This window comes from Homalodisca vitripennis, chromosome 2, assembly GCF_021130785.1.
Source record: "Homalodisca vitripennis isolate AUS2020 chromosome 2, UT_GWSS_2.1, whole genome shotgun sequence".
NCBI classification, from domain to species: Eukaryota; Metazoa; Arthropoda; class Insecta; order Hemiptera; family Cicadellidae; genus Homalodisca; species Homalodisca vitripennis.
The window spans coordinates 134235685-134812400 of NC_060208.1; the positions used below are offsets into that span (position 1 = coordinate 134235685).

General features: G+C 30.3%; 1 protein-coding gene across 3 annotated transcripts; it reads left to right on the top strand.

Moving 5' to 3' along the window:
- The first annotated feature begins 39167 nt into the window (after window positions 1-39167).
- On the top strand, window positions 39168-445275 carry LOC124354757 (hemicentin-2). Of its 3 annotated transcripts, none has more exons than XM_046805443.1 (8): window positions 39168-39214; window positions 273085-273152; window positions 426897-426989; window positions 431402-431586; window positions 437351-437512; window positions 440032-440166; window positions 441026-441239; window positions 443236-445275. In XM_046805443.1, the coding sequence occupies exons 3-8, from the start codon at window positions 426917-426919 to the stop codon at window positions 443340-443342; spliced, it is 876 nt and encodes a 291-aa protein (XP_046661399.1). In that variant the 5' UTR covers window positions 39168-39214; window positions 273085-273152; window positions 426897-426916; the 3' UTR covers window positions 443343-445275. The 3 variants fall into 3 exon arrangements, with proteins under 3 accessions (XP_046661399.1, XP_046661400.1, XP_046661398.1); XM_046805444.1 differs by lacking the exon at window positions 39168-39214 and adding an exon at window positions 228921-228956; XM_046805442.1 differs by lacking the exons at window positions 39168-39214; window positions 273085-273152 and adding an exon at window positions 286153-286347.
- Window positions 445276-576716: the final 131441 nt, after the last annotated feature.

Genomic DNA, 576716 nt, shown 5'->3' on the forward strand with positions numbered 1-576716 from the left:
TTTTTAAAACTATCACGCTAACCTATAAAGATGTGGCGAGTAGTTATAATTCACAGTTCAAAAAGTGTGTCAACTTTTTTTTTTGGCAATTGTCAAAATTATACTAGTTTATTCGTGGTGTAAATATTTAAAAATAGTCTTCCAAACAATTTGTACAGGAGGACCTACCAACTAAAAATAAAGAGGTCATTAACGAATCTATTTACACCAGGATAGTATATACCATGTTACTTCTTTGACGTTCATAATCAAGAATATTAAAACTTTTTTTGCTTTAATTTTTCGAAAAAAAGTTCTTTTCCATAGAACACAATTTGAAGAATTAAAACATTATTTTGGCTAAGATATATATAAGGTGTTTATAAATATATATGAAAAAAATGAGAAAAAATTATAATACTAAGGTATGCCATTAGCTCTATTTTGAACTTTTCTTATGGGTCCACAATTAGTTCATATCTTGCTAAATTACCTTGCTAATGCAGGTTTTTCCTTGTGGAACCCTGTTTGTAATTTTTTTAATTTAATTAACCCCATTCCGAAATGTAATATTGTAATCATTACAATGTTACTATAGGGGTAATGTAGAGTCAAGTTAATATATACATAACAATGTAATAATCCATTATATTTGAAATGAAGTTAGAAAATGTTCGTAGCATTGAAACCGGATATTAAATGAACTCTTTTTTAGTATTATATCAGTTTAGATGTATATCCATGACTCCTCTATGTCGTTTACTCTATCTCCTCTACACTCACAATATACCGACAAAGTGAAGGGTTTAAACTATTTATGCACAAAATTCTACATTAGTGTCATATTTTTTTACAAGAGCCTTATACATCCGCCTTTGATGATATCCTCGGACCCAGGAGATAATTCTACGCACTCAGAGTATATCTATACAGTATACTCGTTTATTAAAACGTGAGATAAAGTTTTTCTTTAAATTAAAGTTTCTGAAATTTATATTATAGTTGGTTTTTTTATTAAGCTTGGCTAAAATGATTAAAAAATATTCAATTAGATTAGGTCTAATCATTATAATAATTTTAGAAATATTAGGCTACTTTATTCATAATTAAATTGTAATGCTTGTTGAGTTCCAGATAACTGTATTTTTTACTCGATGTTAGATCACGAATAGTGTTGTACCTTTGGCTTAGTCATAACAAACGTATGTAATGATATCATGGATAACAATAAGTAAGAATATCAACACATGTAAGAAGGGAGGAATCATCTATCGACTCCGCTAAACTGTGATAAACGGGACGTCACGCCTGAATTATGGAATGGCAGAACTTCCTTAACGTTCTCTGTGGGGTATCTGTTGCTACTGGTATAACTTATCGCAGGGATAAAGACTTCCCGTGCCTGACGTAGCCATAAAGAGATACTGATGTACTTGGATAGCTTGTCTCATGAGATTTACATCTAATCTTTTTACTGTGAAGGCCTATCCTAAATGCCTTACCTCGTAAAACGTAAGCTGACAAATCTATTTTGTTCATGTGTTTTGTATTCATAAACAACACATGTGTAACTGATAATTAATAAGTAAATTTCAGTTGTAATATTTTTGTGTGTGTAAAAGTATATATAACTTAAAATTTCCCATCATAAATATGTATTTAGTTACTAGATTAGGTTGTTTGTTACTTGCAACATAACGCGCATTTTAAACCTGCAATTTAATACAAACCTTAAACAAAGTTGACAGTCCAGATTCCATCAAAAAATTTAGTTACTAAATATTTCATTTATATATGATAACTCTTTTTTTCATTACATTTTACAAGCATAAAACCTATTATCCGTGCACAACTTATAAAAGAAAATTAAATGTTTACAATGTACGCAAAAAAACACTTAATTGATATTAACAGTACCTAATCGAGGAAATATGTGTAATTGGCCAAATAAAGACAAACAATGAAAAGTTAAATTTAGAATTGTACATGTAAAATTATAACTGTCGAGGTATAACTTGATACATAACAAAAGCTATAGTCCGTACTGAATAATTAAGTGTTTACTGCTGGACAACGTTGGTCCAAACTGAGCAACCAAAAAATGTCACTTTCCGAAATTGGAAATCGTTTAGGCATATTAAAAAGAAACGCCCATGTTTAAATAATGTTTTTTAAATGTATGGCAAACAATAAAAGAGTATTAGGATTTTAATTTCTGGATGACATAAAAAATACGTTTAAAATAATTGGACACAAATACGAATAAACTGGTTTCACTAAAAAACGTTAAACAGATTGCTTAATACTATTTTTAGTACATGCACATCGAGTTTTGTGATAGTATACTGTTTAAAGGAACATATAACATTTGCAACAATATATCCTTATTATTACATAATTACAAGTATAATACGCTTTACTAGTAATTAATTCATATTAAATCAGTATTTCAGAATGAAATCCCATCGTTTACCTCCATAGCCGAATTTATGTAATTGTTTGGTTCAATTATACATGTTTACATGGGTATTTGTTACCCATAAGACGAGTATAAGCTTTATTATAAATAATTTAAATGGTAATATTTAATATGTTTATATATACAAATAACAGTTATTTGTCTTATGTAAACATCCACTTTTTACTAATAGTTTGAATATTACATTAATTACGTTTTTTACGTCGACACGTAACGTCACAAAAAATATTCAAATAACAAATGATGAGGATATCAGACACGGCAATATAATTTGAATTTGCTAAAAATAATACAGAAGGCTCCGGGTGGCCCTAAATACAGAGCAAAAGTTAAGCAGCCACATCATGACAATAGAACACAGCCTTAACTTTGCTAATACCGGGTCCAGATATGCGACTAGCACGCGACATGACAAACGCTATAGCTAGCAGGGGATTCGTTATACTTACTTAACAAAGATATTTATAATTTTAATACATCTAGATTAATAACAGATTAATTTTGTATACATGATAAATTTTGTGGGTAAACCCCGTTTGCAGCGGTTCTCTAATTCGCTATTTTAGTTACTATAAAATGTTCTTTCATTCATTTGAGCATTGTAATTTATGAAATCTCTAGCACTAGTATAATGTTTGTATATATACTAACATAATCACAAAAAAGATTTAATTAACCTTTACACAATATATTCTTTGTTAGGTTTAGCTAGGATATTACAAGTGGTAACTACTTTCTTTTCGTATATAAATGTGATTGCAAGATTATGTATATGACAGTTTAATGGACGTATTTTTTAGACATAATTTACTACACTACATTAATTAATAAAATTTATTGTTTGTTAGTTATATTAAAACTAGTGATTTATTATTAATTGCAATAACTTTCTATGTTGAATTATAATAACCATTTTGCGTGATGACAATAACCATTGATAGTAAGGTGAATATATTATTACATTAAATTGAAGTTTACCTAAAGATGATGAATACATAAATATTGAGGTTAAACATATTTAATGCAAATTAATATTCATTATTACAAAATAGACTTTGTTTATATTTACTATTTCTTTAACCATGCAAAATAACTTAGATAAAAACTAGCGTTACTATCTTAACACGGATAGTTTTCTTACAGTAGTTCTAGGTCATATTGTAACCAAACAACACAAACGACCAAATCAGATTATTTGACCAATTATTGTTTATTATTTATGAAAAGTAATTCATGTAATAGTTGTATTATAATACATTTATTGTACGAATTTCTATCATCATGTTAAGGAAATAAACCTATTTACATGGAACATAAGTTATGTTTTTTACATATTGTAACTTTATATTCGATTTAAATTATTCTACATATTCATTATTGCTATAGTACTTTAATTTTTAAATCATAATCTGTTATGATAATAACACAGGAATTATCTAAAAATGATTGTGTAGATGAACTTATAAGTTAAGTAAAGTTCAAATTAATAAGATACTTGATAGTTTCCTGAAAGAATTGAATATCTTGTTCAGCCTATATTATTTTTAAATTTGGGGGTTTCCTTTTGAACCCCTTTTTAAATGAAAATTTCCCCAAAAATTAATTCAGGGAAATTTCTTTTTGGAAATTTCCACGGGAAAATTAGGAAAAAAAACAGGGGGAAGGAAAAATCCGAAGAAAACCGGGTTTTAAAATTTACAAAAAGGTTTCTTTCCTTTTAAAGTAAATTTACCTTTGAAAAACCCCCCCCCCCCCTTTTTATTAAAAAACTTTTTAAATTTTTTGGAATTTTTAAACTTTTTCAAAATTTTTTATTTGAACCCAAAGGCTGAAATTTTTTAAATGGAGATAAAACACTTTTTTTAAAATTTAATTTTTTTAAAATTTAAAAATTGGTTATTTTGGATGAAAAACTTTTAAAAAATTTTTTTAACCATAAAAGGAATTTTTAAAAATGTTTTAAAATAGTTAAAAAAACTCTAGGCCCTTTTGTTAAAAATTTTTTTTCCCCCAAACAAATATTTAAAAATTTGTTTTAAATATATTTAAAGGGGATTAAAATAATTTTTTTTAAAGAAAAGTTTAAAATTTTTCCTAATAAAAAATCTTTTTATTAAGAATTTGAAAAAAATTTTAAAGAAATAACCAAAAAATTTCAAATCAGTTTATTTTTTCTAAAAAAAAAATTTTTAAAAATTAAAGAAAAAAATTACTTTTAATTTAAAATTTAAAACATTTTCCCAAATTTTAAAAAAAATAAAATTTTTAAAATTTTTTTTTAAAAAATTTAAAGTGGTTAGCAATTTTAAACAATGGAAAAATTGTTTTTAAAGAAACCTTATAAAAAAAACCGGGGCTAAAAAAAAATTTATGAAAAAAATTTTTTTTAATCGACCCAAAGAATTTTAAAAAAAATGTTTTAAGGTTTAACAGAATATTTTACATTTTATACTAAATAAGGTTTTTAAAAAAAATTTCTTAATTTTTTAAGGAACTTTTGTCCCAATTAAAAAATTTTGATGTAATTTTTAAAATTTTTAAAAATAAGGGGTTTTTTTGGATAAAACGTAAACTCCAGGGGGTTTTTTTTCTTAAATTTTTGGGAATTTTTTTTGCGTTTAGGGTAAAATTTAAAGGAAAAATACGTTTCTTATTTTAAAACGTTTTAAATTTTTTTAAGAATTAACCCAAAAATATAATATTTTTTTTACAAGAAAAAATATTTTAAAAAACAATATTAAAACAAAAGTTTTTTACTTGTTAAAAAAATATTTTTCCCGGCCTTAAAAAAAAGAAATTTTTAAGGGGTTTTATCTGGAAAAGGGGGGGGGGATTAGGGCTTATTTGGGGGGGAAATTGGGGGAAGGGAAACAAATATCGATCCCGGGGGTTTGGGTTTTAATTTCCCTTGAAACATAGACTGACGTAATAGATTTTTGGGAAAAAGGGCAAAAATTTTTTTTAAATTTCAAAACCAAAATTCGGGGAAAATAAATTTTTAAATTTTTAAAACTGGTTTGGGCTTTTTAACACATAAACTTGAAAAAAAATTAGGGGTTTCAAAAACTAGTTAAAATTTTTTTTTGGGTCCAAAACCCAATTTTTCTGGCCTTTTTTAATTATCTCCCCTCAAATTAGCCTAAAAAATTTCCCTTAGTGTTTTAAATATTTTTGGGTTAAAAAAAAGCCCCTTGGCCGGGAAAAAAAATATATTGGAAAGGTTTTAAAAACCCCGTTTAAAGGGGCCTTAAAGCGGATTGTGGGTTTTTAAAAGGGTTTCTTTTGGGGGGCGTAACCAAATGAAAATTTTTAAAAAATTAAACCCCTTTCCCCCATTTTGAAAAGGTTTTAAAAATTTTTGGAAATTGGAAGGCGGGTTTTTACAAAATTTAGAAAAGGGGAATTGGTTTTTTTAATTTAAAAAAACATTTTTTTGGTTTAAAATTTAAAATTTCTTTAAAATTTTAAATTATAAGAAAAAAAAAACTTGTTTAAATTAAAAATTTTTGGTACAAAAATTTTTAAAAAACAAAAAATTTTTAAAATTAAAAACTTGAAAAAAAAATGGGAAAAAATTTTTAATTTCGGGGAATTTTAATTTTAAAATTTATTTTTTTTAAAATTTATTTTTTAAAATTTTTTTAAATTTTAAAATTTTTTCCTTTGAAAAAATTTAAAAAAAATTATTAAAATAAGAAATTTTTAAATTTTTAAAATTTTTGAAATATTTTTTTTAATTTCCTTATTCAATAACAAATTGAAAATTTAAAAAAATTAATTTAAATTTAATTTAAAAATCGTAAAATTTTGAAAAAAATTCCAATTTAATTAAAATAAATTTGGTTTTAAAAAAAAAATAAAAATTTTTTTTTATTTTTTTTTTCCTTTTGAAAATTAAAATTTTTTTGCCCCGAAAATTTTTTAACCCCAAATTAAAAATTTTTAGAAATTTTTAAAAATTTAAAAAAAATTTTTCAAAGAAGGTAACAAGGGAGGAAAATTTTGGTTCCTGGAATCAAAAATTTTTTTTAAAAAGTAAAGGGGCCCTTTCAAAGGGGCTGGCCAAAAAAATTTTCAAAAAATTTATTTTACAAAATGCAAAATAAATTTTTTAAAATTTTAAATTTCATAAAATTTAATTTTAATAAAATTACAAAGAATTTAAAAAAAATTTTTTTCAAAGGTTCCATTAAGGAAAATTTTAAATTTTATAAAAGGGGAAAAGTAGGGGAATAGGGGATAAAAACCCCATAACAATCCCTTAAACAAATTTCAAAAAATTTTTTCCCTAATGAAAATTTTTAAAATACCCAAAATTTTGGAATAAAAAAAATTGAACCGGAATTGTAATCCAATCCCATTCTTTTTTCCATGTGGGGGGGTTTTTAAAATTTTTTTTAAAAATTTTAATTAAAAATTTTGTTTTTTTTTAAAAATTCCATTTTATAAAAGGGGGTCCACCAAAATTATTATTATTTTTAAAAAAATTTTTTAATTATTTTTACAAGTGTATTTTTTCCCACCCCCAAAAATAAAAAAAAAAAAATTAAAAATTTTTTTTCCCGAATTTTTAAAATTATTTATTTTTTCTGTTTAAATTAAGGGTTCTTATGACAAATTTTTATAAGCCCCAATTTTTTACCTTTTTTTAACGGGGACAAGGGGGTTTAAAACTAAATTTTGATAAAAAGGTAAATTAAAAATCCCCCTTTTTGTATTAAATTTTGCCAACAACACAATTTTTTAAGGGAAAAAAAAAACCAAAAATTATTTTTATTTTGGGGCCAAACCAGGGAAATGATTTTTTCCCTTTTTCATAAAAATATTTTGTTTAATTGGGGGCTTTAAAAAAATTAAAAAATTTTTTCCCATCTAATATTTTTTTTAAAATTTTTTGTTGAAATTTCAAAACAAATAAATTAAAAAAAAAATTTTTAGAAAACAAAATACTCAGGTTTCCCTTTGAAAATTTTTTTTCAAAATTAAATTTTGGGCGTACTTTATTTATTTCAAAAAAAAATTAGAAAAAAACTAACTAATTTAATTTTTATGAAAAAGTTTTAAATTAAAATTTAAATTATTTATTATGTTTTAAAAATAAAAAATAGATTCAATGATTAAATCAAAGGGGAAAAAAAAATTAATTTTTTGGAACTGTACCCCAGTTGAGTACAAGAAAAAATTTAAATAAAATTAATTTTAAAAATTAGGAAAAACTTTTATTTAATTTTTAATTGAAGATACTTTTAAAATTTTTTGGATTTATTTTCCCATGGATATTTTCAAAAAAGCAAAAATTGATTTCGTTAATTTTTTAAATTTCGGAACATCCAAACTTTTTGGGCCTTTGGGTTTAAAACCCGGGGGGGTTTGGTTTTTGGGGGGTTGGATTTTAAAATTTTGGGGGGGTGGGGGGGGGGGGGGGGGGTGAAAAAAAGTTTTTAAACTAACCCCAAAAATTTTTCCCCCGCTTTTTCAATTTGGGAAGAAAAAAAAAGTTCCCTTCCAAACCATTTTTTTTTAAAATAAAATTTTATTTACCTAATTCTTTAAAATTTTTGGGAAAACCGGGCCTTTTTTAATTGGGGCAAAAAAATTTTAAAATTTTAAAACCCTTCCTAAAAATAAGTTTTTATTTTTAAAAATTAAAAATTTAAATTTTTATAAAACTCCTTTATTGTTTTAAAAACCCTTTAAAACGGCCAATTTTAAATAAGGGTCCTTTGAACATTTTTTTTTTTAAAATAAATTTAAATTTTTGGGATTCTTTTCCCCCCGGGGAAAAAATGCAACTTCCCAAGAAAAAAGTTTAAAAAACTCATGGGTCTCAATACCCTTTTTGCCTGAAGATTAAAAAAAAAAATTTCAAAAAAAGTTTAAATTTCAAATTTTTTTGGCGAAAAGGCCTAAACCTCAAAAGATGCAAATTTTTTCCTTTTTTTTTTTTCCCCCGGAACAATTATTTTGGGTTTTTTAACAATGAAAAAAATTTACTTATGGAAAAATTTTAGTTGTTTTTAATTTTAAATATTCCTTGTTTTTTCTAAAATTTAAAATAGGGGCGGGTTTTAAACAAAAAAATTTCGGGACGTTGGGGTTTCCCCTTTTGAAATAATTCCCCGGGGGGAATTAAATAAACCTAAAATTTTTGTCGGTTGGTGATTTTTCAAATTAAAGGAAAACAAAATTTGAGGAAGGGGGAAGGAATTTGGGGGGGAAGTGGGGGGAGGAACCCAAAGGAAACTACCTATAATTTCCCAAATTTTTTAAAGACTTAATTCCAAAAAACAAAAAAACATTACATTTTAAAAATAATTGAAAACCCTTTTTGGGGAAAATAAAATAATTTTCCTTAAAAATATAGCCCCCCCAACCCAAATTTTTTGTGTAGAATAAACCCTTTTGATAAACCCTTTGTTTTAAATTTTAAAACGTTTTATTAATAGGGGTTTGTTTTGGGTTTTAAACTTTTTAAAACCCTTCCTTTTATTGGGGTTTTTGGAAATTTAAGGTTTTTCACAAATTGGGGAAACCAAATTTAAAGAAATAAAATTTTTTAATTTAAAAATAAAAAAATTGGGGAAAAAAACCTAAAAATAAAAGTTACAATCATTTTTGTTTTTAAAGGAAAAACTTAAAACTAAAATTTTTGGAAAAAATTTAATAATTTTGGGGGGATTAAATAAGTAATGGGAAATTAAAGAATAAGTCTTTTCAAGTGCCCCAATAAAAAGGGGTCCCCCAACCCATATTTTTCTCTAAACTTAATTTTTTTAAATTAGGTTTATGTGTTGGTTTTTAGGAAAAATTAAAAAAAGTTTAAAAATAGTTTTTGTTTCAAAAAAAAAAAAAAAAGGGCCCCTTTTTAATTTTAATAAAAAATACAAAATTTCACCTTTTTTTTTAAAAAAAACGGGGTTAAAACATTTAGGGGTTTTCACCCAAGCCCTTTAGCGCATTTAGTGAAAGGGTTTTTGGGGGAACCTTGAAAAAAGAAAATTTCCCCCTTTTGAAACGTTGGTATAAATTTAAAAAATTGCGGGAAATTTTGGGGGTTTTCCCCAAAATTAAATTTAATTTACTTTTTTAACCCCCTTTTAAAATTTTAAAAGGCTTCTGAAAAGAAATCCAAAGTTTTTTTGTTTAAAATTTTTTTCCAAAAGTCCCGGGGAAGTTTTTTTTTTTTGGCCCCTTTTCCCCAAAAAAAAAAATTAAAAATTTTTTTTTTTAAATTTTTTTCAAATTTAATTTTTAATTTTTTTTTTTTATTAATTTTTTATTTTTTTTTTAAATAATTTAAATTTTTCCCCAATTTAAAGACAAATTAAAAAAAAATTTTACCTCCTCTCTTAAAACTAAAACCTCAACAATTAAAATAAAAAACAGAATAAAAATGTCACTTTAGTTTGGGAATTTTTAAAAATTTTTTTATAATAATAAAAAATTTTTTTAAAAAAAATTTTTGTTTTTTAAAAATTTAAAAAATTTTTTTTCCAACTTTTTTAAAAAAAAATTTAAAATTTATAGAATTTTGAAAAATTTCAAACAAAGGGGAAAATTAAAAATTTTTAAAATTAAAAAAAATTTTTTTAAAAATGCCCTTCGTTTTAAAAAAAAATTAATTTTCAAAAAAAAACCGACCAAAAAAGCCCCCGGGTTTAGAAACCCCTTAAAACCCCAACCCCCAGAAAAAAAAGTTTTTTCCCTTTTTGGAAAAGGTTTCCCCCTTAAATTTTAAAATTTTATAAAAAATGGGGGAAGAGAAATAACCCAATCACAATCCTGAACCAATTTAACCGGTTTCTAAAGGGGGGTTTCCAATCCGGAACCCCAAAATTAAAGGGGAAAGTGGATCCCCCTTTTTTTCCGTAGGGTTTTTTTTATTTTTTCAAATTAAATTTAAATGTTTTTTTTTTAAAATCATTTTTTTGTTTAATTTAAATGAAATAAAAAAGGAAAATAAATTTTTTAAGAATTTTTGATCGTAGTGTTTTAAAAAATAAGAAAAATTTTTTTCAAAAAACCCTAATTAAAATAAAATCCGGGAACAAATTTTTTACTTAAAGCCCTTCCAAACTAACATTCTGTTGCTTAAACTTTAAAAATTTTAATTCAATGGGGTTTTAACCTTCAAAACCCTTTAAATTTGAAAGGTAATTTTTAAAGCCCAAAACCTTTAAAATTTAATGCCAGCAAAAATCTTTTAAAGGCCTTTAAACCTTTCCTCCAAAATTTTTGATTAGCTATAGTAAAAACCAATTTTAAAAAAATTTTTTTAAAAAAAAATTTATACGGGTTTTTTGGATTTTTTTGGTAAATTATTTGGGGTGACATTTTTTTCCCAAAAAAAAAGCCTCTTTTTGGCTTATTTAAAGTTTTCCCAATTTTTTATTTTTTGAACAAAAATTTTATTCAAGTTGAATTACCAAACCCAAAATTTGTTTTAGTTAAAACGAACATTTGTAAAAAAATTTTTAAATAAATTTTTCATGGCTTTTTAAAAGGGAAATTTTTTAAAGTTTGCCTTTAAAAAAATTTTCTTTAATTTTGTAAAGTAAAAAATTTGGGGGAACCAAAAAACGGGGACCCCGGTAAAAAATTTTTTTAACAAACCGGGGTTTTCCACCCCAAATTTTGGGTTTTTCCCCTTTTTTGAAACATTTTTCCCCGTTTAAAAAATTTTTGCCCCGGGGGGTTTAACAAAAAAACCCTCGGAGAAACCCCCCTTTTTAACTTCTTAATTTTTTTTTTTGAGGAAAATTTAATAAAACTAAAATTTTTGGGAAAAAAAAAAAACATAAAATTGTGATTAGTTTTTTGCCCTTTCCCAAATTTTTTTCTTTTGGAAATTTTAAATTTGGGTTTTTTTTCTTATTACCAAAAATCCAATTTCCAATTTAAAAGTTTAAAAAATTCAGTTGGGTTAAATTTGGGTTTGATGTAAAAAACCTTTTTAAAAAATGAAAATTTGGGAAGCCCCCAAACCTAAAAATTTGGACTGGCAAATTGGTTTTTGGGGTTAACATTTTTTTTTAACCCGGAAGCAAAACTTATTTTTAAAAATAAAAAAAACAAAATTAAATTTTTAAAAATTTAAAAATTGTTTTCAAATTAAAAGGGCAGGGGTTGGTTGAAAAAGAATCCTTTTTTAGAAAACCAAAAAGGTTTTTTTCACCCCAAAGGGTTTTTTGCTTGGGTTTTTTTCTTTAAAAAGGAAAAAAAAAGCACAATCCGGGGGCCAAAACTCAATTTAAAAGAAAAACGGGGCCCAGGGGGGAGGCCCCCAAGCTCAAAAAAAAAATTTGCACTTCAGAAAATTAACCCGGGGAAAATAAAAAATAACCCTTTAAAAATTAGGAAAGGAACGGGCCTAAAACCTTGTTTTTAAAAAAATTTTCCACAAAGGGATTTTAAAAATTTTTTAACTCCCCCCTTGTTTAGTGGGTTTGGGAACCAAATTTCCCCAAAATATTGGGGTGGTTTGTAAATCAAAAATTTTGGGGGAAAAGGAAAAGCTTTCTGTTTTAAAAGGGAGTTTTTTAAAAGGCCCCCCAATCTAAGTTGGGAATTTTAGGGGGGGTTTTAAAAAGTTTTTGAAGGGGAAAATCCCTTTTGGGTTTTGAAAAATTTTTTTTATTGAAATTTTTAAAAATTTAAATTGGAGAGGGGTTTTGGTTAATCTTTTTTTTTAAGATTGGGGAAAGGGGTTTATAATTTTTAAAAAGGGGGTAAGGGAAAAGGGGGGTTTAAAACCGGGGGGAAAACCCATTTGTAAATTTAATTCCGTTTCTTTTTCCATTTTTAAAGGAACGGCACGTAAAGGGAACATGACCATGACCCGTTTTGGTTTTGGGATTTTTGGAAATATTTTTGGGGATTAATTTTATAAAGGCCCCCAAAAAATTTAAATTTTCCCTTTAAATTTCCCCCCCCCCGGGGCCCGGGAAAAATTTTCCTTTTTGGCAAAAGCATAAGCAACCAGTTTGGTTTGTAATTAATATTTCCTGAAGGTTTTTTCGGGCCTTTCTCAAAAAAAATTTTGGGGTAAAAAGGTTTTTTTAATACTTTGGTACCCCAAAAATGGGTTTTTTGGGGCCCTTTTTACATTGAAATTTTGCTAAACGGGCCAAAAAATTTTTAATTATTTTGGGGTTCATTTTTGGGAAAAGGCCGGTTTTTGGGGGTTTTTCCTTTAACTTTTTAAAGGAAAAATTATAATGAAATAACTTTGTCTTTGCTACTAAATTACAGTACTGACCAAGCACTGCATACATAATATTTGGTCATATGTACAGTTCTAAGTGTATCTTTACTAAAACATTGACTTATTTATTTCGATATTATCATACTCTGTTCTCAACAACAGTTGCAGATCAGGTGGAAATAGGAACCGTTATTTCTATCAAGGTCATTCTGTGGTTTAAAGACTATAGATGAAAAAAATTGGGAATAGTGGTAAAGTTAATGAAACATATATTTATGGTGTTAGAAACAGTTGTTAGACGAAATAGTCGATTAAATTGACATATATATTCAATAAATAATTTTTTAGACATAATGGAACGTAAAATTGTAGTATGGAAATTATATTTTGATATAGATTATAGACTTGTTTCATACTCCATATAGATTATTATTGTATTATTATTATTAATAACCAACAGGTTATTATGCATCTTATTTACAATTTTTTAACCATAAGTACATTCTACGTTCGTTTAATCATGCCGTAGAAGGAAGGTATAACTGAGGCGACGACTTTCAAGCGTCCTCGAAGGTTTCTTTATGTATGTCCGCATTGATTGGCGCCACTGAAGGCGTTTATTACAAGCGATATAACTGTTACGAACTGTGCTGGTCACACCATGTCCCAAGTTAAATACCCTTATTACCTGTGTTAAGGATTTAAATGCCTCGAAATTTGTAACCACTGCGATAACCAATGCATAGCTGTGCATTAAAATTTAGAAGATAGCGTGCTTTTCTGACTTAAAACCTTGTTAATACTTAAGGACTAAACATTAATTATTATATTCGCTGAGCTTTAGCTAAAAATTGTCTCCCGTTACGCTGGAAATTTCATGTATGTCATTTCTGTATGTCTGTCCGCAATAAATCTCAAATACAAACATACCTATACACCTGCAGTTGTGTATTAAACTTAATATCTATATGAGAAACACCACGCTTGATTATGGTCCATGTTACTCCATTATATTTGGCTGAGCTTTAAGAAATTGTTTACCAATGGTCTTATAGGTAGTCATGATGGCAACGAGAAAATAATGGAATAAATATATTTTTAAACAATCTCCACACACATTGAAGAGAATAAACATGTCACGTACTAACACATGCAGAAATATTAACCCGACTTATACAGTAAAATTTTATAGAGGCTGGTGTTTAGATTTTTATTATTTAAAAATTGTTATGGAATCCAATTTAAAGAAGAAATTTTAATATTCAACATTGCAAGATATTTTGAAAAACGTATCATATGTAGAATGTTGCATGAAACTCCATTTCTATCAGAATAAATTCTAAGATACATAATATTTGTGTCTACGTCTATTTTGCTTGATTGCCTGTCGGCGTGATATCTAGAGAAATAAATGAGTTATAGATTTAAATATCAATATGTCAACCTAAATATCATATTTAGGCTTTCGAATACTTAAAACCCAACCCATAAAGCTGAAATTTGAAAATTTTCTTTAATTTATTTGTAATTTAAGATCGGATTGTTGTAATGCTTTGAAACTTGGTCTACCTTATACCTTAAATGCTTAATGAAACAAAATAATTTTACTAGCTTTATTTCAAAATGGCGGATGTTTAAAAACCTAATAACGCGAAAATTATAATCTATTTATGTAATAAGAAAGTAACTCTTTTTACATTTTAGTTAGACAATTCCATAAAAATTAGCTATACCGAGTTTCATAAAATAGGAAAGGGAGACAACCCGTTTTTAAAAAGCCGGGTGGTAAGAAATTACATTTTCATTAACCTGATACCTTACGCACAAATAATTTTAGTACTATAATTTTATGTAATAGAATATTTTTTTGTATAAAACTTTAAATTTGTAGTTTTAAGTTTAAATTATTATCTAAAACGTGAAAAAACCTTTTACAGGAAACTGAACACAATATTATAGCAAATCGTATACGTAAATTTTTTTAAGAACTAAAATAGGATTTTTTGAAAAATTATAGGTTGTATTGTATTAAATTTTCAATATTTTTAAATGTATATTTTTTTAATTTCTAACAGTAGAAAATAGTTTTACTTAAACTTTATTTGCCTAAGCGACAAGAACTGATCGTCAATGCATTTGTCACTAATCCCTGTTATGTTACTAAAAGAAATATACTCCAATATACTACTCCAAAATTCAACTCCTGTATGTGTTTTACTCCTAATTAAACTTAAAAATTCTGATATGTACGAAAAATGTTTTGTTTTCTATTTTAATTATCCGTTGTTATGTATTAATTATGGTTATTGTATTATTAATTACGGTGTTTAAATAAGTTAAAAAATCACCTCTCTTACAAAATTTTTATTAAAGCTTTAAATATTTTACATTTTTAACGATAAATATATTATACCGATGAATATACAGAGCACGTATATTAAACTAATTGTATTAGGGAAACAAAAAAATTATATCTAACCTAATACTTTGTTCAGATAAAGTTGACTTAATTCGAATAAATATTTAATAATTTAAGTTATTTAATGAAACAGAGCTTTTAGAAATGGACAATAACTTTTGTGGAATATCATAAATGTTATTGATTCTAAAATGTACAAACTAATTCTATGTTAGCCGTGAACAAATAATACTATTTGCCAACACTGTGACTCCACCGCTTGTTCTCATTCTTGTTATTCTTAGCTAATGGTTTCCAAGAACAAGGAGATAAGGCAAATATTTAGTTCAGTAATTACATCGCTATCTAAGAGAGATCAGAGTCAGGCAATAAGGATTCTGAATATGTTTTCAACAGTTACCTCTAGAACAATTATTTTTACATCTTAAGTCACTGTTTATTTTTTTTTTTTTTGCAATGGTGTTATAATATATATGCTATATATATATAGGGATGGAGGTCTAAGTGAAAATTGTATTATCTGATATATGTTATCGTACGTTTAGGAACACGTTCAAACCTAGTCGTATATAAGTTACGATACTGTTATGTCATTATAATTAGAGTGAATCTTCACGAAGGACTTAAATTGCTACCCTCGTTTCACATTCAAATAAAAATACTAAAATAATAATAAACCCATATATAAAATTGTACTTGGCCTACAGTAGTTAGACATATATTACTGTTCCAGACGTTTTTAATCTTTAAAACATGAATACCATTGTTGTAAAGCTAGAGCCACAAGCTGTTCGTTGTAGACTTCAATACATTTTCAAGATAGGGTTCTTAAATCTCCCCTAAAAATATCTTCGTTAACTTTTCCCCTTGATAATCTGTAAAAGCATAATTAAGATGAGAACGTTTTCAAATGATTAACAGAAAATCCTTTTGGAAATGCAGCTAGTAGAGTGTCATATTAGAACTTTTACGGGTTTTAAAATTGGCAATTTATAATATTACTGTATTGTTAGTTGTCACTAATTCCATGAATTTAGTAATCTAAGGATAGTATCATGTTTTTGAGCCAGAAAATATGACGTGATAAAGGCAGTAATTTCTTACCTAAAGAAAATCCAATTTCTGTTTTAATAGTACATTTTTATAAGTGTTCTCAACCCACGCACATTACATCTCATTAGATCAAATCTTTAGATATAAATGCTAACATATGCTTCGCAGAAAATGAATTTATTGTAACATAAATTTTAATTAAATAATTGTCAAATAGTTGATAAATGCCGATGTTTTTAACGATGTGCGTCGTTTAGAGGTTATAATAAGTTATTGACTGTTAGTAAAGATACCGATTTAAATCGTTAGTAAAGTTTTATAAACATGTATGAAAATATATTTCTTATGTTATTGAAAATTAAAAGCTTTTATAAAAGTACTAAATATTTACTTTTGGGTAATACTCATATTTTACTCTCTGAAGGCCTACGTATGTATCGTGTGTAAAATAACGTGTGAACGCACCCGTGTCACATTGTACGCACGGCAGTGTCACTGCCGTGTCAACAATAAAGAGTAACGAGTCTTGTTGGCCAACGAGAGTGATTAATGAACCACCGTCCCACACGCCTACCTTATTCAGATATTTACATGAAATTTCATCTTTTATTTAATGCAGATTTGGTTAAATGCGAAATATAAAAATGTTATATACTTTTACAAACTATTTATATGCTGATTCGTTTCAAACATATTTATTCTATGTCATGTAAAGCTAATTAATAACAAAATAGTCTTTGGCAGGGCAAGAACCATTTACACACGTAAAGCATGCGTACACAGATATGCACTTTCTTTTAGCCTAAATGAGAGCTTACCAAAGGCATATATCATTCATTAAAAATCTATATAGGAAGGAACAGAATTACGTCCTATAATTACTAACAAATTTAAGTTATAACAGTACAGTTTGTCATTTTGCTAGTGACGGGGATGTTCACCATTATGAAACCTTGGACAGAAAATTTTCTGAATCACAGAGTCTTTTTCAAAACACATACACACGTTGGTTTTAGACTAAACACCAAAGCTACCATGCCATGGTTTTTATGCTAGTAATCAATTTCAGTTCAAATATTGTCTCAATTGCTTTTCGTAACGAATGTTATTATATTCAATTGATAAATAATTGCTGAATGGCTGGAGTTTTTGGCAAATGCAGAGTATGTGATTATAGTGGTTCTGTTAACGGAATATATTTTTCAATTTAATTTTACTGTGAAATATTTAGCTTGAAATCACTTTCCATACATATAATCCGATTTTGTGAAGTAAGTTAGAATGTAAGGACTGCATTATAATGTGATTTTTTCTATTGTTGTAATTTTTGGCGTTGCATTTCATGCTATGAAAACATTATCAGGATCTGTTACGTACACCCAATGATGGCTAAGATTAAAGAAATTCAATGCTCATTTGCAATCCAATATATTTATAATTTAATTTCTTAACTTTACTACATTTATACCCAAACTCCGTCCAATATAATAATACTTGGCCAAGAAATTGTAATCCTAAGAGTGAGTTTAGTATTTAGAGGAGATACAAAACACCAATAAATCAAAATAAAGCTAATAGAGACTCGGAGTTGCCAACCGAATGAATCATGCTTTAAGAGCAATCAGTCGGCTTAAGTATAATAGGCATCTTTTTGAAATGACGCTTATCCAAATTCCATGTCCCACATGTAGCCTTATATATAAACCATTCTTTACGCTGTAGAAAATAAGTTTCGTACAACATACGTCTACAGTTTTTTTAAGATGTCCTGCCTAATAACACATTCACCTGTTGTTGTTAATTACGTTGGTTATCATAGCAATGTTCCAAAAGTGTACACACCATTCGATATTACAGACATAAAGAGTTTTTCCAGTTCTCCCTCGTAATATAAGCCTTGCTAAAGCTCAGTTTGTAAGTGTGGAATGCCAGAGAGGACATTTAAGTTTCAAGCGTATGTTTTGAGCCTATTCATTTATTATATTTGTAATGAAAACACATAGTCTAAGTAAGTAGATAGCTAGCAATTTTAAGTAGATATCAAAGTTATTAAATTTAGATAACTGACCAGACTAAATATAAAAGTAAAGTGAAATTCCATAAGCTATTATAAAATTAAAACTTATGCGAAGTTAATTGTAGCCTTAATGTGGGAGTAATTATTCAAGGTAAGAACATGTTCTTGAAAGACCAGTGTTGTTAAAATTATATCTGCACAACTGCGAATTTCCAGTGGCACATATCCGATGGTGTCTATAGATGTGAAGCGGTAAAGTGATAACTTAAATATGGGGAGCATTTTCTCCGGAGGGTTATTGTTGAGGTAATAGGATTCCGCTGCTCTTGAATACTTCAGCAAGTTTTCAAGAAAATAGAAAACAACTTCCTCACCTATTTTCAGGAGTCTAATTGTACAAGGGACTCCGATTTATTAGATATGGCTGCGATAGTGTTTACTACCCCTTCTTGTGTAGCCATTTAATATCTTGGCAGGAGCTGGCACTAATCTCTCACTACTAATGTCATTGGAATAACCTCGTTTTCGATAATGCTGGTAGAAGGATTATTAGCAATGATGGATTCCCTTAAAATCTGCCAAAGTAAACTAAAAAGTGTCATTAAATACGGTTTAATGAGGAGAGGAACACAATACCACTATTTTGTCATAGTGGTGTAATATTTTGGCTAGTTGGCACATAATTCATTCTAATACACTTATCAGATGTTACATAGTTTGTTGTAATGAAGAAATTTCAACATTAAATCTAAATAATAATATAAATTTAATATACATATACCTTTAAGTTGCTCAACTACAAAATATTTACGTAGATTTGCGTTGCATTTCATGAGACTTGCATTTCATTGAAACCTTACTACCTTATTCTGAAAGATAAAAAGCGTATACCAAACTAGCTCTGAAACACATCCCATCTTTTGGGAATTTACGGCATCTGTCAGAACCTAGATATAGAGATCTGTTTGTCTCCGAGACCTCTTACCAACTAGAAGTTCCTGACCTCTGGAAGGTCCTAGACACTCTAGCAGGCCACGGCCTCTGGCAACGCTCGGCCTCTGGGAGCACTCAGCGTCTAGACCTCTGGGCCTCCATCAGGTCTTTGGCAGCCCGGAACCTGTGGCAACACCCCCCGTTTGTAGTTCTTGGACTTCGAGAGTTCTTAGCCTCTAGGAGCTTTACGACTTTAATTTGGATTATATTATATATATATATATATATATATATATATATATATATATATATATATATATATTCATCCAAAAACGAGCCCAGAGTATTCTGGTTTAAAAAAAAGTCTTAACGGCCACAAAAACTTGTCACAAAATGTGCTTAAGCACTACATATTGTAAAAAGTCATCACCATTCATAAAAGAACAAATATCCCATTTTATATGCAATAAATATTACATATTAACCCTATAAATTTACCTCATATCCAAATCACTACAAGTGTTTAAATTATTCATTATATTAAGACACGTACAAATTATATTTTATCTATAATTCTTACAAGAATAACAAAGAAGCACCGAAAAGCGTAGACCTCGAAATTGCTTTCTGGGCAAACGCTGTACCAGACATGAGCACTTGCGGAACCACAAATATTTAGACCAGTAATTACCCCGCTATCCCAGGAGCGTGCTGTGAGCAGCGATAAGAGATCCCAAGTATGTTTGGTGCAGGCGGCTTCAGATTATTACCGAGTCAGTGGTTTAACCAAATGAACGCGGTTTAGATTCTACATCCAATAAAATTGCTCTTAACAGGATATTTTAGTGTTTGTGTACGATCACATAAGGAAGTTTTTAAGAGTAACTTCTTAATTTACTGCAACCTCGAGAAATCATGGTGTGTAGAAGCTTTTAATTTAAGGAAAATAATTTATCTCTACGTGATACTAGAGCGTAAATAAAAAGAAAACTTGTATTTAAAGTCTTCTACAATTCTAAGACTTTCACAATATGTACCCAATGTTCTATACATACTCGAATAAAATTAAATCAACTAGCAATAATATGAATAAAACGAAGTTCTGTGATTAAAACTCCAAATAGGTTCACTTTCATGATATATACCACTCAATATTTAAAAGAATGTTTCTTTAGCAAACCCAAAATGTTTTACCTGAATAATAGTGTAAAATTACTCTGCTAGTTCCAAAATTAATTCGAATAATCACTATACCATTAGAAGACTATCATATATTAGTCTACCATTAAAATAATAATTTGCTTTCAAAATTATCTTGAGAGAAATTCACTGCCGTGGTTACTTGGTGTATTTCTCTTAAAACATAGGAATGTGATTTAAATGTAGAATAGTACACTTAAGATACCCATGCTATACTTTATGAAATGTGTGCGTTTACTCAGCCTTTGGATTCAGTGTTTAAAGACTTTATTACTAAAATGTGGCTATTTTCGATTTAATTACACTGCTTGCACATTATGCTCTGTATAGTTATCTTAAACGCTGCTCACACCCAGTCTACGTGCTAACAAACCAGATCGCAGTAAAGGTGATCAAAAGTGTTCATAAATTATTTTTAATAGGTTCATTAATTGAATAATCTATTAAATTTTGCTGAAAATCCACGTAACTGTAAGATGTTACAGGCCATATATGATAAGAAATTGTATTCTGAGAACCAATTACTAACTTTCATTAAGTGACAATTAATTTTAAATAGAGAATAACCGAATTTAATTTTGGTTACAATTAATACACCAGTCTGTAAGATTAATGAATGGTTCACTGCCTTGGGTATCCCGTATTCAAACTTCACCCAAAGAATGACACGCACTTTATTCTTAGTTTAAATTAAATTTAAAATTGGAGGTTTTGTAAGAATATTATTATTTTGGAAATTTGTATTTTGGTTTGTTTTTATTGTAAAATATAACGATGGAAAATATCCGGAATCCTATTATCTTTCCATGCCCTTGTTATAAGCATGTACTCCTTTTCATGCCAAATTCACTATTGTCTTAAAATTAGTACGGATATCCTTTAATTTAAAAACTCATCGCAAAAAGACAATATTAAAAGAGCGTGCCAGTTTTGGTTGTTCTATATGCACAAGCCAGTTATGTACAGAAACTCGGGTTTCTACAACGGTTTACTGTCGTGACACTGAAAAAAGTATAAATTTAACTAAAGAGTAATTAGTTAGGACAGGATCATCTATACCAGTCTTAAAATTTGGTAGAAAAAATTTATTTCGGAAAGTTTGCCAGTTAGCCCCCACAAAATTACATCCAGAGTAAGTTGCTGTAGGCCATTGCTATTAGATTGAAGTAGTATGTTATTAACTTAGTAGGCTGTGTATGCCTATACGTATCTAAGTAAAATAAAAGCATACATTTAGGTAATTCCTGTATGTCAAATAAAGATTTTTCTTTACATTGCTCTTATTGCTTACTGTTGTCGCAGGTACAGGACTAGGATTAATATCTGTAACTTAAATTTACTTCTAGCAGTGCATCAAATGTTTTATTAATACATTAAAGACCAATTATTATATACATAATAATGTTAAAAACAAAATTATCTGTATTAACTCTAGGGTTAAACGTAACTAATAAATACATTTTAATGGTATTCGTCTTTTTCTGTCACTGCAATTACAAAGTGAATGTAAGTCAGGGTGTTGATATTTAAAACATAATACTTGTTATTTGGTACGAAGAATCCAGGGCCTCTAAAAAAATTAGCGCGATATCTTTCTCTGGAAAGCTATATGATGATTGTGGAGATACAGTAAATGACATCTAGTGACATAATTTGCCTACCGCAGTCATTTTAATTATTGTTTTAAAATACGTTCATAGTGGCGATCAAAAACACTTTAAGCGATGATTTAATGATTAATTATAAATTTTCCAAATAATGTTACTTCTCAAATGTCGTGGTTTCTCTAAAGGTTATACATAAAATTACAACTGTGCCTTAATGAGTTCTGTGTGGTTTAAAATAAAACTTAAATTTATTTATAAAAAATATTATAAATTAATTTAAGTATATAAATTAAAGTTATTGACTGTCATAAATATTGTCCATGTGAAAGATGTAAGTGGTTAGACTTTTTAAATAAAATAACTTAAGAACAGTAAAGTCCCCGAGTAAAATACACGTAGTGGCTTAACTGACACCCGCAACGGATATAAGTAGGTCAGCTCGATAATCAAGTAAGACGGGTGTCGTTGACTGGGCGTAGGTCTTAAACATTTCTGACACATGTTAAATTGTTTAGTTCTATAATTCAATTTACTTTTTAAATATATAACCATTGCTTTCCAATAGTAACTACACAGTATTCAAATTTACATAACAAAATTATTTGTTACATTGTAAAACAAATTATAAAATATGTTTCTTGATCCGAAAAGTTACTTACAAGAATTAAAAGAATTTTTATATAAGATGTTTCATTTATCAGTTTCCTAGAATAACCTTGTGTTAAGAAAATGTGCAATATGTAATCAATGTATTTTACAATTCTACATGTGATTTGATACTGCAATTTCATAGAATTTCTTGCTCTGAGGCCTAAACCTTTCATTTCTATTTATATGCGCTACATAACAGCTCTCATATATTAAATATGATAAAATAAAAATTAATTCTCTTAAAAACAATATTCAATACCCTAATATTTTGATTAATAATTGGCATTTGAAAATAAATTTTAGTTTTCTAAAGCCATTTAGTTATGCAAAATTAAATTCTATGCACCAAAATGAATAGTATGCCATCAATAAATGTTAAAGACTTCTTGTGGTTTTCCTTGTTAATCATGCCTAATATAACTATGATGTGAACATTTCATACATATTTTCTCACACATTTTTTTTGATTGTTTGATGATTCAATAATTGAATGAATAAAACATGATAAAAAATCCCTTAAAACAAATAAACGTTTGTGCTAGAACAACACAACAGGATATTAGGTCGCCTTTTGTCAAAGATCAGAAGTTCTCTAAATAGATATATGAAAATTAATTTCTGAATAGTTTGATCATACTTCCTGAGACATGATAAAAATTTATTATTTTATATCATAGCAATTTATTAGCTTCTTATGCAGATAAATTTAAGAAGAATATCATTCAAGCATCTTTTATTGAATGTCATATCCATACCGAACGATTCTATTTTTTAAATAATTACACCTATTAAAAACAAATATCTATACATAGAAATTATTAAAGGTTAGTTTACATGTTATACATCAGATATTAGACGTTTTTACATAGCAATCTATATTTTATTTCTATAAAGAACTAACAACGAAAAAAACGTGGCTAAGATTCCGAAAGTCGAGTAAGGAAGAAGGTTTTATTGTTGCATTTTACAACCTCACTTCTAACAAAAGAACAATATGTAGAAATTCTAGGCTAAAATCATTTAAAAATTAATTATTTTTTAACATTGAACATTAATAAGTAACAAACAAGTAATAACAAACATAAATAAGTTCATCACTCTTATAATAGACTAACAAAGTTCAGAAAATTGTGGCAGATTTAATTATAAAATAGTAACATTTCAAATGATAAAGTTCGCACATAAAGATATTACAAGATATTTGGAAAACGTTTATTTTCATTACAATTAAATACCATTTACTTTTATAGGTCAAAGTTAATATTAACATTTTGATTGTATAAAGGTATATTGTAGACAAGGAAAAGTAGGTTTTAAATAAAAAATATAAGATAAGATTGTTAAAAAAACATTAGTTTGTTATTAGTTTTCAATACTTGGTATTTGAAATTTTACTTGTAATTTTAAAATAAATACTTTTGTTTTATCCATACATACTATTATAATTCCACATCCTTAAAACACATTTTTACAATCAGATGTTATAATCAGCGGTTCCTTCAATACACATGTCATGATATTTCATGTGAGGATTAATGAAACTTATTAAGTAATGATCATCTGCTGTAAAGAATAATGTAAAGAGTAGATGTATTACTTGAAGCGTTATTTAAATTTAGTTTTTTATATTTAATTTTTTTATATAAATTAAGCCTTTTATAGTATAAAACGCAAGTTTATTACACGTTATATTTTAGGTTTCATAATTTGTAAAAGAAATATCCTTTTTTAACCATTGTTCAGTAGTGTTTTATTAGAATTAAAATGAAGGCTTGTGCCCGTCCACCTTTTTCGAATTAAGCTATATAGATTTTTAATATTTTGGAGAAAGGTTCATATACTTTGTACGGATTATAAGAAATACTTCAGATGCTTAACTCAATTGGATGTATCGCATAATGTTTTATACTAACTTGAGCCTTTTAATTATGAGGAAAAGTAGGGAATTTATTAAAACAGTTATCATAAGAGGAATGGTTTTATAATTGAGAAACCAATAACAGGTGATTTGTAGAAACCATTTAAGTCCAAACACATTCTACAATTGGTAAAGTTCTCTGCAACATGAACTTTCCTTTTAGGAAACTCTCGAGCCGCAACGTTTCACTGAACTTGGTTCTGAAATAAGATTTTAAAATTTAGTTACAATATCGGAAGTAAGGAAGTAATAATTCCAAATGGAGTTATTTTGTATTACTTGTACGGGATTTAAACATCTAATATATTTGAGGGGTAACAAATAAGTTTAGATGAAGTTTATTAGTAATATAATAGAACATGTTACACATCAAACTTAATGGGCTAATATGTGTAATTAAAAGCTAACCTTTCAACATTAGGCTCATGAAATCATAGAAACTTTTGAAAAACATTTAATAAACGAATGTTTTCAATAAATTCGCATGTTAGCTGATATAGAATACAAATGAGACTGGCTATGGTAAATGTAGGGTTAGATAGGATGCAGGTTGTATTGTATGATAGCATTAGACATAATTAGACTGCTGACCTACATTGAATATTTTCCACAGTACTGCAGTACCAGCGCATTAAATCTGTATCGGTATTCAGTCAGTATAATCATCCCTTTACATAACATTATTACTGTAGGAACGGCGACATGGTGTTGAGCATGTTCTAACATGTAGTTTGCTTAAGCTTTACAATAAAGTTATTCTTTCATATTTTTTAAGACAATCAGTGAACACGAAATTTTTTATTATTTTAAGTTATGTTAATATTTTAAACAACGTTTCCTTAATTTAAGTTAAAAAATAAGACTATGTTCAAAAATATAATGGAATAAGTTCTCTTTATTTATGCAAGAACATAGCACGTTTCTTTATATTCAAGAGGGGTCCAAATATAGAAAATCTATCAACTAACAATAAAATGTGTTTTATCATTACATTTAGGAATTTCGTGTTCCAAATGAAATAAAAGATTTTATAATAAAAAGATATGCCAGATTGATAACATTAATGAGTTAGAATCTGCAACGAAATTGCAACTGATAAAAAAATTCTGTAACAAATAAAAAACTATAAATTTAAATATTAATAATTTTAAAAAACTAAAATAAAACAGTTTGTTGTGTTATAAAAGTTTATGATTTTACATGCGAAACTTCTATAAATATATATCTTTCAAATACCAAAAATATGTTTTAAGCTAACATAGCTAAAGGTAACATGGTTGATAAACCGCATTCGGACTCCCCTCAAGTTTCGTAGTCATATGTTTCCTAAATATTATCTAAATATGCATATTATACTGAATTTTAAAATAACTTGGATATTAGACTACTTGATGAAGTTATCGAAATGTATAAACTCATAACAGTTAGTTTGTGTTATAAGTTGTTATAGAAATACTGAGTTATAAGTTAAACTCAAGGCAGTCCATCTCTGCAATAATGAGACAGCAGGAAATATTATACGTTCCCTTTTGTCATAATGTTCAGTATGTTGCTTCTTACTCTGATCGCTGTTGCAATATAGAAGAAACTGGTATCACCTGCTTGTTTTTGTTGCCCAATACGTCTTGCAATCCTCTCTCATCGTGATAAATCAGAGATATAGATGGTAGTGTACCGAAGTAAAATGAGACATATACTAATAAAGACATTTTACCCTTTCAGGGCTAATAAAAATGTATTGCAACACTGTGACGTATGATATGACATTTTCACTTGAGAAATATATACATGACTGACTTATATAACTGAACTTATAACATAATAGTACTAGTTGTGTTCGTTACCCTTAAAGTATTAATCTACCCCAATAGATTTTTGTAATAAAAATACTCTATCTTAATTACACGGAGAATATTAAACTTGGATCACTAATGTTGATTAATACGAAGGCTACACATATGATAAATAATAAGTAAATACATAGCGAGTTGTTAAACTAAACTTTTATTAAGTGGACTATTTGAAGAACGAATACTTCGGAATACATTAATTGACGTTTTTATTAATTAAAACCCAAAAAGAAGTTTAATATGTATATAGTTGTTACCAAAAAATTATGTTTTACTATAAAAAAGTAACCTAATAAAAGATTACTAAAACCATATTTTTGCCAAAGTATTCTAATTTTCATAAAGAAAAAAGCTCAATTTTGTAATTTTTTGTTGTAAATAATTATTATATGTAAATACCAATAGCAATAATAGCACTACAGCTCTTTACATATAATTTTTTATATTGCAAGTATATTACTTGTATAGTTTAAAAGTGCACCTTATTTTTTCCAAAATCCGTACACTGTGTATAGAATTTGGAGAACTATGTACATTCTCGACTTGTTATTTGAGCGTTGGTTTACATGCTTGGCTATTTTCCAAACTGTGCTGTCTGGAAACGAAGTTAACATTTAATGCCACTCCCGGAGCAAAGTGCACACTCCCATGAATATTTTAAGAGCACTTCCTACGCGATGTATCACCAATGGTGCAGGAATGCAGGCTGCACACGTCCTGCTATCAGATACAAGGAACTCGTAATACTGCAGTCTTAGCAAATACTGCAAACATTTGTTTACTAACAGCAAACCCTCTTCTGTTGTTAACGTAAAAATTATATATTTGTTTCTATCATAAAAGTTCATATTTAGTTGTTATTTATGAATTTCCAAGATATTTATAACATGTTTTTAATATTCTTATAGTATGAATGTCAGTACAAGAGCCTCCATGTCCGAGTAAATCTATCATTTACGTTTTGTAAGTGTATACGTTATAAACGTATAACTCAAGTCTATAAGTGTATATAAGTTACATTCGATATACTGTCCATGGGAAAAATAGTAAATACCCTGATGCTGAAAATGTATTAATAATATCACATTTTTAAATAATTGCACATATTTTAATTAAATTACATATTACATAAATTTTTTACGAAAAGTGCATTATTGTAGGAGCTCATGCATGAATAAATTTTAATAGTGTTTGTATATTATAATACATATGCATATATATATATATATATATATATATATATATACACATAAAATTTATATTATATATATTATATATATATATATATGGCCATCTAATATAAAATATATATATATATATATAATTTAAAAAAATATTAAACTAGAAATTATAACAGCTTGCATTTATAAGTATAATTGCATTTTCTAAAGAACATTAGAATAAAATTATATTTGATAACAAAATAATATGAAAATAAAACATTGCAGATTATTTAAAATAAATATAACATTCTAAATCGATACATGTAGGTTCAAAAATATTTATTTTATGGAGTTTACCACTGTAAATACGCTGATGATGGTACCATACCATAGGCTGATATAAATACCATTGCCCTTGATGGTAAATCGATTTTATGAACATTAATCATCGGTTTTATCAAATCAGGTGATTATAAATCAGAACATTACCAGTGTTGCTTTAATAAAGACTAATGTTTATTTTTTAAACACCAATCCATTAAAAATGTCCATTAAAAGGATGTATTAGTAACTCTAAAAATAATATAACTAACCTAATGCTTAAATAATTTTTAATTGTATTTGCATTTGAGCTTTTAATTAGTCTATATTTAGGAATGTATTACATTTTAGTTTGTTTTAAAACGCATGAATCTAGATTTAATATACTTAGAAAGCAGATTATTAAAATCAGTATTTATTTTCAAACTGTAATTTAATTATAGTAATTAGCAGTAAAACGTTATTCCTCACAAGAAATAACAGAAGTCTAAAATAAAGCGTACTTTTCCTCCCATTTATTGCTCAGCCAATCGTAGAGCTCAATACAAATATAATATAAGAGAAAAACATTTGACGCCAACTACCTGAGTGGTGTGACACGTTCAATAACCGTCAACAGCAGCCCAGTCAAAGAGTAACAACTAATCAACTCTGTACGAAGTAACCTCTTTGTGTTAAGTCATAATAATGGTCTGAAGCGTACATCTAAATAAAAGTAGACTTACAAACATTATTGATATAATTATTAACTATATTTAATTTTGTTATTATATTATATATTGTACCAGGTGACCTAAAGGTCAGACTTCACCCCCTCCCCCTTATTAACTTTCTTATCAAAACCATATATTAATTGACTTTAAAGGTTGTTTGTATGACTAACTGAACAGTTGTTTAAGTAAGTTTGTTGTCTCCCCCCAGAAATGGGTATTTTGGTGTAAATCAAACTTTTTATTAACGAACCCCTAGCAAGTGACACCTCCTTTTAAAGGTATTAAACAAATAAGAAGAATGGCACAAACTAGATGTCTCTAATGTTTGCCTATCAAATTTGGTGGGTAATAACAATTTGAATTGGTTTATAAACCCCTTTTGCTTGTGAATAATCTTGTTACGAAATTAAATGGTAAAAAACTTTAAAGCTCACCTCAATTTAATTCAAGTGAGAAGCTCAAATTGACTACCTTGACAAAAATAAAATGTGGACTCAATACTGCGTCTCATATTTTGTAACATTTCAGGTTTGATTAGGTGTTTCCGTTACAGTTGGCAACACTACGCCATAACCCAGGATTGCATTGATATGACTCTTAATATAAATGGTTACCAATAAACGATAACCTAGAAAATATATCCATTTCCATTCTTAGGAATTCCTACTGGAATCGGTCCGACATAACACAACCTAATAAATGCTATATTATTCGTGGTTTTTAATTTTTCTTGTTTCTCGTTATAACTTGTTTTATGATTCAGTATCGCAAGTTCTGAAACAAACTAGTCAGTGATTGTTAAATCTAACTTAAAATACCTTTAAATATAACTTAATTTCCGGGGTTTTATAAAATTTCAAACTTTAAATAACCACGCAGAGCTTAATGAATTAAGGGCAAGGATTGAAGATTTCTTCTATCTCATTACACCTGAAATGGGGCAAAATTTTAGATACACTTTAGAATCCAGGCTTTATTCTTGTCATTAAGAAAATCCTCAGTTAGTCATATAAACATCCCCCAAAGTAAATTACCCCATCTTTAATCATAAGAAAGTTATTGGGGGGGATTGTGACTTTCAAGAAAACTGGTATATATATATGTATATATATATCTGTATATATATATATATATATATATATATATATATATATATATATATATATATATATATATATATATATATAAATTGACAATTAATTACATTTTATTTCAGTGTCAAAAGTTACAATATTGCACATAACTTCCTAATATTCATAAGATGATTATGATTAGACCATATATATGTTCTTTTTACTTTCAGATTGTCTAATTTATTTAATTAGTGGTGTTCTGAGGGTAAGTTTTGGTACTTAACCTAAAATTCAACAAGATCGCAATTTTTCTCTTTGTCCCAATTTGTACCTCGTTGCATCAGTAATAATAAAGATTTATATTGGAGTGTCTAGTGTTTAACCTACTAAACATTTCTTATATAAGTCACTATTTTATCATAATTATTTAGTTCAATAAAAAAATAAAATTAGATAATTTATTAAAACATTTAAAATGTAACAGGTGAAACTCTTGAAGACAGTAGACACATTTCGATTATTGTATGAAACCAATATGCATTTGTATCATCACATTGTAATACCAAACACCCAAACAATTTACTGTGTATGTTGGATTGGCCTGTTCACAAGGGACACTCGTGTCAACCATTATGGTAATCAGTCGAATCGTTTTGCTATATTCGTGCAATTTACGTAGCCTACACGGCGACTAATGTAAGGATGGCAGACGTATATGAATATCTATTTGAATATTTGAATACTCTCTAGTTATTTTTTGAATTTGCGGCCTAATCATAAAACAAGTACATATATATATATATATATATATATATATATATATGTATATATACTGTGTGTGTGTTATTAAATATTTTTTTCCTTAGAGAAATATTAAACTTCTATTATTCATCTATTATCTTACGTATAATATACGACATTATATTCAACGAAATTTTACATTAATATAGATTTAAAAATAATTGTAAGACCACTATGGAGCGTTTCTGAGATGGTTAAATATTTTGTTTATAATTTAAATCAAAAATAGGAAGGTTAAGGAATATTAACATGGCATTTCGCTGTAAAATCAATAATTCGGTTATAAGTGTTTTTGTATCCGATCACATCAAGTGTACATGGGACATACATGACTGCATTATAGTGAAATACTGCTGCGGCATTGACACTAAAATATAACCTTGGTGTGCAATTAGCTTCTGGAGCTGCAAATTAAAAATTATAAATGTATTCCCACAGTACATACTTAAACATAAAAAAGCGTTATGTATCATATTTGTTAGATCAAATGCTGCCTAAAGAAATTTTGCAAAACATATTTACGTAATCATTAAAGTCCTGTTACCCTTTAGTAAGGAACGAAATCATAAATAATGAAATAAAACTATGGAATAGTTTGGGACCTTTACACATTATTTTATAAAGTTTCAATAATGGCTCTTAACATATATTGATAGATAGAAGTCGGTTTTAGTGTACTTAAAGGTAATATCCATAAATACTGTTTAATTTCAACACTCATCATGTGAGTATAAGAGTGATATTTGTGTTGGCGACTATTATCTTTCCAACAATTCAGAGATACGCCATATTGCAGATATTGGGATTAGTCAAGTACATTTCTTACTTTAATATTAATTGAAAAGATTATGCTTTTCTGGTCGTATTCAAAGATAAGTATATCAGTGTCAATCGGTGAGATATGGTAAAATAAATGGCCTATTATTCATAACCTCACTCATGCAAATTAGACTTTTCTCTAATATGTACTAGTACACTAATACTTTAACCTGTACAAGCCTATGGGGTCACTATCGATCCTCTACTGGTTCAACCGTATGTAAGAGTAACAGTTTATCTGATCCATATTCTAAGTATATATGTGATAGGTTAGTATTTTAAGAGAATATTTTTAGAGGTCATGATTCTCATTTCTAAAGCTAAAAACTAAACATAATGCAGATATTTGAATACATGTATGGACTGAACTCTCCTATTGATTATAAATAACATTAGCCTTGGGAAGCATCAATACACAATATCTATGATGATCGTTAAAGATGGTTTATGCGATAGGAATGGCTTGTCTCAAGTGTAACTATGTATGTTATGTAAGGGTGATAGGATACATACGTTTAATATGTTTTAAAATTGAATAGATATTACTATTGAGAAATAAAGTTTCGCTCCTTATACTTGGTAATATTAATGAAAATTGTATTTTCCATTATCATTTCGTGATGTAAATTTGTAAGCTTTACATGAACTCCGTATTGCATCAATGAGCTATAATAGAAGACATATATCAGTTTTTATCTACTCATTTCATCTAGGGAAAACATAGATCTTCTACGTATTCCATGATAAATTTCTTTTGAGAGGTTTTGAAACTTTTCGTAAGTACACTGAATCGAGAAGAGGTGAAATTAAGTGGTATTTTCCAAAAGGTCTTAATTTACCTCATTGCTCCTCGAAAGAGTTACATTGTTCATTTTTGTTACTGATAATCTATTATTTATAATTTGAAATCTATTCAGAGTACTCCGTAAAAACGCATGTAAATAATGAGGTTTTTTAACTCAAACTAAGTTCATCGGTGCTCCGAAAAGTCTGGAATTCATTAAAAGTTTTCAATACATCTCTTAAAACACCCTCATTAATTATTGGGTGAAGTCCTATAGTCAAAACCGAGTGTAATGTCAACAAATTTTCCCGCTTTTGGCATGAAACTTATCTACTGTACATTTAACCTAATATTACACAGTACAAGATTTTTTCTATATCAGAGGCAACTTGTGACTTTTTTTAAAAACTCTTGACAAGATGGTTTATAGGAATGTGGTTTTTTATCATATAACTATTACAACACTTTAATTATAATATGGATGAGTCACAATTCATGCATTGATTTCAGGCAATGCTTATCTCGAAAGCGGCTTTGTCCTAACATTTATGCTACATCTCACTAGGGCTAGGAATTCTGTAGTTTATATTAGAATTGCGGCGAATGCACTATGCAAAATTTTATCTAAGAAAGCAAGAAGCGATATAGTACACAATTCTTTCTTTGAAGGTTTTTTTGACTATGGAAGGATTGTGAAGGAAACAGGATTTTTCCGGATATTTGCCATTGTTCAGTGAAACAAGTTATCAGTAACACTACGTTTCGAGATCTGTAATCTAATCTATTCTTCAGGTACAACTAACCTAATACATAATTACAAAGTAGGTTAAAATAAACAAATCATACCAAAGCGTTGTGGCACGCCTGTCAGGAATCACAACTACCATGTTGATTGTCAACTTCAAAAACTCTAAAAACATGCACCTAATAAAAAACTATACACAACACTAATCATTAAGACTTAACTACATAATACAGGTCACAATACGTCTGCATTCGTCTACTAACCACCTACGACTGACCAGAGGGCACAAGCTAATGGCAATCGTCACGGCAGACAAAAAACAAGATGGAGGAAATAAAAAGAAAGGGGGACAGGAATGGACCCATTTTGTTATTATTAACAAATAACATGCTAGATGAACTTCTTAAAACCATATTGTGACTCCGCATTGGTTTATTACAAATATCTGATCCGTTTGATACTTTCGGTTTTCTTTTCAGTTCATTTTTTAGAATTGGCAACCAAAGCGGCCTAATCTCGACTGATTGGTTGGTCTACCAATGTAATCTATGTTGCCTCAATTAATTTCCTTTTGAATAAATGTGGTTCCCGATGTATTGTGTTGGCTTCATCCCAATTCATGGAAATGGATACCAATATCAACAAGTACAAAGTAATTGATCGACAAGTAATTGATGATCTGTACTCCAAACTTGAACTAGAACATCTTGAGGCTCGCAGGACTGTAGCTGATTTAGTAGTTCTCCACAAGTTGGTGAATGGAGATGGTTTGCCCAGACGTCCTTCAACTCCTCCATTTCAAGACATCATCCAGCACTCGTTCCAATGACCTCTTCATCAGGCAACACTATGGGACAAACTATGCAGCAAACAGCACGGTGACACGCACGCCTGCAGAAAGCCGGCAACAACCTGCCTTCCAATGCCGACCTGTTCGACGATGGTGTGAGATCATTGAAGTGGAAAATCCACTTCCACTCAATTTCTCACATATTATACCACCATCAGTTTTTGTTAACTTGGCTGCTAACTTTCTGTCTCTATATAATATTTATATTCTTTGTTATTTTATGCCATAGCTTATCATGCCATTACTGTTATAGTTATTGCTTTACTTTTGCCGTTTTGAAACATTGATATGTTTATTCTTGTTATATTTTGCTATAGTTTATTATGTTAATTCTATTGGTATAGTTTATTTATTGTTGCTGTTTTCCTATTTGTATTGTTATTGTTATAAACATTTATATATATATATGACTATAAATGGTATTTATATATATATATACAGGGGTTTTCTGAAAAAAGGTGCCCATAAGTCAGGGCGTGATTCCTCACATCAAAATAAGAAAAAAAGGTCTAATTAACATAGGTCCGAAAATGCTTAGTTACCAAGTTATACAGGGTGAAAGATTTCGTCTGGGAATTTCAGTTCCCCTGCTGCAACGAATCCCTACGGGTATTTGTTGGCCTGTTAATTTAAGATGTACAATTTAGCGTACTTTATGTAAAATGAACTGAAAAATTGAATAAAAACCGTTTTTCCAGACCTGTAGCTACAGTAATTTTTAAGATATGTGACGAAATAACGCGAAACTTGGTCCCGAAAAAACAAGTTACATTTAGGTTTTGAAGCAGATTTACTATGTTTACAATGTACAATAAACACAAAATATTTTTCACGGTACTTGTAGAAAATTTAATTTCGAAGAGAAAGATGAAAAATAAGGTCTATAATAGACAAACGCAAACTTTAAAAAAAATAATCCTTAATTACATACAAAACGCATGAAAAATAGACAAAATCTGTTAAGCTCTCTACAAAATGTTAATATTGAAAATTAAAACAGCTGTTTTATTAAAAACAAATTAATGAGTTACTATTATTTTTTATCAAGTAAATATTTTTAACAAATTCATACATTATCATACATAAAAAAGTTATCTGAATTATCATTCAACAAAAAAGTTACACCTTGTCCTAAAAAACTAACCACGTCACAGTAGATGTTCAAAATGTTTCCCCTCATTCATCCAGCCGTCTTCTCATAGACTGCCGAACTCTTTCGAAGATCCCAGGTGTCTCACGTATCCTTTGAATCCCGTTAACAATCCTTATTCGCAACTCTTCTATGGGTATCCAAGTGCGAGTCGTAGACAAGCGTCTTTAAATGTCCCCATAAGAACAAAGTCTAGAGGATTGAGGTCAGGTGACCTTGCAGGCCATGCTACTGGGGCTCCTCGACCAATCCATCTGTTTGGATATGCTTCATTTAAAAATTCTCTTACTTGTAATGTGTAATGAGCTGGAGCTCCCATCCTGCATGGAACCACATGTTGTTGCGTGTGTATTAGTGGCACCATCTTCGAGTAACTCATTCAGATTAGTCGTCAAGAAATGTAAATAATTTTCACCATTGAGCGTATCAGGTAAAAAAATATAATAAAAATTTTATCACCCAGAATAGCAGTCGCCCATACGTTTATAGAAAACTTGATATTGGTGAGGGACGGTTCTCTGAAATAGCACGTGGATTTTCAATTGCTTACATGTGAGTATTGTGGGTGTTAAGAAGAATAGCCATTCTTGAAAATTTTGCTTCATCAGTAAAGATAATGTAATTTAAAAAAAATGTGGATTTCTGCACCTTTGGATAAGCCATTGGCATAGCTGAACACGAGGAAAGTAATCTCGAGGCAAAAAGAGCCTGGACCCTTTGATAGTGATAAGAATGCAAACCTGCTGCTCGTGTAAAATCTTCCAGACAATTGAATTACTAACACCGAAAATCCGAGGCTTTTTTAGTTTCTCTAGTACTTCTTCCAGGATGATTCTCTATTTCGAACAAACACGCCCTCCTCCAATTCAGCTGTACGTGGCCGTCCTGATCTACCAACTTTTCCAGATTTAAAAGGTTCCCGTCTCGCTTAGCCTTCTATGAATGGAAGAAAACATTTTATGAGTCGGTAACTGTCTATGAGGAAAATGTTCCTGATAGAGTCGTCTAGCCTTACGACTGTTGCAATGTGCAAGACCGTACATTAAATGCATGTCTGCCTTTCACCATTAGTGTACATAATATTCATATTACCTGCCATGATGAATAAGATATTATTAGCTTATCAAAAAATTAACCTTCAACGGCACTCGCACTAACTTGTATTAAAGTACAGATCAACACACGCACTTAATGAGCATGGAAAATAGCTGCTTTGTTAATGTTTATTTAAATTATTCATAAACAATGTTACATTGTTAAAACATATGTTTTTAAATAGAAAATTATTTTTGTTTCTCAAAATCAAATATTTAATAAAACAGCTGTTTTAATTTCAATATTACATTTGTAGAGAGCTTAACAGATTTTGTCTATTTTTCATGCGTTTTGTATGTAATTAAGGATTATTTTTTAAAGTTTGCGTTTGTCTATTAGATTAGACTTATTTTACATCTTTCTCTTCGAAATTAAATTTTCTACAAGTACCGTGAAAAAATATTTTGTGTTTATTGTACATTTAACATAGTAAATCTGCTTCAAACCTAAATGTAACTTGTTTTTCGGGACCAAGTTTCGCGTATTTCGTCACATATCTTAAAAATTACTGTAGCTACAGGTCTGAAAACGGTTTTTATATTCAATTTTTCAGTTCATTTTAACATAAAGTACGCTAAATTGTACATCTTAATTAACAGCCAACAAATACCCGTAGGGCTTCGTTGCAGCAGGGGAACTGAAATTCAGACACGAAATCTTTTCACCCTGTATAACTTGGTAACTAAGTCATTTTTCGGACCTATGTTAATTAGACCTTTTTTTTTATTTTGATGTGAGGAATCACGCCCTGACTTATGGGCACCTTTTTTCAGAACACCCTGTATATATACATGTTTTGTGTTGTAGAAACTCTTGTTTAGGTTTATTATATGAATTTGTAATATAAAAATAGTGAAGTATGTCCGTTGAAAATAAAATATAAATTCATATGATGGTCTTCGGACCAAGAATGGTGGCCAATTTTTGACTTTTCTGTGAGACCCTTTCTTGTGTTTTCTCTGTGCTCTTTTATCCTTACGTTTAGTGGTTTTTTATCTCGCCTAAGAATTCCACATTGCAACTACATTTTATACTGTAAACACAGTCTTTGGTGTTTTTGGAACTTTTTGGTTTTGTTTTTACAAGACTTTGTCTAAGAGTATTGTGTGTCTTAAACGCGGTTCTAATCTACTTTCAACCTACTCTTCTAATTTTCTCCGATAATCCCGGCATATAAGGGATTGACCTAAACTCAAATTTATCACAATTCTGTTTTTCTGAATCAGGAATGATTTTTCTGGTTTTTTGCACTTATTTATTACTAATTGAGGGTATCCATTGCTTCTAAGATCAGATTAAACTTTCTTAAATTCCTCTTTTAATCCATCCTTATCTGAGCACAAGCTCTTTGCTCTATCAAACAATGAGTAGGCTACTCCATCTTTTACACATTTTTTATGGTTAGATTGATAATTTAAATATTTTCCTGTGTGTAGTTTCTTTCGAAAAACAGTTGTCTTAAGGACATCCCTATCTCGCAAAACACACACGTTCAAAAAGAGAAGCTTGCTTTGGACTTACACTTCCATTGTGAGGCGGATAGAAGGAGAAATACTATTGATGTGATTCAAAAACGTATTTAATTCAATGGCTCCATGAGAAAAAATAACAAAGGTATCATCCACATACCTTTGTTATGGTTTTTTTATTTGGTATGATTTGTTTATTTTAGCCTAGTTTGTAATTATATATTAGGTTAGTTATACCTGAAGAAGAGATCAGATTGCAGATCTCGAAACGTAGTGTTACAGATTTCTTGTATCACTGAACTATGGCAAATGTCCAGAAAAATCCTGTTTCCTTAATAATACACAAATTTTACATTTTGTCGTGAACATTACTAACTACCTTTATATGAGTAAAAAGTTTGCAGTCTACTTTGATGTATCAAATAATGCCCCATGTTAAGGAACATGACAAGAATTTTGAGTCACTGGCAAGAAAATGTTATTAAATTTGACTTCAAAAAAAGAGAAGGATTATTTTTTCCTTTCAATTACTAAATTTACCTCCCATTCTAGAGACATTTAGCTTCTAAGAACAATAATCTATAAAATAAATAGATCTAGGTGTTCACTGACCATTGGGGCCTCAAACAAATTTCATAACTACTTGAGGAAGACTTGTTGGCAACGATTTTCTCTACCACTGCATATGCCAGGTCTCGCATTCTGTCTTATAACCCTGGATACCTACAATTTTGCACTATATTGCGTTTTGAGAAGTAATGAAATAGTAAACTGAGGATATATGCTCGTGGAAATTGAATTAATGTCATATGTAAAGTACTAACTGCAATGCGCTTTTTTGCCACTTAGAAAGCTAAATCGATTTATTTTAACGAAATCCATTAATACAATGGTGCATACAACAAATGTAGAAATAGATATACAGATAGATAGATATAGGTGAGTATATAGATGAAATACAAGCCAATTATAAATATTTAGGAGAGCCTAATACGAAGAGTTTACGCAAGGCATAGTCACCAGAAATTACCACCAATTAATATGGCTATTTCATGTAAGCATCCGACTGTAATCGGAAAACGTTACCAGTAAAAAAAAATTAAAACATTTGATGTATGATATTGTATGTAATAGAAAGACAAGCTTGCTAAGCTTCAGAAACCTTTGAATGTAGTTCTAAACCAGTAAAACCGAACTCCCAGAGACAAAATTGGAGAATCAAAAATCCTATCTCTCAAGTTCGTATCTTTGGAATGTTCATGTTGTAAATATACTAAACGATGGAGGTTAACAAATGGAAATGAGATTTTTCTGTATACTACACTTTGTCCTCCATAGCTCATAGTAATCAAATACAGATATGTTTGTCAGAATATTCTGTATAATTTCCAAATATTTTTGTACCGCCTATTAAAATTCATTAAAATTAACCTACCACAATTCAATGCAATCACTAAATACGTTACATTACATTCTGAAAGAGAGTATGAGGTCTGCAAATCTAAAATTTAAATTCTTTAGTCACTCTGCACTATATTATATGCTTAAAGAGAAAAATATTTCATGGTATATGATATCACAAGCCATAACACGTCCAGGAACATACTGCAAGTCACGAAAATAATACAGAATTTAACCCCTGCACAAAATGTAACTGGATTTTCACACATGTCTCTATGTTGTTTTAGGCTAAATTTTTTATTTAAAGAGAAGTTTTTCCATGCAAAGTAGGTACATGTTGTAGTACAGTTACAAATATGACAAATATTTTAAAATTATTATAACTAACCATTTACATTTCAGGATGCTGATAGGTTATGAGTAAACCTCCACTACAAGAAAATAACTTTCTTCTAAGTTACTGTTATGTTTCAGGTGACATTGCTGTGGCGCAGGATTGCAATACAACACGTTTCATTAGGTAAGTATGAAAATCATATTGTATGTCTACCTTGATCATTATATAACTGTATATATATATATATATATATATATATATATATATATATATATCAACAGGTTTAAATATCTTTTAGTGACAATTACTTATCTCCTGACTGTTTACTCACCATTTTCTTGTTTTTATAAATACAAATGCGCGCGAAATCGTGGGTAACTAATATGTTAAAATAATGTAATATATAATATCAAAGTGATAAATAATTGTTTATTTACTGGGATATGCAAAATAATAAATTTATATATAAGCTAAATACTAAATACACTGTAATATTATATTCCTAATTAATATTTATTAAGTAATACCGATAGTTACTGTTATGTATAAATATCTTTTAACGTATCTATTTGTAAATCAGTTATATATTATATTTTCTTAATTTAATATTTTGCCATATTTTTTCCGTTGTAAACATCAGGACTATTTTACGTGTTATTAATAAGTATACATAGGCTATATTAAATGTTTTGATTGCATATTACTTAATTATTTATAATAAATAATAATACATCATTAACAGTAGCCTACACTAAAAAAGTGTGTTTACCAATTATTGTTTACCAAAATATTAGTGGCCAATTATATTTTACTGAAGGAAGAAGAATGACTTAGTGCAGTTGACTACCTTCCGTTATCGCACAATGCTTTTCTCTCTCTCTCTCTCTCTCTCTCTCTCACTCCGGCCGGTATGTTAATGTTAGTCACCAAGGAACGCCGGAGCCCATTCGTCACGTAAAATGGGTCGTTAGTCTCAATTAACAACGCCGCACTCTTTAAATCTTTAGCTTTGGCGTTTTTACTTGATGAACAAAAGTGTCACACATATAAACCTTAAAATACGGTTATCTTAGTAAACATATATCTGGTATCAGGGTTAAAAATGTTATATTCACTGTTTTATACTAAACATTATTTACAAAACAACCTCTTGAAAAAATAAAAGTAATTTAACATTGAGGCCAATTTTATTTAGAATTTACTAAAAGTATAATATGTATTACACTTGTTACATAATATGTATTCCTTTATACATAAGTAGTAAAAGTTATGAAAATTTCGAGCAAAGACTTGGATAACAGCAGGTTTATAATAAACAATCTATTTCCTTAATATAATGTATTCCGTTAATATTAACGGAATACATGTCTTTATTAACACAATATGTTAATTAAGAAAATAGATTGTTTATTATAAACCTGCTGTTATCCAAGTCTTTGCTCGAAATTTTCATAACTTTTACTACTTAACCTACTCAGTAAAAGATCTAATTTTGTAATGTAATGGATTCCTTACCATTTTATTACAGGTAAGTGTATATCAGGTTCATATTATACATGTGGCTAAGAATAATATCAGAGATAAACCTCACTCATGTCATGTTCTACACGTCTAGGAGCGTATCTGGCCCAGATTGATTATTATTTTAACAGTACAGTTTTGTCTGCTTTGTTTCCCCAACCAAATATATAAATAAATAGTTCTCAGAGACCTATTTCGGTAAAAATCAGTTAAATATATTCCCTGCACTTCCTGTATAAGATATTCCCTGTGGCATAGTAAAATTTGCCTTGTTGCCCCAACGAAGAGAAAATAGGAGCATAGTAGGTCTGAGAAACCTGGTTAAATGGTATCTACTTTCGACCTTAGTGTGCCAAATATGAGTTTTCCTTATTAATCCGATTAAAAAACTATATACACGTAGTTCACGGAAATCTACCTCAGACAAAAAACTAACAGTGCCATCATTGAGTATGCTTCATATCCTAAAATAATCTTTTATGGGGTTATGTGTCGTGAAGTCTTGATGTTTCATTGATTTTCGTCTGGGATTTGAATGGCCTGGGAAAGAATGGATGATTGAGTTATTTGGGTTTATATTTCTCAATGTTACCTTTAATTCATTGTAAAAATACCATACCACAATGTCAAGTAGCACAACAGTTTGGAGTACTGTATGTTAACAAAGCAGTCAACGTGCTTTGTTTAGTAAGGTTGGTTTTATAACATTGTTATTGTTTAAGAATATTTATAATGCATAAAATATTTTTAATTCTTCGTAAGTGCAATCTGGTGTAGAAAATAACATTTTATTTCCTATCTGCATTGCACTACTAAACAATTGATGTGGTATAACACTTGAATGTAAACAGTTGTTTTAGCCACTTTGTCAAACATCACCTAAAGGTGTCAAGAGCCGTTTAGTGACAGTTCAATTTAGTTATTATAAAACATAAATACTACGACTTTCAAGGACTATAGAAGATATAATGTATTTTTTTCTAATATCTCTTCATATAACCCTTCCTCGTATGTCACGGAATATCATACAAAAATAATTAGGTGAATAAGTCCAGCCGTTCTCGAGATTAGTTCTCAGTTTCACGCATTGCGATTCATTTTTATGTATAAGAATAACTACAAAAACTATTGAAAGGGATTCCAAAATAACAAGTTTAAAAGAAACATGCAAAGAAATCAGAACTATTCACTATGTCATAGTCATCGAATAACTTATTTCCTATTTAAATAATATCAATCAAATAATAAACATTGTTTTGGTTGTTGTGGTGATTGTTCAGTACTTTATCAAGGAATCAGTCCAAATTCAAGCTTCAAACAATACATATAATTTTCTGTTGAATAAAGCATGATGTTTTCTGGTATTCGTAACACAGAATATCTTACAGTCTTATAGTGGCCCCTTTGGCATGGTTTATGCAGTTTTAGAAGGCAAAAGTAGTTCTGGTCAGTATAATAGATCTCACCACAAATTCAATTCTTCTGTACGCCTCCCATTTATAGTCATTAATGTGATTACATATACAAGTTATTAAAAACGTTGAAAAGGTGACCAATTATATATTTTTTACAAATGTATAAATAAACGCGTTCAAAACTAGTTAAATCAAAACAGATCAAACATGTGAAAAAAGAGCAAAGCAGTTTTATGAATCAAATACAGAAAGGATGGCAGCAAAATATAATTTATTAATAATGAAATACACGTTTAAACTAAGGAATTATCTGCCTCTAAAAGGAATTACTACACCAAACTTTTTTAAACTATAAAAAACCTCAGAGAATATGATGAGAATAGGACTTTCATACATTTTCTATTGTTAACTATTGAAAGGGCTAAGTAAACTGCATCTGATTAAGCTATTCTCTACGAACAAGATCAACAATATTTTGTAATGTAAACAGTTAAATTTATTTGGACATTGTACCAGAATGTACATAAAATAATCTGGTCGATATGTAAGTATATTGTACAAGAGTTTATTATGCTCCAGGACAAATTGGAATATATAATTATTTTTAATTTCCACGACGTATTTTAATGGCGCATGTATTCATTTAGTTTTATATTGTTTGCGTCTAACTGATAAAGCAAAATACTTTCGACTAGGACTTTCGATAGAGGAAAAGTCTGATTTGACTGTTACCAAAATTTAATCAACTATTTTAGAATAGAGGGTATTCACAAATATGTATATTTTTGCTTTTATACGAACAAAACATTGCCTATTTTAACGTTTTATTTCAACTAAAAAAACAACCTATATAGTTATCCAACGTTTACAACATTATAACTATTTTCAAATATATAATATAATTTACAAAAGGTACTTTCCAATTGGGTAGTGTAGTGGGTACAACGGTTATCGCAAGATAATCAGATCAAGAAACGTCTAGCATGGTTGCTGGATGGGTGACGACTAAACGATCCTGTCTTTGCAAACAGCCCGCCTTCCCGTCAATTGGTGGTAGTTCGGAAGTCACTTCTTAAACCTTTGATCCCCTGGTTATAATTTCATCTGGTAATATAAGACATAGTTACTTTACTTTCATTAACAAAATGTGTTAACTCATAAGCGACTACGATCATTTTAAGTTACTTCTACACAAGCCGGTAGCAACGACCATGTGGCAGTTTAGAGGCATCAGATGTTGTTCCTTATTGTGTTAACACTCATCGGCCGACTTCTTTGTGTTACTGCCTAAGCAAATTAATGGAATATTGCTACTTTGCCTAAAATTATTGTTATAAAGGTTATTCAAATATAAATTTACTAGAAAAGTCTATCTTTGTCAATACGTCTCCACTATAAACCCCTGTTACCTAGAATCCACCTATATAACTACTATGGTATTCTGCTTGTAATGAACTATTCAAGAACGGTATACTGAAGAAATATTTTTATTTCACAGTGAGTATTATCTTTTTCCATCCTATTACTATTCATACTAGTATATGAAAAAATATAATAACATTCGCTCGTACGTATAAGAATGTTAACTGTCAAATTCCTGTATATTTTATGCCACCAAGACACGCGCGCGTGCGTGTTACAACGTGTGGGTTGCCAGCAGTATCAAACTCCAGATACCATCTAACGTGCCTGAACGTAAGAAACGTGGGGCAACAAAACTTGTGTAGTAATGAACCCATAAACAGAAAATGTTATAATAATTTTCTTTTTAAATGTCCAAATGTGTTGTAATTCACCTAAGTTACTTTAAGTATTTAGACAATTATATTATGTTAAGACTGTATATTTTGCCAATTCATTAAAATAAACATTTCTTTACTTTCTGTGTACAAGGTGTGATATGGTTGATGAACGGACTGGTTACTGTACTAAAAAATTATATATGATTACGTTTTATGAATAATTTGCTTACTATCAGTCATACAATTAGAGTATAGAATTTATTCTATTTCAAGATATTATTATGTTGCTATTACCCAAATAGTGACTAGATAATGTCTCAAGTATTTTAAGAGCTTTCAGAGGATTATCAATCAAACATCACATATAAGATACATGATTATTTTTAATACTTGACGATACTACGAATTAATGCTATAGTTGGACAAAGAATTTGAAAACTTAAATTAATTGAAAAAGTGTATACATAATTTTTTGGCCTGCACTAATGTTACTGTATTTATAACTGCAAAGGTTGATAGTTGATAGTTACTCGAAATTGGCTCAGAAGTACCACAATTATTGTCTGGCATAGATTTTGGAAACCGTCACCCACCAGCGAAACAGTCCCCGCTGTGCTGGAGTTCTATAAACATTTCACTTTATGATAAATCTATTTATAAATCAGAGCAAATTCCAATAGAATCATACTACACCCTAATTGATGGAACGGCTATGAGAAATCCTCTTTCACTTTTTATTGCCAATATTTTAATGAGTCTTTTTGAACCTATAGCAAAATCTAAAATGACATATTTCCCACGAAAATAGATACCATACGTCAATGATGTCTTTACAATATTGAACAAAAATTAAAACTTACAAGATTGTATCACAACTCTAAATTCGTTTTACCCTAATATTAAATTTAAATTTGAAATTGAACAAAACAATAGCTGTATATGTGATTAGAAATTAAACTAAATTAGAATTCGATATCTAGAGGAAACCAGTTTATAGAGATAGATTTATCATCAATGAATCTAACCATGCACTTGCACAAAAGAGAGCAATATTTAATGCAATGATTTATAAAATGCTAACTAAACCAATTTCTACACAAAACTACGATAAAGAACTAAACTACGTTGAAAATATTGCCAACCATTTACACTACACAACTCATTGACAATATATTTTAAAAAGCAATGAAAAGAAGAACTAGAAAAGATTAGACAACATTAAGGCTTCTTCAAGACACAAAACATGAATTTATTAGCGCAACATCGACAGCACAACAGCACTTTATCGAACCAAATATTCCAAATTAAAAAAAAAACATACTAATAAAACTGTTACTTTCAGAACAAGCAACAAACCATCCAAAATTTTAGCAAACTCTAAATACAAAATTTTAAATGGTAATAAATCACGAACTTATGAAATTGGATGCGATAACTGTAATAATATGTATATTGGACTAAACCAAAAGAATAATAACTACACGATTTAAAGATTATTTATCACATACAAAACATGGGAAGAGTTAACAAATCTGCTGTAGCCAATCATTGCATTGAATCAGAACACGGAACATAGATTAAATATCTAAAACTAATAAAAGAAATAACAAAATTAATAAAATTAAATGCTTAGAAAATACTACACATAAACAGAAATAAAGAAAAACACATAACATATGAAGAGGGCATTATTGAAAATTCCAGTCTTCTTCTCAACTATTCAAAAAAATAAACTGTAATCATATCTAATTTTTCATAGTAGCTGAAATATTTTCAATTTTGTTTAGTTGCATATTTAAAGCATATGGTATTGCAATAATAGTTGAACAAAAATAATGTAAATTTTTATTTGTGGAGTCGTTTGATGATGACACCTTTGGTTTTAAAAGGCCTCGTCCAAAAAAATAAACAAATAGGAAAAGTATAGTTTTTATTAATATTTTGTTATATTAAAAAAATATTCAATTGCTCCAAGAGCCTTCCTCTTCACCCCTGTGTGGCCACATAATTGATTAAAATAATTAGCCATTTTCCACACAAAGGTAATTATATAAAAAGTTAATTTACAATTTATTACAACAATTACGTTAAACAAGCAATATACCGGTACTTTAATCTTTTCTATGCGGTACTTGATTAGTATTGTAATAAAAAACTAAATTTTTTACACTAGTATACGTTTCAATTATTAACACGAGTAATACTGAAAACCACGAGGAAAATATAAAATTTAAAATGGCCTACTTGGCCTAGTAAAAAATATGCTTTTATGGGTCATATATTTTGATAAGTCAGTATAAGGGTGACACAATCTAAATTAGGGTTTCAACTTAGATAAATGAAATGGCTGGTACATGTATAAAATTACATTAAACAATTGTTAACACATAATAATGTGTTTTTCAAAAAAGAATATATTTAATACTCTTCAAAGCTTAAAAGTTTAGGTTAATAGTATTCCATCTACTACTGCATATGGACTGCCTATATCAAATTAATAAAGAAAATTAAAAATTTTAATGAATTCAATGTTGCCATAATTATTTTAAGAATAGGAATAAAACGAGACTTTTGATGACTGGACTTTTATATCCTTCAATAGAAATTCTGTATTTCTCCTCAACTACTAGTTACGTTCCCTTTGTTTCTCTAAACAAAGAGTAAATTAGTACTTTTACTCTGTAATCGGTGAGAAGCGAGAAAGATTTGTCTTTGAACATCGCCCTATAATTTTTCTTTATTGCACTTCTTTACAAAAAAATAAGAGTTTTATTGTAATAAGTAAATAAAGTAAGTAAGTAATTTGGCAGCTGACGCTAATACATAACATAAACTTAGTTTAACAATTTCATTGTTTTCGACTATACGTTTTAATAGCAAGTGAACTTACATACAATAATAAGTAATCGCGTAATGGCTTTTGTTGGTGTGTTTATTTATTTAAGTTATACATGTACAGGTAATGATATATTACATGCTGTAACAGTTTTAATCGTTTAACTGTTATAGATGTACACATATCGATAGAAGTATTTGATCTTTTAATTAATTAAGTAATTGTTCACTTAATTTAAATCTAAACTCTCTTGGAGGTGTAATTATTTTCTTTTATTATAGATGTACAATGAATGAAATATTTTCAAATAGAAGACTTAGCAATAGTGTATGTCTTTCTTGTTCATTATTGACGATGGTGGTTTAAAAAGATCTACAGGATTTCAGGTATTTGACAAAAGTATAAATTATAGATGTGGCTATGGTCTAAGGCCTTGCTAAATGTCTGCTTCATTTTACAAAAATCATTGTTATTTATCTAAAAAGTAGGTGTAATGGGACAAGGGAACTTAAGCCTAGAACGTTTGCAGAAAGGCAGCGATATCTGTAGGTAAAGGGATGGCTATGATGGAAGCCACAAGATTTCGCGTCCCATGGGCCAAGATGTAGTAGAGTGCTGATAATAGAGTGTGATAAGTATGGTTTAAATAACCAATACTGACTACAATAGCTCTTTCCATATGCCATCGTACATTTGCAGTAAGAGTGCTCCATATCTTAGTTACAACCTCCTGTGTGTGTTGTGAAGAAAACAAATGGTTGAAAGCTTATTTTATTATAATAACCTTCATAAATCAATAGATGAAATAAAACATTTTGCTATCACTTTAGAAAATTAGTTACGGAAATTAACAGGAGGTTCTGATTTTAATGTTTATTTTTCTGGCGTTTATCCCTATCTTTGAACTGTGAATTAGTTACAGTTTGGTTACATCCTTAGTTACAAATTTATGGTATATAATTTTAATTTGTTTATAAAACAATAACTAGAATAATTATAACATATTTTTATTAAGCACTGTCGTATTTTTGTATCAAATTAAAATTATATATTCTGTCTCGTAGGGATTATATATACACTCGCCTTCGCCCCAGGCCCCCATGATGTACGCTTGCAAAATCGGGGATAAGCGGAATTCGGGGACAGGAGGGATTTGGTTGTTGGTTAAATTCGGACTTGTTTTCATGTTACGTGTCCCCTACTGTGTCCTTTCTCGTGGGAAAACGCTTTATTAAACATCATTTAGTGTATAATGTGGTCTACAAGAAACCTCAAATAGTATTTTGCTGTATCTTCCTTGGTTAGGCCGTAAAACGGAATTACGAGCGAAATTCTTGTAATTTTTACGCGAAAATTGACATTTCTTTGTCCGATAGCAGTCCAATAGCTACGCCCCCAGGCCCCCAATGTAAGTGCCTTAAATTCGGGGATAAGAGCGATTTGGTGATGGGTAAAAATTCGGACATGAGGTCATGCCAGGAAATTCCCTGGGGGGAGGTTTAATCTTACCAAGGGTTAAGACATCAGGGGGTTATGTGGTCATACCAGGAACTTCCCAAAGGGGGGGTTAAGAGATTTGGTGATTGGTAAAATTCGGACATGAGGTCATCCCAGGAAATTCCCTAGGGGGGTTTAATGATACCGGGGGGGTTAACACTTCAGGGGGTTTAATGTACTCAGGAGGTTATCTAGTCATACCAGGAAATCCCGGGGGGGATTAATGTTACCGGGGGTTAATGACACACCCCAGGCCTCCTTTTGGGGTGTTGGCCAAATTCGGTTATAAGCGGAATTCGGAATACTATTAGACCTATTTTATTTAATTTTCCAGTTTAATCAAAGTTTTGACTCTAAGGCCATTTTGTGGCTTAACCGTTAGAGATACGACAAAAAGTGACGGGCCTTTCTTGCCGGAAATTTAATTTTATTTCGATTTTGACCTAGCCAATAGACGTGGATTTTGACAATTTCGAAAATGTGAATTCATGTAAATGTTTAGCTATTTAAAAGAAAGTTTCTCACGTTAGTCCATAATGTCCTGATTTTCCAGAAAAGAAAAGGTTAAAGAAGCTCAAAATATTCATGGTGGGATTTTAGACGCTGCACTGAAATAAAAGTGAACTGATTCAAAATTCAATATATATATTGTTAATAAAAATTTTTAATCAATTTAAAGTAATGTGGAGAACACCCCGTTTCTCTCTGTGCATAGAGGGTATTTGTACTCAAAAATACTAATTAAATGAACGCTAATTAAAGCTAGATTACACGAAATTTAGTTTTAAATAGTTCATCTTTAGCTTCTTCTTCTATCACCAACTTTTATGATATTTTCCAAACATAACTCCACGTAGCAATTACTATTCACACTTAAGTATATTCATACTACGTTTATCTCATAGGACTCCACCTACTCGTGACAAACAAAACAATAAGTTTAGTTCTGAGATGTAATACTTTTACTTCCAGCGGATTTTATTAAAATGTGCAATGATTCTGTTCTACCATATTCACATGGTGCTTAGGGTGGGGAATAGTGGATTCCCAACGCTCACCACTGAAGTTTTTAACAATGTTACATTGCAAATTTGAAATATAACAACAATGGTTATTCAAAGTTTGTTTATAATTAAAATATCATAATGAAGCCATATTGTTGGTCGGAAATAATAAGCCAGAAGAATGAGTTATATAAAGAATAATGACTTGTATTGAATATAGAAAGCTCATTAGCACAGCTTATAGAACTCGTTAGCTAATTAAAGTAACGGTGACTAGACGTGGGCGCAACACGTAATTGCCTCAGCATTCTGAGAACACGATGGCAAACACTAATGAGTTGTGTAAGGTTGGGTCTGTCAGACTAACATTCCTCAGCCCCGCGGCCTGATCAATTTCCAATTGTTACTTTTAATCAAGTAAAACTTATTCTCCTTATTTCAAAATTGTATTGCTGTAACCAATAATGTTTACAATAATAAAATATATAGCTTTTCAAAGGTGCCCTTGTTTTCCTTACATTCAATGTAGTGTTAGTTGCTGATATGAAAATAATCAAAGTATCTCAATTTCTAAGGTAAAATAATGTCCATAAATGTATGTGTTAAGTCAATAAATAACGTAAGCATTCCGTGTTTGTTTTTACTAACACCTCACAAAGTACTAGATTGTTTTAATTACATTCAAGTCGTATAGTACTCATTACTAAGCATGTAATGAATTATTAAATGTCCTTTTCTATTTTCTAGTATGATATGTGTATTCCCATTATAACAGTAAGACTTTAACGCTTATATTATAAAATATACATTTTGTGATACTGCTTAGAACGATTTTGTATTGTGCTGGTTTTCGGTTTTAGTATCCAATGAAATGCACATTTTCTACCTAAATTTCCGCAATACCAGTTATTGCAATAGGTAGATTCGTATTTATTTATTTTAATTAGACAGGAAAAACAGTAGTATATGTTTTGATCAATTAATAATATGCATTTTCCATTGCGATTTGATTAAACACACTAGTTTAGCACCATAACGCATAAAAACTGTTGTTTAGGAAAATTAAAAAATTCGATTTAGTATTCAACAGCAAAAGTAATAACATAATATGAATAAACTTTTAACACTTTTAAACTTTTATTTTTCTTACACGATGTACATTTCGGAATCATTGATTCCATCTTCAGGTACAAAATTGTTGTTGTTAAAAGTTTATTCATATTATGTTATTATAAAACACTTTTCGAGGCTACATCTCTAGCAAAAGTAATTATTCATGTAGTTAAAGAGACATAATCTTTTTAAGCCTATGTTATTGAAATTATTACACTTTATGTAGGTGTTACCAATAAATTTCATGTTACAGTGTCACATCGCATCATATACAAATTCGTAACCGAATTTGTCAAAGAACTACTAATCCAGACAATAAGATACAAAATAATAAACAATATTATCCAACTAAAAATCTAGATCCATCAAAAACCAATAAGTAATTCAACATCAAGCCCTAAACTATCCAGCGCACCCGCTATATTGGTTATTTATAATTAACTTATATGAATGTTCTCACGAATGTCATCGGGTTCTCGAAGTCTACATGAATAATTTATAGAGGAAAAAGAGAAATTTAATGTTGGCAATAACGAATGTTGTATTTCAGCAACGAAACAATGTGTTGCTTAACAGGATTCATTAAGATTTGATACAAAATTTCAAGTTTCAAGTTCATTTCATTTTGTTAGGTATGCTAAATTTGGCGCTATGTCACATTAAATATACATAATATATAAATATACTTGAATGTTTGCATATAAATTGATTATTTTTTTATTTTATCGTTTCTATAATGGTTACTCATAAGATTAATTTTAATGTTTTCGCAAAAACTCAGCCAAATTTAATGAAGTGAAATGGTTATCATCGAATTCCATGTTTCCTTTAAAGAAATTAACCTTCATGGAATAAAATCAAAAGCCAATAAGCTTCGTTTAAGCTCAGCCAATAATTGATATGTCAACCATTTCTTTACTTGAAAACATAATTCAATTTAACTTGTAACAATATTAAGGAATACAAAGCGTAAACTCAAGAATACCTTATAGTCTAAGATAATGACAGTAATGTGCCATTAAGGAGATGTATAATACAATAAATCTAAATAATGAATGTTTATGCACTACTAATAAACCAGCGCTTACACGTGTATTATAGCCACTACTCCCCGGCTTCATGTGCGATAATGTTATGTCACTTTCTGTATGCGTAATAGCTACTCATGCAATGTACGAGATTAAAAGTAAAACTTTTTATGGAAACTAAGTACTCACATTATCTTGTTTTACGACTAAACTTTAAAATGTCTTAAAAGTTAACTACTTATGTATTGCACTGCTATACTATCTATAATGAAAACCACAAAAGCTGAAATAAAATTTTATTTTTACGGACCTTTTAAAACAAATTTGGCAATACTTATAGTTTAGGATATTATGGTCCAAACTGAATAATAAGTCGAAACCTAACCACTCCTATCAAAACAACGAAAAGCTCTTTCTTATTAAAGTTTGATTTACATCTACATAGTTTTTTCATTAACGTAAACTCTACTATAATAATAATATTAATAATAACAATAATAATAGTTATTATTATATAATATAATAATAATACTATATTATAAATAAATATATATATATTGTGTTTATATATATATATATATATATATATATGTATGTATATTATTATATTATAGTATGCTATAATAATTATTATTATTATGCTTATAACAATAATTATTGTTATTTTTATACCAATACATACAAATTATATTATAAGTAGATGGCACATTCATTCTATGAAACATGTGGACTTATAGATGAGTAAAATATCATAAACTATTTAAACATTGTTAAAGTAGATTTTAAAGTAATAGATATCATACAGGTAATAACAAAAGATTTAGTGCAACCCATAGACCATGAACTAGAAAGGCCCTATTACAAAAATTAACTGTGACAAATGATATCAATAAGTTAGTAATAACAATTAATTATAAGAACAAATCAAAGAGAAAGCAACTATAACTAATGACAAAATGATTTTAACATTGTGCTATTTATGTGTAAGTGCTGTACATTCATTTGTATGTTTTTGTGTGCGTGCGTGCGTGCGTGTGTGTGTATACATCTACGTTTCTGAAAGAGAGAATGTTCTTGGAAGGAGTCATGTATAAGGGATGAAAGAGATGTCTTGACTGAACGTTCGCAGGCTGTCGAAGAAAAAGTTCACCTCTATAGGAATGGAGTTATCCAGCCAATGAAATCTTTTGATAGGTCCAGACTTCAAATAATCTGTTTGGTGGTGACTGTTTGCAAAGAGATCAGTAGACCTGGTAGCTAAAAATTTTACTTTTGCAAGAAGAGCAGAACAGTTTTTGATATCCAATCTCTATGAAAAGTATACTACTTTAGTACCAAGTAGTAAAAGGTTGTTCCATCTGCGTGATTTATTCACATCATTACCCTCAAATTTGGCTTTATTTTCCTATTCTATGTAATATTTAAAATGTAAAAAATCTGTACAGAAATATTATATTTGTAATCTTTGTTTTAATATAAAAATCAGAAATTATATATATATATATATATATATATATATATATCTTAATTTCCATTTTCTGTGTTAATGTTTTATTTTGATTATGTTCTTATAGCCCTATTTATGTAATTTCCTGAAAACGGCTTAAGCCGAAATATAGAAACTGTTAATACATTTGAAGATTTCTTATGGAAGATTTATATATATATATATATATATATATATATATATATATATTATATATATGTTCCTGTAAAATAAATACTTGGATACAATAATAGTATTTTTTTATTATTTTAGTAGTTGTACATAACTCTTAAATTTTAATATCTTTGCTGGAATTATATTCGTTCGCCTCCTTCCTAAATATTTTCATAATTTTATTAAATATTGCAATAATTAGTTTTGAGTCACAGATCTGTATTTGTAGTTCATTTGAGGAAAGTTATACTCAAATTTAAAACGTTAAAATCCACAGGAAAGTATATCGTTTGTTTTAATTTCAATGAAGACTCGTCATGAAGACCTTACGTTATTAAATACACGTTGTGAAAGTTTTTGAAAGCTAAATGCTGGTAAGTAAATCATGTTAAATTAGGATGAAAGCCAAATCAGTGTATCCTGCTGTGGAAACACCATTCATAAAACCGTTATTAATACTAATCATTAATTTTTTCACAGTTCACTGCTATTTTAAAAATAAAGGTTTAAAATAAATAAAGTATAAGTAGCCTATACTAATTAAATAAGAAACGTACCACAATTTTGACACAAATGAAACATCTCTGAAGCAGGTAAGAGTGTTGGTCTCAACAACAGAACGTGCTCTGAATTACTTCGGTAACTGAGATAAACTACCTGAGATGGTGGAGATGTTCCAGGCGAGTACAGGGTCTAAAACTACACTCTTTCTATGTATTTTCTAATAAAACTATCGTGATATATTACTCTAGCTTGTATTACATCTAATTAATTTATCTTACAGATAGTATCTTACATTACATAAATGTCATACTCGCATTGTATAATAATAACGTGGCTATATAACATTGTATTAACCATGCTTACATAAATACTAGTAGCTGAAAATCACTACGCCAGAGCTATTTATTACATTATATTAAGTACAGATTTTAATTCTCTATTTAAAAAATTATCTTATTCTATGTAATTTTAGTTATATGGTATAACGCTGCAAAGTTTCAAAATCCTATCCCTAATATGCAGTCGGAAACGGGAGTGATCACTACGTTTAGAATTGATCAGTTGCGGTGTGCGCCCGTAATTATCAGACAACTCAGGGTAACGATTAGCGTAGATTTTCGGATATTGCCGCTCTGTACTTACTGGTGAATCTAAAAGTCTATTCACCCAAAAGCCAAGCTCGACCTTGACGGTGCTATTATCAGCCGTGATGTAATCAAAAGCCGTTAATGAGCAAGGACCACGTGAGGTAGAAAATTTTTAATTTGAGGATCATCGTTCGTCACCCTCAGGTTTCCTCTTAGTCAGATTTCGAGGATTTTCTTGAACTTTGAGTTGAGACCTGTGCAATATATAAGTTATAATGCTACATGTAAGGAATCAATTGCCCCGAGAGTTATCTTGCAATTAACTGATTAACGCGATTTGAAACTCCATTCCATTGAGGTCTAAGACGGGTTTGTATATGAAAATTAATTTAAGTCAAATCTCATATATTATCTAATTATAGAATTCATTGCTTCCGTATAAACTATATTTATTAATCGTAATGTTTATCCTGCAAGAATGGTCCTCTTCCAATCAATTAACGCAAAAAACAGTTCGTTTGATGTTCAACCTATAATACTTAGTTACATGGTCTCACCTACATTACTATTCATTAAAGGCATCTGTAGTGTCTACCGTTTCTGTAAAGTAGAATCATAGTATTTACAAACTAATGTCTTCCTGTATGTTTATTGAATTTTCAATGATTGGTATTCTTTTCATTCTTTTAAATCGAAGCTCTGTCTGGAATTAAAATTACCTTCAATTTACTCACTTTTCGAGGTATTGTGGCCTACTCAATTGCTGAAACTGCTAATTGGCTTAGAAACAGCAGTTAAATTATTACTTGAGTATTAATCTTAATGTGTCGCTACTTCGCCCCAGGACGGACCCTATCAGACTCCAACTGATAAGTCTATCTCTAACAACAACTTTCGGCCTTACCGGCTACCCCAATTCATTTGTGTGAGACCTATAAACAATTATGTGGGACGCTGATGGTGCATTAAGGGTGGATTTCTGTAAACTATTCTTAATAGTATATTGTCTGTTTCCCTAGTCTTTATTGTGATTTATACATTTATTAGTGTTATAATTATTCTCTGTTAAGGTATATATGTCCTAATTATGAATTTTCTCGATGGCCACCGGTAATAATCTATTTAGTGGCTAGATTTATTTTACTTGAGCTAACCATTACATCCTATTACTTAGCATAACTCCATATTTGTTTGAGAAGTATAATTATTGATAGATGCATTATTATTGTATAGATGTTTCTCTTGAGCGAATTTAATTTTCAATTCCAACAATAGAAAATAAAAATTATATAAGCAATGAATTATGGAATTTAATAAAAGAAGTAATCGTTTATGGTTATTACCTGTTAGAGTATAGTTATTCCATATAATCCTAAAAGTGCATTGATTATATGAATGGAATTTAAATTAATGATTTGGAATCACTGTCGTGAAAATTTTGGTACTAGATAGACTCAGGTAGTTTTGTTTTTTATTGTTTAATTTTACATATAATTCTTATTCTATAAAGAGTATTAAAAGTTTTAAAATTGGGTTCTAAATGAGTATGACCTTTTATAATTGGTTAAAAGTGGCTAAGAGCACTAAACACTGAGAAGTTGCTGTAAAGGTATTCCAGTGTCGCAATGGTGTGGAGAATGGCACCGCATTAGCCTGTAATAGCCTGAGAGTTGGTCGTTCATTCTCTGAGTCCTCTCTGTTTTATCTTCCAGACTGTAAATATACAAAATAGCGTGTTCAATCTAACCATATTTTCAGATAATTCTGGCAATCTTAATTGGTAAATGTTATGATTCCTATATTGCAAACTTAATTAAAAGACATTATGGAAGATTTCAAAATTATTTCTAATGGGTTTTATAATGGCATAATTATTAATACCATATTTTTAACAAGGGCATTATCATTAAGAAATAGGGTTTTTGACACTATGAGTCTACCCAATGAACAGATTTATTCCGTTTTAGAATATTTGAATAAATTAAAAAATCCGTATTTATTCTGATACTGTATACAACAATTCTGATGAATATTTACAACTGTATATAACATCAGTAACACGGGGCAATGCTCAAGATTTGCTACTGTTGACCTTATAAAATAAATGTTCATTGACGGAAATTAAACTGATAGGAAAACTGTTTTTTCGACAGCATTTTAGTCAAAAATCTATATCGTTCAAATAGCACGCCGATAAAGAATATCATATATAAACCAAAGTTCTTACCTTACCTGTATATAATTGAGATATTTATAAAAAGGGCAAAAATTATTACAAATACTGAGAAAGTATGGAAAAATGTAGGCCTATAATAATATGTAAAATAATTTATCATAATAGTATACTATAAGCTCCCATACGTGTTTATGACAGACAATTTGAACTTAGCCTAAGTAGCCTAAAAGAAAATGTATTTTTACATTTTAGCGGTGTGGAAATAACAATTTTTATTTCCTTACATAAGAACATACGTATTTGGAACCATAAAACATGTAAATAATTTTATTTTTTATTTCAGAGAGTTCTAGAGCATAATACAACGTTTTTTACATTTTTTTGTAGTACCAAATTATCTTGAAATAAATTGAGTTCTTTAACACTTAATATACCTTATTCATACATTACATTTTTATTTATATAATATCATAAAATTAAATAATAAAGTATGGTATATCATATTTTTGCGTGGTTTTATGTTTTAAACATATGTGTCTGCCGATCACTTTTATAAGTCTGTGCCAATTTAAATTTGTAACATTTAAGTCTTTAAAGTGGATTAAATTGCAGTTCCAAATTGACATTTTTATCCATCTTAATATAACATAATATTCGTGTCTTATGTTCGCTAGTTATATAGAATGTAAAATACTGAAAGAAGCTTGTGGTATCGTCATCTGTAAGCGTATTTGAGGAAAATCCAGGTAAAATACCGGTGTGTAATCCGTTAATTGTACCCGGGCGTAAATACCCACTTTGTCAGTAGGTGTCTCGGATTCCGCAGAGAAATGCTTTGTTTAGCGCATCTCTTGGTATTTTAATGATGTCAGGGGAGCCTCCGGGGTCCCATTCATCACCGCAAAGTAGACCGCCGGTCTCAATTAACAGGAACGCTCTATTTTAGTCTTTGCTAAACACAAGTGTTGTTTCGAAAAAACAAGAAACACAACATAGTGCTCTACTTTGTGTCTGCGTTACGAGGGCTAAGTGATAGATAGTACATAATATATGGCAGACTTTCTATTTGAAACTGTTCCAGGAAACAAATCAGTGGTAGACAACTGAGGATTTACTTCTTTCTAGTGTATTTAATCAAAGTTAAAGATATATTTCTAAAGCATCCTTGGAAACACAACCAATAATGTCTCTTCTTACATTTTATACAGGATCTTGATAAAAGATGTCAAAAATTTCTGTAGGGGACAGTATTCATCATTACAAACAAACAAAAGATCATATAAATATAGGTCTAGGAAGATCTCGTTAAGCCGCTAGGTGTCATTTTGTATTTTGATAACAAATATGTCTCTTAAATTTATTTACCTAAAGTAACCTAATTTAGAACGTATGTTTAAATTAATGAGTTGTTTTACTTAATATTCACACAAAAAAACGCCTGTTTAAAATTCTTAAAGTCTAAAAACAAAAGTATCCTGTATACTGGTAAAAATTCCTAGATAACTATTTAAAAACACTCAATACAATTCTAACAGTACTTATTCCAAATCCGTCAATGCACAAGCGAGTAGGACCTGTTAAAAGTACGCTTTTAAAATTTTTATAACAGTTCTAAAGGTAACTTTTTCATGACATCTATCAACGTATAAGCTAGTATGACCAATTTAAAAATACGTTGCATAAGCCGGGAGCGTCAAATATGTCACAGTTGAGTTATCAGTTGATTTCTCCTCCTGGCTTATGCAAGTGTACTTTTAATGTAATATGGTCGTGCTCACTTATTATTATTATTTGCGGATTCGTTGAAAAAAATACGGTTAAAAGTTACGGTATAAAAGTTTTACAATATTTAACATCTTTTAATTTTGTTGTAACTATTGTAAAACGGCTGATAACTTTCAACTAATAAACTTTTGTTGTTCCCGTCTTGTGAAAGCATACATATAAAGTGATCGTGCTCGCTTATGCGTTGACGGATTACGTCACAAAAGATATAGTTGGATTTGGTATTACAATTACTAAATAGTTCGTATATAATGCATTTTTTTAATAATTATACGGATATTTTGGTTTCTTAACTTAAAATATTTCAACTGGCGCCATTTTGTTCATATTAAAGAAAAGCATACCATTAGTTTTTGTTCTCTCTTACGGCTTAACGCTATGTGGGTTTGGTATTTGTAGCTTTACTCGGTCTATAGATACGTTTTAGTCAAAAATATAAAATGACGGCTAGCGCTAAACGAGACATAACATGACCCATGTTGATATAAAAATGTTTTAATGATGTCTATTAACACATACTAAAGTTTAGAACACACTGTTGTAAACACGCTGAATATCAATAATGATAATATAATTGTTTCATATATATGGAAAAAGGTACAAAGACACCATGAAATAGACATAAAAGTTTATTGCAATTACTGTCATGTCAATACTAGTATCTAGTCACATTATCAATTTGTACTATCATAAATTGATTTACACCTTGTATAAATAAAGTTACAAATATTAATTACTCCTTTAACAGAACAGAACACTTTACTTAAGAAATTAATTCGTGGGGGCGATATCTCATAATTGTACGTAATCAATAACTAATAAAAACGATATTCATAATAAAGAAGTTTGGTGTTTAAATATGGCCTTTAGAGTTAATAAAACAAATTAAATTATATAAGTATTTCATCTTGCTTGTTAATAAACCAATCGTCTGTAGTGACGATTGTCATTTAATATTGCCCCTGGTTAGTTGTAGGTAGATAGTTATTGCAAATAAACAAAACAAAACTGGTATTTTTAGTTTTATAATATTAAAAATTTTATACATACGTTCTTTTAAGAGAATTTCAGTGATAACGTGTACTTAGTTAAAACTTTAAAAGAATATATTTGTGGCGACTCTTCTGAAGTATTTCGCAAACACTTTAATATGATTTTTTCTATGTTGTACTTATGTCTTTAGTGGTTATTGTAGGTAAGCTAAGGAATAGATTAGTAATCATACAACCATTAAAATACATTGTATAAGCAAGCAAAGTTCACTTTTGATAATATAATCTTGTATTATTATCTTAGTGAATTACGAAACTATTAATAAACAAGAAAGCATAATACAACATGTTTAATTTATAATGTTAAACCTTCTACGAAGCCTTAATAATATGCTACGGTCTGTTGTATTCTTACTTTCTTTATTATACTATTTAATGACGTTTTACAACTCTCAATCAAATGTCATGTTATTGAAGAAACATTACTTTTAATATAGAACCATTACGATGAAAAATGTAAAAGGTACGCCTCAGCAAATGAGGATTGCGTTGGCGACACTTCAATTATCAGCGGACCAACAAGCAAAATGGAACCTTAATAAAATTCCTTTTATCTCGTGATATAATAATATTTCTTTACTTTTGAAATGGTTTTCACTGCTTATCAAAGTACTTTAATATTTAAATAGCTGAGATATTTCTGTATCGACCGTGTCGTTCTTTCATAAAACGAGGATGAATCATAATGATGATGCTCGCCAAAAACAGGCACCTAATACATATTTAAAATATGTTATGATTCGTTTCTTTGTTGACATTTAAAAGATTAACCACATAACTTACTGGAGTAAGGTAACGGACATTTATCCTTCACTGAGTTAATTGTTGATAAAATAACATAGCAATGTATGACACACATTTTGAGGTCAGATCATGTCCTAAAATATGTTAGTGATTCAGTTAACTTAGTTTAAAAATAAACAGCATATAATGAAAATTAGTATGCTATATAGAATTAGTTCAATCAAAATGTTTAATGTTTATTTAGGTAAAGACTTATATTAAGACGTAAATATTAAGACTTATTTCCCGTAAACAATATAAATTTTACAGAAACAAAAATAACATAGTTTATTAACTTTCCATTCTAAAAGCTTACATAAAGTTTTCCAGCTGCATTCCGAAATACAGTTCGTAGAAATAACTACCTACTGTTACATTTTAAAATAGTTTTTTCTTCGTTATATTATTATGCCAATGGCATTTTAATTTGCTGTGTTGTGAGAAAACCTTGATCCAGCCTCGTTTAGAAAATATGTTATCCTCCTTGGAAATCAAATTTGTGACCTTATAGTTACAGCGACAGTCTTACTTCTAGAGCAAGGCGTAGGTATTTAATATATTTAATATTTAATACACGTATTAATTTTAATCCATACCTGATATATAAATGTAATGCTGACGATTATTTTACCCAACTAATTATTTATCATCATATCATTTATAATGTAAATGAATCATTTATGTTGTATAATGTATCATATTTTAAATTTAAATTAGTAAAATCAGAACATAGTGAGTTTTAAAAGATAGGTGTAACAAAATATGATGTCTGTTATGAGCCCACTTTAACAGTGAGGCAGTTACTTTCCTCTTACTGCTGAGCGTTAGCGAATATCGCTTTTTCTCAGGAAACTGTTTAATTCTGTCTTTATGTCTGAAAATCTCAAAAATAAACTTACAAATAATCATGCATTTTTACAACAAGCTTAATCTATATATGATCAACACATTTAATTTGGATGAGCGATAACAAATTTTTACGTCTTGTGGGTAACCATGGATTGTAATGATAAAGTATTATGAATAAATAAATCTGTACAGTAATATGAGATTATAATGTTTGAATTATTAACACATTTATAGTAAACTTTACAGTAATCAAAATAATAAAATAAAGGTCAATGTTACAATTTAGTGACAAGATCTATTTCAGCTTTGTATTAACATGCTTAAATGCAAAAGTTACGCAAACCAATTACTTTGAGAATAACATATTAGTACAGGTTGTACATTGTTTTACAAAATAATCTAATTGGTTTCATCAAATATAAAATGAAACCCTATAGCAATTTATTTAATACTACTAGTTGCCCACATCTTTGCCCGGAATTCTATTTGAAAACAGAAAAACTGTGAGCATATTCTTATTAAATGATATCACAAGCAATCCTGATATACGTAAATGCGTAGAGTACTACTAATTAAGATAAGTAACCTCTAAAATTGTTGAAACATTTCTCCGAGATTTTGTAATATCTTATTGAACAGTTCTTTCAACACATTTTTAAAGCAATAAGTTTTGAAATTTTGCTGTGGTAGATTTAAATCTTAATAAAACAAATCAGATACAAAATCCGCACGATGTAAATAGACATTTTCAAAGTGAAATGCCCTTTAAAGATGAATAACGACTACAGTTTTACAATTTCGCTTACATGTATAGCTTAGAAACATAATTAAAGCTTAGTAAAAACAACACTTATTTTTTCAAACTTGTTTTCTTCTGCTGTTGATCAGAAAGTAAAGAAATCCAATTAAGAATATTTAGTCTTCACTTTTAATAATAAATAATAATAATAATATATTAAGCTGTAAATGTGAGCAAATGTTAGGAATGAGGTTCTTAGTCAGTGTTGTTATAAAGATATAAATGAATAATTTACTATCTGAATTTCAATATAATTTTAAATATATCTTACATATTTGTTATCAGAAGTAGGATTCTCAGACCTATATATATATTATATATATATATATATATATATATATATATATATATATATATATATCATTAAAATAATTAAGTGCGTTGCAGTAAATTAAATTTGCCATAAATATTCAATTTTTGACGTATTTTTCATGGCAACAACTCAAACTCAACGTTGGTGCCGGAAATATAATCTCCAAATAGTGCTCGTTCATATGCAAAACATACACAATTACAAATCATCCCGGGGATACAGATATGTAACTGATATTTATTGATGCATTTACATTGAAACCACTTGTTTGAATTTATTTTTATAAATAAACTAGTTTTAATTAACGTAACATTTCTGACATATCTCTTGTATACATGGTTTTTAGATCATTACAATTCAAAGTAATTCTAGGACTCATCGACATTTGTGCAGGCATCCACACTCATTACACAATTGTATTAGTTAAGAATACACTGTTTCACTGAAACTGAAACTGTTTAACTGAAAAATATAACATGATATAGGTGAAATGTAACTACGATGAGTGTTGTGTCTCGTATTGGTGATATAAACAACTGATTAGTAAGTCACTGTAATATTACGGTTAGGGCTAGGCCTTTTCACATGACAAAAAATCAGTTACTCATATTATGAAATACGCTTATAAATATAGTTTTATTATAAATAGCTATTAGTTGTTTATATTTGATTCCATGAGATATAAATTTATCACGTCAGGAACCATTATATTTATCTATAATCTCATTAGAAAAGATATAAAGTGTTTTCAAGCATATGATTGTCTTTACAGTTTCTGATTGTATAAAGTTATAAAAATTACGTCTTTATGTACTAACTTTACTTCAGCAATAGTCTTAAACAGATGGCTTGTATTAGATTGCGATTTTCTTTCAAGATACCTCATAAGATAAACGTCCAAAGCACAATGATCCAAGAAATACTTCATGAGAATCTCTAATTTACGATATGGCTCACGAAAAGTAGTTGCACGTTAGTTACGAGCGGGCCGCAACGAATGGGAAGACACATTTCAGGCCTCCGGTGACGGATTAGGATACTTACCGCTAACCCAAGAGCAGTCCTTGAGTAATGGCTTGGCGGACTGACATACCGAGTAATTAATGAAACACGTTTTACTCATCCTATAGAAGTTACGTGTGGAAATGCCTTTACGATCTTTCGTATTTGTACTGCTATGGAGTAACCAGCATAGAACGTTGTGTTTATAGATGGTGTCAGGTATTCCTTAAGGAGGTACGTTTCATAAAAAAGAGATCTGATTATTAAAAATTAATATAACGGCATTCATATTTTTATTTCACACTATTATACCTTATTGCATTAAAGAACACCCACAATACAAGTACTAAACATTAAATCTGTATCTTGGATCCTTTTCAAAACAAAAATATACAAAACAAAGAGTTTAAGACGTACTGAATGTTAAATCTGTTTTATTTGTTATGGCTAAACCTGGTTCTAAAATAGTAAATATATTTCTGAGACTCTGTGAGTTTTTATTGAATTGTTGAAATACTCAATCTTCACTTATCTGAAGAAAAAAATCACTTATAACAACATAACTTGCAAGTACCATTTAATAACAATTACAAATGTACCTGTCCCTGAAGCTTTGTGTTCGATTAGACGACTCACGAAGGATAACAACTTCAGTATGAGAACGACATTATCTATTAACTGCGTAATGGAACTTCTTACTGTACGTGATAGCTACAGCAATTTTCAGTTACAAGAGAGATGTTACAATCAAGTATCCGGTTTATCTATGGGTGGTGTTCTCAGCGTAATAATTATCATATATGGGCCACTTTGAAGACATTTCTTTTGAAAGTTAGATTGTTAGGCCCCAACTTTGATTGCGGTATGTTGATGATGACGTTTGTTTGTGGGAAAATAAAATGAGTATTAAAAATGAATTTTTAAAATACGTACAATACATACATACAATCATACAATACATACATACAATCGGTTATGTAAATAATTAAACATTGCGTTTCTCGTACGCATGTAAGTTAATTTTCCCTTAAACCATCATGAATAAGTGATAGTGTTTCGATTTTTGTAATTAGTACATGTATTTTACTGTAGCTAATTTTATTGATTTTTTTATATTCGCTGTCCAATTTAATGAAAACGTAGGCTAGCAACCTACTAGCTAGCAACCTACCTAGAAAAATAAAATGTAGGCTAGCAACCAGGTGCAGATACCAGACAGTCCTTAAAGGTAGGTCAAATGGCTTGAATGCACCGTACGCTAGCAGTTTCTATACTTGACCAGTCTATGTTTTACACATGTGGTTGAATAATTTGTATTGTTAATTATTGTATTACATTTATAAAATATATCTTAATTTCGAAACACTTAAGACAAAAAGGTACAAGTACGGTACACCACGCGTCGCGTAACAGATTCAATGTGGTTGCAGTGACAGATGGGCAATCATACAGAAAATAAACCTTCACACCCTCTTAGCAATAAAACCAAACACTGTGTCAGCACTGCGTAATAGGCTTCAATGTAATTCAGACTAATTCCCTTGTTTAGAAATGTACCATCATTGATTTCATTCTTGTGTTCGTACAAAAGAATTTAAATACAGAATATAATGTATAATGTTTGTGTCATGCTGTCTTACCTGTCTGATATACTATAATACAGATCCATTGCTGCTTTAAATTGTATTGCGCACTAACGTTTAAATAATACAATTCTGCACAATCACAATAAAGTGATGTTACATCTGTTTGGGTGTTCATGCTACATTTTATATGTCACAAGTTATAGTGAAGTCTCATATGATTTTAGAAAGTTGGTTTACAAATTTATTTGTTATACTATCGTAATGTTAATATCACTTTTACTCATAACACATAATATTTGCTATAGCTCAGCCAAATCCTATGAAGAGGCGTACACCATCAACAAGCTCACTGTTGCCTATCTCTAAATAAAGCTTCATGCAAACCTTTTTCCCCTTTTTTTAGATACAGACAGAAAGGTAGACAAACAGAAATGATATTGTTTTATCACCTCGAGTGACAGGTTATGAGTTCGCTTCTAACTAACTAATGTATGTAGGAGTTATGAGAGTCTGATTGGTTCATGGAATTAAATTATTGATGAAATGGATGAGCATTTGAGGAACAAGATGAAAAGACATGTTAAGTACCATACAGGACTAGTAAGAGAACGAGTACAAAGGCAACACTAACAAGATTTACGTGTAGACTTTGATCTTATACCACAAGGGTAATACGGTAAGCTAGAGTTAGGGGTCTGGCGACATAAGTTGGCCTTTTTCCCTTAGCATCTTGCGTCCAATTTGTGCTACATGCTATATACATTTTAAATTTTAAGATACTATACAGTTTCAAAACAAGACAATATAAGGAGATGTGTTTTGAAACATAGGTATTGTTTTTTTTTCTCTTTACACACTGGCTCAGATAAAGTCAAATAAAGTAAGTACGTATATAGTATAATGTTTTTGATATTCCACAAGGGGATACGTGCTGTGGAATTGTTATTTCGGTTCAATAATAAAGATATATTATAAACTATAGAGGTTTTTAAACACTTCATCTTTAATATTTGCACAATTATTATATGGGTAGGTCTAAAGAATAAAAACTTTAGAATTAGTGATATAAACAGTACAAATATAATATTATTTGATTTAAACTCTGTCACATAGGTTATTTAGCAAGACCTCAGAAAAATGTTGTCTCTAGGAAATTATATTATGTGGATCCTAAGACTTTTCAAAATATTGCAGAGTTTGGATATCGGTTTGGTGTTTCTTTTACATCAAATGAGGCATCGAGTTTAATTTTGTAAATAATATTTAATACGTCCTTAGTATAAATAATTAACTATTTAGGAATGTATCTTTTGAAAATTAATTTTTGCAAGTGGATAACGAATCATATGAATCTGAATTTATCTGTGTGTACCTTATTGTAGATGTCAAAGAAATATTTCGTTGAAACTTGATTGTTGACCTGTAAAAGAAGGTTTAGACATTTAATTTTGATCTAATATTAATATAATAATAAAAAACTAAAAGAGTGTTTTGCTTATTTATAAATATTTGTAAATTTATATCAAATTGGATTATTAAGAACAGGTTTCAGGCCCTTTAATTAAATACTAATAGAAATTATGGTAGACATTTATTTTAAGACTTGTTTTAAGATTTAAACTGATGTAATCTAATTATGATGTTTAGATTCATATCTTTATAGTTATAAAAATGTTTGATATGCTATTATTTCACTTTAAAGACAGTGTAATATCTTTATACAAAATATGCTTTTGAGAGTTTCTCCAAATAGAATAATTCTTTTATTCGTTTATGTTAAAATGCTATATGACTTCAATAGTAAATTGCCAAGATCGCAATGCCTACGTTATATCATATGAATTGGTTTGTATTGTATAGTGTACAAAAATGTTGATTGGGCAACAACACTGTAAATAATCTTTGAGAAATAAATGAAACTAGTTCACACTGTAATAATGCACATTGTGTTTTACGTTTTGAAAGGGATGTTCTAAATTTTTTTTATATTTTATTATAATTGTAAACAAAATCGATATAAAGACGTTTAACTGTTTTCAAAATATGAATATTTTAAAGTTATGATTAGATCACCCCAGTAGGTCATAAAAAGTAAAACTAATAGAACTTCTTTATATTTAAGTAGATAATTGATAAAAGTAAATAGTTTGAACTTTTAAAATACATAAAAAGAAACCTAGAACTTTGATTATAGCTTAATATGTTATATAACATTAGATTTTCAAAAATACTATACTTGTAGTGTGATAGTAGGAAAAATATGCATTTTTAATCATTACTATATTTGGGATCTTCCGTTTCAATAAGTAAATATATTAATATTTATTAGACTGTTATAATATAAGTTATTCAAAATATTTCAGAGGATATACTTATTAACGTGTATATTTAAAAAATAAAGTTACTGTTATGTTTTAATTATGGTGTATCACGATCATAAATTTACGTTTACGTATTCAAATACCAAAACGAGTTTCATAACTGCATAAATTAGATTAGCTCTAACATTATGTTTATATCATAAAATGTTTATAATTATATGTATTTTGGAAACATAGTTCGTGATATATGCAACACCGCATTGTAGTAATCTTTGCGTATATACCGGACATGGTTACTTGTAATTTGTATCAAAGATTATTATATTCTATACAAGTTTTTAAAAGATTTTGTTCGTACTAGTCTGTTATTTTAGATTTATCATGTGATCATTCTTTCTTAAAAAGGACAATTGTAAATTTAAACAAGATAAAGTTAACGAATGTGGAGAACTATTTTGCTTAGTGTGTCATTTATCAAGGGAAACATGTAATTCATCTTGTATCCATAACTTACGTATATGTGTACGTTTCTTAACATGTTTAGAATAATCATTAAGTACATGTTTAAATACATAATATATTTAGCTAGGCCTGCTTCGTCTCTTCATAAAATGACGGATTATTTCCAAGCATTATTTAAAAATAACTTGAATTTTATTTTGAATGCTTCAAAAGAGCTGTGCCGTTGTATTAGTAGGCAAGTCTGTATGTCTTTTTTGTTGCAATAGAACAGCAGTAATCAATGTGACTAATAATATTACTGAAAATATATTTTGTACAAAATATAATTCATTTTTTATTCTTTGAAATCTCAGGTATACAAATTCAGTCATAAGAACTGACATTCATATTTTAGACTTATTTCATTAATTTACTAATTTTGGATAATTTTATTTATTAAAATTCAAAAATAAATTTTAATACCTTGTGTTTTAATGTTAGTTATGATTTATGAAAAACTTAGATTTTCATCCCAATGTTCCACCTTCAAAATCGTCGTTAGAAAACACTTTAGTAAGTTTTGCTGTAATTAATAGCATTGCCTAATTCACAAACTGATATTGATCTGGCTCACTCACCAGATGCCAACATCTTAAGGCTAAAGGATAAACATACGGAAAAACTCAAATATAATTTATATTGCTAAAACTAGGTGATGCAATCAGCCTATTTATTTTTAACTATGCTGCCCAGGGCGATTTAAGCAATTACAAATATTATCCCTTAACAGGACGATTACGTTAAAAAACATACATAAACCCTTCAGAGAAGGTTTTTGCTTATAGCAATGATGTAAATAGCATTATTACATATCTTAGAGGACGCTTATTTTATACATTTTTTTAATTGAAACCAAAAATATAGTTTAAATCACAAGTTAGAACGTTTTCACCTGAAACTATTTATAAACTTTATCGGGGATTAAAACCATTTGATCCAATCACGTTTCATAATGTTCATAAGTGCAAAAAGTCATGAGCAGCTGAACAAATGATATGTTATTCTAATTAATGGACTATGCAAAAAATCTTACAGGTAAAATAATAATTTAAAACTTAACTAGAGATTGATTATCCTCTGTCATGAAAGATAAAATGTTAAAGAATTAGAATACTAACAGCTTTTTGAAACTAGATGCTATTATTACGCCAATGCTTTTATGTTAATTGCCGAACCGATCACTTTTCATCAGAGAGGTAACACTTAACTGCGTAAGCATTCTGAGGAGGTAGAGAGAGCATTAATGAGCATTACCACAGCATGCTTTGAGAGGCGTAAATTACTCCATTCATTCCAAGACAATTACAGGGTCATCAATCTCAATCTTACCCTCCAACAGTAGATAAGTCATGATTAAACAGTGCAGTTGGTACATCTCAGGTTCTCGCCATGTGTTTGTAATTAGTTATATGTTGAGTCTACTAAATAATGATACTGGTAAGAGTAGCAGAATGATTTGCAAGCATGCACACACTTATTTAACATGAATATTTATATTGAATTTAACCTCCATAAGAAATTAATTTAAGTTTTAACAATATCTGGTGCTTTTAAAAAGTTTTTTTATTTATAGGAATTTATAAAATTGTGTATACAATTTTAACGTTAAGTGTTTTTTAATTTAATTGTTAAGCGAAAAGAATTTGTAACATTATTTTTATTTCTCCTAAATATATCATGTACGAAGTTAATTCATAAAGCAAACAATTGCTTAAGAATGTAGTTTTTCAGGCTTAGTATAATTTTTTGAAACTGTTGCATAACAGCCAAATTATAAAAGTGAGAAAAGAGATTAGAACACATTGTTGATATATTATATTACTGACAACCTACGCCAAGATTTAATTATGTGGGTCTGATGATGTGCTTATTGAGTACAAAAGGCTTCACAGAAGTAAAAAAGTATATTATTTGAGTGTTTAAATTAATTACATTGTAAGGTTTTTTATTTAAGTGTTACTTTTTATTTTTTAATATTTTAGCGTCATTTATAACTATGATTATTCTTGACTATTTTTTTAATTTTCAATACAACTTTAGCAGTCTTGCAAATGAACACTTCGTCGAGTAATTTCATGTCAAAAAGATTAATATCAGAACGTAGACTTATATACTATAAAAGTTGAAACAATGATGTATAAAGTGTGTTATATGTAATGTGTTTGAAATGGATTGTGAGAGAACAGATTATCGTATAAGAAAGAATTATACGATATTTACAAAAAGTTAACCCATGAGAACAGTTGAATAGTAATGTAATAACAAATGTTTAAATACAGGTAGTGGTAATAACTCTTGAATTCTTAATTTAATTTAAGTAATAAATACTATTGTATTAACATTTAACGGTCTCTGAATTTGTAAAAACTACTGGACCGATCGTACTGAAATTTTGCATGGACATTTTTAGCGTCCGTGTGTCATAAATGCCGTTTCTTATCTGAAAGCCCCTAGAGGTAATGCCTCACTTGTCTCTAAATTTGCTACAAAACCCATGTCAGAACGACCTTAATTTTAGTTAATTTCACCGTTATTTTTAATTTGTTTACGTGTATAGCGTTGAAAAACAAGATGAAGCCTTATAGTAAAACTTATTATTTGAACTTTTTCAGTAACAGCTTATGAGCACAAATATATCCAGATATGAAAATCAAAATTGCCGTTAAAATATAATTTTAACTGTAAATTGTAGCAAATATTAAGTATGAAGTGCTTGGTTAGTTCTCTAATGCAGACATCAAAGACAAAGCTAATATGTAAATTATATTGTAATTCAATACAGTAATAAACCCCATATTATATGTCTTTTGAGAGAATAAAGCTTTACAGACCTGTGTATGCATGTGTATTTCCTCATTTTGGGAAACAAGGCAAAATCTACAATGCCTTCGATACTAATAACAGATTATATATTAATGTACAAAAATATATACTTTTGAACACATTTTTATAATTGTGCCAACAATGGTAATTAAACAATATCGTAGTGCCATTCAATAGTATCAGCAGTGCTCTTACACGAGCAAAACCTACGAAATTCCTTGTGAAGCCTCAGGTAACTGCTAGTGTTTATCGAATAACAAAAATTTTCTTTTATCTCACAAAGCTGGCCTAAAATCCGCGAACCGCTAGATATATTGTCTTACAACCCAGCTATCGATTGTAATTTTTAATTTAAATGTTACTAGTCTAAAGATGTATTAACGTTTGATGTTTGTTACTGGAGTTTTTACAAAAATGAAAATTCCAACATTGTGCTGTATTTCTGTCTTTTTGTCCAATAATATTATAGTACTGTGTTATTATAATATAGTTATCTTTACTTCATATACTGTACTCTGTATGTCAAACAACAAATACATAAATCCTAGTAATGCTTAACTAACCAATTTTTGAAGTTGATCTATTATCGTAATTGATGAATTTGTTTCTGAAAGTTGTTAGGTTTCTTATAAACCGAAGATTAATCCAATACTTGCTCATTATCTCGTAGATAGTTAGCAGCAGTGTCGACTATTAGTAAATCCCACTTGCTGTGAGAGCGGATGAAATTCAACAAGAACACGGGTAGTTACTACTTCTCAACAAAAACATTTGACATGAGATTACAAACCCTAACATTCTATGTCACTATCATCTGTAACATTACTCTTACAACATTACTCTAACATTACTATGCATGATTCTTTTGTTCTTTATGTTGCCAAATAATATCTGCCGAACTGTTAATTTGTGGTTTGAACATTCTTACTCTTAAATAAGGGAAGTCACTTTAAAGTAAAATTTGCACTAGTTCCTATACTTTTCATTTTTAATTCAATGATTTTAATGGAGAAGTTAGTGAATGGTAAGCTGCTACCGTCTAAGGTAAATTAACTAAAACTGTTCCATTGAATTCGTCTTTGAAAATCATACATTTTTTGATTAACAATACTAGATGCTAATATAATGACTTGTCTTAAATACTTGAATGCCTACAACAATGTCGAAATATTTTGAATCACTCGGTATACAATACATTATAAAGTTGAAATCTAATAACATGTAGGATTCTATAATTTCGTATTCAATAACAGAACACTTCACTTGTTTTATTTTACTGATGTTTTTTAAAATAAATTTGTTTTATTGTACGACTTTATTTTACAGTAAATTTTTTTATATAAAGTATTGATATTAAATGGATCAAAACATTCTGAGTTATGATATTTCATGTTCGCAATATGTTTAAAATAGCAAAAAACTACAAATTGGTTTTTACCCTTTTACGTTACATAAAAGCTATCAAAACTTTAATACTTGTAAATAATTCACATGTCATTTTTAAACGAAGAAATTAAAAATAAGAATAGGCCTATTTAGAAATTTCCGTAAATTCAGTCTGATTTTGCTTGAGTCGAATTACCCTATGTTTCCTATGTTTAAATAGTACAACTTTATGTACCATTTTCTAAGAAACCGTTGCAGATAAAAACTTAAACCTTTTTTTATTTTGTTATGCATATATTGTTTGTAGATTTAAGGCACAGAATTTTAAAATATCATATATTTAAGTTATTTTTTAAAATTTTTATATTTAAGCATAAAATATTTAAAAAAGTTACTGTTTTGAAAGGTATGTAAACTTGGAACTGAAAATAATAAATGCAATTTCCTGTGCCTTAAATCTGTATTTATATATTGGCAATCAAAACAAAAAAGTAGGGGCAATATATTTTTTTGGTTTAGGATATAAAGGTACATTTGTGTAAAAAAACACTGTATTTTTCGGAAAAAACGCATTTAAAGTCAAAAACGCAGGTTATCATATGACAATAACTTACCCTAGTGCATTCCAGCTCCATATGCAGGGTTGTCAGGGTCTTCCTGCTGTTCATAATGGTCCTCTAGTTTCCTTTTAGCTGAGGTCAATTCCCGACGACACTTTTTCTCTATGTCTTCTATTGCTTTATCGGCTTTCCAAATCCTAGTATTGTCCAATCGCGTCATCACTTTCACACAGTTTCTCCCTGGTCTAATGTTTAGCTTACTCAAAATTCTACACTTAGCAATATTTCCATCGTTATAACAAGCTACAGCATCATAAGCTCCAAATTCTAAAGTGGTTTTCATTATAAATGTAGTTTTGGGTAGCCTTGACCAGATAATGCTGTTCAGTGATTCGCACGGGTTTTTGAGTGCCCCCATGTAAACATTTAGATAGGAGACTTGTTTTGGCATAAGTCTCTGAAAATTGGTTTTATGGTTATGTTCATTGTGATTGTATACTTCTTTAGCCTGAACACACTTTTGGTATTTACACCAAGTGTCTGGTGTTTTTGGGCAAAGCGCGTGAGCTGGACTTTCATTGATAGAACTGATGTGGAATTACTCAGACCATATAGCTTGTTACATTGCTTCAAGGCTATGTACATTTCTGCGAATTGATAATCCATAATATGTCTGCATATCATTTATTACTGAAAAGGTTCAAGCGTCCCTTACCTCCGATTTGGTTTTCCATCTGAAAGGAGTGTTTTCCCCATTCGCTTCTTGTGAGCTCTTAGACGTGTCCCCTTCCGCTTCTGGACATGGCCAACACACTCTTTCCTTTTCAATATGAAAGTCTGGTCCATATGGCATAGCTGCTGCAACAGCAGGATATGAGGCACTGTCACAGTCACCTAAAAAGTACTTGTACCTGATACCGTATGTAGCCTCAGACTTACGGAAAATATCCAAAACACCGTCCCACCTTCATTCTCTCACTTACGCCTTCATAATTTGCAACACACCCTGCTTCATGTTGTTTCTGTAACCTTCCCTTGCATCTAAAATATTTTGTCAATACCCTAATATCTATAACCTTGCCACTGACTTCACTTATAGCACTTACAACTCCGTTTAGTGAGGAGTGACCCCGTTTCTGCCACGTGCCGTCAAATATTGCAGTAATGTCTCGTTCACCCTTCATCTGCTTCAACACATTCTTGTACTGTCTGTTGCATAGATTCTAAGCATACCTCTTTTGCAGCATTACATAGCAATTTAGAATAATATTTGAACGCTGGAGGGACTGGGCAGATTCATAATGCCGCACATCATAACTGCAGCTTGTTCGCCATTGCCGATATACCTAACAGCATAAGCTAACCTAATGTTGATTTCAGTTTTTCCTTTATCCAACTTTTTACTGTTATATTCAGAAACATTGTATTTACAAGAGTTACACTGTATGTGAATATTGACACTTAGAGGCCTTGTCGATTTCTTGTGTTGATCGAAAGGGACCCTTTACACTTCTTGCAAACAGCTATTTTCGATAACATAATTTTCTAGGTTACCTAGATTCACAATGTCATTGGCACAAGAATCAAAGGTACAGCTTCCCTCATGGATGTCATACTCGCTAATATTACCACTTAATTTCTTTCTTGATGTGCTGTCCTTCTTGGCTGCAGTCTCAACCTGAGGTTGTGAAGGTCCTGGTTGTGGACTATGGCTACGGCCTAGTGAACTTGATGTACTGCAGCCAACATTTTGCACTACGTTTGTTTTCCCCCCAGGATTACTTTTTCCAAGGAATACATGTTTTTTTTTTCTTGAACACCTTTGTAGATCTTTGGCATTTTTTATAACTGAAATAGCCTAATCACTACAACACATTCATAACCAAAACTCACGACAGCTGAAAACATAGCAAGTAAACAATATTTGTTATGACAACAAGAAACAAAAGAAAACATATGTTTTCAGTCTGGTTTGTTGTCCAGTCATCAAGTGTACCCAACTAAGCAAACCAAAATTCAATCACAGTTTTACAAAAAGCTGTATATATAATAATGTATAATGTTTGTACCATAAGTTTGTTTCAAACAGCTGGTGACTGCCGACCGACCCCACTAAAAGTTGAGTGCGCGCATTTATAAAAATGCCAATAAAAACTGTTCTAGATGTCAGAACTTAATAACTTTGGCGTCAAATGAAACTTAAAAGCCCAAATAATAAGAAACACGCAAAAACTAAAAAAAAAAAAAATTGCCCAAAAAGTCATCCGACTCCCCTTAAATTTCAGACTCTGATACGTATTATGTTTTGTTGACTGTTATTTAACGTAAAAAAGATGTGTGGAAATATTATTTCGTCAAGATTTTGTTTAATATTACTTCATGACGTCAATATTACCGTAACCATAGGTTTACAATCCTCGGGAAAAAAAATCACGTGATAGACGTATATTTATGGATCATGCCAAGATCGTATCATAAGGCTTGTGCAAGCAGAATATCACATCTGGAGGAATAAACTAAACTGTTGCAACTCTGATGACGGCCATGAAGTTTTCATGTTTTTTGGAAAAGCTATAAAGGTAAGAAAATTTTTCCAAGTACCTTTAATTACGGATTGAGTCTTAAGGTAAATTCCATTTTCTTGAAACTGAAAATCACTAGTCTGTGAAATCGTGGTAAGGAAGGTTAATTGCATTCGAGGCAGGATCGATTTTTAGTAATCGATTTAGTCAAGAAAACAACATGAAAACTTATCAGAATAATTGTGGACACGGAAAATGACTGTTTAACCTCACAAACAAAATTAAACCTTAATTCTTCCAGTCTATGCTACATAAACATACGTATATTTATTTCTTGGAACATTTCTTAGCTTTTTAAAATTCTTTTCAATTGTGCCGAAGTTTTAAATTTTGAATGTAATAACTTTTTTTAAATATGTTGTAGGAAACGTATGTGTGTATTTAATTACGTTCATAAGCTGTACACTCTGACAATTAGGTCGCCAATTCACGGCAGATTCTAGGTACTAAACTGTGACCAATATACCTGTGTGTTAGAATAGTCACGTAGCTCATTCCATAAACTGTATATATTTAATTTCACTCAATAATATGTGTGGCAATTCATAAAGTTTTTCTGGTGTATATCCCAATATATCATATTATTCTTCGATATAGCAGTAAAAAGGAATCTGGTAAACTATATTATATATATATATATATATATATATATATATATATATATATATATATATATATATATATATATATATACAGGGTGACCATTACGTCTTAGGACGACTTTATAACTTTTAAACGACAAGAGATGTCATAACCAAATTTTGTATACCGTTACTGGAAATTGTAAGCTACTTTTTTGTGTACATGGTGGTCGTATTTCACCTTTGGGGGACGGCCCGTCGGGGGTTATAAAAAAATCTTTAATGACAGCCTATGTTGAGTTGTACATCATTTTGAAAGGTCTAGTTGAACTGAAAACAATGCCGCAAACCGGACTTCAAAATGTTGATCCAGTCGGAAGAAATCGCTGTTCAAAGTTTAAAAAAATGTTTAATACCATTATTACATAAGAAATATCTAATACTGTAGCTGTTAGAAGTTAAGGGGAATACTTAGTGAACTCATTTAAAAGTGGATGTTGAAAATGTTTCCTTTTGGCCGTCTGACAATGTGCTAACCGGTTATAAAAGCCGGCTACTGCATTTTGTATGTATTCTCGTGGAATAGGTTGAGCTTTATGTGATATCCTATGTCTGAGTTCGTTCAGATCTGTAGGCTGAGTTCGATACATTTTGTCCTTAATGTAGCCCAATAGGAAGTAGTCAAGCGCAGTTAGGTCAGGGGAACGAGCCGGCCACTCAATCGCACCACGTCTTCCAATCCACCGGTGTGGGAATCTAAGTATTGCCTTACCTGAACACCATAGTGTGGCGGTGCTCCGTCTTGTTGGAAAAATCATGTTTGGAAGTCAGCGCCCAGAGTAGCTTGTAAAGCAGGAACAATCTCATTTTGGAGCGTATTATGATACTTGTTGGCATTTAAATTTCCATCGATGAAAAATGGTCCTATAATTGAATTACGTACGATACCTGCCCATACGTTTAATTTTTGGGGATTTTGTGTGTGACACTCACTCATCCAGTGTGGGTTATAACATTATCCCAATACCGGCAGTTATGCCTGTTAACATGGCCATGCAACATAAAAGTCGACTCAATACAATACCGTCTAGTATTGTGTTTTGGTCAATTTTATTCATCATAATTTCACTGAATTCCATCCGGCGATCAAAAACACCTTCGCTTAGTTGGATTTTTTAATGAAAGACTGTCTAATGAGCCGTCTTCGTCTGTCACAGTACTTGGTCGTCCAGATCTGGCTCGATCCTTAACACTACCAGTGTCTACAAAGCGAGGAACCGTGTACTGTGGTGTGGATTTAGAAATAGGAGCTCTATCAGGAAAAGTAGCATTGAATAAATGTGTTACTTCTGCAAACGGTCTTACATTATCACCCCAGTCGCATCATTAAAAGTGTAATTCTTTCACGCTCACTAAGCAACATCTCTTAAAACTTATAACTTGCAGTAACAGGATATGGCTGCAAAAAGTACTGTAGCTTAAGTGAAACTGATAAGAGAACTGATAGACAGATAACAGCCATTATGGGGAAGTCCAGTGGATGGGAAACCATGACCTAGAGGTACTGCGTTCACTTTTCATTGTACTTCTTAATGCAGCAGGTTTTTCTGATTAAACGTAGCACATTGTCAGACGGCCAAAAGGAAACATTTTGAACATCTACTTTTAAATGAGTTCACTAAGTATTCCCCTTAACTTCTAACAGCTACAGTATTAGATATTTCTTATGTAATAATGGTATTAAACATTTTTTAAACTTTGAACAGCGATTTCTTCCGACTAGATCAACCTTTTGAAGTCCGGTTTGCGGCATTGTTTTCAGTTCAACTAGACCTTTAAAATGATGTACAACTCAACATAGGCTGTCATTAAAGATTTTCTTATAACCCCCGACGGGCCGTCCCCCAAAGGTGAAATACGACCACCATGTACACAGAAAAGTAGCTTACAATTTCCAGTAACGGTATACAAAATTTGGTTATGACATCTCTTGTCGTTTAAAAGTTATAAAGTCGTCCTAAGACGTAATGGTCACCCTGTATATATATATATATATATATATATATATATATATATATATATATATATATATATATATATATTTTGTTTTATACACTTAAATAGCACCCAATGAATTATTTAAACCAAGGGCCCAAATCCTATATGTTAAACTCTTAACAATTAACATAGTGTCTGTGCCACGAATAGATTTAAACTTTTGATTTTATATTACTTGACCTTTTATAAACTGAAAATTTTCAAAATTTACACAATTAATAAAGAAAGGTTTAAAAATATTCTGTGAAAATTAAAGCTCCATAACAAGTTTATAAATGCTCATTTTTGAAAAATGCTGTTTGACTGAAGAATATTGCTTGTGCTATAAAACATAACCTAACTTAGAAATGGCTTTTAATGTTGAATAAAAAGTGAGGTTTTGTGCGTGGGATATTGCTTTTGGTAACATTACAGAAGAAATTCGACAATTTCAGGTTGCCTGCCAAGGAGTTGAATCACCTAGCAATCTTACAATAACTAAGTAGAAAAAATCTTATGTTAGAAACTGGAAGTGTCATAAACAGTAATCGAGAGGATAAAATGAGGATAGAGAAGCACTAGTATACGCATCAATGCTCCGATCTCCAGGTAAACCAAAATCACTAAGGAAAGTTGAACTTGAAACTGGTGTTCTATAGCCTTTAGAACAGAGAATAATTAAGAAAAACAAAATTAAATTTTACAAGTTATGTAGTCTATAATCTTCTTGAAGGTGATCTGGACAGGTGAGTGGAATTTCATTCTCGTATCATTGGGTTCATGAGCTAAATCTTAATTGGCATACTCATATTGTTTTTTCAGAGGAGTCTACTTTCTACCGCTGTAAATAGGCATAATTGTAATTATTCATTATTAATGTAAATTGTAATCCACACATTCTAGAACGGACTCTATTCGAATCAAATGGAATTACTGTTTGGGCAGCTGGCAGTTGTAATGGGATGCTATCTTACAAAATTTCAGGTATTAGAATGACTGGGATAATGTATGAACAGGTTTTAAATGAACAAGTCTTGCCTCATTTTACGGTTCCCGAAGTGGATCAAGCAATCTTATAACAAGATGGTGCTCCTCCTCACCTCGCAAATCCTGTCAGGCGATTAAAAAATAACAACCTTCATGGCTGTATGTTTGGTCGTGGAAATGGATTTTTAGATAGCCCACTCCAATCCCCAGATTTAACTGTGTGTAATTTCTTTCTCTGGAGTTAATTAAAGAAACAGACTTGTACTCGTAGCTTCAATAATTATGAGGAGTTCAATAATCAATTACAGAGAAACTTCTCCAGCTACCGCAGAATTTATTTTTAAGAGCTGTGGATGGATAACAGTTCGAATAACTTTTGACTGTAATTGCCGGTTTTTTATTAAGCTAAGTTCTTATTTACTGATTAAATTTCTTTAGTTCTCTAGAATAAGGCAATAAATAATATTACAAAACAAAAAATACTGTATTTTACTGTTTTTAAAGTATAGGTTTTCAAAATGCCACCATTTTGTTTCAAAAATAGCTAAATAGCTGATATTTTCACAGAATATGACTAAAACATATTTAAAGTGTAGAGTTTAAATTTTCGGTGCATAAATGGGCAAGTCATATAAAATCAAACGCTTAGACCTCTTCGATGGACACAAGATACACGAGAAAACTATCGACTATATTGTTAAGTAGATTCGCAGGGTAAAATATACAACACTACAGGTTTATATTACAGCAAAGATGGACTTCTCTTCTTCTAATATAACAATTAATTATACAAATATAACATGATAACATATTTCAACGCTTTTTCTATTTATTTACTGACAGTAAAATAAATATCTCGTAAGATTTTATAAAACACATAGTAAAACACGTAGTTTCAACAATTACACAGGCGCGTATTGGCTGTAATCATGGTCATTGCCTTCGGGCAGACAAACTGTGTAGGACATTACGTGACCAGCATTGCACGACAAACTGAAATATACAACTCTCTGACCGGAACCCTACGACAAATATACAACCACTTAGTAGGATTGCTGGTGCTAAAATTTTGTTACTTTCTTCGATCTTGGTAGACAAAAAAATATTATCTGAAATTTTGCAGAGATAGCAGGTATCAATGGAAATTATTTATTGTAAATAATTAGCTCCAAAGTTTGAAGTATATTACCTAATACTGAAGGAGTGAAAATGATCCTGAAGTTGTTTCTAAGCAAATTAGAGAACTCTTATCTGTAAAAAACTAGAAAGAGGAATAAATAGTTTTAAAACCTTTAAAACTTTAATAAAATCTCAAGAGCTTCTTAGAAAATTTAATTTTTATAACAATAGATAGATTTGACTTTATATCATTAGTTTTTACTAAAATAGTCGACAAATTCTGATAGTCACATTAAAATTAATGTCAATATTGAACTTCATAGCCTGATAATAGTTCCACAGTGATTGTTTCATTTCGGGCTAGAATACATTGCAAAGTCACCAATATAAATCTATTGTTCATAAATCCTACCCGCATAATGGAATGAATTACCAATGAACTATTGGTTGTCTTACGGTTACAGCTAGTACACAAACAGGTGTTACTATTATTATTGTATTATGAGTATAAATTCGTCAACATTAGCACTTCATACATTTATGGAAAGCTTTCCAAAAGTTTATGAAGTAATCTGTACTATGTTTGACTTCAATTCTTATGAAGAAACTGCCAGAAGGTAAAAATAGTTTTTCACACACAATATATATCCAGAATTTACTGTTACCACGATAAATAATCTATCAGGGAACTTATAGTGCTAAATATGACTAAACATAGTATGGCAATGGTTTAACTGATGCTGAACGTATAGAGACCTAATAGCATATCTTTGAAACTGAATAATTGTGCCGAAATCCCGTTTAATAAGAAGAATAACAGACCTATTTGACCTACAATATTGTGTTGGGTTTATATATTGTGGGATATTGATTATAAGGAGATTTCAAAAAGGGCTGTATTTCTTGAGTTCCGTGAATATTTGCAAACTTTAACTTGTGATGTTCCAACCAATAAAGTCTTATATTTAAGCACTAATATTTTGTGAGGGATGGTATTGTCGAAGGCAATGGTGATTCATACACATTCCGACCTACCTCTTTAATATTTTTGGAGTTTATATTTAGGATTATATGAAAGAAAGTAATTTAGGAGTGTGCAACACCTTCTGTCACATAATAATCTTTGCTAAGATTGTTTGCAAATTTAAAATTTAAAGGTCCTTTCATTGGCACAAGAAAATTGCAAGGGATTGACATGCTCCATCATAGAAATTGGTACTGGTTATTTAGAAATGGTGTTTCAATTAATGCCTGTACCTTCTTTATAAATGCTATTTGTAAAGACATTACATTTATCCTATCCTGTGAAAATTTCGTAATATTATGAAAAGTCTTATGGAACTGATAGTCGTGCGCGGATGAATACGATATCTTGCCACCTTTTTCACAGAGATTCCTGGGCAATATACTTCTTTAATATATGGGTTTTAATGTTAACGGTCTTACAGTCATTGAGACAAAAGCACGAGATGGACGAATCAGTAAAACTCTTAATCATATTGTAATACTGGTGAAACCATGAATCTCATCTCGAAAGTAATACACTATTACAGGTTGAAAACCAAGTCAGCGAATTATTTTGTACATCATGAAAATTAAAATAAAAAACTTTTTCGTGGTTGCCTTAAACTATGATCCAAAATACTTTTAATAATAATACCATTTTTAGAATTTTAAGTTAATCACATAACAAACGCTTAAATGTAGTTGAGTAATTTTTTTTCCTTACTATTCTATTAATCTGTAACAAATGTTTTGCAATTAACTGTTGACTGTTGAAATTTTTTATAATAGATTTAAAGAAGATGTAATAAATAAATAAAATATTAGACTAAATCCATTAATCAACTTATAAATATGTTGTCATAAATAAAAGTGTGTAAGACGTATAATTCAATATTAGATTGTGCATAAGATAAATCAGTCGTGTGATAAATGTGCGTAACCAATAGGTTTATGTATTTAGTCATTGATCTTATTAATAATGCTAATAGCTAAAAATAAAGTTTTTAATGTTGTTATGTACTCAGCAAAGCTTTAATTCTTCCTAAGCTTAAGTAAGAAACTGTTTATACATTCAATGTTCATGTTATACACGGTAAGCAGTAGCAGTTAAGGATGTGACGAGGGTGATAAGAGGGGAACTACGTGCTTGATTAGATCCGCTTAAGAGAGATTAATTGCGTCGTACGCATAGATAATCGCACTGAGTGTTTCTCTTAGATGTTTCCTGAAAACATTGGTTTCTAAACAATACTAGTTTATTCAATACAGTAAAATATCACATAGATCAATTGTTTAAATTTTTACAACATTTTCTGGAATTTACATATTCATAGTTGTGTTCTTCATTTATTGGTATTTACCAGACAAAAGTTTTTGTACTATTTACAACTCATTATATAATTTTGATCTTTTTTTTTAATTACCGTTATATTGAAAAAAATGTGTTTTATAAAGAAAGTAACGCTAGTAAAATATTAAGGGTAGTCGTATTTAAAATGGTACACCCTTTATATATTGTGTTATGTTATATCATGTATGATGAAAAAATAATTTTGTGTTAAATGAAATCATATAATTCAGTTTAGTAATATTAATTTTCATTCTTAACTACATAAAATTAATATCAAGTTGATATCTTAAATCATTTAGGGGAATCGTTTATGTGATGCCCCTATGTTTTCAATCTAATACCCTGTACAACCCTCCTATGTTTTTTTTTTATTTTAAAAGCATAAAAAACATTTTAAAAGTCCATGCCGTTTGCTTACACATATTTATTGCCGTGTTACGTCAGCTACTCATCGCTTTAATAATAAGCGGGATGTCAAAATTTTGTAGAAAACCCTTATATTATTTTTCATTGCTTTAAAGAAATATTTAATACTATTATAATATTATATTTAGAAACGAGTAGTTACTATTTGTTTCTAACAGTTTATATCAATCGTCCACTGTGAAGGAATAACTTTAATATTCAGTTATATATTTATTACACTGATATATTTACAGATGCAGAAGAGAAAAAATACATAATTTAGAAGTGAAAAGTGTATTTTGTGTCGTTTGATAGTCATTTTCCAGTAGAATAATCACTCGTGTTTGAAAAGCTGTTTACGTGTCCCTTGAGCAACATTTTGCCTGGCTGTCACACCAAAGTGAGATGAACTATCTTTACAAACTTATCTATTACAGACTTATCACAAAAAGTTTAGAACTGCAGTACTTAAGCTATACATCCCAAGGTAATATCTACGTTTACAGTAATTTATAGCCTCCATATTAGGCTTATTATATATTACTAGCAGTTACCCGCTGCCTCGCACCAAACTTAAGACGCTTTGCATGAATACATGTGCTGGTTCGAATGAAGTGTATTTCTAACGCCAATGATAATTTTGCATTGTTACTACGTTTAAGAAAATGAATCACAATGAGTATATTAACGACCATTTTAGTTTGATTTTGGCTTGATTTCCGGATCAAGAAAAATATATAAACATACACAGATCTGAGAAGCATAATTCAGTCATAAACTGTAAACTTTGGACTGTTGTAATTTACTTAAAGTATAAGATATTTCTGGTACCCCAATTAATGTACCCCTAAATTATTAATTTTCTTAAATAAAGTTGTGGATTAGTATTCTAAAAATGTTGAGAAACATAGCTTATTATCACATATTCATTATGGGTTGGTTAAATAACGACGGAAGCAATGACCTTGTACCTATTAAATGCAGAACTCATAGTTTAGTTCATAGCCATTCGTCACGCTCCGTTGCATGTTAAATGGGTTTGATACCGTTGAAGCAAAGCACAGCTGGGTTATATTGTCCCCAATAATTTATTAAGTAAAATTGTTCATATAATTATACAATTTACTTATGACTAAAATATAGGCTTTGGTTTTCTATACGATTCACATCGCGTTTAACGTTGTTTGTATACTTTATTTTTTGTAAAATTACCTTGTATTTTAAGCCAGTACAACAATAATCTCAAAATCTCAAATAATATCAAATACATTTAAGCCCCAATTTGAGTGTATAGAGTTTTTGGAGAAGAAGAGTTTAAAAGTTATAACATTTTAATTACTATTATAATAATACTAATTATAAACAAATATATTTTGTAATAAATTTACAATGTACCTGTAGTGAGTTATATGACCTCTCCGAAAGTTGGTGAAAAGGTCTTAAACATTGATTAAGGCAGTTAATAATACGTATGGTGAAGGTATTATTAAAACTACAAAAATTGTTACAATAACCTTAATAAAATAATAAATAATTAAAAACAAACTTGATATTTTATATTACTTACAGTGAAATTATCATAATTTATCATTTTAAACATATTCTTCTCATTTAACAGCCAAGAAAATGATAATATTATATCGCCTCATATATATATGTTTAACAAAATTATGATAATTTCACTGTAAGTAATATAAAATATCAAGTTTGTTTTTAATTATTTATTATTTTTATATATATATATATATATATATATATAATATATATATATATATATATATATATATATATATATATATATATACAGGGTGAGTCAGAAATATGGTAAAATATTTTAAGACGTGATTGTAGAGCTAAAAAATAAGAAAAAAATGTTATATAAAGGGTAGGTCCGGAAACGCTCCATTACTGAGTAATGGCTGGCGAAAAATTTTGCTTTGTTTTCAGTTCACCTGGTGAAATTAAGTGATTCTGAAAGGTTTTATTCTTACTTTTTAACCAGAATAATATGGATTTATAAGAAAATCACCTAAAAAATCAAATAAAAACCACTCTAGAGGTTGTAGTGTGAACTGTTTTTGAGAAAAATTATGAAATTTGCCAAAAATCTAATAACAAAAATAACCGTCTTAAATGTTTGATGTCAAATAACATTGTTAAATGACCAATAAACAAAATTGTTTTTTCATAATGCAGATTGTAGAGAATTTAATTCTGAAAACAACCATAATAAGCAAAGTTAACTAAATGTGTAAACAAAGTTATGAAATTGACTCCTCACGTATTACACTACACAGCAAACTTTTGCTGTTTTATAAAAAGGAATGAGTATCTGATTGGTAACAGCTGGTAATAATAATTCAATATTAAACAACATTTAACTGTTTAAACATTTTTAAATAATAAATAATCAGCTGGGCATTTATTATTAGATGACATATGTCCCCTCATTGTTGAACAAAACAACAAACTGTAAAGATATTATATGCTTGTGTTAAATATTTTAACCAGTTATTTCCATCCATTTTATTAGTGATTTTGTGTTGTGTGTTTCATTTATTAAAAATGGAAGGTAATATTCGTGTATATTCAAACTTTTGAATTAGCAGACATGCATTTTTAATGTAAGGTTTGGGACGCTGCAATAGTACTTCAGCAAGACGTCTGTATCAAAGAGAACTTTCCTAACCGCAGGTGTCCAAGCGCAAGATTTTTGCCACTATTCATTGAACGCCTATCTGAAAACAGGTTCTTTGAAGTCTTCGGAGCATAGTAATGCAGGCATCGCCCGATCATGTAGGACTGTTGAATTAGAAGAGTGGGGGTTCTTAATGAAATTTCTGATTATCCTGAAAAGAGCACTAGAGAATTGTCACTACAGTTCAATGTCAGCCAATCTATTTATTCGGAGAATACTACACGAATACCAGTTACACCCATACCACTTTCAAACATGTCCAAACTCTTTTGCCACAAGACTACTACGCTCCCCCATGTTGTTTTTGTCGATGTTGTTAAAATGTGCTGATCCAAAACTTTTTAAATACAGTTTTGTTTACCAATGAGGCTCACTTTAGAAAAACAGCTATCATTAACTTCCATAACAACCACATTTGGGCAGACAGAAATCTTCATGCTATCAAACCTAATCGCCCACAACGTCAGTTTTCAGTAAATGTTTGGACTGGAATCTTAGCAGATCATTTACTCATATTCGTGCTTCCTCCCAGGTTTAATGGCACGGTGTACTTGAACTTTTTAAGAGACGTGCTACCTAACCTGCTTGATGATGTACCTCTGCACTTGCGCCAAAACATGTGGTTTTTTGCATGACGGGGAACCTACGCACAACTCTCTGGCTGTTCGTGGACACCTAAATGAGAGTTTCACAAATCAATCGATATGCCCAGGTAGACCAGTTGCATGGCCAGCAAGATCACCGGACTTAAATCCTTTGGACTTTTACCTTTGGTGACATTTTAAAACATTAGTTTACTCTTCCCCAATAGATACCATTGAAGAACTCCGATTTAAACATTTCTAATGGAATAGAAACCATTAAGCAGACACCTGGAGTTTTTGAATGGGTCCGAAACTTGATGAGAAGATGCCTGAACGCGTGCATTTTGAACAATGGAGGTCATTTAGAGGCATCATTTTTAATCTTCCGGTGAGACTTAAAGCGATTGTAGTTGTTTATTTTATTAATAATAAAATTTTGAACTAAAAGTATGTTTCTTTTTCACCAGCTGTTACCAATCAGGTACTCATTAATTATTATAAAACAGCAAAAGTTTGCTGTGTAGTGTAATACGTGAGGAGTCAATATCATAACTTTTTTACAAATTTAGTTAACTTTGCTTATTATGGTTGTTTTCAGAAATAAATTCTCTACAATCTGTATTAGGAAAAATAATTCGTTTATTGGTCATTTAACAATGTTATTCGACATGAAACATTTAAGACGGTATTTTTGTTATTAGATTTTTGGCATATATCATACTTTTTCTCAAAAACTGTTCACACTACAACCTCTAGAGTGGTTTGATTTGATTTTTTAGGTGATTTTTCCTTACAAATCCATATTATTCTAGTTAAAAAAGTAAAAACAAAAACCTTTCAGAATCACTTAATTTCACCAGGTGAACTGAAAACAAAGCAAAAATCTTTTCGCCAGCCATTACTCAGTAATGGAGCGTTTCCGGACCTACCTTTATTATAACATTTTTTTCTTATTTTTAGCTCTAAAAATCACGTCTTAAAATATTTTACCATATTTCTGACTCATCCTGTATATATAATTATAATATTATATTGCCTATTATCAAACATTAAATAATATTTCCAATATAATTTGTGTAACGTAATTTGTTTATGATTATAACAAAGGTAGTTCATACAACATAATTCTAGTTTATTATACTAATATGTTAACTTATACCGTGTTATATCTATATTGGTTTATTAGTTAATAATTCACCTATTTTCTTTCATGAAATATATTCAATGAAATATCAAAACATTACTAATATTAAAAAATTATTACTAAAATATAAAAAAAAACTTAATAATGAAGGGTTAAACTTTTAAAATTTCTTTACAAATCTTTTTAGCTAAAAAAACTAAAAAAATGCAATAAATTAAGACAGATAAATATTTTTTTAAATACAAATTGTATGTTCGTTTGTTAAAGAAATATTTTAAGTTTATACATACACTTCTAATTAGTTACATAAATGAACTAAGTAATTAGATTCGTTAGAAAATAATATAAATTAGTTTTAATATTTGATAAATTTCTAAACGATAAAACAACAGTTTCAACATCTCGCTCTGTTCTCTTATCTGAATACAGTACAAGATGAAGATGAAGATGAAACAACAACTCGACATGGTAGTGTGCGCTATTTGTCCCAGCCGCCCTATCTTTGCTAAGTTTAGGCTACTTCGTCAAGTTGTTTGTGTGCGTTGTTCCTACATCTATTAACTTCTAAGGTAACTGAGGAGAAATTAAACTGAATTTATTAAAACTATTATTCTAAATGAAATGCCAACATATGTCATAACATATACCAAGGTTGTCTAAAAACTTTGATAGTAAACATTTATCATATTAACTTATGTACTAAGTTTGAACTTGTTTCAGCATTGGTTTTGAGGTATCTTTGTAAACGGAGGGTTTGTATTTGACTTACGTTTAATAAATATCTACTTGGTTCAGAGTTTGTTGCACCATTATCGTTCAAATTAAGTACATTATACTTTGAAACAGTTGATGAATTTGGGCTGTGGATTCATGTTTTATGGAATGCATGATGTAGAATTTTAAAGACAGTACTACAATGAAGAAAACTGGAACAGGATGATTTTGTCCACATAATATTACTAAAATTAAATTATCAAATATTACCAAAAAAGATTTTATAATATATAACACTCTAATTGATTATGCATAACAAATATATCAACACCTTTTCGTATATTTTATTGATTGGAGCAACAGTACAATGTCCACCTTTAAACATTAGTCGTGAATGCTGAGCTAATACGAACTTAAAATATTATATTATTAATTTTTACTATAAATATATAAAACACCATTACTGTATTTGTAACAGAAAAGCGCTTCAAAAATAGGATTCCCCTACACTTGCCTAAAATACTCCATATGTTACTGAGATTTTTGGAATTATGTAATAAAATAATATAAAATTGTTTATTTGTATTCAATTTACTTCACGTGTAAAAAACTGATCAAACGGACTAAATGTCTTTCATGATATACCCAAAACACTAGTTTTTAAACTTAAATTTATAATGGAACAAGAGGAAGAATATCTTTCAATGATTATAAAAATTCTCAGGAGGATCTTTAAAATGTTGTTCAAAATTCATTTTTGCTGGCGTTCCTATTTTTGAACACTATACTGTGGGTGACAGCGTGGCTAACTTTTAGTATTCTTCTTATAGCAATGCATTTATAAAAATCTTTTGACACGATTTAATTATTTATTTAACAGTCAAAACTGTTTTGGTTGTATACGAGTATAGTGTTAAGCACTATAGTGATATATTATTCAAAATAATGTTTTAAGTATTTGATCAATTAAAGAAGTTAACAAAATGTGTTCATAAAAAGAAGATAAGAAGACAAAAAAAATTTAACGCCCAACGTGGCAATGTTATGTACTGTTGATACCTCAGTTGCCTTATCTCCTCCTTGCAAACTCCATCAAGTTGTTTGTAAAGCTTGTTCCTTCCTTAATTGAATAACTTTGAACTAGGTAACTTGTAGTTTAGTGACTTGTCTAAGCTTTCTTAGTCAAGGAAGTCTCATCTTGTTTGCTTTATCTTCGTTATTTCAACGTACCTGTGAATGAACTTTAGAGCTTTCATATTTTTCAGTGATCCCTGTAAAAAACAAAACCATATCAATCATATCTTAATCTTCCTTTAAGCTCATATTGAACCTAATACTAAAAATGGATATTATATTGCATAAAACGTGCAGATAGTTTACAGTAACAAATATAACATATAAACTCTGTATCTACATAATATTAAAAATGTAGTTCATATTCCTCTTACGTAAACACAATTGTTAACAGAACATCTTATAGACCATATGAATAGTTAAATGTGTTGCTAAGCGATAATCTCGAGAAAGGCTGCACTAATTCGACCAAATATTTTAGTAAAATATTCGTTTGAATGAGAAGAGTACTGTATTTACGAGAATAACAATAGAAAGACTAGACACTTTATCTAGAACGTTTGGGAATTCTGGTAAAATTATAATATTTATGTTTTACAATTAAAATGTAACTAACACTAAACGGCTTAGAAAATTGTATCTGATGTTTGCAAATTAGGCATAAACATCTTTTGAATTTAAGTAAAGAATAGGTTTTACAGTGCTTGATCACTAGTGGAATGGAAATAGCAATTAATATGTTAATATCTAACTTTTATTGTAGATTTTACCAGAGACGAATATATAACATTAAAGTAAAAAATAAAAGGTAAAAATGCAATGTTAAAACTCGGTATTCAGATTGGTTTTACCACATCCTCCTGTTTTGGTACCAAGTCCACCTGATGAAAACTTTGAATATCTATGTAAACCCTATTCTATGAACAGAATAGGAATGGATTTTGTGGTAAATTATCTTGTTAAATATATAATCCGTTGATTTCAAATTTTGGTTAAAATTTCATTTATATATAGAAAACAGTTCTTGAATTACAAACCTAGGTATTAGGCTTTGCGTCATTAAAGGCTAAATCAGTAACGGATCTACAAATCGTTTTATCATTGCCCGTCGCTCTATCTCTCCGCTGGTGATGCTCGATTATTCCAAGCCATTCGACGTAATAAGCATATGCTGCTAGCAAATCACACTATCTTGGTTTTAGCGAGGAGGCATATATCTTATGCAAACGATAGAAAACTGGTTATCAAGCCTGGCAAATGATACTTCTCAGCTGCTCCCATCAAATGATACCAACATATCGACTAAAAAACCGTAAACTTCATTTTTATAAATTGAGTTTTGAAAACGGGAAGAAGAGCTTTTCGTACATGAGCCCCAACGTGTTCAAACATCTCTGGTAAATTTCATTGCTTGCAAAAAATCAAAGGTCTTAACAATTGTAAAAAAGTTTCAATCTTTTTAAAAATTTCAATTATATGTATTTATTTGGGTTTACTGAACAAAAAATAATTTTAAAACCAACTGTTAAGTGTTAATAATTTTTCCCAATAAAAGCAATTTTATTTATTTACTTAATCAATATTAGTTTATTTATTATTATAATGACAGTTATGATATACAATAGGTTTAGTAAGAAATTCTATCTTGTCGAATTGCTGCAGTTCTTGTCTAGATAACCTCTGTAGATCGGTTAAGCATAAATTATGTTGAGGAGAATCGACTACTACGCCAAAGGATGAAGCACCGTAAGGCAAATATGACTGCTTTCCAGTACGTTATTTTTAGATTGGTTGTTCACACGTTTTGGCTCAGACTGGACAGTGCAGTCATTTTACTGTGGTTACACAGACGGTATCAGTCATCATTGCCAAAAAGGCCGTAATATTTAGAATAAAGTTCATGTAAAAACGGGTAGTCAGTTTGTCCCGATGTGCGAACCACATTTAGTCACGATCCTCTAATATGCCCTTTACTCAAAGATAAGTGATTACCATTATGGTATAGGCAGAAAACTTTATCGTTGGTCCTTTTTAAGTACCATAGATTTAAAGTGTAATTTAGGTGGTGGTAGTAGGAGGAATAGATCTTCTAAAAAAATCCATATCCCTCCTAAAGGAGTGGGGTTTGGAAAGAAACAATGGAAAGCAATTTCAGAATATCAGGTGACTTTCGTGGTTGGGAAGATGTAGCCTTTGGAGTAAGTGTTGTTAGGAGACATTTCTTATTACTGATAAGTAAATAAAACAGTAATTTAAACACTTGATCATAACATTAATTCAGTCCTACTACACCTTCTTTTATTTAATAGTATTCTCTCATCACCAATTGATTAAGATTGATTACTTTTCAATATTTATGTTTAGTAATAGATTTCTTGTCAGTGGTTGGTCAGCACGAACAATGAAGCGGATCGTGGTCTTCTCTATAGTCACTAGCCGATGTCCAAACCCTGCTAGGTAAATCAATGCGCATGACCGGCTGCAGTGTATGGCGAATACGGTGTGGGGTGTGCGTAGATGAAGCAGAATACAGCGGGTAGCTTGTAAGCAAGCTTCTTACGCAAGGACTGCACGTTTGAGACTGAAGCGACTGTTATAACTTACATTCTTTGATAAGTTAGCGTTATAGAACAACTCGTGATTTCATATTTTTAACCGATTTTATTTCATATTTAAAGGAGAAATTTATTTTAACTTATATCAAAACCACATGATATGTTAAACTAGTATATAAGAGTCTAAAATAACCATAACAGCCCTTTAAGTGCCTTATTATTAGAACAACCATTGTCTAAACTGATATAAATACAAGGGCGTATAATATTGTATTTAATTTCATGACATTTGACAATAAATGACATATTTTAGCATGTAATAAGAAATATACTGAATACTTATACGTAATAAATACCTCCTAAAATTTAAATGTACAATACTTTTAGTTATTATCAATTCAGTGCTAGTATTTAAAGTATATATTTAGTATCGAATAAATGTTTACCTTTTGTGATTAACACATTAGAGTACGTAAGGAAAAATATAACTCCCATCACATTACAGATTTGGTAGATTACCAAGGTATCGAAGTGGATGAGCAGGACCAAAGTTAATGTTGTGTAAGCTTGCTTAAGATCTTGTGGAAACACTCCAATCTAATAACCTGTGAATAATTTACTTGATAGCTGAAAATCTTGAGAGTGAGATAGGATAGAATATTTCCTAGGGATTTACATCATGCGTAGTAGGTGATGGTGTTTTCCATCAGATTGTAAAGACACAGCTCGTAGTTTTTTGACAACTTATTATTAAATATAGTATTGTGTAACAAAAAAAATGCTTTAGAATTTGTTTTATGGTAAAGTAAAGTTCATGGATCGTAAAAATATTTTACTATATTACTTAGAGTGAATATTATTCAGTACACTATGAGGCATACGTTTACGAGATAGAATTAATACTTCGGTTATTTTTATATCTATATCTAGGTGTTGAAAACCAAATATTTTCGTTAACAATATTCTTAATGGCAGAGCCGTGAAAACCAGCAATACAAGTATTTCTTATTTAGAAAAGTAAAGGTTTTTAATCATTGACTTTAATTGGACCAATTATGTTATAAATTCTTAGATTTGGTACTTGATTTTTTTCTTGTTCCTCAAAATGGTATTCTTCCTTATTAGTAAAAGCATCTATAGGAGTAAATTTTACAATTTTATAAAAAGAAAGACTATAAAAAGAACTAAAAAACATATGTTGATATTTTAATAATTTTTTTATGTATTGTATAGTAAATAATATTTCAATCGTTGTGTGGAATTAAAACAAATCTTTCAATCGATAAGTTTTTCTTATAATAGGTCAATTCGATAAAACTTACAGTAAAAAAGTTCTTTAGTAAAATATACTGTGTTTTACCATCTTTTACCGCAAAAGTACCAACATAGCTAATTCTAGTTTAATGATAAAAATGTTTGTTAAATATTTATTAGTTTTCATACTCTCTCTCTCTCTCTCTCTCTCTCTCTCTCTCTCTCTCTCTCTCTCTCTCTCTCTCTCTCTCTCTCTCTCTCTCTCTCTCTCTCTCTCTCTCTCTCTCTCTCGGTCTTACTTGGTCTTACTTGACCAATAGACTTCAGCGGATCAAAACAAATAATGGAAATTTATCAGAATGGAAGAATAACTCTGTAGGTGTTCCACAGGGATCCACACTTTGTGCTTTGCTTTTTTCTTTATACATTAATAAGATTGGTAGTTCTGTTATATTTTGTAAATATATGATGTATGCAGATGATAATCAGTTAAAATTTTAACAGTAGGCCTAATATTCAATGTGTAAATGATGCTGTTAACTGTATGAATGCGGATTTGGGTACATTACATACATGGTGTAAAGATCATGGATTACAGCTTAATATAACAAAGTGTAAGCCGGTATTGTTTGGATCCTCAAGGTTGCTACCTCACATTGATGTTAACAGTTTGACACCTTTGATGATAAACAATGTACATTTAAATTTAGAGAGCTCAATTGCCAATTTAGGTTTAAGAATGTCTAATGATTTATCATGGCGTATACAAGTAAATTATATTGTTCGTAGGGTATTCCAGTGTTTGTATAAATTTATAAAAATTGAGCTTTAATCCTCCAATTTATATTAAGAAGCTTCTAGTAGCAACACTAGTATTACCTATTTTTGATTATGCAAATATAGCTTATTGTGACATAAATAATGAGTTAACTGATAAGTTACAGAAAGCGCAAAATGCATGCATAAGATATATCTATAATTAATTTAAGGTGGGATCAACATGTAACACCATATTATAAAGACCTTGGTTTATTGAAAATTAAGGAGCGGATGGAATTGAATATAATGAAATTGGCAGTTAAAGTACTTAAAAAATGAACAACCAGTGTATTTGTTTGAAAGATACAAAAGAATGACTGATGTACATGTTAGAAATACTCGTTTTTTCAGGAATAACTTTACAAATTCCGATTCATAGAACTGTTATCTACAGTAAGTCCTTCTTAGTGACATCTATTAGATTATTGAATGTACTAGGAAGAGAACTGCGGGAAAGTGATATGGAAAGCAATGCAGCTTTGTTAAGAAACTACAAAATGAAACTTTTAGAAAGATATGAATTATAAGTTCACAGTACATCAATACTGTGTAAATTATTCTTTCTTGTGTAAGATTAATTTTTCCTATACGTATAGGAATTTAGAATGAAGACCATACAAAAAAAAGTAAAAAAAAGAAATTATGTTTGTATTGAATAAACATATAAAGCAAATAGTAAAATATAGAACTTAACTGTAAGTAGGGTATATTTAAGTGATAAAATTAAATATATATATATGATTTAAATAAGAATATAGTTGTAGAAAAAGAGTTTGATAACACATAATAAAATAGAATAAGATAATAGATATAAAAAAATGTTATTTGTAAAATCAGTCTACAGCTCAAACATTGTATTACATATGAATATGTGTTGCCTGTCTTGGTGGTGGAGTGGACCATTGGTCTAAACCATGGCAGGATAAATGAAGTAGGTATCAAAGGTTCTCTCTCTCTCTCTCTCTCTCTCTCTCTCTCTCTCTCTCTCTCTCTCTCTCTCTCTCTCTCTCTCTCTCTCGTTACAATTTACAATATATTTATCACTTTCAAGATTAAATTGATGTACTGGTATAAAAATCCCATTTAAATCTACGCATAGACAAACTATTTCTCTGCAAAAGTTATCTTTAAATGTAACAAATATCGTTACAGAGAAAACCAGGTAACCAACTCTGCTTGACTTTATAGTCTAGTTGGTAATGTAGTCAGTAGTAAACAAAGAATGTCTGCACGCAAACACCCAATATCAGACTGTTATTTGTAAGTACCTCTGATCACTCGAAGTTGTTGTGTTTGCGTGAATACTTGAAGCAGAAGTTTCCTGTTTTTGCTTAATTCATTTAATAGTTTTAGTACCCATTTTACTGCGTTTAAATACTTTATATTGTAATTAACCTTTATTCAATTCAAGTTTAGTATTATAATGAAAATATATCTTCAAAATAACTCAATCAATCTGAAATCTGCCTATAGCAATCTGTTCAGTCATACGCCACTATGATTGCTTATGTATGTTTCTGTAGTTTCAGATCATCATATTTATGAGTGTAGTTCTTAACTAACACATCATACCAGACAACTCACTATATATGTCAGATGCAATGAATGGACTCACAGATAACAACTATTAAACACATTAAAATTTATATTTTTTAAAAATGATGAGAACAAATATAAACATACTTCGTCTATGTTTTCATTGCGTCAGATGCAGCATATATTTAAAAACATGGATGGCTACGTATTTTAATAGTAATTATTTTACAACATATGGATATGTAAATATAACTAATTAATTAAGATTGGTATTGCTACAGAAAGTCAGGGGACGGGTATAGAAGAAACGTATGGTTTATACGACCTCCTTAAACGGGCTAATCGGACGGTAGAGCTTCTAGGCAATTTTGGCAAAGTGAGAATGTACGTAAACACACTGACGATCATTGATGCGATAAAATGATTTTTAAAAAGCTAAAAATATTTTAGCACCAAAGGATATTCTATTATGCCTCTTGGGAGTTTCAAACCTGGTTCAGTGATATGCAATCTTATGAACTTTTAGGCAGTGACCATTTTTAATTTCTACAAAGAATGAAATTGTTTTGTACTCTTGATGACAGCTTCTGCTGAACTTCTTCAAGCGTATAAAACCTTCCAACGTTGATGTAAGTATAGAAATGTGGTGATTAGAAGCTTTCGATAATGGGCTTTGTCGCATTAGATTTTTGCCAGCGCTCATATCACAGGACTAAAAAACAAAACTCGTACAAATGCATAGAAAAATGTTAATTTAGGTTAGAAACGAGCGAGAAATTTATAAATTTCAGTGTGGGTATATCAAGCAAAAAAATTTATGGCAAGAAATTATATTTGAATACGGTATAATCTCTACTGCTACACTGAAATTTAAATTACTGCACAGTACTCATTTCTTATTTTATAAAACTATTAATAAATTGATTATGCATTATTATTTCTTTAAAGAACCTACAATAACCCTTTTTTAATTCTTACGGACCATGTATTACTTTATTTTATAGCAGATCTAAAGAGAGACAGATTTGATGTGAGGCTGTTGAAATACGTATCAAGCAAGCTAAATATACTTGAGTACTTTTTAAAATGAATTTTTACACGATTATTTCTAGATTTGCAATTTCAAGTTTTTAATATTACATCAGGCACAACAAATTTAAACTCTCATACTCTGTAAATGACTGTAATAACATATCGCCAATGTCTTAGCCAATAAGTAGCTTTAAATCATAAAACAATTGCTATGAATTGGTTGTACTATATAGAATGTAAATGTTTATAATTGCACATTAATATCAATTATTTTTAAGATGCACAGTTTAAGGAACATGTTTCATACTTAAGGTGTGTATTTTGTTTCTTTCTAATTATTGTACTATTTGTAAGATACAATAAAGAACTATTGTACAGTGAGAGGTCGTGATTTTTGTAAGTTTAATAACTGATTTGGAATCATCAAGAGTTTTTAAATCAAACGTAAAATTCCATTTTAACTAATGTTTAACTAATGTAATTATTAAAAAAGTTTGAATTAATGAATTAAAACGTTCAGTTAAGAAATAACTTTAAAGCTGAATGCCTTTGATATCATTAAGTCTAGGGGCGGCAACCCCAGTATTGTCATGGACTGGATAAAGGCGGGGGCGTGGGCAGAGCTTAACAAATCTTTTCTTTGCTGGTAAAGTGAACCTCCAGTAATCACCTAGTGCACGCGACTTAACTTACTTCTTGTTTACGTGTACTGTTTAATTCCTTGTGATCATTTACAGGGTTTCATCCTTAAAAAAATAATATTTGTTCAATAAAGTATTTTGATATCATGTCATCTTCGATATTGATTAATTTACAGTTGATATATTTTTACAAAAGGAAGACGTAGCTAATGCACATATTATTTAATTTACAATATACATAAAATAATATGTGAAACAAAAATAGTATATTACATAAATTGTATATTTTATTTAGCAGTTACATAACATTTCTTAATACTATAACAAGTACAATAAATGTATTGCCGTTCAAATAGTCACAGTTTCTCATAAAATTTACGGAAAAGAGAAAAAAATAATTTTAAAGATTTGTTTTTGCACTTCATCCGTTTGACATTTTATAACTTAATTAAACAATTACATGATTAAAATTAACAATCAATATGTCTGAATATGAAGTATATTATAAATTACAGTTGATTGGAGTCAGAATTATTATTTTATTACGTTAATATACTAGCAGTTATTGGTGGCTTCACATGGAATTTATTTAAAAAAAGGGACACCATGGGCATGTTATTTTAAAATTTGACTCCTACAGGTTCTAGATACGGTATAGTAACAGAAATATGTCCAAGTATTTTTATCCAGCTTAAGTTTTAAGATTTCACCTTCAATAAAAAGATAGTTTTAATTTATTACATTCATTTCCTTTACGTTTTAGTAGGCATTTTATGGTAAAATTTCTTATATATGCAGTAAATATTTCAATAATTATTTTGACAAAAAATTATTTTTAAAATAATGAAGAAACAAATAAAATTATATATTTTTCAATATTTTGAAAATGTATTGGCTTTTAAATAATAGTGCCTGATTAATTATAATTGGTAATATTTTTACATGTTAATAGTTATTACATTGGTTATTTAAGCAAGTTTTAATTTTACTTTATAAGGTTCGCTATAGTTTAACATAACATAAATTGTAGCTTATTATAACTATACATCATGAGAAACATTGCAATTAGTGTAAGACCGTCATCCTTGCAACAAATTAGGTGAGACTACGCCTGATAATTTGCCGTTTAATAGTCTTTACTTACGTTTCAAGTTGTGAAATGACAAATATAATTTTTTTTAACACAGAACAGAAATACACACAAACACACACACAAGTGAAAAAGATCGATTATTCAAATTCAACATGTAATATTATCGACATGGCCAATATAGAAATAAAGCTTCATGCAAATTTTGAAGTCTCAGGTCCATTCCACCTCGACATATGGTTTTGCTACGTGAATACTTATCCAAATTAGTTTAAGAGTGTAACATATGATTGTAATAATAAAAATTTCAAGCTACAGTTCGAGTATGTAGGTAAGTTTTTTTATAGGAAGATCCCGCAGACAGTGAGGTTACGTTGCTACTCACCTAAATTTCATATAAGAATAGGCATGATCTTTAAAAACGGTATGGACTACCTACAAATACAATGCAAATTTCATGATATATGCCAATTCCAAGTCCATAGCTTACTTAGTTCTCGAGAACCTGGAAAAAACAATCACACAATCAGAATGGAAAACAAATAGAAGTTTAATTTTTTTAGCTTTGTGAGTTGTAACATAATAGAAAGAAATGTAATCTAATAGCCCCAATAATTTTTTGTTGGTTAAAAATTATTGAAATTTATTTTATTTACTTATAATTTTTTTAATTACTCAAGAATTTCGAGTTCATACCTCGAGTTTTCAAGATAAGTTGGATAAGTTCTACTACACGTATGCACATCAAACAACAACCAACCAACCAATTCATCGAACAACTACCTTTAGCAAGTCGTTTACAGTTTCTGCCTGTCGATTGTGGAATGCTTTACCTGTGAACATCAGAGCCATCGATAAGCGCGCTAGCTTTGGGGCGGAGGTCAGGGCCTTGATGCTGGGGGCTCAGGGGTGTAGCGGTTGGCAGGTTTGGAGTGCGGTACTTAGGGCAATCGCATGCAAGTTGAATGAATGCGTGTGTGTCTTGCGACAAATGTATACATACTGTATATGTTAGTTTAATTTTTATGAGGTTAAGTGGTAAAGAGGACTAACTTCACGTCTAATAAAGACATTTTTCATTTTATATTTTTCATTTCACATCGGTTGAAATATTCGTTCGTGTACATCCAACAAATTCGGTACAGTTATGTAAAAATTTTAATGAAAAGTTTGTATAAAATGCTAAAGCTACAGATGAATTCGATATTGAGATATCCAGTAAACAGGCAGATAAACTGAAGAGAACGTTTCAACTACATGAGGGATAGGGTTTACTGATGCTGAGCCTATGATACAACAAAATGAGGTCCTATAATAATGTAGATGATATATCACAAGAATTTTCCTAATTTAAAACATAACAGACATACCATCTATATTATTATACGGTAGCGGTTAGCATTGCATATACGTTTTATATTTTTTGTAGAATAAATTAAAAAGCCAAAATTTGATATAAAAGAAAAACAAATAAATGTATTTATTTGTATATATTAGAAATAAAGTACCTTGATAACCTGGTACTCTTTAAGAGTTAATAAATATACAGTGAAATAAACAGTTATTAAATGTGAAACAAAATTATATTAGACATCTCATTTTAAAGCCACCCTTGTCTCCCTCACGCTTCCGCTCCTCACGTCTATATTTTAAACAGACAGGGTAGAGTTAAGTGTGAAGTGCCTTAACATAAACACGTTTATTTATGTAAGAGAAGATAATGCCTGGGTAACCAAGATGTTCCTCGCGTGTGAAAGCTTTCTCACCCTGATGTAAGGGTGAATAATTTAGTGAGCAACTCATCAGGTAACTCTAGAGTGATGCAAGTTTTCTTAACGTAAAGATATCGAGCCAGCTCAGCCAAACAACTTCCTAGCCATTACCTAAAATATTGGTTTTTTTACACTGAATGTACTTCAGCTATGATGATCACTGTTTTACTAAGATGCTTTATTTGAAAAATATGGATTCACTCTAGTACATTTATTCACTCAACTGTATATCTTTAATTATTTATGAGCCCATCATATACTACTATGATTACAAATATTTAAACTTTTATATTATTCATTTAACCTAAATACTCACAGTTATAAACACACAAAATAAATGTAGAATCTACACTATAACAATGGGTTATTCTTGTGTATTAAGAAATAAGTTATAAAATAATGTATTATTACTGTTTTATATATTAAAATAAATTATTACTTTTCATTTATACTTAAAAGCAGAAAGATTATTCATATAAAGAATACACATCATTTAAACCACGTTTCTTAAGTATGAATTCAAAATAATAGTAGGCTTTCAACACGTTTAACTGTATAAAGATTTTACATTCAACTGAAATGTAAACAGTAAAAACTAGAGTTACAAAGGGGAAAGGAAAGAGGTAAACAACCACCTAATCACCTCTGAATGGATCAAAATATGTCCGCTTCTACGGAATGTAAGATAACTTTTCATCTTTACAGCTAAATAATACCGAAACTTTACTAAGATGGGTTGCAAATTAAGAATATCTGTTGATATCCCAGTCTGGCTTCAAGGATAATTAATGTTCTTCCAGTTCAGGTGAAGATACTTAATATATTTTTAGAATATAAGAGGAACAGATAAAGGTGAGTGACATATATATACATACATAAATCATTTCAATTAATATTGAATTACAAAAAGTATTTACTCCGCCGGGAGTCGAACACGGATCTCTCACTTGCCGGGTGAATATGCTACCATTACACCACAGAGCGCTTACTTTTTCCGATTCAATTATTTTGTATTTGACCGTATCTGTCACATATGCGTTTAAATAAGCAAACTATCATATGATCGGAAGATCAAATACCTGTCAAACGACTTTTATATACATTACATTGTATAAATGACAATAGCATTATTTAATTTCAATAAACATTTATATATATATATATATATTATATATATATATATATATATATACTGAAATGATGAATTAAAATTTTTAAGATATGTTCAAATAAATAATTTGATTGAAAAGATAAAAATATCATAGCTTCTTTCCTTTGAATTTACAATGTAATACATAGGTGACATCCGCGTGAACATCCCACGTCTCCATCGAGAAATAAGAGTTTTAGGACTTGGTTTAGTATACATAATTATAGTTTTACACCATTTACCGTTAGTAATATTATTTATTCGTAATTAATCTTGTTATTGAAGTAAAGGTGCCTATATTGCGGTTTTAAATTAGCTATAACATTGAAAATTAAAACTGACCTTTATGAACCAACGCCGTCACTGTAATAATACAGGCTAATTAATGTTTCGCGTGGTATTCTGGTTAAAATCCTGATATGTAGGCTTTAGGCTGAGAGTAGCTATAGGATGATAAGTGGACCCTTATTATAACTTTCGCCATTGCTTGTTGGAACAATGTACGAGTACGCTAGACCACATACCGATAACAGGCTTCGCAAAGATATAATAAGGGATATCCTAGAGAGGTGCGTGTACTATTAGTTTTACCTTTCTATTATAAGTTATTCGTTATAAAGATATCTTGCCGATATATGAACCTACTGAAGGGAATTTATCCATAGCAATTAATGATAGGCTCCGCCACATCCCATGAAGGACGTGAACATATAATTGAACTCGATCTTCTGTGCAGAAAATGCTTAATGCACAATTCCTAATATATACCTACGTTAGGAATATCCGATTGCATGAATAAATGAATGCCATTATTTATTTCGGAATTGATTGTAGAGAAATGAAGGTATATCGCAAAGTACAGAGTAAGTTTTATGTCCCGGCACACCTGGATATAATTTAAACGGCCCGAGATATCTATGTGAAACCTTGACCCTACCTATTATAACATATTTGTTTAATTTTTCAAGTTGTTGAAAATTTTTCTCCCCTTTTCTAAAGGGGGGTAAAGGTGGGCAACTAAAGATTTTCAAATACAAACTGTTGAAATTAATGACATTTCATTTTAAAGGGAATAAAAAAAGAAATCCAATAATGCAAATTAGAGGTCTCTACGTTTATTTTAACAGATACTATGATATATTTACAATTGAGTAAAGGGGGCAACTAACAATTTTCAAATACAAACCCCTATCATGTCTGAAGTTTTTACACACGTCTAGCACACTGTCAAACAGCCGAAGGTGAACAGCTCGAACACCTGCTACAACAAAACTGGTAACCGTTTTTAGAATTTGCGTTAGTGTTGACTCATGTTACGATAAACAGGACGAGACAGTTACTGATTTTATTATTGTAAATTTGTATAATAGGTAGGGTCAAGGTTTCACATAGATATCTAGGGCCGTTTAAATTATATCCAGGTGACGGGACATAAAACTCACTCTGTATATAGGTTAACAATTAATTGTCACTATATCCTGTGTACATGCAGAGAGAAGCGATTTGCTTATAGCATCCGTGTTTGTAAGATTTATTATTAAGTTAGAATAAATTCCTTGAGACTTATATAAAAAATAATTTTTCTCACACCTAAGAACATACACATTGTTCTGAGTTAAGATATTTTTATCAACCACAACCACAAATAAAAAGAAATATTGTTAGATTAAGTAAACATTCGGACTAACATATGATACGTTGTGGATGTATCGGGTTTTTATATAAAATTTTGCTTGATTTAGTGGAACAAATATGAACAAATAATATAAATAATAATTAATAATATAAAGATTAAAGGTTTATTTTCATACTGTTGAAGTGGAAAGTAACAAAATAACACATTAAAGTTCTTAGGTTTAATTTTGCTGCAAAGTACAGGTGACAATTTGTGGGGAATTTTCCTAATAGCAAGCGATTCGAAATAGTTTTAGTAGTGCTGGTAAACATCACTAAGCAACTAATGTCAGGTATAACATATTAGAAAATGTCACTTAAATGGGTTGCAAATAAAAATATTATGCAGTATGGTTCATTAACTGAGACATTACTTACAGGTAATTAGACAAGGGATAGTCTCCAGAGACGTATAATCGGCTTTACTCCCCATTAAACTGGAGAGTTGTTGATCATAACTCGTTTATCAGGCGATTAATACATAAACACAATTAGTAACTTTCGAAGTAGACAGTCTACTTGAGTCTTGATAATAATAATCCTATTTTCAGAGTTTCTCAGACAGTGTTAATTAGCTACACACTTCTTTAATTAAATAATTAAAGAACTTATACAACCTCGTTAATTGTTTAATCTTATTTTAAATACCTATTACATTTTAATCTAATCTAGGCTTTTTAACTACGTTTATTGGCGTTATTTTAATACATTGACAGTACTCATTCAAAAAGAAATACCTTTAACCATTATTAGTGTGGTATTATCAATTACATTTTAATGTTTTACTCCACATTGATTTTTATACACAGAGGTAAGAATAACTGCAGACTGATATGTATACTAGGTATGTTTTCGGTGAAAGGATCTCTCTCTATATATTTTCTTCTTCTGAATGTAATCAATGCACACCTAATGTTGAATAACAAGCTTCGCTAAATTGCATGGCAAGTTTCTAGTGTTTAAACTAATTTAAAGCTAAAATTGTTGAAGTTTCATGCGTTAAAATATAATGTGATTGTACTTAGTCACGTACTATCATCGAATCTAGTGTTCACTATAAAGAAATAAAGCCTTATATAAAGTTTATAATTTATATTAAATTTGCTTTTTTTATATTTTTCTGTTACATAAACAAGTAGACACATGTTTTACACACCCTCGATTGATAGGTCTCCAAAAATAATTTTGTACACTTAATAAAGTAATGAAAATTTTAATAAACGTGGTACAGGTTTACTGAAAAAACTAAACGAAAAGTGAAATGAAACCAGCATTCCAGTTCTTATGAGTGAACAATAATAAATCTAACAAGTTTGGAATGTAATATTCCATTCGGAATGTGGTACCTGGCAGTACTGTGGGGATTCGACATCGATTGTTGGCCACATGGCCGTTCCCACAGCCACCCTGATATGGTTTACTTTGATACTGCAAGGCTCTTACAATCTTATGATATATCTCTATCATATTTCATTAAAGACAAACATGCTCTTCTGAAATTTGTTTTAGTATTCTTATACTAAATTGGAAAGAACCAAAACTTCAACTAATACAGAAATTACAAAAGATCATTAAGAAAAAATTTATTACTTTTTTATAATATATTAGTTATGGTATTATGTGTCTACTATACTGCACTTTTAGTTTACAATAAACAAATCTTGTAGAAGACACGTGTGAATTTCACGTGTTATATTTTTTACAATGAATAATCAGTTATCAATACATAAATGCATTAAACTCTTTAAAATTATGTAAATCAGAAATAGATAAAAAGCACTAACTAAAAATCTTATTGTACTTTTAGGCTTGAATTTACGAATAGTTTTCAATAAAGTACTAGAGTTACAAAATTTATTACGTACTTACACAACAGTTTTGTGTGTAAGTTTACTATTCATAATTGCTTATGAAAACTTATTTTAATCTTAAGTCTGCAAAATTCAACGGATATGTTCTTGTCAAGGTATTTAAATATGTACATTTTATTTTCATTAACATGAAATATATTTACTATATGTAGGTAATCAGTAAATGTTAACCAAAAGCCACGTGAAATAAATTAGGTAAACTACCCCTCGCAACCTGTGCCACGCCGGTTGTTATGCAAATAAGACGATTACGGTGAGTATCGCTTGGCCTGGTTATATATTGGTGGGACAACAGTCCCCTATATACCATTAAAGCTCCTGGATTTTTTGTTTGTTTTTAAGAATAAATACCATCCACCTATATAGAGTATAATGTTAGTAATAGCGCCATATACTTTTAATTTGTTACAAATAATTTTGTTTTATCCTCGTGTAGTTTAATTGTATAGTCAGAATACTTGAAATTGTGATAGCTATAAACAATATATTATCTTAGATTTTATTTCAAGCGCGTGGAAGCACAGTTTAATGTAAGTAAATTAATAATCCCCTTATGTGCTTGTTGCCAAACAAAATGAATTACTTGTATATACATACCACAAATTCATAACATAAACTTCTTCAACTCATACATCATTCATAATTCTCTATTTTTGATCACTATCAATTTTTGATATTCTATCAAAACCTCTTGTAAACTTAAAAAATTCTTACAACGGCCCTTTCCACAAATATTGTGGACAAAAGTAGTTTTTCATTTTTGGACACTTTAAAAATAGTTTTATATAAATGATCGACTTGAAAGTTCTACATATGATCGAGAATGGTAAGTACTTTTCAATTCATATACAAATTGTCTAAACATTTTTTAGATAGAAAGAAATTTTTGAAACAATGTTTAGGTCCCTTCCTGAACTTTTTGCTTGCCTTGTATTCTATTACAATATGCATTTAAATTAAAGTCGGGTTTACTTATATTTAAAACACGAATGAGACCTATAATTATGACGGCATCATATAATAAAATTAGCATACAATTGCGAAGTCAACCATACGTAGAAATTAATCCACACTGGTTACAAAAATAAAAATACTGACTTGGAAACCCAAAAAATGTTTAACCATTAAATACACGTTTTTCATTAAATTAGTATACACACTACTTTGAGAATCAGGTCGGAAACGAATGACTTTACCTGTTCCCCCAGAGCATCGTTTATCCTATCTCTGGTTCATATGATGCGCCGCAGTACCACAGAAAGCAGCTGCAATTATTCCACCACTGTTCCTGGTGCGTGTTATATGTGTTTTTCAGTGTTCTAGATTCTGTGTAATGCCATTCTTACGGTTCATATTTACCAGTCCAGAGCTCATGCATTTTATTTTCCCATCAGTTATTGTTTAGTCTTCTAACGTAAATGTTTTATTCTAAATTTAGTTCGGTATGTTTTAAGATCATCGCTGTAGTTTTTGAATTAAATTTTATTTAAATATTTGCTTTATGTTTTAGGTTGCTTATACATCTTAGGTATATTGTATATATTTATGCTTGCAATACAGTAGTGTTTTAAAAAAATAAAAAACAAAGGCGTATACTATTATTAATTTAAACTTTATATCTATTTTAGTGCATGTAATAAGGTTACTACGGCATACAACATTTTACAGAAAACGTGAATACTGAATTATAATTAGTTACATTTATGTTCCATTAGACATTTAAACCATTTTGTACAAATTCCATAATAGCAAGCGTGTTCATAAACCTGTATGTTAATATAGATTTATGACTCTGGGGTACAGGTAGTGTGATCATCTTTAAAAACATTTGCAAAATATTCATATAACTAATAATTAACAACCCTGAATCATAGTGATACATATATGAGTACAAACCTAAATATAAATAGCTTACAAAACTTTTTTTAACAACAAAAAAAGAAATACTACCTAGGATATGAAAGCATACATCAAGATACAAATTATTTAACTGCCAGTTGTTCACAAGGAATATTTTATAAAAATCAACACTGTATTACAAATTTTAGTGTTTTTTTATACAATCAAAAAGGAGGTTTAAGATATTAGATCTGTAATTCTTTACACAATAAGCAACATAAGAAAAAATACGAAACATTTCTCATATTTTAATTTTAATTTTAATTTATGTCATTATTTCTATATAAAGTCACATAATTATTACTCATTACAGGTAATGTATTATGAAGTGTATAAACTGAGGATGCTGAATTATTTAAGCTTTGATACAAAGTAATATGAATATTATTTTTCGGTACTTGAATCGTACGTTAATGAAAAAATAAAAATAGTGGGCATAAAAATCTTGTGAAGTGTGGTTTTATATGGGTGTCTTCTTAGGGCAAGGGGCGCATGTCGGTCGTACATTAATATACATGAGGGCCGGTGGAGAGACTAAGTAAACAGGCTGTAAGCCCTAAAATCCCGCTCCACTTAGTATCTGCAATGCGGTAGTACAAGATTTTATTCTTTTTACTATGTTAAGTAAAAATACTTGGTTACTTACTAACACATATGTGAGTAAAATTAGAAAATGTGAGTGAAACATATTTACTAATTAATTATACAATACAATCTATTGTTGCGTTCTAAACTATAACGCATTATTATATAAACATTTATTTGTACAGTACATATTACTGAATAATAGGATATAATATTATTAGTGTTCTAAATATTTAAAAAGTTGTCCTAATTTTTTACAAGAATTTATAATGTAAAAAATAATCAGTAGTTTTGTGTTGTACAGTAGAATGCACAAAATAACGATAGTCACTATATTTGAACCATTTTGCTTTCATTATACCTGGGAGCATAAGGGTCACAAATAAACACAAAGAATCCAGTTGTTCTCGTACTAGTAAAGAACCAAGGAAATTCCTAATTAAAACTGCAATCCAAAAGATTCACAAACTGTGCTCACTGCCAAAATAAAACAACAAATAACACAATATTACACACAACTTACGCATATAATATTAACTTTAGATATCCTATGCTGTATTACATTTTTAGCGGTATCAACTATGATAATATAGCATATTTTCTTTTAAATTCCCATTTCCCTTCAAGCAGATTCATTTACAAAATATAATTAAGAATTAAGAAAACATTCTATTATTTTCGTGGTTTTTTTTTAGAAATAAAAAAACAGTAGCAGTCGTGGGACTGCCGATAGAAGTGAAAACGGAACTATTAAGTTGAGAGTAATTAAAACTACTCGTATATGCAAAAATTATACAGATGTACTGCTACTATAACGTATTGTTGACGTGACTCACAAAATTATACTTATCCAAAAAGCGTCCAACGCGCACATAATACAGTCAGAGATAGTCGATGTATTAGTGAAAGTTTTATAATAAACATCGGTTATTCTGAGACCAGCGATAGTGAAGAGGATAGTGACGCCAGTGATGTGGAGGAACTCGCCGCTCCATTGTAAAAAAATACTGTAGGTATTAAAGAATATTATTTTAATGCAAAAAAGTTCAATGCAATCATTATACTTGTTGTAATTGCTTAATATTAATAGTTAGTTAAACATAGAATACAAGTGAGTTAACACCGTTGTAAATAATACAGTTATGGCTACGGATAAAGTATATAATTGCAATAACAATTAAACCCACAATATTTTTAAGACTAATAAATTAGTTAAATTAACTTGGTTCTTTCGTAAAGGTATTTTTATTGCACAATAAACTAATTTATTGAGTTAATACGGTATCAGTGAGCCAATGCGCCAACTACAGTTCCGGCAGAAACGTTCACTCATCACTTCATACGCTACTACATGCTAAACTAAACTTCCAATAAAAAAATTATAAATTACAAAAAAAATATTCATCTATTTTCACACAACTTTCTCGCTGACAAATTTTGTTTGACCAAAAAAATAAAAAAAATCCTCGCTTACTACTTTTTTCTTGTCATTGTAAACGCTATGTAAAATGTAAACAATAATCAAAATTATTTCGAAATTTTTTTAATATTTAAAAATGTAACCAATAGATTGCCAATATTAAGAGCTTTAATTTGACGCATCTTACAGAATTGTACGACATTGGCTTCACTTTTAAATCGCGAGAGGAAGCCGTAGAGGTCACTGATTTTCGCAGTCTGTTTTCATACTCCGCCGGGACAGTTTTTAACACAGCGAGACTGACTTTTTCATGCATGTTAGTAGTCCGCGGCCAAGTCTACGGTTAAAATTTTAAAGGCAAATTAGAAAAAACCAGTACAGTTATAAAACACTTACTAGACACCAATTAAATGAAAAATTACATTACAATTCCAACGGTCCTTGTTTCATTGAATTCCGTCAATCCAAGTAAACACAACCACGTTAAAGGTAGGCTTGCACAAGCCTGGAACAACAACCAGTTTGTCTTTTGATATGGATCAGCTGTTTTTACATAGAGTATTATCATTAGCATGTCGGTGACGCGAACCAAGGATTTTACCCTCTACCAAAACGCTCCACGCGCCTAAAGAAGTTTTCACTTCAAAAATACGCTTTCTGACTAACATTTTATAAAATAAACATATAATATATGTTTACATAATAAAACAAACATATTTATGAACAAAATGCTGTCCTGCACCGACATTTTATGAATTGTAATTTATTTGTGAGTTACACAAATTACATAGTAAAAGTGTAGTTTTCACAATGCATCAAATAAAATATTAAAATTACACAAACCAATATGATTAGAGATGTAACTGTTGAGATAAATGACTTATTTTTATTTATTTCGTTTTGCTTTCAGCAACTTTATAAAAACCAAAATAAGTTTATTATATTTACACTGAAAACTTACGTTTTTCGCTTAGACACAACTCAAATCACTACATTAATCTTTATTTAAAAAATACTGTAAAACACGGTATAAATGACTATTTTGGTTTATATTTACTTAAATTCCAGGTTACCGGCATGTAAAAAACAATACAGCCGTTACCCAACATGTTACTTGTCTGCTACGTCTGCTGAATGGAACACAAAATCATAGCATAGGCTCTTCTGTAATATCCAATATTTGAACGATTTTTCCTTATCGGTGACAAAACCGAACCTCATAATATGATCCTAGTACTTTCCTTGTCTCATAATGAATCGAAAAATACTCGAAGAGTCATACTTCTTGTCGCCATATCGCTTCCTAATAGATCTAGTCGAGTGATCCTTTAAGTATGTCTAGACAAATGAGTCACCTGTAACTTTTTAATAATAATTATTTGCTATTATATTTTTTTTCACGGTCGTAATAATTGTAAATTAAGGATTCGGTTATTAAGTCTGTTCTTATATTTATTGTAATTTATTTTTTCCCAATAATGAAAACCCATCCAAACACAGTGGCTTCAGATAATACCGAAGTACCCAAACAAATAGAAAAGGTAAACCTTTGTTATTAATAAAATTTAAATGCTATCTATTATTTACTGCGCAAACGTAATAAATTGTAAGCATTCACTTAATAAATAAATTTTAATGATTACATAATATGGTGTATATATATATATTATTGTTCTGCTACAAATGTGTATTCAATATGGCATTATATAAACCAAGTTTTGATTAACAACTGTGCTTCAACCAAGTATGAAAAGCCACTCCATTCAAGATCAAATATGCGCTGCGTGAGCATCAAAGTGAGTTATATTAGTTCCCTGGAGCAACTCTGTGTTCTCAATGTAGTATCCTCAGGCTCTATATTGTACAGTCAAGAGATACTGTTGGCGCTGTGTCTGAGAAACATTGGTAGGCCTTTATAACACATTATAACGTTTTATAATATCATCTTATATGTGCTGGCTGATCCTTAGACGTTCGTTATTAATGTAGTTGTATATATCTTATTAGTAAGTTAGGTAATAGTTACTGTAGAATCTCGAAGAAACGTAAGTGACATATATTATATAAAATATAGTATGCAATATACTAAAACAGTTCATAAACAACAGTCTTATTTTAAATTAAGAAACTTCCCAAACATTCCAACACTGATTGTAAATGGTGGGTGAATATTACAATAAGACATTAAGTATATATTAGTAGTACTATTCTGTGTATATTTCACTCGCAGGTAACAAACTAGTCTTTGTTTTATCTCATATTATATACAGCTCTTGAATTATATGGAGGCTATACCCCCGGCTGTAATAAATACACCTATTGTTGATTTAAGTCGAATACTCAGTTCAGCTTAATTGCACCTACCACTTGAAGCAGCGTTTGATATCTGAGACTTACCTCGTGGATATAGAATTTCTACACTGAAGAAAGCCAAAACGAACTCTATACTTTTTTTCAACCAGAGACACCTAGACTATAAAAAAACATATTACATGAATGAAGTGGTTTTCTCATTGTCACTTGTTTAATCTGTGCACCTGATAAGATTGTGAGCCTACACATATTGTGATGAATTTACATTCCTCACGGCTTATCAAAAACTTAACATTATCTTTTACGATCATTGTATAGCAATTTTTGTGATCGTATCAGTGTCGCTCCTTTTTTTTATTCAATCAAAAACATTATAACATATTTTTAGACATTGAAAACCTCATAAAAATAACATTTGTGAAAGTGGAAATGTTTTGTATTTTAAAAATGTATTTAAATTCTTCAATTAAAAAAACATGTTGCCTTAAATGATTATAAATGTAAATCTTATAGCTTTATACATGGTCTCGAATTAAACCCTAGAGTATATTTTAGACATCAAAATGTTTTCCCAAATTGTTGTAGTTAACGTTTAAAAGCCAAAATAAGCCCATTACGTTCCATTTAGGATCGGTGTAATTTACTTTAATAGGTTACTTAACCAATACATAAAATATTAGATATTTCGGCCAAACCTACTGTCACGCATTCTGTTGTTTATTTATCCGATATAAAATCATCTTTAGAGTTGAGCATATGAATAAAAATATTTTAAGATTTTATTTTAGATTTATAAAAACTACATTAAGCCTTAAAAGTGACATAAAAGCATTATTTACCAAGGGATATAAGAAGGATTTTGTTATTTATAAACCGTACCATCGCATTAAAATGTATACTGATATCAATAACTTTATTAAAGCTGGTGTAAAGGACCACTTTTCTGACTATATCTGTTTGAAAATTAATATTTAAATACACAGATAAAGATACCAAAGGACAATTAGACTGGTTTTTCTTGGCTTGCCTGTGACAAACCTAATTTTACGCACCAGTGATGTGTAATAGCTCTAACTAAATTACCTGCATATGACATCTTTAGATCTAATATTTCAATTATGATGCATCTCCAGTCGTCACATCAAAGGTATGCTCATTTGGAACAATTAAACAAAATACCTGTATTACACTTTTCTTTGTTAAAACAAATAATATAAGAATCGAGTTTGAATTTTAAAACCATTTTATCGACATGTACGCTGATATCAAGGAATACGATTCTGCTAAAATGGGAATTTTATTTTAGTAGGTTCAAATAACCTAAAATAGTAATAAAAAATAAAATAATATATATAGGCTATATATATATATATATTTTTTTTTAATGTATCAGGTAACTTCCATTTGCTTAGCAATATAATTAGTTAGAAAGAAAAGAAGGAATTTTTAATCGTGGATTTACCTGATATGAACGTGTTAATACTTAGCACGCTAATAAAATAATATATTTTCTGAAAGTACCTCTTATAGAAATATTTTAACCACTGCGTTTTCCCCAAATAATTCTACTTGTTGTTTGATTCTATTAAATGCATAACTTTTACTTACCAAGGCGATTTCTTTTGAGAATTAGTCTCCGTTACGACGACCCGACAACAAAATTAATACACATTTTTACCCCTGCTCCTAATTCACCAATATCCCTTTATGGAAACATCTAAATTTATAAATAAATGTACATACCTATAATAAATTCAAGTTTCATTATGCATGTTTTTATTAGACAAATTTTCTTTTAAAATATTGATTATTTACGTAATTTTACATGCGAAAATTTGCTTACAGGCGACTAATTTCCAAGTGTAAATACAGTGGAAAATTTTAATTTAATAGTAACACATTATTTCATAGGTACATTACAATATTATAAGACTGAAACTTTCATTAAAACATTTTGTTATTGATATATTTTAATTTGCAGTCGAATTAAAGTAGTATATTTTAATCAACACATCAAACTATTCTCGTGCAATTTGGAGAGGATTTCCTGTTTAAGTAAAATTAATTAAAATTAATAAAACTGTAAGCGTGAGCAAATTGCCTTCACGCGACCTCTCGAGTCCAGGAATGAGATGCGACCTCTTACTTCAATAAAACAACAACAAGAGTAAAATAAAATCATACTCTACCCTAAAGGTTATAAATGAAACTACATCTATTACATTTATGTACACATCAGTAGCTTTAAATAAATTTCACTTGATATTAACTATATATTGAAATTAACGTTGGAGGATTTTCTCTCCTAAACATCGTTTCCAATAAATATATCTGTGTAGATTTAGAAAAAAATATGATATTGTGCAAGTAGACTATAATACAAAACTGCAATTCTTACTTTGACATTATACAAATTATACAACAATATTAATTACAATAAACCGGAAACGAGAAGCATTAATAAAATACTGAACTAATTGTTTAAAATGTCATATATGTTGATGACGCAATTATATACTGATTCAGCTTGGTTTTACTGGTGCTCAGTAATACAACTTTAATTTAGTGTTGGTATCTGTACAAAAACAGCTTATTCAGTATTATAGGCACTGAAGTTTGATGTTGGTGTATGAACCAAAATGAAACTCTTTCACCGACCTACTTGACGGTGGTGGCGGAGGTTATGTTATGCAAATACAGCGATTACGGTCACGAGTATCGCCTACCCTTGTTATATATCGTCGAGCAACAAACTCCTTCCATATTCTTTGAAACTTTCTTTCTTTCAACTGCTTCAAGTGAAAATACTTGAAATCATGAGCTACCCATATAATTGTTACAACGTTAAAAATTTTGTTAATATACACTGTTATTCAAGTTCTATTAAAATATATTCCAAAATTACCAATATAATATTTTTGGGAGTAGGACCTATAGATGTAACAGTTATTGACGCACTACTAGAATTGTTTTATTTATATATAATTTATATTTAATTATTGCGTGTTAAAATATGAATTCGTTATTAGTAAGTATTGAAATTAATTATCAATGACAATTAAAGAATTAACTGTTTAACACTAGATAATTGTTCTGCATGTTACTATATATATTTATAATTATATATAGATCTATAGGGGAAAATTTAAGTAAACTAAACATAATACAGCGTTAAACGTATTATATATTTCTTATTTATATACTATCCGAATATGATTATTTTTAAATTTCAACTTGATTGATTATGTTTATTAGTTTTTTTTATAATTTAACTATTGTGATACTGTATCAAAACTACTATAAACTCCATATAAGTTGTTTAAAAGAATCAACAAACAAAATTGTAAAGTATTATAGTCAAGGTACTACTATAGGAATGAGCAAACGTTATATCACTTGGATCGCTAATGCATCAGTAAATTAATTTGTCAATTCTTACAATCCAAATTAAACGACATCGCGCATGTACTGTTCTTATATTTTCATACAAGTGAAAAATATATATGCATGAAATAATTGAATTAATCATACGTGATTTTTCAATAATTGCGTTTAATACTTTTTAATAATGAAACATTTATTATTTATCACAGTTTCATTTACTGTTCGTAATTTTTTCTACTTTATGAATAGAATATTTGACTGTATTTTTATTTGATTACAGAATTACCCAGTATGTTCTTGTTCGAAATTTAGGTAAGGAACAGTATTTTGAGCTGTAGTATAAGGAAACGCTTCAAATAATGTCCATAAGGAAAACATTTCAATGTTCCATAATATAAATAATATGTACTCGTATTCTTGTTATATTTGAAGAACATCAGCTAATAATATTTTAGATTTGAACTAAAACTGAAAAATTCTGGATAAATTCAATAAAATACATCCGAGCACTACGAAGTTAAAAAAAGGCAGATGATTGAAGATATAGGTTGAGGATATTAAATAGAATACACACACACACACACACACACACACACACACACACACACACACACACACACACACACATATATATATATATATATATATATATATATATATATATATATAATATTTGTAATGAGTAGTATTAATGATAACTGGCAATACGTAAGTTTCTAAATATTTGCAGTGAGTGAACTTAAGAATCATGATAACATGCTCCATCAACTTTCATTAAATACTACATAAATACCTTCTATACTATTTTATATTATTGAAAACAATATTATATTATGTATTATTGTATATTAAAGTATAAAAGCACAAACAAAGACAGTATTGGACATACGAAAATTCTGCGATTTTATTAATTAATGAATAACCAGGTTTATTTGTAATTTTTGTGTTGCTTAGTACGTGTTTATCAACTAAATATATAAATATATTTTATATATATATTTATAATTAAATTTATTTTAGTAGACATAAATGACATTTTTAAACAGGACTTAAGAGAACCTATGCCTCTAAATATGGAATTTACGAATACAAGTATGTTTTTTTTCATATTTCTAACATCAAAAATGTATTTGTGTATACGTAATTATTCATTTCTTTAATTATTTTGCATGAAATAGGTTACAGTGTTACTTCTTCCTCCCCAAATTTATATTATTAACTGTCGTTGCGCTTAATCACAACAAGATTTTTTACTTATTTCTGGCAATCCTTATGCAAGCTTGTTCCATACAATACAGTATAAAAACTATATTACATGAGTTAAATTTATAAATTGCAACGGAATGGTATATTTAAACATATTCAAAGAAGACATTTACACCTTTACCTAGACATATACGTCTTATTTTCATTAAAATCAATTCCGAGCGTTTATATATCAGTGTGTGCTTAATTTAGTGTTCCCAATAATTTCACACAAGCTTTCCAATTGAATGTATTCTCTTCAACTGAGACATAAGAACCTGAAACCATAGCTATCGGCTTTCCACGTTTTATTGTATAATGTGTATCGTTAAGTGATTTCCTGACTCTTTGTATTGACTGAGCGTTTAGCGAAGCACGTAACAATGAATGTCTGCATGGAATAACTGTGGAATAATTTACCTAGAGGGTGGAAATTTTATGGATTATTTACAGTTAGTACTTATATGTTAATATTTGACATCGGTATGTTAAATATCGTCTATTAGATGTAATATCTTTTTGTATGTAAAGACACCATTCAGGCTACATTGGAATTGTGGCTAATAACCTTCGCAAAAAAGCCAAAATGATCAATTAATTAAATTACGATTTAATGTAGCTAAATCATATACAAACTTTCATTCACTTGTCTCCTACTATTTTTTAATATGTTTTGTTATTTACGTAACAAGTTTGAGTATTTAGTTTAGATTTAAATGAAATTCTCATAACTAACGAAACGGTAAAGGGCCATTTTACTGTGTTTCGTTACCTGGTGATATGGATAAAATTAAATTAAATGAAGAACGAGCCTCATTTTTATTAGGATAAAAGCTTTTTTAAATCTGTTAAAAATCTCCATTTAATATAAATTTTTTTATCGATTTTGAATCTAACTCTGGCAACACACTGTCGAAGACATGAATCCTGAAATTAGTAGTCATGATCCCCAGAAGAGATAAAAAAAGTCGCCGACAAGGAAGTTCCAAGTAACCGTTTACTTTATAAATAATTTCTAAAATATTTTGTCTTACCAATAATTCCTTAAGAAAATATTAGTTAATTTCCAAGGCAAAGATTATAGAGTACATGCCAGCAAGGTTTTCCATCTGGTCAAATATGATATAATTACAATGAATAAATATATACATTCCCCTTTTTTTTGGAGTAGGAATACTAAATATTTATTTAAGCGATGATTAAACCGTAAACCTTGTATATATCTATTACTAAGCATGGTTACTAAAATGTTTATAAATACTATCTTATAGTGATATCTTATCTTTTTTAACATCTTGAACAAATATCACACAATATACAAACCATAATGGCCATAATTGTTTGCTGCTCCGTTGTGTTAAGTTTGCTTGAGAAGTTTAAGGAAGGAAGTGTGTATTGAGTTTCATTTCCACGAGAGTTTCCCACTCCACCGTCCACCCTTCCACGGCCCTTCAGCCTGCTTGTTCGATAAAGGGACTATATCACTTGACACAGAGGGAGTATCACTTGTCTTCAAGTAGCTATACAGCACGAGTGTAGAAGGCATTATCGCCATCGATCAAGCTCACTATTGTTTTCACTAAAGTCGAAAAATAATCAATCACTGTAAATAAGATTATGTCTTTTCATGCCTATGTTTAACTTAACCGTTAACCAAAATTCATTTGTAATTCGAGGACAAAGCAAGAATGTCTAAGATGTTTATTTTTAAAATCGAAAAATCAACAATTTATATCCAAATTTTCCTTTGTAGTGTTATGAAAGGGAATGTGTAGTTTATCGTTTAAATGTAACATTGTGCAGGTATTTTTTTAAAGAATTCATGTACACAGACATAATGTAATTTGGCACTTTAGTTATTTGAGTTTTAATTTAATATTTTCAAAACTTTATCGACTTCAACACATAAGTTACATTACAAAACATCTTAATTAAAAACCACATAAGCTTATAGATAAAAGTCTTGATTCAATATAAGTTAATAAAATCGTACTATTGATTTAAAATAATATGGGAAAGTTGAATTAAAGTGGTACCATTCAAATTTTGCTTTAAATATTCAATAAATCGTTATATTACAAATTTCTGTTTCAATATGTTTGAGATTAGTTATTTTCATGATTAAATTTGTTTTAAAAACTTTTTTAGCCATAATATTTAATCTGTATGAGATCGATTGACGATACATGTAAGATGATTAGCATTGGAGACCCATCTTCAGAGAAAAGATTATAATCAAAAAAGTTGAAGTTAGTTACAACAGATTTATATTCAAGAACTCTGAATTATTTAATATTGTATGTGAATCTTCTGTGTTCGTGGCAACGTTGACATACAGTGTACCGTGTACAGTGCTATATTGGGTACATTATGAACTCAGTTAGGATTTATATTCTGTTATCTTGGTAACTTAGCGTGTATACAATGGTATTAGCAGTTTGCAGGCAATGCGATTAGATCTACAGTGTTTTGTTTACATTAAGAGTTGAGGATTGGTTTTATAAAGATTCTGTTATTATAAAGAACTGTTCTCATTTATATTAAAAACACTTTACAACTTTACTCTTAATAGTTCCCTTTAAAAAATTTTATTACTTTTATTTAATTGTTTAAATTTATTTATTACAGCAATATTTTTATACACTACCATTTATGTACCAAAAGATTGTATAATTTTGTAGCGTTCTACTGTCTATAGCTAAATAGATTTTACTTACTGTATTACAAAATATCCTCAACTATCACTTTTAAACAACTAACATTGTGACAGTGTTTGTAACTACTTCAAAGGCTCTGTATAAATAAAGGCTGTATTTTCTTTACCAATATAACAGAAAAATATAATAAAATCTCCAAAATTAAATAGGAGCATGCTACAGTATAAAATATTATCGATTTACAGTTAATGTTAATTTCGATTAAGTTTTAAGTGAGTGAGTATGCGTTCGTTGTGTTTTATATACGTATGTAACATTATAAACCAAATTATTTCACATTAGCTTTTAAAATAACATCTACAAATCACTACCAATGTTTCAGTAATGGTTTTCTTACTGTTATATGGAAAACCTAATAACGAGATTCATATATGAATAAGTATTATTTACAGCACCTTATATCTTCGTAAATAAGTATGAAAAAGAGATTTACAATTCTGTAGTACTGGACACACACACTCCCCCATATATATATATATATATATATATATATATATATATATATATATATATATATACGAGTTATTTAGTTATAATTAATTATCTTAAAATGAATTATTTAGAAATAGCTCATCAGAGGGTGCTACAAACTAAACATCCGGATGGTCTAAATTTAAGATATGGATAGCAGTATGTATAAATTACACTTTACAATTTTTATTTATACAATTACACATTTAACTACAAATTTAATTTATACCTTTGTATTCCTTGTATTGAGCAAAATTAATTATTCTTTGTACGGAATTCAAAATTAGTTTTATTAACATATGATGTTTCTTTGGTTCATTATTTTTTGTTGATATATTTACTTATCTACCTACTGTATATCTCTTGAAAATGTCTTAAGACGAAATATAGAGAATTTTTATGTTCTTTTCTTCTATTTTTTCTATTTTTATTGAAGATATATATTATATATTCTTCCGGTATTTTCAAATTTTATGGTTTTTATGTGCAAATATGTATTTAACTCTACGTACTTCATTTATTCCAACATAGTATACTGGTCGTAAAGGGTGTTATATAAGCAACCAGATAGAATGTCATTTCGTTTTACATGCATGAGAGTTTTATGGAGATCGATAAATCTTCCAGTGCACAATGAAGTTCTGTTAGTGTATAAATAGAAAACTATACAATTTAAGTTTTTTTTTAATTATCAGTTAAATACGTAATACATAAAGTTCAGTTACATATTTATTACACTATTCGTAAAACTCTTTATTTAATAAAATTTATATGTTCAATAATTTTATTCTTACAATCGATTGTTTTTTTAATGCTAGTTGTTCGAAAGTAGGAGAAATTAACTGATCGCAGTATAAATTTCTACGCTTAATGCATTAAAGTATTTTCAACCTGAAAATAAACGAGGTTAGTAGAATTAGAGTTAAAATTTAAGGTACAACTTACTAGACATGCAGTGTGTAAGAAATTAAATTGTTGCTTGATGTATAATATTAAAAAATCGTACACTTACTTACCAGAATGGAGACTCTAAAATGATCTAACTAGATTTAAAAACACTAGATTGAGAAACTGACTAAAAATGTGGTCATTCACAGAGCCTAAAAATATATTTAAAACAAAATATAAAATTGTTCGTTTTTCAGCCAGTTTAGTTCTAATAAAGATTCACATAATGTAAAACGTATTTACAATTATGATGGAATATACCGTGTTAATTTTACATCAACGGACTTTAGTGCCAAGGAAAACATTTATTTTGTATTTTTAAAAAGACAAATAAATGAAGTATGTAATTTCAACTTCACGCAAACCATTATACGACAAAAATATGGTTATTGGGCATAGACACAGCCCATACAGAGGGTAAACGGTTGTTAAACTCTTTTGTGTTTTGATATAATTTTATAAAAAGATTCAAATTTATGAGCAAAGTTTTTTTTAACATACATACTTTATTCATATAATAAATTTATTTCTTACGTTGATCATTAAAAACAATTTCAACTTTAACACTTTATTTTTTACATGTATAGACAGCCTAAGGTTCTTTCGAAATATATATGTATCCGAGTTTTGCTAGATGTTGGTACAACTGCAAGATATGAGATTAGACACAAAAAGTTTAATATACAACCATGTATATGTATTTTTAATTTTAAAAATAGTATCTCAAAACCCTTAAGATCAAATAACATAAAACTTCGACGTAATATAAAGCTAATTAACGGGAAATAACAAATACCTACTATCATACTCCATTTCAAAATGGTGGCATTTAAAGTTTTCAACACACTATTACAAAATTCATGCATTTAAGTTAATGAGTGTTTATGCTTTTTTAAATATAGAAAGTATATGTTTAAATACAAATAAAAATAAATACAAGTATAAATAGTCAAAGTATAACTGATAGTATATTATATATGTATAATTTGGCGAAAATAAACTATTAGCATTACAATATTAAAAAGATTTATTATATATTCTAATTCATTAAATTTTAGTAATAAGTTTAATAAAAATACTTACAACAAATTAAATTTAATTTTGTTCATTTGAAATATTAATACAAATTAACCTATTAGGATTTACATAGTAATAACATGTAAATATGTATATTTGTGTTTTAGAATACAGAATTAATTTACATAATACATGATGTAAATTTCACAAATAACAAAAATAACACAAGAAGGGTTGTGAAGTACCGTTCCAATTACACGGCGTCGTGAGCATGGTGTCATCACATCTTCTATAGGCTGACAGCTCTGTTATATTCAAGACGGATAGAGTATAGTTTATACCAGGTGTTTCAACACTATATTCCTTCCCCCTCAGGTAATAATTTTAGAAGGACAGAAACTGTTCTATTTATCACAGAAAGTGGCATCTTTTACGGTATATGTGAGCAATAAAGCCAGCTACTTCTACTACACCTATGTTTTATGCAGGGAACACTTAAATATAACCAAAATTACTTTTATAAAAAAACTTAGTAATTATACGCATTTTCACTCACTTATCCAAAATGTAGTTTCTTTTAAGTCGCTACCTATAAATTCATTAAAGGTTAAGTATAATGTTTTAGTACTTATTCTCAACCCAAATTGTCACATGAACCCTCAAAGGGAGCGTCAGTGATATCGCATCCAAGCGTAAGTGATAATCGTGACTTCAGTAATAGTCAAGGTCGGTCTAATGACACTCCGTAAGATCGGAGCTCATCGATTCCCGGAAGCGACTTAATCAGTTTGCATTAGCGTTGCTTTGACATTTCACAACGACCTAATGTTCAGTGCGGAGATAGTGTCTGTTACGAAATTATATCGAGGATCTTTGACGTTTCATTTAGCTCCAAACTATATAACTGGAAATTAGGTCGAATTCTTTTATAGACAATAATATATTACAAATACATTGGAATTAAACTCTGTATAATATCCTTATTGACAGACTAACCGATCCACCAATGCCCAGAAAAAACCTCGAAAGATAGTAATAGAAAACGTGGTACATCTTATGACCTAGAGGTGAGCTAGGGTAGGATCTCCACCGCACTGTAAATTTGACAAAATACCCATAGAAAATGCATTTATGCAAACAAATATTAATAAATGAAAGAGCCTATCAAAATTTAATAAACTTTCTAGTGTAATTTCACAGGTTACTTTTATTTTACTACAATATAAAAAGTATTTCTTAAAATTTTTACAGCCTTGAAAGCATAGTGTAGGTTTTCAAATAAAAACATTTCATGTTCCAAAATTTTCTTTGATCACTTCTGACCAATGAAGTTATAAATAAATTTATATGAAATTTTCCCAAAAAATTGTATTACAGGGGTATCTATTTCTTGATCAGTACTCTAATGTAAATGAAAAAGTAAAGCTATCTTTTACTGCAAATTGCTGTTATAAAACCCGCCTTAGTATTTTTTACAAAAAAAGTTTTCTCAGAACTGTGCGTCTATATATTATCTTGCTTGGGGCTACAAATCAAACTGATCCATGGCATCGAAAATATAATATATTTACTTATGGAAGTCTTTTTTCGTCTAGGAAATGGGTCTGAAACCACAGGTTACTCATAATTCTATACAAATTAAACCTTATATTTGATAATCAAACCAACAGAAGTGAAAGCTTGGAGAGATTTAGCATAATTCAAATAGGACAGTGTTTTTGAGACGTTATGAAAGCGAATATAAGAAGATTATGAAGCTACTGTTCCATTTATATACGGAAGACAACGTATTGCTGTTATTTCTGACCATTGTTTGTGGTTTTACTACAATATTGTTAAGGAATAATTTTATAAGATGGATGTTCAAATAGTAACTTTATTAATATATTGTAGAAAGTGGCCGTCAGAATCATCTTAAAGCACAAATAAATAAACTCAGGTGATAATAAAGATTCTTTCAAAGCTTGATAAAATCCAACTCATGTTGTTACATATGAGACAATTTAACGCATTTAAGAGCTAGGCGGCCAGACGTTAAGATTAGTTCAACTTTTGAATGTTGAGTTTACCTCCATTTCACTTTCCGCTGTCTGAAACCTGAATCTGTCACAGAGTCGACTCCTGGATTCTAGTTTCATGTCCGTCAGAAGAGATCTAGAAATAATTTTCTAACGAAGACATTCAAATTACATCCTTTACATCGTAGATACCTGACTACATAATACCTCTGTCTAGTTTACCATCCATCCAGTGTAATCAAGATCTGTCTTCTCATTGTCTCATCAGGTGCACAATTTTGTTCACAACGTTGTTATAGATTGGATTTCAAAGCAGGTGGAATAACCAAGTTTTGTTTACAAACAACAAAGTTATAGTGATAAGGGCTAATTCAATTTGAAAGAATAACTAACTACATTCTTCCTTTCGCTTAGGGCAACATATGAAATATGACACATTTTTTAGAATTCCACGTCTCTAAAGAGATAGCGAAAACACTACCCTTCTCAGGCCTTTACTATATTTTTAATTAATGAATAAGTTACAAAAGCTGTAGACCAATTCATTAAAAGTATATATACAGTATATATATATATATATATATATATATATATATATATATATGGGTTTTCTTTTCTTTTTATTCTTAATTTCGTTTTCTTTTTATTTCATAAAAGAATAATTTTTATTACAGATTTAAGCTTTACCTAACTAAAGGTAAATATTATTAAATTCCGTTTCTCAAGTAGCAAAATTAACAATATTATTCTTCTCTATATTCCTATGTTATTTATTTGTGGAATGAAAGTTCTTTAGTGTTGCTACGAGAGGATGTACGACACTCTAAAACACCAAAAACCTAATAATGTTATTAAACTTAAATGTATAAAACTTACAATTTCATAGAAAGTAGTGCCTGTAGTCATCAAAATAATTTGTAATAGATTTTTGATATTGTACATTACAATTTATAATAATTAATAATAAACCAAGATTATTAAATATCACTGTTACGAATTATTGTAGTTTTTAATGAAATTCCCTACTTTGAGGAATATTACCGTTTTTATATATTTACTTCAATAAAAAAAATTATTTTGCTCTGATAAAATATGATAGTAATATTAGTTGCTTGTACGTAGTAATAATTTAAATACATACTAGTTCAACTAAAATATCCAAGGACGTAGCAAAACAACCAGATAAAACGTGTAGTAGTATATGCGGACCGTATCGATATGTTACCACTCTGACCTCAATCGGCCACAGAAGCCAAGGGGGATATGTGAGGTTCAAAACAGGTTTTATCACTCGGTATCAAGGTTGTTACCAAAACCGAATAGCATTCCTCTAGCGTAGCGACTCTATTACAGTTTAATCCATATTTTTATACTAAAAAATAACTAAACCTATGTGGGATTTCCATTACTCAAGCAGAATTATGTGTAGGTTTGGAATTGATGTGTAAAGGCCTTGGAGAAAGCCTTATTTGTTATCGTGTGGTATCCAGCAATAATAAATCTCCAAAAATGATAACAAGAATAATAAAACAATAAAGAATAAATAAATCCGCAATTAAGTAAAAGTGAAATGTTTAAAAATAGTCTATTATTATTAATTCTATGGATTCTTTCATTTTTATTTTTACTTAACAATTTATAGGTCCTACAATAGTAATGAAAAATAACACCTAGGTTAAGTTATAATGTGCTCAATTCCTCAAAGAGCGCCATTCCTATAAGATGAATATTCCTAATGATAAGGTAAAAGTTTAGTTATGTAAACATAAACATTATAAAAAAATATTATAATGTAAACAATTTGTGTAGTGTAAGGTGATTTATTGCTTCTGAATATATCCCATCTACCATTGATACGTAAATTATGAATCTAATCTAGTAATGATTTTTATGACAATATCGTCTAAAAAATAAATGTTTATACAAATAATTTTTTTTATATAGTACTAAAATGGAATTTTATCATATTAGCTTGTAAAACACTGAGCCAAATGAAATAATTTATACAATTTGAATTTTTTCCATGAGAGAGAGAGAGATAAAATATTTTTTACTTCTTGAGTCAAAATTCTCCCACACAAATTAAACACTCAATTCATTATTTTTCCTATAATTACGATTGTTTCTCTTTTTAAAGAAAATATTTTATGTTATTTTATGTATTGGCTCTTTATATTACACGTAGTAAATGTTTTATTCTAAGGAAGGTAGAAAACAAAACTGTTATACATGACGTTGGGTGTGGCCTTACTACATAAAACATGTCTGTTCATATTTTCCATCTTTATATACTGCATTGCGGTTTGGGCCTAGGGCTGTTATTCTTGAGAAACATCTTACACATTCCTCTAGTGTTTTCAAAGAAGTTTGAGCACCCGTAGATATAATATCTTTTAGTTGTTGTATGTAGAACACAAAGTTTAAAATTTAAAGGATAGGTATTAGTTTGTTTTATATTAATTTAAACAAACTCTCCAATAATATAATTTTTTTTATTTTTGTGAGCCCTTTCGTTTATAAAAAAGAACCAAAATAATCTGGTAAACAACGAACCTGGGCCTTTTCAAAATTCACCGTTACTTTATTTGATTTAACTAAATATAAACTTTATTTTTATATATACATATAACATACTGTGCTGTCATAGAATATCACCTCTTTGTATTTTTAATGACATATGTTTTTATTTAGTACAAAATTGTTTATGTTACTATTGTTATTATTACTGTTATTCAGTTTTGTGAGTCCGAAGATGTACTCATTAAGTACGAAAGGCCACACAAAAATAAAAAACTGTATATTATTGGAGAGTTTGTTTAAATTAATATATCATTTCCAATAAGACAAGAGCTTCAAGAATGTATTAGTTTGTTTGTTTATACATAGTTGAATCTAATCCAGAATGATTTAAAACTAAAACATATCAGCACTGTATAAGCTAAGTATTTTTAAAACTATATTCGCTTCCAGATTAAAAATTCCGTATTCTATGTCATATGCATGCTTCACATACTACATATTTTACTGATCAGATTCTAATTAAAATTATTATATCACAGATATCAGTTTATTAGATTTTAATTTTATCTGCTTATAGTCTTTGTTTCCCGTACTCCTGTATACTTTTATTATTTATTGAATAAGTGGCAACAAGCTACGAAAAAGGTAAAGTGTCCTTACAAAGCATCATGAATGTATATACCAATTCACATGCAGTTTGGCAAACTAGTAAACCAATCCACAATTACACATTCTTAAATCAGGTCTTGACTAATTTTCTGATACATCTAATAAGTCTTACATGACGTGAGTAACGACTTTCTAGTAGTATTAAGTAAAGTAAGAAGTATATGACGACAGACAATAAGTACATGCTAAATAAACAGTAATTTATAAAACATAATAATGTAATGTAGCGCAAACACAGAAATAAACTTCAGCAAAATATATTGATAATAAATAACAACAATAACTGAGCAAGTGTAATAAATATTAATTATAGTTTTATAATGATTTAGTCTTCTGATTAAATATCAGATAGATGGATAGATAGATAGATGCGTTTGGATACCATTAAACAAATCTTTTACATATATCTATAATTTCTTTGGTTTTGTTTGATAACAATAAGCTTTTTATAACAACCTTATATAACATACATAAAGGAAGATAAAATATAATATATGATTTGTAAGAACGATGAAATGGTCTTCTTTCAAGGATAAATTTGGATAAACACTGTTAAGGATTTATGGGCTCTAAAATAAAAACAAAGGCAGAAAAATCATGCTAAATGTGCAAACATTAGGAACAGGTGGGAGTAAAGAGGACACATTCGTCAAGAAGCCGAGTGAAAACATCGCTCCACCATGCCATATGACAGAGTGAGGCTGAATATTATTTTAAACACGTCCTCTGTTTTGTGATATGTGCTTGTAAACCTTCGAGTCATAGACTTTAATTAAAGTAATTGGCATGTACGGTTATTTATTTGTGCTAGTGTCACCTGTATTGTAAAGCAACCTTTGCCTGCTACCATTTCTGTTATTACACATTATTATGCAAATAGTTTGTAACGGTTAAAAGTGTATTATTTTTAAATAAGTTTTGCGGCTAAACCATTGAAGATAAGGCAAAACATTACTGGACCTTTTTTGTACATCATGTAATTTTTACTGCTTTATTTTTACTCCAGACCAATGGTTTTGTCGCTATTTACCGCAAAAACTATATTTTCACATGAAAATTACACAATTTTTCACATAATCGCTTTTTTTGGCCAAACCGATAGATATATGGTAAAAAGTCGCTAGTCCTTTTTTGTAGATCACGTAATTTGCTAATTTTAGGGGCCAATTTGACTTGAGTTAAGTTAAGCCCAACCGTTCCACCGCTAACCGTTTGTATATAGGGCTCCAAACATAATTTTAAACGAATAAATCGATGGAATGTCAAATATTCGAGCGTTTTGAAGCCTAACCACAGGATATAAGAAAAGAAATTGACTGGAACTTTTTTGTAGTCCTCTTTATTCCTGCCTAATCATTTTTCGTCAGATCCGAGTTTTTGCTCAAATGGGTTGCCCGGTATCGTGCTTTCAAAAAAGGCCTGCAAGGGTGAAAAATTGTAAAATATTTATTTAATTTTTTTAAGGGGTTTATAAGTAAAAGTTCCCGGTTTCCAGAATTTTACTGTGGAACATATTGAAAAAAACTACCTTATTGCCAAATTTCAAATTTATAGCACTTCTAGCAGTACGATAGAATTTGTATACGTCAGTGAGTTACACGCGGCTATATAGGATATGTAATTGATTCACACAAAGTACGCATATTGAATATTAGTGTTTAAAACCTGGAATAGCTGTAAGGTATTTATTAATTATTTTACCTTAGAATATTCCATGTCTGCCTCGAGGCATCTTTATAATTTTAAAATATTTTACAGTAGTATTTGTTCATGTTTTTATTTCGAATATCTAACGTGTAGTATTTCTGTATTTCTTAATTTGCTCCTTTAAAACTTTATTTTCTGGGTTTTTTTTAACTCTGTTTAATAATAAGTTGCTAGTTGTAATATGTTAACATTGTCAATCCAAGATTTATGATTCACAAAGGTGTTCTTTTCATTATTATAAATTAAGAATTTACTTTAAAAAGTAAATCATTTAACTTTATATACTAAACGTCAAATGTAATGGAGGCATAACCTTGTTCATAACCATTTGTTTCAATACGTGCCCAATTAACGTGATTTAATAATTTTCCAAGTCGACCGTGAACCATTCGCTGCGAGGAGTGCGAGTCAGTACCATCGATGTATCGATGGTCATTACCAACGAACTATTCAACAATTCGATGGTCAGTACCAGTGACGCACAAGCTGTTAGTGTCGCTCCTCCGCTCCGAACCTACATGCATGTCATGAGTGATCAGTTATGTCTCAATCTATTACTGTTGTGTCTATAAGAATTTTATCGAGATCTTTGCCACGACTTGAGGAATTCAGGTTTTAGAATTTGCGGTTCTCGTTGAGGTATTGATTAAAATTCTAAGCCTTTCATCGCTAATGTACTCTTACATTTATCCACTGAGTAACTATCTTCCAATATATTTATATTCATATCGCCTATCAACAGAATATTTTTACTCTCTCTACCGTCCCGTTTAGGAACGTTTCTTCTATCAAAAAATCTATTTTGTATCTATGAAATCTGTATAGTGCAACGAAGAGGCTGCCCAAGCTTTTAAATGTGTCAGGTGTTTTATATGCAATGTTGATAAAGTAACCTATGTCATGCTTATGTGAGAAACTGCTGCTACTCCTCCTGCTCTATAACTTTCGTTGGTGTCTAAATGCAGATTATAATGTGGGATTTCATAAAAGTTTCTTTCTGAGGGTTTAAACCAAATTTTTGTGATTATTATAATTTTTTGCATATTTTTTAATAAGGACAACTCAACAAATAAAACATATTTTTTTCGCATGCTTCTAATATTTAGGTTGGCTAGTTCTAAAACCGGTATTTTGACATAAAAATATCCATTGAACTACCATTATCCATATTTATAAACAATTTTGCGTAATAATATGTTACTGTACATTATCCTGATGAGTTTTAAATTTTCATTTCAAAGTTATACAAGTAAAATATATTTTAAATTATTAGCAAATAATCTTATGATATAATGAATCAAAATTAAGCCTAATTACTTTCTAAGTCATCCAGACATTTTATAAGTTTAGGGAGCCCTAGATAAGAATTCTGCCTCCACGAACCCACAACCACTTGGAATTCTGTTATCTTCTTATTTCCCGAGCTTTAGCCAGAACTTTCCTATTAGCAGAAGGTAATAACTCACTGACATAGATAGGCGTATCCGTGTATTGTAGACCCAGGTGTATTGTAGACGACTGTCTCTTTTCTCTTCGTCTGGCAGCATTTCCCCTCCAACGGTCCTTTTGGTAAATTTCACAATAATTGCAGGAGGGTCTCTAGATTTGGTCATGTCCTGCAATGTATGAGAGGCGTATATCATGATCTAAAGAATTTTATTCCCAAGCGCTGCTTCCGCATTCTACACTGTCAACATTGGTCTGTTATCCAGTAGATAGTCACCCTGTATTTTGACACAGTTTCTATAGAAATAATGTTCTATGTTTTCAACCCTAATTCAAAGTCAGATCAAATCAATCAAATCAGTTTTTTATTGCCGGAACATTATACAACGCATGGCAAATGTCATATTTTAACTTTTTACTGGCTAAAATTTTTGTCAAACACACCACAAGAAATCTCATTCAAACATACAATTTTGCAAACGTACCTACATCCATTCATTCACCAATTATTCCCACTTCCAGCGACGAATTTTGTCAGTCTTTTTAATTGGTGGTCTCCCAATCATAAGCAAAAAACTCGTCAACATTATAAAATGTTTTTGACACTAAAAAGCGTTTCAAACGAGTTTTTAACACTTTGAGTGTTGAAGTGTTTTTAATTGAATTTGGTAACTTATTGACGAATTGAACACCTGCCTGTGAAGGCAAGCGTTCATAAACCACCGTTCTGTGCCTACCAGTTCGGTAGTTATCTCTGCCTCTAGTCTCATACATATGTATGTCTCGGCCATTCGTCATGGCACATTTAGACATACAAAACAGAGTTGTTTCCAAGATGTAGAGACTGGGCAGCGTCAACAGTTGCAAATTTTTGAAGGCTTCCTTGCACGTCTCTCTAAATTTCAACTGAGCGATAATGCGGATTGCTTGTTTTTGCAGCTTGAACACTCTCAGGAATTGATTGTTTGCACAAGCTCCCCACAACACCAGCCCGTAAGTGAGGTGGGGGTAAATCAAGCCATAATACGCCATCATCAGAACTTGAGTCGGGCAGTATTTGGCTAGAGACCTCAAAACATATATGCCTGAGGCCAATTTGGAGCAAACGTGGTCGATGTGATCGTTCCAAGTCAACCCTCGATCTAGGTATATTCCCAGGAATTTTGAACAATATACTTCTTCCAGCATAGTGTCAGCCAACATAACAGCTGGCTCATCATGACTATCTACTGGTCGTAAAGCAAAATTTATAAAATTGGATTTTGCAGAATTTGTTTTAAGATTGAGGCTGTTAAAATTTTGGACACAGTTGTTAATTTCAACAAAACTATGCTGTTCCAAAGTCAATTTTGATTTGCTAGTGAAACAGAGAGTCGTGTCATCAGCATACTGCACTAGTCTTCCGTGCAGAAGTGATGAACCTACATCATTGACATAGATCAGGAAGAGAATTGGACTGAGAATTGAGCCCTGTGGGACACCATAACTCAGGTGAATTGGTTCAGATAATTTATTTGAGATCTGGACAATTTGAGTTCTATGGCTTAGAAATGATCTGAGCCACTGGAGAGGCACGCCTCGGATGCCATGAGATTCAAGTTTGTCAAGCATTGTAACATGGTCAACACAGTCGAATGCTTTCGATAAGTCCAGGAACACACTCAATGTGTGATCCCGACGTTCTAGTCCCTCTACAACCATGTCGACAAGATTTACAACTGCGTCTATTGTCGACTTGCCCTTCCTGAAGCCAAACTGGTCTTCCGATAGCTGGTTGTGTTTATTCAAAAATTGAAGCATTCGTGTCAAGAAAAGCTTTTCGAATATTTTGCTCATAACTGGCAAAATTGAGACAGGCCGGTAATTTTGTGGGGATTGGGGATCATCTTTCTTGAAAATAGGGGTTACTTTAGCGGTTTTGAGGAGTGAGGGAAAAACTCCTTGTTCAAAAGAGAAATTTACTAATTGGGTTAATGGTCTCACAATATGCTTTGAACATTTTTTTATGAGCCACGTTGACATTGAATTTAAATCATTTGTTTTTTTGGCTGGGAGCTGCTGAATTATTTTTTCAAGCTCTTCCTCAACGACAGGTGCCAGTGCCAGGGAGGCTACTGGACACTGCCTACGTCTTGTGATTCCTTGTGGGGGTGATGGGCAAGGGCCTTGCTCACAAGCCACAGATCCGAAGAATCTGTTAAACCTATTTGCAACCTCCACCGCGTCCTCCACAAGTCTATCACCACTTTTTAATTTGATTTGTTTGTTACTTGATTTGTTTTTATTGTTGATGATGTCCCATGCAGTTTTAGAAATATTTTTGGAAGATATAATTGATTTGGAAACATCATATGCCTTTGCAGCTTGGATAACTTTTCTATAAATTCGTTTGTAATTTCGAAAAAACCGCTTGAATTCTTCATTTTGGGACGTTTTTTGGATTTCTGAGAAAATCTTTAGTTTTTCTCTAGAAACCAAAATTCCTTTAGTTATCCATTTGTTGTTTACCCTTTTGGGACAAACTTTTATGGTTTTGAGTGGACAGTAAATGTCAAGATGAAAGTTGAGTGTATCACTAAACCTTTTAAAATGCTCATCTACTGAATGAATTGAATCTTGGTGTTTCCAATTTTCTTTAGAAAGGGAAGTGTTGAGAAGAGCGATGTTTCCTGGCCTTAAGTCTCTTATTGTTTTCGTGATTTTTAGCTTCCTCTCGATTTTTACTCCACTAATTATGGCCTCTTGGCCATAGTGGTCCGAGATAGCTGTATTGACCACGGACACTGCGACACTTGATAGATTGGAGATGATGTTGTCAATTGTCGACTGTGTTGAATGTGTCACACGCGTTGGCGTTTTGACTAACAATTCTAGGTCAAATGACCTTAACAAGTCGACAAATCGTTTGGTGGAAGGATGATTAGTGTCCATTGCATTAATGTTGAAGTCACCCATTAGGACATAATCCTGTTGATGGCTAGTCAAATCCATCAGTAGGGCTTCAAAATGTGTAAAAAAATTTTCCTCATTGCCATTGGGAGACCTATAGATTCCGATGACGGTTAATTTTGATCTGTTTGAATTGAATTTTATCCCAACTGCTTCAAAATCTTTTTCGCTAGTTTTTATGGGTGAAAATGGAGAAAAAGTATAATTTTTTCTAACAAAAATGGCGACTCCTCCTCCTTTGGAAAGTTGTCGGCAATATGAATTAGCCAATGTGAAATTTGGAATTTTGCATAGGTCGATGTTCTTGTCATTAAAACCGTTCTCGGTTAATACAAGTACATCTGTTTTCATTTCTGCACACATCAGTTGAATTTCGTCAAGCTTGTTAGTGGCAGATTGGGCATTTTGGTGAAGCAGTCGGATTTGAATCTGATTGAGAAATTTTGAACTCGTTTGTATTTGTTGGGTAACGTCAGTCAATTTTGTTCGTCGGCCAGGCGTGGGGCCCCTAAAAAAACAGAATCAAATTTGACCAAAGGCACCGGCGATGAGGTGGCAGGCGGACAGCTGTTGACGGCCTCGGCGAATGTCTTATTGCCAGGACGTGTCATCGCGCCCTCTGGAGATGGCACCAGCGCGAATCTCGAGGAAGCAGGTCCTGGCGTCATAAGTAGAGGAACTGGTCTCGATGTAGTGGACCCAACGATGACCGGCTCCACAGGCTGCACTGCCGTTGGAGATAGTGCCTCCGAGCTCAGTTGCTGGCGATCTTGCACAGGCAGTGAAGACAACGGAGTGGAAGAGGCCGCACAAGAAGAGGCAGCATGAGCAGGCGAGGTTGGGGGTCGGATGGTTGGTGACTGACCGAAACGATCAAGACACCCCAACAGAAGCTCAGCCAACAGCCGCTTGCCAGGCAGTCGCAAGTGCATACCGTGTTGGGTAAACCAGCGTCTTCCGATCTCGTTGAAATTTAGCACCTCTATTCCTTTATATCGAACAGACAGCTCCTCGATGTAGAAGTTAACGAGGGCAATACGCTGGTTCACGGCGTGGTCCATAGAGAGATCATGTCGATGCGGAACAGTTGACACGATGACGGCCGACGAGCTGAGGCGAGCAGTTAACTGTCGCTCTAGGTGCTCGAAGATGGTATAGGACTCATCGGCGGCGACATCGTTTGTTCCAGCGAACAGGACATAGCAGCTCCCAGGCGGAGGTAGACCATTATCAGTCACCGTCAGAAGCTTGGCCCCCGGCCTGCAGGTGCCGCCCACCCTGGTCGATGGACTCACGCGCTGTCGAACAAGGCCGATCAGATGACGGACATGGCTGTCACCCTCGATATACACCGCTGGAAATGGCAACTTTTTTTTCTCCGAACCCTTAACATTTTGGGGGTGGTTATTACCTGGATGATGGATGTGCGATATATTTGAGATGTGGTTCCTGTGGGCATTTTTTGTTAATTTGAATTTTGAATTTTTGTTTTTTTGAACAGATTTTATATGGCGCTTATGCTCGGATAAAATATTTTCAGATTTTGGGTTACTTTTTGAATTTCTTTTTGATTTATTTTGTACCACCACCCAGCCCTCATTTTCTGAATCGCTCCGAGTCTTACTTTTCTTCAACGTTTCAGCCTTAAAACACTCCAACTCAGCCTCCAGCACCTCCACGGTGGTCTTGAGGCTGGCAACTAAGTTGCGGATCTCACTGCAGCGCGGGTCTTGGCAGGTAGTAGACGACGACGACAGGTCACATTGTACGGCACAATCAGCTGTACGGCCAGCAGGAGTCTTGATCGTCGACAAGTTCGCTACAAACAGCTGATCGGTGAATTGGAGAAGACGTGCGTCCGACTGAATAGAGTGGTCGAGAATTTGTTCTCGTTCAGCCGTAAGTTGGTCGATACGCCTCCTCAATTCCAAGTTTTCGGCTTCCAACCCACTTGAACTCCGAGGAATTTTTGTAACTGTAACTGTAACTGTATTTCCACAAAGTAACTGTAATCTTTCATTTAAGGATTAGTTTTCGGTTTAAATCTTGTATAGTTAGCAAATATTAGTATAATGTTGTATATTTTGAGTATTTTTATCTAGCTTGTTATTCATAGCTTACAAAATATTAAATTCCTGATTTGATTTCTGGAAATCATCTCTTATGCCTTACATACGCATTGTGACACCATTAAGTGTATTATTACCTTTATTTGACTTCTATTTAAGCCTTAGACTACTGTGTCTGATTACACTACAAGGGTCGCACCTCCTCAGAGCTTCCTCACTTTCCGGAAATCAATTTCAGCCTTGCTTACTTTAGCACATGAATAAAGTTTTATGAATGAAAACAACTTACTAAATTGCACTGTAGAATCAATAGTATACTGTATAAATAGGTCAATCATATAATATGTAAATATGTAAAATACACCATAAGTACGAGTTTGGAGGACTAGCCAAGCTTGAACTAATTACATTGTTTTATTAGGTTTTGTCCAATAGTGTCTTTGTCACCGGTCAAACAGACACAACAGTGAAACTCTCACTTGAACACACACAATAAAGAAGTTTCTATTGTGTCTCACACGCACAAGGAGCAGTCAGTAAGTGCTCAGTTGAGACTGAGACTGAGAGAGAACGACGTGGAAGTGTCCAATCACGTCCGGAAGTGTTTTGTGTCGAGACGCTTGTTCCAACAAGAACTGCCGTTATCACCTTCACTACAGTGTAACTGTTTCTTGTCGAGCGACATCTTACGTGCTGGCCCATTGAATGCGACCTAAACTTCAGTGTTTTGATTTTTGCTGTGCTTTATACTGTTTTATCTATCACAACCTGAGCGTTAAGGAAACAAAACAAACAATAATGTCAGTCTAAAAGTGACTCTGGTTACATTGGCTTTGTGGGTATCAACGTTGGTAACAAAATCAGACTTTTGTATCTATTCCGGAACGATATTTTTTTTAATTCTCAAGAACTCTTCATGGTTATGCAGAAAAAGAAATAAAATAATTAATTTTTATTTAATAATTTAAAAATCAAATTTGCCCAATTAGGTGCGAAGCCAATATAACTCCAAGTTTTTGGGAATTAAGGGCCACATTCGACTTATGGTTTATTTTGGGTACATAAATATGCAATGGCCTTCATAAGTCTTATTAGTAAAATAAAATTGTATAACGTACTGGTATACATTATATATAAACAGCATAAGGAGAAACACCCAGTCTTATACATACATTATATGTGCATCTAACACATGTTACAAATTATACAGACATTACGCATTTGAAGCACAACGTAGACACTCGCAATAGCAGCCGCTACAGTTAAATGAAAAATAATACAATTATAAAGAAAAACAGTATTTCCTACTTATAAAATATTGTAGGACTATCTTTTCGTTCATATGAGATGTCAAAGTTAATGTACCGAAATTGCCTAATGTCCAAATAGAGTATAGAATATGTAATAATCATTTGAAATTTCATTAAGAAACCAACACATGCGATGAAGTTACTTTACTGGAATTTGTTGGTATCATATGGAGTTTAGGCATATTAGCTTAAACTGCATGTCATCTTCACAGCAAGTGGACTAGTAAAGAGGTTTTAAACTTTTTTGTGTTACCTGGGATTGCAAATTAAATCTGGATTGGACAGAGCATGCACTTTAAGTTCAGTAGTTTCTATCATGTTTGTACGTTCAGGGCAAATGCTTTATTGACTTTTAAAATAAATATAATAATAAAATAATTATAACAGAAATATATGTTTATCACTGAATATTGCAGTGTTTTGTTTTCAATAATATCATTGTTTTTCAGTCACTATAAACTTATCTTTTGTTTCCTTTTGCAGAATATATACAAGAAGACCTAGAAGAAAATGTGTTGGATTTTAGATCTACGTATATTCTAACATTATTTCCCTTCAAAGGATTTATATATTTCATTGACAATGACATTTAATTATACGCTACGTGTTTAGCGGTCTCTCACTCTAGAATTAATGTAGAAATAATATCTCCATAAATGCGTGTCCATCACGATACAAGAAAACTTTATGTTTATGTTAGGTTTTAACGTTAATCTGGTCCACTGGATGTCGTTTTTCGGGCTAGAATGTAGTACGGAATGGGGCGAAAGTTAAGGTTCCCACGCTAACTGGAAATCTGAGGTGCGTCGAATCTGGTATTTTAGAAAGTTGCAGTTACTTATACCTTTTCGTACTTTGGCAAAATTTACTTATAATTACTTTCAGGATTATTTTAAATTACACCTAGTATACACTAATGGGTATTTATTTGTCACGAAATTATGAATTGTTGAAGACATCCAATTTCATGTCATTTATTAAATATCTACACCCAATAAGCACTTTAGATGGGTCACACAACACAAACACTTAGTGTGCAGTAAAATAAGGACGTATTAATGACGATGAAATTTAGTATATTGAGATATCAAGCCTCATCGTACTGAAATATTTTCATAATGAGATCAAATAAGTCTGAGTATTTACGAAATTGTATGAAGATATTAATAAGATAATAAATTACACAATATTTTAAGTGGTTATTTACAAGGTTAATTGAGCTAACAAACAATCCGCCTCTTTTTATGTAATTAAACATTTCTACAAAATTATCGTGCTTTTACAATCACGTTCTTTGCTAGCCCTACATTCTTACCTTAACCTCATATCTACGTGTACAAAAAAAGGAAATGCACTGAAGAAAAACTTACTTATAATGGTTGCTAATAGGCAAAATGGTATTGCATTACTAACAAATCATTGCTTTAAAACTATAAAGAAGCATTGGAGTAGTAGTTTTTTTGGAGTAGGCATATGAAAATTCATATTTTTATATGCTACAATTGGTTCTGTACTAGTAGTTTTTTGGGATTTTTCCATTAAAAACTGAAATGTATTTTATAAATGTTTTAATAACTGCTTATTTATGCCAGATCTGATCTTGGGATTGCAAGTAAAAGTACAATATTATGTACTTACAGATTAAAAATAATAGATCCATGAATTTCTTACGCGTAATGTGTTTTACACGTATATTTATAGCAATGTCAAACGAAGACTTAAAAAAATAAAAAAACACAGAATAGCCTTATAAACCCAAAGACGTAAAGCTAAATAAATAAATTTTAAGTTTTCCTAGGAGGGTCTTTAATATAAAAAAAATAAAGAAAGACATACCAGTACGGTGGAGTTGACCATCGCGACTCCTTTGTAACATTAAAAAGAAACAAAAAGTGCATGAAACATCACATTTAGTAAAGTAGTGTTAGTAAATAATAACAGATTCGCAAATAACCGCACTCAAAATATGTATGAAATATCTCCTACAAACGGAATGAAAAGTGATAAACCGTAGAATAACGCTAAACGTCTGTGTACCCACTATTTGGATTCTTCCAATACGTGACCCAGCCGTGGAACAAACAAAGTGGTCGACTTGAGCAGTACTTGATAATGGGGAAGCTGCCTTAATCATGGATAAACTTTGTCAAATTACCAGTGCCATGAAAAAAATTAAACGTTACCTAGTGTTTATTTCTTTATCCCTGGTTTATCTTTGTCTTTCCTCAAAAAAAGAGACTACTTGAATACAATCATTATAATAAATCACCATATAACGTGATACAATCCTCAATAATCCGTAATCGTACTTTATTAAACATATTTGAGACAACCTAATTTTTTAAATAAATATAATTTTCTACTACTTCAATCGGCATAAAATTACGAGCCAAAGTTTTCAGACATATAAGGGAAAATAAACCACTTTTTTCAACACACATAAATTACTGTCTCAAAATATAAAATACAATTATGCATATTGCAATACATCTTAACAATATACATAAAAACTTTAGCCTATTACGTTAATGTACAAAGCAAAAACCGTTTAAGTAGTACAATTTTTTAAAGTGGCAAGTTTTTATAACTTAAAAATTAGGTACACTCTATTAAAAATAATAACTTATATTAGGAATTAGTTACACTGTGTATACTAATTCCGTCTTATATAATTTCTTAACAAAATTCCGACGTATTTCATTTTAAATAATATTAATTTTATTGAAAGAAAAAGGGATTATACTAATTTTACTTAATTTAATGAATCTAAAGGACCAGGAACTTATTCTTTAAGATATGAGACGAATTATTTAAGATATCAGTCTGTGCTAAGCCACTATGGCCAAGATGAAACGATATCACTGGAGCCTAAGGGTGGGTAATATTGGAGGCCACAGTTACTTTTATACTCAAATATTCTCGACATACTCGTGTGTAATTGGACATTCTTCGTCTTCAATACTTCTCCATTCCATTTTGGTATTAAATATGAGTATTGCAATCAACTTGAACATATTATAGGAGTATTATTATAAGCCACAATTTTCAAATTGTAATTTACACGTAAATTCCGGACTGTTCAGGTAATATGTATTAAAATGTTTTTGATAAAGCTGCTATATATATATATATATATATATATATATATATATATATATATAAATATATATATTTTGCTCAGAATTACCACCCAAGTATTGCCCCTGTTAGAACAAATACCGAATCTGTGTGTAACAATAAGAGAGGATTATATGCTGAGATAGGCATTTTTAAAATCATCATTTGACATCTCAGAGTTGCTCAATGGTGCTTCACAGGTTATATTAGGATTCCAAATGACGTTCGTTTAGATATCGTTTCGATCATGTCATAGAGCAATGAGATGGAATATGTTGATGAGGTATATCATGCTTCAACTGACCTTAACTAATGTCACTATAAGACACCTTCGTATGTATCTAATTCACTGTGGAATCTGTCTCAGAAAAAGAAGATAGCAGAGATTCCAGTAAGTAATAAACATAGCTTACCCCTAAGAAAGTTGGGAAATAATTCAATGTTGTGTTAGGATTCCTCCAAGAGGCCTTTAAAGATGGCAAAACCCAATGAGACCAAGAATATTTTACTGAAATGTGCTTTTATAGATAATAAATATTTACTACACGGATTAAAGAGGTATGTCAGTACAAAAGTACAGAATAAATTAAACCTCATACTACAGCAAATTAAATCGCCATGAACTATCTGCACATTCTCCGACAAAATATCATATATCATAAAAGTAGTTACCAAAATTTTGTGTTGTAGTATCCAATCATCTTCACCTGAGTTTCTAATTACAGAAGAAAATACACAACAATAGTTATTAAAAATTTCAAAAATAATACAATTTTATAGATTTAAATATACAGACTTTAATGCTTTTATTAATATCAAGGAACGAAAAAGTTAAAATTAATTTTAAATTGACAAAGTAAACGTTTCATAAGGCCACGATTTTTTAAGGTGGCCCAAAGTTTAAAATATATTAAAAACTAATTATGTGATACAATGAGATGTAGTTTTAAGACAGAACGTACATATTTAAAACAGTTTGAAAGTATAGCTTTACCAGAGCATGGAATTGTGATATGTTCTTCAATTACACTGTAAGGCAGACTTATTAACTGTACTTATTACGCATACTTGTATAGACTCTTTAACCTCTTATAAAAAAATTATGGTTGCCTGTAAAGTCGGTTTTACGGGCGAAGATTTTACGTGACAACGTCTTTTTCTCGGTAGAATATTTATTGATATGAATATTATTAAATTGCACAATAGGAACAAGGGATTGAATAAAAATAAGAATTGCACAAATTTTAACTATAGAAATATATTTTGTTTACTAAAACATTGTACATAATTTGAAATTAATTAAAATTTGTTATTGTAAATGGTAAAGTTGAATAAAACATTTACTAAAATTGGAATTTGAAATTCTTGCTAAACACAGTTAAATTTAAACTCCGCGCGTGGTGATTGGTCGGTTTAGTTCGTTTGTTTGGTCGCACTGTTATGACAGGTTAGAGGTTATAATTTGTTATTTTAAATGTTTGACTAGCAATACGCGCTGTTTCTTCTCAATCGACTGAATTACGATTGATTGCAGAGTGATTTAAACTAATAATTTACTTAACACTATCAACATTTGTCAATAGTATGACATAACCTATAAACTCAGTTTCTCAACTTTTGTGTCAATCTAACAATTAATCAATCAATCATAGTTTACGATAATGAAATATCAGTGTACAATTATTTACCTTTATTGTTGTAGTTGTTGTAAATGACGAATCTAAGCACTCCACATTTTCACGAATAAACATAGTTATCTGCTTTATCCCGTGCGGCGGACCCACAGTTATCTGCTTTATCCCGTGCGGATCCCGTGCGGCAGACCCACTGGACGGGCATCGTAACGTTACCGGGCGTTACACTTTTTCATGAGTGACTCCGAGCCGCAACATAATTTAAGACGTTGTCACGTCAAAATTTAAAAATATCAGAATATATTGTATTTAATATTCTTTAACGTAACGGCAAATGTTGTGTATCTACCAATAATCAACTATTATTTAAAGTTCTAAATCTGAACTTTTTCTTTCGGTGTTTATATTACACATTATTAGCTGAGCTTGAACGAAGCCTATCATTTGTGGAGCTGGAGGTTTTCATTTCAGTCTGACTTTCTGCGAACGATATCTTGAAAACGATCTGAACTGCAGATATTAAATTGTGCATGAAGGTTCATGGGCATAGACTGAGGGTTAAATATTAAAATACAATACAGGCTTAATATATATAATATAGAATAAATAGTGCAGTGCGTGCGTCTATTAAAAATTTTGCACCGTTTTAAAAATAACTTATGTATTTACTTTGTAGAACCTTTGTTTTGTTGAAATGAAATAAATTAGGCTTTGAATTCCTTGATATTATTACTAGTATTGAAGTCAGTTTATCCTTATTTCTAGGAATTATTTTTAAGTAATAAATGTGACAATGATTGTCCATTTTGTTACTTTAATCCATGTGTAACAAATTACCAATCTATTTTTTGTGGTAACTTTTTGCATGAAATACCTAGTAATAATTATATATATATATATATATATATATATATATATATATATATATATATATATATATATATATATAATAAATAGTGAAAAGATAAACTTGACATAATATATTATAATAAAATATAAAGTTTTGTTAACAATATTTTTATAAGGATTATTTAAATTACATTACATCATGATGATCACAAATATTTACTAAGGTTTTTATAAAATTTGCTTTAATTATATTTATCTTTGCACAAATATAACAATGTTTGTCCCTCATTTAGCTAATTATATTTAAAATAAAGATTTCCAGTTGTGTCTAAACAAGGCAATAATGACATTTCTAGTAACTAAATATTCATGTTCCATCTTCATATAATTAGTGAAGAAATATGTTAATTTTAGAACCTATTCAATTGTTTATCTCCTGCAATTAGCATATAAATAAAACAACGTGTATCCATAATTTACCAAAATAATGAATATGAACGTAGGGTTGTGTGAAATGTTTCTTATTCTGACGTACAAAAAGCTCTAAACGTACATGAGAGTAGAGATAAATATCGAAGCAGCCCGCTCCGCCTACCAGCTCTGTGAATATGTTGCCACACAAGTGAGAGAAGACGGGACAATTGTTTCCTATATCCTTTGATACCACCAATAGTCACGAGATCGTGTAAACTCTGGCCTTGTAGACTCACGATCAGTGTATTCACGATAGCTATCAAAACAGAACATTCTGTTTTCTTGTATAACAACGCACACTCTGTTTTGAGTCATAACTAACTTGTAAAACTGTAGAATATGAGTATCTACACAAAGCGCAATTGTATTCCTTAAACAGGTTTTTTTAATTGTGCTATTATAAATATTTTGTGAGTTATTTTATATTTACAAGTACTGATAATGATATTTCATAAATATATCCACAACATTTTCTTTTTACTGTACAAGCAATGTTACACTATCTCAAATCCATTGAACTATCAACCCAACAGCTCTAAAATTAAAGTAGAACTACAGTAGTTAATTTCAATCGTTGCCTAAAAATAATACTGGGATCAGGAGTTAATTGTTTAATAATCAGAATACTGTGGGTTAGAAGTGGCTTTACATATATTTACTAACAGTATGGTTAGTAGTTTTTTTTAATAGAATAACTTCCAGAACGGCAAGTATTTCTGAAACCAACATTATAGAAAATCTTATCCCTATGATGGAATTGAAATTTAAACACTTGCATCATAAAAGAAACAGGTCTACAAATTAAAGCTAAAATCATTCAATCTCATAGTATTCATGAAAAAGATAATTTCATTAATTATGGGGAAATCACCTAGCATATGTGTGCACATTTATTTCAGATTTTTGGATATTTTTACATATTTCTAGTGAAAGTTTAGTATTGGGTGTTAATATTTGAGATAACCGGTATATGTGCGAATCACTGTATGGTATTCATTTTAATATGTGCCATTAAAATTTAAAAAATTTGAGGTAGTCAAGGTTTCTGGTTTGAAACCCAGAATGAAAGAGCCATCGAATCTGAGAATAAAATACGTGTATAAAAAGTGAACATCATAAAGAATCAACTCGTAAGAACTATACAAATATCTTAAAGGAGTAACTGAATTCTCTTGACATAATAGTACAAAAAAGTACATGTGTACATACGAGTTATACCGTATAGAATAGTTCAAATACCATTAAATTAATGGTTCATGCAATCTGCTCTTAGTATCTTATATGTGATAAAGTGAGGTATACAAACTCGTTTTATGGTAAATGTAGAACACAGTGGAATATAGTGGTAAATGAGCAACGTTACTAGCAGGTGGCAGTAAAGTGTCGACATTTTTCAGCTAGACGAATGCAACACTACACTGCCTACTCTCATATCATGTAGTATAGCACAATATCTCATAAGTATGAATCATACAGTGACAAAATGACTTCCTACACATTCTGGAATTGCTAAATTTAACTATATATTAAGTCTAGTTACACGTCTGTTTTAGCCGTTGTTATTAGCATAGGTTTTATCTATGTGTAATTAACTTAATATTTTTTACTTTTAAGAACTAGCGCTGAAAGCATGTGTTCAAATTTGTTATTTGCTCAAAAGGTAGCGGATAAAAAATACTTTTACAATGAAAATAATAAACTAAACTGTCAAATATTAATATTTAAAAACTCTGACTTTAATCAACACATGAAATTCAAAAGTGCAGGAATTTTAATTTTGGATCTTACATGAAAATCGTACGATATCAGCTTAGAATATTCAGGCATCATATCCTGTGGGTCATCCAGTTTTTATGCATCATATATGATACATTTATGGTTAAATACTTACAAAACAATATAGATAATTTTCAGTTATACTTATTTAAAACTTTATTTAACAACAAAAAAGATAATTTATTTTTATTAGGTAATTAGTCGAAATAATAATGTGAATATACGTATTCTGAAATTATAAACGATAACTGGATATTATAGAATTGTATTTTTTAGTTGCGCTTGACTAAAACCTTGAAAATTCGTTCCTCTTGTTTTAAACATTACAAAGTTAATGATGTCACTCAAACAAATAATGTTTTTCACTTTCCACAGAGCACATAATTTTAGCATTATAAATGAGAATATAGTGTTGTCATTATGAACCCTTATGAACTCACTCATATACGTAAAAATATGAGGTTATTACTTAGGGTACACAATAATAAAAACATTTAATATATTTAACATTTATTTTAAAGAAGTATACAAAGAGCCAAAGGTTCGCTTTGTCTAATTTAATATGTATCATGTTTATGCACATATTATAAACAAGGAACCTAATGAATTAATAATTCGTGATATTTGTATTATAAAAGACTACTTGCATACAAAATTACCTTAATAGGAGTTTGTTACAGACAAAAATTAAAACGGGAATGAATTTACTATATTTATGCACTATAATGTAATGTAAAAAAAACTTAATACCCAAAAATTAACTTTACTTTACGCAGTTTAAACAAACATAAAAGACATAATTAAATTTTGTAATCTATGTCAAACTAATCTTATTATCAAACATGCTTGTTAATCCAAATTAATGTTCTAATGCTTTATGAAATCTTAAATTTACAATATACAAAACAACAATAGATGTGTTCAATAAGTGTGTTTAATAAAAATTTATACATCTTCACTTAAAATATTAAAAAGATACTAATTAAAATCATCAACATTTTAAACTAAATATCGTCTAGATACTGATGCATATTATTACATTATACTTTATAAAACAACATTATTAAAAAATCTATTTATATTATAAGTTATGAAAGACAAACCTATTATTATATCACAATAGTACAACAATAAACATTTAGTTATAGAGATATACAACAAAACTGTGATGATTTAAGTAATTAAATAGAAATAAAGTCATTTAATATTTTAGGACTCTCTTCATCAGCGTGTTTCAAAATTTCCTTCTAAGGTTTTTTCTAAAGTAGTATTGAAATATTAATATCAAACAATTGTAATGAAGACTGTATTCTATGATTTCCCGTACGATTACAGATTCTGAAATATATTACACAACAAATATCGTAATTTTTTGTAAGGTCATTATAAATCATATTGTGGTAGAAATAAATACCAGTAAACTTTCTTTATATTTTACATCCAATGACCAAAATTTATAAATCCAATAAATGAAAACATTGACTGTAAGTTATTAGAAAATTCTTAATCGTGAAAAACCCTACACTTTTGTAAAATATTATTAGATTTAAGTTGAATGTGAAACAAAATAATACAAATTATGAAAAGAAATTATACTTACTGAATGTCATTATATGTAATATTTAGTGTAAATAAATCACATCATGTATTGGTAAATAATTGTTGGAATAATGGTTAAGCTATAAGAAATTTTTTTAAGATTTTTAAGAAGCATGATAAGACATAAATTAATTTCTACAATTAATATCAACGGATATTAATGGTTTAGTTAAAACCAAAGAATGGAAATATATATATATATATAAAGTTAAAAAACTGCATCAAATATATGTTATGTGTAGAAACTAAATTATCCCAATAGACGTCAAATATAATAGAATAATAGAAGTTCTGAAAACAGACACATGTTTTGTTCTACCCTTACATGAAATGTTTTATGTATGAAGCATGAGATCTTAAACATAAAGTAATGCATCGCTTATATCCGTACTCTGTAGGATTACTTGTTTAGGCTTCACTATGGGAAATGCATGAGGTACGTGAGCCGACTAATCTATAGCCCTCGGGTATTATGGATTATAATATTACAGCACAATCTTGGCCGTTGGGATCCTTGCTGTGTTGTGTTTTATAAAATGTATATTTAAGATGAAACCTTAGTTAATGTTAAAGCAGACAAAATCAATCATAAATTATAATTAATTCTACAGAATTCTACACCCTTAGAAACATATATTAGAAACATGCTCTAAACATAGCGCTTACAGTGTTTTGCTAGTTATATAATTGTATTGGACTCTAACGAATTTGTAAATGTTTTAGTATGAAAATGGTCTAAACATTAATATTCAATTAAAAGAGAAATGTCTCCTGCTGGATATACTGCTTCAGTCCAATATTCAAAAATGTATGTTCCATATTCCTACAGCCTGTTTGATTGCATATTTTGATCATATTCAGTGTAGCCAGCTCAAATGTACGAAATTGATTTTGTACTTAGAATGAAAAACAATTTAAGGATTTATTATCCGCCGTATTTAAATTAAGTTATAATTTTTATTCATTACAAAAATTATATTTTCTTATGCTATGATCAAACTACAGGTGTTACTATGATATCTCTTTAAACCTTTTGAAATATTCTCATTACCACAATCTTTCCCACAGAACCAATAAAAATTATCACTAAAACTTAGCAAAATACGATGGAATTCATAGGTCTGTTAGTACTGAAGTATTGTGCAGACATACAGAAGAGGGTCTTAGCCTACCTCCGTAAATAACAGGCTTTATTAACATTCAGGCAATTAAAAATGTTTATTAAATAGGTAGCATTTTAGGTCATCTACTGTATATGTTCCCAAAAAATACCCATCCCAAATGCTTATATTCATTATATATTCGATTCTCACTAACTTGGTATGGACAGTACAAGCTATTATTGAATAATTGTTAAAAATAAAAGTTAAGCTTGTAATTATAATGTACAAGAATAATGGAGAAAGTTTACAAAAAGATGAAATCACCTAGTAAAAATTCCCAAGGGATGGTACATACATAACTGATATATGCGGATCACGTTTAGTTTATGAGGGCGGAGAGCCCCGCGTGAGAGGCCACTTTGATCCCTCCTCTCCGAGCTGGATTATGTGGCCTACAAAATAATAAATATGAGATACGTGGGTTGCGTAATTTCAAGCTTTAATGAATATTAAACATAGTATACACCTGATATGTTTATGCAAATATGATCAGATAATCCCTGGCCACAAGAATATTAGGTACGCGTACGTTATAATAAATCCTTGTCTCTTTACCATTTATTGTATTTGTATGATCACTTTTCTTATCTTATTTGTAGTTATAACTACACTTACAATTTACGTTCTCCAGTATTTATATATGGATCATCAGGTTTATGGCTGTAATGTTTAACGCATCTTTACAAAACTTGGTATTACTGTTGTATGGAAAGTTTCAGTTCGTTATTGCGGCAAGTTGACCAACGGGACTATATCCACAGGGCCAAAACATGTTTGTGCAGGATTAATTTAGATAGTGATAGAATTGAATTTTTAAAATCATGGAGTGGACGTTTTATGGGATAAATGTTTATCCTGGATATGCCATAGTTTCGGTACTAGGACTCCCGAAGGCCTGATTTGCGTGAGGCATGGGGATCTAGAAGTTTTAATCTCACATAGTAAGAGTACCGAGATTCCGAATGATCCTACAGACTACTAAATACTAGAGGTAATGAGATATTTAAGATGAAGGTATGGTCCTGCCAAAGACCGGGTGGTTCTATTGTGTGACAGATGCAAAGGTTAAAAATCGCCCGAGGTCAGCACGTAGAGGCTGAATACCCATCCAAAAGTCAGAACCTCGACGGTTGGGAAGAATTTAAAGACCGGTAACTAGCAGAGGGGAGGGCCTTTAAGATACTTTCCCAAGGCCGGCAGGTTCTAGAGGGTGTTTCTAAATGCCAAAAACTTTCAGATAATTGGAAGCAGCAAGAGTCCTTGGGAAGTCAAAAGACGGAACCTCTTTGAACCTAGGAGGGTTTTAGAGGCTGAGAGGTCTCAGAGACCAAGCGCTGCCATAGGCCGGGAGTTGATAAAGGCCGAAAGACCCCAAATACTGGAACTACCAAATGGGTCGAGCTGAAAAAAGCTTAGAGTCTAAGAGCTCCTAGAGCTCAAGTGGTCACAATGGCTAGGGCCTAAAAAGGATGGAACTTTTTAAAGGTTATAATGTCTAGTAGTCTGAGCTCTCAAAGTCTGATAAATCTCACAATAAGGCACCTGATTTTGAACTGAAACTCCCAAAGACGGCAGATTGGAGTTATTCAGAGTTATTTTAATGTACATTCTTTTTCCTTTCACTGAATCAGAATATTCATCATTATTATTACTACTTAAATCTTTAATTTATTTCGTTCATTATGTAAGCCTTTATTAATGGTGAAATCATAATTTACTAGAAGTATCTGTTTTGGAAACCCAAGACCTGGTTGTTGTTAAGTGTGTGATGAATTGTTTTGTTTTTGTAGGTATTAAAATACAAATTTGACTAAATACCCACACGTTATTGCGTCACGCAATATTAAGGACCCAAGTTATTAACATTTTAATTGAGTAACTAAATTTTTTTCGCGGTTTTCTTCATATTTTACAAAGGTTTAATATGTGCACCTTACTGATAACAACTTCACAGATGCGGATATAATTTGGACGAACGTTATCTTAATATTGGAATGAAAATTCGATACCTTGTGCCTAAATTGTCGAAACAAAATGACACAAATATGATGTCAGAGATCGATTTAGCTAATATGGATTACAATACATCCTACGAAAAAACATTCTAAAAACACTACTATTCCTAGTTAAAGTGATTGACTGTTACTAGTTTGGGTATTTCAACCATATACTAATTTTTTGTTTGAATAACAGAGACATGAAAAACCGTTCGAGCTAAGTATTTGTGTTAAGATCAATCTTAAAGTTTACCGTTATTGTTAAGGTTAGGTAACACAAACATTTTAATGGTCAAGCTGCTTTGGGTTTAGTCCATTAGTACTAATCTCACGCCCTCGCACTATATAATACCGTAGTGAATGTGTTGTCCTTTGGTTAAAATACTTTTTCCAAGTCGGGGAAAAAATGTGTAAACTGTTCTTCACAGTATTTGATAGGACCTGTTCAAATCTGATAACGCAGTCTAGACGTTGCGTATTCCTCATGAAATATAAAAAATTTATTTTTTTAATAATAACATTACTCATATTAAAAATATGTTTTATAAAAATGTACCCCTTACTTCTTTACTTTCCTGCACTTAAACATGTAAATATTGTAAAAAATACGAGTTTAATGTGCTTATCAAAATTTTTATTAATATACCGTATGGTACTCTGCCTCTGAATCTCACTCGCAACATTAATATACACCAAATTACGCTTAGAGGAAACTACCTCGTGTTAATCCACGTAAGCTTTTTCCTTATTAGTTTTTAATATAGTAGACGAATGCATGGTTCACCATTTTAGATTGGTAAATGTTATTGTTTATGTTAAGGTACAAGTGATAAAATGAGTTCAAACAATTTTATCAAAAAGAGTATAGCTGAAAATTTTAAATGGAAATATTATTTAGAAAACCAGTAAGAAACTATGAAAAGTAAATTTAGCATATAAATTCAACGAATTAAAAATTATGGAATTAAATACATTTTCATACACCTCGTAAAAGAACTTAAGCTTAAGAACTTAGGCATATCTGACTTTTTATCAGTATTAAAGTTGCTACAGTAGAACTATCTATATTGAAAGCTAAATGAAATTATATTTGTGGAATCTGAAAATATATACAATAGTTATAGCAATAAAAATACGATAACTCCATAATTTACTCTGATAGAAGTGTAAGTTCAAAAGTCAGCAACACACAATCTATTATTTAATAAACTGTTCTAAGCTTTGCTCAATTAGAACAAAATTTAAAAAAAATTATGCTTTGTAATTTATATTTGCACACCTCAATTGACTAAGAGTGACGAATTATCGTATTTACCGTATGTTTGCTGCTTACTTCAGTACTGCATACTCCTCACAGCGTTGTTAAAGTGTAGTGATTATAAATTATAATAATGGATATGTTGATACGTTTGAATGTTCTAGATTTGACCTTTCCGTGTTATTTCACAGAACAGAGTACGTACGTACAACCATATAGCTCAACATTAATAGCGTCGCTGAGCATACAATCACGGGTCATGTGGACATCAGAGACCACAAGGTACCCAGGCAATCCCGTGATTACATGGGTGACACGTGTAATCGCATCTTCTGTCAGTCTACTGCTCAAACACACAAGTAAGAGGAGAATCTCTCATAAGTGGTCTCAAGAGAAGGTAAATAGTAAAAACCTTTATAATTACCAGCAATATTTTTAACTATATTTAAATATTTTTAAATAACGTATATGAATTACTAGACCTACAACACCATATAACTACTCAAAACGTCTAGAATATAACAAATATATTTTTTTTTTCAAGAAAGCTTACTTATGTACTGTATACACAAGGTAAATGAATGCCACACCACGTGTCAAGTAACAAGCTTTGCTATTATCGCATGAAATATTTAATCTCCATAACTCATTTTATTTCGAGATTTTCTGCAACGGATTTACAGCCAGATAATCATTCAAAAAAGAAACTTTTACATCCTCCGAGAACAAAAGAGAAATTGTGTTTGTCAACTCGGGGTTAGGCATCAACGCCGCTCATAGAAGGTATACGGATGGACGTACACCATAATCGAACTCACTCATGTTTATGAATAAACTAACTGTCGTGCAAAATTTCAAGTCTAAGTATAAACACTTTCTCGGTTTATTCAATGTGGTTTCATTCTTCGCGTTAAGTATGATAACAGTGTTAAAGTTATAACTATGGAAGGTATTACAACGCAGGAGCGTATTTATTGAGCTGAAATCAAATCTTTTTACCAACTCATAACTTCAAGTTTAACTCTACTAATGTGTACTTTTAACCTACGAAAACAGTAAGACTAATGTAAAAATGTATATATGTATGTAGTATAATGTATTCCCTAATGCGGAGCCAAATCACATGAGCTGACCTGTACCGTCAGCAAACATGAGTGATGCCTATATAGAAATAAAGCTTTATGCTAAACTATAGGTTAGTTAATTAGTTTTCATGATATCGTACTTACGGAGGGACGGACAGAAGTGAAATTATTTCAGTGCTTTTAGTATAATAGGCCAACGATCAACCAATAATTATGTAACCTACAGTTTAAATATATCTCGATTTATTCCAAAATTATTTAAGAATAAGTATCATTATGTAAAATTATAACAAACGTTACATAAATTCCAACTTCAGTGCACAGGCCGTAATCTGTTATAAGGTTTGTTTTGTAAGCAGTGGATTAAAGTTAATGTTGGCGAACACAAAAGATTAGGTAAAATGTATCCTTGTGATATATGAAGGCAGCTTAAAGTCACTTAGGAAGGAGTGGTGTTAAAAGTCCAGTATTTGTCTTGGTTTTCCTCGGTCTTAGTTCTTAGACACCTCGTCATCTCTCACAACGTTTCTATATGAAAATACCCGTATCTCTTATTCTATATAAACACACATTTACATAGTATAAATTATAAGTACAACTATACACATACAGTTATAAGAGAATGTTTGTAATTATTTGGTGAGGTGAAATTGTTGAAGACATTAAAATAATGAATTGACCCGGAGACATAAAACGTGTGTGTTTTTAAACAGACCTACATCATTTTTTTAACTATATTATAATTTATTCTATAAACCCGATCTAATTTTAAGACTTTATTCTGTCCATTGACATTGCCCACTGGCCTGTGCGAGAATTTTACCTAATAGAATAAGGGGGAGAGTCAAGCAGTATGAGGTCAATTATTAAACTGATAAAAAGTGCAAGGTTACCTGTACACACAGAATTTGAACCTGCGCTATCTCTAACTCAGGCCAAAAATCCAACGTCAGACTACTCGGTTATTGTCACTACTAATTGAAATATTTATTTTATAAGATTCTTAACTTTGTCATACCGCACTTTTGTAAAAATAATAAAAAAACAAGTTTCACTGAACAGATTGTCTTCCGAAGATGAGAATTAAAGCAATTATATAGCTCTAGGCTTAAAATTAGACAATAAATGTAATATCGCTTTTAGTGCCGTTTACTTAAAAGCAACAAGAGCAGAAATATAAGTTGAGAGATTGTTTTAGGATAAAAGTCTTGTTTTTAGTGCCATAAAAGTTATTTACAAACAGTCCTCCTGACCGAGATTCTCTTTTTAAAATCTGGATTAACCTATTTAGGAATTCTTTGTCTACATACAGCCACGCATTCCTAGCATGTTCAACGGCATTCTAACAATTAATGCGTTTATCTAGTTCTAGGACCTTTCTCGGTTATGTTTGCTGGACATATGTGACTATTGAACCCAGACAACCTTCAACTAGCAGATACAGGTCTATTTGGAGTAGGCTGCAGGTTGTTTTTCTATGTTGTTACTCATTAGTTAATTAGTAGTTATGCAACTTTACTCACATGTCTGTTGCCATTATAAAGTCCAAGTCTTTTATGAAATAGTAACAAACCAGATTAATTAAAATGTATAATGAGAGGTAGAAACAAACAAAAATTAACTAAGATTTAAAAGGTTTAAAATTAAAATTGAAAGAAAAACTACTTTAATACTTTATTTTAAAAAAATAAAATAACACTCACTTAAAATCTCATTTATAAGAGGATATCAAGTTTCGAAGGCTGAAAACTGATAGAATCCCATACATTTTCGTTATGCCTTCAGTTTTAAACATATAGTTATATAGAACATTATTGGCTGTTGATGGGAGAAACCATTGCTGTGATAGTTATAGTAAAAAATTGTTTTAACCAAAATTCTATATATTTAGACGGGACGTATTTAAGGACGTATTCAGGAGCTAATTGAACTAAGAGAAAACTAATTGGCAAGTTAGGCTATACGATGTACTACTCTTTATTATGCATATTCACCGAACAGAATTTTTGTCAGGAGGAGTGAACTGCCCAAGATTTAAGATGAAAGTTTGCTTCATAATATAAAATCACCAAGAAAACAAATAATGATGTAGCGCTATGTATATATAGAAAAGGTCTCAAACTTTTGACAGAAATATGGTCTTATACCGACAGTTATTTTTATTGTAGCAGTTAATGCTTAGATCCATGCATTACAAAGCAATGGCAGTTGTTATATTTATGTAGGCTATCCTCTATATTCTATTGTAGATATGTCAGTACCAAAAATAAAAACGGTAGTACTAAGTAATACATTTTGAGGATAATATATTCATTGTGTCTTCAACCGTTTATATTTATAGTTTAAAATTAAAACGACATAATGATATTCCGCTTAATTACGCTAATATAGAAATAAAAATCATATAACCTATAAATTTACAAAATAATATATTTGCTAAACTACAACGTATTTTTGCGGCATATTATTCTATGAAATAAATCTTTATGTACATTTTTGGACTATAATTTTTTTATAAGCATGTGAGATGCTAAAAATACAGAAGAATAAGCAGTATATAGGAAAGTAAACATACCTTTAAGCAAAATTTTTTAACATTCAAACTTTTGATTGAAATTTGACTCAGTTTCAATTTATACTGAACAAAAATAAGTGAATCGTTTAAATATTTTACATGTAATCTACTAGTAATTTTCTTCCAATAGATTTTTATCTTTTGACAAAAACTTTTCAAAATAATAAGGTGAAATCATACGAGTAAAAACTGTAAAACTAACAAAGCGGATGGAATTTCAAAAGCTGTAAATACTAATAAAAATACTAGGCATCTACCACAGTGAAATGTTGTGTTTGAGCAATTTGATCAAAATTAATCAAACGTAAAGATACTTTGAGAGGAACTGTAGTGGTTGCCGGTCCAGTTTAATTCACTTTGTGTGGCAAGCCAGTAACAGAGTTTCGAGCTGAAACAATCAGCCCTAGTGCCACACACACTTGGCCCTACACCCCACGATGTGCTGCTACATCCTAAACATCAACTTTGCCCTTTGTAAAGTAAACGGTCTGTGGTCCTAAATAGCTAAATGTTGTTGTTACTAACACAAATGTATATGTATTTGTATTGAAATAAAATAACCAGTCGATAATTACTGAGTTATTTGTCAGCACGATAATGCGGAACGCCGCATCAACCATGCAACAACACAGAAACCTACAGTACATAAGTACATGCAGTACTGATGACTTTAGTAATAATATTTTAATTTAATTGTCTTTAAACGCTTATTTATGCAATCATAAATATTTATTTATAATATTATATTGTTTGCAATTATTTTAAATTGTAACTAAAATAAAATATCAAAAGGAAACTTAGAAATTGTAATAAAATGACAAACTAAGTTAATTCGATCATAAATGTGTAAATGCTTTGTTAATGCAATGATATATATATATATAAATTCCTTTTAAAATAAAAAAAAAATTCCTAATATTAACAACATCTATATATTATATAACTCTATTTCAGAGATCGTGTTTCTAATAAATAGTATAGCAGTCTTCTTAAATAACTTATTTATTATTAAATAAATAAGTGATTAATCATAAATGGAACACTGTACAAAAATAAAATTCAAGCAACGACGCTCCAATATACGTCAAGTATGAGAGAGCTGTACATCACCTGCGGCTCAATACCGGCCCCGTATTAATCCAGGCAACGTAATTCTGTGTTGGTTGGGATAAAATAAATATATATCTCTCCTTCTCTAAAATATAAACAGTGTAAGTATTTCAAAGTGGTGTACTGGATTACAGTGCAAAAAATTGCGCTCACATAAATTCTTTTGACATAAGTGAGAAAAATCGTTATTTTCGCTTGGTCTAGTATGCTTCCTCAAGTCCAAATGTTTGTGATAAATAAAAAAAACTATTATTGGGTAGCATTGGGAAAATGTTTAAACTGTTCTTCACAGTATTTGATAGGTTTTCATACATTTTGGAGGGCAGTGATAGTCAGTATAAATGTTAAATTTCCCAATTGAAAAATTTATATTTCTTAAACCCTACCGGGTAATATTATCCAACAAATTTCCTTTTGGAATCTACGCCAATGTGCAGAGATATATAAGTAAGTACTCTTAAAATTAGTATTATGTATTTAAAGATATCCACAAAAGTGCAGAGGGAAAAGAAACTTCTACCCACGAATTGGGGTAATGTAGGTTTGCGTTCGCAACTGCACGTGGCATTTTGAAAAGTGGGACATCTTATTTATAAATAAGTTATCTAAGACCCCCATACTGGAACATTAACTTAAGCCAAATATCAACATAGACGTACATAAGAGTATTATGTAATTCCTAGGAGATCCAGTATTTGAATTAGTTTATTGTGAACTGAATGGTATATCAACTGTGCGTTAAATCCTCGTAAAGTATTAATACTTACATAGAAGATCAAACATTTAATATTTTTAAATGAATGTTTACTATCGAGAGATTAAATTTGGATGCTATTCAATATGATCCATATATCGTGTTAGGTTAGCTATTTTTTTAGCTATTTTTGAAATCACTTAAATGAAGAATAGTTAGGTAAACAATAATAACGGTTTTTCAAAATGTTAATCGACTCTTAACAGCTACCCGAGGCTTTGCCTAAATAATCTTGGTCAGAAAGAAGATGGCAGAGGCATATCCTTCTTAAATTAGACCCCAAAATCTCCTGTTTCATAAGTGATTGTCATTGAAAAGATTCCAATCCTTGAGTCATTTTAGAATAGTTATGTTTAAAACGCGTATTTATTAGGCAATATTTTGAGGGCCTGAAGTAGAAAAGCGAAACAGTTATTTACTTACTAATGAGGTTTTTTCTTTGTAATTAATTTATTAACTGAATAAAATAGTAAATTCCATGATATTCGACAGCTTATAATGATTTAAAAGAACAAAATATTTATAATCCTATGATTACAATACTCCATGTCCTTGTTTTCCTATTTCTGTTCGTTATATCATTATATTTTCTTGGATCAGTCTAGGCATTGTATACTATTTTGCATACCTAGTCTGTAGCCAAATTATATTTAGTGCAAGACAAACCCAGTTCCCACTCTATGATATTTTGGAAATAAAAATGCAATTTTTGTCTGTGCATTACTTTATGATTCCTTTGATGTAATTGTGTTATGTTCTTCAAATTGCAGTAACAGAACGAATGGTTCGTTTAGTGGAATCAGTCTCCGATCCTTCCGTTTTTAAGGGGAGTTGAGGGCCCCATTCCCGCCCAGGTTAAAAGTAAGAATTTTAGGAACACATATCTGGGTAACCATAGCAACTAACAGCATGAAATATTTTATGCTTGATTTTTGCATCATAATAAGTAAAATAAACTACAATTAGCTTGATAGGTAATATAACTTGAAAATTATAAATTTTTTTTTCAATCGCAATTTTTTTTTCTAGTTGAAGAATTTTATTCATTGTAGTTTATCTTGTACATTACATATATACAAACAGCCATTCCAATTTCAAAGCAATAACTCTACTAGTACCTGAGATAATGGTTCCTAAAACTAAAAAATGCAACTTTCGGAAAACGACATAAATGTAAAAAATCATCTTATTATCGTGAATATTTTACCTTAAAATCCACCTGGGCAGTATTGAGAGGATGCTCCTTCTTCTTCTTCAAGTTTCTTTCTTCTTTTAGCAATTCTGGATTCTTTGGTTACATCCTGTGCTGCCCGTTAAGCCTTTTGAAGTCGAACCTCATCAGCTTTTTTCAGCGCCACAACATTGTTTATACCGTAGTTAACAATCCCAAGTTCTTTCAAAACATTTAATCTACCTAAGTTTCCATCATTGAATGTCAAGATTGCATCAAATACCCCTATTTTTAAAGTTTTTCTTCCAACAAATACATTCTTAGGTATTCTACTCCAGACTATATTGTTGAAAGACTCGTTAACGTTTTGGTTTTTCCATGTAGGCATTTTTTAAGGAGACTAGGATCAGCCAATGATTGAAAAATAGGTTTTATAACTTCCATTACTGCAACAGGAACTGTATTTTTATGCTTGAAGTCTTTTTTTCATAAACAGCTTTATTGTACTTGCACCAAGTTTCCGGTGCAGGTGGACATAGCTGATGGCTCGGGTGTTCATCCGTAGAGATGTAATGGAAATATATGGACCATACAGAACGTTTCATTTTATCCAAACTATTTACATTAGCTCTAGTTGCATTGCCATAATATGACTGAAATTTATCAATAACTTTATCTGTAAGTCTACCTAATCCTTTTATAGATTTACCATCTGACACAGGTTTACCGCCAAGCCTTGCTTTTAATTTTCGCAGCCTTGTGCCCATTCTCTTGGAAATATGCCCTATACATTCAAGCTTCTCAACAGGGGTGTCATCACCATAAGGGTTATCTTCCACTACAGCCAGATGAGCCTTAGAGTCGCCGTCACCTAAAAACTTTACATACCGTACGCCACGCGTAGGTATCGATCGTCGACAAACTGCAACAGCAGCCACGCACTCCATGCCGCCACTTGTCCCCTCATAATTTTTTAAACAATTAGGTTCATGACTTTTTATTTTACCTTCGTTGCCTTTTGTTTTTTCACATCCACTGCAGTACTTTGTCAACACTTCCACATCCAACACTTTTCCGGTATCAACACTCGTAACAGTACAACACGCATTTTTGGATACGAATCCTCTCTTTTGCCACGTTCCATCAAAAGCAATTGGAATGTCTGTACTAATTTTTTTTCATCTTTATCATCTATATTCTCATTTATTGCTTCTAATGTGGCATTTTTCATACAACTATCAGTAACAGTAGCTAGAGAGTTTCTGAGAGTATTCTTACATAGGTGCAAGGCGAAGGCAAGTTCAACATTCCACACAAAAGTTTTCCAGCTTCTGGCCCCTTTCCAATGCAGCGCAAACCATAAAACATTCTTAGATTGATATCAAAAGTATTATTTTTATCAATAAAATTAGAAGAGTAAAATTCATGACTAAATGTGCAGTCATCATTTGTACACTTTAGAACTAAATTACTTGCCAGCCCATTACGCTTTTCTATATCGTCTTTTATCAAAACGTCAGATCCACACTCCTTACAAGCTACAAAGTTAGAAAACACTGAACACAAAATGTTGTATTAAATTAATAAGTTTCTATCTGAAACATCAAAGCTATCATAAGTATCTAATTTGCCTACAATTTTCTTTTCAGCAGAACTGATGACTGAAGGCCTAGGCCTAACCTCAGTCTCTGCTTCCTGCCTTGGATTAGCATTTGTAAACCTGTTACCGTGAAACTTATTTTATTTACCGTGAAACTTTATTTGCTCTCTCGGCATATTTACAACTAAACTCTAAAATATTTCACTATTATGAATAATAAACACAAACAACAACACTTTGTTTACCTTTCTCACTGACAAACCAGAAAACAACAGTAAACAATACTAGGTTAGTCTAAGCAGACAAGAAAAACAGCAATAGACAACAAATAATATGCAGTAAGTGTTGCCAACATTGATTTTTTTCAAACTTTTCTCTTCCCTTTGAGTACTATGCAAAGTGCAAACAAATACAGAAATAATCATCGTCAATAGAAGTTGGTGAAAGCTGAACTGGTCGCAAATTGGCTATGCAGACTATTTTATAAAATTAAATAAAAAATACTTAGAACAATTTTTATAGGCCATGTTTGGTATCAAAATGTACAGAAAGATACAGAGAACAAATTTAGCTAAAAAAAATTTTTTTTTTTATATTTTTTTGACCCTTCGACCTTCAACTCCCCTTAAGTACTCAGTTACTGTAAATATGCCATTCCATAATGTCAAAGCTAAATAATCTCGGGTAGCCTCTACCAAGAATAAACTAAATCATTAGAATTCTCATTGCAGCTATATGTATTTTAAAAATACTACAGTTATACCTATTTGCAACACATCACGGCCGAGTCTATTTTTTATGCAAATACAAAATATTCAAGCAATATACGAGCCTAAACTTCGTATACATCTGTTTACTCGGCTTTTGTTTAAGTATCACAGTATACAGATATTGAAACATTTTCCTTCACAATGTGCCCATTACTATGAAATATATTTTACTGTAAGTTATGCTAATTGTAATTTTCTTATATAGTTTGTTATTTTTACATTTCTTATAGAATGTATAATGTTACATATTTGGTATTTTTAGATAGGTTTGTTAGTAATACGCTTATCACAATGCCTTTTATTACGATATTTCCGAAATGTTAATCATGAACCCTAAGATCCACAACGATCGTGATCATAAAATTTATATAAACTACATGCACAATGTACCTTTGACTATGCCTGTAACGACTCATTTCATACACCCATCTCAATACTTAATTTAATTTAGAAATTTATTAGTAATAATAATTAAATAATTAAGGAATAATTATTTATAAATTGTCTCAAATTTTAATACAAACAATAATAAATACAAAATCAAAATTAATCAAAATTCATCTTATTACATATTATAAAACTCAAAAGTTATAAAGTTAACTAAAGTCAGTGATACAGTGTGCAGGGGTGATTGTTGAAGAGTTAGGAGAGCAGAGGTTTAAAAAGTGGAGAGGAGAGAGGGATATAGAAAAAGTGAAGGAAAATTAATATTTTAAATAAAGAAACTGGTTACATTTTATAATATTTAGGCAGTATTTGATTCAAATGAAAGGTTAATTTATTACATTCATATTATAACTGAAGTACAGAGAAGCAGAAGACAGACATTGGGTGAGAAAATTCCTTTTTAAATTTAACAGTGATCCATTGGAAGAACATAAAACCCAGGAATATTTGATTTGGCTAACAATACAAAATTAATATAATTAAAATTTAACAAAATCATTTTCAAAATTACAATATCTTTATTAAAAAACAATACCTAATATTTCTATTTCATTAAGCCAGCACGACCACCCTGCCCTAACAAAATTTAGAATTGTATTTAAAAACTTACCATTATTGTATCCTCCATCTTGTTTCAAAATTCAAACTTGTATGTCAATTAATTTATGATTATTAAAGTTCATATATGTATCATACTGAGTTATTTATTATTTCTAGCTATAATCATCAGAATACAAATTAAGTTTGACCATTTATTTAAAGTGTTTAGTAGTAGTTTATTAAAATGCCGAAGGGATTTGAAATTATACAATTAGTGTGCTTGACTTGAAGAAATTTTCATAATTAGTCAACGTCATCTCTACGGGTGAATTATTAAAAAAATTTAATATTTTACAATATTATTATTGCAAGTCCCTTGGTCGTCGTTTTCCTTTCCTTAAGGAATAGAAGGAATATACATGATAAAACTATATTTATTATAAATAAATAACAAACATATCGTATCATAAATGATCACACAAGAAAAAGAAACCGTATCGTATATGAGCAGTGTTAAACTAATTTCTAAAACAGTGAACTCTTAGTTCTAATGAAAATTCAAGATCAAGCAAGAGTAACAAATAGACGTTGTTTAAAGTCACTCCAGAGAGAGTGGTGTTAAGTGGTAAGCATTCATCTCAGTTTCTTAGGCCAAACAACCAAGTAATTTCGTACATTTTCTAATTACATACATCCATTCTAAAACACAGTCAGGTATATTTATGTTTTTTATGCGTGCGTGTTTGTGTGCTTTCACTAACTGAATGTTTTAATACGACTCAAATAGAAAATTGACACAGTTCGGTAATACAGATTGTCGGTAAAACAATTTTTTGAGATGCGCGATCTGGATCTGTTCTCAGGTGGATAATTAACCAACAATAAAATCTAGCTCTTAATTTATAAACAAACACTCCAATAATTATTTATTTTTGTGTGGGGTTTCTCATCAGACCCACATGTGTTCCTTAAACACAAAAGGCCTTAAAAATGCAATGAAATAATTTTTGGTATGTTTGTTTGCAAATTAATAATATATTCCGATCAGAAGAAGCTGGTAGAATGTATAACAACCTAGCTTAAAAGAATCATGCCATACCATAGTGCTGTAGCAAGCATTAGTCATAAAACACAAAAAACTTGTTGTTAGTTTACACCAAGTAAACTATTGAAATAGGTCAATTAATTTTCCAAACTGAAAAAAATTTACTAACAAGGAAAGCTAAAAAAAATTAAAAAATTATTATTTCTAATAACCAATGCGAATTACCGGCATGAGTTTAAGAGGTTAATCTAATGTAAACCTTATAAGAAAAGGCCACCGACGTTTCTCAATTTCTTGCTATTGTGTTACTGATATGACAAACTATATTTAATATTTATCTCTGAGAAATTTTCATTGGTTGGTTTTTTAGCTATATTATATTTTAATATTTACTTTTTAATTTAATTTTAATAAAGGATTTTTTATACATCACATTAAAAACTCAGGAAATACCCTGTAATCTTTACAATGTATTCACCCTTAAAAACAAATATTAAACAAAAAACTAAAATAATAATAAAAAATACTTTCTTCCTTGATAGGATACTTTAGTAACAAACCCTAACGTTGTACATTCTAAAGATCGGTAGTTATCCCTATGCGTTTATTAATATTTTGTCTGATTCGTGATCAGTATATTAAATACTCACATTAACAGAAATTAGTATTGAAACAAAAAAATTTTTATAGAAAATAAAAAAAAGATTATTTACGTTTTCATGCATTTTATCAAAGGGATATAATTGTAAGGTCTTTAGAAATTATGGTGGATAGAAGAGAGAGCAATTACACGCACGAAAGTTCTAAATTCATGTTTCAATCGCAATTAAATTTTAAAAACTGATGGTGAAAATAAATTACAGAATACAACAAATGTGCAGGTTCATGTCACACACAAGAAACCTGATACTTTAGTTTGAAATAGCAGTTAGTTTTTTTTTTTTGCTTAAAATATATCTGACAGTTTTTCTATTTAGTTATGTGTTCATATATGTTACGTATTACAATTGACTTTTTTGTAATCAATATAGTTTATTTAATCACTAATTAACGAATGGAATAAAAAGTTGACCTATATTTTTAAATATATATGTAGTGCCTTACCTTTTTCATAGAAGAGAGTTCTATCCCAGTAATTATAAAACTTAAAATATAATTAAAAGTTTTGGGAATTTTAGATAACTCAACTAATCAATACACTTGGATTAGTCACTCATGCCAGCAGCAGATATAGTTAAAGCAATACGTTTGTAAATTATTGTACTCGTGGACCTTCTATAATATTTAAAATATTGTGACGGTTAGAGTTAATGTAACGTTTGTGACCTACAGATTTTATCTACGAGTTGAAGGTTGAAGTGCTGGGACATTTTAAGTTCAAATAAATGTGTTATAAGTATTTTACGTACATTACTATTAAGACATCGGACAGACTAGGCAACTATATTAGTAAAGTAAGTGTATATTAGTATTTTTAGGAAACTTAAATAACTCTAAAAATAAATAAATAAAAAACTTTTTAGTAAGAATTAATCCTTTTACTTAAAGATGTAACTTTACAAAACACTTTATTAAATATACCAGACAGATGTCGTTTTATATATGGACATTTTTACTTTTATAATATATTATTACCGATACGTAATCCTAAACAAATTACTTCAGCTATGTAGATTAGCCAGATCACGTTCCTCATGTATTTACTTCAAGTTTAAGAGTGCGCGTCACACAGCCGGGGGATAATCAGGGTAGTCCCTCACGTTCCGGTTCCCTGGACTCATAAACCAAACGGTAACAGTGTTCATGGATCCTGAATACACAAGCAACGTGATTATCTTAACAATATTTAAAGGAAAAGCGAAATGTTCAAGAAGTTAAAATCATATTGTTGATCATATTATTTATGTATAATGTACACTTTTCCATATAAAATTTTAGGACAGTAAAAATATATCAACTATTACCAAGATCGTAGCCAGGAAATCATTTTGGACCGGAGAGGGGTCCAGACAACTGATATTTTCCCCTAGAGGCCAGAGAGTAAGGCCTCATTTTGTTACTTCAAAAGTTCTGGACCCTATTCTTTGTTGAGAACGATCTTTCAGCAGAACTTGTCAGTAATGCTGAATTATTTAATTAATAGTAATCGTTAACTAAAAATCTAATTATAACAATTTGGAAGGGCGTTCATACTCCATGGATCTCTTCGCTGTCAACGTCCTTGAATATTATTGCTTGTACACTAGATTGTCTCTCAATTTTTTCTGTATGTACGGAATATCTTAGTACTACTCTAAATCTGATTAAAGCACGAAAAACTGGAATGTAACACTGTAATACTTTTTCTATGCTACTTTTACTGAAATTATGATTTACTTACCCCTACATCGGGCGCTAAACGGAGTTTTCCTCCGTGTATTTTTTATTATTAAAAATAGTACTATTTTTCTGATGTTGGCAGTCGTTTCCCGCAGTGTACTTCACGAGCATCTTTTGGGGAAGCGAAACAATAGCCTCCCGCTTATCTTTGTCAAAATCTGTCAGTATGTGGTCTACTTCCGTGCGAGACTTGACGATTCCTCCGTGAGCGCCCAATGTTGTGTTTGTAGTGCTTGGACGAAATCTCCGTGAGCGCCTTATTGTGTTTAGTTTTTATGGAGTAATAATCCGTGTGCGCCTAAATGTGTGACCTGTGATGGTTTCTTTTCAAGTTTTACAATATATTTTATTTGAATTTTGTGAAATGGAGAATGAAGACGAGAGACTTGTCAGTACAGTAAAAGTGTGCTAGGGAACATTTCAGTACTGTTTATGGAGTAACCATTGTCGTTATAAGAACCAAAAGGAACATGTTTTGAAACTGTGTGTACTGTGTAAAAAAGTTTTAGTAAAGAATAAATTTTGATTTCAGAGTACTAATTGACATTACAATTGTATAATATATCACGAATTGAAGTATGTTGTTTTTGTAACAGGTTAAAAACTAAGTTACTTTCCATATATTATTACAGTAGGTTAAACATTTTTACAATTAATTTAATTATTCCTTAAAATTAATTATGTTGTTATTATACAATAACATTTTTTAAGATTTTGAATTTCTTATTTGGAAAACTCATTACATAAGAAGTAATTTTTATTTAATTTATAAAAATTAATATATTACATTGTAATTAAATCGGTATGAATATTTAAACAAATAAAACAGTTTAAACGACTATGAAATCCACTTTTCGCTAACCTGGAGGAAACCTCCGTGAGCGCCTGATGGTGTTTCTAATTTTAAGCGCCTGATGGAGGGTTACCCGAATAATTATTTGTAATATTCCTTATTAGCCTAGCGTTAGAAATAATTTTTACATTGATCTTATGACAATATTTAGAAAATACAACAATAAATAAATGTGTCAACAAACTGAGTGCAACCATGTGAGATTTCAACGTATGGGAAGAATTATACTAATGGAACGCACTCTGGGCCGGAGAAACCGAGCCGAAATCCTGGGCTGCGTTCCGAGTCTACAGGCGCTGAAAATGGGCAAGAACTCACTCCACCCATATGGCAGGCATTATAGTAATGATCTAACAGCACTTTAAAACGCCTTCTAGACTTAATAATATTGTTAGATACCACAATTTATTTATTGTTACAAATGATAGTAGCTGCATTTTACCGTTGATTTTTATTTTTCGTTAAAAAAAACAGATCTTTTTACAACATCAAAATAACTGAGATGTTAACTTGTATTTTACTTATAAAGTTGGAAACGAAGATTACAGACATTAAAATATTTCCCAGTTGAAAATAAAACACTTTTTTATTGACAGTATTTTATTTCAAAGTAAACTACATAAAATGTACAAACATGCCATACTTAATCTACGTGTTAGAAAATAAAATTATTTTGACAAATTGTTGCCTTATTCTGCCTAATTAACGGGCAGTGCAATCTGCAAAACAATGCACTTAATAGTGTCTGCATTAAACAAAACCTACAAATAACAATCGTCCCGTAGCAGTAAATCTGCGTACTCAGCACAACAATTTAAGTAGGGCCGAGGAAGCAAGAATGTTTCCTCTTGAACTATCTAGTTTAATAATAAAAAAATATCTAAAATTTCACAAAATACTATAATTATTATCTGGCACTAATATTTTGTAATTAAATAATATTAAGAGCAACAGTCGTGTTGGAATTAGGTGAGTTCTTGCCCACTCTAAGCACCTGCGTGTCCATGGATACACCCGCAACGCATATCTATATGCGACCGGAAAACACAACATGCAGCCTATGGGCAGTGCGCGTTCCAGTAGTATAGGTCGTTGAGAGCAACATGTAACTACAAACATGAAAGTTAGCAGTAAATATCAAAGAGGCCTCTTACGCGACAAGTAATATGGCTTACACAAAACTTAATATTTTTGTGTCTTCAACATTATCTAATTTACAATGTACGAAAACACGTCAAAACAAATTAGTACTAATTCTTCCAGTATTATTATTTATCGGATACATTTTAAGAGTAGAAAGTCCTGGCTATAGTATTGTATTGCGCACAAAATCTTCCAATTTTAGAAATCCTAGCATTTGCTATTGAGTTTCTTCTCTTAATGCTCCATCACTATTGAAAGTCGTAACATTGAAGTTCTGTAGTTAAAGTATCCAAGAGTTCAGGGATAAATAGCCCGTAATCTAGAGTATTATATATATTATAAGGAAAAAGTTTGAATGACAATAGTTTATTGGTCATAATGATTCACTTTGGCATCCTTGTTAACTTAACCTAGAAGAAGTATTTATAAATTTTCAACTAAGCTAGTACAGCTGATTACAAAAAAAGATTTTTATTGCTATGACTTGTAATATATATATATAAATAAATAAATAAATATATATATATATATATATATATATATATATATATATATATATATATATATTAGCAGACCCGACAGACGTTGCCCTGTACACACGTCTTTAATTCGAAAATTTTAAACTTTGGTTAATCTGTAACAATCTGGGCCGTTTTGATAAAAATGTCTATTAAAAAGTTATTACAATATCTAACTTCATTACATGTACATATAATCACACTTCGACCAACCGATAGTGTGTGAGTATAACATGAGTGATGTGAAATGTAGAGGATGTTTTAAATGAAAACTTAAACTTACATAATCTGAAGGTAAAAAAGATGAAACAAACTATTTTATAACAGGTACGGTATATTTTTTCAATTTACAACTTAATTTATCGCAATGCCATTCAATGTACAATTTTTTTTGATAATCCTTCAGAAGTATACACAAACAAATTAGATGGTTTTCCGATAGGGCTGAAGTATAATAAGTGGCTTCCATCACAATGGAATTATTGATATTTCTGATTAGTCTATCTAAACTACCAAATTTCATTATAGATATTTACAATTACAGTATAGTATCGGAACTGGCCAACAGAATTTAATTTATCTAAAATACTAAATAAGTATTCCTTAAATGGCTGAAGTACAATAAGTGGCCACCATCACAATCGAATTATTGATATTTCTGGATAGCCTATCTAAACTACTAAAATGACAAACGAATTAGATTATAGTTATTTATAGGCTGAAGTATAATAAGCGGCCACAATCAAAATCGAATTATTGATATTTCTGTATAGCATATCTATACTACTAAAATGACGAACCGAATTAGATTATAATTATTTAAAGGCTGAAGTATAATAAGCGGCCACCATCACAATCAAATTATTGTTATTTCTGATTGGCCAGATATTTTGGAAAATTTATTAAACGAATTGAGTATATTGGTCACATAACCTCAAAAGGTTGTGTTTCTATGTGTGAATAACTTGGTGACAAGTTCAAATTAAGTAGCATACAAATCACATGAGTGAATAACTATTGCTAATAGTGTAGGAATTCGTTTTAAATTAAATTCTGTTTGCTAATCAGAAATATCAATAATTTGATTGTGATGGTGTCCGCTTATTATACTTCAGCCATTCAAAAACTATAATCTAATTCGGATTGTCATTTTAGTAGTTTATATAGGCTATTCAGAAATAGCTGTAATTCGGTTGTGGTGGTGGCCACTTTTTATACTTTAGCCCTATAGGGAATACTTATTTAGTATTTTAGATAAATGAAATTCTGTTTGCCAGTTCCGACACTATACTGTAATTTTGAAGAAGTATAATGTAATTCGGTAGTTTAGATAGACTAATCAGAAACATCAATAATTCAATTGTCATGGTGGCCGCTTATTATACTTGAGCCTTTAAATAATTATAATCTAATTCGGATCCAGTTCCGATACTATACTGTAATTTTTAATAACTATAATGAAATTCGGTAGTTTAGATATGCTAATCAAAAATATAAATAATTCAACTGTGATGGTGGCCGCTTATTATACTTCAACCTTTACATAAATATAATCTAATTCGGGTAGTAGTTTAGATAGGCTATTCAGAAATATCAATAACTCGATTGTGATGAAGGCCACTTATTATACTAGCCGTATCGGAAAACCATCTAATTGGTTTGTGTATACTCCTGCAGCATTAACAAAAAATATTGTACATTCAATGGCATTACGATAAATTAAGTTGTCAATTGAAAAAATATACGTTATAAAATTAGTTATTTAAAATTACAGTATAGCCTAGGATCGGAACTGGCCAACAGACTTTAATTTTTTATTATTTAAACTGTTAACAATAGTTATTCACACATATAAACACAACCTTTTGATTTGTATGGTACTTAGGTTATTTGAGGTTATGCGACCAATATATTCACTTCATTAAATTTGCAAAATGAGTTCAATAAATAACTACAGTTTTTTATGCACTTCAAACATCTTCAATCTCTATTAATGTATTATTACAAGTAGCACTTAGCACAATAATTACAGAATGTTACAAAACAACACACAAATTTGATAGGAGCACAAACTGTCGGGACAACCTGGAATTAAAATAGAAAAACATTATGGCTGTGTTGTAATATTATAATGTTTCCATAGAACAATTTGGTGAAACTTCATCTTTGCAATCTGCATTACACTACTGATCAAGCACTTTACAATAAAAATTTTCTAAATTTTAAATGTAAAAAAATGTTTCTGTCTCTTTGATGTACTTCAGCTGAAAGTATTAACAGCTGTTAAGTAGTAACAGTTCATTTTGTATTATGTGTCGTAGCGCAGTCTGGCGGATCCAATGTAAAACACTCCAACATCAACAACAAATTTATTATAAAAAAATTAATTAAATAAACTATTTAAATTGTGAATCTGAACCATTCTCGGATCCACCTAAAGACACACAAAAAGTTTCATTACAATCGGTCCACCCGTTTAGGAGGAGTTCAGCCCCATACACACGCACACAAGATATAAAGATATATATATATATATATATATAATATATATATATATATATATATATATATAAAATATGATTCAAATCAGTATATTTATAATATCATTCTGAAATTTGCAGAAATATATATAAATATATTAATATTTTCTAATAGAAATTAAAAATATTTATTTTACGTGACTTATTCCTGCATGGTAATAGAGGAAACTAAAATACATTAATATGAAATATTGATAGTCTGTATATGTAATGCTTTGTAATTTTTTATATGGCTAAACCACTGCAAGAGAGTATACTACAATCTGCAACTACTGGTTTGTTTTTGTAACAGTTTAATTTAAAAAGAATATACCAGAAGATTAGCATTAGAAAAGATCGTCAATGAAGAATAGTAACGACCTCGTCCCAGCAAATCCTTTCTATCTACGAGTCTGTCTCACAATTGTTTTCTATTTTCTTGGTATTACCTACAGTCACGAGATGCATAAAAGACATTCACCATAGGCCACTATTTCTTTTAATATTATTAACAGTACTTTGTTCTGTACATAAAGTTGAATTGCACTTACTCTTCTGGATGATGGTTATTTAATGTTTGTTATATCTTCAAGATAATTCTCAGTTTTTGTATATCTGTAGATTTAGTGGTAATTATTCTTAAATTAGAGATTCCGTAATTTTAAATATATTAATACATCGTTAGCTTTCCTAATTATAAATACAGTTTCCATAAATGTAAAATAAACTGTTAAAAGTATCTTCTTCATTTAAGTGCTTCCTTAGATTCCTCCAGAAAATGTAATTTTAACACAGCTTAAATTTGGTTTAATTGTCATATACTAAATGTTTATTAAATTAAAGTTTTCAAATACCATCACAGTCTCAAAGGCGTTTATATGTTTTGCCAAGTGGTTCACACAAACCATCTGAATTTGTTCAATAGGAATATTGAACACGATATTAAGTAAGTTTTCGATGTTCATGTGAATTTTATACACTTATTTATTAGTATGAATTCAAATAATCAGATACTTTGTACGAGGTATTTTATGATGAAGGAAATCTTCTTTGAATTCACATAAACTAATAGAAAATAATAATGTAAGATAATAATGTGACTAACGTATTTAAATTGGGTAAATTCCTTAAATATGTATTTTGTACGTCTGATTTCAGGTATAACTGGTTGTTTCTGTGTACATTCCATTCAGCCAAAGACCTATATAAAACATATATATTAAAATCAAAAATTATTTTCCTTGTGCGAGGCGGATACTATTATAATATCGATTATTACAATTCCTTATGCACAGCTTTCATTAATTTTACATAATTTTCTAGAAATATAAAAGTTAGAATATACCTCATTATAATGTGTTTTATTTTAGTATTACAAATAAGCTAAAATAACTTTATTTGGCGCCATTAAAAACCTGCAAATGAGAGTATGGCAGAACAATATACGAAGTAATAACTGTATATTATAATGTTATATAATGTTTTTTGTATAACTTTGTCCACGTGTTTAATTATATTATACACTTATGTTCTAATAGACTTAAATAATATTTTTTAGACCACCGAGTAAACTCTTTTACTTATGTTATGCCAGTAACAAAATCAATAAATGAAAAGAAAAAACTAAATTGGCTGAGCTCATCTCAAAATATGTTAGCTAGTTAGTGTCACGGTAGAAATTCGTTACTTCTCCTTGGTCTTAGTTTCCCTTACCCAAAAGATCACACAAACATAAAACATAAAGTGTACCATACATACATATTCCGTTAAGTTGTTTTTGTGTTTATTATTAAGGCAAACGATGGATATGAATCGCAAGCTATATACAAAACCGTTTCGAACAAATTTGCTTTCCAAGAACTTAAGAAACTATATATCTTGTTTAAAGTCACGCCGTTTTTAATATGTAAAACTGTATTTTACCTTGCACATCATGATCGAGTTTTGACAAGTAATAACTTACAGAAAATTATAAAGAAAGTTATCTCAATTTTATAACATTACATAGATTTGTCTCGTCAAGTCCTAACCTGACCTGAAAAGGCTACATGTCCACAAATGTGTTAACTATTTTAGTATATTACTAAGTATTAAGTTCTGCTCATTATAAATACTATTACTGTTTTATTATGTGAAGCATAATGACTTGAATTTATATAGGAAAAAGTGGTTCAGAAATGTACCCAATACAATTACTTAAAAATAAATTATTTTGTTTTTGAATATGACTTTTTTATTGAAAACGAGTTATTAGTTTATTTTTATAGCAACAGAGCTATACCTTTTGCAATCATCGCACGGTTAAATTAATAGGTTTAACATAACGTTTTAAATTAAACTCTTTTTTACTTAAAATAATTGCTTTTAGTTTTATAATTACTTACGGTTTTAAAATATTGATCCATTGAAATAAACACATCATGGTATCATATCGTATTTTGAATGTTTTCACGATATATTGGCATTCAATAAAAGTAACTGATATCAAAGTAAAGTCACAGTGAGAACCAACCACGTGCGATTCCTGATCCGTGGAGGCTTGAAGCCAAATTTTGGAGTGACTATCGATTCTGATCTCTTTTGCATTTCGCGATCTCTGGATTTTTATCGTACCAAAACACAAATACAACCTGATTAAATCTCTTAATTATTATCACCCGGCCACATATATAAAATTTTAGATTTGGTAAAATTAACTACAAATTAATTTTTCAATATTGTATTAACTAGTTGTATAATCTCTAATTATAACGTTTCATTTTAGGCTGCGCTAAGGTTTAGAGTAAACTTGGGAAGATTTATGAATATTAAATTAGTAACTTTTATTTAAAATATGATCTAAACATTTGCTTTCAGTCGTTTATAACATTAATAAAGGCTATATAATACAATAGGCTATAACGTTATGATTAGGAAGGTTTTGCTATAGTGAAATAAAGAGATTTATAGTCAATATTGTAGATACCACTTACGATACTAATAATATATTTATGTATGGTAACAGATAGAGATTAAGTTAATTATTGGGAACTATTACGTGAAATTAGATGGGGTCATTGTACAATGTAGGTTACAATATTTTACCAACTTCTTTATCATTTGTAGTATTACCACCAGTAATTCATTACACAGTAATAAGTATGGGTAAGGCATGGGAATTAGAACAATTATTTCATATATGAATTTATGTTTTCATTCTATTCGATCTACTAATTAAATTCATATATTAACGTTTTATGAAGTTACAATTTTAAAACAAAATGTCTTACTTATTTACATACTTATCAAATATAAATATTTAATTTATTCCATTTAATGAAACTTTCTATATTTAGTAAAAGGTATTAGTTTTTATTAAATTATTTAGTTTATTAAGGGTAGCTTACCTTTTAATATTCAAATATGGCAATGTGACACATTATCGATCTTATGTCAGCTGTGACTACATAAGGCAATGTGTGAAATATCAGGAAGTGTAAGATATTACAGTTAGGAGAGAGAGGGAGAGAGAGAGATGTATTCCCAATAACACGGTGTCGTGAACACCTTGCCCGTCAGCGAGAGTGCACAAGTGGCGTCACACGAGCAGGCGCCTTCAATACACTGCAGGCTGGGATACAGTGTATTGAATAAGTAAGATGTCAAAGTCAAAAAGTATTTATTAATGGTAATGATTTTACCTAAGGGATCAATAAAACATTGTTTCATTCTATTAAAACACTGTGATTGATTATGAAAATGAAGTATAATTTAAAATATATGAATACATTCATAACAGTAAAATAAATCAATGCCTTTCATTTTTTTATCGCAAAAATATGAAAATTTTTATTGACTTTATGAAATAAGCAAATGAACCATTTCATGACTTTTAGCATTTTACACTTATATGACTACATAGCACTGTTGAAGCACCAAATTCTATTAAATGCGTTAAAAATATGGTTTGCTTCATTTTAGTTTTCCTCAATGTTTTATGTGATTAACAATTTCAAAATATATTTTGCTAAATTAAATGTTTCCTTTTTACTTAAGCAATATTAATTTCTCGTAAGTAGAATTGAATAACAAAGTTAAAATGTTTTAACTACGATAATAAGTTTTCTAAATTAATGAAGGGCGTCATGCGATAAAATAGTTTAAAATTACTAAATATTATTACACAAGGTATAAATAATTTTAAACGACTTAAACAAATTCAGATTAAAATGTTGTTGTAATGTATAGATATTTTATAATTCTAAGTTCAATAAACATAAATGTAGAAAATACTTTTATTATAAAAAAAATTTGTTAATTATTACACAAATGCAATATAATCTTTAAATTGTGAAGTAATAAATGTGTATACGATATTTGATATTAGATATGTAAAAAAGTCGTTTTATTTATTTCGCTGTAAAATACATCTTTATAAAAGAAATAATTGTTATTTACGTACCCATCATCGTTTACGAACGTGAGCTTTTGAGCTATCCTGACAAAAGAGATTAGTGGCGAACCGCTCGATGGTGGTAAAGGAATTACAGCTATTTTAACACTACCAACCGTTAGATACTGACCTTTGTGAGTGTTTAAACAGTCTAATATTAATTCGATAAATTATGGTAATTATATTCGGGTTCATTTGTGTCAATATTAAATATGGTTAGTTGCACAAGTTATAATAGAACTTCTGGAATCCAAAGCAGTCGTATAACGATTTTCCAGGAATACCTGACAAGATTTGCAACACTTATTAACAACATTATCTTTGTTAAATGATTTAATGTATGTGTGGGTGTACAAGCTGGAGTCAAACTGTTTCCTTATTATTAATTCTCATTTATTGAATGTCCGTCAGAGCCTGCTTAACATCGTGACGCTGTTCGTCCATGCTCCATCTGTGTGTCCGTCCATGCAATAACAATTAATAGAAAGTTTCTAATGACTTGTAACTTAGCACATTAAACCGACTTAACAAGGTTTCCTTAATTGTTGACCTTAATTCTTTTTGGTTTAATGGAAAACCTCAATATGTTTTTAGGTGTAAATACATCATAAAATGTCTTATCGATCTGAAGAAAAAACAATTTCTGAATAAAGAAATAGTAAATATACAATATGAGATTATAAATTAATGTTTATTTAGTTTTTTTATGCCAAACAATGCAAATAAAATATATCGAAAGAACGTTTTAAATTGCAAAGTAAATGTCACTATTTAAAACTATTTGAAAATCTTATATACTTACAAACGTGATCTTGTTGATTAATTCACTATTTTTAGTATATTTAAATAAACAATAATAAGGATATTTAGGCATCTAAATGTAAAAATAATCATTACAAATCCTGAGAAATATAAAATTTTGACATGAGAGATATGTCTTGAACACTCTAATTTTACAATTAAATACGTCTATTTTCAGTACATAAATAGCAGCATTTTAGGCCTTGCGTTACCCATCACAGTATGCGAACCATCATATATATAAATGCTTATAGGGGAAGGGGTAAATTTCCTGCAAGTTTCCGTGAAACTTAAAGAAGAGGGTTCTACAACAACGTCTAGGCAATACAATTGTAATTCATTATTCTCTGTAATAAGTTATAAGTATAGTAGGTGCTAGATATAGTACATTTCCTTAATGGTATGCATATTTATGGCAATACAATTGTAATACATTATTCTCTGTAATAGGTTATAATATAGTAGGAGCTAGATATAGTACATTTCCTTAATGGTATGCTTATTTATGGCGTTAAACCTACGCGTTAATTTACAATCCTAAACAGCCGAAATCAGTTTTATGAAGTAACTTACAAGAAAGAGGATTTCCGGAAATTGTCCATCATTCAGTGATAAAATAAACCAGTAACACTACGGTTCAATATACTCAATTAGATCTCTTTGTCAGGTAAATTAATAACCTAACACATACCTACAATATCTATTAGGTTTCTTGTTACACGGTAGATTTCAGGATTATAGGCATCATAACTTAGTGGTGGGTAAAATGGATCAACGCAATAATGTGAGAATAATAGTAGTGTATGTTAAGTAAAAAAATATCTACAAATAAATAAATATGTTCTAGTCAAGTAAATAAAATAGAATTTACAATGCAATTTAGAATATTACTGTATTTTAGTATTTGAATTTATATAGCTTTTAATTTACAGGTGTTTCATAAATGTGATTTAAAGAGATATAAAATGTTTACGAAAATCAATCTCATTAGATCACTATATACTTTTTTTAATTACCTGGTTCATTGAAAGTTCTTTAACTTATAAGACAAGGATGCAACATCAATTAACATTATGGTAAGAACCTATCACATGGAGGTGTTAAGGTGTAAGTTATTATTCGCGCCTTGTTGTGTAGAGACAGCGCCTTGAAACACGCAGCCCATGTATGTCTATAGTACCACGCTCTGTCGCGTGTCAACTTCCTCAAAACATATCTAATGATTTTTAGCGCATCCCTAGCAGGCCTATCGTACAACCTCATATTAAAAATTACACATACACACACACACACACACACACACACACACACACACACACACACACACACACACACACATATATATATATATATATATATATATATATATATATATATATACATATATATATATATATATATATATTATATAAATCCTTTCATATTTCATATTATTTGTTCAGTTGTTTTACATATTTTTATACATTAATAAAATATTTTTTTTATTAAAAATTAAAGTTTTATTAACTCTTATGCCTTTCGCTAGTAAATATATTACAGTAATTTAAATTAGAGGTCATATTTCTAGTTTTGTAGTAAAATGTGCTATAAGGGAAGATGCAAAGTAACCCTAATATATCACAGTTGTAACATATCGGTTTTAATAATTAGTTTTTTATTGACAGATATGTTTCAAATGTTTGTTTCTAGGAAAACTCATACGGATCCATATAGAAATATATTTTGACCTAATCAAATGTAAAAACGCTGAAGAATATAAAATAGAAAAACATGAATTCTTGGAAAAAATTAATAGGAAATTAAAATGTTAGCGAATAAATAGAATTTATTAGGAAATATTGATTACACAGTTGATTACATAAATTAAAGTCCACCCTGCGCGTACTTCTTGATACACAGTTTATTAAAAATTGAGTTTAACAATTGTTATTATTTTAGTAGAATGAACATATTTAAATACACCCAAAATGGTAGTTAGGTTGAAATAACCTAATATATACCAATTGAACTTTGTACAAAACAATAATAAGAAATGTAACACAAACCGTTAATAAAGTTCTCAAAGTAATAATAAATTTGAATTGTATTAACGTTTTATTTGGTACTAACTATTTCCTGAGACTGAAAGTAATACACAACGTTGCGGCTATTTCACCGTAACATTAACAGTAGTGATATAAGGTTTTGACGTTTTGTGGATGAAGGAGAGGGGGAGAGCCACATGTCATAGTGATAAGAATGTACACATCAACCGCGTGACATTTACTGATGTGTATTTCACATTTTACTCATATTTTCTTGGTGGCGTTATATTTTTGTTTTGTTTATGGGTGGTATTGTATCTATTATTAAATTTTTTTAATGTTCTATGTTTATTGAGTTCTATTAGTAGTGAACTACCAAATTCTTTGATTAGGTAACAAACTATTTCGATGTAAAATATTATATTCTAATTTATTTATTTCAGACATTTAAAGACTTGTTTTGGAAACATTTTCATAATTTACGAGTGGTACCAAATAAAAGTCTCTCAAATGCTTCACAGAACTTCATTATTTTTTTGGACTTTCATTTATTTCTATGATGCATTATAAACTACATGTATTTCACGCTTTTAACAACTTTAGCGCTTTCCATACAGATTTATTAAGTAATATTAAAAAATTATCTTTTTACAGTATTTAGTAAACCACTTAAGTGAAATAGTACGTTTTGGAAACCGTTAAGCAATAATTGACATACTTTGTAGATTTGTTGCTAAACATCAATGTAAATTATTGTATTGGTTATCTGTCTTAAAAAAAGAAAATGAGGGTTTTTCTGTCCCAATTTCAGTAAAAATTTATTTAAAAATTAAAAACAAACTTTAAATTAATATTTTAAAATATACTTCAGTACAAGACTGTAGCTCAATCTACAATAATACATTCTAAATTTAATTTCTTTACAAAAACCATAAATATTTACATTGCATTTTACTTTTGGTAAGAAATTAGACAAAATTAGAAAAATATAAAAATTCCAGACTATATTGTTGGGGGTTATGGTGCAACTGGAAATTGAGATTTAGAAAAATTAAGTTAATTTAAATTATGAAACTAGGTTTAACTTCTTTTAATGATGTCATGCCTACTGATATGTTGTTCTACTCATATATTCACATGATTGGTAATCTGCCGGATATTTATAAATATGAAAATACATTAATTAAGGTTTATAAAATGAGGAAATTTTAAAGTCTGCAGAATCGCTAAATAGAGTAATGTGGATACGGGTTCCAAAAAGTACTTTTGTACGTAAATGCACACTTGAATTAGGTGTCTGTGAAGCTATAGCTTTATAAACCCAAGGATACGTTATAAAATTTGAGATTCTTAAGAATTGTTGAATATGTCCTAGGAAGAACAGCATTGAGTGTATTAAGAAAGCTGATGAGATTAGAATCCGGAAAGCAAGAAAGATTAGAATAAATTAACAAAATTAAGAGAAAAACAAACATTGGCTATAAAGAAACTTGAGGAGCAAATACAGAGCAGCAGAACCCAGAGAACCTTTTACGTGGTCCAGGAATGAATTAGGTTCGACTACAATAAGTTTGATAACCAAAATTTTACTTTTTAACATTTAACTATTTTTTCTTAAGTGATCAATGTATTTGATTATTTTTTGATCAGAAACTTAAGTTTAACTATTAGAACAGAAGAAAACCCTGAATAAAGAAATCTAAATGGTAGTAGTAATTAGTTTTCAAATTTTTAACTAAAGAAGTAGGCCTAAGTTAGTATTTATTTATTTTTTTTTTATTATAAACCGTACAGATTTGGGCCAATACCAATAACAAACAAACCAACATTTTATCTTTAATAATTAACATAAATGTAACATGAGTGAAACAGGACCACAGGACTCTCCTTAAGCCAAACATTTATTTTAATCATACATTTTGAAGATTTTCGATTACAGTTAAATAAGAGCAGATTCAACATTCTATGTTTATTAAATTATCACTCAGCTGAAACTTCACTATACGGTCTAAAACGTAATAAAGCTTATAGTATTTGGTCCTATTTTTTATCCCTTCCATTGTTTCAAGTATCGTATTTTATTTTTTATGTTAATATAATAACTTTAGATTTTATATTGGGATTGTCTTTAATGTTTTCTTGCAACATTGCTTTCCCCCCAATTTCTCTAGGAGTTTCGAGAAACTGGTAGAGAATAGACTATTAGGAAGTCCATAACAATAGTTTCTTTTATTTGAAACGACATACAATATTAAACTTAAAATATACAAAGCAGTTACAGTTGTTTTAATGTTGAAATACTGACAAGTTGACTTGTCTAAGACATGTGCCACTGATTATAAGTTTGTTTTATAACAATAATGAAAAAACTATAAAGAAAATTATATCAATTTGGAAGAAAAGTACTTCTGATATTTAATATTGGGCGTAGACTTCTATACGTTTTTTGCGAGCACGAAAGGGAGGAAAACGACAGAGAAATGCTGTAGACATTATTAGTAAAATGACTTACGTCATATCTAACTATAGTCACTTTTATGAACTTCATTAAAATTTCGGACAACATTAAGTTCTTATAAACTTATTTGCTATCTTTATTTAAAATGCGAAATTATTTTCTACGTATTTACATATAAGCCCCAGCAAACTTCATGTACATATGTAAATGTCAATGTACCTCTCAAGCTCCTCACAAGGCAATAGAATACACTCACCCTATTTTCCATTATTATGCTATGTTATGTTATATTATTAAAGTCTAGAATATTTAAAAGTAATCCATGTGTAACTCACAAATGGAACAAACTAATAACTCTTACGTGGACATTTTAGGAGATTATGGAGCGATAAAACAATATACGTATGTACAAAATATGTAATTGACTATATTATCGTAAAATATTTCCAAAATGTATCACTTACTTTAGTATGTAAAATAATCACTTTCTCACAAAAACATAAACACATAATATAAACAAGCACGCACCGAAATACGGCAATGAACTCACCAACGTCAAAAGTGGAACCAACCAGTTTTAATCAATACTTTTTCATATCCCTAAGATTGAGAATATGCACAAGATATTTATCTGAACAGTAGAGAGGCACTGCACAAAACATGCCAAACACATTAGACATTTAAAAAAATCGAGGAGAGTACATTCCATAGCATGCGGAATGTTATCTGAAGGAAAATACTGGCTAGATATGGTTATGAGGGAGAGGGTTCAGATCCTTTTGGCCTTAAGTTTTGTTGTTGATCACATAATGAGTTCGTATCTTCAGACAATGGATTGACGTAATAAGGAAGGTAATACTTGTGCCTTACTAAAAAGCCTCATTAATTGCTTGCTCATTAGCATTGCTTAAAATGTATAAATGAATATTTAAAAGTGTTAGGAATAACAAAGCCACGTATCAATTCCAATATTTGCTTCATTTTATACGTACGTAAGTTTAAAAAACAATTTGAATAAATCCTTTATGCAAACACAATTTTATAGGTACTACCCTTGCTAATAGGTATAAAATAGTTTGGTAACATGTTTAAAATAACAATATCTTTTTCAGTAACATTACATTGCTACGTAATGAGTCAGATGTTGACTTATCCTTTTTTTCTGGCAAGGTGACAATTAGAAAAGTCGTGGAAAAGAAGGGAGTTTTCATTTAACGCTTATGGGAACCTATGCTTATGGCACGAAATTTGAAGGCTAAATCAATTAATCAGCAATTTTATCTGTTTTTATACAATTTAATATGCTTTCAGAGCAAGGAATTTTAAATGAGGTATGCTATTATTATCATAATACACTTAAACCACAATGTTATACTAAAACAACTGTTTATTAATGTAAAGTTTGTATCCTATATACACCTTTAATTTATGTGATTTAAATACGTTATTAATAATATCCTTGTTAGATGTTAGCTAACGAAGACGGATAAATTGTACATTACACAGAATATTCAAGGAAACCAGTAGAATAGACAACGCTTTTTCGTGCCAAGTGACCTGAAAGGATTATGAAGCGGTAAGAAAAGTTGTACAAATACCAGGAAATTGCTAACATATACCGAGCCTGGGGACCTAAACTTGCAATATCCGCCGACTCCCACCATCTATCCTATCATAGCCCCTGACCGGCAACGGCTTTTTCTTGTTTTGAATAATTTGTGTTTAAAATAACGTAGCTTATGTTTTGTATTAAACAAAATTTCAAGCGTCATATTTATTTCTGTGTTTTTTATTTTTCGTTTCTACATTATAATATTTTATTTTATATTTAATAGTAATATTAACAACTTATAAATCATGTAAATTAATCCCAAATTGGATACATATTATATTTAATACATATTAAATAGTGTTGTAAGATTTTTATTTACACTAAATAATATTGTATTTATTTTCGAATATTGTATATATTGTTGTTAAATACTGCGTAATTAGGTCGGCCTTAGAATCAATGAGTTAACCTTACTTTATAGCTATAGTGCCTTTCTTTACTCAAAACCAAACTGCAGTTTCATGACTTTTCATAAGATGGCTTTGTCTAGCATAGCCTTCAGAGTATACGAAAATTGGCGATGACGTTTTTTATCTTAATGGCTGCATTATAACTCCTACTTTTTTATCCTTGAGATGAAATTGGGAATGCATCTATTGCTTGAATAACACTTCCGAAATAAAAAAGTATTGTTATAATTGAACTAATTGATTTGTACTGAATAAGTTATTCCCCACGTCCTCTATATGTGAAAGTCAAAGATATTGTCCATAAATTACATACTATTTATTGCCTACAAAATCCATGATTCAGTACTAAAGTTATCCGAGAAAAAAGTTTCTTTACTAGGGAATAAGTTTCTATCTGAAATTTGCAGTGTAGCAGTTCAGGGTTTAATTTTAATTAGTGCAAAGTTTAACTAAAACATTTTTATTTATAAACATATGCATATGTAAAAATGTCTAAAGGAATTAAGGTATTTAATTAAAAAAATGGCCATTCCCTTTAAAACTGATAAAAATCAAAGCTTTAGTAGCAGGGTTATACCGGATATACATTTTGCTAAAACTAATATAGAATATTATCATTATAGAAAAACACAATAGTTATAAAATTAGTTAAAGTGATAATTTTTAAATTTAGTAGTAGTATATATATTCTTAGTACTGAAAATTAATATTTATAAATATGTATAACATATCTAATAGTTACATGAACCACGGATGGTAGAATAAAAAAAGACGGCAATAAATTAATTTAAAGAAAATATCGATCTTGTAAATTCTACAGCCTAACGCGATGGAAGAATATTTATAAACTATATTAAAAATAAATGATTTGAAATCTTATTATGGCTTTCCAATGAGCACTAACTAATTGCGTATAATAAACAGAGTTTTATCTGGATATATCATATTCTATCCTTTATTCACGTAAAATTTTGGTAATTTAAAGGAAAACATCATTTTTATACCCTGAGCCCAAGCAAAGCCTATTGCTCGAAGCAATTGTTGGATTTCCGACTATCTTTCTATGTGTGTCTCTGTCCACACGATTTCTCAAAAACGTACTCACAGATTTAAATATTTGTATAACACTTTTTATACATAGTGGTACTATGAAGCTGCAGGTCTCTCCATTAGAATTGGTTCGTTAAATTATTTAATTGTTTTTATTGGTAACCATAATAAAACGAGACAAACTAAAGATGAATAAATTTTTAAATAAACTTAGAAAAATCATATAAGATTTTAGCAAGTGACATAGTCACACACGAAGCTGAAGGAAATCCTGAAGCGCGACACACGTTGTGGAATACGATTAAATTCGTTATTACATTATTGTCTATCACAAAGAGTTAGGCTAATTAATATATAATAATGTTGGTTATACAGAATACTTAGATTAGTATGTGATACTGTTTTCCATAATTTATTTTTAACTTGCTATACTGGAAGTTCTTAAAACGTAACTATAATTATCATACTATACTAAGTTTGCAGAATGTTTAATTTTTGTCTAAAATTAACAGAAAATATATTTTGTTAATGATTAAGGTTCAGGTTATATAACATAAAAATACGTACCTTCCTGATTTCCCAGACTCTTCATGTTTTGTATGAGCTCATTTAAAATTGAGGACTGAAATCTGAGTAGTTTTGTTATTGACATTATCTCACTAATGAAGCCTTCCTGTAATCTGGGTTGTACGAACTTTTCTCTTTATGTTAAAATTATAATGTAAAAAGTGTATTTCCATCGCTCAATACACTACCTGAGTACTGCTCTCACAGTTTTAAATTTTAAATTGAACTTTAAAATCAGTAATTTATTCATATTCCTTTATATCAAATTCACTATCTAATCATTTAAAATCCTACAGATATTTAAAACAACTTATATGCAACATTTGTTTCTAAAGGTACTAATTTATAATGATTGTAAGCAGTATAATCTAGTGATTGTAATGTGCCTCTTATTACAGAATTACAATAGCATATCGTGATTTAAATTAACTAAATCCTCTAAATATTATTAGAAACTAAATAAGCAGTATTAAAACCTGAGATATACTAACAATAGTATATATGTTTATGATCATTCGTTCCGTGATATAAAAACAAAACGTTTTAATATTTTTAAATTTGATTCTCTATAAACAATTATAAATGCTACCGTACAAGCAAAATCATGAGTCAATAAGGTCAACGAATCGCATAAATGTACCCAAAAGAATTCGTAATACTTCAGTAAACACACAGCACATAAGTTTATGTATAAACGTATGGTATTTTCAGTACATGGTGGAAATGTAATCTAATATGTAACAGCTTTAGGTTTAAAGAAGGAAAATGATTATACTGGGTATGGTAATTTGTTTTACTTTCAGATCGTACATTATAGGTTTTGGCTATTAATTCAAGATTGCTCATGGGGTTAACGTTGTAAAACAGTATTTTAGTTGGAAAAAGTATGTTTCAATTAAAACACTATAACGCACATTGGAATTTCAATATGTGTAAAAAGTAATTTCCGTGTAACTTAACTGTTTTATTTGCTGCTAATAAAACAAAATAAATAAACAAAAGGATAGTTAGGTTAAACTTACGCTGCGAAAACTAAGAAACAAACATGCATTATAATCAAAGGCCGGTTGCATCAGTGTAAATAGTATAACATTCGTTGTTTAATGTTTATATTTACTTTAGTACATATACTTATTCAATACAATAATAATTTTTTGGATAAAAAAAGATTGGCATATTTTAATATTGGCAAATATTTTTTTCTGCTTTGCGTATATTTTAATCATGAAATGTTAGTATTTTTATTCATATATAAAACAAAGTTAGCAAGAAATACTAGACTTACATCAAAGCGGAATACATCACTTGAATATGTATTGGGTATAAATAGCTCTTCCGTTGCGGTTTGGTACATCGTAAGTCATATTGTCAATGCATTATTCAACCGCTACGTCAAGCCACGCCAGCCGTAATGTACTGGTGTGGACTGGACTACGTATCTGCCATGCACACGCGCGTTGTGCCAGGCATAGATAATACAGGAAATGGCCTTTATCGACTCCCTACCCCCTCGTCATCTCTGTTTGCTGTAGAATTTGTGTAATGGCGCACAATTTATATAGGGAGAAGAATGTTAGATATATCAAACATATCGATATGAATTGTATACTGTATTCATACGAAAACTAGTTTGTAGTTTTGCTGGAGTATAACCATTTATGCTTCTGTAATTGCCATATAAAGTATATTTTTGTACTAGTATTAGTGTATTGGCTATGCTATGGCATACCTACCTACCTTACCGTAACTATTAATTTTTAAACACTGCTTTGAAACCATACTCTAGAAACTAAAATTTGAATGTATTACGTGGCAACATTTCTAATTGATATCAGATGCATACTTTAAATTTTGCAAGATATTTTACATCTACAAACACATGTATAGGTTATGTGATAATACATGTCGAACCATGGAGTTTAACTATGTGTCAATGAAGGTGACAGCTAAGTTTTTTTAATAAGTTTCTTAGGTCTGCTAAGAAACATGTCTTTACTGTATAGCATCTCTCTGTCTATGTGACTGCAAGATAATGAAACGAAAAATAGATAATTGATAATTTGACTGCTAATTTCGATAATGAAATGAGCAGTAGGCTTGAAATCGTATGCAACCTTAGTGAACCACGGACATGGGTACAAGAGAGTACTTACCTTGTGTTGTATAAAAAAAACACTTTCATATATTACTAATCGTTAATCAACGAGGTAAATACATCCTTCTATCAATTATTATCTTTACTCTTGTTTTTGACTTCTATAAAATCTGAAGATATAGTAAAATATTTTTATTTTTGTTTAATTTACTGCAATGTTTGTAAGGATAAGACAATCAGAAATTCGTTTTAATAAAATGTATATTAAATATTGACTGCAAGAATTTCCATGTAAAATGTCAAAATAATCGGTCCAATAGGTTTTACGTGAGTAACACACAGAGAAACACAGAGAGCAGACTCTTTGGGTTTTTATATAGTAGTATAAATTATAACACGTTAACAGTTTATTTGCTATATAATTCGTTAATAAAATATTGTACTCACAAAAAAAATATTTCAATACAGCAGTTTATTGCATAAATTTTTGATCTTTTCATTTATTATATACTACTTTTCTAGATTATTAATAAGACCAGGGATTAAGAGTATCTATGCTTTTAAATTAATAATAAATTAAGAGATAGAACAATAGGAATATTAAAAGTTTTAGGAGTGCTTTTTAGTGGTGCCGCAAGTAACTAGTGTAAAGAGTGACTAGACGTTTCTACCCTTTTATACTAGCATAATTTCTTGAGAAAATATTGCCTGATATTAACATATAATATATTTTCAGCGCATATCATCACCAATTGGAATTAACCAACATTTTTTGTCGGCATTCACTAATTGAATTTATAAACTCTGAAAAGAACAGCCATGTTACTTTCCTTGTTTCCGTTTTCTAAATGACGCATTTTACATATTGTGTTGGTATAACCTTTTATATCACAACTAGCTGTAAAAATTATTTATTGGGATTTTCTATTTTTTTTTTTATTTATTACATGTATATTTTTGATATTCTGTATTCCATTATTCATAAAATCCCCTAGAAACAAGTAAATAAACGACGTTCGAGAAAGATTATACTTCTCGGCACTCATGACGTATATCTGATGTAACTAAATATGAAAACATAGTCTCATATATGAAAGAGGCATAAAATTAACACACAATCAAATAAACGTACAGTTTACCTAATTTAATATAGACTAGTGTAAACTATTCAGTATTGTCGTGTATTATGCAGTACTATCAGGGAGTCCGTTAAACACCCTTTCATATGAATGATATGTGGCTTTATTATGCAGTGATTTGTGTAGTCTACTACACTGCCGTTATCTGCTATATCCTCCCATTCCCTTCAGCATTTATAACTCTAGTAGAGACCATAGTCTCACAACTGTTCTGAAGCGAGTACTTCAATATGGGTCTTATTGTATATACTTAAAATGCATGTATTACATTGAAGGACTTATTAAATACGATAATATTTCGAAAGAAATATTGAGATTACAAACCTTTAATGTAGCCATTTAACCATATAGTAATAAATTAGTGTACAAAATTTTTTTATAGTTCTTAACTGTTTATATTTGATTATGACTGCTTTGTAAACATTAAATAATATTATTCAATGTATAGTTTAATTATAAACTTTTAAAAAATTACCTGCTATCGCTGTTTCCCTAGGATTTATCTCACCTTTAGATAAAACTGTCTTTTAAATTTTAAAATGCTATATGATGTTCCAGAAATAAATAAAATATTAACTTATCATTGAAATATTATTTATAGCAAAGTGCATATAATTTTTTTTATTTAATTTTGTAATATTTTGTAATAGAATTGGTAATAGTAATGCAATTTTGCATGTAATTTTGTATAGCATTATACTTTATTACGACAACGTTTATATGCACTTAATTATATTTATGCAAGTAGTGTTTTGTGAGTTATAAATGCACAACATTACCGTTCATTTTAATGTTAGTAAGTATAAAGAGTATAATATATAATAAAAGTTATAATAATTTGCTTATAAATCATAGTCATTACCAAATTTTAACTTAAAAATTCCTTCATAATATTTTTTTATATTTGGTTATGTTACGTTCATTTAGACAGTATTAGATATTTTAATAATGCATTGCTTGATAATTTTGTGAGCGGAATGTAAAATAGAATCTTACCACACAATTATAGTCTACGTCATTATTAAAAATTACTGTACACAAATACTTAGAATATGCTGTAAACTTGGAACAATGTGTAATTTTTATAAGACAAAATATATTTGTCATATAAAATTATTGAAAGATAAACCTAATGCGCAAAAAATAAAATATGTAGTTTTGTGTTTGAAGCTTTTGAACTGTACAGACCAGACATTTTGCTCATGATTAACATAAAACATGGTGTTAAAATTCTATGATGATTTTACTGATAATAATAATAGGTTAAACCACATAAAATTAGAAGTTCATCATCGAACTTTTTTATGAGGAATCAAGTCTTAGTCTATGGTCGAACCATGATTACCGACTATTGCAGACTATGTATATTTAATAGCTGATTTATCTGGTGCCCGCTTCTGACTATGAGAAAGATATATTACGTCATGTCTCAATTAATATTTGAAATCGAATGCATGAAAATAATTTATACCAGCAATAAAACAACGTCATACTTCAAAGACTCTTAAAATTATAATTTTTGATCTGCTTAATGTAGAGTATAAGGAAGTTAAAAGCTGCCATAGAGTTATGATAAAAATTTTTTTTAACCTGAATCTACCTTATTTAAAAATACAATAGACAACATAGTATTATTTATAATATAAACTACACGGAACCCGTTCATTTTAAAATTCTAAGGGCATAGTATTAATTATTGAATTCACTATTGTAAATAAAATATTTAGTCGAGACTCGTTTAAAACAGCAAAGCATTTACCCATATATATTGGTTGAACGTATACCAGCTTTGAATATACAATCAAACTACATCGGTCATTTCTTAATAATTGTAAGTGTGCCTTTAACTACTTATATTCGTTCCCTTTAACCAATTTCCTTTTAATCTAGCGCCTTCCTTTTGGACAATTATATTTGTTTTTCAAATTATCCGTACTTTATTCAGTCTAAATTCAAAACTAATGTTGAAACTAAATAAATATCACATTAAATTTTGTGTTTTGTAAAATGCATATTAGTAACAATATATGTAACTTAAATATTTGTAAAATATGCACAAAAATAATTTACAACATTTGGCAAAGAAGTACGGGAGGCGATGGAGCGCCTACACTGTACATAAATCAAGGTAATAAGGTAACATATCATGCAGCTGACGGGTGTTTAACTGACTCACTATGTACCTAGTGCAGGGCATACACCTGATTATACAGTTTGAATTAGTTAATCGAGAGAATCTCTGTTGGTTTATGTTGTTTTATGGTGTTTGTCACAGTTTGAGTAATTTAGTACGTTTTCTTGTTCATTAATTGTTATACCTTGCATTGAGGATCCGTTTATATACTGTTTTGTCATTGTTGTAGCAGAAAGTGACCCAAAAGAGAATAAATTTAGTTGCAGCTTTTGATTTATTACGAGAAATTATTTTTAACGTGTGTTATATTTAATGTTATGGTTATCATATTTAAAAAATAAAACACATAGGTTATGCAATATTGAATAATTTTCATTCCGATATCTTCAGTTGTAGACTAAACAAAGAACAAGCGAAAACATTATCGTTGGAATATTAGTAGCCCTTGTTAAGAGACTTCAAAGTTGGTTAATTAGTATAACTGAATGCGGAAAGATGTAAGAGAGAAATTGTAATAAACTCCACATGGGAGTTGAATACAATCTTTTGAAAATAAGATGGTATGCGTTTTTTTCTTTGTTTTTGACTCTTTACTGTTTCAGATTTTCTTATTATTTATGTATTTAAATTCTATAGATATTCCCATGACCGGTTCAACCAATTTATGATATGTGTGCATTTACATGGCAGGTTACCAAATTCAAAATTCTCGTACACTGTAGCAGCTGCGTTATTATAATATTTATTAGTAGTTATTTTATAGTAATTAGTAGCACATAGTTTATTAAGTTTCGTTTTTATTAAGTAACATATCATTGGATACTGATAGAATGGTTGCTTGGTAAAGTAAGGTTAATTAGATCATGCATGGTAAATATTTTAATAGTATTCACCCAGTATGTTTGTTTTATTTACTGGTACTTTCACATTCATGCCGAATACGACCACCCAGAATCTGAACGCACCCCCTTATAAAACTTTGGCTGGAATGAACTTTACAATTATAATTCGGTTTATATATTCCCAACAAATTTTTAAGTAAAAAAACAAAAATTGTTATACAAGTGGACACGACCAATACCATAAATTACATGCAAATAATCCTGGCTCAGTTGTATTCAATATCACTTATCAAAGCTGTAAACAATACATATTTAATTACAAGTTAAAAATCAGCAGTAAATATTATGTTGATTATAATTTTTATCTATATACATTATTAAAAATCATAAAATAAAATTGAGGGATATTACATTTATACTTAATGTTTACCTTTTTTAAACCTCTGGAATATCATACAAGCTTACAAGAATTTTATCTTTATATTTAAGATAAAGAAAAATCGCTGGAATTTTACTATTTAAACCTAATACGTTACAATTCCTGCCAGTAAAACCTTTTTATCGAATAAATATATTCAGATAAAAAATAGTACGGTAATAGTATAATAAGTACTACATAGTACACGCAACATATTTTATTTTATGAATGTAGGTAGTTAGTTGTGTATTTACTCATCATGATGAAAGCAGCTAAATCAGTTTTATTTTAAAATCCAAAATTCTTCAAAAACAGTTCATACTTAGGAACATGTGAAAAGATGTTGTTACCCGGAAGCCGGAAGTCTCTTTCTCGGAAGCGTTTCCGCACGCTAGATCACGTGCAAGGTAAGGATATGCGTGAGGCTGATCAAGATTATCTATCACTACCTATTACCTGCTGGAATAGTGTTTCAAATATTATTAAGAATTTTGGTTACAATAGTTATAAATAAAAAAACTCCACAATTTTAATTTTGTAAAAATTAATTTACAAGTGGCAATAGCCTAATTTAATTTCAATAACATACAATTAAAAAATAGCTCATAATAGGATTTTATAAACTACAAATCGAGATATTCAATATTTAATACATGAATAGATAATTTTTTATATCAGTAATTTGTTAAGTTACACGTTCAACATACAGAATAATTTTAGACAGTTTTTAAATATATTTTTTACTTTTGTTACTATCTATACATAATTTTTTCTATCTATAAAAATTCTAAGTAGTCGAAATATAAAAATTGGTATTATATTTAATTTCTGTACTTTTAAATAAATAACTTTTTCTTAACACATTTGCGTTCTAAATTCTATTTAGAAAGCCGTGTGTGCAATCACCCTAATATTATTGTTTGTATTTCAAAACATTCAACCTTATTTATGTGCATTTATTGGAAAAAAAAAGTTGTTTTAGTCAGTGGAAGTAATTTAAATAATAAATATAAACTATATTTGATTAAGAAATTGCTATGTAATAATACGTTGAAAAGATACATTTTGAGATATATCGTTTATTTAGAAAATTTCATCTTAGGATTTAACACAGAATATATAAATCATTGTTACCTCATTAAGGGTTATATATAAAACCCTTTATAATATAAAGTATATATTATATACTACGTACTTGATTGTAAAATACCTTCAAATAACATGTATTGTTCTCATAGTCTCTGTTATAATGTCGTCTATGACTTGCATAAATAGCAAGTATATAACTAATATTTTTATCTTATTGTTATTTAAAAGTCCGTATTTATAAATAGCTCAAATTCTTTATCTTGTTTTGCTTCAAACCTTTAAAATATATAGTTTGAAAGTACGTGTAAACTATAAGAATTTAAAGACGTTACAGTTTTTAGTAATATTATTGCTAGTTATGAAAACGTCCAAAATATGAAACTGAAATTAAAATTATGCTTCTGTCGTTTCGATATTATTATCGAGACTACTTTTTATACCGTGGAGAAAACATTTAGAATTTGAGTAATTTATGTAGCCAAAAAAGTATGTTAACACATATGAACACTCTTATTTCTATCATAAAGAGTTTATTTTGAAACGCAAATAGTTAGAGCGTACCGTAGTTTTATCCACATATGGAAGTGGAATTGGGGTGGTCAGTGTGGAAGGGAGGGCAGCGAAGCAGAAAGGCTTTAGACCCACAGTACCTCCCCTAAGAGGGAAGAATGTACCCTTCCTGATTCCAAGATTGTGTTACAAGCTCATTGGAGGGCTGAATTATTCATCCTCCTGTCTACACTATTAACATGTTCAGATTTCACAATACAAAATAATCATTTAAAATAGTAATGTCATAAGTTATGAAAATAATAATTCATTTTAGGAACACAGTACTATTTGGCAAGCAAATACACAATTACAAATTATGAAATAAATATATAACGGTTGTGTTGTTTCAGGATATAACTTCATTGAAAGTTATGTTCAGGAATTGTTTGTAGATTTAAAGTAATACGAAGAAGTATTGTAAAAGAATTGTACGTATTATTTGTTACATATCTAACAATAATTAGGTTCAACTTACGACAAGTCTAGGGACAGAGTGGAAAACATTTCGGTTTATCAATTATCGGGCACGATCTCACTAAAGGAACGATTCCCAATGGAAGGATATTCACAGCTTTTAGTTTCAAAACGTTAGAATATGTACAATTTCATCCCAACATATAACCCTGTAAACGTAACTAATTTCAACGTTAGTGTGTTTAAACATGAACAAAGACATAATATACAGGATAGCAGTAAGCCGTACAACGTGTCGCGTAACAGCCTTTGCCGTGGTTCCATGCAAAATGTCCATTATAGGTATAGATAATTTATATTTTGACAGTTTGAATAAAATACGATCATATGAAAATCAAATGTTCGTATTTTCTGGAAAACAAACGAGAACTTGCGGCAGCATTCCGTGTGACAGGCTCCAAGAACGGTGGCTTCCAAATTACACAGTGAGGCTGATATCAACATATAATTAATTATTTTCCATGTAGAAATGAACTTAAGACGAACTCCCAAGTCTACAGATAAACCTTTTTCTAGATAATTTTCTTAAATTTGTATGTTGTCATTTTTTGGTTTCTTATATAGAAATGAAGTTTCGCGTACTATTTAAAGTCTATAAACCATAAAGTCTTGTTTTCAGTTATTGTGTGGAGAAACACACAGGTAGGCAGAAATTAAATTATTCCTGCCATTCGAGTGATCTCTTTCAGCGTAAACTAGTGGAGAGACTCACCACAAAACGATATTAGAAGTCAGAAAAATCATTGAAATGTTATTTATATGTCTGGTATAGTCAAAGTTAGTTTCGAAAAAAATAAAATGTTTTAGATCTAAAATTTCTGCAGGATGCATTGTTTTATAACAAAAACCTTTATTAAAATCTGCCAGGATCTAAAGGTGAATGCTTAGCTTTAGATATTTTTTAGACTCCAACATCTACATTAGTAATTCGTTGGTATAGCAACACATTAAAAAATACCTCACTATACTGTAGCTTTCTTTCTATAAAATTCAAGTTTCTTTCTTTCTGAACAGTATAAGCCGTGTTTACTATATTATTCATTGCAATAAATTCTGATTCAATATTGAGAGTTTAGAGCTCAAGTACTCTAGCTTGCAACGATTAATGCATTGTAAAAAACCCTACAGTTACTAAATGAACGTATTACGCAAAATTCACGAAAAAATTTGCAGCTTGGCCATACATTGTTATTATTGTTGACAGAAATATTTAAATTAACTGGTTTAAATAAGATTTTTACACACACACACACACACACACACACACACACACACACACACACATATGGTTTGATGAAGAATATTTAAATTACCTGATCACCACAGCTGTGACCTTGCTCTTATAATACGTTTATAGTCTTTGACGAATATCTCTTAATAATTTTTTGTGCATTAATTATTTTAATAAATATATAGATCTGCCAGTAACTCAATACTGTGTATTATTGATTGCATACAACCATTCATTATATTTACAAAAGTCTGAAGTAACTAAGAAATAGAACCCTAAAGTGGGAGTAAATGTTCGGACCTGTCTCAAACGCCCATAATTTAAATTCAGATATAATTTGCATATTTTAGGGTTAATTTTAATACATTTATGCGACGAAAATTTTAAGAAAACAGATACTCGGCCGAATACTTTAAGCTTTATTTATTGGATTGATTAATAATTGGATTTTTTGGGTTTTCTGTAATTATCAAAACGATAGTGTGCATTATTTAAAATTGCTTTATCTAATATTTTATCACGTAATTTTGCCGTAAATTTAAATGTAATATAATCACATTTCACGTTTATATTTCAATTCAAGTACATTTTGGTAAAAGCCACTTAACTTTGCTCAAATACCTTCCAAAACTTATAATGGACTTTTATACATTGATGATTTAAAGATGCCTGGTTCGTGTTTTCTAAGTTTGTGAAAAAGCTCTGAATAACAGCTTTCCAATTAAGAAAGAAGATCCCAGCGGTAAGCTTTAATAGTTTATGAGAGTACTTAAGTAAGCCGGAACTTCCGCTTGCCACAGAATCTATACCGGCACACGAACCCTATTACTTTCTTTATTTCAAGTTTAAACTTTGATTCTTGATGACATGCGCTGTTCTAATAAAATAGCGTTTTATTACATAACATTGTATAAATAAGTACAGATAAATTTTGATTATAGATAGATATTGTTAAAATTAATCATCTTCAAAGTAAACCAATTGTCAGTTTGTAATCTATTGTTCTGCGGCATATCAGTTAGTAATAAATCACAGTATTTATAGAAACAAAAAAATCTTCAGCAATTTTAATTAATGTGATATCATAAACTATTTTTTATCCGTAAAAGTATTTTCATTTTCATTTGATCATAACCAAACAATAGTAGCGAAATTGTTAATATATTAAGTGAATGAAGAGCGTTAAGAAGAAAACGAATACTATAATTTTTAATTGGAAACATACCTCTCTCTCTCCCTCAAAACGCCAATTCCATATACAGAGTGTCCCGTTACTCTCTGGATATAGATACACCACGCTATTGCTCAGGGCAAGACTAACATACTTCACTACATGTACATGGGTCCCCGATGCTTATTTTCCCATCTGTATGTGTTTATTCTTATATATATAATGTCTAACATAGTTATAAATTAAATAATTCCAAATTTCACTAAAATGTTTTTAATTGCATGAATAGTTACTGAAAAAAAAAACATTTTCAAAGTTCCTTAAGTATTTTTAAAAAGGCGGCCATTAAAACTTAAACTTTGAAGGCCTTAAAAACTTAAATTGTTCTAATAGTTGCAAGAATAACAGTTTTTTGAAGATTGTAATACCAATCTAATGACACGAAAATTATTTCAATCTAACAACAAATAAGTTTTTTAGAGCAGATTAGTTATTTGTGACGAAACATGGCATACATGGAGGTTCTTAGCAAAGAGCTAACAATACAAAAACTGAATAAACGGCTGCTCTCAATGTTGACCATGTTTTATTACAGTAAATCTGCTCTAAATCGCTCATTTATTATTTGAATTATGTATTTTTTTCTATTTCTGATAAAATCTTCTATCATCTAAAAATTGTTATTTTTAAAATAACACAGATAACTCCATTATATATTTTTCATGGAAAAAAAACAAATACGCTCTTCCTAAATAATTTCATTTTGAACAATTTTAGATTTAAAGTTGCTCTAAAATATTGTAATGTTCTTTTTCTTTAATAGAACTGTTTACAATCCTGAAAATACAGAGTTGAACTTTAGAAAATTCAACCTCGAGGGTAATATAAATTTTAAACACCAGCAGTCACATTTAGGTAAAATGTCACTTACTACGTTATAGTACAAACAACCATCATCTTTTCCTTAATGTGTCCCTTGTCGATGGGCGTGAGGGTAGTCTGGGAAGGGTGGGCAGTGAGGCATGGAGTCTGCTTTCACCTTAGACCAACAATTTCTCCCCTATTCGCACCCTTTCCCCTTCTGATTCCATGATTGTGTTGTAATTGGATTTGACGACCTGCGAAATCCACAGGATTTTTTCTAATTGTTTTTTTTCTTTGGCGAGAAAGCTGATGTTTTTGATAGTCAATTGTGTTTTATTATATCAATCAGACTCGGGTTCTCACTTATATCATTGTCACCCTTCTGATTATTTAATATTATCCAATACAATTGTATATATTTGTACTGCCTGACTGTTTCTTATGGCTCAGAAACTTTTGTACAAAGAATTAAGTTGACCTTATTTTTCTAGGAAAAATTGTAATACTGTTAATAGTTACACAATATGTAATTAAATAAGCCTTATACGTCACAATTATTGTGTATCAATATAACCAATATGAACGCAATATGAACCATATACACCCTGAAGTGGGTACGTATTTTATAAAAATTAATATTACGTTTAATTATTTTGATTTAAGGTTACATAATTTATAAAATTTTCTTCGACATTTTGCGTATACGAATTGAAGTAACATGATTATGGTTATTTTTAAGGAATTTTAATATAGAAATGTACATTTAAAATCGAATGAATAAACTGAGAGTTGCTTTGTCGAAAATAGCAGTTACGTGCTAAGGGCACTCGGCTCGTTACAACACAGCTGTAATAAATGTAAGCCCACAATGATATGGTCAGAAATAAATTTTAAATGTTGAGGATTAACTATAAATATTTTAATAATATAGAAAACAATACTACCCAATAAATTCAAATTTGTGACTTTATGTATCAAAACAAAATTTGAAAGAGTACATGTAATAAAAGAAATATAAATACTTTGGTATTACTTTAACAGTTTTCAAATTGATAAAAAACAAGTCCTATTAAGAACAGTTTGTTTACTAGAAATACTAATGATATTAATATTGGTAGTGTTGAGTGCTTTGTACATAAAACACGCCATAGATATCAAATTTATCTTTACAATAAATTATTGAATTATTAGTTTTCAAGGAGTCAAGAATAGAAAAAAAGGAAACAGCTAGAGAAGTTTCAGTGAGTTTTAAGAATACATTGAATACATAAGAATTTGTTGCCTCCATTTAGGAAATCAAAAATAAATATAAGAATAAGTATAATAAAACAATGAACATTTTCATATTTTAAATTTCTTTTTGAGGATTAAAAGTCTTATCGAAACTACAACACAACACTTATTTTAACAAACCCTTGAAAATACTACTAATTTTATTTATTGTTATTTTTAACGATTAGTAGAATAAAAATATGTATTGAGTATAGAGCATATAAATTGTAATGTATATGTCCTGGTGGAATAATGCAGAGCGTTGTTCGACTGATTTATGTAGCAGAAACCACTCCTGCTCCTGCTGCGATATCAACTTGCACCAGACACACTCTCCTACTAACAGAAAAAGCTGTATTTTTTGTAAGTAAAAAAAAGAATAATACTTATGAATTAAGTAACTGATAATGAGCTAAAGTTTTAGTTTACAATGAGCTAATTTACGGCAAATGCGTAATAGACTGTTGTTTTCAAATAGCTTACTAGTTTATTTCAGGTTAAACAATTACTAACTTCCATTAAATCATATATTTGGATTGTCCTTTGTCTAAAGAAGCGCCTATTCAAATATCCTAGTTTTTGTAGTGTGGTAACTAAGTTGGTTTATAATTTATTGAAGACTGATTTCAAAAATTGTGTCGTAACATTAACTTCCAAGCCATAAAGTAAGGATCATTATAAACCTATTTTACAGGAAGATAATAGCGTTTTGCATGAATTTTAAAAGGTTTAGATTATTACTTTTTATTCTGGTAATTCTTTCCTGACTCTTCCGCTTTACGTCCTTGCTGCTATTGACTAATTTTTATCCCCGAACCGAAGAAAAACTTTCATAACTAAGATAACCCCTTAAATAATTCCTATCGTCTAAGATTATTCCACAAGATTTTCGTAGGATATTCGCGCCGAAAGATTCACTACGAGAATAAAGATGTCAGAAATAATATTGGTATTAAAATAGAAGAGATAATACGTTGTAGGGAAAGATATATGTTTTTTTAACATATTAAGATTTTCTACAAACCGTTCTCTTATTGCATTTTGGAATATGTGATATAGCTTCTGGAATAGTCCACTTAATTCATAAGGCGTTTCAAAATAAAATATGTAATAAAGTTACAACTATAACTGAGAAGCTATGGTTATTTTTGTACAAATTGCAAAAGTGTAAAAATTATAACATTTTTAATCAACAATAAAATTGATTATAGATAGTGTAACGAAATATTATTAAGTGTTATTCAAGATAGAAGACGCAGGTAAAAATGTTTATATAAAATTATTGTGCTGTTGGATAGTTTGAATCTATGACCCAATCATTTTCTTTTATTTAATTGTGACATTCACCCTCATAAGAAATTAGGGGTGAATGTGACTTTTTAAAACTTAGTTACGTGAAAGCAAAATCGTGTAGCACTGACAATACATAGATGGCAAAGTATTGTTATCATAATAAAATTAAAATAACAAATGTGTTTTAGAAATAACATTCCGAAAACTACCTATAATTTGTAATAGTTAAATACAAAAATGTATGTTTTATTGATATATCATTCAATAACCTTGGTGTGGCTAAATTAGCAAATTTACGAGAAAATGTAGGTACATATAAAAGTTAATTTATATAAAAACAGAACTTTCTAAGAAATAATGGTTTATAAGTGAAAATAGAATTCTATATACAATGTGAGATTTCAATGCTCACATTGAAAATAATGCACCGTGGATTTGTTGCTTGGTAACTGATGAATATCAGTAGAGGTATTACCGCTATCGGTAACTACCGTGCACTGTGCGGCTTAAGTGAGATTTACTGTCGATCGCTCTGATACGTTCGTACGAGTATATAAACGGAAGCATCACTGTGACGCAGTGTTCTGTTACCTAGAACCTGGAGGGAGATAAGACCACAATCCTCTTTAAAGGTCAGGTTATAGTATTGAACTAAGGAACTGTAATTCCATGCATCATACACAGGCACAGTATCATTTTGGAAACTTATCGTTATGATTTTTAACAAATTTGTGTAAATATCAGGTATAAACATTTGCCAAACAGCTCCTAGTCTATAGCTTATATATATATATATATATATATATATATATATATATATATATATATATATATATATATAAATTAAATTTGTATAAGTGGCAATAGACTAATTTAATTTCAATAAACATTGAATCGCAAAAAGTACTTGCTCCGCCGGGACTCGAACCCGGATCTCTCACTTGCCGGGTGAATGTGCTACCATTACCACAGAGCCCTCACTTTTTACGATTCTTTTATTTTGTATTTGGCCGCTTCTTTCACATATGTGTTTAAATTTATATATATACAGTTCATACATAATACAAATTGAAATATATGTCAATGCAATCCATAACTATGAAGCGGAAAACAGAAAAACTTTGTCTGACAGACAGATAGAGGAGGATTGTTTCTAGAACCTTGTATTACCCAAGTTTAGAACTCAATTAATTCTCGATATACCACTCTGGGTTACAGTTATTTGCTCACCATAAGATAAATCTTGAGGTCAGATATGCACCATCTTATGAATCATATGAAATTATGATAAAATGTCTTAGTATTTACTCAGGCCTGTTTATAAAACGTTTTGTGATGTTTTCAATGACAGCGTGGTTACCTCTTCGACTAATGAAACATTTAGCCAAATCCTATGGTGTGACATGCACTATTATCGAACTCAGTGTTTTTCTAATGGTAATGATTTGTCATCGAAAATGTTGTTTTTATAAGCTTGTTAGTTTTATGTCGATATATATTTCCTGCAGACAGACACAAATTGAATTTTCCTGCCCATAAATTTATAAGTTTCGCTAACGATAATTATATAAATACATTTTTATGACATCTATTAAATGTAACATTATTTAATTACAATTTTATTTAAGTTATATTACATTTATTAATATAAAATCTTTCCTATTTATTTAATAATTAACTATGAAAAATAACATAATGCAAGACCGTTACAAAATCTTCTTTGTCTAATATTTGCTTAGACTTATGTAAAGTTTTAAGTCGTACCTACTTTGGTATATATATATATTACAAATTTGTTATGTTTTGCTTCCCAATGGAGGGCTGCGCCCAAAACGTACAATTGTAAAGATTAAACACCTAATTTGTGATATATTTTATAAAAATCTTTATTAGAATTTATTATTGTGCACAGATAACTTTTCGGCTTTTCAAAGCTTAAACTAAAATTTTAATGTTACAGTAATTTTGTATTTCCTTAGGGTTTATGAAAAGAATGTTCCGTTTTAATTATCATCTTTAAAAACTTTTAAAATATGATACTTAGATAAGAGAGCAAATTTAAGAAGAGGATGTTGAAACTAATAGGTTTAAAAGTGGAAATATGTTTTTAGTAACATACAATTCCAAAATGAACAGCAATAACAAGATTAAAAATCTTCTTAATGAATGATTTATGAAATCAATTTTTATTTAATAGGAAACAGTTTCACTAGTATATGCTGTATGTTTGGTTTTCTGAAAGTAATATTACCGTAAAAATAACCAATTTAACACTAAAAACCTAAATTCTCCTCGTAAAAGAAGAGACTAATATTATAAATAAAACACGTTTATTTCATTACGGGATTTTAAATGGCTTATCGTAACACACAAATCCTTAATTTATGTTACTTACATATCTTTATGAAGTGTGGGTATATATATTTCTTACATAAAGAAAGAAATAGTACTGATGTTAAAATTTTGATATCGGAGCAGTTCCTAAACATAGTGCTTTTCTGTAAGTAAAAATGTTAATGGGTCCAAAAGATATAATTGGTATCAATGTGAAGTAGAAGTACGTTTCCAGCTGCCTAAAAATCATTGATCACTGAATATAACATTTGATTGCATCGATGATTAACTCTAATGTCCCAATTTTAGTTAAATTTATTTATCTCACCAGAGAGACGTTCCTCTAAGGAATTCTTTATAATTTAAACTGTAAGCGTAGCTCGAGCAGTGCGCTATATAAAATTTATAGAGCTTAGTAACTGGACCTCAAAACGATAAATCTAGTTAAATATACAAAGATAAAATTTTATATATAACTGTACACAACACTTTTTTCTAAACATAAGCAATATATTTAATTAAAAATGGTCTTCAGGTGCATAAAATGTATAAAATGGAAAACTATATATCTTATATATATAAAAATCTTGAGTCACGATGTATGTTGCCAATAAACTCCAAAACGACTGAACCAATTTCAATCAAATTTCACATGTATCCGTAATTTAGTCTAACTTAGAAGATAGGATAGTTATTATCTGAATTATTCGCTTATGTCGTGAATATAAACGAATAAAATGAAGAAAAGTTTTCAAAGCGCCTGCACATTATAACCTGCAATTACGAGATAGATACGTATATTAAACAGTGAAACACTATTTGAAGGCGCTAAGTTATGATGTATAATTGTCTAAACTAAATTTTTGGTTGAACTTAAAGGTTGAGTGGTAGACCACTTTGTAATAAAATACATTATGCATGTACAATACATTTTTGACATATTTTCTTGATCGTGACATCAAGGTAAAATCTACATCGGGGTTGGAAATATAATTTACTTCAACCAGAAATGCTCATACGCGGGCAAAACTTACGAAAAGCGTGCGAAGCCGCGGGAAACAGCTAGTATATATATATATATATAAAACACGTGAACTATCTTGACGGTTTTTATTGAATAATACGATAATTTTTATATTATCTTCCAACAGGTAATACAATACTTGAATATTCAGGCATTTAATTATATACTATATTAGTTTTCAGTGAATGTATTTTAAAATACGAACATATGATCGGAAAAATTTAACTGGAATAAGTTCGTACTTAGATTAAACGTTCAATAAAATTAATGTAACATAGTTTAAACACAAAAGACAGGTTTTTCCACAAACATAAGTAGGGAGACAGCGGCTGGTCTTTGCTGATATCGTGGAGGGAGTGAAAGTGCTTTCTGTCACATAAATCAGTCAAACAAACTAGTAAGTAATTTTACAGGAAGATAATATAATTCGTATGTTGTACTTTTCAAGTAAATTTGTTTATGTTTTAAATAAACATATTCTATTATTATGTTGGTTGTATTTGTATTTTTCTGTTATTTCTAAGAAATTTGATTTATTTTTAAACTAATATTACAAAATGCACGTTGTTTAATTGCGTAGGTGAATGTAGCCCAGCATGTACTCGTGTACGGTGTTTCAGAAGCAAATGGAATAAAATTATTATTTGGAATTACAGCTTGAATACACATTTTCCAAACTTTTTTCGTTTTACGTAAATCTTATCGGTGAAGGGAATATAATGGGGACCATTGATGATGTTGAATCCAAAGGTGGCAGGCAGGCCGTAAATGTGAAGTAATAGAAAACATTCCTTCCTGGACAACGCACCTCGGTAGAAGATGATGGGCATTAGTGACTTAGCTCCATAAAAATGACATTAAAGCAGATTTTAATTAATTATTGAAAAGATAGGTTTTATGTTTTATACTTCCGTTGACACTGTATTGTCATATTTGCTTAAAGCGTTTTAAGATTCAGTGTAAAGCGTTTTAAGAGGCTTAGCTCAGTAAACCCTTTTTTCAAATGCAGTTCAGTTTTTTTAAATTTAAGTCAGCGTGACGAAAATTAAAATCATGTTAATAAATATAAATCCTCTGCCGTTTCATATTAAGCAGATTCGCTTTTCTTTTAATAAGTATTTAAACAATGATAGACAGATATTATTATGACAATTAAATTTATTCCTTCATTCTGCTTATCTGGTAAGGTAATATTAGGTAATATTCACTGATAGGTAATATTTATACAATACTTTTCACGTAATACGTATTCTATGCTTCGACATTGACTGAATAGAAGACACCTCAATAAGGAACATAATGATAGAGGGAATGTTGTTAGTACACTTTGTTAACGCTATTCCTACTATGATTATAAATTGATAATAACAAAATGTTCATTAGTACCGTGGTTCTACAATTGACTTTATTGATATAATAACTTTATAAGAAGAAATAACACTTTATTTGAAGATGGAAGGTTTTACCTAACTAAAAGAAGTCTTTGTGGACTGCTTTCAATCTATTAATTGCTTTGCGTATATTTAAGTGCGTCCAAAACAAATTGGAAAAAATAGCCTGGCCATAATAAAAGATTTCCATATATTCCAGTGGCATTGTTGTTAGTGTTCACCCAATCCCGCTGAAGCTAATTTGTAGAGATAATTCATAGTTGTTAATTTAAAATAAAATAATATTGTTATTTGTAAATGCATTACATTTACATTTACATTTATTATTTACATTGGTATACGATAATAACAAAACAAAAGCACACATTAATGTATATTTCTTAGGTAATTTATAATTATATATTTATAATTTATATCTAGTAAAACATAAACAAACAAATGATTTAAATTCAGTAGCACAAAATAGCCATATAGTATTTCGTTGTAATATTTTAGACTAAATATGAAATATAATATTCAGTATTATTATTAAATATAAATAATTTTATTTGGAAAATCATTCTACTTCCATTTATTTAGAAATTTAGATTTTAGGTTCGTGATATCATGACAATTTTAAAAAATATACGTGAAAAGGTAACCTTAACAATGAGTACCGAGCCATATATCCACAGTTAGTGGAATTATATAAAGGAGGTGTAAAGCGAACAAATCCTTGTTTCACTTGGCTGATCTTTATACGTTGGTGAGCAGTCTTTTGAAGGCGATTCTCCGTATTTAATATAAAAACTGAATATTTGTGGCGTCTATCGATTTAGATTTTAATTGTCACGTGAATCATTGTAATAATAATGTTAACAGTGAAATAGTTATCAAAATTATTCATTTTCCTTTTTATAATACGAAACATATTTTTAATATACATGCATTATCGATTTGAATAACGTCAATATGTATAAATTTAATCTTTTTATTGAAAACCTAAATCAAAATTTGTCATTACATAAAAATAACCTTAACTTAAAAAAAATATTACCAATTCTAAAAACCATATTATACAATAAACATTTTGTTTCTGGTAGGTGCAAAATCAAAAAGAATATGCACTTTCAAGACACTATTAGTACTATTGTAGTTAATTAACTTAAAACCACTAAATGGTATTTTTTATTCTTAATTTTTTGAGTTAAATAATATAACCATATGTCGTAAAACATATAGTTAATAGTTGTAAAACACGTTAAAATAATTTAAACACCATGTGAAATTTCGTAATCAATATTGGAATAACATAAAACTAGTAATCCATAATTTATCAAAATGTCATTAATCACTCAATTATTTAAGTTACTATCTAAACTCTTATACATAACAATGTTTTTGTTTTGTCAATGCAAAATTTCTTATCACAGTTATCACAAAAGAGATACAATTTCGATATTTCTCCTCATTTAGTATATTGTTTCAATATCTTTAAAGATATATTAATTTAAATTGAATTTTTAAGGTAAATTTATATCCACATATTTAATTTTTTATTTTAACTTTAATTTAACTATTTAAAAAAAACTCAGTGAATATTTTTGACATGAGAAAGTTTATTTTTAAATTACTTTTCTATATAACATAATTATTTTATATTCCACAGTATCATAGTTTCATGTTATTATTTTAAAGGTATTAATCCAACAAAATTGTCATTTATGTTGTATTCATATTATCATTGCTAGCAACAAAAGGATACACGTTATATGCAATGGAACTAAAACGGTACGTAATTGCTAGGTTACACAATTTTATCACGAAACACTGGTTTACACAGTAAAGTAAAAGCTAAACACAATGAAAATGTACTCACAAGTATCGATCTAGTTTTCTGACACTATATATACAATTTTTATTCCATTATATTTTTATAAAACAACTACACTTTTATTATTTAATTATATATTCCATGTGTAGTAATTATAAAACTATATTCCCGTACAGATAAGACCTCAGCTCTTAAATACGAAACAAAAATAATGTTTCCAAGTATCAAAAGCATATATATATACACACACACACACACACACATACATGTATACATATATATACAATTCTCACCTTTAACTAGGAACATTTAATGAAGTAACAAATAGGGAAATAGGAATAGGAAACAAATAGTAACCTGTTTAAAAATGTTATATAATGGATTTAGTGAAACAGTTGTATATCATGTTAAAGAATTGATTTAATCTCAAATATTTAACAAGTAATTATTTAAACATTTTTTATATATAACTAAGAACAAAAGCTGCAGTCTATTTTTGGGTTTAAATCCTGCATAAACTTTGTAAATTATATTACCTCAAATGTGCCTCTTTCCGTTCAAAAGTTACGATAAGGCTCAATAGTATTTCGTCACAAGTACTTCCCTAAAATGGCTATGAACAAAAGAATATTTTTCTACTGAACTGGAAAATATTAGCGGTGGTTCATAAAATTGCATGGAAATCGACGTTGCATAGATATTTTAGATACCTGATTGGTAATAAAACTGTTTATCCATATGACTTCAAGGTCTCAAAACACTTTTGTGAACAGATCTGATTTTTTAAACGTTTTAGTTGATAAGAATATCTTTCACTGGCTATTTATTTATCCCAGAAACAATGACTTTGACATTCATAAAAGCATTTGCTAACGACTTTCCTATTATCCAGCAAAAGCTATGTACGAAGCCATGGGTAACTTATAGTTGAAAACAAAACATTGTTACATATAAAACAAAAATGCCAAAAATTTTAATAAAGAGAAATAGATCGACTTTCTTTCCTGTTTTTAGTAAACATGCATTGTTAATGGTGCGTGATTGAAGTAAATGTTGTTAATATATACATTTATATATGTTTTGATGAGTTTTAGAACCTTAATTAAATAAAATACGGAATAATATTTGCATAGAGCAACACTGAAAGATGTGAAGAACAAACATGTGTGATGGACCTGAGATTACGCGATAATATGTGGTCGACAAACAGTCGTAAGCAAACAGCCGTGGTGAGCTTGGAAACTGCTATGTGTTGTTTGCTCGTATGTAATTTCAGAATACAGGTAAATAAAATATTGACGAACTGCTACAAACCCTCATTAATTCTATCTATATCTCGTAATACTAAACAAAACTTTGGAGTATGTGACTGACGTAATAATAAAACGTTTGGCATTTAATGAATATGCTACGTTACAATACGATCCATTGACTTGTCGGATTCTAACGTTCTATTTGTGCGGTTAGTATCATTCATGTAAAGAATGCAAGTTATTTTATTTAACACATAATATATAACTCTATATAATCAAACATCTATTTACATGTTTGTAAATGTTCGTGTTTTAAGTGAACTAAGTTGACTGTGTTTAACAAAATTTAGTTTTGAGATATAGGACATAATATATAGGACAGAGTATCAAAGGAAACGAGAGAAGGTAAGACTAAATTACAAAATGGAGCGCATTTACCTGTATATCTTGCCATAAATATGACTTTACAGGTATAATTTATATTTATGAAACCACCCAATCCAACAATATGATTTTGTTGCGTCTGTTGGTAACCTATTAAACAGTGTTTAAGATTAAATTTCATAGTAATTTTTACTGTGTTTGGTTACAAAAATTTTATTATTACGTTTTTCAGCTATCATACTAACCCTTATAACTCTAAATACAAACGTTGCTATCTGTCAATATAATTTCTTGACACTGTGATGTGCCATGTGGGGTACACGGTAAAACTAAAAATAACATGTGTCTACAATCCATTCTTCCCAGACAGCATGTTGAAAAGGAAAGTTTTTTTATATCTCAAAACATTATAAACGATTATTTTGGAATGTTGCATTATCTTAATATGGATTTGTTTGAACGTAATTTTGAGTCCTTTTTCTAAATTAAGTTAACATATGGCATTTATAATACCGTTATTGTTTGTATTTCAAGATTATTATCTACAATTTTGTTTTATTATGCATACAGAAATTTAACTGAATTAGATTCTGGATTCGGCTTAATGAATTGGTCCTAAATGTATAAATTAAGTAAAACTTGGCATAGCTTTACCGTGTATAACTAGCTTCAAATGAAACTGTAAGTATTAAGAAATCGAAAATTAACAATAAATTTTAAATATTTTAATAAATACAACGTTTAAAAAGATTTATTTCTTAACTATTTGAAACCCTAAGCTATTCCACCAAAAGAGAAATACTAAGGTTTACAACTATTCATTTATTAATAACAAACTCTTTTACTGTAAAAGATAATTATTATAAATATTATGAAAAACATACGTACAGTTGAAAAATTCTTTTGTTAAAAATAGTTTTTATATAACATTTCTTTTTCATATAATGTATTGTTTTATGTTTAAAGAGTATAATAAGTTATACAATTAGTTAAAAACTTTAAAATATATAAAAACAATAATTTATATTATACATCTTCTAAATAAAACAATTAAAATTTCCTTAATGAATTAGTGTAACATATTCAACGCCCAAACCACATTGTGAAATGATTTTAGAGTTGTAAAATCAAAGATGAGATTTATTAATTATACAGTTTATTAAAATGACAATAGTGTACTGAGGAGAATAACATGACATTAATTAAATGTACAAGTATCAGGGTAAATGTTTTTGTATTTATTTAAACATTTCTATATAATAAATTATACGGCTCAGTATTTTACTTAACGATCTTCAATTTCAATACATAATTTTTACTTATATTCAATAACATAAATTAATTTTATAAAATAATTGTAATTATATCCCTAATAATATTACTCAAGGTATAATGGAAGTAGAATAGGTACTTACGTAAATATATACGAGTTACGATATTTCTAACAGTTTAATTTTATATCAAACTAGAAAATAAAATTAAAGTTTGACACATTTATATGTATGTTAAATATAAATATAGCCACTAAACAAGTACACAATAACACAACTAATGTGATTTATTACGTAAAACGTACAGTAATTAAGCACTATCTACTCCTTAAGATACATAATAATTTATATGGAATAATCCCGCAGCCATTCTCAAGTGGATTTTTTTACAGAGTTTCAACCCCTGCAAAGTGAATTAAACTGGGTGGAATTCCCTGCACTAAACAAACTAACAACTCCTTTACTGCCTAGCATGGTGTAATTAGTATGAGTAAAGACCGCATTAACAGTAAGCACAAGCTATCAGAGCTTAGCGTTAATGGCCACTGCAAACATACCTCTTTTCAAATGTTTTACTTCCTTAATATCGAACTATTTTACACTTATTCTTCATGTTTATTACATGTTACTCATCGGAATTCTAAATTTAAAACGCTTAATGCATGATATGGCTTTGCTTTAGAATTTTATTTACAAATTTAAATTTATGTTCAATAGTTTACAATTATTATCCATGCCACAAACACGCCTAATAACATGTACACATTTTTTTACAAAACAACAGAAAAATTTATTTTACAGTCATTGGAGCAAGAAGATAATGCACATTTTTAATTTCTTGCATGCCAGTGAAAAGTTTCCAACATTTTTGTGAGGTTGGAGAGGCCAGTCGTTCAGGAACTGAAACCAAGTCACGTAAAATTGCTGGTATGTAAGTGTAGTTGCTGAAACGGTTGATATCAGTGCCTCTTGAAAAATTGATTAGTTAACCTTCTTATGCCATAATTATTATTAAATCTTTTTTCCTTTTTTAGAAAAATAGGTTGATTTTATCCTAAAGTCTTATTGTGTAAAAAGACATGCAAAAAATAAATATTTAGCTAAACCTGAGCCTAATAATAATGTTTAAGGTGATTGTTATAATTGAGTATCCAACTTTTTACTTTTCAGATTTATAAATAAACTTTCTTCTTTCTTATAAGTAACCATTTTAAAACTCAAAGACCATTTTATAAGATAGATAAATCTTCCTTCTACAAAGGGCTATTTACAGTATTTAATTTCTTTACATAAGTTGATAATTAAAGAAAAATTGCATGTTCACTTCTATGATTTTTTCTGGTATGTTTATTAAACTACATGTGAGATCAGCAATATGACGTTTCATTAATAACATGAAATATACACTCCAATGTTTCCAAATATACACTACAATTAGCTATTATGCATAACATAAAAGCTGAGTTATTCTATAACATTAATAGAAAAAACCAGGATTTAATTAGTTCAAATTACATAAAAAAATATAAAGCTACGGAAAGCACAACGCTGGAAATATACGAGGTGTAAACCGTACTATTGTGAGTTACACTTGGCTGATCTTTACCACTGGGTATGTTCATTTTAATTGAATATACTTTGTCAATTAAATACTGGATAGGAACCAAATCTCCACCTACCCTCATATCGTATTTACAACTAAAAAATGCATTATAAATGGTTAATGGTGGTGCTCAATAATCAAATTTATATTCATTTTCAAATATTCGCTAAATTGTATCGTTTCTAAATTAGGAATAGTATAGAACTTAGCCAATGCAGAATTGAAATCTTTAACTTCATTGTAAAAACAAACATATGTTATCATTGTTGTATACTTATATGTTGCTACTTATATAGTTCTAAATTATACATGCTTTTCTCTTTTAGATTAAGTTTATTTGCAAAAATCAAAATAAACAGTAAAGAGCAAATTAACTGTATTTTCTTTCAGCGAGTAAGATATGTATAAGTTGATTTTTATGGAATTGATTTTAGTTTTAAAATTAAAAATTGTAAAATTTCTGGAAACATAATAAATATTAAATTTTAATGTATTATACACATAACTAATGTGCAAAAATAGTTTTCTCTAATTTAAGTGATGTTTACTTTGGTCACACCATCTAAAACATATTGTGATGCGTCTCCTTCTTTATCATATAAGTGTCAAAATATAAATTCCGCTTTCAAAACCTTAAACAAAAAGGCATAATAATTCATGTATTAAAACTGTGTTAAGGACTATAAAGTAACAAAATATTAAACTTAATGTACGTAAAATTTAAAATTTGGCAAATTTAGTAGCAAATACTAAAAGTAGATACTAACATAAATCGCAAATTAATCTCGTTATGAAATTTAAATATATTAGTGTCAATTCGCAATGTATTAAGAACGTCTTATAAAAAAACAGGGGATAATCATTATATTACATAATGTCCCACTATCGTATTTCAGATATGGCAATTCTCTAATATTACATTTTTGTTTATATTAGTACCGCAGCATAACTTGTTTGTAATAAATGAGACGAATTGTAACACTTCTTTAATAATAGTTCAGAAGTTGAAATCTAATAAGCATTATATAAGAGCATATCGTGGTTTTCTTGAAAGCAATAAAAGAAATTTCACCATGATTGAAATGGACTTTCAAACAAAATAATTTTATGTAGGTTGAAATTAATAGTATCCATATAAAAAATATAAAGATATAATTTCACTCGCTGTGCTGTAAACAATTTTTCGTTTACACCTTTTTAGTAATTATAATGGATCGTTATTTAAATTAAATCTGCATTATATTAATACTAGTTTTATTTATTATAATTGACAATTTACAATACCAACTAACAAGACGTTGAGTAAATGTTTTTAAAAGTAACGTCTAATGTGCTCACTTTATAAAAAGAAATTATATTTTTTACTGGCTTCTAAAATAACAAATATGATGTACTTTCATAGTGGATTTCATTAAATAATGCAAACAAACTCGTTTTTTGTATGATTTTTTCAAGGAAATTTTGTTTTACTATACGGATGGTTTATAAACCTGACTGATGGTTGCACTACAGAGTGTTTTAATTAGCTGTAGAAAAAATATAACAAATATCTTAGAAGGTAAGTCGAAAGATAACGGTTTATGAAACTGTTGCGACTGATTACAAAATACCTTGTTAGAATAAAATTGTATCATATTTGTAATGTAATAAAAATAATTATATAAAAAAAAATAAAATAATATAATTTATTTTTAACATGATTTATTTTACTATAACAAAAAATGTCCGGTGTCCCACATGTTCCCAAGACTTAACGCAATTGGACATTTATATTTAGGAACAAATCACCATCAAAGATTATAAGAGCAGAGTGACACGCAGTATTAAAAACGTTGTATGATGAGCGAAATTCATTGAAGGGGCAATATTATACACAATTTGTAATTTTAAATCTTCCTAAAAATTTGTCTTTACGTTTACATTCCTATTGCATAAAACAATTACGTTATTTATTATATTTATTTTTGTTAGAATAAACCAAGTTGCATAAACATTTTAGACTTAGTTTTTTGATAATGTTTACGTGATTTTTATTTAATGAACAAGATGTGTTGAATTTAGCTCCTTCAAACATAACGACAAAGTTCAAAGCATGACTATAAGCAATAGAATACATTATTATATGCTCGAAATATGACAGAAGGAGAACACAAGCGTCAGTTATTATCCCTTACAGGTAATGTACTGTAGAGAATATTCTCATATATTTATGATGCTTTCATTTGCTATAGTAACTTTAGTATATTCAATGTTTTCTCTATGTGATATTTGTCTTTATTTTTTATGTGCAGTACTCCTTCAAAAAATATAATATTCTCTTTCTATGTTACTAGGTACTTTGGATATTCGTTTATAAAAGGTTTTTGGTGACATCTAGCAATGGAATGTTTTCAAATGTACAAATTAAACAAAATATTTGTCAATATTAAATTTAATAAAAATAAGTTTATTCATCTTTATTTATATTTTTGTTATTACGAGTTCATGCTAATATATATTAGTACATCATTTTATGAATGTATATTTCATAGTACTGTAATTTCTAAATTGAACTATAATTTATTTTAATAATTACATTTACCTGTTCAAAACACGTTGCAACACTGCGTGTGCTATAATGCTCTACAACTATTGATTAAGGTCTCTTTATGGAGAGGTATCTTCAGCTTGCAAACGTTAAACCATAACTGTATAGTAATGTATCTTAAAATAAATATTAAATTTAAATCAGAAATTACTTTTATTTAAAATCTATAAATATAACTTAATTTTTTAGTGATATTTGAAACTAATTATAATAGAACGTTTTGCCCACATTTTTCTCGATATGTTGGCTATCGGGCACAAAATAATGCATCACATACTGTCCGTACATAAAGTAAGTGGGGAAGTATTTCACTCTATTTACCCTTATGTTTACTTGGATGATGGCAAACAGAACAGATTACAACTCGACTGTTTGTCATGTCTCCACGTTTGGGTGTAGGCCAATCGATTGACGGCCGGTTCACTAGTGCAGAAGTTTTGTTGTTGGACCACTTTATTTACAGACTACATAGCACATATCTTTGATATTCATAGTTTTGTTAAAAATAAAATTTTTGACCTAATATTCAAAATTATAAGGAACGCTGTATTATTCGTTTGAAAACGCAGACAAAAACGTGTAGGAAGTAACATTATTCAATGAAAAATAGAATAAAGAATATTTATGTAGTAAATTAGGACACAAATATTTTAAATGGGTTCCCAAGTAATGATTTTGTGGGGTCATAAGTTTTTAAGTTTTTATCACTATTCTTATATACTTATACGCGTGTTATCTGAGAAACCGATACATGGGTACAGTTTTACTGCTTCCTAATAACTCATACTTAAAGTAATATAAATACATAAGTACTATATTACATATAAAAGATTATATTAAATAGTATAATATATTTGTATACACTTCAAATGTGAAATAACGTGAACGTTAGATCCCTTAGTGGATATTACCACTGGAAAGTTAATTTATGCTACTTCATATGTTCAGGAAATTTTTATATATATTTTTATATGCTTTGTTTTGCGAACCTTTATTTATATTTTAAGCCTAGTATTAATAACAAAATTTCATACAATTCTCCTCTTGTGTCATAAACTAGTTAGGCAGTACTCAGATTTATCATGGATCATTATTATAAATATATATAGAATTTGTTATGTTTTGCCCTGTACTGTATGTATAACAATATTACGATTTATATGGTTAGTTTTCATTCCATATTCTCCCACACTCCGTTAAAATTATAAGTTTATAGCTTTACCACAATTCTTTGTCTTTCCCATTTTGGTTTCTATATCTAAGATATAAACTATTCCAATCTTAAAATCCATTATCAAATAGTTGAATGGTATGGAAAACGATTATTTTGAGCCCAGTATTGAGAAAATAAATAAATTATATAACAACCATACTAACCAAACACTACATATAATTTCTCTACACCTCACATATTTACATAAATAATAAGGAAATGTCATTATTATTTATCTTTATTTTAATTTTATTATTTTAATATCATGTATTATTTTATTAAATTTAAACAATATTGTTCCAATAATATCGAACTATTTCCAAACACATTCTCTTAATTTCAGCATATGTTACATATATTTGTTGCTGATAATCACAAATCTCGTTTCCTCGTTATAAATATTTAACAGATAAGATTTCATGTACTGAAAATACCTATTTATAACTTAAAAGAGAGACTTTTGTAAGCTGATTTAAATAATTTGAATAGTATAGTATCCAATGTTTCAAAAACGTATTATTCTTTAATATTTATTTAAAACTGTAGTCAAAAGATAACATAATATCAAGTAGAAAAATTAAGGTTGGATTTTAACTGATGACTATTAAATATAATAGTTAAAGGATCAGTCTTTATTTACGCATGCGATGATACAAAATTTCTAAGGGCTTTATTACAGGTTTTGAGCTTGTAATAGCACAACAAATTCTAAATAATTATATTTCCAACGATAATATTTGGGGTTACATTTTTATGCAGATTGAAAATATATGCAGACATATGCGTGGATTTACAGTACATTGTAATGTCATTGAGTACAGTATATTATTTCAATAAATTTAACTAATTTAACGAAAGGCTCTCTTTTAGATGGCAAATAGGTATTTCAGGACGTGAAATATTATTTGTTATATATTTATAACAAATAGGTAGTAAATTTTGCATTTTTATCCTACGCATGTATTTACCCTACTTTTGTTGTAATTAAATAATTCTAATTAAATCAAAGAAAACAGAAACATTTCATATTTTAATTTCTAAAAAAAACTATGGTTATTCCATTATCGAATTGGAATTGATATTTTTGGAATGAGTTGACTTACAGATGCAACTTATTCATTATTTGTAAACACACAAACAAACACGCATGCACACACACACACACACACACACACACACACACACACACGCGCGCGCGTTTTAGGATTTTATTTACACCTTGCGTGTGTATGTATGTATATATTTAAATAATAAATAAATAAATATATATATATATATATATATAATATTATTATTATGAACACAATAATATTATATAATTCATATATAGTTGTATATAATTATATATAATTACATAATTGTAAAGTACCACTTCTATATTTTAATAAAACTATTTTGGAAATGTATTTGTGTTTAAATATGAAGTTTATAAACGAATATTATAACTAAAAAAAAGAACATTAAGCACAGCCTCCTTAATCCCAGGTCGTTGGATTGCAAGGGATTTCAATGCTCACATTGAACATAATGCACCGTGGATTTGTTGCTTGGTAACTGATGAATTCCAGTAGAGGTATTCCCGCTATCGGTAACTACCGTGCACTGTGCGGCTTAAGTGAGATTTAGTGTTGATCGCTCTGATACGTTCGTACGAGTATACTTGCACCACTGTAACGCGTGTTCTGGTTCCTGGAACCTGGAGGTAGGTAAGACCACAATCCAGTTTACATTTCAGCTTATAGTATTAGCATAAGGAACTGTACTTCCCAGCATTATCAAAAGACATAGTACTCCAGAAATCAAATCTGCTCTTTATAAAATATTTATTTTGGTTATAAAAACTTTATGAAATAATGAAAATTGTAAAAACACTGATTTATACAAGTTTTCTATAAGAATGTGTATATTTGTATGTTAATAAGGATAGACAAACGTGTACATTATTATATTTAATTGCCACTCTAATGCGCAAAATTCTGTATAGTTAAATAAATATAAAAAAAACTAAATCTAGCTATAACTAATTGACTAAATAATCAAGCCCAGAAAAACAAGTAATGATCGATGAATAAATTCAGTACATCCGACCTCAGGGCTCCACCCCACTGTCCTTTTGTAGTGTTTGGTACACTCTCATAAGAAATGCAATGTAGGAAATATGTGTCAATAATAAAATTATAATATTATTATCTGTAAACTAGATTAAGGGTATTGGAATACGCAAAACAAGTCAGTATATAGATACATATTTGCACGGGGGTATCAACTGTTCTCTATATCACCACTCATTTCCCTGGATTTAGATTCCAAAGCTTGAGGAATCATAACTAAAACCAAAAGTAGTTCTTAACAATATTTTCAATAAACTATATTTTATTTATAACATCGGTGAGGACGGTGTAACTGATTTGCTGGTTTTTATTTGAAAATGTTTGTGATTATCCACATTATGTCTTTATGGTTCGAAAAGCCAGAAAACAATTGGAGATATATCAAATTCCAGTTATTTTACCGATTTATATCGTTTATATTATACTAGTGTATTCGAAATATAAACGAAAATAATATTTTCTTGCTGTTACTATCAAACACACCAGTGGCTAATTAAAAAAATGTGACTATTCTTTCTTTTATTTGTTTTAAAATTAAATTAAGCTTCATGATACCAACACGCCACGCACACCATATTGTGTTTACTTAACAATGTCAATGACGGAATATTTACAGTGAATAATGGAAAAAGCCAAATGGACTAGCAGTTGTATAATGAGCCATGCCTTTATACGATCATAATATTAAGAGCGTAAGAAACCTGTGGTCATTGGATATAGAACCACAAAGTAATACAACAGACACAAAGTAAAATTTTGTAAGAACCATTATCGAGGAAAATTACTCTGATTTGTGTCGTCCACTAAGTTCGCATATATTTTTCGTGGGATTTAAATAAATATTATATTACATACATTTTGTTTAGAAATGTTTGCTCCTGTTCTGTAAAATATGCTACACATACATGGTATTGAAATGTTGCAAATAATCTTAAATAAGGAGTGTATTAAATATATCTGCATCCGTTTCCGAATAATCGTATGACATCTTCATCACGTCATCTCGTACATCATACGTGCTTTCACTAACAAAGCTAATAAATTTCAAATTCTATAAAACTCCATGCAATGTTGCACGTGCATAAAATACTAGTATGGCCATCACTTTCATGAGTGTAGTGCATTTAGAAAAACATTAGTCAGTCTTATTTAGAAGCCTCAGTTAACAGCTAGTCCTAGTATATTTCCATAAACTATCTAAAACTATATGTGATAAAGGCATAATAATCAGTATAGCGCATACGTACTGAGTATATAACTTCATTTCATGTTTTAAGGTAACACATAACTAAAGATATATTTATCCAAATTTAAAGGAGTTTTAATATTTAATACTATATATTATTTTAAATAAATATATAGTACTTTATTCTCTTCTATAATAAGTGTATATTTGTAACGGCGTTATATAGTATTAAAACAAATTAAAATAATATTACATATACGTTTCGGGTATAATCAGCAAACAACACGTATATCTACACTCGCATTTAGTTGAAATTTAGGTGACGGAAAAATCCTCGATTTCTTGGCCAAACTTAACGATTTAAAGAATAAGAAAACAATACCACTTGTCACATAACCGGCTTTGTAGAGTATAGATCAAAAATTTGTAATCGATGTCTATTTTAATTTATGAATTACAGGTAGACAGACAAGACATCGGACAGAATTATGCAATTGTTACACTCCTCGGCAGGCAACGGATAAAGTCTCGCAATCTAGGTGATAGACTTGAGATCTCTACCAAATCTCAAAAATTATGGAACTGTTTGTGTCTATATACAATTAAAGTCTTGCAAAAATTAAAGGCTATAGATGACTTTTTACTATATTAATGTTTTGGCTTGATATCTCGTTTATTGACACGTAACATTTAAAAATGTTAAATGTATATACTCGTAGTAACTTAAAAAAAAACTATTATTTTCAGTCAATTTCTTTTTCTTTGTCATGGTTATCCGTATTTTGTAACACTCAACCAAATTCCTTCGGGTAAATGGTTGGAAGCGATGTTTTGATCGAGGCATGAACCTTCCGGCAAAATTTATAGGCTATATGACAGCTTATTTAAGAAGTTTCGTGTAAACAGACAGACAAACATTAGATTTTGATCCCCTTGAATAACAGGCTTAGCTAAATGTTAACCTATAAAGTAATATCCTTATACAATGTATCAAAGGGCATGATAAACGATATATTATTTGTTGGAGAGCTGCAATATTCAACACCATTGGCTACACATAATATGCTGAATCATTATTAAGATACAATAATGTTTCTCCTGTTCTCTGAAAGCCCTTTCCGTATAAAAGTCATGCCAGAATTAAAAACAACTATTCCTTATAATAATTGAAAATGTCAGTAAAACATTAAGATCCGGTAAAGTAAGTATATCGGGATAATAATCTCAGAATATAAACAAACAGGCAACGTTGAATGACAGAGTTTAGTTTTTTTTTTAATAACTAAGAAATTCTTCATGACGTAATATATCGCATTGAATAAAAAGAAATTTTAGGTTCAGGAAAGAATTAAAAACCGATTTTTAAGAAAGCATTCTTCTTTTATATTTTAAATTGTTTTTTATGACGTAACATGTTATGCAGCTACGTTTGCTAAAGTAAATGTAGCGCATATTTGTAATAATATATATATAATTATATGATTTTAAATTTGAACTGTATGCACTGCAGGATATTTGTTCACAAATACACAGCAAGATGTAAACAACAAACATGTTTGATAGGCCTGAGATTACGTGATAATCTGTGGTGGACAAACAGCCGCAAGCAAACAGCCGTGGTGAGCTTGTAAACTGTTATGTGCTGTTTGCTCGTATTTGATGTCGGACTTCAGGTAAATAAAACAGTTACAAATCTGCTATTCACCCTCATTACTTTAACCTTTATCGTTTAATACTGGGCAAAGCAATATAATTTTGTGTCTGCTAGAGTAATATAACAATTCAGGTTCAATTACAGACATTATGAAACATTGCAACGTAGCTAATCGATCAAAATATCCATTCATTTACAGTGTAGTCTATTCAGTTAAGCGTTAAGTGTTACGTCAATATTTTTAAAAAACTTATAATATTGACGGAGAGATATTAAAAACAGGAATTATGATGATCGATATAAGCATTTTACGATCAGTGTTTTAAGTATTAAAGGATCAGCATTTAAGTAAATAACTCTTATAATACACTTTGTATGGTATTAAAAAAATAAAAATTGATATCATGGTTATAGAAATACACATTTATTTTACTAAAACTCATGTAACGCGCAAATAAAGATATAAAACATTCTTTTAGTTGTAAAATAATTACTACAAATTTAAATTTCCAAAACTCTTAAAAGTATTTGAGCCGATGAAGCCGGTTGTTTTTTGTTTGCTTTTGTTGCATTTGTTATGCATCCTTTTCCTTCTCCCCGATTGTCGATGTCCAGATTTTTATATATGCTGTCTCAACTTCTAATAACTCTTCAGCGAACGACAGTCCGGAGAACTTTGATGTTGTTGAAACTATGAAGGTGATTGATTTCAGCAGATGAGAGGGAAAGGCAGACATTTTTTGGTCACCTTGTTGACATTGTAGACACAAGAAATCCTCACACAAGTTAGAGTTTCTTTTTTTTTAATGTAAAGATTTCAATATTTAATTCGTTATTGTCGTTCAAATGAACGATTGTGTTCGTTTATTGCCATTATCTTTATGTAGAGCATGCATTGTTGTCCGAAGCTCATTCACTTCAGCTGTCAAAGTTTAAATTCTCTCTTCCGATTCTTTATCAGAACCTATACACAATGCAAGATCATCGTTCCTCCTCCCCCTCTTCATGTTAAGAGCCTTCAAATTTTCAAGGAGTACCTTTCATAGCATTGAAATATCATCAGATCAGAACTTTATCGGTAATTATTGCATTAAAATCTGCTAGCATAGCCATTCCAAATAGAAGCAGAGTTATTTCACTGTCTCTACCGTACCTGTTCATTAAGATACTCATTGCACATCTTATTTTTATAGCATGTCTGCGACCGTGTCATGTAGGCCAAGCTCCAAGTTGTTTAGTTGAGATTGTAAAATGTTCTTCTTTTGGTACAATACTTTCCTAGTGACAACCGTAGTACATGAGGCTACACAGAGAATAACAGAAAGAGTAACAAGAAGAGATAGTGAGGAAAAATAAATCAACATTAGATTAACAAGCATTCGGGCAATAAAATATAAAAAAAATATTGACAAAAACAATGAGTTAAAACTACAAGAATTACATAATAAATTAAAAACTTGTTATCATTCAGAAAGATTTTCTTTTTCAGTGTTGAGTAAAACTTTCTTTCGTTTTCCGAGACAGCAAAGTGCAGCGCAGTTGCGTCTATTAGTTATCGGCACTAGCCAGACGCTCGGAGATTATCCACAGCCAGCGGCAAGGCAACAGCGATAGTGGCTGCAGGGAAGATTTGGGTCGAGTGAAGAAGTTATTACAGAAACAAACACCTATTTTGAGAGCATTGAGAAAACCTATTATTTGGAGGGAATAAAACATTTGAAAAACACTAAATTAAATTTATAGAACTAAAAGTAGATTATATTAAAAAATAATTATTTGTTTAAAGGTTATTTTTGACGATGGAAGGATTGTGAAGGAAACAGGATTTTTCGGACATTTGCCATCGTTCAGTGAAACAAGATGTGATTTGCCTAAGGATGGCAACGTGAATACGGATGCAAATAATAATAAAAATGTAATCAACCTCTCTTCATAAATCCTGAATGAAGCGGAAATATCAGTCTTATCAAAGGGTTTAAACTTTTCTGTGGCACAAAAATCGGTTAAAGGCGCTGGATTTCGTAACTGGAATCGAGTCGGCTGTTTCACAGTTACCTGAGGAACAGGGTGACCGGTTTCGTTGTGAGGCCAGTCTTTTACTCAGAAAAAAATTCCTCCCACAAAACACCAATTTGACAATAGAGGAGAAAAAGGCCAGGTCGATCCTTGGGAAAGACGACACGGTCAAAATCTTACCTGCCGACAAAGGCAACGCTACTGTGGTACTTGACTCAGTAGCGTATAAAGAAAAGATTGCGGAAACTTTAAATACTGGCAAATATACAGTTTTAAATAAAGACCCGACTGATTCATTTGAACGCAAAGTAGCAAACACCTTAAGAAAACATAAAGAATTTTTTTTCAGATAAATTTAGATCTAAATTAACTCCTCACCACTCAAAAAATCCCCCATATGTATGGCCTTCCCAAAAATCCACAAACCTACCATCCCTCTTCGGCCCATCATTAGTTCTCGTGATTCACCTTGCAGGGAATTGTCTAAAGTCCTCTTGGACATCTTAACGCCATTGGTAGGAAAAAACTGACTCTTTCATCAAAAATTCCAGGGATTTCGTAGAGAAGTCAAAATCCCTAAAGTTGACTGAAACTGACAAACTGGTAAGTTTTGATGTCGAAAGTCTATTTACAAATGTACCAGTTCCAGAAACTCTCGGAATTATTAAATCACGTCTCAAAGAAGACCAAACATTAAAGGATAGAACTAAACTTCCCGTGCCAGTAATTATGGAACTGTTAGAAACTATGCACTCAATCAATGCAATTATTTTGAGTTAGAGGGTAAAATTTACCGTCAAGATGAGGGGGATGGCAATGGGTTCTCCACTGTCTCCTATTTTCGCCAATATCTTTATGGAGGAATTCGAGCGAAAAGCTTTGGCTTCAGCTCAGTTCAAACCGAAGATTTGGTGGAGGTATGTGGATGATACCTTTGTTATTTTTTCTCATGGAGGACATTGAATTAAATAATTTTTTGAATCACATTAATAGTATTTCTCCTTCCATCCGCCTCACAATGGAAGTGGAAGTCCAAAACAAGCTTCCCTTTTTGGATGTGTGTGTATTAAGAGATAGGGATGTCCTTAAGACAAACTGTTTTTCGAAAGATAACACACACAGGAAAATATTTAAATTATCAATCCAACCATCAAAAATCTGTCAAAGAAGGAGTAAGCCTACTCGTTGTTTGATAGAGCAAAGAGCTTGTGCTCAGATAAAGATGGACTAAAAGAAGAATTTAAGAAAATTGAATCGGATCTCAGAAGCAATGGATACCCTCAATTAGTAATTAATAAGTGCAAACGAACCAGAAGAATCATTCCTGAGTCAGAAAAACAGATTTGTGATAAATTTGCGTTTATGTCAATCCCTTATGTGCCGGGATTATCAGAGAAAATTAGAAGAGTAGGTAGAAAGTACAACATTAGAACCGCGTTTAAAAAACACACAACACTCTTAGACAAAGTCTCGAAAAAAGAAAACCAAAAAATTGGCACACAGGATTCCAAAAAAACTGTGTTTACAGTTATAAAATGTAGCTGCAATAGGGAATACATAGGCGAGACAAAAAGGACCACTAAAAGTAAGGATAAAAGAACACAAAGAAAACACGAGAAAGGGTTTCACAGAAAAGTCAAAAATTGCACACCATTGTTGGTCCGAAGACCATCATATGAATTGGGATGAAGCCCACATAATACATCGGGGAACCACATTTCTTCAAAAGGAAATTAATTGAGGCCAACATACATTAAATTGGCAGACCAACCAATCAGTCAACCATCAGTCGAGATTAGGCCGCTTTGGTTGCCAATTCTAAAAAATGAACTAAAGAGAAAACCAAAAGTATCAAACGGATCGGATATTTGTAATAAACCAATGCGGAGTCACAATATGGTTTTAAGAAGTTCATCTCGCATGAACCAATAATAACGAAAGGGGCCCATTCCTGTTCCCCTTCCCTTGTATTTCCGCCATCTTGTTTTAGCCAGCCGTCACGATTGCCATTGGCTAGTCCCTTCTGGTCAGACGTAGGTGGTCAGTAGACGAGTGAAGACGCATTGTGACCTGTATTCCGTAGTTTACTTTTAATGATTAGTGTTTTGTATAGTTTTGTATTAAGTGCATGTCTTTAGTGTTAGTGAAGTTGACAACAACATGTAGGTTGTGATTCCTGACTTAGGCGTGCCACAACGCTTTTAGTAAGATTTGTTTATTTTAACTTAGTTTGTAATTATGTATTAGGTTAGTTCTTTACCTGAAGAAGAGATCAGATTGCAGATCTCGAAACGTAGTTGTTACTGTTTTCTTGTTTCACTGAACGATGGCAAATGTCCGGAAAAATCCTGTTTCCTTTAAAAAAATAAAATGTGTACTTGCCAGAAGAATTTATAAGTCACGGACTTATCAAACCAACCTCATATATTATTAACAACTCTTGTTAGAGAGAACATGCCCTGATGAAATTCATATAATTACCTGATCACCTTTACAGCCTATCATTACTTAGTAGGCTGCCACAATTTCTATTTTGTTTTCTATTGGATGATGTGTTCCAAAGTTCTTTCCACTGTAGCGTTTGTATTGGCTCTATGTCAATAACAAAATTGCATATATACTAGACCATAACTTTTGCACTGTACTTCAAGGAAGCCTGTTGCGACATGTGGTGTGGTGCACTCCTCCTACTGTTTAAGTTTTCCAAAGTTCTATGTAGTAGCCTAGATCTTAGATCCAATCTAGTAATGTACTTTGTTATTACATTGGAAATAACAGAAAGTACCAATTAAAACAACTAAATAACATAGGTTTTAGCGCATTTTACGTCATAAAAATGAGTTAATTTAATGAAAAATATACAGAGGTCAAAATTTAAAAGGCCCGGTACATCTCTTTTCAAACATCATTTGATTTATTTTTTATATAGCAGATGTTATGTATAACTAGTCGCAAGGCAACGATTGTAAAGATATTATTTTATAGAGACATTTTTTAATTTGAGAAAGAATTAAATAGAGTATTTTATTTTAAACCCTATGAGGAAGCCATGCATAAAAACGGCTAAACATAACTGGTGAGAGATTAACAAGCTCTACAAGCACTTTGAAGGTTAGTTCAATACAAAAACTTACAGTTTAGTAATTATATAATTTTGTAATGTAGGCAATTTATTTTATGAGACATGTTACAAACATTACACTTGATAAATAGTAATTTGATCTTAGGTGTTAAGTTTTATTTTTATACTGTTTAAATTTTTACCTATATATAGAGGAGAATTTTAGCAGAAAGTCACGAGCAATTGTTGTCGGAAATATAGCACAACTAGTGTACGTTGGCATATAATCAGTGGGATGTCTAAAGGAGAGATTAGCGGATCTAAGGATAGCTACAACAGTTATGAAGAATTACAGGTATTTACGACATAGCTTTGGCAATATAAGTTTCCTTATTGAATTTGAAAATTCAGTGAATATTGCATTAATGGGAACTAAATATTTTATTCGATTCATAATTACCAAACATTAAAATTTAAACATCTCAGCTAGGGTTTCAATTTGTTGACGAAATATGGTCTCCACAGCTATCTGGGAGTGCCGATAGCCGAGCGGTCTAAGACGTTGGACTTCGAGTCTGAGTTAGAGATAGTGAAGGTTCGAATCCTGTCTGTGACCTTGCACTTTTTATCAGTACCATCGACCTTGTACTGTATCGACTCTCCCTCTTATTCTGCTTGATAAGATCCTCGCACAGGCCAGTGGCCCATGAGGACGGGCAGAGTAAGGATTATAAGGGGATCGACTTCTCCTTTCAAAAAAAAATAAATAAATAAAATAAGCTGAATTACTTAAAGAATTTAGTTGTGTAAGAAAATTTTTTTCGGTGGTAACCAATAAAGTAACACATACAACATATTGTTTAGAAAGGTAGAAAATAAAAAGCATTGTGAATGCAACTGCCTATTTCCTTTCCTCTCCCAAATATCAACATCCAAGTTTTTATATCTAGGGTCAACTGAGAATTCAGGTTACACTGATGATATTCCCCGCATAATATTCCCTCATATGCCATTTTATGAGCATTACGTGTTGAGTAAAACATGTAATTATATTTATTTAATTATATATTATTTTTAACACTACAGCCATTTAAATTATATTTCTGTTTCTTTCGTGTTGTAAAAGTTCGATCTTTTTCAATATCACTTTGATCTTCAATCATCTTATTTTTGTGATTTTGTTAAGTTGTTTTTTACATATATAATATAATATCTTAAGGTTGCGTCAAAAGAAGATGACAGTATCTAGTTTTTGAACCATAGCGTGTCAGACGTTATTATTTTATATAATAAAAGGTATTTCGTGTTTCTTTTAAATCATTAGTGGTCAGATTGTCTCTGGGCTTTTGCGAAAAATATTGATATTATTGAGTATATCTTTTTGCCATTACGTGCATAATAATGATTATGTAAAAATATTTGGTTAAGTAATAAATAGTGTTCTTAATTTCTAGTAAATTTCTTGATTAAAACGACCGGAGAATATTAATACTTGCTCAATGAAAAAAGTGTTTTAAATAAATGATATTGGTTATATACAGCAAGATGTTAAATATATACGGCAACAGAATATAGGATAAACAGCACTGGCACGATTTTGGCCCTATTAAGAGGCTATAGAAAACAGAGTTAAGTAAGAATATTATTTTAAAACATGGATTTAAAGTGGTTTTATTTTCAATTTTAAATAGTAATTATAACTTAGAAGAACTTACTTTATTAAAAATCATTCCCCCTATAAACGGGTTTAGTAATTGAAATTTTAACTATAAATTTAATCCAATAATTTAATTGATACATATTGGTATAGTTGTTAGTAGTTTATATATAACTCCGTTTAAAAATAAAATTGATTAAAGATTCTTTATTTTGGGACCTATTACTTAAGCCTCATACAAATACACCTATCTACTCATCACGTTTTAATATTATAGCCCATATCATAGCCAATATCTAGCTGCATGTGTTACTGCGTCATTTGTTAAAATGTCATACGGTTGTTTTCAGTTTCTTCACAAATTGATGTATTGAAACTTTTTTGTTGACATCGTGATTACTCATAAGACAAATTTACAAATATTCGTTAAAGTTTAGCTAAAACCATAGAGTGACATTGCAACATTATCAACCTCATTGTTACATATATAAAATTAAAATTTATTCAAACCCTTAAATTCACTTAATGTTTGAGCTAACGTTCGGTTAGTGAGAGACAAAAATAAAATCAATCCACCTTAGTTAATGCTCCGCTAACAATCACCCTGTTTTTATATTCTTAATCGGGTTTTCAATATATTGCAATAGTAGGATTTCAGAAATTTTCCATTGTTATGAGTTGTAAACAGTAAAACACTGCACTGGATTGAAAGTAACCGCCGGCCTCAGATGTAAGAAACTAATTTATTGAGAAATTAAAAAATTGCTGCTATGGTTATATAAATATATTCTCAAACATATAAATATATTGTTAGACCTCTGTTAGCATAAAGTCTAAACTAGAGAGAATGAACCCAAGTTATTTTTTGTTTCAATTTTGTTTTTGAAGTTTGGATTGTGAAGGAAACAGAATTTTTATTCCGGCCATTGTAACATCTGAAGCAATGAAGGTGGAAAACTGGCAAGGAAATATATTTCATCATTCCTTTGGTATCAGGGAGCGTCATCTAAAAACAGAGAGAACAGGAAGAAGAGGGATGGTATAGGAAGGGGATAAAGGGCAACCGCAGCCATCCTTGTGCTGGCTCATGGTTCATGGTGTTTGTACCAATTTCTTAATTTTAGGTTAGTCTAATTGTCAATACCTCTTTAGGTTTGATCTCTATTCTGGCTCTCAATACGTAGGTCTACAAAATGACGTTTGTATCATTCAGTGTCAGTATATTGCTGCACTATTATTTGTTTATTATGTACTTTATAGTTTTTCACCCAAATAAGAATGTAGATTTAATCCTTAAAACTGTAGTGTTATAATTTTTTACATATTACGATTGAAAATGTACTGGAATGTTAAAACTCTTTTAAGGTATCATGGCCAATAACAGTTAAAATGAGAATCTGCCAGTACCCAGTCCATAATAAACATTTACTCTATAACAGTTACTTGTATTATTAACTAAACTAGCTAAAAATTGTTAGATAATACATAAAAAATTCTAATGTAGTTATTTTGCACTAGTACTAAATAAAAGGTGAGATTGCAGTAAATTAGGATTAGTCTTAAATCGAACATTATTGGTAAGAGAATCTCAGCAATGCCAGTAGATAATACAATATATCTAAGGAAGCCTTTTGTATCTTGCATGCAAAATTTAAAAGCTTATATTCGAATTTTTTGTTTGTTTTACGAAATGAAATATAATTTATAATACATTTAATAAATATGATAAATTGTAACATATAAAATGTTGCAACCACATAGCTATAACCATTATTGTTACGAGCAAAAGAAGAATAAGGTGTACACACACACACACATACAATAAATAGATAAATATATATATCTGTATATATTATGCACATGCCCCCCTGTCTTAAAATACACGTTTTAAACTTAACCGGGTAGATAATATATATATATATATATAATATTATATAATTTTATTAATTTAAGCATTACGGCACTAAACACTTTTTTATTTGCTTTTAACAATTAGGTAATTTTATAGAAATAATAATAATTTTAAATGCAATATTAAACAATTATATTTTTATCAAATTCAAACTTGTTACGTGTTACTTTCTTACGTAAAAGTTTGGCCATACAAAACAAATACTCCATATTTTAATTTCTAATCTTACACAGAATCTTTACGCGAAATGCAAAAAAATACAACTATTAGTTCTGCTGCATCTATTGTAATCTGATTAGTCAGCTTACAGATTGTAACAGAATACGTAACAAGAAAATTTAACAGTAACAAGATGCTTTAAATCGTGGATAAAAGGGTTGTGGACGAGCGTGTGTTTGACCAATCAATACTAGCGCTATTTACCCAGCCACAGCCGCTGACCCTCGTAAAGCAAGCGTGTGTACACTTTGAAGGAAATATGCAGAGGTTTGGAAACATAACTCTATAAGGGGATTATGTTACTCTAGCTTAAGTTTACCTATTTATAGCAGGTTTCCATTATTTAACACTATGTTCTGTAACTTACAAGTCTATTTTGTTGTTTACCCACTGCTGTTTAAAATGTATGGTAAAATATAAGATTTGTTATATTTTACAATCTGATTTGGTAAAGCAATTATGAAGGTGCTCTCGAGTTACAATAAAAAATATGTTATTAAAATTAAAATTATAACGTTAGGCTATATAAGATCAAATATGTACAATTTCGTCTTGTGTTTTAAAACTTACTAAATTACATTTATTCTGGTGTTAAATTATAACTTCAAACATTTCCTGTTATAGTATTATGATATAAGTTAGAGTCATGAATAAAAATTGAGTTATTTTTAAGTTATTATAATATATACATAGTTTACGTTTTACGCTAGCTTGTATGAATGACCTAACATGCTTAATATGTGGCTTAAATTACAGAATTTCTTGGGGATTAAAAAGGGAAATCAGAGGTGGCCAATATAGTATAAAATTTTATAAAATCTTTTTCTAGGTATTTCATCAAGGTGATTTTACAAAAATCGTATAGCAAATACAAAAAGATTTTTAATTTATTTTTTTTACGAAAAGCACATCAAACTCTCATATCCCCCAATAGTCTCTAATATGTATAAACAATATTGTATTGAAATTTAGGTAGTGTTTTAGTTCGGATTCGAAAGATATATAGTTTTTTAGACACGTAACTTATATAACTGGCAAAAATTTACACTCATATGTCGTAACTAATACATGTAGTATTTAGGTTTCAAAATAGTATGTTGTTAATTTTGGAATTAATGTACTAGTATACTACAAGCTTTATATAACTAGCATATTTCAGATTTACTTACTATTATTAGTCTCTTTTATCATATATATGTAATATTAAAATTTTATCCTAATAGCGAGACGGCACTGAAAAAAATATACATACAAGCACATTCTTTTTACAAGATAAGATTCTTTGTATAGAAAATTCAGCATGTGGCAAATAATTAGGTTATATGAACTTTTACAAAATATAATATAAATCTATGTGTATTGTAATAATAATATTAATAACTATCAGTCTAAAGACACAGGGTAGTACAGTTTTAGAAGATAATAGTTATAATAAAAAACTATGAGATTATGAATGAATGATTATCACTATAAGAGTAGCACAACTGATGATATTTAGTTAGACGTACATATCATGAGCATTTTCATATAAATAAATGCATTACACACGATTTAATACTAAGCAAACAGTAAATATTCCATATAATTATGGGGTTTATAATTAGTAACATAAATAATATATATATATATATATATATATATATATATATATATATATATATATTCACTTCGGGTGTATAAAAGCAGAATTGCCCTATTATATCAATTATGTCAAAAAATCGGTACCAAAGAGTTTGTCACTTAAAAAATTTCTAAATAAAAAATATAAAAAAAAAGTTCAAAAATTCCTGTTCATTTATTTATGTCAATTTTTATTTATTTACTTTTGGAAATGTTGTTGCTGTGTTGTTATTTTTTATTATACCTTATTATACCTTTTTGAAAACGGCAAAGCCGATATGTATATATAATATAACATATAGTTACCATCAATATACAGGCGATTCATATCTTGTGTGTCTCAGTTTGCTTTGTACAAGTCATCTGTTGTTGAACTTTCCTACAGCGGCCACGGTTGCATCTTTTTACATGACTTCTCTACTGATGGAATTGTAACATATTACACCCAATTTTTTTCACCCAGAGGTCTGTTCTAGTTTCAACAATCAGTGTTTATCGCTAAATCACCTTTTTATATTTTATTTATGTTTAAACATTTAAATTTGTATACATTATTTCTTTCCTTTCTTTTATTTTCTTCGATCATGAGAATCCAAACTCCAAACCGAAAATACTCCGAATATCGTTTTATATAAATATTACATATTTCCGGTTCATCACATGAACTTAAATAACTCATAAATGTAAGAGCATATGAAAGCATAAAATATTATTGATGGCCCGTTGATATTTAGGAATCAATTGCATGTAGATTTATGGTAGTTTTGTTCTGCATAGTATATAATGTAATATAATAAAATAAAAACCTATAACAAGATTGTATCGCTTTTAATTCTCTATTATATGTCACAATTTATATAACTCATATCATGCCAAATGATTCAACTCATCAAAATACTTTGGCAAACATTACTCTATGGCAATCATTTTTCCAGAATACCAATTGAAATTTTATTGTTTGTGGAACATTACTTGTTTAAGTCACGCTATTTCCACATTATTGTATAACAGGTAAGGTTTGTGTTAGAGCGAATGTTGATAAAAACAGTTATTATTAATAGTTCACTTGTGGACAAGTAGTTATTAGTTTATTATGCTGACAGATAATTACAAGTACGGGAGTAGATAGCCCAATAATGATAGTTTTGCCATTTTATTATACACAAATGTGACTGGTATATACATCCATGTGTTTTAGTCTGACTTTTTCTTTGCACAAACGAGTTCATCCAATTTAATTATCTTATAGTAATCACAAATTTGCACTTAAATTATAAAAATCATCCGTTTACATTAATTTGTTTAAATCATCTGTCTAAATGTTTTATGGTGTTTATCTCAAATTGCAACTATAATAAAATTCATTGGTATAATATAATGGAAAACGACAGTTTAATGTAGGCTTACTTAGTATAAAAACGCTTACATTAAATATGTAAGTATATAAAAACTCTAGTGTGTTAATTTTGTTTTATTAATGAATATAGACTATACATGTTTATTGATTTGATCGAGATGTTGATTGAACATAGAAGGATAGGGCACTGCAAAAAATAACTTAAATGTACAATATTACAACAACTAGAGACATTTCGTAAATTGTGACAGACATTTGAGTATCGTTGAATATTATAGATAACCAAGGTAATAGACAGTAGACAGTAGACAAACGCTTTATTTAAAGAAACTTTACAATACTTTTAAACATACGCAAACCTATACGGGATGTTATAGATATAAAGCTGATTACTCTCATATTTAAGCTAGTTCCCAACTTTGAGAAAGTAATTTAAAATATTTAGACAAATACTAATTTGTAAAGCAATATAAGCAATAAAATGTAGAATACAGATTATGTAGTTTAGTTGTTGATAATGATACAAATTATCTTAGTCTATCTAAAATACAATTTTCTAAAAGAGAGGGATCTGTTTCATCGAGCCACGACTCTAAAACCCACTTCGTCTATAATGGACATTATCATGAGAATCCCGGAAGGAAAGATATCCATTAATATTTATACTCAGTGACATGAAACGAAGATTATAACTACTACAGTAGTATGACGTATGACACTTTAAACGTGTTAATATATGTAGGATACTTAATATTTTTATGGAAAATATTAATGAATCCCATAATCGATACACTACTACTCCTGGTTGCAACAGGACGATGTAAACTTTGACAGTTTGACCACTTTGAAAAAGTGAGATATACAACGCTCAGAATAAAGCGTATAAAGCCAACGTGTATCATTTATCTGTCACTCAATAGTGGGTTTTATAGAAATTAAAAAATTAAAATAAATATTCCGTATAAAACGAACATATTAATATGTTATAAAAGTAAAACTTTATAACGGAGTATCAAAAGACCCAACAGAATGTGTAAAGAGAACGAATAAATTATCGCAATAACGATAACGGACAGAGTGACAAACGTTAGGAGTCTTCAAAGATCAAGGATAATCTATATACTCCAAAAATAAATTTCAAGTATTTGTGAGTTTCCTATGAAGTTATACAGCAAAGAGAGACAATTATACATAGGGGACTGTCCCTTTACAATTTGACCCACAAACAAGGCCACTAAGTGTAAACTATATACCAAGTTGCTAGGACGTTTTTGTCAAGTGTTTTCTGAATTAATGCTATCATCCTTGGACAAAAAAAATTCCTATGTTCTAATTTTCAGTTTCTGGGACATTCCTATCAAGATTTATTGTGGAGACAAACGGAAGGACGGGTGTATATAGGAAAAGACGCACATTTTACAGTTAGATGTAATGAAGAACGTAAATGAACTGCTGTCATGGATTACTATAACATGAAATGTGGTACAGGCTTTTATGGAATGTCGGTTTGTCGCGTGTCCAGACATTACGTGTCACAGGGACTCACGAGACTCGCCAATCTCTTAACGGCGTGTAATGAGCACTGCCACTGTACAATTATATGACACCTACAGCACTCCGTGGCGACCATTGCGTTAATATTAATGTGCCAATAGCTGCTGTTACGTTCTGGCTATCAGATCGGGAATGAAACACGTTCCTTGCAAATTGTGGTAGCATTGAAATCACGTCATGTCGAATTGTAAATTTGTATTGGCTGGTAATTACTGGCATGAAAAAACATGTAGGGTGAGATATGACCATAATATTTCTACACCTTATATATGCTTCAATATTCAGTTAAGACAAAAATAATAAACTTTCTTTTAGATATTTTTGATTATTCTGCCCATAACTATTCCAATAAATTCCGCCCCTGAAATATTATCAAAGTCTTCCGCAAAGTTTTATTCTACTAAAATTCGAAAAGAATCATAATAATAAATTGGAGGTACCTATTTTATGATTATCCATTATTCTTTAGAAATTATGAATGCAGGGACATAAATGATTTAAAAACTTTATTTCAACCGCCTTAAACATTGTATTTGTATTTAATTCTAACATTAAATCATGATGTAATACATTAAAAAAATCTACTCATAATAGATATAAGTTATTTGTAAATTACCTCTTTGGATCCTTTAATGACTGGCTTTAATGACTTTAATCGTGACTCAAATTAGTAATAAATGTGAAATTTAATAATAGAAAATTAAATCACAGTATAACCATAAATCAATAGACGTTTTAAAAATTAAAATTAAAAAAGAAACACTCTTATAATTTTAAGAAGAACAATATAAGATTATATTATTGAACCGTTCTACTCTAATATGTTTAAAGGTAGTGTATTATTAAGTATACAGAATCTGCTTTCAAGGACACTTAAAAAATTATTTCTAAATGTTTGAAAGGTAAAAGAAAATTGTTAAACAACTCTAAAGGTTATAATATTAGTTTTTTCATGAGAATAAAATAATATGATTGAGAACCAGAATAAAATTTATTCTGTAATACATATAAATAGGTAGGTATAATATCAAATTGTAAGCTGTGTTAGAAAAATAAATCTCTCTTTTAATCAGTCGCAACGTTTAGCCCTTTGTTACTGTAAAAATGTAATTCATACTTACTTTGGTAATACTTCGGTTTTAACTCATATATTTTGTTCCAGATGCTGTATTTGCTAAAGAAATACAACGGAACTGGTACGTTTGAGTGTATTGAAAATGGTAATATCAAGGTATTACACTTCAACAGAAGCAATATTGAGGGAGTTTCCATTATTCAGATTCTGGAAACTTAATCTTGGTCGATATAATCTATATTCTGTCTCGAGAAAGACTGAATCATACAATTTAAAATGATATAGAACAGCTCTTATATCAATATCTTCTCTCAACTTATATGTGTAAAAAGAGGAGTTTATTACGAATATTTTATGAATAATGATTTCTAATTATTAATATTTTCATAACGATTAAGCTTTTGTTTTCTTTAATTTTCACTCCACACATTTAGCAAAGTTTCCTTTAAACCACATGGATTCCTGTATACGACTATGGCAACCTTTGCCCTCTAAATACTTTCTAAAAAAACCCGCTAAAGGTCGTATATTAATAATCAAATCAAATCAAATCAAATATTTATTTGTTGTAAACATGTTCTCCACATGTATAACAAAGTCAACTTAAAAGGTTACTTAACCTAACTTAAAGAGTTAACAACTTCGTAAAATTCTGTACATCGTATAAGCAGGTTGCAACTAGAAAGTTCTTTAGTTTTTGTCTAAATCTAGTGAGCGGCAGCTCTTTAATACCTTCTGGCAAAACATTAAACATTTTTTATGCCTTGGTATAGAAAACTCTTCTGAGTTGCAGAGTATCTGCATCGTTCACTTATAAGTTTTATTTTTGTTTCTAGTTTGCATAGTTTATGGACCTCAGACATTGCAGGCCAAAGTGCCAAGTTCCTCTTAACAAACAAGAGTGTGCTAAATATATACATAGAAGGCAATGAACGGACACCTAACCTAATGAAGAGCTCTTTACAGTGGGCCTGCCAGTGTGCATCACAAATCAGACGGATTGCTTTTTTTTGCAGCACAAAAAGCTTTTGTACATATCCATGGTTTGCCTAGATTGAAGTTCCATAAGAGAGGTAGCTATGTATGTGGCCATAGTAAACACAGAGCAGAACACCAACAGAGACACTGCCTTTAAAGTGCTCTGATCATGAAAATGCCTTTTGAAATTTTGTTCGCAAGACTGTCAATTTGCTGATGCCATTTAAGATTGCTCTGGACTGTGAACCCCCAAGAATTTTGAGTGGGTTACTTTCCCCCCGATTGCTAAGGCTGAAAGCAAGGTCCTGAGTTTTCCCCGTCATTAAGGCTTAACTTATTTGCATTACACCAGTCATGAATGGTTTTAGTTTTGGCGTCGATTATGTAACCCACATTTTCTGCACTGTTACCCTGGACACACACTGCTAAATCGTCAGCAAATAGAAAATGATTTTACTGAATGAGCATTTAGGTTGTACGGCAGGTCATTTAACATAGAGTATGAAAAGCAAGGGTCCCAAAATGGACCCTTGTGGGGACACCTTGTTTTACACTTAACTGTTTTGAGTAAGAGCCATTTAGGAATACGGATTGCCATGGATTGTTCAAATAAGATCTTAAGAACTGCACTACACTGTTGTCAATAGAATAAAAATACATCTTATCCAGTAAAATACGAATGCAACACTGTGTCAAAGGCCTTGGACATATCAAATGATCTGAAAAGAACGTTTCAGGTTGTTCTCCAGTCCTTCAAAACAATTCAAGATCAAATCCCTGAGTAGCTTCAACAGTGCTATGGTTAGGTCTAAAGCCGTACTGATTCTTGGACAATAACTTATTTGATTCCAAGAAGGAGTTGTTCAATGAATGAGACGTTCCAAGACCTTTGACAGCGTCGGAACAATGGATATTGGCCTATAGTTGGCACAATCATCCCTAGGCCCTCTTTTGTGTATTGGAATGACCTTACTTACTTTTAGTTTGTCAGGATAAATTCCCTGCTTAATACACAAGTTGAAAAGATATGTTAGTACTTCACAAATAGACCTAGCTGATAACTTCAGTATTGCTGCATTGGTGCCATATATATCAAGACAAGTGCTATTATTCAGTTTATTTATGGTTAGGTAGACTTCTTCTACTGTAAAACTTCTAAGAGTGAATAACCCTACTGAATTGTTTCCTGTTGCACAGTTCTCACTATTGTCAAGAAAAACACTATGATTAAGCTTATTTACGTCAGTTTGGTATGCTATTACAAATTTTGTTCTACACTGGTAAGAAAAAAATTGTTTTAAAAGCATCAGGCGTTAAATTAGCGTTAATATTGGGAGGCTTACTGTTAACATTTCTAAGCTGATTTATGACAGACCAATGCAGCTTTTTGATTTATTGTTTGAACTGTCAATTATGTTGTTATTATGATTAAGTTTGGCTTTTTTAATTTTCTGCCTTGTACGTTCTCTTAAGAGCAATATAATTTTCTTTAGACCTGTTACATTTAGTGTTGCAGAATAAATAGTAAGCATTGTCAAGTTGGACCTTTAATATTCTTAAGTCCTCATTGTACCAATTGTTTGTTAGATTTACTATTTTCTGTTGGTTATCCCAACAGTTTTCATAGGCATTGCGCTGTTTACCGCCCATAAGAACAAATCAAAGAACTTATTGAACTTATTGTTTAAGTCATCCTTACTATTAAATATAGCTAACCAAATTATACTATTAAGGTAAGTTTAGAAAATAGCTTAGAGTTCTGAGGATTGATAGGCCTAACAAGTTTCTTTAACTTAAGATTGTCTGAAGTCACGTTCGTTGGTGTACTGAAAATGATGGCGTTGTGATCAGACACACTTGTTGTGCAAAACGGAAGCATTCCATCTATCAGGATGTAAGGATGTAACAATATTGTCCAAACAGGAGCCCCTACTTGCCGCATTTGAAGATAGATTTGGCCTGGTAACATCCTTAATCGTTATGTGTAAACTAAAAGTTTTAGTTAAGTTATACAGCTCTAAGGTATCATTATTATTGACTAACAGATCGATATTCAAATCTCCTGCGCATATAAAGTCAAAGTTCACACCATGCACACACGAGAAAACTGCATGCAGCTTGTCAAACAAAGCGCTGGTCTTACCTGTAGGTGGTCTATAAAAGCAAACGATGATGGTATTAAAATCAATTAACTGTATTTGTGTAAGTCAAAAATTTGCTCTTCAACTACCAGTGATAACTTATTATATACTTGGAAACGCACATTCTCCTTCACAAAGATCACGGTACCCACCATGAATCGCATTTGATTTAACAAAGTAGCTTGCAGTTTTATAATCTTGCAGTGTCAAAAAATCAATGTCAGAGTTAAGAACCCAGTGTTCAGAAACACAGATAACATCAGCACTGTGCAATGATGCTAAATGATTCAGATAGTCCAGCTTGTTTGTTACACCCTGCGCGTTCCAGTACAGTAGCGTTTAAGTTAGACAGGGCATTATTTGTTTTTGTTGGTAATGTAGAGCTATTTAAAATGTCTTCATCATTTGATTTGTGTTCATTTAGGTGTACCAGAGAATTTTTAGGTACGTTACCAATGTCTACAGAAGCCTTAAAACCGCAAACTTTTTATTTTTTGAGTTTTTGTAACATTCCCCAAAAAAGAATCTTGGTCCCCATTTGTACTTATTCTTTTAAAGTTAAAGTTAAAGTAACTGACATAGGGCCCGGTTGGCCAGAATTCGGGAATAAAAATTTGGTCCCATAGATTACCTGGTACACCAACCTTAAAAGATCGGTAGCCAGGAAATTTATTATTCCTCATCTGGCTGACTTTATAGTTTACCTTTAAGGCCATCATTAAGATAATTTTTTTACTGCGTCACTGTTTACATCGGTTGAAAGTCTTGAGAGAAAAAAGGTACCTGTATTTTTCCACAACTTTAAGGTCATTCCCTTTGGTAGCCGTGCCTAGATACATCTTCCTTTATTAAGATTTTTAGTATTTTTTTCTGGGACTAATGCTGTTTTTTAGTAACCAATAGGTTATCACTAGGACCATGTTTACTTTTTAGGGTTATGTTTCAACATAGGCCTATCATGGTTAGAATGGCTACTGTTTGAATGATCAGTACTAGGGCCTAGACCTGCCCGATTTCTTTGGTGATTTTTGTAGAATCTTTTTTCAACTGTGTGAAATTCTGAATGTTTTCTACAGCTTGTGGTTTGGCACACACTGGTTTTCCAACGTTTATAGGAGGTTTAATGGTCGTAGAATGTAGACTAATGCCTAAAGGGGCATTAGTTTAACCTATCACTAACATTGAGGTTATGTACAGGAGATGTGCAATCAGCTCTATTTGCTATTTCATGCTTACTATTTACATCATTACTCTTTAGTGCCTCAGAAAAGGTTTTCCTATTTCCACTTGTTGCAAGCATCTCATCAAATACTCTGCTTGGTTAAGCAAGGCTGTTTTAAACGTGGCATTTTCATTTTGAACTTGAGTAAGCTGTTTACGAATTTCAATATATTTAACACTAATTTTCGTAAATTTTGTCTACCAAAATTTTTATATTATGATCAGTACAATCACCTTTGCAATTTAGAATTTGATCCTCAATAGGATTAACATTTTCGTTACTCACAGACCTATCTTGCCGTGGAGCACATACTACACTTCCAGTGGGCACTACTTATTAGTTGGTCCATCTTATTATTTCCATCACTTAAACAATGAACATGGAAACTATGTGCACATTTTCCTTCACATTAAGTCTCTCGGACTTTTGTGAAATTATTTTATTGCAAGAGCCACATTTGAGTGACTTGCTTCTTCCCGCCATCTTGGATCTGTGACGAATACTTGTGCCGAAAACATAGATCGGATTGACACACCGTCTACAATGTTTGCAAGTTACGGTCGGACCTTAATGTTATTAGACCATTAACAAGGTAGAAGTACGCCATAGTACGTGTCACGTAACAGTATTCGCTGAGGTTGCATGCAGATTTTCTGATTGTCTTGTCTATTACTCATTTAATTCTTGAGGTGTCTTGCAGGCAAACAGGCTGAAAAATTGAAAATGTATTTGCATAGAAGTTACGTTGTGTCAAATTTAGTTGTTAGACAGGCACTATATCCCCATGTACAATTACGGTTGAATGTAAAACTTTAATGTTTTGTATGAAATATTTCTCATGTTATCTAGCCACATGACAAAATTAAAACTTTCTTTTCTTAATTTATAATTTTTTAGGTTATGTTTCTTAGCCATTTTCAAATAATAAAAGTTCCGGGGAGCCGGATAGTTTATTCGACCACAAGAGTACGCCGAATAAATTCTTGCTACCAACTTTTAGTATGGACTTTCCCTTTATTTGTTTTATTTTATCAATAAAAAATTCAAATCTGCACCACCATCGAACACAGTGTTGGTCATGGAAATGATACTTCATGTAAAATTTCAGTACGGTAGCTCATTTTGATTTCAAGGCTACAGGCTATCAATCATATAGACAGAAAGAGAGAAAACAAACATACAGACATATGAAGTTTGGACTGGATTTCGATTGATAATATTAGCTAAAGTCTAGACAGTAAAAATTAAACCTGATAATATTCATTAAGTAATCCACTGATTTATAATAATCACTTTAATGTATTGTATTTACTATTTCGGAACTTATTGTTTATCGATATTCAAATGAAAGAGTAAAAATAATTTCCATAATTTAGGTTTTTTCTCTTCGATATATCTATTTGCATAATATGATAATGTCTTCTTTAAAATCAAAACTACCTCATGGTTCATTTTGATTAAAATAATTAACAAGGTACATAATAACACACGTAATGGGGGTTTAATGTTTAGTTTTTTAAGAGCCTGGAACTAAAAATAATCAATGTAACGTGTAAAACTAAAACGCCTCGTAAATAAATATGAATTACGAACTTAATTACTAATATAGTCATTAAAATAAGAACATAGTTTAAATAAAATAAATGATCTTAGCATGGTATTTTCAGTTGCAATATGTCTAAATCCTCTCCTGCACTTTCGTTGTATAATATCGAACCAAATTTGTAATACGTATTCCATCTCTTTATATTTGATCTCGTTTATAGAAGCTCCGTATTATATCAATTTTAAATGAGAGAGTTAAAAAACAAACCTGTTGAAATTTGTCTTCAAATAATGTACTCACAAAACAAAACATATAGTAAATAAACATATATTATAAGTATCGTATAAAATATAGCCATTTTAAAAGGTATACCCCACAAAAACATAGCTTTTATGCAATATTCAACATAATAGTTGGAAGGATAGAAGCCTTACAAACATGCAACATATAGATACACTCTCGTGACAGTCCCATTGCATGTGGCTTGAAAATAACATGCTAGTTTCAACCTTGCCATTACTAAAACGGTTCCCAATTTTATATTGCATATTTGTTAAGTAAAACACCATTGCACCAAGAAAACACTTTTCTTTTATTTACGGAGAGCAGGGCTGGGAGATGATTTCCGGATGAGATACTCATAAATTTGTGTTTTACAAAGTATGAAATGAGAAAAACATTTAGTACGCACTCAATCTGTAATTGGCAAAAACCAATTCTAAGCATAAATTTACTCAGTTAAAATCTTTTATGAATTTTTATATGATACTGAAGCATAAAAACTTTATTCTCTTAGTACGATCTTTATGTAATTCGTTATGAGCTTTAGCTAATCATGTGCTGGTGTATTCCTATGAGGTATCATATACATTCTTTTTTTTATTTAGTTAGACTTCGTGGTTATATAGTTACATGACCGTAGCCTGACGTCTTTTAAAAATCGATTAAGTTCTAAGACTATTAATAGAGTACTCGTGTGCATAATGCTGCTCCTTAGTTTTTAAATATGAATTGAATCGGTAATAACTTTTAAAAGCGGTCTGCTTTATCCAAAGTTATCATTATCTGAAGAAGGCTTGGTGCCTTCTTTGGATTTTCGATAATAACGTCCCTAGCTTACTAATATATGTCTGCGTCCAAGTACAAGGTGAAGCAGTCCATCTAAGGCACTTATTATAGCAGTATTATAAGTAGAGACAGAAACGCCATTTCACTGTATTCCCCCCATTTGTGCCTAGAGAAGTATATAACATTATTTTGATTCCATAAAATGTCTGTAAGAGATACTTGTTTTTGAGAAATCGTTATATATAAAGGTGGAGCGTGTGTTACCTCATTTTAAAGATCTCTAGACATAGGATATTTAAAAAAATTGGTTTTTATTCATCTCGCTCTTAATACAGAGTTTGTTCGAAAATAAAACTGATTTAATGAGTTTTTTATTGCAACTTTATTACAACAACTTATTAAAGTACATATGTTACCCAAACATAGTTTATGTCATAGGGGAGAGCGGGGCATGTTGAGACAAACTTCAGATTTTATTTTTTACATTTTTTTGTTTGAATTATTTTGTAATTGGAAAAATACTGATATTATACTTCAATTATTTGTGCACTTTTCTATGGTATTGACGCTTTTGATTAACTATATATATCTCCCAAAATTAAAATATTTGTTTAATGCTGTTAAAGTGTATCAATGTTCCCCACATGGGGGCAAGTTGATACTAGCGAGAGGCAAGTTGATACAAGTGTATAAATAATAAGCTAATAGACATTAAGGTAGCAAATAATCACTTAATAGACAATCGAAAAAAATTATGGTTGCCTGTAAAGTCGGTTTTACGGGCGAAGATTTTACGTGACAACGTCTTTTTCTCGGTAGAATATTTATTGATATGAATATTATTAAATTGCACAATAGGAACAAGGAATTGAGTGAAAATAAGAATTGCACAAATTTTAACTATAGAAATATATTTTGTTTACTAAAACATTGTACATAATTTGAAATTAATTAAAATTTGTTATTGTAAATGGTAAAGTTGAATAAAACGTTTACTAAAATTGGAATTTGAAATTCTTGCTAAACACAGTTTAATTCTAACTCCGCGCGTGGTGATTGGTCGGTTTAGTTCGTTTGTTTGGTCGCACTGTTATGACAGGTTAGAGGTTATAATTTGTTATTTTAAATGTTTGACTAGCAATACGCGCTGTTTCTTCTCAATCGACTGAATTCCGATTGATTGCAGAGTGATTTAAACTAATAATTTACTTAACACTATCAAAATTTTGTCAATAGTATGACATAACCTATAAACTCAGTTTCTCAACTTTTGTGTTAATCTAACAATTAATCAATCAATCATAGTTTACGATAATGAAATATCAGTGTACAATTATTTACCTTTATTGTTGTAGTTGTTGTAAATGACGAATCTAAGCACTCCACATTTTCACGAATAAACATAGTTATCTGCTTTATCCCGTGCGGCGGACCCACAGTTATCTGCTTTATCCCGTGCGGCGGACCACTGGACGGGCATCGTAACGTTACCGGGCGTTACACTTTTTCATGAGTGACTCGAGCCGCAACCTAATTTAAGACGTTGTCACGTCAAAAATGTATGAAGCAGAATATAGTACAAAGGTAACGTAAGACATATTATTAAACTATTTTAAAACACACAGTTTATGAGATTTGTGTTCATAACCTACTGAGAATCACTGATAACAAAAGTCAGATGTACAGTGAATACAAGTGTACATTTTACAATCTTTCCCACATTCTATATGGGCCCATTTTTTGCAAGAAATGCACTGTATCCAGTCCTGACCTGGCTTGGATTCGGAGAATGGCTCCAAACATATGAGACACAGGGCGTCGTTCTCTTCCTCCGACTCTGATTCAACCTTCATTTTATTCTTTGGGACGCATTTCTGTTTCTTCACCTTGTTCTTCTCCTTAGTCTGACTCTCTATCATTTTAAAAAAGTCTTTTTTTGGCGTTTTCTGCCTTGGCTACCATTTTAGCTTCCTTTTTTTGGCTTCCACTTCCAGCCTCTCCTTAACTGGTGTGCTAGTAAGGATAGCGGATTTTAAAGATTTCCTCCCTTTTTTGATATATTTTCGCTCTCCAGCTTTAGGGTAGGGGGCGGATTTCCTGAGGGCTTAGAGTGAATACGCCTACAGAAACATCCTTATTTGTAGATGGAACTGCAGTTGTAGTCTCAGTTCGGTTCACTTTGGAGTGTAGACCATCAGCGTTGCTTGTCCCAGCTTGAGAAGTCTTGACAGTGCTGTCTTGTGAAGTCATCTCTCTATCCGTGACTGCGCTGGACAAGAAGTCATCCTCAGTAAACACTTCTCTGTTGTATGGCGCGATTCCTGTTGCTTGAAATCCAGATATAATATTTGTAGGATTTATTGCTCTAGGGAGTGCCATCTTTACTATGCCAGGAATGTCGTAGATTGTTACAGTTTTCCCTGCATTGTTGACCATCCAGTCGTCGACTGAAGCGAAGTAAAATCTTTTGAAAGGCCCATAAACTGGCCTGTCAAGCGGTTGCAGGCGGTGGGAAGTGTGGGGGGGGGGGGGGGGAAAGACAACATGACGATACCATTTTCTTTGCAGAAGTTGAGCACTTCAATAGATAAGTGTGATTCATGGTTATCCAAAACCAACAAGCAGGGATTGCCCTTGCTAGATCTTACGTGGCCGTGAAAATGTTTAATGAACGTCAAAAACGATTCAGATGTGATCCATCCGGATGGGTAGGAAGTTCCAATACATCCTGGTGGCCCGTTAATGATGAAGTGATCCTTGAAAAAATACTCTTGGGAATACGAACATTGGAGGAACTGAGTTGCCGATGGCAACTGACAGCCAATACCATAGTGACAGTCTGCCCCCTTTCTGCTGACGTAGCTATCCCTACTTGGCGTACTCCTTCTGAGCTACGATTTTGTTTTGGCCTCTGAACTGTTTGCACACCGGTCTCGTCAATATTCCAAATATCCTTAGGTTCAATTTTGTATTTATCTAAAGTACTCTTCAAAATTGTCAAAAAATAGATCAACATTGACTTTATTAAAACTGGTAGCGCGACTAAGGCTCGTAGCCTCAGGCTCCCTGATTGATAGTCTAGGGTGTCTTTTCATAAATAAGCTAAAACCAGTCCTTTGTAGCCATTTTATGGTTAATCCATGAATCAGGTAATGTAATGATATTCCTATTAGCCATAGCAAGTTCGTAAGCTAAAACTTTTGATATTTGTGGTGTAAGTCCGTAGTAGATTTTTGAAGAGTGTATTATATACTCTTCGAGTTGAGATTCTAATTGGTCTGGAAAAATTTGTCTTGGTTTGGCATACTCCATTGTAACGGTTTGACCTTGCGATTCATCTTTTTTTCTTATAAATCTAAACAATGTCATTTTGTCGATCTGAAAGGCTACAGCTGCTTCCCGCAAAGACATGGTTTTTGGTCTTGACAGCTTCATAGGCTTTTTCAAAGCTCTCATCCGGGACTTTCCCTCGATCTGTCTTCCTGGTGGTATAATTCCGCACCATGTTTCTGTAAGAAAAGACAAAACTCTACTTTTTAGAATATTGGGGTACGTTGATACACTGTATCAATTTGCCCCAGCTACGCGTATATCAACTTGCCCCATTGAACAATTGTCCTCTTAAGTCTAACTTAAGTCTCTAAAATATAAAGTCCAGAAATATGAAACTAATCATGGAATTCTTACCAAGAAACAGGTGTTTAACTGTGCTAACAGTGAACTTCCTGAATATTATCCTCTTGTTGCTACGCCAACTCAAAACACACTAGCCAACAATTACTTTCTACTCATGAAAACACAATTTCAACAATAAAAACACGTAGAGTGCTCTGTTGACAGCTGGACGCCGTGTGGCACTGCGTCTCGGTAAACAACAGCCTCTACTGACTCATGTCCGCCCTGCGCATGCGCGTTAGCTCACAGTCACATCTGTATCAACTTGCCCACGTATCAACTTGCCCCGCTCTCCCCTACATTATCAGGTTACAAATGTATTAGTGAAAATTTTATATGTGTGTCCATTGGTATGTAATAAACAACTATAAATAATATGTACGTATAGGAAAACGGAGAATCGCCTCCTTTTATTGTAAAAGTTTAGAATCTAACCATAGAATTTAAAAATTTCTCATATCAATATTTCACATTCAATTTTATATTTTCTCATATAATACCACATATTTTCTTACAAATTTGGAATATGCCTAATATATTTAACAACCATTATGTAATAATTTTTAAAATTAGTAACAAGTGTATTCCGTTACGCTTAAGTGAACCCTAATCATCGTGTGTTTGTTTAGTATAAAATGTGTAACTAAAAATTGCAAATGTTATTCTAAAACCTAATGAACAAACTAAGACACAATACCGCTCCACCGAAGCCAATAACGGAATCAGGTGGTCTAGAGACGACTTGAAGTATTGTTTGTAATATAATTGAAACTTTACAGAATTTTAAAGTACATTAATAACTGCATTTCCATTGGAATATCTTATTTAATGTAATTGATGACGTATTAGGAAACGACACCGAGGTGAAAAAATTAATGAGAGCGTACGTAGGCCAAGTGGTTCATCAAAATAAAACAATCTATCATAACACAATGTTGCAAACATTATTCAAAGTAACTAAATCGATAACAAAATAGCAGCGGTTTAAACAGCAAACGCAAAATATCTAAAAATAACTTTTTAAAATCAATAGTAAAACCTTAACTGTCGACACTACATATAAGAAACAGTATAAGCCGATAATAAAATTTATAAAAAACAGGATATATAGAAAAAACAACGTGCTTTAACTAAACAGTATTTATTTTATAACTCAATTATATTCCTTAGTATTAGTTTATGCTCTTTTCTGATGTATCTAATACAGATCGATAACTACTGTTCTAAGTAACTTAATTTACTATTAATATTTACCACTAAAATTACCACTATTATTCTTGTCATGTAAAACTCAAATACGTCTAACACAGCAACCAAATTAACAATAATCATTGCTAACAGTTAATTATGTTTATTTTACTGTTAATGAACGTTAGAATTGTTGTTTCAGTGTATTTCCGGGATTAGGGCTTTAATTAAATGGGGATGGAAAAGTGGAAGCTATTTGCAGAATAAATAGGCAGTGTTCTGTTTAGTCACGATACTCTCTTGCAAACACTAACAACCATAACCGTAATAAATTGTCCTCCTTGATTATCATTTTTAATAATGAAATCCAAAGTTTACAACTAAAATGCAGGCTTCAAAAGTAATTGTAACGAGTAATTAGTAAATATTCGTAAGAAATACGTATTAATGATTTCGCAGTTGTAAGTGCATTATTTTATATATAATCTAAATAATTGTTATTTATTACGGAAGTCATTTAAATATATAATGATATTTTTAAATTGTCTTATATTAAGAGATTTCCTAGGAATGTTTTAGTTTCCGTCGCACTCCCAAATTTCCTTGTAAAACCTATGATGCAGACTTAAACATGGTTTATTATGTGCATTGCTTATTTCGTATGGAGGATTTTGTAATTTTAACCTCACATGTCAATAAATTTCTATTACATTACATTATTTATTTAATTTATTATTTTTCCCTTTTATTCTACTTTGTGTTTATACCTCGTAAACAGTCATTAACTGTAATTATATTAGGTTATACACTTATTTTAGCGCTTAAAGTATCTATTTAAAATTTGATTTTGGATTTTAACTATCTGAAGACATATTTTATAAATAACGGGCTCTAACAAATAATATATAACTCGTAAATGCAACTGTGTCTTTAAAATGGAAAATAAGATAACAATTTAAATTTATAAAATCCACCTCTGCAGGTGGGAGTGGAGCTAGATTATTCCACAAATAAAGTCTATATACCATAACATTAAATAAAATGGGAATAGGCCCATTCAATGGCTATTTCTCCAGTATTAAAGTTTGCAGTAGAATCACAGTCTCTGAAATGTTGACTTCATCAGCTGTTGACCACTTCAGGTAAAGGAATGGCGCTTTGTTTACTAATAATAAGGCTCCTGACCAGTAACCAGGATTCTTTTACAAGCATTATTATGAATGAAGTTGTCTTTGGAAATTACTTCTATTTTAATTTATACTTTTAATAAAAGTTTAAGTGACGGGGTATTTCCAAAAAAATCGCAAAATTGGTTTCTATTTTCAAATAAAGCCTGACTTTAATTTAGAACTATAGACCTATATCATTTTTTCGGTTGTTTTTCAAGACTTAAGGGAAAAAATTATCGATTCTATACTCATCAGATATTTTGGTACTATAAAATTGTTCTCTCCTTCCAGTTTAGTTTTAAGGATGATTGTAATACTTTGATGAGACTACAATATTTTCTTTCCCAAATAGATCTAATAAATAAATAATTTTAAATTTAATAAGGCAGTTACCGTGTTTCTGGATATAAACAAGGCATTTGACACAGCAAATCATGAATTAATATTACAAAACATGGAGAAGGATGGAGTGCATAAAACTACCCTTCATTGGTTTGATCTTTCATCAATAATAGACAACAGTTTATTTCAATTGGTAATTTCAATAGTAAATATATTGATAGTGGTGTACCCCAGGGCTCAGTTTTGGGGCCGATATTGTTTTTAATATTTATTCATGATCTATATCTAGGCCATTTTAATGGAAAAGTAACTAAATTTGCAGATAATACTGCTTTTTCATATGCATCAGCCCCTACACTTCAAATGAGGAATGAGATTCAGCAAGTCCTTGATTATCATGGTCTATGGTTTGTAAGAAATAAATTAGAATTAAACGCACAGTCGCAGTTATATTTAAAGTTTTCCCTGTCTGAAACATTAGAATTTATGGAATAGAATAATATAAACTTGAGGATTTATTATCAGCTTTATTTAAAGTGACTCATCTGTTGATAAAAGGATTATTTTGATTTTTTTTAAATCAAAATATACCTAAATTCAGCCTGCATTAGGTAAGTGTATTATGAACACAGCAACAATGTAATATTATAATCGGCTGATTGAAATTGATTCAATTAAAACGGCTGATTTTTTCACCCACTTACAATCATCTAATGACAGTAAGTGTTTAGTATACGGTATTTGTAAAAGCACAATATATCCCTTATTTATCTAAAGATTTTCGTAAACTTTGTATCTAAAAATTTGTCATTGACTTTTATAATTAACATGTTATGAATATGACATTTTATATCATAAATGTTTTAAAGATGCTAAGTTTTAAAATTTTAAGAAGCAGCTATTTTTAAAACAAGCTTTTAAAATAAATTAATTTGTTTCCGTAGTCAGTTCTTTAAGTTTTAAAGATATATGAAAAATTATTGTACTAAGCCGTTATCAGATTAAAAATTGATAAGTGAAAATGAAACAAAATGGTGGCTATTCAACTATTTGTTGAGTTTTCGAAAAATTTTTAATTACAGTTGGTTTGGTCCAGTAATAATACCTGAAAATGTTTAGGGTTCTGGGTCACCCTTTTTATCCACAAGTTCAATAATTTAAGTTAATAATTACTTTCATGAATGGCAGTAAGGCTTTATGTTTTACCATAAATAATGTTGTATGTTTACATATAAAAACACTATTCGTAATTTTAAACAATTGCTTTCCAATTAAATTTGATATAAAGCCTATGTAACACAATATAGTTCTTCGTTACAATTTGTTACAAATATTTGTTTAAGAAGTGTCAAAATATACTATTAAGAAAAAATCTGTGGACGACAAAAGTTTCCAAGCAGGGGCAACTCGTAAGCACTCGAGTCTATAAAGTGTGTGTGTGTGGGGGGTGGAGCTGCTTCCCAGAGTGGAGCCAGAAACTGTAAACAATGTACTCAACGTCCAATTGGAAGCGTCAACTTCACGACTTTAGAACAATCGATTGCTTCCTTTTTTTGTAAAATTATCTATTCAAATTCTTCTGAAAAATAATGAATCGTGCAATTATAACAGAGTTTTCAAATTATTGCCTATAAGTAGGTGAGAAATGTATTGGCTATTTAAACATTAAAAATATCTTATTGAATGTCCGAATGTTAAAATATAAGTTACATCTGTTTTTACACTAATATGTACTTTTTGAAGCACCAGAATAATACTACTAATATTATATGTGAAGTAAAGAGTATACCTGAGTAATAATTGTGCTTACAAAGTGAAAAGTATAATCAATGTAGGTAATAGAAGATTGGTATTAGTATGATATTGTAATGACAAGGTATGAATTCTACCTAACAGGATTTGTTGAGGTTTTACTCAAAATTCAAATTCTATAGCTCATTTCATTTTCAATATTTCCAGCGGACCGACAGACAGAGGAAAAGGAATCTCAAAGCCCTCAGAAAGAAAGAATAAAAAATTCTCCAGCTTACATACTAATAGAATTGCATTTAATACATAATTTCACATAGACTAATAAAATTGTTCTCGTAGTATCTCATATCAGACAACAGTTTGTGTAGTCCTCCCTCGTTAACACACAGTCTACAAGGTATTTACAGACACAGTTTTTACTTTAACGCTGTGATTAATTTAATTCAACCACGAATTTGATCCTGAAATAATTTTAAGTTCAGCATACGGTAGATAAAACACATTTAATTAGAGAAGGCTGGCATTTAATTGTTTATACCTTACAAAATAACTAAGACGATACTGTCTCACAAGATAATTACATTTCTGTTATGTACATAGTTGACTTTGGGGCGCGGATTATTCCAGCTCTCTCCTTCATGTATCCTCAAAGACTACGGTTTATTTAAGCTAAGCTGTAAACTCTCACAAGTGTATTCTTAATTATACTAATTGACCCTTGAACCTCGGCGCCGCGATGGCACTCGTATATACTGGCAGAATAGCTCTAGCACAGAGTACATATTTACATAATATTGCTAGCAGGTAAGAGCTGTTTGATACTTATTTAAGCTTTATGTAACGATATCACTAATGTATGTAAACTGAAAATAAACACCCAGGGATGTGATTTATATAAATTGGTATCAAATATCTAATAATCAAATATAGATGGATTTCACCCAGTTATTTTAGTGTTTAGTAAGAACCACTCCACCATGTTAACAATAAAAATAGTCGCTTACATAAATTAATGCATAATGCCAACGTATTCTAAAGTATTTTGTCAAAATGCATTGACTTTAAGACAATGGTTCTAATTTTGCTTCTTTTAGGGAACATCACGTACAATGTATCAACAGATTATTGCTTAATGATGATTAAAAATTTCAATTAACAAACTAAGGAATATAAAAATTACTATTTCTTATTTTTAGAACTAAGGTTGATAACTAGTAAACCACTTGAGCTTAAAGGCCATCCTGCGTTATTCTTTCAAGATAATTATGTTTTTCGTGTTGATAATTTACATTAAGTCCACAAATCTAACAAATGAAAAGGACTACACCAAAATGTGTCTGTGACAGAACGAAAGTTTTGTTCCTCGCACGAACGCCACATTACAATTAATCACTTTAAACGTAACCATTATAGGAAGGCAAAGCAAGTAGAAAGCATTTAATTAAACTCCGATCCTATTTGACCTTTCTGAAAAATTGGGTCTATAACGCATTGATTTTATTAAAATTAGACCTTTTAACAAACTGCATATTTTCTATAATTTTATATAATTATACATTGGGTTCAAAAGATTATGTATAAAATATTATTTCAGTTTAAGATGTTATAGTATTGTAAATATTATCGCATATACTACTGTTCCTAACTGGTGAATGTTTCATATTAAAAATATCTTCAAAGCATTCAAACTTATTTTTTGTGCTAATTATGACACAAATATATTTTATTGCGATGTGTATTACAGAACCGAAATCAAAATTATCTTATTAGAAAGGTCTTGACAAATGGTGTGTGTGTGTGTGTGTGTGTGTGTGTGTGTGTGTGTGTGTGTGTGTGTGTGTGTGTGTGTGTGTGTGTGTGTGTGTGTGTGTGTGTGATTAACTGTATACCATACATTTACGCTCTATACATCAGCAATTACGATGTTGTTTCTATTTAATTATTATGTATGAGACACTACGTGTCACGTTATAGCCGTCTCAGAGGTTGCACGTATAATTTTGTCAATACGAGTAGTTACAACGTTTTTCAATGCAAGTTGACTGTTCTTAGTTAGATATACACTTCATTGATTCTGTAAACTATTTCGTTCCGATGATGGTTGCATTAATAATAATGATGTTCACTAACGCTCAGCAAAATTTACTGTTGAGTGTCATGCACTATCTTTGACGTTAAAATTTTTGGTTTGGAAATAGTTTGTATGCTAATTTTTTTCTCTCTTGAAAATGGGAAAGTAGACAGGCAGACCTGAAATGTATTCAGCCCCTCAAGTGATAGAGTTGGCTTACACTCAGCCAAATAGTAAATAATACTTGTGAACTTGTTAGAAGATTTAAAACGTAATAGTAATAATATACATTTTGGGGCAAGCAAATAAAGAGCTCTATTGTCTGGAGAGGTCATGTTAAGTAGCCTTGGTGGTACTGTCCACAAAGCTAACAAGCCCGAGCTCAGTGTAGGTGTCCACTTGTGTATACGAGGGAGTATTTATCCTTTAATTTAGTAGAGGGCCGACCCGTTATGACGTCTAGGACACAATATTCGTGTATCTCTAATGCCAACCTTGTTACCAGACTTGGCGAAAGTGAGGCAGCTAAAATAATACATCCAAACTCTTATAGTATCCTGCTCGTATCAGATAAGTATATAACGTGTTATACAATATCATATTTATTATGATAAATGTGTATGGTTCGTAACCAAGTTATGAAGACTTTAAGTTATTTTGATATGTATTGACATTGAAGTGAAGAAAATGAATGTGTTGGCGTTCTATTTTATAGTATTTGGTAAAAGATGAGCACTGCCTATCTGTTTGCCTGAGCGTTAGAGAATTTCCGTGAGTGTAACAGTACAATATGAAACTGACATGTAGATTTGATGAAATTTCATTTTTATAGAATCAGTAATAAATCCCATCATTGTATAATGCATATGTAACTTTATAGGATTTGGTTCAGCGGTAATCAACATTCTATATTATTCTTATTGGTATGATTAGAAAATTACAGAAGGGGCCATTTGACTTCGTTTGGAAACTTATTTTAAGAAAATAAATAAAATTTAGAAAGTTTTACAATTGAAAATGTGGTAGGCCTATTTAAGAAATTAAATTAAAGACATTGATTGTACCGTAAATAAATACATAGTATTCTTAATTGTATAAATTAATATGTTTTACAAATTGAGATGAGTTTGACAAATGAGTCTTGCACAGGTCATTTAGAAGTTGTTTTATTGCAATTTTAAGTTTCCTTTAAAAATTATAGATTTTTGTTTTCTTTATTAACATTGTTTAAACACTGCATATCAAGATTTACTTTTAATGACTTCTTTACCAGCACTAGCATATTATATAATGACTTGCAAGAATTTGTACTGTGTCAATTATTAGTTGAATAAAATCTCTTAAAATAGAATAAGATTAAAAGTCCAAAGTATTTGTCCATTTATCTAAGTAAAAGGGATGATTATTTATATAACCAATGATTGTACAATATAATGAAGGTGTAATTAAGTTTATCGTCTGACTATAGCTACAGTTACAAGTCAAAGGTGTCATCATTAGTAGACGCTTGCGAGTGTTTGTCACATGAGACAACGGATTATTAACGGATCTGTGTCACATGTGGTTGATTGTCCCTAATAATTTACAGTATATGTTTAACAATATAGAGTTTATAGTCTATTATTCTCATAATTACAAGCTACAATCTTTTTATAGATATACAAGATATATGTATATGGAGAACAATTGAAACAGATTGTACTTAAATTTTACATGGACATTCTTAACTATCCTGCTTATAAAATAGGCTTTTTCTTATATTAAAACTCCCACCAGGCTCCTCTGGTCTCTAAATTATAAAAATTCAATCCGGTTTTGTAATGTACTGTTAATCCAAAAAGTTCATTTAGATTACTGTTTATATGAGCAAATGTTTTGTGTAAACATTGTTTTATGTTACCAAAATTATATGTTTAATTAATTTAACAACTATTATTATTAAATATGTTCTCATTTAAATTGTAAGCCATGTTGTATGTAGCATGATAATAATACTTCTTATTTTACACTTTTCTGCACCACTGTTTAGTACAGTCATAATTGATTATAGTCATAATATTTAGATAAGAAAATCAAAAGGCAATATATAATTATAAATTTAAAGTTCAGCAAATATGAAGTATGCATTGATTGGTCAATACTTAAATGGAGATAAAGGACAAAGTTACTATAAAACTTTTACTTAACATTTTAAGAATTTTATTATACCCTCTTAGTTGTATTCTGACTGAAGTAGGCTTCTCATGTATTTATATATTTACATACGTTATCTTGATTGCATAATAACGCAAAATCAACTATGGAACAAAAATTAATAAGACTGGGGTAATTTGCAATTGCCACAAATTACACTTCTTGACAGATTTTCTTCATCTTGGCAACAAGGGAAATTCAGCATTGGCTTCGGAAATATAAGTCACTTATACCCGAAGTACTCGTAAACGTGGAAAGCCTACCAATCGGCGTTGAAGCCGCGGGTAACTGTAAGTCCTACCACAAAAGAGAATGCTGTTTTGATTTACTCCATCGCATTATATTATATATGCTTTGACTAAGATACTAACTTCTATTTTAGGATCTCTTTACATCGGTTAGTTAGCTATTTAAGTATTACTTAAATAGCTAGACCTATTCAATAAATATGCGTAATGTTGAATAGAGTACAATCCAGAAGAATGATAAGCGAAGCCGCTGGGAGGTGCTAATATACAATAAATAAACGGCAATTGATATTAACATTTTGTTGTCTTATAGTTTTGTGATAATTAGTTTACAGTTAAGATTCTGAGGTACATTATACCCATATTAAAATTTTGAATTTTAACTTAAAATAAATATATTATAGAGGTAAATCAAATATGTGTGTTATTTATTTATTTCTCTTTTTAAACCTAATATACTTATTACCGGTACTGCTTAAAGATGTTTTAATTAAATCATCAACGTGGTAGACATATTTTAGTATACAACTTAGAAGTTCTAGTATCTCCTCGACTCCTATACTGCTCTCAAATACTTTCATTCTCGGTGTGTCATTCATAGACCCGAATAAAAATATTCATAGAGGAGCAAGTCAGGACTATAAAGTGTTCATGGGATTTCCAGCCCATTCTTCCAGTGTATTCCTTGTCAAAGCCGCAGTGTGTGGCCTGGCGTTGTTATGGAGGAAAATGAGGTCCCAGAAGGGCACGTCTTGTCTTTTCTTTCGATAGCAGGCTTTCGCCGACCGTAAAAAATAACGGTATAATTGCATTCACTCTACATTGGCTATGTAGAAAATCGACAATTAAAATTAAAATTCGACTTTTCACCAAACAGACAATTTTTCGCTTTTATATCCTTCCTCAGCTACTTCTTAATTACCTTTTTCGACTCGTAATGGCGTACCCGCTTATATCATCTAACGATGTGCTCTAAAACGCGTGCCCTTCTTGCTGAAATTAATCCAAAAGCCTTCTATTGATCTCCAAACTATCCTGTTTTTGGTTTTCAGTCAACAACCTCGGAACCCATTACACACTAGTTTTTATGAAACCCAGTTGATCAGGATTGAATGCATCCATAGATGATTTGCACTTCGGAAGAGATATCTACCATGTTCACTTTCAATAAGCTCTCGGACGGCACAAATATTCATATCTGAAAGGCATTGATAATGTCTTTCGTTTACAACCCAGACTCGCCCACCCTTCCATTCTCTTTCCCACTTAAACACGCGATTCTGATACTGTACTGTATCCAAAATGTTTCCGCAAACAAGTAAAAATTTCCAACTGTCTAACGCTTTCATTGGTTAAACACGTCTACTAGCCGTTGCGCAATATACGAAGGCACTTTTTTCTGGTCATGGCTGTACTGACGACAAAGCCAAGCTTTAAAACTAACCAGAATGGTTCCTCTACTCGCCATAAACCAAAGCTTTACTCCATACATAATTATCTAGGTAGGACCTGCATTATAAGAAGGATGGAAAAATTACCGTTTATATTTGATCAATCCACGTAATAATAAAATGTCGTGATTATATAACTATATTATAGCTTTCCAAGTTACATTTTATAAACATATTAATACATAGTTTAAGCTCTCCAGAGTTTTGGGTTTCTTTCCTAAATATAAAAGTAGCTATTGTTCAAAATATCAGAAATGCATTATACAAATAACTATTAAACGCCTTCAAACCTATCTTTTAATTTAATAATATGCCTCTGAATTTAGGTGTCCATCAAATGTTATTAATGGTAGAAAAGCCTATTAACAATAAACATGGAATATATTAAATAGCTTTACCATGCAATATCACATCACACATCTACGTAGTTGGCTCTAAAACGTATAAAGGCTACACTTAAAATCTTACAAAGCGTTTAGAAATGTTCCAAAGACCTTTTTTAAAAATATAATTAGTCATTGCGTACCATATCACTTTTTAGACATTCATATCCATCTAGCCTTTATTTTACTAGTATGATAATAAAAAACTGGAAATTACTTCAGCTTATAAAGTTTTTCACACTAGCACATATGAATAAACTGGCAAATAAATACGTTTAATTAACATCGTTTCAACATACAATGGACGGAAATACAAGTCATATGGACTAACATGGAAGATGTTTTTATTAAACTTCGACAAAAGATCTTTTGTGAATAAAACTACTGGGTATTTCATTACAAAAACTATCTAATACAAGGATAACTTACCAGTATAATGTGCCTTCAGCAGAAAGCAACCCTTTAAACATCTAAAATGAGTTATTTCCCTCACTAGATCAAGAAGACTTTACGCATATTCAAGTATGACAGCACTTGCCTGTCCACTGAATACAGAATACGTGTATTATTGAATGTTACTTTGTCAGACTGAAATTGCTATTAAAGGAATGTCTGTTTTATAGTAAAGACTTGCCTCGTTCATAAAGACATAAGAAATATTACATTTTAAATCAAAAAATAATTTAATACTAATATATATCACTAAAACCCACATAAAGAAAAATTTTTGAAGCTGTATTTATTGCAGGGAAGGTTAAATATGAAACTAGAAGCTAAAAATATTTTAACATCGAAGTGAACTTTTCTTACCTTAAGACGAGCTATAAATTTCAGAAAAATCCGTGACGCTATTACATATTCAAGTTCTAGGTTGCGGTAAGTTTCTTGTCACGTCGGGTACGTGTTGCCCCAGTTCGTCTTTCACCGGAAATGTTGTACATGATCCCATGCGGAATTATGTGACATTCCAGAATAAAACACTATTCATAAGACTCATTCCTGAATAAAATTGGATTTTTTCTTACTAAAATTGTTCACTGAAATATATATGCTAATATGTTTTAATAGTATTTACATATTTCTTTACAACGGTTATATATCTGCAGTCTATACATGTAACAGTGTAGTATATGTACTTTAGTTCGTACATTAAGTTAAATATTTTTAATAACCTTGTGGTTTATGAAACTAACCAAACTTTACTATCGTAGAATTCCTTAGCTCAAATATATAAATAAACATAGTTTTGCTTAGGTTACTTTCTTATTAAATAACTGCAGTGAGGAAATGTAAGTATTCTCTGTGTTTCTGTGTGTATATGTATCTTCGTATCATAACTATAACGGCCCAAATTATGTACCCATTTTAACGAAACGTCATGAATGTTTTAAAGGTTAATGTCAAGGTAACGTTAGTTGATGGGACAAATCGAACAAGGGGGCTATATATAAGTACTTTACTATATATGCATCGTGAATGGGTGGATTTTATTCAAAATTGGGGTATAATTTCTATGTGTTGAATGTTACATTATATGGGCTTTTAGTAATTTTTTGAGAGAAGGGAGTCATTAGGTACAAAAAAAACTCTGTTACAGAATAGCGCTTTAGACCCTTTGTCCTTGGACAGGCTTTGGCAAAATTTTACCAAATCGAGTCTCTTATAGGACAAGTAATAAATAAAGACAGATTATAACCGCTTACGGACCAAGGACTCGGAACGCCTGGCCAAAAATATTTAATGAACTACTGCATTTGCCTTAAAAGTAATTTAATAATAATTGGCCGATGATCATGAAAACTTAAAAAAAGGATGGGTGTCAGCTATTTTTGAGACAAGATCCTAGGACAAATACAATTATATATAAATAATCTGAACACTTGTGGTTCAATGGTTTTTAGATTAATTTTTTTATATATTATAAAACAACAACAAAACCAAGATAAACACAGGAAGAGAGGTGGAGCCCCATGCCGAAGAGATTTTGTGCCATGAGATTAGACTATTAGTGGCTGCTGGAAGTTTCCAGAGAATGAAAGCTCTCACCAAGAGGTACTATAGGGCCTGCTAGAGGACGAACAGTCCTATAGGCTACGAGCTTCCAGACGCTCTGTTAAGTAGGTGGGGCCCATTTTAGACCCGGTGTGACAGAATCTGAAGCCTGCCAGTGGCTGGGGCCTGCCAGAGGCCTGAAATTCCAGACAGCTAGGAAAAGTGGGAAATTGACAAAGTATCGGGCCTACCAGAGGTTGTTAAATACTGGAATCTGTCTGAAGCCGGGAATTATAGAGCTGCCAGATGCCTAAATGTCCATCAGGTTGATATAGCATACGGGCATGGGCCTACCAGGTGACATAGCTTCTGATTGCTGGGAGATTATGGATGCTACTAGCCCCAAGAGTATGAAAGGGGATAGAGGCCACGGTATGCTCAAGGACGGCATCTGCTAGATACTGGGAGATCCTCGAGGCCAGGGCGTGCCAGATACCAGATCACAGCAAAGGTGCTTTCCCGCAGATTCCGGAGGCCTTCCAACAACCGGCAGGCTCTGAGAGGTTCTGGAAACTGAAAGCTCTCATAGCCTGAGATGTCCCGTAATCAGGGACTTGTAAGAGACCTGAGGTTTTTAGAAGACGGGAACTTAGAGTGTATGACAATCTGTTTTTACAGAACAAGTTGATTCAGTTACGCGTTATAATATATCAGGTTTTTAAACTTCATCAATAATCCACCTAAATATTAAAGCTGGTGATGTAAAAAGTGTTATCAATTATCATAAGCAAAAATAAACTCCATTACTAACGATAATTACACAGAAGAATTGATTTTGGTGTCTACTGCTCCAGAAAAATAATGGAATATCTAATAAATGTTTTATAAATATTTCCAAATCTTTACAAATTTATAAAAATTACAAGAGAAAAATTCACAAGAAGAAATCTATAATATTTCTGAAGTTGTAAGTTTTTACCCTATTCTTTCGTCTGTTCTAATAGGGCTATGTTTTATAGCCGATTAATAATATACATAAAGAAAAACAATATTCCAAGAGTAAACTGATCACATTTTTTATTCTCATATACCATTTCTTAAAATTATTTGATGAATAGTTACATTAAAAAAAGCTAATTTTATATATGTTTTAATATTACAATATTTACGACTAGCAAGTTTTGGTACGGTTAATCTTACGTTCTCTCTGCATATTTTTTACAGCTTCAGTTGATCACTTTTACGTAACAGCTATTTTGGAGGCAAAAATTACAGATTTATGTATGTCTTATAAGACAAAATAAATGTTTTGTAAATAATAGTCATAATAAAACTAAGTATGTTTTAATATAGTACTTCTATTCATCCAGTTTATATTAAAAAAAGACTGTACCTTGAGGTGTAGAGAAATTTCAGCAGTGTATCTGGTTATTAGTAAGGAGTGGTTCACATTAATTGGCAGTTGCCGTGGCAAGGGCAGACCACGCAAAGATTGTATTCACGATAACATCAGTTGGGCGTTCGGTGTTTCAGGTTACGACGTCAGCCAATAAAAATAATGCCCTGGTTTTTACACAACTAAGTATCAATAAAAACACTTTACTTTATTAAGCTAACAGTAATAAGACACATCACTTGAACCACTTTATCACGTAAAACATAACCTTGTAATCCCAGCTGCACATGTCAAACAAATCCATTTAAAACGGTAGCGCTAACAGTAGGTTCACAAGAAACGATAACGTTATCAAGTTATTCACCACAGTGCGATTAGACTTATCAAGTTATTTCCTAAAGCACGAAGTTTTCCTTCTAAAATATATAAATAGAGGTGCCATTTTGTTCCATACAAAATAAATATGAATCTGGAAATTAAAAACATGGAGTTATCACGTGACCTATAGTTAGTTCTTGCTTAGTATTTTAATACATGTATCGTTAAAATAATTTAAATAAACATATTAATTTAAATGAGCATATTAAGTGTAAATATAAATAAGTACAATGTTTTGTTTGCTGTCCCGTAAGTTTTGTGATTTAGCTGTTATAATGTTTTTCCTTTAGGCCCATCACACATTGGTATACACGTCATATTACTAAACAAACTCACCACTGAAATTCATTACTAATTGAATATATCTAATTTTCAAACAAAATACTCTAGTAGACTTTAAATACTATACTAACAGGCACCTTATGAAACTGTTGTCATAGTAACAGGATCTTTCAAAATAATATCCCATGGATATTAATTTTGATTAAACAAATATAAGCTACACATACATTCCAAATTTGCTTCGAATGTGAGAAATATTTTTTACGTTTGCACTAAAAATTTTTACTCTTTTTCTAGCATTTGTCCACTATAACATCATGATATGAAATTATAAACAGCCACAACTGCTTAAAATATGTTAGTCGTTACAAAATTCACAGAAACTTAACGGACCTGAACAGTTAAAAACCGATAACATGGCAGAAACAAACACTACGTACAGCTGTAAACTTCGTCTCTTTAAATAGTTTCTTATAAATAACTTAATATATATATTAAGATAAAAAAAACCTTACAATTTTACCAGTTCCCTTATTACAACAAGGCGTGTAACTCATGGTAAGAGGAGTTATACGTAAAGGTGAGTAAGGAATTTTAGATCTTGCAGAATAAAAACGCAAAAACTTCATATTTAAAACATTTATATTATATAAGTATAATAGGTCATCCGAAATTTGGTTTTAAAAATATAACGATCAAAAACTAAATAAAACACGATTTTTGATTGTAAACTGATGTTGAAAATATTATTTTACGACTGGAAACAACTATTTATTCTTATTTGCCTATAATAAACATGTACCAAATAATTTTTGTGTGTGTGATTTCAATTGAAATCCGTAATAATGTTTGTTTAATATTCTACAATCTAGTCTGTATGCTCTGCCTAAATAAAAAATATTGAAAAGACGGACTTTATAATAAAAAGTTGTATATATAATGATATTTACATTTTGTATTTTATTTGTAATAATATTGAACCTTTAAATTTCATAACTGTAAGTTAAAACATCTTTTATATTTATGAATTGAATTGTTAACAATTTAAGTTTGACGATTTAAGATAATATTTCAGTATATTGTGTTAGTGACATGTATAATAACATAGTTTTATTGAAAAAGAATACTATTGTTTACATATAGTTCAGTACAGTTTCTATCTAATACATTTCTAAATTAGATCTAATGAAATGAGCATGGTATAAAATCAAAAACGTCTTAATTTATTTGCAGTGGATTTAGTATTTAGCTTTCTCTAAAATTCAACCTCAAATGAGCTCGTGTAATGATGCTTATATACAAGTACACACTCTGAAATAATCAAATGACTACCATTCATTAGTATCTTGCTTCCCATCAATCAGCAACTAAGTGATTAAACCATAATCTGAAGTCAGTTTTAATTGGCAATCCAGATTGTAAGATATGCATTTCCGTCATCGAAGTTACAGTCATATGATATTTAGTTTAAGATATTCCAGTTATGTAAAATGTTTTATAGTTAGCCGTAAGAAAATATTTTTAATTATTAAAATAAATTCCACATTTTATGCGTCAAAAAGCTAGTTTTAAAAGTTGTATATATATATATATATATATAATATTTTTAGCGGAGAGAAATTTTGCGCTCTGGGAGACATGTTTCATTCTAATAAGATGATACTGAACTTATAGTGAGCAAAACTTGTGTGTGTGTGTGTGTGTGTTTTTAGTGGGGAATTGCAATAGGCAGATTTTCTGTAACTAATCGACCTAAAATTTATTGCTCATTTTAATCCAGTATTTGTTTTATGTTTTGAATTTATTTCCTTATTGATTTATTCATGACCAATTTACTAATCCTTCAACACATTTTAAGTTTTTCATTCCTCAATTCTTTAGTACTGAAAGCGAGTAGGTTGGTACTAACTGGTATATTAAATCACGCATCAATTATTTATGTTATTTTATTCCAGTATGATATTAAGATAACAGAATTCATTATCTTTCTGAAATTGTACTCACAATACGTTTTTATTACAAAAAATATTAAACTTGAACGAAATTTTAATTTTAATAAAAAAAATGTTACTATTCTAATATAAGAGAAACAATAATTGTAATAGGTATTTTCTTACGAACCACCGACTGTAATTTCGTTGTGGCGAGTTCTAGTATGGACTTTGATTGAGGATCTAAATGAGCCGCATCCTAAACTATGTTCACTGTATACATTTACCGGTTAACCATTGTATCCCTGGAGACTGGTCGATCATTAGTCTGCAGAACACAACGGTAACCATTTGCATAACACATGCGGCGGTTCACACCTCACAGCTCTCACTGCACCGAATCTCCTACTTTCAATTCTAATCTTAATTTTGTATAAAGAATATTTGTATTTCAATCACTTTCTCCCAAGATTAAAAATCTCCCAAACACATTCTGTCGAAATTATTTCGATTTTTAGTATGCAACATATGATGCGTGAATTGTTATAATTATAAAGAAGTAAACTGTATAACTATGGTCAGTTAAACTTCTTTTAATCTGATAAATAACATTTACAATACTATAATGATAAATTATTTCTTTCTTATTATTGCTATTATTTAATCTTATAAATAAAAATTAATTCGTCAATGAGGCAGAAACATACAATATTGTCTTTACATATTGTAAAGCAACTGGAAAAAATACCGTTATTATTTAATACTTATTCCTGATTGAGTCAGTGACATATTAAAATATCTAAAGCATTTTAAATACTGTATATATATATATATATATATATATATATATATATATATATATATATATATATATATATATATATATAAATTTCAATTAAAATTAGTTGTATTAAATTAAAATAATAAAAATTTATTGGTTAGGTAATTATTTAAAACTCTAAGTTTATTTAACATTCACTTTACACGCTACACAGTGAAGAAAAACAGTAGCGTTGCCGGCTGGTTAGATTTTGACCGTGTCGTCATTCCCAAGGAAATGCCTTTTCCTCCTCTACTGTCAAATTAGCCTTTGTGTGACGAATTTTACAGAGAAAAAGACTGGCCTTCCAATGAAACCTGTCACCCTGTTCTTCAGATAACTGAGCAACACTTTGATTCGATTCAAGTTACGAAATCCAGTGTTATTACAGATTTTTGTGCTACGGAAGTATGAACCCTTCCATAATACTGTAATTCTGCATCATTGGTAATTTTCTAATTATGCCACTTTGGTTGCCAGTTCGGAAAAATTAACTGACAGGGAAACTTATAATCATATTATACATATGTAATAAACCAATGACGAGTTATTGCATGGCATTAAGAAGTTCATCCAATTAATAGTAATAGAGCCCTCCTCTTTGCTGCTATCTTGTTTCTGCTGTTACGACTGGCATTTACTATTGGTCTCTGGTCAGTCCTAGGTATACATATTGTAACCTGTATTTTGTAGTTAGGTTTAAATAATTAGTAATGTGATTTTTTTATTAAGTGCGTGTTTTATACTTAGAGGAAATAATACCCATAACTGAGGTTGTGATTCACGAACGATTCGTGTCACAACGATTTAGTATGATTATTTTTATTATGATTAGTTTTGTGTTAGGTTAGTTATTATCCCAAGTAAGAGATCAATTTAGAAATCCTTAAAAGCAATATTCTGGCGTTTTGTAACAGTAAATGATTGAAAATGCCATGAATATTTTTATTTCTAAAAGTCTTGCATTACAGAATGTAGTTTTGAAAAGAATGATTCATTGATGATATTAGTGTTCATTACTCTTCTTTTCCATAAGCTACTGCGAAGAAAATCATCTCACAATGTCAAGCAGGCCTACCAGCTTCGAGGACCGTATGTGTTAGTTCATAGCTTTACTTGTATTGATCTTAATTTGTATAAAATAAATGATTTGTGTTCGCTAATATACGATCTCGCATAAGTTGGTTTCTTATTTCCAATATTTGAATTCCGTTTCTTTATACGCTAATGGATCCAATATTTTAACACTTTCGTCATTTCCAAGGATCGATAAAGCGTTTTATATTGTCAATTTGGGCTTTGTGGGAGGAGTTTTCGAAACCAATAACCCAGTAATAATATACGCTTTTTTACCTAAGTAGGTTTCCAAGACCTCCACGATTTATGCGTATCGTTTCTTAGTCAGAGCAAAGAGCCAAACTCAGGTATGTCATTGGAAATATAAGTTATACTATTAGAAAAATTAATAGGCTATATTTACCCATGAACCAGGATATCTTTCTCAATGTTGTTTAATGTTAATCCTCGTAACCATGACCACTGAAAATGAAACTATATTAAAATTATTTATGCCCAATTTTGTTTAAAAACAGATTATAGACCTCAACTCTATATCGTCATTAGAGATGTTGCTAACAATTCGACGGATTTTGAAATATTAATTACAAAATATGTTGTTACACGCTTGTATTTAGAACAGCTGGACCAGTTCCGCTAATTCTATTTATGAAATATTTATTAATATCCAAGGAATATTAAGGACCACTATGAAGGAGCTTTTTTCAAAAAATTAAACAAATTAAAACAATATATTACAATGCCATCAAATAGTTATATTACCATACTCGTATCAATCATTTCGTTATGTAAATTACCTCTATATTTTATCAAAAATATTTATACAATGGATAAACATAAAATCCATGTTTCTTCAGACTCGGCTAAAAGCGATATTTACAGTACAACTTTAATTATTTTTAATGTGAATATATTTTATTCAAATATAAGTAACCGATTACATTAATTTTGATGCCTTTTATAAAATTTAGGTAAACGATAATCTCTTATATAATGGATATATATGAAATTACTTGAAGACTTTAACGTATATTTTAATGTGTTTTCAATAAAATACAAAGTAGGAACTACTTCGAATATCAATTAAATGGAAACTGAATTTATTTACGTGAAATATAACCAGTTTATTCTTGAATAGTAGGATTTGGAAAGGAACAGACTGTTACAGCAAAGTGTTTCAAGTCTACCAGTTTACTTATTTACAAGACGTAGTATTACCTTCACGTGAGGAGGAATTTACTCCGGTTGTAATGGAACAGCTTGCCTTGTTTCTCTAGCTGGGGCACGGCTAAGCCGCTTAACCAACTCCAGATAGCTTAGAATTCGCTTCAAACTTGTAAGTGAATCTGCTGTTATAGGCTTTAAGTCACACTGGGCTTACATTTCAAGTGGTTTGTTTTTGTTATTGCCGCAATGAGCACCTCGAAGTAGCACCATAGTAACTGAAAATACACAGGAGATTTTCCACCTTCAAAATCTCTAAATTAAGTTTGAAAGTAGGAAACTTTTATTTTACAACAAAATATTTAAGCGGGTAATATCGCATTATCTTCGAATTGCAATTAGCAACACAATATAAAATTTTTTCGAAATTATACAGAAGGACTAATTCCATATTATCTCAGTAAAAATTGGAACTATTTAAATTACAAAAAAGAAAAAAAAACTAAATGTTTTCTTTTATTACCCAGGTAAGGTAAACATGGCCGAGGACTAGTAACGGACTGTAAAAGAACACTTTGTGTAAAAGGTTTAAGATTTGGTAGATTTTCAATTGTAAGATTTCAAGAATGGTTGCCTCAAGAATACGTTAATTTTGTTAATATTTGTGACAGACATTCCTCTTACGTTGGGAGCCTGCCATTCATCATCACAAATAATGATTTATTCTGGGAGTGATTAATCAATTATTAACCAGCTTTAACTTACTTGATTTTGTACCTTGATTGGATATTTAAAATACTATATTAGTATTGAAACATTGTATATGGTATGGGAGGGAGTGAAAAAATTTAATAACATATGCTTTGCAGCTTCTCCATTCGCAGAATATTTTCACTTTTTTACTTAAAAATCACCATTAATATAAATAAATATTGAAAGATTGTGTTAAAACCCATTGAAGAGTAGCATTCTATGGAATCCTTTTTAGTACAATATTATAAGGGTTATATTATATAGTTGTATAGCTATACCAGCTGTTACCCTTGATTTACATAAAATTTTCAAAATTGAAGTTCTTATACTACTTGGTAAAAGGGATTATTATGAAATACGATGGAGTCCTATAAATCTTTTCAAACATAAGAAATCTTATGAGGATATTATTTAAGTTTTAATGGTTGAAAGGATCAGATTTCAACCTTAATATAAATCGTGTCTTACACATTTAGGATCACTTCTAGTTCAAATTAATTATATTTCATATTTACCGTCCCGATGATCACAATCCAGTAGAGGTGTAGGAATTCACTTCGCTTTAAAAGTATTTACTTCTAGCCATTGTCATATACTTTCGGTATAAGATATTTCTAGTACCATAGTACAGTTTTTCATGTTATCCCGATGAATAATATATATATATATATATATATATATATATATATATATATATATATACTGTATATATATACATATGACTGAGAAACCAACTTCTGTAAAAATGTGTCCTGTCCCGGCAATTTAAATTCACTTAAAGTACCACAGGTTAGTTTGCCTTTTTTCCCAGATAAAAACTATATAGGCTACGTGTGTTGCTCTCAGAAATCTACTACGGTTAAAAAGTCAATTTCTGGTTCTTGTAGTCTACACTCGTTTAAAATATTTTCAGTGCTATGGTTGGCTTTGCGTTGTGCGGATGAAAACAATACCTATATAACTTAAAAGCCTATTGCGGCATGGAGTTATATCGTATCTAATTCTTATTCACTTCAGTTATAAATGAAAAACCCTTATTAAGTTCGTGAAACATTACAAAATAATCGTTTCTATGATGTTTAGTGTTATACAAGTCTTTTCGTTTTTAGGCATATAGTCTGCAAAAGAACAGATAGTTGATGCATGTTAGTGTTTATTTCTTTTTTCCAGCCAATTTGTTGAGCTTTGGTTACAAGTGTCAAAAAGTGTATAGTGTCAGTTAAATTTGGATCTGATCTGAAAGTATCTGATCAGAAACGTACTTGATAAATTTAATTAACATATAAAACCAATTATAGAATCTACACCTTGCAAATTGTAGATATTCCGTTTTCTTCCCATTGTTAAAAATTACCTCATAATTACAAAGAAACATCATTTTAGTGTTTTCCTTCGAAAAGAAGTCCTTTTTGTAGGAAAACTTCTTACTTAGTAAGGATTTGATTAGTAGTTTCTAAATTACCATCATTACCTTAGGTATCAGTGGCAAGTTACTTAGCCTGTACCAGGTTTCCAGAAATAGATCATGTATCTTTGAAGCGCCACATAGAGTAACAAGAAGAAATAAAACGTCTTTCAATTACCATAACCTGCCTCACAGAAATTACCATACCATACTTTGGAGAAGCTAAGAAACATATATGATTTCAAAGTATTATTCACAGTAACGCTAACTGAATAATATTACAGGATGCAATTACAATTCACACAGGAGGTTCCCGAAATAATTTAGTGAGAAGGTTGATTTTTTTAGCATTAAATTTTGCAATAGTGTTGAAGTTATATTATTTACATTCTGCAGAAATTAATCGATAGAATACATGAAGAACTAAATAGGTTGCTAGTATGTTATTTTTTTCCAATAACCATCACTTACCTGACGTATACTAGGAAAACATACAATAGTTTTGAATGTGTGGTTTTAGTAATGTATCTTTTCAAAATGCCGTGAATTCCATCCTGTAATAATGATGCAAGTTTTTATGAGGATGTTAGAAATCCTCCTTTACACGATCGCTCGAAATAATGGCCCTCTAGGCCGAAATAACAGTAAAATTAATTTCTTTCTACTGTTATTTTACCTCTACGACGCTATGTATTAAAACGCTATTTTATACTAATCGAATCTGTCCTGGAGTACTCAAATATGATATAGGCCAGAGATGTTTTTACTAATAACAGGATTCTTGCAGAAGGAATTAGAAACATTACAAAAAAAACAACGAAATGTATGTTACTGAGAGATATGTTTTCCAGCTTTTGCCATCATTTACCTCAGAAATATCAAGAAATATTTTAATTGTTAAGGAGATATGGTGTAGAATTATTTTATAGGTGAATAATTCTGATATTCACCTTTGGAATTCCAGATGACTTGTTATGTTTTGTGAGTTTGTGGTAAATTTGGATGCAGTCTAGAGTACAAGAAAAGATAGAGTACAATTATAGTTTTCTACTTTTTAGAGTTGTCATCACTGTTATGAAACATGTATAATTTATTCAATGACGCAGAGAGACAATATGGAGCGCAGAGAATGTGATTTATCCGATGGCCTCAAACTCAGATATGAAATAGGAAGTTTTTAACTTTGTCATAGTAGTAGGTGCCGATCCATTATATACTAACAAAACTACGGAAGACGAAAACACTGCTATTAAAACAAGGAAGAACACTACGGAATAAGTCAAGGCGTATTGCCGTGTAATTAAATGTTGATTGAAGTATTGGCACATTATCCTACAAAGTAACATGATATTTAGTGAATGGAGTCACTAAGTCCCCGAATACCTTTATATGTGGTACTATGAAGACAGTACCAAGAAATATCCACTGAAAGTTTTATACAGTTTAGAAAATTAGAATAAACCAACTTAATAACCTTAAAACTAATCAAGGAACTAAAATAATAATAATAATATATAACTAAATAAAAGGCACAAAACCAAATAAATAAAAGGAAATAACAAAACATCTTGAAACAATTAATTACATTTGTTATGTACGAAATCATCCGTTAAACAAATTGGAGGCAATTTTAATATAGAACGAGGTTATGTAAAACAAGTTGAAAATATCATATGTTTTCTTAAAAATTAGTTTTAACTCAATGCTGTCATTCAAATACTTAACTTGGAATACATCAGATGAAATGCCTGTATTTATGGTCACCCGTCAAATAGATACATTCTTGTATAGACATAAAACATAGTATAATATTTAATTTATATGTTTGTTGTAAATTGTACATAGTGACTAATGCAGTGAACCTATCAATGTATAAATTTCGAAGACGTTCTTTCTCTGACTTAAAATTCTAAACCTTGTGAATGTAATTTATAACTTAATAATGTAATATTACTATAATAATTATTCTCTTCACTCTTTAGTTTCAAAATGTTATGCAAAGGGTTTTATGGTAGAAGGTCAAAACTGAATTTATTATTTAAAGTTATTTAATAAAGTGTAAATAAATCATCACATTTACGTTGGCCTTTCTAAACGGAATATATAGGCTTCAAATAATATTAAACATTATCACTGTTTCTTGTGCCATTTCCTGGAATTTTCTAAATTTAAGTGATATTTAAAGATGTAAGAAAAGTAGTTTACAACTACATAACATTTTTATAAAATATATCAGAAAAACGTATTTTACACCACGGAAGTTAAATTTACCGGAAATGAATAGAACGACTGTAATTTGATATCTTTGTTGGAAGTGGGGTTGAAATACGACACCTGGCAGCCACGAAATACGATATGGCAAGATGTAGGGTGGTCAGTGTAGCGAGATAGACTTCACAAAATCTTACATCCACGTTTTCATATAACAGTTAGTAGCCTATTATAAAGTATTTCCTAAAGTTACACCTTTACTGTAATTAGAATGTAATTGCGTTATTCTTAAAATTCTACATTGTGCACGAAATTACAACTGGGAAGCTCTCACGGAAAAGGGCGATTGTGGAAAAATAGCAAAAATGAATCCGTGCACCGCATGCGAGAGTAATTTTAGGCTATAATATGTTTTCAAAAATATTAAGATACATAGTCAAATATTTGTATCTCTTAATCACAACCAGGTTAAAAATTTGCTTACTTTGAAACTTGATGATTCATACTTCTTTTATAGACTTCAAATATTATCTTCTCTGATGCTCTATTTAGATGTAATATTTTGGCATAAATGAATACCCAGTTAGTCCCCTTGTACACATACTCATGCAGACGTATTTCCAAACTTTCTTTAATAAAAATCTAGAATGTAATTGACTAGACTAATGACAGAACTTAAGTTGTATGGGATATAATAATATTGAGGTTTGGGTATTTTATATGCATATTTAACTAATTTTGAAGTAATTTAAATTGAACGATTAAAGCTAGCTTAATTCTAGTATCTGCTGTTGACTTAAGGTCGTTACAGCTCAAAACTCGATATCTACTAGTATTAACAGTTATAATAACAACGAAATGTTTATTTATATCTGTAACTGTATTTTTATAGAAAGAATGTTTTTACCAGTGGTATTTATTTACTTTATTCTAACTAACACTTAGCTCTAATCCAATACGAATACTCGTTTTTAACAGGCAATACATTAGCTTGTAATAAGTGAATATTTATATACAAATAATTAATAATAATTTACAAGAGTACAAGAACGAAGTCTGTTATAAGTATCCAACTCTTAAATAACGTACAGGATAACCACTGTTTAGTCACTGAATAGCCAGATTTCGCAGATAGTCACAATTTAGTCAAGGTTAAATAGTGACCAAATGGGGAAAATTGAACATTATACATAGAATATGCATTCAGGCTTACTTGGAAGAAAGGTAGATTTCACGTGGGTCTATTTTCTTATAATTTAACACTAAACATACATTATTATTTGAAACATTTATTTTGCGCAATGACGAAATTTCAAAATAAATTTTATAATTAGTTTACCGTAAACGTTTAAATTAGAGATTGCTGACAGTACGATAGATCTCAACATTAGCATATACTCGTTAAATACTCATTATACTGTAGTACTTAATAACTCCTTTATCTGTATATCTAGCAAGAAAATATTGTTATGAGCATTAACAATAAATCATATACATAACATATCTGAGTATATTTATTATTAAGATGTGATTATGTGCGAATACAATGTTTAACGTCTTATACATTGTAATTTTAAGGGTTGTCGAAAATTTTATAGAAGTATATATTAAAAATATTACAAGGTTCATATTAAATGACAAACAGATATGTATGAATACAATTATTGTAGAAAAATTTTCCTCGAATGTAAATACCCGCCGACTTAAAACCAGTAATTTTTTCAAACTAGTTAGTTTACTTATTAAATCAATGTATTAATATTGTCTTTGTAACTATTTGAATCGACTCTAAAGTACGAATATAAAGTCTTTCACCAATAATTCCTCATAGTTACTGTATATTACTCAAACGACTGTTCGGTCACTATAATATGTTTACTTTACAAGGTTTCAAAATCCACGACATGACTTATATTTGGAATTGTTCATTTAAAAATTTTGCACGATTGACAATTACCGCCATCTTGAATAACAAATCGCTGAAAATCTATCTCAAGATAGGGTATGAAATATACTTACAAACAAAGACAAAAAAGTGTCAAATTTAATTCTATTCCGTAGCCATGTATCGTGAAAGAAGTACGTCCACCACGTAATAGACTGCACTGAGGTTACATATATTGTGTCTAGTTTATAGCTCATTTCTTAAGGTTACACGTGTTACTATGTCACATTTAAAAATGTCATATTATTATAGGTTACTGTTTTGTGTAAGAAAATTATATTTTCAAATTTAATTGTTGCCACTATTTTTCCCGTAAGACCAACGTAAATATTGTCAATAACGCCCATCTAAATACTTATTTGAGACAAGCTCCGCTAGCGAACTCGATGATTGCTTATATTGATGAAGCTTTATTAAACATTAATAGTATTGTTCGTTGTTGAGAGTATTTGTTTTTAAAGACAGTAAAACAAATAAACGAAAGGATGATTATCAGATGGAAGAAATTTTATTATGTGGGTTGAAATTTATTTGATGGTTCCATTTCATACGGGTTTCCTTGTGTAAATAGTAATTGTGGTATATAATTATACACCATGTGTATACTGTAGTAAGCTATACATTTACGTGTATACAGTTTGGAGACTAGTTAAGTTGAAAGAAGACATAACTTATACAGGATGAAACTGTAATATATAGGTCTTTAATAAGTTATCTTCTTTAAAATTTTATGTGTTACAACAACTTTATGACTTATTAATTTATTTACTTTCATAAATAAGAATGAAATAAATTCTAATTCTAGAATGTAAGGAAAACATTGAGTAAATTAGGTGGAAACTCTTATAACATAAACATCTGGTAAATGAACGCAGCTCTGAGGGTCTCTCCTATCCAAGGCTGTCGTCGTAAGCTGATTAACGTCTTTAAGAAGGGCCTTAAACCTCTTAACCTCATGCCTTTGTTATGTTTGTCTCCCTTGAAAAGGAACCTACTATTATTCATTCAACTCGTTCATCCTATCCGAACCAATTGTTATTCGTGGAATTATTTATAACAATGCCATTTTAACTGGATTTAAATATATAGGGGGTTGTTCTTGATATTGCTTTAAATAAACAGGAATTCATGCAATTATTTTCCTTTATTTGGTAAACGATAACACCCAAACCTATTTTAAATATAAATTATATTTGAATTTGAAAGATAAAAACTCATGAATTTATACAAGATCTAGTAATTTTGGTACTTCCCAAGTTAAGGTTGAAATTATGGTAATTAATTATAGGTCTCATCGACTATTCACACATCAATAATTATAATATTTCTTTTGAATTATTTTTATGTTATTAGGATAGGAAACAAATTGAAATATGATTATTTTTTATAAACTTTCATAGGTTTCATAGGTGTTTAAAGTAGGTCTAACTGTATATGCGACGCCCAGAATATTAGTGTATTTGAGGTGTTTACACAAATGTTTGTTAGCACAGTTGCCAAGATGAGTTTTAAAACTCATCCCTTATAATCTTTGTAATAAGGAGTGAAATGCGCATGACACTTATTCCCTGTTTGTCCCTGACATCAACGGAAATTAACAGGGAAACACAATTGTAGATGGAAAATGGAAATATAGATTTTTAATGTTAATTACAATAGTAATAGTGCTTTTGTATTGAAGCCTATTTATCCTTGTGGACTTTGGGCATGGGTTATCTAGTCTCAGCAAGATCTCGTAGTCTTAATGGCTATTTTTTTGTATTTATTAAAATTCACATACGATAAATGTCTCGGATATTTTCGGAGACTCCAGCAGACAGCAGTCGAGATAAGAGACGTAAACATAAAAAGATATCTGATACGAAATAGATCTTTTATAAATTATTATACTAAATAAACAGTATTCCAAATTAAATAAGTAATGCGAAATGAAGGAAGGAGACTAAACAACTAAGGAACTAAGGAATAGGTTTAATGCATAACTAAAATAGATTGCACTACTAATATTTTTATTTTAGAATAAGTATATTTAAAACTTTTACAACTCAGCTATTCATAAGGTAATTTCATGTTCCGTTTGACATATTTTCAGAATAAAACGTTATCGAAAACGTACATTTTGTGTTGCAGAACAGTTAGATTCCAAGCGTCTTATCTAGGGTTCCAGAAAATTTATAGCTGTGTCATAAATAAAAACACTGAATTTTACCTGAATCAAGGCAGGATCCTATATGCATACTAAATCGGCCACCAGATAAAGATGTCTTAATAACCTAATTTAAGTATACAATTAAGAGAAGAGTTATAAAAAATATAATAAGAATGAACTGACTAGTTGTGAATTTTATGTACTTAAAACACGATTCATAGGGTACATCGTGCTTATTAATAATTACAGTAGGTGAAGAAATTCAACGACAGCCCATAGAGAATACGTTATCAATACAATCGCCACCTCTCACCTTCCACTTGAAACTTCATCTAATTACACTCATAGAGGCTCACTCGTACTCACAGAGCTCACTTGAAACTTGTACCTATTCTAAAATGATTGTAAAGTTACTTTCTTAATAAAACTCTTTTCAAATTTCTTTCATGCTTTACCATGAATTTCATTAAAATTTCATTTAAATTTGGTTACATAAACGTTTAAAACATTAACAATGCCATTGAAGTTTTCTGTTAAATATAATGCTTCCAATGACCACTTGTACTGAACTATTTATCCTGATACCACAAACACAACTATCTGAAGTAGAAATTATCTCAGTTAGGTGTAGAATAATTATGAATTAAAACCTTTGGTAAACAGGTTGTATTTCCTCGTTTTTATAAAAATAATTCTTCCAGTATGTGCTCTATATACTAGCGTTGGACCAATGCATTACTACTGATACATTTTTGTAGGCCAATACATGCATATTAGATTGGAATAATAAGATAAAACATACTATGTATTAGTAATTAAATATCACTGACTATAATGAGCAGCCATATAACATGAGAGCCGATGGCTATGTCAGGTAGAATGTCTGACTTTAGATCTAAAGTAGAGACACCTTTAGTTCAAATGAAATGAATTTTATGTACCATCAAACAAAATATTACACAAACGAGAAAATAAATCTTAGTTAATTGGGTATGTTTTAAGTAGAACCCAGAAACTTCATTTCTTTCGCTTAAGGCAGGTAAAAATTACATTTGTTTGTGACGTTTAAAAAACGGTTGCGTCAATCGTTTACACCAAAGGTGACCGTTGCACATTTATCGGTTTCATCGTTATTGTACTGTGTTAATTCTCCACATTATCTATTTAAAAATTAATATACGGGCCAGCTGTCCATGAGGACGGGCGGAGAAGGGCTTAAAATAGGATTATCATCACTTATTTTTACCACACATAGCCCTAGAAACACGGGATAAAATGAACTGATTGATGAAATGGCTTTAAATAAAATCCGATGATGAAGGGTATCAAGACACGACGAACACAATCTATCGTGTTTAAAGAGGAGTGAGGAAAAGCTTCCGCTTAAGTTTAAAGCAAATCCAAGCCCATTTGTACTTTGGTAATCCGCTCAGTACAACCCCATCTGGAGTACAGGAAGCACTGTTTTATTAGCGCGAAAGTAAGTTTCGGTGCACATGAAGAAATGTATAAATCTTTAAAACAGACAGTAATGGAAGTTCTTAATCTACCTTTACTACTGGCCGGTTTTAATTATACATAAACGTTCATGTGTTTGTGGTAGTAACAATATAAATTTCTAAAAACAAATGTATACGATACACATAAGGTTACATTTTTTATAAAAAATTAAAACTAGTATCAATCCTTGCTTACTGGTACATTTATACATTTATTATCATAGTAAAACTATAAGCACTATTATTTTTACATATTACCAGACAATTCGCACTATGTACCAACACCCATAATCCTACCTGGGGGTCTAAAGTTGTATTACAGCAAACAAGTATGACTAACTGAAAGATACAGTTAAATTTAATTAAAATGTTGTAAAATTGTATTATGTGTAAATATTGTATTATGATAGCACAACTATATTATGTTTCAATAATTTAACCACAATTTTTAATGTTATTACATTTATAGTGGGAAATCATGCAGTAGTTCCAAACGTGTTTGTAACATAAAGTTCAGTTTCAGTTTTAAGTTTTTCTGCAATGGCTTTTGAGCTCAGTGTAGGAAAATTAAAAGTTTCATCAAAAACTTTTAAACTGTAAATAATAGCAAATATAGGGTATGAAGTGTTTGGTCAGTACTCAAATCCAGATATCGTAGAAACAATTCCGATCTAAGTTTTAAGACTCTTAAACCCCTATCGTTATCTTTTGACCGACGTAAGCTTCTCACACTGTGTATTTGTCCTGGATCGGGAAACAGGCAATGAAACTCTCTACCCGAGATTAATTAATTGACCATAATATTACAATTATTTTTAACGTGGCCAAAATACTAATGTCTATAGGAATATAAATAACTAGAACCAGGTTGATCAAACTGCACATGTATTATGTAATCATACGAATTGGGTGGGAAGCGGCGGGTGACTGTAAATAAACTTTCCATATCCGCACAAAATGGCAAATCAAATTTATAGCATGTAAATAACTAAGACCGGAAGTAGATTACTAAGGCTTCTTGTTGACGAAAAGGACCTTTTAAAAACCATAGCCTATACTTAAGTTATATCAAATGTAGCCAAATCAACTGTGTTACGGAAAATACCTTAGATCGAAAGTGAATTTAAACAGGGAGACAAATGACATTTATTCTAACTTCCAAAAGATTATGTTAACTGTTGAATCTTTTAACCATGGAAACAGATTACAATTTATTAGTTACGACTATATGCATACTTCTTTTTGAAAAAATCATAAGGCGTCATCATATTATATTACAAATGCTTTACTAAGAAGTCTAAACCTTTTGAATTTGAAGATTACGTGAGAAGCCATAAGCTCTACCATCCCACTCTATGCCTCGCTTTGTATCATTAGTGAGTAGAGGTAACCTACCTCGATTTAGTTCATAGCCATGACCAGTTCTGATCTCTGATTGTCAAGTCCTGCTCAGTGCTCACTGCTTATTAACTTATTGCGTAACGTTCTATCTCCTATTTAAATAAAAAATTTTCTTACACCGTAACTGATTCTATGTTTTATATTTTTACTCAGACCTGTTAAATACCATCTCAGTATCTCATGCTATCTTCATGTTCACCAAGGATGTTTTTAATATCTCTTACATGTAGGTTTTCGTAAATGGGCTGTTTTTGTAATTTTCTGATGTATTTGTAATTAGGCTTTTAAAGTATAAGATTATGTGCTAAATTTTATATTATTACAGCAAACTGTTTTTTCGCAAATTAATAATTTATAAAGTGAAAATTATAAAATATCTAACCACTCACATATTTACAAATTAAATTTCCCCGATATCATGGACAGTTGAAATTAGGCACACGTATTTATCATAAACTAACTAGAAAAAACTAAATTATTATATATAATATAAACTACAGAGAGGGTTTGAAATTGGGTTATAATCCCCTTATATAGTATGTTTTAAAACTTCCCAGTGGCAAAGAACGATGAACCTTTGCGCACACGTGCCACGTGAAACAAAATAATTTTTTTATGAATACCAAACGCGCGCGCGCGCGCGCGTGTGTGTGTGTGAATAGAAAGTGGTGCAACCAAACAAAATTATTATTTGCGTCATTTTCAAGTTCCCCATGGCTTAGATTAATTAAATTTAAAATTTACTTAACTTAACCTGTCAATAGACAAAATAAAGTAACAAACTATAAATTATCCTTTACACACTAAAGGCGAAAAAATATCAGCCAGTAGGAATTTTTTCGATTTTGTTGGCTGTTGAACCTTTTAAAGATGTTAAGTAATCCTGAACGTAAATTTTGTCATTAAAGATTTTAGTATCATTTATATAATAATAAATGCTATCATAATTATGTTTTGTTAGTTTTGTTTTATCACTTGATGTAAAATTTAATGTTATTGTGATCACGGCATAACTGCCGAACACGTGTCAGGAAATAAAAATAATTAAACGTAACGGTATGGGTTATTTTCTTCATATATTTATTATGGTAGGCCTGTGCAATGATTTTTAAACTTCTTTTTGAAATTAATACATAAAAATTAAGAATAAATTCAAGAAAATATGCTTCATGAATCAAATTTGCCTAATGGTCTGAAACTCTGCACACACTAATGTTAGTTTTTGTTGTTGCTTTACGGATTTTCTGGTCTACTGTTTGAGTTCCAATATTATTTTAAGTTATATCGTACCCATATAGTTTCTCTGCATATCATTCACGCCAACTTCTTGCCAAGATACTGTAGTTTAAAATCTTTACTCTAATGAAAATCAACTTTTTATATTTTGGCGTTGTATATTTTCTTCTTTATTTATATCGTAGGTTAATATGTATTAGATCCATGTTCTCGTTTTATGTTATATTATTGCTATATATTACGCCTTTTACGTCCCAGAAACTGTTTATATGCTCTAAGGATTAAGTCAAATACATAATATCGGTGTTTCCTCAACTCGAATTTAAAATTACGTAGTGATAAATTTTACTTTATTAAATTATATTATTAATTATAAATTAATTAAATTATATCAGATAGGTAAGTAAGGAATTTCATCACGAATCAGTGTGCAATTTAAAATATTTACATGTTAAACTTACGTGTAGATTAAAAAGAACATATACAATTATTAATCAGGAAACTATAATCAAGGATAAATAAAATAATAACTTAAAGTTATTTATAAAGTACAAGCACAACTTAATATTATAAATTTGAACCTCTGAGGACAAGGCAGTGACTTTATGTTTTTATATGTAGTATCTGATTGTTAGAAATATTTTAGCACTATTTTTTCTACATAAAGTTGATTAAATTCTATAGGAATTACTACTTAAAACGTTCAATGAATTTACATTTCATATCTGCGTTTGATTTTTTACCATTATTTTCATAATAATTTCAAATATTATCTGTGCCTTTAAAAATGCTGTAACAATTATTAAAGAATGTAGAAAGTACACAAATTTACCAATAGTGTTAACATTTATTGTTAAGGCAAGTAGATTCATATGCACTGTTGAATTTCTATATACGTATAAGACACACTACTTGGATATGTCCAAACAAGTTCTGCCCCGTAACATTTGAATGTGAGCAGTTTCAAACTTAAAACCCGAAAACTATCGAAAGCAATCAACTAAGTTTTGTATATGACAGTAACACAGAATTTTAGGTATTACCCTCGGATAGGTTTATTTTAGACCTCTAATACCATTTAAATTACATAATCCTTAGACAATATAATTGTTTTAATTCTTTTTTTTATAACCTTAACCAGGTTTAGTTATTATCAAAAAATGACTGATTGTTTTATTTATAGATTGAAGAGAAATGCCGAAAGCACCCTGTTATTTTCTCGAATTCCAAGCGTAATTTTTCGTTTACAAGGTAAGTCAAACTTAAATTTATACTGCACCTATTTATGTTCTATTTTATGGGAAACAAATCAGTTTATATTATAGAACTAATCACAGCCAATTGACAAGATTTATTTTTTATGGTGATTTGTGAAATAATTTTCGTATCGATAAGATTATGTAAATAATAAATCGGACATTTACTGTCATCCTGACTACGTTGACCAACTAACAAACTTTCATTTATAAACATCCTCAATGCTTGCCATGAAAAACGCATGTCTGAACTTGCAGGATTTAATTGAAGGTTGTAGGATAGAATGAGAAATTATTAATTGATATAGCTTACTTACGCATTTACCTGAATTAGTATCTTACAAGTATTACTTATATCGACACTTCCTTCTTAGAAATAGCAATTTATCACAAATTTATTTCATAGTGCAGAAAACATTTCACCAGTTATTTACGTATGTTGTTAATTAAAGCTATAAAGGTAGTTTTTTATCCACACGTTTCAATTATTAAGTAACAAATTTCAACGAAAACTTTACCTCATTGTATACTATAATTTCCTAGCATTCACGACTGTAATACGCAGAGTTTAATGTACTTATTTTTTATGAAAACATTTATCCAAAATGATGCGTAAAGTCCTTCCGTACTTCGGAATCCAGAAATAGCTAATTTTACACGAGTTAAGTTATTCAGGCAATTGCTACTGAAACGGGCATTGAAATGTACTTTGTAACTGCTGTAGCTGCAGTGCCTTCAAAGCAAAGCCCTCCAACACTATTGAAGACCGATTGGGACATTTTACTGGTAGGGTACTGAATTTTTTATTAATTTTTCTTAAAATATTATTATATAAATAAATAATTAATTTAACATTATTCCTAAGGTTTTTACGTTAAAGTGAGAGTGTATTAAAACTTAACTTTATAAAAAATGCATACATACTAAATTTAATTTAATATTGCTAATGCAAGCTACATAGATCTTAAGAATACATAGATCTTTGTTACGTTTACGTTGTTTAGAGGTCATATAACAAATTTGTTGTAAGATGTGTTTGATTAGTAACTTGCTGAATAAGTAAGTAACTGCTATTCATATAACATTACCACATGATCTCTATGAATTTAGAAACAATGTTTACAATTATTTTTATTTAAAAGAACGGGTGTCGTACGTTACGTTAAGAATTAAACATTTTAAATCCATAGAGAATAAAAAATAGTAATATGTTTATAAGGCCTCAGAAAGGAAGGCCTATAAATAAACTAATAGTGGGATATCTCAGTTGGCACAAAGTCTGTTGAAGTCTGCTTTGAAAAGATGTAAGTTTGCCGGGCTCAGAAAGTTGTGTGACATTATGCAAGCAGAGGAGAAGTTTGAGCAGGCCCGAGGCAGCGAGTTGTGCTTCCCAGACTAACTGTTCCCCAGGGCTCTCTTCCCAGCTGGAGGACTGCCCGATGCGACGTGAGTCTGCTTATTCATTCGTCACAGATTCGGCACTTTGATATTCCATCAGACTAATCACTTTAATGGAGCATCTCCATTAATTTACATTACGAATGTTCACAATGTAGGATTTAATGTTTATATTTGTAAAAGTGTCTGAGAGTATGCGAAACTCTCCCCATAAAAAACACGTATAAACTGAGCAAGAATTGTTTGCGTCTCTGACAACATACCACCCTCCAGATGATTCGATGGTATTTACTTTTTTCAAATATTTTCTTCATCCCATCTTAGTTGATACGTACCTTTTACAATCGTACATGTGTATAATATTTATAGTAAACCATTTTTAATTTATTCTCTACTTAAAGTCATGTGGGGTTTGAAAACCAATATATTGATGCTCACTCAATATGGTATGTGACACCGCATGAATTGTCATAAACAAATTTGTTATGAATTCAATTGCAAAGCTTTTACATAATCATATTAATTAAATTTACGAACAACTATTTTAAGGTTACTGGCTTAAGATATTTAATTTTGATCAATAATTTTATAACAATACATGTATTATAAGGAATAAGGAATATTATAAAGAGCTTGTTTTATGAATGGAATATCAGCAATTAACATTAATTAAAACCTAATAAATGGTAATTGCAATAGGGCTAAAGAAAAAAAAGCTCTTACGTTTATAGAGTTTCAAGTAAAATTTAATTACGTTTGCGAGGGGAGGATTACTAAAATAAAAATAGAACAACAAAGAACTGGCTCTTTACAGCGCAATTTGCATCAGCAATACCACGCCGGACTATTGTTTCTATGGCCTCTTTTTATCAAGATTGTATGTAGGATAAAGTGACAACAATGTTATTATTTTTAGAAGTTATTGCTTCACGGTCGTCATGCTGTTACTGTTCTACAATGCTGATTTTCCGTGAGTTGTTACCTATTAAGGTTTTATTAACACTCTGCCTTTCAAAATACACTATAAACTCATTTTAAACACATCTATTTATGTTATTGTTGTGCTTTGAGCTTATATACACTAAATAAAAATGTTCGAAATAATACAAAAGTATAAAAAGAGATACATTAAAAAAAAAATACAAAGTTTAATCGTAGGGAAATCGTTTAATAACCAAAATGATTACAATACACATAATTGCGTATGAGGTAAATGGAATAATTATAATTAAAATGGTTAACATTTTACTAAACATTTTATTAAAACTTATTTTCCTGAGAGTTAGCACAGCTTATAAATCAAGAAATTTACAGATGGCATGTCTATCAGTATGTCTGTGCTCACCATATAACGAGAATGAACTAACCTAATTGTTTTGAATCTTGGCATGAAACTTAGTTCCTGTAAAAGCACCATCGAGCTCAATATATTTCATTTCATGTGATGTGGCTGAGCACAAGGTAATATTGTAACTATTAGTTTACGTGTAAGAATTGTGACTTCAAGAAAATATCATAATAAAGAAGTTTGTAAACAAATTTAATACAATCGCATAACACTGTAACATGAAAAAAGCAAAGATGAGTCTTCATTACACTATAAACAATCTCTGTGAAGCTAGTTAAGCGATATGTTTTCTATATTTGTAAATAAACAATTTCCTTATCGCTTTCTTTATTCCTTTGATAAGTATTTTGAATTATGTAGTTTCTGATTGTATAATTTTATTATTCATACAGGATATTCGATATTGTCTTTAAAATTTTATCATTCAGGCCACATAAAAAAAACAAAAACATAAAATTACCCCCTGCTGACACTAGCAGAAAACGCTTTTGTTTTTCTAATGTTATTATAAACGTGTGTGTACCATGCCATCTATCTAAGGCAGCGGCAAGTTGATGGTTCTTTTATAGGTTGCATTAAAATGTTCTGATGATGGCTTATTATGGCTTGATTTACCCCCATATCACTTATAGGTTCGTGTTGTGGGAAGCTTGTGCAAACAATCAAAGTGTGAGAGTGTTCAAGCTGCAATAACAAGCGATCCGCATTATCGCTCAGTTTAAATTTAGAGAGTCGTGCAAAGAAGCCTTAAACAATCTTTAATAGCCTAGTCTCTACAACTTGGAAACAACTCTGTTTTGTATGTCTGAATGGGCCATGACGAATGGCCGAGACATACATGCGTATGAGACTAGAGGCAGAGATAACCCAACTGGTAGACACAGAACGATGGTTTATAACCTCTAGCCTTCAAGGGCAGTTGTTCATTTCGTCAACAAAATAAATAGATTCAATAACAAACGCTAAAATGCCCAAGGGTTTAAAAGCTTGTTTGAAACTCGTTTTAGTGTAATAAATATTGTATAAGGAAGAAGACCTTTTAGCATATGATTGGGAGATCACCAATTAAACAATCTGACTGAATCCGTCGTCATAAATAGGAATTACTATTGAATGAATGGATGTATGTAAATGTGCAAATTGTATGTTTGGATGATATTTATCGTGGGGTGTATGATAAAAATTTAGGGGAGTAAAAGTAAAAAGTTGACTTGACGTTCCGGCAATACAAATCTGATTTGATTTTATTTGTCTTAAATCTATGTTCCTCTATCATACTATTTCCTGTGTAATACTGTATTTCCTGTGATATACTTTCTAGATTTCAATCTAGAAAGTTATAAGTATTTATATATTTAATCAGTGTTGTACAGTATACATCTTTAGTAGGAAATGGACACCATGCTTCCTCAAAGGTTTTTGTCACAAAATTACATTTAGCGTCTCTTACATTACTTTGAGATTCCGTTTGCTATAGTCACAAGCTACTGCGCTCGCTGATTTCCTCAAATGGTAGTAATGGAACAAATAGTTTGTTGAATAATAATAATACCTAATACCTCTGTTTTTGTTCCTTCAACCACTATAAATATACCGTACCACAATGATCTAGAAAAAGAAATAAAATTCGTTACATATAAATATTATTAACTTTGTTCTTTAAGTTAATGCAAGAACTAATTAACTGCTTTGCCCTGTTACCATGATGTTGAAATAAGATGTGTAGTTACTATGTAATTAGCTGTATACTTTCACTCAATAAATGTAATCTAATTGAAAATAGTGGTAATCACATGGATTTTCTGTTATATTACAATATTTACACAGAACAGTTATATTAAAATATATTAACAGTTATATTAAGAGGCTCTTTAGATGAATAGTACCTTGTAACTTAATAGAACAAGGTGAGACTTTTTACTGCTTTAGAGACCAGAAGGACGTTACTAGAGGTATTTCCGATATAAGACTATGCCTATACTTATCCCATGTACCCTAGGATGTCCATTTACAATTTCGGTATAATTGATTAAATAGTTTATGCACGAAAGCAATACAAACAAACAAAGACACTCTTGTTTGCATATATCTTGCTTCTAAGAACAGACCACTTATTCGGTTTTTATTTGGAAATATGTTGTGTCTTACAATATAATGAAAAATGTACGTTGGTCCAGAATTATTGAAATTATATTCGTAAATTTATTAACAGTATTTTTAATCTTTCCTGGAATGAAGCATATATATTATTACAATATGACAGTACTCAAGACCGAATTGATTAAATCTAAATACTAATAATGTAATCTTTAAATATATTTTTTTTAAGATCGATTTCGTCGATTGTAAAAAATACAATTACATTCATTACCGTTTAAAATTATTATTTTAACTTAAAACTATAAACTATAAATTAGTATTTCATATTCCACATTATACTTAAATAAGTTTTAGGTAAAGGTTAATACATAGGAAAACACTAATACATATTTTCAATAAAGCACTAATTTCCTAAATGGTGCGTAGTGGTTTATGTAACCGATTCTAATGATTGCCGGTAATTTTAATGGTTGAGCTTTGGGGAAATTCGCTTTCTTCAAGAAGAGGATATTTGAGGAAAAGATATTTAAGAAACGGAGAAGATATGATTATTCATTTGAGAGATGGAAATATTCCGGATTCAATAACCATTTCAGTGGAGTAACGATGAATCCATTAGAGTGAAGTACTTTTGCCTCTTGACTTCGATATGATAAGTAGACGCTCTTACAAAACGGGATTTTTAAATAGCTTTCCCTTCCTATCTAATAGAAGATATATACTAGATTATACATATGCTATAATGCGTAAACTAACCTTAAGTTAAAATTAAGATGCATAATAAATTCGTGATAGTACAAACACCAATAAACCATTAAAATCAAAGAGATAATTTTGAATACAACGTATCTATATGATATTGTAATGGAATACCTTGTCGTACATTTATGTACAGACACATGCATGTAACCAAAATATACATTTTACTAAAACTATAAACGACTTAAAAAGGCAAATACCTGTACATTTACGTATGTACAATACCTTAAATAAAAATAATATATATAAAATACATATATATATATATATATATTTTGAATAGTTTCATATTAAAATATTATCAAATATGACAAATCATATAAATAAACATAAATGAAACGCCCAAGTACAATCATGTATTTGTACTTTGTCATGTAATACAAATTTTCATTGGTAGCAAGGTATTAATAATTTTTTGTTATATATTAGTATATAAAAATTTTGAGCTACTTACGTAATTATTAATTGTTGAAATTCTTTTCAATCTAATAAATTGCTCTTTTTCTGTTTGTTGATTAATAATTGCTTAAATTATCACATGTGTATGGATTTCTTTGGTTAAAAATTAAAACTTTAATTTAAACTTTACCAATTTGTCATTAAAATTTACAAGTTAAAAATAAATACAAAATATTGTTTCGGAGTAGCTTAAAAAGTAACAATTAATCAAAATGTTTAACCATTGCGGCATTGACGTATATCTTTCTCCTAATTTCTAATTTTATTAGGCTTAAACGTATAATGAAACTGGTTCAAGATGTACAGTGATAGAGCCAACGCCTCATGGCTTAGAAAGTTTGGTTTGCCACCTTTATTTAAGTAGGCTACTGAGACTGAAATCAGACCGAACTATAATAGTAGACCATATAGTAGTAATCAAAATAATGGCAATATCAAGCTTTTAAAGGTATTTAGATCCTCCACAACATTTTATTTCCCAAATTAATTTTTTTTATTTATTACTTACTCTTATATGTTTACTATGATAAAAATAGAAATTTTCTACAAATAGTTAAGAATACAGTATTTACTTTAAGACGAAGCAGGAATGTTCTTGCGATTTACACTGATGATGAGTACATAAATTCCTTAAAGCTAAAGTAAGTAGAATTATTAGAATTGGACATATCCCATCGTTATAATGAATAACGTGTTATGAAATAAATCATTTCACTTCCAGAATTTGGGTATATACCGTTTATCAGTAGTAAATAAAAACTTAACACCTGAAATAAGGAACTAGTCTGATTAACTATTTAGTCAATCTGCACTGTAAAACAAGTTCTAAGTTAAATAAAAGCGAATACTTGAAAATTTATACTAGCGGTAATAAACCCAAACAACGTAACAGTACAGATCCAAGAGCACTACAAAACAATTGTCACACGGGAGGTGAAAGATTGGAGAAAATCAATATTGACACTTGCTACACTATCGTGACATGTCATCTGAAACCAAGAGGACCGGAAGGCAACAACGAGGAACGGGGGATAAAGGACGCACAGCTCCGGCCTTCGTTTATAATCCGAATTTGCTTCAGATGACGTGTCGGTAGGGATTTCTGATCAATCTATCACTTAACAACACTGAACATGGATTTTTATAACACTTAGATTACTGAAAGACTCTTTTAAATCAATTACTCAATAATTTTATATAACTATTATATAATATCTTTTTAGTTTCGGTTAGGATATCACTACACTTTGGCCGTTCCTAACAATAATATTTTTGGAGTGATATTTGCTTAAATACGCGGTTTAGAATATTAGTTTTCCTATCAGGGTATCACTATGTCATGGAATCTGGTTAAATAAATCAATGATTCAGTGTAGAAATGTGTTTAAGTTTAAAGGTTGAGGATCAAGATTTTGTTTTACGTTGTCTTGGCATCAGTGTATAGGATAGATGCCCATCATCGAATTATATAAGACCAGTTACCCGAGGCTATACACGCGATTTTATCTTGAAACACATGTACATCATAGGCCTATCCCTTTTCAATGTTTAAAAGAGCGATTTTTAGGAGCTTTCAAGTCGGAGATTAAAAATTTGTCAATGAAATAACAATCAAAACTCAGAAACTTTCCATAATAAGCATAATGTATAGTTTGTTAGCTCCAACAATTTCAGTAACACCGAAAGTATTTTATGACGTAGTGGGAGAATACTAAAGCTACAAAATCTTATAAAATACAATTTTTAATTGGAAGTGTAGATAAAAATTGTCAATTCATATTATTTAATATGTTTTGTTAATGGTTCAAAAATTACATAAAGTTTATAGTCTTATTGTTCAGAATTATCTCTTTAAATTTTTTAAAATTAAATTTGTGCCTAAACAATTTTTACATACACATTTAAATTACATAATATAATCACAGATACTATTATTTACGTTGTCAAAGTACTCGGAGTAAATTGCCAACTAGATTTTCTTAACACCCTTTCATGACCTCTTGAACTGAATACAATGCATCGTGCACTAAAAGGCATTTAAAAGGATCTTTATATTGTTTGCCCTTTTGACCCAAACAGATAGCCTATCGATTATCTTGGCGCCAACTTGCGACGGCATGTTCTCAAAGGCTATACTCCTGTGTTGTTGGACTCGAAGGTTGGCCCTACCTCTTGCCTCATAGTGTTGTATATTGTAGTCCTGTATCAAAGCAACATTCGACTGACAGTAAACAGCCACCGCTTATGAGGACATACGAGTAACAACGTCTGAAATCCATTTTCCCTAAATGCTTATTTGACTATCAATGTCAACTCTAGTTATTACATTAGTTGTTCGACATCATTTTTGGAGCACCTTTTATATCAGACTGACACAATCTAAGACTTCTGATATACTCATAGTATGGTCTATTTCCTGATATGATATTTAATAAAAACAATCGCACTTATGCCGCAGCATAATTTGAATAAAATAAGTCAACTCATCAAGTTTGGACCTTAACCACAGCTTATCACAAAAGCTAGATGAAACGAGCTTACACAAATTAATTTAGATTCTAATACTCTAAATTAAGGAAACTTTTTCAGACTCCAAGCTTGGCATTGACTGAGGAGTTTCAACTAGTCCTAATATAGGAGTAATTACTTATCTGACGAATGCTGAATACATACGGTACATGCTGAAGGGAGGCATCTTTGAAGCTTAATGATCGTCTAGCTCACATCAGGAAATTTTATTCCGACTCTAGCACGCTATGTATCACTGAAGGAAATTCATAATAGTTCAAAACATTGAGACACGTATAATTGTTTTAAGAAAAGTCAAATATTTTAAATTTGGTACTATTGTTTTTAAAGCTATCTCGTTTGCAGTGAAAGAGACGTTGAAATAGAGCTCCATCTTTTGACGCGGTTGAACATGGAAACAATGAACTCCGTCGGCTCGTCATGATGGATACGTTGTATGTGAGGAGCGAACATAACTCAGTTCGTCACCTTAATCAGTACAATGTTCCTTAATAGTTTTAGAGAACATATTACACCAAGAGAAGAGACCACGCAAGAGAGTCTCTTTACGTATATATATATATATATATATATATATATATATATATATATATATATATATATATATCTTAATGTACATTTTGTGTCAAAGTGTTACTTTCAATACTTCTACATATTAATCAAATAGTAAGTATTAGATCTAAATGGTAATGATGCTATGTAGCAGAGTAAATTGAAATAACCATAAATATAAACTCTTTCACCTATTATCTTGATCGTGGAAACAAGGCAAACTCAAAATTGGCGTATGAAATATAATTGGCTCCAACCAGTAGTGGTCATACACGTGCAATGTCTACTAAATTACGTGGAAATGAGAGAGGAACTGCTTACATTGCAGATATAAGATATATTGTATTTTGACCTTTACTTTATATTTAAATGTTGTTATCGAACCTAAATTTGTTATGTTTAAACAAATGTAGGGTTTTTAGAGCTGTGTATATATTCTCTCAAAAGTGGCCAAAGCAGCAATGGAAAAAATACTAACATCGAACTAAATTACAATGACCACAAATATATACGTTTTAAAATATTTTCTAAATTGTATGAAGACTGCAAACTCAGCATTTAACAAATGCGAAAATATGAATGTTTAGTGTTTTGTTATTTTTATAATCCGCCATCATTTACATCTCCCAATGCTTCTTCCACTCATATACTACATCCTCATATAAGTACAGCAATTAATTTATATATTTCTACAAAAATAAACTTTAAAATCAATTTATATAGCAAAACTATGTTTCCGGGCCAGCTAGTATATATATATATATATATATATATATATATATATATATATATATATATATATATATAGTTTTGGATATACATTAATATAATAAGTTTATATTGAACAATATTTTGTCAAATAATACTTATCATATCTCAGTGAGCTTCACATTCTTAATTCAATTACGCGTATTTATCGAAAGCGTGATGTCAATTTTATACGAACGGCAACTCCTGCTGTACTCCCAACATAAAAATCCTGACTATCGTCACAGTGACCACGCTTATCAATATTTCTGATGTTTTCTGGATGATAGTTTCGAGAAAATATGCGGAAACAGTTAAAAATTTTTTGATAAAGCTGACGAATGAATTAAAATTCATCATAAGGATGAACGATTTGTTCGAGCACTGATAACATATATGAAGATAAAAGTTTTGGCAATCACTTGGACAGCCACTATGAGTTATTCGCGCAAAATACTCCGTTGACTTAAGAATTTATGTTGATTTTAACATGGATAGCTGCTAAACATAAGGAGATACATGATAATTACGTCTTAAGTTTAAGATGGACCGAATACAATAATTTATGCATTGTTCAACAGTATTGTCATTGTTCACCAAAAAGTGTGGCAAAACTCGTGTTTTACTCAACATCACTATGAAATGCAGGGGCAGGTATTGAGCAAATCGGTTGAGCCCTCGTATATAGGCAAAACCGTGTTACACATTAGTGACACCTGGTCAGCCCATCCAAAGTTTTTGTGGATAGTTATATCTAGATTATTTTTTTCCTCTCTTCAAACTATTCTTTGCGCTTCAGTATTAGTTTTTAAGCAGTATTGATATCGAGTTTAGAAATAATTTTTCGAAAACCTATTAAAACACTGTTACTTTTGGTATCATTTTGTTTTCTTCCGAGCCTGCAAGTCCAATTATTAATCGAATCAATGACATAATTAATTATTTGTACAAAAGTATTAATGGCGTTAAGTGTAAAGCGATGTATATGTAAATGTATCGAAATAAAGATCAAAGTTTGAGTGTCAGGTGTAGTTGTGTCGGGAAATTACAGGGAAAATAAAGTTTTCCTAATACAGAACCCTGGAAAACCCCTCATGTGTATGGGTATGGTGATTCAGTCCTGACATGGTCTTGCCGTTCTGAGAAATATTACATTACTCAATCACTACAACCATCCTAGAAATAATACTTCTTCAATTTGATCAGAAAAAAGAATGAGGCAAGTATTTGAAGGCCTTAAAAAATGTAAAGCTAAGTTAAGAGGGTTACTTGTCGCTTGTCCATAGCCAGTCTTATATCGTCTTCAGTTATAAAATCAGCTGTTATAGTACTGTGGTAAGAAATAAACTGCAATTTAAATTTTAACAATATGACGCATAATCCAATATAAGGGAAGAATTTTTAACTGCTATTCTTTCGTAACTATTGGATAGTGCACGAAATACTCTCACATGTCTCATATCTGTTGAAGATTTACGGGTATATTATATATTCAAGGCACGTATTTCATCACAAGTCTATGTATTTTAAAAGGTGGAAGACATTATGGATTACTGTGTTACTAGACATACTCATTCACCTCAGCCTCATTTACCTAAGAGAATTAGAACAGGCGAACTGGCCTGTCAACCGGAGCAGGCTTTAGCCCTGCAAGACAACCCACGATTAGGGTTGATATCGATAGGGACGATGACAAGAATGATTGATTTAATTTGGATGAAAATGGATTTATTGGCCTTCATCAAATTGTCCTACTCCTCGATTCTTCAATTTTGACTAAGTTGTTTTGTGTTGGTTGTGTTGTGTGATTTTTTGTGATATTATGTTTTACGACTAGATATTAACAATGAGAATGGTTACATTACACTACTTTATAGGTTACAGTATGCCATCATTTTAATTATCCCCACATTCATTTTTTATTAAATTATTTATTCTTATTTATACATGATAATTATTTCAAGCTGGAAGGAATAATAAATCACTTTTAAAAGTCGGCTCTTAAATTTCGGATATACGAGTGCATAATATCCGGCCTCGTATTTTTCAGGCTATATGACTATATGCATATGTGGACTTTTCCCAAATCCTCGCTAAAATTATTTTTAAGTAAACATTACAAAAAGTAAGAACTCATTATTAGTTAATTATAGAAGAAAATCTTAATAGTTATCATAACTAAAAGCAGTTATTTTACTCTATCTTTATTATAATAATACAAATGAATTTAAAATACATTTTAAATATAATATCATGGATTAAGTTACTTTAAAACATTATAAGCTTAGCTATAATTAAGGAGACATTTAAAATTTGCTTTTATAATTTCATATGTGTAAACTAAAACCTAGGATGACATTTTTAGTCCCGATTCCAGTCCATACTTATATCTATTCGTCTATATTTTTACAACCTTAAAAAAATTTAGTTAGTTTATAATGCAAATGGACGTGTCATAAACTTCAGCAAGTAATGCATAAATATAGAATAACAAGTAAATTCGTACAATAGTTCCTATATTATAGAATAGTTTGGTGTAATAACAAATTTGTGTACATTACACGAGGTACTGCAATTTTCAATACCTTTTAATGCCTCTGTATATTACATCATTAATACGTCCTCCCTTAAATTATTTTATATAGTATATATAATTTTTCTTATGAATATTTTCCGAAAAGTACCCAGTAACTGTATATTATTCATTTATTTTCGAACGACAAAAGCATAGTTACTCTATGTGGTGGGTTCATTGGGTAAGTCAGAGTACGTGTAGACTAATAAAACTGTGTTATATAAATATTTGTGTTTTAATGCATCTTTCATTTATATAATAGCAAAAATAACTAACATATCCTCCGTGAATTCATTACTTTTAATTTACAACTAAAAGTTCTTTATACGGTGTACCAAACTACAGCACCCATGAATGTATACAAAATGACTCAGTATTCTGAAGGAAACGGAACGTGCAGTTCTCCCTACTTACCATCGTATAATGGTATTGTTCCCAAACAGTGAGAGATGCCGGGCGAGGTGGTTTCAGGGATACGCCGTCAGCGCTAGCGTGCAGCTTCCCGCCCGGCTCCAGTCCTACCTCGGAGTCAGCGCTGTAAAGGCCCCGTGCCGCTGTTTTGTGCTCCCAGCCCTCCCTGTCAGGAGCCCGCGCCCCGCGCCCTGAACCGCATTTTCTAGTCCGCAAGCCGCAAAATGTGTGTAAACTGACCCCGGGACTCCGCCCCCTTGGTCGTACTTCTCGCGTGACGATGGTACTGCTCTATATGGATTCTAGCAAAAGGTGAGCTTCACAACTATAATACCTTAATCCTTACGGCCTTGAATGAATGAGAGTACGTATATTTATATAATTTAAAATAACTATATACATGCGTGGGGTGAGTTTGGCTGAAGGCGTTCACCTCGTCGTTACTGACCTAATCAATAACTGATATCAGTCTGGAAATTCGCACTAAACAACACTGTACAATATAAAACTATTTTCATACGAAACAGGTTCTAACGTAAATTTAGGGTTACTCTATTTTAAAGTTGTAATTAAACCTAATGATCTGTTTCGGCACTCATATAACTAATAACATCCTAATAAATACAATTTTTGCGAAATTATTTTACTAATTACAAATAGTTTCTTCAAACAACACAATACGAAGTCACATTAATTTCTATACAATATAAATTTAATATTTAAGAACCTTACAGATATTGTAATTGTTTTACTACTATTACTTAGCTTAAGTTAAAATATTATATAAATCATTTCAAAAGAAGTAACGTTATCAGTTTTGTTAACACGAATAATAACTTATGACTACCATTTTGGGATATTCTGTTGAAAACAACAAACCAACAAGAATAATTACTATTGTACCTCTATGAATTTTCAAATATGACCGAAAATATTAGTATTTGAGTTATCTATAATATAAACAATATTCTTAAAAATGCTTGTTTCTGTACCCTTAATATGTACACGAACCATTGCAATATGGAGTACTAGATAAGATTGGCTACATTAAATAGTACAGTATTGCAATTTATATGTCTTTCATAGGTCCGTTATTCCCTTTTTATAAAGGAATGCATGATTGTTTTAATGAGTGTAATCCAATGTATTTAAGTTCCTCGTATCTTTAGTTTTAATGAGTAACTATATTGTTACCTATGTCTATATTATATTATACATATTTATATACCTCCACTTGGATATTATTGTATTAATAAACCTGTAGCAGCTAACAAATAACATATGATGAATTTATATACTGATGGTAAAAAGGTGTACAGATTTATTGACAAGTTAGTACTAACCTATAGATTTACAAACATGTTTGAGATATAGACAATAAAATAAGTAAAGACACTGACATAAACTATGGTACAAAAACGTAAACTTATTGCGTGGTTTAGGTCTAGATACTACAAGGAAACCTTAAAAGACTCATAAATAGGAAGAAGAGAAAAGAGTACGCCTACATATCTCAAGCGACATTATATCGTTCAACGTGTATATCTTTCTCGTCTCTAGAACTTAGCAATGTTTTACCTCCGTAGTTGAAGCGGGAAATTGAAGAATAAATCTACCTCAATGTCGACGTATATCTTAGTGGATGGGGGTCTTGACGGGCTGATAACACATCCTCAGATATGTATATACACTACCTGTCTTCACTGCCCTGTATTTATATACCCCATTTCTTTGTAAATTTATGTTTGCGGTTATGTCTCATATTTATACACTGAAAGTACTTCTCCTGAGTTCATGTTTCATTTTTTTAAACTATAGAAGGTAATAAATTTGCTTTTCAATTGTAATAGCAGATTCAGTGACTATATTTCACCTTAATATTGGGTTACAGTTCATCACGAAAATAGCATAATACAACGTTATAAATCTTTTTTTATCGAAGAAATTAATAAAAATATACTGCAATGAACTATATAAAACAATACTGCGTTAAAATTTACATTACAGCAAAATATATAAATTTATTGGTCAGCGTATAAGTATGTTTTAATGAGTTTTTATATAGTACGTATAAATTAAATAACAATTAAAATACAGAGCAAACCAAAAAGTAACATTTGGTATAAAGGAGGATTTAGTGTAGCAAATAGTCTAACAGTGATTTTAAACACGAGTACCTCTTTAGGAAATAAAAGTTTGAAAATGAAACTTGTATTGACTAAACTTGAATCTAGCATTAATGTAAATACAAGATTACTGAGTTAATATTTATATTATTCCCTACGTTTTACATTTTATGGAAAAATGTTCTTCGTTCAGGGCAGATATATTCTCTAACCGTCTCCATCTTGCCCCATTTAACTTGCTATAGATTGATACTCAGTACAGTAGAGCCTCAAAATTCGGACGTGAAGAATCCGGATTCAATTGTGGCGAAAGTATTTGTATTATACATGTACACAGTTTAAAAAATTTTAAAAATATTTCGTAATTTAAGTTATTTCTCAATCACAGTTTAACATTAGGTACAGTATTTTAGTTTTATATAGCCTAGATGTACTTTAAAGAAAATATGACTACTGTATTATCTCTGTAAGTTAAATATTTAAAGCTTTTATTAAATAAAGTAATTAATAATTTTAATAATCTGCTCCATGTATACGACATAGCGGTTTATGCACAATATTCACATACATTTTCATTATATCCTTGTCCTTACCTCCATATTTATTCATTTCGAATATGCGGACATTTCAAAAATACGGACGAGGTCAGGTCCCAATTGATCCGAATTATTTACGCTTTACTGTATTAACAAACATCATGTTTAATGGATTAACAGTTTTATGTACGATCCTTCATTTATACTCATCAAGATACTCTCCCTCATACTTTCACTCATTTATACCACTTTGACAGACATAAATTATCTGCATTTCTCCATCTATCTGTCTTCCTCGAAAATTTCAAAATATTATTTTAAATACACCAGATCTCACAAATTTTAAGACAGCTTTTTAGATGTGCCAGAATCTATGCGTAAAGTACCTTCTATCTCTTACGGTGATTTTTTAATCTATGAATTTGTTTCCATCATATGTTATAAATATCAAGACTGCGTTGAAGTATTTTTAGACTTTTGCCTTAAATACTTAACATAATTTCATAGATTTATATACATAACATGTATTTTGTAAAATATCACAATTTATTGTGATATTTTATTGTAATTATCCCTATTTGTTTATATGTAATAGTATTCCATGCCAGTTACAATTAGTAAACTGGTCTGAGGTTGCATGTAACATATTAAATCTGCAGCTCACTTTATTCTGGAGATGTCCTGAGGGCAGACATTCGTGCAGGTGATCATACACAAAACATTTTTTATATCCCCCTACAGACAAAAGATTAATTTTCCTCAAAACTGTGTAATATTTTTGACGACGCTCAGTCAAATTGCGTGGATAGCTATGCATCACTAATGAAGAATATTTTCCTTAAATAGAAATTAAGCTTCCTTGCAAATTTCAAGTAGTTAAATCACTTTTTTTCTTAATATCGTGCGGATAGGAAGACAGACAGTAAATGATTTATTACAGCCTCTAAAGGGATACGTCAGTTATGGAGAGTTTACTTCAGAAAGAACTTCTTATTCTGTATAGCAAAATTAAATTGGAAACTTTTTATAAATGTCTACATATCGTTCGTTAGAGATATAGAAAGTAATGAATAGAATGTGAACATTTTCCATAGTATATTTTTTTTTGTGTGGTACACAGCGGTAGAAAGTGTTGCTAAACCAGATAGTTAAAATAATGTGAATGTCTTTGGTATCAAAAATTTTCGGGTTTATAGGGATGTATTAGATTTATTAATATACTTTCTACATAGATAAAATCTGTAAAAAGTAGGCCTACCACAGAATGAAAATCTTCCAGATGTCTACTTATTTCAATACTTTAGATCTCATATTCACTGCTAGAGTGAAAAACGGTATCTTAAATATTTAAAAATTAATATACAATTTGTTTGTCAACTATATAATATGTACAGTTCTGTGACTATTCCTTTTTCTAAGCGGAATTGTATTCATAACGTATTAATAGTCCAGAAAAATTTAATATTTCCAATAATAGAAGTGCTCTATTTTATAAAATAGTGTATTTTTTCGTGTGTAATGGTGGCTTTTAATGGGTACAATATTGATCAAAATGTAATATCCGGCATTTTGTAGTTAATAAAGCTTTTGATGTGTATTTTGTGCCATTATAATTTTAATCTGAAAAGACGTGGTACCAAGACTAACTTATACGTTCATTAAATACTTAGACGACACTGCTCTCGGTCCGTTGCTGGTTTTTATATGTAATAGTATGATGGATAGTACACACAATTGGAGTTAAGATAGGCGCCTGATATATGAAAAATCTTTAGATTTTTTCTGCAAAGGGTAAAGAATTTTTTTTATTTCCCCACACTTTGCATACAGTGTATATCACGTAGAGTGTAATTTTCATTTTATTTGTTTTAACACCTAATAAAAAGGCTTTGATACCTAATATTCTTCTGCACGATTGCATGATATTGTTGAGACACAATAAAATGTATGAATAATCTCCACCTTTAGTCGCATTTTAATATATACGTTTAATACACCTTTAAGTTGCATTATAATCATAAAAAGCATAAAAACGTGAAAGCCAGAATACTTGATTATTCCTGGTTTATAATTCTTTTAAAGTTTAATTGTAATGTAAAATCTCTTTATGAGAAAGACATAATTGTATGCTATCTAATTTCAACTATAAATTTTGACTGTATAAACAGGTAATGACCGCTATCACGCGATTTCAAACAAAGGCCGTGGTATTTTAACCTGTTGTATCAAGTTAACATCCAAAAGATAACGAATTGAAATGTTAAGTGATTAGTGTAGGGTAAGTTGAAAATAACAGCTTGAGTAATTGTACCTGGCCTTGAACGGTGGAGAGGGGGTGGTGGGTCGGAAATATTGAGTTCCCGTAATCTACTGCTGGCAACCCCTCCCCTTCTTAACCTTTTGTAACTCGGTTACATTATTAAGCGTAGGAAGTGCAAGATGTACTTCCTTATCACACTTCAAGTACCTTACTATCCTGATATATCTTTACCGTTTCATATGCATTGAGTCTTACGATGTTTCCTTAGACCATTTATACTCTTAAAGAACTATGCAGATCATTATAATTACGAGTTACAGTGTCCCCAAAAGGGCATTGTTTGCTGTAATTGGCCAAAATTGTATTCAATAAATTAATATTCGGTAACATTAACAGGTAGGAGACATGAATTTTTCTCTAAGTTTGCTGGTCGTGACATTCCTTCCGCGGAATCCGTCAGATAAACCAACATATAATATAATGAAATTAAAGAACAAATTTTCTGGATTTATATCTTGAGTTGTATTAGGTGGCCATACGTAAGTTATACTTTTATGATTGTGTTAAATAAATAAAGTTAGAAGATACAAATATTTAAAGTATTAAAATTTAATAAGTTATTAGTTAAAATTAAACACAACTACAAACATTTATACCATAGTTAAATAATATTTAATATATAATTATAAATATATATAAATATATATATATATATATATATATATATATATATATATATATATATATACAGTATATATAATTAATATACGCATTCGTTATGAATTAAATTGTCTTGTATTATTCTATTTATTACTTTATCATCGCTTTATATTTCACAGGTAAAGTGCAACCGATTGACATTGTTTTGGCGTGCTTTGAAACTAAAAATAATCATTTAATATAACGTGATAAAACTTTGTATATGGCCAAACGTAGACAACGGATAGTAGTTGATGGGTTGTTTTGTTTGTTATATTGTAGATTTGACTTTTGATTTAAAAGAATGCGTTTACATTTAATATGAGGAATCTCTTATAATATACTGTATTTCATATGCTTGTACAAACCATCATACTAACTATTTTGATAAGTGTAGAAGTAAATAATACGTACATTGTTTTTCTGTTAAACTTTAAATTTGAGGTTATTAACTTTAAAACACTCCTTAATATTTTAATGGTTGTAATGACAAGACACATAGTTAAATATGGTAGTTAGGTTTTTATCCGCATTATCTATTAGTAAGAATGTTTTAAATGCTAAATTTTTCTCAAAAAAGGTATCAATTTATATTCACAATTATCAATTGATACCTAATGTTAACAAATTAACTATTAAATATACCTTTTTTATGACATTTAGAATTTTTTGTAATCCTCCATCAAATACAATCTTAATATTAAGTTGGCTTTTTCAACCCTGATGTCTACGTTCCTATTAATGAATACATTTACCATATCTCTATGTATTTATAAATAGAATTTCGTATTTCAGTCACACGGGCTTATATAATACCTTTGGGCTTAATCTAGAAGAAATGTCTAAAAACATTTTTCGGGAAAAATATATCTTTACTTTCACTTCTATACTTCAAAAATCCAGTGATAGTTTATTCTTTAAAAATTTCTCTTTTAATTCTTCATTAGAAACAAGAAAGTAACGAAGCCCACATTTCTAGAAAACTTTTCAAAGCAATTCCAAAATCTTAAATAAAAAGTCTATTTAACAGAATAAATATTCTTGTTTATTATTATCATGATTCAAGCCTTAAGTATGTTAGTAAACTATAATTTACACTGATAGCTCTTTAAGTTTAAATAGAATGTGATCAATAAATTACTTACATAAACTACACGTTGGAATACAGTCTTTTACGTAGCTTTATATTAGATTTAATATTTTCTAATTTTTTAGTATCCAACCATATTTATGTTGTATAAATTTGTTAACAAAAACGACCCATAAAATATATTAAATATGGTATTCGCCTATATAGTTTTACCAGACGCGCCTTTACAACGACGTAACTACCCGCATCCCGCATTACAGTTTATTTGTTTCTTTACGTGTTTATCGCACAGTAGAGAATAAAACATCATGATATTGTGTTATTTACCATATGCTTACCTATTGCCTATCATTACTGAAAATTAAAAATATGTGTAATAAATTAGAGATGGAATCACGTAATAATCAAATAAGACTAAGTTATCTATTCCCTACACTAAAGTATTGCCGATGATTTTAACGCAGTTGTATATTTTATTAAATATAGTTTTTAAATTATAACACTAAAAGAAGATCAAATTATTGTAATTTTTTTAAGTTATAGCTATTCTCCATAAAGCACTTTTTTATTTAATTTTCACATTTTTGCAAGAAAAAGTATAATTACTCCAGAATGAGGTTGGGAATAAAGTTGTCACATGTTAGCTCTGAAAGAAATAAACCTCCCTATAATTATATAGTTTATTTAAGACCAAATCCGGATCTATACAAATGTATAGGTGATTTTCAATGTCCACCTTGAATTTGTGATTACTCAGTGTTGATAGTTGTTTGGTTGAGTTATAACATATATACATCAGCTAGCAGTTACCCGCGCCTAAGCACGCAATTTCCTGATGAAAACAGGGACATCGTGGGCATATTCCTTATAAATTACATTCTAATCACTCATGATATTTACAGGAAAATATTCCAACTTCTGACTAATTCTAGATTCAGGTGTAAATAGCATTTGTTTGTGCTCTCAATACAGAAAGTGAATCGGTTTTTATAATTTCCGTAAAATAACTCGAATCTCAATCTATATAAACGATTTTAACAATAATTAAACTACTTTAGGCCAGCATGGAGGGATTCTAAAATCTAATTTATTCGATTGATAGTTTCCACAGTCATGATATAATATAATAATAATAATAAATAATATATGTTATTTTCAAACGGAAATTTATTTGGATTTGCTAATCCGATTAAAAAAATGTACGTACTCAGATCTGAGGAGCCTATTTTAATAAAAAAGAGTATACAAATAGCCATTGAAGTTTATTCCGGTATAACGTATTTCTAGTTCCATAGTATTTTTTTCCAAAATGCCTACTTCAGTAACAAAATCAATAACTAAGATGTGTTTTATCTGAAGTATAATCTGAAGTAATATTAGATAGTAACTTTTCTTTGATATTTGCTTTCCATTAATGATCAACCACTGTATAGTTAATATTGACAAACATTATCACTTAAAAACTAATTAAGAAATATATTTATTATTGTACTATCCGAATAACCTCTGTACTCATCATTATTACAGAGAAGGTAGAAATAAAAAGTTACGTTGTATATAATCTTACACTATGTTTTCAATACATAAAAGTGGTGCTGATACTAATCAAACATATCATTTTCTTGTCATGTTAAATATATAACAAATATATATTAACTGCTTAATAAGACAAACAGGAACTTTTCGAGACCTGTGGGTCATAGCTTGGAGGGATTTTTCAATTAATAATAGGCCTCTATGTTAACAATTAACACTAAAAATGTCCATGTAGAATTTTAATATAATCGTCCCAGTAGTTTGCTTGTAATTACATAACACAAATACGAACACACAGACCGACACTATTAGATTTTTATATAATGGTATAGCTGTAATTCCAGCATTATAGTATGTCGGAACTATAAAAGTTTGGTAACATTTAATTAAATTTACATTACCAGGTTTTACAGAGTTGTTATTAGACACTTTTCATGTAGTTTATATACTATTAATTTGTTTTTAAACCACGTTATAGTAATACATATGAATAATAACATGAATATTGTCTTTTTAATGTATAACAACTTCTATATTTAAAAAATATTTATTTTTAAACTAAATTGATGCATAATAAGTACATTAAATATAGCTTTCACAGTTTGTATATAATAACATGAAAATAAAGTAATACACTTATTACTATACAATTTCTACGACAGTACTGTATGTGATCATTAGTTTGACGATATGTGTATAAGAAATATAGAAAAACAATTAATAACTATAATATATAAAATAATACTAAATATAATATATAAACTATCTACAACGAACAAACAGGAATAGAAGACATTACTATATGTCTTTTTACTGTTAAGTTTTATTAGATACGGTTCGTTATGAAGGCCTAAATAATATACACTTAATAAATTAGCAAATTCTTGCTAAAATCAAGCAATGAAATGTAGTTTGTCGTTACTAATTAGAGTATTTTATGTTTGACATGAATCGGATAGGAAAAACCAGGATTTCAAATATTTTTCTTAGCCAAAAAACGTTTACACTATTCTTTAAACATAATTCACCCATGTTATTTCTAAAAACTGAAAAGAGGAAAAGAATGAGAATAATATTGGTATTATTATAATATACTCTGCAGTACACATTTGTTGTATCTGAGAATGCAATGTATTTTATATGCTAGCCAACGTGTAAGACACTATCTACGGTCCATATTCCAAATTACTCCATTCCGTTTCAGCTGGAGTTTGAAAACAACTACAGCAATTGCCTTAGTCTTTAAAGTTCACCTACAAGGAAATGAGTACTAGTGCAACGGTAAGTATACTTTTAGAGCCAATGCTTATTTCCTACTGCTCAGACTGTTAAGTATATGTTTCGTTCTACAACATAATCTCATTATATATTACAAATTAAAGAAACTTTAAATAGGGACTGTAGTTAAAAATAAATATTCCTAATAAAATCTTCTGAAACAAGATTTTATATTCAATCAAATTTAAATGTGAATAATTTAATTGATTTAGAAGCATTTCTTTACACATTTAAAAATAAGTGAAAACACACATTTTGTACATGCAAACGCTTTTTTATGCATAATTTTAGTAAAAATTTAATATTGCTTCGTACATATTTATGTAGAGTACCATTGGTCATTGTCCTTAGAATGTTTATATACTAATAAAAATATATATGTTCTGATGAAAAGTAACTGAGATTGAATTGTGTACTTTCAATCCACAAATTTGGGAGCTATTTAAAGTATCGTAGGTAAAAAATACAGACTGTAAAAAAATAATTACTTTCTACTTGGACAAATTTAGCAAAACAGCAGACACTTTAGATCGGCAGAGAACAGTTAATGTATACTAAAAGAATCTGGTAGCATGTTTGAATATCATAGGCTTCATAAGATCTACTTAACACAAAAACCCACAGATTACAATAAAAATTTATAATATTTTAACGTATTATGTATATACAAGAATGTATTGTAATTTTCTATAAGAAAACAAAAACAAAATTAAACAGTTCAAATTTAAGAGATCAAGAAAACCTAACAGGCAAGTGTAAAGATCTTGGCTTTAAAATAGTAGTTTACTGAACTGGCGAGCTTGAAATGATTTTCTTGATCGAGACAGGAAGGTAATCCATATGAGATATAGATTTCTTAAATGACAGTATCAAGTACTTGTTTACGAAAGTAAAGGTTTCAACCAACTTGACTATAAAACGAAATGGAATTATTTATTTTTTTTTATTTTATTTTTTTTTTTTTTGCTCGTCACAATTACACATTGTATGGCAAACGTCAGAATTAATTATAAATTTAAAACTCGCATACCACATTTCCACCACGTCCAAACTTACATAATTTTCATGCATTCCAGTCTCATTCATCCATCGCCAATCTCAACCCACTTTCAGCGCTGGAGTCAGTCATCGAATTGGGCGGTCTCCCAGTTAAACGCCAGAAACTCGTCAACGCTGTAGAATGCATTTGACACCAGGAAGCGCTTAAGACGAGCTTTTGACGCCTTGGGCGTTTGGGCGTTTGTAATAAATTTTGGCAAACTGTTGATGAAATGAACACCTGCCTGCGAAGGTAAGTGCTCATAAACCACCGTTCTGTGTCTTCCAGTACGGTAGTTATCTCTGCCTCTAGTCTCATACCCGTGTATGTCACGTCCCCTGGTTAGGGCACATTTAGACAAACAGAACCAAGATGTTTCTAAAATGTAGAGACTGGGCAAAGTCAACAGTTGCAAAGTTTTAAATGCTGTCCTGCACGACTCTCTGAAATTCAACTTTGCGATGATACGAATAACTTTTTTTGCAATTTGAACACCCTCAGGAAATTATTGCCTGTACAGGCCCCGCACAACACCACTCCATAGGAAAGGTGAGAGTGAATTAGCCCATAATATGCCGCAATCAATACCTGACTGGGGCAGTACCGGGCCAAGGACCTCAAAACATATATTCCTGAGGACAGTTTGGCGCACACATGGTCAATGTGATTATTCCATGTCAACCCTCGGTCGAGGAGTATTCCAAGGAATTTTGAGGAGTAGACTTCTTCCAATATGGAATCTGCTAACATGACGGCTGACCCACATTGGGAGTCCGTTGGACGCAGTGTGAAATTCAACACGTTGGATTTCGAAGAATTCGTTTGAAGGTTGAGGCTATTGAAATATTGCACACAATTGTTGATATCGACAAAGGATTGTAGCTCCAAACCTTCTTGTGTGTTATCTCTGAAACAGAGAGTTGTGTCATCAGCGTACTGCACAATTTTACCATGCAGCGGCGATGAATGTACGTCGTTGACATATAACAGGAAAAGGATTGGGCTGAGTATAGAGCCCTGAGGGACTCCATAACTCAGTTGAATTGGTTTAGAAAATTGGTTTAAGATCTGAACCACTTGAGTTCTCTGACTTAATAATGATTTAAGCCATAAGAGCGGCACACCTCGGATGCCATGAGAATGTAATGTGTCAAACAGTATTTCATGGTCAACGCAGTCGAATGCTTTAGAAAGGTCGAGGAACACACTTAATGTGTGATACTGACGTTCTAGACCCTCTACAACCATATCAACCAGACTCACCACTGCGTCTATCGTCGATTTATTTTTCCTGAATCCAAATTGGTGTTCAGAAAGCTGGTTATTTTTATTTAAGAAATAAAGCATTCTCGTTAGAAAAAGATTTTCAAATATTTTGCTCAATACAGGCAAAATTGAGACGGGCCGATAGTTATTTATTGAACAGGGGTTTTCTTTCTTGAAAATTGGATGCACTTTTGCAATTTTTAGGAGAGAGGGAAAAACTCCTGAGTTAAAAGACAAATTGACCAATTGAGTCAGTGGTTTCACGATATGCTTAGAGCATTGTTTTATTAACCACATGGATCTCGATTCTAGATCATTTGATTTTTTAGCTGGGAATTGTTGAATGATTTTATCGAGCTCTTCCTCAACTACAGGAGTCAGAGCCATTGAGGCTGTTGGACTCTGTCTACGCGTGGGATTCCCCTGTGGCAGCGATGGACGAGGGCCCCGTCCACAAACAACAGACGCAAAAAATCCATTAAACTCGTCGGCAACCCTAGAGGCATCACTCACAAGGGTGTCCCCAATTTTGACTGTGATTTGCTTGGATTCTTGATGTTTATTGTTAATGATGCCCCATACAGTTTTAGAAACGTTTTTTGAAGAAGTAATTGATTTTGAGACATCATACGCTTTTGCAGCTTGGATCACCTTCCTGTAAATTTTTTTTATAATTTCGAAAAAAGATTTTGAACTGTTCATTGGCTGTATTTCTGTTTATTTCGGAGAAAAACTTGAGTTTTTCTCTCGACACCAGAATGCCTTTAGTGACCCAAGTATTATTTACCTTCTTTGGACGAGGTTTGATCGTTTTTGTAGGGCAGCAGGTGTTGAGATGGAAATTCAAACATTCATTGAACATTTGAAACTGCTGCTCTACTAGGTGTGAAGAATTTAGAAAATTCCACTTTTCTTTTGAAAGGGAAGCGTTGAGGAGAGCAATATTTTCTGGCCTCGTGTCTCTTATTGTTTTGGTAATTCTTGGTTCTCTCTCAATTTGTTTTCCACTAATGATAGCCTCTTGGCCATAGTGGTCTGAGATAGCTGTGTTGACCACCGATACTGTGACATTTTCAACGTTTGTGATGATGTTATCAATAGCCGACTGTGTTGTAGCCGTCACTCTCGTTGGAGTTTTGACCAGCAGTTCAAGGCCAAATGACCTCAGCAGATCGACTAGTCGCTTGGTGGATGGATGGTTGCTGTCCATCGCATCCACGTTGAGATCGCCCATCAATACGAAATCGTAGTGATGGTTAGTCAGGTCAGTGAGTAATACTTCGAATTTTGAAAAAAACTGATCTTCATTTCCACTGGGAGACCTGTAAATCCCTATCACAATTAATGTTGACCTGTTAGTTTGTACTTTGATCCCAACTGCTTCGAAATCTTTCGCGGTCGTTTCTTTGATTGTAAATTTTGTGAAAACTAAATTTTGTCTCAGAAAAATTTGCTACACCACCTCTTTTGGAGGTCTGGCGACAGTACGCTTCTGCCAAGTTGTAATTTGGAATTTTGCATAGTTCAAGGTTTTCGTTGTTAAAACCGTTCTCGGTTACAACGAGTATATCTGATTTCAGCTCCTCACACATCAGCTGAATTTCATCCAATTTGTTGGTTGCGTACTGGGCGTTTTGGTGGAGTAGTCTTAGGGAACCTTGAACATGTAATTTTTGATTTGTCTGATTTTGCCGATTTTGGTCTGTCAATTTAGTCCTTTGCTGTAAAGTGGGCCCCCTAAAAAAACTGGATTTTCTTTTAAGTTTGCAGAGCCTCCTTTGATCTGCAGAATGTCTGGACTGGGGGAGCGTCTCACGGCGTCCGCGTAGGAGACATCCTGTATGCTAGCTGGCCGTTGAGGGGTGGTCGCTGACTCTCTTCGGGCAGCAGCGGGCGTTGGCATGCTGGAGGTGGAAGCTGCCGCTGCGCGAGGATTCCCCCAGAGTCGCGGCTGCGCCTTCATTTCTGATTCTTGAGTGGCTGGACTCATCGCCGCCACGATCATCCCAGCCAGTAACCGCTTGCCCCGCCAGGAGAGATGTTGGCCGTGTCTCGTGAAATACCTACGGCTGATGTCATCGAAGTTTAACACTCTAATATTGTGTCTAACAGCCAGTTCCTCAATGTAGGCATTCACGAGCACGGTCTGATAGTGGACAGGGTGGGTCGGGTCCAGATCGTGGCGATGCGGCAGTGTGGTGAGGATGATCTCGGTGCTGGAAGATCCAGCAGCGATGTACCCCTATTATACCCCTAATTAAGATATGTTGAGAATTATCTAAAAAAGGACTATGTAGGAATGCTACTGCACACAAATAAAAAGGTTTGTTTTATCTTTACTGTGGAGCATTCTAAGAATTATACTATTTTTTTTTAATTAATATTTGTTTTAGGTCACAATTTGATTACCTGGATGGTAAATAAATATTGAAATCATGGATGATAGCGTTTAAGTTTGAAACACCTTCTTTTACTCACTGAAGTACTTCATTGCAATATGCGATGCCAGGAAACAAGAGGACCTACATGGATACTGTAAAGCAAGCTTACCTGGATAGCGGAAAGGGCTCTAAGCCTCCCTTTGTCAATGGCCGTACCCATCATTATCTTCGCACCCTACTTATTCACTGCTCTACGGTCTGAAGAGCGACATTCAACAGGGGTGTCGAATCTTTAATGCTGGTTGTGTAAAGCCCTCAGGAGGGCTAAGACTAAACTCGGCTTCTTTAGTAAACAAAAAAAATTTATCACGAGATGAGTAAATATTTTGTTTAATCTTTCATCGTACCTATGTTTCACTTAATTTTTTTGTGTACAATGTTGTATAATTTTTTTCGTTTTCTTTTTTTAATTAAAATTATGAATTTAATACATTTTATAGGGAACGTATAAACAAAATACAATTAGAATTTGAAGATTCAAGCTATGCTTGTCTTGACTATGGAATATTGAGTTATTCAAATTACATACTGTTTCTCGTAAAGTTGTAACTATATTTAGAATTATAAAACCAGTAGATTTGATATGAATGCATTCAAAAAAAGCTTTTGTAAGGAACAAATATCCACTTAAATGTTCTACATGTGTGGACATTATATTCTGAATGTTTCATTTTAGTAAGGTTTTAAATGATAAATCTTTTTTATTGTATTAGAGAAAAACTTTGGATAAAATATATTACATTCAAATTATAAACAACAGATATATCTTTCCAAGGTCTCCAGAAATGTAGTTCATACTCGATGGGAGAGACAATTTGAAAATAATATTTCTTGATATAAATCTATCTATTTTTACTTTACAGTGTCATGAAAATTCTAAATCTATTAACGAGGATTAAACTCTATAAATACATGTTCCCGCATGATGCAAATAGCTTAGTACAATTATGACTACCTTCTAGGTAAAATAATGACTGGTTAACGATTTTCTGCAACACTATTTTAGTTCTCATTACGAAATAATATTCCGATTTCAAACTATGGTAGTGCTGAAATACACAAAATAATATAATTAGTATTTTAACCTAGTGATTAACAACAAGTGATTAACAAATTTGGGTTGCATTTCCTTAATTAGGCGTCATATTCCATTTATATTCTTACATATGCATAATTTTAGATCTGATCCCGTATAATTTGTAACACAAGTTAAATTAGTCATACATACTGTTTTTAATCTAAATATTTTGTTATTGAAACATTACTTAAAATTAAAATAACCGATACAAAAATCATGGCAACACAACTCGTTTAACCTTTCATACATACAAACTGGTTAAATTAAATGTATAAATCAACATCAAAGGAAAACCTGTACAGGAATGTGAAAGCGCCGGACCGCGGAGCTGTGATTAACATTACGCTACCGCACATCAAAAGAATCTTTCGTCCTTTCCCTCAGCACTAATTTGATTGTACATGTTTGGTTTCCCAGTTACGCATAAAATAACAACTACTAAGTTTTTGTTATTTAATTTTATGTAGGTTTAAAATTATTATCTTGAATATGAGTTTTAATAAAATTTGTTTAATGTTATCTAAGTTTTTCTAACACATTTTGCTATCACGAACTTCTCATACTAATTTAAACTTCAATACTGTATTCTTAACATTACAAAACAGTATGAATGTCATAATATCGGATACAGGTACAGGCTTATAGAGTAATAGTAGAATACAGGAATGATGAAGAGTCGTTCGGTAACGAAAAATATTTAAAACTACGCTAAAATTCCTAGTGCTCTAATTAGTACTATGATTTTCTCAAATGTCTTACCTTGATTTCCAAAATATTTATCAGTTCGAAATTTAGTATATATTGAATACTAAAGTTGAGTTGAACTATATTTAATCTTATTTTTCAGATTTAACATCATTTACTACGTAGAGCTCATTACATATGTGTTTTTCGAGTTATAACCTAGTTGAAAAATGTAATAAAACAAATACCTTAATATATTTTGGTGTAATTGTGTTAACGAAAAATGTATATGGTAGTAAACCTAGGTGCTTGTGATATGTAATCAAAAGATAGACGTACTAAGAATACGAGTGCTAAGTTACGCACATTAGGCAACATCTTAGGACTGAAGTTACACTGGCTGCATCAGCGGATCTCACCTCATCCATGGTCAAGACCTGCAAACAACCCAGCATCGAATATTTAGGACTTTCCCGATATGATGTCTCATCAGAATAAAGGAGTTAAGTTATATTGTATACATGGAATTCCTCATCTCTGAAAATAACACTGTAAATAACTGCATTACTGTTTAAAGTGCTATGCGTATTTGGAGAGTTTAAGAGCTTATATTGGTATTTTCCGCAATAACATACTGCCACAAAAGTACATATTAAGGGCATATTTACGTAGATCTACGTGTTTTAGCGTGCTCCAGATGAAAGATAAACAACACATTCTGATATTGAAACGTGGTTATTGAATGATTATCATATTTTATAAAGTGTTTGAAGTGGTACAAATATTTTGTGACACGGTTCGATGGATGTAAATGAACATATTTAACACGTCCGTACTTATAATCTACTATTTTGTATGCTTTAATAACAAATACAGTAATTCAAATATTCGGTCTGCTATTTTGAAAATGATTAAACTAGATAACTATATAATATATATATATATATATATATATATATATATATATATATATATATATAAATCTTCAATAAGAAATCTTCAATGTATTAACAGTTTCTATACTTCGGCTTAAGCCGTCTTCAGGAAATTATAAACATATAAATAGGGCTATAAGAACATAATACAAATAAAACATCAACACAGAAAATGAAAAATTAAGAATGAATTATGTAGAATGGTAAACATATGATTTAATTTTATAAATTCACTTTGTTGACTAAGTCACCTCAAATTTAATCCACTAGGAAATTTTGATTTCAGTGACGAGTTGATGGGCTTGTTCCATGGTTCTTAGACTGTTTGTACTTAAATTTTCTGATATTTTTCTAATTGGTTTTATATATATATATATATATATATATATATATATATATATATATATATATAAAATGTCACCAATTATGTTACAAATGGTTTCTAAATTATGATTAAATTTATAACAAATAAACATGTGCTAAACAAATAAAAACAAGCCACAATTTTAAGAAAGGCTTTATTATTATTTTTATACCTACTATATCTTTTCCAAACATATGTTGCCACACATTTAAACATTATTACAGTAAAATGTAATACGGCACTTATTTTTAAAGGGTTATAAGTATTGAGTTTCTTTCGCTGCTGGAAACCTGGTCGATGCTTAAACGGGATTTAATAACACTATTCCTATTAGAATATAATAATTACCGCATACAATATTTGTATGCCTAAATATTTTATCAAAAATATTAAAAATATAACACATCTGACCTAACATCACCGGTTTGATTGCTTTTTAAATTTATTTTAACATAATATTTTAATCCTTACTTTAAAGTACTCGTAATTCTCACACTGTTCATTAAAATAATATTATATTAGCTAATTTAAGCTGTACATAGCAAATTTAATACAGCAACGAATGAAGAAAAAAAGTAAGCCTCTTGTTCTGAACATTAGTTTATGATGTACACTAGCTACTTCACAAACAGTAGAATTAGAACGAGGTAAATCATATACAAGAACGAATTGTAACTGTAATTTGAATCTTATCATAATAATACAAACAGCAAAACTGCACATAAATAAAGACATGTTAAAAGCACAAAGATATAAATAATAATATTTTCTAAATATTACTCGGTTCTCTTCTTTATAGATAAAGTGTCTATATTAGTGATAATAGTATGACATATGCAATTGTATTGCAATGAATAGAAGATGTATACATTTTTTTAGAAGTAGTTACCAAGACTTGAGGATTGGACAGGTGTTAATTAATAATTGGATTAATAATACCTATAAATATTAATGAGCAATATCTTTACTATAACAATAACATGTGCATTGAATAATGAAGATGTTTATTTGTAGTAAATTTTATTTTATTTATTTATTATTTCAAAGTGAAAGAGCCCATACATATTAATTCCTAAAAATGTACAACTTTAAAAACTTACTTTAGCAATATAAGTACAAGTAAGTAACAATATTACAATATCATTTGGAGTATTACAATAGAATACATCAGTATAGAATAATGGAGTATTCACTAAGGGAGATTAAGTCTTGTAAAACACAATATATTCGAATAAAAAACATATTAGCGATAAAAGCTTTCAGTTTGTGAAGGACACGTACAGTTAAACAGCAGAAGTGACTATACACGGATGGATAATTATTTCACTGCTCTGTTTCGATAAACAACTTTTCATTGGAGCAGTCTTGCGATGAAAGTGCCATTTGCATTTTAAGCGAGTTATTGCTATTCATATTTATTCTGATGTAAATAATAGGGGTATTTATAAGCAACGAGGAACTCACACGCTATCCTAGTCTGTAAATCACCTCGTTTTGTTTATGTTGACACAAATTCTGTGTCAAAGGTGTATTGTTTTTGCTATTGACAAACATGTATGTTTAATAACATCAAAGACAATTAATAATAAAATGTAAGTAATATAAATATAATACATTGATATATATGTTGTATATAAATTTATTTTAATAGCTCTTAAAGCACTGTAAAGACACTAATTTGTTTACGTAAAAATATCATTGATATTTTAGAAAATATTTATTTACCGAAAAGAACGATAAATATTTTCCGGTAAGGCAAATTTTCTCTGATTTTAACTGATTTTTAAACTCATAGCTAATTTCTGCATGAATTCTTATATTTAGTTTTAATTTGAACGCTATATTGTTTAACTGCATTAATTAATTTTTGTTTTTCTTTTTCATTTGAATGTAACTGAAATATTTCGTATATTTTTGTACAAATTATTTAGTTACAAACATTAAACGAGAAGTTAAATATTAGAAAACAATTTTCTTTTTGTATATATGGAGATTAAGAATTTGAAATCAACTACTTGCGTCGCCTATAATATATTGACCTTTCATTACTGATTACACAAGATGATTTACGAATGAAAAAAAACGGAAATATGGCTTTCTAAATATTTTATTTTCAATCAATATTTAAGAAGAAAAGCTTTTTATTACCAAACTGTTGTGTCCTTAAAGTTTTTGTAAGGCTACTAAGAGGTATCTTTAATTCCAATGTCTAGGATTCCGATTAGTAGCCTAAATCCATACATATGAGTTGTATGTACTCCTAGTTGGTTGCATTGTTTATTATTTTGGACCTGGATATAGAGAGGTTTACTAACATCTGAAGCAAAGTAGACTGTTCAGATGGTATTGTGAATTTTTATATAATCCTTAGTGTCTCGTTTAATGTGATGAAGATTCGAAAGGAATCTGCCTGAAAATTCAAATCTATTGACCGACCTTCTTCTTAAAATCCACATTTGCATGATCCGATTTATATAATGATTTTCTATTTTAATTTTAGTGCTACAATTGACCAAACGTTTTTACTACCAATACCGATATAATATTTGTTCATCAACACAAACACATCTGGATGAACGAATATCAGAATTCATTCACGATAAGGAATAGTATAAATAGGTTTAAAATTTAAAGAAGTTGCATTTACGTACAGTATACAATTTATATACAAGGCGTTGAAGTTACATTTTAAATAATTGGTATGTCATTCAAAACGTGTTTAGTGAATTCTTGATGAGATGTCAGATACCTATGGTATAGTTATTATAGGCAGTTATCTTAATAAATAATTCTTTGTGGTTCAGAGTGTTTAACGACTGCCTAAGATGAGGTAATCTCTACGATCATCTAAAATATTAGGTTATAATAATATGAACATAAATGTAAATAATCAGTTGAGGGAGATAACAAGGTTGTAAAACATTTAAGATTGTAAAGCGTTTGGACCTACTTTTCAAGGTATCTCAGACAAGAAAACTGTCTAAACCGATATGTCAATGTCTGAAAGACATTGCCCTGCCTTCAAATAACGGCGACTGTTAAGGAGTTTTTAGCTATTTATTTGTCTTTATATTCTATATCACTTTTTAATTTATTAGCAGCACTAGAAACTAACAGAATATTGTTCAAGGTTATAGTGAAAACTTATCCCTTCACGTTCATTTTACTATATTTCGTTCTACATGGTGATTTTAATTTATGAGGACATGGATCTTTATTTTTCCAGCTAACTATCCATACGTTATTAGCCGTTAAACATCTTCATGAGAATGAGACTTAAGCCTCACATGCATTACAATGAGTTTGACTGTGTCGAATATTGTCCAGATATCAACTCCGAAGGATTCATCTTGTTTCCCATAAATTCATTCTTGTAAAGTTAAAATAAAATAAAATTCACGTTATTTTGTTAATTTTGCATTTTAATTAATTAATTTTTTCCTCTTTTAGTTAATTTTTGTTTGAATGATTGTGGCTATTCCAACTTTGCTTAAGAGTCACATACTCCGATAAATGTTTCACGATGTTCACTCTTAGGTGATGAGTGAAAAATCCGGATTTTGTATGAAAAAGGCCAGCTTTTGTGTTGTCTCTTCTCCGTAAATCAAACCGTTTTTGACATAGTTTTAGAAAAACCTATGCGGATATTCATATTTACACATTATACGGTGTAAAAGAAATGTTCAGTCCCACCCAATTTATGGACTAGATTTTTTTAGCCGTAGTTTAATAGAGTCAGCCATAAATAGATTGTTACGCCAAATCAAAGAGCTTTTGTAGTGTATAATCACTCTGCCTGTGACGAGTGGTGATGTTTGGCAAAGCTTTATGGCTGTTTAAGAGAATAACGATTGGGGTTCTCTGAAGGATCCAAATGAACAGTATTTAATATTCAGTTAATACTCAATAGGCGGGATAAACTACTCACTTTAGCCGTAGAGGCTTGGCGTGTTCAGGTAATCCTGCCTCATCTGCTGTGTGTGGGAAACGCGTTAATTAAACAGGGGTCAGTATAGAGTGCATCAGTAGCTTGCCTATCAATTGTTTCATATATTTTTCCCTTACGTATTCTAATTTTCTTGCATGCCACATGTATCAAGGTAAACTTAGATAGTTAGTCACTATGAGTTCGTAAATATGTTTAGTCCATGTAGTTCTTTCAAAAAACATATGTTGCTTGCATTTATCTCTACTTTTTAGGTCAAAGTATTCGAGAGGTCTAAGGAGACGGATTTTTAATCTGTGTTAGAGATGGCACAGGTTACAATCTTGTCCATAATTATTAGGCTTTTATGTCACTAGCAAAATAGATTACAATGCAATGAATAAAATTAAAATATATACCTAAGATCACATGAAGCTTATTATAAATGCGTGATTAGGAATATGGGAATAAATATATTATAACTATTAAGAATATTGCCTTCCAAATGGTGTCACTTTTGCAGCATATTCAAGATAAATAAACAGGTTCAAATTTTAGACGAGAAATTTATCACTTTTCTTTTGAATACCTGAAGGATTTCGATGCTTTATAAAATAGTATATATACATTTTCAAGCGGCACACGAGTGACGTTCAATATAATGGTACGGGTTAAACCGGTGTTTGCCATCTGTATTGTGTCGCCTAAGACCACGTCTCTCAGTTTTGATTGAAATGCATCCATCTGTAAATGCTCACAATAGCCCATAGCTTGCGATACACCTTTGTCTGCTAAATGTACAAACTACTTCGGATTTATACACCGATAGCCCGCATCTCTTCTCTTCATTTTGTCTCGGTTAAAATAAAAATAAAAATATTTTTCTGTTAATATGTTCAAAACATTTTTATTTCCACTTTTTATTTTACATAGTTCAACTTAACACGCTTACTGTTTTATGTAAATTGTAAGACGTGGATTTAATTTTGATTACTTGAAGAATCGAAGTATTAGTCATGGGAAACACGCTCGAGTAGCCTAAGCAGACTGACTTAAAATCTGAGTTAGAGATGGCGCAGGTTAAAATCATACCAAGAGCTTATTACTCTTAGGACTCCCGATCTCTCTGTTTGATAAAATTCTCGTGGACAGCTAAAAGAATTATGAAAAATAATCGACTTTTCCTTTAATGTTTTGTAACTTCTTCTAACCACTTTGCACTATACTGACCTTCTCATTGTCTGTTTTATAAGTTATTAAAAAATGGCACTGAAAATCCATAGCTGTAACGCTCAACTTTATCTAAGAAATATTTATTAATAAAACTTATTGAAATAACATACTAAATTGTTATTTAGATAATGAACGTGACGGAGGAATGTTACATCAGCCTGTTATTTTACTACTTTGTAGATTCTTATTGTACTCTTTCGCAGAATAAGAGTTACCCAAATACATAAAAGCCTGTTGTAGTAAAACAATAAAACATAATTATATAGTTGTATACCTTATTTTATATATCATTCTAAAAAAATTCTCTAGCTTAAATTTCCCCATAATATACGTGTGTGTAAATTATCTCCTTTGTGGGTGGAATAAGGAGTAGTCATTTTACCTAAAGTCCAGTCGATAAAATATGGTTGACATACAATGTTTTTTCATAATAATTAAGAATAAGGAGATTTTTATTTGAATATTATACCTCCGAGCTATTGCATAGTGCGTACAAAAAAATGTCATGGATTTGTAATAGGGAGAATCAAATCTTGTTACTTTAGTGTAACGAATTTATATTAAGTTAATTATTGCTTAACCGAACTATAACACTAATGAGACGTCAATTACCTTATTTCAGTTTAACTTTGATAGTCAATGCTTACATATTTCAAATCTACCTAATAATATACCTAATGTATCTGTATGAAAATATTCTATTAAATTTTAAAGTTAGTATTGTGTATACAGTGACTGAAAGATTTTTTAAATTGAAATTCTGGTTAGGTAGGTTCAGTATAATTAGTTTAACGGCAAAAAAAATAGTTTGCCATAGCCACAGGTTACCACCACTGGCTCAACGGTGTTTGTGATAAAGGTTCGACAAATTTACCCAAACGTGATCACTAATCATGTTGAATGTTACCTCTCTTAAAGAAATGTGCAAATGGTGAGCGAATCGTGTTTTTAACTGCATTTAATTTCAATTAAAACTGTGACCTAATAACATACAAAATGCTGCTAACTGTTTCTTTTTTGTGTTTCAAAGTTTACAAATAACTCTAGGTTTTATTTATACCACATTAGCGAACTGATATAATAGAAACATTCTTTTGGATCTATATAAAGTAAAGTAAAGTAAAGATATCTCATTTTACCAGGCGAAGTATACGATTATATACGATTTTAGCTACAACTTTTTAGTGAAATATTTTAAATGTTAAAAGAAAGTTTTTGGTACGGACTAGTCAGGTGTAATGCAAGTAATACAGTATTATAATTTTTACATTACAAGGTAAGGGTAAGCTACAATAAGACTAATGCTTCGTGACTTTGGTTCCAAACTTTTAAACCTATATATTAATTCATTCTTGAGATTTCCTACTGAAAGTTACATAAATTGGATTATACAGAAAATAAGGTAAAAATGTTACAGATTAAATCAATCTCTAGAGATCTTGACTCAAGAAACATTCCATTCATATTTGTGTTCATTAAGTTAGGTTTCATATCAGTGTTGAAATAATAAAGGTTTTGGTGAGCTAGGTAAGGAGCTGCAATGCAAAATCGCAATGAAATAACCGTTGTACCGAATTTTAAAATTTGTATTTCAAAAATATTTCTTTTTACTGTATAAACACAAGTTACATGTTGAAATACTATATGATTAGATTTAGTTTGTTTACAAATTATTTATGTTCGTACTTTTTTATTGACATCATGAATACCCATAGGATCAATTTAAAATATTTGCTAACGCTTAGCAAACTTTCATGGAGTGACTTGCACCATAATCGAACTTATGGTTGCCTAGAAAAGAAGCGTCAAGCACAGTTTCAAGTAAAATAGTTTTTAAGATATCGTGCGTATATGGACGTTTTAAGATAACGCTCAGCCAACAACAGTGTACATTTTTATAAATGTTGGCAAACAAATAGATACAAAAAAGACTGCCGAACAGAACAGTTCGCTTCTCAGCCGTTGGTACTCGTTAAATGACCTTCAGTACTTAGAGCTTGCCGCAAACACTTGACGGCTGAGATATCCCATCAGGCTTTCAGTTCAACTCTTGATATTTTCCATTTAAGCTCTTAGCTGTTGCTATACATATTTACTAACGAGTGTTTACTTATATTTATATACTCCTCCTATTTACTCTACTGCTGCTAATTTTATAAACATAATTTTGTAAAATCATGAAAAATTATGTTCAATTCAGCATATTTTATACATCACTTACATTGTATTGTTCACAACTTGAAAAAATAAAACAAATCCAATTTAAAAAATTAGTACAATTCTCGCCATCCTTTTAAAATCTCGATCTATCGATCACAATGACTCTTCATATAGCTTCATATGACTACCTTGTATTTAAAATGTGTATGAACATTTATAATGTAGTATGTACATTTATAAATTTATATTAGAATTATAAGTTTGTTGTTGTTAAGTTACTTCTATTACCAAATCTTATATGAAAAATTATGTTATTTAAACTCGTTGTAATAAAATATTATTTATTTTTATTGATGGCTGATTTGAAAACCCCTGATTGGGTAATTTATATTTGATTCTGATGAAATAATCAACATCCTACACTTAATGAATAGGCACATATGGGCCCTCGAAAGTTATTCAATTTAGGCATTACTAGGCACATGTATCTGCAACCACCTTATCCTATATTTTCTTGGACGATATATAATTATGTTGTTCTTAAGGTGACAATTCATGAACAGCTCACAAAATTGAAGTCTATAGCCTTGAATATAGACACTTCGACATGTATGAGACCCTTTACGAGTTGTTACTCGTCAATAGAGATCTATAATCTATGACATTACGCTTGCTTGATACTTATTTATATCATAATATTGGCTTGAGGATTAATAAAAAACATTATTATCTTCGAAATGCTATGATGAATAATTAATATGTGACGTGAAAGTTCTTAGGAGTTGTGAAAATCAAAGTCATTAGCAGCTTTATAAACATGTTAGAAATCGTGTATGGTTTAGAATCAGTTAGAACATAAAACATAAAATAAGATCGAGATTTGATGGACATTTATATATTCACGTTCTTCATTTTTTTCATTAAATTAAGAGATATCTCGGACGATTTGGAAACCAAAACTTTTGCCTAACCCTGTGTGAAATGTTACACTATCTGCAATTATTGTGCAAAATCTCCGACTATAGTAAGTTACTCACCTTCACTAATTAAAAGTTAGTTCATAAATAGGCAATAACAGAGAAAGGCAATGTGATCTGACGTAACAGAAATGGCCTTGCTCAGATACAAAATTCTTGGAGCTAAAACTGTATTTGAAGAGTAATTTATTGAAGATGAGAAAATTTTAATGACTATCAGCGGATTCCCCTGATAAATAGGATTCCACACAAAGTTTAAACCTTACCGATCCTACTATAACGTTCAAAATAATGGATGAAAACACATATGTACATACGCTCTCAGTGAGTACATAATCATATGATACACTGAGCGTAGTGATTGCGCATATTCCGAGAATCCCAAGTATATCCTGTTCTGAAATAGATTGATAGGATATGGAAACTATTTACGTCTGACTAAACATTAATTCGAGGGAATCTACTTGTAATACCCCTTTGCTGTGGTTATAATACCACTGCACGGTTAGTTAGTTATCAATGTTATCACCAACAAATCTAGCTTATTTCTGGATCTACTAAGAACTTGGTGGGACAGCGATTTTTGACAAGTTTAGCATGCAGGGGAATATACCGGGTGACTAAAAAATAATATAATTTATTGTTTTGATGATAACGAAACACTTCCCTGAAATATCTTGTGATATATCATCGTTAATTAATTTTGAAATGTTTGTGTAACAGAAATGGTAGAATTTGAATATAATGTATAACTCAAATTTAACAATTTTTAATATACTTAGTGTTAATTATATCAATATATCATAGAAGTTAGGGAAAGAATTATCAATAAATTTGGCTCCGCTACGAAAAGCATTGTTCAGTAATAACCCTGAATAGGTCAAAAAAAGATTAAAAAATTTAAAAAACCAAAAGTGAATGGTAGTATATGACTATTTCGTATGAAATAAACACAGTCTATATACAAATTGTACCTCAATTTTTTAGTTTTGGTTCAACTTATATTTGCTCATAGCAGCTCATGCTGAAATAAATATAATCCTAACAAAATTTTTTCTACATATTCTGATTTTGCTTTTACCTATCTACAAAATAACTATTAATTATTGTTATAGTACCATATTTATGTTAAACTATATTAAGCCTTTTAAAACTCTTAATAACTATATTGAACATTTTGAATAGTATAACTTACATTATATACTTCTAGGATAAACGTCAGCTCAAATATAAATATGGCATTTATTTTAAATTGTTGTAAACTTAAGGAGTATTTATGAAAAATATCGATCCATTTTAATTCTATATATAAATATTTATTATGTTACTTAAAATAGTACTATCTATTCGTGGGCCAACATCGTATATATTTAAATGTTGTACTTAAATCAACATTTCTACATGAATTTTAACAATACATTTTTTATTAACCCAAGTGGTATTATATATCGCTAGACAAAACATAAAAAATGCTGTAAAATGAGACCTCACTAGATAAATTAGGAAGTATCTTAAGGCTATTTCATTAGCGTGTTTCCATGCCCGTCTTGGTGAGTTTTTGTAAACGTACCTCAGTTGTCTTCAGCGAATGATTTGAGGAACAAATTGATAACTTGGTATTTCTCAGTATCGACACTCACTATGCTTATAACAAGTTTAAGTAAAATCTAAACTTAGAGGTAAATTGAGTTTGTTGATTTGACATGTAATGACTGTGTTGGAACGGTTGACACCGCTATACTATCGTTCGCAACGTAGATTTAGAAGCTACCGGATGTGCATACTGATCATGCTGAATCCATCACCGACCTCATCACTCGTTCATTCTGTCTATATCATTTATTGTTTCATCATCTTGTACAGTGTGCTTTGTGTTACTGCATGTAATCCGGTTACTCCACATTCGAACAGTAACATTCTCAGTTGTTATTATTTAGCGACTGTCTTCCATGATTAAGCAATCGAAAACATCATATGAACTTTTCATTATCAAATAAACTGTTATATAAATCTTCATACAAGCCACTGTACATATTTACCGTAATATTTTATAAGTTTTTAGGGCACTTAAACATTCATACAATGGTGACACTTACAACATGAGACGAGTTTATTTTGTTGAAACAATATATTGAATTCTCTTAAAGTACTTTCTAACTCATATGATATGTACGTTACGTCTGCATTTACTAAAATTAGAATGGACATATTAGAAATAGTCAGAGGGTCCAATTTCATTTTCTCGCAAATTAGACCAAATTAGGTAGAAGAAAATTGTAAAAGCGATATTCATCACTGTATACAGTAGGTGCCTTGTTAATAGATGCATTTGAAAACTACAGATGTATAACTTTACAAGGAATGTTCGTAAAACGTTTAAGAGCCCAGAAAGTGAGGACTAGGAGTTATTATATTATTCTCAACAAACTTAAGCTTCCTATAAATCTATGGATAGTACACAAAATTAATATGCACGCTGTAATAAAAATTTAGACAAAATAATAATAATAATATCTTTAAACGATTTAAGCAAGGAAATAATGTTTCTCTAATGCTTGTAAAATTCAAGTATTATAGTAAAAGACTTTATAGCTGACCGTTTACGAAGCCTATCACTTGAGAGGCTGGTAGATTTAATTTCTGTCTAGGTGTGTATCAGTCTATCTATTTGTCACAATCGTAAAACACGAACTGACCTAAACACTTGTACATGAAGCTTTTAGAGACTGTAATTAAGTTGCAAATAATCTTGGAGTTTGGCGGAGGGTTAGTTTTTACATTATAGTATTGAGACGGCAACGTGCAAGTGGCATAATGAATAAATTTGTAAGCAAATGTATTCCAATCATATCAGCTTTTAAAATTCATTATTTAAAAAGAAAAATAGAGTGAAAGCCAATGTTAAATGTTCTTCATAGGATTAGCCTGAAGGCATATTAATCTGAAGATCAATCTTGCACTGCGCTTTGTCCAGCTCAACGAATCTCTATTATTTGAACACTGCTATTATGAACACCTTTACAAAAATGAGAAATATAATACTGATTAGTGTAATGTATGCGGGTCGACACTGTACTCTCTATGGGTCGGGAAGAATAATGAAACTACACATTTAGAGTAACATTGCTCTAGGACCGCTCGTAAGGAACGGACGGGGACGCGGAGGTTACATGACGGTGTCCTGGTGGTGGACTCCGGGTGGACTGCTGGCTGGCCAGCTTGGACCGTTGGTTGTAGGGTAGTGGCGTGATGTGACGTCACAGGAGAGAGCAGCCTATGAGCATTCTTTATTCTTTTAGACCACACATCGTATGTTACATCGCCTGACAATACATACTGCCAAACATCACTGGTGCAGACATTAAATATCACTATGGATACCTACCAACTTAGTACTTCTCACACTAAATACACTACAATCCTCCCCCTTAAATACATAAGTCCCCTACAATTTTAGAAATTTATCAATTACAATTTGTTTTACAATTCTCCAATTTTTAAATCAATTACAATGAATAAGAAAATTGACATTATACTCTTTTATTTTTGTAAGTATAGATTATAGGAACAAAAATACAAACTCCAATATAATCATTTAACACAAATCACAAACACTTCAATCAAAACCAATAAATCAGAATATAGCAATTAATAACACATTGAATGAACACAATTAACAAATCGATAATAATAATGCTTAAAACAATATTAATTATATACAAGTCACAATTGGGTTGTATTTACAAGTCCATTTTGGACTAAAGGTTTACGATCCCTTTAGTGGGTATCGTCTAACAGGTGTCATTTGTTTGGGTGAAACGCCTGGAAACTGTTATTGTTTACATTTGTACGTGGGCTGGGGCTTTGCCCCCTGAGCGTTTCTGTTATTGTTATGGTTTTGCGGAGAGGGGGGCAAGGTCGTTGCTAAAAGTACTGGCGACCTTGCGCTCGCTCTGTCCCGCGACTGTATATCGATCGTTTCCTGCGTGTGCTCTGTTGCCAACGCTTGCGTCTGGGAGTCTAGGCATTGTTGTCAACTCAGACATTTCCGGACTACACTGTAAAACCTACCAACTGGTCGATATGTCGTTTCCACCTCATGCCCGTATTCAGTTCAACTAAATACGTGACTGGTCCCTAATCGTGAAACTACCACACCTGGTATCCACTTATTTCTACCTCTGTAATCTCTGGCTATGATTGGTTGTCCAATAGCTAACTGTCTAGTTTTACTACCCCTATAGTACAATCGTTGTTTTTCTTGATTATCTGACATTATTGCTTTAACATTTGGGCGAATTAAATCTAACCTAGACTTTAGCGATCTGCCCAACATTAATTGAGCTGGCGATAGATTTGGTAGTAGAATGCACTGTATTTCTATAAGTGAACAGGAAGTTACTCAAAGCTAATTCTAAATCCTTGGAATTATGAAGAGCTGTTTTCAATTTATTTTTAATAGTTCTGACTGACCGTTCTGCCAAACCATTGGTTTCTGGGTGGTATGGTGGTGAAAACGTGTGTTTGATACCATTTGACATCAAAAATTCTTTAAACTCTTGACTGGTAAAAGGTGGTCCCGTTGTCGGACACTATGTGGTCTACAATACCATACCTACTAAATAATTCCCTTAATTTCACACAATCGTGTGAACAGCTGCCGTTGAAGCAACGGGCAACACCTCTGGCCACTTAGAGTACGCATCTTTTACCACCAAAAATAACTTGGACTGAAAAGGTCCAAAAAAATCAATATGAATTCGAGACCAAACTCGTTCCGGAACATTCCAATGATGCAGGAAAGCCTTGAGCGGTTTTGCTCGTTCCTCCAAACAGGCTGCACAGCTGTTAGCTAGTTGTTCTATGTCCCGGTCGATATTAGGCCACCATACATATGCACGGGCTAATGCCTTCATGCGAACACAATACCTATGTGTGAAGTATGCAATTCGTTCAGAATGTTTATTCTGAACCTTTTAGGTATTACCACCCTGTACCCCCACATTAGGATTCCTTGCTCCAAGGTTAATTCCGACTGTCTAATTTCAAATGGCTTTAGATCTGGTTCAGTTACAATAGGCCAACCTAATTCTACATAGGATATTACCTTTTTGATTTCACTATCTACCATTGATTCTCTTTTTATGTCTACATAGCTTAATGGTATGTCATTTTTCAGCTAAACACTGCAAATAGGTACCTATGACAATTAATATTAAGGTCATCATCCGAGATTTCATCTTTAATCTCACTATTTACAGGTAATCTAGATAAACCATCGGCATTGCCATGGTTTTGGGACTTAACATACACAATCTCATATTGGAAACCACTTAAAAACAAAGCGTATCGTTGTAACCTACTGCTGCGAAAGCAGGTAACCCTTTCTTTGGTCCAAAAATAGCCACTAAAAGGCTTATGATCAGTCTTTAAACAAAAACTGTGTACATACCATATAAATATTGACTAAATTTCTTAACACCAAATACAATGCTTAATGCTTCCTTATCTATTTGTTGAATAGTTTTTCTCAGCGCTATTTAACACTCTACTTGCGAATGATATAGGTCTTTCTGTACCGTCGTATTGAATCTGACTCAAAACTGATGCAATGCCATATGGACTAGCATCACTGCTACCACTAGTGGTAATGCAGGATCATAATGCGCTAAAACTTCAGCAGAGATTAACTTTTTGCTTAATCTATTGTAGTGCCTTCTTACATGCTAAATTAAATACAAAATCGGTATCCTTTCTTAACAACTGATACATTGGGGTTAAAAATAATGGATATCCTAGAATGAAACGTGAATAGTAATTAACAAGACCAAGGAAGGCTTTAAGCTGTGTCACATTTTGAGGTTCAGGTGCCTTGACAATTGCTTCAACCTTACTTACTAGGTGCGGTATGCAACCCTTGTTTACTGATAACAAAACCTAAATAATTCTAAACTGTCACAGAAAAATTTACATTTGTTCTTGCTCACTGTGAACCCATTGTCTTCAAGTCTTTGACACACTAGTCTAAAGTCTATGCATGTGTTCCTCATTGTTTTTACCTGTTACTAGAATGTCATCTAAAAATACAGTTACCCCCGGGATACCTTGTAATGTTCGTTCTATTATTCTCTGGAATATTCCCGGTGCTGAACTGATACCAAAACATAGGCGATTGTAAGCATACAATCCTTTGTGTGTGCTAATTGTACAATACGTTTGGACTATCTACATCTAGTTTAAGCTGCTGATAAGCTGAAGATAAATCTATTTTAGAGAATTTTTCTCCGTTTTTGTAGGCTGGCAAATATTTTTTCAATTTTCGGTTAACGGGTGTCGGTCTACCCTCCAAGAAAGGATTTACAGTTTATTTTATAATCCCCACAAATTCTTATTTTCCCATTAGCCTTAATAATTGGTACAATGGGAGTCCCCCATTCACTGGTATCTACTGGTGAAATAACGTTCTCTTGTTCTAGTCTAGTCAGCTCGGCTTCTACTTTTCTTTAAGTGTAAAAGGTAACGTCCTAGGTTTTTAAAGTATTTTGGTACTACATTTTCTTTTAACTTTAATTTAACTGGTGCACCCTTGAAACATCCCAACTTATCCGTAAATACATTTTGGAAACTCATTGTACAGTAATTCTACTTGTTTGTTTGTTGTTGTTGACAACAGACGGATTGACAGATGTTTGTTTGTTTACCTCTACAGGTGTGTTGTGGCTTCCACTGACAGGCGTGCATGCGTCTGCCGCGCTGCCGCCTGCAGTTGGCACAACCCCCACCATGCTCGTGCGATCGGCTGACTGTACATTGTTTACATTACTAGGCACTCTAACTGTTAAATCTAATGCTTGCATCCAAATCACGCCCTAACAAGGGATTAGCCCCATTAGCTACGATGTATAAAGCTAATTGTTTCTCTTTACCTTTATGTTGTACATTGACCATAACCTTACCTAAAGGCCTGATCTTTTCATGTGTATATGAACTTAATACTAAGCTAGTTGGATACATGTATATATTTCCTAACTTAGTCTTACAATCTTTTTCTGACATAACTGAAACACAAGCTCCACTATCGACTTCAAATACAATTTCCTTACTTTCCACTAATAACTGTACCGTTATATTGGCTCAATTTTATTAATCTTAGTTTCTATTTCTTTAACCGTAAATAGATTGGAAATGTCATACACATCGTCATTGTCTTTATGTTTCCAGTGATTATCTGAACCGGACTCTGCTGATTCTTTACTTTCCTCTACATAGTGCTGCCTACCTTTATAAACATATTGCTTTTTATTGCGTAAAACTGTTTTCCCTTTAGCTGAAAGCTCCTTAGACCTATTTGTAAAAACATTTGGTTTGTTCTCATTAGGTTTGTTAACATAATTTTTCGATCTACAAACTCTTTTCAAGGTGTCCCTTCTTTTTACAATGATTACACGTGTACTCACGAAACCGACATTGCGATGCTGTGTGTGATCCTCGCTTGCCGCAACAATAGCAGGTGATGTCTCCCAGCGCCTTCCCGCCGTCCGATGACCGTCTCGCTGCGATGCTCGCCGCCTGTGTCCTTTTCGGTATCGACCCGCTGCTCTGCATCCGGTGAATACGTCCCTCCTGCAGTTGTCATCTGGGCCGCCCCCTTCTCAGCAAATTCCTTTGCAGTAGCTAGTTGCACGGCTTTTTCATAAGTGAGGTTCTCCTCCCCGAGAAGTCTTTTCTGTATCTGTTGGTCTCGCAGACCCGCGACTAATCTGTCCCTTAAGTAGTCTGGCAATTTATCACCAAATTCACAATACTTAGATAAACTGTTTTAAATGCACAATATAATCGCTAACCGTTTCATGATCCAATTGATTCCGCCTACTAAATTTAAATCTTTCCGTGATAAAAGAAGGCTTGGGATGCAGATGATTCGCTATAGTGTCCACAATTTCCTTGTACGACTTGTCAGACGGTTTGTCTGGTGTAATTAAGTCTTTCAGTAACGTATAGGTCCTTACACCCATAACTGTCAACAAAGTGCTTAGTTTCTTTGAATTATCGATATCATTACAATCAATAAAAAACTCAAAATCTCTCTATATAAGACTGCCACGATTCTTCCGCACTATCAAAATAACCCATAGACCCGATAGTTGGCCATTTTGTTTTCTTGTACACTCCGTAATAACTGTTTAAAATGTCCCCGGTAAAAATAATCGTCTAACGGCATTAATTGCAACGATTAAAATCAGCTTGTGCGCTGCTTACACCAAGAATAGTTTATATCGATCGGCGTACCTTACTACTCCCGACCGTTGGAATGTCCGGAATGTCCTTGCACATTCGCGCGGTTATTTGCACGTGTTCATTACGCTTGTTGCCCTTCCGCACTAAATCACTGTAATTCACTGTTGCAGTTGTTTTCCTCGTCGCCACTGTAATGTATGCGGGTCGACACTGTACTCTCTATGGGTCGGGAAGAATAATGAAACTACACATTTAGAGTAACATTGCTCTAGGACCGCTCGTAAGGAACGGACGGGACGCGGAGGTTACATGACGGTGTCTGGTGGTGGACTCCGGGTGGACTGCTGGCTGGCCAGCTTGGACCGTTGGTTGTAGGGTAGTGGCGTGATGTGACGTCACAGGAGAGCAAGCCTATGAGCATTTCTTTATTCTTTTAGACCACATCGTATGTTACATTCGCCTGACAATACATACTGCCAACATCACTGGTGCAGACATTAAATATCACTACGGATACCTACCAACTTAGTACTTCTCACACTAAATACACTACAATTAGGTATATAATTATTGATATTATAATTCCTAGACTGGACCGTGGAATTAGTATGATACAGTGAATATGGAGTTTTGAGCTAGTACATGTAATTTTACTGTATTATGTACCATTTTTACATATAGATAACAACTGCCATAACATAAGTATTGAAAATGTGTTAGCATTGACGATATTAATCTACGTTTTTAGTTTTCTATATCAATATCCAGATAATTATCAAAACTACACTGTTTTGACACCAATCAACAACATATCTATATTTGCAATCTACAAATAAATGTAACTCATATTTAAAGGAATTTTGTGAAAACCAGAAATAATAATTATTCCTTTTTTATTTTTAAGTGTGGTAATATTTTCATATTGATATATAACATAATATCAAATTAAAAATAAATTGAACCAGAAGTGCAAAACCTGCAATAAACATTACTCGCAATTTTGATTACCTCTGGTGCTATTGATCATGATCACTGAAAAATAGTAACCTGATGCAAGATATATGACATGAAATTATAATTTTTTTAACATCACAGGACACTACCTTATTACGTACATTATACATGTTTTTACTAAGAAAACTAAGAACTTCGACTTTGAAGTTTTAGTGAAATCAGAGTAACCAAATATATGGAATGTTGGAAATAAATTGTGGGGAAAAGCCGCGGGTATATGCTAATACCTGTACTTCATAAAAGAAAACACCTTAGTTTGTTCGTAATTTCAGTTGAGAGGATAACTATGTCTGATCGTAGCTCGTTGTTTAATATAGATGGTATTTTTTACTTATTTAGAGGTCAATATGAAAATAAAATTAAAAGTACTTTATCTAATATGAGAATTATTTATAAGCAATATTATTTTCAACTTATGAAGCAACCACCCAGATATATAATTAATTCTTACATAGGCTAGTATTTTTTACTAAAGCTTTATGCTGGGAAACTCGGTGCTGTAAACAGCATACACAAATTATTATATTCTCATATTGGAATGGGCAATAGTATTCACGTTGTAAAATGTAACGTTCATGTGTAAATATCATTCATTAGGATAGTGTAGTTTGTCAAGCGAAGGAAGCAACAAAGCAAGGTTGTTCATACAAAAAAAATTGTCCATGCAGCAGCCCATTGCCTCAATTGGTGACATTTGGGTTTAGAATATACGTTTAGCTCATTTGCCGGAACTGGTTTGTACTTTTTGGTTTATATACCATATACTATACCTGTTTAACGAATCTAAAGTATTAAGTAAAAGTGCAAATCATTAACCAATTATTTTATTTTAAGGTAAATATTTTTATTTATTTTATTTTTCTTTACAAATCATAAACATCTAATACACAAAAATAAACAAATGCTTTACCTTAAGAATTTAAAATGATTTGGATAATGTATGGTGTATGTTTTTATCATATTGTAGAAACAAAACGCGATTGAAAATTTTGATTAATTAATCTATGAGACAAACTTAAGTGGATTGTGATTTTTCATTAGAGCTTGAAAATATTACTGGAACTAAAAATAAAAAAAGAATATTTTTGATATGTGGTTTTCCCTACACTCATTTATATATGAGTTTAATTTATTTGTAATTTACAAATAGTATTATTTTATATTTTATTTTGAGACTCTATATGTTTTAAACCTTAGATTTTATGATGTGTACAATATTCTTAATAAAGGAGATAAAGAAAGATAGAGTACGGCTTTAAATCCCTCCGTCGAGATCGATAGGGTAGTTCTAGAGAACTTTAGGATATAATTTATAGCGTAGTGTGGTGTAGTAGAGCTGCATTACTGAGCCCCTTGATTTACTACACAACTGCTCTGCTGAAACCTACCAAACTGACGTTTTGAAACCTACACGGATAACATATATGTAATTAGTTTAACTCAAGCGTGTGTGATTGTATTGAATAAATTAAACTGAAAAAATACTCTTGTTATAAACGATTATGTGGTAGTTTTAAAAAATATATTAAACATGTTAAACTTAACATCTTGCAACAAATTAATTACTGTATGTGTTTTTATACATTATAGTAATTAAAAACCGCATGCTATTGAAAATTGAGACAGTAAAATTTATAATAATACAAAGATTTTACATGTAGAGAATTGTAATTGATTTACCATGTTACTCTGTGCTTCTAAAAGAATTATATCGTATAAGTCTTGTTTCCATTATGATTACTATTATTCTAAATTACAATAAGAAATTATTATACAGAAGAAGATAAGTGTCATAACAACAATCTTTAATTAGTCGAAACACTGTATTTACTTATATGGTACACACATAATTAGCTTTAGAAATTACGTAAATATCCTTCAATATTAAAAGGAATGCTGCAGTTGTAAGCTCGTGAACAAAGCTGAAGCATTTTTCACGTTTCGCAAAGCAAGCGCTCGTACTGAGTTAGGGGCTATTGTGTACATTTCCAGATGGTTGCACCTCAATCAAGAATCAGAGACATGTTCAGACATCGCACAATACTGGAAGTAAACATCAGCGTTACCTTTGTCTCCAACATTGTTCTTGCAGTTAATGTAATATTTTGCAAGCATGGCTATAAAATCACCAAATCCTTTGAATAATCATGTATCTCTAAATATAACAGGTCAACCTTACTCATTCACTCACACATTTAACACTGGTTGTTATACTTCCCGACATCTCAGAAAAAGAAAATTAGGCATACGTATGTCTCATGACAAATATAATTCTTAAATTTTTAATGCGTGTGTGGTTAATATTAACGTGGTCGCTCGGCAAGTGAGAGAGCCATGTTCGAATCCCGGTCGAGCAAGTAATTTTTGCGATTCAATGTTTGTCGAAAAATTCAGGCTATTGTTACATATACAAATTAATTATATATAGGTATTTTTCAGCTTCTCTACGTTCTTAAGAGGATAAATTGTACACACACGTGCCTCATTACTTAACTAAAAGAAAGTTACATTCATGAATAGGAACCACAAATAAAGGATGAAATATAGCTGCAACTCCAAAAGACAAATTTTGTTTTCAACTTTACGACTTTTATAAAGTTTGAAACATATGTATCTAATTCTCTAAGAGTAAAAGACATTCTAGCATATCAACGATCTATAAAGATCGAAACATGATTGTAAACCATAAAAGACCTATATTTTTGGGTTTTACTACCCTATGCTCTAGTAACAATAAATGTGACTCACACGTGCTTCATGAATTGTATAGTAAGGCTCAATCATATTCTTGAAGATCAACCATGTATAAACAATTTTAAACAGGTTTTAATTGGTGTTGAAACACATGGGAGAACTCTGTATATATTTTCCAACATCCCACTAGGTTTAATTGAACACAAGTGTTTATTATACGTTTACCAGACTAGCGGTTTCAGAAATATATTACATTATTCAGAATATAAACGGAAGCGTTTTGCCCAAAGAAGAATTTATATATGGATATATTTTAGTTAACGGGGCACCAATCCAAAAATTACTACGGTACATAAATTACCTTACACAGAAGTAGATTACAAGCGGCTGGAAATAGATGTTTTAAATAGAATCAGGCTTCTTATACATATGGGTTTATGTTTTATTGATCGGGACATCAATCCACATATTCCACTAAAAAGAGCATTACACGCTTGTTGACTTACACGCTTGAATTTAATACGTACTTATGTATATGTCTTGATTGCGACAAATGTAAAATCTACTATGATTTCAATTCCGAAATTATGGTTCCCTTATACATTATCGCAATAATCTTATATGTATAAGTCAGTTGTTACTAATATTATTGCAGCTATTTTAATTGTATGGAATGTTGCGGAAAATCTTAATATTTTATTTGTACTCATCAAAACTGTTTAACTATTCGTCATCATGACTCCAAAACATTGTTCTAGCTTACGTTTAATTATTCTGAGTTGGATAAGGAGATTAAAATATCTTTTTGTACTCTGATAAAATGTCAATTTATATTTATCTAAGAAGGTGAAGCTAGGCCTTCACTCTTCCGTGTACCAGTACATCTAAAATCTTATGAGTTAATTTAAAATAAATATCATATTTCAAATAAGGCTGTATATATAAAATGTAACTCAATTGTAATAATTTCAGCACCGTACAGCTGCATAAAATGGAAGTTACGTATTATAATTTTTCATTTGGGAAGGCTAACCGTTTTCACATGTATTAAAATATTCACCATTTTACTCTTAACCAAACCGTTACAAGAACATTACTATAAACAAAATTTATCCAAATATGGAATGTTTGTGCAAACTTTAGAAGTGTATATAGCTTAACTTTATAATATGGTATAACGAATAAAAAAACATAGTAACGAAATGACACGCAACTCTAGTTTCTACTTATTTGTATTGGTTATTGATATAATGTAGCAACCGGAAACTAATTTAGTTTATAAGACAATCGTTTGAATGTTTAATTTGTTTCAGGAAAGATTAATTACTCTTTAGTTTTATTCTGGGCGTTCTCCTGGGTCAGTGCCATTAGCTAGGATGTAGTTAAAGGTAATAAGAGGCTGGGGTAAAGAACAATGTCAAAATTTATGACCAGTTTACACACACACACACAAACAGAGAGAGAGAGAGAGAGGGAGGAGGGAGAGAGAGAGAGAGAGAGAGAGAGAGAGAGAGGGAGGGAGAGAGAGAGAGAGGAGAGGGAGGGAGGGGAGGGAGAGAGAGAGAGAGAGAGAGAGAGAGAGAGAGAGAGAGAGAGAGAGAGAGAGAGAGAGAGAGAGAGAGAGAGAGACGTAGAGATATATATATATATATGTGTGTGTGTGTACGTCTGCATGTATATTAGGTTTGTATAAATCGATATGTTGTCATTTTGCAATACAATTTTTATAACTACTGATATGTTCTATAAAAACCCATACTGTACATAAATACAACTAATGCTAAATGTTTACACTTAAATAGTCATACTGTACCTGCCAGACGTAGGACACTTTACTTGTCAAGTACCTGCCAGAGAGGTAGACGGACACCTTTCGAATTTTTTATAATATTATAGATATATCATTAAGGAGTATGGTAATGCTGTGGTAAATAGTTTAGGGGAAATAACAAATATTAGTTACAGAAGTAACGTTTATATTTCACTATGAACATTGAAAATGCATAATAGTCTTAGGTCTTAGAACACTAAATTTATTATATTATCGGGGAATTATCTGTATGTCTTATTAATACAAAAAACCCATGGAAACAAATAAAGAGAAATGTTGAAACAATGAGTTCGCTTTACCTACTAGAACTACGATGTCATGACATTAATATTACAGGCGCCCTAGAGTCTTGTCGATGAAGAGTGTATACAGGTAATAATGAGAATAGCTTGTCTAGTGTGCTTGTGCTCTTCCCACACTCTGCCATTAGCGTAAATGGATTCCCCTTACAGTCCAGTCACGTACACAGTATTTCTAAAAGCCCTTTGTGTCACTGTTGCTAATATCTTATTTATAATTGGATCAAGTCGTATGGTTCTCATTTTACAATTAATTCGCTTCAATCAAATTAAATAATTTAAATGATATTGTCATTATTATAAACTATCTATATGTAACTTTCACTAATATTTTCAAAATTTTAAAGTTCCTATTTTTAAAACTAAATATTTATGGAACTGGAAAAGAAAATAGCTGTTTTACCTGTGCTTTCCTAACTTGTCCCTAAAGCACTTTTCTTAAGGAGGACGCCTTCATTCAACTAATATGGCTATACATATAATTTGTTAGCAATCGTTTGGTAACTGCTCACTTATTGCAGAACCACTGACAGCATATCAAGCTAACTCCAACTCACCACCTTCATAACATCGATAGGCACTAGGTCACAGGAACTAAATAGAGGCATCATTCGGCTTCTTGCCAGGCAACCTCTACAATCAAGAGGGTCCAGAGAATGGGTAATTTGGTCTGCATACATATACATTTCTTCTTTGATACTGAGGACGGGATTTATAGAGTCTCTTCCGACTTTTCTCTAGACTTGCATGTTAACATTACCTTCTTGCTTCTTTAATAATCCTATTTTTTGCAGTCAGTTTATGCATTATTACAAAAATTGCATATAATTTGTTGAAATATTGGTGATGTTACAAATAATAGTTATTCAGTAAAAAAAAATAATTTGTTACATATTAGTTTCCTTAAACGTAATAATAATTGTATATTAAAATAAACATTGTGAAGTTTTCTTTATATATAGTGACAGAATGTCACACATACGTTATCCTACAGTAATAATAATTTTTTTCGATTTTTGAAATTTCAACCTCATAAATGTAACAGAAATTAGGTACGCATTTCTTTAGAAAATATTTAGGTAATTCTGTTACAACATACAAATCTTTGACATATTAAAATTTTTGAAGACTTTTTAAAGAGCTACGGTACGTAAAACCATGCGAGAAATGTTGGAGACAAAGGTACCGCTGATGTTTACATCTGTATTGTTCGATGTCTGAACATGTCTCTGATTTTTGATTGAGGCGCAGCCATCTGTAAACGTACACAATAGCCCCTAACTCGGTACGAGTGCTTGTTTTGGGAGACGTGAAAACTGCTTTAGCTTTGTTACCTGGGGTAAATTCTAGACGATTCTTTTAGATTAAATCCGTTTTAAAATGCTTTTAATTACATGAAATGGTTTAAGATTTGTGGATTGGATGATTTTAAACTTTTAGTTTTTAAAGTATTACCTCAGGGAGATAAAGTTTAGTTTTTAATAATGTTTTATAACATAACTAATGAATTACACAAGGAAACGAAAATACAGTACAGAATAATCTGTATTAAATAAGGTCTTAAAAATTGCCGATATAAATCAAATGTCAACGTGGCTAAATAAAATATGGTATATACAAATTCTTAGCTCGCTAAAACAGTAAATAATAATTAGAACAACGTTGGAAGCTTCCATTGAAAATAAAACGAGCAAAGGCAATTCCGATTCACAAATGGATGATTCCTGCTTGGTGAAAAATTATAGGCTAATATTATAGGTTATGGCTTATAAAAATTATAGGTTGATATGATTGTGGAAGCTTTGGGGGATGAACGGAAGACGCTTAGTGCTTTCCTTAACCCATCCAAGGCGTTTGATTTTATTGGCCATAATTTTTGGTTTAAACAACAATGAGGTGAAGTGAGTCTTTATCATCGGTTGAGTATAATAACCGAGGTAATTCTTCAGTCCTTTTTTGTTTTGATACGTAAATAACAGATACATGTAAATGAATGTGGTATATGGTTGGTGCATAGGTGACTAATTCATTATGCAGATGAATGCCTCTCGTTTGTATGGCTTCTTCATAAGCAATACTTTAAATTCAATTATGTAATAAACTGAAATATCGCTTACAGTGTAATAAATTTAGCAATCCAATAATATCAAATTCTTTAATTTTGAATAGGACCAAATAGCAATATGTATTCTCGTGTTAAAACCCCAATGATTGATGACACCGTTCATGAGAAGTCTGGATGAATGAGGTTTTTGGGAATATATCTTGATCAAGGTTTTACTTGTATTAAACATGTGGACCGCGTTTACGCAAGGATTACGGAATCATTCAAAATGTTGATCACCTCAAATCTTCCTAATTGCTTATGACGGCATCAAATATCCCAACCTAGCCTATGGGATAGCGTTATGGGGAAGTTTTTCAAAAATTGAGTTTATGATATTATTATGAAGAGTATTATTTTTATTCTAAATTACAGCAAGTAATGCATAGTTTTCATAAAGTTGAGATTTTTGCACTCTCTTTCATCCATATATTTGCGTACATAATGTTCTGCATGAACAATTTGATAAATGTCGTGGTAGGGAAAATGTTAACTACGAAAAATGAGGCAGTGAAAAGTATAAAAAATAGCAACACCCTAGAATAGCACGCGAGCGTCTGCTATAAATGTACTTACTCTCTTTATTAATAGCCTCCCAAATAGTATGATAAAGTTCAGCTTTAGCTGGTAAATCATAACTAAGACGTCAAATTGCGTAACTGGCTAGGTACTAGATGGAAGAAACGAGGAAACCGCAATCGAACCAGGGAGAATTGCACCAACAGTTGACTGAGTGTGTGTCTGATTCTGTATATATAAATGGTGAGTAGATGAACCATGTTTGTCGGACTAACGCATTGAATACAAAAATAATAGGCGTCTAAAAACATACAAACAAACAAGACGTATTATTATTACAATAAATTTAAAAGTAAGCAACACCATGTTTCTTTTGGCAAAATTGTCCTACGTACTACTTTACGTTTCTTATTTATGTCTAAAGGTGAAAAGTCTTATAAATTCATTTGTGAAGAACAATTATGATATTCTCTTACGATATTTCTCCGATTCAAGAATAATGATGTTCGGGTTTGTAAAATGTATTTTATGCAAGCATTTGAAGTGTCTGATTGCCAAATTCATATTTGTTGCCTTAAGTATGATATAAGATTAGTAATAGATGGAAGGAGAAATTCAACCTCGGGAAATGAAGACATTATAGGTGTGGTTAATAATATTAAATCATTTACTGCTCACTAGAACATGCTCAATGTCATCTAGTGTCATCTGTTCACTAGATGACACAATACGAACAGAAAATATTTGAACTTGCACTTAACCATTAAAGGATTTATGATTTATATATCTTGCGGTGTACCGAAAAAAATCTCCAATAAAAGAAAAACTTTATTACAATATATTTTTAGTTAACTTCAATACGCATTCCAAATCGCTACTTAATACACCTGCCAAATGTGTAAATGTTTAAAAAATAGAAAAATAGGGTATTACTGGTAAATGCATATGAAAGTGATAGATAGATACTGAGAAGTAGCTTCATTTAAGGAAGGCGTACAATGCCAAAGAAAGTTCAAAAACCAAGATGACTAAATCAGAATATGCGATATCGGTTTAGTGGTTACGTGATAGTCATAATTCTTTCAGTATAATCTGGTCAATAAACATGCCAACAGGAGGCACAGCCATCGACAACGTCCCCACAAACATTCCTAACGCCACAATATCTGTACTAGAAGTGGCCATCTCAGACCACTTTGCTCAGGAGATAATAATTAATAATTTGAAGACCAAAATTACAATTCCTTTATAAAAAAACATCACCCTTAAAAGTTCATTTTCATATATTAGTCATGGGAATTTCACAATAAGTTTGAAAGTGTTCATAAACCTTTTACCGCATCGTGGGATAGCTTGATTTTTGTATTGAACGTAGCTTGCCCGTTTAAAAACCTCTAAGACGAACAAATCAAAATAAAATTCGTGGATGACTCAGGATATCCTCAAATTAAGCTAACGTTTGAACTGTTACAATTCCAACTATGAGCCAACAATGAAGAAACAATTCAAAGAAATTTCAAGACTAACTATTGAAAAGCAATAAGAACAGCAAAAGCACGTAAAATTGAGAACTTATGAAAACTTTTCCAAAAGTGCTTGAAGCATCACAAACAATTTATCGACACAGCACAGTGAATCGATACAGTCTAAAACTACAAAGCTCAAAATACGGATAAATCAACAGCATATCAATCAACAGCACCATGAAAATTCCTGTTGCGTTATTCGATCCTTCAAATGCTCCAACTAAGTGTCACTTATGGGACCGGTCTCTTTGATAGAACTGTCTTCAGTGAGTGAGAATTAAGGTTACTTTGTTATACATAGATGCAAACCAAACAAATCATGTGAAATTAACGGCATATCTATGTGGCTGCTCAAACGCTGCTTTAAGCACAATTAGGTTTTAATAAAACATTTTATCAACATTTCATTCGCTCAAGAACTTTTTCACCTTCCACCCTGAAAACAGCGAAATTCACGCCAATATTTAAAAAAGTATATCCTTGCCTTACCAGCAACTATCATCCTATTCAAATCCTTCCAGTAGTGAGCAAAGTTTGTGAAAAGCTTTTTCTGTAATGATTAGAGAGGGTTTTGACCGTTTTTATGTTCTTATTTATTCGGCTTTAGAAAATACATATCCACTGTCGATGGCCTAGAGAGGCGGTAACATGTCACATAGAACGACGATCACATAGAAGCCATCTGTTAAGATTTTTCTTGGGGCATTTATGCTTTAAGGAGTTTTGTTTTGTGAAAATCTTTTATAACATAACGTGTGTAGAAAATAATTTTAATATTTTTAATATGGTTCGGTTATTAACTCCAAACAATGTTGTTTTTTGTTTCATTTAAGTTATTTTAATTGTTATAAAACATGATTAAAGTGCCGAAAACATGCCCTAAAGTATTAAACAGTTTATGAGTTCATTAAACACGTGCTAATCAAAGATTATAGTGTTTCATATTTAAATAACTTTAGCTGTTTGTATTGAAAAATGTTGTTATTATGAGTTAGTAAGATTTGTTTTTGAACACCACTAGTTTTTTTTTAACCTATGTCATTGTTTTAAACTCATTTATAGTTTAAGATTCTGACTATATATTGGAGAATTGTCTTGAGGAAATAACGAGAAACAAATTCTAAACAAATTCTAAGAGAAAAAAATAGCATATTTCGATGAAATTATAAATGTATGTTCGAATATAAATGGTGCCTGTTATTCGTATTCTACTGTACACTGTTCAGCTATTAGAATACTGCGATTGTCTTAATGCCTTCTTCTCGTTACTGACTGAAACTTCTTTGGAATTGCATCCTTGATATAAATACTTTTTAAAGTAACTGAAGGATATATTTTATAATGTGGATCATTATATATCCTCGAATTTTATCTCATGTTTTTTTAAGGATTCAAAATTTGGATTCTTGTGGTTTTATAAAAAAAAGTACATAAATAAGTTTTTAAGCAATCTTTCCTGAAAAATATAACACTATATCTTATCCTACAATCATAATATTCTAAATGATAAATACATATTAGTACGCCTTTTTATTGACACCGTTTTCGTATTAAAATATCCTACTGAAATAAAGTAGCACATTCAAAGAAGTTAGGGACAGCCAACTTAGCATAAGGATAACAATTGATGAGAAACTGTGGTTGGGGTAATCAACATTCTCAATGTTTGGTGACTATGGTGACCTAGTTTTCCGATTTGGCATAGTTATATTGTTGTACAGCGATCTATGAAGTACAATGGCCTCTGCCACCCTTTTGTGTTACTGTTGCATTTGATGACTTTGGCGTGGTATCCTACCCAATCCTCTGACAGCTTGTTTACTTACAATGTTGGCTTGAACAGCCAAAACTCTGTTAAATTATTTGCACTTTGAATTCAAGAGAACGTACGGCATAATATTTCCTATGAGAAAAAAAATGTAAAAGTCTTATTGCTATTTAAAAATAAGAATATTTTAAATATTAAGGGTGTTAATAATGTATAAAATATTATAGCATTTAACGGCTGGACACACTCAGTTATTTATTTACGAATTTATCTAGATATTACTTAAGTACCTACGATTTTCAGTAGTTAAAACATATCTAAACTTGTTTTGTGTATTAATAGAACGAGAGGACATCAAAATATACTGACTACTTTCTTGAGTTCCAAGATGCAAAAACATTGCAACAATCGGCACATAAGAGTTAGTAACCGGGCACTTGTCTCAAACATATTTATTAAATATTAAAATAGGAATTTATAACTAGACTATTTTCAACCTGAATAATTTGTTAAGACACATCATTATCATTACATGACAATATTCTAAAAAATGTATTTCATTATTAGAAGTGTGCTCAAACATACTGTATTGATTGAAACGTTTTGAACATTATATATTTAAAAGTTAAATAAAGCTTTAACAATTTAAATTGAAAATTGGTTGTTGTGTCATCCGTAGATGCTGTACACCTTCCCGAGCACAGTTTGGAAAATTAATTGTTTCAGTAATTACATGTGCATTCTACTCTCTACAAACAACGTGTGAAATAGTATGGTTATAAATTATTTCACGCCAGGTACATGCTACTTTTATTTTAATTTCTAGAAGATAAAAAGTTCAGTTTCTTATTTTTTTATTCTAATGCTTAATCCTTTTCTCTCAATGGGCATTAAATAAATATTCATAACTATTTGTAGAATATTTACGATAATTTTGACAAATAAAGAGCTACTATTGCAAAAATGGTCTTCATCTTAGTGCTAATACTAAAACCTGTATACAAGCATACTTGGTTACCGCGTGATGCTAGTAGCCACCTTTAGATCTCATAAACATTAACTTTTCAGCAAACTTTAAATCGGGAGCGTGTTCTCTGCGTATTAAAAATATGGAAATAGTTTAAAATTTGGCTGCAAATTTCCAATATGGTGGTCAGCTTTTAATTTTTTGAGAGAAAGGGCTATTCTCTTCAAACAAACAAATTTAAATCAGAGTCTAATAATACATGTATTAATGGAATGTTATAAAACTGGTAAAGTTCTAAAATAATTGATGTTACACAAATAACCTAGTTAAATGTACGTTAAAAGTGGCTATTTATTTTTAATATTTAAGTGATGAATTACTTAATTATGACTTAAAGCGGTTTTCAAAGTGGCCTTAATCGTCATAAATATATACACTCGCGCACTTGTTAGAGCCATTCATGGCTTAAACTGATTTGTTTTGGCGAATGATATGCAGAATCTGTATAAAATTTTAGCATATTTCTTCTACCCATATTAATATTTCTATTGATGAACAGTTTGCCCTATAACAGCTGCCATAATTTTTTGAATAATGCCATGATTAACTGTAAAAAAGCCCTCTGGTTGTAAGAGAGCCTGATCATCATATTAGAGTATGATCACCTGATCATAAGTAGAAACCCATTATCCAAGTTTGTTTAGTATAAACAATACTTTGATCAATGTTTTCCTAAATTTCAAGCCTAAACTTAACCCTTTGTGATTTGTTTTGGAGACCGTAATAATATTACATGTTACGCTTTTAAAATATTTTACATTATAATGATTCTCATTTAAAGTATAGGGGAACGAAAATATATATATTAAACTGCAGTATAAAATATTAAATAGTGTAACTAAATCGTGACTATAAGATTTTTATGCTTATTTGTAGTTATTCACTTAAGACGCAAAGTTTAAATATCTTTAAATGAGAAAAAAGATCAATGCTGCGTCTTAAAACCCCTTACTCAGATCGATTGCATAGTACTCTGAAAGTTTAGGGGATAATTTATAGTGTCGTTTGGTGTATTGGGTTTGCACCACAGTTGCCCTTGATTTACGACTTTATTACACTTGTAAAACCAATGAAAATACGTCACTATATGGAAGTAATGTAAAACTAAACTTATTCTTTATGAAAGTTATGAATCTTTATCAAATTAAAATAATACAAAATGTATTAAAAAATCATCGTCTGTTTTACTTCATATTTCAGTCATATAACCTTTTCATCATTCTGTACGGTAACGGACTACTTTCCAATACAGGTGAGATGTGGGAAAATAATCGTTTCTACCATTGATGTCTGCACATTTCCCTTCTCCCTAATATTAATTTCCTCACGTAAAGAATGGTTTCCAATACGTTTACTTATGGAAGAATAATTACTACACTAAGAAATGCCAGACAACCATTTAAAAGATTTCGTGTGCTATTTGCATTGTTGGAAAAATTATAGTTCAAATGCTCGTCTCGAAAGTTCTATTGCGGGTCTGGATGGCATTTCGGAACCGCCTCTCGCGTTAGTAAAATCCTGGTCCATAAGATGTCACCTTTGAGCATACTAATGAAATGTCCTATATTAATGTTTACTACCATTACAATCACATATGACAATATTTGTATTTCCTATTAATATTTATTGAACAGAAATTTTCCAGCTTTAATAACTTGGTTTGAGAAACTTATGTCTTTTATTTTGAAAATTTTAATCTATTATGCTATTTAAACTAAATTCTTAGTTCGTTATACTAAACACTTATAAAATTATGTTTTCTTCTCAGGTAACCGGCCAAATACAAGAACAGTTGTATTATTTTTAAATGAATATTTTGATTTTCAATCTATTAATCTTATAAGATAGAACTCTAACTGATCCTTTTAAATTATAACCATCGTTTGACACATAACTTCTGGTATAAACATTACTAAATATATTTTAAAGGACAAAGCAAGATGTAAGAATAAATATATGTCTCGTCCATGTGTTACCAGCTTCTTCCTTAGGCTGTATAGGTTGATACCTCCCAAAAACTAACCATTTGCCTAACGGCTTGAAGACAGTGTCTTAACTATGTAGATAGCTAGGCAATATGGGATATATAAAATAAACTCTAAATTTATTTTGTGTATTTTATAGTTATAATTCATCATTATTTATCAACTATCTGTACCTACTCTTTCGATAAAGTTAATTTTAAACAATGGATTATTTTGAACTTTAAAGTATTTTCGCATATTTTACCAATTTTAGTGATACAAACAATTAGTATCAATAAATATTTAGTTATGAAGTATGTTCTCTTCCTTAGGTATATAAGCAAAGAACTATAAAGCACGTTAAAATAATGACTAACTGACGTAAGTATTACATTTTCAGTAATTAATGTTCTATTTTTCATGTCTATTAAACAGCCTGAACAATATATTTAACTATCTAAACTAAATTAATTTACTGTATAACAAGGTATTTACAATTTAAAATTTTTATATTATATGAAACAATGATCATTGGTAATAAGCATCGTTACTTATAGTGAACGTATCGCATCATATAGACTGCGAAGTGACGGTGTAAACACGTTGCCGGTGAAGGTCCGCTCTGTCATCAAAGAGATTTCTGATCCTTAATCTTCTGTACTACCATATCTCTCTTTTTCAACAGACTGTACGTCTGCAGCTGATACAAATGGACCTTTTAACTTGTACCAAAGTGCTTCTTCAGAGTTTCGTGCATCTCATACATATTATTATATCCTAAGAACCTTTTCCTTCCGAGTTATATAATCGGCTTCGGGTGTTGTATTGACACAAACATTTTCCTAAAGAAAAGAATGTCTAACGTCAAAGCTGAACTTGAACAGGTTTGAATTCCGAGATAACATTAGTTCCGTTTACTCTTAAAGCATATTTCTCTATTTAGCAAATGAAACAGATTTACTGCATTAAAATCATCAAATGTATTGTGAACATTTTTTGTGACGTGTTTGAAGAACATATCCTTGATATCGAAAGGCCTAAAAAAATAATAAAAGTATTAAATATTGGTTTTATGTTTTAATGTAAGTAAGTCAAACTAGTACTATTTCAAATTGAAAGGTATCGTATCTTTTAAATATGGAGGGGCTGATTAAAAACTCAACAATTCTAGAAAACAAAGACTACCGCTTAGTGGAGGAAGATAGAGGTAGGCACTTCGAATATGTTATTAGAAGTTAAAGTTCTAACAATTAATGAAGGTTTACTTTCAAGTGTACTGTACTGTAAGTTAAGAAATGTATCTTCAGAGAAGCATTTAGAATACCAGTAAAAGTTTTATTTTGGACAGTGTTTGTGCCTTCGATATCGTTTAACACAAAAAAGTAAAACATGGAGATTAGGAACCAAATAGAATTAGGTACTGAAATCTGTGATTGAAAATGTTCCCGTATGACAGCAATCAAGTAGAACATCTATTCAGCAAATCCCGTATAACAATTTTGTGAAAAAGGCCTTCCTTTCACTTTACAGATCATATTAGAGAACATATCCTACTTTTATTGGTCTGAAAGGCATCTTTTTTACATAGGACGTGCCAATTAATAAATCCTGGCTCTCCTTCTCTGGCCTTTCACTGTCGAATTGATCGTTTCTTCGAGGCCTTCCTATCTTATTTTCTTTTTCGAAAGCTTGATGGATGTCACCAGGTTTTAATATAATAGATATTTTTATTTCTTTCACAATTTAATTTATTATTACAACCTTTTTTGCAGATTAATAACTGATGATGCATTAACCGGGGAAAGCGTTTATAATAATAAATTAAATTGTGGGAGAAAAAAATGTCTTTTATACTATCCCTTTTTCTTAAAATATCTAACTTTTAAAGATCCATAGGACCTATTAAGTATTAAGCTGTCATTTAGGATAATAAAGGGGTACCACAAAAAACCTTGTTTTACAGTACACACTGTGTAAGCGCATAGTTGATAAAAAAATTATTTATTTTCTAATTAAAACTATGCAAGCTGCTTATCTATTTCTTCAGAGAAATCCAAAGGCATGGATGTGTGAAAATCTTCATTAAAAAATCCCAAAAGTCTTAGAATTACCATGTTCAACTGAAAAGTACTTTTAAATTTAAACACCCAAATTTAACTTCAGCGTTTAAAGTACACATTGTTGGATTCTATCTCATGTATATATGTAAAATCGCATTTTACAGTCATTGTACATTGAGGTAATGTCAAATTCGCTTAATACTTTCTTAAAAGTACAAAATGTGAAATTACAATAAATTTATTAACTGATTCGTGTGTATTAAAACAATAATATATAAATAAAAGGAATAACGATAGGAACTAAATGGCTCCATATAAATATATAATGGCAAATATTTAAATAAGGATCTGCTAGAACCTTACTTTACCAAATAATCATATATTTCCTCTAAAATGTTTAAGATTTATATACGATGTAATAGTAGTCTACAAAACAAACTATTTCGACCACAGTAGCTGCCATAAATATCGAGTATATATATATATATATATATATATATATATATATATATATATATATATATATATATATATATATATATATATATATATATAAAGTTTAGACGGCCTTACAAAAAACAACGGAAACCTTTATATTAGAAGCTGGGATTAAACAGAAGATATAAAATAATCGTAATTTACTTAAATATATTTAAAAGTTTAAATAAGGTTAAAAAAGTCCTACGCCGGTTTGGAAGAATAGAAAAAATTTAATGAAAACTGGCTAGGAACTACTCGCTCTAAACAAACAAGTATTGTGTCCGACAGCCCAGAAGTAAAAATAGAGCTCAAAAGTTATATAATATTCTTGGCAAGCCTAATGCTAATGCAAATATTTTTTAAACTTATCGTCTAGCTTTAGACTATATAGTGAATAAAGGTATTGTAAGAATGTAAAAACGCCAAATAATAAGCATTAAATGTTATTTGTATTTAATTTATTCTTTTTTTATAATTTGAGGTATAGAATTATAAAATAATAAATTTCTAGCACAAATGATTTCTCGTCACATTATATTCACCTAGTTGCAAATTACTACGCTTTACCTTATTACTTCAAGTTTAATTAATTTCGTATGAAAAATTAAAGTGTTTGATAGCTTACACACATGCATTGAAGATGTTTATTAATTTTTTTAAGATACATATTAAACTTATATCACTGACAAATCCCCACTTCACAATTTTTTCAAAAAGTAACATACACATTATCAATTCTCATTCGAAACACTACAACTTGAACAATAACATTCTAAATATATGAAGACATAGTTGGATAGTAGGTCGCCAGAGCGGATCGGTTATGCAAAGCCCAGAGAACTGAGTTGGATCTGCATACATATGACAACCTCGTACCCATCACTGACCTCATCACCCGCTGAATCTGTCTACAAAGTCAACACTTCAGCTCATCAACATGTTTAGTGAGCTTTGTGTAACTGTCGCCACAAACACCAGCGACCCCTCAACTTGTTTAAGGCTGCGAAGAGTTACAATACGCTAGTTCAAAGGAACCATTCTGTTTTTATTTCAAAGCAAAGAGCAAAGAGTTTTATTTTGAACATGAGAATTGTTTTGTATTTTATTCACAGAGAAAAATTACCAATGACGTTTATTGGAAATATTTCATATAATTTGGAATATTATTTTTGTTATTAGGATTTAGTGTCTTGATCACGTGTTTGTTTACTATTTGTGAGCTAAAATATATGTATAAAAACCAATCTCAAAAGTTCTCAAACAAACCTGATCGAAAATTAGGTAAAATGGTTTTCCGATTTCTTTTGTTTAAACATTTACCGTAGAAATGCTCTAAATTTATTTTTGTTATAAAAGCAAAACATACTCAATTGCCTTCTAACAGAATTTTTATAAGGACTAAACATATTACAATTTAAAAATATTTGAAACTGTTATTATTTTCTCAATCCACCTAACAATGACATTACATTATTAACATCTTTCATGTACACCAGTTCATACAGTTTGATTTTTTTTAATGACAATACTTGGTTGCCAACCCAGAATGATGTCGAAGTTATTCCAAAAACAACTATTTTTTATATAATTCTATTGTTGAAAAAACGAGTTATATTTAAATTTTGAATATGATAAAAATAGTATTTAATTTATGTTATCAGTACGATTTTCACTTACGGTTTGAAACAAAAAAGATACTCTACATAAAAAATCATATATTGCAAATTGTTTTTTTTATTCAGTGATTTTTTTTTATTTTGAGTCTTATAATTGTCGACATGTATACATTTCTTTTTCTAAATTAACGTTTTCCTTTGCCTTACGTAAATTACTAACTCCGTCCACCAGTTTTCCCTTTAAACGCAGTATCAAACCTTGTTTAATTGAATATATTGAGTTTTCCAGCAAATTAAAACCAATTCATTAATTTTAAAGTCTTTAGGAACTTTATATCAAGAGTTAAGGCTTATCATATGTGAGCCAAACATGATTAGTTGAACAGATGGACGGATGGACTCTTTTTCCTATTTACGACCCTCATTCAACGATGAGAAGCCTATTTGCAAATGATAAAATTTTAGGAGATGTATTGCCTATAATAAAGGTTAAAAGGACATCAAAAACTCAAAAATGCAATGTCCGGTTAGGTATTTAATAGTCAATTCCCATATAAGATATCCAATTTTGTTTTATAGTTACTCTGTTAATCACGGGGATTATTGTAATCGGAAAAAACAAAAAAAATATATTATTAAAATGAATCTATAAACAAATAATTCGTCTCTTTTAGCGTGATTAGGTGGAATAATTAAAAACTGTGTATTGAAGCAGTTTATTAGTTTCTAAACTGAAAAAGATCTAAATATGATTCCTATGTTAAGAAGTTATAATAAATTTAAACTGCATTGGTTCCTAAATTTTAATTTCATTATTGGATAACACAATTGCATTTATCTAAAAGTTTGCAAGCTTACTTCATGGGGGCCCTAGCGAGCCGAAGGCGAGTCTAAACGTATGTGTTCATAATACTAGTAGGATATGTAGCATGTAAAGTCTGGCACAATAACATCATCCCAACCAGCATAGCAAAAGGAAATTTAAAAAATCTCCTCAAATAAGTACTTGCTAAGTACCTCTAACTCTAAGAATTAATCTATACACCGACTTTCCCTAAACATATTACGAAAAATATCTTGCAATAGTGAAATGGATTGAAAATTAAAATTTCGTAAAATGTTGTGCATGAGTCTTAGTAATGCGCTTAAGAGCGGATTTAATTATTACGTATAAGAAAACTTTCTACATTTGAAATCGTCTATAACATTTTGAAACTAATCTCATCCACAAACAAAACTAATCTTAGTCTAGGTATTTGTATTTCATGTCCAAAGACATATAGCATTCTTTTGTGATGAAATATAGCTATTGGAATGGTAATAATGGCTCTGTATAGCTCTGGGACTTGAGCCAATTAATTAGGCAGTAATCAATAATTAAGTTGTAGTTAGATACTATAGAACTGTGTTATGTACATTTGGTTCAATTACGGTTATACAGTTATATTGTAATTAAAATATATATATATATATATATATATATATATATATATATGTGTGTGTGTGAATACAACATATAGTCATTATTACTGTTATTCTTTTAAGATATTTTGATCAGTAACATTCTCTGTCACATAAAATGTAATAATGCGTTGTTTTAACACATTGCATATAGCATATTCGTTTTACATATTGACATATACTACGGTATTTTGAACCTAGTAGATAGATATATTACTTTGCTGTATGTTGTACGATGCTTATGTTATATATGTTACTCGTATACTTTGTACTCTGAATTATATCCTTTTGATTGTACTGTTATCATTGGTTTAAAGTTAAAAGCAATGATTCCTAAATTGATTTTCCATGTTTTATGTCAAGTATTTTTATTCATATGTATATACATATGATAATATATCCAATTTATGTAAGTAAATCCATTGACGAAATGGACATACAATATTATTTATTAATTATATAATTTTACACAACTACACGAATCTAAAATTATGTAAAAATTAATGTTTAATTGCAATTTAAAGAACATCGTGTTAAATCAAACATAATGGGCTATAATAGTTGAGCAGTATTAGGATTTAGATGTTTGTATTGTGGAGGAGATCTACGTTTTGGCTAAACACACACTAAAGTGATTCAATTTACATTATTGTAACAGAGGTGTTATTGATAACTTTAAGCATTTAAGATACTAGTTCGTTTGGGAGAAGTCCGTATAGGGACACCTCATTTAATCTAACTAGAAAAACTATGAGTATCCCTTCTAGAGGAACGAGTCTTCTACTGCGGTAAAATCCAAAAGTGGAGGTTTAAGATGTTTTATATATTTTTTTTTATTATTTGTTTAAAAAAGAACTTTAAAATTACAATAAATATACATAAATTCTTTCAGTTCAGTAAATATTGTATCTATGAATGGTTTACCCTATATGATTTAGATATACATATATATTATATATATATATATATATATATATATATATATATATAATATATATTTAATGTTTAGTCTAAAAAAATCGTAATGTAATAAAGTATGAGATTATTGAAGAAAATGTGTCCTATCTATCGTATTATAAGTGCGTATTAATGTATTTTTATTGTGGTGAAAAAATAACCAAACCTTTGTTTTCATTAAAACTGTTAAAGACTGTGATTAGTTTAAAAGTATTATCGAAATTTAAAGGAGTTGCCGAATACGAGATTGTAATGTAATAACTATAATTGGGAACGACCATTATATACTTATCTACTATGAGTCATTATATTTAGTTTCTTCTTATTACGATTTTTCTGATTTTATTAGGTGAGCAAGAACGATGTTACGTTATATTTTTCTGAAAACAATAATTAAATATTTATGGTATTAAATATTACTGAATGTTTTAAATTAAAATACATAGCAGTTAATTTCACATATGTTACTTGATCTACGTCAATTTATTTAGTAAGAACCTTAGCCAGCGTGAACTAAACATGATTAAAATATTTGCTATAATTTTCAGATATTTATGATATTTATAAGCCGTATAAAAGTCAAACACTTATATAATATTATTAAAGCCGGTTACTCGACAATGTAACACAACAGACAAAGAATCTGTGAGATTCCTGCAACGCGCTATATACAGTATTGTTGACTTGATTGAAACCCAGTCATCTGGAAATTGAAGAGTATCTTCAATAACTTCACTCTGCTGGACTTGAGTTAGTGGACACTGGCAAACCATTCCGCCAATCCTGCTACAAGAGAAAAAATATTAATGTTATCATTCAAATGTCACAGATTAACATATCAGTATCCACTATATTGATCCAATAATGGTAGATTAGTACTGCTAAATATGATTCTTTATTGGGTGGGTAACACTCATAAATTCCTATTAAATGTAAGAGAATCGTAAAATATAACAGTGATATAAAGTTGAAATATTTATAATTTCATATATAATAATTTATATTAGGCTTTCATGACATTTGCCTATTATTATTTATTAAAACGTGCAGTGCAGCATAAGTGGTATTAGAACAAATGTGCACAAATAGCACTCACTGGAGGTGCTGTTTTGGAAAGAAAATACTGCTTCTATTCAATTCATTATTTGTGCAAATACCAATAAAGTAACTTGGACATACCAATTAAAAAACACATTTTATATAGATTAATTCATTGTATAATTGGAAATTCACTCACTTAAGTTACGAATTAAAAAAGGAAACATTTTAAAAATAGCTCATTGTTTGTAAATATGCCACTTTAGTTACTTGAAGAAATCATTAAAAAAATTATATAGTTCAAGATTTTATTCACAAGCTTTACGAAGCTGATCAATCTAATATATTTATAGAGAATATCAGGTACAATACTTTAACCTGTCATCTGTGCAATCATTGTAACAAAGGTAATAACAGCCCGGGAAAATAACTAATGTGTCAGAGGTCGAATAACCTGTAATATTGAAGACGTCGAAGAGGACTACAATTTTATAGATGACATGGTTTTGACGTACCTATATGATTTTTAATGTAGTTGGTTCTTTCTTAAACGTATATTTCTGTTTTTACGTACATAAAATTTTATTAATTTATGTCGTATTTATAATATATTGTTCTTTTGTTTGAAAGTCATAATATACTACTTATTTGGAAAAAGTATGTTAATGCATTTTATTACCTAAAGTTAAAATTAATAAAAGTTATAAATTATTTTTACCTATCAGATTTTTTTATTATTAAAAACAATAAACGTTTTCCATCTAGCACAACGTCAATAAAACACATCAAGTAAATCATATACACTAAATCATATTTGATAAAATATGATTACTTTGCCTCACATTCAAGGAGAAATCATTCAATTTATATCTCCCTTCAGTAGCTGTGCTATAATTTTGAAATGTAGCCAGGCACTCAAAGGTATAGAGAGACACTAAATATCTCCTTCTTTAGGAAACCGTCCCACTTTACTTAGAAAAGTGTCGGGGAACGCAGGATTTGGCATTAGGATAGGGTTATAGCTTTCTAACATACAATGTGGAAAACTGGAATGTGGTTTACTTATTTTATTCTTCGATTGCAAAAAGGATGACTTTGGAGGAATACCCTAGAGCAATTAACTACTTGGGTACTATGGTTGGAGGTAGTTTACCTTACAATATTAAAACCAAATAAGAATATTGATGGGATTCCTTGCAGGATATCGTAAGCTATTGAACACATAAAGTATCTTCAGAGAAAAGTTTACTTGTAAATCCGGTAAGAGATACTTTGCTTTAGGATGTACTGATTTTAGGGAGGAAAGAACTTCTATTAAGTATCTATTAAAAGGTGATGCTATTCGATGCGTCAGCGAATTATAGTTAAGTTAATTGAAATTTTTCATTTCATGTCTGTCCGCAACATCTCGAAAACCAACAAATTTCATCACAGACATATATAAATAGTTTCTAGAATTTCTATGAAAGTTCTTTTCTAAACCTAAAACATAGATTCTCATAATGGAGAGTTCTTCTCGATGGGATAATTAAGAGTTTGAAAACATTGGTCTTATGGATAAACCTAATCGCAACGAAAAAATTACAGAATAAATACATTTGTAAATATATGACCACAGTGATATGCCATATCAAAGTGCGTATATTATCACGTGTAGTTTATTAAAATAAGTTAAAGACATGATATTCTGTATGCAAATCCATGGAATTCTGTATTACTTAAAACCCATGTTAAAACAAGCAACTTTTTCAATCCTGGCACTTAACAAGAAAAGAGTTTATTTTAATTAAAAAAACAAAAAACAAAAAAAACAAAAAAATTTAAAGTTATAAAATTATGTTTGTTCCCAAGTAATACTTTTGTAAATGTGTTGTTTTATAACGTTTTTAAACTTTATACTTTTATTAATAAATAAATTTCCTATTTTAAAGCACAGGTCCAATTCGGTAGGAATGCTTTGATAACAAGGGTGAATGGTACGTAGGATCTGAAAAATTATCTGTGCGGAGATAAACCAAGTTCCACTTGTTTTAATGAGGAAGGAACGATGAGTCAGCTCACCTGAGACTCTACTTAACAGTGGAAGGCTGTACCTAAAGTCCCTTTACAAATGTTAAATATATATTCAATAATGTTAAAGAGTTTGCTATAATAGTGGAAATTAATTTTACTATGTGCTATGAAAAACATATTTATGGTAACATTTTTATATTTTTAACAATAATTTTGATACACTGACAATAGTTCTTATGTTTGGCTATAAATAACTAAAAAGTATCTCTCGCTGTTCTCGAAGTACATGTTTACGAAGTGATCAATCAAACAATTGTTTCGGATTTATTTCCAATCTGTGCTTAGTGAATTTACTGCAATAAATACTAATAGGAGGAAGGCACCACTAATCACATCATAAATGTACAAAAGTAATTTAATATTTGCATTTATACATCCTCAGGTTGGCATTGTAGCTGAAATATAATACTTTAAAATAATTGTTATAATAACCTTGTGTAACATTGTGTTATAAAAGGCAGATCCCATTGTTTCATAGACTTCAATAATTTATACTACAAACACGAAATAGTAACACATTTACTACGTGAGTACTAAGTTTGGAATGCACCATCGTTCACCCTAGAACACAGTTGTAACTGACTGCCGTACAAATCACAAAAGTGGGTCAATTGATTCTGTGGTTTAATCGATTTTCCTCCAAGCAGATACCATAACGTGGAAAGTACCGTTGTTTGCTCTGTAGTAAAATTATGAGTGCAAACCTAACATCTAACACCGTAAATTTAATTTGTATAATTTATGAAATAGACTTAATTATTGATTATATAATTATGTGTGTAATAATACTTGTGAATATGTAATTTAAAACAGATGCTTCTATCTATAATTTTCAACAAATCTGTAGACATTGTTGTCTCAACAAGCTTGCTAGACATCTTCTATAATAAACTACTTTCATGTAAGCTTTGATATTAGTCCTTGTGTTACAACAATACACTATATTATTATAATGTATTAGGTTCAAAAAGTGCTAACCGTTTAATAAGTGGTACATTATTGCCACACTGTTTAATTTAAAATATTTTTACGCATTCAATTATTAGGATAGTAGGATACCTGTAGAAGAGGGTAAATTCCAGTCCTTGAATCTTAAAGGTCTGATACATAGTATAACTATTTTAAATTCCGCATAACATATTATATTTTTTCATCTAATATTTAAGAAACATTATTAAAAAATTTATACTTATAGAAATATATGTCCTTTAATATATTCAAAAGTACTTTACACTCAGAGGTTGCTGGATAAAAACTAAATCTATATTTTAAACTATTATACCTTCTCGACCTGACGAAGAGGATAGATTCCAATCTTAGAAACTTTACATTAATTCTTTTGTAACATATAACGATGACAAATATCCAAAATCCTGTTATCCTTGCAAAACCCATTAGTATAACTGATGTACTCAGTATACATTTACAGTACAAACTTCAAGGCCGCCGAAATAGAGAAAAGTCCAGGAAAAGATGGGAAGTAATCTATAATTATAATACGAAACAGGCTGTATGTTAAAGACTGAAAATAAAGTAGGGAACAATAAGTATTTCTGTACCATTTATTATTACTAGATTTTATTTTAAAGGATAAATTAAAACGAAAGTTTTATTGGAACTGTGGCGTTTCGTTTGTATTCAGGCTCATATTATCATGGAAAATACAGTAATTAACCCTCAGCTGTCCCTTCGAGTTAACCTAAATTATTTATTGCCTTATGAACTTTAATGTTTTATTTTTACGTCGTATGATAGCAAATCTTTATTGTAATTAAGGCTTTGTCTCAAAAAGCATAATTTTATTTAATTATGTCATTATGTTATATCATAGTCAATATAAGGTTTTGAAATATTAAGCTATATAGAATGAAATTGTAAGAATATTCTACAAAACATTAATTTAAGTGTTTTCTTACAACAATTTAGTTACTTTCAACAGAATTATGATTTGATAGTTCAATAGATCCAAAAGTGGTGTAGCTTCTTTCTACAAGGAACATTGAGCAACACTTACGTCTTTTCAGTTGAATGAGAACCAGTCATCTGTGAGGTCCATTATGTCTTCAGCAGCTCCATGCTTGTGTTTCCAATGTGTTTCTTTAGAACAAATAATGATGGATTATACTGCTAATAATAATTGCAATAAAATACATTTTAAATCATACTAACGAGAAGAAAACATAGATGTATTGTTGATTTATACTATACTACTAACAGTTTGTATTAAAACTACGTAATCTACACTATTTAACACTATTTGACTGACCAAATGGAATTTTATTACTTCTAATGCTCTTAATCACTTTTGCAAATGTCAACCACAAAGTATAAGCTTGGAAGAGTAAACAATTCAAAGCATTAAATATGGTAATGGACCAAGGTAATAAAAACTAAACTAAACCTCTACCTCAAGGGGTTTGTATGTATGTACATGTATGTAGGCTATGTGTATGCGAGTTTGTGGTAATTTGTAAATAGTATTGCTTATGTATGATTTGAATGATATTATAATTTATTTGTTTATATTGTGATTTTTTTCTCTTAAAGGAAGTGGAGGTTGACTGTGGTGTATTATTACACTATGTTAGCTTTATTGTTATGCTTGTGTATATTTTAGTTGATTGGATTGAATTTATTTGAGCTGATGGATCTATTTAGTGTTACTGTGTAACTTATGTGGTTTGGTATATCACTTGTTACAAATAATGTTAGTTTTAAGTTTAGTACAATAAATCTACACGGTGAAGTTGGATATGTGTGTGTGTGTGTGTGTGTTTTGCATGAAAGGGTTGCCTACAGTGACGCAGTCACGGTCTGTCGGTCGCGGCCCGCGGGGCCTTGCGGCGTGTTGAGGTGCTGGCGCCTGACGGTGCAGGCCCGAGCCGGCGCGTGCTTCCGTCAGCCCTCCCAGATCTTCTCTGCCAATATCTTACTCCTTTCTCAGACTTCTTAAAGGCAGCTTATGTCAATGCTCAATCTCTTTATGGCCACATTGATGAATTTCGTTCCATTTTTCACTTATCTCCTGTTGACATTATTCTAATTTCAGAAACCTGGTTGAAACCCCACCTAAGTGACAGAAGTGTCGAACTTATAGGTTTTAACCTGTACAGAAATCATCGCCTGCACAAAGGTGGTGGCGGGGTAGCTGTGTACGTCAGGTCACACTTCCTTGTCTCTGTCCTCCTATCATCCGATACATCCAGAGATGGACGGCCAGAATACATATTTCTGGACGTCTGTGTTAATGGAACACACATTTTAATTGCTGTTTGTTACAGAGCTCCTCACCTGAGCTACATGGCTGAGTTTGAACATGATCTTCTGGGTTTTTTGGCTCACTACAGTCATGTTATTGTGATGGGAGATTTTAATACTAATTTACTCGGACCAATTACTTATGACCTAACTTTTTTTACTAATAAGTTTTACTCGTATAACTTGACCATACTTCATCTGCAAGCCACTCACCACACTGAGACTGCCGACACCTGGCTTGATGTCATTGCTGTCTGTGACCAAACCCTGGTTGCACACCACGGACAACTTCCTGCTCCTGGCCTTTCCAAACATGACCTTATTTTTCTTGCTTATAAACTAAGAACTCCCAAGATCGAACCAAAAGTTATGTTTTATAGAAACTACAAAAATATCAATCTTTATTTGCTGCTTATCGATGCTTCTCTAACTCCACGTTATGAGGTCACATCGGCTGATAATGTGGACACTATGGTATCAAAATTTAATTCATTAATGAATGGTCTTCTTGATAAACACGCTTCATTTGTTTCAAAAGAGTAACCAAGCAGCCTGCTCCATGGATCTCAGAATTTATTCGACACCTCCAGAAGCAAAGAGATAGAGCTTTCCTTAAGGCTAAGCGGTCCAAGTTACGCGATGACTGGGCTGCATATAAAAAATTAAGGAACAATGTGCAACAACAAATTAGAAATGCCAAGATCAGGTTTTACTACTCTTCCCTGTCTAAAAAACAATCTAGCAGAATTTTGTGGTCGAAACTAAAGGATCTTGGAGTTGGCAAGCCTAACACATTCCCCGGTTTCCCTTAATCTCGATGATATCAACAAATTCTTTGTTGAGATTCCGGTTGATCTGTCTGGGGCTGAAGAGTATGTCTCCGAGCTGAAAGATGCTACTTTTTATAAACCTGGGTTTCAGTTCTCTTTCACTTCAGTGACAGAGACAGAAGTGTTAAAGGCTATTACAAGGATGTCCAGCAACGCAGTTGGGGCCGATGGCATTCCTATAAGATTAAAAAAGACACTCTTCCAGTCACTCTTTCAACTATCACTGCTATCTTCAATAAATCTTTGGCTACTTCAATGTTCCCACTGACATGGAAGTCTGCTTTAGTTCGCCCACTTCAGAAGTGTTCCTCTCCACTGAATCCTTCACAATTCAGGCCAATAAGTATACTCCCTGCTTTATCAAAGTGTTTGGAGCGGATTGTTCATCAGCAGTTTACAATATATCTAGAAAGTAATAACATTTTATCAAATTTTCAATCTGGTTTTTGCTCCAACCACAGCACTACTACTGTACTTCTAAAAATAGTTGAAGATATACGCCTTGGAATTGATAGGAGTCAGGTAACCATTGTAACCCTTTTCGTCTTTTCAAAGGCTTTTGACTGTGTTTATTATCCCCTTCTCCTCATCAAACTTAGGAAGAATGGTTTCTCTGAAGGTAGTGTCAGGTGGGTTGAGTCTTACCTTTCGGGACGACGCCAGTGTGTCAGATCAGGTGAGAAGCAGTCGAGATGGAGACCAGTCACTCGTGGAGTTCCACAGGGTTCAGTTCTTGGGCCACTTCTATTTTCACTGTACCTACATCGATGACATTACTACTCAAATTATCCATTCCAATTTTCACTTATATGCAGATGACTTACAAATATACCGCCACTTTTCCTTAACAGAAATGCAAACTTGTGTGACTCTCATGAATTCCGATATTGACGCTGTTACTCACTGGACTTGGAAACATGTACTAAAATTAAACGTAGACAAAACTCAGTGTATTATGATAGCTCATCCAAAGCTTGTTCGTAAAATTGACTTTACTACGGCTCCCAAATTAAAACTAAATGATCAAGAGCTAGAATACTCTGAGAAAGTTAAAAATCTAGGACTTATTATTGACAAACACTTAAGATGGACTGAACAGGCTTCTTTGACATGTAATAGGGTCTTTGCCGGTGTTCACAGCCTTAAGCGGCTGGCTTCATATCTACCACAGCAAGTTAAAATAATGCTGATAAAGACTCTTGTACTGCCTCACTTCAACTACTGTGACATAGTCATTAATGACATGACTGTGGAGCTTTCAAATAGACTCCAGCGTGCTCAGAACTTTTGAATTAGGTTCATTTTCAATCTCAGACGTGATGATCACGTAACGCCCTACTTCAATCAATTATGTATATCTTAAAATTACAAGACCTTCGAGACTATCACTCACTCATTCTGTTGCACGCTATTTTAAATACAAATTTTCCTAGTTATCTTTCAAACAACTTTCGATTTATATCTGAAATAAGTGAACGAAGTACAAGGAGGGGTACATCCTTATTATCTATCCCAATTCATCGAACATCTACCTTTAGCAAATCGTTTACAGTTTCTGCCTGCCGATTCTGGAATGCTTTACCTGTGAACATCAGAGCCATCGATAAGCGCGCTCGCTTTGGGGCGGAGGTCAGGGCCTTGATGATAGGGGCTCAGGGGGTATAGGCGGTTGGCGGCTTTGGTGTGCGGTACTTAGGGCAATTGCATGCAAGTTGAATGAATGCGAGTCTGTGTCTTGCGATATTATTGTACATTTGTATATAGTTAAATTAATTATTGATGATTGTTTTTATTTTAAGATTCATTCAATATGTAATGTAAATAAATAGACAAAGTTTTAGTTATAAATGTATACATATATATGTTATTTTAATTTTTATGAGGTTAAGTGGTAGAGAGGACTTCATAGTCCTAACTTCGTCTCTAATAAAGTCATTTTTCATTTAATTTCAAGACTGAATCACAGGTCGAAATCACCTGATGCGCGCGTGCGCGCACGCCTGTGTGTCTGTCTGTGTGTGCGTGTGTGTGTGTGTGTGTGTGTGTGTGTGTGTGTGTGTGTGTGTGTGTGTGTGTGTGTGTGTGTGTGTGTGTGTGTGTGTGTAAAATATGCAAAACAAATGTTAATAAGACAAGTTTAGCATTAACGTTTATGACAAAATATTCGTAAAATCTTGATTTACCGATCTTGATTATCTTGGTTATGTATTTTTTAATACATGAGAATGTAAAGAAATCCAGCACTGACAATTTGAGGTCCAGCAGTATTTGAAAATGTAGACTGACTTTTCATGTCATTATATGTTTTATCTATTTATTCCTTAATAAATTCCTGAATTATTCGGTTCGACTCATGTTCTTTATGATTTACCCCTTTCTCGGTCAAGAATTTTGAATTGGTTATGGCAAAAAGTATTCCTTTCTGTTCGTATTTTCTTGTCGTAATGTTATAAGTGAATCAATATAGCTATATATATATATATATATATATATATATATATATATATATATATATATATAAACATTTTTCCCTTTAAGTATGTCCAGTATGTTTCCGTCCAGAATGCAGTCTGTTCGAAAATATTCTTTTATAGATTTAAAAATGTAATAGTTATAACACATACAAGTACTGCTTGTCTTATAATGAACAAAGAACCAAAATTATTAAAAAATCTTTAGTCGTCGAAATATTGCACATGAAGTTTAGTTTCAAACGCTTGTCATCGTATCATGAAATGTAATGATCACAATCCGGGAATAATCCCTATATGCAATGGAACACACATCGCCATAACCATGCCACGTCAGCATGCCGAGAAATGCTTATTGGAGTAGCATTGGGACATGTTGTGGCTCGGATCTGTTGACCCGCAGAGTTAAGATCGGTTCTGATCTGCCTGAATTACTATTCTGATGTTTAAACCTGTCAGTGAATAAAAAAGAATATTGTAGAGGATATATTTCAAACATAATGAATATATTCGTAAGTGTAAGATAATTGTGATTACAATATTAATTAGATCATTCTATTGACAACTTTTTGTGAAATCAATACCCTTATCGATACCTTTGTTATTAAGTAATACTTTTATAATGGGCTATTAGTCATGACATTTTATATTGGAAATGTAATGAATAAAGTTAATGTTGTATTAGAGAGTCCTGAAAATTTGTTTTTATCAGTATTATAATCTATTTTAAAGTTTATTATTATAGGAATTATATTAAATTTAGTAATGAAGATATATTTATTAGTTCAATAATTATAGGTTTAAAATTATTAGATGCAGTAAGAATAATTAATTTTCAAAAAACTTACTTATAAGATTATTAAATATTCTGTATACAGGGCTGTAAAATAAGACTAGCGCAGAGTGTGGAAAATACAATAGATTAGTATTTTTAGTAAGTTTTACAGCCGAAGAAAGCAATAAGCTATTGCTTGCTACAATACTAATCAATGGACTGAAAAACAAAGCAACAGACCATTCAATCTCAAGTGTCTGAGAGTGTTCAAGTTAGCATGCCCTTGACAACCCTAAACGTAAAAAACATTTAAATGCTTGCTCTAGAACTCTCCTTGACTTATATCAGAAACTGTAGGGAACATAAAAGATGTGGGTCAATAGTTTTATGTACTGAATTTCCCAACGGGAAGGTACATATTGGATTCTTATCACAGTCGCATGTTCGCGTAATACCATTTTTACAGCGAATAATATTGGTTTGATTTATTTCTTGCAATTTCTTAGCCATTGAGAAATAACCCAATCTAGGAATTATTTAAACAATAACATAACATGGTTATTAATTTACACATTTATATAAAAAATAATTTCTTTAAAATGTATTAAAATAATCAGGAAAAATATAATATAGACATGAATGTATCTGTAAATATATTCTAATGCCATGAAATATTCTTTATAAATTTATTTGAATATCTTTTAGTTTTAAAAGTATTATAGAGTTATTTAAAATATTATTGAAAGTGAGTCATTAAAAGTGTATGGTTAAATCATTAAAAAAGTAATGTATGTTTTCAATGCTATACAGAAGCAAGCATTTGCCATCTATAAATCATTTAATTTTTTGAAAGTTTGCAATTAATATTTTTTTGTAATTTTCTTCATACAGTATTAAATATAAATATACGTAAGATTATTTTGTTCTAGGGAAAACAGAAATATTATCTTATCGTTTTCCTTAATTATTTTTAAGCATATAACCTAATTAAACTTAATATAATCAAATATAGTTGCTACCGTTAAATACAAATACATAATTAAATAAAACCTGTTGACACATATAGGTAAGTGATTTTGTATGTAGCGTATAATGCTGACTGGTTTAAGCTATCCTATTCTATTTTATCGTCCCTTCATCCTCTAGTGATTCTAGGGCAATTAACGTGACCTGATTTCCACACTTGACAATTACTAGTCGGTATTGAACTAGGTCCCTTTAGTTTAAATGTAGCTTTGCGTAGATAGCTCACCTCAATTCTAACAAAATTTCAATTACATCTCATTTTATATAGAATACTCATATCTCCGTATTTTACCTTGTAAATAGGATTATATTTAAATACAATAAAACTTTATTATGTTTAGTTAAGGTGTAAGCAATATATTTGATAACATTTAAAGCATAAATAACATAAATTATTGTTTTATATATATATATATATATATATCTTTTAACGTGTTTTGTTTAAAACTACCTGTGCAGTTTTCAATATTTTACATCACGTGTAAAAAGATATTTTTATATTTTAAGTTCGGTACCTTTTAAATTTGTATTACAAATCTTGCTCGTTTTTATCTTGTAATGTGTAAACTTTTAACTACTTATTTATTTATCCTGATAACAGACGTTTACTAAACTACTAATATGTTCAATGATTCAAAAACTTTTCTTCGTATTTATCTAAAAATTTTAGCACACGTAATATAGAGCTTACAAGTACTAGTCTTCTCTTACAATGTTTCTACAATCAAGTCTAAGAGCGGGAGGTACAGACATGCAGCTGCAACTATTATCAGTTAAGCGTTATGAAACTATATTTCCTTTCTGTATCTGTGATCGAACTACTCTAAAGATAAAGTATATTTTACGATATACTTGTGTGACGTAAGTACTACACATATATTGTGCTTTCCTTGAAGCCAAAAAAGTTGAGCATCGTCCAAATCGTCAAGTATTGTTCAATTAGACGTGTTTTGTCGCCTGACTATCTCAAGTAATTCTAGGACTTGTTCCATATAAGCCAATATCAGTATATGTAAGCATAACCAGAAATAAAACGATAAAAAGCGCTTAAAAACATTTTATTACATTAATTATTTGTACAACTCATGATAAACACTAAACCATTCCATAAGCATATCAATGTAAGTAGATAGAATCTTTTATATTTTACTAAGTGTCCACTATATCGCGCACGCACGATTTTCTACATTATTTCTATTGACAACAAAACTATTTACACTCAATTGCTTTTAGCCTATTAACATCCCACACCAAAGATAAAACAAGTTTGTCCAACCAACATTATTTCACATTTTGCGTCATACGTATTTACGGTTTGTTCTGGTAATTTTATGCAACTCGGAAATATTCTACAATTAGACTTTTACAGTATAAAACAGCGTGTACACAGGCCTTTACAGAAACTGTTACAATGTAATTGTAGATTAAAAGAACAGTTTAGATAATATAATCTTATATAAATTTTACAAAATACGTCAACATTTTCGCTAACTTTATGTTAGATTACCAATCCTAAGACATATCTTCTGATAGTAAAATGTATCTAAAAGAGATCTGCTAAAAATATTCTAATAATATAGCTCTAAAATAACTAGGATGATTACAATCCCTGTAACTAGACAGTCTGGAGTCAATATTACTGAGAAATGTAGTTACTGACCATGCTGGCTGACCAGGGACGGTAGTGGGAATGTGGGCAGCAAAACGATTTGTGGGATTGGTTATTAATTCCAGAGTGGGTTATTAGAGAGAGACACTCGTTAGTAAATTAGCTTATATAAGCTCCCATTCTCATTCCAGTGTTTGTGGTGGATATGGGATCCTTGAAATTACTATTAACATAACAGGTACCGGTAAATTCATTGAGTATATATTTGCTTGTATTTTAATGTGTTTACCATGGTCAGAGAATGGGATTGGTACAGTTATCAATATATTTACTAATTTCTATAAATTATTTAATTTACCTCACGAGTATAACATTGCAAATGATCTTTGTTCTGAAAGGGTGTGTATCTGTAGCATTCTCTAAAAAAAGAGAAAGCGGTAAAATGAAATAATCTTTTTGCCAATTAAATAAATTAGTTGTTTTTCAATAACTCAGAATTTTCTCTATTATCTCTTCTAGGTTACCAATAAAGAGGCAATAGCCTTCTTTAAATTTTTGTATTTGGCACAATTAACAGATTTTCAGAAGTAGAATATATACTGTATATATTCTACTTATATATATATATATATATATATATATATATATATATAATGTTGCAAAATTATCTATTCTAATCTGATACGTATAGTTTAAAAAATTGATGTGTTTTGACCGTAACTAGTTGATCGTTGCAGTTGCCGTAAGCCATTTATAATAAGCCAACATCACTTATAATGGGAAAAACTAGGAGAATCGTTTTGAAAACAATTGTATTTTTCTATACTTTACCAACTGTTATAGAATAGTTTTAATTTAAAATTTCCTTACAAAACACTTAGATTATATAAATTAATGTACATTGATAAAGGTTAAAATAAATTCCAAACGCAATGTACATATAACTTCGAGTAGTTATTAATGGAAAATGATTATTTGGCCAAGTATATTATTAGTATTATAATATTAGACAGCCGTGAAGTTAAATTATTACGTTTTATCCTTTTAAGGAATTTTTGTAAAAGGATAGTACGTAAATTGTGTGGTCAATCATTTGAATTATTTACATTGAAATTACGCTTTAATTTACGTATTAATCCTAATAAATGTGTCTATAAAAACACTAAGGTACATTGAGAATCTTGAAGGCCGATATTGTTATCGATTAAGCGCTACCGTCTTACCACTTCTCGAATCGTTGGGGGAGAGATCAAAAGGGCCATTAGTAGATTCTTACACGGTAGGTGGAAAAGTCGTAAATGGTGCGACAACCTTTTAATACCTATCTCGGACAGTTGCTAGAAATCAATAGAATTACAATAGAAATCCATAAACTCTGTTTCCATACAGTGAAAGTTTCAATAAACAATACTAGTAATGATTATTTTTAAAGAAACTACTTTTATAAATACGTTATGAAATCTAACAGGGGAGTAATTATATTTTCTACTATGGCAAATACCATGATACAATACCAATGGAGTATTGTTCTAATAATATGTTTTTGGACACTTCCATAACTTACAAAACGTATAGCACAACGTTTCTAGGATTAAAGCTTCTGTTCTTCGTCAGGTAAACAAGTAACTATTAAATAAAAAAGAGAGAAAAGAAAGAAATAAAGAAGTGAACGAAGGTGGCTAAAACATAATAAAATCTGCTTGTAGTCCAGACAGGAAAACTTATCAAAGGCGGTGTCACTGCACAGGTTACGAGAACGAGAAGTCTATTATTATCAGTATTATCACATTTTAGTCCTGCAAAGGCGAAAGTGACTGACCAACTAATCTTGTCACGTAACGAAAACAATAGACTTCATTATGGAAACCTATAAATATTGTAAATGTCCAGAATCCTATTATCCACTATCCATTATAGTTAATAACAAACTTTAAAAAATTGTATTGCTGTTCCCATGCATGTATAGTAAGTATGGCATAAAATCAAGGGCTAGAATATCGTAGTGAAATATTCCTCATTAATACATGCAAATGCACTTGATATTTAATTGTACACCATTAAATATTATAAATCAAGTTTTGGTTAAATTTTCGAATTAAATCAGTGAATTTCCATCTATATTTTAACTTTCAGAGAAAATTTACCTTCAGTACACGTATATAATTTTGAGACTTGGTTATGATACCATTTATGTGTAAATTAATTTTTAATCCTATGCAAGAAAAAATAAGACAGTATGTCAGCAAATCATAAAAGATTATCAAATACTCTTTTTATTTGTAAAACACCATTCAAAAGTTATGCTAGGCTGTGTATAATATAGATTTATGTTAGTTTAATAGTATAAATTACTGCCAACCAATGTAGACTGGCTATAAATTATGAATATGTAGATATGTCTCACGATTGTAATGTTACAATAAATTCTTATATAATGATATTTTTAAATATCACTTTTTATAATTCATAGCATTCATAATTCGTAGTTTATGCACATGGCTGGAAGTATTTGAATTAATCCTTTATAACTGAAATATAGTTAGTATGCAATAGTTAATATGAGCGCGGACTCTTAGTTCGTACAACGAAAGTTTGTGAAGGCCACATGTATGGTTTTTTCAGGTCTGCGTAGCATAATTTTACTTTTCATTTCGTAAAATAATAGCAACAAAAGTGAAAGTTAAGACTTAAAAATGTAAAAATAATATCGATTATTTCATGACTTTGTAATTCCATATTTATATGTTGTAGCAAATTATTATTCGCTTCCTTAAACACTTACAATGTAACCCTGAGCATTTTAGATTGTGATCAATGACAAATATTCGAAGCCTATAGTCAATAACATATAAGCTAATGTAAATTATCTACTATAATATTCATACAAACGATAATTACCTACTGGTCATGTAGTAACATTAGCTTGCTTAAATATTTATCTATAGATTAACAAGCACCCCTAAGTTACAATAGAAGTTATGCACAATATATAAGTTTAAGGAATAATGTTCATAATGTGATGTACGTTACTATTTAGATTACAATATCGATCATTTATCGTTCGTAAAGGCAGATAGATATTTATACGGACAGAAATGAAACACAGTAATGAAATTTTTGTAGCTCTACGAATGATAGTCTTCGTTAAAGTTCAAATAATCATTTAACAAATCTCTTGGTATATTTTAAATAAACGGGGGTTTTATTAAATATATGAAATTGCATACTTGATTATTAATAAGATATAAAATCTTATCTATAAGAATGTAAATTAAGTCTGGTAAGTAACCCATTTAAACATTTTCTGAAATAAGTAAGCATATCCTATTTCGATAGGATCTGACGCTGACAAACCAGAGTAGGGTTACAGTGGTCACGAATTGAAAATCTGTAGAACCTACATAAAAATTTATAACAATACCTGGCTGATTATATCTTGATGAACTTGTGTTGTTTATTTTTAGTTATTAATTAACAATTAAATTATTTCAGGTTACACGGACAACATAAATTTTTTGTATTGTAACATGTATATTAAAATGTGTCTTTGGGCATAACTTTCAAAGATCAAGGTGTTTTTAAATACACAGAAACACCATTAGACAAGGTAGAAGTACATTGCACAATGTATCGCGTTACAGGATTCTCTGAAGTTACAGACAAGATATTTAATTTATTCTGATAGTTAAGCTTACATACAGTACTGTCAAAACTTGTAATGGACATACATTTCAGATCAGTTTGTTAGATGTTTATATATTCTGTGTATATTATATATATATATATATATATATATATATATATATATATATATATATATTACTGTATTTATTAAATAAAATAAATATTTGATATATTGTATTTAACAGTCCTATAATACTCATAAAACCAAAGTAACCATTTTTACTAACGCTTAACGATATCCCATGGAGTATCATGAAACATCAAGTAATCTGATGTTACTTATATGGAAATGTAGTTTTATACGAGGTTTCTAGCCTATTTGATACTTTGTTCATGATATATCACATTGATAAATATACATCAAGGCAGACAGACGGGTAAAAATTACATGTTGTCGACCCTTTCACTGATAGCCAGCCGTTTACGGTAAATAGGTCTTAATTTTAATAATAGGTTTCATGTTTTTTTAATTTTTATGCTTTTATAAATCAATTATATTGCAAATTATGAAAAGCTCTAATGTTTTAATCGTATTTACTTATCTAGTCCGAACACATTTTTTAATCGTACCTAAATTGAGTATAAGATGTAAATTTAATATGTCTATTTGTTGAGCTAATAATGCCTCTGCTACTATCAACTTTTCATGTACACATACAGGAATTAGTAATGAATCATACAGGTAGTCAGTAAAGAAAGGAAAGTCTGGTGTGAGATAATGTGCAGGAAATACACAGAACCTAACATGTCTCCCTGTACAAAAGTGTTATCAGCATTCTATACTTGCTTAATTGTACTTTTAGTGTTCACTGGCGACGCTTAGAACCAATGTGTGTAGTTTACGCAATCAGAAATACGAACCTCAGAAGGGAAGAGGCATGTCTAAACATTTTTACATCAGCCTTTGTGACATTGAAATCTATACACGAGGAGGAGCAGATTGCTTGAAGTTTTGGACAAATACATCACATTTTTCAAGCGCGAGTATCAACATTGCGGATGCGTGATATTATTGTAACACTTTAACAAAAAAAGAAAGGAGTTATTGACGACGAACACACAGTCTATATAAAGCGTCATGTTAATCGTATACATTCTTAGACATGCTTTTCACTTACACGTTCGAACTCACAATGGTGCACGGCTTGTTTCTGTTCCTTGGGTTTAATAAGAAGTTTTAAAAAGGATAAACTTAAAACTACTTGTATTAAGTTATTTACAAGTAAACAAACAGAGACAATCTAAGTTACTGTAATGAGAACAAATCCAATACATTACAATATAGTAGATAAATGGGTTTCGTTACTAAATAATTATCCAACCTGAAGTACATATTGTCTATGCGGTTTGACGCATTATTCAAGCAAGAGTTAATATTAAGGGATAGTGGTAACACAGTAGGAAACTTTGGTTACAACCAGAACATTATGATAGAAAGATCCTTATTGTATTAGGAATTGGTGAATTTTGGAAAATGTGGCACTCTAACATAATTTATCGTGTACATTTACCTTAGACAGTTGTAGAAATAAATACATACGTATTAAAAGAAAATGACTGTCTGATCTTTTGTCTCAACTCCTGCTCTGTACCGCAAAAGTAGGTCAATAAATTGACCAATAATGCCAAGTTTGCATATCCGGTATATCTCATAGTTTACATGAATATATATCAATATAATATTAGAGCTGTCCGAATGGTTTCCTTGTAGAAGGAAAATAACCTAAGAGTATATAACTGAGCTTCTTCTACTTGTGCTGGAATAATAATACTTCAAAAATCCATCGAGAATAATCAACAATATTTTTACCAGTCGCTTTAAACCGCACATTTAAACAACGCTACGTTAATGAATCAGGCGCTGGGGATATGGCAAATTTGATGACTGGATTGGATTTTATAGGGTTATAAACTGTGTTTATTGTGTTTCCCACTCAAATAGATTCCATTGCTACATTTTCAGTACCCCACTCGAAAAAATTGGGTTTTGTTATAAAATTTGTCTTCAAACTCACAATAATAAAGGTTTGTCTAAAATTCTCGCAAAGTAGGTCTATTATATTATATTAGTTAAATATATGACTTTTAATATAGTGTTTTAAATACGTTTAAGAATAGCACGTTCAAAATTACCTTCTTCCCTGTACAAAACAAAACTGCTTATAAAAATTTAATGAGAAATTCGTCGATCATTTTGTCCCACAAATAAAAATAACACTTTTGATATAGAAAAAAAACCATAAATAAGGTTCTTTTATTTAATGCGCCCTAAGAACTAAACTTTGTAAATCAATGAGACTTGTTAAGTATGCTTAAGCCTACATCAAATTGGATACAGAATAACTTTTAAAACTTATTTTATTACAAAAAATGTATATACTTTGTAGCTTTCTTGTTTTAGTTAGGCTAGATATTTACTTTTATATCTTTTATATTATTTTAACCATAAAGATTTATCATTTGCATGTATTGACATTCTGTAATACAACTCTTATTATTTCGATACATATTTATCGGCAGAAATGTAAAGCTATTATATTTTAAAACAATTCTAATATTGTGGATATATTTTACGTTATCATAATGAGTGTTATGAAATGTTATACAATTTATTTATTTTTAGGAACATCAATGTATCGAAAATTAAACTAGAATACAATTACCTGTGTTATATTAAGAATAAGCATATTCTATTGTAAACAATATAATATTTACATACCTGCAACAAGGTACGAGTATTACAGGAATATTAGGACAACTTATTATAAGACTCTTAAAAACGTATGATAAAAGTAAATACTCTTTTATCATACGTACAAAAGTCAGACACTGAGTAGTAGCTACTACTGAGATAATTTTGATTTAATGCTTAAAGTCCTTTGTCTTTTATAATTTTTCTATCGTGAGGCATTTTTGAGGAATATTTATGAATTATGCCTATTATTGTTTGAAGATGTTTAATGAGGCATCTGTCTATAGTCTGCTCATGCTCGCGTATTATTGCCATAACTTTCTAAATAATTTGGCAAAAACCCACTAAACTAGGAAAACAATTCATTTTAGGAATTATATATTTAATGATTTAAAATATATCAGACTTATATTTCATTATTAAAAATTTGAAAATTTTTAAGAATAGTTTATTTCACTTTGTATTCTCAACTTAGTTTCTACTGGTATACTATTTTTTTTTTTAGAAAATAAAGTACTTAAACTTTGAAACATAATTAACTACGCATTTTTATTGAGCAACGGATAAAAAGATTTCAATATATATGAGTGTGCGTACGCATGTCTGTGTGTATGATTACTATTGTTTGTTTTTGTAATGGTACATCTCACTTTTTAGTATAAATTTTGTAAAATTCTTTACTGTTATGTACATGATCTTTCGTCGTTTAGTTTATACATAAAGGTAATTATTTATTCCTTTTAATCTTATTTCTTAAAATTTTTTTCAAATATTTATGACGTATACTACAATTCACTGCTTCTTCTAAGCAGTAAAATATGATATAGATTTAGGTGTCTAGTGCATATCAAACGACACTAGAAGGATATATTTATATATATATATATATATATATATATATATATATATATATATATATATGCTATGTATACACTACAAAGGAAGGTTAATTACATATATATACTAGTGGGTTACATTAAACAGCAAAAAGTGTAATTATCCTGAGCCACTATTCTTATGTGGCGCACATAGTGTTAACATTGTGTATGTGTCTATTCTGGTGTTTTGTTATACATCACTTTTAAATAAATACATATATATAAATAAATATATATATATATATATATATATATATATAATTTCAATAAACATTGAATCGCAAAAAGTACTTGCTCCGCCGGGAGTTTATATATATATATAACACAGTTTAAGTGTTGTTATCCTGACCAGACGATCAAACTGAAGAACTGTTCATTTAAACTTTGGATTATCATTATTACCCTCATTTATTTTCATCCCATTTCAATGTTAAATAAATTATGTTACATACACAATAATAGTACTAAGTTTATTATGTAGTTTCTCATATATGACTCACAATGCTGTGTACAAAATAAGCTATTCTTTTCTCATCTTTTTAAAAATTATTCTACTCTAAGATTATATAACAAATTAAAAGGTATCTAGGACATGAACTCCTCCTTGAATGTGTCTCAAATTCCTTTTAAGGCATTAAGATGTTTTAAAGAATAGAAAAATGATTGAAACCACTCAGATAATTCAAAACAGATGAGCATGTATCGGTCCCTTCCCGTGTTGTAACAAAACCTGGTTCAATGGTGTGTTGAAAACAGCCTTTGTATGCGAATCCTGTGGGTATACTGTAGCCTAGTGCATCGTGTTATCCTGTGTTGTACAAAATTATTTTCTTACGCACATTGTTCATCGACTCTTTCATTATAGTAACCATAGATATAAGGGAATATTGTGTTTAAATTTAAGGAATTGCAATGAATTTACCATACTAATTAATATTAGTAATCTATGATGAAAATAAAACTATGTGATTAGTTGTTGACATATATTAAAGTTTAAGTAGAGCGTATAAAAATATAGTAATTATTTTATATAAACCTAAGTATTTATGATATATTTACAACCATACATAATCCTAAACTCTATTGTTTTTGTTCTAAACACATTATGATTGTATATAGGACATAAAGACTTAAACATCCGTAATAATACCACTTAAGTTATTGATAAATACTGCCAGACAGTATTAATTATTTCATCTTCAAAAACTTCAAATGGAACTAAACTCCTTCCTGAAAAAAAATCTAAAGGTAGTTATGTCCTTCTAAGGCTTAATGCATTTCTTTGAGGTTTACAAAACGTTGGCCAGTGATGTTGTATATTATAATCAGTTTGGAAATTTCTTACCAAAGAAGAAACAAAATTACCGTACATTAGTTGCCAATTCCAGGTCCATCCGGTACAACCAAAGCTGAGTTGGCGTGAGGAATTAATGGAACCTGGCCATGTAGGTGAGCAGGATCTGGCCATAATTACTTCACCAGCTCATCAGCCTTGGTATTACCTTTGTGGTCAGCCCAACACTATCGCGTTAGCCGCAACATGTCCCCTTCTACTTATATAGACATTTACTGTCATCCCTAACTAAACCAGATTGCTGAGTCATCGTTCGTATATAATTGAATACCCTGATAGTTTATCGTTACTTTACCTATCCCTGTAAAACGTAATTTGTTGGGTTGTAATGTACATGTCATATACATTTGTAAAAACCAAGAGAAGACAACATTTATAATTGTATAGAAATTAGGAACAAAATTGCTGTTATGTACTATTTTACTGTTACGAGTAAAGTATATACGTATTATGTCAAAATTTATATATTACAATATGCATTAATGTGTTACGTGTACTTGCCGATAAACACTGTGAAAACTAATTGTGTAGTTTTACGATGATTTTCTAACTATTCATAAACAAATTAAGCTAACGGGATAGTAATTAAATCACTTCAATCCCTATAATGATTCTGAAGGTAAACAGCTCTGGACCACAGCACATATCAATTAATGCTCCTCAAAAAACGATTTATCGGAGTGGTGACCTAGAATGGTTATGGAGACGTGAATAATTTCACACCTAAGAATTGATGAACAAGTTAAATTCAATAGTGAGAGGCATCGGTAAAACATTACCAAAGAAGATAATGTTTCACTTGTGTAAGTATTGCGAAGTGGTTGACTAAATCTTTAGAATCCGACTCGCCTGTGGTCACAAGAAACACGGTTTATTCAATACGTTTATAATATACGTATTTAAAACATTTTGTGCGATATTTCAATATTTCTCCAATATAAACAGATAGTATAAAAAGCTCTATTTTCCATTCACGTAAATTCAAACTCAAATTCGAATTGACAAACAGGGACACCATAGGCGTATTTATTTTAATGTCATTTTTACTCTTCCTGAAATAAGTGACAGTCATTCACAGATATCCTAACATCCTCATACATTTTAGTTTAAAAGTGAAATAGCAGGTTTTGAGACTCTAAAATCAGAGAAAAATAGATTTACCTTTAGTTGTAAAATAGCAAGAATTTCTCTTCAATATTTTATACATGTCTAATTAATTCCCCCAAACATTTAGGAAACAATGGATCTATTTTAGCGCATTGTAAAGGAATCCTAAAGTTGAAGTACATAGCTTCTTAATTAACGCCGTTTTCAAGTAATAAACAGCATGGCTGTATGGAATTGTATCATTGTATTACAACATTCGTGTTAAGCTTTCCATTTAGCCTATTCTAATGCAAACAGTCTTAAATTGAATATAGACCTTGATATAAATCTTTTATGTTATTATTTTTTTAAAGCAGATTCAAATATCCGTTTGTGACGCAAACAATACAGTATTAAACATTCCACCAACTCAAAATTCATAGTTTGCATTATTTCAAATTATACTGTATTATTGATTTAAACTACAATATATAATATATAACAAATATCAGACAAGTTGAGATATATTTTAAGTTCAAAATCCTAACCAGTAATAAACTATACAATCGGTCACATACTAGAACGTAGTTAGGGATATAACATGAAAGACCATTTCAGTCAATCACCAGAATTAGATTAATTTCTTCTACATTTCTAACACATTAGTTTCTACAAAATACAAAAAAGAGACAAAATCATACGAAGAGACTATAACAAGAATTACACGGGGAATTAAAGTTTATGTTTATTAATTGGTTGAATTGGAGTAATTCATTCATAACTATTTCGTAAAGACCTTACAATGATTATTGATTAAGTACTTATGAGGTGTGTAGAATTTCCCTACAATATTTAGTTAACTCCAAAGATTTCATTATCAATTAAACGCTTTAAGGCCAGTGTAAAGAAATCCAAAGTCTAAACGTACACAAAATTCTCAGTCTTATATTTTTCAGTTAACACATTTATGTAGTTACAATATTGTTGACATGTTATTGTAGTAAATAAAAATCTTAATAAAGACCCACACCCGAAACTTCTACATGTATTATGACCTTTTTTTAAATTAAGCCTACTACCACGTACACACACACACACACACACACACACACACACACACACACACACACACACTTGTATATACGATGTGTGTGTGTGTGTGTGTGTGTGTGTGGCGTATAAAACTGACTGGTTTAATCTAGGCCATTGAGTTTTATTGCCTCTTCATCCACTAGTGATTCTAAAGCTATAAATGTGACCCGTATTCCGCAGTTACTATTTGTTACTGAGTGTTCCTTTATTTATTCTTTGGGTAGATAATAATTTCACCTAAATTACATTAAAATTCAAAACATTTGTATGCATCCAATTTTGTGTTATATTCCTATACTTGTACTGTACTCATTTTATTAACATTTTAAAATAATTATTTAAATAGTACATTTATTTATTTAATTATTAAATTTTTAAGCTTTGTTGGATAAAAAATAACGTAAATTCAATTTTGAGGTATAATAAACTATTAATTAAAAAACTAACTTTTTATTAAAAGTTTCTCTTTTACTCACACTACTATAATAAATTATTATATATTTGAACTATTATTTTCTTAATTTTATTTTGTTTTAATGATTAAAAAGAATTTCAAAACTTAACCATTAATTTATCGAAATTCTATAGGCACATTTTTATAATAAATGGTTTGAATTAAATTCGACTTTTTTAGCGTTCCAAGATAATCAATGTTTTAAGAAATTATTACACATTACAGGTCATTGTTTATATAATAATTTAATATAAAGTAGCTTTTATGGACTATCTGATTCATAATTTTTGTACTATATAATCTACAATGGATTTGCACGCAGCTTCAAATTTCAAGTAACACATAATTCTTCTTTTATAAATTCAACTTTTCATTTGATAATGATTTTCAATGTCTTATATAGTGATCAATTTTCCTTCCTTTTTTTAAATACGAGAATAGGTGGAAGACTTTTGAGTATTAACGAAAGAAATTCATTTAGTAAAGTAAGCACAAACTGTTCAATAAATTGGTTTAGCATGCCTAAGTTAACATTTTATGCATGCTAAAATGTTAATGAAAAGTAATTTAAATTAAAACATATTCTATTAAAATAGCTCTAAAATAACTAGGGTTGATTACAATCCCTGTGGTCAGACAGTCTAGGGTCAATATTACTCAGTTACCGACCATACTGTCTGACCAGGGACGGTAGTGGGAATATGGGTTTCAAAACGATTTGTGGGATTGGTTATTAGTTTCAGCGTGGGTTGTTAGAAAGAGCTCATAAACAATTAGCTTAGAGAAGCTCCCATACTCATTCGGGCGTTTATCGTGCAGAGATTTAAAGAAACTTGAAAATAATATAACTATGTATATCAAATGCACTAATATTCAAATCAATTCAAATGTATAAAACTGTATTGTAAACAGTTTAACAGTACGTTTGATTATTTACAGAAGGGACTTCACGTATTGGCACATTTATCAACTCAATTATTAGTTATGATTGAAACTTTAATTATCTCATGAGTATAACAGGACAATCATCCTCGCCGTGTAAAGATAAGTGTATAACAGTCAAGGAATTTGAAAGGAAAAAGTGTAACGTGGTATTTGGCATTTACTTAATCTGTTTTAAAGTGTAAATGACGCCTGTAATACATCTTAATTAGTAAACCCCCATTTTTGTCATGTTCATGGACTTACTGGCTTGTGCAAGGATCTTTTGTGGAGGAAAGTACAAGGTTGACGATTTTGATAAAATTTGTAACAAACAGAATTTTAAATCGCGCTAACTGTAACTCATCCAGAGTAGCGTCCAATATACAGTTCTAAAAAAGACAAAAGATTACAAATACATGATATAATATTATGAGAATTATATAAATAAATCAGCTTATTATAAAAATATTGTAGTTTATGTGTCTCTGATGTCAAAAAGATCTAGATTTCATTTTTACCTTATTCGAAGCCTAAATTTTTTCATTTATATACAGAAACATGACGCCTGATTCCAGTACTCAAGGCTGTGATTGCATCAGATACCAGGCATTGCACTAAGAGGAAGTTTAACTGGAGCTAACCCCTACATTCACATTGAGTCAACCCATCCCACCTTAGCTACGTTATGTGTACAAATGTGAATAGTCAGTTTTATGACTTGTAACAATATATTCTACCATCCTGAATTTTATTTAATTCATTTTATTACGCTTGAAGTAAATAGGCGGAATTATATTTTGAACAACCAGTATCACAAAAATGAAAAATGTATAGTTTTTTAAGAAAAGATAATTTAATCCCTTTGCTGTTTTCCATTTTCTAAAATATTATAGTTATTTTATACCTACTAACTTGGCCAATCTTTATAAAAAATTTCTTCTCATTTTTACAGTTAGAACTTATCAAATACACTTAGGTAGTTAGTGTGATAATTTGAAAATTGTGTAATTGGCAACAATATCGTCTACTTAAATATATTATGTACTATCTCATTTGTAATATATCACTAGTTAGTTCTAATTTAGCTTTGGATTCTTGTAACTGTTATATTTGAAGTATATTGTTCAGATATTTTTATTTGGGGTCAATGAAGTAAACCATTTTAATTGGATTTACTCATTTTTAGTTAGTTACATTAATGTTTGTGTCATAAAAACGCTGAGGTACAATTTGAATCTTGGAGTTTGAGATCGTTATTGACTAACCACAGCCGTTTGACTGCTTCTAGAATCGTTGGGGGAGAGATCAAAAGAGCCATTAGCAAGATTCTTACACGGTAGGTGAAAATGTCGTAAATGGTTGCGACAACCTTTTATTACTTCCCACATAGAGTCATTCTATGTCTAGAGATCTACTGTAAAATAGGTAGTAATAAGACGCGCTTTAAATACGATGAAAATCTAAGGTTTTCGGTATGTTGGTTACCAAAGTGGGTGTGTCATAAAAAGCGTATTTGATCAATAAAAAAATATTCTATTGCAGAATATATTAACTACTTAAAATGCTAGTGAATGCTTTTCATAGTTACCTGTGTAATGTTTGTTTATTAAAAGATAGTCAAAATAGCAAAAATGTTATCTTAGGTGACGCAGGATAATAATTACTGATGGACTATTAATTTCCCTGCTCCAATTGCTGCATTGTTACATCTAATGGTTGTACAACGTGTACAAATTTCGTACATAATTTTTTACACAATCGTTCTCATCTGTCAATGACGATTCTAAATAATGTGCTAATTACAATGCAAAAGTTTGTACTACACCATTTCTAAGCCCATAATAGTAGTAGATAATTTAAAAGAAGTTATGTAATTTACATAAGACTATCTCTATATAGTTACTACGAAAATAAAATACTCTATCTTCTAGTTTCCATTTACTTTAAAAAAAAGAATGATTGAAAATGAGCTTAAACCTTCAATGGTTTAATACTCAATGCAGAATAACACCTCTAGTATTTAGGTACACAAGGCGGGTTTTAGTTATCAAAGCTATATTTTATTTTTGTTGTCAACGGTTTTTTTATCCTTTATATAGCAGTAAAATGCCTCTTTGAATGGTCTTGCCACTTTTTACAACCTATTGGGCTACTTTTTATATGTATACTATCTATGTTTTATCCAAATATACTGATTGTCAAGTTACTAAACCTTTAGTGGGAATATTTATGTTTTTAAGCCTTAAAAAAATAAATATAGTAATTATTTATGTAGTAACAATATACCATTGAGTGTTACAAGTATTTAGTTATAGAATACCGATGACTAAGCAAACTGGTTTAGTTTGGGCTGGTAGTAAATATCTATCTAAGTAGAAGGGAACATGTTGCGGCTGACGCGATAGTGTAGGGCCGACCGCTGAGGTAATGCCAAGGTTGATGATGAGCTGGTAAAGTAATTATGGCCGGATCCTACTCGGCTATACGGCCAGGGGTCATTAATACCTCATACCAAAACACAGCATGGGTTGGAGCAGGACTAGTCACCCAATTATGTATGATCTTGTATCTTTTAATCTCATCCAAATATAATTTTTAAGTGATTGGCTGAGTTTAGGTGAATCAAATAACTAAGGGGATATAAAATTGCTATTATCTCTGTTTATGACTCTGCTAAGGATAATAAAATACAAATTTAACTATGGATTTTAAATATGATAGTAAATACTAAGAAGACCTATTTCCATAATGTTGAATATCCTTCAGTGAAACTACTCCGGGTATAACTGGATTTCGAATTGAAGTAAATGCTCAAATTCGGATCGACTATGTATTCCACAAATAGCGAATCTAGTTATATGATGGTGCATGACCCTTCGGTGGATGCCTATAGCCAATTCTCCCTCAATGATACGTTCATTTAACATTGGAATCCTGGGAAAACATTGTACACCTTTAAATGATTACCATACATTTTAACAGTTTTGTGAGATAAAGTTCAGTTTTGTCTATGAGACCAGCCATATTATAATGCTGTTGAGATAATTGTTATAGCCTCGAAACTTTTCGATGCCAATTAAGCTACACGTGGTATGGTGTGTACTCTACCTTGTATTTGGTACTACAATAAAATATTTGTAGATCTATAAAGTTAGTGGGCTACACAATGAATGGGTAATTTTTAGGACATATAAAACGTAAAAATGTAGAAGTGATTTTACTAGACGAGATCGTCATATAAAAGCTTATAACATAGTTAAGGACGATTATAGTTGTAAGATTAGTTTGTTTAATGCTGGTCATGCAAATATAATAAGCATAATTTCTATATGAATTTAAGATTACCACCACCAATTTATTAGCACTGAAGTAATCCATGTTTCAGTTTTGTTTTAATTATGTAATATATATATTGTTCGTATGTGATTTAACAGTGATTATACTGGTGTTATACCTCTATAATACTTAAATTCATATACTTGCCGCTCAATATTAACTGTCAATTCCAATGTATGTTTGTAAATTGGTTCAGCAAAAGAGCATAAAATAATATGTTTTAGAATGAATAAGCAATTACATATTAAAACTACTTCTTATAGTTCTTCCACTTCAGTATTTCTCCTTCTGAAAACAACTAACCAAAGCATTGCAGTTTTGTAATCAGTAACAAAATTAATATATATAATATTTAAGGCAAAGTTTAAACCTTGTACAGTATTTATATTTTTTACAACCCACATATACAAACCAACCCTAAACTATATAGAGTTCACTCCGATCTATAGTTATAGTAATGAAAGAGTTGTACAGTGGATGGAAGAAAATAATTTTGTACAATAGAGAATAACATGATGCACTAGGCCAGCTACATTCTATACCCACAGGATCCGCACACAAAGGCTATTGTTAACACACCATTGAACCAGGTTTTGTTACAACACGTGTTGGGACCGATACATCCACATCCAGTTTGTCTTATGTGAGTGTTTTAAGCATTAAAAAATCCTTTAAACGAAAAGATTCGGATAACTATCTGAGATCGCAATAACAGAGGAGAAAGATTTAATATCATAAAAAACATATCATTAATTAAAATTTATTTTTACATACAATTCTAATCTTACAGGTAATAAAATAGGATAAATAAAAACCTATGAAATGTTATGCCTGGCAGCTGCTCAGTTTTAATATCTGCATACTGAAGAAAACAATGAATTTAGTTATATGTAATAGATATGTAGCTAAAAAATACGTGTTAAATGATTTTAAAACGCAACTATATCCGCATTTCAGCACATAATTTAATGGTAAAAAAGCAATAAAATTAAACATTAAATAAAAAATACAACGCATTTAAGAAAAAAAAGTATAACTATTTAGGTCTATTATATTTCAAACAAATAAATAAAAATCAGAAGTGACAATAAAAAAACATACAATACATTCTAATTAATAAACGTTATATTTACTAACCGATTTTTAATAAACTGAATTATTTTTTAAATAGATATGTTAAAAATGTGTATATTATAAAATCGAAGATTTAAGAAGCTTTTAAGTTTTGATTATTGTATTTTTGCAAAAGTTTTATTCCAGTGGTGTGTACTGCAAAATTATAACTTCATAACAATAACTGTAAATTTTTATAACCTATTTAACCAATCTACCATATAAAGAAACTTTGTCTTTAAAATACTCTAATGCACAAAATATTACTAGTATTTTAAGTATGATAAAAATCTGCAGGATATAAAAATTTTATATTTTAATATGAAATGAGTTATTATTAAAAATGTATTGTGAATTAAATACATCAATATTTTCTTTCTTTAATTTAAATTATTTCCTTTGGTTAAGAAATCAATTAAAAACAATTTTTAAGTTCTTATAGTGTAATAGAATAGTTTCAATGCATTTAAGTAAAGCCAGGATGTCATCTCTACTTTTATTCTATTCTTGCAGCACAATTTCTCTTTATATTTTAATTTTAGTATCTTGGATTAGTTAAGAATAAAAAGAAATGCTATTATTTATTAAATGTAGTAATATTTATGAATGTTACAAAAACAATTTGATGCAAGAATATTATACGTAATATAGATATATATAACTTATATTAGTTTGCTATATTCCTACAGAAACTATCAATAATGTGCATTGCAAGACAAATGTAATAACCATGCCACATATAATTTCGTTTTGAGTATGGAAGGCGTAGTAGTGGAATCTATTTGAGTAGCAAACACAATAAACACAGTTTATAGCGCTATAAAGTCCAATGTAGCCATCAAATTTGTCATAGCTCCAGCGTCTGTTTCTTCAGGGTTTTCACAAGGCATTTGAAATATTCAGTAAGCTCCTTTTAGGTTACTCAAATGTGCATTTTAAAGGATCTGGAAGCGTTTTTGGGACTACCTTTTATACATTTTTCAGGTATTAATCAATAATACAACATAGTGTATGATATGTTTTATTGGTAAATTTGTAAAAAACCAAAAATGAGTACCCATTCTTGTAATACATTGGGTGCATGTAAAACTCTTCTAAATAAAGCTATAACACAAAATTGACACATTTAGTGAATCTGTTGACCTACTTTTATTGTAAATTGCTCGATAAATATGTTCTATTGCACAGTCCAGAATATGTCTTGTGATTACAAAAAACCTGCAACACTATGTATAAATTAATTATTAGATATATTTATCCTCTCTCTAAAAGTAAATCGCATCGCACCAAATTAAACAAAAACAAAAGTGGTCTACAGCTATACTAATAGTGTATTATTGTGATCAATAGTAGTATCTTGTTTTTATTGATAATATTGTATTATTAACACTAATACTCTAAATGAGTTTTTATTACAGATTGAACGTAGTTTTCATTGATGATGGGGATCTATTACGGTGCTTAAAGGATGGTTTTACTTATTTGGCATTTCAATTTTATTTCTTTATACTCTTGTAAGAGGTAGATAGATATAATTTAAAGTATACTATGTCTGTCAAAGCTATGTATATATATAATTTTTCTAATAATCATTGAGTCACAAACAAACTTGCTCCGCCAGACAAAAATCAAAAAATAAAATAAAAGTAAAAATTTTAAAGTTAACCATAGCCATTTATAAAAATGTTATTTATGATATATATATATATATATATATATATATATATATATATATATATATATATATTACACACACACACATATATATATATATATATATATATATATATATATGTATATATATGTATATATATATATATGTTTATATTGTCTATATAAGAATATTGTTAATTTCAAGTATACGTGGACGTAATCGATAATCTTAAATTTTCTATATGCATATATATACAACACACACACACACACACACACACATGTATATATATATATATATATATATATATATATATGGTTCAAATTTTCTATTGTTTATCTATAAAGTTCGATTTTTCTGATATCACTAAAACATTTATGTGCTCACGTGGATTAGGTCAAGTTGACCGGACTTATTTTATGCTTTTCAGTTTACTTAAAAACAATCACTTGTTTCTTTTTGTCAAACTAAACATTAAAAGGAGTTTATTATTGTATTACAAATCCATATCTCTCAACAACATTTTTGGAGATGATTTTTTTTTAAGTTAGCTAGGCAATAACCAAAATAACTTTTTATTAGATTTACAATTTATAACTATACTGGTTTGTCAGCACCAACTCCAATCGAAGGTACTTTTCTTTAGTCTTGCTCCCCTCGACCCATAAAATATTTAATTTCCATTTCGCCACCAGCAGCACTGTGAAATAGAGAACATTACTTTACTTGGATGTAGCTTTTTTATTAATTTCAAAAGTTGTTAGAAGTGAACTTAACGTAACAATATTGAAAATGTTTTGAAGAATAGTATTTTATTCTAAAAGGATTTTAGAAATACAAAATAATATTATAACTTCATAAATATTGTATATCCTAACAGGTATTTAATCTGTAAATCAAATTTAATTAAGTGAGTTATTATAAGTTTATTTTGATATAGGTGGTGTGGTTCTATAATTCATTCGTAGATTACTCTATTACAATTATATATGCACTTTTTCAGGTGAGCTTCAGGTTTCTCTATTGACAGGCTCTAACATAGTCAGGTAAAGTATACGTACATGACACAATATACAATTTAGCTGACCGAACCTCGTGTTAACATCTCATAAAATAACTACAGTTCACTTCCTGATCCCACCAACAGCCAGGAGAGTTTACGGCCACATTTTATGTCAGGTCAACGATATCTGGAACGAGTTTATGATCGATAAATAAATATAGCCCATACTTCATCAACAAACCGAATAAACGTTTACAGAGAGCGTCTCTGTATATACAAAGATTTAGAGTGTATAATACCTATAATTTGTACAAAACATTAATTTGTACAAAACATTAGTATACATCTCAATTAAAAATATTAAGTTTAGAGAAGGATTATACTTTATGTTTGGTCAATATTTTACGACCTTATCACATGAAACGTTTCCTAATAATATACTACTCACTAAATCGGGCAGGTAGTAGATTTTGTGCAATCATGGTAAAAAGGCAAACAATTGCTTTACCTCGATTTACTAATAATGCGTATATGTATTCAGATGAACAACAGAAAGTATAAGGTATTCCAACTTTATATAAAGCTAATAATCAGTTTATTACAAGTAAGATCGAATAGCCATAGCTGAAAGGGTTAATAAACTCTTAGTAATAATGAATTTTCAAGTGACCTTCTTGTAGTTGGTGAGCAAAGACAAATGTATTAGGGCAGTTACACAAAGAGTTCCTGTATTAGTCCAAGTTTTTAAGGAACAGAACTTTTCTAAATTGTTGTTCTATTTTCCTTTATGAGTAATTGAACATGATGAAGGACAATCACACTGAGTTATTACTACAAGAAAAGTTGTTGTTTTGTATCGTATTTACATACTGATTCAGTGGAAATTGTAAAGAAGAGTCACTCAGAATAGTCATATATTGACTGTTACAATTGTTGCTCTTTTTTACTGAAAAAGTTTAAATTATCATGGAAAGTCAAACAGAGTCATCTATTGATACAAGTGAAGTTGTTCTTATATTACTCGCTAAGTAAGTGGAAATTATTAAGTATAGCCACACACTGTGGCCAATATTGCTTGCCTAACAAACATAGTACTAGTCGATGTTGCAGTTCTCTCTTTCTAAATAGATTCAAAGTAATAAAACCGTCTTACTGACTGTCCCAATATGTCTGCTAACAGAAAGCCGTTTTCAAGGTTCTATTACTTGGCGAGTAAGAGGAAATTACCAAGGACTTTCACACCAAATAGTCTTATATTGACCTATATCATAAAGGCTTTTGTAAATTATGCACTTGTATTAACTGTGGATTAAGTAGAAAAGAATAAAAGAAGTCCCACTGAGTTGTCTTACACTTACTGTAACCAAAAAATTTGATATTTCTATTACTTCCTGATACATTGGAAACTTTCAAGGACAGCCGGTAACACCATGTGGTCTGACAGTGGCCACATAATTTGTCATTATTGTTAGATGTGGTGACGTTTATTCATCATAGTAATTATGGCTAGACTTACTATGTTTTACATTTTATTATTGTTATTTACACCACGGCTTACATAATAGTATGGTAAATCTTTAGTTAAATGTGGTCTCTTATGAATTAAAATCAATATAATGTTATATCATGTACTGCCACATATTAAAACATTTACAGGTTTATATAAAGCATTCAGATTAAAGGTGGATAATACTGCTAAGTCGGGTGGGTGTTTCATATAGGACTATCAACCAACTATCTAAATAAATATGTGAAAATCGTATTTATCAGAACGTAGATCAGACTCTTTCGCAATGTATTGTGATTATACAGAATGTATAACTCGCAGAACTCCTAAGAATCTGTTAGTCTGGTTATCATAGTATTTTCATAGCAAATAATCACACAACAAAATGGCTTTAATTTATCATAACTATTTGACCTTGCATCTACTAACGTGTTTTTACATTTTGTTCTCGCTTTATGTATGACATTGCATGTTTAATGCCCTGGCAATGGCTTTCGTAGTCTGCTGTTTTTGAGATTATATTTGTCAATGCTTTTCAATACGAGAAAAAATTCTCAGATCATAATACAGAATACACGGATTACTTTGCCTTTATTATGTTATAAATTCTTTGTGGTTCTTTTATCACAGGGTTTTATATTGGAAACTTAATTGCAGCAGACTGATATTTCAATAAGGCAAGTATGGTTATTTGACTATGCGTATACTGGTATAAATGTATGTAAATCTTTCTATCAATAATTGTACATTATTTTCTGTGTTTTAGTACACAATTACTGATTATTTCTACCTTTGATATCGACTCGTAAAAGTTTTATGACTCATATACAATTAATAATTTCACATGTTGCTATAATTTAAATAACATTTGTGAACGTCACTATATCAATTTTATTCAATACACCTATAGTCATAACCATTGTGGTTACAGTGATAACAGTTTTGAAGAGTTTCTATATTGAGTTTCTGCAATGATCAGTAAAACAATGGCAACATTCTGCACACACAATACACACGGTATGGTGTGGTGTGGCGACTGTGGCCCGGTGACCACCGAACAATGCGGCTCAATCAGTTACATCGACAAAAGCCAGAATGCAGAGCCACCATTCCACTTGACACTGCACTACTGTCCGTATTCTGTGTGTATGAGGCCCAGTTATCGGGGAATTTATAAAGGGCAAAGAGCAGTAGTGGATGCCCATATCATATTGAAGTCCGGGAGGATTAAATAATGGTTGAAATTCCGTATTTGTCCATATAAAAATGTGTGAATCAAGTGAATAAGTTAACACGAAAAATTAAAATTTTAAAAGAAAAGATTATATACAAGCGGATACTAGTCAATGCAAAATTCCAGATTTATGTTTTCCAATAAAATGTTACGAAAACCAACCCACAATTTACTTGGCAAGGTATATCTGTGCAAATCCTAGACTAAACCATAATCTTTGAGTCGAGAGCTAGTTTACAATCAATAACCACATACTGTATAGTTTTAGAAACTAAAAGAGGAATCACCGATACCACGGACATTAATCGTCAGCCCTACTAATTTTGGTGGTTGTAAAATAAAATAGATCATCAAAAAGAATACAATTATATGATGAACTATTTTACAGATCACGTATTTTAGCTTATAAGCGTCAGAAATACCGGCATAAACGTAAATAATAATATAAAATCCATTATAAAATTTGTAATGCTACTGAAATTAGCAAATGTTAGCCAAATATGGTAAAATATGCCTCTTTCCCCTTCTTTCACTGCACATTTAATAGCATATATAAGTGTTTGTAAAATATAGATTTTTGTTTAATCCAATAGTTCACTTTAAATTTAAACTTAACCATTTACAAATCTGGAAACCCGTATATTTTTCCTTTAACCTAAGCTTAAAAGAAGGTTTATAAATTGAAAACATAATTGTTGTACTTTCCAAGGACCCATATAATATATATGTATATATATATATATATATATATATATATATATATACATACATATACATATATATATATATATATATATATATATATATATATACAGGGTGTCAATTAAGTCTGGAAACTCTTTTTTTATTTTTGAACCACAATAGAAAGAAATACCAAAGTTCACACGTGCTTACTGGTGATAGTAACGCATACATCTGCCCAATCACTGACCGGATAATCCCTTTGGGGGATGGTCCACAAGGAGTCAGACAAAATTCTTAAACAGCAGCATAGGTCACGTTTGGTATCAAATTAAAGGTCTTACTTAGCAGAGTACAATGCCGCAAACCGGACTTCAAAAGGTGGATTTATTCAGTAGTTATAGCTATTTCAATTTTAAAACAATTGAACAATGTAAATTATTATGTATTACAAGTAAACACCAATTTTAAGTACCTGTGATCAAAGTAAGTGTTCAAAATGTTCCCCTCCCATCATCTGACAATGTAGTAATCGAAGCCAGGAATCAATAATTATTACCAATAACACAACTACTGTTAGAATGTGAAAGTGGCAGATAGAGTCAAACACAGCATCCACAGAAACTTAACGTTTGGGCATGTATTACAGGAAATCAAATTATGGGCCCATTATTTATCAATGGTAATTTAAATGGTGACTCGTATATAGCAATGCACCAAAATGAGATAGTTCCTGTACTACAAGCTGCTCTTGGTCGACAATTTCAAAGAATTTATTTCCAACAAGATGGCGCGCTACCACACTTTGCTCTCCTTGTTAGAGAATACTTGGATACAATATTCCTTCACAGATGGATTGGAAGACATGGTGCAGTTGAGTGGCCTGCTCGTTCCCCTGATTTATCTCCGCTGGATTTTTTTTCTCTGGGGATACCTCAAAGATAAAGTTTATCGTACTAAGCCTCGAGATTTGGCGCACCTAAGAAATCTCATAGTCCAAGAAGCTCAAGATATTCCTCGTGACTACCTTCAAAATGCAGTGGATGGCTTTTACAACCGCCTAGGACATTGCCAGACAATGGGAGGGGAACAATTTGAATACTTACTTTGATTACAGGTACTTAAAAATTGGTGTTTATTTGTAATACTTAATAATTTACATTGTTCAATTGTTTTAAAATTAAATAGCTATAACTACTGAATGAATCCACCTTTTGAAGTCCGATTTGCAGCATTGTACTCTGCTAAGTAAGACCTTTAATTGGGTACCAAACTTGACCTATGCTGCTATTTAAGAATTTTGTCTGACTCCTTGTGGACCATCCCCCAAAGGGATTATCCGGTCGGTAATTGGGCAGATGTATGCGTTACTATCACCAGTAAGCACGTGTGAACTTTGGTATTTTTTTATATTGTGGTTTAAAAATTAAAAAAGAGGTTCCAGACTTAATTAACACCCTGTATATGCACGTAACATATTGCATTTTCTGGTTCACATTCTACACAAACAGTAACTTATTAAATAAACGAAGATCATTCTTAATTTTATATTTAATGTTTGTACAAGCTAAAATCGTATTGTGATTAAGACGTTTACCTTACAATTTTAGTATTTAAATATACGAATGCGTATGCGTATATATACTTGTAAAGTAAGTTTGTTTGTATAATATTATAGAGGAATGGTTAGAAAAGTGTTAGTGGTTTTCATTCCTTTGTTGAAAATTGTTTTTTGTGTATTTAAACGTAAGTGTTTTTGCCAGTATGAAAACTTATGTTTAAACCAGTAAGAACTATACAGCGAAAAGAGAATTTACTTTTAAGAACTTAGACATATATGTAGATAAGGGGTGAATTCGTAATTTCATAATGAATAATTGGTTGTTATTTATAAAGTAAATATTTTGACATTTAAAGAATGTAGCTTGGTAGTTTTCCGCCCATTCCCAGTCGCAGCTGAGTAGCCGGACGTTATTACGACATAACTCGGGTTTATGAGACTCGTCTAACAGAACTCTCGCATCTCGCACAGAAATAGGATTTATTGTAAATGGAAAATGTGTATCTTCATTTTCTCTTTAATAAGAGACATTTTGCATCTTCACACCACATGCAGATCACATGCTTCTGCATAACTACATGAAAGACATCTACTTGAAACGACATGCAATCGATTATAACTCCACACCCTTAAGATTATATTAATTATAAGACATTGTAATAGGTTACTCAAATAATTAAATATGTAGAATTCCGAGTGTTTCTTAATCATCTAAGACGGTGTATGTAAAAACCTAAATGTAGTATATTTAAATTTGATAATATGTTAACCAATCATCGAATGTAAAATAGTTAATCGTGACTTCAATGTGATAACATACAAAGCCTTCATTGAGGTCCATATAATCTAATGGTTGCCGGTTATATATTAAATGTATTCCAAATGTGTTTTGTCCCCGACAGTTACCCGCGGCTTTGCATCCAATTTCTCAACAACAGATATGGCAGGCCATATCTGCCATATCCATTATCCAATATCCATTATGCATAACATAAAAAAACTCCTAATAATAACTGATCATCACTGAAAAATATACCAATCTCTTGATTCACTTCAGAAGGGTCAAACTTTAAGTTTATAGAACTATACTTTAGATCCTAAAGTAAAATACTGAAGGAATGTTTTTGCGCATTAAGAAGCATTTATTGTTGCTCGAATAAATTATATAGCACAAACAATAGTACAGTTTTATTTGTTTCAACGATAAAAATATATACAAACGTTTTTACAGAGAGAAGTCTACCTTAGTAAAAACATTTTCGATTTGTACCCTTGTCATTTTATCAATATCTATCTTATTACCATTGAAAAAGTGCTTGCATTGTGTATACCTGAAGAAAATGTGTATACCTAGACCTAAAATGTGTGTACTTCTGGCGTTTTAACCTACTTGTAGTCCAAGTCTTTTCTTCTGCCGATTTATCTTTTGTATTATAGCCCAAATCAAGAAAATACGTACATGTATAGGTCTAAATAGTTTCCTTCGGTGTACAACATCTTACTTCCAGCCATTGACATCTAGTTTTGGTCTATGACAATTCTGGTACAATAGTAGCGTTTGCCTTGGTGGCCTTATAGAGAAATTACACTGAAAACTTGGTCTAAATGTTAAATGTGATTGAAAAGCGACAGCTTTTGGCCTTTTTAATCTTTTCTGGTTATAATAATGTGCATAATAAACACGAGTAAAATATTCAGGACTGCCTGTAAGTTCTATGCTATTGGAAAGTTGAAAAACATAATTATTGTGTTTCAATGGGTTGCAAAAAATTATTTCTCTCGTTATATTTATAAAAATGCTTTTATTTTAAAAGAAAGTAATATAACGTACATGAGCGAAATTTCAAGTTTGTGTTAATCGAAAAGGTTCAAGAATTAGTGATGAGTGAGAATCCTAATTCATTCCAACCGTTTAAATTCACCACAATGCCATAGTTGAGTTTAACTAATTACACAGAAAAATATGGTTATTTAGCCCTAGGTAACATATATAGGCAAACCAATGGCTATTCTACGTTTAAATTGTCTAGTTAATAGTTTCCTTTGATGTCCTTATGAAGAAGTATTTCATACATGCATAGAATTGAGAAGCCTATTCCAGTCTAGGAGATCGTTCTTCCTAATTCTGGTATAAGGAATATATCCATACAAATAACATGCAATACTTCAACATACTCGTTTATAAGGTTTGGTGATTAGATGTTTCGAACTGTATTCTGGAGAAGAATGGGTCGTAGAGACTTGGTAGAGTTTATTTCTCTGTTTTCCTTAAAAATAACAGTTTCTCTGTTTAGTGTAAAAATTTCATGATAGACCAAGAGTTCTGAATACCTTATGTGACAATATTAATGGCTCTGTTCACTAACGTAGTAAAAAAGATTTACAGAATTAAATTTAATGATTTAATTTAATAAATTACGAAACATGGAATAAAAGTTCGGTATTAAATGTGGCTTTGCTAATTGCATCACTACTGATCATGCACAGGTATATAAAGTAAATTAAATACAAATAAAATATTTCAGCTTCTGTGACAAATTTCAACTGAAGGTGTCAGTAAAATTTTGATTTGAAATATAAATATAAGCGTTTTTTTGTAAATTAAAAAAAAACATTTAGGGCAACTTTTATAAAACTTCTCTTTATATAAAATTTCTCGCATATTATCTAATATTTTGCAAATAAATTTAGCCAAATTGGTCCAGCTGTTTTTGAGTTTAGCGCCTATAAAAAAGTTTTGCAAATCGTATTTTTATAAGCCGCCTGGAAAAACATGTTATGACGCTGATGAACATGAAAAAACCAACACACTAGTGATAAATTCGGATTTACGTCAATAAATACACACTACTGATAACACAAGGCACTTTTTGTCACTGAGCAAAGTAACAAACTTTAGTTAGTTAAAGTTGTTTTATATATAAGTCATTCACTAATATACACTATCTGTTCCTCATACTATCTTCCTACTCTAAGTACATTTTGTACATTGTATGTTCTACCACCAATCTGTTTTAAATAATGTAAACAGATGGGTTTGGGAATACCTTTTGGGATGTAATGCTCCCTATCTAACATTGCTGCAGGCTGGGAAATGGAAGGTAAATATTTGATGGGTCGAGAGGTAGAAGACTGGATGTAACGACCTTCCATTTGAACAAGAGGAAATGGAAGTGTGAGAAATCTCAGCTCTGCTACCTTAAAAATATACCTGAATTGATAATCTGCAGTCAATGCTCTAAACGTAAAAGTGTAAGTAAAAACTAAATTGCATAGATATAAAAATATTTTGGTATAAGCTTTTATTATCTATAAAAAATAAACTTATGCCAATGTACGTAAAACCGCTTTTGACAGCAAAGATAAAGTTTATAAATAATTTTGTCAGCATTGCCCCATAGACCACATAGGAAAAACAATATCAAAACTTCAGCTAAGGATGAAAAATAATCGTACCGTTGTTTAACATAAATTTTACTTTTTAATTTCCACAAGCTATGCAACACAATTACACTTTTGATGAATGTTTGTGTAGCGTGATGGTGTGTCATCAATAACTTTCAAAATGATTATTATAAAAAATTACATTAAACCATCGTTAAGAATTTATGAAGAACCTGAGGCTTAGTTGCTAAAGTTTGTTTTAACTGTTATCTTTTCCTCTTTTTAAGGAAAGTGCGTGTTTTAATTACTTGTTAGGTACCCTATGTTATTTTTTATGTGTTTCTAACTCTATTTATCATTATATCTGTTTCTTTTTTTTATTGTACAGGATTTTCATAATATCACTGTAATATGACCAACTATTAAGCATGTTATAGTGTCTTTTATTTTTTATTTGATTTATTTGTGTGCTGTATTAAGGCATAAAAATGTGTCTAATTGTATACTATATAAAATGTATTTTTTTATACAAATAATCCGATGTCCATGATTAGTTATATAATTCTCTCAAATTTTAGGATATAAGGTTTTAAAATTTATTTCAAATTAACTGCCTCAAATATTTGCCTTTAATGCCAGTTTTCTCAAAAACCTATTGTAATTTAGTGAATCAGCAAACATGATTCATACAATTGTAACATATCTAATTTGTTAAGAGAAGTAATCCGTTATAAAATTATTTAACATTTGTATGATCATTTATCAAGCCATAAAAATAAAGAAATGCTATTTTGTGAAAAAGTGAAAATCATATTGATTTGTATTAAGGTTACTCAGTTTTTTTATTACTACCCTGATTAATTTTTCAATTCTGACATTTTTTTATAATAATCTAGTTGTATCATACAAAAATGATTTGCACAAATAATGATAATAGTTTCACAAAGACACAATTCACGTGCATTGTGACGAATGTATAGCGGTAACCGCAGAACAATGGGGCACAATCAATTGTGCGGAGAACAAAGACCAAGTGCTTGCCCTCAACACGTATGGACTCTACACTGATTACATCATATGTTATTTCACATCCATAAGCGTTATAAAGCCTTATTTAATGTAATGTATAAGTCTACTTCTCACAATATCATTTAAAGGTATAGAGTATAAATAATACATGAATGTTAACAAAGTTGATTTTGCATTACCTATGTTAAGTCAGTTTTAATAAAAAATTAACAAAACATTTATTGACGTCTTAAACTGTTACCTTTTAAACTAAAGTAAAAAAGAGCTCATTGTGATTCCCAGTTGCTGTTTAAAATACTAAAGTATATTCCATTTTTAATGTAATTCACAAAATACTCTATTAATTGATCAGAGTTAATATTCAATAACGTTCTTATTTAAGATAAACTTTCTTTATCGACAGAAAAAATACACAAACACGAATATTTATTACGTCATGAACAACTATAAATTAAAAGGAATTATAAACTATAATAATTATTGAGTAAATTCGAGTTTCAAGGAATTTTTTAAGCAGGATAAAATAAACTTCTGGTCATAAAAAAAACCTAAAAAATATTCACCTTGACAGTAGGTGATATTTTAGGGATAATGTTTTGTGTGGTAACATTAATGTTCCAAACACAAATGAAACATTCTAATTAAAAAAAAATTACAATTATAAAATAGAAAACATTGAAAAGTCTAAATTAGTTAAACATTCCATAAGGGATAATTACAATATAAATTTTGAATCACCAAGTGTAGTTTTTTTAAGAATCTTCCAACACTGAAGGAAATAAAATTTAAAGTGCACTTATGGCGGTTTTGGAAAATACTTGTATTTCTCAAACTTCCGTAAATTTCAGTAACATATTTCTAACATTAGTAAAAGAAGAAATCCATTAGAAAATTATGAAATGCAAACCATTTAATTATACATAATTCCTTTACAATTTATTAGTTTTTGGTATTTAAATTAGTTATAAATTTCATTCTATTTCATGGTATGTTTTTTTTGTTAATTTTATACATATGTTTTTCTGTAAACAATAACTGATGATGTCTTAACCGGCGAACGCGAGTTTGAAATATATTGAAATTGTGGAAGAGTAAAAAATGTCTTTTACATTACAACCTGGTGACTTCCACCAAGAATACAAAGCAGAAAATAGTTTCCCGAATTCAAATATGGCATCTTAAACGTTAACCCCGCAGACGCTTTACCGCGCAGGAAATTGGGAAGTATATTTGGCCTCATATAGTATAGATCCGCAGAGGATGTTTAACGGGATACAAGAAATTATAATTTCTAATTGGAAAATATTTGAACCAGAATTAACGAAACTTTTATATTGCAGTCACTGATTGCATAGGTGATTATCGATTTTTTGTTCCATGTGCTTACTATGTGCAGCTTTAAAGATCTTTGATTATCAAAATAAATTATTATTCTAGTTTTATGATTTGTGGATGTTGTTTTTTGTTTCGTTTTTAACCATGTCTTTAGCTAGATTTAATCTTCTCATATACGTTTCTTTTAACTTTAAACTAGACTTTGAATCTTAATTTGGGTACCTATACAAAAGAGGGTGGGTTCCATTCCTCAATACCTAGTGCTGTATTAACATTAATGATTGATAGTGTCTGAAAACTTATTATTTTAACTCAGGGACGTTAAAATCTGGGGTGGATAGACAGATATATTAGGACACATTTTATCACATGGGGCATATATCAGCAGATGTGGAAGGCAAATGTTTCATTTACAGACTCGGACTGAAAAATGTGATCCTTTACAATGTAGCCTATTATGGAGATGGTTGGCAAGGTATAACAACCTATCCACCCAGACCTTCCTATTCTTTCGTGCCTTGGTTTTTTTTATTAAAATAATAATTATTGTATACATTTCAAATTAAATCTAGTAATTTAATTTTTTACTTACGGAACATGAAGAATCAAATGGAAAAAGACAGTAAACTCTAGCTCTAGACGTGTCAAAGACTAACCATTTGCAATTGGACATAATTTGCTGGGTACACAGAGATCTGGAGTGAGGAGTTATTGGTTAGGGTAGGGTATGACTATAAGCTAGAATAAAGATAAAAGATGCTTATTATCTCAATTTATATGCAGATATTCTCGACATGTCACCAACCCATCCCGTAATAAAATATTTTTATTTTAGAATTTTCGTTAAACGAAGTCCCCACTGACTAATGCAAAATTTACTCATTACCTAATTTAATGTTTCATATATCATGTATAACCATATGCCGAATTAGGAGAAATTAATAACATTCCTATTCATAGTATGTAATCATTTCACAAAATATATTTATTAAAACTCCAAAAACTATGAATGACCTAGTTAATTATCTTCTTACACCCCATATAGATCTACAAGAACATATTCTCTCTTATCTACTGTAATAAAATTGCTTTATATATTGTAAAAGTTATTAAATTTTGTAATTATACTTCCATTTTTAAAATATATTGAATTACAACAAAACAGTCGACCAATACCTAAATTATTTCTAGAGTACTTTCGCCTCAATAGTTAGTGCCATAATTAATTTACGTTTTCAGACTCACATTAATATTGCTCAAAAAGTCTTGTTGTTTAAATATTTTTTCATTGATAAGATAGCTCTCCATTTCAAATTAACTGCTGACAAACCGAATATGATTGTTTGTTTTAATGGTATGTGAAGGTAATGTACTAAATTTTACATCTTTACACAGACTTTTTTCTTAAACTGGGCATAAATGAAGCTATTGCTTATTGCAATGGATAAAAATTGGGAAAGAAATATATTAGTAGTATACTGGTAAAATAATAATAAACACGGGAAACACTATAAATTACAGCATGCTTATCCAGTGCTATAAATGTTAAACAAAACCAATGAGGAAAGTAGTTTGAAAGCAATATCGTTAATTTCATATAATACTACTAAATCTCTCCGCTTCTTCAAACTTTCTTCCAATAAATCATGAAAATCATGTTTCAAGTTACTCTAGTGGTTTTATTTCTTGGAGAATTGCCCATTTAAGTTTATATAACTTATGCAGGCATTGGTCGGCCTCAGAACAGCTAACTTTCAAGATTAGTCTAAGATTAGTAGAATGATTTATAATTTATTTAGAATCCTGATAGAGGTGTATAAAACTTATACTAAATATTGAAATCACGAGTTTTTCAATCTTCCAATAGAATAGGCTTTATATAAAGCAGTGTACTTTTTAATATTAGAACCTTGAATAGACATTTAAGATTAAAGGATATATAATCATATCTACTTCATGTTTACATAGACGTAACAAACATAATTTGAAATATTTGAGATAACACTTCAGATATTCAATAGTACCAGGAATTTCTTTGGTTTTCTCATATAAGAATTTTAAATATATATATATATATATATATATATATATATATATATATATATATATATATATATATATATATGTATATTTATACGAACGAATATATATGTTACATATATATATATTCTTTTTTCTGCCATTCATATGTTCAATTTTTTCTCCGATCAAAATAATAATTACCGGAAGTAAAACTTTTTTAATTTAACTAGTTACAGTAAATAAACATTGTTTATCTCAATTATGGTTGCTTTATTCCTGAAATTTCAAAATCTTAGCTACATAAAATTTTAGAGATATTTAATTAAGTAACAGCATTGGAACGGAAAGTAAAACTAGCTCCTTTTTTATATATTCCAGTTAAACAATCTTAAGAGGAACTGTAAAATAATAAATTACATATGATCATGGTTCCTATCTATGTAATAAAATTTTCAGGCTTTACATGTAATAACATTATCTCAGATAATAAGGAACATAATAATATCAGTTTTACAAAAATTGGGTTGCAATTTTGTTTTATGTACGTAGCAAAATACTTAGTGGGTCCTAAAAATCTAAAGGTTATATTTATATGTCTATATGTATGATCATTCCTGATATGCTGTACTGTTTATCAGTTAATAATAGTCTCTCCGGATCAATTGGAAGAAATATTTAGGACCTACATTTTGTGCAGCCTCATAATTTATTGCGTATGGGATTTTTGTAAGGGCCACTATCTTAAAATTACATGGCGTACAATACTGGCTAACGAACGTGGGATATTATTTGAGATATATATATATATATATATATATATATATATATATATATATATATATATATATATATATATATATATATATATAATTTTAATAAACATTGAATCGCAAAAAGTACTTGCTCCGCCGGGAGTCGAACCCGGATCTCTCACTTGCCGGGTGAATGTGCTACCATTACACCACAGAGCGCTTACTTTTTCCGATTCGATTATTTTGTATTTGGCCGTATCTGTCACATATGCGTTTAAATAAGCAAACTAACATATGATCGGAAGACCAAATACCTGTCAAACGACTTTTATTTACATTAAATTGTATAAATGGCAATAGCCTTATTTAATTTCAATAAACATTGAATCGCAAAAAGTACTTGCTCCGCCGGGAGTCGAACCCGGATCTCTCACTTGCCGGGTGAATGTGCTACCATTACACCACAGAGCGCTTACTTTTTCCGATTCGATTATTTTGTATTTGGCCGTATCTGTCACATATGCGTTTAAATAAGCAAACTAACATATGATCGGAAGACCAAATACCTGTCAAACGACTTTTATTTACATTAAATTGTATAAATGGCAATAGCCTTATTTAATTTCAATAAACATTGAATCGCAAAAAGTACTTGCTCCGCCGGGAGTCGAACCCGGATCTCTCACTTTCCGGGTGAATGTGCTACCATTACACCACAGAGCGCTTACTTTTTCCGATTCGATTATTTTGTATTTGGCCGTATCTGTCACATATGCGTTTAAATAAGCAAACTAACATATGATCGGAAGACAAAATACCTGTCAAACGACTTTTATTTACATTAAATTGTATAAATGGCAATAGCCTTATTTAATTTCAATAATCATTGAATCGCAAAAAGTACTTGCTCCGCCGGGAGTCGAACCCGGATCTCTCACTTGCCGGGTGAATGTGCTACCATTACACCACAGAGCGCTTACTTTTTCCGATTCGATTATTTTGTATTTGGCCGTATCTGTCACATATGCGTTTAAATAAGCAAACTAACATATGATCGGAAGACCAAATACCTGTCAAACGACTTTTATTTACATTAAATTGTATAAATGGCAATAGCCTTATTTAATTTCAATAAACATTGAATCGCAAAAAGTACATATATATATATATATATATATATATATATATATATATATATATATATATATAAATGTCATTTGCCATTATTATTGTGTTGGTTGAGCATGCAGATCCGGTTTTTTTATAGCAAATGTTAAATTGTTGCAAGAATATCTCAACTTTAATAGCTAGATATTAAAAAAAAAACTCGGAAAAACGTTCTAAAAAGTTCTATAAAGCATTTCGTAAAAACTTTTCACGAAACCCTTTTGATACTTCTTAAGGTTTCATAATTCCAATAATATATTTTTTTATTGTCAGCAATAATACTGGAGCACAAAAGTCACGTGAACAACCAAAGTTGGTATGATTTTATTTAATATGCTCTGCTGAGTTTCTAAACTTTATTTACTCCCTTAAAAGAATCAGCTTGCAGGTATTTATAAAAACTTGTAGGACTATACAATTTCAAAATGAAATACTAATATTCAACTTATGAAATAAATAATGCTATAATATGTTTATACAATTAGTTATTGTGTAATGCATTTAGTAAGTACATTCTGAAAACAATATGTCGGAAGCAATATTTTTCTAGTAATAACAATTTACTTCTTATGTTTAGTAAGGTTTCATAGTTAGAATCTCACGTATCAGTCCATAGTACATTTAATAAAATCCAGGTAAAAAAAGAAGGTGCATTAAATACATATTGAACTTCTCCTATCCCGATCAGATTATTTTCTAACTGATTCTTAGGTGACGGCTTTTATTGGCATTTGTGTTAGTATCATCCTGGGCCTAATGTCTGACTTTAATAAATCAAAATATAGGACAGGGATCTATTACTGCTCAGGTGGAAGTATGAATTAGTATTAATATTTATTATGTATATTGCCCGGCACTCCTAGAGACAACGAATTTAAGTAGTTGGAATATTTCCTAGTGTCATTAATTATTAGGGTGTGAAATCTGGAATATATCATGCAATACGGGTAGGTTTGCAGTATATTTATTTTTTGATATCTGGATCCTCTAAATTAGTTGCAATAAAATGAATTTAAGTTTAACATTTATTATGTACGATGTATGATTTTATATAAACCTTACCCAATCCAATTCTCATCAAGTTGTAGTGATTTCTTTGTACTCAAAATATATGCAGCTAACAAAAAGAAGCGAATAACAAAACTCAATCTAACACATGGGTTTTTAAACATGTTTGCTAATTTAATAACTTTTTATCCTTCATTTTCAATTAAATTTAACGGAAAATACTAATATATGTTACTATTTTGTTACAAAACATACTTTAAATATGAACAATTCAAGTTAATTCCACAATTTATACGCAAACAGGTTTTATGTCAATACACACACACATATATATATATATATATATATATATATATATATATATATATATATAATTCAATATTATAACATTACTATAGCACTATTTGTGTACATTTTAATACAACAATTTGCATTATTATACTAGTGGAGTATAAGATGTTTTATTCATAAAAAAATCTTTTAGAAATGAAAATGACTCTGCTGTAATGAGCGTACGAAGAAACGTAATATTTATAAATATTCACAGCAGCTTTTGAAACAATGCATCTAATTTCTGGGCGGGATGTGAGAGCTCTTTTGAGACAGTATCATAAAGTAGAGTTATAGCGTAATTCAGTCCTTCTACAGAGCCGAGAGTACAGCAGTGCGGAGAACTGTTCCATTTCTGAGAGCATGGTTTGTAATGGCTACAAATGTATTATTTCAAAACTCTTTATACTATAAATTTACTAAAATCTTATACATTTTGTTATATTTATTTTATTTACAAACCATTTGTATTTATGCCCATGCAACATAACTTATTCAAGGTATGTGTGTTGTAATAACTTTCCCGAATACGACCAGTTATAAAAACGTATAACTTTTAGTGTATACATGTAATATATACAATGCAATGTCATGGATGAATAATGGAAGAAAGTTTAACTGACGACTGTTTATGTATCTTTTACCATAGAAAGAAAAAACCCAAAGACGAAATCCTTCAAATATATTGGGCGTTCTTTTATATTCTAATCAGAATTTAAAATAGCATAATAAATATGGATGTCCATGGATTAATGAAAAAAAAAACTAAATACATTAGTTTGGTTATAGTTGCTTGTTATAGAATCCGGACTTGCCGACGCCGATTCTTTAATACATATACTTCTCTCTTAAAGGAATTTGTTAGTTCTTGATTGCAATATTTATAACCTTTAGTCCAATTAAAAAGTTTTTTTATAAACCGATTATTCATGGAAGATTGTAAACACAGGATTTTGAGAAGGGTAAAATGCTCTTGCTTTGATCATGATATAACAATAAACTTTGCAAGATATTATTTATCATTTCCCGGGAAAATTTGCGTGACAGCACTATCGAGGAAAGTTTTTCGCTTCTCTCTGCCTTCAGACCAAACACGGCTAATCGCAATCAGGATGTCTACAAATTCGTATCCAGTAACAAGCAACTATAACCGGTTTTACACAATGTGAAGATGGTTTGCAAACCATTTGAGATACATTCAGGAAGGGCACGATTAACTATTTATTGAAATTTTAGCCTACATTATTTTAGTATAATAGTATTTAAAAGGTGTATAACGCTCTGGAATTAGGACGTCCTATAAAGGAAATGAACTAGCGCAACTGTTTTCTAAAAACACATTTATAATACATCTTAAAACAAAATGCTTTTGTATAAAACAAAAGGCATACAAATTTATAACCGGTATTTTTATTGGTTACATGAAAATAGGAATATTAGATTTATTTTCATCGCCAGGAATGTTATTTGGTAATTTTATTGACTAAAGTAGCCATTAGAATAGAATGATTTAAACTCCTGAAGAAAGTTTTGTTCTTAAATCCTCGTGAATTTCAACAACAAAAGCCTGTTCAAAAATTGTCTGCTGTGTCGGATCTCATGTTTCTTATTTAATCCCACTAGGGGGCGATCACTAAAACCAAAATATTCATTTTATCATAATCTGTTTCGTGTTTGCCGGCCCGGATGCATTTCAATTACGTGTTCCATACATAATTTAAACACTTTTAATGTTTCTATTGTTTTATATACACAATTATGTAGTGTAATAAAATCAGACGTCGCATTAAAAATGCATTGATAGACTCATAAAAAAACTTTTAGCAGTACAAATATTTCAAGCTCTTGTCAGGAATGAGCATTAGATAAATAGTTAAAACATGTTGTAACGCGTTAAAGAACATTTTCATTAATACTTAAGTATTAAAATAACTATGGAGAAGAATTTTTCAGCCAGTCATTGTCTGTAAATGAAAACTAAAGTCAAATCAGGGTTTTTAATGAGGAAATTTTAATGAACATAAGCTCTATTAAGAATTAATGGCAACAAGCTTGAGGTAAGTTTTATAATCTCTAAGACTTTGTGTTATAATTTTGTTACACATAACGATGGCAAATATCCGATATCGCTACAAAGCAATAATTGATCATTGACAGCTCCTACACGTTAATACGCTTTCCTCGTTACTACGTAACGGATTGACTGCCTACACATAGTCTGAATTCGATATGGACTATTTTCACCCACGGCAAATTCTATACTTGTAATATTACAATTTAATTATTTTTATGATGCTCCCGCATATTGAGCTCAATTCTTCTGTTTAGCTCTATTCATCTTTAATTTTAAGTATTTGCAGATAAAAATCAGATTTTTTTATTCTTATCAAATTTTAAGGAAATACTAATATTGTTAAGAAGCATATATATATTTCTTGAACTTGAAAAACATTTTAAAACTAATTTATACACAATTCGGTTTATTGAAACCTATGGTAAATGCCATTGCAATAGTCTTCTGCGATAAACTTAATTAGATATAATTTAGAGAACGGGTGGATGGTGGATACTTTTATTTATGTTAAAATTAAAATAAATCGTATGAAAAAGGGCAGATAAGGTCACATATAACAGTACCAAACCAATCTAGGACTAGAATGAGAAAGCTATTACAGCAGAGGAACCCTTGAGGGACATGGACCCAATTACCCCTACGAATTGTATTACCTACAAGACCTCAAGATAAATTCAGCCTGTAATGATTTCTGGAAATAATGCAGACATTTATTGAATTCGGTTTTTTATCTTATGTAAATTTGTATTTGTAATTTTTTCAGTATAGACACTTAGTATATGCACATTACTCATTCTTGTAAAGATATTTGACCGTCACAAAGAAATTAATGGAGGAAGCAAGCGAGTGCCAAACTTAGCAGTGTAGGCTTTAATGGAAGAACTTATAATGGCACCTCAGAACTTGGTTGAGTTGTGATGTTAGGGCTGTCACAAGTCATAAGCCGTGTTTGTCACATTTAACATTCACTGAGTTGTAAACACCACGGACTGTCACAGTTAACGCTAATGTACACTAGACATTTACAGTAATAGAGTGAATACACAGTTATATTGATCTGTTGGCCCATCAACTTGTAAGCTGTATGTAATTTCGTATTCATAACGTTTCATAATAATACGTAATATATAAAATAAATACACTTATACATTTGCTTATATTCTTGCAGAACTTTCTTCAGCGGATTTTAGTACTATATAGAGAAAAGTATCAATTAAATCATTAAGCACACTATATAAGAAACTTTGACGTATATTAGTCCTTCCTGTAAGGTGTTCTCTATATTTGCATACTTTAACACTTTATTTAATTAGTTTTGAAATAAAAAACGTGGAAAAAAGTAATGATTATCTTCCCAGTTCCCTTATTTAGTGTTATTTTATGTTTATGTTATAGAATATGATTACCAGTTTCTATTAACTGTTATTTCCGTTCTGGGCAACGTAAATCAGAGCTAAACGATCAAATAATGACCCTGCTTTCTCTTTAACTATTTTAGGATAATATACTACGTATGCCATACAATATTTGCTTTGCCTAGTGTATGGAATATCTTGTGGGATCTGAATTCCAACAAGGTTTTGGTTTAGCACGACTGGTAGAACAGTTTTGAACCTTATGTATGAATTGAGTGGCATTATGAAATTGAAAACTCTTCAATTTTATCGTCAGTCTTTGACCAAACGAGCTAAAATTCTCTGATGAAAATTCTTCCAGTGACATATTCTTTGTAAGTAAAACTAACTTTTGTATAGTAAAAGTACATTGTTAGTCTGATTGTTGTCGAACCTTCACGAATTCAACATTTTACAATAGCACTCATCTATCACTTATTGTAAATGCACCCTTTGCTTAACATTTATAGGAATTGAATTTCTTATCACTTGGCTGTATACATTTCATCTTTCTATACATGCTTTACGTTTTATGCTCCAAAATCCTATTTGTTTACAGTTACTTTTCTTTCTGTATAAAGCTATGTTTTTAACAAATGCCTGGATTATAGCTTTATTTTATTCCTTAATAATTTAAATTGTTAGTAACATTGTGCCATGTAATGATGACTGTACGTTCAATATTACTTTAACAAAACCACCTGAATTTAGAAAACCATAGATCTCTTTTTCCGCATTATTATATATTAAAATACATATATATATATATATATATATATATATATATATATATATTATATATGTATGTATAATATATGTATATATTAAAACTATTTATAATTGGTTACTATTTTGAAGTAATTTTTATTAAAGCTGTATTTAGTTTAGTAAATGCAAATTTTATTGGTTTCCATTTTTGTTATTCCACTCCAATTCATCTAAGTCGCAGATAATGTGATCCGTTACCTTTAGTATTCTGCCTTTTTCGATCTATACACATAGTTAATATGGATATACATATTATAAGACTGTATACTTCACAGAATAAAACAGGGAAAGGCTAAGACTAGATCCATCTCAGACGCAATGAAATCTCCACACTCACCACTGTTCCTGCACTCACTCACAACACTAGGACATTAATAGTCTTAGTGTGTTTACAGACGGTGTTTGTTTGGACCGACCATCAAGAAAATTTACAACCGATGAAAACTAACATAATATGCTTCACAAACAAACTGCTTAAGGGTCTGATAGTAAACATTACTAATTTATCTATATCATAAAAAGAATTTGGGATTGCGTAACTGAGTTACACATACAGTGGCAGAGAATTAGGGTGAAATTATAAGGAACGATAATAAGGACCGATATAAATGGTCAAGCTAAAAACAGTCACTGACTATATGCAACAATAAATATAATAATTTTGGTAAATTAGAATATGATGTACATTTCATAACAGCTTATTAATTCAAATTTTTTAAGCGTTACGTAAGATTTATTCGTATATTAGTTTATGGGGCCACTATTTTATTTTAAATACAGCGATTACAAATATGGCTGTATAGTTTATATATTTATTAACTAAATATTTAAAATACAATCTCCAACAGATAAACATATTAAAATTTGGTTAACACATGTGACGGCCAATTCTAATTAAAGCCAATTTCGTAAATATGTCGTAGCATATTAAACGATAGGATTTACATTTTATATCCAATTTCAAGTACTAAATCTCATTTAATAGATGATTGATACTGAATATGTGTCTTAGTTATTTTCCGCTTTGTATTCTTGATGGAAGTGAGTAGGTTATTTAATTTATTTTAAAAGCCCTTTTACCGGGTAATGTATAAAAGTTTTAAAGATAATTGTATTTCCCAACCTTCTGTACATTTCAGTGATATTTTTATACAATTAGTAAAAGAAGAAATCCATGCAAAAGTTATTAATTACAAACCATATTTTTGTACATAATTCTTTTATAATTTATCAGTTTTTCGTCTTTACAATTAGTTTTAAATTTTATTGTATTTTATCATATGTTTCTTTTTTAATATTTTATACATATGTTTTTCTGTAAGGAATATCTAACCCAGGATGCCTTTACCGTCGAAAGCGCTTTTAAAATAGATTAAATGTGGAAGAATGAAAAATGTCTTTTGTATTAAAATGTGTCTTAGTTATTACAATGTAATAAAGAATTATGTGTACTACTCGATATTTTAAACATTTGGTTTATATCGACTTTTTATATTTATTTTTCATTGTAATGGAGACCTTTCCGATAGTCTAAGTGTTAAATCTCAACTATTAAAAGTTTTATGGGAAAATTACAAACTGTAAATTAGGATTGTTTTGTTATTTATTATTCTTTCAAAGTGATTTGTGAGGAACCATTTTTATGGTTTTCTAATATTAGCAATGAGAGGATCCGTCACTGTTTAAGTAGGGATTTGCTATTTTCAGATCATGAAAGGTTTATAATAACCATCATATAATTGACATATAAATTATAAAGTTTACTATTTATTGAGGTATTAACGAAAAACCTTCGAAGCTTTTGGCAGTTAACATTTTTCTTCTTTTGTAATTTATAATTAATAAGCCCAAAAAGGTAATATACATAGAAAATTTTAAGAATGTATTTGTGAATGTTTTTTTAAAGCTACATAGTGCAATTAATTACTTGACGGTATGTTTGTAATATCATGTAATATTTACTTTAATGTGAATAAATAATTATTCGTTAATTACTAAATTAAAATATATTCAGGTATAAACTTGTTTACAAACTAATACTAGCTTTAAATTTTATACATTTAGATAAGTAGCCATTTCAATTAACATGAATGGAATGATGGCTTCTCGATTCTTTCTTGAATCCAAAAACTGGGTAGCTTTAAGAAGAGTAATCTTTTATTTCTTAGGAATGGAACTGGTCACATCTATCATAATCCTTAATGTGTATATTGACAAACGACTAGTTAAGAAAAATTTAGAAAGCAGACTAACTATCTCTGTATTTCATATGTGTGTTTGGTTGATTCTGTTTAATCCATCTATAACTCTTTTTGCTCTTGTGATAGTCAGTGGGTGGGAGTGATAATAAAAAAATATCCTCAGCACCCTTAAAACAAGTGCATGAAGGAAATGCATCATAAGACAAGAAACCATGAAATTTCTCTCCCACAACATTTAAGTATAAAGATATATGTTACTCAATATAAGTTTTAGGGATATTGATATTAATATACCACCCGTCATCTTATCATAGAGTAAATCTTCCAATATTCATTAACATTTTTAAGATGAATATCAGTTTTCTTAAGAGTAAAAAAGTTAATTGGCTCTCATATCAAAATTTAAATTAAGCTCATTGACAAGGGAACAGGTCATGGTTACTTTAATGTAATATCTACATCCAACGTAGCAGATTTGACTGTCTAATTTTTGGCCATGTAAAGACAGTTGCATAGAGTACTGACCTTTGGGGAAATTTTTTGAGAGATCATTAACTATGATAATACAGAGTGGCTCCAGCTCTTGATTGCAGATTTATGATTGATACCATTATATACTGTATCTTATTTGTAAAGATATGATTTCAGTAAGGAAAGTTCTTTTCCTTTAATGCCATTAATACAGTTTTTTGTTGTTGTTTTTTTTTTCAGAAATTTTTTTATAATTATTAGTGTCAACTGCCTTCTTTAAATCGAGTATAGTCTTGTAAAGCATTATCTTCAAGGACTTTAAGGATTCTGTTTGCAACCAACCAATAAATCAAATCTCTATTTACATTTGTCAAGAATTGTGTGAAATTTTTTATGTATAGAAAACAAGTTCTGTTACTGTAGTGTTCCCGTTTATAAGAAATTTTCAATCCACTCACCACTTGGATTTTCTATAAATTCCTTCAAGGTGTACTCAGGTCTTGAAAAGCCTTTTCTTGCAGCTTTTTCAGTTACGTTTTGGATGTTGGATGTTAAATCTTCATCCTACATAACTGTTCATTTGAACATTTTACAACAGTACATGTTGAAAAAAATAAGGTGTTTTATTTTAATGAAATTAACAGCAATTCTACCTACCATACTAAAATTATAGTAGAACTATAATTAGTATTTCATTAACATACTCATATTTATAATTGATTATTGCATACAATTTTTTAATAATGCAGAAATATCCTCTATTGAAGAGTCATAATAAGCCAAAAAATCAGTGGCAGTTTATAAAGGAAAAATTCTATTCATTACTTTATTGGCCATGAACCGTCCTATCGACCATTTTAATTTTAGCTTTGAGTTAATAACAATTGTTTTGACTTAGACCTGCATGGAACAGATGCCACTCAATCCCATCAACTCTTTGTGAGTAATCAGTTCCTTTTTTTCTATCCTTGTTAAATCATTTGAGATGAAGAAGACTTTGCAATATTTAAAGAATGATTATTAAAATCATCACATTCTGTTAAGTTTAATCATAAATGTGGGGAAGCAGACAGTCCGTACTCAATTTGGTCTATTTACAAAAATTATTCTTGATGAATATAGATCGTGTACGTGTGTATTAAAAATTACTTTATCATATTTGCATTAAACTTATTTTTCATTTTCCGTCGTTTTGAAGTGAGCTCTAAACCGTGGTATTTTTAGAGATTATTATCCAACTTTGCACACATACTCACAAGAATTATCATACTTCTCATTGCTTTGTAAGCAACATTGATGTAATCAATAATAGTTTTATCCGAACTCTCAAAAATCTTTGTATGTAACAGTTTCCAGTGTATATGTGTAGGGAGGTAACAAATAAACCAGAACCACGAAAACATTTACAGACCACTTTCCAATTTTACATGATTGGACACTGAGTGTAACATACAAAGAGCTTATTTGTTGTATCTCTACTATTTTACTTAAATTAAAACAAATTTTGTAATCCGATGGTTCTGTTGTAAATTTCAGTAAATAATTTTCAGTGTTAAATATGCATAATATTTTAAATATTATCAACATATAATCAAATTGTAAAATATTTTGGATTCAGAGTAAGAGGGCATTAAATGCAAAGAAATTAAAACAGTATCTACTTATGAAGGAAATACTATAACGCAACGCCTTTTAACTCAATGTAGTAACCTATACTAATTAAATTTATAGTTCGTGTAGAAAACCTTGTACACAGGTAGATTTCTTAGCAATATTACGTGCCCAACGAGAATGTAGATACGATACAGTGTTAAAAATCGTAATATCCTTTTATCGTTATTTAATGTAAGTCTGTATATTTGACTAATATTAAATCTGACATGGAAAAAGAAATTAAGTAAATATTAAAAAAGAAGTTAATGAATTGAAAAATCTCACAGCTGATGTAATGTTCTCTATCTCACAGTGCTGCAGGCGGGGAAATGGAAGGTAAATATTTGATGGGTCGAGAGGTAGAAGACTGTGCAGGTAACGACCTTCCATTTAGAAAAAGAAGACAAGGCAACAGCGCTCTTGGCTGATAGTGCTTGTTTTTAAAAATGTGTAAACCATATTGTATAACAGGATTACAAGCTAAGAAGTTTTTTTCTAGTTTCAGTTTACCGTTTATTATAATATACATACGATAGTAATACGATCTTTTAAAAAGGGTTAAAGACGTATTTTCCTTTCTGCGACGTATTTTATTTTTACGTAAATGGATGCACATAACCTCTTTCTTTGAGTAAAGATTTTGTTAGGAATTACTAAAATTGAATTAGGCTACTTAATTTAATTAAATATGAATAGTACAGAAAGAACTATCCTATAATATCAGGACAATTACTCTAAAGAGATGTCTTATTGTTAAAACCTGTGATTTGCACTTCTTTCATGTTTTCACAAAAACAATTTTCATTCCTTTGGTCTTTTAGTTATGTTCAAAGTATTTTACTAATTTGATCTTTGCCTGCTCTATTTTCAAACCTATGTGCATTGTATATTTTTAATAGTATATTATATTACACATCAATGTATCTAAATTATATAAGCTCTATTTTCTATAATATGATTTTATAGCAAGCATTATTATAATTATTTTTTACATACTAAAACTAATATTTTATGTTGTAACACTTTATTTACCTCAATATAATCTTTTGTCTAAATAATAGTTGGATAAAGATTTAAAAAATAAAGTGTGTTAACAAATTAGATTTTTTCTCTAAACAATAAAATTACGCATTTTAGTGCGTTAGAAACAACGTATAATCTCCGATATCAGGTGTATTCTCCTTTAAGTCAGGTAACAATATAATTCTGGATAAAACGTTATCCAGGTCAACTAGCTCGGCGGAGTTGATTCTCCAGTGGCTGGAGAGACTGGAGAGTTTAAAGTGACGAACACGACTTGTGACTTGTGTCATAGTTCTTCAGTCTCATCCTTCAAGCTCTCAAGTGCCGTGGAGCTTCTCTTAGCTCTTACTTCGTGGCTCATTTATATACTCTCGGACCTTTTTATTTTCACACTATAAATTAAAAGAAAAGGACACAAGCTCACAGTTTTATTTCAAAGAAGTAAGTAAATTATTTCTTTATCTTGTGTTGGAAACGTTCTTCTCTTAATAAATGTGTATTATCTTAGTTACGGACAATATTTTACTTGGCTCCGCGCCATCAATGGGGCTTGGAAATATTTAATAATTATATAAATGTTCGTCCGTTTTATCTAGAGAACAAACCGAATATATACTAAGGAGTTTGCATGAAGCATCGAAGGTGAAACCCAGTGGTTTCGGTGATTATAAAAGTCACTACATAAATGTGGCTGAAAGTTAAAAAAAATGTTACATTGGGTTTTATGGGTAATTATCATAGCAAATAAAATAAATCGTATATTACATTAATATGTAAATATACAAGTACAAGCATACGAATTTGTAACATGTTATATTTAGTGCTCGATTTGGAATGATGTTTCATTCTAACGAGTACAAGCATACTCCTTTGTATAAAAGTAGTTTATTTGTTTAAAAAGAAGTTGGACTTCAATAATATTACAAAAGTCATTCCATAGGATATGACTGAGTGATCACAAGCCTTAAAACTCAGGATAATAGCTCAAGAATAACAGAGCTACAATCTTTAACTTCAGTAAGGCCTATTAATTGACACTTGGTGTACCGTACTTACCTCTTACCTTCTAGTAATTTTTAGAATGTCTATAAAACAGTTATTAATTTTAATATCAAATTGATGTGATGTATCAAATATACTATAAACTATTGGTACTTTTAACTGTAAAACACGGCAGTAAATATAAAAAATACGAACATGGTTGTAATGAACTAGCAAATTTTGGATACTTACACTTGCATTTATAATTTTATTTCGTAAACATTTCCTTTATTAAATGTAGTTTCACAGAAAAGGTGTTTTATAAGAGCAATTTCTTCCAAAGAATATTATCTCCGAAATACCTGTGAATCGTTAGCATATTTAAAAGCTAGATATTTAGTACACTACTTTTATGAATTATATTAATTTCAATAAACATTTATGTTATATAGGTTTATAACTTTGTGAATAACTATAAAATATGTAAACAAAATACAAATTATAACATACTAAAGTAAACAAATTTATTTATAGTAACAAATTTTGAAGCTCTCTTGAGATATTCGATAAAGCTCCAAAATTCCGTTGCCTTTAAAACACCCCCACCAGGCAATACAATACGGCCGACAAAACTTTTGCCCAACATTCAAAGTAGTTCAAAAGCTTAAAAAGTTTTAAAATAACATTTCGTCACAAATCACAATTTCACCTTCGATAATTTTAATGAATTGATAGAAACATGAATAATGTAACATTATTATGACACCAGATATCTCTTTCGAAGTTGTAACCCTCTACACTAAGTCTGAAATCGAATGGCATTTATTTTGCAGTTTCTCAGTCGCAAGTATGCAGGAGCCAAAGCAATAAAAGTAGAATTGTCTATTGGAAAAAAAGAGAGAAATATTTTTAAAAATTATGCAACTAAAATAATGTTGATATCGTGTTTTCCATACAACAGATCTTTTTTTAACATTTACAGAGTGTTACTTTTAATGTAGAAAAAAAGCAATATAATATTGTAACAACATTGTTAAATTACCCCGCTAGAATTTATTAATTATGGTAAGTTAAAAAGTGTTAAACTACAACCTTATTCCTAGAACAAAATCCAGGTATTTTATTTTTCCTTGGTGGAATCCCAACCTTTTGCGGTTAACTTATGAAAAAATTATAAAAAGTTTATCAGTAATCATTTTTATTATCTAACCATGAGGTGATAGAATCGAAACACAATTTGATACCATACGCGAACTCCAAGAAATTTCTACACAATATATTTTCTACCAAAAGGTTTGATATATTAAAATCTATTTTCTCTTCTTTTAGCTAACATGGCAATCTAAGAATTTTTTAATCTAAGTTTCCCATTACAAATTAATATATTGTATTCAGTTTAAATACAAAATAGTGTTCTTTATAAGCAGTAGAATACAAAAATTTATTGACTCGTCAAAGAATATGATTTGAGCTATCCCCTATTTTTATTTCCTTGTTTAAATCCTATATAGACCCTGAATACCTTCACAATATACGAGATTTGAAGATTTTTAAAGTAATACCTATTTTAAAAAACACCAATTGTAATATGGGAAGCTTCAAACTAATAGAGAATGATCAAATTTGTTTAACAATATTTGAGCCAATTACAAATTTCCGCATAACGGACAAATTAATGTGCATTAATATAGTAAAATAACATTTCAGTCTGTTACTGTACCGCACTATTAAACCAAAAATATAATATATTTATATCAATTTGGGTATGAATTCTTCGAAAAGCTATTGCTTCCGTTCAGTCAAACTGATTACAAGTTGATTCTAATTTTGAGGGAAATATCGTTTTTAAAGTTATTAACCACGGATTGTCAGGGTTCTTTAAGAAGGCTGCCTACACATTTTTTCATTCAAAAAAAGGACTATGAGTATTTATTTAGTTTTATGTCAGCTGTTAGAGACAAAATATCATGAAAATTACTAACAAATCTTAACTATGAGGATCGCACAGTTACTAGTAAAATCTAAATTTAACACGTCTACATATGCAATGAATATTTTTATTTAAAGAGGGTTACTCCCAAACCCCTCCCCCGGATACGCTTTTTGGTGTATCAAATGCGGTTACTCTATATTTAATTCTTAGATCACACCATATTATGCCAGCAATAATATAAATGTTTCCTTGACGTAAACAGTACTAAACAAATTTTGAACATTTCAGACTTTTAACTGATTTAAAACCAAGGATTAAGTTCTCCATTTGTTATGTTTTAGGTTAAAGAATTGTAATTATTTCAGGTGTAACGTTATAACATACTAAGTTTCTGCTATTACGATGTGTATAGTCAAATCATTAAATATTAACAAATTCCCTAAAATCAAATCGTGGTTAGTTTTTCACCATTTTCAAATAGGTTAAACAAAACATCTTACGTTGATAACATATAAAAACAGTCACTAAAATCTTTAGTTCGTTTTCTATTTAATTGTTTATTTTTATACAAAAAGTATTGAAAGTTGAAACAGAGGTTTCAAAAGAAATATTAATAAAGGCTATGAATTCAATTATGTTCATTCAGCCAATGGGGAAATCTCTCAAAAGCGTCGCGCACAACACCGACCTTTATTCAAGTCATACACGGTGTTTTAACTGATGACCACTCCATTCCATCCTCTTCTCTCTGACGTCACCACACCACTCAGTACCTGAAAGTCGATTACACATGGTCGCCTCTTCACTTTCCATTTACAAAGCCGGCCCGTATCGTTGAAATGCCACACTGAAAAACATCGCAAGGTTTTGGTATAGCCCCTACATTTTCTATTAAAATGATAGTATAACCTAATACTGTATTGAGGATATTTTATTAAATTTATAATTCTCAGTATGATTTAATTTCTTCTTATTCTCTTACCCGATCAAAAACCTATGTATTGTGTATTACTGTACATAGTTATTTGCCAATGTATTTAAGGACCACTAGGGACACTTCAACGGTAAGTCGACCGTTACTTAAAACCATGCCGTTGTCTGATCAAACATCTTTGACAGTGTTTCACAGTGTACTATACATTTTGTTTTAAAGGTCCGACTCTCGGCTGTTACACTATAATTTATTGTAGTTATTTTTAAATTGTAATATAAAGTGAATTATTAAAAAAACTGAACATTTAGTGGTCTTGTTGAAGGTTAGGAAAATGGCACCGGTTTATGACACTTTTGAAACAAACTAAGAATTAAACATTCATTATTCTGAAACTTGAGATCCGATTAATACTTTCATATAAGATAGTTGCAAGTGTACTGGTTAGTGTAAAATGTTACAATTAAAAAAATTGGTTGCTAAAGTACTAGTAGGCTAATAAAGATTTTGTTATTATATAGTAAGTTTGCCATTATGTTCCATTTGTTACTACGTCACTCCATTGAATAGGTTTTATTAATGCATAGTTACTCATTACAGTAAGAGGCACTTTTACTGTTGTGTTTGCGTTTCTTTTTCATGTATATTTATCTCTTAATTTAGCGAAACAAGTCAACATTCATGTTCTTAAAATGTCCTACAAAGAGAAAAGTATAGGAATAGATTTAGACCTAGAACGGTTTTTGTAATTTCTTCGTAAGTAAAAAAAAATAAAACAATATTTCTTAAAATTCAGCTGTAGAATTTCCCGCTGTTTCATAACAATGAATCTCATTTCTGGACGAGATGCGAGATTTCTGTTAGACGCAGTCTCATTAACCGGAGTTATGGCGTAATGAAGTCCTGCTGCTCGGTCGAGACCGAGTCTGAAGCTGCGTGGAGTGTAATGTAACTGTCATGTTTCAACCAACGCACTAAAATTACTTTTAAAACCAGCTAGTGGTAAGATTACTTTTCCACCTATAAAAATATTTCGTTTTCTGAAATATTGTTAAGAATCTGATAATTTTTTCAGAATAAAATATCCCGAAAACAGTAACAAATTAATAATATTATATATGAATATGGTTAATTAATAATACAAATTAATAATATTTTATATGCATACTTTATATATTAATATGTATATAGGTTTTTTCCTGCAACCACACAGAATACTATAAATGATTATAATATAAACTAGTAGTTATTTGTAGGTTATTTTTTAGGTTTAGCACGTCTAGAAGACCTTCAAGTACATTTTAATTCCACCAATGATGAGTTTACCATCATGCTACGATTAAGGAAATAAATTAATATATGTATATGTTTGACTATTCTAGTTAACTCCCTTGTTAATATCCCATGGTTTATATATTATATATACAAACTCAGGTCTTAGAAGCCTACTTCTGTCAAAAGAAACCATAATATTGGTTTTATCTTTAATATTTATAATAAAACATATATTTATTTTGTTTTTGATATGTGCATTATAGTACTGATCAAATAATGCATATTTTCTGAAATATAATATATTTTACCTAAATGTTCATTTTATTCTCTGGATATTATCTTACTTTGAAATAAACAGCGATTGAAGACAAGGTTGACATAAGATGTGTCACTTACATAATGATGTTTGTAACATACCAGCAGTTAGCCTACCAGTAACTCCTAGTATTTTATAAACATCGTTATAAAGCCCAGCTCTTATTAACCAGAGGTATGAACGTACTTATAAATAATTATTCCAAATTGTCTCTCTTAAGTGATGGCAAGATATACTCGTATTTATAAAGTGGCATAAAAATCTAGTATATAATAGACATAATAAAGCATTCTCTTATATACTAATACATTCTGAGGAAAAACTGCTTGCATTGCTATGAATATAAAATAATAAATTGGAAAAAGTTCAATGTCCAATAAACCATCAGGTGAAGCAAAGGCTTGTACAACATAATATTCATATTTATATAATATAAAACTAATATAAAACCCTTTTTTATTACAGAATTGATAAAAATAACCACGTGTAATTAAAAAACGTACTCTTACAAGTTACATATTCATAGCCCATTGTAAGAAGAAGTCACTTGTGTCGGTCAGTCCCACGACGTTCTTTCCATTTTTTATCATATTGTTTTTGTGGCTATAATTTTATGCGGAAGTATCAAAATATATATTCCTACGAAATAACAAAACTCTATATATTTAGTAGTACAATGTATTAACTAAAGGCTTCTTTAATAGGAGTGTGTAACAATCCATTATTATTACTCACTATTTTGGAATATTATACATGCATGAAATAATCTTACTATTATAAGGGACTATATTTTATAATAAATTACGTTCTTTAATTTTTATGTCAAAAAGTTTTATTAATTCTCAGCCTACAATAGAAGAATTTTAGGCAAGCTTTTTTATTGAGGGTTAAATAACCGCTGCCAACTGAATAAAAGGTGAGGGTGACAGACTATTCAGAAAGTCTTCACTTGGAGGGTTCTGTACAATACCCTTTGTTTGACAATATTGATCCGTGGGTTGCATTCAAGTCAGAGGATGTCATCTCCAAACTGTGACAGGAAGCCCTACTCTGCCTCTGAATATGTGTGTTTATCTTGGTGAAATGTGTCGCCCTGATAAAGGCCTATTTTAAATTCTCTGAAACAATACATGTTATACTGTTGAAGGATTTGGAGGTAACGACAAAACAAATATCCAAATGTAAGAAATTCACACGTACAAAATTCATTTTTTCTGTATGGTATTAATTCATGATGGCTCTTCGTCATGAAGAAAAAGTTTTAAGGGCTTTTAGATGTAGCTTCTGTTTTTTAGGACAGGGTTGTGCTATTTAATTAAAAATCTGTGTATCGTTTTTTCCGAATGTAAGACACATATTCATGTATATATGTTATATACCTAAAACACTGTAAAGTGTGTCTTAGAACTCTTTATTAACCTTTTTATATAGTTTCCTCAAATGAAGACATACAGTAATATCTTACCCAACCTTTCTCGAACTTAAATAATTATCCAGAAAGGTTGGCAGCAAGATCTGGGATATCCTGTATATTTTTTAATAATACAGTGTACACCACTTGAGATTTCTACCATATTTAATATACTACGATTATAAATGTATGTAAATTATTGAATTTGTTTTCCCAATCATTTCCACACTAATTATCAATAAATTATTTATATATTTTACTGTTATTTACTGAAAACAATTTAGTTATCTCTTGTGCATGCATATTTTTTTATATACTCTTTCAAGTAACAGTTAGCTCTCTCTTGTATAGCACTTCACACTTGTAAGAAATTATTATCTAATATTGCATGTTTTGCGTACATTTAAATTATATTGATGGCCATTCAGGATTGTTGAATTTATGTTTTTTGCTATGATTTAAGAAAGTATTATATTATAAGAATAAAATGACATTAACTTACATGTAAAGTTTAACAGTAACATGTGTTTTGTAAATACATATGAACTGCATAATTTATAAACAAACTGTTTGTAATAAATAACACATGAAAAATCACATTATCCAAACAAATTATAATAATGTTGGCTGTACTAACATGCCCTAGTAGAATGTTTATTAAAATTAATGATTTGTTATACTACCCATTAATATAGGCATGCTATTCGTAACTGTAACTAGATGTATACTGTAATGGTCGTAGCATATTACATCTTAGAAGCAATTAAATAATTTTACATTTTCCTTTATGTTTCAGGACTCAAAAATAGCTACTTAAAAAGTATCGCTGTCCATACATACGTCTATCTGCCTATGTAATAACCCTTCGTTGCGTTCTGTCTAGGTCTTTGAATTTTAGTTATATTTTTATAAATAATATTGATAATTTTACAGAGAATTAAAAATATAATTACTTTACAAATACGTTATAAATGAATTTATGTCTCTAAATTTTTATAGATACAAATAAATAATTTATCAAGGCAAATGTTTATATTTTTCATAAGAATAATTAGTTTTGTATAAATCCTTCGATATGTTTACCTATTTTATCGTTACGTTTATAAACATACAGTTATATAAAGCTTAAATCTGTATAAATCTATAAAGTGACAAAATTGTATATTTGTAAACTAATATTAATAATTTGAATTTTAAGACAACTTGTTAGTATTGACATATTTGGCAATATATGATATTTCTATTTTTCTCTAATAAAAGCATTACTGGTCTTTCTTATGTCTCCTTAATAGGCTTGCACAGTTACATTAATTAAGTTAAACATGCATTAATTTATATTACAACTATGAATAATCTGTAATAGTTCACTAAAAATTTAGTTTATTAGGAAGCGGAATATATGTCAATATCGTAATTCTATCAGACTAGAGTCGAACGCATTTTTTATTATCTACTCCAAAGCATTATAATAAATGTGACTCCAATTTGTGCATCAATTATACTGTATCATATTTAATTGAAAATGCTATTCATGACTAACATGTTTTAGTTATGTTTGTTTATTTAGTTTATTAGTCGTGTTCTAGAGTGGTATAGTGGTGGTCGAGCGATAGCTGATGGGTTGAATGTCGAGAACCGGACACCAGAATCACAGTTTGCTTTGATCATTGAACAATTGATGTGCATTGTACTGCAGCAACTGCTCTAACAGTTCGCTCTACATCTACACAAATAACTGTTATGTGGTTGTCATGGCAGTTAGCATGGCTAAAGGCAGTCTGGTATATGACATCCGGATACAAGATTTATAATTTGCTATGATCATTGAACAATTGATGTGCATTGTACTGCAGGAACTGCTCTAACAGTTCGCTCTACATTTACAACAAATAACTGTTATGTGGTTGTCATGGCAGTTAGCATGGCTAAGGGCAGTCTGGTATATGACACCCGGATACAAGATTTATAGTTTGCTATGATCATTGAACAATTGATGTGCATTGTACTGCAGGAACTGCTCTAACAGTTCCCTCTACATTTACAACAAATAGAACTGTTATGTGGTTGTCATGGCAGTTAGCATGGCTAAGGGCAGTCTGGTATATGACACCCGGATACAAGATTTATAGTTTGCTATGATCATTGAACAATTGAATTACATTGTACATTGTCCTGCTGGAACTGCTCTAACACTACTACAACATCTACAACAAATAACTGTTATGTGGTTGTCATGGCAGTTAGCATGGCTAATGGCAGTCTGGTATATGAGACCCGGATACAAGATTCATAGTTTGCTTTGATCATTGAACAATATTGATGTGCATTATACTGCAACAACCTCTCTCACAGTTCGCTCTACATTTACACAAATATCTGTTACGTGGTTGTCATGGTAGACACATGGCTAAAGTCATTCTGGTATATCAGACTCGGACATAGCATTCACAGTGGTATATGTTCATATAGCAATTGGTGTGCTTTATGCTGTAGCATCTGCTCGCGCAGTTTGTTTTGCAGTATATTATTTTGTTGTATTGAATGGCTTTAATAAATATAGAATGCTTACAGGCATTCTGGTATAACGAAACCGGACACTGAATTCATAGTCTGCTTTGCTTATTGAACTATTGACGACCATTGTACTGCAACCGCTCGCAGTTCACTCTACATTAACACAAATATCTGTAATGCGGTTGTCATGGCAGTTAGAATAAGTAAATGCTGTCAGGTTTATAGAAAATCTCTTCTTTCCCGTTACTGTTTGCGACGTTGAATTATGAATTAATTATACTTATTAATTATTTCATTATACTTATAAAACATCATGATGTACGGAAATCTGCAAATCTCTTAACATTTACTTTGGATGCGAATGTTACGTTTATGTAATCAAGTAGAAATATAAGTAGAAGGTATTTATTTTCTCGAAATACAATAAATATTAAAATTTTATTCATTTCTTAAATGAAAAAGAATTAAAAGAAACATTCAATTGTTTTGTAGCCAGATTTGTTTTGGCTACATAGTTCCTACTTAACAATAATTTAAAATTAAATTAATCAACATTCCATAATACCAATTTAATTTAATAGTTTCAATACAAAATAAAAATGCGTGTATAAATATTTTGTTTTAAATAAAATGCCCTTCAAGGCTATAAGACTATTTGGAGGTTCCATCATTGTATTATGACTAAAGGTATATTAGAATCCAGCCTCAAAATAATTACATTCAACTTCTCGCTAAAGAAGCATACACTTTTGCTATATAATATGAAATTAAATAACTGCTTTAAAATATACATTCACACACAGACACGCACAAACAAACCAGATTTAATTTTGATTGTAAAGTAGTTCAGACAATTAGTATTACTCATCATTACGCTAACTTATTTTGCATTAAAAGTAATCTCTCTAATATAAATAGGTATCAAAAATGTCATTTTTTAAAGTAGTAGGCTATAGAAAACTTTAAACTAGTCTCTCCACTGCTGATTGGCCTCATGTTTATGAATGTAATGATGTAAATGAAAGGGTTAAAATGTTTACAATGTTTATTATTTATGTTTTGTTGTATCTTGTAGATTAAAAAGATTAAATAGCAATAATAGGAGGCGAAATAAATTGATAACGGATGTATTACTGTGATTAGTAAATAAGAAAAACTATTTATTTAAGTTATACCACAGAGAGAAAAATAATATGTTTCATAAGGCACACTATAATAATTTATCTGGAGTGGTATGTAAACAGATAAAGCAGGCTAAATTGAAATATTATTACTCATTGGTAGAGCAAAGCAATTGAGATACAACACAATATTGGAAAATTGTTAAACGTATTATGTGTCAGGAAAAATGTAAAATAAATCAAGCCCTTTGCAATGGGGTTTTGACAGAGGTAAAAAGCAATGAGTTTGCCATTGCTGAGAAATTTTATGAATATTTTGTTAACGTTACAGCTAGGTTAAGATGAGAATATTTTAGTTGTGACCTGTGTAAGGAACCGCATTTTCACCAGTAAACTTGTTACTTAGAAGGCTTCTGGGTGTCATAAAATTGCATCCAAGAAATAACGCAAATGAAAAAAATATTTTGGAATACATGACATTAGTATAACGACTATAAATAAAAATTTGAATATTTTTACTCCTGTATTATTCCATATATTTTCACAATCGTTAATGCAAGTTGTGTTTCCCGATCCTTTTAAGGTTGCAACTGTTGTACCTATCTTTAAGTCTGGGATCCCACTGGAATTGTCATCGTACTGTCCTATATCTTTGATTATCACAATAGCTAAAATCTTAGTGCGTTATCAAGTGACATATTATTGGAATATTTTTTAAGGAATTCTATAATGAATGGCTGAGAATCGATTTGGGTTTTTACCTAAAAATGGTACTGATATCGCCATAGAAAGTCATATACATCATATTGCTGAGTCATTGGAAAAAGACAAGTTTACCTACTGCTTCAATTTACCTTGATTTTCAGAGAGTGTTTGATTTGGTGGATACTGATATTTTGTTGAAGCAGATGATTTGTTATGGAATCATAAATAGTGCATTAGCTTTGATATGGTCATTTTGTACACACTTATAATAACTTCATCATAAACACTTCATCTTATAATAAAAATTCGTTAAGATTATCAACATCAGAAGATTTGAGTGCAGTTAGTCAAAAATGCAATACCAAAATGGCTTGTAGACCACAGGCTATTAATTAATGTTAGGAAAACAAAGTCCATATTTTATTCAGAAAGGGATAGAACATGCAAAGATTTGCTGGTAGATTTTTAATTATATTGCCAAAAGCACTAAAAGCGAACCTATTGAAATTGTAAGTGACATCTCGTATTTGGGATTAATTATAGATAGGATGTTAAAATTTGATTTTAATTGTAATCACTTAGTAATATAATTAAGAAAGATAAATTATGCACTATTCTATAGTAAAGAATTCTTTAATATAATTTATCTTTTAAGGCTGTATTTTACGTTGTTTGAGGATGTCTTAAGATATGGCATAATTCAATATGGGGGCAGTAGTGCTACGGTTTTAAATACGATTGTTATGGTCCAGCGATATGCAATTAGGAATGTTTTTATAGTTTAATGAAATTTGAAAGAGTGTCACATGTTTTTATAGATAACAATATTTTAAGTTTAAGTAACCTCTATATAGTGTGATCGGCGATTCATATGCACACATATATATTTATATATATAAGTATATATATATATATCGATAGATACGAAATAAAACGATATAACATCATCGCATAAACTTTCAATAAAAGTTCCTTGTTATTCCAAAGAAATTGCACGGAAACAGTTTATCATGGGCCCAAATATCTTAAACAAATGCATATCAAATATGAGAAATGATCTAATTTTTGTAACAAAACCAAATTTAAAATATAAAAAATAAATTACAAGGTATGTTGTAAAGAGGGAAGCAAATTATAGTTTTTATTGAATGTCTTTATTTATTTATATACTATAATTTATTTAATCTTAAATATTAGTTGTTACATATATAGTGTTAAATATTTATTGTTTATTACTTGTTTGTCCTCTATATTTTTACATATAATTGTTGAGTTTGTTAAATATTTATTATTATAATATTTACTTAATTATACCACTTAAAATGCATGTTCATATTGAAATTATTTTTCTTGAATTTATGCTTTTGCATGTGATTGGGTAATGGATACTGGGCAATTAATACATTATTTCCACAATATTAAAATAACTATTGGAAAAGCTCCACGGTAGATGAATATCAAAGAAGAAAACAGAATGTGCTATTTTACCTACTGTAAAATGATTTAAAATTTGATTGAAATGTTATACTAATATGCTAATTATTTAGTGAAACTTGCTTTGTGAGCACCTGTCATTGTACGCCAATTTTATTGAACATAAAGTGATTAAACTCTGAATCACTAGTTTAATCACAGTTTAATGCTCTGAATCACAGTGAGTAAACTCTGAATGTGTAACCATGTTTATATCATCTTAACAATATATTAATATTTGTGGAAGTTATAATATGGTCTGGTAATTTATTATAAATGTATGTGCAATAAAAAAATATTTTGTAAAAAGGTTTGTACAAGGTTTTGGGACAAAAAATAATTTCTACTCCTAAGTCTATATTTGTATGCATTATTACCTCGAGGCATGTTCCAATTCTTATTATAGAACAGTCTCAGTACTTTGCAGACAAACATATACTGTAATGGAATTATTCTTAAATATTCGAAAAGAGGACGTGAACTTAGATTCATCTCAAAATCTTTATTCTTTCAATTGTTAAAATTAGTTTTAATTATTATTATAAATTTTCTATTTGAGAGTTTCGTCAAGATGAATTCCTAAATAATTAATGATTCCGATCTTTCTACAGCAGCAAAAGAGAAAACTGGCTGAAATATTGAACATTTCAACAGTTCAGTCGGAAATCAAGTAAGCCTAACCGTTTTTGGGAAACGAGTTATTTCACAAAACATTATATTATTAATAAGACCGTTTACGTCTTAGGCTCGGAAAGTCTCGCGTCTCGCCTGTAAACGTGGCTGCCTGTAACTAACTTGGAGTGACAGTGGAGTCGTTGAGGGTGTGGCAAATGTAAATAAAACAAATGTCAGCAGTAACCCTGCTTTATAACGCAATAACGAAGTTTCAGAAAGGGGTGGAGAGTTAATCCCTATAAAGTCTGTGAAGTGAATGCGAATGGCTTTACGTTAGTGTAAATTATTAACGACCTCTATCAAGTAATAGTCTCTTCGAAGATTTTTCCCGTTACTTGACATTTAGGTAAAAGGTGACAAAGAATATGTTTTGATTAGTTGTTTATAGGTATTTAGCAATATTTTAAAATGTTTTATTATTTTCAAAACATGAATTGCTTGTCCTATAAACTGAACTTCCATTATAATAAATAATCCTAAATTTTTTGGCATTATGTTTACCTATAAAATTAATATAAATTATATTTGAACTCTTCTGGCAAATTGTGGTTTAAATTAAAAATGCAAATTCCGCTTTTAAACTAATGAGCGAACTGTATTTAATTGTTGGAAATACTAGAAAAACAGTTATTTCATTATAAGATTAAATAAAATAAAATGTATATCTCTAAAGTATAGTAATGTACAGGATATTTTAAAGAACGTTAAACTTAAAATACTTCATTGTGTTTAATATCTACAGAGCAGGTGATGTTCTACCATAGTAATCTGTTTCTTAATTTATTATTTAATTTCCCGCTTAAAAACTTCTTAAGTCTTGAAAATTTCTAAGGTTTTCGCCCAACGTGTTTTAGAAATCTTTCAGTGTTAATGCCGTTTTAAATATACACAAGTATATAAGCAAGTGAATGTTATGATACCAATACTCTTATTTAAATTTTTCAAAGTTAAACCCTACTATTCGTCGTAATGCAAAGTTTTATTTTTCGCAGTGCCTTTTAATTTAATTCTTTTAATTCAGTGCCTTTTTTAATTCTTAGCAGTGCCTCCCTAGTCGTAAACGGTAAATATGAACACATTTGTTTTACGTTAAAAATATTACTGAAATATTACGTACTATTGTTTACCCTACATAACTTTTTCACTTTACTGCTTGTACTGCTGCAGTACCTATAAGAGAATACAACGATATTTTTTAATACGTGACTACAATGTATAATCCATTAAAATGTATGACGTGATATGGAACAGAACAAAGCTCTAACCACATATTTGGTTTCTCCATCGTCTCGTGTACTATGAAAACAGAAACATAAAGCAGATATCAATAAGCAATAGATTGGTGTTGAAATGATGTCGGAAATGGAATCGCGGAGCTATGTAAAAGTATGATGATTCAATCCGGTGTTATGTACTAAGCGCAAACCACGTAACCATAACATTTGTGCTGTACTTATGTGTATGTATGAGATCTAGTTAGAATTCGAATTTATTGGAGATTACAAAATTTTGTCTCTTACTATTATTTTTATATAACGTTAAAGATGTTGGTCTGTATTCACTTTTAAGAATAATGTTAAGGTAAACTATACGCTATTGATTTTTATCCGTAGAAAATAATTAAACTCTTTCTGTTTCATTGCATGCCTTATCATAAAGCTACAAGGTTATTACAAGGTTTGACAATATTAGACTAAATTGAAAAGCTAATTATTCAATATTCGCTTGACACTGCGTGTCAAGCAACAGGCTTCGCTTAAATTGAGAATTAATTAAAAGAAATTTAAAAACTTTAGCTTATTTCAAGAAGAAAATGTTTCATTATCACTTGTTAAATTGTTATTTGGTTGTATTGAGTTTATAATTACCTTCTGCGATATTTCGTGCCATTGATGAATCAAATTGAATAAGTTAGCTAACGCTCAGGAAAGCCATATAGACAGTTCATCGTCATCAAACTAATTATTTACTTTGTATAGATAATGCTTCATTAAATATTTCAAGTCTTTAGGTCAGTTAATTCTTCAAATATAATGGAGATATACAGAAAGAGAGGAAATTTTCCAACCATATTTTGCTAACAACTAGCCAATTTAACGTTCTAAAGTATGAAATCTATGATAGCAAATGTTTAAATTTAAATAAAGAGAAAATGTTCAAGTATTTAAATAGATAATGCAACATAAAATTATTGACTTGTATATAAATAAACACATACAGGGATTAAACTACATAATAATTGCAAAAAGAGAACTACAATAACAAACTGTGTTTTTAAATATAAGGAACAAGAATCCTTTGTCACTCCTAGAGTCATGTCCTGTTAATTGAAGTGCTTGAGCTTTATTGTTTATCGTAGATGGGTTTGCTAATAGAGTGACCTATATCCGGCGCGAACCTTTGTGATCAACGAGGGTCTTCTCTCTCGTCATCACTGGGACAATGAACAAGATTGTTTTATGAGTAAGGGCTTACGTGCTTCATTATGTTTTGATGACATTCCGACATCGCTTTGATAAAATACAAATATAATGTCGTTGACAGAAATACAAATGTTGTGTATTTGATGTCTTTAATTATAATCAAAACATTGCAGTGAATGAAGTAGTGTAGTTTTCCTTATAACATATAAACAATATGTAATAGGAAAATGTATCTTAGTTGAAATTTATATTGTTTTTCATTATAAATATGTTTAAATGTAAATAAGTTTATTAGTTCCGTCCTAATGCCACCCTACTAATAAATTAGCACAATACATTATTTTGCTAGTAGATAATTGTATTTACATACTTCCTAGTTGAATTGCATTGCATTATCTGATCAGTAATTACGCACATAATCCACGCCTTTTACTACAGGCGTAGAAGAGTTCCACAAAAATTCTAATAATTTATTTACTTTACTTTCAAAGCAACTAGCCGAATAGCACAGACGTTCTCAAGATTAGCACTTAGCAACACATTTTGCGGTTAATTGTTATTTAAAAGATGATTAAGAGAAGTTCATAATGCCATCTGCTGAGAAAAATACTATATTAGCAACTCTAAGTTTAAATTTATGCCACGCAATTACGTGCAATTATTTCCCAATGTGTTTAAAAATACACAATCGTATTTCGTTGACACGTGAATCCGTTATTGAAGGAAACACAGGCCATTTTCTGTGTTCAAATTAGTTTTAAATCTTAAAAGTATTAACTTTGTATGTAAAGTTTTCCATATTCAACATAGTGAACATATTTACGTTATAGATATGCAAAACTACCCATGCGATAACAATTGAGAAGAACTCAATATAGGGAGCACGTTTCACCCTAGGAGAGAACCGTCACCTACAGATGACGTAAATCAATAGTGTCACACGGGTGATTGTTGTCCCCCGGCCCTGTCGGATCAAGACGGAATCTATTACCTATCAATCGTTCAACCTGCCAAGTGTCTTCGGAGCTTTATATTTCTAACCGAGGATCTTTTTACACTTTGAATTTTAAACTGCAGTATATTTATTTTATAATTACTTTGCATCATATATATCTCACTGAAAATTATAAACAAAGTTATAGTAAGTGTACAGAAACTCAAACAGGGAAATACAGTAAATAAAATTGTGTTTCATTACTTGTGTCTATGAACTGTTGTATAAATAAAATAGTGTTTATTCCTATAATTATACAGATTAAATAATAATCTAAAACGGTTACACAGACTAAAAAATTCATTAATTTAATTTGTATTACTTTGATAAAAAATGTTAAATGTTTTGAAGTATGAATGAAAATAATACCCTGTAACGTCTTTGTAAACCAAGTTAGAGTGGTATCTACAATTTAGTATTTGACAAAATATATTTTTTACAACCAAATAACTTTTGCCCTCCTAGCTAGAAGGCGATGGCACAAATTAGGGTCTTTTTACAAACATTTTATAAATATATATATATATATATATATATATATATACACACACACACACACACACAATTTATTGAAAACACATACATTTGTATTACATTTTTTTGCTGATAATTTATAACATCTTTTAATTTCGTTTTAATAATTTTGTATTATATAAACTGTTATACTGACATCCTAGATGATGAAAGGTCTAGTAACTAAAAACGTTAAATTATGGGATGATTTGTATTGTTTATCAACCAGAATTATTGTTTAGAATAAAGACCGTCTCATATTTCAATTTAAATTCCATTTGCTTTTAGATTGTAGTAGAATTAAAAGCTCAAGCTTTATAATATAATAATCGATGAAAACATTACTAGAAAGGTATCATGTACGATAAACAATATCATATTTTGCACATGATTATATATGACTGATGATATATGTTATAATGGGGTAATTTGTTCACATGCAAACTTACAGCACTATAACTCATTTCAACAGTTTCAGATTTATATTTCTTTATATTTCTACAAATAAGTGTACATATTATCTAAACTATATTAAATAAGACATCGTGTGAAAACAATTTTTTATTAATATGTTAACTATTTAAATAGGTGTTTTATTAATATATATTTAATTCAATAAAAAGTATAAATTATTTATGCACTTATGATCTAAGTTTAATGAATGAATTACATTTTAAGAAATGTAATTTTGTTTGGATGTTCTCTATTACGTAACGAAACCCTCTCACTTAACTACCGTTGATTTGGCAATTTTCATGCTGAGTTCGGCATGTAAACACGATTTTAAATCGCTGAGTTCTTTTACAATTTCAATTTACTCAATAATTGGTTTCACGTGATACAAAAGACGGGATTTCAGTGATTTCGCAAGGGAGTTTCCAGAATTAATTTACATGAACGGTACGTCTAAACGAAGAAATATACTTATTTAATGGAGCGGGAATGCAGAGTCCGCAGTCAAAGAAATTGAATTTCCCTAATCATCGGTCCCAATGTCGTTTGGGTTTAGCATTTCCAGTAAACTGTAAGTGAAGTAATATATTCGTATCTTCATATGAAGGCCAGCGATACAATGTCTATTTAGATTTTTATAACCATTCAGTAAACTATAGTAAAATGTAAAACATTGAGTTAACTGGTTAATCTTAGTAACGGTAAATATATGTAATGAAAATAATAAATTATTGTTTCCAATACTGAAAATTATATCTAATTAAGACAGAATTTGTATCATTGAATCAAAAGAAATATATATAAAAAAACATAAAATATATTAAAGAATATTTGAATATACATACACAAACATAAATTATTTTAAACTGTTTACGGTTAAATTTTCATTTAGTGTACAGCACTTGCGCGAAATGTCTTACTCATGACCTCCACGATGACCTTGAGTTGGAGTTAGTTTTCCCAAGTATAAAATTTCGCCCATCTCTAAACGTCATTGTTAGTTGTCAGCATACAATCGGTATTAATTTGTTGTCGTACTACCTACAAGCTTCTTTAAAGAAAGGTATAATATACAGTATTCAATAAATAGATTTAAAATATTGAAGAGAGAGGGGGAGAGAGAGAGAGAGAGAGAGAGAGGGAGAGAGAGAGAGAGAGAGAGAGAGAGAGCGAGCGAGAGAGAGAGAGAGAGAGAGAGAGAGGAGGAGAGAGAGAGAGAGAGAGAGAGAGAGAGAGAGAGAGGAGAGAGAGAGAGAGAGAGAGAGAGAGAGAGAAGGCATTGCAATATTTTTTTTCTGAAAATTATCAAACCATTTTTTCTTTTGTTCTCATAGAAGATACACCACTTGTTGTTATTTGTTTTATTTGTACGAAAGGACGACAGAATTTATGTTATGAGTTCATTTGTGTCGTTAACTTCAACTCATGTTTTCAATTATCAGGTTGGAAGAGTTTGCTATTTCTAATATTTTTTTATTATTAGGAATATATATTTTATTCGAGAATATAGGGATCGTATCAAACAAGGTGTTGTGTGAAAAAGAGGAAAGATTGGCAGGATAATCAACTGAAGATGCAGAAACAATGGTTTTATTACACATCAAGATCTACGCTATTGCCACAATGCCCAACGCATTTATCTTGGGACTGAAAGTATTGCGGCCTAAATGGATTAGATTTATTCCACTAACTTAAGTTTCATCTGATACATTCACTACCTGAACCATTGTTTGAATCGGATTCGCTCCGAAATATGTTTCATTATTTTGCCTCTTGAAATTCATTTTTTATAATCACAATAAATTATTTAGTTACTGTTACATGATATTGTTTTATTTATTATACCAATTTACTAGAGATACATGGGAAGTCATTTCTCAGTTCAAAGTATATTAATTACGAAATATCTTTTTAGATCGTTATGTCCAATTATTAATGCTGACTTCGTTTATTTGGAATTTATTAATAAGAAGGTAAATAAAAATCAGCTGCTTGTAAAATGTCAATTTTACGATACGGACTGAGAAAATCTTAAAGTTAAATAACTCAATTTATATTCTATGAATGGTAGACAAACTACGTTTCTAAAGTACTAGTCATAACTTCTGAGATAATAATGTATGTTAAATTTCGCATGTAAGTAGAAATGTATAGACGAACTACACAAAGTACTGTTTTTACTATCAGAACAAGAATTGAAATTTATTATTTATTTCACATCCTAATTAAAGGGCTAAATCAGATATATTTCACTTGAGTAATATGAATAAATGCGTATAACAGGCTGAATAATCCTGAACGATGTAGATGTTTTACCAGCAAAAATCTCCTCTGTCTCGCTCCCTTGCGTGTGACGATGTATAATTAATCACATCCCATCCTAAACGAGGTAATAAACCCTTACAGTGGGGGTTTTCGCGGTTTACGGTCGGCCAGAGATGACAGGTTAAGTGACGGGGCTGCAGGATGTGGTTGGTGTAGGGGATGAGGCGGGGGTGACGCCCGGGCATAGCTCAGCATCGATTGCTCACGTCACAGTGACGTCACCGAGGCACGCCCCACCCTCTCACAGCCGCCTACCGTAACGTGTTGTATCGTGTCGTCACACGCGTCCTTCATACATCAACCTCTTGTCTCCCTGCCACGTCCTTTCAAGTGCATGTATTTGTTAAATAGTATGAACAAAAGTAATTTTTTTTGTATACTATGAGTAGGACACCAATACATGTTTGTGAATACGATATGCAATAAATTAAGTACATATTATAAAACATGTCATTTTTTCACGTCAATCTACCGCAGGACAAAAAACATAAATAAACTTTTAATATTTACACTTCCTACAATATTTTACATTACTTTTATTGTCTAATGTAAGTGTAATTAAATTATAATTGCTACTTATCATTAAATTGCTATTAACAATGCATGTGCTGGACATTGTTTGATTACATAATAATGTAACTTTATGATAAGATGTTAGTTTCAAAAATACAAGGAATTCATGTATATATATTTACATCTATTAGTGATGATCAACAATAATTTGTTACATTTTAAAATATTACTTTTACATAAATGTTTATTATACAATAAGTTTAAAATACTATTTTAATACAGGACTAAAATATTAGGACTGTCATCCGCGTCTCATTTCCACTTATTGCTCTGTTATGTCTGAAAATCACATGAAGTCTTGGAAAGATGACAAAACTTGGCAACTTAACTTTGACTAAACATGTGGGTTAGTTGATAAAAACTTAAATAGCTAATTATAGTACCTCCCAAAAGTGAAAGCATTTGGTTCTTTCAACATAACTATTTGTCAAGTAATCAATTATTATATTTACAGGTAAATTACAAGCAATGTACAATGGTACAAAGCTTTCTATTAGGACTACTAACAATCTTATCACTCATATGCATTTAACGGTGACTTATCAATAAGGAAATTGGCTTCTAAATTAACACATATAGTTCAACATATCATATCGTAGACGAAATTATCTTAATTCTACTTACACTGAATTCTCCATCATGTCTTGAACAAGAATTAGTTGGTTTTTGAGTAATTTGTAAATTGTTTTGTAAACTCTTCAGAATCAGATTTTATTTAATATGTTCAGGACAATTTATGAAATAGGTGGTACGAACAATTTTGTAACATATAATAATAACAACTAGAGATTTAAATATTTTGAATTAGACCTATTTGCACGTTATTTTAAACTATTAAAACGATTGTGCTTCGTTACGCACATGCATATTTATAAAACACAAATATCCCTTTATATTTGTGAAGCTCTGAAGAAAAGTAATAAGCAGTATGTTATTTCAAACTGTAATAACGAAGGACAATACACAGTTACCAAGGGCAATAAACGGTCCTGTTACTCGAGGCATTCGCCCTAATTTCCATTTTAATTGAATGACCCTTCAGTCCATCAATAGCCCTTTCGACACCGCTGACACAACCCGCAAATAATAGGCTCTCATCTCGTGTGGAACTGAGTAATTGCTTAATTCCTTAATATAACCTTCCAATTTCTACAATTACTTCTCTTCCAGCCCGAGATTATGTATTTAGTCAATTATTTCAGTAAATGGGAATTCAATCTTTATCAGTACACATTTCTAGTTCTTGAAATTTGTAAAATTAATGTAATTTGTTTATATATAAAATGAGTTATAATTTCTAATTACATTGTAACTGATTATTTAGTCTTTTTACAATTAACTTTAACCATTAAGGATTACATGTTTTACAAGTATATTAATTATTTCAAGGTAATTCAAACAATTTTGATTCCTCAATTAAATATTAGATAATAGGAACATTCCAAATTTAACTTTTTACATGACGTTACCTAAAGAATATTATCCTCTTTAGTTAAGATGGGAATAGAAATACAGTTTACAACTATTAGACTTTATTTAATTTTCTTGGTTATGACTCGTGTTTATAAATATACCCGTAGTAAATGGTCTTTATATATGCTCATAGCTTTATTTAAAAAGATTTTTGTAGAATTTTAATCAAATAATATTATGTTGTTTAAAATCCCCAAAAAAACATATTTTTTATGAAATGAACATATCTTAGCCCTCTGTTCTTGATGATGTAAAAGCTAACAAGAATTGTAATTTAAAATTCACAATAATTTGAAAAGGTAAAATTAATATGTGCCGTGCAGGGTAAATAACTGGTACTGAAGGGTAATTTAATTAATGAATGTAGGGTTTCGTCAGGTTTATGACTGTCATCTATAATTGCTCAATTAACTAGGTATAAGGTAAATTGTGTGCTTGGATGTCTTATTTTCTGAATGTGAAGTAGCTGAAATATAGTCATCCGACTCCTTCAGATAACTTCCTTGGCACTGTGTTTCCCCACGCATAACCATTAACATAGATCTCTCTCTCTCTCTCTCTCTCTCTCTCTCTCTCTCTCTCTCTATATATATATATATATATATATATATATATATATATATATATATATTTCATTATCTATGTTCCTTTCCTTAAATATAAAAAACAACCGATTTTAACTCGTTCATTGTGAGGACGCATCGAATTGAATTAATACAAAAAAGGTCGACGGAATAAGATTGTTGTTACTAGTATCTATACCATTCCTACAGCCTACATATCTTCATGTGGTATGTTCGAGTATAAAGCATTTATATATGCTGTTGCGATTATATAATTTTCTGGAATCAGTTGTTGTAAGGTATTACTTTTTCAAGGAATCATCGAGAATATTTTATATTAGACGGTAATGATTTTACAAGTGATTGGGGTTGATCATCAATATTAGCCGAAGTTCTTTCTGTTGGATTCCCGTAACTAGAATCCACAGGACGAACGGGTATGTGATATTTGGGGAGTATATAAAATATTGGGATTCGAGGCCTTTTAGGAGTAAATTAAATATTCGATGTAAAAAACCTCGTCTGGTACCATAATCTTTCGGATAGTTTTTGATAATATCAATAAACGTATTTGTAGAATCTCCATCCCGATGTTTGTATCTGATAACTGTGTAGTAACTTCTATTATTTAATTTTGTAAATTAAAAAAAGAATCATATTTCTTTTGTTATCTGGAATAAAGATTATATTGTCTTTGTTCTTAAATGATTGAATGGCTCGGGATTCATTTAGGGACAATTTATTCTTCTTATTTAAATAGGTTTTAAATTCCGGGTTAGACCAATGAGACAATACAATGTCGATAAACTGACCAATTGCGTGAGCAGCAGGGAGATCGGCAGGTTTCCATTCTGATTTTTGCTTTAACCTATTCAAGCAAGGTAATACTCGTAATTATATCTTAACAGGGACACATATTGTCTTCTGTCAGTAGTTTGTGAGGTTAAGCAGAACGTCTCAATAAGAAGATGACTCAGCGGCTTGTGTGAGCTAACGCTATCGATTAGTGCGCAAGTCTCTCAAAAACTCAGTTAGAAAAGGCTGACATAACCTAAAAGTCTTTCTTATTAAGAACGCGGATAAAGAGATCCCAGTATCAAGCTGCTTTCCCTAATAGTATAAATGGAATTGATAAAGAAAGTTATTTTGTAAATGCTAACCATTTGACTGAATTAGAAATTCCAAATTGGTTCCTCGAATATCTAAATCCCTTTTAATAGGAGATTAGTGGCACATGAAGTTGAATACAACAAGCTACAAATTGAGATCAGAGTATTGTAACCAACTCAAATAGAGGAGATATTATGTATCCTTAAAAAGCATGTTCATATATTTATCCTTTATATGTACGTTTCTGGAAACTAGTCTTATTTTATTACTTATTTAAGGTACAGACAGAAGTAAGATTTAATAGGACTAACAAGCAAATTTGGTTCTTTGTTCATAACTTTACTAGATAGGAAAAGTTCCTTTTAATATAAATAAATATTTTAACGGCTATATCTTATTTCTCCCTTCCCTCATTACTCCAATTTTATCAATATGTAAGTGTTAAAAAATTTAAAATTTCTAAATCGCTCAGTTTGGAAGTCGGTTAGCCTGTCTGTCAACAAAAAGGCGTTTCAGTTTTTGGTCTTATTAAATAAAGGATTTTTGTGTTAGGAAATGTTTAATATTACCTTAATTTGTACTTTTTTGCATTTTGAAAATTTTATACAAATACATATAATTTAAATTTAAATTTTTATTGGTTTCAGAAGCCAATTACTTGTGTACATAATATTTTTGCTTGCAACGGCTGAAAACTTTTAACTAAGGAATTGCAAAAGGATCACTGGACCACAACAACCTCACAATTTCATGGACAAGTTTGAACTAATGGAGAGACCATATATCACTGTCACAACATCTTGGATTGACTTTGCTTCACTTTAAATGCCAGTTTGGCTTAGCTTTTAGTTATTTCACATTTATATCAAAATACGAACTATGTAACCGTAAGTTGGTTGACAGTTATTTTACGGCTTCAAGTATCTTTCCTGACTTTCAAAACGATAAACTGTTTGGAAACGAAGAACTGTAAATTTACTACATAACTAAACTAAAGCCTACATATAATATAGTTTTATTGTTTCATTTTAAATCGTACAAAGGATACACACACACACACACACACACACACACACACACACACACACACACACACACACACACACACACACACACACTGGTTTCAATATGCCGTGATCTGCACGTACTAATACTAAACGACCCTTTGGATTTCTGTTGTTTGTAGGACATATACGTATCCTGCTCATATAAGGAGCATGTAAAAGAGGGAATCGCACCAATAAAGAAATATATTTGATTTATGTAGGCATATTCAATGAACAAACAAAATTTTAATTAGGGTTTATTCAATTTTCTATTCGATAGCTAATTTATGTCCAACATATTCGGCTATATAGACATTAAGGTCCAGCACCCTGAGTAATACCTATAAATATCATAAAACGCATTTATGCAGTAAATATGTTTGATAGAAATGAACTTTTGTAAATTTTTGATAACAAGAGAGTAATGAAGATCTCAGATGGTTATAGCAACGTAAAGCAACCTGAAGATAAATAATTCCAAACATTCCCTGCTTATCCTTTAATTAAATTAATAAGCTCATTATTGATCTGTGAAAAACATTCTGCAAAGTTATTATTTTAGTATATTTTACTATTATCATAACTGAAACTAACACTGGGAATAATTTGAACTAGTATTTTAATTTAATTTATTAGATGAAAATATTGTTAATTTTTAGTTGGTTATTAAGTCATTATAGTTATTATTATAATTAAATATGTACACAAATAGTTATAACCAGCTCATTTTTCACCCGACTTTCAATTGCATGAAAACTACGCTACAGATATGATTTTTTTATGACTAAATAAACATTTCAGATGAACACATAAATATCTCTGTATCGTTTCATAACATTTTAACGAATAACTCGACCATCTCAATAATCCTTGAAATATCTTAAAACAGGGTGAAGGAAAACAAACTTCGTGTAATAAATAATGTAGTATGATTGAGGTATACATTCATTTAATCAGAAGTAGATATGTTTATAATATGTGTTATTCAGTCGGTAAGCGACTACTTCGGCCATTGCAGTCTACTTGTGGTTTAAGGTATTTCCGGTGATGTATTCATTGTTCTCTCGATTAAGAAAACATTTACTACGTATTACTGCAAAGTCTACTGTGTTAAAAAACGACTCATCTATATTTATTAACTTAAGTATAGCAGTATGTAACGTTAAACCCTTACGTTATCTTTCCAGCCAGGAAACATAAAACTGTAGGGAATACCCCTCTTGACTATATAGCTCTGGCATCTATGAATAGAAGACTGTATTAAGCTTAATCTCCGAGGGATTAAAAACCAACCACTATCGCGAAAAACCCAACTTAGGACTCCACGAGGCGCGTTCAGAAAGTAAGTACCGTTATATTCCACTGCCGCCGAGCTCTGCAAACGGTGTTTCGCGCATGCGCACTAGTCGTCCTTGTTCACTGGCTATCGACTAACGCTATTTTAGTTGTTCTATGTTGTGTTTTCTGTTTTGTCTAAACATTTAAAATGTTTAAGAAAATTAGTGATCCTGCCGATTGTGAGATTCGTTCTGTAATAAGATTTTTGAACGCAAAGAATCTGAAAACGGCTGAAATGTATCTTCAACTTTTATATGTTTACGGGGAAGACGTGATGAATTCAGGAATGGTGTTAAAGTGGGTTAGAAATTTTCAATGGTAGTCGAGCAAATGTGCATGATGAGAATCGGAGCGGTCGGTCTTATCTCGTCACCGATAGTAAGGAGAGCATGCGTAAAAAACCACGATAAAATACGGCTTACTATGACAAAGCTATCATACAATTTCCAACGAATTTCACATTATTTGTTATGAAATTGTTACGGACCACAGTATAGCAAGCTGTATTCCCGATAAGATACATAAATGCTCACTGACGTGCATAAAACCAAGACTCGGAAGTGCTTTGACTTTTCTCAAATAGTACAGTGATGATGGTGATGATGTTTTAAACAAAATTGTGACAAGTGATGAAACTTGGGTCCGTCATATCACACCGGATTGGAAACAGCAGTCAATGGATTGGCGACTCATACAATCCCCGCAGAAACAAAAATTCAAGACAAAAATGTCTACAACAAAACTTTTGGGCACTGTCTTTTGGGATCAAAAAAGGTATTTAGCTGTTTCATTTCTTCCAAGAGTTAAAACTATGAATGCGGCAAGGTATTGTGAAACCGTAAGAAAACTAAAGTGGGCAATTCCAAAACAAACAGAGATGAATGCTCATTAATGGAATCGTGTTGCTCCATGGCAATGTTCGTCCCCATACCACGTCGGTGACACCTAAACTTTCGTTCGACATTTTCGTAGGTAGCAGTTCGATCATCCGTCCTACAGCCAAGACTTGGCACCATCTGACTATCACTTCTTTCCTGCACATGAAGCACAAGCTAGGCAGCCAACGCTTTGAAACCGACCATGAAAGTGAAAACTGGCGTTGAGTCGTGGCTACATTGGTTACCGGGAACCTTTTACGAAGAGAGTATAGACAAATTGATCATCCGCTACGATAAGTGTTTGAACATCGGTGGAAAGTATGTCGAAAAATAGGTTAAGGTTTGGGCTTTCATGTAGAAATAAAATTGTGTGAAAAGATTGTTTTACTTGTTTTTCAACGGTATTTATATTCTGAAGACGCCTCAGGACTCACGTTGGCTTGTACAATGAATCGCAAAGCTGACGTATTAACAATCAATGAGTTGGACATCAACTATTTATTTGGGGTGATACAATCATTGCATATCAATCCATAAATTTCGAATATCTTATAAGGCCAGATTGTGTATTCAACCAAAAACTTTACATAAACTTCTATTACCACAATTCAAAACCTTGTTTAATTTGTATTCTAAAGCTGATTGCTTTGCCTAAGCACCAGGATCTCAAGGTAAAAATGTGAACTTACCAATTAAACTATGTTACAGGGTTCGGTAGGAGAGGAAGCATGGTGAGCTCCAGCCCTCTTGCTCTGCTAGTCCAGCTGACCATACTGGTCTCCAGTTCTCTTCAGGAGAAGGGTAAGAAATATATTGTTTTATCTTTCGTAGGAAATAAAACATAAAGAATAGTATATATGAGCATACATCAACCTATCAAAGACATGAAAAAAGTATATTTTTAATGTAGTACTATTAGTTTTAATTTTGGGGACAGTAATACGAGTGTCTTATTATAGTAGTTAGAGGAGTGACAATTTCTTAGTTCAAGATTTATATCAACAGTTTAAGATTTTGTTCGCTACGAACAAGATGCGTTGCATTGGTAGTTCACCATTCAACTATTTATCACTTAGTTTTTGCAACTATAAAACATCACATATTATTGAAAGTCCGGCCGTTTATATTTATTATTTATTAATGAAGTAAAATATATACTCAATTAGTGATTTTAATACAAATATATATCAAGAAACTGTGATATATAAAGCGAAATTTTACAATATATGTCTTGTCTAAATGCATTAATCAACCGTTTATTTGCAACATTCTAGTATTGCATAATGTTTTTCTTCCTTCAACTATAGAAGTAAGGGAAGAAATACATATTCAGTCTGAGAAGCATACTTTAATCTAAAGTCACGTAATTTTATTCTTTGTAATCTTTTTCTGGTATACATTATTCCCGGTGGTAACATTTCCATTGTTATACCACACCAATATAAATAAGTTGGTCTGAAAACTCTACTTCCCGCCTAATGTTACAACTGTGCCTTACTGATGTTTGCTTTTTTGTTTGAATTAAGAAAATGGTAGTAAAAATAGGTCTAACAAGTCTTCTTTCTAAAAAAGTGACTATTTCTGTTAATTGTAATTAACTTTCGTTTAAAAATATCCCGGATACTGATAGCTTATAGAAGGCATAATACATGTGTGTATGAAATTTACCTTTCTATTACAGTTACAATTTGAAAAAAATTGACTTTAAATTTTCTATAGATTTGAACCTCATTTAAAAACGATAGGTGGTTGATCTTTATTAAATACAGGGTGAGTCTAAAAGGACGTTACAACTTTGAAATTATAAAGATATTTATTGACTTTACTTACATACAGACTTGATATATGTGTCATTTTGTAGCAAATTACTTGAAGTTTATTGTCATATTCTTATTTCGACCATGCCATGGCCATGCAATTGGTCCTGAACGCCCAATCCAGCGACCTGGAAAACGACCGTTGAGGAAATATCTAACATCTGTTAGGTAGTGAGGTGGTGCTCCGTCTTGCTGGTAGTAAAAAGGAGCATCCTGTTGTTCATCTTCATAAATTTGAGGAATCAAAAAATTCTGCAACATATCATGGTAAATGATATCAGTGACAGTTCTCTCCATGAAGACAAAAGGTCTGTACACTTTAAATTTACTCATCGCACAAAACACATTCACTTTTGGACTGTCCCGAACTCTTTCAAGGAATTCTCGTGGGTTTTCGTTCCCCCAGATTCTACAGTTATGGGTGTTCACTTTACAACTGATATGAAAGGTACTCTCATCACTGAAGATTAATGAGTTCATGAATGTCCCATCTTTCGATCCTTTACCCCATTCGATCCAACATTACAGCACAGAATTCTTCACGAGCAGCTTTATCTAAATCAGTGATATAATGTACCATCGTAAGTATGCATGGTTTTTAAGTGCAAACGTCTCCGTAGCACTCGCCAAAGTGTCTTTTGTGGAATTCCAGTCTTCACAGCTGCACGCCGCGTTGATTTTTTAAGACTACGGGCAAAAGTTTCCCTTGACCTGTAGCATCACTAACCTGTGGGCGACCTGGCGATTTCTCATGACGAACATAACAACCTGTCTCGACAAAATTCTTGTGCCAACTGTAAATTGAAGGCCTGCTTGGAGGGTCTCTTCCGTATTCTGTGCAAAATCTACACTGAACACTTGTAACAGAGTTTGTTTCATGTAACAATAACACACAGCGAGCACGCTCCGCACCAGTTAAAGTAGCCATTTTAGTGGTTAGCCATTAGACGAAGCTGACGCTCGCAGTGGCAGAACTTGGTACTACAGCACTACGGGAGTCAAACTTGAAGTAATTTGCTACAAAATGACACATATATCAAGTCTTTAAGTAAAATAAAAAAATATCTATATAATTTCAAATTATTGTAAAGTCCTTTTAGACTCACCCGGTATAGGTCTGTTTCCATTCAAATGATAAAGGTGTGATAAAGATGACTTTGAAATTTTTTTAAATATTATGTAATATCTTCAAAGTTATCTGACATGACTTGAAAACAACAAAGACATTCTTGCTATCGTTATTTCTAAAATTATATATTTTTTTATCAAATTTGGTTCCTTCATCAGGATAAAGAATGTTCATACGAGAGTTTGTGTTGCAACTATGCAAAGTCAACGGCTGTGATAACTGGCACTTATATTAACTATTTCAATATATTAAAGTAATATATAACCTAACGAAATATCGGGCGAAAACAGAGTATTTGTTAATTTCATAGCATTCTCTATTTGAAAGATCTCACATACATCTTAAGCCGACTGATAATCAGCAAACAATATTTAATACTATCCTGCCAGTTTAATACAATTAACTTTCCTATGAAGTCAGGCGCATTGATAACATTTTTTTATTTCTTTCTATTCTTGGGACTATTGCATTAACCTTCAGAATTGTATGCTTATACATATGAGGATATCGAAGTTGCGTATAAGTTAATATTAGACCATAAATCATATAAATAGTTTTTTAAATTATAAAAATATGGTAAGAAATGTTCTGTATTATTTAATAGAATATTTGCGCTTGTATTTGGAGTGAATTTAATATTCTATGGTAATATAGTAGAATACGCAAAAATTCAAATGATATCATTCTATTTTTATCAGGTTCAATATCACCAAAGTCACTAAATTATTTGGATTGTCAAAACCAATGATACCTGAATAAATAATATCATAAGAAGTGAAAAACTAATAAATTTTAATGTTAATTCTAACCCTAGACACCTTAACAGTTAAGCTACGTTGTTATAAAGATTTGTTGCGAAAATCACGGAAGACGTGCATAAATTTATGTGTGGATTTAAATCCATAGTAGCAGAGATTTGAAGTTGTCCGTGAATCATTAAGGCCTCATCATTACCAGTGAAGTCACGTTGCCCATTATGCTGTAGTCACGTACTTCGTAGACAACGGGATTACTCTCAGATTTTCCAACTACTGGGATCACGTTGTTAGCCGGCCACTTTTTGTTTGGCTGTGACCAGATATCACTCAAAAGTACGGTATTGTTTCCAATATAACGAGTTACAAGTGTTGTGTTTAAATTTATCACAATGAGACTAACATTAAATGCATTGTTATAAAAAGTTACAGACACACACACATTATATAAACCAAAGAAAATTTTGCTCAACCGCGTTTTTAAGAGAGAATACATTTTCTTTCTAAGAATATAAGTAATTAAATAATGTAATGCGTGTTAAACTGTAAATTTCAAATAGCAATCTGCAGGACCACGTCAATAACTAAGTTTAATTTTTAATCTATATCACTAATGTTATATTCCTATACTAATTACAGAATATTCCTGTTTCCTTATAAAACACTAAAATAGATGTAATCTCCTTATTAGTTTTTATTATTAACATCATGACTCTGCTACTATTTTCAATTGTATCAGAGTATCAAGAATAAATTTTTTTTTTCAGATAAAAAAGTTAAATGATCGACACGGAGCTGAATGACAGCAGCTATGGCACTTCAAGTTTGAGGGGTTCCAGTTGGGTACTTCAACTTTGAGGAGTTCCAGAGACTTAATAAGCCCAGCTCCGACTACAATTATATATCAATAAAGTTAGTCTAGCTAGGTAGCTCAGTATTAGTTGTAATTAATACTTTGTATGATGTTTCAGCAAAGAGGGAAGTGCCGACACATCGACACGCAGCTGAATGGCAGCAGCTATGGTACTCCAACTTTGAGGAGTTCCAGAGTCTTACTGAGCCCAGCTCCGACTACAATTATACATCCATAAAGATAGTCTAGCTAGGTGGCTCAGTATTAGTTGTAAGTAATACTTTGTATGATGTTTCAGCAAAGAGGGAAGTGCCGACACATCGACACGCAGCTGAATGGCAGCAGCTATGGTACTCCAACTTTGAGGAGTTCCAGAGTCTTACTGAGCCCAGCTCCGACTACAATTATACATCCATAAAGATAGTCTAGCTAGGTGGCTCAGTATTAGTTGTAAGTAATACTTTGTATGATGTTTCAGCAAAAGAGGGAAGTGCCGACCCATCGACACGCAGCTGAATGGCAGCAGCTATGGTACTCCAACTTTGAGGAGTTCCAGAGACTTACTGAGCCCAGCTCCGACTACAATTATATATCCATAAAGATAGTCTAGCTAGGTGGCTCAGTATTAGTTATAAGTAATACTTTGTATGATGTTTCAGCAAAGAGGGAAGTGCCGACACATCGACACGCAGCTGAATGGCAGCAGCTATGGTACTCCAACTTTGAGGAGTTCCAGAGACTTACTGAGCCCAGTTTCGACAACAATACTGTGTCCAATATTACAGTCCAGTTAGGTGGCACGGCTTTCTTACACTGCAGAGTTCGTAACCTGGGCGAACGGACGGTACGTTAATGATTAACGTTTAACTTTTTACGAGAGTAGCATATTTAATATACAATATTAGAGTTTGGAAAGCAATTTTAAACACTCTGAAGGAGTGTTTTATATAAGAAATTGTTGCGACCTGTAAGATTTCCTTATATTTTATATCAGTATGTTCAACGTGTTTTATTTCAAATGCACTCATAATTATTTCTTACTTGTATCACGAAAGTTCCTAGCTCGTGCTAATAGTGCAACTTTTTACAAACTATACAATATGGAATTAGCTAGGACACTAACAGTTTACGAGTTTGAATTCCTATAAACACGCATTCAGTAAATAACGTTTATAGTCCATTTACAAATAAATAAACAAACCCACTATTTCCAAACTTTCTGCATATTAATAATGCTGACGTATGATGTAACATTTCAAATAGTATCTTCCATACGTACTATTTTGTTTGGAATAGCCAATTAAAGTAATTTGAATAATTTTCAATGCTGACAAATCCTTATTATTGCTTGTTAAAAGATTATAAATATATTATATAATATATGTTTAATATATTAGATTCTATCCGTTAGACAAGTGCATCTGAGCTTACTGGGTAAAAGTATATTCAATATACCTTATTTAAAATACAATAGACAAAAATATAATACTTTACACAACACTTTTATATCATTCTCTTCAAAACGGTTACCGGATGGAAGACCCATGTATATTATCTACATTATGTTTGCCATTATAAATGATTGATTGGTTAAGCGATCAAATTAATTGACTGGTAATTCACTAGATTCTATCAATTATGAAATGTTAAGAACTGTCATGTCACCTCAATCAGACCATCTGTAGAAAATGGCCACGGATTAAATGTATAAACCTAATAGATTTCTACTCAAATAGACTTTTAATATGTTCTAGTAATTGGTCAATGCTCTAGTTTAACACACTTTTCATTGACTCCTTGTGGTCTGTCACCAAGTGTTATAAAAAAATATGTATCCATGAAAAGGTTAATATGCATAAATTGCAAAGTATTGATGTATAAAATTGTACAGTTTGGCTTACTTGTCGGGTATGGTGGTCACTGTATTCTTAGTTCTAAATATTATACCCTTGTCGGTAATGTGTTTATTGAATCAAAGTTTTATTATTGAGTCAGGACACGATAATAATACTCTACACATAAATAACTTAATAATTTATATATATTAAAATTACTCAACATTGAATAATAAAATTATAATAGGATGTACGTATCTCCTTAACGTGTAAGGTAAAAAAAATTATTTGATAAAGCGGTATAAAGTGGAAACCTTTTTAATTGTTGCTTTATACCTACAATTAAAAGAAACAATTGAGTGTTTAATAAGACATTATGAAGTTGGTCGTAATAATAGAAATGGTGAACTATATTTTAAACACAAAAATGTATTTAAAATTTTGAAATTTATGCAAATTCTCGCATAAGCTTTTTTTTATAAATTTAGCTATTTAATCTATTAAATTTGGCATATATTTAATGGGCAGTGTGTATATCTATGTTATACTGGAATTTTTTTTTTAGTTTATACTAATTGATGGGATTTTGACTATGAGAGATACAACAAATATTGACAAAGAAAAGTTGAGATAATAACAATGCAAACAAATCTATGACATCTAGTTGATTACTTGTTGTGTAGTATACTCGCTGCAATCAGAAAAGTTTTTTGTTCCAAATTTCATAACATGAATTTAAAGCAATTGAGATGTCTAGCTTTCGACAGATTTTTTACCCAACTTTAACCCCCTTTTCCTAACCCATTTACTCTTAAATAAAATAAATTATATTTTGTACTGATTTTAAAGTATACGTTATACTTTCTTCCTCACTTATGTTAATAATTCATAAAAGCTTTTATATGTGAATCCCTTGATAGACTAAAATCCGGTTTAGTAGGCAACGAGTGATGTTTAAACTACATTAAAAATACAAACTAGACAGAAATTGTTAAGAAGGGAAAATATGGAGAGAAAAATGGCTTAATACAGAAATTATTACTCTCATCGAGGTCATCTTTACCTGCCACACGCAAGCACGAAAGACAGGGCCGAATGAACATGAAGTCGTAGGAGTATGAACACAGGTCACATCCAAGAGATCCCGTAGGATGAAAGTAGATACACGGTAGTCCTCATCTGAATCTAAAGCGGGTGTACGAGCGTACTGTGGTTTTAAAGAGTTATTTACGTTGGAAAATTATATAGATTTTACAAAGAGACATGTCCCCGGCACAAACGAAGACAAGGTCTAAAACACACGGCTCCACATTTTGGAATGCAGGCTAGGCCAAGGCAGAGACGAGAAGGACCCGTGCAAACCGATCAGGTGATGACAAACCAATGTACTGAGTAATCACTCTTTCTACGGCATCGAGTATAGACAGTACAGTGCAGCCAGCACATTGAGTAGTAGATAAAGAATATAAATATAACCCAACTTTATCCAACTAAGAAATTATACTTCATACTAAAGAAAACTTTGTAAAATTATTATACATTTTTGACGTTAAACATTACTGACAGTTTAACATCACCTGATGTTTCACTCCATCTAAGTGCTTGGATCAGCTGTTTGGCAAAGAAACACTAATCTAAATTCTATTAATGGCTTTATGTAGAAGATAAACATTAAAATTGTTTAGTATTTTACATTAATATGAAACATTAACTGACAACCCTCATATCAAAATATTTACAAGCATAATAAAATTTAAACTCAACTAAGTTTACTATATCTGAAAAACACGATATTTGTACTTCGCAAGATGCCACGCGTGGGTTCACCAGACTTAACGCCATTTAATTGTTTTATATAAAGAGACATACCAAAAAAATTATAGTCGAGACCCCAAAATCTTTACAGAGAATTAAAAAGGAAACTTTACAGAGAATCGTCGCTTAATTTACAAGCACCAACAGATATTCTCTAAAATAAGTAACACAGACAGTTGAAAAATCGTTGTAGGATGTGCGTAATGCAATCAGGGTACTGACTGCACCTTTAGTAAACCAACAGTTACTTCTGAGACTGAGCCTTTATATTTAAATAACGAAAGTTATCTTTAGGATTATTTTTCAGTTAAAGTCCGTTTAGAAAGAATTGAGTTGTTTAGTTTGATAATTTTTGGATGATGATTTTTTGTGTATATTAAACTATATGATATTATAAAATTTAAAACAAGATATTGGACTAATAAGTGGAAACATTACAGTAAAAGTATTTGTTTTATATTACTTGTCAGTTATGTTCTGTGCTTCGCTAAATAGCTGAGCTTAATACTATTTCACGGAAATATCAGGTGACTTTTTATTTTCATTCAAGTCTACAAACCAAATGACAAATAGGAAAAATGTCTTAAAAGACCTGATTTAATTAATTATTTAATGAAATCCTCGAGGAAAGTATAACAATTACGATATGTTTTAAATCTTTTTTAATGCAATTCTTTGTTTAATTCAAACAATTTATTTAAAAAACTGTCATTGAATTAAAACTTTACTCGATTCCTATTACTCCCTCTTGCTAGTGCGTGAAACTTTTGCCGTTATTATAAATTAAATTGTGTGAAGATGTCTTTTAAATAATATTTAATTACATAAAAGAGCTACGACGATTAGGAAGGTTTAAGCATAAACACACAAAAACTAAATTGAAGGACAGCTAAAGGACAATGCAATAAATAATTTAACAACATTGGCTTGTATTATTATAACTCACAATTTCGCCCGTGTAATCTATGGTGTATCTCTTACAGTTCCCACAGAACAACAATTTCACTAGTTTCTGTTCAGGTAGTACGTACGAAATCATTTAAAACTGTTCTTCGAGACCAAATAACTCCTATTTGCAATTTATTCGGCATGTTCGTAGGGAATTATAAAATATCAACGATTTCTCAAAGTTATATCACCACCGATAGTGTAATAGTTGTTATGGTGAAGGAAAGAATGAGAGTATTTATCTCTGTCTGATAGTCAATGCACATTTATTGCTAAGGCAACACGTATAAACTACTCTTTATATACTTTTAGATAAAATTTATAATTATGAAAACTATATTCCAATTATTTGTGTTAATTATATTTACGTAACTTATAAATTTGTACTAATTATTATTATTTTTGTTAATTATTATTAAAGAAAACGTGTTCGGAGATAAAATTTGCTCTTGTCCTTTAAAAATGCCGCATATTACCATAGGTAAACGAGTAATTTTAGGATTTTAGCCAGGAAATTCTTAGAAAAAACATGAAATTTTTTATTGCGAAATTTGATGAGACATAGAGAAGCAGTCCCTTGATAAGTGTTGAGTTTTACGTTTTACAAAGCTAACGGGGTTTTCTTAACGACAATTATATATAAAATATCGGTGTTTTTAGTTTTTGATTTATTTCATTACGTAGCAGGTCATAAATTATGGAAAAAATTATGAAACACTTGTTTTTTAAGTAAAGTAAATTGTTTTTTATCCTATATTGTTAAATGCACAAAGTTATTTCAAGTGCCTTTTTAAAATTCCAAAAATAAAAATAGTGTATTAAACGAAATTTCTGAAACTTTAGGAAAAATACCTTAATGAGTTTACATTTATGACTTAAATCTTAATAAATGCTATTACATGTTTAAAAAAGTACCTCAAAGGCTATGGTACAAAACAGGTATAATATGTTTAGGAAATTTATTATTTTCTCAGAAAATAGTTGTATTTTTAAGAGTAATTTGCATTAATATAGTTTCTATCAAACTAATTTTGACAATTTTGTGTTTGTAATCAATTGAATATTATTTTTGATCCATACCATGAGTTGTAATGTAACACAAGTTTTTACCGTGTGATTTCATTCGTATTGCGATAGTTCATAAATTCAACGATATTACGACATTACTGGTTAATTTTCAAAAAGCTATATTAATATGAAATCCACGAAAATGTAGTTATTCATTATATTTGTCTCTATTATATCTCTAAGTACAATGTTATTTACCAAACACGTTCTAGTGTGCCCGTTTTGCAATGTAATGAAAATGTTATATTTCTTTATATGTGTTTTTTCACAGTTATATTCAAACAATATAATTATGTTTCTTTTGTTTTCATAATACATAAATATTGTGTTTTCTAGTTTTACTACGATAATAACATAATTTAGTCATAAATGAATTTCCCGTTCATATTTACAATTATTAACAATTTATTTTGAATTAAATGCTCGATTTGAGATATATACGCAAGATCATTAAATTAATAACGTTTATGAGGTTTTATGAGTTTTTATGGAAAAATAAATCTCAAGATATGAATCGATAAAATATTTCATGTATCATCCACCCTATAATCAGTTTCAACGGACGATACATTTCTGTAATGAAGGGAAAGAATTAGTAAGACAAAGTGAGACAATATTGTTTAATCTGCCTAATATATAGCGAATAATATGTATATAATATTTCGTATAGCCATGTAGGAAATTCCAAGTCCCTTGTATGTCACCTTAGTGTTGTAAACGTTTCTAAGCATGTCCTGAAGCTGATGCTATAGTTTTATAGTGTTTTTCTCTCGTCACACCGATAATTTCACTGAAGACATAAAGAGTGACATTCTTTTAGTCCTACACAAGGAATTCTATGGAATTAAAGTAGAAAATTTAAGCAGTTGTAGCGAAGTACAGTACAGATAATAACTTGTTGTAATTATTTTTGAGTACATAATTTTTTACTAATTGTTTAAGATTTCTTGGGTGCGCCGACGTGATTGGCATATTCTCACGTCTGGGATGTTTACGTACACGAACGATGAGAGGTTCCAAGTGTTACATGGCGAGGGTTCGGACGACTGGACGCTGCAGATCAAATATGTTCAGAAAAGAGACAATGGAACATACGAGTGCCAGGTAAAGTTCAGTATACTTGAAAAAACAGTCTGAATACCATGTAATCATCTTTATAATATTACAGGGACAAGGTAAATTAAAGTAACATGCTTTTCCTCAGATATTCAGGATATATTTTTCAGATTTTCTTGATGTGTTTTGTTGCACAAACATAATATGCTATTTTAGTGTTATGTAATGTTACAATTTTGCACAGGTGGATTAAAACTTCCCTACAATTTAATATTGCTCCGTGTATTTAGCAATATATTTCCTATTGACTATCTATCATCGCTAGTGGGATCGGACAAGAAACTACAAAAAAAAAAACAGTGTGTGTGTTACACTTCCATAGACTATTACTAACATGACTTAATTGCCATACAAACTTGTCAAATTTTTTAAAATATTAAATATTTTCTAAAACACTATAAATTGTAATCAACATTAGTTTTTAAAAACACAAATGTCCAAAATATGAATGAAAAAATTTACAGATTTTTTAGATATAATTAGAACTTAGAATAGTTCCCGTATCATTTTAATCATATTGAACATTTTATATTTTAATTTTACTCAATAAATATGGTCACAGACAACAGTATTCAAGAAAATTACTTTAAATTGGTCGGTTAATTGAAAAATATGAAATAATACAGTAGTCAAATAACATACAAGTATTTAGTTATTCTACGCAATAATGCACAGCATTCGAGGTTTTAAGGAAGTTGTTACCTTGTGATACTGTACTAGCATATGGGTAATAACGACAGTTAGAAAAAGATATTAGACCAATAAAATTATAGTGTGGTGTATTGTAATCCAAAGTAATTTCCTTCGTTGAAATTATGTAAATTCATTCATTCTTTTTATTTAAAATTAACATTCTGTGCTCAAACTCATAAAACTGCAGCTAGAAGGAGTTGCTTGTATCCATTAGATTAACTATTAGATTAAAATATGTATAACTCTTTTAGTCTCAATACGTATGCATCCATAGTACTCAGGTCAGACATTTTGTATGTCTCCAACTTTTTTGTAAAAGCATAATAGTTTTGTTACGATGAATAAATAATCAATAAGGCAAAAGGCAATCAAAAGAACGGACGATTTATAAAATGAATGTAAATAATAGAGATACTTCAAATACTTTTAAACTTAACTTGTCATTGAACTAATTCCAATTTATATGTGCAGTGAATTTCGTTAAAACAAAAATAAAAATCTTAAACTTTATATATATATATATATATATATATATATATATATATATATATATATATATATATATATATATATATATATATACACAGGATTTTGCTATGATAAACAAAGGAAAATCTTGGCTTAAACCCATTCCAGCGGAAACCCTATCGAATATTGGCCCTATAGAATAAGCTTGAAGTACCGATAACGCTATAAGCACTGGGGTGTTATCACCGCAACTGTATGAGGTATCAAAGATGCAGGATACAGCTCAGTCAATAAGTAATGATATAGCCTGCTCGCCGCCGCGCCGCGCCGTGCCTTGCTCATCCGGCCCTCTCCGCCTCTAAACTTTAATATGTGTGCTTTACAGCACCCCCTCCCACGACCCTTGCCCCGTGCCAACACATTTCCCTGTTTATGTACATGAAACTCTCTCTCGGTGGCTATTTTCGTCTCGACAAAGAAAATGAGCTACGCAATCTCCATTTAGGTTTAAATTTTTACTTTTAGCAGGAACATTCTGGGAAACGAGATGACTATACAGGACCAAAGGTTAATCAAATACGTTAAATGCATTATAAACTTTAATTGCCATATTTAACTTTTGTGGCCCATACTCTGAATAATAGTTAATTAATAATAACAAGAAATTAATGGTTGCAGTGAATTATCAAATGTTACAATACCCTTATACGTGTTAAAAATATAAAATTATCACGAAATAGTCATTGAATGTATAAGTTAATTGACGGGATAAGTCTTTATATAAATGTAAAAGGGTTTAAAATTAAAACTTATAAATATTTTCCGAAATAATTTATTCTGTTTGCAAAGTAAAAAAATACTAAATATAAGAATATAGCTCTTTGTATTATTACGTTTTGATTTCCCAGGAAGACGAATTTAATTAGGAAAAGAGGTTAGAATATTTTGTCTAGAAAAATTTATATTTTCATCTTAAAACACCTGTGGTAAAACAAGGAACTCCTTAAAAACTACAACACTGCAAATATTGAAAATTACAATTTAAAAATAGAAAAATTTGAATTTACTGTAATAATAAAGCTTATTTGAACAACATATAATGTAATGAAAAAACTTTTTATTTTTTACTCCCAAGTTGGTAACTACTTCGGTGATGCAACATTCTTTAGTTTTAGGCAATATCATGTAATATGTCTATGTTAGTGGCTGTCTACGTAACCTGCATCATATATTCATGATCATTATCATGCCCATGAGTATGCTCTGAGCAACCATCTATTTCTTTTTAGTATTATAAACGTTATCACCATGACTCACATTCCACTGGTTAATTGTTGCCATTGCAGGTATCTACGGGCACTGGAATTATGTCTCACTTCGTAAACCTCCATATTGTTGTCCCAGAGGCGTTTATCCTTGGTAGTGGAGAACACCATGTGGACGTCGGAAGCGTCATAAGCCTGGTTTGCATGATAGACAAGGTGAGATCTAGATTCTAAGTATTATATATTCTATAATTTGAGTCCCTACTGCTCCTAAGTTGTCCAGAATTAAGGCTCCCCTAAACTGAAAGTCTAAACATTTTCATTTTAAATTTATTATTCTAAAAATACTCGTCCAGAACTTTGTGTAGAATAGTTATGCAATCATTATTATTTGCCAGTTGTCAATGGTGATTAAATTAGTATTGAGGGAGTGATAACAGCGAATGGTATATAGTTGTAGTTCCTTTATAAATAACTTAAACACTTACGTTACATCCAATGTGTAAAACATTATTCTCTTTTTGCAGATTTAGATTTTAACATATATTATTATGTTATGCAGTAAATACAAACTACACACAAATTTGTAGCCTACAATTAATAAAATTACCTATTATGTATATTAATTTTTCTACTTTAGTACATACCACTTTATTCATTTTTTAACTCGTAACTTTATATATGTAGCGACAAATTGGCTTTATATAGTTTCCGTTTACTAATGTTCGTCAGTGTAATATAATTATATAAATATTGCGGAGTGAAATCGAGATACTATTCGATTATATATAACCAAACAATATAAATAATACAACTAAACCTCCAGATAATTAGTTGGGTATGGCAGGTTAACAAGCTCATTCATGTTCGTCATTTTATAGATCGGTAGTATATTTTATTTGAAACTATATATTGCAGAAAACCGTCTAAATTTGGTCTATAGATAGGGATTAACACTTATTTGGTCAGACGTAAACAACAATTACATTTGTTATAGTTTTGAATACAGTGACCTAATTATATGTTATTCTAATTGGATTAACAGGATTCATATATTTTATGTGTTTATTATCAGAGCCCTCAGCCTCCTCAGTACGTATTCTGGTACCACAATGACCGTATGATCAACTACGACACTGCACGCGGCGGCGTCACCGTGGAAACAGAACCGGGGGCGAAGACCCAGAGCCGCCTCACGATCAGGGAGGCTCACGATACAGATTCCGGCAACTATACCTGCAGTGCATCCAACACTGAGCCAGCCTCCATCTTTGTCTTCGTCTCTGAAGGTTTGAATTCATGTTGGCAGTATTTTGATGATAGCTATCATGTGCAGAGTTTTAAACAAAATATGCTTGTACAAATAGTCCAAGGTGATTACTTGAATAAATCGATAAAACAAAGTATCAAAGGACCGACCCTTATGAAACGTACACAAATCGTACTAAAAATATTTAAAAGTAATTTCATCACATTTTTTTTATGCCATTTAAAAAAAATTTATAATTGCGCTCGGTTTTGATAACAAATTTGTTTATTACATGATTTTTACTACCGTATTAGTTAGGACAAATCCATCATATTTATTTTAGTTTTATCTGCACTTGTTGAGTCAAAAATTAAATAATATTTTCCATCATTATAATAATGCACATCTTTTTACAAAGTTTCACATTATTTGGAATATTCTATCCAGTTATTGTACAAAAAATACGCCGACGGTGTACAGAACTTAAGAAGTCCCTGTAAGATCCTTAATGACGTATAGATTTATGTATGTTTTTGGATATTATATTACTAAAATATTTAGGTCCTAGTTATAGGAACAATAAAATTATTAAATTTCCGTACAAATTAACTTCCAGTTGTGATGATTACTGTACAAGCTTATAAATGGTAAAGCGTTTCAATTACAAAACTGAGATATCTTAATCTGGTATCCCTTCATTAGTTTATAAATATACAAAGCACCATGCTACGTGTCTTGTAACAGCCTTCCTTAAGTGTCCATACAGTATTTATGCCATATAGTTAATTTCTTCTTGAGATGTCCTGTAGTCATATACACAGCCCTAAGAAAAATACGTTTTTACATCCTGGCTGCAGACAAAAATATAAATCGACAAAAAATATGTTAACCTATTGAATGATATGCTTCAATGAATTTCATCCAAATTCTATCTTGGAACAAGTGCCGTGATAGAACTTATTTTATGTTTAAAAGTTAAGTTTAATTTATTTTTTTTTTAATTCTGTAAATGCCAGTTTTTCAGACATTTTGCTACATAATATATTCACGTTTGTTAGGTTTCATAACAGAGTTTAATAAATACAGTTTACGAAGGAAAATGTAATAAAAATCAGGCTTTTAACTTTGACTTTGACTTTTTAATATTTGCTGTACTAATAATCTACATTTGTTAATGACACATTTTAAAAGCTCATATATTTTAAGTTTGTTTGTAATTTATTTATAACGCAACTTTATGGTTGTTACAAGGTTACTCCAAAAAACAATGTAAAAATGGTTACTAACTTTAAGATTAAACCAATGGAGTAATATTTACCCCCTTAGAATTCATTGTTGGTAGTGCTAACTTCGTATATAATTTTAAGTCTTTTGACCATTTAATTTTTTAGATATCACGTACACAGACAGGCACAAATAAAACATACATTTCAAGACTCTTGAGTGATGAATGTTAATGCTCAGCCAAAAAATTGCTAAACAGTGTTAGAATTACTGGAAGTTATATGAATGCATCTCACCTTATTTATTATCATTCTCCACTTCATTTACAAAAATAAAATAGGCAATTTTAATACATGTATCAAAATAAATACTAATCTAGTTTTAAAATTAAAATACTTTGACATTATTTTTATACAAATATTTATTTTAAATTATGCTTTTATATTAAAACCGTGATCAGAATAATATTAAAAGAAGTACATTCTAACACATAACAAAGACACGAGAATATTCGGATCTAGGTTACAGATTTCTGTGTTATAACGTCTAAAATTTGAGTATCGTGAACAACCGTTATTATATTCAACCAAATATTGGTTTTCTACCATATGTCTGATAACCATACCATAATACCATGATACCATAATATAACATCATGTATCACGTAAATAACAAAGAAGTACAAATGCCTTACGGTTTTGTCCTTTGGAACTATCATATTTGTAAGCGTTAACATTGTGAGTTAAACGAGATGCGTGAATGAATAAAGTACTATATAGAATAATCGATAATGATTTCATTCGATGTTTCAGGGGACAAGATGGCCGCCATATCTCGCCGCAAGTCGTCCTCAGGGTCGGGTGTTGACGTCATGCTTTGGTTCGTCATACTCCCCCTGCTCGCTATGGCCACCAGATAAGAACGCGTGTAGTCTACCTTAGCTTACTGCGCACGCGCAAGGACATTCAGTGCAGTTCATAAACAAGTACTAAACTTAGTGAACCAAACTGCGGATAACATCACTAAGATTGGTTCACTTCTGCGACATTGGTATTCTGTTAATAAGTCTTGTTTTTCACATTCGGCTGAAACATAGTTTTTTGGTTAAATATCAATAAATTAGAATGAGTTCTACCTCAATAATAGTTTCATTATTAATTTACTCAGTGGGCATTCATTAAATTTTTTGTTTGCATTAATAACTATATCTATATTATAATTTCTAATTAAATTTAATAAATCTAATAACAGTAGGGAAGGTAACACAAATGTGTGATTTTCTATTGATTAGTGACTTAGTAATAAAGTTAGATAATATTATTGTAAATAGATTTCAGTTAGGTAATATGTAAAGATATAAAGATTTTCTACTGATCTTTTAAAACAGCTGTTTGAATTTCATTAATTATATAACAATATACATCAAGCTGGAATTGATAAGATTGATAAAAAAAATTTGAAACAGTTGGCATAATAGGAAGAATCTTTGTGAAATGTGGTAACTTCAGTAAATATACATGGATATTATAAACTATCTACTAAGACTTCCAAAAATATATGTATTAATATATCATATATTTATAATTATAGTATTTATTTTATTGACCATTTATTTACTTATTTTATATAACCAATATATTTATGAATATTTTATTCTGGACAGTACAAGTATATAACTTCTTTTATTAACATAGTAAATAAAATACTATGTATCGACATTTCTTGAGCTTGTTCATTAAGGTAAGTAAAATTTTCTTTTGGTAATACTCTACTATTGAAATCCAGATAGCTGTTTTTAAGATGTCTACGAATTATGAAATATATTGTAATATAGTAAATTTTAAGTGCAATAAAATCATTCGTCAAATAGTATTATTTTGAATGTAATTACATTCTATATCAATAAAACAGGGTTACTATGTAAATATACCAAAGATATTGTATTTAATTATGTTTTATTCATCATACTATGTTGTAATATTTTAATTAATTAAGATTCTAAATTACATTGATCCATAGTATTATTTTGTAAAACCTTTTATTTGTTGCTTAAAACAATGTAATGTTTCATTTTAAACCAGTTTTTGTTTTTTTGCTCCATGTGCATACTCTATTTTATGGTAAAATGGTTCCGTTGTTTGAGTTTTAATAATGCTTATCAACAATAAATGTTATTCTTGGTATACTGAAGAGCACCTTGTTTAATTTGTAATTAATTGATTTGTTTACTCTTAGTGATTTGTACATTTCTATTGCCAATGTTAAGGAATTGTTATGCTTAATAATAGTTTAATAGGTTATTTTGATAGTTTAATTATGAATTGCACACAACATAGTGGGCAAACCTTAGTTCTTGGTACATAGCTTGGCTCAAGACATGTACATTGGGTCGACGGACTTGACACTCCGAACGAGTTATACAAGAAGCTCTCTCTTATGTATGTAATTTTTATACATTGTACATATGTGATAATACGTAGTGTAACTAAAGTGTAAAGTGAACTTTTTCAGATAGCAATGATTGAAAAGTTGGAAAAACTTTATGGATCGACTTAAACTTATCAAATACAAATTTATATTCCTGATTGTACTACAGTTAAGTTTCATCTGTTTATACTTTACATTCTATTTACATATATTGTACATACCCCCTTGTAATGATATATAGTATCCAATTGAGCTGCCAATTGATATGGCTTGTACATATATATCAAAGTTTAATTACAGTACTGACAGTGGTGTGTCGGCACACCACTACGCTGTATATCTGCACTTTACTGTTTCTTCTCTGACCATCAAAGTTTTTCATTAGGTTTTGTTTAAATAAATGTCTATATTTTATTGGTTGTGTATGATGTGCTTTTTGATTTACATGTAAAACCTTTCACTCAACTCGTATTAGACGTTCCTATAATCCTGCCCTCGTCCACTTGGTATGTGGTTATTCCTTTAGAGTACGAATAAAGTGAATTAATGAATTAGTTTACTAACACTTAAATTAAATCCATATGGCATTTTTTACATCTAAATATTACAAAGACCTACACTGTGGAATTTATTGTGAATAGGATCAATACCTCAGTTTATAATAGATACAGAAAAAATGTTAGAACGGAGAGAATATTTGTAGACAAATTGCATGACTTCCTTGGCCAATCTTAACCAATTAAACTTTTATAGGTTGTGTCCATTCCAATTTGAAATAATGTAACGAATATTTCCTAACAAGATCACTGAGCGATAAATATTTTAAATAAATGTCGTAAATATATAGGCTACAAACAAAGTAAAGTTTTGACTTTTATGACAACTACAAACGTTTAAAAATTTGGAAAACAATTAGTATATATATTAGTATATTGGGCGTACAAGCGTGCGTGTGTGTAAGCCATTATGGATTATTGAGGGCTTTTAGAATTCTCAAGTAACTACAATAATTTTTTGACCCATGAATTTTATATGTCTCATACATATTTCAGATAACTGATGTAAAATAGGTATTAGTGGAATACACTTCCTGAACTATTGTGAATAATATAACTATCGTTCCAGTATTAATTCTGCCTAAATGACTATTTGTCTTACAGATTAATTCAGAATTTCATATCTAAGTAACATTTCAAAAGGACTGTAATTTTCATTTGTAATAAAGTTGTTAAGCAAATCTTTATATAAATAAATATATAACAAAATTGGCACATTTATTACAATCGTCATGCTATTCTAGTTTCTATGTATTCTTAGTTATTTTGCGTCCTAAATCTGGTTTAAAATATACATAGAATGCAGCTAACTGAGGTAAAGGCCAAAAAACCTATGTTCTTTAATAATTTTATACAGAATACCCTTTTCTAAACTTGACACTGTAAATGATAAAACTTTACAAGTAAAGTGAATGGAAGCAAAACATTCTCAAAACCTTATCATAATAGACAGAAAAGATTTGAGTTACACATTAAACAAGTATGGCATGTTTGATATACCTCTTAAGCCAAGTACACAAAATTGAAACGTAAAAACGTGTTGGTTAACACATTTATGAAAGACTTGATGTAGAATGTATCTTACCATACATTTTCTGGATAATTTAAGAGTCGATTCTTAACTAAACGATCATTTTGTCTTAAGACAAACATATATTTTAAATAATAAATTTAATTCTTATTGAAGAGTATATTAAAAGCATTGGATGTCGATCTTTTAATGGACTTTTAAATAGACTACGGAGATCGTATTATAAAATCTGTGATATAATAAGTATATCTAGTGTTTGGTTAATGTATCTTTAATGTGAAGCATACAGATGCCCGGATATACTGATATACCAATTTGGGAATTGATATTCAATGTCTTATAGCAAATTAAGCTGTGATACAGAATGCAAATATCCGAAATAATACAAATCCTAGATTTTCACTAAATTTTTCTGACACCTGTAATATTGAATGAATATTAACTAAGTGGTTTCCATTTTCTATTTGTCAATTATATAGTTTCAATTAAAGCAATTTTAATTGAACTTTGGAACACGTTTGTAAAGAATGGAATAGCAAACTTTACAAGTTAAATATTATCTTAAATGTTTTGTGAAGTAATCCGTAAATTACCTGTAATAATAGTATTTTGATAAGAACTCCTTTTAATTACGTGAAATATGTAAATCAAATAATATGTAATTACGTATCAAATAATAAATAATTATGTGAAATTTGTAAAGAGAAATAAGTTACAAACTAATAAGAATTTCTCATATTGAGTCTAACACTAGTGCTAATACGCACACACACGTATTAGTGAATAAAGCCTTAAACGGTTACAGTACAGTATGTAAAAATCTCTGTAGATACTTTAGCGTATCCGTTTACAAAAAGCATCCGAAAACTAATTGCAGCCAATAGTCTATCTAACTTTTTAATGTCTTTCTGGCAATATATATTTGTTTCTGTTTTTTTTACGTAAGGCAGTAGTATATATAAAATTACAATTAATATAACCACTTTTCTTGCAATCTTCAAGCATGACAAAAAAAATTACATAATATTAGTATCAATTATAGATACTACATCTTAAGATGATAGACGGTTTTTGATCTTATGTGGTAAAAAGTAATATATATATATATATATATATATATATATATATATATATACGAGTATTATAATATAAAAATAATACTAAATAATATTAAAAATATATATATCAATATGTACCACAACGTGAAGAACAATTTACATACCTTGGCGGGTAAGAGAGAATCTATGTCAACCTACTGAGTCATAGCCATTAATGGCGCCCAGCCAAGTTTCATATTTGGACATACACGATTATAAAACACGTTATTTGTTGGGAAATTAAATTTCACGCAAAATTCAAAGTTTTTGTGGTGTAATTTTTCTCGAAATATCTTGTCACTTTATGCTTTCCCATTTTTATACATTTTATTTATCCTTCATAGGAGTTTTCATATTATGATAAAATTTCTAGTGAACTAAGGAATCAACTGCGCAGGAATGAGCTAAAATCTAATATTGTCACTGATTTTGCCACTTTAACTTCGGCTTATCTTTCTTTTTACTTTTACTCTCTGAATAAATGTCACATGTTGGAAACTAAAATGGATTATTTCGGTTTGATTACAAATTTAATTATTCTGTTTTATTTGTTGTATTTTGTTTACCCATAACTCCAATGTTAACATATCCGCTATCGCTTAACAAAATCCCGTAGAGCAACATGTGTAATCGTCGAACTCAGTGTTGCTAAAATATAAATGAGGCTTTAAAAAACATTTAAAGTCTTTTAAATAGTTCGATTTATAAACATACATCATAAATACAACTTTTCCTACCTTAAACGTAACATGCTTCTATAAGGTTGGATGCAAAATTTCTAAATTGTATAGCTTATTATGTTCTCAAGATTTCTTTACAGACATGTACCCAAATAACTTATTAATACAGAAAAGAATTACATGTCTCGGTATTCAAAAGATAAGTTTTTGGCTTACTGAGTGATAGGCTTCAGTAGCGGTCAACCAAATCCTATCGATAGACCTTCATCATAATAAAATTCATTCTTATCTATGTGGAATTGAACTTTCATGCATAACTAATAGTCTATAGATACAATGCGTCTCGTTATATCTTGATAAGTTTACCACTACTTAATTCAGCGTTGAAGTAAAATACTGTCACATAATTTTAAAATTCTTTAGAATATTTTATTTTATTTTTAAATGTATGAATAAATGTTTCACTTGTAAAATATTATAAGATTTTACACATTTAGTTTACAAATTTATTTACTGAATTATATTCTAGTTTCTATTATGGTTAACCAAAAGACCTACCTCAAAATATGCGCTATCACTCACCTAAATCTCTTTTTAGGCCGACATGCATTATCATCGAACTAAATATTTTCCTTGTCGCATTTTTTTATGAAGAACTTCGAGGTATATTTTAGTGTCTTCACGATATTGTCGGAAGAGACAGACAGACAGAAATTAAAACCCACTGAGTGGTAGAATCAGTTAAAGCTTACCCAAAAAGTATGTACGATGAAAAGGGGATTAAAATTTGATTGTAATGAAAAAGCTTACAAATACCAGTATCAACCGTTTTTTACAGAATTATGTCTTCATACACATACGAGATGTATGGTGAATTGGAGCAACAAGGCAAACTCCACTTTCACGTCACAGAAAACGTTTAAATTATAATTCCTCCTATAAAAAATGTAAAAAGTAGTAAAATCAGTCACATTTTTAGTTCAACTCTGATCTGGTTTACTGTAAACGACGAAATAGTACTTCTTTTTATATACTCATGTAAATATTTGTATTTATAAAAATTTATAGAGCTTTATCATATTACATTAGTGATTTTATTATTAAAGATATATACTACGATATTGAACATTGCGTACGAAGCCACGTGTTAGAGATATTTTTTATACAATCTTTAAACTGAACAAATAGCATATATAATCAATGAAATTCTACGGTATAATAGATAATCAATTAATTTCAGAATATAATTCTTTTATAAAAAAATATACTTTTCTTAGTATAATAATAGGAAAATATGTCTACATTATATATGTTATGTATATTCCATATCAGAATTAATTTTGCTATTTGATAACTTATGAAATTATTTGCAATCAATATACATACTACTGTATTAAACGGTTATAGGAGGATATATTAAGGTGCTATAATCAATCACATATTTATAATATATCTATTTATGATAATAATACCAATCATGTATATTGAGCATTGCTTTTTACAAAAGTTAAAGATTTAAAATATGAGGCATTATTTTTTAATGTTGATTGATACTCATGTTACGCTATTTAACTAGGTGATCAATCCTTATACTCCAGAATAAAAGATACAAATTGTATTGTATGAAACCGACCGCCAGACTCTAAAAAATAGTAATATCACCACAAGACAACTAGACAAAGAGACGAGAATTTGCAAATTCATGTAAAATATTTTTGTTTAGCATATGATTTAGTAATTTTACTAGGGAAGGTAATGGTTAACACGCCTGTTTGAGATGCCTAAGCTTCAGTGCCTGTCGCAATGTGATGGAGCTTAAAAAATTGGGGTTTTCTCTCAGCAATCATTACCAACACCAGACATGTCAGGAAAGTTTTCGCCCATTTAAGCTGTGATGCCAATAGAAATCCATTTTGGAACCGTGACCTTAAACTAAAAAATTTGGCTGAAAAAATATGTTTGCATTTACATAAAAAAATTATAATATTATTATCGATATGAAAGTGCCCTTATTGTTTGGTTTGCTTTCAACCAAAAAATATATAGACTATTGTTTTGGAACATTACATCGACAACTTTAGCGTCCCTGGTATGAATATACTCTAAGAATATCCCTCCTCTAACCCGGGCCAAAGAGATCTCGGGGTATATTCTTACCTTTTAAACCCCCTCTGGGCTGTGCTTCACTGGTCTCTAAAGCAGCAAAGAATCCCATATAGGTATCTAAAGTTGTGTAATATATATTGAAAGACCCTATCAAATGTTATCAAATTCACTGTGTAAACATTTTATTATAACAGCACAACCATAAGTTTGATTAATTTAACCACTCGTGTAATTATGATATGTATGTTTCATAATCAAAATTTAACTAACACTAAACTCCTGTTGTCAGTCCTAAAATGTATGATTATGTTCTCCATCGTGACAACAATACAAATTCAACTATGTAATTTGAAATATGTTAGAAAAAAGAAGATAGCAAGATAGGTAAGTAGACGCTTCTTGACAGAAATAGTTTATTGAGATCCTCATATCTATACTTTTTTCTGAGTAGGGAGAATAAATTAAACTAAAATTTTACAATATATATATACAATAGACCTTAAATTTAAATGACCGAAATGACCGGAAGTAGATGCTTTTTGGTTATTGGCCAAAGTAGGCTTCTCAATCCTAAGTAGCTTAATATATTTCCTTTGTAGGAACAACAAGGAACATTTAATTATGGCGCTGGAAATAAGCGGTTTTTTTTAACCAAAGTTATTTTTTAGACCAATTTATATATTTTCGTGATTGGGGCAATGAGGAAACTCAGTTGGGGCATCGTAAATATAACCAGTTTAAAAAAGTAAAACTGTTTTCTATACCAAAATTGGTATAAGAGTTAGTTCCTCAACCTCTGATTATCTGATCGTAAACAGAGAAATTATATAAACCTGATCGTATGACTTACGTTTGAGAAATATAATAGAGGACCATCTTATTATAACATATGTTATTTTTTAGATTAGGCTAAGGTCTAGCATTTTGAAACCAAACTTTCACACGGTAAGCAGATTTAGACGAACAGCGTTAGTCTTACCTTTTTATGTAAGTAGGCTACGATGTCCTACATATGTTTGTATTTTCTTTGTTGAGATAACAATGCAAACTCAGCTATGGTACTAAAAATATTTTAGAACGGACTTCTAAACGTAAAGTGTAATTTGAAGAAGAAGTAAACGCTTTTTAACCGATTTAGGTATAGGAGACCTGTTTAATATTGTTGTATTGTATTTTCAAAACCTAATATGACTCAGATAAACTCAACCATAAACCTTCATATAGCATCAAAAACATATATGCCTACCAACTTTTGAAACGTTTCATAGGACTACATCATAACTGATTTTACTAAGTAGTATAAGCACCACTATTTTGAAAATTGCGTGCGTAGCCTAGCTGTGGTACCAGCTAGTTTTGTAAGAATAAGTTTTATATCAAACGTAGCTTTGTGTAGATAAAACATTAAAGGTAGTATAATCGGGTCTGAATTGCAGATATGTGAAAAATCAAACCATTTAATGTCACTTTTCCTATCAATATGCAGTTAAAAAATATAACAGCGATTTCCAAACATCATATTCTGATATCTCATATATTATACAGTTTGCACGTAATGTTTTTACGGTATACCCATATTCTATTAGCCTTTAATTTTTTCTAACGTTAAGAAAGTTAGGTTTTCGTGTAAGTTACTGAAATAGAACGCCTTTACTCAATTTAAATTGCTAATAATATCTTGTTAGGTTTATTACATTATTTACTGTTAGTTATATCTAACGTTCGCCTTGGAAAAGTTCAGAATATACACATATAACGAACAATACATTCCTCTCTTACCAGTATCACTCGCTATTTTATCTATACAGCTTCATCGTATCACTGGGAATAGCATGCTATGGAAATAGCCGTTTCTTGGAAATTATATTTCGTCGACTGAAAGTGAAAGCACCAGCCTCGAAATATCTATTTTGTAAAATTTATGATCTCATGGGAAAATATATGGGATTAAAATGAAACCCTGTTCTATTTGCTCAAGTTATTAACTTAAATTTATAGAATACTGAGAGAATAATTAATTATGAATGGTTATACTCGTAAGAAGATTTATACGATTTCACTAATACATAATATAGAATTTTTTTAATGTATGTTAATAGTTTAATACTTAAAATACAACGTTTTCCGTTTATAAATAATAAATTCATATAAATTATTAACATTATAATGTTACAATACAATGTAGAGTTTGGTAATACTAGTATGGAAGTCAATGAACCATTAAGATGCCAGGGCATGAAACTAATTACTATGCATAATTTGATGGAAAATCTATCACTAAAACCTGCATACTACATTAAACATTCTCATACATCAAGTTTTATATTCTTATCCTTCCCCTAGTAACTCGCGCGTGAACAGTATATAGAATATTATTCAGACAGACATGAGAACCTTGTTAGTTACGGACTTAGTTTGATAACAGGGTAATTCTAAGCAATATATGGGTCAACCTCGATTTTTCTCATACTACAATATAATGTTCCAATAGTCAATTAGAAAAGGAAATGACTAGAATTTCTTGCCGGAAAGCAGTTATAGGGAGCAGGCAACCGCCAGACGGTCATATATTGCTTAGAGTTACCTATTAGTGATCAGGGGCACTGACGTGATCTGGGCTTCAAATTTGGAACTACTCGAGTTAATTTTTTTTCTAAAAGAGCAAGCAGTGCGAAGCGCTGCGCAGTGGGCAGGCATCGTGCGTGATCCTTTTTTTTATTAGAAATTTCTGATAAATTGTTATTACATATTACAATATAATGTAGGTAATGTATGTAAAACAATTTTAAACACATAATTACATGCTGGAAAGCAAAGTAAACCAATATAATCCGCCCAATACAAAACTCCTTAAAAATCTGGTAAAGGAATCTGTGTCATTCCTTTGGCCTGAATCAATTCAGTATAGACGAAGATCACGCACGATGCTTGCCCGCTGCGCAGCGCTTCGCGCTGCTTGCTCTTTTAGAAAAAAAATTAACTCGAGTAGTTCCAAATTTGAAGCCCAGATCACGTCAGTGCCCCTGATCACTAATAGGTAATTCTCGCGGTTGCCTGCTTCCTATAACTGCTTTCCAGCAAGAAATTCTAGTCATTTCCTTTTCTAATTGACTACTGGAACATTATATTGTAATATGAGAAAAATCGAGGTTGACCCATATATTGCTTAGAATTACCGATCACAGCGTGTCTAGTTGCCTTACAGAATCTAAATACTTAGACCTTTTATAATTGGCTGAGCGTGAGCGAAGCCTATCCCACGAGGGGTGGGAGAAATTTAATTTGTGCATGTCTGCCCACATAACATATTTAAATCGAACTGACATTTGGACGTTAAAGATCGTAGTAAGCTTCATTTCTATACAAGCAAGAGTTATATGACGGTTTATGTCATATTATGGGATTCATTTAAATGTCAGAAAATATTGCAAATTAATCATATGGGTATCTATGACGCCAACAGGAACTGATGATCTTATTATTTACTGAACTTTTTACAAAAGTAGAATAAAAAGGTTGCACCCTTTATCCATATAACCATTCTCTTTTCTTTATAACAATTACAGCCTTATAATAGATCATAAAATTAGCATAACAGGAAAATTCAAGAATAATATGTATTTGTCGAAAGAAAATAAAAGTAAAAAAATGAGACATTATTTCGCTCTTTCCGGTGATGGTTGTGAAAGTTATGAGGCGCTAGCTTAATATATGACTTTAGAGACAGGATTTAATTAGATGAATGGATATTAGATTGAAAAATACGTTATGTTAATTACTACTTTGCTTGGCCAGTTGTCTATGAAAAAAACAGCAAACAAATATTAGCATTCAATGGTGGCGGTTTTTAATTAAATAACATAAAAATATCTATAGTCTAAATAGGTTACTACATGTTTTGTAAAAGGGCACTATTGTGTTATGCAAAGGTGTTTAAGAAACCTAAATGCAAATAAATGTGTATATTCAATAGTGCACATGATGTTTTTTGTTTTTTGTTCATATACTAGGTTTACAACATTTAACTATAGTTTATACATTTTAAAAACCATTGATTTAAAAGTTAAAATATAGATATTTATTATCTATATTTTATTTAACTCTATACGTTTTTTATGAAAAATAAGTTAGATTTGATAAATTGAATACATAGAAAAATAAAACTTTTTGTATTTATTTTAATAAACTAAAACGTGGGTGCCTTATCTAGAGTCTGTAGTAAACGATGTACTGAATGGTTAATGTGTATTTTATAATGTAGTGAATGTTTTATGAATGTGATTATAATTTCTTGTACAGAACAACATGGAATGACCAATATAAATTATTTTATACTATTTATTATAACGATTATTTTACTTACAGAAATAACAAAAAGCTCTTGCCTTTAGACTTGGTCGTTATATGCTTATGGTTTACACTTTAATAAGGTTTGTTTTAAGATGACAAACAACACCAAAGAGTCAAAATAATATAATCTGAACTGACTATTTAAAAAATAGTGTATTGCTTTGTTAAAAATATTAATCGTATACTATAATAACGCTATAATCAATAATACTAGATACAAATGTTCTAACAGTATTATTTTTATGATGTAGTTTTTTCTGGGTATAATGTTGTAAAACCTTTTTTGTATTATTTATTGGACGCCACTGTGTAGTATATTAGGATATGCATTATCTTTTTACTTCAAAAGCTAACAATTCCTGGCTGTTTTAAGTATTACTGAGACTTTGTTCCAGTGTTCCTCCTTTTCTTCCTTAAAATGTATAATAATCTGTCTGGACCATAGACTGCTATAAAATATAAAAGAGACATAGTTGGAACGTTTCCTATGTCACGTTTATCAAGATTAAAATTTCTTAAGAATTTATTTTGGTTTTTAAAATCTAGATTGTACAAATGAATTAATAAGTAATGAATATATATATATATATATATATATATATATATATATATTTATATATATATATATATATATTAAGGCATATATACACACATATATATATATATATAAAAGCATAAGTAGATAGTAATATGGGGTTCCTGGCGCACTTTCGGAGCCGACCGAAAAGCAATGTAAAATACTGTTCAATGTACCATAAAGGAAGCTGAGAAATAACACAGCAAATCTCAATGAAAAATTAACCGAATCTACAGTCGTTCGTCTCCAAAAGCGATCGGTACATTACTATCTACTCTGTGGAATGAAAAATTAACCAAATCTACAGCTGTTTGCTTCTACTTTCTTAAGCTGTGCTTTGTAAAATGTTGTCAAATCTGCTACGAATAAAGGAAAAATCTTCGAAATCTTAATAAAATTTAATCAATTTAAAACATTTTTACTAAAAACATACTTTAATAAAAAACTTTTCTACTAAATAGTCACCAAACAACATGAACTCACCAAAGTCTCTACAATTTCTAGCATTAAAACAGTGCAACAAAGATGAATTCAGTGAATTGCCGGTTTATTCTCAACAACAGTTGATACCGTCTTTAAATGAAACAGAATTAAAAGAACTTGTAGAGTCTTTTGCAGAAAGAACGAAAACTGCACACGTGTACACACAAAAAACGAAAAAAATAAGGGATTATATATTTAATATAATTACGAAAGATATTGAAAAAGAAAGTAAAAAATAAACAAACAGAGAGTTTTCATCGTTTTTTTATGACATTTTTCCCATATTATACGTTCTTTCAAGATAATCAAGACTTAATTGATGAATTTCTTAGGAATTTTTGTAAGTATCAAGATTTATCAACACAATTCATTAAAGAGCATTATAGAATTTTTCTTATAGAATATAGCCACATTTTGTGTGAAACAAAAGGTATTACTGTAGATAATATTCCATGTGATTCCTATGAAGAAAGACACCAACTATGGTTATCAAAACAGTACTATGACGTGGGGAGGGACTGCAAGTTTTAGAGTTAAGACTTTATTCTACAAAGTTAATTGTTATAATTTCTTTATCTTTTATAGTCTTCTTTCCAGTAACAATCAAGTGTAATTTTTCATTTTTGTTTAATTCTTTAATCTTTTTCTTATCCAAAACAGTCAAAAATATGTTCGGCAAGTGTACTTTACAATCTTCCAACTCGGCAATTATTGTAAACCCGAATTTATCTTTCATTTTCTCCAAATTCATGATTTTGTACTTCTTTTTTTTCTTCTAATTCATTCAACTTCTTATACTCTTTAAACTTACATTCTCCAATATCATTTAACTCTTTCAAGAACTCCATTTAAATAGAAAAAATTTAAAGACGGAAAAAATGAAATTTGCTAACAATCACTCGAGAAGTCGGGGAGAATGTGAGTAAAACCGCATTCTTTTCAAGAGGTTCTTCGTTTAATTTCCCCAAATGTACTATAAAATCATCGAGGATTTCTGGTTCAAAATCATAAACAAATTCAACATCCAGATAATGAAAAAATACAGGTAATATCTTTTCATAATAAACGTGTGTATCGATACCTACAAACCTAATGTATTCTTTGAAAAGGAAAATAATTTTGTCAATGGTTCCAAGAGGTAAGTAAAAATTTTTATTCTGTTTTCTAAATTCTGTAACAAATTTTGTTTGCTTCTTGTCTCCATATTGCAATTTTGTAAGCAGGTTATTCAAATGTGTTGATTTATTTCGAAATTTCTTAGGTTTAGGTCTTTCTAACAAAATTAAATTACAACCTCTACAAACTAAATATCTTTTATCGATAATTTCTCCTCTATTAGAACACTTGTAACAGTTGGCATTATACTCTTCCATTTAAACAAAAAGATTTTTTTATAAATGGAGATTATGGAACTAAGTCTGCCGAGATATAAATTTTTCAGCGCAAATGTTTGTGTTTACATTTCTACAACAGAGATAAATAGAAATAATTTCATTCTATTGTACAACTATTTAGGATATTTTGTCTATGATTACAAAGATTATTCCGGAAGAAATCGAGATTTTTCATCAGCGAAAGAGTATATTTTTGAAGTTTTAGAAGGAATGAAAGAGAATAATATGAACATCATCAATTATTGTAAAAGACAAAATGAATGATTGTGTGTCTTTGGTGTAGTGTTGTTAGTGTGCGTGTTTGCGCTATGGGGAATCACATCACATTCAACTTCTACGTTGTCTATTGTTTAGAGACTTGGCCCTGCACTGCTACTGTCCAACCAAGTTAATGGCTAGGAGCTGTAATTCGGGTCTTAGACTCTGGAATTTTTTTGTTCCCAAGTCTCATTTTTCTTTGGTAACTACTGTGTAGAAGTTGATGGAGAGATACAATTAGGGAATTTGTGTCGGGTGTTTTGTAAGTGTAATGTTGTATTAATGAATGATGTGAATGATGAATGTAATGAACGAATTAAGGAAGAAAAGGAATGTACGAATTAAGGAAGAGAAGGAATTAAGGAATGAAGTGGAAAGGTGAGGAAGCAAATGGCGCGCCAACCACAGTTGTCATTACTCGGCTTGTTCTATAGTCATTACACTATGGCCACTCGTGTAAAGACTTGTCCCCAACCACTGAACGACAACCATGTCTTCCTCAATAAAAAGCGCGCCTGAAGCTCTGGGATTTGAACCCAGAACCTCAGGCTTTGAAGGCAAGCGTCTTACCAACTGAGCTACGGAGAGTCTCGAAAGTTATAAGCTATATCTCTGCTATATAAGTTGTTCAATTAGGAGTGCTAGTTTACAAATTTATTAATAATTTTATATTTCAAAAACCACTCAACCGATTTTAATGAAATTTGGTACACATATAGTAAATACTTAACTCTTTCGACTTAACTTATCCATAAGGGTGAAATCATCCCCTATTTCTTAATATTCATAAAAAAATAAAAAAAATTATCAGAAAAATCTGAAACTTCAAAAACAAGCGAGTTCAACTTAAAATTTCATGAAAATAACAAAATTTTCAAAAACTACCCCAATCATCCCTTATCTTAAAACTCTTATATCTCGAGAACTATTGGAGCTTTTTTGCTAAAATTTGGTATATAGGATCAGTAAATATTAAAGTATTTTTTAAAATCATAACTTCCGGTCCAACCCTTAAGATGACCTTGGAATAGTTTTTTGTTAATATCATCCCCATTTTTTAAGATATTCTTTTGAAATTAAAAATGAATACTTATATCAATGTCTTTAACAATTCTGTAAAGTTTTACAATTATCCGATGAATAATAGTGAAAATAACGTGATTTTTACTGAATTTCTCTAATATTGTTCTTAATCACATCATAGGCTAAAAATTTCTCAGAAACCACAACAACATAACAAATCGCGTTTGTAACAGCTTTTTGAAAATCCATATTGATAATTATATCGTTCTTTGAACCAGAAATATTTGTCAAACTCTTTGTTGTATCAATGACATAAATAGGTCTATTTGCTAAAAATTCTTTAGGATTGTAATAAATTTCCTTATTATTACAGTAAACTTTCTTAAAATCTTGATACATCTGATACATGATTCTGAAAAGACCTCCTGAAATGTTTAAGTTTTGTAATTCATCTGGATAATAAGAACCGTTCAATTTTACTCTGATATTTTTTACATCCAAACTATCAAACTTTGAAGGATTTTTTTCTTGATTATTCTGTCTACCTGTTTGAAAACCAATGATAACGAACTTGGGATTGAAGATATTTCTATAAATATTTGTAATATCGAACGAATAAGTTGTTCCGGAAATACCTTTTTGTTCAATACATTGCCAATCTAGAAAATTAAACATAATGTTTTGACTTTTTGTAATTTCATCAATCAACCTTATTTTACTCGTGATTTTATAATCAATCATTGGAACTCTAATAAAAAAATCTGTAATTGTTATTTTTCCATCAACAGGCATAACATTTCCAGTTGCAGTCTTCAGAATCACATCATCGTCTTCTGCTCTTATAAAACTTAGATAAAATCCTCCTTTATAGATCGGAATAGTAACATTTTCAAAAAATCCTAATCCAAAATGAGATAAATTTCCAGCTGCTTCAAAAACACCAAATTTAAAATCTGATTCAAAGCCATTAGAAGTTTGAGAAATAACATCACTTTTTGAATACGAAATAGTTCCTTTAATTGTGCTTAATTGGCCACAGTTTTCGACTTCTTCTATCAATTTATTGTGTTTTCTTACTTCAATCTTAGAAAATAAAAACGGTATAAAATTATCGATTAATCTAACATTATCAGTTCCAAGATATGCTTGACCATCTTGTTTTGTTAAAGTTCCAGAAATATAAAACTGGAAGTTAGACGAGCAAAAGTTATCTCCAAAATCAATATTAAACTCAGTTCTTTTATTCGGTTCATTCAAATGTTGTTTACTAATTGGATAGAAATTTTTAAACTCCGCCCTTTCAATATCACTAGCATATTTTCTGTAGTCCGCCATTTAATAAGAGAAAATTTAGAAATTTTAAACATCATGTATAAGAAAGATATCATTTTTTCATCGATCTAATGTACGTTTTTATAAGAAAAGATATAAATTTTAGTAAAATAATTAAAAAGATTAGAGTCATTTTTAATGATCTACTTCGTCATATTCAGGATTCTCTTCCTTAAATTTTGCGATCTCGGTCACATATTTCAATAAAATTTGCACAGGATAGTAACCGCTATCTATAATATTGTTCCAATCAACTGTATCTTTATTTTCATCCAAAAACTTTATACTCAAGTGTTGATAGAGACAAAGAACAGACATATGATCTTTTAATTGATAATGTATATTTTCTTGAATGAACTCTGATGATAAAGTTTGATATTTAGCAATGTTATACCAATTCAATTTGTTTACGTATAATCTCATCATATCTTCGGATAATTCATATTTTTGAGAAATGTCATCCCAATGTTCTTTTTTCAAATCTCTTTCGTGTTGCATGATAAAAAGATCGAAAGCACTGTAATGTCCCGCCATCTCTATTTATTAGGAAAAAATTTCAAAATCAAGTTTTTATAAATTGACTCTTTTTTGAGTTACATTCAGCACATTTTCCCGAAATTCTTTTAACTCCATTGATATTTGCATAGTATTTTATATCATTTGTTTCAGTTTTTGCCTTACACCTCACACAATATATGAGCGCCATTTATTTAGGGAAAATTTATCGTGCATAAAACCCTACGCGAATACCTATTTCAGTAAGATCTTCCTCCATATTATTAAGTTTTTTTTCTAATTTTTGAAATTTGACAGCATAAGAATCATTGTATTCAACAAATTTATGACCAATATTCTCAAAAGTTTTCGTAGCATCTAAACTAAACTTATCAAAAGACTCTTTAAAATTAGTAAGTTTTTCATTAATTTCACCAACATCGTCTACTGATCTTCTATTTCTGGCTTCTAACTTGTCATAGACTTCTGTTGTAAAATCTTTAACATACTGTTTATGATTCTCGTAATTTTGTTTTAGTTCATTAAACATTTTAATAGGATCTTCTAATTGAATCATTACAACAACATCAAATGGATTAATTCCTTTACTAACACCGCTAATTCTTTTTCCTTTAAAATCTAAGGCATTTTTAACATTCGGATCATGTAAATCAACAATATCGATGTTTTCTGATAATTTTAGAGGTTTTAAATAAAATTTGTTCTTTAACAACAACATCATGTTTGTCAATACCAGGTCGAACACCGACAATTCTTTTTTTATTAGCCAAACTAACATAATTCTTTTCAACTTTGATCGCTTCAGTAATTTCATCAGCTTTTTCGATGTGAGACATTAAATTGGTAAATAATTTTTTTACACCATCATCAACTTCTTTTTCCAATGTTTTTATTTTATCAGCAACTTCATTTGAACTCATGAAATTTGCAAGTTTGTTATCATATTCTGCTTTAAAATCTTCAATCTCGACAGCAAACATATCTGAATCTGGAAGGTTTTGTAATACATTTTCTAACTTGTTATCAAACTCATTTCTCAAACTATCAAAATTCAAACTATTATCTACATTTTGAATAATTTGTGTTCCAAATACGTCAAAAATATTTTGTGAATCCATATTTATTAAGCAATAATTTGTTAACAACTTCTTTAAAATCTTTACCATTACTCAGTTCATTCAAAACAAAAACACATAAATGACCACAAATTGGGGGATCTTTATAGTCTTGAATCTAAGAATCATTGTTGTAGACGCTTGATTTTTTCAAATATTTAATCAATTCTATAGGTGGTTTGTCCTCAATTCTTCCATACGAATCAAAATAATATGCATTCTTATCATTTTTATAATAACAAATCCAATGTGTTCCACTTCCCATAATCGAGTCTAAATTCACAATTCCACATTCAAATTTCTTAACTTTTTCAGGTAATGTATCTCTCATGAAGATTCCTCTAAAATGTTTAATATTTTTGCAGATTTCATCCAATTCCCCGAATGTTAAAGGTTTAAATTTTTTTTTTTCAATGTTTGATTTCACGTAATTCAAAGTTTTTTCATCTAATCCAGATCCTGTAACATCTTCCAACTCTTTATCTAACCAATTTAAAATGTTTCGAACAATAGGAATCACATCCTTTTTAACGATTGGAGCAGCTTTACGAACATAAGGAACAACATTTTTAACAACTGGAATATTTTCTCCAAAATCTAATAAATCTTTCAAAAGTCCACCATTTTTATGTTCTTTCAACTGATTATAAGAAAATTCTATTCTGGTTCCTTTATTGTTTTTCTTATGTTTTTCGAGTTTATTGTATTGTCTATTTGTTAAAAATATCTTATCTTCGCCATTTTTTAGTTGATCTATTTTAAATTGAATACTAACGGGTATTTTCTTCTTAAAAGCGGATTTTATTTTTTCTTTCTGATTTTTGCTGAAATTTACATTCACCTCCATTTATATAGTTAAAATTTTCAAGTTCTCTTCGATTCCCATTCCTAGTTTTCTCTTCAAAAACATTGCTCCAGCTGTTGGAAGCGCAACAAATCTTTCACCTAAACTAGCATCTTTTGATAAAAATCTATCCATTGCCTTATCTTGCAAAACTTTATCTGCGATATGTCTGGAATTTGTGTCTCTATGTTTTGCATAAAAAATATCGTGTTCCATAGCAGCTTGATCTAATTTATTTATACCAGGATCTCCTCTTTTTAGTCTTTTTTCGAGTTTTGTGCCAGGCCCCAGATACTGATAAGTTGGTACGTGTAATTCAAAAGGTAAATTGTTGATAAAATCATTCAAAAGTCCACTACCCTCAATCATAGATGAACTTATTGCCGGCAAAACTCGTTTTAAATATTTAATTCCATCAGGTTTTTTCAATCATTTCATCAAGTTTGTTCGAAATAAAATCTTTAATCGCTTTCTTTTCGTTCAAAAAATTGTTGTTTCCAGCCTTTTCTTGAGCATAAATATAATTAATAATTCCATCGAGTTTTGTCAAATCGTCGATATATCTGTATTCAATCTTATTATCACTGTATTTTCTCACACCTGATCCTTCGATTCTTTTTTTCCCAAATTGGTTTAATCAAATTGAGATATTTTTTTACCTTTACTTGACTTTGGTTTCTTAGTTGATGGATCATTATTTTTGTAAATTGAATCAGATTTCCATAAAATTTCAGTATACTTTTTCAAGTCTTCTTCAGAATATAAACCGTCTTTTGGAACATCAGTGCCTGTTAATAATCTCCATAAACCTTGAGTTCCTTCATATGTTTTTTTCATTAATAATGATATCATTATGCTCAAAATTCACGGGCAAATTTCCAATCATAAAACTTTTCTTTTTTCTGTCCCAATACAAACCAAATTTATCATCCTTTGCTCTAGGAAGAAATTTTTTACCAATTTCACCAATTATTATATCCGTTGTTCCAGGACTTATTGGTTCAACTATGGTAGAGTCTTCAATGATTCGAGGTCTAAATGGTGTTGAAGATGGTAATTTTGGCAATTCAAACTCAGATTCTGGTATCGAAATATCAGCAAATTGTCGTACAACTGGAACCAAATTCATCAAATTTTGATTATCGCTTAAAACATTTTCAATTTTGCCCTCAACATTTTTTATTGCAGATGTTACAGGTTGATTAATTTTTTGAATACATTCTTGTTCTTTTTCATCAATTCGAATCTGTTCTTTAAATTCTTTGATTAATTTCTTTTCTATTTGATCAAGTTTTTTTGCTTCTTCTGAAGTTACGTTCGCCATTTATTTAGGAAAATTTTGAAAACGTAAACGTGGAACGTGGAAACGTGAACACGAAACGAGAACACGAAACGTGGAACGTAAAAACGTGAACACGGAACGTAAAACGTGAACGTGGAACGTGGAAACGTGAACACGAAACGTGAAAACGAGAACACGAAACGTGAACACGGAACGTAAAACGTGAACGTGGAACGTGGAAACGTGAACACGAAACGAGAACACGGAACGTAAAACGTGAACGTGAAACATGAACGTGAAACATGAACGTGAACGTAAAAACATGAAAACAACTAGATTATCACACGTTTATATTGGAAAAATTTATTCAAATATTTGCCATTTTTAGGCTTCAAAGTTAGATTAATAGTTAAAAATCCATAGTCTTCTTTCCAAATTTTATCACACAATTCATTAAAGTGGTTAAAACTCATATCAGATCCCACATAATTGTTGTAAATCTTTCTCGAATAGTGATTGTCTTGCTTAAAAACACACAACATATTCAAATTATTTCTAATAACTTGTTTATCAACCTTTGAAAAGCATTGAGAAAGATAGATACAAGAGATATTTTTGTGACGAGACATTACGAAATATTCCTTGATAACGTCTTGATTTTCCAAAATACAATCATCAAAAACGATTAAAGAATTCGGTTTACATTCGCTTAACGGAACTATGTCCTCGGAAGCATTATAAAAATATGATATTTTCTTACTTAAGTTCTTCTCAATATTTTCAAATCTTTCTTGTAATTTTTTATAGGCGTCTTGTTCTAAAGATTTACTAAAAACATACAAATTGGAATAAGGAATCAACCTATTGTAGATAAAATTCAATAATAAAGTTGTTTTTCCACATCCACTTGAACCAACAATTAACAATCTGATTGGTTGATCTTTCTTATTTTCTTCAAACGTTTGAAGTTTTATCTGATCTTTTTGCTTTAAAAAATTTCTCCATTTAAATAGAAGATTTTCATCTTGAAGCAACGCTTGCGAAAATGAAGCTGTTCAAGTTGACTTCAGAAAGCTCTAAATTAGTTTTAAACTTGGAACATCCTATACACTTAGAGAAAGAATCAAATTATTTTATCGGTTTAAGCGGCTTTTATTCTGATAATTTTGTAATAAATATTAGTGAAAGTTCTCCTTATTGTATAGGATTTAGTGAGAAGAACATAACAAAATACTATGGTTTAAACAAAGGATATTATACTTTCGATCAAATAAAAAATTCCCTTAAAAATTATCTGAAAACATTCAAACAATCAGATTAAATCTTTAAACTTTGACGAAAACAAGTTTGAAATGCAAAAAAATTATCTCTCTAATAAAATTCAAATAAAATCACCAGTAAGAATAATGTTTTCAGCAATTATTGTAGATTTGTTAGGGTTTGTTCAAGAAACTATTGAGCCAAATCAGGTATATTTAGGAAATAAAACGCCAAAATTTAGACCGTTCGATGTAATTGAAGTACATCGTAATCTCGTTGAACCTAGTTTTGAAAATCATACCGAACATTTACACAAAGAATCTGAAATTTTGTACACATTTTTCCCAAATGTTGCTTATGGATCAAAAATCAGTGAAAAACCGAATTAAATCGATTATATTCCAATTAGACAAAATATTAAAAGAATTCAAAAAATCGTTCTGACTATTCAAGACTCTGAAGGAAATCTATTAAATAATGAGAGTAAAACAACAATATATTTAAGATTGCAAAAGGAATAAAAATGAGTTGATGATGATGACAAAATTCAATATTTTTACTTAAAAAACAAGGGGCTATTCGAATGGCCCCTTAACAATCTTCATCCTGACACTGTTTTTATCAATGAATCTGGCCTTCATTCTCAAAATAAAAATTACTAGTTAAATTTCTTTTCTATCTAAATGGAGTCAGTTGTAGACCTACTCAATAATCAACTTAGATTTAAAAGCAAACATATCTTTACAATTGTTGACGAAAATAATGAATTTTGGTTTAAGGCTAAAGATGTTGCAGAAATATTGGAATTTAAAAATACGAGACAAGCTATCATAGATCATGTTAAAGAAAAATACAAAAAAAGCTTTGAAAACATAGATTCTGACAAGGGTATCGAATCGCGACTCTTACAAAAATTACATCCAGACACTATTTTCATCAATGAACCAGGCATATATTCTTTAATACTGAAATCTAAAATGAAGATTGCAGAAACGTTTCAAAATTGGGTTTTAGAAGAATTTTTACCGAGTATTAGAAAATATGGCGAGTACAAACTTGAAAACGAAAATAAGCAGTTAAAAGATAAAATAAAACAGTTACAAATTAAAGATGAAATGAAATCATTGAAAATAGAGAATCAAGAATTGCGAATGGAATTAATGAAGAGAGATATGGTATGTAAAGATTTTGATAAGAAAAAACACCATGTTTTTGTGTTAGTTAAGAAGAATCACATGTGGGAATGGCCTTATTACGTTATCAGAGCTCAGAAACGAGAAATACCAAACCGATTAAAACATCTAAAAATAAATTATCCTGAATTAGAGATTTTGTTCATTGATGACGAACCAAATTCTATCAATCTCTACAACCAAATGAAAGAATCTTTGAATATTTTATACAACGGAAATCATTTTACTACAAATATGGCAGAATCTCGACTGATTTATAGAATATCTAAATTACACGATGAAAATGTTTCTAAATTTTACTAAAAACTCTCGATTTATTATATTTTGTTTGTAAATGTTTAGCATAACTAGGTAACCATTGTAGAATTCTTTTTTCATATTCACAAGGCATTTCGTTTTTTATAACTTTCGCTGAAAATTTTTTTAGCACAATCTTTGCAAAAAGCATCTTTTCTATCTTTACTATACTGCCAGTTATTAAATTCAGAAATATTTTTAATTTCTTTACAAAAGTAACACTTTTTTCTCTTCTAAAGTTAATTTGTTCATTTTATCGTATAATTTCTTACAATAACAGTCTTTTCTATTCTCTTCTTGACACTTTGTACATTTCTTTTGAGACTCCATTTATATAGAAAAAATTATTACACGATGAAAATGTTAAACTCTTAACTTATGATATTTTGTTTGTAAATGTTTTTGATAATTATTTAACCATTTTATAGTTCTTCCACATTCACATTGAGTATCTTCATAATATAATCTATGGTGATTCTTCTTTACACAATCTTTACAATATGAGTCTTTCTTATCTCTACTATAGTGATCACTATTAAACTCTGAAATTTTTTTAGTTTCTTTACATTTAAGACATTCTTTATCTTCCAAAGTTAATTTTTCTATTTTATCATATAATTCTTTATGATATTCCCTTTCACAATCTTTGCAATTATAATGCATTCCATCTTTCCTATTTTTATCTTTATAAAATTCATTTAAATCTTTAAATTCTTTGCACTTTGTACATTTCTTTTGATGCGCCATTTATATATAGAAAATTTATATTACAGTTTTGACTTCTTCAATTCATATTCATAAAACTTTCCGGTTATTTCTTCATTATTTAAATCTTTTATACTATAAGTTACAGGATCTGTGTTATTAATTTGATAAATCACAAAGATTTCTCTTGACCAATTGTTCTTATATTTGCTCGAAAATGTTTGTTTTTTTACTAACAATTCTTACATGATCATTGACTTTAAATTTAGTTTTCGTGTGAATTTCAGGTGGAACATACTTGAAAACGGTCTCTAATAACTCCTTTTCTGCATCCTTATCTACGTCTTTCGGTTTCATTTTGATTGTGCTGTGAACTGTATCGTTATAATTGTTTACGATTTTTTGAAGAATATCGATCCATTTAAAGTTTTTATTAATCTCAAAAATTACTTTCATTCTCTCATTTTGAGTTCTGTTATATCTCTCTACAATACTTGATTTCTCTTCGTTTTCAGTATGATAAATCTTAATGTTGTATTTCCTCAAAACATCGTTAAATTCTTTATTTTTAAACTCTAAACCCTTATCTGTATGAAGTAGGTTAGGAGGTTTGTGATTGATCCTTATGGCATCTTTTACTATATCTTCGAAAGCTTTTGAAATATCCTTGCCGTTTTTTCTTTTGATAGCTCTTGACCAAGCATATTTTGAGAAAGTATCAATAACATTTAACATATACTTAAATCCATCATTTTGATCTGAATAGTTAGACATTATAACTAAATCTGCTGCCCATAAATCGTCAATTCCTAATGTTATAATTTTTCTCTTTTTAAACTTTTTTCGTACTGGTGCATGAATTTCTCGAGCTTCAATCTCTATCTCATCTTTAGTCTTCAATTCTTGCTTACCAGGTTTTGGATTTGGATTCTTTATAAACTTACTCTTGTTTGTCTTACATTTTGAACATTTTGCAGCAATTCTATACAATCCATTTTGAGTTTGAACGATTTTTGAATCTATATTTTTCGTTTTCTTTTTACACTTGTGACAGTGAATTAAATCATCTTCCATTTACATATCAAAGTTTCCAAGTTTATTTAATTCGTCTAATATATCTGTTTTATAGCCATACGGTACTGTATCGATCTTATTTTCTAGGACAATTCTCTTATCATCTTTAGCGTTCAGTGCCAGCTTGTTTATGGTAACAGTGTACAACTCATGTTTATAACTTTTGATGACTGTCATCTCCCTAAATTCTTTTTTATCTTTGAACAAACATCTCTTCAAGTTTTCGATATTTATTGTTTTATTTACAACGCTTCTCTTAATTCCTTTACACCTAACTGGGTTTTTATCTAGATATTTGTACGAGTACATCTTAGACCTTAAACCACAAAATTCTTCTAAAACTTCGCTATTTAACTCATCTTTGAATTTCCCTATTACCTTCTTATTTTTAGTAGTGAAACATTCGTGATCTTTTGGATAATCACTTGTATCAAAGTCATCTATATTTTCTTTAATAATTTTAAAAGGATCTCGTTTCAATTCTAGAAAATAACTGTCTGTATCCATGTAACACAGATTCAAATCTGGATCAAACTTCTTTAATTTGTTGTAATAAAACTCGTACATTAGCAATTTTGAGAGGTCGAGAACTGAAAATCCTATGTAAATCGGTTTGTTAAATTTAACCTTTTGTTTGTACATGTGACTCGCTATACAGTTGTCGTCAAAGATGTTAAAGCATTTGAAATTTGTTTTCTTAGCTTGTTTCATTGAAAATTCTTCATTTCCAAGCTTAATATCACATCTGTTTCTCACATTTTCCATAGATTTTCCAAACACTGAGTTGTTCATCAGCTTATAAAAAGTCCTTTTCAAAGTCGCTTGTAGCTTTGGTTCTCATGTTTTGTGTTAAAATCAATGTATTCTTTCATAAAAGGCTTCTGATCGAATGCAATAACTCTATTCACATGTTTCAAAATCATACCTTGTTCCAAATAGAACTTCAAATTTCTCGAATGAACAACGTATTCAGTTTTATCCAGTAGAGTTGTGCAAAGTTTGTTTTTAAAATGTTCTGGAGCAAGAGGTAAATCCTTGTGATGTTCGTGTAAATTCGTTGGATATCCAAGATCAACTTCGAGAATATAGCCATAATCTTCGTCGCCAGTGAGTTCCAAAATTGTTTCTTTCCATTCTGCATTTGTGTAAGTTTTTGGATCCATCCACTTGATATCACTAAACGGCAGTTTTTGCATTAGGCCATACCCATAAAGGTTATTAGCATCAACGTATAACAAATAGTTTTCGGGCTTTGTCTTATCAAAATCTTTTTAAATATTTGTTTATTTGCTTTCACATATCGTTCAATACACTGAGAAATGCCTCCACGAATACCTTTTTCAATCATTAAATACATATCGTAATCGTGTATCAGTTGAAGCTCAATTTTCGTTAATTTTAACATAGCATCCCATGCGAGACTTGGAGCTGTTAGATAATGTGCCGGATCAAGTTTATAGCAATTCAAACAAATATTCCTAAAATTTTCAAAGATATCAGCGAGCAATAGAACATCTTGAATGTTATAGAGATCAGAGTAATTTCCTAGATTTTTCTCTTTTAATTTGTTCCAAACATTTAAGTAGTGTTGAAAATCTTTCTCAGATATGCTCTCATCTGTCAAAAGTGAATAGAAATCTTGAATTCTCAATTCTTCTGTGTAATCAAGTTTTTCAATACTGTCGATAAATTCATAGGGAAATATTCCTTTTCCAGATAGAATTTTAAAAATCTCGTCGTCGTCATTTGGCTGTCTTTCTATTATCTCATTCAGTCCATCTTGTATAAAATGATTTGTATGTTTGAAGTCTTCTCTCTTTAGATTTTTAGCTAACTTTTCTATAGACGAGGCCATGAATCTGAACGTGTCTACAAACGAAAACTTGATGAATTTTCTTGGCTTATCACCTTCGAATTCATAGCCATATCCAGAATTTACAGAATAATTTATATATTTTTCATCGGTGTTTGCAATCAAATCAACATTTCCATATTGTTTAGCCAATTCTTTTATGTACAAATGAGTATCGTAATTTGACATATTGTGGCAGAAAACGGGAATGTTTTGTGGAAATTTCAAATTTAGATTGCAACATGCATGAGCTGCGCCTCGAAACTTGCCGGTTAAATGACAATGATCTCTCACTTTATTATAACTCTTATCTTTCCAACTATCAGGAGTAAAACCATACTGAATTGACCCAACATCATAAGCAGACCATTCACAGATATGACAAACGTTTGAATTTTGATACGAAATTTCTTCTTCTTCTGTCAATTTCATAGGTTTCATGTTCTTAGAATTATATTTTTTCGCTATGTATTTCGATAATTTATTGAGTTCTTCAAACAATTTTGCAGGAACATTTGGCAAATCTTCTTCATTTTTGGCTCGATAACATATAGGTTTATACATGCGATTGGTTACATTCGATACTAAATATAGAGTAAAACCGTAAGGAATATGCTTCTGAATCTTGGTTGTAGTCGATCTTTGCTGATTGTTCTTTCATGTCGGAATTTTTTCTAATATGCTCTCAAAGTCCATATAAATTACGTACGGATGGTTAAATTTCTTTTGATAATTAGTAAATTTAGTTGTTTGACCTGGAAATGGCATAATTGGTTTACAAGCTTCATGTTGCTTGCAAATTTCTAAATGATCTGCTAAATCTCCAGATTTGTAGAAATGGCTTAAACATCTTCTACATAGCAATTTTTTATGTTCGTGTTTAGATAACTGAGAACTCACTAATCTATTTAAATCTGTTATCAACACATAATGAGATTTGTCTTCTTGTTTAACATACAATAAATCGATTTCTAACTCGGCATTATAAACTTCGGAAATTTGTAACGGAACAACCTTAATACTTTCATCAAAACTGTAGACATTGATAGACATTTTTGGATATTTGTACTTGGAATTGTAACTTCGTTTCTCAAATAATTGTATATCTTTTAAGGACATTGGATACTCGAAACCTGAAAATATCTCGTCATTTACAAATTTTTCATATTGTTTTGATCTTTCGCAGTCTCTTTCGGGTTTTTCAATAGCACATCGGATAGAATAAATAAAGCAATAATCATCTTTATTTTTGATATTTATACAAGCTTTTTTATCTTTGATTTTCTTTGGCAAATCGATATATGATCCTGCGTTCATCATTTCGTGTTTGTTAAGGCTCAAAACTAGTTGTTTGCAGCTTTTAAATGTCCATCCAGAACCCTTATTTGGATGATTTGTCTGTTCTCGATGTGTTAATTTATTAAATTGCTTAGTAATAAAGTCGTTCACATCGAAGATTTCATCCGCTTTTATAGTAAAATACATAGGACAAGTTTGTGGTTCACCGTTCACTAAAGTTCGTTCGTATTCGCATTCTAAAGATAAATAACCTTTCATATTTTTAACGGTTTCTTGAAATTTTTCTATTAAACTTTTAATCTCTGGCCTCATAATTGATAGATATTTGTAAATTGACATGAACTTATCGTTTAAATTCGTTAAAATGTATTGCTTGAAAAGACCGTGTATTGAGGATAAAACTTCTACATCAATGATATTTTTAGGTTTTTCGTTAAGAGTTTTGTCAATTTCTTCGATCATTTCAGACTTAGTTTTATCGTTTGTTTCTAAAGACAATTTTTCAGCGATTGATTGAATTTTCTCATCATTAAATAGATTGAGATCTTTTTTATCTTCCTTAAAGCTTTTCTTTAATTCACGCAATTTTTCTATATTGTACATCTTTTCGTGACCATCGATTTGATTCTCTTTAGCCCAAGTCCTCAAATAATTTAGTTCTTTTTCATAAATATCTTTGTTCTTCAAATGATTTTTCGAATTGTAATGACGAGTATAGTGATGTTCAAAAATGTCTTTTTTGCAGTATGGGCACTCTATCTTTTTCCGCTCCATATTTAAAGAGCAAAAATTTGTAAACTAAAATTTTGAGAAGTGGTGATTTTTGTGACAACTTGACACAAATCAGCACAATTTCTGGTCAAATGTTTTCAGATTGTTCTATTTATTATAGAAAAATCGTTTAACTAAGTTCTCCTGTGTGCCGCGCAGTGCTACCAACATTTCTCGCTCAACGGTAATGCCAACATATTCTAAATTCAACATTCGAGTATTATAAATTCCACAATTTATGTTGTCATACTGTCATGAAAAATTGCTTGAATACAGTTTACCATAGTTTATTTAAGTAAATTGTATTGTGAATTGTTTTTACATATTTATGGTGTATTGAACAGTATTTGTATTGATTTTTGGGCTGTCCCAAAAGTGCGCCAGAACCGCCATATTACTATCTACTAGCATATATATATATATATATATATATATATATATATATAAGCTTTTAACTATTGTAATGCATGACAAATTTTTCTCCGTTTACATGATGTGCATATCAACAGTTAAAAGTTATATGTACATTATTTATCCATCGATTCAGATCATCTAGGTTTTAAACCTTTTTAGTTAGGTGTGACAGGTTCTATATTTCTTAAAAATATATCATAACCTTATTAGTATTTACGATATTTGGCTATCTTAAATTGTAATATGATATTATTATCTAGGTTTTTCTCTTGATTTGTGAATGCAATAAAATGATTGTAAGGAGTTGTAGCTAAAATATTTTGCAGATTTTAAAATAAAAATAAAACTACCAAACGCATAAATACGGACATAAGGTAAGGTAAAAATATATTGAAAATCGGTTGAAATTAGTTTTTAGCTTTTAATGAACAATGGAAAAATGTCCTAAGAGATTTGATACAACCTGTATAGTTTTAAATAATGATTAAATTACATTACTTTACTCGCACTCAAGTCGCTCACCTGCTGGGCGAGCTTGCTACCACTTCAACACTAAACCCCTACGTATTATGATTATATAACTAAACCCTTTGACTGTTCATTCACATACGTGTTCAAATAACTATAATTTAATCAGAAGACCGAATACCAATAAAATAACGTAAAATACAATCCAATTCAGGTATAATAAATTAAGTCTTAAAAATGAAACGATACATTACAAGTTAGATTACCTTATTAATGCCTTTCGATAATGTTTACTGCGCGTCGGCAAGCAAATCTCTCTGGAACAGCAGATGAACCTCTGTTTAATTAACAGAGCTACAGAACTGTTAAACTAGTCAACAACTGTCTGCTAGTAATTACCGGTGAACAAATATTGCTCCGATCTTATTAAATGGAGATAGAGACTCATGTATTCTGTGTTTTAACATATTAGTTACCTTCATTAAAATCTTATACTTAATGACACATAAATCCGAGTTTTTAAATAATATAAACATTTGTTCACCCAATTAATTTTCGCAATTTAAAGGAACAATAGATATTAGGTGAATTTCAGTCAACTTCATGGATTTGGATCATGAATAAAATATACGCTTTGGAGCCAAAACATTAGACAATAAGTGTATCTGTACAAACACGGTTGGTTATTCTAAATAAATGCTCACACCAGCTGTTTATTAAATTGTGATATTGTTATAAATGCGAAAGCGCCTTTGGTTGTTTGTTTTGCTTTCACGCGTAAACTATTTAACTACTGGTGGCGAGAGAAATGAAGAGACCTGGGCCGTGCCGGCGCACAGCTGTGTACTAGTGTGTTGCCGCGCGGTAATTTCAGGCGCTTCTCTCCACAGCCAACCCTGCGAATTGTTTATCCTAGCAATGGAACAGTGAAACAATAATGGAATTACGAAACGAGGCGCGGCAACATACCAGTAGTAGCGCCTGCAAATTTCAGATAGGCCAGAATCCAGGTCTCTTCTTTTCTTTCGCCATCAGTAGTTGTACTGAACTTTTACATTGACATTGGTATCATCCCTCGAATGAATATAGGCCTATTCGTATTTAGAAAGCCCCTCTTGGTTACGTCTCACTGGTCTTTTAAATAGTGAAAAATCTTATCTTGTTCTATAAAGTTGTGAATATTAGTTGGAAGTGCCTGTGAAATGTAATTAAGTGTTCAGTGCAAACATATTTTTGGCAAAGACTATGTATTAGATAAGAAAAGCAAAGTGTTAATATAATTTTACTACAAATATAAAGACTGTTATAAGACCCCTCTTAGTATATTAGTTTTATTTTAAATATGTACGCTTTTCTGATCCATGATATAAATTTAATATAACAAAACAAGGAATAATTACCTGGAGAACAAAGAATACTAATACCGTAGTAAATTACAATGACCATAAATATACACTTTTTAACATACATTCTTGATCATGGCAAGAAGGAAACACCAAAATAGGCGTCAGAAATATAATCCACTCGAATCAGAAATGCTCATATAAATGCAACAATTACGGAATTGCTTGCAAATTCTCTGGTAACTGATAGTAAAATATACTTACTTCATAAAATTCCAAGTACTCAAAGTGTCTCATAGAAAATTATGTGGGTGAATAAATGGGTACTTGCGCTGACATATATAGGGACTTCTGATTTAATTACAAGAAAGATCGGATCTTCATCTTCATTCAACATATTTACACAGTTCTTATTTTTTCAGATTAAAAATAAACATATTAGGCTGCAACCGTGCAATACTCTGCGACCACAACAGTTGTCTGATTTACGTAAGTAAAAACAAGGAAAGATACATTTAAGTATTACATTAAAAAAGCAAAAAAACTAATCACTATAATTTTAGTTCAAAATTGTACCCTGTGTTTCCTATAGCATTTTTTATATCATATACATTAAAAATTACATTTTTAAAACTTATACCAAATAATCTAAATTTTAATTTTCTTATAAAACAAATTAAAACGTTAACAAAATATTTCCCATGTAAAAAACGTGCTGAAAGTATTATATGTGGAAGTTTTACTGTAGTAGAATGTGGATAGATAGCTTTGATTCCAGCCCCCTACCATTTCTACCATGAACAATGCTAAAATATCTTAAATATATTTTATTCACATTTTTCTACAGTTTTCATTTCTGTATGCGATTCCTACAGAGTGATGGGGCAAAACATTTAAATGCATAGTATCACACTCTAGTTGGTTTAGTAAGGGATCTGCGCAATTAAAGTATACATGCTGTAGTGGGAATTACATGACGTTTACTAGAAAAGTCCCTCTACTAACCACAATAATCACTATATGATCACGTCTTTTGTGGATAGCCTGTAGACAGTTACTCTCTGACAGGTAAATCTCTACTGTTACTCTTAAGGCAGTTTGGTTTACAGTACATTTCTCTAAGTTTGAGGTCTAATATGAAATCATTTAAATTTTGTTAAGTATATATAACAAGACATCTATTTAATCTCTATGTAAAGAATATTTGCAACTACTTTTGTGCTATTTTTATTGTATTATAACAAAGTATGAATACAGTTTGATTCTAGTATTCATGCAAAAAAGAGTTTTTTATAACAACTATTACCACACATGAGAATAAATTCTTTAGACGAAACTCGGTGATAATTAATTGGAACGATGTCCCAAAACACGACACACTGGACAGAAAAAGGCATATTGAGGATGGAATATACTCTCCATGAACACCATTTATGTACGTATATAACTTAAAGTAAAAAAATGTGTGTTTCTTAAGTTTTTTGTTCCATATATTTCTGTATACTGTCGATTTTATTGGGGTTTTCAGACTCTTTGCCTTTCAGAGCCAGTATGGAAATCGCAATGGAATGATCAGCTTCGTAGTTACTTTTTAAACAGGTAAGACGATTGGTGTCCTAACCATTGCCCTAGATAAAATAATTCAGGCGGTTATTCTTAGCAGAAAAACAATAATACAAGTATAGATTAGATCTGCTTACTTCTTAAAAAGTTATGAAGAGTCATAAATTTTACAAGGAGCGTCAAAATGATTTAATTGACTGCGTGGCGATTGATGGGGGGGGGGGGATAGGCGTGTTTTAGAGCCCAAAACATTTTTAGTTTGTGCTGAGTACTACGCTTTGCTTTCGAGGCATTTAAAAAAAATGATGATTCCTTCGTTGATGTTCGGCGGCATTTCCGTAGAGGTTATATGAGGCTGTAAATGGCCGAGACCGTACTCGTAAAACCAATATGCTCTGGGTGAGTAACATCAGATCTACTAATTCCTAGAATTCCAAGTTAAAACAGAAGTCGGCAGGCTATCAAAGTTCAGCCCGGACCCTTGACGTACAGAAATGAAAAATTTTCAGCCCCAAAAGTTATAGGCTTCATTAACCCTTAGTAAATGATTTGTATTATAGTTAATAAAAATTTTTACAATCTGTAACGGTTATACTATCTATAGTGCTGTATCCGTGTATGTATATATATAACCATATATATATATGGTTATCACAACTGTAATATATCGTAATGTAATTTTAATTTTTTTATCGCTAAAAGGCCATATCCTGTTAATAAATATAGATTCTTTCTGTGAGGACATACGATAAAGAGGGAAAGGCTGTGTTAGTTAAAAACTATCTGCTTTCTCTTGCGACCCTTCTAAACCTATAATTAAGAGTCTTGACATCTTGAAAATGTATGGGAAGTACACTTAAATTTATTTCTCTGCAATAAACAGGCTAAACATTTTCACGAAATTAGGAGTCATACTCATAAAAAGTTTCAAAAAAGTTAAAGACTTCAATATTTGCTAAGAAAAAGAATTATCTGGTGACGATAAAACTATTCAATGAAAAACTTTTGGACGTCATAGATTCAAGGATAGAGACATGTAGGACAGTTATTCATTAAGTACGCCATTAGTCTATTTCAATAAAGTTTTGAAATAACTATTGTTTTGAATTTACCCGACTGACATGTTTATGTTTTAATTTTAATTTTTCAAATTTTATTTGCCCTCGCATTCATTGACGGAGCCATCGCAGGTTTATAGTCAAGTATATATTTAAAGTATGTATCCTTTCCAAATGATTTGAGAGTTCTTTTTGCTATTTTTAATTCGAGACAAGTAACGTGAGTCTATACAGCCATAAATAATATATTTAAAGGACTAGTATTTGGTTGAAATATTAATACGCTATAAGCACTGGGATGTAATCACCGCAACTCTATGAGGTATCAAAGATGCAGGATACATCTCGGTCAATAAGTAATGATATAGCCTGTTCGCCACTGCCGCCGCTCTTCGCTCATCCTCTCTCTATGCCTCTAAACTTTAACGTTCGTGATTAACAGAGGCCCTTTAAATCTTCGACCCTTAAATAGTCTGGGTATATTAAAATCCATAATTCTCCAAGGACTTAGATGACTGTTGGAAGACGTAGTAATAACAGTTTACACTTTAACTGAGCCACCGGTCTCACAGACCGGGGGGTAAATTTTAGATTTCTAATGGTGGCTACACTGGTCGGTCAAGGTCATTCTCGGGTTCGGTACCTGACTTTTACGTCTTGTTCTTCATAGAGCGCTAGAGTTTAGTCAGTTTTCCATCGTTCATTTCTGTTGTGACACACCACTTGTGTAAAACGTACCGGCCTCTCGTACCGGATCGCTCAGTTATCGAGTGGCGCATAACCGGTCCCATATACCGGATAGCTTACTTATCAGACGTGAACTAATTGTAGTGAAATGGATCGTCCTTCAACTAGTCGATCTGTAAATGTAACTTCCGTTAGTTTTGAGTCTCGGGTACGTATGATGTTAAATGAGGAATCTAGTTTAGAAGGGTCAGATAATGAAGGTGAAATAGACGATTCTGATGCCGACCCAGACTATGTATTACCTAACGAACAAAGTGATTCCAGTGATGATGAAAGTGATGCTGAACTGTTGGGAGCGGCCCATCACCATTCAACAAGGCAACGAAGAAGGTGAGAGAAACATTACTTTACATGAACATAATGTACAAGAACCGACTATATATTATGGCAAACCTCGAAAAAGGAATAATGTAATTATTGAGCCTGGTTTTGAATGGTCCAGCCAAGAACCTCGAAGAAATGTAAGAACACCAGCCCACAACATTGTAAAGAGGTGGCCTACCAGGTCTAAGAGGTTCCTGCAAGGACCTTAAGCAACAGTCCTGAGAAATTAGATGTCTGGAATCTTTCTATTTGATAACGAAATGTTGAACATTGTACTGACAAATACTAATATCAAAATACGATCTGTCAGAGAAAAATTTAGGAGTAAATACAAAATAAAAGTACGTACAGAGACACAGATATTTTGGAAATTAATGCTTTGCTAGGGTTATTATTATTAGCATCTGTGTTAAAATCAAATGACGAAGATATTGATTCTCTTTTTTAGTCAGGATGCTACTTCCAGGCCCATTTTTCAATCAACACTGACAAAAAGAAGATATATGGTGCTTATGTCATGTTTTAAGATTTGATGAGTCAAGAACAAGAGATCAAAGAAAAGCTGAGGATCAAGCAGCAGCTGTTTCCGAACTTTTTACAAAGTTCATTGATAATTCAAAAAATCAGTACTGTGTGTCAAACACAGTTACAGTTGACGAAATGCTAATCCCATTTCGTGGAAGGTGTCCATTTCAGGTTTATATGCCGAAAAAGCCCAAAAAGTATGGAATAAAAGTTATGTGTCTAACTGATTCGAAAACTTCATATCTTGTAAATGCATACATATACTCAGGCAAGGGGAGTGATGGGAAAGGCTTGACACAACGAGAACAAAGGCTCCTCGTACCAACTCAATCTGTCCTCAAATTGTGCAAACCCATTGAAGGTACAAACAAAAATGTCACTGGTAGATAACTGGTTTTCCAGTATAGAGCTTCTTGACGAACTAAAAAATAAACATCTGACATACGTGGGGACCCTAAAAAAAAGAATAAGAGGGAAATACCACCAGAGTTTCTCCAAAATCCTGATAGAGAAGTTGGATCGGCACTTTATGGTTTCAATGGAGAAAAGACTTTATTGTCATTTGTCCCGAATGTCAACAAATCAGTTGTATTAGTATCATCAATGCACCACTATGTGCATACTGACGAAGAGAAAAATAAGCCTGAAATTATATGTTTCTATAATGTCACAAAATGTGGAGTGGATATTTTGGATATGAAAATGCTCGATCTATTCATCCAACAGAAGAACAAGACGGTGGCCTTTAGCTGTCTTTTACAGGCTGCTGAACATTGCTAGCATAAATAGCTATATTCTCTACATGTGCTATGTTGGAATTCCGGTGATGACACGTTTTCAACTTTGTCAAAGCTTTAGGGAATGACCTAATCAGGCCTCATCTTCAAAGGAGATTACAAATTCCTAATCTCCGACGAGAATTGAGAGAAAGTATCTTGAAGCCACTGGGTGAAAACAACCCTCTTCAAGCAAGAGTGGAAGGAATTCCTTCTGACCGTTTTACAAAAAAGAAAAACTTGTAGTAAGTGTCCGTCTGCTCGAGAGCGAAGACCCAGTATAAATGTATTAAATGTTCTAGTGCCATTTGTCTAGAATGCAGTCGAAAAGTCTGCAATGACTGTGCGAAAGACTGTGTCTAAGATAAGTTTTGAACAGAAAAATATGTGTGTCTCATTCAGTGTTATTTTATTACTATTTAATAATAATTACTTTCCATTTCTATATTTTGTATTCATAACATTTAAAAAATATGCAAACATGTAGTGTTCTTTAGTAAAACGAAACACAAGAATTTTGATTTAAAACCAAGTTTTTATATCATTATGTTCATAAATAAAATGCAGAAAATGTATAAATGATATTTTATTTATATCGCCCAATACTATCCTTTTTACTGTGGATTTAAAAATATTATATAATGCTTTAAAAAATAAAAAAAACATTCAGCCGGTCTCAGAGACCGGATGGCTCAGTTAACAGCTCCCAGACCCCATGGCTCACTTAAAGTGTTTATAAGGATTAACGTGTCGGCAGTATTTATTCTACAATCTTTAAACAGTGTTATGTACTTATACACTTTACAGACTACACATACTTTTTGTATTACACAATTAACTAGTGTAGTTACATTACTTCACCTGACTTCAATTCACACTAGAACATTTAAAAGAAATATAATATAAAATGAAAAAAAACCTTTTTTTTGTTATAATGTTTTTGTCGTCGATCTCTACTGAAAAGTTCTTTAAGAGTCACTCAAGAGGGCCATCTTTGGAGCAGCAATCAGATTATTATCGAGTGAGTAAATTTGGTAAGTACATTGTAGAAGTAACCCAATTTGTGTAAGACACATATAGTTGGCATATTTCCAGTATAGTCTAGAGAATAAAGTTTAAAGACACTACACAGTATATGGACAACAATAAGGTCACCCATCTCGTGATACTGCTGTTGTCTCTTCACTTCAGCGCTTCAAATTTGTCTCAATGGCTCTCGGAAGTATCTAAAATGGGCCGTTCTCAAAGTGTAACATTGTTGTAGAGCTTCTCTCTCATACAGTTGTAAGTAAAATGATCTTAGTGTTCGCATCAACGTTATCTTTATTGTTACCTATATTGCAGTAATATGTATATGCTTTAATGCATGTAAGTTTATATTTTTGATCTTGACTGTACCAAAAGTGTACTTTTACCATTTTTAATTCAAATAATATCAAATTAAATCAAATAATAAATAAAATTCACATTTAAAAATAGCAGTAGTAATAAGTAAACCCTGTCTTTTATACTGAAGACTTTATAAAGTGTGAACGTATAGCTTGTTATTGTCCCTTACAATACTCGGGTAAATAAAAAAAAAACACATGTAATACGCTTTAGTTTTAGTTGTGTCAGACAGTTTAGAATCAATAATGTTCGTTATGTTATTACACATTTTAAGATTTTACATTTTCAAAAGTGGTACTAATTTCAACCCTTTCAGGGAAATTTCATTAAGTTTTTAGTACTGTAATATAAACAGTTACATAGTACGTATAATTGTTTACACTTTATTATAGTATATTATTTCCTATGCCATAGAATAAATAATTCTATTGAATTTTTGAGGGTATGGATTATGAATAAAAACGCAATAACTAAAAAAGGCAATAATATGTGAAATTTACGAAAATAAAACACCTGAGAGTATCCTCCAACTATTTAGTAGGTAAAAAGTAAATTCATAGTAAAAATTTACTTCTGACATAAGTTACAATGTTTGTACTATCAAAACAAGATTAATAATGTATAGGAATTAACTTTAAGGAAAAAAAACAAAAAGCGATGTGTACCGCTTTTCAGTATTATTACAACAACTGAACACTCTTGGTAACTCACTGTATTAGATCCTTAATAAGCAAAAGTGGTCTCAACAGGAGTGAACAGTTCCCTGCATAAACCCTGTCACGGTGTTTACAGCTTTTCATTATTATAACTAAAAACTGACTACTCCTGGTAGTACATGAGTGTTTCCACGAGAACCTGAACATGTATAAACGTGAGTGAACACTTCCCTGCATTACACTCGTCACGTTTCTTGCTGCCTTTTTAGTATTATAACAACAAACTGACTAATTCTGATACGAAATTTCAGTTTATTAACTATAACCTGGCGTTGCCTTAACAAAACTGAGCAGCTTGCTGCAGAAAATTCGTCACAGTATAAGGTGTCCTACGAGTAACCTAAAAACTGATCATATTCTTTAGTCTCATCAAAATAATGAAAAAAAATAATATAAAGCTTGTCCAGGAACGCTTTGTTAGCGAGCTAAGCTATGACTAGCAAAAGATTTCACCCAATTTTGTAAGAAAGGATGGAAATAAAGCAAAACTTATATTTTTATTAAGTAAAGACAGTTGTTAAATTTATAAAATTTTATGGAAATGGATTTTATGAATGGTTTTATAGTAAAATACGTCGCAGAGCTGCAAGACCACAAATTCCTGAGGTATTAAATAAATATGCAAAATTTGGTCTCGAGACACAAGCCTTGTTTTAGGTTTAAAGTACATTGACTTCATTAAATGGGTAATAAACACGGAAACTTTAAAACCAAAACTTTTGAAGAATGTAATTCAGAAGAGAATAATGTAAAATATTCTATTAATAAACAAACGCTTAAATTATCAACACATGAAAATAAGACATAAGATGCAATATATTTTTACTAAATGATCCTTGTTTGTGAAAACAAAACATGTTAACTGTTGATATTTGCTAATCTAGTAATCTAATTTCCACATCTTATAACGGTTTATAAATTATTTCCTTTATGATTCTGCAAAATATAGTGCGATTATCAAAATCACATGTACTTTTTCTTATATTAACTCAGTCGCTCATAATTATAGCACAAATTTAAAATTCGGTTCAATAATTCCGAGATGAAAATATGTATTTCACAAATTTGAATATAACATATTTCTTAAGAATTTAGACTTACGCTTTTTTCAAATACGTCCACTGAATAATCTTTAAAATAATATTATTGAAAGAATTAAGGTCAACCTTTGCAGTTATATCACGTGGTCCATTATGGCTGTTGTCACGTTCTCTAGAGACAAGGCAGCTACTCTCAGATTTCCCAAACACTCAGATCACGTAGTTAGCCCACTACTACTGGCCCAACACTTGCCGAGTGTCTCTTTGCAAGTCCCCAAGATGTCTAACTAATTCCTTGTGGCCATTGACACTACCATAAATATTACTGTAGTATACAGATTAATATCCTCTCTCATAAATATTAACATTTTCTTTTTTTGAAACTAATAAAAGTTACTTCAAAGGATTTAAGTACAGGTATAGATTCGCTTGGGTTATATAATTGCTTAGTTATGTAGATAAAGTAAACTTCTTAGTAAAATGTTCTTCCATATTTCGGCGGCGTTTGCCGTTTTAAAACATGTATAAAAAATAATAAAATTTTTACAGAAACCAAACAAATAAAAAAATCACTTAAATAAATAAACAGAAATTCTTCAACATGTGATTAACAACTAATAGAAATACCTATCATGAACTAAGAAACATTTATAAAGATTCATTTAATTTATACTAAATAAATACATAATGAATACAATTTATCTTTTATTCAGACTAAAGGGAGTTTCGATTTTAATATTGACTGATACGTCTGTTCTAAATTTTCTAAGTAAATTTTGTTTCTATCTTCGGGTACTTGAAAAATACCTTTCGGTGAATAAAAATGTTCGAAATTTTTAATGGCCTAATGCCTGTTTGGAAACGAAATTTATACCATTTTATAGACGAACAACGATGATTATTCATTATTATGTGCAATTGGTTTGTAGTCAATCCAACATGCAAAATTGCTACATGTTAATTGATAAATACATTTTTGTGTTTTACAGTTAATATCTCATCGAATGGGATACGTTTTAATTGTTTAAAACTAGTAAATAGATTTGAAGATTTTATAATTTTGCAACATTTATCTTTACACTTCAAGTTTTCTTATATTTTGAATTTAGAATTTCAATAGGTGGCAATGTGGGCCGTACCTGAAAATTTCTTAGATTAGTATTTCTACTAAAAACTAGTCCGGGTGGGTTTGAAAATACATTTATCGCTATTGGTAAACATTCAAGGACTTTGTGTGCAGTTCTTAGAATATTATTTGCTTTATATATGCCAGGAAATATTTTTTTTTATAAATTTTACATCATATATATATATATGGCACGACAGTGCCTTGGAACCCGTAATGTTTCATGTAGTGAACTTTTTCAAGCTTAATCTTTTGATTTTTTTTATTTATGATAAAGGAATTTTTAAACAATTGATCTCACTATACAGTTAGTATGTTCGCTACTAGCCTATATCGTGTGATCTTGGGCAGTCGTAATATTGAATGCCAAAATAACATACCTTCTGCAGTCGATGTGCTGAAAATATTTAATCTAAAGCTGGATAATTGAAAGTACCAACTTATTGATAATATTACTATTACCAAGTTCATATTTATAAAGCCTTTATGCTATTTGCCCTAATTATTAGGGTTCCATAAATAAAAACACGTTAATTGTGCTTAACTTTAGATAGGTGAATGAATTATACATACTAATTATATTTATATTTTAAAACTAATACATATTAAAATATTAAACTTTGATATTACTGAGACCTGTTAGAGAATAAAATGTTTTTTTTTTTCAAAACAAAAGTGTTCATAAATATTAATTTTCGTACAAAAAAAAACATGAATTTTTCAATTAATAAATTTTGTCTGAGCTTTAATTAAATAATATACTCAGCCACAATTTTGGGAAGAGTTACTTACCTTAATCATTTCTGTACATAACACGGTTAAAATATTGAAAATAATGGTGTAATCGGCTTTGGTTGACTAATTTATTACGTATTACTTTACCTCTACTGGTCTACGATTAATCTTACAGGTTTTGGTAGTTGTAAACAGCATAGTTATATGAGCATTTACACTTCATCACATCTATAGACAAGCTAAGTTACCTAACTACTTATTATGAATAAAATCCTCCAAAATTGACTTTTAAAAAGTATTTTATTTCCTAACTAGATAAATATGTTAGTTACAAAGTGAAATGTACACGTATAGTAATTTACTGCTCGTTATAGTTTGCAAAATATCAGTATCCTCTTTAATATTTTCAAGTAGGTTCAAAGAGCAGTTCTCGTTAGTAAAATACGTCACAAACGTATAGTTTAAAAAGCATACCCACACAATTATTTATTAAAACATAAAAACAAATAAACACATCCTTCATTTGGTTTGCGTTACTCTCGCTAGATTAGTTTGAATATTTGAATAAATACTCAGCAAACAACGAAAGACGTAGGCCATATAAAACGAAAACAAACATGTGAACAAAAACCTTTCAATTATAGCACCCATTATTAGTTTCATATACGAGAACATTTATTGATATCTATGTATATTAAGGACTCACTTGGTTTTACTTGGTATTTATTGGACTCAAGTGCCAATAACGCTATATGCACTAGGGTGTAATCACCTCAAGTATATAATGTATCAAAGCTGTAAGTTATAACTGAGTCATAACATAAGAAACATAAGTAATGATTCATTCATCCTTTTCCCTGCACATCAGACTTAATATGCCTTTTTTTTTTAATATGTACGTTTACTAGAGCCCCAGTCCTCTACACTTTCCAAGTTATCCTACTTTTTACTGAACATAAATCATAATACTCTTCATAGTCCTACATTGTTATTTCAAGGCACACTATTAGATTGGTCTTATATGCCGGAATGTTCAGCTTATTATTAAAAGCACGCACAGTGTTTACCTACTGGCGTATTAAATAGAACCAGGTAGGATACACTACACCATGTGTCGAGTAACAGATTTTCCTAAGGTTGCAATGTTAGATTTATAAATCATCTTACTATCGGCATGTCTAACGGAAACATAGGCTGACATACAATTATACAAAAGGATATTAAAAATACTTACGCTCAGAAACAATGTATGTATACACGACATTTAATCATACCTAATCCAATAAAGAAAAAGAAATAAATAGGAAGACGCTTCTAAATTACCCAACCCGTTCAGACAAGAATGAATGAATAGATCAGCGAGATATGTTTTAAGTGAGATTTGGATATTATACCTGAACATTATAAACTAGTAAGATGGATTTTTGATTCTTTTAGCAAAACTTTTATCAGAAATGTTGTTATATTCAAAGAATACTGCATGGATTACTTCAAGTATTAATACACTTCTACCTAAAATTTAGATCATGTGACTCATAATAATCCAGCGTTGATAATTTTATTTTACAAACATGAAGAGTATCTTATCTAATATATTCATACTGATCACATATGTCTAAATGATAATTTATTTTAATAATAACACTATAAGGAGACTTATTTTGATGGCCTTTGATGGCTCTACTATTTTCAACCTCTAAATCAAAATGGTTATAAAAGTTAGGTAATACAATTTATACATTATATCCAATTATTTTTCCTATGTATAAAATAGGTCACATATATTTTATTCGTTAATGGGAATTCCCTATTTATCCATTTTTATGGTCAAATTTCATATCTTAAGAACACATACGAGAATCCATCAAAATCAAAAGAGATAAACTATTACATTGGATTAAAATCAAAGTGGATGGCTGCATTTTTTTCGGTGTTAATTATGCTTACTTTCAGATTTTTCACGTCATCTTCAAGTACAGTACTACGTTTATAGCATGATCTGTTTATGTTTCGTCCATACTCAAATGAAGAAAGGACCTCATTACAATCTACAGTCATCCACTTATTTACTAGCGACTACCTATTGAGTACTGTAAAAGGTACCTATAGGATTATTTTTTTGAGCAAAATATAAAATTCTGACAATAAGTTATAGTTAATGATATTCCAAATTTTTATCCAATTCCGAAAAAATGTACTTACTGCTCAAATAAAAATTATTAAGTTCCCTTATGTCAGAGAGTGAAAGGTTTCATGGCGACAAATGATACACAAAATAATTTCCGCAGACACTCCAAAGCATTTTAATAAATAATTCAAAACAGGTAACTACCATGTGAAATATTTCATGTCTGAGTGGAGGAATATTAAAATATTGTCTGTCGGCAGTGTGAAACTTTAAATGACACTGTATTTTAATATATGCCACATTGAGATTGATGATGATAATTTATGGGAATTTGCTAAGCATTAAACATATATTTATTTTTATTGGTCTTACAGTTGAGCATGATGGCTATAAGAATCAATAAATTAGTAAGCAAGCTGAGCAATAGTATATGAGATTTCAGAACGAGATGTATGGACACGTGTAGATTATTCACACAGAAAAATTAAAAACATGATAGACGAAAAGTCGTTATTAAAAAATATGACAATGTCCGATTGCCTTTTAGTACCCTACTTCCCTCATAAGATCTGATATGAATCTGGAACTCAATGGACAAAAATATGAATACAGCATGTGGTAAATCTCTGTAAATACCATTTGTAGGCTCTACATTTTCCATGAAAATTCATTTCGACATAGGCAAGAATAAGTTTAATAACAATGAATGTCCAACCACAAAATTTGGCAGGGCTAAGGATCATTGAAGCCTATCACTTACTATTGTATGCTGACACAATTTCTTGTTTGTGTGCCGTTGTACGTACAAATATGTCTGTACGATATCTATCTGCCTTATATACCGCACGATATCTATCTGCTATATCTATCGCACGATATCTATCTGCTTTATCTACCACACGATATATATATATATATATATATATATATATATATATATATATATATATATATATATCTGCTATATCTATCGCACGATATCTATCTGCTTTATCTACCGCACGATATCTATCTTCTTTATCCACCGCACGATATCTTGAGATTGAAATGAGCTATATGTGAAAATGTGCATACAAACTTATCGGTGCCTGTTACGCCACACGCCGTATTAAGAGGTATGAAGGATAAACATAACATCGTTTCATTTTTAGCAAAATAGGAAACGTTTCTGTTTCAAATAAATTAATCTTTAAATTCCATAGTTATCTTTCTTGCAGCACGACAAAACAGTTTTTAAAATACTCTCTCAGGGAAGCCTAATTTAGTCAAAAAGAAATTGCCTTGTTAGCCAAATGATGGAAATATATAAAGATCACAACAATATGTCTGAAGTTACTTTTAAAATCAAAACGCATTTAATTTCGGCCATCGTAATTTACTTTAAGTCTAGGTTATTTCCAAATCAACAGAAACGTTTTTTTTTGTTGCTCCAGGCAAGAAAATATATAATTAGAAGGGAATGAAAAATGTCTGTTTGATCTAGTAACTTCCAGTCTTGTAACATACTCCCGATCGAAGTTATTGCTGGTACCGTAGATGTGTTTCATTATTGACTTATTTAACAAAATATGTGCATTCTTTCGTCTGAAAGCCTACATCGAACACAAAGAGACAAATTCTGGCTGTTGTAATAATCTGCCTTCTATATAATTGTATACCTGATGCCGGTTGTCTGTTAAGACATTCATACACATGAAGGTGAAATTTTATCTTTCTTGCAAGCTATGAAGATGAAAAAAAAAAAATTTTCTGGAAGTTACAACACTTTTAGCCCGTATGGATAGTGAAAGTTTTTTCATGAAAGTTCGTCCCTTCCTTTATTTAAGTCATTAGACAAGTAAGTCTCTTTTACACTTTCTAGGACATTTTGACGTTGTAAAAATATTTCTTCAAGGGGTATAAACCACATCGGTTATATAGATTTTTTCTCTTCAAAAAATCCTTTTTTCTATATAGAAGTGATGTGGCACTTAGCTGTCATGTATCATTTCTTTAGGACTAGCGTAGAGTTCAACAAACTAAATACTTTAATAATATTTCAGCTCGTGTAGGAGTTTTATATTTAAGAAAATTATTCTTATGTGTTTTATGGCATAACACACGTGAGTGTTATAATTTATATATCTGTGACATCGGAAATTACGTAAAGAAATTTAATTACTCTAGGGCTACAACACTATTTCAAACCATTGTTTTTTTCATGTAAACATGAAGCTTTATTTTTTAATTTTAAATCATAAAGCATGCGTATACCAATTAATTTATTCTGTTAGAGATATAGGAAATTTGGAGAATAACTGATGAGTTTTTGAGTGAGAACTCCGTATCAAAATAAATACCTATCAACGAAAAATTAACCTGTTTTCTGAAATTGTTACGATCTTAAATATCATTTAATTATCACATATTGTATTAACTGCCTTAGTAAACAAAATCGGCATTGTAGACAGTACAACTAACGGATAGAGAAGCCCAAGGCAGTTGAGGAACACCAAACTCACAGCCTGACACAAACAACTGACTATTTTAGCCCAGGGTGCTTCTTGTAATTGACTTTGCACTTTGAGTTTCTTTACTTTTATTTTTAGGCAATAAGTTTTTTACGGCAGTAGAATTAACTGTATATCACCTAATTATTTGAACCGTCTTGTAAAAACTTGATTGTATATTAGAATTATTCTAATTTAGTATTTAAATTCTTCTTAAAAGTATCTCATGGGAAACACATTGGATTGAAAACAATAAGTATTAAAGTAACCTTCGAACTGTTCCATTTTTAATTAAAACACATTCTTTAGTAGGATGGCTCATATCGTAAGGACTTTTTTTACCTCATCTATCATGATATTGATTCGCCTGTATAAAACAAATTGTCATATAAATCAATGAATATTAAATCCAATATTACGTATCCGATAAATCACATACGTAAAACGGGGTTTTAGAATCTTCAAATTGTTTATAAAGGCAATGTTGTATAAAAGGAATATTTGGACTAGACAAGACTTCATGAGGATATTATGAACAAAATATGCTTGTTCTTTCTATTGGAAGGAGAGGTAGATACTTATGAATACAGTAACTGAAATAGGTAATCATGTGTGCCAGTTGGAGTCATTATTGTCCACCCCCACTGAGTCCATCCAGTTATAAAATATTACTGACAAATTATTTTTATGTATTAAATAATAGGTGTCAATCTAGAATAACATCGAGCTTGAGCCTTTGGCTATATACCAAGGTTTTAGTAAAAAGACATTTTTCGTTAAGACGGAACAGAACCATTAGTGATATCAGCTAGCTTTTGGCACATGCACGTCGATGATTAAAATTTGTGAACATAGGTTTACACAGTTATAGATATTTCTTATAAATTTTTAAAACTGTACAATATAAACATTAAAATGAAGTAAGAACCGATAGGAGGGATCATGTTATTCAGTTATTCATTTAACATGAGTATATATATTTCACGAAATGGCCTTTCATACTAACTGTATGATAAGGTATAGAGGAACCTGAAAATAATATTTGTGCTGTTATATCTCGTCATAACAGGGCTCACTGTAAAATTTGTGTGCTGGGGAATAAATACCAGGAGCTTATTTATGAGGGATACACGTATTAGGAAGCTGATTACACTAAATTATATATATGTGGTTATATGGGCAATTTCTAGAATCCTGGATGACATAGACTAGAGCCAACATAATGTTTACGTGTACTTCAGAACTAAGAGAGAAATCTGTATAAATATATAAAAATGCTAAATAGGATTTTACTTCAGGATTATAGATCAAATTTAGAGAGATACTCTCCAGACGTTATTATTATTTTAATAAAGTAACGAATGTGAAACGATATTCTTGAGGTCATTTAATATATTAACGCATGCGGGTGGTTTAAAATTGCAATAAAAATTACAATGATAAGTGTTTTTTTTATATTTAATTTTATATATTTGCACCAATCTTATACAGCTTTCTTATATGACACTCTATTAAGATATATTAAACATATAAAATTCATTGTCACAAAATTATTTTAAGAAATTAAATATTATGATAAACATTATTGAAATACTTTATAGTTTTAATATTTATTGGAGACATTGTTACTTCTTCAAAGAAAATTAAACTAGACACGAAAGGTGCCACTGTAATCAAGTGAGAATATGTTTTACTTCTTTCGACTCTCATGCATACAGTACGTTAGCAGTCAGTTTTTAACTTCTGGGTGCCACCTAAATCTCCACTATAATTCCCTCCCTGTACTATATCACTAATTTTTTACAACAAGTTAGCAATGATTAAGCATAAACAATAGCTCTTTTTATTTATGGTTATCTTTATATATAACAATTTAAAAAATGAATTTCTCCACACGTAAAGATATGGCAAGGACAGATTTTTAAAAATCATAAAATCCTTTAAATTTAAGCTCCAAGAAATTGCTATGCAATACGCTGTACTAAATAAAAGCTTACATACAATAAGTGTTGCCAATAACCATATCTCTGTAATATGACTAACCTTTTGCTTCGCTTACTTAAATTTAATGGAATGCTCTAAACTTATTGACATAAAATGTGATACTTTTTACGTAGGACTAAAAAACTAAAGTGTTCATACACGTGACAAATGTACAAAAAGGATAATCCTGCGAGATTACGTGTGAAGCAGTCGGCAACTGATAGTATATTCATATAACGGAAAACGCCTACAATCTTTACAGCTGTATGACACTAGATATCCTCTAGTAGTAAAACTGAAGATTGTGTTTCAAAATCTAAGAACATCCAAAATATGGGCATTTTGTTTCCGTAAAGGCCAAGTTCCATCATGTTGGTCTCCAATAAAGATATCGATAGTAACTCTCATTTCATAGCATAAATGAATGTATGATTTTAACAATATCGGTCTATTTAATATATAAATAATAATTAATATATATTTACCTTACCATAACTATTCCCTTCGTAAAAGGCAGTTAATCCCCATGCTTGTAGCTGTTATTTTGCTTTAGGAGATTTTAACCTAACTGACCCGTTCTTTGAGTCTCCTACATACATTTAACATCTAAAACCCTCCAGTCTCTTGAAGTTTCCTATAATTCAGATTACTCATTTTGAATCCACATACTTCTAGAACACTGTATTTTTATAATGTTTGGTTTCTAATACCTTTCCACCCAAAATTTGTGGACAAACAGCCTTCTATTAATTATTTTTATCGATTTTTCTCATATTTTCTCGAATTTATTTTTATTAAATTTTTCATATTCACGGTGATAAAATTTAAATTCATTATGTAAATATTTTTAATATTAATATGTTATTATATTTAAGCCTTTTACTTACTACTTTTCGGTAAATTGTTTTATACATTACTATGGAATAATGATAGAAATGCGTATATGAAATATCTTATGTAATTGTCTAAAATATAAGTACATTGTTTCGTGAAACAAATTAATTAGATCAAATCACAATATTTAAAACCCGAAATAATAGGTCAAATTGTTTGGTCTATATTGTTTTTCTAGTTATTTATTTCATCATTGCACGTTAAAATGAGAAATCTATTTCTATTATTGTAATACTCTTAATAGGTACTATTATGTATTATATATTATACATATATATACTCATACGCATGTATTTACTCAATAGTAAATAATTACAATATTAAAAGTAATAGAATTAGAAAAGTACCTACTTGTTATTTTAGTCACCACCTGATAGATTTCCGTCAGTAGATTTGGAATGAAGCCAAATATTTGCTGAGCGCTCGCTAACACACTGACTAAAACACCGCAATGCTGAGAGCTTTCAAGTGCTCCTGTATTCCCAGCACTTCACGTATACCCCATTACTTGTGTTATATTTGTATTTATGCATATTTAAACAACTTTATTCAGCTATTAACTCAATCGTATAGTATGATGAGAATATGATATATCTTCAAAATACGAAAAATGTTTTTGTTATTCTTTTTTATTCAGCAATCTAATAATATAGTGATACATCTTAAATTTTATTGTTAAAATATGCTAAATCGCAATATCAAAATGGGTTTGTTAATTCCAAATGTTAAAACATTATGTTTTAAAACTTTAAATGCAGGATATCCATACGTATATGGAAATTCTATTATGCATATGGCCCTTCAATAACTAAAAATGGCTGTTAAAAACAAATATTAAAATGGACTGATGTCCAAAATTGTAAACATTAAAAATTCCTGTGTCTATTATTATTATTGCATGGTTGTATACCCTTAGAATAAATGTTAAATTGTTTTATAATGCTTGACCGAATCCCACTGCTACATGTGCCGTCATTAAACACAGTATTAAATATTAAGAAATAAGGTACGAGTACGCCATAACACTTATAACAGAATTTACTGAAGTTTAATTCTAAATTTGATATATATTAATTTATTATAGACATGTCTTGCAGAAAGAAAGATCATACAATCATACAAAAAGAAATATTGCAAGTATGACTATTGAGTTTATTGAAGTATGTAACTTATTTAGTCTGCTATTTTCTCGCAGCTGTCATTGTTAATCACAAGAACAGTGAAAAGTTCTTCTCTAACTTTCAGTTAAATCTCGTGGTGCTTAATGCACTATCATCTAACTCAGTGTTTCAAATAGAGAAAATGGTACTTCAAGCTCAATTTAAAGTCCATAGGTAATTTCGCGTTCGAGATATCGTTAAGATAGAAAGACATAAATGAAATTTTCCCTACTCCAAAGGTAATAATTTTCATGCAGTTTTTAAGACTATAGGTAAATCTTTATTCTAGATATATTGTTAGAACAAACGGACACAAATAAACCTTTTCCAGTCTTCCAAAAATATTTAATGTTTCATTAATGCTCAGCAAAACACTTACCCATACAGCGTGTTATGCTTGCAAAGTATTGCATTGAAATAAAAAAATTAAAAAAGCTGGACAGGTGAAACAAAGTATACAAATAATTTGTGTTAAACAGGATTTCACAATGTATGGACATTCCATAAACACTGTATATATTTTAATATAAAAGTAGCGAAAATATTAAATTTTAAGAACCAAACGTCGAATCTAATTGCTTTTTGACAAACATAATCCATTGGATTGTTTCACTTGATTTTCGGTGTGCTCTTAAGTGATTAAGGCCTAAAAAACTCAAAATTATTTTTTTTACAGTAATAACACTTTAATTGATAAATATAAATTAACATTATAACTTTGGAATTCCCACGTACAATCTACGCCGCTTAATTTAATAAAATCCTTCTATTTAACATAAAATTTCTTCTTTCATTATATTCCTTTGTTAAGATCTCAATAAAAATTAATAATGTAAGCTCTAATAATATTTATGAAAACGTATGTATAACTAAAGTGTACGTATAACGTCTATTAATTTAAATTAATTGAAACGGTACAACAAATATTGGTTATTTAGTCTATACTCATTCATCTGTTTCATTAAACAGGCGAATGTTGCAAGAAGAAAGAAACCTGACTTGCTATAACTTTTTAATAAAATAGGTTTAGTATTGATGAGACTGGTCGTGATGAATCCTGAAATATGCAGGCTGTGCTCAGAGAAAGGCAGCCACCCTCATTAGAATCTATGAGAACTGCCTTCTTTACACTTTTATCACAGATTCGTCAAGGTAAGTTTTGTACTGAACAGTTTGCCAAATGACTGCTCTTGCATTCGCCTGGCCGTTTAAAAACTTCCTTCATCCGAGAGCCAACTTCCTACAGTATGTAAATCCTATACAGTTAATTATAATAAAACTCTACTTAACGTAGTATTAAATACTACGAAGAATTGTATAATTTGACAATTTTAATATTGCAATATTTAAACTACTTTGTATTTATATTTAAGTAGGCTATATTACTTGTGTGACCTAAAACCTATTTTACGTTGTTAGATATATATAACGGGCAGAAACATGTTATTGCCGGTCAATGAGGAACTGCTCTCTTTGACTGAAACAAGTCAAAATTGCGTATACTCAATTCTATTTCAAATGAACATTCGTTACGTTCTTGCATTGGAATGACTTACAAACTTATTAAATGTTATTTTTATTTTCTCTTGCTTAGAAAACTTTAGTTACTCTTCACAAAGAAAAATGGATCAATGTTCTAATTTATACAATGTTATAGTACTGAAGTTCCTTACTTTTCCCCAGCCTTTCCAGTCTAATCGTTGTGGCATATTTTGTCATACGTTATAACGTAGGTACCATGGGAAGGGGTTATTGAATGCGAATGTACAGTTCAAATCGATTGAACCTTCTGTGATGTGCAGCGTCTGAAATCTGATGCTGTCACAGACGAGTCCTGAGATCTGAGTCCACTTCACTATTGGAGCCTGTTTCTGATGTCAAAATGATGTAAAGTTTCGTGTTTATTTCTTCATTGCCTAGTTATTTTGTTTAAAACAAAACCGACTGATTTAATTTAAATTTAAACCCATTGAGTACAATTATTAAAGTGACTTTTTAACATGTGATTTATTAACAACGTAGCATAACTATCTGTAAGGTATGTTAAGAAATATATAATATTTTGTTCTTTTTGCATAAATACAATGACTATATTGTTAATAATAAATGTCATGATAGGGTATGTACATCAATTGCATATGACTGACCATCATTGAAACCTACCACTGAGTAGCCTGGAACTTATGGGTTTATGATTTTTTTGTATGTGTGGGGGATGCAAATTTGTTTTTCAGTTTTATTGCGTCGATGACACATTCAGAAAAAGGATTAATTATACTTATTTATGACTTGATTTTTTTATAAAACCTCAGTGGGGCCTGTTACGTAACACTTGCGTACTCCGCCAACTACATGTATGTGTAAAGTAGCAACGCATCATTCATCAGATAACTATAGGTCATAAAATATGTATCCAATTTATTTTAAAATGTATACTAAGACTTTTTATATTTTTATGCATGTCTTTATATTTACTATATGTTAAATCAATCATAAAATCCGAATATTTCTATTTATTTTAAATTTTTCTTTTAACTATGTTGGTATACTGTTGTTTGACAATAAATTTACAAAAGTAAAAAAATAGTACATGCTTACAACGACATTATCTTAATTTTGTATAGTTTAGCATACTATTGTATTGCTTGGAAAATTTGACGGAACTATTACGGAAAGTATTATATATAAATAAAAGCATCCAACATAACTTTGAGTCAGGTACAACTTAAGCACAAAGTTCAGACCAACTAGAGTTAGAAATACGTAACTTAATTATTAAGTACTTATAACTTCTAAGTTAGGCATAGATGTATATACTTTATAAGTCTAATTATGTAACTCTTATGCAAATAGTTATTGTTATTTTCCTTAGAATATGTAAGATTTAAAAAGTTTAATGGCTACTGCTTGGTTGACTGAAATAAAAATAAACCCTACAAAAATAGTTAGAAATTTAGATTTTATAAATGTAAACAGTCTGCGTACGTAATAATTATTTGGTCTTTATGAATCAAAAAACTACTTTGAAAAATAATAAATTCAAAAATCCTCTCTTAAGAATCTCTTCTTACAAAAGTATTTTTTCTATGGATTCCAAATTTCCTTTAGTAGTCCGCTTGTTGTGTTCCCTATTTAGAAATAACTCAATTGTTTTAGTAGAGTAATATGTGTTACTTAAATAGTTTATACTGTAACTAAAAGTTTTATTTCTGTTTCTACTTATTTTATGATCTGGGAAATGAACGCTTTCCTTTGTATAGTGAAGCATTGAGTAGACTAATGTTACCTGGCCTTTTGTTGTTTTTCTTGTCAGCCTTAATACTATACATCCATTAATGAGAGCATAATAAAGTCTTAACCACAGACATTGTGACATTCTGAATGTTGCATATTTCCAACTACGTGGTTCCGGTCTTATATGTTGGTGTTTTAACAAGAAAACTCGAGATTAATTAACTTCAGCAATTTCATAAGTCGTTTTATTAAAGAATGGTAATCATTCAACGCACCAATGGTAATATCTTCCGTTATTAAAATTATCCTGTTAGTGTATATTTATACATGCCAAACTTAAAAAATATGTTTTAAATTTCTGTATTGGGAGATCTTTAAAATCCGATTACTAAATTTCCTTAATAACCCAAAGATATGAATATACTTTTTACATAAAATAATTACATATTAAAATATATACTACACATTGAAATAAAACTGTAAATTATGGAATTAATTTGTAAACTGCTGAACACATTTCCAATGATAATTAAACCTAATTGTATTATGTGATTAGGAAATTTTATGGGTCTAAAAATTAATTGGTTTTGTGTACATACATGTTAGAGCTATAAAAACTTCAGCAAAATAATAGGTTAAGAATGTTGAATTTAATTTCGTGTTATGAATAGTTCAGCTGTTTTCAGTTTGGTCACGTAATCCATTATATCGGGACACGTTTTGCCCACACAATAGGGGCTATCTTCAAACGAGTTTATACATAATCCGGATATGAACTGCCGTAATACTTTAAAAAGTATATTATATAACTACACATCAGTGTACACAATTATTATGGTTAATTTATATTTACAACTGTTTTGTGTTAAAATTGAAATTTCTTACGCCTATTTACCGTTATTCTAAATACGAATATGTTTGAAACATTGGTTAAAGCGCATGTGTAAATTTATATTTTCTAAGATATTCTGTATACAGTATAATGTAAACTGCTTATAAGTTGCGTAATACAAATAGCAAATAAAATGTTAATACAAGAATCTTATTCCAACTTACCAATGATGAATTTAAAAGATATAATATATTACAAATACAAGTTAACAAAATATATTAAACCAAATTATTTGAAAGTTGTGAATGTTTTCACACAAGGTACTCAAAACTGGTGGGATTCATTGATACTGTGGTATAACATATTATTATTAGCTTATATAAACGTGATTAAATGAACTCTATCACGTAGCAATCATCAGACCTTTTCTTAGATTAAAGTCTGAAAAACAACAAGAATGTTATAACTAAAAGGATTTCTGCACATTCATTGAACCTTTTCGACATATTTGAAAAATTTGATACGTTGAAAATATTTTAGATCTTTTCTGATATTTATTATAGTTACCAAGGAAGGAAATACAAAAAAAATAATTTTGAACGGACAATCTTCTGTTACTGAAAGAGCTTTATCTGTCAACTATCGAAGTTTAAGTTCTAAATGCAAATCAAAAGAAAATATTTTAAGAAAGTGTTTCAGAAGTGTGTAATCTTTTCTATATACTGTAAATTAATAAAACCCCTCTTTGAGTTAAAATATTTACAACTTTCAACATGTATGATGTAGTTTCTTTAAAGTACACTAAATGGTAAACAATCGTAAAAAACCGATAGTTCTTATCGCAATTTAAAATAGTTTTAGAATGTAGGAGGAACATTGGAAAACTATGCCTAATTGTCACACGTCTTTATTTGGAAATAAATTTCAATATAAAATTGAAATATATTGTTTTATTTTTAACACGATTTCCAATAATACACATTTATAAGTGAGTGCTAACAAACCTGCACGAATACTATGTTTCGTGTTATATACTGTGTTTATGGTAAGTATGTTTTTCATTTTCAATATTTGAAATTGATTATTTATTTATTAAACGTAGATGAGTAAACAATTATTTGTGGTACAATATACCTCTTGGTTGGTTTTATTTAATCTTTTATTTTGTTTATGTTTTAGATGTAAATGTCAAGAGGCAAGACACAATCTTCAGTTGGTTAATATACCTATACCTAACAGAACAAATGTAGATTCAATGGACACACATAAAATGTTTATTAAAGAGGTAATCTGCAAACTGCATAAAGCTCTTCTTTCATAAAATATTTACTTAAGGCGTGGTTGTTATTAAATTCGGTTATATCCTTATTTCTTTCCATGGAGAATAAAGAAAGTGTGGGCTTAATCTGGCCAATTGCAATGTAAGTCAGTGAAGACCAACGCTGTTATTTATAGATAATGCTGCAGTATAAAATTATTATAGGCAGATTTAGAAATCACTTCAGCGATATTTAAAATTATAGATTTACCATACTGTTTTTTTTTCGTTTATATAATTTTCTTGAGATTTACATTTTTACATGTGTTTTGGATCAATACAGTGAGTATTATCATCAAAATTCTATGTTAATTCTATTAAATTTATAAAATATAACACTACAGCAAATATTGAAGTTCAAAAATTACTGTTGTGTAAATTAGTGAAGTTCAGTTCACATAATATAAACTTTTGTTAAAATAAATCTTGATTAAAATTTTATTTTTGACTTGATATCCTAATAACGGACAGAAAATAAAGTTAGATTAATGATAAGTTCATTAAAAATAAATATATTACTCATATATACAAATATAACTGTTATCACTTAATATTAGGAAGCTTTAGAACGTAAGCGACTGTAATTTTAAGTGCACTACCATTTTATTGTACTTAATTGTCGTTTTAAATAATTGCAACAGTTTATAAATATTTATCAACTTTGTTGCACAAGATGTCGCAGCCGTGGTGAATGTAAATGGAAACATGGTCCAGTGAAGTTGGTTAGAGAGGAAACAGTACACCCAATTGGAACTACTCCTTGGGTACGTAATGTTCAGTCACTGTGTTCTTTATATACTGTGGTTGGAAATTGTATACAGGATCGAATCTAGGAACCTATGCCATTACAACCGTGGTATGAACATTTTGTTAAGGGATATTAAATTAATATTCTTTATCATGGAGTTAGGTCAGTTAAGAGTATAAAATATACGATGAATAATTAAACGCAGAAACTTTAAAAGAAATTTGATAAAAGAAGTGATATTACAACTAATAAATATATACATTAAAATACTTAATAATACAATGTTTATAAATAACAATTTGAATATCATTACATAGAACTAAGTATGTATAAAAACGTATGTGTGTGTGGGATAATTTATATTTATACTAAAAATTCAGTATTATACCACTAATAAAGGTAACCAGTAGGTAATACAAAATCAAGTATATTTTATGTTTTTAAAATTTATCTGTTGCAATAACCTTTACAAGTACCCAATAATTAAATACTGGAAATACAAAATACACCACGACAACAATACACCATATGTACCTCAACAGACCTATATTATTTTTATTTATTAAGTTAGATTCATGTTCCAAACCCCTACAGACGAAATATAAAATTTTTCTCTCAAAAAGCGGCCAGCACAATTGTTTAGAGAGACATGTGACAAACTTATTCTTGTCTATGTACATATATAATTTGAAATCTTTATGCCAACGTGTTCTTGATATTCTATTGAAAAGAGTCGCACTTAAAGACAGGTTATTACATTTGACTGAACCCTTAGCAATATCAAAATATTCAAATTTACAAGACCGCAGCGTAATTAATTCTTATATAAAAAGATATAGGAGTAATAGGAACAAAATTGTGCCACTGCTTCTAGGGATAGCAAAATAAAAATATGATTTATTTATTATTATTACTGGTAAATAAATACACATTTTCCAATAAATTTTATTCTTGCAAGGCCTTACGGATTCGATGATTCTATCATCAGGCAACTTCACAAATAAATAAATATTTACATATTTTAATTTTTAATAATACATATTAGAATAACATATGGTACAGGATTTAGATATGATTAGTCAGTAAAATATTTAAACAGAATTACTTTTAGTTTTGTTATAAATTGAAATGGGATAAGAATTGAAATTTAATAGGTTCGTTTTCCTTATTGATACGTTTTTATTGATGTTTGTTAATATAATAAGTTTCTCAAGCATTTAAGTGTATTGTGCTAGTAACTTATTTCAAGAATCGTAAATTTTTATTAGCAGTGATGTCTTTAGATTCATACAGTGACTCGTAACAGCATATTTTTCACTTCTTCCATATTTTATGTTCATAGTTTTCCTTTAATCGAGTGTCGATGTTCCTTTCTGTTTGGCCAATGTAAAGCGTATCAAAGCCGTTGCATTTAATTTCATACATTCCTGATTTATTTTAGAATAAGTTTTATCCTTGAGATTTAATAATATTTGTGATGATGTTTATTTTGTAAGCGATAGATTTGTTTTTATGCTTTTTAAAAGTTTTCTGTAAATATTACCGTAGGTTGTACGAATAAATTCTTGTTTGTTATCTTGAAGGGATAGTAATGTTGTTCTAGATTTTCTTGCTTTGCTTTTGATTGATTTGTGAAGTAAGTTATCAATAAATTGTGTTGGTAATCGTTGAATAGCAAGATATTGTATGTAGTTTAATTCTTTGTTATAGTTGTCGATAGAGAATGGTGAATTTAAAAGTTTGTAAATCATCGATTTATACTAGCTCGCTTTTGTTGAGGTAAGTGGCTAGATTCATTGACAATAAATATATTTATAAGCGTCGGTTTCCTGTAAATTTCAATTCAAAATCTAATGGGGTCTATTTATAAAAACATTTAAAAATGGCATACTATTGTTTTTCCTCAAATTCGTATGTAATTTTAATAATAGTGTAACTTAAATTTAGGGTCGGGATACAGTCTTGTAATTTTCCATTTGTATTCAATACTGCATATACATTATCAACACATCGAATATATTAAATTACAAGTTTACGAGTGAAATTAAATTAAACTTTTTCCAATTCCCCAAAATTCCTTATAATTTGCGTAGATTAATTCTTCCTAAAAGACGTTATAAAAGACGGAAATGCGTTCCTTCAGACTCCTAAATGCTTGGCATAGTTAATAATCTGTCAATAAAATTGGTTTGTATATAACATAAAATAAAATACCTATATATATATATATATATATTATATATATATATATATATATATATATATATATATATATATATATATATATATATATATATATATATATACATTAGGATAGTGTATAAAGTATGGTTTACCTCTAAAAGATGTTGGACCTTTTGCCCGCTACATTGTAATTGTGGATAGATTACTACAGCCTAGTGCGGTAACACACTTTACAAAGCCCATCATTTATTGACGTCCTGCTTACATTGAATATATCTTCTGTTGTTGAGTAAAACACTACTACGCATTACGAGTCTGTCCGTCTACTGCCCTTTCTCATAACGTGGACCGTGCCTTCTCTTTCGCCTGGCCACCAAACTTCACTGTAACCGATAACGAGAAGTCTTTCCATTGCCAATTCCAACAACCACTAAAACTGTTATATTATTTTTATCTATTTTCATTGTATTTTTTACAATTAGTAAAGGTATACTAATCCTCATATATTTAAGACTTGTGTACTAAAAAATCTACTCGGCTAATTTATGATATTAACTTAAAGATTTAAATGATGAAGATAATTAAACACGCATTAGTACAACAAATATGACGCAATTTAAATAAGACAGATGTTTCATATGTATTCATAGCAAAAATCTGTCTATTTTATTTTAAAACTCTATAAGTACAGAAAATCACGCGCTGCTTATTATTTCTGCAATGAGCTGTAAAAAATATTTCGTGTTTCATTACTTTGATGTTTGAGTATGATACATTGATATGTAAACATCATGCCACCACCATACAGAAAGCATTTAAGGACCTGCATATAAAATAATATCAGAAAGAACGTTGAATGCTAATTGGATGTTATATAATAAATATGGTTTGTAGTTGAGAATCTAAAATGTTAATTGTATGAATGTATAATATCAGATATATGAGGAATCCGAAATACTTTTGACGTCTTTCAATATACATATATATAATATTAATTCCTACATATATAATTTCAATAAACATTGAATCGCAAAAAGTATTTGCTCCGCCGGGACTCGAACCCGGATCTCTCACTTTCCGGGTGAATGTGCTACCATTAAACCACAAAGCCGTTTCTTTTTACGATAACATTATTTTGTATTTGGCCGTTTCTTTCACATATCTGTATAAATAAATAAACGAACATATGCTCGGAAGACCAAATACACGTCTATTGACTTTTATTTACTTTCATAAAATTTGTATAAGTGGCAATAGCCTAATTTAATTTTAATAAACATTGAATCACAAAAAGTACTTGCTCCGCCGGGACTCATATATATATATATATATATATATATATATATATATATATATATATATATACAAGGTGTTTGAAAAGTCTGGGTCTGGGCTTAATAGTTTATAAACCATAGCAGATAACATCTATAAACTTTGGACAGTGTCATATGGCTATGTAAACTATTTTTCCTTGCTATTACCATGACATGCCAACCATGGGGGGACGGCCCACAGAGGAAAACATGGAAATCTTAAAGTAATGCAAGGGTAGAGTGATACCTAATTTGAAAGAGCTCACTTAGTAAAGTTGAATGCCGCAAACGGCATCTCAAAAGGTTTATCCAATCAGAAATGGCGGGTTGTTTTAGGTACTACACATTGTGAAGTACATTATGCGCTGCCATTTCTAACTGGCTCGTCGTATTCTGGTGCGGTATGCGGCGTTTCACTCTACTAACCGATTTGTTTTCACTGACTTTTTTTATTGGTAAATTAAGTCATAAATTTATAACACAATAAATAAAACTAAAATGAATTCGTCGTCTTTATGTTTATGAATTAACATAGTTACACACTAGCAATGCTATTTTATTCACTATGTGAAAATACAATCTTAGAAACAATTACTTACTTATTTATAATTTTGCAACTAGCCTTTTATTTACAATAAATGTTCAAATTGTTCTCCAATTGCAGTTTGACAGTGAGCTAGCCGGTTGAAGTAGCCATCCATAACATTGCGTAGTATTTCAGGACGTATTACTGCCGCTTCATGTAATATTCTTTGTCTTAAGTCCTTTATGTCATAAGGCTTGGTTTGATAAACTTTATTTTTTAAATATCCCCAAAAGAAGTAATCTAAAGGTGACAGGTCTAGTGATCTAGCAGGCCATTCTATTTTTCCTCTCCGACCTATCCACCGTTCTGGAAATGTTTTGTCCTAAAGATCCTAAAGAAAATTTCACTTACAAATGATGGAGAAATTATTCTAAGAATTCTTTACGACTACAAATCCGTGATCGTATCCATTACTGTTTAGTTGCAGTACGGCCTTCAATAACAGCTTATTAAAAACAAAAAATACAAAAACATAAAATAATAAACTTAAAACATAAATTTGTATAGATTTGAAACAGTATCAGTGAATGTATTAAATTTTTTTTTAGTTTTAAATAGATACGATATTTGATTTTTAATATTTTAAAACGCATTATTATAAAAGACACCACATAATGTACGTTAGGATGTACGTTTACTGCATAATGAAGGGGCGCTCCATCTTGTTGGAACCAAACAGAATCAAAATTTTATCCCAAATTTCGGATAGCTGGAATAAGTTGCGGTAAGTATCCCTATTTAGATTTACGATTATCGTAATTATCGTACATTGATAATAAAAGGACCGATTACATTGGATCCTATCAGGCCTCACCAAACATTCACTTTTTGTGGATGTTGGGTGTGAGCTTCTCTCATCCAGTGAGGTTTTGTATCTGACCAGTACCGACAGTTATGTCGGTTGCGATTTCCATTTAACAAAAAATTCGTCTGAAAAAACAATATTGTTAACAAAATTCGGGTCTGAACCTAACTTTTGGATCATTGTATCGCAGTATTCGATACGTCTATCAAAATCGTCTTTGGATAGTTCATGTACAAGTTGTACCTTGTAAGGATAGTAATTGTTAGAATTTAAAATGTTCCATACAGAATATGTACTAATGTTATACTCAGTAGCAAGATTCCTGGTAGTCGAATGTGGCTTTTCAATGATTATTACAAGTACGTCGGTAGCCATGTCCTCATTAGTCGCTGTTTTAGGTCTGCCACTGCGACGAAGATCTTTTACAGTTGCATTTTCTTCGAAACGGCGAATGGTGGTGACAACACCATTTTTAGAAATAGGTGGTATGTTCGGATATCTCTCATGAAATAAATCTGCTACGGTTTGGTAAGAGCGCTTGAGGTCACCATATCCCCTCATAATGAGGATATTAATTCTGTCAATGTCTGATAATTCCATTTCTCTTTCGGTACTAACTTGAAATTCAGCAATTTTATACTAGAAACAACAAACACTGTACGCGCACTCACAAAAAATCTGAAAGAATGAGAACTGACAATGTGATTTCCCGTAACAGGACTTAATAGATGTAGGACTTTGTCTGTTGTTGATAACAACCTGAAATGATAAGGAGGGAAAACCCAGGTCATTTTGTCTAACATTAGAAAGTGACAGCATCCATGAATTGAAACTTTTACAATAGTAAACATCCAAGTTCCTCTTAAATATATTAGATTAAACATAAACAATGTTAAAGTAGATAATATCAATACTTAAGTTCTACCATTATTCTTTGCTGGTTAAATAGTTAACTGACCACTTAATTTTTTAATTAACATTTTTTTGTTATTTGTTGTAAATACTAATCAGTGAAACCATTGGTTAGTAGACTGAAACGCCGCCTGCCGCAAACACCTAGTATAATATGTGCTGTGTGTGTGTGTGTGTGTGATATAAGTCCTTCAGCAGACTTCTTGATATAAATGTCCTTTAATACTTCACCACTTCGACATTTGCCGTTCTCAATTGGATTCAAAAGAGTAATAAAATAGTCCATCAAACAAACAAAATGAAGATAAGGAAATTTTTTTTTATTGAATATATATTTTTATAAGACATTGTATAAATAAATACACAATAGTAAGGCTGTCCAACTTGAGCATAGCCTATAAAAAATTAACCTACACAACTTTCCTGCAAGTTGAGTTCTCCGAAGATACCGTTGAAGTAAACATTATGTATTGTGACGATGCACTTATATCAATGTATGTATATGTGTGTGTGTGTGTGTTGTATAAGTCCTTAATCAGACTTCTATATATATATATATATATATATATATATATATATATATATATATATATATATGCGTGTGTGTGTGTGTGTGTTTTTATATATATATAAAACATTTCGACATGTTATAGCGTTAGAAATTAATGCTTATCAACATACTATTGTAAAATTTTAGCTCAGACCATGGTTTGCGTCCACTTGCTAGCTACTAATAATGGAGATATATCTGGGGAAAGGCTTAATCACACAAAACGCAACACACGATTGTAAATTATATTTTTTTAATAACGCCTGTTTGCTAAGAATAATCCTATACTTATATATCAAATATTACGTTCCTGAGTTGGCTTTAAAAAGGCTGCAAGGTCTGTCCCTGGACCGATCAATACTACAAGAAATACGCACGCTAAATGTGGTTCAATCATCGGTTATGTAAGTTTTGGGTACAGTTTTACTAAATTCGATAACATCATTACCATGGAGGAAATACACCGAGTGGAGAGGCTGCAATGCGTTTTTATGGCTTTTGTAGGCAGAAGTGTATATCGGCCTACACTTGACTTGAGTTACTATGTAAACAGTGGTATACTGAGAGGCGCTTAAGATTTACATCTATTTGCACATTTATCCAAGAAACTTATAAAAATTTAAACATCCATTAGGAATATAAATAGAGACCACTTGATGATTAAATTTCCAACTCTGAAAAAAGAAAGTTTCCGTACACTTTTGCAATATATGTATTAAATATACTCATACCAATGTTACTTGAGCTCTTATTTTGCCCCAAACTCAGATGAACACTTGGCGTTGTTGTAATTGAATATAATGATCCCAAATTAATATGTTACATAAAATTTTAGTATACAAGAAGAGGAGACGAGCTCGTAAACGGAGAGGCCAAAGCGAAATGCAAGAAGCACCTTAGGCTATAGCAGTCAGTTTACAACGCGCTGTGAATTTATTGTTTGTCAACTGCTTTGGGCTTCTTCTGTCTCTTAGTTGTATTGTGAGTCTATTAGCAGATTTTTTCAGTGAGATAATAAAATACAACAATTCATAATAGTATTGTATTTCTGATTAGGCGTGTAAGGTCAATTGTATTCAGTATGCTATAACAAATTTAAAACTGTTATACGAAGTTCTTATTACAGAAAACTTAGTACTAGATTTTGCAATAAGATATTCAATATCACCACTTTTGCAAATTTGAGCCTATGTGGGTTAGAAAAGAGCGTTGGCTACTAGTAAGGTCTAGAGGAAGGTAGAGGAGCTAAGGACTGAAAGCTACATGAGCCGGGAACCTTAAGAATCTTACATGAAATTGTCATTATTTTGATATCTCGACCTTAGGCCAAGAAAGATTGTAGTTGGAAATTTGATTATCAGTAGCTTAAATTTATTTGCTTGAATAGCTGATTTATTTCATAATAAAAAAGTGTCTGAAAAATGTAACAAACTGAACACTTGATTAGTAGAAAGATTAAGAGAGGATAGCTTTGGAGAAGCAAGTCCTGGAGTAGCACCACATAAGAGAAAGTATTTTTGGTATATTGTTAGGTAAAACAAACCCAGTTTTGTCGGGAGAACATATCTCTGTCCCTATACACACCCTTAGCAGGATTGCAGGAGGCAGACATTAAGAAAGAGATAATTAAAAGGTCAGGAATGGAAAGCTCGTTGTTATAAAATGTGCGGTCTTAGGAGTACAAAATGAGCTTTAATGGAAGACCCTATAATAACTATAAATTGAGCGCTGATCTCCTTTTTGATCAAATATAAAATACGGAAACAAGTTTGGAAGCCCCCAAAGCGTCTTTGGAGAAGTTGCTAGGTTCATTAAGAAGAGTGATAATATTTTAGAGGAAAGTGTACAACGAGAAACATTTGATGAGGTGAATGAAGAGCTCGTTGATGCCATGTAAAGGACAGTGCGCGTAGGGATCGGAGAGCTGGTAGAAATTGTGTCACTCATAGTCCTTCTATGAAGCTAATGCAAATACGTGAAGTAATAAGAGCTCTGAAGGTGCTGAAAGGAGCGGAATTGTGCTCCCTACGCCAAATATGTAATGATTACACAAAAGGGCGAGGAAAGTGAGTATTAAATATATATATATATATATATATATATATATATATATATATATATATATAAAACGTAGTTTTGAATAAACGTTTATTTTTATGAACATAAAAGATAAAATATATGCATAGAAATTTACAGAAACACACATTTCTCTCATTGTAGTAAAAAGTTTAGATAATCATCATCATTTATGGTCAGAGCTTTTCAAAAAAAATTTAATTTGTTTTTAATAAAGGTAATACACTTTAAGAAATCAAAGTAAGCTATTATACCTGAATTATATTATATATAAATAAAGCAATTAAAAATTCATAGAAAAACCGAAATTATTAACTATTTACTAAACTTATGCTTCCATTTTATAAGACAAATATATTGGTTCACTACTAGAATAAATTGACATAGCATGTTACAAGAGTTATGCGGTTATTGAACCCTCTAAGTTTCTATACTCCTTGCAGTTAACTAATCTATATTTTGAACAAGTTTCTAATACGTACATTACTATATATACGGACACTTAGAAAATAAAGACGTATTAATAGTTAAATGACTAATAATTACTCTATAGTATCAAGAGGAAGTGCAAAGTTCCTCTAGTAAAAATTATAGAAATCTATTTTTTAAATAAACAGTGATTAACCCAACATTATAAAAAGCCAGTCAAAAAGGAAGGAAACGTTTTCTCAAACATCTAGTGTCTGTCATTGGCTTTTTATGCGATTAGGCTTTCTTGGAGATTCATATTTACAGATCCACATGATATTTAAACTGATATTAGTTTTATTTGAAACAATGAAATATCAATAGAATAGCTTTTTTATCGTAATAAATTCAATGCACAATTCAAAAATCACCATATCGACAAAATATTTTTATATTGCGATATTAGTAGGCCTAAATGTGCACATATTATATTAAGTGCGAAATTATTACTTGTTATAGGAATAAAATATTACTTTTAGAGAACGGATATCTGCCTTCTAGTGTATTCTGAATCATTTAACATAAACCACTTAGCTATATATATTTAGATATATAGGTCAACTGTAACATGTATTTACAGAAAATATTCAGCCCAAATTACAATAATTACACTGTGAATGTACTCATTGGTTTCTTTCACAATATTTCCACACTTCAAATTCAATTAATTCATTTGGTTTTAATGTAAATTATTTATTTAATTAACACCAAGGATTGAAATTGTTGGTTTCAACAACGATGAATGGAAATGTGTTGGCTAATACGTCCCATTATACAATGTGTGGCACTATTGACATGCACTAGCTCTAATTGCTAGCACAATTAGTGTATGTGTGAAGTGTTTCACTTATTATCGTCCGCTACTAACTGACATTGTATCTTATTTCATACCGATCTGTTATTTAGTTTTTAAATATTTACCACTGCTGTGTAACCACAAAAACTATGCGAACAACCCTTATAATGCAATCAGAACTACGTAAGATGAAAGAATTTCTTGGGTATTTTTAGGTTTTTTTTTATTTCTTGGATCCAGTAAATATTACTTAACAGAAAAAGTACAACAAAGGAAGTAATAAATTAAATATTTTATCAGCTTTCAAGTTGTTTTCAACACAGATATTACTAAATAGGCTACTGCCTAGGCCGTTATAAGTTATTTGTCTGCGTGTATCTTTTTAGTCGTAAAATACATATAAGTTGTTCATATACCACTTTATAGTTACTGTAATCAATAAATAATGAATTATAGGATCCGTTAAGCCTATCAGTTCAGGTATCCATCGTAATATCTCGTCTGTCTATCTACGAATTTTCTGCACAAAAAAGAGCGAATTGATATATTATACAGTCTTATGAAGGGATATCCAACTTCATATACGTACATTTAATTTTTAAGAGATGATTATCTCTCCAGAATATGTGGCTATCAATTGAGCTATCAATGAGTGTTGGCGTAGCCTAAGTATCCACATAATATGTAAGGAATCTCGAATATGAAATTATCTGTTTTTTTTTTTTTTTTTAATTGTGTATGAAACTTACTCAGAAAGTTGCATAATTTTTTCTGTGTGATTTATCAGTCTTTCTGTCCCTCAACCAGGATATAGTGAAAATTAAAAGAACTATAAACTTTAAAATGTTCTGTAAAGCTTGCTACGCGCGGCTGATCATGAGGACAGCTACATTATTATAATATAATAATAAATAATAATATTATAATATTAATAGTTATAATATTATTAATATAATTTATTACATTAGTTTAATGGTTTTGTTAATTTAACTAATTATAAATAAGATTTATTTTATTCAAACACCGTGAAAATATTTTTTAATTCACACCAGTAAATTAATAATTGTAAAAGTGTTTACAAAATAGTTACACTTCTTTCAAACTGTTAAATTTTGTTAATTGTTTTTATTCTCAATTGTTTATGAACTATTTACCCTAGAAGCATAAATAAAATGTTTAGTTTATTTAAATGATATACTAATTTGGGAATTTTTGAACTTGAAAGAAATTTAAATAAAAACCAAAAAGTTTTTAAGACCAATCTGGCGTTTAAAAAATTTCATATAATATAAGTAAAAATTAAAAAATAGCATATAATTTGAAAAAAATATTTCAATGCAGTAAGTTTACATGTTAATCCACAGTGCATTCATGTTTTATACTACGAGAATACTAAAGCTCACATTGAATCTCTATGGAATCACTATTTAATACAAAGTTTAATGTTTGTTATTTTTAAATTGAAAAATTTGACATATTTTGAAAACGTACACATTTTCAATGTATAAGGATGGCAAAATATTAATAACTTTTTTGATCTTCGCGAAATCCTTGTCAGAATTTCTTTCTTGTTTTGTTAAACTAACACCAGTTTTGTTGCAATCACTTTGCACATCTGAAAAGAAGGTTACAAGATAAAAATTTTTATAACTAAAATTTTTTATCGCTGAAGTGGCATTAACACCAAAATCTACATTGCTATAAATAAATAAATAAACGTTAGATTTGGACAATAACTAAAATGTAAGTTTACATAAAATTATTTGATACTTGGCAAGTATATGAATATTTCTTATACGATAAATAAAATGTTACACACACACACACACACATATTTATAGAAATTTTCTTTATGAGGAAGGATACTTCAAGTTATCCTTGAAGGGTGCAGTGTTAAACTTTAATAATAAGTAATACAATCGTTATCAGTTTTTTCTTTGAAAGGATTTTACGGTGTTTGTATATTTGGTTTCTTGATTACCAAATCATACATTAACACACCAACACACAAACACACACACCCATTATATGAAAATCCTGTCCATAGGAAAAGTTCTAAATTTGTGTAAGTTATATACTCCTTTAAGTGCTGAAAAACTTTAATTTCCTGAATGTTTCCAAATCTTAACTTAATATTTATATTACCAGTATAAAAAACATATCTGTATTTATAAACGTTTTATTGTGTTAAAATATAATTTTGTTAATACTTATTTTGAATCTCATTTTTGGAAACTTATAACTAATAAGTTAAGTACATACGAACAAACACTTGAATTGATGTACTTACAAAACGCAAAGCAGTGCCAAGCCAAAACCAGCCAATGTGAAAAATATTCAGGGAGATGTAAATTTTAAATCTCAAAGGCCCTGTTATTGAGTTTTTACCTCCCACTGTGCACAATCAACACTCGTTGGTGAATCGTTTCATTTCCGTTTCCTGTTCAAAGTAACTCTTCCAAACAGGTAGGTACTGTAGTTTGTTGGCACACAACACATTGTTTCAATAAATGGTAGCCGGGTGTCGTGCTTGTTTTATAAACTTGTTCGAATTTATCTTCCACCATCAACACAACACAGATAATCTAATTATACCATCCCTGTTGTTGCAATTTTAAATATGGAAAGTGGTTTCCATGTCGAATCTTGGAACATTGCAGAAAATTTTTATTTTACTATCACTGGTATAATATTTTGGCGAGGCCTTGCGCAAAAATAAAACGTTATATTGGAAAATATTTCATTCATTTATAGCAGTCATAGTGAAATAAGGGTTTTCATATTTAGCATTTGTTAATCTATATTAAAGTAAATTATAAAACCATATTACCGTAGTGTAAAATATACAGCCCACATGATTTATGATATTTATCTAAATACTAAACAAAACTATTGAATTTTAAGAAACGTGGTAAAAATGTAGCAAAAATATATGCTTTATAGTTGCTATATAAACATTGTATCGCAATCTTGAACAGAATACAACGAAAATAATTTAATTTATCCCTCCAGTACCTCATTCACACATTCAAAAGTTAATTTTAGTTCTAGCTTTGGTATCAGTAAGCAAATCATGTAGACTCTCAGTTGTGTGCCTTGAAAACAAGTGTTATACTATAACGCGGTTATGAAACCAAAATGGTTTTAAACGAGCTTTAAAACGCCTTGAGCAATGTGAATCATTTGATTGTTTCCAACAGTATATCGATAAACTCAACTCGTGCTTCAGAAGGCATATGTGCAAATGAAACTGGCTCTTTTTAATAGAAATATACCTTAATCATGACATAATTGAAAGTTGGAAATAAACAGCTAATTGTTTCTCTTCTGAAATACAAAATTGGACCACGTTGAAATACTTCCAAGGACTGCTTAGTAAATTACCAGACAATTTGTATGTATCAGCTGCTTTCCTTTGGTTATCAAAAATCTGTACTACGCAAAGTTACCCTAGGTTAAAAAATGCAAATCTTTATTGGTTGCGTTAGGAACTCAATAAAAATCACTATTATGTTTTAAATTGACCGAATTCTTTTGGTAATAAAAACTGTTTATTTACATACATCACAATTGATTTATATTTGGATTTTATGTAGAGAATAGATCATTCTTTTTACTTAAAGTTCTTTTTTACCTTGCACCTTTATTTTTAGAATAATAGCATAATATTTCTTGACTAATACCTTCAATTGCTTCCTATTTCAACAACTATGGACAATGCTAAATGGAAGTATCGTCAAAAGTAGACGTCTACTCAAATATTCAAGAAAAATTTAAGATTAAAATGAATACTAAAATATTATAAACTCCCTAACACAACTGTTGATGTCCCAGCGCTACAGTAACACGTAACAGTAACAGTTAGGTGAGCAAAGTGCTCAGGCATCCCGCCAGCAAGGTAATCAATCATTCTCGGCGCAGCGACCACCACCTGACCAGTTGAGATCGCTCTTATCAGGTGTCAACACATCCTGGTTTATTTTTGGGTTATATTATTACTGAATTGGAGATACCCACCAGATTTTGTACGTAAAATGCATAATACGATATTAAACAGGATATTTTTTAACTTATATAGGTTCTTTCGTCAAACATAATAATGCAAAATATCGTGAAAAAAATTTTTATGTGATAACTATTGCAGTTACTATCAAACAAAATATACTGCAATAATTTATTTAATTTAAACAATGAATAACAGATTTTATTACTTCTTAATTTGTTTGTTTGTTAATACTTCTCAATGCAATTTCATTACACATCTTTGGAAGGCACAAATTAAGTGTATAAAATTAACAACAAACATAATATAAAACAAAACAACCACAACATTTAAACCTACATCCAACATTTAAAGACACAGCGTTAAATTTATTACACGATAGGATTGTTAAAAATTGTATTTTCAATCTCTTAAAAATGTCTTCTGGTTCTTTACCCAGCCTTCCTTTGAGGGCTCTGCTAATTTCTTTAAATTAAACTCTTCAATGCTGCTCATATCTGTTATTATTCCAGACTTTTTATAGCCTTTTTCTCAAAATTCTTTTTAAAATATGCCTACTAGTCATAATAGGGATTCATTTAATATCAGCATTTATTTCGTTCTGGCATCTGTACATTTCTTTACTGTAAATGTTACATGAATTTAAGTTAACATGTGCTGGCATGCTGACTTCCTATCGTTAGCAGCATAATTTTCATACTTCTTACTCCTGCAGCATATTTGTTTGTATTACTTTGAGGCAAATTATACCGATTTAAATTATCCACTTCTAGTACTGTATTATTACAATATGTTAATTCCAAAACAAATAAAATATTTTGCATTATATGTTTTAACCGTTTAAATTATAATTTATTATGAATAAATGTTTAGTTATGCGCAATGAATACAATATTCTTTTAATCTATTATATCTCAGACTATGATGAGCACTTGCACATAGAATTGTAAATTCGAATAGGAATGTTGTGATCTTTTCTACACCAGATTTATTTTTAATACAACACGGTTGTGGTAAACGCTTGTATTCCAGATTTTATATATGAACACGGTTGTAACAAGCTTTGTATTTCAGACTAAATGTTTGAAACTACCATGACGTCTACTACTTGCAATCATATGGCCATACAATCACTATATGGCTATGATCTCATATATAATAGACTGTATATATGATCATTGATAACTAGTATAGTAAGTATCTGCTTGTCAGACTGAAAAAAACACTCTTTTGTATTACTGTGAAAGCGATTCTGAAGAAAAACATATATTCAAATTAAGTCATGTAATTTTATAATACTGCTTACCCATGCAGATTGAACATGACTTTTAAATTACGTTAACTCCTATAACATGTGTAAACTAGTGTTTTAGAGCTTTATAAGAAAATAAAAACCCTTTATAGTGGCAAAGAATCATCATTATAATATTTTAGCATTATTTTAAAGACAAAATTTACAACCTAATATATAAAGTATTCCTTATATTAGAAATATACATGTTAATGGTGTTAAAAGTAAGAAATAATAATAATAAAAATAATAGTAAATTATAATAAAAGGTATTATTACAGTGGACAAAAACCACAACTTTAGGGATTTCTCTAATGTTATTTTGTAACCTGCCGACATCACACTTTATAATTGCCGTAATTTACATACATCTTTCCGTTTTCTCTTCATTTTCATTTCTCTGTATAATTAGTATGTTTAATATATGTGGTTTTAAGTATATTCTATACTGATTCTGGCCTTCGCAGTTTTTACCACTTTGGTCTTATACCTTATTAATGAGTGCTATATGTTAAAATTGTAATCTTATCACAAGGCAGCATTAGAAGTGTATTGCATATTGTAGAGTAGTGGGAGAGTGAAAAAATAAATTTTTCACAGAGTCCGTTTAAAGAAAGCATAGAGTTTCATTTTATAAGAAACAGCAGGGTATAATAACAAAAAGTGAAGTGGTAGACGTCGGTAATGTTATTTAATTATTTTACTAATACAGAGCATTCAGGGAAATTAGACAGTGAGAATACCGCTTATATTGCACGCGTTCTATCCGTAATGAAAAAAGTCCAGTCAGCCTGTATTAGAGTGTAAATGGTTTTAGTAAAAACTCTGCTATATTGAGACATTTTTACTGTCTCTCCGAGACATATTATTTTAGTATATACTGTTAATAGGTTAAATGCTAAAAATATTTCCACTGGGTTTTTTTTTAAGTTTATGGCAATCATAGTATGAAGCCTATCTGGTTCGGATTATGTATATTCCACACACCGTAGTAAAGTTTCCCTTGTTTATACAAACAAATATATTAATAAATACATGGTTGAGAGGCCTATTTGTCTAAATTATGAATATTTTTAAACCTACAAACCTTCTTTTGATCTACTTTATTACTGGTTTCTTAATAGAGTGTTTACATACGAGTGTGTGTTGGTATAAGACGCCTACCCCCGTCCTGTGTAGTCCACTAAAATACCGGTGCCGTTAGTCTGTTGAGAGAACAAAAACAGGTATGTTAAATTGCACCTTTCTAGGACAGAGGAAATATGAAAAAAATATAGTTATTTTAGGATATTTAATCCCATTTTAGCCACTACGGTTATTTAATCCTGATGGGGATACATCGGCTTTTATAAACATGAGGCTTACACATGTGATAAATGTCAACTCTTCGTGATATCGGTAACTTGGAGATATATTAATGTGAGTGAGAGCTTTTACTTAATTTCTAAAGATAATACAAATGATCAATACACTGTTGTCGACTACTTACGAGAGTGATGCCGAGGACATGACCTATGAAATCTATTTAACTGATATTCAACAAAAAAAAGGTTATGTTGAGCTTTGCTAATTGAGAATACAACACACTACGGACTAACGGTAATGAAAATTATCTGTTCTATCTGTTTCAAAAAGTGGAAAAAATTCACTTTATAACAGTCACCAAAAAATACAAGACTGATAGTTAAAAAAAATTCAAACCCATTATCTGTACGAACATCAGTCATTTGGTAGTCATAAGGGTAAGATATAGAATCAAATTATTTAAGTACTTTTAAAATGAAAAAAATATGATATATATAAAATTTTAAACACGTTAGGCAAAACCCTCATGACTATGCAAGGTTTATGATTACAAGACACGTAGGAAATCCCTAAATATATATCAATGCTTGATCCATGTACATTTAGTTGGAACAGAGCTTTTTCATGGAAACGTGCAAGCCAGGAAATTATTACAATTATATAATCTCATACATTATGTACTTAAACAATTATAATAAGATTATTTATAGCTATATTTAGTTTAATATAGTGTCGATTCCCAAAATCACGTTGTTTCGGTTATGTATATGGTTGCTAGTTACTAAACGAAAATACAATCTGAGATGTAAGAGTTATCAAGGATGCAGAGTACAACTCTGTCAATAAGTAATGTTATAGCCTCCGTCTCTCCTTGCGCATCATGGACACTATGTCTTTAATCTTTAATGTGTGTGCTTAGAGAAGCTCTTCATCGGCCTTTGACCCATTCCAATACATGTCACTTGAGTACTCGTACATCATTCGATTGTGTATACGTATGGATAGCTATTTCAAGATACGGTAATACATAGGTTGAAAGGGTTAGAAACCTCATTAGTAAAACAAATAAAATCAAAATTACTCGTATTTAGCTACAATCCTTTGGACCTGAACTCACAATCTCAACGCTATACCTTTGTTACTGTCTACGATTTAAGCTTTGTTCTCATATTTTCCAACACAATTTGTACCAATTAACCTTCTCCAGAAATGTTTAGTTGCCATTTACAGGCTTACTAACTAGGTCCATAACATTTTGTAATTTTTAATGTTTCATTCTTTCCCTGGGCTTCTTGTCAGGTATTATTTTCTCTGTGCTTGGCCTAAAACTACGACCGGACGCAATAAATACAATATAATATATTTGGCAATTCAGTATAAATTTTAAAAGTGTGATTTTATTGTACTATTTTATTACTAATTTTCCAATATCATAACTATTTTTGTGTCTTAAATATAAACGCCACACTGAAAAATAAAACAAACTTTATACATTTCTTTGGGAAACAATGAGTGAAACAAACTATCAAAATTTATAGTCATTATAGTCGACAATGTAGTTAATATTATTATTTACTCGTGATAGATATCTGAAATTAAAACTATACTATACTCTTGTTTCCTAGAAAGATAATTGGAAAAATCCATGCCAACTATGTGTTCATAGTAAGGAAGAACAATATTGAGGAAATGTAAAATATGTATCTAAAGTCACTAAGAAATTATACTCTTTACAAAATTAAATTGTTTTTAATAAAGTAAAGTATTATTGTTAAAGGCAGTATAAAACGATGTCTTGGAAGATACTTTGAATACAGATTTAAAACATATTTATTTAAATTTTTCAGCATACAACATGACACATTTGACCTCTTATAACTATAAAATAACACTAAAATTAGTCTGTAACATACCTACATCATTATTAAAAATAAACTTTAAATAACGGAATATCTTTAAAGATCATAGATTGAAAAACGCATACAGTCACGGTCACGACTTCAACCAAAAATTTTATAATTTGCAATAATTACCCAAGCGTAAATGTTGCCTGTCAGTAATAATTAGCAAGTTAACACCGCCAACTTTACTGCTACTGTTTGCTCGTCATTATATCTCGATGAGTCAGGCGGTATTAACAACTTAGCATCGGCAATCACGGAAAATCGTAAAATCGTTGTGTGTGGCTTCTCTTGTTCAACACTTTCAACACATGGAAAGATATTACGATTGTTTAGATCCATCGATAGATATTTACGATAAATTCAAATTCATTTTAATTAATTATTTTTAAATATATTATAACCTAGCGAGTTCATGAATATTATTGATGAAAAAGATAATTGGGTGTTTAATTTCTGAAATGGGTAAATCGAATAACGCTTAAAACACTATCAGGGATACTACGGCATTAGATTTAAACTACAACTAAATAACAATGTACTATGCAAGATAAATGGTTGAATTTTCAAATAATATATATATATATATATATATATATATATATATATATTATTTGAAAATTCAAACATTCATCTTATATATATATACATATATACATATATATTTATGTTACAAACTTTTTTAATTATATTTCAGAGTCAATTTCTGAGATCATTTAACATTTTCTTACTTATTACTTAGGCTTCCATTGTTGTTATTTTTAAATTGTATGTATTAAATCATTATATATATATATATATATATATATATATGTATATGTATATATATAATAAAATCATAGTATCCCGTAACATTCTAAACAAGGGTAAATTATAGTATTGCTCAGGTGAAGACAAGTGTATTTCACCATATGAACATGATTCCGGCACTTAGTTTCGTATCTGTCGGAATAAACATATTTTACACTATAATTAATATCATAAAATTTTTAAATTACTGTACATGCTAACACACGTTTGCTCACTTTTTTATGGTAATAAAATGGCAGATAAATATACTATGAATCAGTTATTTACTATTTTATTTCAATCATTTTGGTATCATTAGACTATTATAAACATGAATAAAAACTTTTTTATTACATTTCATAGTCAATTTCTGAGATCATTTAACAAGCCAATGACCATAATAAAAGATTTACATTTAGACACATTTTCTTACTTATTACTTAGGCTTTCATTGTTGTTATTTTAAAATGTTATGTTTTTAATTATTATTCATCATTTGAATGTTATGCCTTATAATGTATGAACTTTATGTAGCTATAATTTAAACTAATGTAAACTAATTATAGAAATTTTAATAAATTCCTACTTTGTTTTCAACTAATATAGTAATGTTAAATTAACACATGTAAATACAAAAACGGAGTTACTAAACAATAGCATATAATAATATGGAATTAAGTGATTAATAGTTCTAATTGATTATAATATATAAAATATCATAAGATTTCAGTTTATATGAACAACTTTGTATAATATATATATATATATATATATATAGCTGTTATATATTATACATTATATATATATATATATAAACAACAAAAACCTTATATATATATAATATAATTATTTTTTATATATAAAATTTCAATAAACATTGAATCACAAAAATTACTTGCTCCACCTGGACTCGAACCCGCATATCTCATTTGCCGGGTGATTGTGCTTAAAAAGATTTAATTTGTCACAGTGGAAATATTACATGTGGAATTATTTACAATGGTTAATATCCAGTATATATTGGGTTTGTAGAGAACGTAGTGAAATAACTAATATCGAATTCCAGTTAAATGTTATAAAATATAAGCAGCTATTGATTTGGTTATTCAAACTGAGTATCCCTAGAGTTTAAGAAAGAAAAAGGACAACTAATAATGAAGGAAGAAATATATTACTTATTGGTCTTGTAACTGTACTTATTGAGCTATTTATGTCGTTCTTTGAAAGAATTATTTAGCTTATTTACTTTGCAAAAATAGAAACATTTTCTTGATTATGCATTTATTGGACAAAATTATGCATTTTTATATTACTCATTTTGTCAAATTAAATTAAATTCTACCTTTTATTTAAGATCACTATATGTATAAATATATGTATGTAAATATGTATATATATGTATATGTGTGTGTGTGTGTGTGTGTGTGTGTGTGTGTGTGTGTGTGTGTGTGTGTGTGTGTGTGTGTGTGTGTGTGTGTGTGTGTGTGTGTGTGTGTGTGTGTGTGTGTGTGTGTGTGTGTGTGTGTGTGTGTGTGTGTGTGTGTGTGTGTGTGTGTGTGTGTGTGGTGTGTGTGTGTGTGTGTGTGTGTGTGTGTGTGTGTGTGTGTGTGTGTGTGTGTGTGTGTGTGTGTGTGTGTGTGTGTGTGTGTGTGTGTGTGTGTGTGTGTGTGTGTGTGTGTGTGTGTGTGTGTGTGTGTGTGTGTGTGTGTGTGTGTGTGTGTAAGAATATATGTGTTTGAACTGTTTTCAAAACTGGTAAGTTATATGTAATGATGTTACTCTTTTTAAATTATATTAATTATGTTTTATTAAATTAGATTTTTTCATGTTTATACTTATTGGTTATAATAGAGTTTCTTTAATTTTTCATATATTAGGATATTAAACGTAGATTTTTACTCTACACTTAACAAACACCAGAAGTATGATTTTTTCATGTTTATATTGCTTATCAACAAACTTCATCCTATTATATAAGGTGGTATTGGCGTGAGTTCAAAATTTCAATCCTCTAACAATTTTCATCCACAGTATACAAAGAACACAGTACCTAAATGTATGTACCTAAGGAATAGTCCCAATTCATTGTATTGTTACCTCTGTAACCAAATACAACTTCGCTGGACCATGTTTCCATTTACATTTAACACGCCCCTAACCTTCCGTTCAATACAATTGATAAAGATCAGCCAAATTGTTCCTATTAATTAAAACAACTATTAAGTATAATAACATGTTAATAAATGTTATGTCATGTCGCTTATGTTGTCAGAGCTTCTTTAAATTTAATTATAGAAATAAACTTTGGATAAAGTAACATATTTGATGTTCATTATTTATTAATACTGTAACTTTATTTGCCTACCACTTTGTTTGAATATAATGCAATACATAAAACTATAATTAATATAGGGATTTATTTTATTAAAGTTTAATATTTTATCAAGTCCACCTCAGTAATAGAGAAACACATACTAAACATTGCATGTGACACAACATTGTAGTATGTATATAGGGTAATTTGAACTTAGTGATAAAAATATTGGGTTATCGTATGTTGCATTTAGAAAAAAACAGCAGAAAATGAAAATAAGGTGTTTTTAAAGATAAAAAAAATCTTAACGAGTGATAAATAATCCCAATATATCAATAATAGTTTAACTAAATTACTAAAAACTGTTGTAATTTTTCAAAGTTTTATGACATTATATCAGAATAATCACATTTTCGTTACGATTGGTTACATTTCACTATGGGTCAAAGTAACCGTAAATGTAAAATGTGCAGGTTTTAAACATCCAATACGAACTTAAAATAGGATTTTTAGCTATCTAAAGCAAGAAGTGCAATATTTCACAACATACTTATTAAAATCTTTCTAAATAAATCTTATTTACATTTGGTATATTAGACTTACATAACGTATATCGTCAACAGATAAATCGTACCGTTGAGTAACTGATTAAGTCACAATTTTGACATAAAACATAAAGTGTTTCGTTGTTTAGGTGTTTTAAAATCATTACTGGGTATTTTTAATACATAATAGGTAGATAAAAACACTCCTTAATATCAAATTATGTATAATTAGTTCAGTTAGGGGTTTCTTTTTGTATACAGATCCGATAATGTTTAAAATCCATTAAAGTATTTCCTATTTGTGAAAACACACAAAGAAATTTGTTTTCTTGTTTTCAGGTATGAGTATATTTGTGCGGTTTTTAATTCTTTGTAATTTTTCTAATAAAAATTTACCTGACTTTACCTGACGAGCCTGTTTAGGTATTTAAGTTGAGTACTTACTATTGAGTGATACCTCTTATTTCAAAACTGTTATGCATCTGCATGATTTCTAAAGAAATTGGTAGATTTTAACTGGCCTTGAAAGTTCATTTCTACACTATCAAGGAAGGAGTAAGACACACTAACTGTTGCATAACATGCTAGGCTAAGGTTATAGGCAAAATATCAAGTCTAGAGATCGAATCACTTTTGAGAAAGACGTACATAAAATCAATCAAATAGTTTTCTACATCGCATGGCATAAAAATGACAATTTCTGTCAGCCTACTGAACTATACAATATTATGATTTTCAGCTAAATGCCTGGATTTACATGCACTATGCATTTAACTTAATATAGCTTGTATAACTATTTCGTATTGCCATGGGTCCTATAGAAAAAAAAACATAATAATTCACTGTATTTACGACGATAAGGGCTACTTTGTAGGTGTATTTATGATGCACAAAAGAATAATAAAAAGTGGTATTGATTTATAAAATATATTTACATTAGCTTTACCCCGCGGCTTTGCACTGTTTTCGTAATCTTTGTCCGTGTATGACCACGTCTGGTTCAAGTGAATTATATTTCCAATGGAAGTGTAGAGTATGTTTTGTTTCCACGATCAAAAGTGTATGTTTATAGCCATTGTAAAACTTTGAAAATATTGAATTTAATATAAGTTTTTCATTTATATTGTAATTGAAAGCAGTAAATGTGTGTTAAAAGCTGGATTTGACACATTTATAAAGAATCATTACCACAATGGAAACACTAAAATAGCAATGGCACACGTATTGGTTCGTTACAACAATCAAAACACATTTATTCTCTATAAAACGTGGTTCTCATTTTTCTTTTAGATATTGGCATTTCCTCTACGTGTTATTTATGTATTAATTATGGCACATCTAACTCTTAAGCTCTAGTATGCTATTATCGTTAATATAATGGACATCCATCAGCATTATCTTACATCTATAGTTATGAATGTATTTTTAATTATATGCGTGTTTCATTTGAAACTAAATGTATACTAACGGCTTTGCAAGAACGTTTCATAATCGAAGTTTTTCCAAGTATTATAAAAATCTTATGTAGTCTTATGAAAATTTTGTGTAAGCATACATAAGAAATATTATTTAAGTGTATATAGTTAAGATAAATAGAATTTTTTTGTGATTCTTCATGTATTGGGCGTTTGGGAGATTTTCTGGTTAATATATAATACGTCACACTGAGACTTACATGTTACATGGTTTGCCTTGTACTCCGTGCAGAGAATATAAACCAAGAAAATCCAGCATTAATCTGTAAGCGTCTAATCTCGACTCTTTTAATTTCATACGCTAAGTTCATTAAGGTAGGCATTATAAAAACATTTAAATAGTATGTGCAATGCACTAGATGGTATATTCGTCACTGGTGATATCTAAAATAAAATTAGAAAGTATCTTCGCCTTTTAAATCTGCATTGCACAGCTGACCAAGCACTCTGTAGATATAATATTTTCTAAAACATTAATGTAAATATATGTTCCTGTTTCTTTTGCCAACTTCAACTGAAAGTGTCGATAGCTGTTTAGTGTCAGTTAACTTTTGATTATATTTTCTAAATATTATAATAATCTTCTAGATTTTTTTTTTAAATAACTGCAAAACCAAACACAAAGATAGCGCTGACACATGTGAAGCTCGTAGAATTTTTTTTCTTGAAAAGTGTTTTTTTAAATGGGTCTACATTTGAAAGCATTTTATGTGCTTTGAATATTACAATGATCAATAAACGGACCTGTCAGGGAAGTCTGTCCTCTAATTTCCATTTTAATTGGGTAACCCTATTTTCATTGTCTGCTCTTTCAAAGTTTCCAAATCAAGGTACCACGAATAATTTACCATTATATGGAAATATTCAATGAACGTAAAACTATTGTCATAGTAGAATTTAGAAAAATATTGATTGTTGCTGTTTTTATACAGTAGTAAAGTAAAATACAATTCCAATGCAATTAAAAAGTTCCTAGTTTTATTTGCGGCTTTCGACGCCTTCATTTTAATATTAACTTAAATATGTAATCACAAGCAGATGGTGTCTTTTATGTATTTTCATTATATACCATTTTGTTACAAATCTTTTACGTATACTGTAAATAGTATTCTAAACTATGCAGATCGCATAAATAAAATTGGCATTGGATTATTCAAAGTTACATATTGCTAGCCTATCAGGTACGAGGTACGAATTTATACTCCGAAAAACTCATTGGGGCTGCATTTGTGATAAAATAATGAAAAGTAGAGTCTCTAAATATTGAATAATGAAATTTATATGGATCTTAAGACGGATTTTTTGTATTCTTAGCAAAATGAGGAACTAAAAAGTTGAGTGAGCTAAAACTATAATACTTTTTATTGTGTCAGCATAATTTGGGTTTTCTAATTAAGAGAAACTGGACAAATCATATTCATTCAAATACAAGAATGTAAGGAATGTTCATCGTAAATGGAATTAATTATATAAAATGTCAACTTCTTTCACTCAAAGAGCGCAGACCCTCGTTATTGGGTCATTATTGCTTTCTTTCAACATTTTTCAGAGATAGTGCTACTTAGGCAAGTGTTTTCACCTTGTAACTTCTGAAATAAGGTGTACATGATTTGTGGATACATATATTACATACATTATTTTGCACGAGAAAATTGTAAACCAAGTGCATAATTGCTTTAGACATTTTAGAGTAGTATTAATCACAGTCTTGTATGGTTTAACGGATATATTTCCTATGAGTAATTAATTTGATTACCGTCCTGTATTAGTATTTTTTTCACTGTGAATATTTTCAGCAAAATCGGGTATATTGGCTGATATTTTTCCTTTGAACTTGACACAGGATCCGGTTTATTACACTTCAACAAAATGTAAGTTTAGTAGATTCACTTGAATGGGTAGAACTTGCACTTAGTTAACTGGTTACATTAGTAGAATGAACCAACTTCAGAATATTAGTTTACACTAAATTCAATTTTTTCGGCTTGTTTTTGGTCGAAGCAATGTTAGAAACACTAACTAAAGATTCAAACTCATTTCAAAAGAAATCAAACTTTCGATAAACAAATGATAATTATAAAGTAGGAAGAACCGCTGAGAAAATATAGCCAGATAATCTAAAAAGGCACTGTACATTCGCGTGAAATACAGTAATCATTACTTGTTTCGTGTAGTACTATATCAAGTTAAATATAACTCAACAGTGAAATGGGAAATGAGAATGGTAAGCAGAACCGACTTTCATACGGTCATATACACTTTCTTTCTTTACCTGTTATCTTTAATTTTAAAAAATCATTTAATTGCGTATCTCGGTAATGCATAATGTCATTAATTAAACTAGTTTTAAATATTTAGGTAATGTTATAATATATATTATATACATGAATGTGTACCATGAGAGGGGTGCTGGTCACTTTGACCATTTCTGTTATAAGAACTTCAAACTATTTCACATTTCGTTCTTGCGTTCATATAGTAGTGTTAACTTTAAAACGTACTACCACATTACAGAGTTTTTAGATCTTAAAGTTAAAATTTATAAAAGAAATTGTGTACGTAATAATTTATTTTCAATAAGTTATTCCTAATATAGAACTATAGTATAGTAAATTAGGGATCTTCCCCAAGGTCAATAAATAATTGTACTATTATTTGGCGATACTAGCTACATACTATTTGTTATATCAAACAAAATTACTAACCAAAAGTTGAAGCTAAGAATCAGTATGATTGAGGAGCAGGAATCAATTCATATATATTACAACGCAAAATCCCGTATACTTAATAGTATAATATGAAGGTTACGTGAGAGCAAATGGTGTGGTAGGGGGTGGGTAGGGAGAGATATTCAGTTGCAGATTTTATAAAGTGCGATATGATATATTAAGGTTATCAGTGAATAATCATTTTAGATTAGTTTAAAAACAGTGGTTTGATTTAAAACACAGGATAACCTGCGCAGTAACTTTAGGTCTTAAGAAAGTAGGCATGGAAAAGCTTTGATGTAAACATTGTGCGTGTCTATACCACTGAACTGCAATACGTAACATTCTCGTAGTTTCTATGAACACAAATTTAATGTATTGCTCTCGGGAACTGTCTTATATTTATATATTTTCATAGTCTAATTAAATAAATATGTATTTTAAAATGGATTTATTAATACTAAAACTATTTTATGTAATAATAATAGCCTATCATGATTCTTATTAACAGATTTAAGGAGCCACTTTATAACTAATAGTTATGTACACTCTCATTTATTTTAAATAGTTAGATATTAAATGTATATTTTATTTATACATGGGTTGTAGTAAATAATATGAAGGCAAAAATTCATATTTATATTTACCTCTAAATAAATAGGTTTATATAAAAGATAATTTCTTAAACGAATTGACTTTGTAAATTTAGGTGTGAAGACTATACTTGAGAATTCTACAATTAATTATATTCTGCAGAAGGGAAAATGATGTACATTGCCAAATTATCAAATTAAAGATTGTAAGAATTGCTGTAGCATTCTGATAATTCCGAATTAATCTTAGGTGGCCAAGCTTTATGTAGATGTTGTAGCCAAAACATAGTTAAGAGAAGTCGGAAGTTCTTATACTGTCCCTTAAAGTACCTATACTTACGCACTAGAAAACAGCTCCAGCCTCTGCTGTGGCAAAATCATTATTATCCTACCATTCAGACCAGGGTTTGAGCATGTTTACCTTAAGCATTACATTCACTCGTTAGTTAATTCATCATCAGGTTGATAGACATTTTTAGATCAGTAAAGATCTTTACGTTTCTTAAAGATTCTAATTATTCTAGTTTAATAACTATCATAATGTGACATTGTGTACTAAAATTAGGTTAAGTCCAACCCTAAAAGAAGCGGTAAGCTATGTTTTATTTTAACTACACCTATTATGCAACCAGTATTTAAACGCCAAAAAACCTATATTATGGTATAAAGAAACAAACTAGAACTTTCAAATTCGAATTACTATTTATAAAACGAGTTAGTTGTCGTATTGTCACATTAGATAATACAACTTATTGAAACGAATATAATTAGTTGAACTTTAGCTTTCGGACCTTATTTGTCTGTCTGTCCACATGATATCTCGTAATGTCATATAGACATGCAACTGTGCATGATAAACATGTAAGACATTAAAATACGTGACATATTAATTCGTGCCAACTATACCAATCCATCATTTTATTGACTTGGCGTGTAGAACTTTTATTGTTTAAAAACTAATATTAAACCTAATAAAATAGGAAAATCATAATCCTGATATGGTGTAGGCTTTTACTTGTATGAAACCTCATATCTGAGGTCTCAATAATGAATTCTATCGTACACTGCTTATGTGTTCACGTCTTCTTTTAATATTGCCTGTCCGCAGGGTATCTCGAGAATAACATAAGCTGTAGATTTAAAGTTTTCAACCTCAGCGAAGACTATTACGAGACGCATTGTGGCGTACACTCCTATTTTGTTTCTGAGTGAGCAGCACTAAGTGATGACAGTAAATCAGTAAATGTCATTCCGTGGAATTTGGCTGAGCAACAAAATATATTTTTTCATTTTATTTGGATTAATTTACTGGTAACTAGAAGTTCGTAATAGTTGCAGTGTGCACATTACATGTTTGGTTAATTGTTTTTTTCTATCAAGAATGTTATTTGTTTTCTAGATTACTCAGTTTAATTACATGAATTTAGCAACATCAGTCACGTTTTATTATTAAACCAAATTGTAAAGTGATATTTTAATATATATCGTAAATTAAGGCTATGTTATCCTGTTCGTAAACATAGTTTAAGATTTAGATTTATTACAACTGGTATTGTTTTAAAAACCTAATTTAAATTTAAGATAGAACTCTAAATTAATAAATTTGTACTGATCACATAGTCATATTATTAGAGAGACAAAGGGCTCTTGTATGAAACATTCTCATAAAATTGTACCAGTTTATTACTAACAATTGAAGAAGTATTATTTGTTGAAATACGCATAAATACAAATATGACGTTAGGTAAATGAGGTATACGTGAAGTGCTGGGTATACAGGAGCACTGGAAAGCTCTCAGCATTGCGGTGTTTTAGTCAGTGTATTAGCGAGCGCTAAGCAAATGTTTGGCTTCATTCCAAATTTACTAACGGAATTCTTTTACGCTGTAACTGATAATAGCAAGTAGGATTTTTAATAACCGTACAGCATTCAATATTGACTGTAAAATATAGTTCAATCATATGTACGCAAATATCTTGTACATAATGAAAGCAATTTTAAGATGGAATAATTACGGGTACGATTACGATAAATATTTTAACCATGCACTATATCATAGTGTTTATTCATTAACAATTGAATCATTATTTTTATTTATAATCATTTAATAAATTCTGAAAACATAGATTTAAATTATTTTATGTATACACATAAGTGGATATTAATAAAAAAAATAATTATGAATACTACTGAATAAAATACTTCACTATAACAATTAATTTAAATGTAACAATATTTAGAGCATTTTTATCGTACTACTACTCTATGACGAATTTTTAAGAATATCTTTAAGAAAAAAGGTCACAAATATATGGAAATAATTATAGGTTCCCCAAATTTTATATAGACGTTATCTAAAACATAGTTAATAGATTTTTGAAGTTCCCATACACCCCATACTAGTAGGAAGAAATTCATTTTAAAATTATTGAGTGGGAATCATTATGCAGAGTGAGGTAGCAATTAGAACTTCAAATCTAACTTCAATCGTATGCATGAAGGTAGATATAAGTTATAACAACATATTCTCGCTTGAATACAGTAGCAACCTATATCTCAAATATAGGGGAATTTATTGAAGAGAAACAAAAATGTCTCCATCCAAGTATATTTTTAATTTAGATATGGAATGAAATGTGACGTATATGTATAAATTGCTTTCAACGAATGGTATATATTTAATATTTTTCAATAGAGTATAATTTACAGAAGCATTAAAAGTAAAGCCCATAATATAGGAAAAAGATAGTGAAAGATACAGTCTTATTACTATACATTAGTACTACGGTATATACGTTTACTGAGTACATGGCATCTAGAATAACCTAAGGGTTTGCAACATAAAAAAATTTAAAATGTAAAATAAATCAGAGTGAAGAACTATACAACTAGCCATAATATTAATGACTTTTATTTCAATCTAATTTCTACGGGAAATTGAATAATAGGATCTAATACTACTGACTAACTCTGCTGAATATTTAATCCGCCAAGTAAACTTTATATAGCAGACTCGTATAGCACTGGTGGTGATTTCCATAAGAAACATAGACTGAGACTAACAAAAATACTTTAAAAAAATATTAATTGTAGTAATAAAAAAACAGGATACCACCATGTGCATCCAATAAAAGAATAATCATGTAAATTCTGTGTATCCTTTGTTAAACCTCACATCATTAATTTAGTATAATTTGTAAGGGTAGTTTGTGCTAACATTCTTTTATTATGTTTATGTTTATATTTGTTTTATAACACTTCCCAAACTTTCCTAATATATAATATTTATTTAATCCGTATATTATTACAATTAAAAAAAAGATATTATAAAGTCGTGCTATTTTTATGTTAAATAAAACAGCATGGGATTGATTACTATCCAGAAAATGGTACCGAATGGAGGAAGCACATGGGGCTGGATATCACTGAGGTCGCATTAATACATTTTCAAAGTCTACCTTTAAGCTTAGTTGTGGCAGTTAAACCCTACAAGCACCACTTCTGAATGTATCTTGCCACCTTGTTGCCAAAACTAGAGTAATAATGAAATCAAACTATATCTAAGGGGTGGTCCTAATGATTCCAATGTTCTTTGGAATTTCGCCTTCGAACTCAATCATTAACTAAAAATTTTAAATTGACTTCCCTTTACGTCGATGTCAACACACATGCGCGGTGTCAGTATCTTGGAATTTGATTGCAAGAACATTGGGGTAAACTTATACTAACCAGTGACGAATAATAGGGTTGCTAAAATATGTATTATACTGAATAGTATAACGATACAACAACTTAAACAATTAGCTTATATTTCAGTAAAACCAAACGTTCGTTATTTTAAGAAAACATTCAGTTGTCTCAAACAACTTTTTCTCAAATTATAAATATCTAAACTTGAAATTTACAACCTACTTAAAAAGTTAGATGGCCCCCTTGGCTTGTTACAGTTAAGTGTCTATAACTTGTTCATGTTAATATGTTTGTTTTTCTTTGATATCCTTCCTAAATGTACTCAGTTATGTTAACGGTTTGTTTATGAAAACAATAATAAATTTCGTGTAATAAATTACCGCGTTTAAAAACGTAAGGATTTCCGTTATTTGGCTGGCATTATTGTTATTGTAAGAATTAAAATGTTACTAGTAATACAATACTACTAGATGGGAATGTACGCATTTACGCTCTTAAAAACAGTTTTTCGTAATAATAATTTTTATTTTTGTTTACCACTTTCTCATACCCGGATATCTAAACAAAGTTTACTCTGACATCTTATAATTGAAACTCCGTCAACAACTTACTACAATGTCATCAATCCTGGAATGCAGTGCGATTAGTTGTGTTCTAAAAAAAATTCTTCTATCAATTTTTAAAGAAATCAGGTGGTGATAATAGGTATTTTCAATTAGCTCTGACCTTCAAGGCTGTTGTTTTTGTACCTTGAAAGCATGAGTAGATACAGTACAAAATAGGTTTTAAAATTTGCCATAAACAGTATATGACTCTATTAATCACATAATTAATATTATTAATAAACGTTCTGTTAATAATACTTAGTATGCATAATGGAGAGGGTCTGACAAAATTAGAAATACTATTTTTATTTAGCTATTAATGTTTTTTTACAAAAACGCAGGTCAAATAATTTTATCTTGCGGAAAACTGTTTTCAACTAACACTAAAAATAAAAAAGTGAAACATTTATATTTTAATACACTCTTTTAGTCATGTATAATAACTTTAAATATTAATAGGAATAAAATGTAGGGAGTACGGCACTTAACATTTAGCGCATCAGAATCCACTGAGGGTGCTTGTAAACTTCATAGTTAATTTTATTCACAACATGTCTTACCAAAAAATTTAAGGACAAACAATAATGTTGAAAACAAATGTTTACATCCAAATGGTCTAACAAATTAGCAAGGCTTCTGAATGATCCAAAGAGAATTCAATGGTTGGACAAGCTTCATTATGAATATCAATCTGGTCTTATTAAAAATAAATATTGAAACACATTTTAAAGTAAATATATAAATGTATTAAAAATAAGTTGCCAGTTATATTTTCAGATTTCATAGGGATTTAAAAATAACAAGTTCTGGTGAGCTGGGGAGGTTAATACAATGTAAGATTCGTCTGAAATCAAATCTTGTCACTGACTAACATTAACTTACAAATTTATTTGAGTGATTTTGATTGAACTCACAACTTTACTGAAAGGTGATAATGTATTTGAAGTGCTATTTGAAAATGTAGTAATGTATTATGACATGTGTCAAATTACCATATGATTAGGCCCAATTTCTTTACAAATTTACTTGTTCTCATAATTTCTCTTTGCAATGAAGATTACCAATAATATTAATAAGTAAAATGATTCGTTAGCGCCGATCAAAATCCCATGTAGTAGCACGCATAATAATCCCAATTACTTTTGATTCTATAGAAATAAAGCTTTATGTGAAATTTAAAGTCTATAGTAGAGCTATACGTTCTAATCTAATGGAACTTATATAGAAAATTTTGTATTCAACTGTTACTTAAAGAAACCGTTTCTTAAAAGTTTTAAAAAGTTTTAAAAGGTTTATACATATTGTGTTTTATGCACTTTTTGAGGCTACATCTCTAACATGAAACCGTTTCATGATTTGAACTCAGGCCCCAGGAATCTTTAAACAGTAAGTTTAATTATTCAGTAATCATATAGAATATCTTCAGGAGTGTTCAGTATTCAACTTATAATATAGTGTATTTATGACACTGAAGTTCCCTCCTTGGCCTATAGCAGATATATATATATATATATATATATATATATATATATATATATATATATATATATGGAGGGTTAGCGGGAAAAACGATGAGAGTCAATAAATTAGTAAAATTCGGGTTTTGATGGTTTCTTGTAGAATAAAGCAGTAAGTTTTTTTCAGTAAAACACCTTGGGGGAAAAACGATGAGGGTCCTGAGATATTTAAAGTTAAAGATTTAGTGCAAGGAGAAAAAACGATGAGAGTCAGTCGGGTCAGAGGGAAAGACGATGAGAGTCAACAATTGGATGTTTGTTGTGTTGGAGGTAGCCACATCTGTTTCCCGCTCTTTCTTTTGAGGTTATGCTGATGTTTTTGGTGTGCTGTCTATGATTCAACTAGTGAATGTGATTTGTGTTAATAGTTAGTTTTTATTGATTTCTCAGTTCTGAGTTTTTGCAAGTATGGAGTCAGCGGGGGAAGTTGATCCAACACCAAAGAAGAAACCCAAGTTAAGCAGATTATCTGATGTCAAGAAAAAACTATTAACACAAAGTCATGAGGTAGTCCCAAGCTGTCACTGCTCTATTTTAAAATGTTTTTAAACTGTGGATATTAATGATAGAAAAGTGATAATAAATAAGTTTAATGCAATGACTTATTACAATGAGCAGAATTTGTACTTGGGTGGGTTGATTTCTAGTTGTTTAATTAAACAACGAAGACCTAGAAAAGATGAACCTGCAAGCAATTTCTACTCTTACAGTTACAAAGTTAGGCTTTTGAAAAATGACGATCTGGTCGAAATACCTGTGTGCTATAAAGCATTCATTTCACTTCAAGGTCTAACACCAAGGAGAGTACAGACACTTCAGTCTAAGCTTATGAATAATGGGGAAATCACCAAAGATGCTCGTGGAAGCCACAAATATCGTCCCCATAAACTTAATGAAGATACTATACATAAGGTTCAATAGCATATACAGTCTCTTAAAGTTCGCAGGTCTCATTATAGTAGACAGGACTCAAACAGATTTATTTACCCGATACACTAGATATTAAAAAACTACATGATCTGTATAAGGAGGCCTACCCTAACTTCCCTGTGTCGTATGATTCGTACAGGAACATTTTTAATACCAAGTATAATATTGGTTTTGGCTACCCAAGGAGCGATACTTGTAGTTGTTGTGACCAATTTAAAGCTCATGTTCATGACCTTGAGCTCCAAATCCGCAATAACAGTGGTGATAGCAACAACCTCATAGAACAACTGAAAAACTTAATATTGACCATGAAGTTCACCTAAGAAAAGCTGATACATTTTATGAAAGAAAAAGAAATGCTAGGAAAGCAGCTCAAAAAAGCATTGAAGTAGAAGCAATTTGTATGGATTTTCAAAAAAATCTGAGCGTTCCCAATATTTCAACAAACGACATTAATTATAAACGCCAGCTTTCTTATTATCTTTTTAACATCTATATCTTATCAACCCAGAAAAGCATTTTCTATACATATGATGAAACGGCAGGTAAAAAAGGCTCCGATGAAGTAACATCCATGCTGTACGATTTCATTTGTAACGTCTTGAATCTACAAGTGCGTCATCTAACTATTTTCTGTGATTCATGTGCAGGACAAAATAAAAATTTCACTCTATTCCGTTTTGCTTACTTTGTTGTTCACGTGATTGGTAAACTTGATAGCCTAAAAATGGTATTTCCTATACGAGGTCACTCGTACATGGAGTGTGACCGAAACATGGGCCTAGTCAAAATGGAATCTTACATCGAGGTCCCGGACGACTGGATCAGTGTGATTGCAAATGCTAGGGTAAAACCTTCATCTTTCATTGTTGTAAAATGTGACCAATTATGGGGTGGACATTCATGGATATTCATTTTATGGGGTGGACAAATTTCTTTGCCGGATTGAATTTCCAAAAAAGTGTCCCTTTAAGTCACGTCCTGTTAGGGAAATGGAAATTGACATTATTAAGCCTACAATGATTCAGATGCGTGACTCATACAATGGAACATTCATGACTTACAGTATGACTCGGAAGTCCACTAAGACACAGAAGAAACAAAGGCTTTTAGAAAACCAAAAAGATGTGATTGAGATGAAACATGGCCTTAATCATCTTCCATCTAATTTGTACAATAAGGCAATCTAAATATCAAAAGCTAAGTTTAATGACTTACAAGATCTCAAGAAGTTCTTACCTCGAAAGGCACAAATTTTTACGAGGGACTTACATTTAAAGATGGAAAAACACAGATGACGATGGAGATGTAACTGTTAGGTAAGTTGTGGAATTTTATTTTTATCTTTCGTTTTTACCAACGTCTAATATGTTATTGGAATATTATGAAACAGAAAATTCCATGTCATTGCTAAGGAGATATATATTGTAATTTTGTTTCTTTCCACATAATAGAAGAGCATCATCAAAAAAGTAAATAAAATTATCAAGGATTTTTGAAAAAAAAACTGCACAGAAACAAACTAACTGATGAAATAGAGTTTAGTATTAGTATAATCAAACTCTGTAAAACATATTAGGTTAGTATCAAATGTGTAAATAAATTTGTTATGATAACTTCACTTCTTCGCTTGACTCTCAATCGTTCTTTTCCAAAAAACCAATGACTCTCATCGTTCTTACCTCAAAAGAAGTGTAATAATAATAATAATAATATCCTTTATTGCGTGAAACAATTACAATATTGCATGGCATGGCGTCAACGTAACTAATATAAAGTAGATAAGTACATCAGATAAATGATATTGGTCAAGGTAAATACATACAATGCAATACGATTCTTGTATGTACCAGAACCGGGGATTTCGTGGTTGTTAATTTCAAAAATTTTCATCCCAGCGGCCATCATGAAACTCATCAGTTTGAGTAAAATGCCTTTGACATAAGAAAATGTTTTTAGTCGAGTTTTGAATTTTTTTGTTTCATGAGTTGTTTGATGCCTTCAGGGAGCCTATTGATTAGTCCGACTCCAACTTGAGATGGTAAGTGTTCGAAAGCTGCCGTTCTGTGCTGTTCGACTCGAAAGTTATTCCTGCCTCTAGTCCCATATTGGTGGACATCCCTACCCTGCACCAACTCGCATTTAAATCGGCAGTACAAGGCCACCTCGAGGAATACAGAGACAGGGAAGGGTCAGCAATCCAAGCACCCTAAAGGCATATTTGCACGACTCTCTGGGGTTTAATTTTGAAAGAATTCTTACGGCTTTCTTTTGAGATCTGAAAACTCTTTCAAATCTGTATTTGGAACAGCTTCCCCACAATCTCAAGCCATATGTCAAATTTGGATGTATCAGACCGAAATAGGCCATTTTTAATACATCCAACGAACAAAATTTTGCAAGATTGCGCCAGGACATAAAATTCCCGAAGCAACCTTAGAGCAAACGTTTTCAATGTGATCGTCCCATGTCAGCCCCCGATCAAGGTACATTCCAAGGAACTTAATGGAGTCTGTTTCTTCCAGAAGGAAATCGTCCACCATCACCGCGGGTCGAAGCTCTTGCTCTTGTTGTTGCCGAAGGCAAAAAATGTATGACGTTTGATTTTGAACTGTTTGTTTTCAGATTGATTCTGGAGAAATATTCGATGCATGAATTCAACTCAATGAATGACTCCATTTCAAGTTCGTTTTTTTGATTTTGATCTGATGCAGAGAGTCGTGTCGTCAGCATATTGAATCCAATTTTCCATTCTGGATTGCAGAATTCAATCTGTTGACGTAAATTAGAAAAAAGGGACTGGCCCTAATATTGATCCCTGTGGGACACCGTAGGGCATTTTAACTTTGCCTGACAAGACACTCGCAATCTGCACGCACTGCTCTCTATCTTTTAAATAAGACGAGATCCAATCGTGCGGCAGTCCACGAATACCACTTGACCACAACTGGTGCAAACAGTGTTGCATGATGCACACAGTCAAAAGCTTTAGAGAGGTCGAGGAATATGCTTAGCACGTGCTCTCGCCTCTCTAGGCCCTCGACAAACATTGTAAATGAGATTCGTTACAGCATCGATTGTCGACTTGTTTTTTCTGAACCCAAATTGTTCGGGGACATAGAACCTCGTAACGATCAAGAAATTGTTCAAATTGTTTGAGAAAAGCTTTTTCAAAAATTTTGCTGAAAACTGGGAGTATAGAAATTGGACGATAGTTGCTTGGAATGCAAGCATCGTCCTTTTTGAAAATTGGTATAACTTTGGCAATCTTCAATGCTGACGGGAATACGCCTTGAGCGAATGAAAGATTGATCAGTCGGGTGATTGGAGTCAAGCGGTATTTGAAGCAAACCCCTGAGCAACCACACAGACATGCCATTGGTGTCACTGGATTTTTTCGGTCTCAAATCCCGCACGATACGGGCCACCTGCACCTCACTCACAGGGAAAAAGAACCATAGATGAGATCGGTCTCGTCAATGGATCATCGCGAGGGCTATCCGAAAATGAGTCGTCTGGTTCAGCCCACAGTTGAAAAAAATTTGTTAAATTCACTTGCCACTTCAAACGGATCATCAATTATTTTATTTGTTGTTTTAAGTGTTGGAATTGAAAATTTTTGAAAAACTTTGTTGTTTTGTGCTGTTTTTTATAATGTTCCATAAGCGCTTTTTGAAAAAATTGTCTGATTGTCTCAGTTTGGTTTCGACAATCTCGTGCCTTGGCCATCCTTATTTCTTTTCGATAATTTTGCTTGAAATTTCGAAAAAAAGTTTTGAATTGTTCGTTTTCTGTCCCTACATATATCGAATGATAAAACTTGAGCCTTTCTCTTGATTTGAGAATATCCTGGGTACTCCAGGTATCTCTTTTCCTTTGAAAAACGCTCTTTGAAATTTTTGAATGGGCAGGTGACATTTAAATGAAAAATTACTCGCTTTAAAAATGCATTGAAGGCTTCCTCCAACTTGATCGAAAGAATCCAAGAATGACCACGACTCCTTCCTGAGACAATTGTTGAAAAGATCAACATTTGCAGACTTTAAATCTCGTTTTATTTTCACGGAGGGAGGATCAAATTTTGGTTTGGTGTGGGTAATTATGGCTTCCTGGGCGAAGTGATCCGAGATGGCCGCGTTCAGAAACAGAGGACCGAAACGTCTGGGATGTTTGTGATGACGTTGTCTATGGCCGTACTCGACGCGGCAGAAACTCGTGTTGGTGAGTTCACGGACCATGTTAAACCGAAAGAAGATAAGATATCGCGAAGCCGCTGGGCCAGGGGGTTAGCGCAGTTCAGAACGTCGATGTTTGAAGTCACCTATGATGATAAACTTCAATAATTTTGAATGAAAGAAATTTAGGAGTGTTTCAAAGTTGTCAAAAAATGTGGTGCGCTGCACCCATTTGGAGATCTATATAGGCCAATTACTGTGATTTTTCCAATGGATTTTTGATCAAGTTTTACCCCAGCCACTTCAAAGTTTAGATCACTACTATAATCCACTTTTAATGGCTGGTAACTTAGGCGATATTTGACAAAGATTGCCACGCCACCCCCTTTGTAGTTAGTTCAGTTATAAACGCTAGCCAAATTCGTAGTTATTGATTCTGAAACATCGCAACAGTATCAGCCGTAAAGCCATGCTCAGAAACAACAAATATATCAGGACGCAGCTCTTCTGCCATGAGCATCAGCTCGTCGACTTTATTTGTGGCAGACTGTGCGTTCTGGTGCACAATAGAAAATGCTTGAATTGAATTTTGAATTTTGTTAATTTGATTTGGGTTTTCTTGAGACTTTTTTGGTTACGTAATTCCCCGATTCTTGATAGTTTTATGTCAGATTCACACAATTGAAAGGCAGACAGTTTTTTTGCAGATTCATGGCATTAATAAAGGGTAGTGAATCAGGTCTTTTTACCGATGATCCGCTTTTTTTACTGCCTCTGCGAATGAGTCACAAGGAAGCACGTGGGGATGAGCAGCGACTGGCAGTTCCAAGGTAGTTGGCAGTGGGGTAGTGGAAGACCTCTGTGGCCGTGTCGGTGTATTAAGATAATTAATTGTATTAATTTAAACTTTAACTTATAATGATAAACTACACCTATCGCTTGTTGGTTTGATTAATAATAAGTTATAATTTATTAGAAAAATAAATACCGATGTTTTTTTAGTTTTATTTATTGTGTATAATTTTCTAATTAAAAAAAGTCAGTGAAAACACATTGGTTAGTAGAGTGAAACGCCGCCTACCGCATCAGAATACGACGATCCAGTCAGAAATGGCAGCGCATAATGTACTTCACAATGTGTACCTAAAACAACCCGCCATTTCTGATTGGTTAAACCTTTTGAGATGCGGTTTGCGGAATTCAACTCTACTAAGTGAGCTCTTTCAAATGAGGTATCACTCGACCCATGCTTCAATTTAAGATTTCCATGTTTTCCTCTGTGGTCCGTCCCCCCATGGTTGGCATGTCATGGTAATAGCAAGGGAAAATAGTTTACATAGCCATACGACACTGTGCAAAGTTTATAGATGTTATCTCCTATGGTTCTTAAAATATTAAGCCGTACCCATACTTTTCAAACACCCTGTATATATATATATATATATATATATATATATATATATATATATATATATACTGTAAAATGTTATTGTATGAAAAATATTATTTAAATTTAAATAGAGTTATAGGACACGTACACATGTTAATTGATAATAACAGTATTGCTAAGGTTCAAGATCTGTAACCTAACCTCAGGTGAACGACAGGTGAACATAGTATAAAAGAATGGAGTAAAATCTTAATGAAAAGGAGCTATTCTTCATAATTAGAGTACAACAGTACAAGAACATTGAAAAACCTCAATAATAGTACAAATAATATTACAAGTTCATTCAGATTTCAAATTTAACTGCAGTTTGAGAAAGACTCAAGGTTTGCTTTAACAGTAATACAAGTAGTTTCGTTTAGTGACGAAAGACAATTTTCCATTTAACATTTATCATTACTAAAGAATTGTAAAATATGATAAAATGTTTCTAAATAATGTATCTTATTTAAAGAATAATTATTACGTTATGTAAAACTTAATCTAAATCAAGGAATTTAAGAAATAATACTCTTTCTTGTCATTTTAAATACTGTTGTGGTATAAGTAACATAGGAGGCCACAAACAATTGTGTAAAGTTTTTTGTAATCGCCTTTTTTACGTTTATATTACAGACTGACTCATCGAGATATAACGAAGAGCAAACAGTAGCAGAAGTTTTTGTCATGTTGACTCCCTAATTATTGCAACCAGGCAACGTTCACAGTTGAGTTAATATTGGAAATCATGAACCCCTCGAGTAAAATCAAGAAAATAACTTTGCGTTACTCTTTAATAGGTTTAACACTTTTTATTCAAGCGTTTATTATTGGCAGTGTAGAACAGATTTTTATAATATGAAACGCCCTAGTCTTACATGGTATGATTCAGGGTGTTTATGTATTCGTTATACAATATTGAATGGTGCCATCTACATATTAGATAAAAACCGCTGAAATCTATTGAAAAGGATACTTATATTATAAAATAAAATACAGGATAGTTGGTGTAGTTAAATGTATATTATTATATCTGTTAAATAAATGAATAAAACTGTATCAGAATGTGTTACAAGTAATCAAAATATGAAAGGACTTTTTAAATTGAACTAATCCTAATCCCTAAGAAAAAGAAAAATTAGATAGGGTATCAAAAAGGAAATACAGGAAACTTGTATTAAGGCCTGCTTAAATCTTGTTACAAATCTACCTGTTCTACTCCCTATCACAGGAGGCTGTGTAATATTAACTTGTATATTGTAGTGGCTACAAAGATTGGGGCCAAAACATTCCATAAAATCATTGTGCTAGCAATTTAGTTACAGAATGAGATGCGAAACCATAACATTTAAGAAACCCACACGTTTTCCTCATTGAAAAACATTAAACTTACTTTATAAAAGTTACTCTTTATCATTGGGACTTTTTATGTTTAAAAGAGGTTCATAAACGTTGGAGTTTTGAATAATTTTAAATTTTTAATGGCTATTTTAATTGAAAGTAAATGGTGTATCAAGCTGATTAACTTAGTCTTGTTTCACCTTGTTTGATATATACAGTATATATTATAGGGTAATTATTTGAAGATGTCCCTCTTGCAATGTGATACCAGGTGTACTTGCATCATGATGGCGAATCACCACATTTAAAAAAATATTATTTCTCCCTACTTGAATCAGCAGTTTCCAAAGAAATGGAATGGTCTTGGAGGTCCTTCCTATACACTGGCCACCTAGGTCTACAAATCAGATGCCGCTGAATTGTTGCATTTTAGGATGTATGATGGAAAAATTTTAAATATAAAACTAATTTCCCTAAGGTGCTTCTTAGTGAATGAGGCCGTATCAATAAAGCCTTTATGTAGTTAAAGGAAAGCCATATTAAACTACGGAAGGCAACAAGAGCCAATCTTAAACTAGAAGAAAAATGCATTAAAGTCTATAGAGACACTTTTGAAGATTTACTGTAATTTTGATCAAGAGGTATGAATTGCAAGAAAATCCTTATAAAAACAATGTGGAGAATATTATTTAAAAAAAACTCAAAGCTATATGTGGGAAAATTTGTTTATACTCACCGTTTTTTTCAATATTTATGTTGTAGGCTGCAAGCGACTTAAATCAGGCACGAATATCTCCTAGATACTTGTTTAAAATCCAAAAATATATTATTTAATTACACAGTTATTACAAAAACGCATTAAAACATTTAAATATTTTATAATAGATTAATTTTAAATTTATTTATGCATATATATATATATATATATATATATATATATTATATATAAATATAATATACAACTTGACAGCATTGATTAAGCTGAAATGAAAATACTGTTATAACGATAGAAAACATTGTAATTATCTGTTCAAACAATCAAAATACATTTATACTCCATTACTAGTAGTTCCAATTTATATGACCATTACTGTTTATCCTCTGAGTGTTTAATAATGGTACTGATTCCAATAGATGTACTTTATAACTTTATTTATCATCTTAATGAAAGCATTCAATACGTGTTTGAGCAATTATACGTAAATTTATCCAAACTGAGTTACTTGTGTATTTCGTATAAATTATTGATGTTAGTGTAATGACATGTTACGGTATGTTATTTAAGTATACATTTAACGAGTCAGATTCAAATTGTCCAAAACTAGTGAGTATGCCAAGTTGAGAGCTGTATATGAAAATTGGTTTAATTCAATTAAGCTAAACAAAAAGACATAATGTCATAGTTTTGCTCATTATGATGGCATAGATTTATATGCGTTCTTTATTTTTCAGGAACTGCCACTATCATTCCTGATTGACCTATAATATAGAAATATCGTTAGCAGTTAAAATGTCTCGAAGGTAAAGTTCGCTCTTCAATTAAAAGTTCTAAGGGATTTCAACGATTCTCTTTTAAGAGTAACTATATTATATCATACTCTAAGATCTTTTTCAACGAGTCAATTATTAAAACATTTAAAAATCACAATAAAAAAATGTTTGATGTTAATCCACAATATTTGATTTTATATAATTATATATAATTGTGGTATATATATATATATATATATATATATATATATATATATATATATATATCATTTCAATATACTGTAAGATCCCAAATGAATATGTTAAATAAAACTGTATGAAAAAAGAGAAGAAGAGCACGTAAACGGAGAGGCCAAAGTCAAATACGAGAATCACTCCAGGCCAGAACAGTCAGTTTATTTCAGCTGTGAGTTTGGTGTTTGTCAACTGCCTTGGGCTTCTGTCTCTTAGTTGTATTGTCTCAAATACAGAGTTCGTTAACTCAGTTTGAGAGTTAGATAATACAATACGTCATAATAGTATTGGATATCTTATTAATAAGTATGTCTGATTACGCGTAAATGGTTTATTGGATTTAGTATGTCATTCAACGAATGAAATCTGCCATACAAATTTACTATCACAGTATATTTATTAAAGTACTAGATTTCCCTATAAGATAATAAATGTTTCAAAGAGTACAAAAGTTCTATAACTGATGTATAGGTTGGTAATTTCTGAAGAAAACTTAACATATAAAAAATTTCATTTCATAACTCTTGTAAAATTATAGTTGCATCAAGTAAACATCTACATAAAATTAGTTAAACTTACCTAATACGGTAGCTTATTTATCAGGCCAAACTTAATTTTGAAATAACATTATAAAATATCAAATACGTACATTTCCTTTTCATTTATTATATGACAAAAATCATTGGAAGAAAAGTTTGACTACAACCAATAAACTTTTAAACGTGTTTTTTCCTAGAGATAATAAATCAGTAGACTTACTTTACAAGCGAGTAAACACATAGTCACATGAAACTTTAATATATGAATACATTTTCAATAAAAGATCAATAAAAGATTACAGTTTTAAACCGTTTCCATTAGTGTAGACTAATGAGTGGAACAATTGACGCGCAAGTGTCGTTAATTAAATTCTACAGTTAAGAATGTTTCATGCCTAAGGATGAACGACATCGCATTGTGTTTTCGATGAACGAAATGACACTTAAAGATATGAGTAGCTATATTCAACGATTGGTTATGAACTATTACCCATTTTGTTTTTAGTTTCAATTATTTCTGTACTGTTACCAAGGGTTGCAATTAATGAAGCAATCAATGTATATGGTTCTAATTTTAGTCATGCCATCACCAAACTATGGCTTGATTTAAGCCAGGACTTTCATTCTAACATCTGCGTTATACCCATTGGTGACCGATAACATCATGGTGATCTGAGCCATTTTGTAAACGCCTCTCGAACATAATTATTTATATTTCATTCTGCATTGGCTGCCTTAATATTTGAAAATAATGGTTATATTTCGTCAGCATGTTTAATTAGGTACATAGTTTTATTTCTAGAATAAACGTAATAATTTTCATTTATTTAGAACGAAGACGAAGCTTAATGGCCCAGAATTTTCACAGTATGATATAATTTCTAAACCCATTGCAAAGTGGCCTAGTTTCACGTATTTTGCAGAGCACTTATTTTAAAGGTTTAAAGAATGCATTTTTATTGAATGTATTATTCAAAAAATTTTATAACAAAACAAAACAGTAATATATTATTGTATTGATATATATATATATATATATATATATATATATATATATATATATATATATATATATATATATATACAGGGTGTTCTGAAAAAAGGTGCCCATAAGTCAGGGCGTGATTCCTCACATCAAAATAAGGAAAAAAGGTCTAATTAACATAGGTCCGAAAATGCTTAGTTACCAAGTTATACAGGGTGAAAGATTTCGTCTGAATTTCAGTTCCCCTGCTGCAACGAAGCCCTACGGGTATTTGTTGGCTGTTAATTAAGATGTACAATTTAGCGTACTTTATGTAAAATGAACTGAAAAATTGAATAAAACCGTTTCCAGACCTGTAGCTACAGTAATTTTTTAAGATATGTGACGAAATACGCGAAACTTGGTCCCGAAAAACAAGTTACATTTAGGTTTGAAGCAGATTTACTATGTTAAATGTACAATAAACACAAAATATTTTTTCACGTTACTTGTAGAAAATTTAATTTCGAAGAGAAAGATGTAAAATAAGTCTATAAATAGACAAACGCAAACTTTAAAAAATAATCCTTAATTACATACAAAACGCATGAAATATAGACAAAATCTGTTAAGCTCTCTACAAATGTAATATTGAAATTAAAACAGCTGTTTTATTAAAACAAATTAATGAGTTACTATTAATTTTTATCAAGTAAATATTTTTAACAATCATACATTATCATACATAAAACAGTTATCTGAATTATCATTCAACAAAAAAGTTACACTTGTCCTAAAAAACTAACCACGTCACAGTAGATGTTCAAAATGTTTCCCCTCATTCAAAATACAAGCATCCAGCCGTCTTCTCATAGACTGCCGAACTCTTTCGAAGATCCCAGGTGTCTCACGTATCCTTTGAATCCCGTTAACAATCCTTATTCGCAACTCTTCTATGGTATCCACAGGCGAGTCGTAGACAAGCGTCTTTAAATGTCCCCATAAGAAAAAGTCTAGAGGATTGAGGTCAGGTGACCTTGCAGGCCATGCTACTGAGGCTCCTCGACCAATCCATCTGTTTGGATATGCTTCATTTGAAAATTCTCTTACTTGTAATGTGTAATGAGCTGGAGCTCCATCCTGCATGAACCACATGTTGTTGCGTGTGTATAGTGGCACATCTTCGAGTAACTCATTCAGATTAGTCGTCAAGAAATGTAAATAATTTTCAACATTGAGCGTATCAGGTAAAAAACTAATAAAAATTTTATCACCCTGAATAGCAGCCCATACGTTTATAGAAAACTGATATTGGTGACGGTTCTCTGAAATAGCACGTGGATTTTCAATTGCCCACATGTGAGTATTGTGGGTGTTAAGAATAGCCATTCTTGAAAATTTTGCTTCATCAGTAAAGATAATGTAATTAAAAAAATGTGGATTTCTGCACCTTTGGATAAGCCATTGGCATAGCTGAACACGAGGAAAGTAATCTCGAGGCAAAAGAGCCTGAACCCTTTGATAGTGATAAGAATGCAACTGCTGCTCGTGTAAAATCTTTCAGACAATTGAATTACTAACACCGAAATCCAAGGCTAGTTCTCTAGTACTTCTTCCAGGATGATTCTCTATTTCGTCCAACACGCCCTCCTCCAATTCAGCTGTACACGTTGTACGTGGCCGTCCTGATCTACCAACTTTTCCAGATTTAAAGGTTCCCGTCTCGCTTAGCCTTCTATGAATGGAAGAAAACATTTTATGAGTCGGTAACTGTCTATGAGGAAAATGTTCCTGATAAAGTCGTCTAGCCTGACGACTGTTGCAATGTGCAAGACCGTACATTAGATGCATGTCTGTTATTTCACCATTAGTGTACATAATATTCATATTACCTGCCATGATGAATAAGATATTATTAGATATCAAAAATTAACTTCAACGGCACTCGCACTAACTTGTATTAAAGTACAGATCAACACACGCACTTAATGAGCAATGGAAAAATAGCTGCTTGTAATGTTTATTTAAATTATTATAAACAATGTTACATTGTTTAAAACATATGTTTTAAATAGAAATTATTTTGTTTCTCAAATCAAATATTTTAATAAAACAGCTGTTTTAATTTCAATATTACATTTGTAGAGAGCTTAACAGATTTTGTCCATATTTCATGCGTTTTGTATGTAATTAAGGATTATTTTTTAAAGTTTGCGTTTGTCTATTATAGACTTATTTTACATCTTTCTCTTCGAAATTACATTTTCTACAAGTACCGTGAAAAAATATTTTGTGTTTATTGTACATTTAACATAGTAAATCTGCTTCAAACCTAAATGTAACTTGTTTTTCGGGACCAAGTTTCGCGTATTTCGTCACATATCTTAAAAATTACTGTAGCTACAGGTCTGGAAACGGTTTTATTCAATTTTTCAGTTCATTTTACATAAAGTACGCTAAATCGTACATCTTAATTAACAGCCAACAAATACCCGTAGGGCTTCGTTGCAGCAGGGGAACTGAAATTCAGACGAAATCTTTCACCCTGTATAACTTGGTAACTAAGCATTTTCGGACCTATGTTAATTAGTCCTTTTTTTCTTATTTTGATGTGAGGAATCACGCCCTGACTTATGGGCACCTTTTTTCAGAACACCCTGTGTATATATATATATATATATATATATATATATATATATATATATATATATAATTTGTATATTTATCAAAAAATATAATGACAAATCAGTTGCTTTATTCCAACTAACAGCTAACTTTACAGTAGCATGTAAAAATCATAAAATATGTTAATTACCCTTAATAAACAAATATACTAAAATTTATGATTTATCTATATAACCCCAGATAAGTTGCAAATTCACAAAACAACTCAACTGCGAAACAACATATTCAGATATGATTTATGAATAAATCCTAATAAAAACACCGATACCATCATTATTTGTTTCAAAATGTATAACGCAACGATTCGAGGACTGAAATATATCCTCTTCTTCAGGTAGGGAGAACACTTGTATTTATAAAAAAAGAATCAGAAAGAGGAGAAAAAGAGGTAAAAAATACCTGAAAGCTGCTTGGAGTCCAGTCCAGGCGCAGTTAGAATTTGCGAATCCAAGTCACCTGCACGAGTTGTCAAGATCACATCATACGCCTTGTAAAATGAGGCATCTTCAATCAACTATACTTTTACTTTACACCTTCAATATATTTTATCCATATTAATAGCATATCCACTTAGCATGTACACATTATTAGCTTACATCTTATAAGGCAAGTCGCTTAATTTACTACTATAGTAAATACATGTAGCATGCTTTTTGATTGTTACAATATTAGTCAACGCTCTAATTTAATCAATTCTTTGCCGTTTACTAAACTAGGTTTCAACAAGTTTCTAATATGCTCATTAAAAATATACAGTCCATCTTCAAGATAAAGCTGTATAATTAATAAAGTGGATAGTAATCTGTCCTATGAAGGGGAATAGTATATACCTATCAAGAGAGATCGACAAATTCTTCTAGTAAACATGTTGTAAGTAAATAAACAGTGAAGTAACCCTTATATCTCAGGCTGGTTTATAACTTCCAGTTGAACCTCCTACTGGGCACAGAAAAACCCTACGTTTCACTTAAATCTGGGCAACCTTATGGATGCCCAGAAGTGCCATGTCACTAACCGTGAATGTTGAGATTCTGGGGTGCAAGGGTAATTCGGCAGTTCTAGTCTATTGCGGGAGATGACTGTTGCAGGTGGTGGGGTTTATACCCTAGTGTCAGAGGTCCTTGCTAGACTCAACATGAGGGTGTGCCACCCTCTTCCTCCTTTCAATAGAGAGGCTGGTTTAGAACTGCCCTCCCTTTTACATAACTTGAGGTTAGTCCCCTAAATTCTTCCATATGGAACTTAATAGGAGATGGCTCCTACCCCCCACTTAACCATTCAACAGCGAAAAGGTATTTAAGGACTAGGTGCAGTTTATAAGCTTCCGGTCTTAAAATACAACATTCTTACAGCTTATATATTGTAATAAATTCAAAACGCAATTAAAATATCACCAATATATCGACAGACTAGTTTTGAATTGTAATAAATTTCGTAAACATAAAATTTTACAGTTATAAAGTTTTGTTTGAACATGCAGGTTGTTGTACTTTATAGCTCTTAAATATTTTATGAATGCACATTTATATACAAGTATAGTATTACGTACGATGACAGGCCTATGGAATCAAGGAATTGCTGTTTGTTTTAGTAACCAAAACATTATATTTTGAGAACGGTTGTCTGCTCCTTTCTTCTAAGATGAGCCAATTTCCTAAACATTTCTTGACGTCCTCGTTATCCTGGAAACTCTTTCCACGCAATGCCTACTTCAAAGTACCAAACCAGTGGAAATCACTTCGTGCTAAATCGGAACTGTAAGGGGGGGGTGAGGCAGTACTTCCCAAGCCATTCTATTAATGGTTTCTCGGGTTAGTTGAGCAGTATGAAGACGTGCATTGTGTTGATGAAGAATCATATCTCTCCTCTGATATCCACAACGTGACGTTTCTCTCTCATGGCTGGCTTCACTTTGTTCAAAAGCATATTCGAGTAATATTGACTGATAATTGTATGCTGCCCTTCAAGATAATCTCAAAAACGGCCCTTTAGCATCCAAAAACACTGCCAATATGGCTTTTCCTGCTGGTACTTGGGTTTTAAACTATTTTCCAGACAGGTGAGCTGGTGTGCTTCCACTTTGTGCTTTACCTTTTTGATTCAGTGTCATAATGGTGAAGCCAAGTTTCATCACACGTTAAAATTTGGCTGAGGAAGTGCTCACCTTTTCTTTCATAACGTAGGGGAGTTACAGGGGTAACTCTTAGCACACTATCAACCTTGGTTCCTCGTGTAGCCGGGTCAACTCCTTTGGGATCCATCTTGCGCATGTTTTGTTGTACTTCAACTTGCTTTTAGTAATGTCATGAACTTTACCCATACTCACCTGAACTTTTTCAACTATCATTTCCACAGTGACTCGTTGGTCAGTACGAATTATGTCGTAAAATCGACTTTCTAGTGAGAAAGTTGAAGCTTCAAATAGTCGGCAAGGACGGTGCATTTCATCAGTCACTAAGTCTCGGCCATTTTTGAACTGTTCTACCAAATTGTAAAAATTTCTAGAGTATATAATCACTAGTTTTTTATCTCCAGCAATTTAAAAAGGAGTAACAAAACGTTGTTTAACTATACTTGAATTTTCAAGTGGACTTGCCATCATTGAATGTATTTTTGAGGTTATACAATAAAACAACAATGGTAACCAATGAGCTGACGAGGGCTTATCCCAGTTAAGACGCCAACTTAAAGCTGTAAAAGTAAAAGAATTACCATACCAACAGTTTTCTCCCCATACCTTTTTGTCTTTTTCATTATTGATTTACCCTCATATTAAAAAAAAATAGTTAACTTTAAACCCATGAAAAAGTTCAGAACAACAGACTAAGTACAAATAAAAATGATATAACAGATAACCCGATAAAAAAATACGAGGAACGCACCATGGCCAAGTACGAGTATATCTTTGGAAACGTATGATTACATATTTTTAATATTTACTATCTAAAGAAGAGAATAGACACAAATTTTTTAAAATTTTTCAATTTCTTTTGTTAACCTTTAATCCCTCCAAATAATCCATGGATGAACCAATGTAAACCATAATATTAGTAAAATTATAAGTATCGCTACTTTTAGTGATATACGTATGTATATTTGTAAGACTTTGTATTAAACAATATGATTACACATATAAAATACCGTATGTAATTAAAAATAATGTCCAAGCGTTCATTAAATGAATCATGTACAAAACGAAATTTAGTCCTTTACTATCATAATTAATGATTTTTTTTATTGTTTATTAAATACATTAAACCAAGGCATTTTATTTGTAATTTTTTACTCCTTCTTTGTGTCATCATATTCAATTTGTAAAATAGTGATTAGTTCTCAATAAGTATAAGTGACACGGAGAGTAAAGTTATTAAAGGTTTGGATGATCCAATGGGTTGTTGATTCTATTTGGAAGTTTATAGCAAAGCATGTTTCGAGAAGCATCCACTGATAAGGAGCTCGCAGAAGTCAAAAACTTCGTGGATGGGAACATTTAGAACCGGACAGATTTTCTAAAACAGGAATCCCCAACTAAGAAATTCTAAATGACGTGAGAGCGAACATTTTTACACGTTTTTTCTATTGAAAAGCTAAGAACTTTAATTCATCAAATTTTAAAACAATATCAGTTCCAAAATACACATCAAAACAATAAAATGGAAGGCTCTGAAAGAAGGGTACTAAAAATGCTAAATGTTTTGCCGGATTCAAAAGCTTCCAGAGGAATTAAAACTACCCTAAAAATAACCTCATAAAATTAATTACTATTCCCAGAGGTCAAAAAGCTGTGCCATTCTAAGGTATATAAGTAGGTAAATTTTATAATACATTTACACAAAATTTTTAGGCAATTTAAAATCATTATCTGATGAAATACGAGTATTTTTAATGGTCTCTTGTAAGGTACATTCCACACTAAGACATATTAAGGTGGTTATTAGTGATTGAACTGTTTAATTATACAATACAAAAGATAGATGTTGTTAGTTTGAACTCAAATAAATGGAACTGTGCTTGTTTAGACGTCCTATTATACAATGTCTGGCACTATTGACGTTCACTAGCTCTAATTGCTAGCACAATTACTGTATGTATGAAGTGTTCCACTTATTATTGTCCGGTACTAATTGACATTGTATCTGATACACCGAGCTGTTATTTAGTTTTCAAATATTTACCACTGTTGTGTAACCATGACATTCGTACGCGCAACCGCAATAATACAATCAGTTATATAAAATAGGAATACGTCTTTGGTATTTGTAGCGTTTCACTAAATTTTATTCTATACAAAAAGTACAACAGATGAATTAGTAAAAACAATGAATATTTGAGGCATAACTATTATTTATGGAACATTACTTTAGTAACAGTACAAGATTTAAACATATTTCTATATTTAGTGTTTATTTAATGTACTAAATAAGGCTTAGGTCGTTTTATACGTAGTGCGAGAATATCTGTTTTAGCATAAAATATATTTAATTTGTTATTATATAACTTTTATATTATTTTTGTCTAGAAATAGTTAATTACAGGATTAGTATCAATTAGGCATATTGTTAAGGGGTATACGACATAACCTATCGATTGTCTATCTTTGAATTTTCTGCTGACATTTTGAGAACAAATTGATCCATACTCTTTTGAATGATAGTATTTTCAGTTTTATTAAGGCTAAATTGTTATATGACATGCTTGTCCCTACATAGTATTTGGCTATTCCTCCATTGGAGTGTCGGTGTAGCCTATCTATCAACTTGTCTGTATGATTTAAATTTCTTTCTGCCCCCCAGCAGAATATCTCAGAAATGAAAGTAGTTTTGGAATTGTTCAGCCAAGCTTCTTACACTACGCGTGGTCTGCCAAATATCTACGTTTTAAACATATTAGTATATGTAATTTGTAATTAAATATGGAGAATATATACATCCAATATTAATAAGGGTTTTAACCACACTCTTTGAACGAATTATTATAGCTTATAAGAAAATAAAATAGTTAAACATTATTTGTCATACGAAAATTTAAGTCTCCTAAACTTATGAGATAATGAGATATAATCCGAAAAAATATGGGCTTTACAAAAAAAATTATTAAGGAATATAATCTAATCATATTAACAAGTTGCATGGTCAGATAAAACTAAGCAAGAGACAAGGAAAGGTCTGATAACAGTCCGGTCTTTCTCTGAAAAGGTCTTGATGTGCAGATCACTGCGGTATATTGAAAGTTTCTCGCTACATTTAACTAAAATTATCCTTCAAAGAAAAATACATTAACGTGGATAACAGCACAGCTTTATCAATTTAAACTAATAATAATAATAATCATCTTTATTGCGTCAACAATTTTTACATTGCATGCATGCGTCAAGTACATTCATAATAAGATACAGTTCCATTGCAGTTATTGCTATTTAATTGTATAACAGAACTGGGGGTTTATTTTTATTCTTGTTTTCAATAGTTTTCAATAATTTTCATCCCAGCAACTCAACATGAACTCTTCAACGGAGTAAAACGCCTTTGACACCAGGAGGTGTTTTAATCGAGATTTGAATAGTTTAGAATCAATGAGATGTTTTATTTCCCTCAGGCAGCTTGTTTATCAGTTTCACACCAACTTGGGACGGCAAGTGTTCAAATGCACTCGTTCTATGTTGAACAATCCGAAAGTTGTCCCTGCCTCTTGTCTCGTATTGGTGGACGTCACTGCCTTGGATCAACTCGCATTTAAGTCGACAGTACAGAACGACGTCGAGAATATAGAGACAGGGTAAAGTTAACAATCCAAGCTCTCTGAAGGCATCTTTGCACGACTCTCTGAAATTCAATTTGTAAATAATTCTGATAGCTTTCTTTTGAGCTCTAAATACTCTTTCGAATTTGTATTTAGAACAGCTGCCCCACAATCTCAAACCGTAAGACAAATATGGATGTATCAGGCCAAAGTAGGCAGTTTTTAATACATCAATAGAACAGAATTTTGCAAGGTTACGCAAAACATAAATACCAGAAGCAACCTTGGAGCAGATGCTGTCAATGTGAAAGTCCCATGTCAGTACGGCAAACCCCTAATACCACTAGTCCATAACTGGTGCAGCAGTGTCGCATGATGCACACAGTCAAAGGCTTTGAGAGGTCGAGAAATATGCTCATAACACGTTCTCTTTTCTCCAGGCCATCGACAACATTATGAATAAGTTCAGTTACGGCATCGATGGTCGATTTGTCTTTCCTAAACCCGAACTGTTCAGGACAGAGAATTTCGAAGCGGTCATGGAATTTTTCAAGCTGATTGAGGAAAGCTTTTTCAAAAACTTTGCTAAGAACTGGGAGGATAAAAATTGGACGATAGTTGCTAGAGGTGCAAGGATCATCTTTTTTGTAAACTGGAATCACAGTGGATATCTTTAGTACGGACGGAAAGACACCCTGTGCAAACGAGAGATTGATTAATTTTGTGAGTGGTGTCAAAATATGCTTAAAGCACTTTTTGATTAACCACACAGACATTCCATTAATGTCACAAGACCTCTTAGGTTTGAGATCCTGCATGATACGGGCCACCTCCACCTCACTCACAGGACGAAGGAACATGGACGAGGCCGATCTAGTCAATAACCCTCCGCAGGGTATATTCTGATTCAAAGAACTGTCTGTTCCAGCAACAGTTGAAAAGAAATCATTAAACGCAATTGCCACTTTTAATGGATCATCAATAATTTTGTTATTAATTTTAAGTTTCGGAATTGAAAATTTTGAAGTATTTTGTTGTTTTTGTGTTTAGGTTAATTATATTCCAGGCGCTTTTTGAAAGATTATCGGATTGTTTTAGTTGGTTTTCAACGTCTCGTGCCTTGGCGTTTCTTATGGCTTTGCCGTAATCCTTTTTGAAATTTCGAAAAAAGCGTTTGAAATCCTCATTTTCAGATTTAACATATATTGAATGATAAAATTTTAGTCTTTCTCTTGAATCGAGTATACCCTGAGTAATCCAGGTATTACTCTTTTTCTTATTACGTTCTTTAAAATTTTTGAATGGACAAGTCAAATTTAGGCAGTGAGTTAAACAGTCGAAAAACGCGTTAAAGGCATCCTCCACCCGCTCAAAGCAATCCAGAAATTCCCATGATGTTTTCATTAGAAACTTCTTAAAAAGCTCTATGTTTGCCGGCTTTAGATCCCGTTTTCTTTTTATTGACGGAGTTTCAAATTTTGGGTTATTGTGTAATATTACGGCTTCCTGTGCGTAGTGGTCTGAGATGGCCGCATCTATGACAGAAACAGAACAGTCTATTACGTTAGTAATGACGTTGTCGATGGCTGTACTCGACGAAGCGGTCACTCGAGTTGGCGAGTTCACGGACCAAATTAAGCCGAAAGAAGTGAGAATATCCCGTAGTCGCTAGGTCAGAGGGTTGGTGTGGTCTAACACATCGATGTTGAAGTCACCGGTAATGATGAACTTCAACGATTTTGAATTGAGAAAATTTAGTAAAGTTTCAAACTTTTCAAAAAAGTTTTCGTTACATCCATTTGAGGATTTGTATAAGCCAATCACTATAATTTTGTCCGCGGAATTTGTATCAATTTTAATTCCCCCCACCTCAAAGTCTAGATCACAGCAGTAATCCATCCTGAAGGGTTGAAATTTCAATCGTGATTTGACCAAAATTGCCACACCACCTCCTTTAAAATTTGTTCGGTGAAAAATTGTAGCCAATTCATAATTATCAATTCTGAACATAGAGACAGTCTCAGCCGTGAAGCCATGTTCAGAAACAACAAATATGTCGGGGTGCAGCTCTTCTGCCATGAGCATTAGCTCATCAACTTTATTGGTGGCAGACTGCGCATTTTGATGCACGACGGAAACTGCACGAGTTAAATTTGGAATTTTGTGAATTTGATTTTGTTTTGCTTGTAGTTTTTTGTCTGGTTTTCTGAACTTATTGTACCCCAATTATGTTATTTTTATTTTGTTTTTTGACACTTTAGAGGAAGGCAGTTTTTTTGTTCCGTTGTGTCTGTGATGGTGCTTGATGGGCCGACTTGTCGCACCGGTGAGCAGCATTTCACTGCTTCCACAAAGGATTCATACAGGAGTGTGCGGGGCTCAGATGCGGCTGGTGGCTGCAAGGTAGTCGATAGTGGTGCAGTTGGAGACTCAAGGGCTTGATCTGACTTCCGCCCATTATTTTGAACTCCTCTGGCTGTGACGGGTGGTTGGGACGTCTCTCGAGAAGCGGTAGAGTCCATTTTCCGCAGGCACTCTATTAATTCGTGGGCCAGCAGATGCTTCGTGTTCCTCTTTAGATGCATCCCATGTTGTGTAAAAGCGCCTCTCCCGATGTTATTGAATTGTAGAACCTCTGCCCCACGATGCCTTTCACACAATTCTTCGATGTAGTTGTTAATCAGCACAGTCTCTTAGTTGATTTTGTGACTGGCTGGCAGGTCGTGTCTGTGAGGCAGGGTGGAGACAACAACTCTTGAGGTTCTCAGTTTACTCGTGATGCGGCGCTCGAGATGTCTGTATATATTGTACTGCTGACCCGAAGCAACGTCATTGGTGCCAGCCACGATGACGTAGCAGCCACCGGCCGGGGGTGAATCGTCAGATGTTGCTTCCATTAACTTGGCTTCAGGTTTGCAGACACCTCCAACCATGGTCTCGCAGGTCACCATCCGACGCAAAATACCTGTCAAACCACGTGTATGGCTATCTCCTTCAATAATAATTGATGAGAAGGGAAGAGAGATTCTTTGTTTACTATTGCCTCTTCTCTTCTTTCTCGGTTCACCACTGTGATGAGCGACTGTAGCGGAGACTTTCGGTGAACATTGTTTGTTCTTGGGGGTTTTCGGAAGTCTTTTTTTATTGTAATGCACCTCCCATAGTTCTTTCTGCTCTCTTTTGCACGCACTTTTCTTCCCCTCCTCTTTCAAGCATTGAATTTCGGCTTCAAGAACTTCAATGGTGATCCTCAGGCTGGCCACGAGGTCCCTGATCTCAGCACACCGCTGGTCTCTGCATTCGGAGGGCAGGTCGCACTGCACGCCGCAGTCGTGCAGTCGTAAACTCTAGTCAATCTTATTTTTACATACAATGTTTAACATTAAATGTTATTTAACTCGTGTTCATAACTTACTATTTATATACTAAGTATGAACATAATTAGGTATCTCAATTTATTAAGTTTAATTGAGTAAATATTTTCTACCACTTGTTTTAAGAATAGAAAAGACTTCGTTTTAGCTTAGAGAACGTGCATTATTTCATAAAGATAAAGTGGGTGACGCTCATTCAGAACTAGGTAATCATTTAAGTATAAACGAACAAACAATTTAAATGACTTGTATACAAAAAGCAAAGCAGTGTCAAACCAAAAACAGCCAGTGTGCGCAATACTCAGAGAGCCTTGAATTTCAAACCTCAAAGGCTCAGTTATTGAGTTTTTACCTCCCGGTGTGCACAATCAACACTCGGTGGTGAATCGTTTCATTTCCGTTTCCTGTCTAAACTAACTCTTCCAAACAAGTAGGTATTGTAGTTTGTTGCCATAAAACACGTTGTTTCAATTATTGCTAGCCGAGTATCATGAAAGCTCTATAAACTTTGAATAGTTTTCCACCAATAATACAATACAAAATAATCTCTTACGTTACATGTTACTTTAATTTTGAACTAATACAGTAATTTTTAAATGTTTATATTGTTAACATAGGTTAAATGTAATTAAAAAAACAATATTAACAAAGTTCTAAATACAAGGCCTAAATTATTTGCTTTAAATTATCAACATACAGATTAGTTACACAGTTTTAATCCTGATAGATCATTGATTACTAAGAACCGTGGTGTTACAGTAATAATAGAAACATTGTATCACTATCATTAGTAGAATAAAATAACTTTTTAGTTCCTAACTCTAGTACCTAATTCAGACTATAAAAGTGTAATTTTATCAAAGCATTGATATCTACATAATTGGATGTAGCCTGTCAGCGTGAAACTCGTTTATAGTAACCACAAAATCGTTTTAAACGAGGTCTAAATGCTTTTAGGAATGTGACTCTTTTGATCGTTTCCGACATTTTACAGATTAATGGAACTAGTGCTTCAGCATGCTGACATTTGATGGCAATACGTGGTCGTTGTCCCCAAAACATACCTTGAACGTGACAAAAATACAAATTGGAGATAAACAGCTGATTTTATAACTTCCAAAACATGTCATTAGAACTAGACGAAATACATCTATCGCTGCTTAATAAAATAGCAGGATATTTGTTTCGGCTGCTTTACTTATTAAAAACTTGTGCCTTCCAAAGGCTATAGTACGCAAAGTTGCCTAAAGAAACTTAATTGAAATTTGACTATTATATTTAAAATTATTTTGTTTATGCTGTTGTATTGTAACCGGGCAATTTATGTATATCAAATATTTCTTTACACATAGGATAAAAGTAGAAATATATACTTAATCCTTACATGAAATACATAATTTTTACGTTTGCAAAACTATTAGTAGAATAGTAGCGTAATTTTCCTTCATTGATAATTTTAATCGTATCCTATTTGAGGAACTATAAGCAATGCTAAATAGAGGTATTGGTAAAAGATATAATACTTCTAGTGAAATATTCCACAACTAATTTAAGAGTGAAACGGAGACTAGAATAAAATAAGATCCGTACTATAACCGTTGCTGTCCCAGTGCTACAGTAACACGTAACAGTAACAGTTCAGCGAAGTGCTCAGGCATTCCGCCAGTTTGGTAATCAATCATTTTCGGCCCAGCGACTTCCACCATATTAGCTGAGACCGCGCTTATCAGTTGGCACCAGATCCTGGTTCATTTACTATTTTTATTATAATTCTTCGTGGGAGAGGCATAACAAGGTCTTAACCGTGAAACATCTCATACGGTTTTGTACAGGATGTTCGTCGACTTTTTTTCTTGATATTTCTCAGAATGTAAATATGCTTTGTGTACGATAATTATTGTTTTTACTATCTATATAAATAGTCTAAATCATATATTTGACTTATTAAGTAACTTTAATAGTTTACTAGATAAGTTTAAAAATGTACCATTTGAATATAAGAAGTTATTCAAGTTATTCATAACTGTATTGACAGTGTGTTACTTTATTTGGAATCACTTTACAGAGATATCGATATTATCGTTTTAACAAAGGCCTGGATTGGTGATTACAATATCGTGTCAATTCTCGATGGTTATGAAGTGGGAAGGACTACTATAAAATGAAATTGTAACGATAGTACTCTTGTTTATGTTAAGGAATCCTTCTTGGTCGTTTCTGCTGAGGTTGCGATAGTTTATGTATATGGGATTACGTTTGATATTGTTTTTGAAGGTTAGGAAATGTAAGAACATATCAGAACGTATGATGTAATGTTTATACAGAACATATGCCAGAACAGATAATGACCTATTTACTAACGAACTGGAACGATATTATAGTAGAACAACAAAAAATACAATGTACATTGTTTGGGCGACATAAATTCAAACTTACTGAGTACTGATATGTGTGAAGGGCGTAAATTAAACATTTTGAGAGAAACTCCCTTTATGAGTTTTATAAATACTCCCAAACGAGTGACGGGTGACAGGGACAGTGGTTTGTGTATTGACCATATATTTCTTTATTCACAATAACTTTTTTATGTTCTGGCAGCTGTCTCACATAGTGGCATTACTGATATCTACAACACTGTGGTGGAGATACAGTTTAGTGCGTCAGGAAAACGGGTGCAACAATCAAATAATAGCTACATAGAATCAAATATTGTTTGTGATATTAAGAAATTAAAGTTGTGATTCGGTTATGTTATACAAGTAATCTTATGTTTAATGCAAACATATTAAAAAATATAGTTGAAAAATTATATGCAGGGCAAATAAACCAAATTTAAGTAATTTTCGTCTCACAAAATTCAAACGTTGGATCACGCCTAGTTTAATAAGGTCCATTAGAATAGGCAAGCCACAAATTGGTTAAGAAAAATCCTTTTAACAAAGATCTTATTGATTTATTATAGAGAAAAACATTAATCAGTGTGGAACTATGCTCCCTCATAAAGGACATATATGTAGAGGTATAGGTTGTCGAGGTACCAGATACATATGATTTGAGAGCTACTTGTCGAATAGGAAGCAATGCGTATAACATAACCTGTGGAGCAAAGAGTAGTAAACAGCAAGCAGAATGCGCAGTTATCCAGGTAAGTACACTTGGTCCCAATATTTTCTTTACTCATTATAACAATCTTGCCATTACTTATAATGGAGAGGTGACCGAAACACCTATCCTTAACGTACCCCCATAAGAAAAAAATCACAGGGGGTAAGGTCAGGGCTTCTTGGAGGCCATTGTTGAAGTGTTCTGTCGTGGGTTGCCTGCGGCCAATCCATCGTCTCGGATAGTAGAGGTCCAGGTAGTCACGGAAAGATAAGGCCAATGTGGTGGCCTCCATCCTGCTGAAGTATGAATTATGCTTCTTGTTTGAGCTGGGGGAACAGCCAATTCTCCAACATCTCCAGATACTGTAGTCCAGTTACAGTAGCACCTTCGAAGAAAAAGGAACCAAAAACTTTATTGGCTGAAATTACACAGAAAACATTCACCTTAGTCGAGTCACGTTCCATTAATCCCGTTAATTGCTATTTTAATATTTGTAAAAAATAAGTTTTTAAATTTATTGGAATTGAATTATTAAAATGAACAACATATTTAATTAATTGCTATTTTGTGTGATTTTTTATTTATATCTTTAGAAGGTACGAATTAAGAAAATAAAACTAACGATAAATGCAATAAACACAAAACATCCCTATTAGTTATAACACACACAAAACACTGAAAGACGCAACGATAATATCATTAATTGTTAAACTATTTATAAATTTTAAATTTGAATATTTTACAGATTTCTTGAGGTCAAAGAAAGGTTTTTTTAAATTTCTAAACACTATTCAATTTTGTAATTTTTTGTGCTTAGCAGCATGTTTGGGAACATTGACTTCGCCCTATCTTTATGAAGTATATACAATTTGCGCGTTGTTATTCTGACTCTAAGGTGGTTATATTTTTGCTCAATGTATTGCTTGCTATAAAATCTACAATTAATTTAAAAATTACACTCGTACTCTTTGATTCATAAATAACTTTGTCCAACTTTGTTGATGGGACAAATCAAAACAGTAACGATGCTTTTAAACTTCCAATAAATTTGTTTTGTCCATAGACCGCAATGTGGTAGATTTCACGGTGCAAATCCATCAACAATAGATTCTATTATTCCGTTAATTGAGGCTAGACCAGAATTTTAAAGTTTTTAAACATGGGTGATTAACCCAGAAAAACTTGGGGAAATAATGAGGATGTAGGTGAAATTCATGTATAGGTATTTGCAATATAGTTTAATTTTTTATATATATACATATATATATGTTATATACATATATATATATATATATATATATATATATATATATATATATATTATACATATTTTAATGTATTATTTAACTATATAATATTAATGTATTATATAATAATGCAATTCATATCCGGATTATGTCAAAACTCGTCAGACGATAGCCCCTATTGTGTGGGCGAAACGTGTCCCGATATAATGGATTACGTGACCAAACTGAAAACAGCTGAACTATTCATAACACGAAATTAAATTTAACGTTGTTAACTTATTATGTTGTTGAGGATTTGCAGATAAAAATAATTTATTTTAGACCCATAGGACGTAGGAATTTAGATATTAACTATATAAAATAAGGTTAATAAGTACATTGCAAAGACGTTTATCAGTTAAATAATTCAATACGTATTATTAAAAAGTAATTTTTCATTTCAATGCGTAATATATGATTCAATGAGATGATTATATAGACGTAATGTTATGACACATGACAACTCCACGGCCTAACAAAATACTAAACATTAAAGTCTTTACATTTTGTGAATTGACTCTTGACAGAAACCCCTCTAAATTAATTCATCTATTTCAACCAGTTAACTAAAATGCTAATTAGACTGGTGTGTGTTGCCCAGTGCATATTTTTATTGTAATAAACAGATAAATAAATAAATAAATAAATATATATATATATATATATATATTATATATACTATATTTTCCACAATAGCGTTTTTTCATAAAATTCTGTTATAGTAATAGACATAATAGATATATATAGTTAATATAAACGTTTCTTTTATAGTGGTAACTGCAAATGTCTTTACTGAAAATGCTACGTTAAGTAACGTGAACATGTATTGACGTACTGACATCATATCGTTTGCAGCACGCTAGTACTATGATAAGGTCACATTAAAAATTTATACTGTATACCTTCAAATATGAATCTAGGAATCAATAATGCAATAACATTGCTGGCAGTCCCGTTATAATAAAATTGACATCAAATCAGTTCACAAATTTGTCTTGTATCATTTTAAATCAGTTTTAATGGATTTAAATACTTTTATTAAAATACCTAAATGGCACTTCCTTCATTTACAATATAATACTCTCAGACCAGTGTACGTATGTATATTTTCTTGGTGGGGGAAACAATGCAAACTAAACGTTGGAGTCGGAAATATAATTCACTCCAACCAGACGTGTAAATCCTACTAAATTACGGTTATCTGCAAGTATGTAAATGATAAATTCCCAACAAGTGTAATAAAAATATCATGTAATGATCAGGGTTTTGTTTGTCAGCATTTAACTTATACTACTTTAGTGTTTTTATTTTAAAATTGTAATATATTTATGTCTTTATATATCATATTATCACACTTTCTATTTATTGTCTCTGCTTATATCAGTTTATGAATCATTACATTAGAATAATATACTTATATTTAAAAGTTCATATGAAATACAGTATTTAGGAGTCGTACTTAATAATATTCGTAGTAGCCCACTGTAACTAAAGTGTGAACCATTTATAATTGCTCCTTTTCAATTTTTACTCTACTCAGTAATTCGAACACTTTGATACATAAACAGTTTCAATTATATTTAAATCAGTAATAATAACAACTCTAAACGTATATATATATATATATATATAATTTTTTACGTGTTTTATTTTATTTATACGATACATTATAATGTAAATATTTGCGTAAGAATCTTGAAATTCGTCTCAAAATAAACAATTTTAAATATAACAGAATCGCGTTACGTATATGACCAATATCATAATTTTAAATTATATATATTTTAATGTATTATTTAACTATATAATATTAATGTATTATATAATAATGCAATTCATATCCGGATTATGTCAAAACTCGTCAGACGATAGCCCCTATTGTGTGGGCGAAACGTGTCCCGATATAATGGATTACGTGACCAAACTGAAAACAGCTGAACTATTCATAACATGGAATTAAATTTAACGTTGTTAACTTATTATGTTGTTGAAGATTTGCAGATAAAAATAATTTATTTTGGACCCATAGGACGTAGGAATTTAGATATTAACTATATAAAATCAGGTTAATAGGTACATTGCAAAGACGTTTATCAGTTAAATAATTCAATACGTATTATTAAAAAGTAATTTTTCATATCAATGCATAATATATGATTTAATGAGATGATTATATAGACGTAATGTTATGACACATGACAACTCCACGGCCTAACAAAATACTAAACATTAAAGTCTTTACATATTGTGAATTGACTATTGACAGAAACCCCTCTAAATTAATTCATCTATTTCAACCAGTTAACTAAAATGCTAATTAGACTGGTGTGTGTTGCCCAGTGCATATTTTTATTGTAATAAACAGATAAATAAATAAGTAAATATATATATATATATATATATATATATATATATACCTAGAATACCATTTCGAAAATATATCGTATATTGTAAAAATAAAAGTAAATAAATAAAGATATGGTATATTGTTGTCGACAATGTGTGGAAACTATGAAATGTGCCTCCACAACTTGCTTATACATGGAAAAATCCCTCAAGCTCTTGGTAAAGAATCCGTATTGAATATGCAGGTCCTACTAATGGGCAGAAATATTTGACAGCTGTGAATGCCTTCACTAGATGGGATGAAATAGTGCCACCTCGTACAACGACCACCACGTGGACAGTGAATGAAATAAGAAAACTATTTTCCACTTTCGATTTTACCTATGTGTTAGTTTCTGACATTGTCACACAATTTTCTTCTCAGGAATTTAAGGATTTTGTAAATACTTGTGGTATTATTCACAAGACACCATCACCACACCATCCCAACTACGAATGGATAAGTGGCAAGATACATCCAGGCATTGAAGAAGAGCATACTCGCTATGGTAGGAGAGAAGGGAACTTTAAAGATTAAATAAAGCAGATTTCTTATGCAACTTCGACAATCTCTAAACGTGAGTGGCATTTCTTGATACCATCAAATGTTTGGAAGAAGAATTAGAAGATATCTTTTTTTACTCAAACCATAGTTAATCACAACCCGTACTTACAAAGATAGAACAGTTTGAATTCGGAGATTTTTAATGAAATAGTCCAAGTGAGAGATTAGGAATGGAAAGGAAAAATGGAAACTTCGGAGGAGTAGAATGTAGGGAAGGGATTGTCACCTATAGAATCAGAATGGATGATGGAAAGTTATATAGAAGACATATTGACCAGGTAATCAAGTAAAATATACGAAAACAACATTATAGAGAAATGTGGTACCAGCTGTTTTAAAATTTTACTGTTATTATAAAAGCATATTGTTTGCATTTGTAATTTACTTACAATATAATTAACTATAAATATGTTACATTCACATTATAAGAGTTTTATTTTTATTAGGTATATAACAAAACTTCAAACATTGGATAGTATAAATTATTTTTGTAAATTCAATGATTGGTAAACTGCTTATAAAGTAAAAGTAAAATTTTATTTTACGCAAAAATATTCTAAAGAATATGTATGATATGCTGGAGCTTAGAGTTTGTGCTGCAAACCTTTACATTAATTTTTCGGTTTAAGTAAAAAAACATGTTTGTCTGATATTTCGTTTCACATTTTTAAACCACTTTTTTCTGTGAGTTGTTAAGTTCTTCTATATATTTAAAACGTATAATGACACAGATTTTTAAAACTTTTATGTCAGCTAGAGCATTTAGCGAAATTTTCATCCAGTGTAGAAGATCTAAGATAGCGCAAATAATAATTAATGGCATCAATTACAAATTAAAATGGGAATTTACAACATAAATATTTAAATGCACTGAGGTGCTTGTTACGTTAAACTTCACACTTTGAACATTCGCGCCTACTTTACGCATATTTGTTTTAGCCACTGTAATCTGCTGCAAAAGTAAAATTGATGAACTTAAATTTACAAACATTTTATGTTTCCATAACTTCTAAACAGTAAACAGTATTTCATTTAGAAACGCCAATTTGTTGCCTTTTGGGTTCAGCTTTGCTATTATCAAAGATATATTTAGTTTGTTTAGCAATTTTACAATATAGCTGTAAAAAAATATAAGTGGCACATTGAAATCTCATAGGATTTTTTAAAATATATTATTGAATGGGTCTACAATTGAAAGCACTTTAAGTACCCTTTTGAATATCACAATGAGCAATAAACGGACCTGTCTGGAAAGTCTGTCCTATAATTTCCATTTTAATTGGATAACTCTTCTTTCATTGTCACCTCTCTCAAAGTTTCGAAATAAAGGTACCGCGAAGAAATTATCATTATATGAAAATATGAAATGAACGTAAAACAAATTCTTTCCTTAAATTTAGTAAAATGCTTACATGTTATTATTTTTATAGAGTAGTAAAATGCAATTCAATTATAGTCTAATTTTACAAAATCCCAAGGTAACTTTCAACTTTATGGTAAATATAAAGTTAAATATGAGACCACATGAAATTAGTTAATTAAGAAACAAATTAGCCATATATTCTATAATGGTCAACTATTTGAAACCAAAAGTTCAAATAATGAATGAATGAGTATTCTAGAAGTATGAGGTTTAAAAAAAAAACAGACTACTCTATAGGATTGATAAATTTGATGCTCTAGTCTTTAGAGGTATTCAGATGCTTGATTTCTCTATAAGGGGACTCTAAAACCATTTCCTTAGGCCAAAATGTACTGAATATCAAAGCTAATGCTACAGGAATGTGTACTGGGATGGTTAAGTTAGGGTTTATTTTTAGATACATATTGTTAGTTATAATATGTGTAAATCATTTGTATATATCTATTAAACTGTAATTAATGAAACAAGTATATGCATAAAAGTCTGTGACAACTTTACGAGAAGGTGTCAGAATGTAACCATCTCGTTTGGAAACGAATCTCTTGGTACAATATATGCTTTGATAAAAATAAGATTCAAATTTTTAGCAGTAAATTAATTATATGATATTGTTAAGGGTGGTCACTTTATCACCCGGTTACATGTCACAATGTCACAAAGTCACATGTGACCCGGTTAACGCATGTACCGAACTATGACACTAGAAGGTCCATCGGACGACCATTAGATCAGGGTTCTCACACTTCTTCATCAGAACGAAAGACATGTTTCAGTTCCGTGTATAATATAATGAATATGTTTCCCTTACATAAATATCTATCTGCAATAGAACTTTCTCTTATTTGAATAAAATTATCAAATGTAAAAGCCAAACGTTTTAATTAGTATTTTTTGAAATGGATATGGAGTAGAGAATAAGTATCACTTAAACATTTATGTTTAAACGGAACGTATAAATTACCGTGGAGCGATCTCAAACAAAGCTTTGGCGGAGAACAAACTATTTCAATCCGCGCGGCTGAACAACCCGCTCCGAGACTTGGGAATACTTTATTTGTATTTGAACTGGTCCAAACCATGTTATGTTTACCTCAGTGTGGTTTTACATTGCAGCTTCCGATTCAATCAGCCTTTTTAGTAAAATCGTAAAAATAATCTCAAATCCAATCTGTAATTGTATTGACCAAATTGTATATAACGATTGCCATAGCAGGTATCTAAACTTGTATGACTACTTTACCCTTTATTGACATATCAGTCAATAGCTTTTAGACCTATAATTTATTGAAAGGTTTATCATTCCATTTTACTCGTGCGATACTTTTACTTTTTTTAATGTTTAGATAGTAAGTGAGTGATAGGTAAGAGGCTGGGCAATCACTAAAGACGTAACCAAAAAAATGTGGGTCTGGTCTAATTCTAAAGTGAATACAAAACAGTGGTTTTATATATATATATATATATATATATATATATATATATATATATATATATATATATACCCTCAGGGCTGTTTTATAAATAATATACGACTTTCAAAGTAAGCGTCATGGGAACTATAGATTATGATATTTACTAATGGACGCTGTAATCTTTTAAGAATCGCTTTAATCATGACTGATTAATTTGAGATTTTACAGAGCCTCATGATTTATTTTACTTAAATTGGACAAAATCAAACACTTCTTTAATTATTAATGTTAATGTGATAAAACTTGTTATTTTTGGTAATTTTGATTCTATATAGTTCCCATTGACATATTTATTTGAGGCTCATAAATACTCTTACTTGACTAAAACTGCCCTGATTACATAATCGATAAACATTCCTTCATTCAACTTACAAGTGGATATATTTACTGTCCTACAGATGTGAAAATTATGTGGTTTGTTGTAGCAGGAATTTACTAGCAGTTACGTAGGACTTAGCACACAATATCGCAGACTTTTCATGTATAGAAGCACTCCTAGTTCTGTAATAATGTGTAAGCACTAAATTAGCGATGCAAAGAGTTAATTTATATTAGAAGAGATATGATTATAAGAACTTGATTTCTGTGAACCCTTTAATTGAAGAACTTATTAAAATTTTTACTAGTTGTAAAACATTTAGTTAATTAAGGCAACTTTTGTTTCAAATTTAGAGGACGTTTCGCTGAAACAGACAAAAATGAATCCCACATATTTCTTTTTATTACTTTTTATATGTCTACATAATTTGCTGTCAAAGAAATATAAATCATATTTTTTAATCGATTTTCATTTACAGAGGCCCTAAATTAAAAGCACAAAAATGTATGAATAATAATATTTGAAGTATTATCACAACAATGTTTCTTACTATTTTAACCTCCCCACGGGATTATTGATTCTTATATATTAAAGGTTACATTATTTAAATAATATATATCAATAAATTCTAGATAGATAGATAGAATTGAAATTTTTCTAACTCTCAACCGATATACCTACTAAGATTCAGCCGGTACATAGGTTAGTAGATATATTTGCCGGAGATACATAACGTACTTTAAAAACGTGAGTAAACTAACATACAGAATGTGTGAAATATATACACTTAATGCTTTTTTTCGCTAGTAAATATATGATATTTCATACAGCAATATGAAATATTGAATAACTTCATAAACAAGAAAATTAACTCGGAATTGTTCAAATTTAGTTGTATTTAAATATAAACCGAACCAACTCTAAGCTGATGAATCAACAAACTAACGAGTGAATGTAATGTTTATGTAAAACGCGCTCACACCCCAGACTGAATGGTAGAGTAATAATGGGTTTGCCACAGCAGAGGCTAGAGATGCTTTTCAGCGTGTAATTAATGTTCGCCGCAACCTAACTATATATTTTATAAAACAAAGCATAAAGAAACATTTTATATCTTTATTTTTTTGGTATTTTTAATTAGTATTTAAAACGTTTATATTATTATATAGAAAAACGTATAAAATCACAGCATTAATTTAATAATATCTCAAAAAATTATATCTTCAACACACTGTTATTATTTCATCTTGGAAAATAAAATTGAAATTAAGGGATATAAACGCTCGTAATCAGTTAAACTTTTATCATTTTAAACAGTGTATCTAAACAGAAGGAGCCAAAAACAATGATGTAAACTATTCCAGTTATTGCGTATATAACGTTGATATTGAAACCCAACTCATCGAGACATAATGAAGAGCAAACAGTAGCAGCTGAAGTTTTTGTTATGTTGACTCCCTAATTAATGCAACAAGGCAACGTTCACAGTTGAGTTAATATTGCAAATCATGAGCTCCTCGAGTCAAACTAAGAAAATCACTTTTTACAAGCACTACATTTTAACCCAATTTTATCTTTATACATTTTTCTTCCTTCAGCATTCATTATTTCTGATATAGAACGTAACTCGCTAACAGATATTTGTAATATGACATTCTATGTACGGGAAATGAGTGAACACAAATATGTATCTAGCACCCAACTCACGTTATCCATTCCAGGATTTCTATATAGGGGATATTATAAAATAAAATACAGGATAATGGGTTCAATATAACATATATTAATAAATATGTTTAACAATAGAAAAAATCTGTATCACAATTTGTTTAAACGAAATATAAATAGAGTATAGTACTTTCAAAACATATATACCTCCCTAGTCCCTAGGAAAAACAAAACATGAGAAAGGGTACTACAGAAAAAAATAGAGAAAACCCTTCTTAAGGCCAACTCCAAAATTAAAGTTTCAGTGAATCAATAGAAATGAGTCCAAGCGTAAAACTCAATTCCATGAACAACTGAATAGATATATGACATTCGAGCTTGTGAACACATTAGGCACACAAAAGCTATTTTTAAATATATTTATAATACAAAATATGCCATAGAATTTGAAAATTAAAAAGTAATAAAGCTTTAAAATCTATACAATCTTTATTTAAGAAAATTATGAAAAAACCTCAACAAGTTAGGCCATTATTAAGAAAACATATTAATTACAATTAGTTGTCTATTGGATTTAGATTATTTTTGTTTTAGCTATCATGGTATAGCCTGTGTTACAGTGCCTCTACCTGTTCCACTGTAGAGGCGGTGTAACACAGGCGGTTGCGTGTTATTGGCAGTTGAAGTATCACTTTAACTTCTAGATTAAATACGGTTACTCCAATTTGAGCTAACATATTTTAAGTATTTTTAAATATTTACTGTAAATAAAGTAAATGTTTATCTTTTGTTTTATAAAATCAAACGTGTAAAAACTTTCTTTAAAAAAAGATTGCCTCTAACAAATATCAAAAGAGGCCAGTTATAGCACAGTAATAAGGGTCTGAAAATTTTCACTGAAACAAAATTCACATGTTATGCATTTTATTCTATTCTGAAAAACTTTTCTTTCATTGAAGGAATTTAAGAACATTATGACGCTGCACATTGTAAAATTTTACACTCTTTGTACGGCAAGTATGAGTTTTTAATTTTAAAACATTCTTTGTAAACGAATTATTTATAAGATGCATAACAAACACTCTGAGTAAGGATGTTTTATTGTGAAGGCAAAAACAAATTTAAAAACTATATGAAAATACGAAAAAATACAGAGCATTTAAACATAAATGACATATGGTTAAGTATACGTTTGTTTTGCAGGTTTTAAACATTATTTGTAATATTGTTATTATTCTTTGAGTGACAGGGATGTAGAGGTAATGGTATACTCCATGTACAGGAATAACCGTTCACATAAGGGTAGCGGAGGTGTAGTCGTTTATGTCAAGTCTTGCCCTCCTGTTTCTATTGTTCTATGCATGACACATCAAAGAGCAGTACGGTCAGAATACATGTGTCTGGATGTCAATGTTAACAGATCACACGAGGTCAGGACCTTTCTGCTGCGGACTCGGCGGGAGTGACGGTTGATGGTCCCTGTGGTCACACGTGGGGTAACTGCATGTAAGCATGTAATGGAGAATGAAAACTGATAAGGATGTCTTCAATCTATTACTTTATTATTGTATTAAATATATGATTCTTAGAATTTAATCGATATAAAATATTTTTTTTATTTAAAAAAGTAAATTTTAATTTTTAATCATAATTATTTATTACACGTAATTTCAGTTGACATATAAGTTACCACATTTTAATAGGAATTATTTTACTTTATTTGTATATTTGTGTTTAAAAGTTAGGTAGAAGAGAAGAAATGTTAGTCCCAACTTTGTTTCTATACATATACCGGGTGAGTTTGTAAAGTGATCCAATAGCTAACTTTTCAATTACACGACTTAGCACCACACTTTAAATTTGGAACTAGCTCAAATTTAACTTTCACTCAGGACTTCCAGTCCACGCAGCTCCTGAACCATTAGAGATATTGAAAAACTCTCAATAGCAAAAATGTCTTATTTTTAAAATTAGAATCTAAAAACAACATAAAATACAGGGTGTTCCATAAAATATTTTATAGTTGGCCACCATATTGGAAAATGGCGACCATCTTCAAAAAATTTTAAAGTATATTCCTGAGTGAAACTTAAAATTTAGCTAGTTTGAAATTTAAAGTGTGGTGCTAAGTCGTGTAATTAAAAAGTTAGCTATTGAATCAATTTAAAAAACTCACCCGGTATATAAATAAATAAATAAATATATATATATATATATATTATATATATATATATATATATATATACATACATACATACAGACATTTTTCATTTCGTTTCATACAAAACGTTGATTGGTACGATCTATGGCAAAAGTTAAAACCTTACTTTTTGTAGCAGATACTACAATAAATGACGATTGGACTTAATCTGTTGTAAAGATACTCAAAGTGAAAATTACAACATTTTCTCATAATCTATCAAGAGAAAGTTTTAGGATTCAACAAAATTGGTACGTTGTATTTCTTGGTTAATTACATACGACTAATAAATATAGATGTAGTGTGTCTTGATTCTGATTTTGAGCTTATACATTACGTTATATACATTACATAATTATTCAAGTTATTTTTACCTAATTCATTGCATTTTAAATTTTGACAATTTTATAAATATAGATAACATAAAATTTTGACAATTATAGGATACAAGCCAAAGTTATCTCACAAATCTAACTACTTTATTTAAGGAGCTACAAAAAAGATATGGTGGTTATGCACAGTAGCTTATCTATTAGATATAGGTTCTAAATCCCAAGAATACCTTTCCTAGATTTTTAAACCTATAATTTTGTTTCCTATAAGGCGTGAAGACTTTCTATAATAAACCTAAAAGTATTGACTGATTGATTGATTGGATAGGTTAAGAGCGGGAAACAGGTAAGCTTGGTTAGTGATAGTGGTGTATCTATTAGGAATACGTTCCAAAATTCTTTCAACGCCTTTCTTAGTTTGCTATCGTGTAATTTGCATCCAATAAGTCTTTTTAACCAAAACCTTGAACCATTGCTCGCTGCGTAAGTTACGTTAGGAATGCAAACAAGTTGGCTTTCCTATTGACAGTTACAAATCTATCAAATAAGTTCTACCAACCTTCCACTACATTTCCTAGATTTAAAATGTGCAATTTTCATCCTATTTAGGATTTACTTCTGAAACTTAATTTGATCCGTAGGATAGATCAGGAGCACAAGTAGACCATTGTGGGTATAAATAATGTAAATTATATTAGGTATTGACACGATAAAACTTTTATTGCCTATCTAAGCTGGCAAACGTTTATTTTTCCACTTAAAAACAGTATTATTTTTTTTATTATTAAATTCGGTATGGATAGAAAGTTAGGTTATAAGTTATAACAAGTTTTACGTACTCCGTAAGAGCGAAAAATATATTATCATAGGCCTAAAAGATTGACGTAGAATTATAATACTTGTAATTGGTAATAACAATGATAGATATAGAAGAACTTAGTTCTTCCTTTGGAGGAAAATAAGTTAAATTCAATGGATTCACCTTTGACACTTCGAACCCTTATTCATCTTATCTTAGTTAGTAAAAGCTAGTAATATTATTGGATAAAAAGAATTTGATTTATTTAGTATATTTAATATTGTTTTTATTTATTTATCTAAACCATTAACTGACATTATTGTATCAAATCACTAGATGAATTCGTATATTATGATAGAAGTACTGGTTCAAAGAATCGGAGCTAGAACAAATTTATCACAGGCCACCGATATCAGCGTTTGTTTTTATCTTACGTCCTAATAATCTGGTTGGTATGTAAATTCGTTTTTAATGCTCTTCTGCACAATTGACATTATTTTTTTTATTATTTAGGAAGAAACGGAATCAAAGAACACAAATAGTTTGAATAAGTGACATTTCATAAATAAATTATTAGTTTCTCATTATTATAAATATAATATAATCACTTAGAAATATAGCAATGTAAATAGTTTTCTCACAGTTTCTTTTTATCATTTAATTATTAATTAATTTTGCTTATACTAAATTATTTTGTATTAATTCAACTCATCATCACATTAATAGATTCAATAAGCTTGGTTATAAATACAATAATAGTCTAAACCAACATTTCTTAAGCAATTTCAGAATTTGGAAAGTTTTTCAAACTAAGTTATTAGTTCAACGAATGTTGTAAATAATATTGAGAAGACAATCATATTACAAGCATGAGTATTGAGAGCAACAACGATGTTAAGAACTACCACTTCTTGTTTTGCCTGCCACCTTATCCCTCTTCTACGTCAGACTGACCCACTATTGTTACTTTTAATTTAAATTTTTTAATTATTTTTAATAATTAGCTATATCAAATAACATTGTGAGAAAATAGTTACTAATCACAGTGAAGTAAACAAAGCCAGATTACGTATTTATTTCTTTAGCTCAAGTATTCTAGTATCTAGTATATAGTGGTGTTATAGTAAAAAACACACGATTTTAACGTTATTGTTATATCCTTTTTAAATACCATAATAAGTACTCCTGAAAATAAGTAGTTTTCACAGGAAGATACTACATTCTCTTAATAAATGTATGAATAATTTTACTTTTAAGACTAAACTACAATGTGTTTAGCTCTGAAGTCAGATAGTGAAAAGGCTTTTTATCGCAATGAAATAAATAACGTTTCTTAAAAACATTTTAAATATTCGAATTGAAACTGCTATACACAATTTCTGTATTACTTGAACTATTTTAGGTCTGAGCAGAGGAATACCTAGTAATCTCAATGTGAGCACTTAACATTTTAAATGGTGACGCTTTAATATATTTTAAATGAGAAGTAGACATGTTGAAGGTAGCCTACATACTCCTTTGCAGTACTCATTAGAATGTTCAGTGTTATGGCTTCTTAGTTCATAGTTATGTTCATAGTATCTATTATTATTAGTAGTATTTTTTTTTTGTAATCTTCTTTCGGTGCGCTAGTAGTAATTGCATTGTTTCCCGTTGTTGCCCCTATCAAGCATATACATACTTGTATATAATTCCGTTAATAATTATCTGTTTCCTATCTTTAGTATATCTGGCGTCATAATCACGTTTGCTTTCTTATCCCGATCAATAACTAAATACGTACATCAGTATTAAAAGTATATTGATCCACATCATCCAATTTGGGCCACTATAAAATAATTCTGGTATTGAAATTTCCTGTACTGTAAGTCTTTTTAGAGTAAATTTAAAAGCGAAATGCTGTGGATTAATATAATGTTCATACAAATGTAGCCTATATATATTTCCGTAACAGATGATTTATCTTACATTTTATTGAAATATACTGTCAAGGAAGGTTTTAAACAGCCAAACGGATCAGAAAATGTCGTTTGACAAACAGTTAAGTACGAATCGTGTCCTTGCTGTGTCCATTCTCAGATAAAAGAGAAAAGGAGGTTCTCAAAGACTAATGATGGTGGCTGCCTTTCACAAAGCACAGCTTGAAAATTTCAAAACTGCCAGTCCTATCAATGTTAAACATTGTCTTCAATGTCAATACCAAGATATTTTGTCGCTAATAAAACTATTCTTGTTTTATTCGGTTTCATAAACCCGAAGTAAACTTAAAAAGTTTTATTTCTCTACCTTTTTCTCCAGAAAATGATAATACCTGTACGCATTAATACCTAATGATTTATCGTTAAATCGTAAATAATAATTAATTTTCCCATTAGGAAAAATCTAATAATAATGTAGAAAACGGTATTTCACTATCAGTTAAATATGCTTATAAGAGCTAGACTCCAATACAGTACTGCACTCAGGTAATGATAGTTGACAAGACATGCATATCTTTAACGGAGGACACGTACTAGGTCGGAAATGACCTAACTGTAGTCTGAGTGAGATTATACGTAAACTTACTGCGTCAGCTACTTTTATAGGTTCTCTGATTTAATGTTTATGGTTTTAAATGGCGTTTGACTTGTTTCACGTTACTTTTGTCAGTATCATTGATTGAATACTCAGCGAAGCCTCCTCCCTCCAGTTACTGACGAACTATACCCAAATTCAGCCTCTCTGTACGCAATATACACGTGTCAAATAAGTTTTTATTCAGGGCCAAAAATTGTCACGAAACTCTAGTTATACTACTATTATTGTTCTTAATTTTTTTATATAAAATATAACTCTGTTACTTTGGTCTTATAAACAACCATGTTGTCAACGTGGAACTGGCATAAGTAGTAAAAAGAGTATCATGTAAAGTTTATTCTTATAAATAGTTTTAGTAACTTAAAAGTAGGCTATGTGATAAAGTTAATTTGTTAGACTGGATTGTTTGTCTTACAAAGATTTAAGATTAATCTGCAATTTTATTTTTATAACAGGCTATAATATGAAAGCATTTTTTTACTATATTATCATACTATATTGTCATGAAAAAATTAATAGACACAAAATCACATATAGTATAATATGATGAAATGAAATATATTAATATGTAAATATTTCATAAGTATCCACTAACCCATTTCCTTGTATAAATGTTAATAGCAATTAATCTATCGATTTTGAACGTTGTACTTATAAGAGTACTGAATGTTTCTTAGTACATTTGCATTAAAACAGAGGGGATACCTCCTACCTTCAAGGCGTTATTAAATGATTAATGAACTATTTATGTGGTTTTATTACTTTTGCACGCAAATGAACTCGAATAAGTTCTAGACTGGTAAGGTTTTTTGCTGATTGCTTTGCAGCGCTTCCTCCTTAGTTAATTTGTATTTCTGTTCATTTGAACAAAAGCATTTCGAGTGAGGGAATTAAAAGAACAAATTTTTGGTGTAATTGCGTTAATCGCGATCGCTGCACGATAGTTTTTCTTCGTCGACTAAGACATCTGGTTTGCAGTCAGCATACGTTCGGATGTGGGGTGGCTGTGGATTATAGCCCTATTACACATAACGAGTCCGCCTGTCTATCGCAACCTTCCCTTAAAGGTAGGTGCAGTTGTTTAATTTTGTTTAAGAAATTATATGAAGTTATATTTTTATCTTTAAGATGTTTGGGTATAAATGAAATGAAATTCCATCACACCTATATTATCTATTTTAAAGTTAAAGTTACATATTAAAGTTATATTATACAAATAAATTTTATGCTGGCGTACTAAACGATCCACTGGGTTAATTTAGATTACACTCGTACTCAAATAAACTATAAAATCGAATTTCGTTACTAGTATACACCAACTGGGTTCACTAAACATTTCTGAGAATAGATATACTGTCAGACATCTTACTACAAAATAAAAACAATAATTCAGTCAGCTTCCTGCGTAACAAGTTTCAATGACGCCCTACCAAATTGTACTTGTACAATTATAGAACACATTCTTTTGTATGTAGTAACTGAGTGTCATACAGATAAAATCTTTAGGAAATTAGGAATATTGCTACAAGATACATATTTTGGTTCAATCAGTTAGATATTTTGTCTGTGTTAGAATAGTAAAAGTTCCAGTGAAGTAATAAGGGTAATACAACGCAGAATGCACTGATATTAAACATTTACCGATTTTTAAACATTTCATTACTAATTTATTTTTCTTTTAATTTTATTACTAAGTATAATTGAGCTACTTATGTTAATATGTCACATGTTAAACTCTCATATGTTAGTACTTAGTTTTATAAAAGTTTATTTATTCCGCCATTTTCACTCTACCATCATCATTACCCATTACACCAAAAATATACGCGAATTCTCAGCCAAACCCCATGATATCAAATGAACTAACAAAAAACCCATTGCTTTATACAAAATAAGCTTCCTGCAAATATTAAAGTTATAAGGTAGGTTTGTTTTCAATATATCGTGCGGAATAACAAATATGTAACCAAGCAGTCAGAAAGGATGTTTTTTCAGCCCCTCAAGAATCAGAGAGAAGTCAAGCGAGTAATTTATTTTCTATATGATACATATAAAAAATAAATTACTCATTACTCTCTGTCCACAGGATATCTCGACAAAGAAATTAACATATAACCTCAACGAAACCTTTCACGGGGTACTTGGTGTGGCATAATAACACCTTCTTCACAATAATGTGATTACGGATATACATGATTAGTTTTAATCGGATTTACGCCTGAATTCCCATAACACACGTCAAAAAACTTGTGAGGAATCACTTCTTAATATTTTGATTGTGTGTCTTAATCGTTATAATCTCTATAATCTATTACTTAAGCTTATGTTCCTTAAATATCAATAACAGAAGGTGTTTAATAATAGGAAGTACTCATAATACTTCATGTTTACTTCAGTAGTAACTTTGGAGAACACAGTTAGAGGAAATAGGACTTTTTTTAAATAACCCACTTTACAAAAATACTTTTCTATACTTATATAAAGGGTCTGTTTGTATCACGTATTTATAATAAAACCTGTTATAATCCTTAGATTCAGTATTACATGATGGGTTACGTCTACGTGATTAGACAAGGTAAAAAAATACTAAACCTGAAATAACTAATAATTATTATTTTTGATAAATTATATGTAATGTACAATTTTGGGCATCCATATTTAAAATTTATCACTCCACAAGAAACAATAATATATTTAAGATTTTCTTATTCACCGATTGTACAAAACTAAGCATATCATACAATTCAGAGAGGGAATTATCATGCAGAGTGAGGTAGAACCCAGCAGAACTTCAAACTAACTGCAAACGTATGCAAGGAGGCGGATAGAAGTTATAACATATTCTCACTTGAATACAACGACACCCATTATTCAAAATTTAAGAACATAGACCTTGAATTTTAACATTCCTTACAATTTTAATAACTAAGCCTTTTCATTATTAATATGTCTTGTTTTTCCTATCCTACAGCTAATAGACCAAGCATTAGCGAACCCTATCACCCTAGGTGCTGAACATTTTCATTTATATCTGTTTATATGTATCAAATCACCAGACAGAATGCGGTGCTCCTTTCTACAAAAGTAAGACTGGAGGTGTGAGGAAGAGCTTTCCATACTTTGTATCTACTGGCTATATTCCCCTCCCTTGGGAATTTAAGAAAATGAGTATCTGAGCATAGCAAATCTAAAGTAAAGAATCTATGTAATTTAGAATATATATGTTATAGAAAAATTGTATACTTTGTATTTAGCCTGTAAATAAGCTGTAGTTTAATGTTGCATGGAATTACTCTGTATTAAAAATTGAACACTGAGGATAAATTTAAACAAAATTAATTTTTATTTATTTTTTCATTCAAGAAAGGGACGTATATGAAATATTGCATGCAATAATTTTATTTCTACCCACTTAATCTTAAGCTCTGTTTAAGTTAATTCATCGGAACTGGAAGTTATCACACGAAAATTTTGACTTTTTCAATATAATAATCCCTAAACCAATTTGTTAAATATAATTTTAGGTTAAAAGAGATGAGACGAGCTCGTAAACGGAGAGGCCAAAGTCAAATACAAGAAAGCACCGCAGGCTAGAACAGTCAGTTTTTGCCAGGCTGTGAGTTTAGTGTTCGTTAACTACCTTAGGCTTCTTCTGTCTCTTATTTGTATTGTCTCTCAAGTAGAGAGTTTGTGAGTTAGATAATGCAATATACATGATCATACAAAAATATGTACACTTGTTAAGAAGTATTTCGGATTAGGCGTACATGATTAATTAGATTTAGTATGTAATTTAACAAATTTAACATTTCCATATGAAATGCTTTAATAATTTTCACAATTTTGGAAATTTATTATGGTACTAGATTTTACAATAAGATAATAAATATTACCACATTTATAAATGTTCTATTAATGACAGATCGATTGGCAATCTCTAAAGAAAACGTAAATAACGAATTATTGCAAATTTTATTAGATAACATTTGTTAAGTTTTGGTTATCCTATATAATTGAATATATAAATGATAAAAAAAATTATTATTTTGGTAGTTTCCTAATGATAATTGGAATGTAAATTTTAAAATTCAATAAAACAGCCTGATATCTAAGTAAATATATCTATATAGACTAAAAGTATTATTTGCTTATTTATAAGGCAAAATTTAAACTTTAAATTTCATTTATAAACATCAATTGGCTAGGTTACCTTTTACTATAATAGAATACTAAAATTGGTGAAAAAATATTTTAATAAAATGGATATACAATCTCTTGTTACTACAGCTAATATATCGTTAGCTA

What these genes read in the sequence shown, in the direction of transcription:
- LOC124354757 (XM_046805443.1), top strand. Translation starts at nt 426,917, where the DNA reads ATGGTGAGCTCCAGCCCTCTTGCTCTGCTAGTCCAGCTGACCATACTG. An exon ending in ATGGAACATACGAGTGCCAG is followed by an intron (nt 437,513 to 440,031) that starts GTAAAGTTCAGT and finishes TTGCCATTGCAG; the next exon opens with GTATCTACGGGCACTGGAAT. An exon ending in CTTTGTCTTCGTCTCTGAAG is followed by an intron (nt 441,240 to 443,235) that starts GTTTGAATTCAT and finishes TCGATGTTTCAG; the next exon opens with GGGACAAGATGGCCGCCATA.